This window comes from Triturus cristatus, chromosome 9 (assembly GCF_964204655.1).
Source record: "Triturus cristatus chromosome 9, aTriCri1.1, whole genome shotgun sequence".
NCBI lineage: Eukaryota > Metazoa > Chordata > Amphibia > Caudata > Salamandridae > Triturus > Triturus cristatus.
The window spans coordinates 433,539,993-434,116,708 of record NC_140592.1 but is presented as its reverse complement, the minus strand read 5'-3'; the positions used below and the strand labels follow the sequence as shown (position 1 = coordinate 434,116,708).

The 576,716-nt window shown below is 45.2% G+C and overlaps 1 protein-coding gene and 1 pseudogene across 3 annotated transcripts; one reads left to right on the top strand and one right to left on the bottom strand.

The window, feature by feature from the left end:
* Positions 1-118,259: 118,259 nt before the first annotated feature.
* Positions 118,260-555,802, top strand: LOC146798100 (cytochrome P450 2G1-like). 3 transcript variants are annotated; one of them, XM_085625318.1, is made up of 10 exons: positions 118,260-118,441; positions 176,511-176,727; positions 192,862-193,024; positions 210,269-210,421; positions 248,055-248,215; positions 268,409-268,585; positions 328,407-328,548; positions 374,219-374,406; positions 504,288-504,429; positions 554,276-555,802. In XM_085625318.1, the coding sequence occupies exons 2-10, from the start codon at positions 176,557-176,559 to the stop codon at positions 554,455-554,457; spliced, it is 1,479 nt and encodes a 492-aa protein (XP_085481444.1). In that variant the 5' UTR covers positions 118,260-118,441; positions 176,511-176,556; the 3' UTR covers positions 554,458-555,802. The 3 variants fall into 3 exon arrangements, with proteins under 3 accessions (XP_085481444.1, XP_085481446.1, XP_085481445.1); XM_085625319.1 differs by lacking the exon at positions 118,260-118,441 and adding an exon at positions 119,990-120,111; XM_085625320.1 differs by lacking the exon at positions 504,288-504,429.
* LOC146798101 (small ribosomal subunit protein uS8 pseudogene) lies at positions 263,539-263,978 on the bottom strand (annotated as a pseudogene).
* Positions 555,803-576,716: the final 20,914 nt, after the last annotated feature.

Genomic DNA, 576,716 nt, shown 5'->3' with positions numbered 1-576,716 from the left:
TTCTATCCCGGTTGCAGGGTCACGGTAAGAGTCTTGGTTGCGACCTGAATAGTGGCAATAGGCCTGCAGCACTTGCAGTGTCATAGGACAGCAGACAATTGTGACCAAGTGATTGAGGAAGATTGCTGTGAGCATCCATTTAGAAAGATGGAGACTACATTAGGCGAAAGAGAGAGAAAGAATAAGATGAGAAAAGAATCCTGTTGATCAATGTACAGTCGTTTTAATATAACTTTGTATATTATCATATTATTGTGTATTAAATTGGCGTGTATAAGTTAGATTATTTATGCTTTGCAGCAAAAAGTTGTCCCTCCTTCTATCTCTTCTTCCTCTGCTGTCTCTCCACATCTAATTCATACACTTCCTCAACATGAACTTATTAGACAAACTAAATATTATAATAATTCATTTATTCAATTATTACATCAATTAGTGATTAATACAACCGACTGTTGGGTGTGTGGACTTATGCCACATACCGTAGAAAAAGGAATGCCATATTTAGTTCTTCCATTCTCCTATGAAGCGTATTTTGTTATCTTCTCCAACGCTTATCAAAGCAAATTCAGACGACCCATTAGTTCATATAGTGGTAGTCCGGATTTTAGTCACGGCTCATTGATAAAGGGAATGGTAGCTATGGCTAAAATCATGGAAAATAGTAGGATTTCCATTGATGAAAGAAAGGCGTATACTAACTGGAACGTCACCCATTACATCACTAGCCTTAGTGATAAGGTTAAACAGAGAAAATCTCCACCGATTTGGAATATACCTCATCAGGGCAATTTCTGTCTGCAAATAAATGGTCAGTCTACTGACACTGTACAAAGAAACAACTGTTCCCACACATACATCTATTCCTCTCAGAATTCAACACCATTAGTACCATCTCAGGGCACATATTTCATTTGTCACGATAGGGCTTACACGTGGTTGCTGACTGATTTCTCTGGTACCTGTTATATAGCTTTTCTTCTTCCCCCAACATACACTGCTTCTGCAAATCATCATCGAAATCGATATGGCAGAGGAATTATTAATTCCAAGGACACAGCAGGACAAGAGGGAGGAGATTTCCTCAAAGGATTTCTTCCTTTTTGGGGTCCTATGGCCATTAGCAGAAATATAAGACAACTGGTTCGTGTTGTAGAGTCCACTATAGACATCACTGTAGGAGCTTTGAGTAATATCACAGCGGAACTACAGGCGGATCGTCTTATGACTTTGCAGAACCGTGTTGCCTTAGACTTTGTTCTTGCGGATCGTGGTGGAGTGTGTAAGTTGATCGGGTCAAGTTGTTGTATTTTCATACCTGATGACGCTCCGAGAGTATACCAGGCCATCTCTAAGTTACATGTAATCTCCGAGTCGATTCATCAGGACGAAGGAGATTGGTCATTATTGGAGTGGTTTTGGGGACTACTGTCCAAATGGGGTTGGAAAGTGTTAACATTCCTTGGCATGGTTTTAGCCATCGTTTTCTCTTGTTGTCTTTGTATGCATTGTGGTCCCGCTATCTGCGACCTTTGTGCTACTATATGCATCTTGAACCCTAAGACACAAAGAACAAAGAACATTAGAATGATGGTACAGCAACAGCTCGATGACCTAATGGCCATCGACATTGACTCAGATTAACGTGAGTCTATGTATCTTGCCTGAGTTCTGGCAAAAGGAGGGTCTGAGGAACTTCGATTTGCGATCACGATCGTATCGACCCGCCATTTTGTGCTCCGCCGCAATTTTGTGTTGCCCTCACTCAGGCAGCACGGCGAACAAAGTTTTTTCTGCTTTTCCTGCAGCCCGTGTCAAAATAAGCCTTCTGCCTCTATTTACAAAGCTGGTGTTAGGACTGGCCGAGTACACTAATCCCCGTCTGGTTTTCCTAATCCTTGTCTCAACTATCTGTTGGTTCACACTATTCTCTTCTGACTTTATCTTATCGTCTGGCCTTCGCTGTCCTCTGCTCGTATTCTCTCGTTTCACAACTGTCCTCTAAAACATTCAAAACATGTCTCACCACCTGCAAGTCAGTTACAAACCTGTTGATTAATTAACTTGTGGGGAGGGGTGACAAACACAGTTGGAGGAGAGGCTTCATCGAGTTACTCAATACCTTGTTTTTAACCTTTTCCTATTGGTTCTGTTTTGTTTTTCAACTTCTCGTATTGGCTCTTCTTGTATGTTCTAGGTGTGTTCTTGGTTAATGTATATGTCACCTATGTACTATAGAAGATTGTGCACCACGGAGTGAAGTGGCAGTCTCCTGAGAACATACCGTGTGTACTTCTAGGACAACTGTGCTAGCTGCAGCTAATAAATCCGATCTTTTACGCCTGACAGAGTGTCCCGTGTCTCTGTGTAGCTGAGCAGGAGAACCCTGGAGATAAAGGCGTACCCCGCGCCGCCAGGCCCATAAGGTTCTGGTTCTTCAAAATGGGTGTAGCCACCCCTCTTTCCAAACCCTCCCATAGGTGGGTCCCCAGAGTTAGTCCAACCCCTTCCTTGGGTATAAAGAAGGAACCTCTCTAACCAGAACTTTAGATATCCCTGGACAAAAGTCTGCAACTGAATCCTGGAACTTCGATGCTCTACTCAAGATTAGAGGACTGAAGAAATCTCCCTTGGGATCAAGGAGTGACTCCTCTGCTTGGCAGGCACCAACAAAGTATTTGCCGGTCTGTATCTCTGAAGCTCCCGACGGACTCCAAAGTATCTGCAGCCAGGAAGAGGATTTCCAAACTTTTCAGAGGCCGACCTGAGTCCCTAGCAAAGCTGAGACCCGCAGCAATTGTGAGTAACTTGGAAATCGAACTCCTGGTCATCGTGCACATTTGCAAATGCATTGACTTCTCAATGTCTTTTGAAGTCGTGCTTTGGATTACGTGTAGCCCAAGCCCCGAGCATCATCTGCACCAAAGATTGTGGGCCTACACTCCACGAGTGTGCCGTGAGCCAGCTTCTTGCATTTCCGCTCAAGGCTCCTTCGCGATCCCTGCTCCATCGACTGGTGTGTCCCTGTGAAGGCAACTCTGATTTTCCTTGGGCTTCCCTGGTTGCGCCAGATGTGCCCTGATTCCCCACCACGTGGTGAGTTCCTCAGACCTTGCTGGTCTGCACCGAAGCATCTTTCTACTTTCTGCATGGGTTGCTGTTGCCAAGGATTGTTGTGTACAATCCGGGCACCAATGCTGCAGCACTAGATATCCTTTGTGGGACTGCTCGAATCCAGCTCCTGGTTGTCCTCGATGCCACCTGGTCCTCATGGCTGAAGAGTCAAGCTTCACCTTCTTCACCTGAAATCTACCAACATCGGTGGGCATCTGCCTATCACCTTCCTGGACACTGGCTAATGACCCAGACTCTGTCCCCTCTGCTTTCAGGTTCTTCTCATCTTCGATCTAGGCTTGGATCTCTGTGGACACTTTGCATCTTCCCGGCAACAGCACTTCTTCGCCAGCTTCCATTGAAAACGACGACGCAACCCGACACCATTTGACACCTATGCACCCAGCTTCCCTGGGTGTGGTATCTCGAGTACTCCGATGCTCCCGTGGGTTTTGATCCTAAAACTTCCTAAGTCCAAAAGAGTTTGGTCCTAGTTCATTTCTAAGTTTCCCTAATCGCAAAACATCTAACCGCGACTTTCCCCATAGAAGCTAACGGGAGCATGCAGCTGTGTTCTCACACTGCATATGGCCCCCGTGGGTCCCCTGTGTCACTACCTTGGGTGGTTCCTTAGGGTCCCAGCGATTCTACAGGCTCTAGGCCTTGTGTCTAGTTAAGTCGTGGTTCTTATACTACTATTTTAGTACATGGTTTGGCTCGCCCCTAGGGCCTAACGTGTATTTGTGCTATTTTACTGTAATATTTGAAGTGTAACTTATGTGTTTTGACCTCTAGCCTCATAAAAAGACTAGCAGGGTGTGTTTAGTAATAACAACATATATTTTATATATATATATACCTGGTGTGGTTGCCTTTCATGTAGCCATTCAAGAGATTATAGACTGGTAAAACAAGCTGCTTTACATTCCTTCAAGACTTAGCCTGAACGCTGCTCTCCATAGCTACCACTGGGATAGTTTTCAATAAAGGTTGTCTTTAACCTATCATCAATAAGGGGTTGTTTGGACTGGTGCAAGGTGCCCACTATAACTAGTGGACAGCATATACCAGGCCAACTTCTCAAATTGGTGTGCAGCGTGTGGGATTCCAGCTTGCTATTCCAGCTTGCTATTGTTTTACCAGATAATCTCAATTGAGTGACTAACTGAAAGCCACTAAAGGTACCTGAGGTACATATAATACAAGATTTAGAATACAGTAAGTTCTACTGAACTAAGAGTTGTGTGTTAAGGGCTTTGCACACCCTTTCTATAACTCAAGAGAGTTTTAGTAGGCCACACTAGAGTAGGTAGTGCAATACACCCCACCTCACTAGCAATGTCTTCAAGGCCAGGAACCAGTGGGTTCCTGCCAGAAGCCAATGGGCTTCTTCCCTCCAAGTATGATAACCTCCCATTCTTGGAATTGAGAGTATCATACAGTACTAGGAGACAGAAGACAGGCAAAAGTGCAACCATCCAATGCCTCATAGAGGTACTGCGGTTGGATGATATCAGAAGACCTATAAGGTCTGAAGGGGTAGGCAGAGTGGGTGGAGCAGCAGATGAGGAAAGGCCTAGAGGTGAAATTGCCCATGACCAGACCTCTAATGCTGACCAGGAGGATGACAATGATCCCGACCTGGAAAATCCAGCTCCCCTGAAAGATGAGGGTGAGGGCCACAATGGTGCCCTCTTTGTCCCTCCCGGAAGAATTGGTGGTGGGCCGAAAAGGTCTGGATCTCCCTCAGTGGATTCTAACCATTCTGGTTCATCTATAGGGACCTCTATTTCTGCTCATAGGAGGGAAACCTCCCAGGAGAGGAGAGAGAGACTGCTGAAGTATGAGAAAGCCCAGATGAAAATCAAAAAGCAGCAGACAGCCCTAGAAAGAGAGTCCCTAGAGCTCTACAGAGCTAGAAAAAAGATGGGACTAGAGTCCCAGGGTGGCAGCAACATTCCTAGTGATAGGCAAAGGTCTCATCACCATAGAAACCTAAACAAGATTGTCCCTCCCTACCAGAGTGGGGATGACATCCACAAATGGATAACTGCACTGGAAAGGGCCTGTAAAGTTCAAAGGGTCCCCCAGGAACAATGGGCAGCAATCTTGTGGCTCTCCTTTGCAGACAAAGGTAGAGATAAGCTCGTCACTGTTAGAGAGGAGGATGCGGATGATTATTCCAGTCTGAAAAGTACATTGATTGAAGGGTTTGGCTTAACCACTGAACAATATAGGTTAAAGTTCAGAGATACCCAAAAGGCACAAAATCAAGACTGGATGGGCTTTGTAGATTGTGCTACTAAGGCTCTGGAGGGTTGGTTACTTTCATCAACAAGGTGCATGACTTTCAAGGATTGTACAATTTATTTATGAGGGAGCAGATCCTTAATAATTGTCAAAATCAGCTGTTGCATCAGTACCTGGTGGACTCTGATCTGACCTCTCCCCAAGAATTGGGAAAGAAGGCAGAGAAATGGGTCAGAACCAGGGTGAGGCAGAAGGTTCAGAACCAAGGTGGTGACCAGAAGAAGCAAGATTCTAAGAACTCTGACAAGGGTGGGGAGAAGGGTAACGACCAGAAGTCTTTACAAGGTCCCCAAAAATCTTCTTCAGGGGGTGAATCCCAATCCAATAAAGAAAAAAGGCCAAAAGAAACCATGGTGCAAGATCTGTAAGCAGAAAGCTCACTGACCAAGTGATTGCACCAACTCCAAAGACTCAACTCGAGCCACCATTGCCCCTAAGGCAAGTGTTCCCCCTAGTGCAGCTACAATTGGTGGTGGTAATACTCAGAAGAAGGGTGTAGTAGGGTTAAACCTGGGTTCTGAGATGGACTCTGGCCTAGTCAGAGTTCCAAGTCAGGCTGTCCTGATCAGTGATGGAGGCAAGGATATGTCCCCCTTTGTGAGTCTCAGTAACGTGGGCAAATACAGACAGCAGCCTTTGATTAATGGAAAAGAGGCTTTGGCATTCAGGGACACAGGAGCAAGTATCACAATGGTGACAAAAGATCTTGTGGATCCTGGGCAGATTATACTTGGAGAAATGTAACAAGTGACCAATACTAGTAATGTCAGAACAGACCATTCGCTGGCAGTTGTTAACTTCTCTTGGGGAGGGGTAACTGGCCTTAAGAAAGTTGAGGTAAGTGCAGACTTACCTGTAGAATGCTTGCTTGGCAATGATCTGGAAACTTCAGCTTGGGATGAAGTGGAGCTCAGGACATATGCAGCAATGCTAGGGATCCCTGCACATGTATTTGCTGTGACTCGGTCACAGACCAAAATGTCTAACACTGGACAGGCCCTGGATTCTGGAAGAATGGGCCAGGTGCCTCCCAAGAGGAAGAGCAGTAGGGTTAAGGCAGTGCATTCCCCCCTGACTCAGAATACAGATCAGCCTCCTGAGGGAGATGATCTTGGACCTGAAGAAGGAACTGTCCCAGAGGAGCTTGAACCTGACCATGTTGTGTTCTTGGGGACAGGGTGCCCTTCCAGGGCAGATCTGAGCCAGGAGCAGAAAACCTGCCCCTCCTTGAACCCCTCAGAAAGCAAGCTGCAGATGAGGCTGCTGGGAATGCTAGTGGCACCCATAAAATCTATTGGGATGATGGACTCCTTTATTCAGAGTGTAGAGACCCCAAGCCTGGTGCTTCCAGGAGGTTGGTTATACCTCTGACGTTTAGGGGCTTCCTACTGACACTAGCCCATGATATTCCCTTAGCAGGACTTATGGGCCAGAACAAGACTTGGGACAGAATTGTTCCTCACTTTCACTGGCCCCACATGTCTGAAGACACTAAGGAGTTTTGTCGCTCCTGTGTGACCTACCAAGCCAGTGGCAAGGCAGGTGAAACCAAAGAGGCCACCCTGATACCACTACCTGTGGTGGGGGTTCCCTTTGAGAGGGTGGGGATTGACATTGTTGGTCCCATGGATCTTCAGACAGCATCTGGGCACAGGTTTATACTGGTTGTAGTGGACCATGCCACCAGGTACCCAGAAGCAATTCCCCTAAGGACCACTACAGCACCTGTGGTGGCAAGAGCTCTCTTGGGTGTATTCTCAAGAGTAGGCTTTCCTAAGGAGGTAGTATCCGCCAGGGGTGCAAACTTTATGTCAAGTTACTTGGCTGCAATGTGGCAGGAATGTGGAGTGAATTACAAATTCAGCAGACACTATCACCCACAATGCAATGGTTTAGTTGAAAGATTCAACAAAACCTCAAAGGGCATGGTCACAAGGTCTGCCAGAAAAGCTTAGGCGCAGATGGGACATCCTCTTGCCCTGCCTTTTTTTTGCCTACAGGGAAGTGCCACAAAAGGGTGTTGGTTACAGCCCTTTGAACTTTTGTTTGGCCATCCTGTTAGGGGTCCATTGTGTCTGGTGAAGGAGGGATGGGAGTTACCTCTCAAACCCCCTAATCAGGACATAGTGGACTATGTACTTGGTCTCCGCTCCAGGATGGCTGAGTATATGAAAAAGGCAACTAAAAACCTTGAGCCTAGCCAGGAATTACAAAAGGCTTGGCATGACCAAAAGGATGTGCTGACTGTTTACCAGCCAGGACAGAAAGTGTGGGTGTTGGAGCATGTGGCCCCAGCAGTCCTCCAGGACAAATGGAGTGCCCCCATACAATTGTTGAACAGAAAGGGGAGGTCACCTACTTTGTGGACCTTGGAAACCCTAGGAGTCCCCATAGGGTACTTCATGTCAACAGACTAAAACCATATGTTGACAGGGTAGACATGGGCTTGCTCATGGCTACTGATGAGGGACAGGAGGAAGAGAGTGATCCACTCCCTGACCTGCTCTCTCAGAACCCTGATGATGGATCAGTAGATGGTGTAGCCTTGGCAGGCAGCCTCACTGTCCAGCAACAAACTGACTGCAGAAAACTTCTCAGCCAGTTTGGACATATGTTTTCTCTGACTCCAAGTCAGACCACCTGGTGCACTCATGAAGTCTGCCTGTGAAGAGTAAAATCTACAGGCAACCTGATCATGCCAGGGACTGTATACGGACAGAAGTCCAAAAGATGTTGGATTTGGGAGTCATTGAACCCTCAGATAGCCCTTGAGCTAGTCCAGTAGTCCTAGTGCCTAAACCTCACACCAAAGATGTCAAGAGAGAGATGAGGTTTTGTGTGGACTACAGGGTTCTCAATGCAGTCACTAGACTTGATGTCCATCCCATCCCAAGGGCAGATGAGCTAATAGATACTTTGGCCTCAGCCAAATTTCTAAGCACATTTGACTTGACAGCTGGCTACTGGCAGATCAGACTAGCTGATGATGCAAAGCCAAAGACTGCATTTTCTACCCTTAGTGGGCACTATCAATTTGTGGTAATGCCCTTTGGTTTGAAGAATGCACCTGCCACTTTCCAAAGGTTGGTGAATCAAGTCCTTACAGGCCTGGAAGACTACAGTGCAGATTATCTTGATGATATTGCTGTCTTTAGCTCCACCTGGCAGGATCCCCTGGTCCACCTGACAAATGTTTTGGAGTCCCTGCATAAAGCAGACCTCACTATCAAGGCTACTAAATGCCAGATACAGCAGAGTCTGGTTGTTTACCTGGGCCACCTTGTGGGTGGAGGCCAGGTTCAACCACTACAGAGCAAAATCCAGACCATAATGAACTGGGTAGCTCCCACTACCCAGACTCAGGTGAGAGCCTTCTTAGGCCTGCCAGGGTATAACAGAAGATTTGTCAAGGGGTATGGATCAATAGTCACAACCCTGAATGACTTAACCTCTAAGAAAATGCCCAAAAAGTTTCATTGGACAGCTAACTGTCAAAGGGCATTTGATGACCTGAAGCAGGCCATGTGCCCTACTGCCATTCTGCAAAGTCCTGATTACTCCAAAACGTTCATTGTGCAAACAGATGCATCTGAGTTGGGGGTACGGGTTGTACTGTCACAGTTGAATGATGAAGGTCAGGATCAGCCAGTAGCTTTCATAAGCAGAAGGCTGACCCCCAGAGAGAAACGTTGGTCAGCCATTGAAAGGGAGGCCTTTGTTGTGGTTTGGGCTCTGAAGAAGTTGAGGCAATAGTTGTTTGGTACTCACTTCATTGTTCAGATAGACCATAAGCCCCTCTTATGGCTAAAACAGATGAAGGGTGAGACCCCCAAACTTTTAAGGTGGTCCATTTCCCTACAGGGGATGGACTATACAGTGGAACATAGACCTGGGAGTAAAAATTGCCAATGCATATGGACTCTCCAGATATTTTCACTTAGAACATGAAGACTCAACTGGTCAAGGTTAGCTTAAGGTCCCTGCGTTGGGGGGGGGGGTGTAGGAGAGTAGGATCTGCCTCTTATGGTTACTCCCTCTTTTTTTGCTGGTATAACACTGTTTTTGACTTTAGTCTGGATGGGGCCCTGCTATTCAGGACCTGAGCCTAGCTGCTTCCTCTCTAAATGTATTCCATGTACTTTAGGTAAACTCTAGATTGAATTCTGGGGTACCCTTGTGAGTGCCTAGTATATGGTATACTATGTACCCAGGGTATAAGTACCCCAGAGGCCTACCAGGGGCTGAAGCAGGTATTATGCAACCCCTGGGAAGCCCTCCAAAATGACACCACAGGTCTGCTACTGCAGACTAGGTAAGGTGGTGCATGCACCCCTTACAGAGATATAGGTTCACTATATCTCACCTATTACTGCACATAGAAACCTATCAGTCACCCCTATGGCAGGCCTTATCAATCCTGCAGGCAGGGTGCTTGGTTATATGTGAGAGGGTGCCCAGGCATGAGCTGAGCCCCTCTGCAGCCTTCAGAATCTATCCTCTGGGGTTGTCAGTGGTGCAGCCTGACCATATACTCTTAAGTGCATTATAACCCAACGGTAAATGCTAACTTTGGACTGGCTGCACGGAAACATGTTGTGTTTGGTGTCAAACACCTTGTAATCATACCCCCACACCAGTAACTGTTGTGGGAGTATGATCCCACCCTTCTAGAGGGAGAGACATGACAGCACCGTTTTACCCGGTACCAACTTTACTGATCCCTGGCATCACAAAATGGATGCTGCAGCCAGAGACACGAGTCTGGCCTCCTTCTGCTAACCGAAACTCCAGCATGGGAGGCCTGGACAATAGGTTTCCTGTCACAGGGAGGTGTAACCACCACCCAGACAGGCTGATGTGTATTGGGGCTGGGTGGGTGCACTCTGAGAGTGCTTTGAAGTCCTGCACTGGGGGCACATTTGGTGTCCATGTGCATAGTCCAGCTCACACTGGTTCAGGCGCTACCAGCCCCTGCTTTGGCATGAAACTGGACAAAGGAGATGGGTGTAGCCACCCCTCGACCAAACCCTCCCATAGGTGGGTCCCCAGAGTTAGTCCAACCCCTTCCTTAGGTATAAAGAATGAACCTCTGTAATCAGAACTTTAGATATACCTGGATGAAACTCTGCAACTGAATCCTGGAACTTCGACGCTCTACTCAAGATCAGAGGACTGAAGAAATCTCCCTTGGGGTCAAGGAGTGACTCCCCTGCTTGGCAGGCACCAACAAAGTATTTGCCAGTCAGCATCTCCGGAGCTCCCGACAGACTCTGAAGTATCTGCAGCCCAGAAATAGGATTTCCAGACTTCTCAGAGGCTGACCCGAGTCCCCAGCAAAGCTGAGTCCCGCAGCCCTCATGAGTAACGTGGAACCCGAAATCCTGGTCAATGTGCACATTTGCAAGTGCATTGACTTCTCGATGTCTCTTGAAGTCGTGCTTTGGGTTACTTATAGCCCAAGCCCTGAGCATTATTTGCACCAAAGATTGTGGGCCTACACTCCACGAGTATTCCGTGAGCCCACTTCTTGCATTTCCACTTGAGGCTCCTTCACAATCCCTTGTCCATCAACTGGTGGGTCCCTGTGAAGGCAACTCCAATTTTCCTTGGACTTCTCTGGTTGCTCCAGATGTGCCCTTATTCCCCACTGTGTGGTGAGTCCCTCAGACCTTGCTGGTTTGCACTGAAGCATCTTTCTCCTTTCTGCATGGGTTGCTGTTGCCAAGGCTTGTTGTGTCCAATCTGGGCACCAAAACTGCAGCACTCAACATCCTTTGTGGGACAGCTCGATTCCAGATCCTGGTTGTCCTCAACGCCTCCTGGTCTTCATGGCTGAAGAGTCAAGCTTCACCTTCTTCACTTGAAATCACCAGACATCGTGTGCATTCGTCTATCATGCCCCTGGTCACTGGCAAGTGACCTAGACTCTGTCCCCTCTGCTTTCAGGTTCTTCTCATCCTCGATCTCTGTGGACACTTCGCATCTTCCCGGCAGCAGCACTTCTTCGCCAGCTTCCATTGAAAACGACGACGCAACCCGACACCATTTGACACCTATGCACCCGGCTTCCCTGGGTGTGGTATCTCGAGTACTCCGGTGCTCCCGTGGGTGTTGACCCTAGAACTTCCTAAGTCCAAAAGGGTTTGGTCCTAGTTCATCTCTAAGTGTCCCTAATCTTTAAAAATCTAACCGCGACTTTCCCCATAGAAGCTAACGGGAGGTCGTGGCTGTGTTCTCACACTACACACAGCCCCCGTGGGTCACATGTGTCACTACCTTGGGTGGTTCCTTGGGGTCCCAGTGATTCTACAGGCTCTAGGCCTTGTGTCTAGTTAAGTCATGGTTCTTATACCACTATTTTAGTATATGGTTTGGCTCGCCCCTAGGGCCTAACGTGTATTTGTGCTATTTTACTGTAATATTTGAAGTGTTACTTATGTTTTTTGACCTCTAGCCTCATAAAGAGACTAGCAGGGTGTGTTTAGTAATAAATACATATATTTTATATTTATACCTGGTGTGGTTGCCTTTCATTTAGCCATTCAAGAGATTATGGACTGGTAAAACAAGCTGCTTTACATTCCTTGAAGACTCAGCCTGAAGGCTGCTCTCCATAGCTACCACTAGGATAGCTTTCAATAAAGGTTGTCTTTAACCTATCATCAATAAGGGGTTATTTGGACTGGTGCAAGCTGCCCTCTATAACTAATGGACAGCATATACCAGGCCAACTTCTCACAAGCACTAATACGTATTGTTCCCGATCTGATTAGGCTGGGGGTTGTGGAAGAAGTTCCTTACAATATTTGTAATAGTCCTGACCTTCCCATCCTGAAAAAAGACGCTGATACTAAAATATACAGGTTTATAATTGACTTACGAGGGTTAATAAGATTGTAGTGCCCCAATACCCAGTAGTCTCTGACATCCCGACACTTCTGACTACGGTTCCTCGAACTGCAACTACATTTAGTGTGATCGACTTGAAGAATGCTTTCTTCTCGATACCTATTCATCCTGACAGCCGTTATTTGCTTGGTTTAACTTTGAATAATCAAAAATCTGATTGGCCGCACTCTGCTAGTCCTACCAGCGAATTGCCCCAAAGAATTGTGGTCCATGAAGTAGCGTCGGCGGGTACGCCTATGCCAAAAGTTTAAAATGAAAATGAGTGTCGCGTTAGCCATCCCTGGACACGTGTTTCGAGGTAGTTGCCTCTTGTCAGCAGGGAGTAGGTATGTGTGTGGGGTTGCTGCGTAGGCTGCCAAAAAATATTCTCAGGTAAAGTACCACTCAAGGCGCGCAGGTGCGTAGCCATGGGCTCGTCAGCCCCACCGGCTCAAGGGAGCCTGAATATAAACAAAAATCCGATTGGCCGCACTCTGCTAGTCCTACCAGCGTGTTGCCCCAAATAATTGTGGTCCATGAAGTAGCATCGGCGGGTACGCCTACGCCAAAAGTTTAAAATGAAAATGAGTGTCGCGTTAGCCATCCCTTGACACGTGTTTCGAGGTAGTTGCCTCTCGTCAGCAGGGAGTAGGTATGTGTGGGGTTGCTGCGTAGGCTGCCAAAAAATATTCTCAGGTAAAGTACCACTCAAGACGCGCAGGTGCGTAGCCATGGGCTCGTCAGCCCCACCGGCTCAAGGGAGCCTGAATATAAACAAAAATCCGATTGGCCGCACTCTGCTAGTCCTACCAGCGTGTTGCCCCAAAGAATTGTGGTCCATGAAGTAGCGTCGGCGGGTACGCCTCTGCCAAAAGTTTAAAATGAAAATGAGTGTCGCGTTAGCCATCCCTGGACACGTGTTTCGAGGTAGTTGCCTCTCGTCAGCAGGGAGTAGGTATGTGTGTGGGGTTGCTGCATAGGCTGCCAAAAAATATTCTCAGGTAAAGTACCACTCAAGGCGCGCAGGTGCGTAGCCATGGGCTCGTCAGCCTCACCGGCTCAAGGGAGCCTGAATATAAACAAAAATCCGATTGGCCGCACTCTGCTAGTCCTACCAGCGTGTTGCCCCAAAGAATTGTGGTCCATGAAGTAGCGTCGGTGGGTACGCCTCTGCCAAAAGTTTAAAATGAAAATGAGTGTCGCGTTAGCCATCCCTGGACACGTGTTTCGAGGTAGTTGCCTCTCGTCAGCAGGGAGTAGATATGTGTGTGGGGTTGCTGCGTAGGCTGCCAAAAAATATTCTCAGGTAAAGTACCACTCAAGGCGCGCAGGTGCGTAGCCGTGGGCTCGTCAGCCCCACCGGCTCAAGGGAGCCTGACTATAAACAAAAATCCGATTGGCCGCACTCTGCTAGTCCTACCAGCGTGTTGCCCCAAAGAATTGTGGTCCATGAAGTAGCGTCGGCGGGTACGCCTCTGCCAAAAGTTTAAAATGAAAATGAGTGTCGTGTTAGCCATCCCTGGACACGTGTTTCGAGGTAGTTGCCTCTCGTCAGCAGGGAGTAGGTATGTGTGTGGGGTTGCTGCGTAGGCTGCCAACAAATATTCTCAGGTAAAGTACCACTCAAGGCGCGCAGGTGCGTAGCCATGGGTTCGTCAGCCCCACCGGCTCAAGGGAGCCTGAATATAAACAAAAATCCCATTGGCTGCACTCTGCTAGTCCTACCAGCGTGTTGCCCCAAAGAATTGTGGTCCATGAAGTAGCGTCGGCGGGTACGCCTATGCCAAAAGTTTAAAATGAAAATGAGTGTCGCGTTAGCCATCCCTGGACACGTGTTTCGAGGTAGTTGCCTCTCGTCAGCAGGGAGTAGGTATGTGTGTGGGGTTGCTACATAGGCTGCCAAAAAATATTCTCAGGTAAAGTACCACTCAAGGCGCGCAGGTGTGTAGCCATGGGCTCGTCAGCCCCACCGGCTCAAGGGAGCCTGAATATAAACAAAAATCCGATTGGCCGCACTCTGCTAGTCCTACCAGCGTGTTGCCCCAAAGAATTGTGGTCCATGAAGTAGCGTCGGTGGGTACGCCTCTGCCAAAAGTTTAAAATGAAAATGAGTGTCGCGTTAGCCATCCCTGGACACGTGTTTCGAGGTAGTTGCCTCTCGTCAGCAGGGAGTAGGTATGTGTGTGGGGTCGCTGCGTAGGCTGCCAAAAAATATTCTCAGGTAAAGTACCACTCAAGGCACGCAGGTGCGTAGCCATGGGCTCGTCAGCCCCACCGGCTCAAGGGAGCCTGAATATAAACAAAAATCCGATTGGCCGCACTCTGCTAGTCCTACCAGCGTGTTGCCCCAAAGAATTGTGGTCCATGAAGTAGCGTCGGCGGGTACGCCTATGCCAAAAGTTTAAAATGAAAATGAGTGTTGCGTTAGCCATCCCTGGACACGTGTTTCGAGGTAGTTGCCTCTCGTCAGCAGGGAGTAGGTATGTGTGTGGGGTTGCTGCGTAGGCTGCCAAAAAATATTCTCAGGTAAAGTACCACTCAAGGCGCGCAGGTACACCTGCGCGCTACGAGAGGTACTTTACCTGAGAACACTTATTTTAGCAGCCTACACAGCAACCCTACACACTTTCCTACTCCCTGCTGACGGGAGGCAACTACCTCGAAACACGTGTCCAGGGATGCCTAATGCTACACTTACTTGCACTCATGACTCGGGCATAGGCGTACCCGCCGACGCTGACTTCAGGGACCACAATTTTTTGGGGCAACACGCTGGTAGGTAGAGCAGTGTGCGACCAATTGGACTTTAGTTAATATTCAGGCTCCTTGAGCCGGTGGAGCTGACGAGCTCATGGTTACGCACCTGCGCGCTACGAGAGATACTTTACCTGAGAACACTTATTTTAGCAGCCTACACAGCAACCCTACACACTTTCCTACTCCCTGCTGACGAGAGGCAACTACCTCGAAACACGTGTCCAGTGATGGCTAACGCTACACTTACTTGCACTCATGACTCGGGCATAGGCGTACCCGCCGACGCTAACTTCAGGGACCACAATTCTTTGGGGCAACACGCTGGTAGGTAGAGCAGTGTGCGGCCAATTGGACTTTAGTTAACTTTGAATAATCATTCCTTCAGATTTTGTAGAGCTCCACAATGGTATACAGAGAGTCCTGGCATCTATAGCCAGGCATTGAAAAGACAGCTTGATTCTTTTTCTGTACCGACAGGGGTTTCTCTCATACAATATGTTGATATCATGTTGGCTGCTGATACCCTTGAACAGTGTGAAGAAGGAACATTATCATTGCTATCATTCCTTGCTTCTCATCATCATAAAGTCTCTTGGAAGAAACTGCAATATTGTAGACAGCAGGTTACCTATTTAGTTCACCTCCTGTCTAAGGAGGGACGTGCACTCACATCAGACCACATTCAAGCCATTTTAGACACACCTGTGCCCCATACTCAGAAGGATATCCATGCACTGATTGGTCTTATCTTCTTTTTGTAAGCAGTGTATTCCTAGTTTTTCTTACATTGTTAAACCCTTGTTGGCCCTTTTGACTGAAGACACTCCGATGCCCCTCCTATGGACTACTAAATGTCAGGATGCTTTCCAGCAGTTACATCAAGCTCTTTGTTCTGCACCAGTATTTGGAACACCAGACTACGCTAAGCCCTTCACACTTTATGTACACAACAGGGATGGTTGCGCTCTCTCAGTTTTAGTACAGACACACGGTGATAAGCAGCATCCTTGTGCATATTTCTCAGCTGTCCTTGATCCAGTTGCCTGTGCGTTGCCAGGTTGTTTTCGAGCGGTGGTGGCAACAGCTGTGTCCATACGTCAAAGTGAGGGAATAGTCTTATCACACAGATTGCTTGTGTTAGTGCCTTATTCAGTCAATGCCCTTTTGAACCAGACGAAAATGCAGCATTTAACTATTGCTTGCTTGACAGGATATGAATTGACACTCTTGGCCACTCATATCATATTGAACAGATACGCTACACTATTGCCATTTCCAGCTACTCAGTCTCAGTCACAAGAGTCTCATGATTGTATATTTCTTACTGAGGTACAGACAAAGGATCGGATTGACCTACAAGATATGCCTCTTTCTGAAGTTGATGGGGAATTGTCGGTTGATGGGTCTTGCTTGAAATTGCCCGATGGCATGACATCAGCTGCTTATGCAATTACAACACTTCAGACGGTTGTTGAGACAGCTCACATCCCACAGAAGTCAGCTCAGGCAGCTGAGTTGATAGCACTGACAAGAGCATGTGAGCTTTGCACAGATCTGTCTGTTAACATCTACACAGATAGCCGATATGCCTTTGGAATGGCTCACGATTTTGGGCTACTCTGGAAGGAAAGAGGCTTCCTTACATCACATGGGACACAAATAGTGCTTGGGGAATTAGTACATAATCTCCTTACTGCTTTGACATACCCTAAGAAAGTAGTGATTGTTAAGTGTAGCACGCATAAGAAAGTGACTGATAAAATAGGACAGGGCAATGCCTTCGGGGATCACACAGCCCGTGAGACTGCAATGCAGCGAAGTACTACATCCATGTATGTGGTTAAGTCACTGGCTGAACGTTGGCATGATTCCAGGCAAGAAGTTCTGGACATGCAGCGATCTGCCTCTGCTGATGAATTAGACTAATGGTCCAAGGAGGGAACACTGGATGATATGGGCTGTTGGAGAAATAAAGACATGACCAGGTGGAAACTACCCACAGCTTATTTACACCCTATGATTCATATGGCACATTGGCCGGCACATGTTGGAGCATTCTCCATAGCGAAGTTACTTACGCAAGTTTGGGATCACCCAGAGATTGCTGGCACGGCTAAAAAGATAGTCCAGTCTTGTCTGATTTGTCTCCAGTATAATCCTGGAAAGGGAACACAAACTCCAACAGGAGGGTTTGCAAAACCAACTGCACCTTCTGAGGTTCTGCAAATGGCTTATATCCAGCTGGAACTCTGAAATAACCTGAAGTATGTTCTAGCAGTGGTCTGTGCCTTTAGTAAATGGATAGATGCATACACTACAAAAGATAATACAGCTCTTACTACAGCAAAGGTGCTTCAAAAGGAGTTTTGTGGGGTGAAAACAGACTCCATTTCATTGGGCAAGTTGTTGAGTACCTTATGAAAGGATTAGGAATCAAGCAGAAGTTCCATACTGCTTTCCATCCACAATCAGCAGGGTTAGTGGAAGGATATAATTCTACCCTGAAGCTTAAGTTGGCTAAAATACAGGCTTCCACATCTTTGAAATGGCCTGATGCACTGCCCTTGGCTCGGCTGTCCATTAGATTGGTGCCGCATACACGATCTGGCCTCACACCGTATGAGGTGGTTTTCGGGAGCACAATGAATATTTGGGGGATTCCTAAGCCACGCCCTATACATGATGTACCTTGTGTACTGATGAGTGATTACCTGTCTTAGTTAACTGACGGCATGTCTTCTATTTATCAACAGGTTCGAAAATCTCTTCCTGACAGGTCGAAGGGTGAGGGACATGGTCTGCGGCCAGGTGACTTTGTTGTGACAAAGTCCTTCCAGAGAGCCAATTCTCTAGCCCCGAGGTGGCGCGGCCCTGAGCAAGTGCTCTTGGAGACCAGAACTGCAGTCCAAGTGACCAATCGGAAGAACTGGGCCCACTCCACCAACTGCAAGAAGGTACCGCCCACCTTGGTGGAACCTGCTGCGCTGAAGGACTATCGTGATATTCTGGACACAGAGAGAGGCCAAGCTACATCACCTGAAGAACCTGAGGAAGTCTTCCCAGACCACACGATCCCTGGTGCATCTCAATATCAGCTGGGACCTCAGAGAAATGAACCTTCATTGCTGAAAGAGACTGGTGGAGCCACTGTCCTGTCTTAGTGAAGCCTGAGCTACCAAGGGGGGGACTCCGGTAGGGACACTTGTCTCAAACTCAGTGAAGAAATCAACGGCTGCCCAGGACTTTAGGGTTTCATCTGCTTTGTTGTTCAACGTCAAGATAAATATGCCTATGGAGAAGACATCGACTGCTCCAAGAGTTTGTGATCGAAAGATTGTGTTTATCATTGGGCTTACTTCCATTGTTATCATCATTGCCACGATAACATGGGTTGTAGAGGGAGTAGCTCCTGCTCGAAATCTACTGACTGCTACTGCTCCTGTCCCCATTGAGCACCACTACTTCACCCTCCCTTATCATGAGCAGACAGTCTTATCTCAACAATACGTTCATTCAAATGTTGCATTACACACATAATGCTACGAACATTACCAACTGTTGAATGTGTGTGGAATGATGCCAGCTCATCAGAAGAAGGGGAACGCCTTTTATTCCTCTGCCATTTTCACACAACGGCTCTTGCAGAGCCTGGTTTGCGCTGCTGTGGGCTACTCATGTTGCTAACATCACTGACTCTGGTGTAGGAAGACTGAACTTTCAGCTAAACAGAGCCTGTTACCCTGATGAGGAAGGAGATCCAGGAACTGTATGGGAAATGGAGGAGTATCGCCAAGGAAATTTCTCCACATGTTATGTTTTCCCAAACACTCGAACTGCCAAGGATAATGGACCTTTTTTTATAGCTGTTACTAGGGCTCGAGCAGACCTGTGTGTAAACAATGTTGGTAATACTACCGTGGGGAAAAGTGACTGTACTCTGGTATTGAATATTACTGGAGTAAATAAGAGCAGTTTTACGTCATCACACAATACCTACTTCAAATGTGGGAATAAAGGATACTATCATTTACCCATTGGTTGGTCAGGAACTTGCTATGTGTCCTTTTTGCTACCACCTGTGTTTTTGGCTCCTGTATCCTACCATAAAGACTATAAACTGTTCAATGACGTTTCCAAAAACAGATTTAATAGGACAATACATCATAATGAGGTGGACCAAAATGACTCTGCACTGCAGCAATATGTTGACTTTAATTTGGGGTTGTTCTCCTTGTTGGTGCTGCTATAAACAGCCGGAAACTTAGATGCTTGACATGTGTTGTAGAGGCTGTAACCAACCAAACAGCTATGGCACTTGAAAACATCACAGAGGAACTGCAAATTGCGAGGATTGTGGTGCTCCAAAATAGAATGGTCCTCGACTTCGTGTTGGCTGATCGTGGTGGTGCATGTCGCATCATCGGGAGCAGTTGCTGTGTATACATCCCTGATCATGCCTGTTGGACCTGCGATGGGCAAGCCCAGCACAAAGGGGGGTAGCTTGGCTCGAGTGACAAGGCGGTAGAAGGCTGTTGTGTTAAGCCGGCTATGACCAAATAATAACTCCCTGCACACCACATAAAAAGAAGGACACCACACCACTGTTATAGAAAAATACGTTTCGTTTATGTAAAAGTTCTCTGGGTTGGAAGAAGTTCAATTAGTTAATCACATTCACCTTTCTTACATGGGTTTGATTAGCTGTGTACTGGTTGCGTAGGAATAAATGGTTGGACTCTAATGAATAAATATACTGGATAAATATCAGGATTCAATACATTTGGAATAAATATCAGCAATGACTGGAATAAATATCAGCAAAACATCACAGTTGCATAGCAAGTTAGATACCGATCGTTTCACATAAATATCTCAGGGTCATACTGGTATCGCTGCCACCAATTAATCACTTTCAGGGTAAACACATTTAGATTGCCATTTAATGCGGAATGCGCGCTCTTACAGTTTTTGAAGTGTTCACGGGTTCGGGCTCTCTGGGCACAAGATACTCGTGATAATCCTTTAGTTGCACTTAAAGCATTTTGCGCGTGTATCTGGAAGATAAAGACATACAATGACTACGGCAATTACACTCCGCGGCCAGCCGGTTTAATACTACTGCGGCCGGAGGAGTCTGTGCGCTTCTGTCAACGCAGGCGGGGTCTCCGAAGGCGGCTTCAGTTCACGAGTCCTCAGACCGTCGAACGGGCTGCCGGAGGGGTCAAACTACCTGCGCGCACAGTTCAAAATTGGAGCCGCACCTCAGTCCCGGAACAATGCGGCAACTTCAGGGGAAGAGACGGTCCCACCTCACTTTAGCTGCGCCAGTAAGCGCTCCAGTCAGTATGGCCCTTCTCCCAAGGGCGAAGGGGGGTTCCAGGGGCTCCGCGATCCTCCCTCCGATCTCACTCACGGGGGGGGGCTCCCGCCCACAACAACAGTCCCCAAGTCACTCGGGCAGGGCAGAGACGGTACTCTCGCCCAAATGAAGGCCAGCCTTTCCCCGCCCCAGCGCAGCACTTCACCTTCTGTCCACGATCAGCGCTTCGACGGCGGTGGGTTTGGAGACGTCCGAACGCCCCCCAGGACGCACTTAAGTTGAAGGGGCCCTGTCAAGGGTCGCAGTCGCGATCTCACCACTGGGGGAGGCGGGGAGGCTCTAACTATGGCCAAAGTCTCTGAGGGGCAATTGGGCACTCGCTGGCCAGGCGCTGAAGGCGAGAGGTCACTGCTCGCGCTTCTGACTGGAACGCCAGTCACGGTCCACGTCAACAACCTCGGCTGTACTTCTGCCTGCGCTATCAGCTGCCTCAGGGGGGGGAACAGGGCAGGTGTCAATCTGGTGTCAAGTCCTCTTCCATGTTCCTTCTCTTCTCCACTTTTTCTCATCATGGCCGCCAGGGACTGGGCCTTTTATAGCCAGTGCCCTGGGGTGCCAGCACGAGCCAGAAGGTTCTAGAACCTTCCCTGGCTGTGTCAATGACATGGCCCTTCCAAGGTGTCTTTTTGGTCATTAGGAGCCACCATACTGGGCTTCCTAAGGCAGCCATTTTGTGTACTTGTAACTTCTGAGGGGATTCCTGTCAGGTTTGCAGGTTACACAAAGTGTGCCAAAACCTCCAAAGGGTCAGAGGTCAGAAGGACTCCAATGGGAGTCACTCTCATAGGGGACAATGGTGTCCACCATTTTAGGGTTGACAACCACAGTGTGTAATGCCACCGGTTCCGTCAGGCGCCTTGTACATAGGTGCCAGGAACTTGGTGAGCAACTGAGCGTCAAGGAGCATCTAGCCCCATGGGACAACACACAAAAATGTCCTGGTAGACAAATAAAAAGCGACAAATTTTAGGAGGCACGGGGGAACAAAATAAATCATGGTGTGAGGGGACTCTCAGAAGCAGACAGGTCTAACACGCGTCTCCCCCAGCTGAAAGTGGGGAGAGCTACCCAACCCCTTGGGAGTCCTCAACACTAAGGCGGAAATACCTGGAGAGACCGTCTGCATTGGCATGGTCACCTCCGGGCCGATTTTCCACCCGAAAGTCCATTCCCTGTAGGGAGATAGACCACCTCAACAGTTTTGGGTTTTCCCCCTTCATCTGCATGAGCCAACGAAGGGGTCGGAGGTCTGTCTGAACCAGGAAGTGCGAACCAAACAGGTAGGGTCGCAGCTTCATCAGTGCCCAGACCACCGCAAAGGCTTCCCGCTCCCTGGTACTCCATCTCTGTTCCCGGGGAAGTAGTCTCCGTGACAGGAAGATCACGGGCTGATCCAGACCCTCTTCATTGAGTTGCGATAGCACCGCCCCAATGCCAATGTCGGATGCATCTGTCTGGACAATGAATTCCTTCGAGAAGTCTGGAGCCTTCAAAACTCGAGCGTTGCACAATGCCTGTTTCAGAGTGTCGAAGGCTCGTTGGCAAGCCTCGGTCCAGATGACTCTCCTGGGTTGCTTCTTGGCCGTGAGTTCAGTAAGGGGAGCCACGATAGTGCCATACCCCTTCACGAACCGTCTGTAGTAACCTGTGAGGCCCAGGAAGGCTCGGACCTCAGTCTGGGTCTTGGGGGGTTCCCAGGCCACGATTGCCTCAATCTTTGCCTGAAGGGGTTGCACCGTTCCCCGGCCCACCAAGTGACCTAAGTACACCACCGACCCCTGCCCAATCTGACACTCGCTGGCCTTGATCGTCAGACCAGCTTGTTCCAGGGCCTGGAGAACGTCTTGCAGGTGCTGCAAGTGATCCTCCCAACTGCTACTGAAGACAGCAATGTCGTCAAGGTAAGCAGCAGAGAAGGATTCCTTCCCAGTGAGGATCATGTTCACCAGCCGCTGGAAGGTTGCAGGAGCGTTCTTGAGCCCAAAGGGCATCACACAGAACTGGTAGTGTCCATCAGGTGTGGAGAAGGCTGACCTTTCCCTCGCTCCACCAGTCATAGGAATCTGCCAGTACCCTGCTGTGAGGTCAATGGTACTCAGATATTGGGCAGCTCCCAACCGGTCAATTAGTTCATCCGCCCGAGGGATCGGATGAGCATCGGTCTTCGTGACCGAATTAAGTCCTCGATAGTCCACGCAGAATCGCAATTCTGGCGTGGTGCCAGGTGGTGCAGCTTTAGGAACTAAAACCACCGGGCTAGACCAAGGGCTATTTGAAGGTTCAATAACTCCGAGCTCCAGCATCTTAGCTACTTCACTTCGGATGCTGGCCTTCACCTTGTCCGACAGCCGGTAAGACTTAGACTTCACAGGTGGGCTGTCGCCGGTGTCCACGTCATGAACACACAGATGGGTCTTACCCGGGACAAGGGAGAACAGAGGAGAGAATGACCCCAGGACCTGGCGGCATTCCTCCTGCTGCTCCGGAGTTAGGGATGGTGAGAGTTTCACTCCCTCCAATGACCCATCCTTTTCTTGAGACACCAACAGGTCGGGGAGAGGCTCAGTGTCCTCTTCCTCCGATCCATCAGTCACCAGGATCAACATGACTTCGGGCCTCTCATAGTGGGGCTTGAGGCGATTGGCATGCAGCACCCGACGTGGATGCCGTGGGGTCTTGACGTCCACCAGGTAGGTAGACTTGCCCATCTTTTCCAATACCTCATATGGGCCTGTCCAACGGTCCTGAAGAGCGCTTAGCTCTCCCGGTTCCATCACCCACACCTTCTGTCCAGGCTCAAACTGCTCCACTGGGTGAGCGTTGTGGTCATACCACGCTTTCATCACTGCCTGGCTGGCTTCCAAGTTGTCAGAAGCTTGCTTCCACAACTTAGCCATTTGGCTCCGGAAGGCCAGCATATAGCTCACCACGTCCTGGGGAACTTTCCGGGGAGACTTTTCCCATGAGTCTCTCACCAGGCTGAGAGGTCCACGTACAGGGTGCACATACAGAAGCTCGAAGGGGATAAAGCCCACTCCCTTCTTTGGCACTTCCCTGTAGGAAAAAAGTAAGCAGGGTAGGAGGATGTCCCATTTCCTCCGCAGGCTTTCGGGTAGACTTCTGGTCATACCCTTCAACGTCTTGTTGAACCTTTCCACAAGGCCATTGGCCTGTGGGTGATAAGGAGTGGTCAACCGGTAGGTCACTCCACACTCCTTCCACATTGCCCGCATGTATGCTGACATGAAGTTGGTCCCCCTATCAGACACAACTTCCTTGGGGAAACCCACTCGGGTAAAGATCCCCATCAGGGCCTTTGCCACCACCGGTGCAGTGATGGTTCTCAGAGGAATTGCCTCTGGATACCTTGTGGCATGATCCACCAGTACCAGGATAAACCTGTGACCGGATGTTGTCGGTGGATCTAAGGGCCCAGCAATGTCGATGCCCACCCTTTCAAAGGGGGTGCCAACGACGGGAAGTGGTTCCAGGGGAGCCTTCAGCTTCGTCCCTGTTTTCCCACTGGCTTGGCATGACACACACGACCGACAATATGCGTCGGACGCCACCCTCATTCGAGGCCAATAAAAGTGGGGGACAAGCCTGGCAAAGGTCTTGTCCTGACCCAAGTGTCCTGCCAAGGGAATCTCATGAGCCAACTCTAACAGGAAGGCTCGGTAACACTGTGGGACTACCAGGGCCCGTGACAATCCGTGCACTGGCGCCCTGGGTTCACTGTAGAGGAGGCCATCCTCCCAGTAAATACAATAGTTCCCAGACTCGTTACCCGCTGCTTGGGCTTCAGCCTGTTGCCTCAGACCCTTGAGGGTGGGACATTTCCTTTGTCCCCTGCTCAGTTCCTCCCTGGACGGACCTCCCTCCACTCGCCAAGCAGCGGGGATAGGTAAGTTCTCCAACGGAACCATGTCCTCCTCCGTGGAATCCGGGTCCACCTCCGTAGGTGGCCTATCCGTCTCACGGGGCACGGACGTCGAGGCAGGCTCCTCCTGTCCTCGGCATGCTCCCTCATCAGCAGCTACGGGGTGGGCCATTGTTCCAGACTCCGACCCCTGCGACTTCTCCTCCCGAGCAGTCGCCGACCTGGTACTCACACAGGCCCAATCAGGTGTACCCAGCATCTCTGAATGAGTCCGGTATTTAACCTCCTTCCAAGCATTGTGCTCCATATCATTGCCCAGCAAACAATCGACTGGCACGGCGGGGCTTACGGCGACTCGAAGTGGACCTGCAACCCCTCCCCACTCAAAGGGAACGTCGGCCAAAGGATAGTGGCCCATTCTGCCGTCAGCCAGTGCGGCTGGATGAAGTACGCCCGGAACCACCTGCTCTGAGGACACCAGATGACTCCTTACCATAGTCATACTGGCTCCTGTATCTCTCAGAGCTTCCCCTCTATGGCCATTGATGGTGACCCACTGCCCATACTTGGTAGTATTCGAGGGCACCTGGATCTTTGGAACCATCTCCCGATCACCCAGGGACACTAAGGTGACTCCCGCCCACTCCCTTCCCTCACTTAAGGGCATCTCCTCCCCGAGCGCTACACTAGCGACTCCCGGGGCCTTTCCTCCAGCGGGAGGGGGTGGTCTCTTTGGGCATTTCGGGTCTCCTTTGTAATGTCCAATACCACCGCACTCAAAGCAATGGACAACCCTTGGCTGCTGACTCTGGCCAGGGTTAGGGTTCTTCTGCGGGTTAGCCTTAGAGTTGGAAAAGGTGTTTTTCCCCTTAAAGTTATTTTGGGGGCCTTTGGAGAACTCCTGTTTCTTGTTATCTCCCCCCTCTTTCCTTAGGGGAGCGTCCTGTCCGGACTTCTGAGAATCTCCTCCAGTCCCCTTCGTGGACACTCGGGTACCTGCCCAAATGTCCGCCTCCTCAGCAAGCTTACGGGGGCAAGTAAGTTTGCTGTCTACCAGGTGTTGCCTCAGCTCAGGAAGGCATTTCTCGAGTAGATGCTCCTTGAGGATTAAGTCATACAACCCTTGATAGTCCTCCACCTCACTACCTTGGACCCACCCTTCCAGGGCTTTCTTGGCAAAATCCAGGAAGTCAACCCAATTTAGTGAGCTCAGCTTGTGGCTACCCCTAAACCTTTGCCGATATTTCTCCGGGGTCAGCCCAAACTTCCTAATGAGCGCCACCTTCATGGCGGGGTAGTCTACCTGTTCCTCCCGGTCTAGGGCCAATAGGGCATCCCTTCCTGTCGGAGGCATGTACCGGTATAATCCACCACCCCAGTGCTTCTCATGGATCTCATGGGCTCTTAAGGAGACCTCATAGGCTGCCAGCCACTTGGCTATGTCGTCCCCAGCGGAATAACTGGCGACTACGTCCTTTGGTAAATGGGGCCTGGGCTCCCTGGCAATTTCCTTGGACTCGACACCCCCCGGAGTATTGTTAATGGTCTTGAGGTTGAGTTCTCGTAACTTGAACTCATGTTCCATCCTCCTCCCTTCCATCTCCAGCTTGGCCAACTCCCACCTTAACTGTCTTTCCTCTCTCCTGTCGGCTAACTCGGTTTCTGATAACCCTCTTGATGACACACTACTGCCCTCCCGTGAGGCTACCTTGGGGCTGATAGACATCGCACCCACCCCCAGGGGACATTCTGTAATCATCTCCCTGACAGTTTTCCTTTCTGATTCCTCCTCCTTTACCGTTCCCTCCGTGTGTGCTTCCACCCAGGCTCGCAGACTAGTACGGAGCCCCTCTCTCTTGGCTCCTCGCCTAACAAACACTCCCCTTTCCTGACAGAACTCCCTGAGCTGTGCCACAGTATAGGTCTCCAGCTCTGACATTTTGAATTCCATTTTTGTCAGTTGAAAGTGTGGACCACCACCCCGAAGTAGGTTATCAAGATATGAACTTTCTCTGAGGATCACCTCCACCCACCTCCAGGAAAGAATTTAAAAAAACAAAATCACAGAATTAGAAGGCCGCTGGGAGAATACTCCGGGTGTGTACCTGTGATGCACACTGAATTATTATGAGGTTCACAACAGCACGGCTCATAATCCCAACCGCTGCCACCAATTATATGTTGGACCTGCGATGGGCAAGCCCAGCACAAAGGGGGGTAGCTTGGCTAGAGTGACAAGGCGGTAGAAGGCTGTTGTGTTAAGCCGGCTATGACCAAATACTAACTCCCTGCACACCACATAAAAAGAAGGACACCACACCACTGTTATAGAAAAATACGTTTCGTTTATGTAAAAGTTCTCTGGGTTGGAAGAAGTTCAATTAGTTAATCACATTCACCTTTCTTACATGGGTTTGATTAGCTGTGTACTGGCTGCGTAGGAATAAATGGTTGGACTCTAATGAATAAATATACTGGATAAATATCAGGATTCAATACATTTGGAATAAATATCAGCAATGACTGGAATAAATATCAGCAAAACATCACAGTTGCATAGCAAGTTAGATACCGATCGTTTCACATAAATATCTCAGGGTCATACTGGTATCGCTGCCACCAATTAATCACTTTCAGGGTAAACACATTTAGATTGCCATTTAATGCGGAATGCGCGCTCTTACAGTTTTTGAAGTGTTCACGGGTTCGGGCTCTCTGGGCACAAGATACTCGTGATAATCCTTTAGTTGCACTTAAAGCATATTGCGCGTGTATCTGGAAGATAAAGACATACAATGACTACGGCAATTACACTCCGCGGCCAGCCGGTTTAATACTACTGCGGCCGGAGGAGTCTGTGCGCTTCTGTCAACGCAGGCGGGGTTTTCAAAGGCGGTTTCAGTTCACGAGTCCTCAGACCGTCGAACGGGCTGCCGGAGGGGTCAAACTACCTGCGCGCACAGTTCAAAATTGGAGCCGCACCTCAGTCCCGGAACAATGCGGCAACTTCAGGGGAAGAGACGGTCCCACCTCACTTTAGCTGCGCCAGTAAGCGCTCCAGTCAGTATGGCCCTTCTCCCAAGGGCGAAGGGGGGTTCCAGGGGCTCCGCGATCCTCCCTCCGATCTCACTCACGGGGGGGGGCTCCCGCCCACAACAACAGTCCCCAAGTCACTCGGGCAGGGCAGAGACGGTACTCTCGCCCAAATGAAGGCCAGCCTTTCCCCGCCCCAGCGCAGCACTTCACCTTCTGTCCACGATCAGCGCTTCGACGGCGGTGGGTTTGGAGACGTCCGAACGCCCGCCAGGACGCACTTAAGTTGAAGGGGCCCTGTCAAGGGTCGCAGTCGCGATCTCACCACTGGGGGAGGCGGGGAGGCTCTAACTATGGCCAAAGTCTCTGAGGGGCAATTGGGCACTCGCTGGCCAGGCGCTGAAGGCGAGAGGTCACTGCTCGCGCTTCTGACTGGAACGCCAGTCACGGTCCACGTCAACAACCTCGGCTGTACTTCTGCCTGCGCTATCAGCTGCCTCAGGGGGGGGAACAGGGCAGGTGTCAATCTGGTGTCAAGTCCTCTTCCATGTTCCTTCTCTTCTCCACTTTTTCTCATCATGGCCGCCAGGGACTGGGCCTTTTATAGCCAGTGCCCTGGGGTGCCAGCACGAGCCAGAAGGTTCTAGAACCTTCCCTGGCTGTGTCAATGACATGGCCCTTCCAAGGTGTCTTTTTGGTCATTAGGAGCCACCATACTGGGCTTCCTAAGGCAGCCATTTTGTGTACTTGTAACTTCTGAGGGGATTCCTGTCAGGTTTGCAGGTTACACAAAGTGTGCCAAAACCTCCAAAGGGTCAGAGGTCAGAAGGACTCCAATGGGAGTCACTCTCATAGGGGACAATGGTGTCCACCATTTTAGGGTTGACAACCACAGTGTGTAATGCCACCGGTTCCGTCAGGCGCCTTGTACATAGGTGCCAGGAACTTGGTGAGCAACTGAGCGTCAAGGAGCATCTAGCCCCATGGGACAACACACAAAAATGTCCTGGTAGACAAATAAAAAGCGACAAATTTTAGGAGGCACGGGGGAACAAAATAAATCATGGTGTGAGGGGACTCTCAGAAGCAGACAGGTCTAACACGCGTCTCCCCCAGCTGAAAGTGGGGAGAGCTACCCAACCCCTTGGGAGTCCTCAACACTAAGGCGGAAATACCTGGAGAGACCGTCTGCATTGGCATGGTCACCTCCGGGCCGATTTTCCACCCGAAAGTCCATTCCCTGTAGGGAGATAGACCACCTCAACAGTTTTGGGTTTTCCCCCTTCATCTGCATGAGCCAACGAAGGGGTCGGAGGTCTGTCTGAACCAGGAAGTGCGAACCAAACAGGTAGGGTCGCAGCTTCATCAGTGCCCAGACCACCGCAAAGGCTTCCCGCTCCCTGGTACTCCATCTCTGTTCCCGGGGAAGTAGTCTCCGTGACAGGAAGATCACGGGCTGATCCAGACCCTCTTCATTGAGTTGCGATAGCACCGCCCCAATGCCAATGTCGGATGCATCTGTCTGGACAATGAATTCCTTCGAGAAGTCTGGAGCCTTCAAAACTCGAGCGTTGCACAATGCCTGTTTCAGAGTGTCGAAGGCTCGTTGGCAAGCCTCGGTCCAGATGACTCTCCTGGGTTGCTTCTTGGCCGTGAGTTCAGTAAGGGGAGCCACGATAGTGCCATACCCCTTCACGAACCGTCTGTAGTAACCTGTGAGGCCCAGGAAGGCTCGGACCTCAGTCTGGGTCTTGGGGGGTTCCCAGGCCACGATTGCCTCAATCTTTGCCTGAAGGGGTTGCACCGTTCCCCGGCCCACCAAGTGACCTAAGTACACCACCGACCCCTGCCCAATCTGACACTCGCTGGCCTTGATCGTCAGACCAGCTTGTTCCAGGGCCTGGAGAACGTCTTGCAGGTGCTGCAAGTGATCCTCCCAACTGCTACTGAAGACAGCAATGTCGTCAAGGTAAGCAGCAGAGAAGGATTCCTTCCCAGTGAGGATCATGTTCACCAGCCGCTGGAAGGTTGCAGGAGCGTTCTTGAGCCCAAAGGGCATCACACAGAACTGGTAGTGTCCATCAGGTGTGGAGAAGGCTGACCTTTCCCTCGCTCCACCAGTCATAGGAATCTGCCAGTACCCTGCTGTGAGGTCAATGGTACTCAGATATTGGGCAGCTCCCAACCGGTCAATTAGTTCATCCGCCCGAGGGATCGGATGAGCATCGGTCTTCGTGACCGAATTAAGTCCTCGATAGTCCACGCAGAATCGCAATTCTGGCGTGGTGCCAGGTGGTGCAGCTTTAGGAACTAAAACCACCGGGCTAGACCAAGGGCTATTTGAAGGTTCAATAACTCCGAGCTCCAGCATCTTAGCTACTTCACTTCGGATGCTGGCCTTCACCTTGTCCGACAGCCGGTAAGACTTAGACTTCACAGGTGGGCTGTCGCCGGTGTCCACGTCATGAACACACAGATGGGTCTTACCCGGGACAAGGGAGAACAGAGGAGAGAATGACCCCAGGACCTGGCGGCATTCCTCCTGCTGCTCCGGAGTTAGGGATGGTGAGAGTTTCACTCCCTCCAATGACCCATCCTTTTCTTGAGACACCAACAGGTCGGGGAGAGGCTCAGTGTCCTCTTCCTCCGATCCATCAGTCACCAGGATCAACATGACTTCGGGCCTCTCATAGTGGGGCTTGAGGCGATTGGCATGCAGCACCCGACGTGGATGCCGTGGGGTCTTGACGTCCACCAGGTAGGTAGACTTGCCCATCTTTTCCAATACCTCATATGGGCCTGTCCAACGGTCCTGAAGAGCGCTTAGCTCTCCCGGTTCCATCACCCACACCTTCTGTCCAGGCTCAAACTGCTCCACTGGGTGAGCGTTGTGGTCATACCACGCTTTCATCACTGCCTGGCTGGCTTCCAAGTTGTCAGAAGCTTGCTTCCACAACTTAGCCATTTGGCTCCGGAAGGCCAGCATATAGCTCACCACGTCCTGGGGAACTTTCCGGGGAGACTTTTCCCATGAGTCTCTCACCAGGCTGAGAGGTCCACGTACAGGGTGCACATACAGAAGCTCGAAGGGGATAAAGCCCACTCCCTTCTTTGGCACTTCCCTGTAGGAAAAAAGTAAGCAGGGTAGGAGGATGTCCCATTTCCTCCGCAGGCTTTCGGGTAGACTTCTGGTCATACCCTTCAACGTCTTGTTGAACCTTTCCACAAGGCCATTGGCCTGTGGGTGATAAGGAGTGGTCAACCGGTAGGTCACTCCACACTCCTTCCACATTGCCCGCATGTATGCTGACATGAAGTTGGTCCCCCTATCAGACACAACTTCCTTGGGGAAACCCACTCGGGTAAAGATCCCCATCAGGGCCTTTGCCACCACCGGTGCAGTGATGGTTCTCAGAGGAATTGCCTCTGGATACCTTGTGGCATGATCCACCAGTACCAGGATAAACCTGTGACCGGATGTTGTCGGTGGATCTAAGGGCCCAGCAATGTCGATGCCCACCCTTTCAAAGGGGGTGCCAACGACGGGAAGTGGTTCCAGGGGAGCCTTCAGCTTCGTCCCTGTTTTCCCACTGGCTTGGCATGACACACACGACCGACAATATGCGTCGGACGCCACCCTCATTCGAGGCCAATAAAAGTGGGGGACAAGCCTGGCAAAGGTCTTGTCCTGACCCAAGTGTCCTGCCAAGGGAATCTCATGAGCCAACTCTAACAGGAAGGCTCGGTAACACTGTGGGACTACCAGGGCCCGTGACAATCCGTGCACTGGCGCCCTGGGTTCACTGTAGAGGAGGCCATCCTCCCAGTAAATACAATAGTTCCCAGACTCGTTACCCGCTGCTTGGGCTTCAGCCTGTTGCCTCAGACCCTTGAGGGTGGGACATTTCCTTTGTCCCCTGCTCAGTTCCTCCCTGGACGGACCTCCCTCCACTCGCCAAGCAGCGGGGATAGGTAAGTTCTCCAACGGAACCATGTCCTCCTCCGTGGAATCCGGGTCCACCTCCGTAGGTGGCCTATCCGTCTCACGGGGCACGGACGTCGAGGCAGGCTCCTCCTGTCCTCGGCATGCTCCCTCATCAGCAGCTACGGGGTGGGCCATTGTTCCAGACTCCGACCCCTGCGACTTCTCCTCCCGAGCAGTCGCCGACCTGGTACTCACACAGGCCCAATCAGGTGTACCCAGCATCTCTGAATGAGTCCGGTATTTAACCTCCTTCCAAGCATTGTGCTCCATATCATTGCCCAGCAAACAATCGACTGGCACGGCGGGGCTTACGGCGACTCGAAGTGGACCTGCAACCCCTCCCCACTCAAAGGGAACGTCGGCCAAAGGATAGTGGCCCATTCTGCCGTCAGCCAGTGCGGCTGGATGAAGTACGCCCGGAACCACCTGCTCTGAGGACACCAGATGACTCCTTACCATAGTCATACTGGCTCCTGTATCTCTCAGAGCTTCCCCTCTATGGCCATTGATGGTGACCCACTGCCCATACTTGGTAGTATTCGAGGGCACCTGGATCTTTGGAACCATCTCCCGATCACCCAGGGACACTAAGGTGACTCCCGCCCACTCCCTTCCCTCACTTAAGGGCATCTCCTCCCCGAGCGCTACACTAGCGACTCCCGGGGCCTTTCCTCCAGCGGGAGGGGGTGGTCTCTTTGGGCATTTCGGGTCTCCTTTGTAATGTCCAATACCACCGCACTCAAAGCAATGGACAACCCTTGGCTGCTGACTCTGGCCAGGGTTAGGGTTCTTCTGCGGGTTAGCCTTAGAGTTGGAAAAGGTGTTTTTCCCCTTAAAGTTATTTTGGGGGCCTTTGGAGAACTCCTGTTTCTTGTTATCTCCCCCCTCTTTCCTTAGGGGAGCGTCCTGTCCGGACTTCTGAGAATCTCCTCCAGTCCCCTTCGTGGACACTCGGGTACCTGCCCAAATGTCCGCCTCCTCAGCAAGCTTACGGGGGCAAGTAAGTTTGCTGTCTACCAGGTGTTGCCTCAGCTCAGGAAGGCATTTCTCGAGTAGATGCTCCTTGAGGATTAAGTCATACAACCCTTGATAGTCCTCCACCTCACTACCTTGGACCCACCCTTCCAGGGCTTTCTTGGCAAAATCCAGGAAGTCAACCCAATTTAGTGAGCTCAGCTTGTGGCTACCCCTAAACCTTTGCCGATATTTCTCCGGGGTCAGCCCAAACTTCCTAATGAGCGCCACCTTCATGGCGGGGTAGTCTACCTGTTCCTCCCGGTCTAGGGCCAATAGGGCATCCCTTCCTGTCGGAGGCATGTACCGGTATAATCCACCACCCCAGTGCTTCTCATGGATCTCATGGGCTCTTAAGGAGACCTCATAGGCTGCCAGCCACTTGGCTATGTCGTCCCCAGCGGAATAACTGGCGACTACGTCCTTTGGTAAATGGGGCCTGGGCTCCCTGGCAATTTCCTTGGACTCGACACCCCCCGGAGTATTGTTAATGGTCTTGAGGTTGAGTTCTCGTAACTTGAACTCATGTTCCATCCTCCTCCCTTCCATCTCCAGCTTGGCCAACTCCCACCTTAACTGTCTTTCCTCTCTCCTGTCGGCTAACTCGGTTTCTGATAACCCTCTTGATGACACACTACTGCCCTCCCGTGAGGCTACCTTGGGGCTGATAGACATCGCACCCACCCCCAGGGGACATTCTGTAATCATCTCCCTGACAGTTTTCCTTTCTGATTCCTCCTCCTTTACCGTTCCCTCCGTGTGTGCTTCCACCCAGGCTCGCAGACTAGTACGGAGCCCCTCTCTCTTGGCTCCTCGCCTAACAAACACTCCCCTTTCCTGACAGAACTCCCTGAGCTGTGCCACAGTATAGGTCTCCAGCTCTGACATTTTGAATTCCATTTTTGTCAGTTGAAAGTGTGGACCACCACCCCGAAGTAGGTTATCAAGATATGAACTTTCTCTGAGGATCACCTCCACCCACCTCCAGGAAAGAATTTAAAAAAACAAAATCACAGAATTAGAAGGCCGCTGGGAGAATACTCCGGGTGTGTACCTGTGATGCACACTGAATTATTATGAGGTTCACAACAGCACGGCTCATAATCCCAACCGCTGCCACCAATTATATGTTGGACCTGCGATGGGCAAGCCCAGCACAAAGGGGGGTAGCTTGGCTAGAGTGACAAGGCGGTAGAAGGCTGTTGTGTTAAGCCGGCTATGACCAAATACTAACTCCCTGCACACCACATAAAAAGAAGGACACCACACCACTGTTATAGAAAAATACGTTTCGTTTATGTAAAAGTTCTCTGGGTTGGAAGAAGTTCAATTAGTTAATCACATTCACCTTTCTTACATGGGTTTGATTAGCTGTGTACTGGCTGCGTAGGAATAAATGGTTGGACTCTAATGAATAAATATACTGGATAAATATCAGGATTCAATACATTTGGAATAAATATCAGCAATGACTGGAATAAATATCAGCAAAACATCACAGTTGCATAGCAAGTTAGATACCGATCGTTTCACATAAATATCTCAGGGTCATACTGGTATCGCTGCCACCAATTAATCACTTTCAGGGTAAACACATTTAGATTGCCATTTAATGCGGAATGCGCGCTCTTACAGTTTTTGAAGTGTTCACGGGTTCGGGCTCTCTGGGCACAAGATACTCGTGATAATCCTTTAGTTGCACTTAAAGCATATTGCGCGTGTATCTGGAAGATAAAGACATACAATGACTACGGCAATTACACTCCGCGGCCAGCCGGTTTAATACTACTGCGGCCGGAGGAGTCTGTGCGCTTCTGTCAACGCAGGCGGGGTTTTCAAAGGCGGTTTCAGTTCACGAGTCCTCAGACCGTCGAACGGGCTGCCGGAGGGGTCAAACTACCTGCGCGCACAGTTCAAAATTGGAGCCGCACCTCAGTCCCGGAACAATGCGGCAACTTCAGGGGAAGAGACGGTCCCACCTCACTTTAGCTGCGCCAGTAAGCGCTCCAGTCAGTATGGCCCTTCTCCCAAGGGCGAAGGGGAGATCCAGGGGCTCCGCGATCCTCCCTCCGATCTCACTCACGGGGGGGCTCCCGCCCACAACAACAGTCCCCAAGTCACTCGGGCAGGGCAGAGACGGTACTCTCGCCCAAATGAAGGCCAGCCTTTCCCCGCCCCAGCGCAGCACCTCACCTTCTGTCCACGATCAGCGCTTCGACGGCGGTGGGTTCGGAGACGTCCGAATGCCCGCCAGGAGGCACTTAAGTTGAAGGGGCCCAGTCAAGGGTCGCAGTCGCGATCTCACCACTGGGGGAGGCGGGGAGGCTCTAACTATGGCCAAAGTCTCTGAGGGGCAATTGGGCACTCGCTGGCCAGGCGCTGAAGGCGAGAGGTCACTGCTCGCGCTTCTGACTGGAACGCCAGTCAGGGTCCACGCCAACAACCTCGGCTGTACTTCTGCCTGCGCTATCAGCTGCCTCAGGGGGGGGAACAGGGCAGGTGTCAATCTGGTGTCAAGTCCTCTTTTATGTTTCTTCTCTTCTCCACTTTTTCTCATCATGGCCGCCAGGGACTGGGCCTTTTATAGCCAGTGCCCTGGGGTGCCAGCACGAGCCAGAAGGTTCTAGAACCTTCCCTGGCTGTGTCAATGACATGGCCCTTCCAAGGTGTCTTTTTGGTCATTAGGAGCCACCATACTGGGCTTCCTAAGGCAGCCATTTTGTGTACTTGTAACTTCTGAGGTGATTCCTGTCAGGTTTGCAGGTTACACAAAGTGCGCCAAAACCTTCAAAGGGTCAGAGGTCAGAAGGACTCCAATGAGAGTCACTCTCATAGGGGACAATGGTGTCCACCATTTTAGGGTTGACAACCTCAGTGTGTAATGCCACCGGTTCCGTCAGGCGCCTTGTACATAGGTGCCAGGAACTTGGTGAGCAACTGTGCGTCAAGGAGCATCTAGCCCCATGGGACAACACACAAAAAGGTCCTGGTAGTCAAATAAAAAGCGACAAATTTTAGGAGGCACGGGGGAACAAAATAAATCATGGTGTGAGGGGACTCTCAGAAGCAGACAGGTCTAAAAATGCTTCTTTAGTTTTTGATGCAATCCCTAAATTACATAAGATATCTGCAGAAATTCATCCCAATTCAGGAACATGGACTTTAAGTGGCTGGTTATGGACATTGTTTGTTACCTGGGGCTGGAAGCTGTTGACAATTCTATGTATATTGTTTGAGATCATGCTGTTTATGCATACAATGTGGCCCGATGCTTTGTTCCCTTTGTATCTCTGCTTGTATACCCACCAAACACAACATCAAGAATGTGAACGCCCAATATGTATTAGACCAAGAAGTTAGCGATATGATGAAAATTGATGTGCAAGATGTTTTCCTTGTCCCTTCAATATCAAGAGATGTCTTCAGCTAATGCTAAAAGGGTCGCAAAAGGAGTATAAAAGCACCCTGGTTTCTGTATTCCATGTACTGCCTTATACATTGCCTGAGGGTTCTGTATCGATCTAGTCCCACCCATGAGTGATAATACATTATTGTTTTGATATTACAGCTTCCATGCCAATCTCTATTTTGTTGGTCTGAGAAATAAAGGACAAAGAAGGGCAAACCCATGCACTGGTGGGCCCCTGAAAAGGCTCACTTCCACACTACCACCAATACCACACCCACCAATACCACTAATACCACCACCAATAATACCAATAACACTAACAATACCACCACTATCACCACTAATACCACCACTAATACCATCACCTGCACTACTACCACCAACAATATCACCACCACCACCACCAAAACCAGCACCACCAATGTCACTACCACCACCACCAATACCATCACCACCAATAGCACCACCACCAATATCACCACCAATACCACCACCATCAATAACATCACCATCATTAAAGCCACCTCCACCACCAATACCACCACCAGTACCACCAACAATACCACTACCACCAATACCACCAATGCCACCACCACCACAAATGCCACCACCATCAATACCACCACCACCACCAATACCACCACCACCAATACCACCACCACCAATAACACCACCACCAATAACTCCACCAATACCACCACCACCAATACCACCACCACCACCAATACAACCACCACCAATACAATCACCACCAATCCAATACCATCAATACCAATACCACTGCCAATTCCAATACCACCACCACTGATACTACCAATACAACCACCACCAGTTCCACCTATACCACCACCACAACTACCACCACCAATACCACCATCACCACTAATACCACCACCAATAGCACCATCACGACTACCACCACCACCAATGCCACCAATACCACCAGCACCAATACCACTACCACCACCACTAATACCACAACCACCAATAGCACCACCAATACCAACACCCCCAATCAATGTTCCCTTAAATCTTTTTCCTCTGCGTGCGGCAGTATAGGGTCTCTGTGCACTGCAGCCATGGCTATGTGCACCACGAACCAGACCGCACATTTGTGCCACACCAAATATCCCTCCAAACTTTTGCTTAAGAAACTGAAAAGACGGTGCATTTCTACACATATTAGTCAGTTATTTGGAGTGAGAAGGATAGCGGAGGGATAGAAGAGGAAGAAACGTTTGCATTCATAAAGCACCTGTTACCCCTGATGGGTGTTAAAGCACTTTTCTGGCAAGTAGCACGGTACTCCGGAACCCATAAAGTATTGATGTTAAAAATTAGTATAGTGAAATATGAAGTAATTCGTGTGGTGGATGTGTTATTCAGTTATTTGGATAGAGAAGGGTAGGTGATGGGATAGAAGAGGGAAAGATGTTTGTATTTATATAGCACTTGCTACCCCTGATGGGGTATTGAAGCGCTTTTTTGGCGAGTAGCACGCTACTCTGGAACCCATAAGGATTAGTGTTGAATTAGTATAGTGAAATATGAAAGTAATTTGAGTGGTGGCTATGTTAGTCAGTTATTTGGATTGATCAATCTATTATATTTAATAACTGTTGGGTGGGGTACAGTGATGAGAGGTCTGTGCTGAAAATTCTGCTTCACAGAGCCGGCGCTGTGGCCAAGTAGTCTGTCCCTTCCCTTCTTCGTACGCTTTGGGGTTAGGCATTTACCTTGCATGGATGGAGTGTGTGCTTCTTGTTCACTTATTTATGGATCCTTTTTGGCTTTAGTAAGTGGGTCATGTAGATGGGGGCATTACTCACTTTCTGTAGTAACATCCATCCCCGCCTTTATTGCCCAGTTTTTGCAATAAGACTGCAATAGCAAACTTGCCATGGAGCCAGTCACTGCTGCAGCTGAACATATTATAGGCCTGATGCTTCCCCAATTACAGCACAATTCTTTTTTTTTTCTTTTTTTTTCAGGTTTTCACAATATTATCCACTTCTGTCTGCAAAGCCCATTTAGAACTTAGTTCTGGCTGTGAAGTGTCCAAGATGGGAGACAAGTTAACCTTTCTTAAAATGCCCTGTATCACCAATCTAAGCCTTCCAACCAATATCCTGCCCTTATGTTTCACAATTTCATGACTTCATCCACCTTTAAGTTGCTGTATCTATCTGTGGTGTTCACCAGGCTCTGTGTAGCAGAATTTTTTGCCCACCTTTAGAAACGGTGATGGCAGGGACAGCGTTGTGAATTTGTGCTCTATTCATGTAAAGCGATGTAAGATGCTGTGTTGAAATCTGCTGGCAGAGCATTCTATACAACCTGAACAATCTGGTGCCTTGTTTTATTCACAAAGTTTCAGTGTATCTATGCCTGTCTACTTGAATCTGCAAAGGGAGTGTCAGAAAGGTCCCCGCATTTGCCAAGCCATGAGTTATCACAACTACAAATTTACCGATGTGTTAAATGAATGTGGACAAAACGCAGTTAATGTGTTTGAAAAAAATAAAGGGGACCTAGCAACCTCACCTCCTCCCTTACTAAGCTGCAGTAGGGAAGCTATCCTCCACAAAATGATAGCCTTTGGCTTGTTAGAGGAGTTTAGTTAATTAAAAAACTAATGGCTCGGTGTTGACTGTCCTCCAATCTGAACAGTTCGCAAAATTAATATCACTTTCCATAAGTTGTTAGCAATAGCATGAAGAACTGTTCTCTACAATTGAATTATTGTTTTATGCAGGCAGCTTGATGGTTGTTTTTCCTGTAAAGAGGGTGTTTGTGTAAGACATTCCTGGACCTTTCCAAGCTGCCACAAAACTCCTTTACTAGATGAGGCACAACCGATGTTAAAATGAGTGCCTTTTTCTTTTACTGTTTATTTGTAAATAAAGCTTATTTCATTTTTTTTTTTTTTTACCAACAACAAAATGTTGATACTATTGTTCCATATGCTATTGAAAGGTTTCATACATAAATTGTGGTGTTGTATGGCGTTAGAAGAGGTACTGCATTGAGAGTACTTTACATAGTTTGCCTACTTTTATTTAACTTTACATACAATTTACACGTTCACATTTTCTTTGTATCTTTACTGATTTTTAGTATTTTGAATACAGATAGAGATAATTTGAATAGGTGTAAAAGCAAGAATTATGTCTTCAGGTTCCAAACTTTACAACCCACCCGCTAGTCCAATTCTCCTTCCTATCAACTTTGATCTTTCATGGCAAACCTTTTTTCCAGACATTGTTTCTTTGTGTTCCTTAACTGAGGGCAAATATGCTTAGATTTTGTTTTACCAGGTGTTAAGAGCATTAAAGGGTTTGCTAATACCACAGCCCAGAAATGCCAGCTGAGGGCCCAGTTAAAATGGCTGAATGAATTCATGTTTTATCGTTCTAGGTTCCTGTCTTCAGAAGCTTTTAGTCGTTCCCTAGTTGCTGTCAAGAAATTAACAGGCTCATGGAGACCGAGCAGGTAGTCGTTGACATCAGTATCATACTATCTGTGCCCAGGTTTCTTAGGACATATTGTGGGATTTGCCTGGAAACCATTCCCTTAAGATAGGCAAAATATGGTGGGGCTGCTAAGCATTCAAAGGACAGTCATTGGGGCATTTCATAAATTGTAGGCAATGGTTATATGCCCAAGAGGCCTTGATGTTTCCATTGTAGATTGCAGGTAACTACATCAATTAATGCCAGAAGTGCTGTGTCACACCACTTAAGGACCACCACTCCCTTTGGGGGGGACCCCTACATCTTTTTATATTACACACCGCCTTGCACAATTGCTTAACTGCACAACTTCTCATAGCGTTGACTTAGGTCTAAGCGCTTTCAAAAATGCATGCTTCTTGTTTGACATAGACCGAGATCTAAAATAGGTGATGTGATGCATGTTCAGAAATTGTTATATAGCAAGACCTAGGGCACCCTGGATAACATAGCCACCCATAGATTGCCTCAGGGTAAGTCTAAAACTGTTGGCTGTGCTTTAGCCATAACTTTTCTTTTTTCTTTTCCTAACAGTGCACAGCTGTAGGGCTGATTGTGGGCCTTTGAGTTAGTATTCATGTTAATTGCAGCGGCCGTGTGCGCTGCAGTTCATAGGAATACTAACTCAAAGGCCAACAATCAGCCCCGCAGCTGTGCCCTCCCAAAACACAGAGCCACAGGAATGATCATTTTTCGCAGCGAGCTTGTGGTGAACTCTGTGCACGCGTGCGCAGGTTATTGGAAAGTGCCCGCAATACCACCACCACCTATACCACTACCAATGCCACCAATACAAGCACCGCCACCAATACCAGCATCACCACCAATACCACCAATACCACCACTACCGATACCACTACCACCAATACCACCATCAACACCACCACCAATACCACCACCACCACCAATACAATTATCACCACCAATACCAACACCTATACCACCACTAATACCACCACCACCAATACCACCACCACCACCACCAACAATACCACCATCACCACCAATACCACCACCACCGATACCACCAATACCACTATCAATACCACCACCAATACCACTACCACAACCAATACCACCATCACCACCAATACCACCACCTATACCACCACTAATACCACCACCACCAATACAATCACCACCACCACCAATACCAAAAATAGCACCACCAATATCATCCATCACCAAGACCACTACCACCAATACCACCAATACCACCACCAATACCACCAGCATCACCACTAATACCTCCACCAATACCACAACCACCACTACCACCACCACCAATACCACCACCAATATCACCACAACCAATACCACCACCACCACCAATACTACTACCACCACCCCCGCCAACATTACCAACACCAGCACCACCAATACCACCCCCACTAATACCACCACCAATCGCACTACCATCAATAGCACCACTACCACCATCAATAAGACCACCTCTACCCCACCTCCACTCAAATACCACAACCAGTACCACCACCACCAATGCCATCACCACCACCAATACCACCACCACCACTACCACCACCAATACCAACACCACCACTAATACCACCACCACCACCACCACCAATATCACCACCACCACCAATACCACTACTTCTATCAATACCACCACCACTAATACCACCACCACCAATACCACCATCATCACCACTAATACCACCACCAATACCACAACCACCACCACTAATACCACCACCAATATCACCACAACCACTACCACTACCAAAACCACTACCACCACCACCATTATCACCACCAGCACCACCAATACCACCACCACTACTACCTATGCCACAACCATCAATACCACCACCACCAATAAAACCACCCCCTTCCCCCACCTCCACCACAAATACCAAAACCAGTACCACCACCAATACCACACCACCACCAGTACCACCACCAATATCACCACTACCAATACCAACACCAACAAAACCACCACCAATAGCACCACCAATACCACCACCACCAATACCACCACCGCCAATACCACCACCGCCACCAATACCACCACCACCAATCCAATACCACCAATACTACTGCCAATGCCAATACTACCACCACTATTACCACCAATACCACCACTACCAGAAATACCATCACCACCAATACCACTACCGACTATATTACCATCACCAATACCACTGTCACTAATACCACCACCACCAATACCACACTCCACCAATACCACCACCAATACCACCACTACCACTACTACCATCACCATCACCAGTACCATAACCACTACCACCACCACCAATAACACCAATACCAAAAGTACCACAATACCACAACCACAAATTCCACCTATACCAGTACCACTGCCACCACCAATACCACCACCACCAATACAGCCATCACCAATTGAATACCACCAACACAAACACCACTGCCAATACCAATACCACCACCACCAATACCCCCAATACCACCACCACAAGTAATACCATCACCACCAATACCACCACTAATACCACTATGACCACCACCAATACCACCAGCACCAACACCACCACCCCATCATCAATATCACCACCTCTACCACAACATCCTCCACCACCAATACCACCACCACCAATACCACCAATACCACCACCAATACCACTACAAATACCACCACCAATACCACAACCACCACAACTAATACCACCACCAATATCACCACAACCAATACCACCACCAATAGCACTACCACCACCAAAACCACTACCACCACCATTGCCACCACCAGCACCACCAGTACCACCACCACCAATACTACTTATACCACAACCATCAATAGCACCCCCATCTCTTGGGGAGGGGAAACTGGCCTCAAGAAGGTTGTGGTAAGTGCAGACCTACCAGTACAGTGCTTGCTTGGCAATGATCTAGAATCTTCAGCTTGGGATGAAGTGAAGCTCAGGACGCATGCAGAAATGTTGGGGATCCCTGATCATGTCTTTACTGTGACTAGGTCACAGGCCAAAATGTCTAACACTGGACAGTCCCTGTATTCTGGAAGAATGGACCAGGTGCCGCCCAAGAGGAGGAACAGTCGGGTTAAGACAGTGACTTCCCCCTGACTCAGAATACAGATCAGCCTCATGAGGGAGATGATCTTGAGCCTGAAGAAGGAACTGACCCAGAGGAGCTTGAACCTGACCAGGTTGAGTTCTTGAGGACAAGGGGGCCCTTCCAGGGCAGATCTGAGCCAGAAGCAGAAAATCTGCCCCTCTCTTGAACCCCCCAGAAAGCAAGATGCTGATGAGGCTGCTGGGAATGCTAGTGGCACCCATAAAATATATTGGGATGATGGACTCCTTTATTCAGAGTGTAGAGACCTCAAGTCTGGTGCTTCCAGGAGGTTGGTAATACCTTTGAAGTTTAGGGGCTTCCTATTGACACTAGCCCATGATATTCCCTTAGCCGGATACTTGCGCCAAAACAAGACTTAGGATTGTTTCTCACTTTCATTGGCCCCATATGTCTGAAGACACTAAGGAGTTTTGTCACCCCTGTGTGACCTGCCAAGCCAGTGGCAAGGCAGGTGGAACCACAAAAAAAACCCTGATACCCCTACCTGTGGGGGGGTTCCCTTTGAGAGGGTGGGGATTGACATTGTTGGTCCCATGGATCCTCAAACTGCATCTGGGCACAGATTCATCCTGGTGGTGGTGGAACATGCCAGTAGGTACCCAGAGGCCATTCCACTTAGGACCACTACAGCACCTGTGATGACAAGAGCTCTCTTGGGTGTATTCTCAAGAGAGGGCTTTCCTAAGGAGGTAGTATCTGACAGAGTTGCAAACTTTATGTCAAGTTACTTAACTGCAATGTGGAAGGAGTGTGGAGTGAATTACAAATTCACCACACCCTATCACCCACAATGAAATGCTGTAGTTGAGAGATTGGCATGATCAAAGGTCTCCCAGAAAACCTTAGGCGCAGATGGGACATCCTTTTGCCCTGCGTTTTGTTTGCCTACAGGGAGGTGCCACAAAAGTGGGTTGGTTACAGCCCTTTTGAACTTTTGTTTGGCCATCCTGTTGGGGGTCCTTTGGGTCTGGTGAAGGAGGGATGGGAGTTACCTCTCAAACCCCCTAAACAGGACATAGTGGACTGTGTACTTGGTCTCCGCTCCAGGATGGCTGAGTATATGAAAAAGGCAACCAAAAACCTTAAGGCTAGCCAGGAATTACAAAAAGCCTGGCATGACCAAAAGGCTGTACTGACTGTTTACCAGCCAGGACAGAAAGTGTGGGTGTTGGAGCCTGTGGCCCCAGCAGCCCTCCATGACAAATGGAGTGGCCCCCCATACAATTGTTGAACAGAAAGTGGAGGTCACCTACTTGGTAGACCTTGGAACCCCTAGGAGTTCCCACAGGTTACTTCATGTCAACAGAATTAAACCATATGTTGACAGGGTAGACATGGTCTTGCTCATGGCTACTAATAAAGGACAGGAGGAGGAGAGTGACCCACTCCCTGACCTGCTTTCTCAGAACCCTGATGATGGGTCAGTTGATGGTGTAGCCTTGGCAGGCAGCTTCACTGCCCAGCAGCAAACTGACTGCAGAAAACTTCTCAGCCAGTTCAGACATATGTTTTCTCTGACTCCTAGTCAGACTACCTGGTGCACTCATAAAGTGAACACTAGGGACAGTCTGTCTGTGAAGAATAAGATCTACAGGCAACCTGACCATGTCAGGGACTGCATAAGGACAGAAGTCCAAACGATGTTGGATTTGGGAGCTATTGAACCCTCAGATAGCCCTTGGACTAGTCCAGTAGTTCTGGTACCTAAACCTCACACCAAAGATGGCAAGAGAGAGATGAGGTTTTGTGTGGATTAAAGGGGTCTCAATGCAGTCACTAGGACTGATGCCCATCCCATCCCCAGGGCAGATGAGCTAATAGATACATTGACCTCAGCCAAGTTTCTCAGCACATTTGACCTGACAGCTGGCTACTGGCAGATCAGATGAGCTGATGATGCAAAGCCAAAGACAGCATTTTCTACCCCTAGTGGGCACTATCAATTTGTGGCAATGCCCTTTGTTTTGAAGAATGCACCTGCCACTTTCCAAAGGTTGGTGAATCATGTCCTTACAGGTCTAGAAGACTAAAGTGCAGCATATCTAGATGATATTGCTGTCTTTAGCTCCACCTGGGAGGATCACCTGGTCCACCTGAGGAATGTTTTGGAGGCCCTGCAAAAAGCAGGCCTAACTATCAAGGCTACTACGTGCCAGATAGGGCAGAGGCAGGTTGTGTACCTGGGCCACCTTGTAGGTGGAGGCTAGGTTTAACCATTGCAGAGCAAAATCCAGACCATAATGGACTAGGTTGTTACACCTACCCAGACTCAGGTGAGAGCCTTCTTAGGCCTAACTGGGTACTATAGAAGATTTTGTCAAGGGGTATGGATCAATAGTGACACCCCTCGATGACGTAACCTCTAATAAAATGCCTAAAAAGGTTCAGTGGACAGTTAGCTGTCAAAAGGCATTTGATGACCTGAAGCAGGCCATGTGCACTGCTCCCATTCTGCAAAGTCCTGACTACTTCAAAAAGTTCATTGTCCAAACAGATGCATCTGAGTTGGGGGTAGGGCCTGTACTGTCACAGTTGAATGATGAAGTTCAGGATCAACCAGTAGCTTTCATAAGCAGAAGGTTGACCCCCAGAGAGAAACGTTGGTCAGCCATTGAGAGGGAGGCCTTTGCTGTGGTTTGGGCTCTGAAGAACTTGAGGCCATACTTGTTTGGTACTCACTGCATTGTTCAGACAGACCATAAGCCCCTCTTATGGCTAAAACAGATGAAGGGTGAAAAGAAACCCCAAACTTCTCAGGTGGTCCATTTCCCTATAGGGGATGGACTATACAGTGGAACATAGACCTGGGAGTAACCATGCCAATGCAGATGGTCTCTCCAGATATTTCCACTTAGAACATGAAGACTCAACTGGTTAAGGTTAGTTTAATGCCCCTGTGTTTGGGGGGGTTGTGTAGGAGAGTAGGATCTGCTTCACATGTTTACCCCCAATTTTTGCTGGAGTTTCACTGTTTTTCGACTTTAGTCTGGCTGGGACCCTGCTATTCCGGGCATCAGCCTAGCTGCTTCCTCTCTAAAATGATTGCATGTACTTTAGGTACACCACAGATTGGATCCTGAGGTACCATTGTGAGTCCCTAGTATATGGTACACTATGTACCCAGGGCATAGTTACCCCAGAGGCCTACCAGGGGCTGAAGCAGGTAATATGCTTCCCCTGGAAAGCCACCCAAAATGACACCACAGGTCTGCTACTGCAGCCTGTGTAAGGTGGTGCATGCACCCCTTACTGTGATATAGGTTACCTGTATCACTGTGTGTATATATATATATATATATATATATATATATATATATATATATATATATATATATATATATATATATATATAATACACAACAGGTTGTCCCAGTGGAGAGGTCACTCATGGTGGGGTTACAGCACAAACGCCATCGGCAGCAGCAGTATCAGCCCTTCCTCCTGTCTCCAACATAGCCAAACGCGTTTCGGAGTGCTATGCTCCTTGATCACTGGCATTCAAAAACAATGAGGAACAACGGACTTGTGCGGAACTTGCATTTATTTGATAATCAGGTCCCACCCATGTGGGCGTTAACAGCAATGCCTCATGGATAAGGTAGTCCATTCACTTATTCCATAACAACCAAAGTGGGCGCCGTTAGTTCCTTAAAAATATTACCAAATCTCAGTGAAAGAGTAAAATTCAATATCAATCCCCAGTGGGTAGAGCAGGTAGGAAAACGCTGTCACGCTGTCCAATATATCCCGGTAGCGAGGCCCCCATCATTCCAACCGGTGCTCGTGATTACAAACACCGCAGATCCGCCATTCGGCGGCGGGACGTCTCCGCGGCTGGACTGGCCGCTAAACATAATACACAACTGGTTGTCCCAGTGGAGAGGTCACTCATGGTGGGGTTACAGCACAAACGCCATCGGCAGCAGCAGTATCAGCCCTTCCTCCTGTCTCCAACATAGCCAAACGCGTTTCGGAGCGCTATGCTCCTTGATCACTGGCATTCAAAAACAATGAGGAACAACGGACTTGTGCGGAACTTGCATTTATTTGATAATCAGGCCCCGCCCATGTGGGCGTTAACAGCAATGCCTCATGGATAAGGTAGTCCATTCACTTATTCCATAACAACCCCAGTGGGCGCCGTTAGTTCCTTAAAAATATTACCAAATCTCAGTGAAAGAGTAAAATTCAATATCAATCCCCAGTGGGTAGAGCAGGTAGGAAAACGCTGTCACGCTGTCCAATATATCCCGGTAGCGAGGCCCCCATCATTCCAACCGGTGCTCGTGATTACAAACACCGCAGATCCGCCATTCGGCGGCAGGACGTCTCCACGGCTGGACTGGCCGCTAAACATAATACACAACAGGTTGTCCCAGTGGAGAGGTCACTCATGGTGGGGTTACAGCACAAACGCCATCGGCAGCAGCAGTATCAGCCCTTCCTCCTGTCTCCAACATAGCCAAATGCGTTTCGGAGCGCTATGCTCCTTGATCACTGGCATTCAAAAACAATGAGGAACAACAGGCTTGTGCGGAACTTGCATTTATTTGATAATCAGGTCCCGCCCATGTGGGCGTTAACAGCAATGCCTCATGGATAAGGTAGTCCATTCACTTATTCCATAACAACCCCAGTGGGCGCCGTTAGTTCCTTAAAAATATTACCAAATCTCAGTGAAAGAGTAAAATTCAATATCAATCCCCAGTGGGTAGAGCAGGTAGGAAAACGCTGTCACGCTGTCCAATATATCCCGGTAGCGAGGCCCCCATCATTCCAACCGGTGCTCGTGATTACAAACACCGCAGATCCGCCATTCGGCGGCGGGACGTCTCTGCGGCTGGACTGGCCTCTAAACATAATACACAACAGGTTGTCCCAGTGGAGAGGTCACTCATGGTGGGGTTACAGCACAAACGCCATCGGCAGCAGCAGTATCAGCCCTTCCTCCTGTCTCCAACATAGCCAAACGCGTTTCGGAGCGCTATGCTCCTTGATCACTGGCATTCAAAAACAATGAGGAACAACGGACTTGTGCGGAACTTGCATTTATTTGATAATCAGGTCCCGCCCATGTGGGCGTTAACAGCGATGCCTCATGGATAAGGTAGTCCATTCACTTATTCCATAACAACCCCAGTGGGCGCCATTAGTTCCTTCAAAATATTACCAAATCTCAGTGAAAGAGTAAAATTCAATATCAATCCCCAGTGGGTAGAGCAGGTAGGAAAATGATGTCACGCTGTCCAATATATCCCGGTAGCGAGGCCCCCATCATTCCAACCGGTGCTCGTGATTACAAACACCGCAGATCCGCCATTCGGCGGCGGGACGTCTCCGCGGCTGGACTGGCCGCTAAACATAATACACAACAGGTTGTCCCAGTGGAGAGGTCACTCATGGTGGGGCTACAGCACAAACGCCATCGGCAGCAGCAGTATCAGCCCTTCCTCCTGTCTCCAACATAGCCAAACGCGTTTCGGAGCGCTATGCTCCTTGATCACTGGCATTCAAAAACAATGAGGAACAACGGACTTGTGCGGAACTTGCATTTATTTGATAATCAGGTCCCGCCCATGTGGGCGTTAACAGCAATGCCTCATGGATAAGGTAGTCCATTCACTTATTCCATAACAACCCCAGTGGGCGCCGTTAGTTCCTTAAAAATATTACCAAATCTCAGTGAAAGAGTAAAATTCAATATCAATCCCCAGTGGGTAGAGCAGGTAGGAAAACGGTGTCACGCTGTCCAATATATCCCGGTAGCGAGGCCCCCATCATTCCAACCGGTGCTCGTGATTACAAACACCGCAGATCCGCCATTCGGCGGCGGGACGTCTCCGCGGCTGGACTGGCCGCTAAACATAATACACAACAGGTTGTCCCAGTGGAGAGGTCACTCATGGTGGGGTTACAGCACAAACGCCATCGGCAGCAGCAGAATCAGCCCTTCCTCCTGTCTCCAACATAGCCAAACGCGTTTCGGAGCGCTATGCTCCTTGATCACTGGCATTCAAAAACAATGAGGAACAACGGACTTGTGCGGAACTTGCATTTATTTGATAATCAGGTCCCGCCCATGTGGGCGTTAACAGCAATGCCTCATGGATAAGGTAGTCCATTCACTTATTCCATAACAACCCCAGTGGGCGCCGTTAGTTCCTTAAAAATATTACCAAATCTCAGTGAAAGAGTAAAATTCAATATCAATCCCCAGTGGGTAGAGCAGGTAGGAAAACGCTGTCACGCTGTCTAATATATCCCGGTAGTGAGGACCCCATCATTCCAACCGGTGCTCGTGATTACAAACACCGCAGATCCGCCATTCGGCGGCAGGACATCTCCGCGGCTGGACTGGCCGCTAAACATAATACACAACAGGTTGTCCCAGTGGAGAGGTCACTCATGGTGGGGTTACAGCACAAACGCCATCGGCAGCAGCAGTATCAGCCCTTCCTCCTGTCTCCAACATAGCCAAACGCGTTTCGGAGTGCTATGCTCCTTGATCACTGGCATTCAAAAACAATGAGGAACAACGGACTTGTGCGGAACTTGCATTTATTTGATAATCAGGTCCCGCCCATGTGGGCGTTAACAGCAATGCCTCATGGATAAGGTAGTCCATTCACTTATTCCATAACAACCCCAGTGGGCGCCATTAGTTCCTTAAAAATATTACCAAATCTCAGTGAAAGAGTAAAATTCAATATCAATCCCCAGTGGGTAGAGCAGGTAGGAAAACGCTGTCACGCTGTCCAATATATCCCGGTAGCGAGGCCCCCATCATTCCAACCGGTGCTCGTGATTACAAACACCGCAGATCCGCCATTTGGCGGCGGGACGTCTCCGCGGCTGGACAGGCCGCTAATCATAATACACAACAGGTTGTCCCAGTGGAGAGGTCACTCATGGTGGGGTACAGCACAAATGCCATCGGCAGCAGCAGTATCAGCCCTTCCTCCTGTCTCCAACATAGCCAAACGCGTTTCGGAGCGCTATGCTCCTTGATCACTGGCATTCAAAAACAATGAGGAACAATGGACTTGTGCGGAACTTGCATTTATTTGATAATCAGGTCCCGCCCATGTGGGCGTTAACAGCAATGCCTCATGGATAAGGTAGTCCATTCACTTCTTCCATAACAACCCCAGTGGGCGCCGTTAGTTCCTTAAAAATATTACCAAATCTCAGTGAAAGAGTAAAATTCAATATCAATCCCCAGTGGGTAGAGCAGGTAGGAAAACGCTGTCATGCTGTCCAATATATCCCGGTAGCGAGGCCCCCATCATTCCAACCGGTGCTCGTGATTACAAACACCGCAGATCCGCCATTCGGCGGCGGGACGTCTCCGCGGCTGGACTGGCCGCTAAACATAATACACAACAGGTTGTCCCAGTGGAGAGGTCACTCATGGTGGGGTTACAGCACAAACGCCATCGGCAGCAGCAGTATCAGCCCTTCCTCCTGTCTCCAACATAGCCAAACGCGTTTCGGAGCGCTATGCTCCTTGATCACTGGCATTCAAAAACAATGAGGAACAACGGACTTGTGCGGAACTTGCATTTATTTGATAATCAGGCCCCGCCCATGTGGGCGTTAACAGCAATGCCTCATGGATAAGGTAGTCCATTCACTTATTCCATAACAACCCCAGTGGGCGCCGTTAGTTCCTTAAAAATATTACCAAATCTCAGTGAAAGAGTAAAATTCAATATCAATCCCCAGTGGGTAGAGCAGGTAGGAAAACGCTGTCACGCTGTCCAATATATCCCGGTAGCGAGGCCCCCATCATTCCAACCGGTGCTCGTGATTACAAACACCGCAGATCCGCCATTCGGCGGCAGGACGTCTCCGCGGCTGGACTGGCCGCTAAACATAATACACAACAGGTTGTCCCAGTGGAGAGGTCACTCATGGTGGGGTTACAGCACAAACGCCATCGGCAGCAGCAGTATCAGCCCTTCCTCCTGTCTCCAACATAGCCAAATGCGTTTCGGAGCGCTATGCTCCTTGATCACTGGCATTCAAAAACAATGAGGAACAACGGACTTGTGCGGAACTTGCATTTATTTGATAATCAGGTCCCGCCCATGTGGGCATTAACAGCAATGCCTCATGGATAAGGTAGTCCATTCACTTATTCCATAACAACCCCAGTGGGCGCCGTTAGTTCTGTGGAAATATGGATTTTTATGATCAGTTATGTCCCCTATCTTGGACCCCAACGGTTTCATGTATAAGTCACAAGTACATGTATGTTCCCTCCAGTTCCAGTTATGAAGACGCAAACACATGTACGTCCACCGTCAACATGTCCTCTTTCAGATCCGCCATGAATGGGCCGGATATTCTATTCCTAAGTATGAAAGGCCACCGGCTTTATATGGTTCATTTATCCCATTTTACAGTCCAGGCGAGTAGGCCCTGATTCTGCCATTAAGCCTTTTCCTGCCTTCTGCCTCTGAAAGCTCCAGTCTGAGCTCGCATCTGTATCCATGAACTTTGTCCTACTCCCTGCGCGGCTAACGGTGCCTGACTCGGCCTGTCTGCCTGCCAAAAACTGTATTTCACCTTCAAGATTATCTGCTCTGCTCCGCTCCTCATCCGATGCATTCCTGTCTAGCAGTTTAGGTAAACATTCTTCCAGCTACCGAGCAAAGGGCCCGGCTTCTCTGTCCTCATGCAAGTAATTCATAAACCCTGTTACCATGGAATATTCCTACCCCCTCGCATCTAGTGTAGACACTTAGACGCTTGTACACGCACTAACAGTCAGTATAGTCAGTATAGAATAAGATTCTATCCTAAGAGACCTCTCTTTTTGGATAACACAGTTCTTTAAACATAGGATGTTAGATATGATTTGGGATTAGGTTGACTTGACCCCCAGACTTTTGGCTCCACATGTAGAGCTAAATGTCAAGTCCCCTTCACCCTCTAGTTGCACGTCAATCACACGTCATGCTGCTGCGCACGCATCTCTGCCAAGTATTTTTGCTGACATTGCGAAATTCTTTCATGGAACCACCCATTTGTGACATCATACCTAATGACGTTCTTTAGTTACGCCTAGTTACACCCATTTTAGTTACGCATGTATGTTTTTATCTCTGTTATCAACTGTTACGCCTCCTGCATCTGTTTCACTGTAATGCCTCTTCTATAAAAATGATTACCTGTCAATAAAGTATTGTCCTTCACTTCCTGAACCTTCGTGGTGATGGAATATGAAGCCCACAAATTCGAATTGTGTTATTGGAATAAAGCCCGTTCCGAACCTCTAATACCACGGATTCTGCCTCTTATTTTACTGAGCTATTCTTATTAATTTTCCGCATCAAATTAAGTTCCGGTAATTAAATTATTTACCACATATATGGCGCCCGAATAGGGACACTTTCTCATCTCACGCGCCGGAGGTGCGTTGCAGGCCCGGTCTCCTGCCACAGCTGGACGGACAACAACGCGTACCCACAGGATTTCCTGTATCTCCCTCCTGCCGAGCGGGGGGTAACTGAGGCTGCGATCAACACCCAGACGAGGCGGTGAGAAGTGCGAAGTATCACGACCAGAGCCTAGCTGAGAGAGCAAGATCCGAGGTATACAGAGGCCCACCAAGTTCCGAAGTTCCGAAGTATCGAGTCGAGTCCAGTCCGGTCCAAGTCCAGTTCAGTTCAGTTCCGAGGCCTTCCGTTCCGAGCTACCCGGTGAGTACCATTGCCGGGGAGGCGTTCTGACGTGCACATAGGTTGTGCCGGTCAAGACGGGTTTGGGTACACAAATCCGGTCTGCACTGTTTCAGCAGTGTATCTGTACTGTTTAGCAGTATATCTAGTATGTCTAGTATATAATTCAGAATTACCTAGTTAGTGCCGAGTATTATGCTTAGTGACTAGTTCCCTAAATGGCCATCATTGTTGTTCATTAAATGTTAAATGTTAAATGTTTTAAATACGTTCAGCATATTGTGGTGTGAATGACTGTTCATTATTGTGTTTTGTTGTATTAAACGTGTTCAAAATTAGGTCTCAGATCAGTTCTCAATATGCCGCTCTTTTCGAAATTAAGACAGATCAAAACTAGAAAAGGGGTACTCGAAGAAGCTGTTCCCATTCCTCCTAGGGACACTCCAGGGTACTTCATGTATCATAAACATGGCCTAGACGCCATATTATTTCTTGATTTATGGGTAGACTACACTAAGGAATTACCAGAAAGTCAGAGGTGGCCCGCAGCTGGGACCTGGGACGCAGATTGCATCATGAAAGTAGAGGAAGAATTATGGAAAAAGAAAGCTAGACAATCACAGAAAGATGCCATTGAATTATGGCGTAAAGAATCATATAGACGTACAGAAAAAGCACTCAGACAGGAAGAGAAAAGTAAGGAGAATTCAAATAAAGTCCGGGAAAATCTATTAATTGAAGAAGGTACCTGAGCAAAATCAGAACAAGTAGACAGACAAAGAAATGCCCTTATGAATGGTATGTATCCTCTTCTGGCCGAAGGGTTACCTAAGGCTACTCCGGAGATACCAAAAGACTTGCCACCTCCATTGTTTCCGATAAAAGCACATCCCAGAGGGCATCCCAGAACCGCAGAAGATGTTTTCCTTTCCTCTTATTTAGACGACGCAGCTCCCGAGTATGCTAATACTGCACCACATAGACCGCCTGCCGAGGGGGTTCAACGCCGAGACCCTCCGTCTGTACCTCCGCAACAACAAACTCCGACACAAGTTCCGGCAAGCACATCTGTTTCTACAGCTGTACCCACACCTATGGTTGCTATATCACGTTCAACAAATGCTTTCACATCCAGCACCCCAGGCGGTGCTACAGGAGGTACAGCAAACATTTTTTCCACGCCACCCAGAGTAAATAAACTTTCCTTTCAAGAATTAGCCCACCAACGTACGCCCAAACTAGTAACTCCCGACATGCTTAAGGAACTTCTAGTAGATTGTAGATATGACCCTGTGCCCGGCAAGGAGGACGAAATGCTGCTGGCATCATTACGTATCCGACGAGCTGCAATATATTTAGGGAGGCTACCAGGAATGACTACACATTTAGAAAATATATATCACTTTGTCCAGTCAGGGCGAGATTCTGAGAGTATTAATAGAGCCATGGAGTACCAGAAAGTGGAGATACAGGGGGAACTGTTACGTTTCCTCATAAATTGTGTGATCAGAAATCAAGACCGACCAGGGGTAAATCCGGAAGAAATGCGAATTCTTACCACATGGAGTCGGAATATATCAGAGGGATTGTATGACATAATTTCGAAAGACAAAAATTCGACCTACAAAAATATCGCAACAAAAATATCGTGGTCAAGAATATCGACATCCTATCTACAACATGGTAAGTACAAAAATATCGATAATTTAATATCGATGTCAAAAATATCGTAATTCAAAAATATCGTTTTTTTTTTAGTTTAAAAATATATGTAAAATAAACCAAATAATACTTATAAATCAAAGAAACATAATTAAATATATTGTATAATATGTAAAATGTATAATAAATATATATAATTAAATGAAATTTTAATGAAACATATATATATAATATATAATATGTACACTTACTTAATAATTACTTTTAATAATAATTTCTGTAACATATAAATTATTAAATATTTATTTAAATTACCAATACATCCATACACATAAAACAATAACATTAATAAATATTAAATAATTACATATAGCAAATAATAATCAATAATTTTAATTTGAATAATTTGTATTATTAATGATATGTTACAATAGCTAAAATATTACAAAACATATTTAATATCAGACACAATAAAACTACTAGTCCAACTTCAACAAAAACAACAGTAAGGAAAATGTTGGATAGCGTAGGGGTAAAAATAACTATTCCAACTCCCGAGAGTGCAACAGTAGGGAAAACATTGGATAGCGTAGGGGTAAAAATTACTATTCCAACTCCAAAGAGTGCAACAGTAGGGTAAGCGTTGGATAGCGTAGGGGTAAAAATTACTATTCCAACTCCAGAGAGTGCAATAGTAGGGAAAGTGTTGGATAGCGTAATGGTAAAAATTACTATTCCCACTCCAGAGAGTGCAATAGTAGGGAAAGTGTTGGATAGCGTAAGGGTAAAAATTACTATTCCCACTCCAGACAGAGCAACAGTAGGGAAAACGTTGGATAGCGTAGGGGTACAAATAACTATTCCAACTCCAAAGAGTGCAACAGTAGGGAAAACGTTGGATAGCGTAGGGGTAAAAATTACTATTCCAACTCCAGAGAGTGCAATAGTAGGGAAAGTGTTGGATAGCGTAAGGGTAAAATCTACTATTCCCACTCCAGAGAGTGCAATAGTAGGGAAAGTGTTGGATAGCGTAAGGGTAAAATTTACTATTCCCACTCCAGAGAGTGCAACAGTATAGAAAACGTTGGATAGCGTAGTGGTAAAAATAACTATTCCAACTCCAAAGAGTGCAACAGTAGGGAAAACGTTGGATAGCGTAGGGGTAAAAATTACTATTCCAACTCCAGAGAGTGCAATAGTAGGGAAAGTGTTGGATAGCGTAAGGGTAAAATTTACTATTCCCACTCCAGAGAATGCAATAGTAGGGAAAGTGTTGGATAGCGTAAGGGTAAAAATTACTATTCCAACTCCAGAGAGTGCAATAGTAGGGAAAGTGTTGGATAGCGTAAGGGTAAAATTCACTATTCCCACTCCAGACAGTGCAACAGTAGAGAAAAGGTTGGATAGCGTAGGGGTAAAAATTACTATTCCAACTCCAAAGAGTGCAACAGTAGGGAAAGCGCTGGATAGCGTAGGGGTAAAAATTACTATTCCAACTCCAGAGAGTGCAACAGTAGGGAAAGCGCTGGATAGCGTAGGGGTAAAAATTACTATTCCCACTCCAGATAGTAAAACAGTTGGGAAAGCACTAGATAGCATAGTGATTCTATGAACATTATAACCAATTCAATAATTTGTTATAAAAAAATTGCATGTTAACAATGTTTTAAAAAAATAATTATTATTAAATACCAATTATGTAAAATAAATATTTAAATAAATAAATTTAAATTACATCCCACACTATTCCCCCTTTAACACACAACACACTACACATACAAAATACACAATAGATTTAAATATCAATTTATCTCTTATTTACAATTAATAATACATTCTTTATAATTAATATAGTTATTAATTCACTAATTAATACATATTAACTACGAAATTACAAATATTCACCTATTAATTATTAATTAACAATACATTAATTAGCAATAACAACAAATAAAATACAATAATCAATTATTTATATTTACTATATTTAACTAACTAATAACAATTAATTAATAATAATTACAAATAAATAAAATATATCATTATTTATTTTATTTTAATTACATCCAACCCTATTCCCCTATAAACCCACAACCCACTACACATAAAAATTCACATAATTAATTTTAATTATCAATTAATCACTTAATAAAATTAAATCACCAATTAATTACTAATTAACAATTAATTAATTAACTATAACAATAAATAAATATTATTAATAAACTAATTATAATTTATATCATTAACCAAATAATACATTATTTTTACAATTAATAATAAATTAAAAATTATTTAATCTATTAATCAAATTAATTACCAATTATTAATTGATTACCAATTAATTAATCATAAATACCAATTAAACAATACATATTAATTCATTAATTATAATTACATTACTTCCCACCCTATTCCCCTATAAACCCACAACCCGCTCTGATACTAAAACGCTAAATTAAATGTAAAATAATTATAAATCTCTAAACATTTATTTTTAAATGTATTAAAATACATTACAATAATCTTTAACATACAAATAAAATACATATTAAATGACATTACACTAAATAAATATCGATATTATTGACATCGAAATTTTTACTTACGATATTACTTACATAGATATTAAGTACTTCGATATTATTAACTTCGATATTACTTACCTTGGGATCGATATTCTGTCCATCGATATTCTTGACTTCGATATTCTGTACCTACGATATTAAAAACACGATATTATTGTAGGTCGAAATTTAAAACTCGATATTTTGGCTAAACACCATCAGGAGGGAGACATAATAAACTATTAAGTATAGTAGCTATGTGCCGAAAGATCCGCAAAGAAGTAGAACGAATACACGAAGAAAGATTAGCGGTAGACCAGCCTGAACAAAACGAGGAGGAGGAAGAATTAGAACTGCCCACAGGACAGTTAGAAACAATGGCCTATGTAGGTAGAGGAAGATCTTGTAATAATACTAGATGCTTTACTGATCCGATACGTCCAGATAATAACAGAAATTTCCAAAACCCTATAATAAATATGAGGTCCCCCGAACATTCGTTCCAAGCCGCTGACAAATTACTCCGAGAACGAAGGGGTTATCATATACTCGATTCTATGGACGAACAAGAATTAGCCAGGTCAGCCGTTCACTGGGTTGAGAGTCCCGGAAAATATAGTGATGATACACTAGCGCACACGTTTTTGAACCTCACCCCAGATGAACAGCGTTTAGCTGGTATCTACATGATTCAACAACTCCTTATATTATATAAAAGCCAACACTCCGATCCTGGTCCCTTACCTGATATATTGACTGAATTACTCACGAATAAATGGAGAGGTTCAGGTACTGAGTTAATTAGAGAAATACTAGAATCCAGAAAGCAGTACATTCTTTTTGTATGCCCCGAACATGTCTCACTGCCCATGAAGGAAAGAACGACGTATTATATGGATAGACAGAATCCCTTACGCGAAGTGCATCCGATAAAAGGTGATGACAATCAGTTTAAACGTGTGTTTGTATACACACCCATATCTAAAATAGAACTATTAGAAATGAAGAAAGTGGTACCCAGTCATGACAAAGACCCAGCGGGTTTCCACCGTGAAATTAAAGACATGTTGCTCATGGGAGAGTATACCTATCCCGACATTATGAAAATATTAAAGGTATTAATGCCTGCGGGCATTTACGAAAAACTCAAAGAAAAGGATTGGGAGGTGGGAGACCAAAAGATAGATTGGACAGCATTAGAAAACGAAGAAACAGCTCGAGGTCCAGGTTTAGGGCTTGGGGAAAAGACCAAAATACTACCAGGTTTATTAGTACAGGTACTGCCACGTTTATTAACTACGAAAAAGGAAGACTGGGGTGCAATCTCAGCCTGTAAACAAAAGCAAGATGAAGACACTAGTGATTTCTATGCCCGATTCGAAAAATGTTTTGGTATAAATAGTGGAATAAAAGCAAGTAGCGAATCGTATCCACATCTGTTTGTGACAAAATTAGTTGAAAATGCCTTGCCCCAAGTTAAGAATAGAGTTTTGAAATTCGAGAGTACCTGGCAAGGTAACACTCCGTCACAAATGTTACAAATGCTACAGTACCATCACAATAGAATTAGAGAGGAACAAGAACATGAACAAAGACGCATGAAAGACACGAAAATGAAAATGCTAGTTTCCCAGACAGTTCCAGCTGACGGTCATAAAAAGGGTATGACACAGTCCAGTGTTTCAGCAGGTTCTGTAAAAGGGACATGCAACTATTGTAAACAGCCAGGTCATTATGTACACGATTGTCCAGTTTTAAAACATAATATCGCCATAGGTAATACAAAAGAAAGACCACGGCCACTTAGACAGGATCAGAACCAACAAGGAGCCCCGCAGCGTGCACAGTCCATGCCAGCTCCGCAACAGTCTATGCCAGCTCCACCACCGCAGCCTATTGCTGCCACACAAACAACGACACAACAGATGTACCAGACCGCACAGTATGACTATCCTGATTATCAACGATACTCATGAAACAGCCTAGAGAGGGAAGTTGGCTTACCCCTTATCGAGGTCCCTGTGGATCAAGAAGGACCTTATGTACACAGTGAACTATTAGGCCAAGATAGAAAATTTTTACTTGATACAGGGGCAAGCCGAACAACCATAAAACGTAGTGAAGTTCCAGGGGCACCCCTCTCAGGCTCACAGAATATTTCCCTTGGTTTTTCAGGAAAACCTATCATTAACGAAGTATCACAGCCTCTTCCACTTACGATTGGTCCCTTGACACGAACTACAGATTTATTACTTACTAAATCATGTCCAGAAAACCTGTTAGGTATAAAAACATTGAAAGCTCTAGGAGCTATAATATGTTGTTCTCCGGAAGGAGTAAGATTGTTTTTACGTGATTTCAAAGGGCACTATGTGTCCCGAGACATGGATCACCGACTGCAGACTTTACCCACACATTTATGGGCACAAGGCCCTACAGATGTTGGTTGCATGAACATTACACCATATCGAGTCACACTAAAGACAGGAGTGGTACTACCACGAATGCGACAATACAAGTTACCCCCAGATGCTGTAGTGGCTTTACTGCAAATCATTGACGAGCTTATTACCCAAGGAGTGGTTGTGGAAACCGACTCCAATGTATGTAATTCACCGATAATTCCGATTCTTAAACGAACTGATCCAAAAGCCCCGCCAGTATATCGATTGGTTATTGATCTGCGCGAATTAAATAAATGCATTGTACCACAATACCCCGTAGTCCCAGACATTTCTTCATTACTGACAGCCATTGATTCCGAAGCAACATTCTTTACTGTAATTGATCTCAAGAATGCCTTTTTTCAGCGTCCCAATAGATCCGGAAAGCCAATACTTGTTCGGATTTAGTTTAAATGGACGAAGCTTTAAATTCACACGCGCACCTCAAGGATTCACAGAAAGCCCCAGCATCTATAGCCAAGCACTGAAACGAGAACTTGACAGTATCCACATGCCAGTCAACACTGCCCTGCTTCAATATGTCGATGATCTGCTGATCACCGCTAGAAGCGAACCTGAATGTGAAAAAGCCTCACTGACGGTTTTACAATTTTTGGCCGAAAAGGGGCACAAGGTGTCCCCTTCTAAGCTGCAATTCTGTGTCCAGCGAGTTGTTTACCTTGGGCACTCGCTGTCCATGGAGGGAAGGCAGCTTACGTCAGATCGCATCCAGTTAATTGCTAACATGCCAATACCCAAGACACAAAAGGAGGTACGGGCTTTTATAGGCCTCACTTCATATTGTAGGCAGTGGATCCCTCAGTATGCATTTCTAGCAAAACCACTCATTCAGTTGACAACACAGGAGGCGGCCACATCGACTGTCCTCCCTTGGACTCAGGAACATACACAAGCTTTTGAAAACCTAAAGAAAGCTTTATGTCAAGCACCTGTTTTAGCAACACCATGTTACAATAAACATTTTACGCTCATTGTTACAGAACGCGAAGGTACTGCCTTGTCAGTACTCACACAGGAACAAGCAGGATCACACAAACCATGTGCTTATTTTTCTAGTACATTAGATCCCGTAGCTCAGGCTCTGCCTGCATGCCTGAAATCAGTGGCAGCGACAGCTTTAGCAATCAGACAAAGCGATGCCATAGTGTTAGGACATCCATTGACAGTACAAGTACCACACGCAGTAGAGGTTCTTGTGAACCGAACGCAAACACAACACTTGACTATAGCAAGACTCACTGGTTACGAATTAACATTGTTTCAGCCACACATAGAAATCAGACGTTGTAGTACATTAAATCCTGCCACACTGTTACCAGTAAACGGAATAGACCCACTAGCTCATGATTGTATTGAAGTTATTACTATCACGACGAAACCTAGACAAGACTTGACAGACGTCCCATTGTCAGACCCAGACCTGACGTTGTATGTAGATGGTTCATGTATGAGAACAAGTACAGGAGAGTTAGTGGCCGCGTATGCAGTCACAACAGACACTAAAGTCATTGAAACAAATTGCATAAATACCTTGTCAGCTCAAGCAGCAGAGCTCATCGCTCTGACACAAGCCTGTATTCAAGCTACGAATAAGAAAGTCAACATATACACTGATTCACGTTATGCATTCGGAGTTGTACATGACTTCGGCGTGCTGTGGCGAGAGAGAGGTTATTTAACTTCTCACGGTGCCCACATTCAGCACGGACCCCTCATTCATGCCTTATTAGATGCAATACATCTACCCACTGCAATATCAATTATGAAATGTAAAGCTCACACGAAAGTTACTGATATCATTTCCCAAGGCAATGATCTAGCTGATAGAACAGCTAAACAGACTGCTCAAACTCACACATCTGACATGACAAAGACAATAGTTCTGACACCAACACATTGCATGATCGTTAAGGATCCCGCTCTTGACGTAATTGACATACAGACACATGCTACACCAGACGAAATAAAGAAATGGACTGAATTAGGAGGGATCCAAACGAATCAAGGATGGATGACGAAGGAAAAATCTGTATGGTTTCTTCCCGACTCAATGGTCCAAGTCATCATTAATACAATACATAGTCCAGCGCACCTAGGAGAAAAGGCTATGCTAGACAGCATTCAACACATTTGGTTCAACAAACATTTACGAGCAGCAGCTAAACAAAAAATTCGTACCTGTATGATCTGTTGTCAGTTTAACCCAGGTAAAAGCATTCCTGTAGAACAGGGTGGATTTCAGCCTCCTGATCACCCTTTTGAAGTCCTCCAGATGGATTATATCCAGATGGAACGATGTCGAGGATTCAAATATGTTCTCGTAGTTGTCTGTGCTCTGTCCCGTTGGACAGAAGCATACCCGGTTTCAGATTACACTGCCCCGACTACTGCCAAACAGTTGGTTCGAGAATTCTTCCCACGGTACGGTTTGCCACGTGTTGTCTACTCAGATAACGGCCAGCCGTTCTCATCCGAACTAATGAAACACGTTTCACTTTTGTTAGGCTATCAGTGGAAATTTCACTGTGTCCGACACCCCGAGGCAGCAGGTCTCGTGGAACGACATAATCAAACTCTGAAAATTAGATTGTCCAAAATATGTAGGGAGAAAGGTGTCGATTGGGTAGTAGCCTTACCAGTTGCACTCTTTTACATGAGAATGGTAGCGCACTCTCGAACAGGGCTATCCCCTTATGAGGTGATCTTTGGCAGACCACCAAATATGTGGGGGACGCCTATACCACGCAAAATAACTGATGTTGACTGTAATATGCTGACAGATTACCTGGCTTCCTTGATGTCTGCACTACAATCTTGTCGTTCACAGGTAACTGCAGCCTTTCCCGACAACACCGAGGTGAAACCCCATGATGTAATTCCCAGGGACCTGGTGTTAGTGCGGAATTTTGACCGGAAGACTCAGCTGGATCCTAGGTGGAAATCGCCTCAACTTGTACTGCTCACCACGAGGACAGCCGTGAAGATCGAAGGTCGCAAAGGTTGGATACATTCAAGTCATATCAAGAAATTTCATGGACTACCGTCTGATGTAAACGTTACACCTCGCGTGTCTTCACCGATTGACTCAAAGCTTCCTTTGGTTGAACTAAGCGATAAGGAACTATACAAACTAAAATTACGGTCTAAGAAGTCAGACAATTTGGTTGTTTAAGTCCTCTCCAAGGTGAATCGGTCGAATTTGTCTCTGACATGTATCCCCTAGACCTGAATAGAGAAAGAAACGGAAAAATGCAGTTGAAAAAGCATGCGTACTGTAAATCACTGCGTAGTCATTGCACAGTGACGTTATTAATTTTGTTTTTCTTAAGTCTTTTAATAATCGCTGCAAGTATATTGTTGCACATATATTATCCTATTTCTAAACATGTTTACAATGTTACTGCTGAACATTCTTTTAGTGAATTACCCCCGCATGAGTTGTCCTATAGATTTGCGCTGCGCAATAACACTTTCATTAGTATGTTACATCATTCCCATCAGACTAGCAATGCTACAAATTGTTGGATATGTGGCCGACTCCCTCCCTATCAGAACTATAAGGGAATTCTGCCTCTCTTTCCATATCCATTCACACACAATGGCTCCTGTGGAGCATGGTTTAGTTTAAATAATTCCCTAGATTCGAATTCCGCAGTTTATCAAGACAATTGGGTATGGGGAAACCTGAACCTAGTTTTGCTTAAAGTCTGCTACCCTAACAAGGAGGGACTTCCCAAAAGAACAGGAACTGATCTAGAAAATGAAGTATATGGATTAGGTAATTTCACGCTTAATCTCATGATCCTGAATGTTGAATCCGAAGCTGCACCAATTTTGCCCGCTATGTCAGTATTTCCAGTTAAAGGTGAATTGTGTGTAAGAAAGAATGGTTCCATACATATGGGCCATAGTAGATGCACCACTGTAATAGAATTCAGTGATCAAGGCAAGTCTACATTTAGAGCTTCTCGCCATTCCTACTTCGTATGTGGTCAGACTGCTTATATACATTTGCCTCTAGATTGGGATGGTACCTGTTACATCGGATTCCTTTTGCCACCTGTTTTCCTAGCTCCTCCTGATTATCACAGAAATACTCATTTAGTACACAATAGACAGCAGAGAGATCTCCCAATTGTCGATTACACTGAAACAGCATGGGAAAAATACACAGATTTCAATAAAGGTTTCTTCCCCTATATAGGTACAGTCACTAATAGTAAGTTGATACGTAGATTAACCAGAACCCTTGAAGCAGTAGTGAACGAAACTATTTCCGCCTTAGGCAATTTAACAGAAGAGCAGTCTGCTATGCGGATTGTTGTGCTTCAAAATCGTCTTGTCCTTGACGTCATCCTGGCCGATAGGGGCGGAGCTTGTAGGGTCATCGGATCAAGTTGTTGCATTTTCATACCAGAAAATTCGCCGTCAGTATATAAAGCCATAACTCGCCTTCATAAGATTGTAAGCCAGATACACCAGAATCCAGGCACCTGGACTTGGTCCGGTTGGTTTTGGAGTGTATTGTCAGCCTGGGGATGGAGGGTCCTATCCTTCCTAGGTATTGGCTTTCTCATACTATTCAGTTGCTGCTTATGCCTACAATGTGGACCAGCGATTTGTGGTCTGTGTGCCACATCGTGTATTCCACCACCAAGATTTCATTCATCCCGGAAGAAGAAAGAAGAACAAATGATGCTATATGAACAGATCGACGGATTGATGAAGATTGATATTTCCTAAGGGCAAGTAGGGGACAAGGAGGGAATGTGGAAATATGGATTTTTATGATCAGTTATGTCCCCTATCTTGGACCCCAACGGTTTCATGTATAAGTCACAAGTACATGTATGTTCCCTCCAGTTCCAGTTATGAAGACGCAAACACATGTGCGTCCACCGTCAACATGTCCTCTTTCAGATCCGCCATGAATGGGCCGGATATTCTATTCCTAAGTATGAAAGGCCACCGGCTTTATATGGTTCATTTATCCCATTTTACAGTCCAGGCGAGTAGGCCCTGATTCTGCCATTAAGCCTTTTCCTGCCTTCTGCCTCTGAAAGCTCCAGTCTGAGCTCGCATCTGTATCCATGAACTTTGTCCTACTCCCTGCGCGGCTAACGGTGCCTGACTCGGCCTGTCTGCCTGCCAAAAACTGTATTTCACCTTCAAGATTATCTGCTCTGCTCCGCTCCTCATCCGATGCATTCCTGTCTAGCAGTTTAGGTAAACATTCTTCCAGCTACCGAGCAAAGGGCCCGGCTTCTCTGTCCTCATGCAAGTAATTCATAAACCCTGTTACCATGGAATATTCCTACCCCCTCGCATCTAGTGTAGACACTTAGACGCTTGTACACGCACTAACAGTCAGTATAGTCAGTATAGAATAAGATTCTATCCTAAGAGACCTCTCTTTTTGGATAACACAGTTCTTTAAACATAGGATGTTAGATATGATTTGGGATTAGGTTGACTTGACCCCCAGACTTTTGTCTCCACATGTAGAGCTAAATGTCAAGTCCCCTTCACCCTCTAGTTGCACGTCAATCACACGTCATGCTGCTGCGCACGCATCTCTGCCAAGTATTTTTGCTGACATTGCGAAATTCTTTCATGGAACCACCCATTTGTGACATCATACCTAATGACGTTCTTTAGTTACGCCTAGTTACACCCATTTTAGTTACGCATGTATGTTTTTATCTCTGTTATCAACTGTTACGCCTCCTGCATCTGTTTCACTGTAATGCCTCTTCTATAAAAATGATTACCTGTCAATAAAGTATTGTCCTTCACTTCCTGAACCTTCGTGGTGATGGAATATGAAGCCCACAAATTCGAATTGTGTTATTGGAATAAAGCCCGTTCCGAACCTCTAATACCACGGATTCTGCCTCTTATTTTACTGAGCTATTCTTATTAATTTTTCGCATCAAATTAAGTTCCGGTAATTAAATTATTTACCACAGTTCCTTAAAAATATTACCAAATCTCAGTGAAAGAGTAAAATTCAATATCAATCCCCAGTGGGTAGAGCAGGTAGGAAAACACTGTCAGGCTGTCCAATATATCCCGGTAGCGAGGCCCCCATCATTCCAACCGGTGCTCGTGATTACAAACACCGCAGATCCGCCATTCGGCGGCGGGACGTCTCCGCGGCTGGACTGGCCGCTAAACATAATACACAACAGGTTGTCCCAGTGGAGAGGTCACTCATGGTGGGGTTACAGCACAAACGCCATCGGCAGCAGCAGTATCAGCCCTTCCTCCTGTCTCCAACATAGCCAAATGCGTTTCGGAGCGCTATGCTCCTTGATCACTGGCATTCAAAAACAATGAGGAACAACGGACTTGTGCGGAACTTGCATTTATTTGATAATCAGGTCCCGCCCATGTGGGCGTTAACAGCAATGCCTCATGGATAAGGTAGTCCATTCACTTATTCCATAACAACCCCAGTGGGCGCCGTTAGTTCCTTAAAAATATTACCAAATCTCAGTGAAAGAGTAAAATTCAATATCAATCCCCAGTGGGTAGAGCAGGTAGGAAAACGCTGTCACGCTGTCCAATATATCCCGGTAGCGAGGCCCCCATCATTCCAACCGGTGCGCGTGATTACAAACACCGCAGACCCGCCATTCGGCGGCGGGACGTCTCCGCGGCTGGACTGGCCGCTAAACATAATACACAACAGGTTGTCCCAGTGGAGAGGTCACTCATGGTGGGGTGACAGCACAAACGCCATCGGCAGCAGCAGTATCAGCCCTTCCTCCTGTCTCCAACATAGCCAAACGCGTTTCGGAGCGCTATGCTCCTTGATCACTGGCATTCAAAAACAATGAGGAACAACGGACTTGTGCGGAACTTGCATTTATTTGATAATCAGGTCCCGCCCATGTGGGCGTTAACAGCAATGCCTCATGGATAAGGAAGTCCATTCACTTATTCCATAACAACCCCAGTGGGCACCGTTAGTTCCTTAAAAATATTACCAAATCTCAGTGAAAGAGTAAAATTCAATATCAATCCCCAGTGGGTAGAGCAGGTAGGAAAACGCTGTCACGCTGTCCAATATATCCCGATAGCGAGGCCCCCATCATTCCAACCGGTGCTCGTGATTACAAACACCGCAGATCCGCCATTCGGCGGCGGGACGTCTCCGCGGCTGGACTGGCCACTAAACATAATACACAACAGGTTGTCCCATGAGTGAGCTCTCCACTGGGACAACCTGTTGTACCTGTGTAAATCTGTAAAGTATTTCCAGAGAAAATAGCATTTAAATCAATATATATATCTATACGCGCGCAGCGTGCGCGCACTGAGCAAGCCCTGTGCGCGCACCCTGCCGTGCGCGAGCGCACTTCTGATTGGTTGTTAGATGTAAGTAAACATTCGAATCGGTGGAAATCAGGAAGCGGCGGCCGCCATTTTGTCTCTCGCATTTAGAGGGGGTGAAAAACAAAGGGGGAGAACTTGTAAAGGGGGCAGAGTGGGGAGATATTGACCCACTAGGCATTGTCAGGGGTCACAGTAGGACCTTGTAGGGCAAAAAAAAGATTTATATTTTTTTATAAAATATCGCCGAGTGCGGGCACTTAGCGCGAACTCAGCGCGAACCCCCAAAAAAACCTTCAAGGAAAATAGAAATAAAAATCACTTATAAGTGTTTAGATATTAGGTGGCTCTAAAAAGAGCCCTTGTGTTCATTGAGTGTTTTTTGGTACCTACAAGAAAGTACCGATGCAGAGTCTTAAGTTCAAGAGGAAGACTCTGTTGCCTTCATCTGTGAAATGTACACCATCTCCTCTATAAATGCCTTGCATGTTGTAACGCAAGTTGTTGTGGTATATAGAACCCATACCATAGTCTCTGAGGAAAGCAGAAATAGATTTGTTGACGTGCTTCCTTGCTTTGTCAATCTGTGGACAAAATTGGTTGGACCAGTTCCACTTTTGCCTTTGGCATATATTAGAATATACAAAGGCAGTTTGTGGAAAAAGCGCCATCAATTGCACAAAGGTGTCCTTAACAACCATTTCCAGACCTACCCCAGTTAAAGTGCCTAGGTCATTTGCACCACAGTGCACAATAATAAGGTTAGGCTGCTGGAGGTGTAGAAAGGTTTTCACCAAAGGCATTAATTGGTGCCACTTTAACCCTCTCTGACCAATCCATTTAATGTCTACATTTGGCAAAGCAAGGTCTCTCACCATACCTCTTTTTTCTGCATACTTTTCACTCCAGAAGACATAGCTGTAACCTACAATCCACACTGTGAACATCTTCCAAGGAGATCTGGATGCACTCAGGAGGTGTCTTTCAGCAGAATGGCAATATGAAAAGAAAGACAGTTGAAAAATGGAGGCATACATATTTTTTTTTAACAAAAAGAACTGATTGGCTGATTCAAACTATTTTAAAGTTAAAACTAGGCTGTCTGTATACATTTTTAGAAGCATGTTTTGTATTGGTTATGAAAAATGTGTTGCCACTGAACATTACTTTGGATTTGCTGTGAGGTTTGACAGGTCAAGCACTCTTGCTCTTTGGATTCGAAACATTGTGTGCTGAACTTCTGACCTCTCTGCACACACCAGTGTTCCATGACCTGTTGCTATGGCAGCAGGTAGAAGTCATGTTGGGGGAAGGGCTCAGTTGGAAAAGGGTTGAAAATGACAACCAATAAAAAAGTGTGATTCCATTTGAAAAAATGTGGGAAGGACTGTGATTTGGAGTTAACATGTATATGTGTGAAAAAAGAGAGGGAACCTGTGCCATTAACTGGTTCTGCTGAGAGCAGAGAGGTGTTCAGCTCAGAGATTCTGGTCTGATAAACTGCTGTGTGACTGCCACATTTCTTTCACAACTAACTAATTTTAAAGGTGAGTTATGAGTTTGAGAGGGGGTGTATGTGGTCAATTTAGATATCAATAAAAGAATTGTGATTATTTGTTTAAAGTTGTGATTTACATTTTGTGTTTTGGGAGATATTTAACTGTCTTGAATATGTAAAATATTATGGAGTATGTTTTCACCATAAGTTAAGGTGTACTGGTAACAATGAGGAATAATATTTTGTGCCTAATATCAAACAATGAGTCTGTGTGCAGAGAGGAATTGTTGACAGAGATTTAATTTGTGTGGGTGTTGAAAAGTAAGACTTGCACTTTAAAGAAAAGGAAAGCTTCTTTTTAACTGTGATGGTTAGGATTTAGCAGAAATCACTTTGAAAGAATTGAGAGGCAAATTCCAACACATTTGAAATTAGCATGGTAGATTATCGTTCTACATTAAAAGTTGTGAATTACATTTTATGTTGTGGAAGATATGTATCTGTCTTGAACATGTTAGATATTTTGGAGTATGTCTTCCCCAGAATTTAAGGTGTGCTGGTACTATCCAGGAATACTGTTTTGTGCCTAAAATCACAGCATGAGTCTGTGTGCATACAGGAATTGTGGGCAGAGATTTAATTTGTGAAGTTGTTGTTCTGAAAGAATTGCAGTCCCAGGAAAGGGGCAGCCTGTGTTTTGTGCCTAAAATGACAGCATGAGTCTCTGTGCATACAGGAATTATGGGCAGAGATTTTATTGTGAAGTTGTTGTTCTGAAAGAATTGCAGTCCCAGGAAAGGGGCAGCCTGTGTTATGTGCCTAAAATCACGGCATGAGTCTGTGTGCGTACAGGAATTGTGGGCAGAGATTTAATTTGTGAAGTTGTTGTTCTGTAAGAATTGCAGTCCCAGGAAAGGGGCAGCCTATTTTCTAAACTCAAATTATCCCTTAGCACACATGCACTGTTACATACATCCCTGCAGTCTTCATGCAGTTCTGGAAGTCTCCTTGCTCATCTCTCTTGCACCAGAGAATACACAGTCTCCAGAAACACACTCTTGTCACACACGCAGCAGCTTCTCCAACACTCCCATGCACAGTACTCAGCTCTGTGTGATGTTTCAGATAGCAGTGTGTAACGCAAACACATAAAAATATCATCAAGGCTCATTTTCTTTGCTCTAGTCTAATCACTCACTCTGTAACACTTGGTCATGGTCTCAAGGAGCTGTTAGGACATGTGCTGTTTTCTGTCTCTCTAAATGAGAAGGAAAATGTGTCAGGCTGTAACAGTAATTTGGTACTATCCAGGAACACTGTTTTGTGCCTAAAATCACAGCATGAGTCTGTGTGCATACAGGAACTGTGGGCAGAGATTTCATTTGTGAAGTTGTTGTTCTGAAAGAATTGCACTCCCAGGAAAGGGGCAGCCTGTGTTTTGTGCCTAAAATGACAGCATGAGTCTGTGTGCATACAGGAATTGTGGGCAGAGATTTAATTTGTGAAGTTGTTGTTCTGAAAGAATTGCAGTCCCAGGAAAGGGGCAGCCTGTGTTATGTGCCTAAAATCACGGCATGAGTTTGTGTGCGCACAGGAATTGTGGGCAGAGATATAATTTGTGAAGTTGTTGTTCTGTAAGAATTGCAGTCCCAGGAAAGGGGCAGCCTGTTTTCTAAACTCAAATTATCCCTTAGCACTAGGGGTGGGCGGAATTTGCGGAATTAACCTTCGCAAATTATCGCGAGAATGTTTAAAATTATCGCAAACAAGCAGAAATATCGCGAAGATGCGGAAGTTTTTTTCCGGCACGTTCGCGAGATTTTCTGCATGGTTGCGGGTCGCCAACTTACCCATGTGGTTGCTTGCGGGCGCGGCCATCTTGTTTTGAGTTGTTCTCGCGGTGCATGATCGCGAGAAGAAAGACGTGATCGCGCGACGCATGACGTCACTGCGGGCGCGAACTGTCGCGAGACAGCGCAAATGGCTAAAAACAATACAACATCTCATGGAGAACGCGACCGGATCAAGAAAACTTGTCAGCGAACGCAGGGATTCAGGTAAGGCGATCGCGCGCGCGCGAGAATGTATCATTTTACAGCGCGAGCAAGAAACAAATTATCGCCAAGCTGCGGAAACCGGAATTTTTGACATTTTCGCGCTCTCCGCGGAACGCAAAAATGTCAAATTATCGCAATTTCCGCGAACGGAACGAAATTTTTGCCCAGGCCTACTTAGCACACATGCACTGTTACATACATCCCTGCAGTCTTCATGCAGTTCTGGAAGTCTCCTTGCTCATCTCTCTTGCACCAGAGAATACACAGTCTCCAGAAACACACTCTTGGCACAAACGCAGAAGCTTCTCCAACACTCCCATGCGTAGTACTCAGCTCTGTGTGATGTTTCAGATAGCAGTGTGTAACGCAAACACAGAAAAACATCATCAAGGCTCATTTTCTTTGCTCTAGTCTAATCACTCACCCTGTAACACATGGTCATGGTCTCAAGGAGCTGTAAGGAATTGTGCTGTTTTCTGCCTCTCTAAATGATAAGGAAAATGTGTCAGGCTGTAACAGTAATTTGGTACTATCCAGAAACACTGTTTTGTGCCTAACATCACAGCATGAGTCTGTGTGCGCAGAGGAATTGTGGGCAGAGATTTAATTTGTGAAGTTGTTGTTCTGTAAGAATTGCACTCCCAGGAAAGGGGCAGCCTGTGTTTTGTGCCTAAAATTACAGCATGAGTCTGTGTGCATACAGGAATTGTGGGCAGAGATTTAATTTGTGAAGTTGTTGTTCTGAAAGAATTGCAGTCCCAGGAAAGGGGCAGCCTGTGTTATGTGCGTAAAATCACGGCATGAGTCTGTGTGCGCACAGGAATTGTTGTCTGAGATTTAATTTGTGAAGTTGTTGTTCTGTAAGAATTGCAGTCCAAGGAAAGGGGCAGCCTGTTTTCTAAACTCAAGTTAACCATTACCACACATGCACTGTTAAATACATCCCAGCAGTCTTCATGCAGTTGTGGAAGTCTCCTTGCTCATCTCTCTTGCACCAGAAAATACACAGTCTCCAGAAACACACTCTTGGCACACACGCAACAGCTTCTCCAACACTCCCATGCGTAGTACTCAGCTCTGTGTGATGTTTCAGATAGCAGTGTGTAACGCAAACACAGAAAAACATCATCAAGGCTCATTTTCTTTGCTCTAGTCTAATCACCCACCCTGTAACACATGGTCATGGTCTCAAGGAGCTGTTAGGAATTGTGCTGTTTTCTGCCTCTCTAAATGATAAGGAAAATGTGTCAGGCTGAAACAGTAATTTGGTACTATCCAGGAACACTGTTTTGTGCCTAAAATCACAGCATGAGTCTGTGTGCGCAGAGGAATTGTGGGCAGAGATTTAATTTGTGAAGTTGTTGTTCTGTAAGAATTGCACTCCCAGGAAAGGGGCAGCCTGTGTTTTGTGCCTAAAATCACAGCATGAGTCTGTGTGCATACGGGAATTGTGGGCAGAGATTTAATTTGTGAAGTTGTTGTTCTGAAAGAATTGCAGTCCCAGGAAAGGGGCAGCCTGTGTTATGTGCGTAAAATCACGGCATGAGTCTGTGTGCGCACAGGAATTGTTGTCTGAGATTTAATTTGTGAAGTTGTTGTTCTGTAAGAATTGCACTCCCAGGAAAGGGGCAGCCTGTGTTTTGTGCCTAAAATGACAGCATGAGTCTGTGTGCATACAGGAATTGTGGGCAGAGATTTAATTTGTGAAGTTGTTGTTCTGAAAGAATTGCAGTCCCAGGAAAGGGGCAGCCTGTGTTATGTGCCTAAAATCACGGCATGAGTCTGTGTGCGCACAGGAATTGTGGGCAGAGATATAATTTGTGAAGTTGTTGTTCTGTAAGAATTGCAGTCCCAGGAAAGGGGCAGCCTGTTTTCTAAACTCAAATTATCCCTTAGCACACATGCACTGTTACATACATCCCTGCAGTCTTCATGCAGTTCTGGAAGTCTCCTTGCTCATCTCTCTTGCACCAGAGAATACACAGTCTCCAGAAACACACTCTTGGCACACACGCAGCAGCTTCTCCAACACTTCCATGGGTAGTACTCAGCTCTGTGTGATGTTTCAGATAGCAGTGTGTAACGCAAACACATAAAAACATCATCAAGGCTCATTTTCTTTGCTCTAGTCTAATCACTCACCCTGTAACACATGGTCATGGTCTCAAGGAGCTGTTAGGACATGTGCTGTTTTCTGCCTCTCTAAATGATAAGGAAAATGTGTCAGGCTGTAACAGTAATTTGGTACTATCCAGGAACACTGTTTTGTGCCTAAAATCACAGCATGAGTCTGTGTGCGCAGAGGAATTGTGGGCAGAGATTTAATTTGTGAAGTTGTTGTTCTGTAAGAATTGCACTCCCAGGAAAGGGGCAGCCTGTGTTTTGTGCCTAAAATCACAGCATGAGTCTGTGTGCATACAGGAATTGTGGACAGAGATTTAATTTGTGAAGTTGTTGTTCTGAAAGAATTGCAGTCCCAGGAAAGGGGCAGCCTGTGTTATGTGCCTAAAATCACGGCATGAGTCTGTGTGCGCACAGGAATTGTGGGCAGAGATTTAATTTGTGAAGTTGTTGTTCTGTAAGAATTGCAGTCCCAGGAAAGGGGCAGCCTGTTTTCTAAACTCAAATTAACCCTTACCACACATGCACTGTTACATACATCCCAGCAGTCTTCATGCAGTTGTGGAAGTCTCCTTGCTCATCTCTCTTGCACCAGAAAATACACAGTCTCCAGAAACACACTCTTGGCACACACGCAGCAGCTTCTCCAACACTCCCATGTGTAGTACTCAGCTCTGTGTGATGTTTCAGATAGCAGTGTGTAACGCAAACACATAAAAAACATCATCAAGGCTCATTTTCTTTGCTCTAGTCTAATCACTCACCCTGTAACACATGGTCATGGTCTCAAGGAGCTGTTAGGACATGTGCTGTTTTCTGTCTCTCTAAATGATAAGGAAAATGTGTCAGGCTGTAACAGTAATTTGGTACTATCCAGGAACACTGTTTTGTGCCTAAAATCACAGCATGAGTCTGTGTGCATACAGGAATTGTGGGCAGAGATTTCATTTGTGAAGTTGTTGTTCTGAAAGAATTGCACTCCCAGGAAAGGGGCAGCCTGTGTTTTGTGCCTAAAATGACAGCATGAGTCTGTGTGCATACAGGAATTGTGGGCGGAGATTTAATTTGTAAAGTTGTTGTTCTGAAAGAATTGCAGTCCCCGGAAAGGGGCAGCCTGTGTTATGTGCCTAAAATCACGGCATGAGTCTGTGTGCGCACAGGAATTGTGGGCAGAGATTTCATTTGTGAAGTTGTTGTTCTGTAAGAATTGCAGTCCCAGGAAAGGGGCAGCCTGTTTTCTAAACTCAAATTATCCCTTAGCACACATGCACTGTTACATACATCCCTGCAGTCTTCATGCAGTTCTGGAGGTCTCCTTGCTCATCTCTCTTGCACCAGAGAATACACAGTCTCCAGAAACACACTCTTGGCACACACGCAGCAGCTTCTCCAACACTCCCATGCGTAGTACTCAGCTCTGTGTGATGTTTCAGATAGCAGTGTGTAACGCAAACACAGAAAAACATCATCAAGGCTCATTTTCTTTGCTCTAGTCTAATCACTCACCCTGTAACACATGGTCATGGTCTCAAGGAGCTGTTAGGAATTGTGCTGTTTTCTGCCTCTCTAAATGATAAGGAAAATGCGTCAGGCTGTAACAGTAATTTGGTACTAACCAGGAACACTGTTTTGTGCCTAAAATCACAGCATGAGTCTGTGTGCGCAGAGGAAAAGTGTCTGCAGAGATTTAATTTGTGAAGTTGTTGTTCTGTAAGAATTGCACTCCCAGGAAAGGGGCAGCCTGTGTTTTGTGCCTAAAATCACAGCATGAGTCTGTGTGCATACAGGATTTGTGGGCAGAGATTTAATTTGTGAAGTTGTTGTTCTGAAAGAATTGCAGTCCCAGGAAAGGGGCAGCCTGTGTTATGTGCCTAAAATCACGGCATGAGTCTGTGTGCGCACAGGAATTGTGGGCAGAGATTTAATTTGTGAAGTTGTTGTTCTGTAAGAAATGCAGTCCCAGGAAAGGGGCAGCCTGTTTTCTAAACTCAAATTATCCCTTAGCACACATGCACTGTTACATACATCCCTGCAGTCTTCATGCAGTTCTGGAAGTCTCCTTGCTCATTTCTCTTGCACCAGAGAACACACAGTCTCCAGAAACACACTCTTGGCACACACGCAGCAGCTTCTCCAACACTCCCATGCGTAGTACTCAGCTCTGTGTGATGTTTCAGATAGCAGTGTGTAACGCAAACACAGAAAAACATCATCAAGGCTCATTTTCTTTGCTCTAGTCTAATCACTCACCCTGTAACACATGGTCATGGTCTCAAGGAGCTGTTAGGAATTGTGCTGTTTTCTGCCTCTCTAAATGATAAGGAAAATGTGTCAGGCTGTAACAGTAATTTGGTACTATCCAGGAACACTGTTTTGTGCCTAAAATCACAGCATGAGTCTGTGTGCGCAGAGGAATTGTGGGCAGAGATTTAATTTGTGAAGTTGTTGTTCTGTAAGAATTGCACTCCCAGGAAAGGGGCAGCCTGTGTTTTGTGCCTAAAATCACAGCATGAGTCTGTGTGCATACAGGAATTGTGGGCAGAGATTTAATTTGTGAAGTTGTTGTTCTGAAAGAATTGCAGTCCCAGGAAAGGGGCAGCCTGTGTTATGTGCCTAAAATCACGGCATGAGTCTGTGTGCGCACAGGAATTGTGGGCAGAGATTTAATTTGTGAAGTTGTTGTTCTGTAAGAATTGCAGTCCCAGGAAAGGGGCAGCCTGTTTTCTAAACTCAAATTAACCCTTACCACACATGCACTGTTACATACATCCCAGCAGTCTTCATGCAGTTGTGGAAGTCTCCTTGCTCATCTCTCTTGCACCAGAAAATACACAGTCTCCAGAAACACACTCTTGGCACACACGCAGCAGCTTCTCCAACACTCCCATGCGTAGTACTCAGCTCTGTGTGATGTTTCAGATAGCAGTGTGTAACGCAAACACATAAAAACATCATCAAGGCTCATTTTCTTTGCTCTAGTCTAATCACTCACCCTGTAACACATGGTCATGGTCTCAAGGAGCTGTTAGGACATGTGCTGTTTTCTGCCTCTCTAAATGATAAGGAAAATGTGTCAGGCTGTAACAGTAAATTGGTACTATCCAGGAACACTGTTTTGTGCCTAAAATCACAGCATGAGTCTGTGTGCGCAGAGGAATTGTGGGTAGAGATTTAATTTGTGAAGTTGTTGTTCTGTAAGAATTGCACTCCCAGGAAAGGGGCAGCCTGTGTTTTGTGCCTAAAATGACAGCATGAGTCTGTGTGCATACAGGAATTGTTGGCACAGCATGAGTCTGTGTGCATACAGGAATTGTGGGCAGAGATTTAATTTGTGAAGTTGTTGTTCTGAAAGAATTGCAGTCCCAGGAAAGGGGCAGCCTGTGTTATGTGCCTAAAATCACGGCATGAGTCTGTGTGCGCACAGGAATTGTGGGCAGAGATTTAATTTGTGAAGTTGTTGTTCTGTAAGAATTGCAGTCCCATGAAAGGGGCAGCCTGTTTTCTAAACTCAAATTAACCCTTACCACACATGCACTGTTACATACATCCCAGCAGTCTTCATGCAGTTGTGGAAGTCTCCTTGCTCATCTCTCTTGCACCAGAAAATACACAGTCTCTAGAAACACACTCTTGGCACACACGCAGCAGCTTCTCCAACACTCCCATGCGTAGTACTCAGCTCTGTGTGATGTTTCAGATAGCAGTGTGTAACGCAAACACATAAAAACATCATCAAGGCCTCATTTTCTTTGCTCTAGTCTAATCACTCACCCAGGTTGCACATGCTCATGGTATGAAGTAGCTGTTAGGAAATGTGCTCTTTTCTGTCTCTGTAAACTATAAGGAAAATGTGTCAGGCTGTAACAGCAATTATCACTTGCTCTACCACAGTAGTAAATGTGCTTTGGAATTGCCAATCAAATATCGTTTTCTGCCTAGAATCAAACCATGAGGCTGTGTGCGCACAGGAATTGTGGGCAGAGATTTAAAGTGTGTTGCAGTTGTTCTGAAAGACTTGCACTTGCAGGAAAGGGGCAGCTTGTTTTTTTCAACTGTGGTGGTTAGCACTCTGCACAAATCAGTAAATCACAAATGAGAGGCAAATGCTAAAACATTTGAAATTATTGAAAAGCTTAAAAAATATTTTAATGAATTATAATTACAAAAAGGCATTTTTTTAAGTTTCTTGCAGGTATTGCTGAGCAACAGTGACAAAATAAAAAAATGTTTTTAAGGACAAGAAAGAGGAAAGAAAAGCAACAACAAGTATATCTGGACAAAACTGGGGAAAAAAAATAGGAGGAAAAGCTTGTGATGGAAAAAAGAAAAACTCTACTGGTAAGCAAACTAAAGTTTTCTTTAAAAATATCTTCAAAAAAACAAAAAATGGAAAAAATAAATGTAAAACAAACAGTGTTTTATGTACAAAGAAACAACAGAGTCAACAGCAAAAAACAAAAGCTAATGTACAATCAGAAGTAAGTAAAACTGATTTAACACGAAAATTAGATTTTAAAAACATTCGTCGAAAAATGTTTCAGAGAAGAGTGATGTTAAATTTGCTAAAGGATGTGAAAAAATATAAGAAAAAATCAAAAATTATTAAGAATTTTTTTTTTATAGAAAATATTGTAAGTAAGGCTTTGGAAATAAAAAGAAAACTTTTTATTTTAATTTTGAATAGGATGCGTAGATTAGATAAATTAGTCAATGCAATGAAGTCACAAAGCAAAAGGAAAAGAGAAGTGAAAAAAAGTAACTTTTGTAAAGTGTTCTTGGGAGAATGGAAGCACAGTTCAAGTACTGAACCATTTTTTAATGAAGAGAGTTATCCTCAAAGTAATAGTTTGTTGCATGCAGTTGACACCAATGGTAGAGCTTTCGAAGTTAAGGATGGTTGTGTGATGGAAAAGGAGAAAATGGTCCCAAGAAATGAGGAAGAAGTAATGGCTGCTGAGGCTATGGGGAGACGTCCAAAAGCCCCAGTGTACACTTGGAACTGTAGTAGTATTTGTACTGTGCGTCAGGAATCTATTGATAAATTGCGTGACTTTCTAAGAGAATATAGTAAAAAGAGTGTAAAACAGAAGATTAAGGTGCTTCAAACACTAGATCCATGCAGAGTGAGAGAGAATACTGGTTTGCAAGGACATTCTCTGGCTTGTCTTTCTAGGAAAGTTTGTCAAAGTGTTTTTCACCATTTTAGGATGCTGGCAGTACATCATACTGAAATGAGAAAGTTTGTGAGAACATTGTATTTTGCTAAACGTCCAGCAGTAAAGTTAAATGAGTTAAATAATGCTCTGTTCCGTGGATCTGTATCAGATGTAGTGAAGGTTACCGATGAGATTCAGTTTTGCTACTTCGGTCCAGAACAAGAAAGTGCAGAAAAGGACACAGTTAATGAGGAAAATGAGGAACAGAATGTAGAACTCATTATTACTAAAAATTTTGAAGATGAAATGACAAAATTTACTATCATCTCTAATGAAAGACCAAATATTACTTGTATTTGTTGCCGCAGAAGCCATTATAAAATTCAAACAAGGAATGTTGATCTGTATAAAAAAAGTGAAAATGAAGATAATTATAAGTGGAAGGATTTTGCAACATATATATTTCTGGAAAATTGTTTTGAATTGGGTGAAGATCAGCGTATTTGTAAATACTGTTATAATAAGTTAGAAGAAAATAGAATACCGACCAGAGCTGTACATAATAATTTAGAATTGGATGCTATTCCTGCCGAACTTTCTGATTTAAATACATATGAGTCTATACTCATTCAATGTGTTCATCCGTTCCAGACCATAGTACGTATGGAGCCCAAAACTGGTAAATTACCTCCTTCAGATTTACTGAGAGGTTTAAAAGGAAGAGTGGTCTATTTGCCGTTGGATTTGAAAAAAAATATGGAATCTATTGATGCAGATACTTTGGAAACTGAACCATTAGTTATTCTGGTTAATGGTGTACCTACAAAGAATAAGAATATTTGGCAGGAGCTGGTAGATGTATGGAAAGAACAAGGAGCAAATTTATATTTGAAAAGGAATAATAAATGGTATGAATCAATTTATATAGATGAAGAAGAAGAAGATTTACAAGAAGACACAGAAACACCAACTGGACAAATTGAAAAAGTGGACAAGTCAAAAGAAGAAGAAATTTATGAACATTTTAGCATACATCCTCTTCATTCAAAAGAAGTTATGGGAGACACTATTGATCTGTTTCAGATGAAGAAAGCAAAAGGAACTCCTGTGAGTGTATGGGAGAAGAGCTTGGAAGCTCGATGTTTTCCTCAGCTGTTTCCTACAGGAAAAGGTGGACAATACGATGAACGCCCAGAACAGATTCCAGCTTCTGAGTATCGGACTACAAGATTATATGCTGAAGATTAAAGATTTCGTCAAAGTATTCCTTATTTGTTTCATCTTTTATTTGAAAGCGACTTGTCTGCACTATCTTATGCAGTAAATCACATTTTAAAAAGTGGAGTACATCTACATAATGTGTCTGCTAAGGATTTTATGGACAAAGTGCAGCACGGAGATGATCATTTGGAAACACAATTGATCAATCTGATGGCTTGTCAGCGTGGGACAAATGAATATTGGTACCGACGCCATGGAGAATTGAAATGTATGTTATGGAATTTAGGAACTCCTACATGGTGGTTCCTAACCCTAAGCTGTGCCGAGTACGCTTGGGATGATTTATTGGATTTTCTACGAGAGGCAAATTCAAACATTAAAAACATCGAATACAAGACAGCAGGAGAACTGTGCTCATTGGATCCGGTTAATGTTTGCAGATATTTCAATCATAGATTTGAGGCTATGATGTCCTTCATCTGCAATAAAAAAAATCCACCTCTTGGAGAAGTTGTGGATTTCTTTTGGAGAAAAGAGTACCAGGCAAGAGGTGCTCCTCATATTCATATGCTGTTGTGGATCAAGGATGCTCCAAAATTTGGAAATGATGCTGATGAAGCAGTGTTATCTTTTATTGAAGAATATGTAACATGTGCTATACCTAAAAGCACAGAAGAGAAAAAGTTAAAAGAGCAAGTTTTACGTTTCCAAAGTCATCGGTGTGGAAAATACTGTCGACGGAAGTACAAGACCAAAGATAAATTCTACAAAAAGTGTTGATTTGGATTTCCTAGACCTGTTCTTTCAAAAGGAAGAGTCAACAGTTTTATGTCAGCTGTGCGACATACTATAACAAGAAAATCGCCCAAAAATACATACAACCTAAGAAGAAAAGAAGAGTCAAAATGTATAAATGACTACAACCCAGTCATTTTAACCATGTGGAATGCTAACATGGATATTCAGTATGTGGCAGACAATTCTATTGCTGTTGCTCGGTATGTCACATCTTACATCACTAAATCTGAGAAAACAGAATTGAAGGAAATGTGGGAAGAGATTTCTCACGAGAAGACTGTCAGTAAGAAGCTGTACAGTTTCAGTTTAAAGATGTTATCGCATCGTGAAATTGGATCCTACGAATGTTCAGATAGGTTATCATCTGCAAGTCTTTACTCGAAATCAAGAAGAATAATTTGGGTCAGTTTAGGCCTTGCAGGAATGCGAAATCGGGTACTGAAATCTGTTGGAGAAATTGAATATTTGGCCGAGAACGACCCAGAAAGTACAGATATTTTGAAAACAAACATGTTGGACACATATTACCCAAAAAGAAGTCATCATCTTGAGAACATGTGTCTCTATGAAGTGCTGCAGAACTACATTTTTTCACGGAAAGCCACAGAAGACATCAACAATGGAAAATATAAACTCATTGGTGAGGAAGGATGTTTGGTGAAGCAAACAAAAGGAAGTTTGATAAATCACAGGAAGCTGAGTTGCGACACTACTGACAAAAAGGAATTTAACTACTTGGCACTTTTACAGCTGTTTAAACCATGGCATTCAGAGGACGAACTACTGGGAGAATTTCAAAGCTATGAAGATTCATTTAATGCTAGCAAAGACAGCATAGAATGCAGTACTTTCACAACTTATGTCCAAATGTTAAATGAAGAAATTGAACAGGAAGCAACAATTGCAGCTGAAGTAGCTAGAAACAGTTCTCAAGACAGCCAAAGTTCTGGAACACTCAGTCAGGATCCCCTAGGACAACCTGTTGGAGAAAATGAAGCTGCAATAGCCATGACTGAAGTAGAAATGGCTGTGAATCAAGCACAGGAAGATTCAATAGACTTACTAAATCTGGAACAACAACTGAATGAAGAACAAAAATAAATTTATGAAGAAGTCACCCAAAAAATTGATCATGGATTACTACATGAAAAAAAACAGTGCTCATGCACATCATTTGAACCAATCAGGATATATGTGAGTGGACAAGCTGGAACTGGTAAAAGTTTCTTAATAAAAGTCATCAGACGCTACCTACAGCAAAAAACAGCTTCAAATTTGTCTTGTGTGGTAACTGCTCCAACTGGGTTAGCAGCCTATAACATAAAAAGAATTACCTTACATCGCCTGCTAATGTTACCAGTGGAGCATGAGAACAAAATAGAATACCACAAGCTAACTGGAGAAGCATGCTTCGAAGTTTCAAGAGTGTAGAAGAAGATGCAAGTTCTCATTATTGATGAGGTGAGCATGGTATCAAACTTAATGCTTGCCTTTGTGCATTTAGGAATGCAACAAATTCTAAAGAGAGACTATGACGTGTTATTTGGAGGAAAACACGTCATAGTTTTTTGGGATCTTTTACAGCTCACTCCAGTTAAAGGACAACCCGTGTTTAATACTGTGACACATGAAGACACGAAGAAGTCATTAGGAAGCATTGGTAATGCGAATATTTGGTCGTTCTTTGAGTACAAAGAACTCACTACCAATATGAGGCAAGCAAACGATGAAGATCATGCAAGTATTCTGAAAGATATTAGAATTGGACTACTCACAGAAGTTGGCAAAAAAGCATTACAGAGTAGGATGCTACATAATTTATTTCCAAATGAAGAAATAGTTGCAGAGAAAATATACAAGAACATTGCTGAAAAAAATACTGTAATCTGCTTAATGCCAACACTACGTGAGTGCTCAATATTCAATGAGGAACTTTTGAAATTGGAAAAGGAAAAGATTAAGAAAATGGAAGCAGAGGACAAAATTCAGCATGAAAGAATTACTATTACATTAACAGGCAAACTGAAAAATAAATTGGATTCACTAGAGAAGAACATTTCCAAAACAGCTGGATTAGAAAAAAATCTATATGTTTGCATGAATTGTCGAGTGATTTTAAGGAGAAATCTGGATGTAGAAAAAGGTTTAGTGAATGGAGCTATGGGAAGAGTTGTGGGTTTTATTAATTACCAGAAAAAAGTTGGAATTGAATGTTTAAAAATAAAATTTGATCAGATAGAAGAAGTTAAAGACATTTGTCGTTGTTCAGTTCGTTTCTTGCTTGTGAAAGACTTATATGTGCGTAGGAAGCAGTTTCCATTTTCTCTAGCATATGCTGTAACTATTCACAAGTCTCAAGGATTGACTGTAGATAGTGCTTTTGTAAACATTGGTTCTACTGTGTTCAAAGAAGGTATGGCATATGTTGCTCTGTCACGAGTAAAAACATTATCTGGTTTATTTATGATAGACTTTGATGACTCAAAAGTTAGTGCTGATACAAACTGTGTAAAGGAGTATAATAGATTAAGAAGAACCTATGCTCCTCATTTAGGTCAGTATCCTGTGATTGAAAAACATGTTGTTTCTCAGAAAAGGAGAATTGAAAATATCTGTAATGTGGATGAACAGACCAAAAAAAAAGGACAGTGATGTGATAGCAAGGAAAAAGAAAAAGGACAGTGTTGAAGAGGTTGTTGGTTGCCATTTTGAAAATAGCTCTGGTGTCAACTGCTATGCAAATGTAGTGCTGAATGTTGTATTTTATCTTGAAAAGTTGCAAGAACAGATAATAGTAAATCATGGAAAAAGATTCTGTTCTCTGCTGAGTCTCCTTTATGAGAAGCTAAGTAATGATAAAACTAAAATAGGAAGTGCTTCTGATGTTAGAAATATTTTAGATGTATGTTCTGGATCTACACAATTTAAAGAAAATGTCCAGCAAGATGCACAGGAGTTCTTAATATATATACTGAGCGTACTTGAAGATGAAGGAGTAGAAGTAGAAAACTTATTTGGTGTCTCTTACAAATGGGAACATTGCTGTGAAAACTGTATGAACACATGCAGTAGTAATGTTGATTCTGAAAGGTTCATATTTTTACCATTACCACAAAGTAAATCAGTGACTTTTAGTAAATTAGTTAAAGATGCCAATCACAACATGGAATGTTCTGAATGTAAATCTGACATGTTTTCCACGTTATTTTTACAGAAATATGGTCAGTATGTAATTTTAATGATGCAACGTTGTAGAGCTGATGGTTCAAAATTGGATAATTTAATAAAGAAGTTTATAGGACAACAATTATCAATTTCTGGAAAAACTTTTGTTACAGTTGCAATAATTTTTCATGAAGGACCTACTGTAACTTCTGGACATTACACAGTTTATCTTAAATGTGAAAAAGGCTGGACACTGTGTAATGATTCCCAATTGATTTTCAAGCAACGTTTGCCTTATGATTTACCCAATTCTTACTTAATTTTTCTGAAACCTAAATTTTGAAAACTAAAAACTGCATCTGAAGAAAGCATTTTTTGTAATTTTAAAGGATTATAATTGAAGATATCACTTAAAAAGGATTTTGAAATTACTATTTGGCCTAAAGGAAAAGTAATAAAAACAATTGTGGACTCCTTTGACAGATATTATTTTGGCATATGTGCTTTTGCAACAAGGTTTAAAGACGGTTTATCTAGAAAAATTTTATTCATCTAGAAAAGTATTTGTAATATATATGTAATATTTCTAACAAGGTATATTTTAGTGTGGATAGTTTTGGGGCTTTTTTTAAACAATCTTTCAGATTGTTTTTTTTTGCCCGCTGTTAAATGATGAATACAATTGTTTTCACTACTTTAAGTGAAAATTAAAAAATTCTGAAAACAGCAAAAAAAGGGCAAAAAATTGCTTTGTTAAATATGTAAAAACATGGAATGCTTTTTAAAATGTATGATTGAATATTAATACTTTTTTTCTTTTTTTGCAGAACTAGAAAGAAAAATTAAAAAATGAAATTCTGTTCCCCTACAAATTACTAAAAATGTTTTTTTCAAAATAAGTTATTTTTTTTAAAAAATAAGTTAAAAATATTTGTATTTCTCAATCCTCCCTTTTCATGCTTCCTTTTCTTCACCTCTCTTTGTACATTAAATTATTTATTTATTTTTTTTAAACATCCTGGGGTGCGCGCAGGGTGCGCGCACCCCCCAAAAAAATAAAAAAACAATACCCCAAAAATTTTTGGGGGTTTAGTTTTTAAGTGGCTCTTAAAAGAGCCCTTGAGTTAATGTAGGGAAACAGGAAGAGAAAAACGAAAAAAAGAAAAAGCATCTATGGCCTAGAGCACTCATGCGCATCAAATTTTCTCTGAAGGAGATCAAGACTGGTCTCTCCCACAGAAATAAGACGACCGCAATCAGTGCACCGTGTGGACAACCTCGCCAAACAAGGTGGACCAACAAGAGGTGTGGAAGAAGGCGAAGGCACCATCGCAGAAGAAGTGCTCGCCTGAGCTGCCGAAGATGTGCTCGGCTGAGCTGCTGCAGATGTCGTCGGCTGAGCAGGTGGAGGGTGTGCTCCAGAAGCTCGACGAAAAGTCACTGGATGCATTGCCTCAACATGCCTCATCATTGTGTGTATGCTAAAAGAGTACTTCTTGTTAGCATTCCCACGTGATAAGACTTTTTGACACAATTTACAAGTAACTTTCGGTGCATTCACCTTTTTTTGTCCCTCAGGGAAAGTAAAAAACTGCCATATAAAGCTGTCTTTCTGCTTCCTGTTCCTCTGTCTCTCAAGAGTGTCCTGTTCACTCTCTGAAGATGGTTGCTGCTCAGCCATTGTCTCTCAACAACATATTAGCTCCTTCTCCAAGGGAATCAGAACTAATAATGAGGGGAGTAGGTGTGGTTTGGGAAGAATCTGGAACTGAAAGTACTTCAAACCAATCAAAAGTGATGATTCTTGATCACATGACTTGCCATGAGGGGATTGGGTGTGGTGTTGAAACAATCAGAAACTGAAAGTAATGAAAACCAATTAGAAGTGTTGTTTTATTATGCACATAACCCGAGGTGCGCGCACTGAGCAAGCTCCGAGCGCGCACGGTGCAATTACGCATGCGCGAACGCGTAGGAGCGCATGCGCATACGTCATATGCGCGTACGTAACGCGCATACGTAGCACACGCGTATACGCGAACGTAAACGCGCGTAATTTAAGCGTATGCGGAAGTGAACCGCGTGGAGCGCGTACGACGCACGCACGCATGCGTACGTACGCATGCGTACTGGGTGCGCGCTCCCAGCGCGCACTAAAACGTATGTATGCGTACGTAAATAACGTACGACGGTATTCATAAAAAACTTACGGAAACGTACTAGGTGCGCGCTCTGAGCGCACACCCCAAGAATTTATATAAAAAAAATTAAAAGTGGAGAAAACTTAATAGAAAAAATTAAATATGCTGTTCAACTTTATCCTAATTGAAAGTTAAAAAAAAATGAGCCAAAACAAATAAAAGGATACAGATAATATATAAATGAATACATAGGAAAATTAAAAAAAATTCACTGAAAAAACCAAAGGTTTCACACACGTTATAGTTAGGAATTAGCATTTAAAAAACCTTGCAATGATGATGTCATTTGAGATGTCATCAGTGATGTCATGAGTGATGTCACTGATCATGTCATGAGTGATGTAATATGTGACATCATCAGCAGTGGATTGCGGTCGCGCAAGTTATAGTTAGCTGAACTAACTATAACGGGGGAATTTCAATGGTCTTTTACGAGAGAAATGTCCAGCTAACTAAAACGTGTGTGAAACCTATGGTTTTTTAAGTGAATTTGCAAGGTTTTTTAAATGCTAATTCCTAACTATAACGTGTGTGAAACCTATGGTTTTTTCAGTGAATATATATATATATATACACATATATTTACATATATAAACCTATAAGTCACACCTATGGCAGGCCTTATCAATCCAGAAGGCAGAGTGCTTGGTTCTTATGTGAGAAGGGTGCCCCTGCATGAGCAGAGTCCCTCTGCAGCATTCGGAGACCCTTCTCTGGTGCTGTTTGTAGTGCAGCCTGTCCATATACTCTTAAGTGCATTATAACCTCGTGGTAAATGCTAACTTTGGGATGGCTGCACAGAAACATGTTGTGTATGGTGTCAAACGCTTTGGAATCCTACCCCCCACCCCGCCAGTCCTAGGCGGGGGTAGAATTCCACCCGTCTAGAGGGAGAGACATGTCCCCACTGTGATACCCGGTAGAAACTTAATAGAACCCTGGCATCACAAAATGGGTGCTGCAGCCACAGACACGGGTCTGGCCTCCTGCTGCTGAACAAATCTCCAGCAGGGGAGGCCTGAACAATAGGTTTCCTGTCACAGGGAGGTGTATTTGGGATGGGTGGGAGCACTCTCTGAGTGCTTTGAAGTCCTGCACTGGGGTCGTATTTGGTGTCCCTGTGCATAGTCCAGCTCAAACCGGTCCAGGGGCTTCTAGCCCCTGCTCTGGTGTGAAACTAGATAAAGGAAATGGGTGTAGCCACCCCTCTTTCCAAACCCTCCCATAGGTGGGTCCCCCAGAGCTAGTCCAACCCCTTCCTTAGGTATCAGAAAGGAACTTCTGTAACCAGAACTTTAGATATCCCTGGATGAAACTCTGAAGCTGAATCCTGGAACTTTGATGCTCTACTCAAGACTAGAGGACTGACGAAATCTCCCTTGGGGTCAAGGAGTGATTCTCCTGCTTGGCAGGCACCAATGAAGCAATTTGCATCTCTGAAGCTCCAGCCGGACTCTGAAGCATTTGCAGCCCAGGAAGAGGATTTCCAGACATCCACAGGCCGACCCGAGTCCCCAGCAAAGCTGAGACCCGCAGCCCTCGTGAGTAGAGTGGAAGTGGAACTCCTGGTCACCGTGCACTTTTGCAAGTGCATTGACTTTTCAATGTCTCCTGAAGTCGTGCTTGGGCTGACTTTTAGCCCCCACATTGAGCACAGAATCCACTGAAGATTGTTGGCCTAGTCACCCGAGTGACCCAAGGGCTGCCATTTTGTGTTTCACCTTGAGGTGCCTTTGCCATCCCTGGTTCGTTGACTGGTGGGTCCCTGAGGGGGTAGCTTTGAATTTCCTTGGGCTTCTCTGGTTGCTCCAGATGTGCCCTGACTCCCTACAAAATGGTGAGCCCCACAGACCTTGTTGGTCTGCACCGAAGCATCTTTCTTTTCTCTGCATGGGTTGCTGTTGCCAAGGCTTGTTGTGTCCAATCCAGGCACCGACACTGCAGCACTCGACACCCTCCATGGGATAGCTTGAATCCAGCTCCTGGTCATCCTCGACTTCTCCTGGTCCTCGTGGCTGAAGAGTCAAGCTTCAACTTCTTCACCTGAAATCACCCGACATCGGTGGGCATCTGCCTATCGCCTTCTTGGTCACTGGCTAGTAACCCAGACTCTGCCCCCTCTGCTTTCAGGTTCTACTCATCTTTGATCCAGACTTGGACCTCTCCGGACACTTCGCATCTTCCCGGCAGCAGCACTTCTTCGCCAGCTTCCATTGAAAATGACGACGCAACCCGACACCATTTGACACCTATGCACCCAGCTTCCCTGGGTATGGTATCTCGAGTACTCCGGTGCTCCTGTGGGTGTTGACCCTAGAACTTCCTAAGTCCAAAAGGGTTTGGTCCTAGTTCATCTCTAAGTGTCCCTAATCTTTAAAAATCTAACCGCGACTTTCCCCATAGAAGCTAACGGGAGTTCGCGGCTGTGTTCTCACACTACACACAGCCCCCGTGGGTCACATGTGTCACTACCTTGGGTGGTTCCTTGGGGTCCCAGTGATTCTACAGGCTCTAGGCCTTGTGTCTAGTTAAGTCGTGGTTCTTATACCACTATTTTAGTATATGGTTTGGCTCGCCCCTAGGGCCTAACGTGTATTCGTGCTATTTTACTGTAATATGTGAAGTGTTACTTATGTTTTTTGACCTCTAGCCTCATAAAGAGACTAGCAGGGTGTGTTTAGTAATAAATACATATATTTTATATTTATACCTGGTGTGGTTGCCTTTCATTTAGCCATTCAAGAGATTATAGACTGGTAAAACAAGCTGCTTTACATTCCTTCAAGACTTAGCCTGAAGGCTGCTCTCCATAGCTACCACTAGGATAGCTTTCAAAAAAAGGTTGTCTTTAACCTATAACCAAAAAGGTGTTGTTTGGACTGGTACAGGGTGCCCATTATAACTAGTGGACAGCATATAACAGGCCAACTTTTCACAAATACAATCATCAATATCACCACCAAAACCACCACCACCACAAATACCACCATCACCACCAATACCACCACCTATACCACCACCAATACCACCACCACCAATACCACTACTACCAGCACCACCATCATAACCACCACCAGCACCACCAATACCACCACCACCAATACTACGAATTCCACCACCATCAATAGCACCACCACTACCATCAATAGAATCACCTCCACCCCACCACAAATTCCACAACCAATACCATCACCAATACCACCACCACCAATGCCACCACCAATACCACCACCAATAGCACCACTACCAATACCAACACCACCAATAACAACACCAATAGCACCACCACAAATACCACCACCACAAATACCACCACCACCAATACCACCACCACCAATCCAATACCACCAACACCAATACTACTGCCAATGTCAATACTACCACCACCATTACCACCAATACCATCCCAATACCACCACCACCAGTAATACCATCACCACCAATACTGCTACCGATACAACCACCACTAATACCACCATCACTAATACCACCACTGCCACCAATACCACCACCAACAATAACAATACCACCACCACCAATACCACAACCACCACCACCAATACCACCAGCACCATCACCACCAATACCACCACTACCACTACTACCACCACCAATACCATAACCACTACCACTTCCACCAATACTACAACCACCACTTCTACCAATACCACCACCACTACAAATACTATCACCACCAATACCATCACCACCACTACCACCACCAATACCACCACCAATACCACTATTTCTGCCAATACCACCACCACCACCAATACCACCAGCACCAATACCACAACCACCAACACACCACCAATACCACCACCACCACCACCAATTCCACCACCGCTGCCACCTCTACCAGAAACTCCACCACCAATACCACCACCAGTAGCACCACAACAACCAATACGACCTCCACCAATACTACCACCACCAATACCACCATCACCAATACCACCACCACCAATACCACCATCACCAATATCACCAACACCACCAATAACACCACCACCAATTCCACCACCACCAATATCACCAATGCCACCACCACTACCACCACCAATACCAATTCCGCCACCACCAATACCACCACCACCAATACCACCACCACCAACACCATTACCAATACCACCACTAATACCACAACCAACACCAATACCACCACTGCCACTACCAATATCACCACCAATACCACCACTACCACCAATACAACCACCAATACCACCAAAAGCACCAATACCACCAACACCACACCAAGCAGTATCAATACCACCACCAATAGCAATACCGCCACCAGTACTACCACCACCAACAATACCACCACCACCAATACTACCACCAATACTACCAACACTAATACCACCACCATCAATACCACCAAACCCACCAATACCAAAGCAACCAATTCCACCACCATTACCCCACCACCAATACCACCACGATTAATACAAATACCATCAACAATACCATCAATACCAGTACCTCCATCAATACCAATAGCACCGCCAATACCAATGCCACCACCAATACCACAACCACCAATACCAGTACCACCACCAATACCAGTACCACCGCCAATACACGTACCACCACCTCCAATACCAATACCACCATCAATACCAATACCGCCACCACCAATAACACCACCTACACCAATACCACCACCACCGATACCACCACCCCCAATATCACCTTCACCACCAATCCCACCACCACCAATACAACCACCACCAATACCAAAAATACCACCACCACTATCACTATCACCAATACCACCACCACCAATACCAATACCACCACCACCAATACCACCACCACCAATACCACTTATATGACCACCAATACCACCAACCATACCACCACCATCACCACTAATACCACCACCAATACCACAACCACCACTACCACCTCCACCAATACCACCACCAATATCACCACAACCAGTACCACCACTAAACCACTACCACCAACAATACCACTACCACCACCACCATTACCACCACCAGCACCACCAATACCACCATAACCATTACCACCACCAATACTACCTATACCACAACCATGAATAGTGCCACCATCAATAAAACCACATCCACCCCCACCTCCATCACAAATACCAAAATCAGTACCACCACCAATTCCACCACCACCAATACAACCTCCACCCATGCCACCACCACCAATACCACCACCACCAATATCACCACTGCCAATACCAACACCAACAATACCACCACCAATAGCACCACCAATACCACCACCACAAATAGACAACCACAAATAAGACCACCACCAATACCACCACCACCATCACTACCACCACCACCAATCCAATACCACCAACACCAATAGTACTGCCAATGCCAATACCACAACCACCATTACCACAATAGCCATCCCCATTACCACCACCACCAGTAATATCATCACCACCAATACCACCAACGATACCACCACCACTATTACCACCACCACAAATACCACCACCACCAATACCACCTCCACCACCACCAATACCACTACCACCACCACCAATACCACCATCACCACCAATACTTCCACCAATACCACCACTACCACTGCTACCACCATCAATACCATAACCACTACCACCACCATCAATACCACCACCACCACTAATACCACCACCTCTACCATTACCACCACCACCAATAGCACCAATGCCATCACCACCAAAACCACTACCACCAATACCACCACCACCAATACCAACCATCAATACCACCACCACCACCAATACCACCATTACCACCAATACCACCACCTACACCACCACTAATACCACCACCAGCAATACAACCACCACCACCACCAATTCAAAAAATACCACCACCAATATCACCATCACCAATACCACCACCACAATACCACTAATACCACCACCAATACCACCAGCATCACCACGAATACCACCACGAATACCACAACCACCACTACCACCACCACCACCAATATCACCACAACCAATACCACCACCACCATAGCCACCACCACCATCAATATCACTACTACAACCACCACCACCATAACCACCACCAGCACCAACAATACCACCACCACCAATACTACCAAAACCACCACCATCAATTGCACCACCACCACCATCAATAAAACCACCTCCACCTCCACCCTTACCACAAGTTCCACAACCAGTACCACCACCAATGCCACCACCACCACCAATGCCACCACCACCAATACCACCACCAATATCACCACTACAAATACCAACACCACAAATAACACCACCACCAATAGCACCACCACAAATACCACCTCTACAAATACCACTACCATCAATACCACCACCACCACCAATACCTCCACCACCACAAATCCAATACCACCAAAATCAATACTACTGCCAATGCCTATACCACTACCAAGAATACCACCAATACCATCCCCAATACCACCAATCACACCGCCACCAGTAATACCATCACCACCAATACCACTCCCACCACTAATACCACCACCATGAATACCACCACCACCAATACCACTACCATCAAAACCACCATGACCACCAATACCACCACAAATAACACCACTACCTCTACTGCCACTACCAATACCATAACCACTACCACCACCACCAATATCACCACCACCAATACCACCACAGCTGAAGAACCAGCTGCAGCTAGGCCTGGCGGTGCAGGGTACGCCTGAAATCTTCTGAGTTCGCCTGCTTAATTGTACAGAGACAGGGAACACTCTGTTGGCATAGGAACTTCAATTTATTAGCTGCAACTAGGTACAGTTGTCCTAGAAGTACATCAGTGGTATGTTCTCAGGAGACTGCCACTTCAATCCGTGGCTCACAGTCTTTTATAGCGCTTAAATACCCTAAAGCAACAACACCCTCATTGTGCAAAAACATGTCATCCACTAGCAAACATTCCTTTTACAAGATACAGGATAACAGGTAATAGAAATTCCTTCCCTAGGGTCGTGTTCTCTACCTGACCCCATAGGCCAGGTGGTATGAGCATTCCTAGGTTTAATTAATTTACAATAGGACGTGTTTGCGTGATGCAGGTGGTGATTCGTAAAACAAAGGGGGAGGCAGAGAAAGATCACCAAGGGTCAATAGATGGTTATCACGGAAATTAGCTGCTTCGAGCAGGGTCCCAGAATGTCCTTTGCTCAGAGGGACAGAAAAAGGTTATTTAACATGTTACAGTTCAGAGTACGAAGGTCGTCGGCGCCTGAGTGAAGGCAACATCACAATGGTGTCAATACGCAAGATGGAGCCGTAATCAAATTTCCTCAGACCCTCCTTTTCCCATTACTCAGGCAAAAAACACACAGGCTGTTGTTCATCAGAATCGACTTCAATAGCCATGAAATCTACAAGCTGTTGTTGCAGCATTATTTTCGTGTTGTCTGCTTTCTGGGATACAGGATTTGGAACACACAGGGTGGCGCAGAGCCCGTATATAGCGGGACCACATTGTAGGCAAAGGCAACATGAGAAGAGAATAGCCAAAGTCGATCCGACAAAGGTAAAAATCTTCCATCCCCACATAGACAGTAGTCCCCAAAACCATCCCATCAGAGACCAATTCCCTTCATCCTTGTGAACGGACTCAGCGATCTTATGTAGTTTAGAGATGGCTTGGTATACTGTAGGGGTGTTTTCTGGAATATAAATGCAACAGCTAGATCCGATCAATTTGTATACGTCCCTACGGTCAGCAAGAATAATATCTAATACCATCCTGTTCTGAAGCGTGACAAGGCGGTCAGCAACGAGTTCTGCAGTGAGATTACTCAAAGCTCCTGCTGTTTCATTGACAGTGGCTTCTACAACTCGAATTAGTTGTCTTATGTCTCTACTGTTGGCTATTGGGCCCCAGAATCTAAGGAGTCCTTTCAAGACATCCCCGACTTCTTGTCCTGACGTATCCTGGTCAGACACCACCCTTCTTTTCTTTAAATGATGCTTGGCATCCGCTATATATGTAGGGGGCAACAACCAAGCGATATAACAAGTGCCTCTCCAATTACCAGGTAGAGAAGTGTAAGCCTTATTTCCACACACGAAGTATGTATTACGTGAGGGAACCATTCGAGGCCAATCTGTCCCATTCAAGGTCACAATATGCTGGCATTTGCTTGTACCTTTATATTCTAGTCCTCCTTTCCTAATACAGAATGGTGCTTGTCCAGGTACCACTAGAAAAGTTTGTCCTTTTCGAGAGGTTTTATTAGAGGGCAGGAAATACAAATCCGTAGATCTGGTTTGGCGATCAACATATTCTGACTTCTCACTATTCGTCCCATATATTCTTTTTCTGTCCCGCCAACATAAATGGTATAGATGTACTCCCAAGCTCCTTACGTCTCGGGTATCACCATCTCCAGAAAATACTCAACTGGCACTCAATTCCCACCATGCACTACAAGAGCCATTAAACGAAAAAGGAAGGGTAATGTATGGTATTCCAGTATTCACCAAACTTGGCAGAAGACCACAAACCCAACAGTTTGTCGCATTAGTAGCCAATTGATGTTGGTGTAGCATAGAAACAAATGTGTTGTTACAGAATTCACTTCTTCTCGACTCAACATGAGGGGGTAGAACGACATGTGTATGCATTTCAACGGTAACTTTGGGAATAGGCTGCGTAAAAATTACATGTAGTCCCCATCCTATGCAAGACAATATAATACACATTAAAATCAATATTATTAAAGCCACTACAAAACGATTATGCAATAATTTACAATGCTTCGTGCTCATTGTTTGTATTTTGTCCATTCCCTTTTGAACAGTCATTTCCATCTCTAAATGTTGCCCGTGACCGGAGGTTGCTTCACTCAGCTGTGATTGTCTGTAGTTCTTTTTATTTTGCTACAAGTCCCACAGGCCTAGAGCCACGCCTTGGATCACAATTCTGAGACTACGATCACGGACCTGCAAGATGTAGAAATCGGGATAAAGACAAAGTCAATGAGGTACTATTGAGGTATTTTTGTTTAGTCTGGGCCTCAAATTGTACCTCTGGGAACCAGGTACAGTTTGTTCTTGGAAAAGGAGATGTGGTTCAGTAGTGTCCAACTTCAATGCCGGTGGTATAGCTGCTTGGAGGACCTCGTCGTCTTCTTTCTCTGATCTGGCAAAGTCTAGGTGTGCATCGCTAAACAGTCCAAATCTTGGTATCCTTTCGCTTTCGGAATCGCCACTTTGTTTATGAACCCACTGATCATAAGGCAAGGGTAGAGGCACTTTTTTGCAATGTACCCCATGTACCCAGTTCTTTTTGCCGACCACCTTCACTGCAGTACGCGTCGTTAACAGTACTTGACGAGGCTCTCTCCAGTGAGGTTCCAAGTTCTTCGACCTCTGGAAGTTTTTAATGCAGACCCAATCTCCGGGCCGTATGGTATGACCAGGATCCGTTGAAGCCTGAGGCAAAGTATTTTGTACCTGTTGGTGAAGGACACGTAACTTAGTGGTGAGATCATGCAAATAGTCAATTAACAATGGATGCTCTATCTCGAAGTATTTCTTTGGCCTTGGGACTCCCCAAACATTTGCAGGGCGTCCAAACACAACCTCATAAGGACTAAGCCCCATACGGGAATGGGTGGTTGTTCTAGTGGATAAGAGAGCCAAGGGCAAAGCATCAGGCCAAGCAAGACCCGTGCTGGCTTGTATCTTCGCGAGTTTCAGCTTAAGAGTGCCATTACAGCATTCTACCAAACCCGCTGACTGAGGATGGTTTGCTGCGTGGAATTTCTGTCTTATGCCAAGACCTGCACATACTTTCTGCATGATCTGACCCACAAATTCACTTCCATTGTCACTCCAAATAATTCTGGGTAACCCAAATCTCGGCAGAAACTCTTTTAAAAGGAATTTTGCCGTGGATAGAGCAGTATTATCTATCAGGGGGTAGGCCTCTGATAGATAATACAAGAGCATACTTCAGATTGTTACATCGTTCCATGTGAATGTAGTCTATTTGCAACACCTCAATAGGGTACGTTGGGGGAGCAAAGTGGCCTGCCGGTGTTGGTGTTCCCTTCCCCGGGTTATGCATCAAGCATATAATACAATGCTTAACCAGATTGTCTGCGCATTTAGGGATCCCCACATTCTGCCATACCGGGGCCAGAAGTTTGCATATACCTTTAGCGCTAATGTGGGCTGGACCATGTGCCATGGTAACTACTGGGGGTACATAAGCATCTGGTAACAACCAGCGTTGATGTTCCGACAAGTCTGTCCAGCACCCTGTCACATCCAACCTTCCTATACTCTCTTTCCACTTACTTAATTCTTTCTCTGTGGCTTCTGCCTGGATCATTTTCACACTGTCCACAGTATTCTCACACATCCCTCCTTGTGCAACCCATCTCGCAGAGCCCGCAACATACATGCGGCTTGTAGTGTCTCTAGCCGTCTCTTGCGCTATCCGGTCTGCGAAAGCATTTCCTTGACCTACATCATCAGTAATCTTCTTATGTGCACTACACTTCACAATCGCTATCTGAGTGGGCAAGGTGAGCGATTCAAGAAGGTCATTTACCAATTTGCCATGCTGTATCTTAGTGCCATGGGATGTGAGAAACCCTCTTTCCTTCCACAGGCGGCAAAAACTATGGGCCACTCCAAACGCATACTGACTATCAGTATACACATTCACCTTTTTCCTTTCAGCCAACACACAAGCTCTAGTCAGTGCTATCAATTCAGCTGCCTGAGCTGAATTATGCATAATACGTGCTGTTTCCACAACGGTGTACAAGGTAGTGACTGCATAGGCTGAGGTCGTTTCACCATTGGGAAGCTTAAAACAAGAACCGTCCACCCATAGGATCCCATCCGGATCCGGGAGTGGATTATCCTTTAAATCAACTCTGCCTCTTGTCTCTTTCTCTGTGTGGAGGAAACAATCATGCTGCTCCTGAGTACCATTTTCTACTGGAATTGGCAGCAATGTTGCCGGGTTCAAGGTATTACATCGCTTAATGTGTATGTGGCTAGCCAAGAGCGTCAATTCGTACCCCGAAAGGCGGGCACTCGGGAGGTGTTGAGTCTTCGTTCTATTTAGGAGGGTGTCTACTGCATGTGGCACCATGACAATGAGGGTATTATCTAATACCAATCCAGTAGACTGGCGAATGGAAACTGCCGCTGCTGCTGTAGCCCTCAAACAGCTAGGTAATGCCTTGGCCACTGGATCTAACGTGGCCGAAAAATAGGCACAGGGACGTTGCTTGTCCCCAAATCATTGCGTTAAAACTGATAATGCGCAACCTTCTTTCTCATGAACATAGAGTGTGAAAGGCTTACTGTAATCAGGAGTACCTAACACAGGAGCAGAGCACAAGGCAGTATGTAAATCAGTGAAACTTTTCTGACATTCCGCAGTCCATGGGAGAGGGTGCGGTGTATCTTTAAGAGTAAGTGCCAACAAGGGTTTCGCCAGAAGGGAAAAATTGGGGATCCATTGTCTACAATAAGAGGTAATACCTAGGAAGGCACGCACCTCTTTTTGCGTACATGGAATAGGCATTTGGGCAATTGCTTGAATACGTTCTGGGGGGGGAACAACCTTTACAACGCAACTTTTACAACGCACTACACTTACAACGCAATTTTTACAACGCAACATCCACTACAACGCATTCCATTACATCGCATGACACTACAACGCATTTTTAAAAACTACCTTTACAACGCATTCCATTACATCGCATACTACCTTTACAACGCATACCATTACAACGCATAATATTACACTACACTATCCAACACTTACCCTACTGTTGCACCCCCTGGAGTTAGAATAGTAATTTTTACCCCTATACTATCCAACACTTACCCTACTGTTGCACCCCCTGGAGTTAGAATAGTAATTTTTACCCCTATACTATCCAACACTTACCTTACTGTTGCACCCCCTGGAGTTAGAATAGTAATTTTTACCCCTATACTATCCAACACTTACCCTACTGTTGCACCCCCTGGAGTTACAATAGTAATTTTTACCCCTATACTATCCAACACTTACCCTACTGTTGCACCCCCTGGAGTAAGAATAGTAATTTTGACCCCTATACTATCCAACACTTACCCTACTGTTGCACCCCCTGGAGTTAGAATAGTAATTTTTACCCCTATACTATCCAACATTTACCCTACTGTTGCACCCCCTGGAGTTAGAATAGTAATTTTTACCCCTATACTATCCAACACTTACCCTACTGTTGCACCCCCTGGAGTTAGAATAGTAATTTTTACCCCTATATAGGCTGTCCGGTTTTAGGTTTAAACCTATAATAACTGATAAAACTCCACTGAAAGAGAAATAACCCTCACCAGTGAAAACATATAAACACTGATAAAACACCTGCACAGCCACAAACTAAATGCAATTCAAAGAAAGGAAAAAGAGAGTGAAAGAGTGATTTTCTTTCTTCCTGAAGGGGCCAATACAATGTAACTTTGTTATACAAGCTAGCAGTAAGAAGGTCTGGGCTAGCATTATTCTGCTTGAGTTTTGTTGTTTAGGGATGCCACTAAAATATTGTTTCTTCTTTCTTTTATTTTTTTTGTCAGTTTTGTGGTCTTTGGTTTAAAGATGCATGTGTTAGGTCTTGTTTAACTATTTTATTAACTGTAAAGAATCAGGAAATATCTAAATCATATTTGATATTTTGGCTGTGTTTGGCTCTTTCACTGATAGGTAAAATGGCTAGTTTCACAAGAATCTCTCCTAATATGTGTCATCACATTCACCCAAAGAGAATGGGTAAAAACCCTTACTACATCAGCTCCCACTTTCTAGTGAGTCAGTATTGGTAGTAGGCGAATTGCCAACACCTCAGTCTTTAAACATTCAATGCAAGGTATAGTGACAAGTATATGTTAAAAGAGTGCTATCACCAAGCATCTGGGAAAGTGGTTAAAACATGACACAAGACTTTTAGAAAGCATGGCACAGTGTCACTTGGAAGGCTCTGCAAAATTGTTCTTTCCATGTTCAACAAAGATTGGAGTGATATTGTTTGTATTTGCAGTGATTCAGCTACGTATATGAAAAAGTTTTGTGATGACCTGTCAAAATTGATACCTGAGCTAAAGTGCTTCCCTGTAAGAGATCCTTGCCACTTGTTAGATGGTATGCTGATAGCATCCTTACAATCTTCAGAGTTAATGATTATTGCTATTGACTTTTTAGTCCATTCCGGTGCACTGTTTTCTTATGCACAAGAACTAAAACGTAAATATTTATCATTTTGTGCTTTGTGTGGCATCAAAGAAAGAGTCATCCCAACTGTGTCCCTAAGCTGATGGTTATCAGTCCAAGGGGCTATGAATGCTATATTATCCATGTGGCAACTGTTTACAGAATGTTTGCTGAGTGAGGATGCCAAAGGCAAGAAATGTGAGGATCTTTGGTCACATATTGATAGTGATGTGAAGAAAACATAACTGCTGTAGTAAACGTAATAAAAAAAACTAAAGTCGGAAAACACCCTTGTCTGCCAAGTGTTCAGCATAATTGGTGTAGATGTGAAACATCTCCTTGAGAGTAGGCTGGGCGACACCTTTAGTGACTTTGCACTGCAACATGTTCCATGTTAGAGTGCTCGCCGCTTGGTAAGCAAAGCAATAGTGAAGAGCAATTCAGGAACTTTTATTTTACAATGTATGAGAAATTACTTGCAATGATGCATAGAAATGTGCCTTCACCACCAATGGCATTTGAAGTCAATGAAACCTCTCTGTGGTACTGCTTCGATAACTCTGAGGGCATACGCGCCCAGATCAGCGTAAATGTTGCAGAACCTGCCCTGAGAATCACAATCTTCATTTGAACCAGTATTGGCATGGAAAGCTATGTCAGTGACCAGAGTTAACAAACTGTGTACTGGCTGTTTTGGCATTGCCCATCTCAAGTGCCAATGTTGAGATGGCCTTTTCACAGAAGTTTACATGGGAAGGAAAGATCGAGCATACATGACCAAAGACTCACTGAAGAAGTATTGTGTGGTGTACTACAATAAGTTTAATTTTCAAAAATCTATTTGGACCTCTATACACTATACTTACACTGCCTATATACCATGCTCTATCAGTGCAGAAAGCAAGCAATAATAAAAGCAAATGATTCTATAAACACTTGAAAAACACTGTTTCTGTCGTTTTTAATGGCGCGAAAATGTGAAACCACTGATAACCACTGTTTTTTTAAGATATTGAAATCACTTGAAAACACTGAAAAAACCCCACCAGAATTTACCAAAAATAGAAACTGAAAACAGGAAAGCCTACCCCTATACTATCCAACACTTACCCTACTGTTGCACCCCCTGGAGTTAGAATAGTAATCTTTACCCCTATACTATCCAATACTTACCTTAAATGCAATGTAATATTAGGCGTTGTAATGGTATTCGTTGTAAAGGTAGTATGTGATGTAATGGAATGCGTTGTAAAGGTAGTTTTTAAAAATGCGTTGTAGTGTCATGCGATGTAATGGAATGCGTTGTAGTGGATGTTGCGTTGTAAAAATTGCGTTGTAAGTGCATGCGTTGTAAAAGTATGCGTTGTAACGTCATACATCCGTTCTGGGGTCAATCGCCGTCCCTCCTTTGATAAGAGATGACCTAGATAGGTAACCTCTTGGCAGCAATATTGCAATTTAGATGGTGAAACCTTGTGGTGGTGGTCAGATAAGTGGCGTAACAGTGAAATAGTAACCTTTTTACAAGTGTCCTCAGAATCTGCTGCAACCAACAGGTCATCCACATATTGAATGAGAGTGGCCCCTGGTGGTAAAGACATAGTATCGAGCTGTGATTTTAATGCTTGACTATAAATGGAGGGGCTCTCGCAATAACCTTGAGGAGCCCGCTTGAACCGGAAGCTTCGGCCTGCTAAGGAGAAGCCAAAAATATCCCTACATTCCTCAGCAATGGGAATGCTGAAGAAAGCATTTTTGAGGTCAATGACAGAAAACCAGGAGGCTGAGGCGGGTGTCATTGTCAATAGGGCATTAATATCCGGGACAACAGGGAATTGAGGTACTACAATCTTGTTGACCTCTCTGAGATCAATCACAAAACGATAGACAGGTGGCTGAGAGGGGTCGGTTCATTTAAAAACAGGCAGAACAGGGCTATTGCTTACATTTCCCCTAGTCTCTTCAACCACACCATTTTGTACCAAATCGTGAACTATAGTCAAAAGAGCTTTTTCGCCGTCACTGGAAATTCTATACTGTTGAATGCGAGGAAATTTAACATTAGGCTTGAGGGTAACAATGTAGGGCGGAATCCGCAGGAGGCCCACATCATTGGGGCCGGTGGCCCAGAGGGTGGCGGGAAGAGAGTGTAATTCAGGGGGGAGCTGGTCTTTAGACAAATACATCGGTGAGGTCAATTTCTTACCTAAGGTAAGACGTACACCAGAAGGGGAACAGTGCAATGTCGCATACAATCTCTTCAATAAATCCAAACCCAACAAATTTTCACCACAACCAGTTGTTAAAAGGAGCGGGGCCTCCAATTTGTAAGGACCTATTGAAATCAGTAAAGGGCGTGAAACTGGGTTTTGAACTGGGGCGCCAGAAAAACCTACAGAAACATTCGTACAGCCAGACAAAGGTGCCCCAGGGAGTTTAGAGTGAATTATAGAGCTCTTCGTCGCACCAGTGTCTAATAGGAATGGCTCTGTAACACCTAGTGCTACCACATCAACATAAGGCCTGCTTTGGTCCACTGGAACTGATACTACTCCCTTACTTTGTCCATGGCTGTCCTAGCTAGATTGGAAATCCTGACTCTCATCCTCAATATAATAATCATCATTGTAATAGTTGTTCGACTGAACATTTGACTGATCAAAATAATTCGTGGAGTTTCCAGGGGGCATGGAACGTTGGTTATGAGGCGGTGTACCTCGTCCTCTACCTCTGGGTGCTGACTGATAACCACCCCGGCCTCGTGACCCGGGAATGCTGCCCGTACGCTGTAACAAAACCGGGCAATTATACTTTAAATGGCCTTCTTCTTTACGGTAAGCTCATTGATTCTGGCCCAGTGGGGGTCGGGGAACAAAAGGCCCAGGCCTCTGCAACTGTCTCTGAAATTGTGGAGGCGGCTGAAATTCATGTTGGGCAGGGCGAGGAGGATAAGCTTGTTGCAAAAGAACTTTTGTTTTCAGCTCTTTAGTCTTTTTATCAAGTTTCTCTCTTTCCTCTTTATCCCTATTTTCATAATACTGAGCAGTAGCCAATATCTGGGCAGAAGAGGAGACCGCCCGCGCACTTTCGGAATTCTTCAATTAATTAGATATTTCGGGAACCAAATTAGACACAAATTTATCTACAAACAGTCGTTGGCCACCTTCCGTGCTCATATCCTGACCACTATGATCGATAAACGTCTCCTCAAAACGAGTGAAGAAATCAGAGACGCTTTCATCCGCTTTCTGCTTACAAGCTGCTAACTTATCCCAATTAACTCACAGAGGGGGCATCATAGTTTTCAGTAAGGCCATGATCCTAGCTGGGAGTTCTGTAATTAAAGCCTGAGGTTTGGCACCATCCACTTGGAGTCTGTCCGTGGCAAGTATGGCAGCCCAATCACCCCCCAATTCCCCGGGATGGTTCTCCTTCCGAATCCTAGCCCATAATGGTTGTGGGACCACATTACCCATTAGCATGTCTATATCGGCCAAATTCATAATATATGCATCAACAGTTTGGGACAACTCTTTGTAGTCCCCAGCAGGATTTTTACGGGGGTCCGGTAAGGACTGTTTAAGGGCCAAAACCTCAGATCGTTTCCAAGGAACGTGCACCCACACACATTGAAAGTGAGCAGGTATAAGAGGATTACCACCCTGAGCTGCAACCTCCTCTCTCCACACTGGGGGAACCTCTCTCATAGGATAGTGTTTTAATTTTTGTCTAACAGAGGAATCGCGTTCTGGCAAAGACCAGCAAACAAACATCATTCTAGAGGTGACAAGCGTCCTTACCGCATCCTCAACCTCCGCGCCCACAATCAGCCCTTTATCAAACTTGTCCTGAACTTCTAGCAGGCCCTGAGGGGCTGGTCCCAATCCCATATCCTCCCACTCTTGACCTAAAATGTCACACATAGTATCAAAAACATATCTCTGCGTTGGTGCCTCCCACTGCTGAAAGGTGACCATAATGTCTTGCATACTATACTGGGGGCCATTCGTGATCCACCTTCGGGCAAGAAGATCTAACACTTCCTGTTCATCTGGACCTGGGAGCTGACTACGAGTTTGTCTACGAGGAGGAACAGGGGTCATTTTAAGTGTCCCAAAGAGAGGGGACAAAAGGCCAGAAACGGTATCAACCATTCGCCTCCGAACGGAGGGAGAATTCATCATTAGGACAGGAGACAGAATATTAGGCGGGGCAGAAGAGGGAGTAATAGGTACAAAGGGAGACGAAGGTAAGGGAGAGCTCGGTAATACCGGAAGAGGCTGTGATGGGGGTGCAGGAACCGATTGAGGAGCGACAGGTGGAACAACAGGTGGGACAGGTGCTAATAATAAAGGTGCATTCGCTCCCGGGACAGGCGGTAGTGCAAAAGGTACATTAGCCCCCTGCGCATAGGGCGGAGGTAATCTCAACAGATGGGACATTAAAGGATCCTTCTCAGGGTCCACATTTTTCTCTGTAGGGGAAATTGGCAACACTGGATAACATTTATCTACCGCCATACGATGTTGCCTATCTAAAACCTCAATCGCATGATCATTCTCATTATCTTTAAACTGTTGGGCAGCATGTATAACAGACATGTCCTTCCTATCTCTTTTAGCTTGTTTTATTTCTTTCTGTTTGGCCTCCTTACGCCATAAGCGAAAAGAGTCAAACATAGCCAGCAGGGCTTTTCGTTTAAACAAAGTTCCCTCCAAATTATCTAAGATATTGAGCTCAAAACTACCATCCTGCGGCCACCGTAAAACACCATCTTTCCTAGTATAGCGAACCCACGACTCATTAAAGGCTATCGGGCCAATACCATATTTAGAATATACTTCATAAGTGGGAGTCCCGGCCGGAGGAATTGGACAAGAGTCCTCCAGTCGGGAATCCCTATCGCAACAACAACACCATCTTCTAAACTTACTGAAACCAGGCATCGCTATTACACTAGTTTCCTCACAAACTTCAAGGGGTTAATTAGTCACTTTATAGTACAAAAACTGCACTCACCCCTCGGTTTTGGCTTTTGCAAAAGTCGAACAAAGACAAAACAAAGACAAAGGAGTGGCCACTATACTTAACTTAACCAGATGTTTTCTTCCGCCAACAGTGGTCCGTCTAATGTCTCGCAATACCAATCATCACCGAGGGAGCCAAAGCGTGGCGGCAGTCAGGGTGGCAGGTCTTCACAGCCGCTGGAAAGGAGAAACCACACTGTAAAGACCTTCGGTCCACTTACGACATGCAGGGGTCGATCACGTGGTGCGCGTCCTCCGGAATTTCCTTGCGGGGCTCCTCACGATCCGCGGGCTGGACCCACAACCTCTGAAGCCGCCTCACAAAGGGCACCATTTGAAGAACCAGCTGCAGCTAGGCCTGGCGGCACAGGGTACGCCTGAAATCTTCTGAGTTTGCCTGCTTAATTGTACAGAGACACGGAACACTCTGTTGGCATAGGAACTTCAATTTATTAGCTGCAGCTAGGTACAGTTGTCCTAGAAGTACATCAGTGGTAGGTTCTCAGGAGACTGCCACTTCAATCCGCGGCTCACAGTCTTTTATAGCGCTTAAATCCCCTAAAGCAACAACACCCTCATTGTGCAAAAACATGTCATCCACTAGCAAACATTCCTTTTACAAGATACAGGATAACAGGTAATAGAAATTCCTTCCCTAGGGTTGTGTTCTCTACCTGACCCCATAGGCCAGGTGGTATGAACATTCCTAGGTTTAATTAATTTACAACAGGACGTGTTTGAGTGATGCAGGTGGTGATTCATAAAACAAAGGGGGAGGCAGAGAAAGATCACCAAGGGTCAATAGATGGTTATCACGGAAATTAGCTGCTTCGAGCCGGGTCCCAGAATGTCCTTTGCTCTGAGGGACAGAAAAAGGTTATTTAACATGTTACAGTTCAGAGTACGAAGGAAAGGTACGAAGGTCATCGGCGTCTGAGTGAGGGCAACATCACAATGGTGTCAATATGCAAGATGGAGCCGTAATCAAATTTCCTCACCGCCACTAATATCACCACGTCCACCAATACTACAACCACCATTTCTATCAATACCACCACCACTACTAAAACCACCACCACCAATACAACACCACCACCAATACTACCAATACCACCACCACCACTACCACCATGACCACCAATACCACCACCAATGCCACCACTACATCTACTACCACTACCAATACCATAACCACTACCACCACCACCAATACCACCACCACAACTAATATCACCACGTCCACCAATACTACAACCACCATTTCTACCAATACTACCACCACTACCAATACCACCACCACCAATACAACACCACCACCAATACTACCAATACCACCACCACCACTACCACCACCAATACCACCACCACCAATACTACCACTGCTACCAATTCCACGACTTCTACCAATGCCACCACCACCAATTCCACCACCGCCATCAACAGTACTACCACCTCCACCAAAACCTCCACCACCAATACCACCACCACCACCAGTACCACTACCACTACCAATATGACCTCCACCAATACCACCACCCCCAAAACCACTATCACCAATACCACCACCACCAATACCACCACCAACAATACCACCAACACCACCAATACCACCTCCACCAATTCCACCACCACCAATACCAACACCACCAATACCACCACCAGTACCACCACCACCAATTTCAATACCACCACCACCAAAACCACCACCAATACCAACACCAAAACCACCACTGCCACCACCAATACCACCACCACTGCCATCACCAATACCACTACCACCAATAACAACAGCCAAAAAATACCACCACCAATACCACCACCAATACACCCACCAATACCAGCAAGACCACCAAATCCACCACCAATACCACAACCACCAGTATCAATACTACCACCAATAGTAATACCACCACCAATACTTTCATCATCAACAATACCACCACCACCAATACTACCAACACAACATCAATACCACCACCCCCAATACCACCACACCCACCAATATCTCCTCCACCAATTCCACCACCATTACCCCACCACCAATACCACAACTATCAATACCAATACCATCACCAATACCTCCACCAATACCAGTACCACCACCAATACCAATAGCACCTCCAATACCACCACCAATACCACCACAACCAATACCTTCACCACCAAAAGCAGCACCACCAATACCAGTACCACCACCAATGCCCGTACCACCACCACCACCACCAATGCCAATACCACCATCAATACCAATACCGCCACCACCAATAACACCACCTCCACCATTAGCACCACCAACAATTCCACCAAGCCACCACCATCACCATTACCACCACCTACAATACCACCACCACCATTAGCACCATCAATACCACTATCACCACCAATACCACCACCTATACCACCACTAATACCACCATCACCAATACCACCACCACCACCACCACCAATACCAATACCACCAATATCACCACCACACATTCCACCACCACCACCAATACAACCACCATCAATACAGCCACCACCAATTGAATACCACCAACACCAATACCAATGCCACTGCCAATACCAATACCATCACCACCAATACCCCAATACCACCACCACCTGTAATACCATCACCAACAATACCACTACCAATACCACTATCACCACCACCACTACCACCACCCCCAACAATACCATCACCGCCACCAATACTACTACCACCACTTCTACCAATAGCATCTCCACCAATACCACTACCACCAATACCACCACCAAAACCACCACCACCAATTCCACCATGTCCACTCTCAGTACCACCACCTCCACCACAACCTCCACCTCCACCACCACCAATACCACCACCACCAACACCACCACTACCAATACGTCCTCCACCAATACCACCATTAATCCCACCATCACCAATGCCACCACCACCAATACCACCATCACCAATGCCACCACCACCAATACCACCAATACCACCGCCACCACTCCCACCACCTCCAATACCACCACCACCACCACCAATACCAATTTCACCACCACCACCAATACCACGACCACCACCAATACCACCACCACCAATACAACCACTAAGTTCACCACAATACCACCACTGCCACCACCAATACAACCACCAATACTACCAATACCACCAACACCACAACCACCGGTATCAATACCACCACCAATACCACCACCAATACCACCACTACTACCAATAGCAATACTGCCACCAGTACTAACACCACCAACAAAACTACCACCACCAAGACCATCACCACCATCAATACCACCACCACCAATACCACCACACCCACCAATACCTCTGCCACCAATACCCCTTCACCAATTCCACCACTACCAATAACACCCAATACAACCACCGATACCAGTACCACCACCATTACCAGTACCACCACCACCAATACCACCATCAATACCAATACCGCCATCACCAATATTACCACCTCCACCAATACCACCACCACCACCAATACCACCAATGCTACCACCACCCCAAATACCTCTACCACCACCAATACCCCCAATACAAGCACCACCAATATCACTACCACCAATACCTACACCACCAATACCACCACCACCACCTATACCAACACCACCACCACCTTGGCGCCTCTTCCTCACTAGTACTAGCAGATGCACTGTACAATGCCAGAGCTGCAGCAGAGACACTCCTCCCTCCCTCCATGCCTGCCATAAAGCACAGCCCTCCCTGCACCGGGAGGTGAAGCCAGGACCCTACTAAAGCATTACACAAGGCCACACTGCACACTCAGATCACGGTGAGGGCAGGAAATAGCCCCCCTCCTGCTCTTCCTTCTGAGCCCCGACAGTATATTCACAGAGCGAAAGGTGTTGGAGCACTTTGTTAGAGTTTATAGCTCGGATCATATGTAAATCTCACTTCACACTTAGTGTCTGTGGAATTTACATCACTTACATATCTTCTTCACTGCACTATTTCTCACTACTTTGAATATGTCGCATGCCAGTCTCTTCCTCGGAAATTTACAATCTAACAAGCGGTTGAGAAGGCCCTTCATTGCAGTGAAATAGGTATCGTATTTGCAAGAGTTTAAGCTATTAGTATTGTAAATGAGAATGCCTTTTATTTATGTTTTAAAACCCAAAACGTAAATAAAAGGCATTGTGATTTACAATGCCAATAGCTCAAACTCATGTGAATGCAAGTTCTATTGCATTGCAAATGCTTGTTTTACTGCCTACTTCTCTGCCAAGTAGAAAGTCCACACCAAGAAGAAAGATGAACCAGAATGTGTTAGAACATGACAGAATAAGGCATGGGAGAGAGGAAAATAACAATGCATCAAGAGCACATGAGTGATTTGAAATATAGAATATAATGGATTCTAGGGAGTAAACAAATAAAGTCAGTAATAATAAATTCAGTCGTAATTTGGAAGCAGATAGGGGCAACTGACAGGCTAATAAACAACTAATGAAATAATAAATCAAGTACTTGAAAAGGTTAAAAAAATTCACAAAGGGGAAAAAATATTAGCTTCTGGGCACTAACATATACAGGCGACTGCACACAAAGAATAAGTACACGAATAGTGCTTTTATGAGCAATCATGTGTTTATCAGTATTGTTGTGTTCTGTTGGATGATTGCTTATAATTAGTGATGGTTTAAAGAAGCGTTGATGGAGAATGCAAAAATACCAATGCCAAAAGGGCAACGTGTCGGGGCAAAGCTGCAGAGAATAAAACACGCATTTGCAATGCAATAGGTCTCTTTCATTTGACAGAGTTTGAGCTATTGGTGTTGTAAATGACAATGTTTTTTATCTATGTGTTTTGGCTTGGAGCGCCATGGATGTATGAACAGAGACACAGCTGCAGCACAGCCTAGAGGAGTTAGAATGAGGAATTACCACTGGGACCAGAGAAGCAGCTGCAGCACTGCATAGAAGACTTAGAATGAGGAATTATCCCTGGGATCAGAGAAGCAGCTGCTGCACTGTCTACAGGACTTAGAATAAGGAAATACCTGTGAGACTAGAGAAGCAGGAAGCAGTACTGTCAAGATGACCTAGAATGAGAAATTACTGAGAGCTCCAAAGATGCAGCTGCAGCATTGCCTACGGGACTTAAAATGAGGAATTACCAATGGAACCAGAGAAACAGCTGTAGCAGTGTCTAGAGGACCTAGAATGAGAAATTACCACTGGGACCAGAGAAGCAGCTGCAGCACTGCATAGAGGATTTAGAATGAGGAATTACCCTTGGGATCGGAGAAGCAGCTGCAGCACTGTCTAGAGGACTTAGAAAAAGGAACTACCTATGAGACTAGAGAAGCAGGTAGCAGCACTGTCTAGAGGACTTAGAATGAGAAATTACCACTGGGACCAGACAAGCATTGGTAGCACTGTCTAGAGGATGACAAATGTGAATTAAGACTGGGACCAGAGAAGCAGTTCGCAGCACTGGTTACAGGACTAAGAATGAGGAATATCCATTGGGGACAGAGACGCAACAGCAGCCCTGCCTAGAGGACTAAGAATGGGGAATTACAACTGGGAACAGAGACACAGCTGATAGGCTTGACCTAAAAGGGTGCTATGGTGCAGTCAACAATGGCTTTGTCATCGCTTTTTTTAAACTTTCATCTAGTATGCAGAGCACCCGTGCTGCTGTACATGTGAGATCTATTGGCTTTGCCACTGCTCATTAGGAACAGTTATCAAATAGTAGTTTGTTGTTTAAAAATGGTGTAGATGGTCCCTTCATGAAAAGAGCCTATTAAAAAGAATATGTATTTATAGAAAGTATAACAAAATTGTTTTTTGATAAAATAATAAAAACTAATCCGCTTTTTACGTCAACAGCATGAAGGAAATGGGTATGTGTACCCGAAAAAGGGAATACGTTGGAAATTAATGTTTTTTTTTAATTTGTTGAATTTATGTTACCCAAGTCCCAATGGGCTTTATTTTTGTTTGAAACGTCTACAATTAATGCTCTTTTGGCATAAGAAGCCAATGTCATAATTTGAAAGATACTTTTAGCATGGTACAGAAACACAATCTATTGCCAACTGTAAACTTATGAAGCTTTTTTGGTGGTTCAAGGGGATGGTGAGAAAGAAGGAATCAAAAGAAACTAGCTGAAGAGGCACAAAGCGTGGGGAAGCAAGTGGAAGAACGCAAGCATAGAGGGTAGAGATGGGAACAGTCATGAGCCCTTGGAGAAAAGAAATATATTTCTGACCAAAAAAAGATGCAGCCAACGAGGAAATGCAGCAATTGAGATAATTGAAGAATGGAGCACCTAAGGGTGAACAATAACATCATGAAGAAAGCAGCTATGACAGGGACAGAGTGGAATGGCATATGAGTGCAAGCACCACGAAGACAGAGTCCTGGTGGAGTGAATTCTAAAACAATACAATACAAAAATTCTTTATTTCGGCAATGTTTCAGCCATAAATGATACAGATAAAATCAAAGTTGACTTAAAAAATACAGCATTGGGACAGTATCTATAATTACAAAATCCAGTAAAAACAATGTTACTAACCACTATTTGAAATTAAAAAACTCCTTTTAATCCAAATGGCATGCAAATACTTGGATAGGGCGAACACAACATGTCCTGCAGTGTCAGATTTAAAAATTCTTAATGCATCTGAGCATTTCCGAAAGCCCAAGTTTCTACAAATCGGTACAATCCAGTGCTTTCGGGCTCTACTGTATAAAGGGCAGAAAAACAAAATGTGGCATTCATTCTCTTTGTCAGCACCGCAGCCTGGACACTGGGAAGCCCTAGACATAGACCACTTGCTTGTAAGGCTCGCTATTGGGAGGGAGCCAAACCTCCATTGAATGTAAAGCTTCCTAGCTAATACAGGGTAAATCACATTTAAATAGTTTTCAAAGGAATATACAGATTTAATCTCTAGGAAGGATTTTACCATAGTGCCATTCTGTGAATCATGCAGCCATACACTGCAACAGCGTGATCTATAGCACTCTGTAAGTGATTTCCCTGAAATCTCACTACAGGCAATTGCCGGATTATGCCACATATCTGCCAAGCCCATTGTCAATAGTTCTTGTTTGACATGGATGAGCCAGGGTATATGCACTGCCTTACTTAAGCTCAGGATTTCTTGTAGTTCATTTCTGTACTGCAAGAGTTCAGGAGTGATCCATATCCTCCTCCAAAACCTGAGGGGTTTAATGGATAGTTCCTCCTGGATGGGAAAAAAACCCAAATCGAGCCTTAGCGGTAGAAGGGGTGTACTTTGGGGAAGCAGCAGCAACTGCCGCAAAAATCTGTTCTCTACTTTGGTGATTTCAGGTCTAGCGGCATGCCCCCATAGTTCTCCTCCATACAATGCCCCTGCTCTTGCTCTATATTTGTATATTTCAAGCCCTGGACTTATGGGCCTAAATGGTGAGGCATTGGTCATTTTTAATATTCCCCCCGCAATTTGGGTAAATTTGAGTTGGGATTTGGCAAGGTGAGATCCCCAGGAGAGGTTTTCGCTCAGTGTAACACCTAAATATTGGAATGTCTGGACTCTCTCTAATGAAACTGAGTCCAGAATAGGTGGTGGTCTGGTGTGGGAAGAGGGGTTAAATATCATATATTTAGTTTTGTCTACGTTGATCTGTAGGCCATGGTCACAGCAAAAGTTGTTAAAGCCGTTCAATATGCGCTGTATTCCCATGGGTGACTTGGATAGTAAAAGAGTGTCGTCAGCAAACATTATAGCCGCGACTTTCTTGCCTGCCAACCTAGGTGCATCATTGTTTGGCACTGCTTCCAAGTAAGATATCATCCCATTTACATATAGACAGAACAAGGTAGGGGCTAGGACACACCCTTGCCTTACTCCCTTGTTCACCGGGAACCTAGCAGACAATACTCCTCCTCTCGCACACCTAACCTGTGCAAAATTCTTGGTGTGCAATCTCACCAATATCCCCAGTAGTGTAATGGGCACTCCCAAATCACGAAGAACGGCCCAAAGTTTCCCCCTAGGCACAGTATCGAAAGCTGAGCGGAGGTCTACAAACACCATGTAGAGGCTGCCACCCTCTACTAGGACAGTCTTCCAATAGAGCATAATTAAACGGAAGATCTGATCCATGGTGGATGTTTTGCTCCTAAAACCTGCCTGGTAAGGTGAAAGAATTTCATTCTCATTGATCCACTCCTGCAGACGATCTAATATGAGTCGTGCAAATATTTTTTGGGGGACATCAATGAGACTGATGGGCCTGTAGTTAGTGGGGAGCAAAGGGGAGCCCTTTTTATAAATTGGAATAATCTCTGCTCCCAGCCACGAGGCCGGAACCTCTGCACCGCGCAATATGGTGTTAAATAAAGCGCATAAATATGGCGCCCATATCATCGGTTGTTCTTTGAACATATCCCCGGGGAGTTTATCAATGCCTGGTGCTTTAGCACTCATCAATTTTCCAAGGGCAATAATAACTTCCTCAAGGGAGAATTCTAAAATTTCAGCGTCCCCAGGTGTAGATATTTGGAGAGGCAAATGGTCTAGGTCAGAAGTTGCTGCATATAAAAATTTAAAGTGGGTTTCCCACACCCCCGCGTCTAGATTGACTTCAATCGCGTTGCGGGGTTCAGCATGCCCTGAGTTCACAATAGCCCAAAAACGCCGCACTTCCTTATTGGCAAGCGCGGAGGCTAAGTTCTGCCATCTCTCCCAATCCCAATCTATTTTTGCCTGTTTCGTTACTTCTTTATAGGAATGCCTGAGAGCGCGGATGGTCGACCTATCAGAGCCATCTTTAATGGCATTTATCAGGTCAGTTTTTATCCTCCTACAAGTACCATTGTACCAAGAAGGGGAGCGGGGCATCCTAGACTTGTTAGGGGGAGCAATTGGGTTCAAAATGCCTGCTAAAATGGCCACCAGATCCTGATGAACAGTAAGCAGGATCTCAGATGCACCGAGGGGCAACCCTTGAGCCCAGATAACACTTGCCTTTGTAAGGAGGGGGAGTATCAGTGTATATAGGTTGGAAAGTGCATCCCTCCTCTCTCGCAAATTCCCCCACTTAACCCGCCTCCTATTGTTAGTGATGACGAGGCCAGAATCATCAGTCAATTCAGAGTGACTTTTTAGGGTGATGGGGAATTCCATCTTCAGCATCAGGGCGTTATGATCACTATCCGTTCTAGTCAATACCTCCAGATCCACAATCTTTGCCCACATCCTAGTCTCGACCAAAACATAATCTAAGTGGGATTCGTGATCTTTTTTATTAAAAGTGCACTTAGAGGGAATATCTGAAGGCTTCCTGCCATTCACCGCCCTGACCGAATTGTGAAGAGTTAAAGTCATGATCAGCAAAGCCAATGGAGACCATGCCTTAGCAGGAGCGGACTTGCAAGGGGGGATTCCCCAAAACTCATCCTCTCCCATCAGTGCCCCCTCGTTCAGCCCTTGCAGGGGCTCAAAATGGCAGTTGAAATCACCTGCAATCACAACCTGAATATCACGGTTTAGAGAATCAAGAAAAACTGATAGTTCCCCAATGGTGTTGGATTCTTTTGCCAAGGCAGTTGGTCGAGAATACACATTAACTACTGCTTATTTATATGAGGTGGGCCATGTCATAAGGACACATAGAATATCGTCCGAGTTAGTCTGAATCGATTCCGCCATACAACCCAGGTGTATACCGACCCACGTTGTCAGACCACCGGAAGGGCGGCCTTTACCTCCCCAACGAGCCATAGTATTAAAGGCCACAAACCCTAATCTATGAGCATCCTCCCTAGCCCAGGTCTCCTGGAATATAATCACATCAGAAATATCAACAAAGTTACCCCATTCTGGGCAGGCCAACTTACTTTTCAAACCCGCCACATTCCATGATTTGATGATCATATGCTCAGGATAACTCGTGGTGTGTGGTGGAAGGACTAATGGGTGTGATGAACAGCCCTGATGATGAGTTTCAATAGGCTGCGTTAAAGCAACGCTGTTACTATCTGGGTCGGCTGCGGGGTGCTGCTCACAGATAGTGCGGCTAGTTTTCTCTAGGGGGGAACCAATAATAGGCCCTATAGGAAAAGAGGGGGTCCCCTGGATATGAGAGGACAGGTTGCTTTCCCTTGGTGGCTCACTTGGCTCACGAGCCATGGTTTCGCTCTCATAGGTCTCCTGGGTTACTTGGTTGAACCCGACCAGTCAGTCCACCTGATCCAGGTGACTATATCTATTTGAACAGGGGATATAAGACCGTGTTATGGCGTTAGAATCACGCATAGACTTCCCACCTCCTACCCAACGTGAATATGGGACGTAAGTCCAGCCATTTTCCTGTGGCCTCAACAATTCATTAGGGTAAAAAGAGATAAGGGGACGTACTTCTATTTTAGTATCTAGACGAGGTAGTCCCCACTTACAGATATAATCTGCAGTTCTTGGATCCCTGAAATTGACTATGACGCAATCGCCATTTATAGTTTTAGGGGGGGGCCCTACCCAGCCCACCCTTCTAACCATAATAATCTCACTTCTAACGTGTGGAGGCAAGGGCCTGTGAGAGCTAAGCCATTGTATTGTCTTATTTTTCAGGGAAATAAAATCCTCACTGCTTAAATCGTTAATTTCAGGTACCCCCGTGAGGACAACCAGATAAGGGCTTGCTTCCGGGGGCAGATCAAGTCTCGGAATAAGCCTAATTGCCTCACCATTACCTCCCTTTCGATCCATCCTCCCGATGTCGCCAGGTTTGGCAGGTATGGCCGTTCCTGTGGTATTGTGAACTGGGTACTGATTAACAGTAGGCCTAGCTTCGTGTTGTGAAGGAGGGGGATTAGGTATATTAGCGAGTACTCCCTGTGATACAACATGAGGGTTAATAGGTACCCGGGTGTCTAAACGTGAAGAAAGAACGTCTGTCACTACCCTCTCCGTCCTACTATTAGGAGTACAGTTGCAAGAGCATTGAGGGCGTACGTTATTCTTGGCACTACCAGAGATACCCTTGATTTGATGTTCAAGCTTTGTAAGGTGGGTCACTATGCTATCTAACCTTTTTTCCAGAGGGCCTAGAAGGGTACGCAACAAAGTATCTAGTTGCAGAGTTTGTGAAACCCCATCTACTTGTGGCGATGAGGTAAGAGAAGCATGTACCTGTCCTGAAAATTCCCCAGGGAGTTTTGGGTGTAAAGACTCTGGGAGCAAGATACTGTTGCCGATGCCTTCAGCGCCCGTAATGGGGGCCTCGGGTGCTATGTTATTTCGGCGTTTTGCTAATTTAGCTCCCCCAGGTTTAACTCTGGTTACATTGGAGTCTTTGGGCTTATTTTTAGGAATCGTCCCCAGTGTTTTATCCTTTTTATTTCGCAAAATCGGTCCATGTCTAGTCACTGGGGGCGATAGGTCTCTCGGGGTATCTGGCAGATCATCACAGCTCAGGAGATCGCTGTGTGATGTGTCATCTATAAATTGGGTAAGGGGCAAAACAGTTGTTTTAGCACCAGCACAATTAGGGGCACCCTCTAAAGCTTTAGGGGTACGGGCAGTAGCAAAAGTGCCCAACGAAGATCGCTTGGCCAGGGCAAGGTCCTGCGAGACTCTACGTTCCATGAGGACGATGCCCTGGTCGATCACAGAATTTGCTCTCACTATGAAATGATCTAGGGTGCCCGTAAGGGTTCCATTGGAAACATGGTTCTTGCCCTCTTTAGTGGCCATTCAACTAAATAGCAGATAGACTAAAACCGTAAAAATTACACACCAATAGTTGTTGCAGTCTGCCTATGTGCAACGATAGTCAGCCTACAATAGCCAGTAACAATATGATAACAGTTAATAATACCATACAGTTTTGGTCCGCAGTTTCAAGAGGGAGGGCCCGGTCCGGTCTCTATCGGTCTCAAACGGGCTACAACGGGCCCGCCCTTGGCCCGGGCTTCGCCCGGGACACGCCCCGGACGCGTCCCGCGTACGCGTGGGTGTGAAGTAGATATAATGGGAAAGGGGGGAGGGGCCGGGAAGAGTCACCAGCTGCGGCCAATGTCCAGCAATCACAGGGGCCGCCGGTACTTGCAGTCCCGGATGAGCTGTTTGTCCGTCGTCAGCACTCCCACAAGTATTCAAATCAGCAGTCTCCTCCGATAGATAAAGAAACCTCAAGCAGCCCACGAGCAGAGGACTGACTCCGAGCGGCTCCCGCGAAGCGGGGGCCGCGAGGCGCTATGTCGTGAGGGGGGGAGGGACCGGGAAGAGTCATCAGCTGCGGCCAATGTCCAGCAATCACAGGGGCCGCCGGTACTCGCAGTCCCAGATGAGCTGTTTGTCCGTCGTCAGCACTCCCACAAGTATTCAAATCAGCAGTCTCCTCTGATAAATAAAGAAACCTCAAGCAGCCCACGAGCAGAGGACTGACTCCGAGGAAGCAGCCAGGGAGGTGGTGGCTTGGGGTAGACAGAGTATATGAATTGGCATTTTACCAGGTGCCGATCCAGACCCTGTCATAGCACAGGTGAAGAGGGTCAGAGGCTGCAGGACAGACACAGTGCAGCCCTCGCCTGCCCTCTCCAGCGTTGCGTGGCGAGCAGTCAGTGTTCACCCCAGAGAATTCAGCACCCTCCCTTCAGACGACCTCCATGACCTACCCACAGCAACCCAGAGCTCACACAGATATTGGTCTCCTGCACAGAGCAGGTGATAACTGTGTTAAACTCCCCAGGATTGGGAAACACCTGTACAAAAAGTTATCCTCCATTCATGGAAGTTTATCTAATGATGCCCATTAATTCATGGGAGATTCTGGCCTGTAAGATTGAATCTTGTCTGGTATCTCTCCAATAAATTAATTAAAAACTAGTATTGGGGCAATGGTCTTTCAAGTCATGTCGACTTATGCCTCTGCTTTTTTTTCAAATATTACATGTACTTAGAGTTGCTTTGGGTCACTCGCTTGCTAATACTGATTGGATAGCTGTGTTATCTATCTCATTTCCCTTGCCCTGTTTCATGACTTTCCTTCCCCTGTTTCATGGCTTTCCTACATATTCTTGTATTTATCCCACTCAGGGCAATTTCAGTCCCACGGAGATTGTGGAGCAGATTTACAAGAAACTGACGCATCTGTAGAGCTGCGTCAATGTCCCTGCGCCAGCCGGCGATACCCTTGCGCCACCATAAAAGCACCATAAATACAATACGGCGCACCATGGCGCAAGGACTGACCGATGCATCAGAAATTCTGACGCATCTGTTGGCCTAAAAGTCATGTATTGCTGGAATCCTGTCGCAAGCACGATGAAATTCCAGCAATTCATGTTGAGGCCTATACTTATTGTACTGCGACACTCCTTATGGTTGCTTCAAGCAGGCGTAAGGTTTGGACGCAATGGCCGCCTAGAAGTGGTGCACTGAAATCTTGTAGATTTCACTGCATCTCTTTTACGAGGCTTTCCTGCTGGGAATGCCCACTCTGCATACATTATACCTGACGCAGATAGAATGTGATGAAGGGCTTTACAACGTGATGCATCTTCCTAGATGCGTCACGTTGTAATTTGACCGGATTTTTTACGCCGTCGCTGAGTCACAAAAGTGATCAAGGGGCTTGTAAATCTGCCCTGATTGTGTAAGTATCTGCTGCTGGTGTCAGACCTCGCTTTACAGCCGTCTGGTGGGACGATCGGTTTTCTCTTCCCCTCTCTCATCTCCCTCCTTGACCAACGTCCTCTCTTCCACTCCTTGCTTCACGTCACTCAGCATCTGCTTGTTTTCATTTGCAAAGTTTGTTGTCTTTTTACAATAAAGTCAGTATCTAAACAATTAAGAATGTTTCAAAAGGAGACTAAAACAAAACAAAGTCTGTGGGAATCAAAAGATTTGCGTAAATGACATCTTGTTCTGCACTGGTAATGTGCATTTAAAAGCTGTTAAACAGCATCAGGGCGGAGGTGCTTTTAAACAGACATATACATACAGAGACGTGCCCAGGCAAGGCTGGCAGCTGTCTGTGTGCGTGTTTGATGCTGATTCGCCTCCTTGTTAACCTGCCTCACACGAGAGAGTGCATGTCTGTGCTCGTTACTTACATCCCAGGTCATTTCGGTGCCCTAAAGGGACTTTGAAATACCTTCACCAGCGCGGTGGGGTCACATCAGGTCAAGCTGGCATAACTCCTAAAAGATCATTGGCACCTCTTTGATCACTCGTTCCATGTTTGCGCATGTGTAAACCACTGCCAAACGTGTGTCTTTCTGAATCGATCGAACTCTGTCCACTTCCATGCTCTGATAATATAAATATCATGCTTATCCTGGGGGTTGGGCGCCTGCTTACTGCAATCCACGTTACAGCTTTGATTTACAGCTGGGCCTATTCAAACTTCTATTTTTCAGAGGTTAATAATAAAGTAATAGGTTACTGACAAATAATTAGTTACAGTTTATTTATGGTGAGCTCTGTGCTTGGGAATGCCTTTAGAGTGCTGAGCACAATGTATGGTTGCCTGCCAGCCTGCAATGTTCGTGCCCTGTTGTGTTGTTCTAGGCGAGTTTCCCCACCTTGCTGATGTTATTCTTTTCTACAAAAGGGGACCGCATCCTCGAAAGCACCAAGAGGTGGAGGGATTGACACACTCTAAAGTACAAGCACTGGTTGTGCACATCTGCAGCATGCGCTTGATCTCACTGAGATATCTTGCTTCTTTCTCTTCCGACAATCTTGACTTCACAGTCCTCAACAATGCACAGTTACATATCTTGCCCACCAGATTCCATTGATGTAATGAATATAGCGTGGTGTGCTTTGTTAAAATAATTGTATTAAAACAGAGCAAACATGTATTGTCATTGTCATGACACCAATACACTTCCACAATGAGACATTATTAAAGGGAGAGGCTTCGAAAGCAAGCCTGGCCCGATGCTTGTACCAGGCAGAGATGAACTATCAGCAGAGTGCGCTGGTTTCTCACCATGCCACAGTCAGTGGAGCAAAGGAGAACAGATGGCAAGGAAATGTTATACCTTGCACAATTCCCTCAATGACACCCAATGACACCCAAGGGGCACTTTAGCCACCTCAGCAGAAACATCACCCTTTCTTCAACAGATACCACTGACAATGTGCAAGCTGTGTTCGATGCCAGGAACTGCTTCACTGATGAGTAAACTCCCTTTCCTGGAAGCAAACATGTCAGTCCTCTCTTGCTCGTCCTATTTCAGGCCTTCTCGGAGTCCGAGCTCCCGGTGTAGTTGTGGGGCAGAGTTGCAAGTTGTGTACGTCTGGGTGAAAGCCCCCGAATTTCCGCTGTGGAAATTACAAGAAATGCCCAATGAAATTAAGCAAGAGCCTGTAAAATGGCCCATCACACTATCTTTTAGCACAAATGACATACGTGTGCTCGTTTTAGACGTAAGTGTTTTATGCTATAAAAATAGCACAAAAATCACATATCAGTGCATGTATATCTATTATATACAAAGACTGGTAAACGTGGCTCCACGCGGCAGACCCACAGGCCCAGCTACGGGCGGGCTTGGACCGGCCCAAATTTGCACCTTGGAATTCTCGCAGGCTTGACCGACAATCGCCATTGGTTGCCTGCGGGGGTCGCTTGGGCGCTTGGCGGGGGCTTAAATACAAGGACAGTTTCACTGGAGGTCATCTTGCTCCCTAGACGACCCCTAGGTATCATCCGGCCCCCTCTATTCATTCCTGACCCGTCAATGTGGTTTGTGACAAAGGAATCCCTTAGCTTCCTGGGGTTTGCGGCGGGCCCGGACCTTTGGCCACTTGCTCGGACCTGGACTGGCTGCTGACTGCCGTCGCCGGAACCTCTTGGGAAACTGTTTGATCTAGAGGTAAGGATTGGAACAGGCAGAGGGCGGGTTGGCCTGCTTTCGGTGCTCTTGTTCCTGTCTGGCTGCGCGAGGAGGTGGTTTGCTGCTGGTGTTTAGGGCCGCGGGGAGGGGGGGCTCTGTTCATGCATAAAGACAATGGGTGGTTTGCAAATTTAAGTCCAGCCTAGGTTGATTTGGGCAATAGCGAGGAAATGTATTTCTAAAAAATATTTTTGTAATTCTCTTCGTGGGAACCGCATCGAAGGGGGTACTGGTATATGATGATGTGGCTTAACAGCCACAGCGGCAGGATTTGGATCTGGGGTACCAGATTCGAGTCTCGGCGACAGCTCAACATCCTGTGATTCTGGGCAAATCACTTCATCTCCCCGTGCCTACCAAAAATGAATGTGTCCATGTGTAACGTAACTGGTGCTCATATTAGTTGTTTGTTTGTTTGTCACTGTCATATATATTAATACACAGCGTTTATTTTAGATTGTTGGGAGGCTTATACATGTCTGCTACTACAAGAACAGTCTTGCCTGGGATGTCACCAAAGAAGGTCAAGCATAAATCTGACATTGCTGCTATCATGGGTCTGTTGTACGCTATGGACTAGGGCTTGACCTTAATGCACCCCCACACTGTCCTCGTTGAAGTAGACATCCCACCTACGGATGGGGCAGAAACATGCAGTTTTGTGGTTACTGCGGAACGTCCTAGAAGAGCTGGGGGCAGATTTACTTTTTTTTTTCACGTAGCGCACCGCAGCAGCCGCAAATTCTGTGCTGCGCTATGTGAAAAGGAGAGAGCACCATATTTACTAAACTAAGGCACTCTCCTCCCCTCTCGCTAGAGCCGGTGCTGAAATCAGCTGCTGTGCACCACAGAGACACCTTGGCGCCATGGTGCACCTGTGTCTCAGTGAGTCTAGCATAGGTTTTGTACTGGGCGCACACATACAAAGGCGGAAAAGGAAGGAGAAATGAAAGCATTTCTCCTTCCTTGCGCCTACTTGAAAAGGTCGCAGTTTTCTCATGCAAACCCAATCTGATTTATTTAGTAAATTGGGTTTAGCGTGAGAACCTTAGATGGTTGCATGGGAACACACATGCACCACCCTTGTAACGCCTCAATGGTGCAAAGTAATACAAAGCAGAGCATTACTTTTCTGTTCTTTCCAGTGCTAAACAAGTTTAGCGCTAGAAAGTAAATTGGAAAAAAAAAAATCACTGATTTGCGTCACTGACGCAAAAACAGCACAAAATCCTACTAAATTCCCCCCCCCCCCCTCATGTCCCATCAAACGCAGCATTTCCCCTTGTCGGTAAGGGGCCACAAACTGTGTGTGTAAAATCAAGTGCAGCAAACGCGGCAACTGCCACATCTGGTCTTGGGCAGGTGGAGGCCAGTACTGGGGTGGACAACAGGGCACAGGGAGCTGGCCCCCAAGAGGTGGAAACAGGCACTACAAGGGGCAGCTGATGAGTAGTCTCGCCAAGGTGTTGCCTTGTGTCCCACTTAAGCAGTCAGGGGCGATGCCTCTGGCAGCCACTAGCAATCTGACAGAAGCCCCCTGCATCCGGTCCAGTGAAGGGAGGGGCTGGCACCAAGGCTGTGAAAGCACGGCCCCCACGGAATGCTCTGAGGCATCAGTAACTGGAGGTATTTTTAGAAGCTTTAATCTTGTGAGTAATATAGTTTATTTTAGTATTCGTAACCTGTATTTTGTATTCTTTGAGTTAGTTTCTAAATGTTTGTTTTTCAATTGAATCATAGTCCGACCTCCATTTCTGTTCTTGTTGTCTACTCATTCTTTTTAGCTCCCTAAGTTCGTGAGAGAACAATGGGGCAGAAGGGGTTTTCTGGTGGCGTATCAGGGATTTTTCATGGGTCTGGTTGAGAAGCCACAGCGTTGACCCTGGTACTAAAGTTAGCAGCCGCTATCTCTGGTAATGCAGGATGAGGCCAACCTATCTTTTGTATCTGAATTGCTAGGATGGCAACATGCCTGTGTTATCTGACATAATACTCCAGGCCAGTCAATAAGAAACAAAACGATTAGCAATGTGGTTGGGAGTTTGGTCATGTAGTGCCTTGTGGACTACAGAGAGGTTTGCACTACGAGTTGGCTGGATCAGTAACCTCGTTGAGAATACTGCTCTCGGCAACTCTGATTGGTCTGTTATTTTTAAATCTAATATTTCCATGTTCAGAAATACCAGACCATTTCACCAGGTGCCGACCCAGACCTCGTTATGCCACAGGTGAAGCGGGTCAGAGGCTGCAGGACAGGCACAGCTCTGCCCCTGTCTGCCCTGTCCAGCACCTCATGGTGAGCAGTCAGTGTTCACACCAGAGAATACACCCCCCCTTAAGACGGCTTCCACGACCCACCACCATCAACCCAGAACTCACACAGATAGTTGCCACCTTCACAGAGCAGGTGGTGATTGTGTTGAACTCACCAGGATTGGGAAACAACTGTGCAAAAAGTCATCCTCCATTCAAGGATGCCAATTAATTCATGGGGAGATACTGGCCTGTACCATTGAATCTTGTCCTGTATCTCCAGTGAATTAATGGAAAACTAGTAATGGGCCATGGTCTGTTAAGTCATGCCGATTTAGGCCTCAACTTTTTTTTCTAATATGACATGTAGCTACAGTGGCTTTGGCTCACCCCCTTGCTGATTGGATAGCTGTGTTATCTATCTCATTTCACTGACCCTGTTTCATGGCCTGCCTGACCCTGTTCCGTGGCTTTCCTAAATATTGTTGTATTTGTCCCCCTCAGGGGCATTTCAGTCCTCAGAGTGTGATTGTGTAATGCATCCACCGCTGACGTCCGACCTTGCTTTCTGGTGGCTCGATCGGTGTTCTCTTCCTCTCTCCCTTCTCCCTCCTTGCCCAATGCCCTCTCTTCTCCTCCTTGCTTCGCGTCACCCCGCATCTGCTTGTTTTAGTCTGCAAAGTTCGTTGTCTTTTTATAATAAAGTCAGTATCTAAACAATTAAGATGGGTTAATGTATAAAAAGAAAACTGAAACAAAACAAAGGCAGTGGGAATCAAACGTTGTGCGTAAATTGCATCTTTTTTCTGCATTCGTAATGTGCATTTGAAAGCTGTTAAGAAGCGTCAGGGCGGAGGTGCTTTTGCACAGACATATGTAGACAGAGACATGCCCCGGCAAGACACGCAGCTAGCTGTCTGTGTGTGTGTTTGCTGCTTAACCAGCCTCACTCGAGGGAGTGAGTGCAGGTCTGTGCTCGTTACATCCCAGGTCTTTTTGATGCCCTAAAGGGAGTTTGAAGTAACTTCACAAGCGCGGTGGGAGCTCCTAAAAGATCATTGTCACCTCTTTGATCACTCGTTCCATGTTTGCGCATGTGTAAACCACTGCCAAACGTGTGTCTTTCTGAATGCATCGAACTCTGTCCACTTCCATGCTCTGATAATGTAAATATTATGCTTAGCCTGGGGGCTGGGCCCCCGCCTCTAATAATCTACGTTATGGCCTTGATTTTCAGCTGGGCTTCTCAAACTTCTATTTTTCCAGAAGTTAATAAAAAAGGTAATAAGTTACTGACAAATAATTGGTCACAGGATAGTCTATGGTGAGCTCTATGGTTGAGAATACCTTTAGTGTGCTGAGCACAATGTACGCGGAGAGATAGGAAAGTTGTGCCATTCTACCGTTATATACTGCACTTTTTGTTGAACTCTACATGTTTTCATTTTTAGCACCAATTCATGCAAGAATTTCATAAGAGAGAGGGCGCTCAAGGGAGATGTAGTAAACATTTTAGCCATTGCTAAACCTCTGATTCACAAAATCAGAGAATTTGCTACTGCTAAAAAGCTAGTTGCTATGTTCTAAACCCAATCTAGGGGTTGGTAAAGTCTCACCGACCGCTAAAATGGGTTTAGAAATAGAGATCCTCTTGCAATAAGGAAGAGGTGTATAGTGGGCATGTTAGAAATGGGGTTTCTGGCTGGCAGGTTGATACCATGTCCAAGCTGGGACCCTACCTCCTAGTCAGGATAAGGGCCATCCACTTCCAAAATAACCCCAGCTCACTCCCTTGGTAGCATGGCACAAGCAGTCAGGCTTATCTCAGAGGCAGAGTGTAAAGCATTTGCACATAATCCACAGTAATACAGTGAAAACACTACGAAATGATACCACACCAGTTTTAGAAGCATAACCAATATTTATCTGGGGAAAACAAGACCAAAAATAGAATATATGGCTTTACATCACATCCCAACACAAGACATGTCAATTGAACGCGGTTCTAACAACTCAAGTGCTGTTACAACTAAGCCTGGGCAAAGCACTACGCTACGCTCGCGTAGTTTGCGAAGTTCGCGCTACTTCGCACTACGCGAATTGCACGTAGCACAGTGCAAACACGCGTAGCGTAGTGTTGCGTAGTGCTGCAGTAATTTTTTGCTTGCTCGCGGTTCTCAACGTCAAGTTGGCGACGGCGAGCAAGCAAAATGACATCCCGGCGAGACTTTTTCCTTGTTCGCGACTAGCAACATCAAGTTGGCGATCGCGAGCATGGAAAATAAACCTCCCAGCGAGATTCCCAACGCGAGGAGGTCAGGTTTCTCATTGCGAGTGGTCGCGTATGCTCGCGACCGCTCGCGATGAGAAACTACCAGTTCGTGTTGAGAAAGCTGCCGCTCGAGTAAAAATCTACTCGAGCAGCAGAAAACTACAGCTCGCACTGTGCAAGATGCCATTTTCAATGATTGCACAGTGCCGGTTGCTTGTCCGCACTGTGCAATCATTGAAAACGACATCTGGCACAGTGCGAACAAGGTACTAGGCAGTTCACGAAGTGCTACGCATAGCTCGCGTAGTGCGAAGTGCACTTTGCGTAGCTTCGCTAAGTGCTACTTCGCGAACTACACCCAGGGTTAGTTACAACCCGTTACCATTACAACGCACACTTTTACATTGCATATGCCTTTACCACGCATACCATTACAATGCAAAGGCATGTGTGGTAAAGGCATATACTTGGTAAAAGTGGATAAGGTAAGTGTATATATTTATATTACCTACTGGTGGTCGCCAGTAGGTAGTTAGACCTTGTTTCCATAGGAAAAGCGTTTTTTGTTTTCTCAATATCTTTGGCGCCAGTTGACGAATCTACGCAAAATTTTCAAAACTAGTGGCCCGCTCCGGTTAGCTCCTATCTTGAAAGTTTCGGGGTGATCCGACAAGTGGGGGCTGAGAAAAAAGGGGGGTCGCAAAACGTGTTTTCCCCATGAAATTTTCCATAGGAAACTTTAGACACAGCTAAAGCCCGAACTGCTGAACGGAATTACACCAAATTTGGCAAAAAGGTAGGCCTTCTTTCAGAAAGAGAACTTTTTGTTAAATGGTGTAAATCCATTCAGTAGTTCCTAAGAAATGTGAAAAAGAAAAAGTTTCGATATATAGCGACGCGGTGGATTCGTTAACCCTCCCAGGCACGAGCTTCACTGTGATTGGCTGCCAACACTCTCCCAGGAAGTGTTGGCAGCCATCTTGTGACTCGGTAGAACCGGGTCACAAAAATAAAGTGAAACAAAGATAAAAAACAAGAAAAGGGGGCAGGGTAGAAACACACTGACCCCCTAGGACTGCTCAGGGGGTCCCACAAGGACCCCCAGGGCCCAAAAAAGCATAAAAAAAATATATTTTCAGCGGAATTCTTGTTGGGTTCGCAAATTCCATCAAAATTATTTAAGAAAATGAAGCGCAGGCTCCCACGCTTCATTTTAATGAGGCCCCCGGGTGGGCAAGGTCCTGGGGCCAATTTCGAATTATGTAGCGTTATGAGCATTATATGATGCAGTGTTCTGTTTAGTGCTGTGTTTTTTAATGATTTGGACCTTCTGAGTGTATAGCAAAATCTTTGCAGGGGGCAATGCATTTCTGTCCCTGAGGACATCGCTCAGGGTTGTGGCAAACAGGGAGGAGCAGTGAGGAGTCCAGTCCCTCCATGCTGCAGACAGCACAGCAGGGGAACCCAAGCCTTGGATCTTCCAGGCAATGATGCTAAGAGGACCAGCAGCACAGGGGGGAATTCACCGGTCCTGCCACACCAGCTCCTGCTGGCACGATAGCATACCTGGGAGTAGGCAACGGTGCCGGAAGTGAAGCCTGCGTATAGGCCCTGGAACCAGCACAGCCTTCTGGGAGTTCTTGCCCCGCACCGAGGGTCGGCACGGGCGGCTGTGCCTCCGTAGCAGTGGGCACAGAGGGGGGGAGCAACTTTTGCTAAGTAAGAGCGTTGGTATGGAGTGCACCTGTAAGCGGAATAGCAAGCCTTCAGCAAAGACTTTCCCTGCCACCACCATTTACTCTATGAGCAGATACAGGGCGGGTAGGCATCACAGCTGTGCAGAGCGGGGCAAGGGGTGATAGCTCAGCACTCCGTAATCTGTTTATGAGCCCTACTAGAATCGGGCTGTGCACCGCACAAACTCTGTGCCGGGGCATCATATAGAGGAATCGCAGGGCCCTGGAAGATCCATTAGTACATCCCAGTAGACAAGGACCTGCTCCTGTTATATACACCGGTAACAAGGGAAGTTAGGCCCAATGGACCAGGTTCTGGCTGGGCCGTATATAAATATATAACAGGGAAGTATGCCAGGACCTGTATTGTTTTGGCGTCTTTGAATTAGCGCTATACCAAACTATTTCCATTCATTTGATCTGGTACTTTACTTATACCTTTTTTTTCCAAACGTTTTTTAAAAATCTTTGTTATGTATTCAAAACAGAAAGAGACTATAAAGTCTATATACAGAAAATACTTGTGTACATATGATTAACAACACATTAAACAACAAAATTGGAGCCCAAATGTAGCCCAAATATCACCTAGATGTAGCCCAAGTATAGCCCAATGACAGAATGTCCCAGAGTGTTCTAACGAACAACTAGAGCGCTAACAGACTTACTTATGACAAAAGTATGGCACACCTGAAGCCATCTTGATTGGAATAAAGTGGTAACACTTAAAACATTTAATTTACAAAGGAACAAAATGAGGGGGTTCATTATGCCATAGAAATTATGATTAGTTCTGAAGAAGGAAAAATTAGGGCACATTTTGAGTGACTTCTCAAATCCTCTTCTATTTCATAAAAAAATTCTGATATGCAGACTGAAACATGCACTTTGAATACCAGCAGCAGACTTCCCTGGTGAGCAGTAGCTTTACTACAGTGATCTAATGAGAAACTAGAGTGCTAACATTCAGAATTTATGGCAAATGTGTGACATATCTGAATAACTTCTTGATGGAATTAAAGTAAAAAACTGAAAGCATTTCCTACTGAAGAGACTGCAGTAAATGAGGAAATTAGGAAACTTCATAACAAATAAATCTCCCCGATGGCCACCAGAGACAAAAGAGCTCAAATGCAGCACAAATATCATCCAGATGTAGCCCACATGTAGCCCAATGACAGAAGTGTGCAAAACACTGTTTTGTGTATTTGCAGTTTTATATAGTGCAGACTTGTCAGGTATTGGAGTGCTTTACATGAGCATTGGTTACATCACACAAGATCAAATTCATTTTGGCTTTAGACATGGGAAGATTAAGTGATTTGACCAGAATCACAGAATGTTGAGCTGAAGCAGACACTCTAACCTGGTTCCCCAGTTGCAAAGTCTGCAGCTCTGGAAGTAACACCACAACCTCTCCCCTAAGTGCAACATGTAATCAAGTGGTCAACTGGATAAAAAACCATAAAGATTACATATAATTTAAAAGTTCTTTGTCGCTATTTGAAAACTCAGAAAATATGTCCTCATTTTAGTTTTTTAGAGCACTAACCATAATTTTGATGCAAATAACACCCTCTCATAGATGTAATTTCTAAAGGAAATGCTCTAGGTATTACAGTTTTGATTACATCAAGATGACGTTAGGCGTTCCACACTTTTGTAATAAATATAGAATGTTAGCAATCTAGTTGTTCATTGGGATACTGTTGAGAGGCAGAGGCCAGGGGCACGGACTTTGAAAATTGAAGGCAGGTAAGAGAGTGCAGAGGCAACAATTTGACCACACTGGGCAGGCAGGAAGGGCATTGGCAGCACAACAGACTATGGAGGGCAGTGGAAAGGGGGGCAGGGGCAACTAACCAACAATACAGAACTGGCAAGAGAGGCTGTGGCAATATAATAGACCATTGTGGGCAGAAGGAAGAGGCAGTGGTAGTACAACCATACATGCCAACAGACCTGTTTCAGCCAGGAAACGTCCAATGTTTTAAAGCTCAAATGGGCTTTATTTGATCTGTCTCCTGTCCATAATCTCCTCTTTTTCAATGTAACTCAAAGGGGAAAATCAATACCCCATTTTTTTTTCAAAATCTCCCTCTTACCAAGTTCAAAATGTTCGCAAGTATGGTACATTGGATCATGGTAGGCAGGAGAAATTGGGGTAGGGACATGGACTCGGATAACAGAGGACAGGAGGGACATGGAGAGGTGCACCAAACTGACCCTACAGGGCAGGCATCAGGGTTTGCAGCAGCACAATACACCGCACAGGGCATGCGGGACGGGAGTGCAGCACAAAAATCCATAGAAAGCAATAGGGAAAGGACAGGACCATGCACATGGACAACAGAGAACAGAGGGGAAAGAGGCAATGGTAGCTAGCTGACCATAATGGACAGACAGGAGAGAAAGCTGCAGCATAACAGACCATAAAGGGCAGGACGGACGGATCAGGGGCATTACAATGGAACAGACAAGCCAGGAGGGAGGGAATAGGGATCTGCCCATGGAAACAGACGGCTGGGGGCAATGGGCAGGGCAGGAACAGCAAGATGACCATGGAGGTCAGCCAGGATGGGCACTAGAAACAAGACACACCATGGAGAGCAACAGTGAGACTATGATGGCATACACACAGACCATGGAGGGAAGGTGGGAGGGGGTCAGGGGCAGCTAGCCGACCACACAGGGAAGGTGGGAGGGGCCATGGCAGCACAGAAGACCATTCATGGCAAGCGGTAGGGTTAGTGGCAGCACAATGGCTATGATGGGCAAGAATGAGGGTGCAGGGGCATGCACAAAGGACCATGGAGTATAGAAGGGAGGGTCAGGACCTGGGCACAGACAAAAGAGTTCAGGGGAAGGGGCCTCACAACAGACCGCGCGGGGCAGGCAGGAGGAGCAGTTGCAGCACAACAGACCAGGGAGGGCAGAAGGGTGTGGCAGTAAAATGGACCATGGAGGATAGGAGGAAGGGGATAGGGCATAGGGGCATGGCATGTGGACAGGCAGGGTGGAGGTGGCAGGGACAGGTTACAGTCATCTGACAATGCTAGGCAGGTGGGAGGGGAGTGGCAGCTCAACAGAACACTCAGAGTAGATTAGAGTGGTAGGTCCATGGAACATGGTGGGCAAAAAGTATGGAGCAGGGGCATGCACAAAGACATCAGAGAGCAGGGGGACGGAGAATAGGGGCGGCAAGCTAAGCACAGAGGCTAAGCAGGAGGTCAATGATGGGCCATAGAATTGGGCAATGGAGGGCAGGAGGAGTGGACTGGTACATCATGCTAAGTGGAGGGCAGTGGCAGCACATCAGACCATGCATGGCAGGATGGAGGAGGCTAGTCCATGGATTCAGACAACAGAGGATAGGGAGGAGGTGGATGGGGCAGCAAGGTAACTGTTCAGAGAAGGTGGGTATTAGGACCTTTTTAATTTTTAAAATGTGTGCCTATGCAAACTACTTACAATATGAACAAGTATGCAGCATAATCTCACATTTATTCAGGAAGAAGAGGACGTTTGTGACTGTGACTCCGGGCTCACTTGGCAGAACACCCCTTGACCCTCCACCCCCCATCGCAAAATATAATGCCCGTGAAAAGGGTAGGTGGAAGCAGTGTTATATAGAACATAGTCCTGAGAGCACGATTGAAAATGAAAACTAGATATAGTATATGGTATAAACTATGCACCAAAAAGTGTGATATAAGATGAACCGGGGGTGAAATATAATATGCAATACATTGTGCGCAATGACAGATTCATTGGAGAGTGCGAGATAGTACAGGCACTAGCGTGTGCTATGCGATATGCGCCTTGGAGTGTAATATGCACAGGGCAGTGTTGTGTAACCTAACTAGTCTCTAAAGTTGTAATATAAAATATGTGCTGGGGAGTGTAACGTTGCATATGCACTGTGACAAAGATATGGATCACAGATCGTAATATGTATGGCATAGCGCTGTGTGTTATAAGATAGGCATCGAGGAAGGCACGTTAGATGGGGCAATATAACCCGTGCGAAGGCAAGTGTGGCATGACATATTCACGGGGTGGTGTTACAGTGCACATGGGCTAGAGAGTGTCATAGCATATGCACTAGCTGTTGGAATACAACACAGAGTTGTGTGGCACTCGGCGGGCACTGGTGGGTGTAACACAGCATTGGGCTCAGCTAGGAGCACGCTGTGACTCTCAAGTGAGGTTCGTCTCCTTTCCAGAGAGTAAAATAAAAAGTATTACACATCTGGCGGTGGATGTGTGTTTTATTAACCGTGAGGGGGGTTTCTTGCATATTTTGGTCGAATTTTTGTAGAATCCCCTTTGAATGTCTTGGAGTGCGTGTGTATTAAATGTGCCCGTCAATAGCTACCCATGTTTGTATAAATAAAAGTCATGGCTGTCTACTTGGAGAGTACCCACCGGCGGGGGCACCGGGTTTACGCACGGTAGGGCGTCAGACACGTCAGAGCTTCACTAGCGGTGTAAATACATTCCACATGGATTCATTGTATGCATAGTCGCCTTTTAATGAATATCACGCAAATCGTCATGGTGGTAGGTACATACGGTTTTACCAGCATGTACTAGGTGGCCATAAGTGGCCTGAGGAGGGGGCCAACGCCGCCCCCCTCCTAAAGAATAAAAAAAAAAAAGGCCATGACCCAGGGGTTGGGGTCCCTGTGGCCGATTAAGGCCATGGGAGGGGGGACACGTGGCCCCCTTCCAAATGTATTTTTTTCAAGAACATAAAATTAGGGTGCAGGCCCTGTGGGATGGGGTCCCAAGGGCCAATAAATTAGAAAAAGAAGGGGGGCCACACAGCCCTCCTTAAAAAAATAAAAAAAATAAAAGACCCCAATAGCGCCGGAGGCCACGCCCCCTTTTTGCAGCACTATGCAAACTCGCCCCCTGGCCTGTTGTAAGTTGGGGAATTAATTCCCCTTCAATACTGAGGGTCACTGAAGGACAACTAGCCCAGCAGGTATCTCCAGTATACGCCAGGGAGCTGCGTTGCAGACAGGTGTTCTGAGGCCACGCCCCTTTTTACACCTCTATGGAACGCAGCTCTGTGGCGCTTACTGGAGGTGCCTAGTGGGCTAGTTTGACCCTAGGGACCCTTAGGATTCAAGGGGACTTAATCACTCAACTTCGAACGGCCACAGGGCACGTTTACACAATGGTGAAGGGAGGGGACGGTGTCTGAGGTGATGTGTGCAAACACTCCCTGTGGTGCATTTTAAGTTGGGGAAATAATTCCCTTTCAATCCTGAGGGACCCTGGGGGCCAACTAGCCCACCAGGTGCTTCCAGTAAGTGCCACTGCTCTGCGTTGCAGAGAGGTGGTGCAGGCCGTGCCCCTTTTTACACCTCTCTGCAATGGCGCTTCCTAGATGTACCTAGTGGGCTATTTTGCCCCTAGGGACCCTCAGGATTCAAGGGGACTTAATCTCCCAACTTAAAACGGCCACAGGGCGTGTTTACACAGTGGGGAAGGGAGGGGACGGGGCCTGAGGTGACATGTGCAAACACGCCCTGTGGCGCGTTTTAAGAGGTAGATTTAATCCCCTGCCCTATTATATACTAGGGGCTTACAGAGGAGGTCATGCTAATCACAGGGGGACCCCAACGCATAGTGTTCCCTAGTGTATGTAGGTGTTTTCACTGTATTCTGAGTGTCGTTTAACATAGCACTGTAAAGATCGTCAGTTATGTTCCACAGGAGCGTCAGGAACCTGGAGAAAATCCTCAGTCGTCCCCTACGTTCTTCCGACTCTATCAGACTCTAGAGTAACGGAAGACACGATAGGGGAAAACAGGGAAACAAAACAAGGAAAGGCGGGGAAAGAAGGCTGGCTGTGCAAGTAGACCACTTCAGGTTAAGGGCAGGAAATCTCGGCTGTAAAACAAATTATATATTAATGGTCTCACAATCAAGTGACATTAGGGTATTAACAATATGTTATGATAGCCTACCAAAGTTATTGTCACCACTCGATATATGTGGACTCCCAACTGGTTGTAGTTATTTCAAAACGCTAGTAATCCCTATGACAGGAAACTGTGTAAATAACTCATAATAGACTTTGAAATTAAGCTTATTAATCAAAAGGTTAGGCTCACCCCTTGACTCTCCAATGAAATGACGGAGATACCAAATAAATGTTCTTCTTCAAATACTCCACTGAGGGTAGAGATCTACTAAGGGGCCGATAGGAAATGACAATGGATTAGTAACGCATGGAGGACTTTCATATGTAACCCCACCTAGATAAAAAATAAGCGCATTTACAAGGACTCTTCTCTGCTGCCTCTTAACTGTAGTGCAATGGTCCACGCTAGTCAACCCCACCTTAAACGTCCATGGGGGGAAATAAAACGTGGGAACAAGAACACCTCACTCCTTCTATTGGAGAGATTCTGTCTAGGGAGCGAGTATTTACAAGAGTCTCAGGGCATGCTGACACACCGGCATATGAACAACACAGGAAAGCTTTAAACATCAGCTGGAGCAAAAGAACCTAAATGCCGGTTTCAAAACAAGGAAATAGCTCGCATAGAGAAGAACGCCCACAACTCTATTGAGCTCGATCACAAATTCGAAGCCTTACTTGGTAACAGGCGCTCTCACGGGCAAAGCAACACCAACCACCTTGAGTGCGCATTCAAGATTACCGCTACACCGAAAACTGGCAGCTTCACGCCGGACAATACAGCAGGATTCCGACGGCTCTCGACCCACGAAACGCCGCCAGGACCGGAAACAGGAAGTACAAAGGAACGGAAGTCAGGCAAATCACTGAGGGGACGGAAAAGAGCTACGTGCTAGAATGCTAAGCAGCGTCTACTCGCGTCCATGCTCCTTATATACTTCTCGTCACTCTGGGTCAGGACCGCGGGGCATGACAGTACACACCCCCCACAATGTTCTCCCCTTGGCTTGGGTTTGTCTGGGTGCCTCAGATGGAAAAGTCGGACCAGCCTAGGAGCATGCACGTCACAGGCAGACTCCCAAGTGCGTTCCTCCACTCCATACCCTTTCCAATGCAGAAGATATTGGAGAGAACGACCCACAGTGCGAGAGTATATTATGGCTTCCACCTCATATTCGTCACCATCTTGAACCGAAACAGGAGCAGGTCTCTTAGGGATCTTAGTACCCGGTTCAACTGGTTTCACTAACGAAACGTGGAATACTGGATGAATCTTGATAGAAGCAGGCAAGTCTAGCTTCAAAGCCACTGGATTGACCACCTTAAGCACCTTGTAAGGACCAATGTATTTGGGGTTGAACTTGCGAGGACCACGGAGCGCTATGTGTTTTGTGGAAAGCCACACCTTATCCCCAGGAGTGTAAACAGGTTCCAATCTCCTGTGTAAATCTGCCCCCTCCTTGTACCTCACCTTGGCCATATCTAGATTTTCTAATGTCTGTTTGTGTATGTCCTGCAACTTCTGCACCAGGTCAGTGGCTGCCGGGGTCGGGATGTCAACGGGGATCCCTACAGGTAACAACTTACGATGGAACCCGTTAGAACAAAAAAAAGGGGTCTGATGGATGGAAGAATGTGGACTGTTGTTATATGAGATTTCCGCCACCCACACCCACTCATCCCATTCTGCTAGAGAGTGCAGGGCTTGATTTCTCACGTACTGCTCAAAACACTGATTAACTCTCTCAGTTTGTCCATCCGACTGCGAATGATGACTAGAGGAGAGTCGAACATCAATCTGCAGCATGGAACATAAACAACGCCAAAACCGAGACACAAATTGGGCCCCCCTGTCAGATATCAAGACAGACGGGAAGCCATGGAGTCGAACTATCTGCTGTAGAAAAATGGAGGCCAATTCCGCGGCTGTGGGCAACCCATTCAAAGGAATGAAATGAGCCGTCTTCATGAAATGGTCCACCACCACAAGCAAGGTATCATTCAGTCGCTTGTTCACTGGCAGCTCCACTATGAAATCTAGGGACACCGTATGCCAAGGGCCAGGTGGGGAGGTGAGTGGGAGAAGTAGGCCTGCTGGGTTTTGATGGGAAATCTTGGTTTGGGCACATACTGAACAAGTTCTTACATACTGCTCTATATCTTTTAGCATAGTTGGCCACCAGAATCATTCACGTACAGCCTTGGTGGTCTTTTTTATCCCCGGATGACCTGACAAGGGATGTGAATGATACCACTCCAAGACCTGCGCTTGCAAACCCAGAGTGGGCAACACCACACCCCCTTGAACACACACACAACCTTCTTTAGTGGCTGTTTCATGGGACCCTACTATATCCTGCATATTCTCTGAGTCTTGACCCCGTCTGATCTGATCCCTGAAACTGTCCTCAGAGAGTACCCCCCCCTATGATGAGATCACTGGGAATGATGGAGGGTGCATCTACTGTCTCTGCGGGTTGAAGAAATCCCAGCCGGGATAAAGCATCAGCTTTACCGTTTCTTCTCCCAGGGCGATACTGTATTGTGAATTCATATTCACAGAAGAATTGAGACCAGCGAAGCTTTCTCATAGACAGGGCTTTGGCAGACTTAAGGTATTGGAGGTTTCGATGGTCCGTATAAACTACCGCTGGAAATCTAGCACCTAGTAGATACTGCCTCCACTCCTCAAAAGCCTTCTTAATCACCAAGAGTTCTATGTCCCCCACCGCATAATTATATTCCGCAGGAGTGAACCTGTGGGAGAAATATGCTACGGGGTGACATTCTCCAACCTCTGGATCAACCTGACTCAGAACCCCTCCCGCTGCCACTTGAGAGGCGTCCACCTCCACCATAAAAGGCAAGGCTGGATCAGGATGACGTAAAACAGGAGCGCGCGTGAAGGCCACCTTCAATCGGCGAAAAGAAGCGTCCGCTTCTTTAGACCAGACAAACGAAACTCCCTTCCTTAGAAGGGCAGTGAGTGGATGTGCTACTTCGGAATAGCGCTGTATAAAGCGCCGATAAAAAGTTGGCAAAGCCCAGGAAACTCTGCAGGTCCTTGACAGTACCAGGTGCTGGCCAAGAGAGAACGGCCTCGACTTTGACAGGATCCATACTGAGTCCGTGAGGTGAAACAATAAAACCCAAAAAGGCACTTCCTGTGTATGGAAGGTACATTTCTCCAGTTTGCAATAAAGGTGGTTATCACGTAAGCGCTCCAACACCTTTCGTACATGACCTACGTGTTCGGACATGGACGTAGAGTAGATCAGCAAATCGTCAATATAGGCTATTACATATACATCGAGCATATCCCAGAGTACTTCGTTAATGAAGAATTGAAACGCGGCGGGGGCGTTACAAAGCCCAAAGGGCATGACTAAATACTCATATAACCCGTATTTAGTGCAGAAGGCTGTCTTCCATTCGTCTCCCTCCTTGACACGCACTAGATGGCAGGCGCCTCGCAAGTCCAACTTGGTGAAAAACTTGGCATTGCGTACTCTGTCAAGGAGGGAGGATATCAGAGGCAGGGGATAGTGGTTCTTGATAGTGACGTTGTTCAATCTCCTGTAATCGATACAACACCGAAGACCCCCTTCACGTTTAGGAATGAAAAACAAAGATGAAGAGGCAGGAGATCTAGACGGCCTGATGAACCCTTTCTCCAACATGGTATCCAAATACTCTCTAAGGTACACGTTTTCTTTTTCTGTGAGGGCATAAACCCTACTGCACGGGATTCTGGCTCCTGTCTCCAAATCTATCCTACAGTCGTAAACCCTATGTGGGGGAAGGACTTCTGCTTCCTTGGGATCGAATACTGTGTACAAATCTTGGTAACAAAAGGGTAACTCCGGCACCGGGTCCTTCTTGTCGGTTTCATTTATTGCTTGAGCGACCGCTATTCTGTAGTCTTGCTGTATAACCTGACGAAACGTGAGAGTAGAAGTCTCCCAATCTATGATAGGCTTATGCATTTGCAACCATGGGATGCCTAACAACACTGGTATCTGAGGCGAACAAATCAAGTCAAACTCGATATCTTCATGATGATCGGGATCTATTTGCATGTGGAGACTGACCGTTCTATGGGTTACTGGCCCTGAAATGAGTGGACTACCGTCTATGGTCAAGACCGTGTTAGACACTTCCTTTTTAACACAGGGTATTAAGTTGTTTCTCGCCCATTCCGCATCCATAAAGTTTCCCGAGGCACCTGAATAAATCATGATAGATACATGGAGACCTAACTGTTCCAGAGAGATGTAAGCCGACACATAAAAGTGATTAGTATGTCTTTGATCATATTCAGAGAAGGAGACTGTTAGTCCGGATTGGCCCAGGATTCCCGTCTCACCGAACCCCGGGCTTTCTAGTTTCCCGAACTCTTAGAAGGGGTTGGTTTAATGGGACAAGACCGCAAGAAGTGACCAGCTTTTCCGCAATATAGACAGAGCCGGTTGACTCTTCTTCGTTGCCTCTCTTCTGACGTTAACGGACCTCTCACTATACCTATCTGCATAGGCTCGCTCTCGTCAGGAGTTTTAACTGTCTCACCCTTCTTTTCTTTAATGAGCACATAACGAGGCTCTCCCTTCCCTTTCTCTTGCTTCCTTTCTTGAATACGGTGTTCGATTTTAACTACAAGATCTATGAGTTCTGTGCAAGACGCTGGCAAGTCCACTATCTGAGAAAGAGCGTCCTTTAAGTCATCGCGCAACCCCCTGTAAAACAATGTACTAAGCTTTCCCTCCGGCCAATTAGATTCGACCACCAACCTTTGAAAAGATGTAATGTACGAGACCAGATCTTGGCTACCTTGTGTTAAAGCCAATAGTTCCGTATCAGCAGAGTGTGTATATGTATGACTGTCAAACAATTTACGGAACTCCCTCTTGAAGGCTGCGTAATTGTATAATAGCGGGTCGTCACGATCTACCAAAGGTATGGCCCAGTCAGCCGCTGAACCACTAAGGAATGACACCATGAATGCTATCCGGGCCTGATCTGTTGGAAAACAGGTAGCTTTACAAGAAAAATGCAGCTGACAGTGACTAAGAAATGCAGCACACCTAGAAGCCTCACCTGAAAACCTCTCAGGGGGAGCTAAGGGAATGGAAGTGGGAGTAGTAACCTGAATCACGGGGGATGCTGCATCTGACCTCCCCCCTGTAGCTGCCAGGTTTTGTCTTTGCTGGAGTGTGTCTATCCTAGCCGCCAAAGCCTGAGTTTCTGCCTGCAAGTTGCCTAACATACCAGCAATATCCGCAAGCGTGACTGCTCCTAGTTCCATGACGCTCGGGCAGAACCCACTGTATAGGCTTAGCGTTCTGTAAAGATCGTCAGTTATGTTCCACAGGAGCGTCAGGAACCTGGAGAAAATCCTCAGTCATCCCCTACGGTCTTCCGACTCTATCAGACTCTAGAGTAACGGAAGACACGATAGGGGAAAACAGGGACACAAAACAAGGAAAGGCGGGGAAAGAAGGCTGGCTGTGCAAGTAGACCACTTCAGGTTAAGAGCAGGAAATCTCGGCTGTAAAACAAATTGTATATTAATGGTCTCACAATCAAGTGACATTAGGGTATTAACAATATGTTATGATAGCCTACCAAAGTTATTGTCACCACTCGATATATGTGGACTCCCAACTGGTTGTAGTTATTTCAAAACGCTAGTAATCCCTATGACAGGAAACTGTGTAAATAACTCATAATAGACTTTGAAATGAAGCTTATTAATCAAACGGTTAGGCTCACCCCTTGACTCTCCAATGAAATGAGGGAGATATCAAATAAACGTTCTTCTTCAAATACTCCACTGAGGGTAGAGATCTACTAAGGGGCCGATAGGAAATGACAATGGATTAGTAACGCATGGAGGACTTTCATATGTAACCCCACCTACATAAATAATAAGCGCATTTACCAGAACTCTTCTCTGCTGCCTCTTAACTGTAGCGCAATGGTCCACGCTAGTCAACCCCACCTTAAACGTCCATGGGGGGAAATAAAACGTGGGAACATGAACACCTCACTCCTTCTATAGGAGAGATTCTGTCTACGGAGCGAGTATTTACAAGAGTCTAAGGGCGTGCTGACACACCGGCATATGAACAACACAGGAAAGCTTTAAACATCAGCTGGAGCAAAAGAACCTAAATGCCGGTTTCAAAACAAGGAAATAGCTCGCATAGAGAAGAACGCCCACAACTCTATTGCGCTCGATCACAAATTCGAAGCCTTACTTGGTAACAGGCGCTCTCACGGGCAAAGCAACACCAACCACCTTGAGTGCGCATTCAAGATTACCGCTACACCGAAAACCGGCAGCTTCATGCCGGAAAATACAGCAGGTGTCCGACGGCTCTCGACCCACGAAACGCCGTCAGGACCGGAAACAGGAACGGAAGTCAGGCAAATCACTGAGGGGACGGAAAAGAGCTAAGTACTAGAACGCTAAGCAGCATCTACTCGCGTCCATGCTCCTTATATACTCCTCGTCACTCTGGGTCAGGACCGCGGGGCATGACAAGCACTGGCTCTAGGACTGGTTAGTCAGACTCAGTTACCACCAGTATCCGTCTGAAAAAGTTGAGGTTACAGGATGATTTTGCAACAAGGCTTCTTTCTGCTCTTCTGTTTGTTCTTTCTGCACTTTATCCTTCTTCCTGCACTTTTCTTCGTCTTTGAGGACTTCTGTTGCTTCTTTCTGCATTTCTTTTTTTCTTTCTGTGCGTTTTTTCTTCTTTCTTCACATGTCCTATCTCTGTAGGCATAGTTAGAAATTAGCTTTTAGAAAACCTGTGAAATTCACTGAAAAAACCATAGGTTTCAGGCACGTTATAGTTAGGAATTAGCATTTAAAAAACCTTAAAAATTCACTGAAAAAACCATAGGTTTCAGGGGCGTTATAATTAGCTGGACTTTTCACTCGTACAAAACCATTGAAATTCCCCCGTTATAGTTAGTTCAGCTAACTATAACTCGTGCGCCCGCAATGCACTGCTGATGACGTCACATATTACATCACTCATGACATGGTCAGTGACATCACTCATGACATCACTGATGACATCTCAAATGACATCATTGATGACATCATCCTTGTGATAGAGTGGCAGACCTCCTCTCCCCCTAATATAACCTTTGATACACACATTCAAAAATAGAAACTAAAATTTTCAAAATAATGGACATACCAATACCAGTTACAACAACCTATTCAGTAATTCTAAGATCCACATACACATCCACTCATTCACCAACAGTCCTATACAGTCACTCATACATGTACTCACTCATCATATGTACTCATATACCTATACATCTTGTTAAACTACGCCACTCATCCATAGATTTACTCACACACAGTCACTCATGCTAATAAAGAATCAAACATCCATTTACTTTCATATACAGTGATATACACTCCACCACACTAACGTCTTCAGAAACGTACACATACTTAGTCTTTTAAACAATCACTTATAGAAACACATACTTATTCATACAGGAACACTTCCAATCTCTCACTCTCACATATACTCACTTATATACACCAATAGTCACATATACTAGTTTAAAACATATGTAGTTACACATAAAGACACTATTGAGACAGTCATTCACTCACTAACACATCCATGCACAAACTCATCCACCCAAACAGTCCTGCACACATGCTGTCTTCTACACATACAAACAGTGAGTCACACATTCATGCACCTATGCACTACGTAATACCCCCACTGAACCATACAGACACTCATACACTCATACTGATACTCAAAAAACCAAATAATAACCTATATAGACACTCATGTAGCTACTTACCAACCCATGCAGCCACTTATACACAAAGTGAGAGACTGATACAGATATTTACATATTTAAACATTACTCACTAAGCCATGTATTCACTACGATACACTTACTCAGTCAGTTATACAATTAATTTTTCAAAAACAAATCATCCATTTAGACACTTATATGCCCATTTATTCTTCCATCGACCTTGAGATATACATATATAAAACATATGTAATTTTCTGAAAAACACACATTCACTGGATGATGTCATCAGTGATGTCGATTTGGGAAAAAGGGGGTGGTGATGGACAGAGTTTCTGAATGATGCAGAATACTCTTACCAAGTCAAGAGATCATGGTTTTAATCCATCACCGTTTTTTAGCTCACTGCACCATCCCAGCTAAGAACCTGGCTACATGCAAATTAGTCTGTACCTGTCCCAGTGCATGATGGGAACAGGGCAAACCAAACTACCAAGCCAATTCTTATACTGGGAAGGAAACAAGCTTCCGGGGACCGGTTTCTGGCATCACAGCCTTCGTCGGCCCGGCTTGCCTGAATCCTGATGGTGCAATGAGCAAGGGACTCACGTCTGAACATACCCTCCCACACTGAGTGTGGATAAAATCGATTTGGGAAAAAGGGGGTGGTGATGGACAGAGTTTCTGAATGATGCAGAATACTCTTACCAAGTCAAGAGATCATGGTTTTAATCCATCACCGTTTTTTAGCTCACTGCACCATCCCAGCTCAGAACCTGGCTACATGCAAATTAGTCTGTACCTGTCCCAGTGCATGATGGGAACAGGGCAAACCAAACTACCAAGCCAATTCTTATACTGGGAAGGAAACAAGCTTCCGGGGACCGGTTTCTGGCATCACAGCCTTCGTCGGCCCGGCTTGCCTGAATCCTGATGGTGCAATGAGCAAGGGACTCACGTCTGAGCATACCCTCCCACACTGAGTGTGGATAAAATCGATTTGGGAAAAAGGGGGTGGTGATGGACAGAGTTTCTGAATGATGCAGAATACTCTTACCAAGTCAAGAGATCATGGTTTTAATCCATCACCGTTTTTTAGCTCACTGCACCATCCCAGCTCAGAACCTGGCTACATGCAAATTAGTCTGTACCTGTCCCAGTGCATGATGGGAACAGGGCAAACCAAACTACCAAGCCAATTCTTATACTGGGAAGGAAACAAGCTTCCGGGGACCGGTTTCTGGCATCACAGCCTTCGTCGGCCCGGCTTGCCTGAATCCTGATGGTGCAATGAGCAAGGGACTCACGTCTGAGCATACCCTCCCACACTGAGTGTGGATAAAATCGATTTGGGAAAAAGGGGGTGGTGATGGACAGAGTTTCTGAATGATGCAGAATACTCTTACCAAGTCAAGAGATCATGGTTTTAATCCATCACCGTTTTTTAGCTCACTGCACCATCCCAGCTCAGAACCTGGCTACATGCAAATTAGTCTGTACCTGTCCCAGTGCATGATGGGAACAGGGCAAACCAAACTACCAAGCCAATTCTTATAATGGGAAGGAAACAAGCTTCCGGGGACCGGTTTCTGGCATCACAGCCTTCGTCGGCCCGGCTTGCCTGAATCCTGATGGTGCAATGAGCAAGGGACTCACGTCTGAGCATACCCTCCCACACTGAGTGTGGATAAAATCGATTTGGGAAAAAGGGGGTGGTGATGGACAGAGTTTCTGAATGATGCAGAACACTCTTACCAAGTCAAGAGATCATGGTTTTAATCCATCACCGTTTTTTAGCTCACTGCACCATCCCAGCTCACAACCTGGCTACATGCAAATTAGTCTGTACCTGTCCCAGTGCATGATGGGAACAGGGCAAACCAAACTACCAAGCCAATTCTTATACTGGGAAGGAAACAAGCTTCCGGGGACCGGTTTCTGGCATCACAGCCTTCGTCAGCCCGGCTTGCCTGAATCCTGATGGTGCAATGAGCAAGGGACTCACGTCTGAGCATACCCTCCCACACTGAGTGTGGATAAAATCGATTTGGGAAAAAGGGGGTGGTGATGGACAGAGTTTCTGAATGATGCAGAATACTCTTACCAAGTCAAGAGATCATGGTTTTAATCCATCACCGTTTTTTAGCTCACTGCACCATCCCAGCTCAGAACCTGGCTACATGCAAATTAGTCTGTACCTGTCCCAGTGTATGATGGGAACAGGGCAAACCAAACTACCAAGCCAATTCTTATACTGGGAAGGAAACAAGCTTCCGGGGACCGGTTTCTGGCATCACAGCCTTCGTCGGCCCGGCTTGCCTGTATCCTGATGGTGCAATGAGCAAGGGACTCACGTCTGAGCATACCCTCCCACACTGAGTGTGGATAAAATCGATTTGGGAAAAAGGGGGTGGTGATGGACAGAGTTTCTGAATGATGCAGAATACTCTTACCAAGTCAAGAGATCATGGTTTTAATCCATCACCGTTTTTTAGCTCACTGCACCATCCCAGCTCAGAACCTGGCTACATGCAAATTAGTCTGTACCTGTCCCAGTGCAGTGATGTCATCAGTGATGTCATTTGAGATGTCATTAGTGATGTCACTGACCATGTCATGAGTGATGTAATATGTGACGTCATCAGCAGTGCATTGCGGGCGCGCGAGTTATAGTTAGCTGAACTAACTATATCGGGGGAATTTCAATGGTTTTGTACGAGTGAAAAGTCCAGCTAACTATAACGCGCCTGAAACCTATGGTTTTTTCAGTGAATTTGTAAGGTTTTTTAAATGCTAATTCCTAACTATAACGTGCCTGAAACCTATGGTTTTTCAGTGAACATATATATGTATATATATGCCAATGTGTAATGAAGAATGAGTGGGTGTATAAGTGTCTGTATGGATGATTTAGTAGGTGCGTAACTGTCTGTGTAAGTGAGTGATTAAATGTGTCTTTCTGAATGCATGGGTTAGTGACTAAACTGTGTGAATGTCTGTATCAGTCTGTTTGTTGTTGTGCAAGCTGCTGCATGGGTTGGTCAATAGCTACATGCAGCCAGGTCTATTCCGCCTGGCTAAGAGCCACCCAGAAAGGATAGGATAAACTTCAACTCTCCCTTTTGTCTGTCTGGTGTGAATGCACAAACCAGCCCCTGTCAGTCTAAAGCCCTGACCGCCAATACACAAAACAGGCAGAGGTACAGGGATGGTGGTTAGACAAGGAAGTACCCACAATGTATTTTTAAATCCTGAGTTCAGGCATACTAACCTCCATTTTTAGGTCTCGCTGAGCCCAGTGCATGCGCTGGCTCGAAGAGACATTTTGTATGTGGGCTCCAAAAAGTGCTACCAGGCCAGCCTAGTGCTACAGTGCATGTGCGCTGGCGCGTGCGCCGCGCTTACTTTCACTTTCGCGGCCGCATGGCCGCTTTGATCGCGATCACTTTCACTTTCGCGGCCGCACGGCCGCTTTGCTGCACAGACCCAGCCTCCTCTTTCGGCACACCCACAACTGGCAACATTACTTTTATACAGCGCTTCGAAGCCTGAACTGGTTTAGCGCTTGTTTTTAGACGCTATTTTTTTCATGTGTTTAAGCACACTACGAGTGCTTGTTGTTTTTAGCTAGCTCCTTCGTGCATCTCTCCCTCTCCGTGTTCTCCCCTGTCTGTCTGTTTGCCCCACCTGCCCCCTCTCCTCCCATTTTCTAAGTCAGCTTCCTACCACCAACCATCCTGCCTCCTGCTGTTCGTGTGAGCCTGCTCCCACCCTCCACCTCCCGCTGTCCTTGAAACCTCCTTGCACCCCCCTCCCCACTCCCACTGTCCGCATGGCGTCCCTGCTCCCGCCCTCTCCTCTCCCGTTGTGCATGTTGCCTCCATTCTCACACTGTTCGTGTGGCCTGCTTGCTCCCGCCCTCCTGTTGCTCATGCTGGCTGCTTGCTCCCACCTCTGCCGGCACACCCACAACTGGCAACATTACTTTTATACAGCGCTTCGAAGCCTGAACTGGTCTAGTTAGGTCTCTGCTCTAGACGGCGCACGTGCGGTGTCTCGAACCGAGACATGCAGTATCTATCTACATCTGGACTTTTTCCCCCCTCTCCCCATTTGTGAAGGGCATGCATACGTCATGCCCTTCTCCCCGAGCGCACTGTCCAACTACGAGAAACCTCCGCAGCTATTTCTATTAATTGATTCAGGACTGATTAATTATTTTCTAAACAGGGTGACTTGTCCCCTGACACATTAGGAGGCTGTTTCAATTAACAACGTTGGGCGTCGATTTTTATTATTTTAAAAATCGTGTGCCTGGCAGTGACCACCGCTTGCCACAGAAAAGCTGTTTTATAATTAGCGCACATTGCCACTTCGTTTTATGGTTTCCCCGATCAGTCGTGACAGACTTCCTCCGACTACATTACAGGCGGGGCTGCAACTGGGTCAGTCTGATGCCTGTGGTGGTATTTGAAAAATCTTGTACCAACGTTGGTAAGTGTACGTGATAAAATGCAAAACAGTGACGTGTGATGCCCAGGATCACACACTATGGCCAAGTGGAAGTGCCGGGACCAGAACACAACCCTCTTTGTTCCATAGTCAGCAATTCACCTAATCACTTGAGTAAATCTATTCTCTACGCCGTTCAAGGTGTCTGCAAGACTTTGTAAATACTGGTCAACACCAGCTATGGAACCTACGGAGAAAGTTATTTTGCAATAAGGAAACCGATTTTTAAATACACAACTTTGTAACAAGCAATATTAGCGAGACACCATATTCCCTTTTAAACTAAACATGAATACACCAAATTGCCGTTCCAAAACGCAGGGTTCAAATATCTCGGAAGAAGTTTCAATAAACCAGAAATTACTGCAACAACCGAACAGCTGCTGCATAATCGTAACACATTTCCCCTTCATTTTCTGGCGTTCCCCATCCCACCTGAGCAGACTTCCTCCAACTGCATTACACGCAGGCCCGCAAATGGGTCAGTCGGACGCTCGAGGCAGGCAGACCAACACGGTTTGGTTTTAGTGACACCGTCCTAACCCAACTGGCCTGGCAGAGGCAGCTGTATTGTTCAATATTGCCTATTGGTAACTTTTATAGTGTCCACATCTAGGCATTACAATACATGTTGGAGAGCTCACTCGTTTTGGGTTTATTTTGTGAACACGTGCATCGTTAAGGGGTTTCTCTGCTGTTACCCACCTAATATTTGTACAGTCGTGCTGACCAACTCCATGTACAATTACCAAGTGGAGCCATCTCTCTAAACCTGAGCTTTAATCAAAGACAGCAGGGGACTTTTTGCTTATTTTACTCCATTTCGACTCCTTACACTTAAATACTTTGAATTACGCAAGCGCATTTATTTGTCGGTACTGACCGCGCTTACATTTTCAGAAAATAAAAATGAGCAGCTTTTACTAAAATTCTTTTATATCCATAGACTGTAAAGTTGCATCACACGAGACCGGAGTGAGTCTCATGGGAACTTCTACAATGACCATGCCACAGCAGGTAGCTTGCTGCAGAAACATTCAGGTTTAAAAAACAAAATGCAGCGGAAAACAACAAGGGCTAGCTCAGCGTGCAAAACAAGCACTGCTGGTTTCCAACTGAACATCTGAAACCTTAACACTTCTGGGCATGAGGCCGAAAGGATACTTAGATGAACAAGCACTGGCATAGCCTATAGGTCTCGCTTACAGGTCTGTATGTGTTTAGCCATGCAGCAGATTAACCTGGGTGCTACAGCATCTTTTGTTACTAAATGAGCAGCACATTATCGTGTGTGTGTGTGTGTGTGTGTTAGGGTGCACTATTCCTGTGTGTGTGGCCTATCCCTGCGGTTCCTTCTCTGACTATTCTGTGACCCATGCCAGTGATCGCATCCAGAGCGCAGCGTGGGAGAGACTGTAGGTGTATGTATAACTTGTGACAGAAGTGTGGGGAGCGACTGACTGAAGGAAAGTATGTGACGTGCACAGCAGTGGCGGGTTGAAACTCCAGGAATGTATATAGCTCCTCAGAGCAGTGAGATTGTGCAAATGTATGAGCTGCTCTTGAAGGCAGTGTGGTAGAGTGCCGAAATGCAAGTAACGGGTGGCAATGTGTTTGGGTGAGCCTACAGAAGTGCATGCAACTCGGCGAAACATGTTTAACTCGATACCAGGCAGATGTGGATTTCATTCATGTATGGTCGGTTTGTGCATCCGTGTGTGTTTGGTTGTGTGTTTGAGAGCCAGCGAGAGAAAGAATGGGATCCCTCTGAATGTTTAGTAGAGGGCCGTCAGAGGTGTGTGGGCTTGGAGAGCAGTGGGGGAGATCTAGTCCGCTCTTCACCATCCCGAAGTAGATAACACAAGTACTACTGCCATGATTATTATCAATGCATTTTTTATTTTAAAGTCTATTTTTTTTTTTTTGTCTAAATATTATGATGTAATTATGTAAAGCACCCACCCCTCTAGCAGGGTGCTGGACTTGTGTAGTCTCGGTTTTATAAATAAGGGACACAGTTACTTTAAATCTGTGGAACACACATAGTAATAAAAGCATAAAAAATGCAATGGGTCTTGCCTTTCATTTAGTTAAAGCCATTTGCTTTGCTATACAAAACTATTAGCAAAGCAAATGGTTTTAACTTAATCAAAGGCGAGACCTATTGCATTTTCAATGCTTGTTCTATCTTGTCCCAATGGATGTCATGCTTGTAAGATGTTACAAAGCAACTTCCGTTTTAGCCTGTGGGACAGATAGCCTTTCAATAGTGAAAAACGAAATACATAGTATTTCACCATCAGGACATGTAAAACACACCAGTACATGTCCTACCTTTCACTTACACTGCACCCTGCACAGGGGGGTACCTTGGGTATACCCAAGGGGTGACTTAAATGTAAGAAAAGGGAAGGTTAGGGTCTGGTAAGTGGGAGCGCTTGCCAGGTCGACATAGTAGTTATAAGTTGCACGCAGACACTAGACACTGCATGGCAGGTCTGAAACACCATTTTTGGAAATCTACATGTGTGGGTGGCACAACCAGTGCTGCAGGCCCACTAATAGCATGTGATTTACAGGCCCTGGGCAGCCGCAGTACACCGTACTAGGGACTTACCAGTAAATCAAATATGACAACCATGGAATACCAATCCTACCACAATTTACAGTAGGAGCACTTGCGCTTCAACACCGGACAGCAGTGAAAATGTGTGCAGAAACACTCAGCAAGCAAAAACGAAGTCCAGCATACCATCAAAAACAGGAGGTCAGAAAGCAAAAAAGACAGGGGGTGGAGCTTGCAAGCTGCAAAATGGCTGCTTGAGCGCTTAGTTCCGGGCAGCCGCTGAAAAATCCTGCATTTATCCTTGTTCTGCGGGACATAACAGCCTGGAAACACAACAGTGGGATGATCCGCTACCACAAGCTATAGGATGAACCGCTCCGGAGATCTCTGAGTCGCTGCTACACCTAGCGGTGAGAGACACACAGTTGCGGCCTTTGTACGGAACTGAGACGCCGATCTGGAGTGAGGAAGGCGGGTGTATAGAACCGTGCTCTTTGCATCTGAATCATAGTGTGTCCCCGAATACTTGAGACGCTTGGGCTCAGAGGGCGACCCGTGATAGTCGAGGGCGTTGGGTCCTCTGAACTACTGCCCGCGACCCTGAGACCTACCCGGCCCTGGGAGGGTGGCGACTGATCTGCGGTGACTCAGTTTTTGGATCTTGCTGACGGCGTCTGGGGATAAGGTCTGTCGGCGACCACTGAAACACCTGCTACAGTACTCGGGGAGCGCCGGTCGGGGGCTGTTGCTCACTAGCCTACCCGACCTGGCATAATGGACGGCACACCAACAGAGACTCAGAGTGGTGCCCTGATGATGATTTGAGGCATCCGCAGGCTGAGAGGTGGCCCCTTTAGAGAGTGTGACCGGGAGGGAAGGACGGGCTGCACTGGCGGGGTCCTGTGAACACTGAGTGTGGTATGATCGGGCATGTGAGGCTCCGTGCCACATTCACAGTCATCAGGGATCATCAACTGCGCCAATACCCTCGCCCCACTCAAGACCTCCACCACTAACCACTCCAGCAAGAAGGCCGCTTGGTTCACCGAAGACCTCCGGACCTCCAAGCGCAACTGCCGGAAACTGGAGAAGAGCTGGCTCCGCGACCGAACACCAGACAGCCACACAGCCCACAAGAACGCCATCCGCAGACACTACCAACTCATCAGGACCACCAAGAAGACCGCCTTCAAGGACTGCCTAGACAGCAACGCACACAACAGCAAAGAACTCTCCAACCCCAGCTCCAACACCAAAGATATTTCACCATCACAATACCTGTGTGACTCCCTGGCCACCTTCTTTCACCGCAGTATCGCCAACATCCACGACAGCTTCAACACCGCCACCCCCGCACCCATCGTCAAGACCACCACCGTTGAGACCACCACCCGCACCAGCCGGCTGACCGCCTGGACCAACGTCAGCGACGAAGACACCATCAAGACCATGAACTCCATCCATTCCGGATCCCCATCTGAAACATGCCCTCACCACATCTTCAACAAAGCCTGCACAGCCATCGACATCAACATCTCCCTCGAGACAGCAACCTTCACGGAGGGCTGGAAGCACGCCAAGATCAACGCACTACTGAAGTAACCCAAGGCGGACCCCAAGGACCTCAAGAACTTCCGGCCCATCTCCCTGTTCCCCTTCCCGGCAAAAGTTACTGAGAAGATCGTCAACAGACAGCTGACCCGCTACCTCGAAGACAACGACATCCTGGACCCATACCAGTCCGGCTTCCGCAGCAACCACAGCACCGAGGCACCGAGACTGCCCTCATCGCCGCCACCGACGACATCTGGATCCTCATGGACAAAGAAGAAACAGCCGCCCTCATCCTCCTGGACCTATCAGCAGCCTTCGACATGGTCTGCCACCGCACCCTAACAGCACGTCTCCATGACGCCGGAATCCAAGAGAAGGTCCTGGCATAGACTACATCTTTCCTCTCCGGCAGGACCCAGAGCGTCCGCCTCCCACCCTTCCAGTCCAAGACCACAGAGATCATCTGCAGCGTTCCTCAGGGATCATCCCTCAGTCCGACGCTGTTCAATATCTACATGGCACCATTCGCCCACGTCGCACGACAACACTGCCTCAACATCATCTCCTACGCTGACGACACCCAGCTGATCATATCCCTCACCGAAGACCCCCTCACCGCCAAAGCCAACCTACACAGAGGAATGAAGGCCGTCGCAGAAAGGATGAAGCACAGCAGGCTGAAGCTGAACTCTGACAAGACGGAGGACCTCATCCTCAGCCGCACCCCCTCAGCCTGGGATGACTCCTGGTGGCCAACATCGCAAGGAACAGCCCCAGAACCCAGCGACCACGCACGCAACCTGGGGGTCATCCTCGACTCTGCCCTTTCCATGGCCAAGCAAGTCAATTCCGTCTCCGCGTCCTGCTTCAACATCCTCCGAATGCTCCGCAGGATCTTAAAATGGATCCTCTCCGACACAAGAAAAGCTGTCACCCAGGCCCTCGTCACCAGCAGACTGGACTACGGGAATGCCCTCTACGCAGGAACAACAACCAAGCTCATAAGACGGCTGCAACGCATCCAGAACGCCTCAGCATGACTGATCCTTGACGTCCCCGACGCAGTCACATCACACCCCACCTGAGAGGCCTGCACTGGCTCCCCATCAACAAGAGGATCACCTTCAAACTCCTCATCCACGCACACAAAGCCCTACACAACGCCGGACCAGCATACCTCAACGACCGACTCAGCTTCTACAACCCCACCTGCAGCCTCCGCTCTGTCAACCTCGCCCTCGCCACAGTCCCACGCATCCAGAAAACCAACGCCGGCGGCAGATCCTTCTCCCACCTCGCCGCCAAGACCTGGAACACTCTCCCCACCGACCTACGACAGACCCAGGACCTGCTTGCCTTCAGAAGACTTCTCAAGACCTGGCGCTTCGATCAGTAGCGGCCCCCCCCTCCCAGCGCCTTGAGACCCTCACGGGTATGTAGCGCGCTTTACAAATGTTATGATTGATTGATTGAGAGCGGTGAGAAAAGGGTGACTGCTGATGTAGAGAGGGGTTTGTGGGCGCTTTTCGGGAGTGTGCGCTGTTCCTGCGGACCCTATGAGGGCGGTTGTGCTGCTCGCGGTTCCTGACGGCTGGGCAAGGCCGCCATCTTAACTCCTGGCGGCTGTGACCTGTGACGAAGTATCTGGGGAGGTCGCAAATGGCCTGCAGAGCGGCGCTGAAAATACTGGGACAGACGCACTCCTACGCGATCAAAACAAGCAGCTAGCACCCCAATCTCACATGCAAGCAGATCGAGCTCTAATGGACCTTGTTTATGGCCTGAGCCACGACATCTACAAGGACTGGTTCACATGACTGGGAGAGCGCAGGGGCCACTGGCGCACCGACGGGTGCACCGTAAGTACACTGAGCTTTGAGCTCCTGCGCTGCCATGTTCAATCTATGATTGTTCCATCAGGACGAAGAAAACAACTCTACCCCAAGTGACTGGCATATGGTGTGGAGTCCTACCAGCTAACACTTGTGATTACAGAGAGGACCCCTGATGCCTGGCAGTGTGTGAGTGCTGAGACTATAGTCCTTTGGAAGACCAGTGTGGAGGTGACTCGGGGGAGGGGCCTGGCCTTGTTGATGCGCGCTACACTACGACCCAGTGCGGTGTGCTAGTTGCTCTGGTGCTCCTGCGGGACTGTTCAGTTGGCACAGAACTAGACGGGGCATAGTTTCCACTGCCAGCCGGCTTTGACGTGGGGACACGATATAGCGGTGAGAAGTTTAATCAGCCGCTGTAAGGCACCAGCGAGCCGCTCTGTCTTTCTGCATTCTGTCCTGATCCTTGCCACACACCATGCTACAACATGGGCAGAGTCGATCGCACCCAACCGAAGCTCACGTTTGACCCCAAGAAGTCAAAGGGTCGGGACACTTATACAGAAGAAGGTGATACCACTCAAACACTGTGCCCGAAGAAATGCAATGCGATATCCACTCTATGCTGGTCTCAATTAGGCCTGGGCTAAAATTCCGTTCGGCTCGCGGAAATTGCGATAATTTTACATTTTCGCATTCTGCGGAGAGCGCAAAAATGTCAAAATTTCCGCAATCCACATTTTACCGGAAATGTTTTCCTTGCTCGCGCTGTAGAATAATACATTCTCATGTGCGCGCGATCGCCTTACCTGAATCCCCGCGTTCGCCGACAAGTTTTCCCGATCCGGTCGCGTTCTCCACGAGATGTTGGATTGTTGGTAATCATTTGCGCTGTCTCGCAACACTTCGCGCCAGCAGTAAAGTCATTCGTCGCGCGATCACGTCTGTCTTCTAGCGATCATGCACCGCGAGACAAGTGAAAACAAGATGGCCGCGCCCGCGAGCAACCGCATGGGTAAGTTGGCAAGCCGCAACCACGCAGAAAATACCGTGAACAGGCGGGAAAAAAACTTCCGCATCTTCGCGATATTTCCGCTTGTTTGCGGAGATTTTTAACATTTTCGCGATAATTTGCGAAAGTGAATTTCGCAAATTTCGCCCACCCCTAGTCTCAATGGAGAAAAACCTTCAAGGTAGTATGGCAGGCTTGGGCACCAAATTAGATGCACTCTCATACGGGATGGACAGGATTTTCGAAAGACTTGACAAACATGCAGAGCGCCTTGACATGGCAGAGCGCAGGGTCACTGAAGTGGAGAAAGCACAGACGTTGATGGACACTGAACACAGGCAAATGTGTAAAGTCCTACAGGTCCTTCAAGACAGGGCCAAAGATTTGGAGGCGCGCTCGCACCGCAATAACTTACGGATCACAGGAGTTCCTGAGTCGACGCCTACCGGTAATATGGAGACGTTTGTTGAGAAGATGCTGACTACATTGCTGGGAGAAGAAGTGTTCTCTACAATGTTCGTGGTGGAAAGGGCGCATCGGTTGTTGAGCCCCCACCCTCCACCTGGGGCACCCCCTCAACCTATAATAGAGCGGCTGTTGAACTATAGAGACAGAGTCTCGGCGTTGGCAGCCGCTCGGAATAAACAATCTTTGCAGTATGAGGGGGATTCCATCTCATTGTATCCAGACTTCACGGCACGTGTCCAAGAGGCGTGCAGACAATTTGCTCCTTTGAAACGGCAAATGAGAGACCTCAATATAGACTATGCCATGCTGTACCCCGCCAGGCTGCGAGATAACCAGAATGGGCACTCCCGAATTTTCACAGAACCTAAGACACTACAAAAGGCTTTGAAAGAATGGGCCAAAAGAGAAATGCTCCAGCCCGGACAAAGAAAAATCGTTAGGAGCTGTTGATGGCGGCTTGGAGGAGCAGGACTAAACTAGACGCTGATGGGGGTTCAGTAAGCTAAACCATGTAGTGGCATGCAGCCTTGGATTGAGGTTGAGTGGGGGACCGGGGGGGAGGTTTTGGGGCACTCCATTGATGGGTGGCGGGGTGTATGTCTCCAAAGATGACAGCACTGTATCCAAGATCTGCACACTATTGGGTGTTTGCCGGGGGAATGCTGACGACGCTTCTCCATAGTCTTAGATGACTGGTGGCAGAGGTGATTATAGCGGCAGAAATATGATAGTTGGGCGGTGTTTTTGGGGGCTGCACTAGATTACCCTATAACTCATGTTCTACTCGAGCTCGCAACATCTGCCCTTAGGTGTATTGTAGGAGAGTAGGATCTGCTTCACATGTTTACCCCCACTTTTTGCTGGTGTTTCACTGTTTTTTTACTTTAGTCTGGCTTGATTGCATGTACTTTAGGTACATTTCAGATTGGATCTGGAGTGCCCTTATACGTCCCTAGTATATGGTATACTATGTACCCTGGGCATAGGTACCCCAGAGGTCTACCAGGGGCTGAAGCACGTATTATGCCACCCCTGGTAAGCCACCCAAAACGACACCACAGGTCTGCTACTGCAGCCTGGGTAAGATGGCGTTTGCACCCCTTACTGTGATATAGGTTACCTGTATCACTATACATATACGCACATATAAACCTATAAGTCACTCCTATGGCAGGCCTTGTCAATCCTGAAGGCAGAGAGCTTGGTTCTTATGTGAGAGGGTGCCCATGCATGAGCAGAGCCCCTCTGCAGTTTTCTGATGCTGTTCGTAGTGCAACCTGACCATATACTCTTAAGTGCATTATAACCCAACGGTAAATGCTAACTTTGGACTGGCTGCTCAGAAACATGTCATGTTTGGTGTCAGACACCTTGGAATCATACCCCCACACAAGTAACTGGTGTGGGAGTATGATCCCAACCTTCTAGAGGGAGAGACATGGCAGTACTGGGTTAGCCAGTAGAAACTTAACATGGCCCTGGCATCACAAAATGGATGCTGCAGCCACAGACACGGGTTTGGCCTCCTGCTGCTGACCGAAACTCTGACAGGGGAGGTCTGGACAATACGTTTCCTGTCACAGGGAGGTGTAACCACCTCCCAGACAGGCTTATGTGTTTTCAGTCTGGGTGGGAGCACTCTCTGAGTGCTTTGAAGTCCTGCACATTTGGTGTCCCTGTGCATAGTCCAGCTCAAACCAGTCCAGGGGCTTGGTGTGAAACTGGACAAAGGAAATGGGTGTAGCCACCTCTGTTTCCAAGCGCTCCGATAGGTGGGTCCCCAGAGCTAGTCCAACCCCTTCCTTAGGTATAAGTAAGGAACCTCTGTAACCAGAACTTTAGATATCCCTGGACGAAACTCTGAAGCTTAATCCTGGAACTTCGATGCTCTACTCAAGACTAGAGGACTGAAGAAATCTCCATTGGGGTCAAGGAGTGACTCCCCTGCTTGGCAGGCAACAACAAAGCAATTTGCTGGTCTGCATTTGCGAAGCTCCTACCGGTCTCCAAAGTATTTGCAGCCCAGAAAGAGGATTTCCAGACATCGCACAGGCCGACCTGAGTCCCCAGCAAAACTGAGACCCGCAGCCCTTGTGAGTAGCGTGGAACCGGAACTACTAGTCACAGTGCACTTTTGCAAATGCATTGACTTCTCATCGTCTCCTAAAGTCGTGCTTGGGCTGACTTGTACCCCCCACCTCAAGCACAGAATCCACTGAAGATTGTTGTCCTAGTCACCCCGAGTGACCCGTGGGCCGCCATTTTGTGTTTTGTCTTGAGGTAAGTTTATTCAAAGGAGGACACGCCCAGTGTGGTATGGTACGGTCAAATGAAGCAAATGTTTGGGAACCCACCAAGTGGGTTAGAAGACCCCTCACACACCAACCTGGTTGGTGTCATGCTTCATCATCGGGGCCCCAACCGGGTGGCCGAGTGCCTCCCGGTTGTGCTGCGACGCCTGACTGCAGCGGAGCTGGTGTGGTGCAGAAGTGTGATGTGGTGAAAAATTAAAATTAAAAAATACCACTGAGGATCCTTACCATGGAGAAATTTATTTTGGCGGCTCAGGGTATTAGTTAAAAAGCTATGTGGTGCAACTAAATAAAGAAGTAATTATCTATTAGTTGACTAAGTGATGGGTCTACATGTTTCAGCTCTCTAGTTAAAAATAGTGGGGAGCTTTCGTCAGGACCAGTGAGGAGTGAGTGGCAAAAAGGTGTAGTGCCACGTGGTGAGTAAAATTTAAAAATAGGGTTACCTACACACTTGCTAAGGTGTGTGGAACGCGGTGTCAACACATTAGCGGACACTTAGCGCAAACACTATGGCTGAGTGGCTGCGCTGTGCAGGATGCGGGAGGGGGGCGCTTCTTACAAACGAATTGGTTACGAAGCTGCCATCGCCGTGCACCTACTATGGTCTCCCGTCGTCCCGGATGACGACGGGAGACCATAGTAGGTGCACGGCGATGGCAGCTTCGTAACCAATTCGTTTGTAAGAAGCGCCCCCCTCCCGCATCCTGCACAGCGCAGCCACTCAGCCATAGTGTTTGCGCTAAGTGTCCGCTAATGTGTTGACACCGCGTTCCACACACCTTAGCGAGTGTGTAGGTAACCCTATTTTTAAATTTTACTCACCACGTGGCACTACACCTTTTTGCCACTCACTCCTCACTGGTCCTGACGAAAGCTCCCCACTATTTTTAACTAGAGAGCTGAAACATGTAGACCCATCACTTAGTCAACTAATAGATAATTACTTCTTTATTTAGTTGCACCACATAGCTTTTTAACTAATACCCTGAGCCGCCAAAATAAATTTCTCCATGGTAAGGATCCTCAGTGGTATTTTTTAATTTTAATTTTTCACCACATCACACTTCTGCACCACACCAGCTCCGCTGCAGTCAGGCGTCGCAGCACAACCGGGAGGCACTCGGCCACCCGGTTGGGGCCCCGATGATGAAGCATGACACCAACCAGGTTGGTGTGTGAGGGGTCTTCTAACCCACTTGGTGGGTTCCCAAACATTTGCTTCATTTGACCGTACCATACCACACTGGGCGTGTCCTCCTTTGAATAAACTTATCTAACTCCAGGGGATACGGACACAACCCCTCCTTGTTGTCCCTAGCTCTCCCTTTGTTCTTTATATTTTGTCTTGAGGTGCCTTTGCGATCGCTGGTCCATTGACTGGTGGATCCCTGAGGGGGTAACTTTGAATTTCCTTGGGCTTCCCTGGTTGCTCCAGACATGCCCCAACTCCCTACCAAGTGGTGAGTCCCACAGACCTTGCTGGTTGCACCGAAGCATCTTTCTTGTTTCTGCGTGGGTTGCTGTTGCCAAGGCTTGTTGTGTCTAATCTGGGCACCGATGTTGCAGCACTCGAAATCCTTTGTGGGACAGCTCAAATGCAGCTCCTGGTTGTCCTCGGCGCCTCCTGGTCCTCATGGCTGAAGAGTCAAGCTTCACCTTCTTCACCTGAAAACACCCGACATAGGCGGGCATCTGCCTATCGCCTTCCTGGTCATTGGCTAGTGACCCAGACTCTGACCCCTCTGCTTTCAGGGTCTTCTCATCTTCGATCCAGCCTTGGATCTCTTTGGACACTTCGCATCTTCCAAGCAGCAGCACTTCTTTGCCAGCTCCCATTTAAATCGACGATGCGACCCGACACCAAAAGACACCTATGCACCCAGCTTCCTTGGGTAAGGTAACACGAGTACTCCAGTGCTCCTGTGGGTGTTGGCCCTAGAAATTCCTAAGTTCAAAAGGGTTTGGTCCTGACTCAACTAAGTGTCCCTAATCTTTAAAAATCTATCCTTGATTTTGCCCATAGAAGCTAACGGGATCTCGCGGCTGTATTCACACACTGCACACGGCCCCGTGGGTCCCCTGTGTCACTACCTTGGGTGGTTCCTTGGGGTCCCAGCGATTCTACAGGCTCTAGGCCCTGTGTCTAGTTAAGTTGTCGTTCTTGCACCACTATTTTAGTATATGGTTTGGCTCGCCCCTAGGGTCTGACGTGTATTTGTGCTATTGTACTGTAATATTTGAAGTGTAACTTCTGTGTTTTGACATCTAGTCTCATAAAGAGACTAGGAGGGTGTGTTTAGTAATAAATACATATATTTTATATATATACCTGGTGTGGATATCTTTCATTTAGGCACTCAAGAGATTATAGACTGGTAAAACAAGCTGCTTTACATTCCTTCAAGACTTAGCCTGAAGGCTGCTCTCCATAGCTACCACTAGGAAAGCTTTCAATAAAGGTTGTCTTTAACCTATAACCAATAAGGGGTTGTTTGGACTGGTACAGTGTGCCCACTATAATTAGTGGATAGCATATACCAGGCCAACATCTCACATTGGTGTGCACCGTGTGGGATTCCAGCTTGCTATTGTTTTACTAGATAATCTCAATTGAGTGGCTAACTGAAAACCACTAAAGGTACCCTAGGTACATTTAATACATGCTTTAGAATACAGTTAATTCTACTGAACTTCGAGTTGTGTGTTAAGGGCTTAGCACACCATTTCTACAACTCAAGAGAGTTTAGTAGGCCACACTAGAGAAGGTAGTTCAATACACCACACCACACTAGTAATGTCTTCAAGGCCAGGAACCAGTAGGTCCCTGCCAGAAGCCAATGGGCTTCTAGATTCCCAGTATGATAGCCTCCCATTCATGGAACTGAGAGCATTATGTACAACTAGGAAACAGAAGGCAGGCAAAAGTCCAACCACCCAGCATCTCAGGTTGGATGACCACCGCAGATCTTTAGGATCTGAAGGGTTAGGCAGAGGGGGTGGGACAGCTCATGACGAAAGGCCTAGGGGTGCAACTCCCCAAGATCAGTCCTCCGATGCTGGCCAGGTAGATGACAATGATCTGGACCTGGAAAATCCAATTCCCCTAGAAGGTGATGGAGAGGACCACAATGGATCCCTCTTTGTCCCTCCTGAGAGAGTTGGTGGTGGGCCTAGAAGGTCAAGATCTCCCTCAGTGGAGTCTAACCATTCTGGCTCATCCATAGGGACCTCTATTTCTTCTCATAGGAGGGAAACCTCTCAGCAGAGGAGAGAGAGACTGCTCAAGTATGAGGAAGCTCAGCCAGAAGAAAGCAGGTAGCCCTAGATAAGGAGGCCCTAGAACTCTGCAGAGCTAGAAAGAAGTTGGGACTAGAGTCCCATGGTGGCAGCAATATCCCTAGAGATAGGGAGAGGTCCCATGACCATAGAAACCTGAATAAGATGTTCCCTCACTACCAGAGTGGGGATGACATCCTCAAATGGATAACTGTACTGGAAAGGGTCTGTAAAGTACAAAAGGTCCCCCAGGAGCAGTGGGCAGCAATCTTATGCCTCTCCTTTGCAGACAAAGGTAGAGATAAGCTCCTCACTGTTAGAGAGGAGGAGGCAGATGATTGCCTTGATTGATGGGTTTGGCCTAACCACTGAGCAATATAGGTTAAAGTTCAGGGATACCCAAAAGGCATAGAATCAAGACTGGGTAGACTTTGTTGATTGTGCTACTAAGTCTCTGGAAGATTGGTTGCTTGGCAGCAAAGTGCATGACTATCAAGGATGGTACAATTTGATTATGAGCGAGCAGATCCTTAATAATTGTCAGAATCAGCTATTGCACCAGTACCTGGTAGACTCAGATCTGACCTATCCCCAAGAATTGGTAAAGAAGGCAGACAAATGAGTCAGAACCAGGGTGAGGCGGAAGGTACAGAACCAAGGTGGTGAGCTCAAGAAGCAAAATCCTAAAAACTCTGAGAAGGGTGGGGAGAAGGGTAAAGACCAGAAGTCTTCACAAGGCCCCCAAATATCTTCTTCAGGTGAAGATTCACAGTCTAACAAGGGAAAAGGCCAAAGGAAACCATGGTGCAAAATCTGTAAGCAGAAACCTCACTGGACCAGTGACTGCACCAAGTCCAAAGACTCTACTCCAGCCACCTTTGCCCCTAAGGCAACTGTTCCCCCTAGTACAGCTACAATTGGTGGTGGTTATTTTCAGAATAACTGTGTAGTAGGGTTGACCCTGGGTTCTTAGATGGGCTCTGGCCTAGTCAGAGTTCCAACTCAGGCTGTTCTAGTCTGTGATGGAGGCATGGATATGTCCTCCTTTGTGAGTCTCAGTAATCTGGGCAAATACAGACAACAGCCTTTGATAAATGGAAAAAAGGCTTTGGCATACAGGGACACAGGAGCAAGTGTCACAATGGTGACAAAAGATCTTGTAGATCCTGGGCAGATTATACTTGGTGAAATGTACCAAGTGACCAATGCTAGCAATGTCAGAACAGACCATTCTCTGGCAGTTGTTAACTTCTCCTGGGGAGGGGTAACTGGCCTTAAGAAGGTTGTGGTAAGTGCAGAACTACCAGTACAGTGCTTGCTTGGTAATGATCTAGAATCTTCAGCTTGGGCTGAAGTGGAGCTCAGGACACATGCAGAAATGTTAGGGATCCCTGCTCATGTCTTTGCTGTGAATAGGTCACAGGCCAAAATGCCTAACTCTGGACAGGCCCTGGATTCTGGAATAATGGACCGGGTGCTTCCCAAGAGGAGGAGCAGTAGGGTTAAGGCAGTGTCTTCCCACCTGACTCATAATGCAGATCAGTCTCCTCAGGAAGATGATCTTGAGCTTGAAGAAGGAACTGTCCCAGAGGAGCTTGAACCTGACCAGGATGAGTTCCTGGGGACAGGGGGCCCTTCCAAGTCTGATCTGAGCCAGGAGCAGAAAACCTGCCCCTCTCTTGAACCCCTCAGAAAGCAAGCTGCTGATGAGGCTGCTGGGAATGCTAGTGGCACCTATAAGATATATTGGGATGATGGACTCCTTTACTCAGAGAGTAGAGACCCCAAGCCTGGTGCATCCAGGAGGTTGGTTATACCTCTGAAGTTTAGGGGCTTCCTATTGACACTAGCCCATGATATTTCCCTAGCAGGACACCTGGGCCAGTACAAGACTTGGGACAGAATTGTCCCTCACTTTCACTGGCCCCACATGTCTGAATACACTAAGGAGTTTTGTCACTCCTGTGTGACCTGCCAAGCCAGTGGCAAGGCAGGTGGAACTACAAATGCCCCCCTGATACCACTACCTGTAGTGGGGGTTCCCTTTGAGAGGGTTGGGATTGACAATGTTGGTCCTGAGACAGCATCTGGGCACAGGTTTATACTGGTGGTGTTGGGCCATGCCACCAGGTGCCCAGAAGCCATTCCCCCAAGGACCACTACAGCACCTGTGGTGGCAAGAGCTCTCTTGGGTGTATTTTCAATTGCAGGCTTTCCCAAGGCGGTAGTATCTGACAGGGATGCAAACTTCATGTCTAGTTACTTGACTGCTATGTGGAAGGAGTGTGGAGTGAACTACAAGTTCACCACACCCTATCAACCACAATGCAATGGTTTAGTTGAAAGATTCAACAAAACCTTAAAGGGCATGATCAAAGGTCTCCCAGACAAGCTTAAGCGCAGATGGGACATCCTTTTGCCCTGCCTTTTGTTTGCGTACAGGGATGTGCCACAAAAGGGGGTTGGTTACGGCCCTTTTGAACTTTTGTTTGGCCTTCCTATTAGGGGTCCTTTATGTCTGTTGAAGGAGGGATGGGCTATTCTCTCAAACCCCCTAAACAGGACATAGTGGACTATGTACTTGGTCTCCGCTCCAGGATGGCTGAGTATATGAAAAAGGCAACCAAAAACCTTGAGGCTAGCCAGGAATTACAAAAGGCCTGGCATGACCAAAAGGCTGTACTGACTGTTTACCAGTCAGGACGGAAAGTGTGGGTGTTGGAGCCTGTGGCCCCAGCAGCCCTCCAGGAAAAATGCAGTGGCCCCCATACAATTGTTGAGCAGAAAGGGGAGGTCACCTACTTGGTAGACCTTGGAACCCCTAGGAGTCCCCACAGGGTACTTCATGTCAACAGACTAAAACCATATGTTGACAGGGCAGACATGGGCTAGCTCATGGCTACTGATGAAGGACAGGAGGAAGAGAGTGACCCACCCCCTGACCTGCTTTCTCAGAACCCTGATGATGGGTCAGCTGATGGAGTAGCCTTGGCAGGCAGCCTCACTGTCCAGCAGCAAACTGACTGCAGAAAACATCTCAGCCAGTTCAGACATATGTTTTCTCTGACTCCAAGTCAGACTACCTGGTGCACTCATGAAGTGGACACTGGGGACAGCCTGCCTGTGAAGAATAAGATCTACAGGCAACCTGACCATGTCAGGGACTGTATAAGGACAGAAGTCCAAAAGATGTTGGATTTGGGAGTTATTGAACCCTCAGATAGCCCTTGGGTTAGTCCAGTAGTCCTGGTACCTAAACCTCACACCAAATATGACAAGAGAGAGATGAGGTTTTGTGTGGATTACAGGGGTCTCAATGCAGTCACTAGGACTGATGCCCATCCCATCCACAGGGCAGATGAGCTAATAGATACTTTGGCCTCAGCCAAGTTTCCAAGCACACTTGACGTGCCAGCTGGTTACCTGCAGATCAGACTAGCTGATGATGCAAAGCCAAAGGCAGCATTTTCTACCCCTAGTGGGCACTATCAATTTGTGGTAATGCCCTTTGGTTTGAAGAATGCACCTGACACTTTCCAAAGGTTGGTGAATCAAGTCATTACAGGCCTGGAAGACTGTAGTGCAGCATATCTAGATGATATTGCTGGCTTTAGCTCCACCTGGGAGGATCGCCTGGTCCACCTGAGAAATTTTTTGGAGGCCCTGCAAAAAGCAGGCCTAACTATCAAGCCTTCTAAGTGCCAGATAGGGCAGAGTCAGGTTGTGTACCTGGGCCACCTTGTAGGTAGAGGCCAGGTTCAACCATTACAGAGCAAAATCCAGACCATAATGGACTGGGTTGCTCCCACTACCCAGACTCAGGTGAGAGCCTTCTTAGGCCTGACTGGGTACTACAGAAGATTTGTCAAGGGGTATGGATCAATGGTGACACCCCTGAATGACTTAACCGCTACGAAAATGCCCCAAAAGGTTCAGTGGACAGTTAGCTGTCAAAAGGCATTTGATGACCTGAAGCAGGACATGTTCACTGCTCCCATTCTGCAAAGTCCTGACTACTCCAAAAAGTTCATTGTCCAAACAGATGCATCTGAGTTGGGGGTAGGGGCTGTACTGTCACAATCGAATGATGAAGGTCAGGATCAACCAGTAGCTTTCATAAGCAGAAGGTTGACCCCCAGAGAGAAACGTTGGTCAGCCATTGAGACGGAGGCCTTTGCTATTATTTGGGCTCTGAATAAGTTGAGGCCATACTTGTTTAGTACTCACTTCATTGTTCAGACAGACCATAAGCTCCTCTTTTGGCTAAAACAGATGAAGGGTGAAAACCCCAAACTTCTCAGGTGGTCCAATTCCCTAAAGGGGATGGACTATATAGTGGAACATAGACCTGGGAGTAACCATGCCAATGCAGATGGACTCTCCAGATATTTCCACTTAGAACATGAAGACTCAAATGGTCAAGGATAGTTTAATGTCTCTGCGTTTGGGGGGGGGGGGGGGTTGTGTAGGGGAGTAGGATCTGCTTCACATGTTTACCCCCACCTTTTGCTGGTGTTTCACTGTTTTTCGACTTTAGTCTGGCTGGGGCCCTGCTATTCAGGGCCCCAGCCTAGCTGCTTCCTCTATAAATTGATTGCATGAACTTTAGGTACATTTCAGATTGGATCTGGAGTGCCCTTATAAGTCCCTCATATATGGGAAACTCTTTACCTAGGGCATAGGTACCCCAGAGGCCTACCAGGGGCTGAAGCATGTATTATGCCACCCCTGCAAAGCCACCCAAAAAAATGACACCACAGGCCTGCTACTGCAGCCTGGGTAAGGGTGTGCATGCACCCCTTACTCTTATATAGGTTACCTGTATCACTATACATATACACACATATAAACCTATAAGTCACTCCTATGGCAGGCCTTGTCAATCCTGAAGGCAGACGCTTGGTTCATATGTGAGAGTGTGCCCTTGCATGAGCAGAGCCCCTCTGCAGCATTTGGAGTCCCTTCTCTGATGCTGTTTGTAGTGCAGCCTGACCATACACTCTTAAGTGCATTATAACCCAACGGTAAATGCTAAATTTGGACTGGCTGCACGGAAACATGTTGTGTTTGGTGTCAAACACCTTGGAATCATACCCCCACACCAGTAACCTGTGTGGGAGTATGATCTCACCCTTCTAGCGGGAGAGGCATGGCAGAACTTGGTTACCCGGTAGAAACTTAACAGAGCCCTGGCATCACAAAATGGATGCTGTAGCCACAGACATGGGTCTGGCCTCCTGCTGCTGACCGAAACTCTGGCAGGGGAGGCCTGGACAATCATTTTCCTGTCACAGGGAGGTGTAACCACCTCCCAGACAGGCTTATGTGAATTGGGGCTGGGTGGGAGCACTCTCTATGTGCTTTGAAGTCCTGCACTGGGGCCACATTTGGTGTTCCTGTGCATAGTCCAGCTCAAACCGGTCCAGGGGCTTCCAGCCTCTGCTCTCGTGTGAAACTGTACAAAGGAAATGGGTGTAGCCACCCCTCTTTCCAAACCCTCCTATAGGTGGGTCCCCAGAGCTAGTCCAATTCCTTCCTTAGGCATAAGTAAGCAACCTCTGTAACCAGAACTTTAGATATCCCTGGACGAAACTCTGAAGCTGAATCCTGGAACTTAGATGCTCTACTCAAGACTAGAGGACTGAAGAAATCTCTCTTGGGGTCAAAGAGTGACTCCGCTGCTTGACAGGCACCAACATAGCAATTTGCTGGTCTGCATTTCTGAAGCTTCCACCGGACTCCTAAGTATTTGCAGCCCAGGAAGAAGATTTCCAGACATCTCACAGGCCAACCCGAGTCCCCAGCAAAGCTGAGACCTGCAGCCCTTGTGAGTAGTGTGGAACCAGTGCTCCTGGTCACCGTGCACTTTTGCAAGTGCGTTGCCTTCTCGACATCTCCTGAAGTTGTGCTTGGGCTGACTTGAAGCCCACACCTCGTGCACAGAATCCACTAAAGATTGTCGGCCTAGTCACCCCGAGTGAACCGTGGGCTGCCATTTTGTGTTTTGTCTTAAGGTTCCTTCGCAATCCCTGGTCCGTTGACTGGTGGGTCCCTGCGGGGGTAACTTTGAGTTTCCTTGGGCTTCTCTGGTTACCCCAGATGTGCCCTGACTCCCTACCAAGTGGTGAGTCCCACAGAACTTGCTGGTCTGCACCGAAGAATCTTTCTCATTTCTGCGTGGGTTGCTGTTGCCAAGGCTGTTGTGTCTAATCCGGGCTCCAACACAGCAGCACTCGACATCGTTTGTGGGACAGCTCGAATCCAGCTCCTGGTCATCCTCAACACCTCCTGGTCCTCATGGCTGAAGAGTCAATCTTCACCTTCTTCACCTGAAAACACCCGACATCGGTGGGCATTTGCCCATCGCCTTCCTCGTCACTGGCTAGGGACCCAGACTCTGTCCCCTCTGCTTTCAGGCTCCTCTCATCTTCAATCAAGGCTTGGATCTCTTCGGACACTTCGCATCTTCTCTGCAGCAGCACTTCTTCGCCAGCTCCCATTGAAATCGACGACGCGACCCCACACCAAAAGACACCTATGCACCCGGCTTCCCTGGGTGAGGTAACACGAGTACTCTGGTGCTCCCGTGGGTGTTGGTCCTAGAACTTCCTAAATCCAAAAGAGTTTGGTCCTGACTCAATTCTAAGTGTCCCTAATCTTTTTAAAATCTAATCGCGACTTTCCCCATAGAAGCTAATGGGTGTTCGCAGCTGTGTTCACACACTGCACACTGCCCCGTGGGTCCCCTGTGTAACTACCTTGGGTGGTTCCTTGGGGTCAAAACGATTCTACAGGCTCAAGGCCTTGTGTCTAGTTAAGTCGTGGTTCTTATACCACTATTTTAGTATGGTTTGTCTCACCCCTAGGGCCTGACGTATATTTGTGCTATTTTACTGTAATATTTGAAGTGTAACTTATGTGTTGTGTTTTGACCTCTAATCTCAAAAAGAGACTAGGAGGGTGTGTTTAGTAATAAATACATATATTTTATATATATGCCTGGCATGGATATCTTTCATTTAGGCACTCACGAGATTATAGACTGGTAAAACAAGCTGCTTTACATTCCTTCAAGACTTAGCCTGAAGGCTGCTCTCCATAGCTACCACTAGGATAGCTTTCAATAAAGGTTGTCTTTAACCTATAACCAATAAGGGGTTGTGTGGACTGGTACAGCGTGCCCACTATAATTAGTGGACAGCATATACCGGGCCAACTTCTCACATGTATCACATTGTTTTAGTTTGTTCTTGGGGGATTTTGGGGAGAGGTAGGAGGGATCTTGTCGGCCAGGCACAATTGGGATTTGCCCAGCGTGGGTGGGGGGAGGGCTAGAATCAAGACTCACAATGCTAGTTTTAAGCAATGGTACTTTCAGGATTGGTATCTGTAAAATGTACATTTGCACGGTAGTGGAATAAGTGAGACAAAACTATGTAAATCCACGCCACAAAAAGTATGGATAGTGACTCTAGAGACACGGGCCTTGACACTGTAAATGCACTTACATGGAACGTGCCGGGCATAAATGACCATCGGAAAATATGTAAGATTTTGAGCTATTTGAACAGACATGACGTAGACATTGCACTGTTACAGGAGACGCACTTGCCACTGGACAGCCCTATGCTGCGCCTTAGAGGAATACAAGGTATTATTCACGCTACTGGATTTACAACGCATGCGAGAGGGGTATTGACGTGGGTGAATCCTAAGAAAGCATTGAAGCTGGAACCGGTAGTGACAGACCTGGAGACTATACTCCTAATCACAAGGTGCATGGGAAAGGGGATTGAATACCTGTTGGTTACTGTATACGGACCAAATTACGATGCCCAAAATTTTTATCTGAAATTGACTGACATTGTAAGCTCGCACTTGGGAGGTAGTCTCCTCTGGGGTGGCGATTTTAACTTCATCAGGGACCCGGTACTGGACAGATCTGGTGGTCCGGAGAGACATGTATCGTCCTCTGCTAAAGTGATGGATAGCACACAGGATTGCCTGGATATGTCTGATGTATGGTGACACAGGTACCCGATGTAAGGGGGATACATGCATTATTCTGCATACTACAACCTTCACACCAGAATAGATTATTGGTTTGTGACTAGGCACCTGCTTACAAATATCCCTACATGTAAGATACTTCCCCGCACCTATTCCGATTATTCCCCATTACTCCTGGTGCTAGATACACCAAAAGCATGTATACCCCCTTTATTTGGAGATTCCCCCCTACTCGTTATTAGACGCAGTCTTCAAGGAAGAAATTGCTGAAGCTATCAATATATTTTTTGAGAAAAGCGTGGGGTCGGTAGATGACTTCCAGACAGTGTGGGAAGTGTTTAAGGTATATATGAGGGAAGTGGCTATGTCTAAACATGTGGGTGTGCTACAGTCGATCCGCCAACGTCTTAAGGACCTAGAGCGGAAGCTGGTATCCCTGGAAAATGGTCAACTTGCTAGGCCTGATGAGTCGATTGCGCAGGAGCTAAAGACAACCCTGGCGGAGTTCTATAAAGCAGCTGACGCGCAGGTTAAACATTTGGGCAAGTATGTCACAGCCCGAGTGTATGAAGAGGGGGAGGGCCCCGAAGCGGTCTTCGCACAACTGCTTAGACAGCACAGAGAGCAGCAGGTGGTGCCAGAGTTCGTGGCGCTGGACGGCGACTCACTGCTCACAGATTTGGAGGTAGCGGAGGAATTCAAAATATTATTATGAACTATATACCTCCAGAGAGGACAGCTTGGATGAACAGGTGCTCGATTACCTGACCCATATCAAATTGGCATGGCTCACTAATACTCACCGGCAATTCTTAATGCGACCTATTGAGCGGGAGGAGATATTACTGGCGTTATCAAGTATGAGAGCGGGGAGCGCTCTGGAAGGAGACGGCCTGACAGTAGCCTTTTATAAGATGTTTTTAGACCTACTATTGCCTCACTTGACTATGTTGTTTGAAGATATCTGCATTAGTGGGATGATGCCGCCATCTATGAGGGAAGCGATCATAGTTGCAATCCTCAACCCGGGTAAACCCCAGAGTGACTGTGCCTCGTATAAGCCGTTGTCCTTACTTAATGTGAACACTAACATTTTTGCGAAAATTCTTGGGAACCGCCTTATTCCACTGGTCCCCACGCTGGTAGCCCCAGAACAAGCTAGCTTTGTGCTGGGCAGAAATTGACATATAATCTGCGTACTGTATTTGCTGCCCTTCAACACACTAGATCGGCAATCCCCGCTGTTGCAGTATTTTTAGACATGGAGAAGGCATTTGATTCGGAAGAGTGGCCCTTCCTGCGACATGTTCTACTCCGGATGGGGGTTGGACAGGTCTTTATTCAATTGCTTGGGGTGTTGTATAACACTCCCACAGCTCGCATAAAAATAGGTAACCTGGTTACGGACCCTATTCGGATTACCTGAGGTACTAGGCAGGGCTGCCCTTTGTCTCCTATACTATATGCCCTAGTAGCCTAGCCCCAAGCCTGTGCATTATGGGAATATCACAGCCATAGGGCAATAAGGTTCCCAGGATATGCACTGATTGTCTCTACTTACACGGATGACACGTTGTTGTATGTCCACGAACCTGAAAACAACCTCTCCATAGTGCTACGAGAGGTGGTACATTTCGGAGCCTTGTCAGGTTTGCGCGTTAACTGGGACATATTTCCTCTAACCCCATCCACTATGGTCTTTGAGCCAGAATACTCGCTACAATGGTCTATGGAGGCGGTGCGATATTTGGGTATCAAACTACATACAGATTCGGAAGTGGTATTTTAGGAGAACTATGGGGTGGCGGTTAGTAAGCTTGAAGAAGACATAGAGAGGTGTATTGGGTTGCCAATGTCTTTGATGGGTAGGATGTCCATTATGAAAATGGTTATCCTGCCTCGTTTCCTATTCCTCTTCACAAATATTCTCATGGTGCTGCCAAAGGTTTTCTTTCAACGTCTCCAATCTCTGATGATCCATCTAGCTTGGGCGGGTAAAAAGGCACACGCTAGTTGGCAGATCCTTACTTTCCCGTACTCTATGGGAGGACTTGGAGCCCCTGACTTAGACCTATAGTACAGAGCTGCTCAGAGTGCGCAGGCATATTACTGATTCAATGGCCATTTGAAATACCTTACATTCATATAGAATCAGTTGTGGCAGACCCTACCCAACTCCCGGCCTTGCTGTTTAGGCCCCCCGATAGGCGCACGGGAATTATGGATTCCCTCAGTACAGTAGTTCAAGCTTGGCACTACCTACTACAACTCCAAGCTGGTGTCATCCTATATTCTCTGGTAGCTAGACTCGACTGGTGTCGATGGTTATCGCCGTGCACAGATAAAGGGGTTGTCGCGGCACTGAATACACTTGGGATACATACAATAGGGGACCTCTTCACAGAGGGAGTAGCAAAAAGTTGGGGGGATTTGGACACAGAAAACGAGATCCCGACCAATTTTACAGAGTTCGTCACGCACTCAGTGAACAGCTGGGTGAGGATATGGCAGAGGCCCCAGAAGTGAAAGCCTTAACTTACATTATCACTACACAGGCATCTACCAAAATAGTATCAAGGGTCTATCATGTCTCGATGGCTACTGGGAGTGGCGACTATACTAAGGCGAGGTTAGCCTGGCAGCGGGATCTGCAGAGGGACATCACGAACAATATGTGGACATACTGTTGTCTCAGCACAAAGCGTATATCCCTGAACGGGAGTGTAGTATCTTGGTTATAGTGCTTTTCATGTCATCCACTGCTCCACCAGTGGAACCCTCTAGAGATTATGTAACATGGAATGTTGGTGTATGAAATCCACAGTTGGAGAAGGGCTGAGTGCCTTGCTGGCTGCTCCTGGTGGGGCTGAATTACTGCTATATTACTGATCTTGTAACTATTACTAACTAACATGAATAAATCCTCCTGAACCTCATCTACCTGCATGGAGTGATTACTACAATTTTATGGCGACGAGTTGAACCAAAGAACCTGCGTCTGCTACCCCTGAGGACTTCTATTTCAAGTCTGGAGTACCTCCTCTCAAGCTAAAGCAACTTATGAAACTACAGCTGCGTTTATTCAACTACTGGCACACATCAGCCACACCAGTGACCTCCCATTGGTCTCCCTTAACAGTCTGCCAGTTGTTCGTGTTCCTGGGGAAGTTCTACTTAAAGAGCTGTTCATCTTCTAAAGGCTGTCTACTCTCCTGAGTCCATCTAATAAGTTTCAGACAAAGCCTACTTCTAATTGTGCTGAGCCTTCTGTGAGGGTAACCCTACGTCTACACACTGTCTGTGTGTGTGCTCAGATGCCTGCACACCGTCCTGTGATTCTGCCAAATTTCACCTGGAGAGTCCTGCCACTAAATTGGTACTGCCATAGACTTTACTTGCTGCCTGCCTTTGTCTTGTTCTGCCTGCCTGCTGTCAAGTACCCAGAACACTGTACTGCTACATTAGGAGAGTGTTTTCATGTCTTGCTGCTTGCCCTCAACCTCTTATTGACTTTTGTCACACTGATGTACTACTGCGTTGCAGAAACGTGCACTTGTGAAGTTAGTTAGACATTGTTTATGGTCTGGCACTGCTTCCAGTTATGGTTATGGCGGTTTACATTGGTTTTTTTATTGCTGCACCATTAAGAGGAAATAACCGCCATCTTCTGTCAGCCAGCGCGAACCTTACCACTTCAAAATTTGCTCCTTGTGCATATTTCCATTTGCTCCCTCGAGTCCTCTATGACGCTCTCCACAACATGCAGTTTTTCCTCCATTGTTGTCCTACGATGTCTTCTTACAGTTCTATCACGTTGGATGCCTGCTCCTTAACTCTACCTGCATAGACATGCTGTGAGTAAGGGTGGGCGGAATTTGCGAAATTGACTTTCGCAAATTATCGCGAAATTGCGCAAAATCTCCGTGAGCATGCAAAACTTTTGCGAAGACGCGGAGATTGCTTTTCCTGCCCGTTCGCGATGTGTTTTTGTGTGCTTGTGGGAAAATATATCTCCAACTTGCCCATGCGGTCGCTAATGGGCGCGGCCATCTTGCTCGCGATGCTTATTTCCTGTTTGCGATCGCAATGACGTGTTCGCAATCGCAAACTCTTTCGGGATAGCGCAACAGGCTACCAACAATCAACCATCTTGTGGCGCGCGCGAACGGATAGGAAAACTTGTCGGCGAATGCAGGGACCCGGTAAGTAACGACCGCGCGCACGAGAATGCATTTTTAAAGCGCGAACAAGAAAAATACTTCCGTTTGCGGCAGGTTACGAGAGTTTTTACATTTTCGCGCGGAACGCGAAAATGTCAAAATATCGCAAATTCCGCGAGCGGAATGAAATTTACCGCCCAGGCCTAGCCGTGAGCTATCCGGCCAGACGTCTGAAAACGTACCGCCATCTTGCGGTTGGTGGCAGCCGATGCTGTTTCTCTTTGCCCTGGCTGCCAACCATGTTTTTTTTGTTTGAAGTGTTTTACAATAAAGTTCAGCGTGCCTCCATCTTCTGTTTGAATCCAGCACCTACACTTCGGAGTCCCGTTCTTTCTCTGTGATCTTTGTGCTGATGGAATCTCTGCTGCTTATCTTCGTGCTTGAGGACAACGGTACAATGGATTCTTTTGCTCTGCAGGTGCTGTTTCTTTTGGGTGTTCCTCTTTCAAAATTTCCTGGATTCGACTGTGTGACACTTGACTTTGCCATTTCCAAGGTTTGTCTTGCCTAACGAGTGACCTATGGAGGAATAAGGTATCTAACTATGAGAGCGACCACTTTCTCATCCTGGCGACATTAATTCTCATCATTTCGGTTCAGTAGGAATTTCTTGTCCACAGCGTACGTCTCGCATCTTCATCAGTCTTGGTTGGCTCACCTAGAGTATACGTACTGTATTAGTGTTTTGATTAGGGGTGGGCGGAATTTGCGTAATCACGTTACGCAAATCTCCGCGAAACGGTAAAAAATCTCTGCGAACATGCAGAAATTCCGCGAACACGCGGAATTGCTTGTTCGCGATGCTTTTTTCCTGTTCACAGTTGCTGTTTGCGTGCTCGGGGAGAAATATCTCGCGAACACGCATTTTGAGAACGCGAACAAGAAAAAATTTCGCGAAGTCGCGGAAAGCAGAATTTTGGGCAATTTCGCGTTCTCCGCGGTACGCGAAATTACTGAAATTTCGCAAATTCCGCGAGCGGAACGGAATTTGCCGCCCAGGCCTAGTTTTGATGTATGCTCAACTACAACACCAGCTAGGTTATGTTATTTTTAATAGTCTAGTGGGCATATTTAACCTTTGCAACACATTTTATAATGATGCCACACTTTATATTTTCATTCTCAAGGAACGTTTTTGTTTTTCTGGTGTCATTCACGTACATGGTTGTATGTATGTATGTATGTATGGCGTACTTGTATAGCGCAGACTGTCACCCGAAGGGTATCCTGGCGCTTCAGACAATTATACCAACACCACACAGAGTAGTTGAAGAGATTTAATCAGACCTAGGAAAGAGAAATGTTTTGAGTTCCCTCTTAAAAGAGAAAAAGTCTCCGGAGCTTCTTAGCGACAAGGGAAGAGTATTCCATTGTTTGGCGGCCACAAATCCAAAAGCTCGCCCACCCATCCGAGCTCTCATTACCTTAGGGATTACCACAAAATGTGCTGAGAGCGACCGAAGGGAGCGAGTGGGTACATACCACTGGAACAATTCCTGCAACGGAACCGGTCCTTGTCCATGTAATCCTCTGAACACTAAGCAAAGTGCTTTGAAGATAACTCGTTGCGGGACAGGTAGCCAATGATGATCGGCTAGTGCCCTAGAAGAAGAGTCGGAACGGCGCCGGGACAAGGCCAACTTGGCCGCCATATTCTGCACACGTTGCAATTTAGCCACCAAGTTGGCTGGGGCTCCCAGAAGCAGTGTGTTGCAGTAATCCAACCTACTCAGTATGGTGCAGCACACTACTTCTGGCCGAACATGGGTCGGCAGCAACGGCAAGATCTTCCACAGCATACGGAGCAGCATCATACAAGTGGCTACCGTTTTACTTACAAAAAGGTCCAGTTGGAGATTGGGCCCAAGCACTACACCCAGATTCCTGGCAGAGGCTGCTGCCAAAGGAGCATCCAAAAAAGAGGCAGGCCAAAAGTCAGGAGGCAGCGGCCGTGGGACCCGATCCAACGAGCAGTGTAATACCTCTGTTTTTGAGCCGTTGAACTGCAGAGAGTTCTGCCTCAACCATTCCGCAGTTGACGCCATACACTGATGGAAGGTCTCCAAAGGCACCGCATCTTTGCCCTCGATGGAAAAAATTAGCTGTGTATCATCGGCATAGTTAATAACCGAGATGCCGAATGATTTAATCAGACTCACTAGAGGGCAGAGGTAGAGGTTGAACAAAATAGGGCTGATGGCAGACCCTTGCGGAACACCCTGCTTAACTGCTTTGGTCTCCGACTGGAAAGGTGGCAAGGCCACTACCTGCTGCCTATCACCCAAATAGGAAACCAGCCAATCACGGGCCAAGCCCTTCACCCCTACATCCTCAAGTCTTCTGACCAAGATGTCGTGGTTGACCGTATCGAATGCGGCCGACATGTCGAGCAGCACTAAAAAGGCTGCTCGGCCAGTGTCGGCCCGCGAACGAAGATCGTCTAAGGCGGTCACCAGGGCAGACTCCGTGCCATGTGCAGGTCTGAAGCCAAATTGAGACATGTCCAGGCAGAGATTGGTCTCCAAAAAACTGGATAGATGCCTAGTAACCAGTTTCTCCAGAATCTTTATGGGAAAAGGGAGCAGCGATATAGGTCTATAATTCGCTGGGCAGGTGGGGTCCAGGGTCTCCTTCTTCAGTAAAGGTGAGACCACTGCCAGTTTCCAACACTCCGGGACACGTGCCAAGGAAAGGGACTGACAGCAAATAGCATGCAGCGGAGGAAAAAGCTCCGCCTGGAATACTTTCCAGTATTTACGTGGCAGTGGGTCAAACGGGGAGCCGGAGGATACACTATTAGCCACCGAGCAGAATTCCTCGAAAGATGGGAGGGGAAAACTATCCATCAATACCTGTTTGCCAGCTACCCTTTCCCTCACTGTGGCAGTCACTGATAAGGGGCCCTGTGCAGGTTGAGTAACAGGTGTAGTCGTTAAAGCAAGCTTATTTAGAATCAGGGCGATCTTATCCTCAAAAGCCTGCGCCAGAGAAGTACACAGAGCTTGGGAGGCAGGGATATCGTTGGCAGCGGAGGCAGGTCGGGCAAGGTCCCCAACAATCTTAAACAAGGCCTGCGTTTTATTCGGTGCATTTATGAGTGAATCCTCCAGAAATCGTGCTTTTGCGGCTTTGATGTGTATTTTATAGGCCGATAAGGCCTGTTTAAAGAGAACTTTCTCAGGGTCTAAATAATTTTTTCTCCATGCTCGCTCCGCACGTCTACAACCGATCTTCAGTTGCAATAGCTCAGCGGTAAACCAGGGCATGGCAATCCTAGATCTATCTCTAATTTTGCGTAGAGGGGCCAGCCCATCTAGGGAATTAATGATTTTTCGGCTGAGGCACTCATAGCTTGCATCCACACTGTCTCCTAAGGAAATATCACCACCCAACAAGGATGGTAGGCAAGGTTGTTTAAGCAGCTTTGACCACTGCCTACCCATCCTAGTCCTAGTGCCGATACCTCCGCTCCCAGTTGATACCGTGGGGAGTACAACGGAGAAGAGGACCAAAGCATGATCCGTCCAGCATTGAGGGAGGATGTCACGAACTACCACCTGGCCAGAATCTGCGAAGATCAGGTCGAGAGTATTACCCTTAGAGTGAGTCTGTGAGTGAACCAGCTGCTGCAGGTGAATATCACTGCAGGCCTGAACCAGCTCCGAGAGAGCAGACCTTGTAGGGCCATCAGGACAAAGATTGAAGTCTCCCAAAATCAGAGTCCTGGCATGGGTGTTAGAGAGCTCAAAGATAGTATCAATTAGCTCAGGTACTGCTAACAGGGTACTGGCAGGGGGCCGATAGCACAGCAGCCCAGAATAAAGGGTACCTCCGTGCCCTTTGATGGAGAAGGCCAGAGTCTCACAGCCCACGATGTTCTTGGTATCAAGCAATGAGACATCGAGTGATTCCCTAAATATAAGACCCACACCCCCTCCTCTAGCTCCCTCCCGTGGGTTGTGTCTGATCTTGTAGCCCGGCGGGCATGCTAACCCTAACTCCACCGTGCAGTCTGCTCTGGTCCATGTTTCTGTCATAAACAGAATGTCGACCTTACTGGACTCTATGAGAAATACTATTTCCATATGATGTTTGTTCAGTGATCTAACGCACAACAGAGGCTGTACACACTGCTCAATAGCAGGTGGCTGATGGTGCAATTCAAGGTTGCATTTTAACAGCATGTCTCTGGTATATATTATCCGGGCATTTGACAGTGAAACAGGGACCCCGGCTCCCGGCACGACCTGTGCGCGAACGGGCGCAAACGGGCTTACCTCTGGCGCACCTCCGGCGCGCCGCCGTCGCGCTCGCTGCGCGCCAACGCTGCACGCTGGTACACACATCGCTTATATACAGTGGCTAGCGGTCCGCACGGGAGTCCTGCGAGGACACACCTCTATCCCCACCAAAGATGGCACCCGAAGGCAGTCTGATCCAGTAGACCTCACCTAAGATGGCGGCCGGAACGCCGCGACCGCGTCCCAGATAGTCCCCCGATTCTGGCTAAATCCCGCAAAGTGCAGGTGAGTTGTCCAATTTAAGATGCAAGTATGACCTGACTATTCCCTGTAATAATAGGCCCCAGAAAGTACAAAGCGCAAAGAATGACAGCGCGAGTTGCAAAATTTAAAACGGCGAGTTGCAATATTTAAAACGGCATAAGAATAACCCAGCAGCATCAGCTACGCGTTAGCGCTATGGTATATGTCTACCTGAAGGCACAGGAAGGCACCTTAAATATCCTGATCAATGCGCGGGAGTCCTGCGAGGACACACCTCTATCCCCACCAAAGATGGCACCCGAAGGCAGTCTGATCCAGTAGACCTCACCTAAGATGGCGGCCGGAACGCAGCGACCGCGTCCCAGATAGTCCCCCGATTCTGGCTAAATCCCGCAAAGTGCAGGTGAGTTGTCCAATTTAAGATGCAAGTATGACCTGACTATTCCCTGTAATAATAGGCCCCAGAAAGTACAAAGCGCAAAGAATGACAGCGCGAGTTGCAAAATTTAAAACGGCGAGTTGCAATATTTAAAACGGCATAAGAATAACCCAGCCGCATCAGCTACGCGTTAGCGCTATGGTATATGTCACATAGATTTTTAACTTGCGTCACGGTGAACATTCTTTTTGCTCCCTCACAAAGTCGTGGGTCATTGTCCCATTTATTGCAGTGCACAATGTTTTTTACCTCTCCACGAGGTATGTGTCTTTTATCACAGTGCACAATGTATAGGTTTACATTTTACCCTACATAGGGTGTCTAAGGTTTTACCTTCACACAGTGCACAATCTTTACCGCAACACGAGGTGTCTCGCTGGGGTTTTAATCCCGTCACTACAGTGCACAGAGGTTTAAGTCCTGTCATTACAGTGCACATTGTTGCTACCTCCACACGAGGTGCGTCACAGGGATTTTAGTCCCGTCTTTACAGTGCACATTGTTCTTACCTCTACACGAGGTGTCTCGCAAGGGTTTTTGTCCTGCTACTCTAGTGCACAACGTTGACCTCTTCACGAGGTATTTGTCTCTTTTGTTTCAGTTCACACCTATCTTGGTTCACATGTTGCGTGGTTTCTGTCCCGCATCTACAATGCACAAACTCTTGACCTCTCCAGGGGTATGTTAGTTGGGTCTCCCCATCATCTTGTGCATAACATTGTACCTCCAGCCGAGGTGCGTCCTTACACGGACATCATATTACATGTCTCATACATTCACTACTTAGTGCAATGTATAGACTAATCTTGTGGTTGCCTCTGCACGTTCATATTGTTACCCACATGGGTGTATCGTTTGGTTCTTTTCCATTAACCTTACTGCATTGGTCCACTTAGACTGGGCGTTTTTCTCTCAACTCTGTTTTCTTTTTCATTCTCAACACTGTAGCCCAGAACTTTTCTATTTTGTTTTAACTCAAATGTTTATTATATTATGGAGAAGTATGAGTTATGTAATGTATTTCTCTTCTTCTCTGTCATCTTCTATTTCTTCTATTTCTCTCTCGCATACTTACCTGGCCAGTTGGTGTACAAGGAACACTCATTGATGGTTTCTCTTTCTTTCTTCATTTCTTTTTCTCATTTTTAGAAAGGAGGATGGGAAACAGGTTATATTTATCTGTTTCTTTATGACTTTTTGTTGTTTTCTTTCTCCCTATCCCTGCCTTGTTTCTCTCCAGTACTCTCCTCTCTATTTCGTTCTTCTAGCTTCTACATCTGATTCTATATTTCTCTTTTCTGTTTTCCTTCTGGAAGAAAGGAGGATATGTAGTTTCTTGGTTATAGTGCTTTTCATGTCAGCCACTGCTCCACCAGGGCAACACTCTAGAGATGATGTAACATGGAATGTTGGTGTATGAAATCCACAGTTGGAGAAGGGCTGAACGCCTTGCTGGCTGCTCCTGGTGGAGCTGAATTACTGCTATATTACTGATCTTGTAACTAACATGAATACATCCTCCTGCACCTCATCTACCTGCGTTGAGTGATTACTGCAGGGAGGCATAGATTAATACATTTTAAATACCCCAACAGGATATATTACACCCCGGAATGACTACATATGTAAGGGCTCCGTGAGGAGTTGACCTTTGATAGGTGTAATGCGCAGGCAGCTGATTTTTTTCATTTGGCTGGACTTGTTCGGGAATAGCACATTCTTGGGGGTTGATCTTTGCTGAACTAAACCAAGTGGTAAAATTGACACTGCTGCCAGAGCCGGCTCTCGCCTTACTGGGTAACTCTAAGGTGATACCAAAGGGTGCAAGGAGATTAATAGATATGGGTTTGTTGCTAGCAAAACTATGTGTGGCGATATGCTGGATGCAAGGTCCTCCGCCCACAATTGCACAATGGTCTAGCGAAATGCTCTATTACAGCACGCAAACTGAAGTTTATAGCGAACTGCTCCCACCAAGAAATAGACCAAATAATTTTTCGGCATTGCATAAAACCTATGTGGAGAGCAAGGATGATAATGAAGGTGACAGTGTAAATGAGGAGGGAGCAAGATCCCCTCCTGGACCCTAAAGTGTATAATTGAAATGTTGGTAACTGTGTCTCTGTCCAAGGTCATTGAATTCCTTGAAGTACGTGTCAAGAATGGACGATGGATGAAAACTCAAGTGTAATGTACTGCAGACGTTGTTTCTTTAATAATTGTGTGGTGCAGAAGTATCTAATTGAAACACATTATTAATATGTATATGATGTAAGGTGAGTCTCATGTTGATAAGGTTTAAAATTTAATAAAAACTAAAAAAGAAAAAAAAGAAAGCAAAAAAGACAGGAAAAACACTCCAAAAGATGCCAAATATAACAGGGCATCCCTTCCAAATAGTGATACGGTACCATATGTAGCAATGTCTGGAATAGGAATATTGGTTGTAATCATTGATCAATTACTGGCTTCCAAGTTGGGATGGTAACTGATTCACAAAGAGAATTGAATCCCCTTTGGACCCTAACCATTTTAGAGCTGGGGTCGGGGCTTCAAATTTTAGATTTTGAAAACCAATCACAGGATTGGTAGTCTGCTGCCCTTGCAGGCCACCATTTCTGTTATTATGGAGAATCGTAGTGGGTTGCAACTTGCAACCTGTGACCAGACAAATTAATATTGATATCCATTTGACAGGTGGCTGTGTGACCACTAAGATTATTTAATTTGTGAACAGATCTGGTACTACATAGGTTGGTTCTCAAAATCAGTTACTGGTTACAGAGAGTTGGTGCATAATTTGTTACTGGATCTGGTAACCAGGTTTTTAGTATATAATGCTTCTGAGTTGACCTTTGATTTCAATCGGGCAAATAACTCCAGTTGCAGGCCTCATTTGATCTGAAGATTCAGCATGGTTCTGGTGTCACCTAGGACTCCAGTTGCTAAAAGCAGAGGCAATACTGGAGGTATTGGACTCATAATTACTGATTTCCCCAGTAATGCCTCATTTTTCACTGTTCTCCCTATGTTCTATGGTAATTCTGCACCCCCATGACACTTGTGACCCTCATATTACTATCTCCGGAGTAGAGAATTACCACCACTAAATCCAGGCCCAAAACAAATTGGTTTCATTTTCATTTTCTCTGCACGACCTGCTAGGGGTGTCATGTCAGCCTCACATAATCGTGAAGAGCAAAAATTGTGAATTTTGTGCAACAACTCAAGCAGAATGTTTATTTTGTGTACGCTCAGCCCAAAGCATTTTTTGTGACTGTTCTTCTACAACGCCTCTCTGTCGTAATATCTAATTGTGTTAATTCTTCTTTTAAAGGGAGTATTCTGCAAATAAAAGCTTCATCTAATCTACGCGTAACACAATGGATTTCTTTGGAATAGTCACCCCTTTGCTCATTGCCTGTCTCGCCTGCCTGTTTCTAATTAATGCCTGGAACAAGAAACTCAATCTACCCCCTGGACCGTTTGCTCTACCTTTAATTGGAAACTTCCTCCAAATAAAGAGCGGGAAAATTGTGAGCTCTCTGCTGGCAGTAAGTTTAATTTGTTTCTATATTTATGCATATTTCTAAGGGATATGGTTCCTCAAGATATGGATTATATGCTGCCTACAAATGTTTGCAAATTAAGTTGGGTGGTAAGAGAACTGTAATCCCAAAGAGGTGCCCACTCAAAAATCATTATTTTCTAGGCTTGTAAATACATAGTCAATGACAATCCAATACTGATCTGCACTTTCAACCATGAACCCAAATGATTCTGATATAATATTGGAAAAGTATTGGAAAGTATATCATACATTTCTAAGTAAAGAAATTGAAACTCAGGATCGCTCCATTTAAACGAGACAGAGGTGTACAAATCATATAAACAGTTCTTTGATCTCAACAATGCATAGGCATATGCCAACGCATCCAGAGATTCCCAAATGTTTGGGGATTTGTCCAATGTCTTCTTCATTAACTCTCTTGGGTTTCTTCGGCAAGTGTAGAGACTCAATACCTAATTTGGAGCAGTAATCCTTCAAAACATTGTATTTATTCAAAAGTTAATTCCCCTGCCACATTTAGTGTGTGTGTGTGAGAGGGGGGTTGTTTTTCTGACAAATTATCTGCCACACACCATCAGGAAAATCCTGGCAGTAGACCAGATAACACCTTCTTTAAAGCATTCCTATTGGGGTAATTTCTGTCCAAGTCCACCATGTTATACATGGTGGTCCCAATAAGAAAAATGGGCAAAATATCTCACACCCAGCTCATGAGGGCATAAGTTATCTTCTTTCTAAAACAGGACAGCACCCCCTGCTTCAGGAGATAATATAGGCGAAGACAGATCTGCTGCTGCACTCTTTATTCCTCTTGAGTGGCTTCCGCCAAGGATGCAGCACCATTTCAGGGGGCAAACGCAAAGTAAAGAAGCAGACAACTCTACATTTAGTGGCGCTCAGGATGCAATGCCTTCACTGCATCAGCCATAGGAAGCTGGTAAATCTAATTCTAAATTACCCTCTTCTTCTCTATTTCAATGATTCTATAGGATTTCCCTGGGAACAGGGAGCCAATTGTCTGGTCTTATCAGCTCAATGGAAATGTACAGTAAAGTAACTAAAGTAATATTGCTACAACCATTGGCTTGGAGTTAGTCATTGAGTGGGAGTTCCTGGGTTGTATGAGTATGTACAACAAATACATTCACACTGCCCTCTGATAAACCGAACTGCTCAGCCCAGCTACCAGTAAATTGAGAGTTAGGTATTATCTACTTTATCCTCAGCTATACCTCTTGGTACTCACTGTTCTCTGTGCACACTATACCTCTTTTTGGTATAGTTTACACAGAGCCAGCTTCCTACAGGCACCTTGTAGCTTCTCTTCCAAATGGTATGCCATATTTTGGCAAATACTGAAAGGTAGTGTTAACCCATTTACAAATGGGATGGGGTCCTCATAGGACCCTTTCCCATTTGTGAACGTTGAAAGAGTAGACAGTGGTCCTCATTAACATTCATGAGGTGGGTCGAATTGCAACTGACTATGATCTGGTATTTCGCAAATGATTCATTAGTGCATACGTCAGTTCACAAAATACCCCAATGGTCACAAAAATACTGATTACAAATTGCGGCCAGTATTTAGTACATCTGGCTCTAATGTGTACCTTCAAGGGTGAATTGAGTTTAAGTTGAATCTAATATGTTTGCTTTCTTTAGTTTGTCAATATTGTGATTGGGTAGATTGGAATGCATTAAAAGTCAAAACCTTGATGAAATCTAGAGTAACCAAAGGTGAGCAATTTCAGTTTTTCTGACATAAAGGCATTATATTGTAATTTGTCCATTTTAGGATAGAGTTCAAGGTGAATACAGTGACAGTAGGGTGAGTTCTTTGAAAGCAATTATTGCTTTACAAATTTGTTTGAATGTTTCAGCATCATGCAAATCTAGTTCCTTGACAAAGGTAGGTTACATATTTGCCAATCATTTAAAATAAATAAATCATAACAGTTGTAAAAATTAAACAACCATAAATTGACAGACTAATTTCCTTTTGATGAATCAATGAGGGATGAATAAATTAATGCATACATGAATGAGTGAATGTCTTTTACACAGCAGTATCTGACACTTGGCTGCTAAGCATAGAACTTGAAGAGCACGATAAAGGAGTGGCTAAATAAGCAGAACTAACAGCAGTGGAACTGCCATGCTTTACATAGATATGAAAATCTTTGCTGTAGCCAGTATAAAGCCACATAAAGAGGCTAAAAAGTGTGTTGCACTAATCAATAGCACAGCAGGGGAGAGGCACTGTGGCCTGTGGTGACAAGGTCACTGCTCCCCACCTACACCTGATTTTGCTACCAAAGCATTTCACAAGAAGAAAACTTACAACAGTCCTTTCTCTGGGATTGCTCTGACAAATTGGAACATCCTACCCCGGAAATCAGAATGAATCCCTCTAATGTAGAATTTAAGAAAGAAGTCAAAGTACTCCTTATGAACACATTTCTTCCCTAGATCCTACATTACCCATCCTGATTCCTAATTTTCCTCATGACTACAGCATATCAAATACTTTTTGTCTTCTCCCTTGCTCATTGAACATTGTAAACCAAACCCTTCCTTTCAGGGTATTACTTCATCCCATATCTTTCTGAATATTATAATATATTATTGTTATTATTATTATACTGCTCTCTGCAAACTTGCAAAGCGCCCTGATACCTGCAAGGGTCATGTTCGCTCTATAGAAAATTATCAATATAAATAAATAAAACAAAGAGTTGAGGAATTCATTTTCCTTACATTCATTATTACTCATTTTAGCAATGATAGGCCACTGGCTACTAGAAGGCGGTAACAACAGCTCTGCCAAAAAAACATTAAATCATGACCTGCAAATACCAGCACCTTTCCATGCCCATGTCCACTGAACAAAGTTATCACGGTGTAAGGAAACTCTGAAGGTGCACTGAGGCTGGCTGACCAAACCATAGTGCTAGTTCTATGACCCTTGAAAGGTATATGTCTGATTGGTTCACCCATAATTGGCCTAAGTTAACTTATTCCCTAGTTTATGGTGCATGGGGTACTCAGGGCCTGTAGGTTAAAATGTCCCTTGTATACTGCATCACTTACTGTGCTATCACAAGTGTGACAAAACAAAGCAAGACTTCCAGCCTGCCATTGCTGGCAGGCCAGGCAGTTCTCAAACTGCTAACTCAACTTTGCCATTAAAGCTCACGGCAAAGTCCAGACCTTGTTTTTGATAAATAAAAGTCACCCCTAAGGCAGGTCTATTGAGCTAAAAGGCAGGGTGCTGTATACTGAAAAATGGGATATGTGTTTTTGTATGTCCTAACAGTAAAAACCCAAAATGTTATTTTTGCTGTAGAAAGACCAGTGCCCCATTGGCACATAAAGGTTTACACACTGACAACTCAGCTGTGCAACTTATGCATGAGACTGCTAAAGTTAATACTTCAAGATATTAAAGAAATCGTGGCTGCTTTTTTGCTCTGGTAGACAGGCTGGTTTTGGGGACAGAGAGGGGGAAACAGTTGCCAAACCAATTTTACTGTGGGCATGTAGCCCTCAGGTATTCACTCCTCTAGATTAGGCTAATAAGCTCCACACATCAAGAGAGGTGTTCTGCCTTCTTAGGAGAGAACAGAATATTGCATTCTGGGATTGATATAAGACATATTTTGCAGGAAGTCATCATCAGGTGCAAGAGTACTTTAAAAACACAGTTCCTTGAAGTCGGTAGCTCCATCCGGTGCTACCTCAGTGATGTAAACAACATAATCTAACAGTTCCATCTGACCGCATCATAAACAGTACCTTTTGTGTTGTGGCTGACACATTGGTGTGGGCCGGTCATGGCAACTGTCGCAGTTGCAAAGTAGAACGCCAGATATCTTCTGCGAAACCTGAACAATAACTGTTTCGCGATGCGTTAAAAAAGCACAGACAGAACAGTTGACCAAACTAGCGTAAGAACAAATACAAGTCACCTCTGGATTAGCGAATTACAAAATGCTCCAGTCTGGTGCCCCTATGATGACTTTACAAGAACTACTACCTGGTGATGACCTTGATGCTTTTTTAACAAACTTTGAACGTACGGCAATTAGCTTGTGCATGGCCCCTCAAAAGATGGGCATTTTATTTTGCGCTCTTGTTTTCCGGAGACGTCCAAGCAGCATATCAAACCTCCAATTCCCAATGGAATGCCACCTATGATGAAGTGAAAAAAGTCATACTGGATAGGCCGTGTTAGATGAAGTAGCCTACAGGCTATAATTCAGACAAGAAAGGGGTAGACCAGGTGACACCCCAAAATTATTGTATTTTAAGCTGCAAACAGCCGTCAAAAAATGGCTGAAACACCACAACAATACTAAAGGAGAAATTGTGGAAAAAATTTGTCTCGAACTGTTCATAGAGGATTTTCCTCAGCAAACCCAACGATGGCTACATCAACATTCGGGACTCCGGAGCGAGTAGGCTGTCAAAATGGCCACTACCTTTTCGAGGGTCCAACCCCAGGTTTACCTCTCCAGAGGTGGATAGACACACCAAGAATTCCTCTGAAGCTACCAACCTTCATACAGAACGGAAACAAAATAAAACAACTAGTGAAAACAGGAAACCCATTCAAATGAGACCAGATTTTCAGCTCCCCCCTGGTCTACAATGTTTTGAGTGTGGCAAATGGGGCCACATAGCTCATTTTGGCAAAAATAAGAAAGTCACAGATAAACCAATAGAAGTTAATTATTCCCCAAGCTCCATTTACTTCACCCAAGAGATGGGCCTGTGTTTGTTGTAAGTGTGCAAATCAATAATAAATGGGCAATTGCCCTGTTAGATTCTGGCGGCTGTAAACAGTCAGTTGTATGAGCAGAACTTGTTTTACCTTCCAAGTTATACCCGAGAAATTTGTACAAATTAGATGCGTACACGAGGACGTCAAGAAGTATCCGGTTGCCTGATTAGTTCTTTTCACATCCAACAGCACCACGGATGTAGAAGTAAGAGTGCTTCCTAATTTAACCGAAGATATCGTCCTGGGAACTGACAAGCCACATTTTATTGAGATGTTTTATACGATGCTTACTCGAATAAAAGAAGCCCAGGACTTCACTCCCAAACATGCCTTACTAGCTCCCGAATCATGGATGATAGACCGTAGCTTCCATTTTGCCAGATGAATGATGTGCTCCTGCAGCCTATTTGGGAGAACGCCCAACAGAATAACACCCAAGTTTTTCCACAATTCCGGATAAAAAATAGACTTCTATATAGGGTACCAGGACCCACCGGCCCCCCAACTATTGGTACCAAAGGATTTTCAGGACCAGATTATGTTTTATGGTCACTCACATTTGTTAGCTGGACACTTAGGACCTGAGAAAACAATGAAAGGAATCCTTGCAAATTTTTATTGGCCTGGTATTTACGCCCACCTAAATAAATATTGTTTAGAGTGTGAAGTGTGTCAGAAGAAAAACCCCTACTTACCTCCTAAAGCACCTCCCCAACCCTCACCTATAATAGGCACCCCGTTTGAGAGAATCAGGATGGACTTGATAGGCCCTTTACCAAAAAAACTAAAGGATGCTAATATGCTCTTGTTCTAATCGAATATGCTACCCGCTATCCAGAAGCTTTCTCTCTTCGTAGTCCTGATACTAAGACCATTGCAGGACATCTTATAGAATTATTTTCCCGTGTTGGGTTTCCCAAAGAAGTCCTTACAAATTGTGCCACTCCCCTTGTGTCCCGACTCATGAATCAGATATGTAAGCAGATGAATATTAGACATCTTAAAACTTTGGTATAGCATCCCCAGACTGACGGGTTAGTTGAAAAGTATAATGGTTCACTCAAGCTCCTTCTACAAAATGCTATCTGGGGAAGGAAAACAATGGGACCAAATGCTTCCACTGTCTCTCTTTGTGTTGAGGAGTCAGGTCCAGAGCAGCTTAGGGTGTTCCTCCTTTGAATTACTCTATGGTTGTAAACCCCCAACTCTCCTGGAGATAACTCGAGAGGCATGGGAGAAAGACATAACACCTGAAGCAGATAACCTCTTAGAATACACCCAACAACTAAAGGCCCATATTGGAAATCTCCTGGAATTAGCTACAAAAAACTTAGAGAAAAGTCAAAACTAACAAAAACAGATATAAGACAAAGGAAAAAAGTTAAGAGTATACCAACCAGGTGATTGGTTTCTGGTAATGATACCAACCTCTTCTCATAAGATGAAGTCTGAATGGAAGGGCCCCTTTTAAATTTGAGCAAGGGTTGGTAATCTTTCATATAAGTTACAAATGGGGAGACAGCGAGAACAGACCTTTCATATAAATCTCTTTAAAAAATGGCTTGGACCATTACCCCAAGATGTACACGGCACGCACAGTATGTCTAGAAAATAACGTTTCAACCACTCTAAAACAGCTATGCATTAACTATGAATTGTCTGGAGAGCAAAAGGTATTACAACACTTTGCTTCAATCTTTTCAGACATCCCAGGGAAAACATACCTAGCCCAACACTCTATCCCCACTCCTGAGGAAAGTGTGATAAAGCAAAAGCCATATTGAATCCCCGCAGCAAGAAGAAAGCCAGTATTTGCAGAAATAGAACAAATGTTGAAGATGAATGTTATAGAACCCTCACAAATTAATTGGCCTTCTCCAATAGTGTTAATTTCTAAACCAAATGTGAGTATAAGATTCTGCATAGACTTTTGTGTAGTGAACAGGATCTCTAAATTAGACGCATACCCTCTCCCTAGGGTTGATGAATAAATAGAGAGAATAAGAGATGCCAAATATATCACCACTATAGATTTCACAAAGAGTACTGTCAGGTCCCCTTATAGATGGAAGACAAAGAGAAAACGACAGAGGGAGACAAAGAGAGAGACAGAGGGCGACAGACAGAGGGAGACAGAGGGAGGGAGACGGAGGGAGGGAGACAGATAGACATAGGGAAACACAGCGAGAGAGGGAGACAGAGCGAGGGAGGGAGACAGAGAGAGGGAGCCAGAGAGAGGGAGACAGAGGGCAACAGACAGAGGGAGGCAGACAGAGGGAGGAGGGCGACAGAGGGAGGGGGACAGATAGAGGGAGGGAGGGAGATAGACAGAGAGATGAGGGTAGCAGAGGTCAGGGAGACAGACAGAGAAAGGGAGAGGGAGGGAGACAGAGAGATGGGAAACAGAGGGAGACAGAGTGAGGGAGTCAGGGAAGGGAGACAGAGGAAGGCAGAGGAAGACAGAGGGAGGGAGTATGGGGAGACAGAGGGAGGGAGACAGAGAGAGGGAGACAGAGAGAGGGAGACAGACAGACAGATGGAGACCGATAGACAGAGGGAGACAGAGAGGGAGACAGAGAGAGAGGGAGACAGACAGAGCGAGACAGACAGAGGGAGACAGAGGTAGAGACAGAGGGAGGGAGACAGAGGGAGGGAGACAGAGGGCAACAGACAGGGAGACAGGGGGAGGGAGACAGACAAATGGAGACAGAGGGAGACAGACAGAGGGCGGAGGGCGACAGAGGGAGGGTGACAGAGGGAGGAAGACAGATAGAGGGAGGGAGACAGAGGGAGTGAGACAGAGAGAGTGAGAGAGACAGAGACAGACAGAGACAGGAACAGACAGAGACAGATGAAGGCAGAGACAGGGGCAGGGGCAGACAGATAGAGACAGAGACAGAGAGACAGAGAGGGAGACAGAGGGAGGGAGACAGGGACAGACAGAGACATGGACAGACAGACAGATACAGGCAGAGACAGGGACAGACAGATAGAGGCAGAGACAGACGGAGACAGAGAGGCAGATAGATGGAAACAGAGATAGGGAGGGAGAGGGAGGGAGACAGAGGTTGACAGAGGGAGGGAGACAGAGGGAGACAGAGAGAGAGACAGCGGGAGACAGGGGAAGGGAGACAGAGGGAGGCAGAGGGAGACAGAGGGAAGGAGTCAGGGGGAGACAGAGGGAGGGAGAGGGGGACAGACAGAGGGAGGGAGACAGAGAGAGAGGGAGACAGAGAGAGAGGGAGACAGAGGGAGAGAGACAGAGGGAGACAAACAGAGGGAGACAGAGAGGGAGGGAGACAGAGGGAGGGAGACAGAGGGACAGAGGGACGGAAACAGAGGAAGAAAAAGAGAGGGAGACAGAGGGCAACATACAGAGGGAGACAGACAGAGGGAGGGAAACAAAGGGAGCCAGACAGAGGGAGACAGAGGGAGTGAGACAGTTAGAGGAAGACAGAGAGAGGTAGGCAGACACAGGGAGACAGAGGGAGGGAGAGGGAGGGAGACAGAGGGTGGGAGACAGAGGGTGAGAGAGGTACAGAGAGAGAGAGAGGGAGACAGACAGAGTGAGTGAGAAAGAGGTAGACAGAGAGAATGAGAGAGAGAGAGATAGAGAGAGGGAGGGAGACAGAGAGAGAGGGAGGGACAGAGAGAGAGAGAGAGAGAGAGAGGGGGAGACATAGAGCAAGGAAGGGAGACAGAGAGAGAGAGGGAGCGAGACAGAGAGAGAGAGAAAGAGAGAGAGAGAGAAAGAGAGAAAGATGTGTGTATGCCGGGTCTGATGGCTCAGTGGACGAAGGCATCCACTGCAAGGGCCTGTGTTCAACCTCATAGTCATTTTGTTTTGCTCTAGCCCTGCCCCCCTCCCCTACTGACCCCGCCCCCACTAGTGTGGGCCTTGGCCACAAACCACACTGTAAATTTGGCTCCCAAGAGAAAGTTTGTGAGTACCCATGTTCTAGAACAATTGCCATGCCGATCACTGTTCTCCACCTTTTGTTGCACTACCTTCTAAACACTCATCCCACTCTTCATCAATCAATCAATCAATCAATGAATTTGTAAAGTGCGCTACTCACCCGTAGGGTCTCAAAGCGCTGGGGGGAGGGGGATCCGCTACTGCTCGAAGAGCCAGGTCTTGAGCTGTTTCCTGAAGGAGAAATGGTTCTGGGTCAGTCGTAGGTGGGTGGGGAGGGAGTTCCATGTCTTGGCCGCCAGGTAGGAGAAGGATCTTCCTCCGGCGGTGGTCTTGCGAATGCGCGGGACGGTGGCGAGGGCGAGGCTGGCGGAGCGGAGGTGGAGGGTGGGTGTGTAGAATGTGAGGCGGTTGTTGAGGTATGTGGGTCCCATGTCGTGGAGAGCCATGTGTGTGTGGGTGAGGAGTCTGAACGTGATCCTCTTGCTGATGGGGAGCCAGTGCAGGTCTCTTAGCTGGGGAGGGATGTGGCTGAAGCGGGGGGTGTCCAGGATAAGTCGTGCAGAGGCGTTCTGTATGCGCTGGAGTCTTTTCTGTAGTTTGGCTGTGGTTCCAGCATAGAGGGTGTTTCCGTAGTCCAGTTGGCTGGTCACGAGGGCCTGGGTGACCTTCTTCCTGGTGTCGGTGGGGATCCACCGGAATGTCTTTCGGAGCATGCGCAGGGTGTTGAATCAGGATGACGAGACGGCGTTGACTTGCTTGGTCATCGTGAGGGAGGAGTCCAGGATGAAGCCCAGGTTGCGAGCATGGTCCGTTGGCTTTGGAGCGGAGCCCAGGGCAGGGGGCCACCAGGAGTCGTCCCAGGTGGAGGGGGATGTTCCCAGGATGAGGACTTCCGTTTTATCTGAGTTCAGTTTCAGCCGGCTGAGCTTCATACATTCTGCGACGTCTTTCATTCCTTCCTGGAGGTTGGCTCTGGCCGTGGCGGGGTCGTTGGTGAGGGAGAGGATCAGCTGAGTGTCATCGGCGATGATGTTGAGGTTGTGTTGGCGTGCGATGGCTGCGAGGGGGCTCATGTAGACGTTGAAGAGGGTGGGGCTGAGCGAGGATTCTTGTGGGACGCCGCAGATGACTTCGGTGGCCATGGACCGTAACGGGGGAAGGCGGACTCTCTGGGTTATGCCGGCGAGGAACGAGATGATCCATTCCAAGGCCTTTCCTTGGATTCTGATGTTGCTGAGGCGCTGTATCAGGGTGCGGTGGCATACGGTGTCGAAGGCTGCCAAGAGGTCCGGGAGGATGAGGGCAGCTGTTTCCCCGTTGTCGGTGGGTGCGATGAGGGCGGTCTCGGTGCTGTGGTTTGCTCGGAAGCCGGACTGCGAGGGGTCAAGGGATCCGTTGGTCTCGAGGAAGGCAGGGAGTTGTTTGTTGACGATCTTCTCGATGACTTTGGCCAGAAAGGGGAGGAGCGAGATGGGGCGGAAGTTCTTGAGGTCCGTGGGGTCCGCGGTGGGTTTCTTCAGGAGGGTGCTGAGCTCGGCGTGTTTCCAGCTCTCTGGGAAGGTGGCGGATGTGAAGGAGCTGTTGATGATGTTCCAGAGTTGGGGTGCAATGATGGAGTCGGCTTTGTTGAAGATGTGGTGTGGGCAGGGGTCGGTTGGGGAGCCGGAGTGGATGGTGTTCATCGTGTGGTTGGTATCTTTGGTGCTGACCGTCGTCCAGGTGCGGAGGGTGGTGGTGGGGGGCGCCGGATCGGTGGTAGGGTGCGCGGTCTGTGTGCCGAAACTGTTGTGTATGTCGGCAATCTTGTGAAAGAACGAGGCGAGTGAGTCGCAGTGGTCCTGCGAGGGTGTGATATCGTTGTTGCAGGCGCTGGGGCTGGAGAGCTCTTTGACGATGCTGAAGAGTTCCTTGCTGTTGTGGGAGTTGTTGTCCAGTCGTTCTTTGAATGTGGTCCTTTTGGTGGTGCGGATCAGTTGGTGGTGTTTGCGGGTGGCGTTCTTGAGGGCTGTCATGTTTTCTGTAGTCTGGTCCTGGCGCCAGGCTTTCTCGAGGGTACGGCAGGTTTTCTTGGAGATTTTGAGGTCGTTGGTGAACCAGGAGGCTTTCTTGCTGCTGTGTCTGCTTGGGGGGTTCTTCAGTGGTGCGAGGTCATCAGCGCAGTTGGTGAGTCACTGTGTGAGGTTGCGGGCTGCTTCGTTGGTGTCCGTCGTGTTGGTGGGGGGGTTCTGGCTGAGGGAGGTGGTGAGCTGGTCGGCGGTGATCTTGCTCCAGCTTCTGCGGGGGACCTGTTGAGGGTGGTTGTGGGTCGTGGTTCTCCTGAAGTTGAAGTGGACGCAGCTGTGGTCTGTCCAGTGCAGTCCGGTGGAGTGGCTAAAGGAGATGTGCTTGCTTTAGGAGAAGATGGGGTCAAGCGTGTGGCCAGCGATGTGGGTGGGGGTGTTCACCAGTTGCTTGAGTCTGAGGTTGGCGAGGTTGTCCAGCAGGGTGGCGGTGTTGCTGTCATTGTTCTCCAGGTGGAAGTTGAGGTCTCCTAGGAGGATGTAGTCTGAGGAGGTAAGGGCGTGCGGGCTGACGAAGTCTGTGATGGCTTCGCTGAATTGTGTGCGTGGTCCCGGGGGTCTCTAGACAAGGGTGCCTCTGAGGGTGGTCTTGGGGTCGGTGTGTATCTAGAAGTGAAGTTGTTCGGCGGCGGTGAGGGTGTCGTCGGAGTTGGTCGTGATTCGGATGTTGTTTCTGTGGACGATGGCGATGGCTCCTCCGGCTTGGTTGATGCGGTCCTTCCGGGCGATCTTGTAGCCATCCGGGATGGCTATGGCGATGTCATCCATGTTTCTGTGAGGAAGGCGACGTCTGGTGATGTTGTGTCGAGAAGGTTCCAGAGTTCGACGGCGTGCATGTGGATGGAGCTTGTGTTGAGCAAGATGCACTTGAGCTGGCTTGGTGGGTGCGGTGCAGGACCGGGTGCAGGTGAAGTGGCAGGTAAATGCTCTGTGGGTGTGTTTCGGGTTGGCTTGGTAGCAGGCTGGCTGTCGGCCGGTGTTGAGTGTGTGGAGGGTGGCGGCATCGTATCAACTTGTGGCATATCCTAAACAGGATGGTAGTTTCTGGGAATTTGATCCATCTCATATCCAAGTTGTACAGTAATAACTTTGCTCAGGTGCGGTGTGGGCATGCTGGGGAGCTAACTAAACGCATTCATATACAGCAGGGGGTGCATAAGGGGTGTGTCCTTGCTCCTACGAGCTTTACCCTCTATATAAATGATGGGGCTGATATTCTGGAGGACTGCAGAAATGTTTCCCCTATACAGAACAGCAGCAAGGTTCCAATTCTTTTATTTGCTGGTAACTCCCTTCTCATCTCCAAAGACCCCAATGGGATTCCAGCTCTTTGTTAAAAAATTCACAGATTTTTGTGTGTCAAGTTGTCTGGAGCTCAATGCAAACAAAATTAAGTTTATGGTGTTTGGGAAGGGAGTGGCCAAAAACGTACTTATACGTGCCAGGGGTAAACAGAAAAGCATGTTACTACTCGAGCAAATGCTATCAGTAGGTTGCATAGACAAACAAGCTTTTGTGCTGTCTCACCGGCCGTGGAAGTTTTCCGTGGCAAGGCACTAGGGGCTGCTCTATATGGAGCTGAGATATGGGGATGTGCTGATGTCTCCTTACTCACTGCTGCAGAAAATATATTTCTAAAACGGCTCATCTATGTCCCTAACAGCACAACACACTAACTCCCCTGTTCTTTGATTTAGGACTTAAAATATTGCAGATCTAGCTGCTCTCAGACCACTTATCTACTGAATTCGACTATGGGTCACCCCTGAACTAAGGGAATTTAGAGATTGTCTCACTGAAGTGCTGTCTAGTGTCTACTAGAGGTGCCAAGTCGCTATCCTGGGTCAAACATGTTTCTAACTGGCTAAATATACTGGGATTAACAAGATTATGGACTAACCCGGAAAAAATGAGCAAAATTGATTTTAGCATCATGAAATCAAGCTACTGGGTTTACATCCAAGATAGTTATACTAATACCCAGCAAATAGGTAAATTGACACAGCTATTTAGACATCAAACCGTTTTCTTGTTTTGAGGTATTTTTAGATTTTGTTTCCTCTCCTTTAGCTAAAAGCATTTATATTCGCTTTTGATTTGGTACTTCACCCTTGAGATTTTTAACTAACAAATGGCATAAGGTCCCAAGCCCCAGTATTTTCCCAGTGTGTGGCTGGATGAGGAGGATGAGGTACATATATTATATTTCTGTCCTAACTATCTTGACCCATGCCAGAAATGGATTATCCCCTTATGTCACAACCTGAAGAGTGATTATATATCTAGTGGCTTTTAGAATTTAAAAAAAGTGACAGTACTCCGGTTATTGTTATTGCTGTGAGCAAATTCCTACAGGCAGTCTGGCACAAACGTATTTAGCTTCTGAATTTGGTTCCCAATGCTTAGATTAATTTTTCTTTTAATCATTATCCGATTTTAATTGTGCTAATTTAATATATTAAGTACAAAGATACATTTTATATGTTTTGAGTGTTTGCTTGAATTGCACATAGCCTTTCCTGATCACAGATTTTGTTTTACATGCTAGTAACAATGGAAGGGAAGGAACTCTGAATATTATCTATTTAAAAAAACTGAAAACAAAGTGTGTTGAAAGATATTTAAAAATGCACTTTGATATATTTATTGCAACATTTGTGTTTGTATACTTTGAAGGTACTTGGCTACCGAATGAAGTTTATTACTGCTACTACTTCTCAATGCACTGATATAATCTGATATACTAAGATGAAAAGGTTCTGCATGTTACTGCATATTAATTAAATACACTTTTGAATTTTGGATAGCATTTGTCAAATTTTTACAGTTTTACAACAAGATGTCTTTAAAAATGAAGGTGTTCCTAAAGTTAAACTATGTGTAACTGTTTATTTAACACATTTGTATTGTTAGTGCTGAGTTGAGTAAACAGCTTCCCAGCCCTGTTGTTGACAGGGTGCACATGTAAAAGTCAGGCGGGCCAGATGCACCCCCTGGTCATACTTTAAGTATCAATGGTCCAAAACTATCCTTCGCATTACCACCTCTTTCAAGATGACTTTTACTTACTCTCTCATGACCACAAATCCCTTCTGTCCTTTACTCCTCACACAATATTTCCTGCATTCATTCTACTTATCTCTACCTTCCCATATATGCTAAACCAGTCCTATCCCTCCTACCTTTCTAAGACTCTCCCATTTATCCCTTCCTTCTTCTTCACTATGACTCCTTTTTCACTATCATTAAAATCCCCAAGGCTTTGTCTTAGCCATGTAAGAGCATCCTCATCTGTGCAAGGTCTCTCCTTAAAGTAAGAGAGCGTTCCATTATCTAATGCTGCACAACATCCTTGACATTACTGTTCGTTGTCAAACATGGCTCGAAAGGTGCCAGAAAGCGATCCCGATTGGATGCAAGACCCTTTTCAGAGGGTAAACACTCGGGAAAGCAGTAGGAGTTGTTGTATGTAAAACAGAATTTTAACTAATCGATTCCTTCTGAGAAGCGGAAATAGAAACACTTCACATCAGGTACAACCTGTCTCTCAGACTCTCTTAGAGAAAATTCCTCCTTTAATACATCTTTAACAAAGGCTGTACAGCCCCTGTTACCTCTTGATTAATATCTTTCTAACCATTCCATTCTAGAAGGCTTTCGCATCTGATTTAGGAAAGCTGATCTGCTGCCAGACAAAGCACTCCTTGCACATTTAGAGGTGATCCACCTGTTTCAGTAGATCTTGAGAACCAGGCATTCTGAAAAGACATGGACTCTATTTATCATTAAAAAGGAGAGACACGTGGAGATGGAACATTCTGCTATCCCATTACCACTAATGTCAAGGAACTTCTCATTTGTTTGTGAAATTGAATGAAGGCACTCAATCTTCACTTTGATACACCCTTTCTTTTTGCACAAGTCCAAAAACACCTGACATACAATCACTTCTGACCTGAGTTAGACTTCAACCACACACTACCCTCTGCATGTACCCATGCTCTAGAACGTGGCTACTTGTAAGCATTTTCCCAGAGGCCACAAAGTGTGGTCTGTGGTGTGTCCGAGGGCTGCATTGATGCCAACATGGTGTGAGTGGGGCTTTTTGAGGAGAGGAGTTAAGGTGGGTGCTATCGCTAGCTTGGGAGATTCAATTGTAAAAAAGAAGTAACTTGATTATCGAATTGGAATGAAATAGAATTGCAAAATGTGAAACCAGAAAACCTGGGATCAGTTCTTGCTTCCCTATTTGACCAAATTGTGTGATCCTAGACAATTGTCTAATTTCACTTTGCCTCCTTTTTGTTCATTATGACATATAAGATCACCTTGAAATACATGAGTTCAGGATATATGCTGTACAAAACCTTCTCTTGTATTTGATTTAATAAACTCTAATGTTATCTATGTATAATAACAATCCAGACCACACAGAAGGTTCTATGTGACAACTAACTTGCCTCCTACTTCACTATTGGTATTGTTGTCAGGGTGGTTGAAGGTATGAATGTTCCTAAATTCATTGTTTAAAACTATCAGTTTAAAAATACTTCTGGATGCACTGATATGATCTGATGTACTAAGGTGACATGTATATGCAAGTTAATTAAATATGCTTTTTTGAATTTTGATTAGACTTTATCATATTTTTACATTTGTCGCAAAATGTCTCAAAAAAAGAATGCTTTCCTAAATTCAAACGGTGCAGGACACATTATCTGTTTCTTCTCTCTTTCTTCAGTTAGTTTAAATAAACGCTTGACATTTATTTGACATCTTTCTGAATGTTACTGCTCGATCAAGTAAAAAGCAGTCCAGTATAGCTGTTCCCCTGGGGCTCACATGTGAAGGTCAGTAGGGCCTAATGCGGTTCCTGGGCCGTAGTTTGAGTAGCACTGTTGTAGAATTTAGGCCACTTGGATATGGTAATGGAAAGAAAGAAATGGAAGATACATTAGTGGTAGATTTTATTACACAAAAGTTAATAATGATAAAGTTATTCCATGGACAGGAAGTGTATATATGAGAGATCTGTGATAGTGTTTTTGAAGGAAAGGGTGTAGAAAGTGAACAGTTTAAGTAGAAGAGAAGCTTAGTTCTATGTTTATATGGTTTACATATGTGTACATGTTTTGTACATTTGTCCTTTGTGTATAGGTGGTGCATTTAGAGAGTGTGATTGCTTCTTGTGTGTATCTCTTTCACTCTTACCACCTTTTTGTTATTGAATATTGTCACCATAAGGAATTGTGACTCAATAGATCAAGATGTTTTCCAATGTCACTAGTGTCAGCAGCAGCAGTCTCACATCTTTACTCAAAATGTTTTCTTCTTTCTTTGTGCTTATCAATGCAGCTAAGACAGAAGTATGGAGACGTGTTCACAGTGTATTTGGGCCCTCGCCGTGTCATTGTAGTGTGTGGCTATAAAGCTGTAAAGGAGGGTTTGATTGATCAGGGAAATAACTTCAGTGGAAGAGGAACAGCACCAACATTTGATAAAGTTTACCAGAATTATGGTATGTATGATTTCCTTTTTTCAAGCAATGTTGCCATTGTGCTATGGCTGATGTTATCTAGTGTCCTAAAATACTGAAATATATAGAGCCTTTCATAGCTTCAACATTATGATAAGTGCAGAAAACACCCAAATGTTAATTCAATCAATGCCAAACTGGCTGTGATTACAGTGATAAGTGGCAGACACTAACTTGGAAAAATGTTTTTTGCACCTGTTATTCTTATATTATTTATTTGTTTTACAGAGGCAGTAACTACCAGCCGAAAGCTATTGGTATCTTCCTGTGTAAAACTCTTAGCAAGTGCAATTTACACTAATTTCCCAATGGGAGTTAGGCTAAAAAAGGAGATGACTGCTTAAAAGAAAAGGTGTCTGGATTTCGTTTTTGTTGGCATTAGGACTTCGTGCACGTTACCATTGCTAATCCATGTTGACCTTCTTGTGCTCTCTACTATAGTAATATTGGATATTCATAATTGGCACATTTAATTCACGTATAAGTCCCTAGTAAACTGGTACTACATGTACCCAGGGCTGATAAATTAAATGTGACTGGTAAGCCTGCAGCTCTTATTGTGCAACTCACAAAATTAGCCCTTTAAATCCTATTTCAGGTCTGCCATTGCAGCATGCAGTGCAGTTTTAAACTGCCAACTTGACCTCACAAAATAACCTTTTTGACAGGCTTAAACCTTCATTTTTTTAATACATATATCACCCCTAAAGCATGCCCTAAACAGTACACTGGGTATGGTGCATTGCATTCAAAAACCGGATTGCATATCCAGGTAGTGAAAATCTTCTAAATGGGTTTTTCACTACTGCAATGCCTACATCTCCCATATGATAACATTGGGTTACATTAGTACATTTAATAAGTGCTAACATTTGATTGGGAACAGGTAGGATTGGAATGTTTGGTGTCAAATGAATGGTAATTTAAAGACCTCTTTAATGTTAAAGTCAGATTTTAAATCACAATTCTAAAAATGCTACTTTTAGAAAATTGGCGTTTTCTTGCCTTAACCATTTGGTGCCAGCAGCCTGTGTCCTTGGTCACATGACTGTGAATAGCTTGGCAGTTGACCTTTGTGTATTCCCGCCAGATTGTGAGACAAAGGTAGACTATGTGTTGGCAGTATGGGCCATCCTGCCAGGATTGGAGGGGTGGAGCTGTTCCTTGCCCCACTTATATTTCAATGGGCTGCCTCCAGCCCACTCACAAAGGAACCTGACACCAGTCTTTTGTCACTCTAGATCTACTTGGAGCCTGGGCAGGGGAAGGAAGAAGCATTCCAGAACCAGAAGTGAGGGGTAGCCTATAAATTCCCCCATACATATTGGACCCTCAGACCAACTATTCAGTATACTCGTGAACCTGCAGAGAACATCAGAGGGACTACCTTGCACCCCCAGAGGACTGCCCTACATCTTGAGGCTTACCCTGTACTTTAAAGGACTATCCAGCTGTTTGAGGCTTGCCTTAGAGAACTACCCTGCTACTTGAGGCCTCTCTTGCTCCTTGATCCCAGGACTACTAGAGTGACTCCAAGTGCTAGTTGGCTGGTCTCCGAAGGGAGCTTCAGGGACATAGCATGCTGCTGACACTTTAGAACCCTGCACCTGTCCTCTGCTGGAGTGAATTCTGACCTCTGAAGTAGTGCCCCACCAAGGCCTGGACCCTTGGTGGTGATGCTGAAGGTGCTGCTCATGATTAAGCCTAAAAGTTGGGATCTTAAAACATGTTTACCAAAAAGTGGACTGAGAACCAACATAAGACGGGGACCTCCCTGCTTGTCGATCTACCCAAGGAGCAACTCCTGTTGGCCCGACTCCTCAGTAGCTCCTGCTACGTTCTTCTCCACAGCAGCAAATCCTGTTCAGTGAGACCTAGTACCGAAGGTATCATCCCTTGTGGAGTCCTCATTGGATACCGTCTGCAGCTACATCCCGCTGAACATTTCCGATTTTCCAATAATGACAAAGTCCGGAGGTAGAAATATATTTACTGTGACTCTCTGACGACAATGCCTCCTCTTCAGACACTGCTGGCTGCCTTACCCAGCTGAACTTTACCTTCTCAGGGACTTTTCTTCAAGAATTGTTTTACTCAAAGCAAGCAGAGACCGGGCACAATCCACCTTCTGTAGTTGTACCGGGCTCCTTCGCAGCAGGCCTTAACTTTTGACTTTACCCCAGTCTTGTGAGACCTGATACCCGTGGCTAGCACTTTGTTTTTTTAGGCGCTTTTCAACACTTTAAAACTTTGAAAACGTAGAACTCTAGCTCTACTGATTGGATTTACTTTTGCTTCGGTGTTACTTTGTCTATTACATTTTCCTCTTTTGTTTTAAATTAGTGTGGGATTTTTCTTGTGTTGTGTTTTTACTTTTACTGTTTGTGTGTTGCATAAATACTGTACCCAGGACCTCTAAGTTAAGCCTACCTACCAAAGGTTAATTTATTGAGTTATGTGGCTCACCCTCCACAGGGATTGTGGTTTTTGATTGAATAGGGTTTTCACCCTCTAAATCAATATTTCTCACACAGGCTGTTCTGAAGTCCTGATTTCGGCTCATTTGAAGCTTCAAGCTCAGCCAGTGATCCAGGCAGTCAAATAAATTCACTGACACGTCCCACTTTATTACTCCTTGTTCACAGACTAAAAGAAAGGCTAGTGGCCTTCCCACGGATTAGTAGGTGTGACCATTTTTTCATCTGGTTGCTCTCTCTGGAAGGTGCAAGGGCCATTTGTGAGCAAGCAACCAGATTTCAAGTCTCTGTTACCAGTGGGGTGAATAACTTACCAGAATTCCACCATGCAATTCTCTCCATGCCAAATGGTCCTTCGAATACAAGCAGCATTTCATCTTGCAAGGCATGGCTAGTTTTTGCTTTCAGCTATGCATGGTAAAAGCAAATGAGCATGGTGCCCTGGGAGACCAGGTGGGTGATAATTTGAACCTTCAAGCTCAGCCAGAGCTCCAAGACATCAGATACATTCAGTCAAACTTCCTGTATGTTACACACTGTGCATAGACTTCAAGACCGTCTAGTTGCTTTCTTCCACACTAATAAGGAGAAGATGGGAGTAACCTGCTTTTCATCTGTTTGCTCTCTAGTATGGTGCAAGGACTCTGGCTACCTTTTACAAGCAACCAGATGCTCAGTCTCTGATTTTGGCTCGGTGGAAATCTCTGACTGGACACAGCAGGCCATGTGGTGCTGGCTCCGGTGCTTGGGCTTCATTTGCTGGCCTGTCCATCAGAAAGTGCCCATAACAGGGCTCCATAGGGCCCCAATGTCTCCCTGTTTAGTGGGGTGGAAAGCTCTAACTGGGCCCTTGTCTGAGCTCTGTTGGGTCTTCCATGTGTGGTCAGACTAGAGCCCATGTCCTGGCCCGGCTCTACCATTTGGCCTGCAGCATCTCTCCGACTCATAAATAATGACAACCTCAAGCAAGTTAACATCACACAGAGTTCTCCCCATACACCCAGACAACTTAAATGCATACTGCTCAACTGCAGATCAGCCAGCTAATACGCCTCCGATATCTTCGACCTCATTCATTACAATGAGATAGATATTATTATCCTCACTGAAACCTGGTTGAATACCTATTCCACTCCTTTCCTAGACCTCCTAGTGCCTCCTTCCCATGACATAATTCATCTCGACAGAGCGAAGAAGCTGGGTGATGGCCTAGCAGGTATTCATCGGAATACACTCTCGGTCTCTCATTCTGAGTCCTCTACACCTTCCTCCAGTGAATACCTCTGTCTCAACATTTCAAGTAACCACCTCCCAGTATGTAAACTACATACATTCTATCACCCCCAGGTGACAATCTCTCCTTCATCGACCAGTTAATGGAAATCATCTCCTGAAATGTCAATTCCGTAGTGTCCCAAATCTTCCTCGGTGATTTCAACCTTCACTGGTCTAACCCCTATGAACAAGCTGTCACGTGCCTTAAATCTTTCCTAGATGATTACGAGCTGATTCAATACTGTGACCGGCCAATGCATAATAAAGGAGAAATCATGGATCTCATCATCTCCAAAAGAAATGCCATCTCACTGGACAACATCTCCCCTTGTGACTGGTCCGACCATCACATCATCCTCTTTTATATTAACCGGAAGGCTCAACCGAAGAAGCTGAAGGTATGCAAAAGGGACCTTAGACATCAACACAGCTGAACTAGCAACCCAATGTAAATCTGCCCTTTCCATCCAAGCTGACTTGTCTGAGGGTCATGTACTCACAGACTTTTACAATTATATGATATCATGTATCATGGATTCCATGGCACCACTCCCCCCAAAAAAAATGTCTCAATAAAAATCCCCAAACCATGGTTCAATGACAACCTAAATTCTGAACGATGCAAATTGAATGATCTAGGACGTCCAAACCATCCTTGGATCAAATAAAAGTCCCTAGATCATTAAGGAGTTCCTATAACAAACAAATCAAGAGCGCCAAGGCCGACTACTTCAGATCCCAACTTAACCAAATCGCCCCAAGAAACTTTTTGAAATTGTTAAACAACTCGGTTGATGCACCCATTCGCTTTGACCAAGGTCTCAGCCCACCCTCATGTGACGCTCTGGCTGCTTTCTTTACCGAGAAAGCAAGACACATCAATATCGAACTGGATTCTAAGAAAGCTTCTTTGTCATCCCATTCATTTGCACACCCTCCGTCCAGCTCTGAACAGCTTGAACCAGCTAGTCTGAGCACCAAGAACAATGCCTCATGGGGCACCTTTACTCCTGTCAGCAAGAGAGACATTAACAAAATTCTTCAGAGTATCAACCCATCCAATCATGTTAGTGGCCTATTACCACCCTCCATCTTCAAAGAAATCAAGGAAGTTGTCACCCATCTTTGGACAAAGATTATCAATGCCTCACTGTCTCAAAGCACGATCCCTGATTGCCTAAAAGCAGCTCAGGGCTCACCTAGTCTAAAAAAAATTAATGGTGATAGTTCCGACCTTAAAAACTTCCGTCCTATCTCCAACATCACTACTCTGGCCAAACTCCTTGAAAAATGCGTCCAATCTAAACTCTGCGCTTACATTGAGAATTTCCAACTCCTAGACCAACACCAATCTGGCTTTCGGAGTGGACACAGGACGGAATCTGCTCTCTTTCACGTTATCGATGACATTTGAAAAATGCTCGACCACAATGGATCTTGCCTCCTAATCCTCCTTGACCTTTCCTCTGCATTTGACACTGTAAATCACGACAACCTCTTATCTATTTTGGAGCACAGGATGGGCCTCTCCGGTCTGGTATTGCAATGCTTCTTTTCCTTCCTCCACCACAGATCACAAAGAATAAAAGTGAACCATTCCCTATCCCAGCTCACGGCAGTATCCATGGGGATTCCACAAGGGTCTGCCTTATCGCCCATACTTTTCAACTTATTCTTGGAACCACTGGTAATGCATTAAACTCAATGAACATTTTCTTCCATATGTACTCGGAGGACCCGCACCTCTACCTGAAATTCTCCTCCCCGGAAAACCTTATAACATTCAACACTACCCTCATGAATACCCAAAACTGGCTAACCGAGAACCACCTCCTACTCAACACCTCCCAAACCAAATTTCTGCTCATTTCTCCTCCGAATCATACTCCCAAGCTAGACCTCTGGATGAACCATCTCACTGCCTTCAACTGCTCCCCCTCATTATTGAATCACCAGATGAGATTACTCAGGAATCTCAAACCCTTCCTTCCACAAGCTGACTTCAAGCAGGTGATCCAAGCGCTGGTTTTGCCGAGGCTAGACTATGGCAGTGCTACGCTCTGTGGCTTCCATCAATATACCTTGGCCCCACTTAGGGCTACATTGAATGCTGCAGCCAGACTGTCCAAGGGCACAAAAAGAAATGCGCACATTGTCTCCGTCTTAAAATCTCTAAATCGACTGCCTTTTGAAGCAAGAATACAGCTAAAGATTGCCTGCCTGCCTGTCCCACAAAGCTCTCCATTTTGAAACCCCCAAGTATCTTGTCCAAAAGCTAGAATTATCTGGAGGTGGTAGACCCTCAACAAGCGCTAACTCCTTCCTACAGAAACTTCAGATATTTCACAAAAAGAGAACTTGTCAAAGAGCTTTCTCTGGATCTGCCCCGAGGATCTGGAACTCTCTCCCTCCTGACGTTCGCAGACTCACCTCTACGGTTGCTTTCAAACTGGAAGCAAAAAGATTCCTTCGAAGCAAGTTCTTACCTTAATTGGTTTGGATCTTCTGCTATACAATACTAGACGTATACCTTCATATCTTGTACTGATTTATTGTATATTTTTATTTTATTTAATCTTTTCTTCTCCTCCCAGATCCGCTATTTTTAGCCACTGTGTGGCTTTTATGCACCCTTGTAACTGTCTTGTTGATTTGTATTTGACGCCTGTACATCCCTGATCAGCTGTAACTTGGCACCCTTTGTAACTATCTTGTTGATTTGTATTTGACGCCTGTAAATCCTGATCATCTTTATTGTGAAGCACTCTGATATCCCTTGGGATCTTGTTCGCCCTTTATAAAACTTTATAAATAAATAATGCTGGTCCTTTTCAAGCGCAAACAGAAACTCCTCAACATGCTGGGAACACCCAGAGGGCTGTGCTGCCCTGGAGGTCCCGATGAGGGCTTATTTGAATCCTCAAGCCCAGTCCAAATATTTCCAGTCACTAGATATAGATGAAATAAAAGAAAGACTTGTGGCCTTCCACTGGAGTAGTAGGAAGAGGGTGCCTATGACCAATTTATCATCGCTGTGATTACCCTGACTGATCTGCCTGGGGCTCCTTGGGGACTCAGTTCAGGGCACCTTCAAGCCCTTGAATATGCTCTTCCATGAGCATGCCATCTAGTAGAGTAAGCACAGAATTGAAGCAGACATCATGGGCAGTGCGGCATGCTTGGAGATGGTCTACTAGATTGCGGGTACTTGGTCAGTTTAGAGATGGACTTCATGGCCAGCCTTGGCTGTTGTTTCACACAAAGAGCTTCTATGCCTGGGATTGTCCTATATGTGGGTCTCCCTTTAGTGGAGCTCCTCTCAGAGGTCTCCTCGCCCAGCAAAGCAAAAGACAAGCAGTCTGGTACATCGCACCCCTAGTTATATGTGCAGAGTAGATGGGGTCATGTGGTGTTAGCTGCAGATACCACCTAGTGGTCCAGGCCCCATATGGCACTTGTTACCCGACTTTACCCAGGGCATTTCTAGAGCCACTCAGAATAACTTATCAACGGTGACACCACTACCTATGCCAGTATTCAGGCCAGAACTCCTCAGTCTTTCTCAGGGTGCGGACTAGTCTGGGCTTATGATGCCTGTGTGATCGACCTGTCCACCCAGTCCCAGCGGTCAGACAGGACACGTATGCTCTCGAAGGGTGATAATGCCAGTCTGGAATGGACACTTTTCCACCAGCTGGCATGGCTAACTGGTAGATCCTGCCAGAAGCATATGCTTCTCTCAAAGATTAACCCATGTGAATGAAAGCACACAAGGCTGGGACAGTCAAATTGCTAATTGCTCATTAAATCAATTATTTGATAGCTCCATCTGTTACTTGGCTAACTGGAAGACATGCAGATGAGCGCTGATCCCTCAGGATGTGTGCGTTTTCTAGACCAAAACCAATCTAGACTTAACTGGCCACATTGGTGACTCAAGATAACCTCGGCCCAATCACATATAACACGTAGAAGGAGAGAGAGTTGGGCAGAAATTGTAGGGGATACTTTTGAAGCACTGATACCAACAGTTGGAATATCTCTGAATGCACACACAATTAGAAACTTGTCTACAGTAGTGGATCGCTTATCAACAAGCAACGCTGGAGGATTTTTATTAGTAAATATAGAAATGTTTGCCATGCGAGCCATGGTGATGCCAAATTGACTTGCCCTTGATAATGTTTTGGCCAAAGAGGGTGGAGTCTGTGGAATGCTGAAGGTTCAAAATTGTTGTATTTATATTCCTGATGAAAGTCAAGATTTAAAGACATACATAAAGAATATAACTGATTTGCACAAGGAGATTGTTCCATTGGAGGTTGAAAGTGTTTGGGAGAAGATTGGAAAAGGGTTCTCTACTATTAAGAACTTTTTACTAAAATTAGGTAGTACATTTATTGGTAAGATTTTAATTCCAGTACCATGTGTGATATTTTTAATATTAATTCTGAGATTAGGATGTTTATGTGGTAAAAGAAGAAACTTACAAAATCATATAAAAAGAGAAGCTGCTAAGAAAAGAGAGAAAGAAAGAAAGGAAAGAGAAATGGAAGATGTAGAATTAGAAGAATGGAAAGAGAATGTGTATAAAAATCCAAGAGAGGATGAAACAGGGGAAACAATCACGTGACCTGAACAAAACTTAAGAGAACTGAATGCATTTCTATTATAAATATTATCAAAATTTAAGGGATTTATGGTGATATTAAAAATCACCAAAGGGGGAATTGATGGAGCAGGTAAAGCAAAATTTTGTATACCTTCTCTATTTTGCATGAAAATACTAATTACGTAATCGATTTATATTATAATTTGAATTAACTAGATGCTGTGTCATACTAACCAACAATTTGCATTTTTTGGTAAACACAAATTACACGCGGGACTCATTGCTATTTGCATGGCAGAATAACTCTAATAACTAATTGTGGTAGTGTGGCGATAGAATATTGCCTGATTCATGTTGCTTTGGTGACGTTTGCGTTCCTGTTAGGACTGAATGGTGAGTTTATCGCTTTAAATGTCGCTATAAGCTAGGAAAATACTAATACATAAAGGGATTAGTGAGGGTTTAACATTAGAATCTTCATTTCCGCACATTAATTACACTTTTGTGTTTGTTTTGCTTAAGTTGGCATTCGGGCCTACCAAGCCATGACATTCAAAATGGAGTTCAGAAGTGGCCACCGTCTCGTGAGCGCGATGTCTACTGCGCAAACTCGGATGACTCCGTTGATCTCCAGGCATCGTCAATTCAGAGCACAGTGTTTCTGGTCAAGGATAGGAACATGGAGGACTGCCAAACTTCAGTCAGTGAAAATCAATGCAGGAAACAATGATCTTCCACAACCAGGAAACAACAATGTTGCATGATTATGACATAAACCGAGGAAGTGACCGAGCACTTCTCTGAGAACCAAAGTCTCTGGGAAAGTCGGATGATGTTAAAATTTTCTTCAAATGAATCAATCAAAACTCATTATTGCCGAAGAAATGTTTCATGTTACTCAGAATTTTATTATAAAAAGGGTAGTAGAATAGGGAGGAGTTATCACGCACCCCTTTCACCCCACAGGCGATGACGGATGAGCTACATGCTTGCACAACTTTTGGTCCTTTAGAGATCTTTGGGACTGTGTTGTGCTGAGCAAAGAACTTTCCCGGACTTTTGAGTCTTGGCCTGCTTCTATTGAGACAACTGATCAGAGAATTTGGTTTCTGCAGAGCCAATTGAATTATAAAAGACCCCGATAGCATGAATAAATATAAATATAAAATGTCATGCGATTTGTGTTGATTGACTAAAATTCTAATTTGATTAACCGAAATGCTAAATATATAATTGCAAACAAGATTTTAGATAAACAAAAAATTTGATTAACAGAAATTATGACTTTGTGGTTTTTCCATTAGGTGACTAGAGGATTCTGAAGCTTTAATGTGTTTTAGCTGGTTCTAAATCACCATCAACCAGTCCAACTAATTGGTCCGTCGACCAAGTGGGGGACTGCCTTGATGTTAAGGTCAGGATCTTATAGGTGGTGATGTAAATATGTATATTCTGTAATATAATTTTTCTTCCCTATAGGTAATAAGGTACCTCCCCGCATTTCCAGCGCATCATTCCTCCTGTGTGCAGACTTGTGAGAGAAAACGTATATGTGTTGGTGTTATGGGCCCCACCAATGAATGCATGTGTGAATGAGTAAGAGTGATGACGGGGCTGTGACGCAGGGAGGATATGTATATTTGCCCCCTTTTCGCGCTGGATCAACATCACTGGGGTGTACTGATGAAAAAGGTGATGTTGTTCCAGATCCCAGGTGCATAGATTGAAAAGGTCATATTGTCTTTTTCTTTTTTAGTCTTCTTATTCTACAGTTTATGGTATCTTGGCTGCAAATGGGGAACCACTATAGTTGGTGAGATTGCCTGCAAGATATGCACGGGTGCTGATTTTGATGGCTTTGTAAATGATGCAGTTGATTATGAAGATGGTGTGGGCCGCAAAGGGAGCCAATGGAGTTTTATCACAATATGGGTGATGTGGTCACATTTCTTCAGGCCCTGGATGAAATTTGTTGCAGTGTGCAGGATTCCCTCAAGGGGGGCAGTGTGGAGCTTGGGAGGCAATGGATAGGGCATTACCACCATCCAGATGCAATATTACAAGGGTTTGACTGTAGTTTTGATGTTTCTTAATAGAAGAAATGGTTTGATTTTCTTTGGAAGAGAAAGATAATATGACAGGGTTTTTTTCAATTGGGTTTTTTGAGAGTGAGGCTGGTGTTCAAGGAGAATCCGAGTGATTTGGATTTCAGTGACAGTTGGAATTTAAAGCTGTCAAGGTTCATGTCTTTGAGCCATGTTTATACTGTATCTTGTTTGTTGTATTGGGAAATAATAGGAATTTTGCGTTGGTTGGCTTGAGCTTTGGGTAGGCGTTGGACATCCAGGCCTGGATGATGTTCAGGAAGTACTTGAGGCATTAGTTGTTTGAAACAGAGAAAACTTTCAAGTAGAGTTGTATATCATCAGCATATTGGTGAATCGTGATGCTGTTATCTGTGAGTAGAGTGCCAAGTGGCTCCATGTAAAGGTTGAAGATGACGGGAGACAGTATGGAATCCTAGGGGACTCCATAGGTTGTAGGAATCTTTTGTGACCTAGAAGTGTTCATGTGAATAAACTAGAGTCTGTTGGAAAGGTAGGAGGAGAACCAGTGAAGGACATTGCCGGTGAGTTGCATTCATGACTCATAGGTGTGTATAAGGGTAGAATGGTTGACTGTGTCAAGAGAAGCAGAGAGGGCCAGCAATTTCTGGAGGCATGGTCCATCTTCATCTTTGGTCAAGAGAGCGTTGGCTATGATGTGTAAGGTGGCAGTCTCCATGCTGCAGCATGATTTCAAGCCAGACTGGTAGTCGTTCAGGAGATGGTATTGATGTGATCCTGGAGTTAAACAAAGACTGCTTTTTTAATGATCCTGTCGATGAATGATAGGTGAGTGATGGGCAAATAGTTGGTGATGTCATCAGGGTCTAGTGTAGGTTTCTTTAGGAGTGGAAAGATCGGACCAGTCCAGAGAGCTTCTGTAAAGATGCCTTGAGTGAGGGAGGAATTGATAATGGTAAATAGGGGTAAGAGAGCATCCCCAGAGAAAGCATTGATGAAGGAAGATTGTATGACAACAACTTCAAAAGAAATGGATTTAAGGGTGTTTATTATGCCAGGCAGATGTGGGAGGGATATGACTTAGAGGGCAGGAAGTGGTGGTTGTAAGAGAAGAACCAGGTTTAGTATTATCTATGCACTGTATGATCTTCTGTATTTTTCACTAAAAAATCGTTGGATGCCACTGCATTTTTATGTGAAGTAAGAGATATGTATTGTAACTTGCCCTTTTTACAATGCTTTCTTGTTCTGAACAGTGTATAGATTCTGTTGGCTTCCTTGATCGTGATGGTATAGTACTCTGCTTTGGCTAATGTGATGAGTTGTTTGCGTGTTGTGCAGATAGACTTCAATATCAAAAGGTCCTCGAGAGGTTTGTTTTTCTTCCATTTTCTTTCTTATCTGCAGATGGATCATTTATTGTCAGCAAGATGTTTAGAACACCATGGTGCTGAAGGCTTTGGCTTGCACTTACCTATTGTAATTGAGGCATGGACCTGCATAAAGCTTTCTAAGATATTTCTGAAGTTGTTTTAGAGGATGTTGGCATTGGACATGGAGTTGATTGGGTGAAAGAGGAGTTGAAGCAATATTGTAGTATCTTCTTGTTATAGTTATAATTTTTCCTGTTACCTGTTTCCTGGCTGATCAGCCAGTGTGGGTGTTCTGTATGAAATGTTGGTTTGATGGACATTTGTGGAATGCTTGGGTGCCTGGTGTGAGTGTTGACAGTTGGAAAATGGGCTGTGCAGCAGGCAAGCTGCTCCTGGTGGGGCTGCTATCACTGATGTCATGTGCTTAGTAAATAACTTACAAAGACGCTACTCGGCTACGTCTACTTCATCACCTCTACGCATGGAACCTCACCACTACATTTTGGCGACAATCTGGAGAAAAACTCATGCTGTACAGCAGGTTTCAATGAAGATTAAATATCACATGATAAAGAAGTCCTTAAAGCTAAAGAAACATTCAGAAACGACAGCACAAGCACATATGCAGGAACAAGATGTTCATAAATGAGCAGACTGCGTAAGTACATTTCCAGGAGGAAATCGTTCAAAAGAGACAAGACAGACAGCGCAAAGTAGGTTTGGATTTTTTTTTTACATGTCTTCTATTCGGAAACAAACTACCACAGACAGCTCAAGTACATTTCCAGGTGGTAGTGTTGACAAAAGGTACAAGATCCACAAGAAACAAGCGATATGTGCATCACAAGAAACTAAAGAGATTGGAGCAGCACACCTCACAGCCCCACCCGTGTTCCTCACATTGGACAGCCCCAGCCCAGGTGTGCTTTGCTCACAAACATCACTATTGTTGGACTTTGAAGAAGCATCTACCATCCAGTAGAGTATCCTGTGTTAACTCTGCATCCTTTAACATATTTTGGGAAAGTTTGTTTGTTTTCTACAACAAGTATGTGCAGCTACTTCTTCTCTACAGAAAGTCACTTTGTGTCTTTTGAATTGGCATTGACAGCATTGGATCGCAGGTACACGTTAGTTTTCAACATGGTGTCTTTTGAAAAATTGCAGTTTGCACGGTGTTTTATTTGGACCCTGGCAGCGGTTTGAGTTACATGGACATTCAGCCAATTTATCTGCGCCATGTGCCGAACATTTTGTGAGTTTTAAAAAATATATATATATATATTTTTTTTTCATGACTTTGTTGTCATCAGTATTTGTGACCGTTAAACCGCTAAATAGCGGATTCAAAGCGTGAGCACGAGTTAACTCGCTTATTCGTACCTTCACTTTTGAGTCGCACTGTCTTCTCCATGGCACCACTTGGACGTCTCTTCATCAGTGCGGCGCAGCTAGCTGCTTTGGGAAGCTTTGCAGCATGCCGCAACCACTAGTCACCCGGCGCTGCCATACAGACTGCCGCCATCTTGAGATTAGTGACAACACGCAGAGGGGCTAGGAATGGTGGTCACAAGTTTGGCTTGTTGTCTTGTGGTGAAATTCTGTTCTCCTTGTAGAGGAGGTACTGCAAGCTGTGGATGTCTTGCTATGTTTCCAGTACCTGACTGTGGTGAGGCGTTGGCTGCAGCATCAACCAGCTTTTGCTTCTCAATTAAGATATCATTTTCTGCTCTACTGGCAATTATCAATGTATGGAGGACGAAACAGTCGGTGTCTCGGTGTCTGACGTAAATTGTACTCTTCTGATTGGTACGAGGAGGAGTGGACAAGTTCTGGAGGTTAGAGGCTTATAAGCAGTGGACAAGTATTTGAAGGTATCTTTCTCTTATTTACGCTAGCAAGACAGCATCCGAATTCACAAACGACATCCTCCGAAAAAAAGATATGGACTTGTCGGTCATCCATTTCTGCTTAGAGGCAAATGCTTTTCGGTATGAAGTGCGTGCTACATGAGTTTATGCATACTATCTGTTCTTCAAGAAGAGCTCATTTTATTTTGTGTGGCTAAGATATATTTGTATGCCAGGATATTTCTGACCTTTCTTGTTATGCTGACATTTGGACATTCCATCTTTACATTGTACATTGTATGTTCTACTTGGGAATGTGTTTGTTGTTTTGTATGCCCATTTCTTTATGTTGGTGGGTGTATCGAGCCTTACAGGAGGGTGGTATATTGTTTTTTATGAGTTTTTGGCTTGTTTTAATTTTTTTTTGCAAAGCCTGTATCCCTTTCTTAAGGGATGGGAAGGGTTTTAGTTCCACTTCCACGTTGTATCCACTTTTTGCTTACATTTAGGTGTTGTTTAAAGGGTTGTCTTTCCCTTTTTCACTGTGTATGGGTGGTAGTCCCTTTTAACACAATGTTGTCATGTTCCGTATGTGTGTAGGTCACTTTGTGCTGCACGTTGGTCATGTAGTGTGCTTAATTCACTGTGCTCCACATTGGTCATGTAGTGTGTGAAGTCACCTTTTGCTTCACATTTTGTTTGTTGTAGTGGGTTTTAGTCCCATCTACGCAGTTTGTAGTGGTTGTTAGTCCCATATATGCAGTTTGTAGTAGGTGTTAGTCCCACCTACGCAGTTAGTAATGCATGTTAGTCCTATCTCCAGTTCGTGTTATGGGTCAGGATCCCATTTTGGCATGTATGGCCCCTTACATGAGGGTTGGCAAGTTGGGTTATGGTCCCTTCACCACATTATTCTTGATTTTGTTCCTTTCATAAGGAGTACGCATAAGTCCACCCATAGTGTTTGAATCAATTTTTTGGGAGTACGTACATGGGTGTGGTTCACCCATAGTGTTTGGGTTCTGGGGGTCCGTTACTCCCATGTTTCTCTTCACAGTGTTAGAGTTCTCAGAGTCTGTTTCCACTGTGTTTCTCTTCACAGTGTTTCACGTGTATTGCCATGTGGTGTTATCTCACTATTTGTCAGTGAGCTTAACATTCTTTTAACTTTCCTTTTGTTTTATTATTAACCCCTTCCCTGCTCATGACGGAACCACTCCATCATGAGCCACGGGCGCCGTGTGCTCATGACGGAGTGGTTCCGTCATGCTGCGGCCGTTGGCGGCCTCTCCGCCCACGCGGCGCTGATACCCCACCTGTGCGGGCGATTAGCGCGAGTGGGCAGAGTCGTGACGGAACCACTCCGTCATGAGCACAGCGCGCCCGTGGCTCATGACGGAGTGGTTCCGTCATGAGCATGGCGGCGCCGCGCTGCCCCCAAACCCCCCCAGCGCCACGGCAAAATTCATGCTGCGGCGAAGGGGTTAAAGGAGGAGGAAGTGTGATTGTTTGTTTGTATCTTTTCACTCTTCTTTCCTCCGTTGTTTAGTCCTTTTTCCCTCTCGTAATGTGGGTTTTACCATTCATCCCTGGGTTTTGGACTATTAACTTTATTTGTACATTGTTCTGTATAGTTGTTTTTAATTTTAGTATGGCTTAATTAATTTTCAATTTTAAGGGCAGAAGATAATTTAGTATCTTCTTGTTATGGTTACAATGTTCCCTGTTACCTGTTTCCTAGCTGCTCAGCCAGTGTGGGGATTCTGTATGGAATGTTAGTGTAATGGACATTTGTGGAATGCTTGTGTGCCTGGTGAGTGTTGAGAGTTGGAAGATGGGCTGAGCAGCAGGCAAGCTGCTCCTGCTGGGGCTGCTACCACTGATGTCATGTGCTTAATAAATAACTGACAAAGACACTATTCAGATACGTCTTCTTCATCACCTCTACGCATGGAACCTCACCCCTACTATTATGTTATCTATGGAGAAGTCTATGAAGGGTTGTTCTGTTTTTGCGTTAACCTTGGTTTGTTGGTAGTTAAGCATGTCTACTCTGTGGCATAGCTATAAGGGTTTGTGCTCAGGTATAAATTACTGAAGCCTTTGTCTGGACCTAAAAGTTTAAACTTTTATTAGTGCATTTTCTCACTCTATGAGACCTTCTAGAAGCTGAGTGGAGCAGCATTTAAATTAACAACTGATACCTATGTTCAAATTGAGATCATGTAGGCCATTGGATTAGTCGCAATACTTTTTAAAACACTAGCTCATGCCTCACCATTGCCTAGTCTCCTTGAACATTAGTATTCTTCACCAGAATCATTCAAAGCATATACTTTACTATGACTGATGAACATTAAAATCAGGACAATACAGGAGCACCAAAGCTGTTCAGAACAAAAAAAAGTTGAATAAATTCAAGAGGTGAAAATATATAGTACATATGTTTGCATGAGAATAAAAAGGAAATGCAAACAACTCCTGAAGGATATATAAAAAAACTCTCAACGGCGACTGACCAAATGTTCAGCACCTCAATCCCTATATGAAAGCTATAAGTGTCCTGTGCATCCACTTCCTGAGCTTGCCGCAGTTAAGCTCGACTAGCATTCAGCGAGACATATTCTGTTGATAAGAGGAATGTGCACCAGGGATGGAGTCAGAGTCATCAAATAAGTTCAGCAGTTTCCTTTATTGTAGAAAAATTCCTGTTATATTTATTTGCACCACGCTTGCGACTTGAGATATAGACTCCCACCTGACCTGTCAAGGGTTTTTATCAGCTTACTGTGGACTTACGTCTGGGAGATTAGTTTCTCTAAAGGAACACATTAGTGAAAAGAGAATATCTTTCACCACATATTCCAAGCCCTGATGAAGTTCCCCCAAGGGATCGAAATGGGTTAGCTGATGTCCATGTTTTAAGGAATTTTTCTACAATAAAGGAAACTGCTGGACTTATTTGATGACACTGACTCTATCCCTGGTACACCTTTCTCTTATCAACAACCCCTGAAGGAAAGTACTTTTTAAAAGTGAAAGAGCCCCTTCCCCAAGTACCTCATTAGTTCCTGCGGTGGGAATAGATTTACTCATGCCTTTGTGCATGGTAAATCACCATCAGATTAAATCTGTCTATTTTCAGGTTGGAAACGGCAGGAGAGGAGTTTGTGAAATCTACAAATGTGTCAGTTTGTGTAAATCCACAAACTTCCAGGGCATTCCGACCCCGGGAGGCCTGCTTACCTCATGCAGATGGAAAATTATTCACACAGAGCACAAACGTTTCGGTGTGAATGCGTCTTGTATGGGTGTAAAAACAACTTTTGCGTATTGTGAAAAATTATTGGTGTGTAAAACTCAAACCTACTACTGCAAGCAACTAGGTAAATTGGGCCACCAAAGTTGTTTCTCTCTTGAACCGGTTTGTCTCAACAGGGAAATTTGAAGATTTGAAATATAAATTAACAAAAGAAAGAGAACTTAATGTGTGGCTCATCAGGATGGTTTCCACTCCAAATCACATTCTGAGCTCTGTTCCTCTGATTATTTTAATTTGATTTCTGCCTTTAGGGATGGCATTCACTAAAAACATTGAACGGTGGAAGCAGATACGTCGTTTTTCACTTACTACCTTTAGGAATTTTGGAATGGGGAAGAGAAGCATTGAGCAACGAATCCAAGAAGAAGCCAAGTGCATGTTGGATGAGATCATGGAAAAGAAAGGTAAACAATCCTTGGTTCCATGGGTATAACCATATTATATTTGCATGTGTTACAATGGATAACAACAAAATTGCATCCATTTTATCGTCCTATCACTTTGCAAAGTTAAGTAAAGGCAAGCATAATTGGTGAATGCAATAATTAATCCAATATAGAGTCATACAACTACAAGCGCTTCCAGTCAAGCACCTAATCAATCAAATAATGAAACGTGAAAAAGATACATGACTAACTTAATGACATAATTTACTTATTATTAGTAAAAGCATTTACATAAGAAATCCTAGCCATGCACTATGCCACTGTATTGTATTAGCAACAAGTATTGACCTCAATATAGAGTCATACAACTACAATTGATTTCAGTCAAGCATCTAAAAAATAATTCAAACAATGAAACATGATGACAAAGACACCTGGCTTACGTAATGACATAATTTACTTACTTTTAGGAAAAGCATTGACATATGAATTCCCAGCCATGCACTCTGCCACAGTTCTGTATTACCAGCAACTACTTGGTTAACAACGTTTGTATTTTTCCACTAATTATTCATGTGGCGAAGAGAAGGTTTGCAAAAACCTGGCTTTCACTGACGATGCCACACCACCACCATTGTGTAAATAGGAAACACTCCAAGTCTGCCAGTAAACTAATGAGGCCATAATATTGGAAGGAGAGAACAATATATAATCACACTGCACAGAATGTGCATTTCACTCGATGGTGGGGATCACAAACTTTCAGTGATCTTCCGTTGGAACATTGGAAAATGAAAATAGAGAGAAGGTATGTCGCTTGATTTTAATTAGTTAGCTACTAAAAAGACAATGGGCCTGGTTCACAAAGGTAATTTACAGTTTTGGGTAAGTGTATTACTTTCGGTATTCACAAACAGTTCACTGACAGAATATTAACCAAAAAATATCAATGTATAAAATATCGAGGAAAAAAGATAGGATACAAAAATATTGACTCCCTATGCTTAAAACTGCTGAACGGAATTACACCAAAATTGGCAGAAATCTGTTCAGTAGTTCCTGGGAGATTAATATATTTACAAATATTATTATCTGGTTGCTGCGAAGGATCCGTGACTCTGATTGTCAACCATTCCAACCAGGAAGAGTTGGCATCCATCTTGTGACTCGGTTCAACCAAGTCACAAGAAAAAAGGTAAACAAACAAGAAAAGTGGGCAGGGTAGAAACACCCTGACCCCCTGGGTCCACTCAGAGGGTCCACAGGGCCCCACGGGCCCAAAAAAGTGTAGGTTCTGCAAATCCAACTGAATTAAAAAAACAAAAACAAAGCACTGCTCCCGCCATGCCATAGCAAACTTCTGCTTCGCTTCATGGAAGAGAGGGCAGAAAAACTGGTCTAATTCCATGAAGCGAAGCAGAATTGCTTTTGGGCAAAGAGAGCTGCATGTTAGCAGCCCCCTCTGGCCAAAAGCAATGCCGGCTCCCGGAGGCGTCGAGGAGCCGGCAGGGATTGCGAGGTCATTGGGGCTCCCCCACGGTCCCCAACCAGAGGCCAAGCCTTGGGAGATGTGGTCCCTGCATGAAAATCGGCCTGGGGAGAGAGGGCAATGGCCCCCCTCCCCTTTAAAAAACCATAAAACCAAAGGCCTAGCCCCGGGGGATAGGGTCCCTGGGGCCGTAATCGGCCGCAGGAGGGGGGTCACACAGCCCCCTCCCTTTTCATTTTTCTTTTTTTTTATATAGCTCACGCCCCAGGAGATCTGGTTCCTGGGGCCCAAAAGGGTCAAGGGAAGGGGGCCACACAGCCCCATCCTAAAAAAAAAGAAACCAGCAACTCGCCGATGGCCCAGTCCTCTCCCTGCACCACTCTACAAACAAGCCTCCTGGGGTGTTCTTGGTTGAGGATGAAGCCCCCTTCACTGGTGAGGGTCCTTAGGGCCAACTAGCCCCCCCAGGTACCTCCAGTAAGTCCCATACAGTGGGACTGCTGAGAGGTGGTCTGAGGCCACATTCCTTTTTACAACACTCTGCAAATGCACCTCTTGGATTAATGCTGGTCGGGCAATGAGGTCCCCCTGTGTCTTGAGGACTTCAGGGCTGAAGTGGACTTCATCCCCCAGGCAGCAGTGCACCAGGAGGAGTGTTTGTAGAGGGGTGTAAAATGGCAATCCAGCTGTGTGGGGCTTACTAGAGGACACAGGAGGGCTAGTTGGCCCCCTTGGACCCCCAGGAGAAAATGAGACTTCAGCTCCCAAGCAAGAGCGCACCAGGAGGCGCCTTTGCAGAGTGGTGGAGAAAGGGAGTTTGGCCTGTGTCCACCTCTCAGCAGTCCCACTGTGTGGGGCTTATTGGAGGCAACATGTAGGTTAGTTGGCCCCTAAGGACCCCCAGCAGTAAAGGAGACTTCAATCCCCATCTAAGAGCATACCAGGGAGCACATTTTCAGAGTGGTGGGCAAAGGGGGCGTGGCCTGCCATGAGAACTTAGCAATCCTGCGGTGTGGGACTTACTGGAGGTAATAGGAGGGGTAGTTGGCCCACCCCCACCTCCTATTACCTCTGAAGGACTGGGCTATTCTAAGGCCCAGCGGTGCCAGGGGACAACACCTGAAACCTTCGTGGGTTACCTGTTCCGGCGTACAAAACACAGAGACACAGGACACTTCCTGGGGCGTCAAAGATCAGCATTTATTTACTGCAGGGATACAGAAATCGCAAGAAGTACACAACGTGTAGGTTCTGAGAGACTGCTTCAAATTGCAAAAGTGGATCGCTCCTTTTATACACATTTTCGTCATTGAACAGCATGGCGAACAAAAGGTTACAACTCAGTTCCCACAATAAACTTCAAAAAGGTTGCATTCATGTTTTCAGAAACCCGAAACATAATTACAGCAACATTGCCGGTTCCCAACTGTAAAAGCACATTATCCCTACGTTAAGCACATTCCATTCTGACCGTAACGAATTAGAGGAAGGAACAGATGAAAAGGGAAAAGGAAAACAAGGATGCACGACAGTTTAGAAAACAGTGTAGAGAGCAATATCGGAAACTTGATTGCAGGATCAAAGAACCCGTGCCTAATGTATGCACGACTGAAACAATAAACTAGCACGGCAAGATGAGCCTCGAGCGGAGCCATCTGCCCTTGCCGTGTTATCCCCCTCATCATAAAGACACCTTCAAAGGAACATGTGTCCTCCACGAAAGCTTGGGAATCCCAGGGTCACGAAGCGGACAGTGTCCGTTCGCTGGCTACTTGAGAGCAAGAGACAAAATGGACGCCGTATCTAAAATGGAACCCAAGGGTTCAGATGGGCATGCCCAGGAATGAGACGACCCGTACATAGTAGCGTAGCGAAAACGCGTACACCCACTAAACTCGTCATTTGCGGTTCGTAGATACCAAACTCGTCCATATTCGAACATACCCAAAATGTCAGTCAGATTCCCACGGAACCTCAGACGCTCCTTTTGCCCTCATGTAGGCAAGCACTAGTCGAGATCAGAGTCGATTTCGATATTCATTAAATCGTTCAGTTGCTGCTGGAACATCATTCTATTCATCAACGTCTCTTTGGTAACTGATGGCCGTCTTATACACGTTGTAGCACAGAGGCCACATAAGGCCGGACCACACTGCACACAAAGACAACACGTGAACAGAAACGTTACAACAACCCCTACGATCATCAGAATCTTCCAACCCCAGGTTGATATCAGGTCCCAAAACCATCCTAGAAGCGTCCAATTACCTTCGTCCACGTGTATGGACTCGGAGATCTTATGCAACTTCGAGATGGCTTGGTAAACGGTTGGAGCGTTGTCAGGAATGAAAATGCAACAGCTCGAATGAATCACTTTGCACACACCACCTCTGTCTGCAAGAACAACGTCTAGAACCATACGGTTCTGCAACGTCATAAGTCTATCCGCCTGAAGTTCCGCTGTTAAATTACCAAGAGCACTCGCAGTTATGTTAGCAGTCAATTCTACCACACAGGTCAACTGTCTCAGGTTCCTACTATTAACCATAGGTCCCCAAAACGGCAAGAAACCCTTAAAGAAATCTCCTGCTTCTTGACCAGCGGTGTCCTCTTCGCTAATAACGCCTCTCACAACTCTAGTTTTGTGATAGTCTGAGGCAACCGTAAAAGTCGGTGGCAAAAGATTCGCAATATAACAGGTTCCCGAGAAGTCACGGGGCAACCATGTATATGCACGCTCATAACATATGAAATAGGTACCCTTGGCAGTCAGGAAAACAGGGGAAGAGAGCATCGGTAGAACGTACGTGTCAGTACAAGCACTCTCACCAAGCTGGGCTCTCGGATTTCGACCAAGACCTTTCAAGCAGAAATTACCGAGGTGGGGTACGATCCATATTGGAGATGAGCTCTTGAGCTGTCTATCACCCACTGACGTACTATACTCAGCCTCACTCAAATCTTTATATGCTTGTTCCTCTTCATCTGGAATAAGCGATGCATCAAAAATATCTCTATCTAGATCAGCAATCGCTATCACCAAAGGCTTGTGGTACGGACCAGGACCAAAGTTTGCAGAACGTGGCTCTCGACTGGGGTAGGAATCCAGTGCACTACGGAACATAGTTTGGAATGCTCGAGCTGACCCCTGGGAACTGTAAGGAAGAACCAAATACGGAATACCCCTATCCATGGTATGTGGCATTAACCCACACACCCAACAGTTGGTAGTTTTCATCACCAACTGATGCTGATGTAGGAGTTGAACGAAGGAGTTATTCATGAATTCTGCACGCCTAACCTGTTCATGTTGGGGCAGAGGATGAAAGGAATGTGGAGAAACAGTAGTAAGGGAACCTAGTTTAGGAGAAAAAGTAGGTGAGATGGAAGGTAATAACGACTGTATTCCAAAATATACTCCACTCACCAATAGCATAGAAACAGTCAGAAACAGTAGAAATACCTGAAACAAAAAACATTTCGTTCGTACAATTTTATGCAACTGTGATCTTTGCGCCGACATCCTTTCTACTTCCAACAGCTTAGAGAACGCCATCCTCTAAAAACCGTCCGTGACGTACTTGACGCACTTCGTTCTGAGCAGCGATTATCAATTCCCAGGAGTTCCCAGAAATCGACAAAAGGTAACTGACCTAGTATCAGGAACCTGCTCAACAGAAGGAAGTACCCGCACGGCCCTACGGTTAACCCGGATGATAGGTTTTCCTAGACAAACATCCAACTTAATAACAATCTCTTAGCTGTAAAAAGTACACGTAAAAAGAAACTCAAAAATCAACAAAGGATGCAATTGTTCTTAATGTTCGTGGCAACAGTAAAGGAAAAAAATGTATCAGTCTTTGTAATGTGAACGAAGAAAATATCGACTTCTTCCAGGTCGAGTCTGCTCTTCAAATAATTGTTCAGCTGGTGAAACAATGTTCAGTCGATCAGATGACAATTCAGACCTTGAGTTCTCCAGGACTGACGACTCAACAGATGTGTCTGGCTGCAATGAATTGTCTACTACAGGTTGAGCATCGCTAAACGGCACGTAACATAGAGGGGTCTCGGTTTCCGCTGTCGCAATACCAGTTCTCACCCAATTATCTGCTGGTGAAGGGATCGGAACCTTTTTAGTATGGGTGGCATGCACCCAGTTCTTTCTGCCTTCCAACCGAACTGCAGTCCTTGTAGCCAGTAATACTTGAAAGGGTCCCACAAATCTTGGCTCCAGATTGCGTTTTCTGCCAAAATTGCGGGTAACAACCCAGTCACCCGGTTGGAGCCGATGTCCAGGACCCTCTGTCTGTGCCGGTAAAGCTTCAAAAACCTGTTGATGAATTAACCTCAGTTTAGCAGTCAGATCATGAAGATAATCAATTAACATTGGATACTCAAGACTATCAAAGGCCTTAGGCCTCGGGACTCCCCAAATGTTTGCAGGGCGGCCAAACACAATCTCATATGGGCTAAGCCCTACTCGAGAGTGCACAGTCACCCTGGTTGATAAGAGAGCCAGAGGCAAAGCATCAGGCCATGACAAACCAGTCGTAGCTTGTATCTTTGCAAGTTTCAGTTTCAGAGTACCATTGTACCCTTCAACCAAACCCGCTGCCTGAGGATGATTGGCGCAATGGAATTTCTGTCGAATTCCAAGGCCCTTACACACACTCTGCATCACACTTCCCACAAACTCACTTCCGTTATCTGACCACACAATCCGTGGCATTCCATACCGAGGAAAGTATTCCTTCAGTAGGATTTTCGCTGTGGACAGGGCAGTATTATCCTTAAGAGGATAGGCCTCGATCCATCTGGAGAACGCACAAACCACAACTAAAACGTACTTCAAGTTATTGCATCTCTCCATATGGATGAAGTCCAGTTGGATAACCTCAAAGGGACATGTAGGAGGAGCAAAATGGCTGGGTGGAGTGGGGGTGCCCTTGCCAGGATTATACGTCAAACATATCATACAATTCTTAACCACTCTCTCAGCGCATTTGGCGATACCATCATTCTTCCATACCGGAGACAATAACTTACATATACCTTTCGTGCTAATATGTGACGAGCCGTGAGCCATAGTCACAACGGCTAGCACATATGCATCCGGTAACATCCACTTCTGACATTCCGACAAGTCAACCCAACATCCATGCGTGTCTAACTTTCCCGTGCTTTCTTTCCACTTGGCCTTTTCAGTTTCAGTGGCCTCATTCTGAATTGCTTTCACGCTCTCAACAGTGTCTTCACACATACCAGTCTCCATAGGCCACCTCACTGGACTCGTAACATACATTCGGGACGCAAGATTCTTAGCCGTTTCCTTAGCAATCTCATCCGCAAATGCATTACCACGACCAACGTCATCCGTAACCTTTCGATGCGCACTACATTTAATGATTGCCACCTGTTTAGGCAATGTAAGTGCATCCAAAAGATCATTCACAAGCTGTCCGTGTTGGATCTTCGTACCATGCGATGTCATAAATCCTCTCTCTCTCCACAATCGGCCAAAGCTATGTGCAACACCAAATGCGTATTGACTGTCAGTAAACACATTCACTCGCTTTCCTCCAGACAAAACACACGCTCTCGTCAACGCAATCAACTCTGCCGCTTGCGCTGAATTCTGACTTAATCTCGCAGTTTCCACAACCGTACTCAACGTCACTACAGCATACGCAGTCGTCACATTACCATTCGGCAACTTAAAACATGAACCATCAACATACAAAGTGCCATCAGGGTCTATCAATGGAGTGTTTTTCAGGTCCACACGACCCTTCGTTTCTTCCTCAGTTCGTAAATAACAATCATGTGGTGGTACATCATTTGATTCCACATTAGTCGGCAACAATGTCGCCGGATTCAGCACATTACAACGCTTGATCTGTATATGGCTTGCCAAAAGTGTCAACTCGTAACCGGACAACCTTGCACTCGTCAGATGTTGAGTTTTTGTACGATTCAGGAGAGTGTCAACTGCATGCGGAACCATCACTGTGAGCATATTATCCATAACCAGACCTGCGGATTGTCGAATAGACACCGCAGCTGCCGCTGTCGCTCTCAAACAACTCGGCAACGCTCTAGCTACCGGGTCTAAGGTCGAGGAAAAATATGCACATGGACGCTGCTTACCACCAAATTGTTGCGTCAAAACACTCAACGCACAACCTTCTCTCTCGTGAACGTATAGTGTAAATGGCTTAGTGTAATCAGGAGTACCTAACACAGGAGCCGAACACAACGCGTCACGCAGTTCAGAAAAACTTTTCTGACATTCTTCCGTCCATGGCAAAGGAGTCGAAACATCCTTGCACGTGAGAGCTATCAATGGCTTCGCTAACAGTGAAAAGTTCGGGATCCACTGTCTGCAGTATGACGTGATACCTAGAAAGGCACGCACATCTCTCTGAGTTGTTGGCACAGTCATTCGAGCGATCGCTGCAATTCTTTCTGGGGTCAACCTTCTTCCCTCCTTTGACAATAAGTGACCTAGATAGGTTACTTCTTGACAACAATATTGCAATTTAGAAGGTGACACCTTGTGATGTAAGTCACATAGATGCTGTAACAGTGATACCGTAGCAGTTTTGCAAATCTGTTCTGTGTCAGCAGCTACCAACAGATCATCAATGTACTGAATCAAGGCCGCACCAGCCGGTAACACAAACGCGTCAAGTTGGCTCTTAAGCGCTTGGCTATAGATCGATGGACTCTCACAGTAGCCCTGAGGTGCGCGTTTAAACCTGAAACTACGACCACCTAATGAGAAACCGAATAGATCTCTGCTTTCCTCAGCAATCGGAATGCTAAAGAAACCATTCTTCAGATCGATTACCGAGAACCATGACGCAGAAGCTGGAATCAGAGTCAGCAAAGCTGTAATGTCAGGCACCACGGGAAACTGTGGAATCACAATTTTGTTTACCTCCCTCAAATCAATAACAAAACGATACACAGGAGGCTTGGATGGATCACTTCGTTTCAAAATAGGTAACACGGGACTATTACACACGTTACCCCGAGTTTCTTCGATGACATCTTTATCGATCAAATCGTAAATGATCGCTAATAGTGCTTGTTCTCCATCAAGTGAGATACGATACTGGGGAATGCGTGGTAAGCGCACATTTGATTTCAGTTGAACAACATAAGGTGGTATATCCAACAGGCCCACATCGTTGGGACCTGTCGCCCACAAAGACTTAGAAAGAGAACTCCATTCCGGTGGGAGCTTATCAGTCGACAAATACATAGGACACAAATCCTTGTGTGGGCTCATTAAACTGAGAAAACGTCTCGAAAACTATACGCGAAGTGTACTTCGCAGGATGACTAATCCATTTACGCGCCAGTTTCACTAACGAATCGCGTTCTCTACCGTCAGGAATTTGACTGCGCCTCTGAGAGACATCAGAAAGATCGGACCCAAGTATCGGCCCAAAACGTGGAGAATAGAGATTAGCGACAGCATTAAATAGCCGACTACGAACAGAAGGGGAAGAAGAAGGGAGTACAGGAGCAACAACATTAGGGGTAACCGTAGAAATAGTAGAAGTAGTCGAGATAGCAGGAGTAGTAGGAACAATAGGCTGAAGAGGTACAAGCGAAGGAGCAATAGGGAAAAGAGCTGGTGGCGGAGGATGAACAACTTGCGGCACAAGGGGATTCGGAAGAACAGGAGGAACGACAGGCTGTCCAGCAGCCGCCAAGACAACAGGTTGAAGAACAGGAGGGATCACAGGAACCACAGTGTCTGGTGCATAGGGAGGTGGTGATTTCAATAGATAAGACAATAATGGATCCTCGACCACTTCTTCTCCCGTCTTATCAGGACCAGATGGTAAAACCGGTTAACATTTATCCACCGCCATATGATGCAGCCTAGCAGAAACTTCCTGCTCCTTCTCATCCTTGTCTCGCTGACACTGTTCTGCATTTCGCATTACCGCAATAACACCTTCTCTCTTATTTTTCTTAGACTGTTTGATTACTTTCTGCTTGGCCTCTTTACGCCATAACCGAAAGGAATCAAACATGGCCGGCCTATCCTTCTTTTTAAACAATTTAGTTTCAAGATTATCCAATATTGCAGTTTCGAAACTACCATGTGGTGGCCAACTAAGAACACCATCCTTTTTAGTATAACGAATCCAATATTCAATATATACGATAGGACCTACTCCGTGGCGACTATAGAGCTCATAAATTGGAGTTCCAACTGGAGGTATCGGACATGAATCCTCCAGTCGGGAATCCGTGCTGCAACATTTAAAGAAACCAAACAAAGTACTACGGCCAGGCATCGTGCACACTAACCGAGTTTACAAACTTCAAGGGATATCGAATTACGATGTTCTCGCAAAAAAATGTAAGACCCTCGGTTTTTGGCAATTGCAATTGTCAAATAAAACCCAACAACTAAGAACCAACAACTAAGAACCACAAATGCAATGGAACCATGCAAACAACCAGATCTACTCTAGGAGCGACCCACAAATACTTAACTGAAAGAGCAATGGCGTCACCAGGAAGGCCCGTCTATCGTCTCGCCGTACAAAGGACTACGCCAGGTGCCAAAACAGGTCGACAGTCAGGGCATCAGTCCGTCGCAGCCGTCAGGAGGCGGGAATCTTCGCGGGAAAAGTCTTCGGGCCACTTATTTCGACAACTGGATCGATGAAGCGGGGTGCACCTTCCCTCGGAGATTTCACACGAAGTTCCTCACGATCGTCGGGCTTTGGACCGGTACCGCTGATGTCGCCCCACGTTGGGCGCCAACTGAAGGACTGGGCTATTCTAAGGCCCAGCGGTGCCAGGGGACAACACCTGAAACCTTCGTGGGTTACCTGTTCCGGCGAACAAAACACAGAGACACAGGACACTTCCTGGGGCGTCAAAGATCAGCATTTATTTACTGCAGGGATACAGAAATCGCAAGAAGTACACAACGTGTAGGTTCTGAGAGACTGCTTCAAATTGCAAAAGTGGATCGCTCCTTTTATACACATTTTCGTCATTGAACAGCATGGCGAACAAAAGGTTACAACTCAGTTCCCACAATAAACTTCAAAAAGGTCGCATTCATGTTTTCAGAAACCCGAAACATAATTACAGCAACATTGCCGGTTCCCAACTGTAAAAGCACATTATCCCTACGTTAAGCACATTCCATTCTGACCGTAACGAATTAGAGGAAGGAACAGATGAAAAGGGAAAAGGAAAACAAGGATGCACGACAGTTTAGAAAACAGTGTAGAGAACAATATCGGAAACTTGATTGCAGGATCAAAGAACCCGTGCCTAATGTATGCACGACTGAAACAATAAACTAGCACGGCAAGATGAGCCTCGAGCGGAGCCATCTGCCCTTGCCGTGTCATCCCCCTCATCATAAAGACACCTTCAAAGGAACAGGTGTCCTCCACGAAAGCTTGGGAATCCCAGGGTCACGAAGCGGACAGTGTCCGTTCGCTGGCTACTTGAGGGCAAGAGACAAAATGGACGCCGTATCTAAAATGGAACCCAAGGGTTCAGATGGGCATGCCCAGGAATGAGACGACCCGTACATAGTAGCGTAGCGAAAACGCGTACACCCACTAAACTCGTCATTTGCGGTTCGTAGATACCAAACTCGTCCATATTCGAACATACCCAAAATGTCAGTCAGATTCCCATGGAACCTCACCTCCAGCTAAGAGGTTTTCAGAGGCCATGCCCCCTATTCCTCCACCACTCTGCAAACGCGCCTCCTGACACACTACTGGTTGGGGATAAAGTCCACTTTACTCCTGAGGGAATTTGAGGGCCAAGAAGCCCTCCTGGTACCTCCTGTAAGTCCTAAGCTGCAGAATTTCTTAGTGCTGGTCAGCGACCCAGCCCCCTTTCTCCACCACTGTTAGTGAGAGCTATTGATGTTGTAAATGTAAAAGTTGCTTACTAATGTTTTTTGGAGTGGAGTGGATGTACATTGTGTGTAGTGGAATTATGTGGTATGTTGTGCAGTGAAATTATGTGGATAGAATGTATGTGGTATTTAGTGTATCGGAATTATGTAGAGTAGGATTGTGTGTTATGGAGAGTAATTATGTGGTATGGTAGTCTGTGTTGTGGAGTGGTAACCTCAGGTTTAGTCTTCCTCGTTTCGATAGAAGCTAAGCTATAAACTCAGTGAGAGAAAAAATGAGAAGGAACCACTGAGTAGTACTTCTGAACCTAGTCAGAGGTATGAGCAGGGCCACTGGAATTGAATTATACGACTGATTGGCTGCACCGACTTTCCCATAATTATATATTTTCCACATGTGCCACATTATCCATCATCTGCTGAATAAAATGCAGATTTGAACCAGAAAACCTTGTTTCTAGCTCAAACGCCTCAAACATTACCACAAATGCAGTAACAATTGTTACAGTGTGGTAGAAGGCCCTTTGCAAAGCTGGAATGGTCACCTGTTACTTATTTCTAAATGTGGGTGTTAAATTGGTACTAATGGTGTGCAAACCACTCTTCTTTCTGTGCCTCTCTTGCGTTTTTCTGCATTTCTCTTGCCTCTTTCTGCACCTCTCTTCCTTTTTTGTACTTCTCTTGCCTCTTTCTACGCATCTATTCCACTTTCTGTCCCTCCCTTCTTTCTGCACCTTTCTTGCTTCTTTCTGCATCTCTCTTGCTTCTTTCTTCTGCAACTCTTTTGCCTCTTTCTGCACCTCTGTTGCTTTTTCTTCACTTAGTTTGCCCTTTTTCTGCACCTCGCTTGCTTCTTTCTGCACTTCCATTGCCTCTTTCTGCACCTCTCTTGCTTCTTTCTGCACCTCTTTAGCATCTTTCTGTGCCCCTGTTGCTACTTTCTGCATCCCTCTTCCCTCTTTCTGTACCCCTCTTCCCTCTTTCCGTAGTTCTCTTGCCTCTTTCTGCACATCTGTTGCTTCTTTCTGCACTTTATATACTTTTTTCTGCACCTCTCTGGCTTCTTTCTGTACCTCTCTTGCCTCTTTCTTCAACTCTGATGCTTCGTTCTGAACTTCTCTTTCTTCTTTCTGAACGCCTCTTGTTTCTTTCTGAACCATCTCTTTCCTCTTTCTACACCCCTCTCCCTCTTTCTGCATCTATTTTGCCTGTTTCTACACCCCTCTTCTTCTTTCTGCACTTCTCTTACCTCTTTCTACACCTCTGTTGCTTCTCTCTATACCCCTCTTGCCTCTTGCTGCACCTCTCTTGCCTCTTTCTGTATTTCTCTTTCCTCTTTTTGCACTTTCCTTGCCTCTTTATTCATTTCTGTTGCTTCTTACTGCACTCCTCTTGCCTCTTTCTTTACCCCTCTTGCCTCTTTCTATATTACTCTTGCTTTTTTCGGCACCTCTCTTCCTTTTTCTGCACCCCTCTTGCCTCTTTCTGCACCTCTCTTGCCTTTTTCTGTATTTCTCTTGCCTCTTTCTGCACTTCCCTTGCCTCTTTCTGCATTTCTGTTACTTCTTACTGTACTTCTCTTGCCTCTTTCTGTACCCCTCTTGCCTCTTTCTGTTCATCTGTTGCTTGTTCTGCACCTCTATTGCCTCTTTCTACACCCCTTGCCTCTTTCTTTATTCCTCTTTCCGCTATCTGTACCCCTCTTCCCTTTATCTGCACCTCTCTTGAGTTCTCTTGCCTCTTTCTGCACCGTTGTTGCTTCTTTCTGTACTTCTCTTGCCTCTTTCTGTACCCCTCAAACCTCTTTCTACACCTATGTTGCTTCTTTCTGTACTTCTCTTGCCTCTTTAAGCATCCCTCTTGACTCTTTCTGCACACCTGTTGCTTCTTTCTGCACTTCTCTTGCTTCTTTCTGCACCGCTCTTGCCTCTTTCTGTACCCCTCTTGTCCCTTACTGTACCCCTCTTCCCTATTTCTGCACTTCTCTTTCTTGCCTCTTTCCGTACCTCACTTGCCTCTTTCTGCAGTTCTTTTGCCTCTTTCTGCACCTCTGTTGCTTTTTCCCCAAATCTCCTGCTTCTTTCTTCACCCCTCTTCTGCTTTCTGCACCCCATTTCCACTTTCTGCACCACTCTAGCCTGTTTCAGAAAGTCTCTTGCTTCTTTCTGCAGTTCTTTTGCCTCCTTCTGCACTTCTCTTGCCTCTTTCTGCACCCCTCTTGAGAGTTTCTGTACCTCACTTGTCTCTTTCTGCACCTTTCTTGCCTCTTTCTGTACTTCTCTTGCCTATTTCTGCACCTCTGTTGCTTCTTTCTGAACTTCTCTTTCTTCTTCCTGTGCCTCTCTTGCTTCTTTACAAACCTTCTTCTGCCTTTTTCCACACCCATTTCCCTCTTTTTGCATTTCTCTTGCTTCTTTCTGCACCTCTCTTCCTTTTTCTGTACTTTTCTTTCCTCTTTCTACACATCTCTTCCTCTTTCTGCACCTTTCTTGCTTCTTTCTGCATCTCTCTTGCTTCTTTCTTCTGCACCTCTTTTGCCTCTTTCTGCACCCTCTTCCCTCTTTCTACACTTCTCTTGCCTCTTTCTGACCTCTCTTGCGTCTTTATGCACATCACTTGCTTCTTTCTGTACTACCCTTGCTTCTTTCTGCACCTCTTGCTTCTGTCTGCACCCCTTTAGCATCTTTCTGCACTCCTGTTGCTTCTTTCTGCTCCAATCTTCCCTATTTCTGCACCCCTCTTCCCTCTTTCTGTAATTCTCTTGCCTCCTTCTGCACTTCCCTTGCCTCTTTCTGCATTTCTGTAGTTTCTTACTGCACTCCTCTTGCCTCTTTGTGCACCCCTCTTGCCTCATCTCTGCATTTCTCTTGCTTCTTTCTGCACCTCTCTTCCTTTTTCTGCATGCCTCTTGCCTCTTTCTGCACCTGTGTTGCCTCTTTCTGCACATGTGTTGCCGGTTTCTACACCCCTCTTCCTCTTTCTGTACCTCTCTTACCTCTTTCTACACCTCTGTTGCCTCTTTCTGCACCCTCTTGCCTCTTTCTGCACCTCTCTTGCCTCTTTCTGCACCTCTCTTGCCTCTTTCTGTTTTTCTCTTGCCTCTTTCTGCACTTCCCTTGCCTCTTTCTGTATTTCTGTTGCTTCTTACTGCACTCCTCTTGCCTCTTTCTCCACCCCTCTCACCTCTTTCTAGATTTCTCTTGCTTCTTTCTGTACCTCTCTTCCTTTTTCTGCACCTCTCTTGCCTCTTTCTGTATTTATCTTGCCTCTTTCTGAACTTCCCATGCCTCTTTCTGCATTTCTGTTACTTCTTACTGTACTTCTCCTGCCTCTTTTTGCAACCCTCTAGCCTCTTTCTGCACATCTGTTGCTCATTCTGCACCTCCATTGCTTCTTTCTGCACCCCTTGCCTCTTTATGTACCCCTCTTGCTGCTATCTGTACCCCTCTTCCCTTTTTCTGCACCTCTTTTGCCTCTTTATGCACCTCTCTTGCCTCTTTCTGTACCCCTCTTACCTCTTTCTGCACCCCTGTTGCTTCTTTCTGTACTTCTCTTGCCTCTTTCAGCACCTCTCTTGACTCTTTCTGCACATCTGTTGCTTCTTTCTGCACTTCTCTTGCTTCTTTCTGCACCACTCTTGCCTCTTTCTGTACCCCTCGTGCTGTTTCTGCACCCCTCTTCAAGTGCTGCAGCGCTGGTGCCCTGATTGGACACAACAAGCCTTGGCAACAGCAGTACTCATAATACGGCGGTTGGACCACTTGTGTGGGAGTCTCCAACCACCACCATACCTCCACCACAGGTCTGATGGACTGCCTAACTTTTAAGCAGGCCCTAAGTCTGAATGTAAAAATCTTCCCCAGGCAACGGATCCACTGAGGATTTGTTACTTCCAGTGTGAAAGTAAAACTTCCAACTGGGACAAACCTGATTTCTATTTCAATCCATGCTCCATCTCAGTTTGCCTCAAAATACGCCTCTGTCCTAGTCGACTGCAACCAGTTGTACTCAGATGACACTTAACTCCTTTTTGTGTTATTCTGAACATTAAACTTTAAAAAATCATATCTCTAGTTTTCCCCATTGGATGTTTGTCATTTTCATGTCACTTTATGTATGACAATTTATTCTATTTTCTAAATTGGTCTGCAATTTTTCTTCTGTTGTGTTTTGATTTTATTACTGTTTTGGTGTTGCATAAATACTTTAGACATTGCCTCTAAGTTAAGCCTGCCTGCCCTGTACCATAGTTATCAGGTGTCTTTAATGACTCTTGTTCATCCTGACAAGAATTGTGATTAATATTTGTGGTGGGTACTTACCCCTCTCATCTAATACTCCATTTTCTTTTACACCAAGTCTTTCCCACTTCTTGGAAAGGCCATTGTTAGAAATGAGATTTCTGGTTGGCTAAGGCTTGCGCCAAAGCCAGGCAGAAACCACCATTCTAGTCAGAGCAAGGGAGTTACATGCCAAAGATGACCCCTTCTCACCACCTTGGTAGCTTGGCACGATCAGTCAGGCAATGTGTAAAGTGTTTGCGCAACAAATACACAGCAGCAACATCCCCGGCACACCACAAAAGAACTCCACACAAGGTTATATCAAAAATAGCCTTTGTATTCTCAAAACACATTAGAATAGTAATCACATAATATACATTGTGCCACCTGGCACTAGGTCATTTTTACAAGGAATTATATACACCTGTGAGAAGTTGGCTTGATATATGCTGTCCACTAGTTATAGTGGGCACCTTGTTTCAGTCCAAACAACCCCTTATGGTGATAGGTTAAAGACAACCTTTATTGAAGCTATCCTAGTGGTAGCTATGGAGAGCAGCCTTCAGGCTAAGTCTTGAAAGAATGTAAAGCAGCTTGTTTTACCAGTCTATAATATCTTGAATGATCAAATGAAAGGACAACCACACCAGGTATATATTTAAAATATATGTATTTAAGATAAAACTCACCCCTCTAGTCTCTTTATGAGACTGGAGTTCGAAGTACTTAAGTTCCAAGTCAGAATTCAACAGTAAAAGCACAAATACATGTTTGGGCCCTAGGGGCATACCAAACCATATACCAATAAAGTGGTATAAGAACCATGACTTAACTAGACAGAAGGCCTAGAGCCTGTAGAAGTGCTTGGACCACAAGGAACCACCCAAGGTAGTGACACAGGGGACCCACGGGGGATGCATGCAGTGTGAGAACACAGCCGCGAATCGCCGTTAACTTCTATGGGGAAAGTCGCGGTTGGAAATTAAGAGTTTAAGGACACTTAGAGGATGACTACGAGCGATCCCTTTTGGACTTAGAGGTGTCTAGGGCCAACACCCACGGGAGCACCAGAGTACTCGCGTTACCTCACCCAGGGAAGCCGGGTGCATTGGTGTCTTTTGGTGTCGGGTCACGTCGCTGTTTCCAATGGAAGCCGGCAAGGAAGTGCTTCTGCCGTGAAGAGGAGAAGTGTCTGGACAGATCCAAGCCTGGATCTAGGATGGAAGGAACCTGAAAGCAGAGGGGACAGAGTCTGGGTCACTTACCAGTGACCAGGGGCACGATAGTCTAATGCCCACTGATGTGGGGTGCTTCAGGTGAGTTGACGGGTGTCTTGACTCTTCAGCCATGACGTCCAGGAGGCGTTGACGACAACCAGGAGCTGGATTCAAGCTGTCCCACAAAGTCTGTTGAGTGCTGCGGTGTCGGCAACCAAGATGGACCCAACAAGCCTTGGCAACCTGAGGTTCTGGACTTTTAAGAGTCCAGAGGTGTCAGGGAAACAACACCCAAAGACCCCTGAGTTCCTCCTGTCTCGGTGCACAAATAAACAGAGACACGGGCTTCTCGATGGTGGCGTCAAAGACCAAGGTTTATTTACTGCAGGGACACAGAAGTCATAGGAACCACACAGAGGCAGAATCTACGAGACTGTTCAAATTGCATTAAGTGGGTTGTTCTTTAAATACACGCAAAATGTCTTTAGGCAACGTTACATGAATATTTTCTCATGCCCAACCCGGTATCCTAAACAAACAGTAAATATACATCAAATAATAATTAGTCGTAGGATTTCGGTATTCGATCAGATTCCCTTGACAGTTTTCCATTCTTTGTCCGATCCTCCCCATCATAAAAATCGTAACCTCCCCATTGTAAAAGCCCAGAAGGAGAGGAGCAGAGCCAGGTGCAAAGGATTGAAAAGTAGGATAAGAGGTGTTTATGGATCATAAACGGGCATGGCTACCGTCTTCGGCCTTTCAGTCAGGACAACGGACACGAGAACCAGTATAGCAGGACTGGCCTCAGGCAGGGGAGGCAGCTTGATTCTGCCTAGTCATGTAGCGTCAGCCTTTCTCGGGGCTTGAGCTTACGTGTCCTTAACAAGGTGACTCTGCCGGGGTCATCGCCCGGTCATTGACTATGTGAGGGCAAGAAACAAAATGGATGCCGTAACTAAAATGGATGCCATGACTTTACAACAGAATGCCCTATTTCTCAGTGAATTCATGATAGTTGCGTAGCGAAAACACTGTCATGCATGTAATGGATCATTTGCGGTTCATTGGTACCGAAATCGTGTCAGTACTACGATACCGAATTCACGGGTTCAGATCGCTACAGAACCTCAGACCGTCCTTTTGCCCTTACATAGGCAATAACTCACTCTATGTCAGAATCCATTTCTATGTTCATCAGGTCACTGATATGTTGTTGAAGCATTACTCTATCCCGTGACGTATCTCTAAAAACAGGTGGTCTTCTTACGCATGTTGAAATGCAGAGGTTACATAAGGCAGGACCACACTGAACAATGAGACAGCACGAAAATAAAAATACCAACGCAACACCAGTGACTATCAGAACCTTCCATCCCCACGCAGACAACAGGCTCCAGAACCATCCCATTAATGACCAGTCACCTTCCTCTACATGAATAGAGTCAGAAATCTTATGTAAGTTAGAGATGGCCTTGTACACCGTTGGCGCATTATCTGGGATAAAAACACAGCAACTCGATTGGATCATCTTACATACTCCACCTCGATCTGCAAGTAACACATCAAGAACCATTATGGTTCTGTAACGTCATGAGGCGATCCGCTTGAAGCTCAGCTGTCAGGTTACTAAGGGCACCCGCAGTTTCGGTGATAGTGGATTCAACTACCCGTGTTAGTTGACGTAAGTTTCTACTGTTGGCCATAGGCCCCCAGAACGGAAGGAAACCTTTGAAGAAGTCTCCTGCTTCTTGGCCAGCAGTATCTTCTTTACTGAAAACACCTCTCACAACTCTAGTTTTGTGATAGTCCGGTGCAGCAGTGTATGTCGGAGGTAGCAGTTGAGCGATATAACATGAGCCTGAGAAGTCAGCAGGCAGCCATGTGTATGCTCTGTCTTGGCAAACAAAATAGGTACCCTTAGCAGCTAAGAATGCAGGGGAAGACTGTGACGGGAAAACATATGTTTCGATACAGTCACTCTTCCCTAGTCGAGCTTTCGGATTCCTCCCATTTCCTTGCAAACAGACCTGACCTTGGTGGGGTACGACCCAGATCGGAGTCGAGCTTTTACGTTTGTTCTCACCCAGAGTAATGCCATATTCCGTAACATTCCAACCCATGTAAACTCGCAATTCATCCTTGGGAATGAACGGAGTATTATTGACATCTCTAACCATGTCAGTGATTCCTTTTACCAAGGCTCTATTAGCAGAGTTATACCGAGTGGAACGCGGAGGTCGTGGAGGATAGGTCTCTAGGGCATAAGCGAACATGGTCTGAAACGCCCAGAATGATCCATTATAACTAAAGGGCAGGACCAGATAAGGGATGCCCTTGTCCATGGTATGTGGTATCAAGCCACACACCCAGCAGTTTGTTGTGTTAACCACTAGTTGATGTTGGTGCAAGAGCTGAATGAAAGTGTTATTTATAAACTCAGAGTGTCGAGCTTGCTCGTGGGCAGGAAAAGGATGGAAAGAATGGAGAGAAACAACAGTCGGAGAAACAGGAACATGGGGAGATACTGTAGATGTAACAGGTGTAAAGATCAACTGAATACCAAAAATGATTCCGCCTACCAAAGTTATCAAAACAATTAGAAGTGTCAGAGTACATTGCATTAGAAAACATTTACTACGTAATATGTCATATAGCTTTGTCTTGTACACATTTATGACATTAACCCGTCGCAGTTCAGGAAGCTCCATCTTCTACAACCGTTCGCAACGGATGGTTTGTACCTGTTAAAAACTTGCCTCTGTTTACCCTGGGAGTTCCCAAGATAGACAGAAGAAACCAACCTTGTGTCTGATTCCCTGCAAATTAAAACAAGGCACCCGTTACGACCCTACGGTAACCCAGATGGCAAGGTGAGAGAAACAATAAAAACAAAAAGATAAAAATTTTGAGCAAACTTCCTGACTGAATGGAATGTAATAAGATCAAAACAGTTTTCAAACAGAAAGGTAATTATGCAATGTCATTAGTTCATAACATGAGAACGTAGATTATATCTGTACTTTCCGGGTCTTGTCTGATCTTGAAATAGCTGGTCTACAGGTGCGGAAATGTTCGACTTCACAGGTGGCAAATGTTCACTTTGTACAATACTCGGTCCAAGATTCAAAGGAGCGGTTCCTGCTGAGGTGTCAAAGTTCTGTGTTTCAGTTCGTGGGTGGTCCGTTATGTACTCTGCATCACTGAAAGGGATGTGCCTAGGAACAGATTCTGTCTCGGATACACCAAATCCCTGTCTAACCCAATTTTCATAGGGGAGTGGGAGAGGGACACGCTTTGTATGGCTAGCGTGCACCCAATTTTTCCTTCCAGCTAGGCGTACAGCAGTTCTTGTTGTGAGGAGTACCTGGAACGGACCCACGAATCTTGGCTGGAGGTTCCGAGTTCGTTCGAAATTCCGAACTACAACTTGGTCGCCTGGTTTCAACGTGTGGCCTGGACTCTCTGGCAGTTTAGGCAAGGATTCGAATACCTGTTGATGAATAAGGCTTAATTTAGCAGTCAGATCATAAAGATAATCAATCAACATTGGGTATTCAATCTGTTTGAATTCCTTTGGCCTAGGGACTCCCCAAACATTAGCAGGACGACCGAACACAATCTCATATGGGCTAAGCCCTACTCGAGAGTGTACAGTCGCTCTGGTGGACAGTAGAGCTAAAGGCAGTGCGTCTGGCCAAGAGAGACCAGTGGAAGCTTGAATTTTAGCAAGTTTCAGCTTCAGGGTGCCATTGTACCCTTCAACCAAACCCGCTGACTGTGGGTGATTCGCACTGTGGAATTTCTGGGTAATACCCAGACCCGCACACACACTCTTCATAACTTTCCCTACAAACTCACTTCCATTGTCCGACCAAACAATCCGTGGCATACCATACCTGGGGAAATACTCTTTGAGGAGGATTTTGGCAGTGGACATAGCAGTGTTATCCTTTAACGGATATGCCTCAATCCATCTTGAAAAGGCACAGACTACCACTAGGACGTATTTAAGATTGTTACACCTATCCATGTGGATATAATCCAACTGAATCACTTCAAAGGGACAAGAAGGGGGAGCAAAATGACCAGTTGGGGTTGGGGTTCCCTTTCCAGGATTATGCATCAGGCATATCATGCAATTTTTCACCACTCTTTCCGCACACTTAGTAATTCCATCGTTCTTCCATACTGGAGCTAACATTTTACAGATCCCTTTCGAACTGATGTGCGCCGCTCCATGCACCATCGTGACTACCGCAAGTACATACGCATCAGGTAACATCCAACGTTGCTGCTCAGACAAATCAACCCAACATCCACTTGAATCCATTTTACCCGTTTTCTCCTTCCATTCATTCTTCTCATTTTCAGTTGCTTCCTTCTGGATTGCCTTCACACTTTCAATCGTATTCTCACACATCCCTGATTCAGCAATCCATCTTGCAGACGTTGCAACATACATTCGGCTCGTCATGTTCTTGGCCGTCTCTTTGGCGACCTCATCAGCAAACGCATTCCCACGGCCAACATCATCCGTAATCTTCCGATGTGCACTGCACTTCACAATCGCAACTTCATTCGGTAGGGTCAGGGATTCCAATAGATCACTGACTAACTGTCCATGTTGGATCTTAGTCCCATGGGACGTGAGAAAACCTCTTTCTCTCCAGAGACGTCCAAAGCTATGTGATACGCCGAAGGCGTATTGGCTGTCAGTAAACACATTCACTCTCTTTCCCTCAGCTAGAACACACGCTCTTGTTAGTGCAATTAATTCTGCAGCTTGGGCAGAATTCTGACTTACTCTTGCAGTCTCAACAATCGTACTCAAAGTCGTAACTGCATACGCGGCCGTCACATCACCATTCTGTAACTTAAAGCACGACCCATCGACATATAAGGTGCCGTCTGGATCTAGTAACGGAGTATCTTTCAAATCAATCCTACCTTTCGTCTCTTCCTCAGTTCTAAAACAACAGTCATGGGGCTCTGAATCACTCGACTCCTGAGTAGTCGGCAACAGCGTTGCTGGATTCAATATGTTGCTTCGCTTGATCTGAATGTGACTTGCCAAAAGCGTCAGCTCATAGCCTGATAGTCTAGCACTGGTGAGGTGCTGAGTTTTCGTTCGATTCATGAGTGTATCCACAGCATGTGGAACCATGACTACTAACATGTTGTTCATGACTAGTCCAGCAGACTGTCGAATAGACACTGCAGCTGCTGCTGTGGCTCTCAAACAACTTGGCAATGCTCTGGCTACCGGATCTAATGTGGATGAGAAATATGCACAAGGCCGCTGTTTGTCACCAAATTGTTGCGTTAATACACTCAACGCACAACCTTCTCTTTCATGGACATATAAAGTAAACGGCTTACTGTAGTCAGGAGTACCCAACACAGGAGCTGAACACAGTGCATCACGTAAGTCGGAGAAACTTTGTTGACATTCATCAGACCATGGCAAAGGACTCGGAACACCTTTTCCAGTCAGGGCTACCAATGGTTTTGCCATGAGAGAAAAATTTGGGATCCATTGCCTGCAGTATGACGTAATACCCAAAAACGCACGCACTTCTCTCTGTGTGCTTGGTACAGTCATCTGCGAGATTGCTTTGATTCTCTCTGGGGTCAACCTTCTTCCCTCCTTTGACAAAAGATGACCTAAGTAGGTCACTTCTTGGCAACAATATTGCAGTTTAGAAGGTGACACCTTGTGATGTAAGTCTGACAAATGACGTAATAGAGAAATTGTAGCTGCTTTGCAAGTTTCCTTGTCATCAGTGGCTAGTAAAAGATCGTCTACGTATTGGATCAGAGCAACACCAGGAGGAAGTACAAGAGCATCTAATTGACTCTTCAATGCTTGGCTGTAAATTGAAGGGCTCTCACAGTAACCTTGTGGAGCGCGCTTGAATCTGAAACTGCGACATCCTAAGGAGAAACCAAAAATGTCTCTACTTTCCTCGGCTATGGGAATGCTGAAAAATGCATTTTTCAAGTCGATAACTGTAAACCATGAGGCTGAGGCAGGAATCAACGTCAATAATGCAGTGATATCTGGGACCACAGGAAACTGCGGGATCACTATTTTGTTAACCTCTCTGAGGTCAATCACAAATCTGTAGATTGGAGGCTTGGAAGGGTCAGTACGTTTCAAAATCGGCAGAACAGGACTATTGCAGACATTTCCTCTAGTTTCCTCAATCACATCTTTCTGTATTAAGTCTTTCACAATCAGTAAGAGTGCACGTTCACCTTCATTCGAAATCCGATACTGTGGGATTCGTGGGAATTTAACATTCGCTTTCAGACTTACCACATAAGGGGGAATTTCCAAGAGGCCTACATCGTTAGGACCAGTTGCCCAAAGAGTATCAGGGAGAGAACGCAGCTCCGGTGGGAGCTTATCCATCGACATGTACATTGGAGAGATGACTCTTTTGCCTAATGTGAGCTGTACTCCCGAAGGAGAACAGTACAGTGTCGCATGCAGGCGTTTCAACAGATCCAAACCAAGTAGATTCTCATTACAACCGGTTGTTAGGATAAGGGGTGCTTCTAGTTCGCATGGCCCCACAGATATTGGCAAAGGATTAGAAACAGGATTGTGAACAGGGGCACCTGAGAAACCTACTGAAGTGTTCGTTAAGCCAGACAAAGGTGCGCCAGGGAGTTTCGCATGCATAATTGAACTTTTTGCCGCACCAGTATCCAACAGAAACGGTTCGACCACGCCTGAGGTAACTACTGCGACATAAGGTCCACTCTGATCAACTGGAACTGATACTACTCCCTCTCTTTGCCTGTGGCTGTCCTAGTGCTCGCTTCTCTGAATCTCCTCATTATGATCATAATAATCTTCAACATGATACTGTGGAGATCTACCTAGTTGCGCAGGTTGTACATTTCGCTGATCGAAATATTTCGATTGGCGATCGGCCTGTGGTGTCATAGTACCACGACCTCTACCTCTAGGAGTTTGCATAAATCCAACAGTACCTCTCTGAGCTGGGACACCACTAGTCTGTGCGTGCAGTACCGGACACTCATTCTTATAATGACCCTCCTTTTTACAATAGGCACACTGATTCCATGCTAACTGTTGTCGAGAAAAACCATAATTAAATCTTTGGGATGTCCCTTGCTGGAATTGTGGCTGTTGCTGAAACTGGGGTCGCTGCTGTGAATCTGACTGATTCGAACGAGGCGGATACGCCTGTTGCAAAAGAACTTTAGTCTTTAAATCTTTTGTTTTCTTTTCTGACTTTTCCTTCTCTTCTTTCTCTCTATTCTCGTAATACTGAGCAGTTGCAAGTATCTGTGCTGTTGTCGACACTGCCCATGCACTTTCAGAATCCTTTAACTTGTTACTAAGTTCAGGTAGTAAATTAAACACGAACTTGTCGACGAACAATCTCTGACCTCCTTCAGTACTCATATCTTGCCCACTGTGGTCTACGAAGGTCTCTTCAAATCTTGTGAAAAAGTCAGAAACTCTTTCGTCCTTCTTTTGTTTGCATGCCGATAGTTTATCCCAATTGACTCGTAACGCTGGCATCAGCGTTTTCATCAGATTAATTATTCTGCCAGGCAAGGCAGCAATTAGAGGTTCAGGTTTAGCACCGCCAACTTGTTGCGCATCTGCTGCTACAATAGCTGGCAAATCACCTCATAAGACGACTGGGTGGTTCTCTTGTCGAATCTTGGCCCATATAGGCTGTGGCACTACATTACCAAATAACATTTCAATGTCTGCCAAATTCATGATGCACGCTTGAACTGTCTGCGTTAACTCTTTGTAATAACCAGCAGGATTTTTACGTGGGTCTGGTAACGCTTGTTTTACTGCTAATACTTCAGCCCGTTTCCAAGGAATGTGTATCCACACTCTCTGGAATTGTGCCGGGGCAGCTGCAATACCATTAGCCGCATCAGCTTGAACTGCATCACGCCATATCGGTGGAACTTCCCTCATCGGATATTGACCTTGTTTTTTCCTAGTAGTAATCGGTGAACCATCAGGGTGGTCCCTTGTCGCTCGAAGAGGGGAATCATCCCTATATGCTAAAATCAGTTCTATCGCTCCCCTTACTTCTGAACCTATCACCATTCCTGCGGCAAACTTCTGTTGAATATTTATCAGATCAGAGGGGACGGAATCTAAGTCATCATCTTCCCATTCTTCACGCACAAGAGAACACATCACGTCAAAAACATAACGTTGAGTTGGTTCATTCCATTGCATAAAAGTATCTAACACTCTTTGTGCATCATACTTCACAGCTTTCGACATCCACCTAAGAGCTGTCGAATCTAACATGTCTCGTTCCTGAGGACCAGGAAGCTGGCTACGTCTCTGTATAGAGTCAGAAACGGGGGTCTCAATTAAAGACCTGTAGAGAGGAGTTAAGATATTAGTTACAGAGTCGGTTATTTTCCGACGAACGGAAAGCGGAGTCAGAATGTTCACAGGGTTCGGGGATAGGGCAGCTGGAGCAGATGAAATAGTAAGGGTGGGAGTAGCAGGTAAAGCAGTTTGCGTAACGACAGGCAAAGGCGGAGCAGGCGACCCAGGAAGAGGGGGTGCCGAAGGAACATTAACCACGGGAAGGACAGGAGCTGGAATCCAAGGAAGTGGAGCAACTATTCCAGGCTGACCAGCAGCTGGCTGTACAACAGGTAGTAACTGTGGTACTGTAATACCTTGTGCATACGGTGGAGGTGAATTCAACAGGTAAGACAACAGAGGATCCTTCTCATGATCCTCCATCGGCTTAGTAGGACAAGATGGCAATGCAGGGTAACATTTATCAATTGCCAAATTATATTTTCTATTCGCCATCTCCATTGCTTTCTCAGTCTCGTTGACATGCAGCTGCCTAGCAGACTCCATTAAAGACAACCCTTTCTCTTTCTGTTCTTTCTTCGTCTTCCTAATTTCTCTCTGTTTGGCTTCTTTGCGCCATACGCGAAAAGAATCAAACATTGCCGGCCGGGCTTTTCTCTTAAACAACTTCATTTCTAGATTGTCTAGAATTTCGGTTTCGAAGCTACCATGCGGTGGCCAACTAAGGACACCATCTTTTCTGGTATAACGGACCCATACTTCATTATACGTAATAGGACCAACACCATGTTTACAATAGAGCTCATATGTAGGAGTTCCAATCGGAGGAACCGAACACGAATCCTCCAACCGGGAATCCCCGTTGCAACGTAACCAGGACAGGAAACAATTACTACTGGTAGTCATGACAAACAAAGACAAATTCCAACCAAAATGCGCAAAGAACTTAGGCCTACCAAAATGAACTAATACCAAAACAAAGATTATCTAAACAAGAGCAACCAATGATAATCTACTAATTAAACCAGAGCAACAAGGAACAACCAAACTGAGCGTAACCCACTTAATACTTAACTGAAATGTGGAAGACGTCACCAAGGAGAACCCGTCTACGTCTCGCCGTACTAAGGTCTGCACCTCGGGTCCAAGACAGGGCGACAGTCAGGGCAGCGGTCCTCTGTAGCCGTCTGGGAACGGGAACCCTCGTGGAAGAGATCGTCGGGCCACTTTTACGACATGCAGGGATCGATGAAGCGGGGTACCTCCCTCCGGAATCTTCACACGAAACTTCTCGAACTTTTCAGGCTTTGGACCGGTACCGGATGACGTCGCCCCACATTGGGCGCCAATTTGAGGTTCTGGACTTTTAAGAGTCCAGAGGTGTCAGGGAAACAACACCCAAAGACCCCTGAGTTCCTCCTGTCTCGGTGCACAAATAAACAGAGACACGGGCTTCTCGATGGTGGCGTCAAAGACCAAGGTTTATTTACTGCAGGGACACAGAAGTCATAGGAACCACACAGAGGCAGAATCTACGAGACTGTTCAAATTGCATTAAGTGGGTTGTTCTTTAAATACACGCAAAATGTCTTTAGGCAACATTACACGAATATTTTCTTATGCCCAACCCGGTATCCTAAACAAACAGTAAATAGACATCAAATAATAATTAGTCGTAGGATTTCGGTATTCGATCAGGTTCCCTTGACAGTTTTCCCTTCTTTGTCCGATCCTCCCTATCATAAAAATCGTAACCTCCCTATTGTAAAAGCCCAGAAGGAGAGGAGCAGAGCCAGGTGCAAAGGATTGAAAAGTAGGATAAGAGGTGTTTATGGATCATAAACGGGCATGGCTACCGTCTTTGGCCTTTCAGTCAGGACAACGGACACGAGAACCAGTATAGCAGGACTGGCCTCAGGCAGGGGAGGCAGCTTGATTCTGCCTAGTCATGTAGCGGCAGCCTTTCTCGGGGTTTGAGCTTACGTGTCCTTAACAAGGTGACTCTGCCGGGGTCATCGCCCGTTCATTGACTATGTGAGGGCAAGAAATAAAATGGATACCGTAACTAAAATGGATGCCATGACTTTACAACAGAATGCCCTATTTCTCAGTGAATTCATGCTAGTTGCGTAGTGAAAACACTGTCATGCATGTAATGGATCATTTGCGGTTCATTGGTACCGAAATCGTGTCAGTACTACGATACCGAATTCACGGGTTCGGATCGCTACAGAACCTCAAACCTCAAGTCACATGGCAATAGAAACAGGATGTCGTGCAGACCAGCAAGGTCTGGGGGACTCACCCAGCAAGGGTAAGTCAGGGCTCATCTGAAGCAACCAGGAAAGTCCAATCAGAAGAGGAGTCACCTTCGTGGGGACCCACTGGCCAACAGGCTAGCGATCGCGAAGGAGTCTTGAGTGGTCGCACTTGAAACCGGCCCACGAGTTACTCGTGGAGTGGAGGCCAGAGATCTTTGGTGCAGGAGGTGCTCAAGGCTGGGGCTACCCGGAGCCCAAAGCACAACTTTGAGGAAGACCAGGAAGATGATGGATCAGAAAAAGATCATGGTGTCCAGGGGTCCCGGATCCACGTCACCCACGATAGTCACGGGCCTCAGCTTTGCTGTGGACTCAGGGTAGCCTCAGGAAGACTGGAAATCCACCTCTGGGGATGCAGAGACTTCGGTGTCCGGCGGGAGCTTCAGAATTGCAGACCGGACAGTTGCTTCTTTGGTGCCTGCCAAGCAGGGGAGTCACTCCTTGACCCCAAGGGAGATTTCTTCAGTCTTCTAGTTGAAATAGAACATCAAAGGTCCAGGAAATTTGTTGCAGAGTTTCATCCAGGGTAATCTAAAGTCTCAAGGGCTGGGTTCCCATACTTCTACATATTCTAGGGACACACCTATGGGAGGGTTTGGAAAGAGGGGTGGTTACACCCATTTCCTTTGTCCAGTTTCACACCAGAGCAGGGGCAGGTAGCCCCTGCAACCGGTTTGAACTGGACTATGCACAGGGACACCAAGTGTGCCCCCAGTGCAGGATTTTAAAGCACTAGAGAGTGCTCCCGCCCAGCCCCAATACACATCTGCCTGTCTGGGAGGTGATTACACCTTCCTGGACAGGAGACCTATTGTCCAGGCCTCCCCTGCCGGAGTTTCGGTCAGCAGCAGGAGACCAGATCCGTGTCTGTGGCATCCATTTTGTGATGCCAGGGCTTTAGAAAGTCTTTACCGGGTAGACCAGTGTGAACATGTCTCTCCCTCTAGAAGGGTGGAATGCTACCCCCACCAGAACTGGTCAGGGGTAGTATTCCAAAGCGTTTGATACCAAACACGACATGTTTCCGTGCAGCCAGTCCAAAGTTAGCATTTACCGTGAGGTTATAATGCACTTAAGAGTATATGGTCAGGCTGCACCACAAACAGCATCAGAGGAGGTACTCCGAATGCTGCAGAGGGGCTCTGCTCATGCAGGGGCACCATCTCACATAAAAACCTAGCACTCTTCCTTCAGGATTGTTAAGGCCTGCCATAGGAGTGACATAGGTTTTATATGTGTGTTCAATGGTAGTGATATAGGTAGCCTATACCACAGTAAGGGATGCAAGCACCTTCTTACCAAGGCTGCAGTAGCAAACCTGTGGTGTCATTTTGGAGTGCTTCCCAGGGGTGGCATAATACATGCTTCAGCCCCTGGTAGGCCTCTGAGGTACCTATGCCCTAGGTACATAGTATACCATGTACATGGAAACCATTTTAGAGAGCTAGGCTGGGGTCCTGATTAGCAGGGCCACACCAGCAAAAAGTGGGGGTACCTATGTGAAGCAGATCCTACTCTCTTACACAACCCCCTCAAATGCAGCAACATTAAACTAACCTTGACCAGTTGAGTCTTCATGTTCTAAGTGGAAATACCTAGAGAGTCCATCTGCATTGGCATGGTTACTCCCAGGTCTATGTTCAACTGTAAAGTCCATCCCCTGTAGGGAAATGGACCGCCTAAGCAGTTTGGGGTTTTCACCCTTAATTTTTTTAGCCATAAGAGGGGCTTATGGTCTGTCTGAACAAGCAAGTGAGTACCAAACAAGTATGGACTCAACTTCTTCAGAGCCCAAACCACAGCAAAGGCCTCCCTCTCAATGGCTGACCAACATTTCTCTCTAGGGGTCAGCCTTCTGCTTATATAACCTACTGGCTGATCCTGACCTTCATCATTTAATTGTGACAGTACAGCCCCTACCCCAATTCAGCTGCATCTGTTTTGACAATGAACTTCTTCGAGTAATCAGGACTCTGTAGAATGGGAGCAGTGCACATGGCCTGCTTCAGGTCATCAAATGCCTTTTGACAGCTTGCTGTCCACTGAATCTTTTTGGGCATTTTATTAGAAGTTAAGTCATTCAGGGGTGTCAGTATTGATCCATACCCCTTGACAAATCTACTATAGTACCCAGTCAGGCCTAAGAAGGCTCTCACCTGAGTCTGGGTGGTTGGAGCAACCCAGTCCATGATGGTCTGGATTTTGCTCTGCAGTGGTTGAACCTGGCCTCCACCTATAAGGTGGCCCAGGTACACAACCCGACTGTGCCCTATCTGGCACTTGGTGGCCTTGATAGTGAGGCCTGCCTTTTGCAGGGCCTCCAAAACATTCCTTAGGTGGACCAGGTGATCCTCCCAGGTGGAGCTAAAGACAGCAATATCATCCAGATAAGCTGCACTGTAGGCTTCCAGACCTGTGAGAACTGCATTCACCAACCTTTGGAAAGTGTCAGGTGCATTCTTCAAACCAAAGAGCATCACCACAAATTGGTAATGCCCACTTGGGGTCGAAAATGCTGCTTTGGGGTTTGCATCATCAGCTAGTCTGATCTGCCAGTTGCCAGCTGTCAAGTCAAATGTGCTAAGGTACTTGGCTGAGGCCAAAGTATCTATAAGCTCATCTGCCCTTGGAATTGGATGGGCATCAGTCCTAGTGACTTCATTAAGACCCTGTAGTCCACACAAAACCTCATCTCTCTTTTCCCACCACGGGTGTGAGGTTTTGGCACAAGGACCACTGGACTAGCCCAAGGGCTATCTGAGGGTTCAACAACTCCCAAATCCAACATTTTCTGGAATTCTGTCCTGATACAGTCCTTGACATGGTCAAGTTGCCTATAAATCCTATTTTGAATAGGCAAACTGTATCCAGTGTCCACTTCATGAGTGCACCAGGTAGTCTGACTTGGAGTCAGAGAAAACATGTTTCTGAACTGATTGAGGACCTGCCTGCAATCAGTTTGCTGCTGGGCAGTGAGGCTGCCTGCCAAGGCCATACCATCAACTGACCCATCATCAGGGTTCTGTGAGAAGAGGTCAGGGAGTGGGTCACTCTCTTCCTCCTGTCCCTCATCAGTAGCCATGAACAAGACCATGTCAGCCCTGTCTACATATGGCTTTAGCCTGTTGACATGGAGAACCCTGTGGGGACTCCTGGGAGTTCCTAGGTCTACTAAGTAGGTAACCTCTCCCTTCTGTTCAAAACTAGTGTGGGGTCCACCCCCTTTGTCTTGGAGAGCTGCTGGGGCCACAGGCTCCAACACCCACACTTTCTGTCCTGGCTGGTAAACAGTCAGTACAGCCTTTTGGTTAGGCCAGGCTTTTTGAAGTTCCTGGCTAGCCTCAATGTTTTTAGTTGCCTTTGTCATGTACTCAGCTATCCTGGAGCGGAGTCCACTATGTCTTGCTTTGGGGGCTTGAGAGGTAACTCCCATCCTTCCTTCACCAAACACAATGGACCCCTGACAGGGTGACAAACAAAAGTTCAAAGGGGCTGTAGCCAACCCCGTTTTGTGGCACCTCCCTGTATGCAAACCAAACGCAGGGCAAGAGGATGTCCCATCTTCGCCTAAGCTTTTCTGGGAGCCCTTTAATCATGTCCTTTAAGGTTTTGTTGAACCTTTCAACCAAATCATTGCATTGTGGGTGATAGGGTGTGGTGAATTTGTAAGTCACTCCACACCCCTTCCACATTGCCCTTAAGTAACCAGGCATGAAGTTGGTACCTCTGTCTGATACCACCTCCTTAGGAAAACCCACTCTTGAGAAAACTCCCAACAGGGCTCTTGCCACCACAGGTGCTGTAGTGGTCCAAAGGGGAATAGCTTTTGGGTACCTGGTAGCATGATCCACTATCACCAGGATAAATCTGTGCCCAGATGCTGTTTGGGGATCAATGGGACCAACAATGTCAATACCTACCCTTTCAAAGGGCACCCCCATTACAGGTAGTGGTATCAGGGGGGCCTTTGTAGTGCCACCTGCCTTGCCACTGGCTTGGCAGGTTACACAGGAGCAACAAAACAATTTTGTGTCTTCAGACATGTGGGGCCAGTGAACGTGAGGGACAAATCTGTCCCAAGTCTTGTTCTGGTCCAGGTGACCTGCTACCGGGATATCATGGGCTAGGGTCAATAGGAAACCCCTGAACTTCAGAGATATAACCGACCTCCTGGTGGCACCAGGCTTGGGGTCTCTACACTCTGAGTACAGGAGTCCATCATCCCAAAACACCTTTATGGTACCAGTAGCACTCCCAGCAGCCTCAGCAGCAGCTTGCTGTCTGAGGGGTTCAAGAGAGGGGCAGCTCTGCTGCTCCTGGCTCAGATCTGCCCTGGAAGGCCCCCCTATCCCCAAGAACTCAACCTGATCATGCTCAAGCTCCTCTGGGACAGTTCCTTCTTCAGGACTGTGATCATCTCCCTCAAGAGACTGATCCTCCTTCTGAGTCAGGGGGAAGGCTCTTTCTTCACCCTTCTGCTCCTCATCTTGGATGGCACTTGGTCCATTATTCCAGAATCCAAGGCCCGTTCAGTTTCAGATATTTTGGCCTGTGACCTGGTCACAGCAAACACATCTCCAGGGATGCCCAGCATTTCTGCATGAGTCCTGAGCTCTACCTCTGCCCAAGCTGAAGTCTCAAGATCATTGCCAAGCAAGCATTCGACTGGTAGGTCTGCACTCACCACAACCTTCTTAAGGCCAGTTACCCCTCCCCAGGAGACGTTAACAACTGCCAGAGAATGGTCTGTTCTGACATGGCTAGCATTGGTCACTTGATACATTTCACCAAATATAATCTGCCCAGGTTCCACAAGATATTTTGTCATTACAGTGACACTTGCTCCTGTGTCCCTGAATGCCAAAGCCTGTACTTCATTGATTAAAGACTGTTGCCTGTACTTGCCCAAGTTACTAGGACTCACAGAGGGGGTCATATCCATGCCCCCATCACAGACAAGAACAGCCTGAGTGGTTTCTCTGCCTAGGCCAGAACCCAAATCAGTACCCAGAGTCAACCCTACTATACCCTTGGCTTGTATATTCCCACCACCAATTGTGTAACTGCACTAGGGGGAGCAGGTGCCTTAGGTGCATTGTTGGGGGCTGGAGTATTCTCTTTGGACGTGGTGCAATCACTGGTCCAATGTGTCTTTTGCTTACATACTTTGCACCATGGTTTCTTTTGGCCTTTCCCTTTGTTGGACTGTGAATCCCCACCTGAAGAAGATTTTTTGGGACTTTGTGAAGACTTCTGGTCTTTACCCTTCTCCCCACCCTTGTCAGAGTTCTTAGAATCTTGCTTCTTTGGGTCACCACCTTGGTTCTGTACCTTCTGCCTCACCCTGGTTCTGACCCATTTGTCTGCCTTCTTTCCCAATTCTTGGGGAGAGGTCAGGTCAGAGTCTGCCAGGTACTGGTACAACAGCTGATTTTGATAGTTATTAAGACTCTGCTCCCTCATTATCAGATTGTACAATCCTATGAAGTCACACACTTTACTGCCCAATAACCACCCTTCCAGAGCCTTAGCAGCACAGTCAACAAAGTCCATCCAGTCTTGATTTTGTGCCTTTTTGGTATCCCTGAACGTGAACCTATATTTTTCAGTGGTTAGGCCAAACCCATCTATCAGTGCACTTTTCAAGACCTGGTAATCATCAGCATCCTCTTCTCTTACAGTGAGGAGCTTATCTCTACCTTTGTCTGCAAAGGAGAGCCATAAGATTGCTGCCCACTGCCCTTGGGGGACCCTCTGTACTTTACAGGACCTCTCCAAGGCAGGTATCCATTTGTGGATGTCATCCCCACTCTGATAGGGAGTTTAAACTTATCTTGCTCATACTTCAGAAGTTTCTCTCTCCTCTCCTGTGAGGCTTCCCTCCCTTTGTGAGATGAAACAGAGGTCCCTACAGAGGAAGTAGACTGGACAGACTCCTTTGAGAGAGATCTATTCCTTCTAACCCGATTTTCAAGTCTTCCTGGAGAGACAAAGAGGGGAGCATTGTGCTCATCCTCATCATCCTTATCCAGTTGAGCTGTGGTCACCAGATCCTGATCATTGTCATCAGTCTGGTCAGCAGCAGAGTTTGGGCCAGGGGGAGTTCCACCCCCAGATCCACCCTCAACTGCTGCCCCACCCGCTCTGCCTACCCCTTCAGGTCCATTAGGCCCTGAGAGATCATCCAGCCTGAGTATCTGTAAAAGATGCTGGGTGGTTGGGCTTTTGCCTGTCTTCAGCTTCCTAATGGAACATAAGGCCCTAAGCTGAGCAACGGTGAGATCCTCATACTTATAGGGGAGAAGCCCACTGGCATCTGGCAGGGACTCACTGGTTCCTGGCTGATTAGACATTACTAGTGTGGTGTGGTGTATTGCACTACCTACACTAGTGTGGCCTACTAAACTCTCTTGAGTTGTGGAAAGGGTGTGCTAAGCCCTTAACACACAACTCTAAGTTCAGTAGAACTTACTGTATACTAAGCTTGATGTTATATGTACCTAAGGTACCTTTAGTGGTTTTAAGTTGATCAATTCAATTGAGATTATCTGGTAAAACAATAGCAAGCTGGAATCCCACCGCTGCCACCAATGTGAGAAGTTGGCCTGATACAAGGTGCCCACTATAACTAGTGGACAGCATTTATCAGGCCAACTTCTCACAACACCTGACAGGGCCAACTGGACCACTGTCAGAACCATCACAAAGTGAACTTAGTAAATATAAAACTTATCATAAACATGGAACACAACCAGTCATTGCTGGCAACTTTTAGCATCATCCGGTAGCATAAACCACATTCTGTGCCAACCTCACCAGCATAAACACATTATGCAATCATCTCATAAGTCTAAACGCATTAGACCCCCCCTCCTAAGCATAGCTCACATTACGCAATAGGCCTTACCAGAATACACACAGTATGCATACCCATCCTAAACTTAAACGCATTATGCCATAGACATCACCATAGCTACATTATGCAATACCACGTTATGCCTAAACACTTGACATACGTCACATCACATTCCAGTAAAACAACCAGTCATGACTGGTAACATTGCATCTTGCCTGGACCTGTTAGGCAAACATAGTAGGCCTGAAAGCTGGGCATAAACACAGAGTGCATAAATCACAACGGGACATAATCATTCTTTTGCCAACACTCCTAGTAATAGACACATTACGCAACTCGGTAGAGCCTGGTGCTCCACCAATGTCACCAATTTGCCCTCAGGCCAACTTGCCTTCTCAAAAGGCTCGAATGCCCTATGTCCCAATGTCAGGGCCGGCTGCCAATGCAGCAGAGAAACGTGTGTACAAGCACTGGCGTAAACGTTGCAGCTGCCCACTAATTGCTGGGCAGTTGTGGAAAACTGTAGGCAGGGGCACTCCTGTGCCCTGAGTCCTTCACTGCGACTCTAAAACACAACTGTGCCCAATGTCGCAGGGCAGGCACCGGCAAAGTGCCCCGACATGCCCCCATTGTTGCAGCTGTCCTCTGCAGGCAGGGCAGCTGGAACAAACAAAGGGACGGGGCTCTGGCACCTCTGTGCCCTTGAGGCCCCCACTGGGGTACCATAAACAAATTTCCCCCCATGTTGGAGTGGCCCGCAACAGCGGGACCGCTCAGGCACTAACACTGTGCCCTGACTTGCACCATCTCACTGGGGTGCTTTAGAGTTCGTGCCCAGACATTGGAGCCAAACGGGCTCTGCACACAAAGCCTGCCCCACACTGGAGCCACATGGGCTCTTGAATGATCACTTGTCCCATGTGGGAGCGGCCGCAACGGTGGGACCGCTCAGGTACTCACAATGTGCCCCTGGAGCGCCCAAGGGCTCTGGACCAACAAACTGCTGCTTCCCCACTTGGCCCCACTCACTAGACGGTCCTCTGCCTGCTCCAGTATCCTGGGACCAGCCACTCTCCTTCTCCAGCGTAGCTCCTCCGGCCAGAATGGAGCTCGCACAGCTCCAACTTTTCACATGCAGCGGGGTCAGGTACCGGCAATGTGCCTCGTGCCCCCTCCGCTGTTGACACCCAATGTGGCACCTTGCGGGGCTCTCCCTTTGACATGGGAGCCCTTCCGAACCAATCCTCTCTCTGCAACCCCGTGGGTGCGGGGCTTCCCTCGGTAAGGCGGACGTCCCACCCTATGACAGGCATCGCGCTGCCTGACTTCCGGCCCGGGCCGGCGGCGGTGATTTCACCAGCGAACACGGGTGGGCACCCGCAAAAGGCAGACAGCGCGGAGTGGGCAGTAAAAATAACCAGGGAGCGGCCATGTGGGGTGGGCACCCACCACTCAAATACCGGAATAAGCAGGGTGGGCACCCGCTGCCCTAGGCACCATGGGGGAAACCCTCATGCTGGGATTCCCCCCCATCCAGTTGACCAGCCCAGCGCTGAGGAGCCCTCGTGCACCTTTTCCTAGGAAAAATGTAGCGCTCACCAGGCGCTAGGTGGCCCAAGAGTCCTCGAAGTCCTGAGGGATAAAGGGGCCAGGCAGGGCCCAGGGAGGCAAGCCCTCCTGGCAGCCCCCCGGGCCCCAGCAGCAGCACGCCCCAGCAGGATCAGCACCCAAGTACAGAACAAAGTTATGGGGTCACAGCCCCTTCTTTTATACACCCTTTTACTTTGTCTGCGCCAGCACAGGGCTTGAGGAACCAGCAGAAACTGGTTCAGGGGGAAATTGGAGCACTCTGTGGACAGGGCTCCTCTTTCCCATTGTTAGGTGAGGGCTCGACATCAGACACACCACAGGGGGGCAGAGCCAGCATTCACTAGGGAAGACACCCCCCTGTTCAGAGTCAGGGGATTACCCCTCCCACCACTCTTCCTCCAGGCGTCCCATTCAGCTCACCCTGCCCCTCCTGGAGCCAACCACACCTCTCAGCTCCTGTCACTCACAAGCCAGACATGCAATTCACATCAGGCAGGCAGACACATAGCACACAGAAATGCCAACTTTTAAAAGTGGCATTTCTCCACCAGTCACCATAAATCTGCGCACACCATTGCACAGCATTTATCCTCACGAGTTCATAAATACTAAACTCGACCCTGCACTCATCTCATACCAGGAATTACCATGGACACACTCATCCCCAATGCATTCCTATTGGAGGGCAGGCCACTCTCACCACACATACACAGAGAGCTAACGCACTTTACACTGGACCACAGTGCTAAAGTGCTCAGAGGCCTAAAATCACCAACACCAGGTTACAGAAAAAGGCTAGGAGAATGCAAAACGTTTCGGGGTGAACCTGCCAAAAGGGCCCAGTCCAACAGCCATGATACATTATTAAAGATTTTGTGGCATTGGCTAAAACAGGACAATCTATAATTTGACATAAATGACTTAATGCCACAAATTAGGTGTGATGGATTACGCATTTAGCTGTGGATTCTGGAAGTTATGAAAAAAAAACATAATATAATATTGCTTACCTAGTAATATTTTGTTTTTCTCAGTTCACCAACCCTGCCATGCTAAGGGTTCCTTCACCGTATTAAAGAAAGAGGCAATAGCAGGGTTTCCATCAGCTGTGCCTCAGCTGAAACGTACCATGAAAACCTTAACCTGATGACACTTCCTTCACTTGGTCACCATATGAGTGTGATAGTCCTCCTCCCATATTTACGGTAGGGTGACTATCACTGGAGTTCCCTGCCTGGGACCACAAAACGATGAAAAGACCCTGCTCATCAGCGCAACCGATGTTTTTTTTTCTAAGATCCAACTCTCCATTTGGGAGTTTATTTTTGAAAAACAAAATAAATTATCAAGTTGACACCATAAACATGGGGCCTGCGTGGAAAACTGTTTAAGAGTCAGCATAACCTCCTCAGAGGCGGTTGCAAGGAAGGCTTATTGATCTCCAATAAGGTGGAGGGGATCTCTACTGACCCAGTGGGCTGGTCTACCACCCACCACTGTCTGAGTGATAGCCTTTGTGTCATCTTGTGCTCACTAATAGCAAAGTTAACACCCACATGTTAATTTGTAATATGAAAAAATACAAAGCCCTGCAATAATTATATCGTCTTTTTGCACTAGGTTCTCAACTTAACCCCAAAGATCTCTTCGGGGCTGTCAACACCAACATTGTCTTCTCTATTATGTTTGGAAAACGCTATGATTACAAGGATGCAGAGTTCCTCTCTGTGATACACACATCAAACGCCTGCTTTCATGGAATGAGCACCTTCTGGGGACAGGTAAATAATGTTACTCCTAATCTTCAATATTGTTCTCCATTGTAACTGGTTACATTAAGTATTAGCAGTTTAGCAGCACAAATAGATGTATGCACTGGATTACCATAGGTATACAGACATAGAGGTAGTGTTCAGACACTTGAGAACATTGCCAGGAAGGAGTATGAAGGCATGAATAAGAATGTTACATTTCTGACTTTTGCACAATCTGTTATAGGTTACATAAAGGACTTAGCTGCACATGAGCAGTCGCTATTTCATGAGGTGTGAGCTGACAACCCTTTGTCCTCCATTAGGCAGCAGTTTTGAGTACATTAAACATAAAACTTTAGAATAGCAAGTTGTTCATTTAATTTGCTCATGTGAATGGGTGGCTAAAGTTACGTAGTGTTTTGGGGCCTTTCTTGAACTAGAGGTTTCCTGCATGATACATGAGGGGAGATGTTCATATAAAATCATTCATGCCCTTATCTAGAAAACCCCTAGTTGTGAAAGCCCAAAAGAAAATCTACATAACTTTACAGAGAGCACATATTTTTGAAGGACAAGTTTTCACAATGCTTTATGACGAGGACCTCTTTTTACAACCTTTTCAAAGTATAAAATTACCTCACGCAGCTTTCCTTTCTTTGTCTACTTTATCTAGTAACTCACAAGGTAAATCTACATGATATAAGTGCTTACATAGAAAAAACTTGCAAAGGATATGAACTCAGATATGTCCATACAATTTCTGTAAGTGACATTGCGAGAACAGTAACAGGGGACTTACTAGGATCCCGTTTTCAGTGCTGTACCTTCGCTGAAGAGATCCATGTGTTCCATTTCGGGGTCTATAGCACACACATTAAATAGAGGCAGTGCATGTTTCGTTGCCAGCAGAGCTTGAAAACACTAAAGGCAATTGCTGTTTTCCATTTGGATTACACCTCAACCTGAAGGCGTGATTTCACTAATCTTCCATGTACCTCTTTTACCCATGGATTTGTTGACTTCCACCAAGTTATGCATCTAATTTTGGTGTGTGTTACTTGCACGCTGCATCATGAAGGCAAGCACTGTACTGCTGAGGTGATTTTCATTTGTGGATCCTCCGGCTACGCACCTGCTGCAGCGCCCTGATCCTAGAGTGGTTCCTCCGCTAAGACGGAAGAGCATCACCCCACTGTTCTAAGAGCAGAGCAAAGTAAAAATAAAATGATTATAAGAGAACGTTACAATATTTTTTTTCATCTGCCTTTAAGATCAATGTTAGGGCTGGGCTGTGTGACGCCAGCAGAGGGAGTAATGACGGCTGCACCCACCATAAGTGTGCACAACGGTTTTGCCAGCCTTCTTGGGCTGGCCAAATAGTCATGCACACTTTGAATGATCTCCACCCAGGCCAGGCTGTATTATAGCCTGAGTGTAGAACATGCACCGCCTCCCAGTCCCTCTCTGAGCGCCGAACCATGGCACTCAGACCAATAAAATGCTGCTGTAGGACAGCATTGTGATTGGCTAGGAGAGACTGGTAGCCTGGGTGCCTGATCCTGCATTTATTTTGGACTGTTTTCCTAAGTCTTTCTCAATAGGTCTGCTCTTTTACTCAAAGCATAGAGCAAGGGTGTCATAAACAATCCATCAGTTAGGTGTTAACTTTGCTTTGCTTTTAGAAGGCTCTTCTGTGTGCAGCAAAATGTAATAAATATCAATGTATGTATATGGCAAAAAATGCAACTTCAGCACACTGGTGTGGGGGCAGAGAGCAGTCTAAAGAACCATGAACGATAGTGGTGTTAGAACCATTTTTTAGGTCTCGCCTGACCCAGCGCATGCGCTGGTCTGGCGAGACTTATTGAGAGGGCTCCGAAAAGTGCGACCAGGCCTGCCTAGAGCTACAGTGCAGGTGCGCGGGCGTGCGCGCTGCGCTTTACCGCAAATACTTTCACTTTTGCGGCCACACGGCCGCTTTGATGTTTGATCGTGATCTCAATCACTTTCTCTTTCGCGGCCGCACGGCCGCTTGGCATAGCCAATAGGTCTCGCTTTTGGGACCTTATAAGTATTTAGTTATGCAACTGTTGCATGGCTAAACACTTATAAGGTCCCAAAGGCGAGACCTATTGGCTATGGCAATGCTTGTTTAATGTGGGGATGGTGCCATCAATGTTACAACAATGGAGTGAGAGGGGCTGTGAAAAATCCATGTATCACTCAAAGAACAAGTGTAGAAAATATATTAAGCAAGAATGGTAAGAATGTAGTAATAAGTACACTGTGGTAAATAATATATTACTAAAGCATGATGTGCTAGTTCACTGTTATTTACAGTCGGCCCACACTGAAATGGCTGCTAAATGGTCACAGATGTACAGTAATACTGATGCAACAATACAGCATATTAATGATAATGCGTGAAAATCGAGTTTCATCCAATATTTATCATTTGCACACTAGTAAGTTAAGTGTCTTGATTTGATCCTATAAAAATATGTGTTTCAATTACACTTCAGAATTACAAAAATGCTTCATTCATGTTTTCCTACCTGCTGATATAGTCTGAATTATATGTACAGTTAATTTATAGGTATTTTCTTTGTTGTGCCTAAAAAACAAATGGCATCCTATAGCCATTCCTTTCACATTCTCTATACCCCAGCAAGATTGTCATGTGTTCCACTTTACAAAAAAAACTCTAATTTTGCACCCAGAGAAAGTAAAAAACAATCTCTATGTCAAAAGAATCAGCAGAAATTTAGCAGACACATACCAAGGCATTTCACCTCTGTTGATGCAGAATGTTAGAGTGTGGAAATTAGGGTGTGAGGGAGAAAGCACAGAAAGAAAAAGCAAAGAGGAGAGATAAAAGGAAGGAAAAGGAAAGAGAGAAGAAACGGGTAGAAAGGAAGGAAGCCTCAAAGGAAAAGAAAGAATGAAGGATATAAGAAAATGAGTAGGATATTTGGGGAAAAAGAAGAAAAGAGTATAAAAGAAAAGAGAAAGGAAAACTGAAAAAGAAAGAGATCAATAAAAATTAAAATAGTTTTAAGAAACAAAATAGGACAAGAATAAAAAAGATGGAAATAAATGCATAAATAAGCAAGCAGGAATAAAAATGGTAAATAAAGGAATAGAGAAGATAGGAGGCACGGCAGAGTTGTGGAGAAGAAAGAAAGCAAAATGGTAAGAAAGAAAGAAGGAAGGAAAGAAAGAAAGAGAGATGAAAGAAAGAAGGAAGGAAGGAAAGAAAAAAGGAAGGAAAGAAAGAAAGAAAGAAAGAAAGAAAGAAAGAAAGAAAGAAAGAAAGAAAGAAAGAAAGAAAGAAAGAAAGAAAGAAAGAAAGAAAGTCCAAGAAGGTAATAAAGAAAGAAAAAAGGTAAGAAAGAGAAAGAAAGAAGGTAAGAAATAGAAAGAAAGGAGGGAAGACAGAGAAATAAAGTAAGAAGGTAAAAAAGAGAAAGAAAGAGCAAGAGGGAAAGAAGGTAAGAAAGCGAGAAAGAAGGTACGATAGAAAGAAAATACAAAAGAAAGAAGGTAAGACAGAAAAAAGGAAAGAAAGACGGTAAGAAAGAAAGAAGGAAAGAAAGAATGTAACAAAGAAAGAAAATAAGAAAGAGAAAGAAGTAAGGTAAGAAAGAAAGAAAGTAGGTAAGGTAAGTAAGAGAATGAAGGTAAGAAAGAGAGAAAGAAGGTAAGAAAGAAGATATGAAAGAAAGATGTTATGAAAGAAAAAAGAAAGAAAGAAGGTAAGAAAAAGATAAAAGAAGGTAAGAAAGAGAAAGAATGTAAGAAAGAGAAAGAAAGAAAGAGAAAGAAGGTAAGAAAGTGAGAAAGAAGGTAAAAAAGAGAGAAAGAAGTTACGAAAGAAGGTATTAAAGAAAAAAGAGAAAGAAAGAAAGAAAGAAGGTGTGATAGAAAGAAAGCAAAATGGTACAAAAGAAAGAAAGAAGGTAAGAAAGAAAGAAGGTAAGAAAGTGAGAGAAAAAGTAAGAAAAAGAAAGAAGGTACGAAAGAATGTAAGAAGGTGAGAAAGAAAGTAAGAAAGAAAAAGAAAGTAAGAAGATGAGAAAGATGGTAAGAAGGTGAGAAAGAAGGTAAGAAAGAGAAAGAAGGTAAGAAAGAAAGAAGCTATGAAAGAAAGAAGGTACAAAATAAAGAAGGTACGAAAGAAACAAGGTATGAAAGAAAGTAAGAAAGAAAGAAAGAAAGTTAGAAGGTACAAAATAAAGGAAAAAGGTAAGAAAGAAAGAAAGAAAGAAGGTAAGAAAGAAGGTAGAAAAGAAAAAAGGTAAGAAAGAGAAGAAAGAAGGTAAGAAAGAGAAAGAAGGTACAAAAGAAAGAAAGATAGAAAGAAGGTACGAAGGAGATAAAGAAGGTGCGAAAGAAAGAAAGAAGGTACAAAAGAAAGTAAGAAAGAAGGTACGGAAGAAAGCTAGAAGGTACAAAAGAACAATTTTCTAAGTCAAAATCATAAAAGTTTATCCAATATTTATAAATATTACAGATGGCAAAAGTAGTTATTTAATCAGATTCAAATCATCATCAATATTGTCTGAAAATAAAGCCCATTGCAAGAGGTCCTAGTATAATTCAATAATGAGGTAGCAGAAATCTACTCAGATAGAAAGTCAAAGGAGAGTAATCAACAAGAGGAGCAACATGCAGTCAGCCTCTGAGAAAAGAGATAGAAAGTCATAGAAATGACTGTGGTAACTCAACGAAAAGTCTTTAAGCATAAATCAAATAAGCAGACTATCATAGAGTCTGCCTTTATAGAAACAAGCAAAAAAGCTTACACACATCCCACAAATGGCACACGTTTAGCTTTAGAGAAGAAAAAAAAAATGCACAGGATATGGCTTGAAGTGCTATCATAGAGCTATACTAACAAAAATACATGGCATACCAATCATCATCGAAGAACTTAGCTAAGTAAGTTATTTTAGGAAATGTCTAAATCATGGATACATGTAAAGCACTCTTTACCCTAATAACAAGGGGAATGCCATTGCACTGTTGAAGCAAAACAAACAATAAGCCATTTAAAAAATGAATGAAGATACAGTTGTGGCTTGGACAACACCGGCCTTGAATATTGCAGCATACAAAAACATCTTGTGATGGCTTCCTCCTAAGGCACACAGATAAATACATTTTATTCATTACAAGAAAACAGCACCATGAAATGAATCCCTTTTCAACTATTTTATGAAAAAGAAAAACACAGACGAGAAACTTGCACATAACACACTTGTTCATGCAATTTTAAAACCCACATTCTCTTCAGCAAATCGAAAATGTCAATGCAAACAAGCAAAGGCCCAGTAAAATTAATTTGCCGACTATTTAGGCTTACTAAAACACACGTAAGTAAAGATTAATTTCTAATTAACCAAACGTTGTCAAGTTCCCTCTCTGATTTTTTAATTAATCACAAACTGCATTGCTCTATTCTGCAACAATTTATCCATCAGTTTTGGTTTCTTCTACTTTGTCTTCTCAAAGTCCTTCCTTTCATGGTAAAATTGGTATTTAATGTAGTCAATTGCAATATCTTCCCTCTTTCTTTTTCTAGTCATCGTCTTCTTTTCATAATCCGATTTCAAAAAATCCCTTGAAACAGATAACTTCTAAAAGTTTTTTTAGACTAAGTAAACAATTTAGAATAATAAAATATATTATTGTAGCAGGTTATTATCCTTTTTAATAAGCCACTACCGACATCACCAAACCATTTACTAGTCCTTGCAGTTCCTTTTGGAATAGTACCAAGTCATAAACCAATCATTTCCCATGCACCAGTCTCTCACAAGGTTTTAGCTTCATCAGAAACTTTAGTTAAATTATCAATATGCTTATTAATTAACATGCTAATATTGGTGACTCCTCCCTTGCAGCAGATTCCATCAGCACAACATCTCCACCTCGGATTGTTTTTTTACTCAGTGACTTGTACGTATAAGCAGACCTGGATGGGGATATATGACTACTCTGAACTCCGCAGAATATTCAGAATGGGGGCTGGTGGCAAACTATGATACCATACTTGATCCTGCTTGACAGAGAATTGGGCTAAAAAGCCAACATAAATAGTGGATTTGCAGGTGGAGAGAATCCTGGAGCCGCACAAGAGAATCCACCCCAGCCAAAAAGAGAATCCAGCCCACAGCTTTGCACCAACCGTGAGCCACTGCTGACTGTGTGTGCGAGGAGCGCTATGAGCGCAAGGAGGATGCAGATACCGGTCTGAACTCCATGCCAGCACTCGGCTGACCCCCGGCTGAGTTTTATACAGCGGGGGGGTCCTAATTCTGTTTGGCTCCGGTGAGCTACAGGCCCCTGGTCTCCAGGGCACCAAGCGCCGAGAGCGGCCAAGTACGAAGCAGAGCACGCCTCCTGCCTCCTGCCGCCTCTTGCCGCCTTAACCCCCGGCGGTCCGGCGGCCCGGCTGCAGCGTGGTCATCGTGTGCGTCACTGCAGACACCACAGAGATCATGTGAGCCTATTAGCACTACCACATCACTCCCACAGTACGCACAGCAACCACAGCGGAAACCGCAAGTGCAAACCGCAATTGCTATCAACGGGCAGTCGCAGTGAGTGAGTGCCCTCAGCTTGATAAGGTTGGGGACAGCCTACAACCTGCCCTGCGCGCCCCGCTGGCCTCCCTTCCATTTGCTCCTTTGCTCCCAGACACTGACACCCAACAGCAGACCGCCCCGGGGGAAAGTGTATCCAAGCAACCACGCCTCTCTTCAACTGTCCAATTTTGGCACAACTATACCATAACTTTGCTACATCCCGGCACATACTGTAAAACCTGGACCACCAAGCGAAGAAACTCCTCATTGGAAGGCAACAATTGGAACGTGGTGACGTGGTGTAACGGGGAATAACTGATAATAGCAGCTATCAGATACAGAAGATGTAGCAGATAAGGCAGCAAAAGGCAGCAAAAGAAGCAAACCCTTCATAATCCACCATTAATCTACCAACAACTGACAAATTTAAGCTGATACGTTTTGGGGTGTATTACCTTTCCAATTCATAAATCCCAGCCATTTTGGAGATTTTGGCTAGCTTTGCAACCTGAGAACCTGCCATAATATATCATCACCAACCACACCTAGCATCCCAGGACATCAACCAAGACTCACCAAGCCCTACTAAGCGTTTCACTCAGCAAAATGGGTCCCAAAAGAAAGGGACGACTGTATACGATCCCTGAGGAGAATGCCAATAGTCACACCTCCACCAAAATGATCACTAGGAGTAAATCGCTAACAGAAACCCCCCACAATATGCAGCAAGACACAGAACAAAGGGGGTCAATCAGACACTTCTTCAAAAAAACTGTACCCCTAGCAAGGCAGCTCCAAGGACGGGCAAGCCCACACAGATCAGGATACATCATCTCAGGGCTATGATCTGCCTACCACCTCAGCGAGCAGTCATCGACAAGCTGAGCGGACAGGCCTCCACTGACGCTCTCCCTCCAAAAGGAGGTTTACCTCTCTGTATGGAGTCCAGTAAGTAGCTGAGAATAGCCAACTCAGTTGGTATGCAACGTGACTCCGTTCAGTCCAATGGACTACCTAGGCAGCAATCATCTTCCCCACTCACAGATAAAGGGCATGACTCCACAATGGGCAAGGAAAATGTAATATCCCTGATCAAAGAGGGACATGCTATTGGTACAAGGTCGCAAATTCACCAGTCGAGCGACCATGGCTCAGATCTCTAGAAGCCGGAGAGCACTGCGCTCTCACTAAGGCCAACAAGTCCATGGGAGTATCTAATGGACTTGCGCTCAGAGTCCCCAGTGGCAGGGGAGCTCACAGCATCGTTCCTCCAAAATCTAGAACAAAAGATCGAAAGAACCTTAGAACTAACCGCTAATTTGCTTGCGTTCGGGCTACCAGCACATCCACAGATCTCCAACACAAAAACAGACCATTAAGACAGCTTTGAAGCTGATTTGCAGAACTCACCTACAATTGCAATAAACAGCGATACCAATCGAGCGCTACTCTGGCAGTCATCTAAGATGGAAGTCCAAATAGATCTTCTGCAATTGATTGCTGGTCGCCTAGTCAGCATAAGTTCCAGGGTGGAAGACCTGGAAAACAAGGTCACCTAATACCTGGTCTCTAACCCGGGGGAATGCTTCTGTTCCTGCTCAATCCTCATGGAAAAATGGGCGTCTCTGCCTGAGGTGCTAGCAGGTATAGTAGAGATAGTCAAAGGAAGCAGGGAGACCCCGACGACGAGTATTATGATAGATAGGGTGACGGTAAATAATCACCCTAAGTCGGCGAGACAGATAGAAGGATCACTATCAGGCCCGAAGACAACGGCAGCAGCCGGAACAGGCCAAACAGCGTAACACAGGATCAAGAATTCCGCCCTAAGATCCAAAGAATTCCAAGGCACTCAAAGCCCAAATAGTGGGGGAAGCAGCGGCAGAGGCATCCTGGCATGTGACCTGCAAGAACATACTCCCAATAAAATGGCCATTACAGAAACCACGCTATCAAGGAGAGCAAAAAAGAAGTTAAAGAAACAACTGAAAAAAACAAAGTTAAGAGGGAGACAATCGCAGATATGGAAGATTGATGACCCTCCCCCACAAGGGGATGCTAAAGCCAGCCAGCTCTATCCAATCTTCATGGCCAAAAACTGGGGCAAGAAGGACCCTACCACCACCCAGCCTCCCGGAGACCAGCAAAAGCAGCTAATCTTATCAAGCAACACCACTACAAAGGGCCAAAAGCCCCCGGCACGCTCAGGCCAGCCCATGGACATCGAAACAATAGTGGAAATAAGCCCAGCACCCATCATAAGAACTCTCCAGCCTGGGACGGCAACAACGACGCCGCAGCTGGGCGGCTCTAATGCATTCCGACTAAACCCCGTGCATCAACCCAGAACATGGAGGAATCAAGGCAACAGAAATAGTTCTCAAGTGGGACCTGTCATAAACATACTAGGAAGCACAAGCCCTGAATCAACCACAGTAGAGCACGCTCTAGGAAGGGGAAAGGCTCCCCAAACTTCAGGACTCCCAACAACTGTCCATGAAGTGGTACTAACCCCGAGATTTCACAGCACGGGCCGCATGACATCCTGAACCAGAGCAACATTCTTCGCCTCTTTAAACATCTCCCCGCCCTCGACCAGATGCAAACTGAGGATCTAGAAAGGGTGAGATTCTTGAACAGCAAGGGGGACACACACAGCGACTCAACTGTGGTGGGCCTGAATAAAAGGAAACACAACTAGCCATCCTAAACTACCCCACACAACTTGCCGAGTGGGGCATTGAGGTTCAGCCCCGGGGGCTCCCAAATTATCCATATGTCTTAGCACCTGAAAATGGGGGCAAGGGCCCCTGGTCGGTCTTGCACGGAACAGATAGCTCTGAATTTCCTTGCAGAAGACGGAAGGGCTCCAAGGATCCAATAAGCATCAGGATCTTATGCCGAAATAACCAGCGGGTCATCTGCGCAACTGCCCTGAGACAGACACATGCGGAATCCGAAGAAAAGAGCAGCAGCATCCCTAACAGCTGGGACATAAGGCCAGACAAGGGAGAGGTCAGGGGAGGATCACCTCTCACGCAGCAGTTAACCATAATCTCATGGAATATTGCAGGGATCAGCGAAATCCGTGAAAACAAAAATGTAAAGCAATTCTTGGAAACCAGAGACATACTCTGCTTTCAAGGGACTTGGGCACTGACTTGCACCCTACTGGCGGGGTACCATGAGCATTAAGTGTCAGTAACAAAAAGGAACCTCTTCGGCCGGCCGTCTGGTGGTCCATCAGTTTTTATAAAACATGCAAGCGCCCTCGCTGTAACAGTCATAAATCTGAACTCACCAGGGTTGCAAGCTGTACAGATTGGTGGCCTGAAATTGAACGCACACCCACTGCGCCTTCTGGTAATAAACTGCTACATCAACCCGGCACAGACCACCATGAAAGACCAGATGGAGGCACTGACACGGAAAATAGATGACCTCTTAAATTAATAAAAATCATTTCAAATCATCTTAGCGGGAGATTTCAACTTGAAGAATCTGGAAAAAGTCGAATCTCCCCATGGGGGTCTGGGGATGAGCTGCTCCCCTTTATGACCTTCTTGCCAATCACAATCTAACCACAACCCACGCATGGAAATAAGCACGTTCAAAGGCCTGGCGCCCCCAACGGACCTTCTGGGACCACTCCAGAATTGACTACATCATGGTCAGTGAAGCAATGGCGGCCAGCTTGAAAGACTTCGTTGTCGTGGATAGGAACGAAAGTGACCACAGGCCATTAAGTGAGGTGTTTTAGCTGGAAAGACCCTCAGCCACCATCCTCCAAGTCATCGGTGAGTCAAGAGGGGACGAAAAACGTCTTCTGAGGAGGATCAAATGGTCGGATAAGATAGACAAGAAGCTCCAAACCTCGTTGGATCAGAACCAGGTAGCAAGCTCATCAACATCGATCTTACCCATAAAGAAGTGGGAGAATATAGTAGAGGATCTACAAGAGAAGATCTGTCAACATCAAGCCCCCAGGGCTAAAGCCCAACCTACTGGTGGAAGCATTTGCGCATCCAAAGACATACGTGAAAGTAAATGGCTCCCGCGAAAGGCACTCAGAATAAAGAAAAAAGGGGGCAGACAAACGGAAGGTCCATAGGTCGCATCACAGAGGGCAGCACTAAGAAAGAAACTGTGGGAACACAAAAAAGACCACATAGAGAGGGAATGGCTGAAAGTATTCTCCCTGCTGAAGCAGAAAAATCCAGCAGGATTATGGAGACATATAAATCAGCTGAGCAGTAGAGGGTTCCTAAGAGAAAATGGAGTAGCAGAGCCAGACTGGCTGCCCCATGTGAAGCAATTATATTCAATACCTTCTTCACATAGAGCCAGCTCTGAAGAGACCACCATCTGAGCAGGACAACCTCAACGCTCCAGGTCAAAGCCAGGAGTAATGATTCCTAGTGCTAGCACCACGTCCATGGGCCAGGAAGCACAGGCAGAGGTGCATTGCACACCGTCAGTTCAGATAAACCCTCAAATGATAATTAAGATCCTTAAGAAGATGAAGAACGACGGTGCCCCCGGGCCCAATGGGCTAACAGCACAGGTCTTCAAAAAGGCCCCTGACTTTTGGGCAACAACATTAACCCCTTTCTATAATTAAATTTTTGCGACCACCAAAACCCCTGATTCTTGGAGGGGCTCCATACTGGTCCCTATATTTAAAAACGCTTGAAGCCATAAAATTATAGGCTCATCGCCCTGCTTGATCTGGAAGCCAAGGCCTACGCCCGCCTCCTATTGAAGGATCTTGAGACTTGGGTGGAAGAAAAAAACCTCATCCTCTTCCACCAGACCGGCTTCAGGTCACAATCATCGACCATGGATAATGTCCTGGCGCTAGCGCTACAATCAGCCCAGGCAGCAAAGAAGGAAAAGCCCCCACTTTTCTGCTGCTTCATCAACTATATCACAGCCTTCGCCAAAGTTGTATGCAGAAGACTATGGGGGAAACTAAAAAAAATGGGGTATCCCACCAACCTCTTGAAGGCAATTATATCGCTATACGAGGACACTTGGGTACGGGTCAAAACAAGCACCAGAGCCCCCCAAAATAACAGCGACCAATGGGTTAAAACAAGGTTGCGTGCTGGCCCCCACCCTTTTTAACCTGTATACGGCAGACTTGGGGGACGGCCTGAAAGGAGCCAGCCTGGTAGCACCAAGGCTAGGAAGCATGATGTTGCCGGTGCTACAATATGCCGACGATACCGCCATAACGGATCACACAAAGGTGGGCCTCCAAAGAGTACTAAACGCATTGAACAGCTATAATAACAACAACAATCTGACAGTTAGTACAGTGGCAAATTGGAAATCAGCTAATCAACACAGCGGTGTCATATAATTGCCTTGGGGTTTTGCTTACGGAGCGAGCCAAGCCGAACGCCTACCTGAAACAACAGCTATCTAAGGCCAAAAAGATCACGCATCTTCTAAAGCAACTAAGCCTACATCTGGTAAACCCTTCGGCTCGAACAATATTGTCCGTTTTAAAGGCGAAATTGCTGCCAGCTATTAGCTATGGCCTTCCCCGGCTCAATGGACACCCTCCTCAACTCAGGCCAAGGTATATAAATCTGTGCTCCTCATTCCTAGGTCAGCGAGGATCTCAAGACTATGATTGTAGCTAGGCTTGGCAAGGCCAGACCTGAGGTGCCAGGGGGAGATCATAAAGTTATACCTAATGATTTTAAAGGCCCCAGCAAATTCTCTAAGACAACAATTCAGATCCATCTTCGAGGGGCCTCTCTCGGCCTGGCACACCAGCCTTGGCAAAGCTCTCACCACACTGAAGATCGAGGAAGAGAGAATCCCGCGGCCAGAAATTCCTTTGAACGCTTGTAAAAAAGCCATAAATAGACAAGTGTGCAACATATCTTTTGATTTAGACTACGACTCTCTCCGCTCGAGTACCCTTTTAGACCCACTGAATAATTCCTATATGGTGGGGAAACCACAGGTCTACCTAAGTGAGGCCCTCATCCCACGAGCCCTAAGTAAGATTCTTTTTTATGAGACTAAGCATCATATCTCCCAAACAAAAAAGGACGTTTTTTACTAATTTTAGTCTTGTTGATGGTTTTTCCTTTTACTGTAAAGATTTTAATTAAATGTACAGTTAATAAATAAATACAATACATGCTAATATCGGACACAGATGTACAACATTGCTGAACCTTTATTATGCAGCACACACCATGTTCTTTCACAAGTAAAATATCCAAATCAATCATATTTAGTATAACTATTGCATGAATGGCTACATTGTTTTCATTAGTTTTATTTAATGCATCTACAGTATTTGCAGCCAAATGATCCACTAAAGTAGAAAACATTTGAATTTTCACATCATTCACAGCAACACCAATAGGAGGGATCAACACACCAAATATATCAATGAGCACTTGATCAAACCCATGTTTCACTCTAATGAGACTTGTTTCAGTTCTCTCATTCTGTAAGCAAATTAACATAAGTATTTCCTGTAAAATTTCCAACAGAAACATTTCTATGTTTCAGTCTTCTATCTTTTATAGCATTACAGTATATGAAACATTGTATCGCAGAGGCACGTCCAATAGGATAGTATTGAGAGTATAGATAGTAACCATCCTCTTTCTATAAAAACTTTCAAAAACGAAATCACTAAACAAAGTGCCAAAATATAAAAAAATAAATTAAAAAAATGCTATGTAATTAATTTCAGTTTTCAAAATACGTTGATACTAGCAGATAAGGGCATGTAAATTAGCAATTAATTTCATACAGTTCAATGGAAACACAAATCTATCTTCTGCTGGATACCTAAGGTATAATATGATTCTATTTCAAGGCTTTTCAGATTCTTTGTCATTCAGATCTATTGCTAATTCAATTGACTTTTCTCCATTTTTCTTCAAACTGTCAAGTCTGTGCAAAACTCTTTTTCCTTCTATCACATCTTTAGGCCAAACAGATAGCACCAATCTTCCATCTTAAGTCAAACCACTTTCATAATTTTCATCTTCACTTGTTTTCCCACAGGCACAACATACAACTAGAACACCATGAGTTGCTTTTCAGGTTTTCAGAGTTTGAGTTTTTAAGTTTGATTATGTGGTTGTTGTATTTGTTCTTCCTGAACCTTTGTTCCCTGCCCTCTGAATCCAGGTAGAAAACTCAAGTTTGCCTCTGTGAATTAGTGATGTGTTTCAACACTTCTCTATTTGCAGTCCTCAATCTCTTTCTGTAAAATGTGTGGATCCAATGTGGCAACCCCTCACACATCATAGCAATAGTCATCACCAAGGTCACTTGGTAAGGGTCTTTCCATTGAGCCTATAAAAAAAATTATTTTTACCATGTTTTCTCACCACAATTTAATGTCCAGCCTTTAGGTCATTGACAAATTTTTCACTTGTTGAAGGTGTAACCAAATTCACCTGGTGAGAGATAGAACAACCCAGATCATCCAAAACTTTGCAGTAATCCAGAACCAGATCATCGGCATTATTCATAAGTACAGCTAAAGGAATACCGTAAAGCTTCATAGCCTGCTCCATTAGGACTTTTGAGAGAGAAAAAGCCTGTTGTAATTTTGGGGGTGCTCCACAGACTCAACATACCATCACAATCCAAACGTGTAGTCCCATGAAAATATCTTGCCATCAGCAACAACATGGAATCAGGCAGTGTGACTCTCTTATCACTTTACATCCAAATCGCATTATTGCTCTTTGCACTTCCTGCTTTCTCTTATCTTTTCTTTTTATCCTCCTGCAATCCATTTTGCAGTTCCCTCATTCCTCAAGTGATTGAGCTGACATTGACAAGAAACTATTGAAATTTTCCATTACACATTTGGATTTTGTATTTGTCCCTAATGTACCAGACGGAGGAGAACAGTACTTCGCAACCTCCTCTGCAAAATTATTGCCCACTGAAACTATGTCATCTTCACTCTTGAGTGCAGCACATTCAACAACAGAAATCTCTTTTGGAAGTTGTACGGCTTCGTACAAATCCCAAATTCTTGGCCTATTAACCCCTTCCCTGCGGGTGTATATCCTCCGCGGTGTGGGGGAAGCAGGGGCTTCTGCACCGCTGTGCTCGTCAGCTCGTCATGACTCACAGTGGAGCTGTGTTCATGACGAGCTGAGCTCGTCACGACCCCGCCCACAGGTTAATTCTCCCACACAGGCGGGGAATTAATCGTGCGTGGGCGGGACGCGGCAGTTATGATGAGCTCAGTTCGTCATGAGCACAGCTCCACTGTGACTCATGACGAGCTGAGCTCGTCATGCTGAGCTCGTCATGAGCACGGAATGAGTTAATAATAAGACAGCCATTTGCGACCACAATTAGCCAAAGTCAAAACCATATTAGCTATCTGTTATAGATTGTAGAAACATGCTCTTGTTATTGTGATCAATTTTGCTCCTTGTGCTGAAGATACACTACACATATATTATACTTCCCTAATATGTTATAGTGCTAACTGCATATGATGTGTGCAGAGTTCCATACTGGTCTCTGGGACAAGACTTACCAACAGATAAAATAAAAACAGGAAATACTAGTTGAACATCCTGAGTATCTGGTCTTGGTTTGGTGCACAATTCTGTCACATCAATACCGTTTACTATTTTAATGCACCTCAAAGTACAGAGAGGAATAAATATTAGAGTGACAGAGAAACTGATCTTTACAAAAACAGTTTAACTGCATTTCCCAATCCATCAAACAAAGTCTTAAACTAGACTGTTTTGCAATTTATTAGTCTGCCTTTTTACATTCTAGAAAAAGAATCCCAGGATTTTGCCTCCTGTATGTTTTCGCCTAGCTTTTTCATGGTCCATGATGCCAGCGGACGTTGTGAGAACAATGTATCCAAACTAACGAGATGGCAGCAGATTGTTCTGCACCTTCTCCAGATTCTTCCATTGCACATCAAACCATGGACTGATTACACCACACTTGTTTAGTCTGACAGTGAGGTTCACAACAATTTTCCCAGCTCGGTGATCATCAATGATTTCAAATTCACCAATGTAACCATGTTTCATTATCACAGTTAAGAAACGCATGATCAATTTGGAGCATGGCCTAATCAGAACCTGCTGTTTTCCATGTTTTTCTGAATTGTTAATGCTTTTCAGAGCATCTGCAAGTACATTTATGCGCACCATGGTGCCGGTCCTGTAATATGGCAAAAAAAGACACTGTCACATCAATTCAATTATGGTCACTTTTATCTATTGGATCATAAAGTTCTTTCTTTGGTAATTGCAGAAGTGTGCAGGATTTAGTTGAGCTAACTATAACTCGCACCCCACAATGCACTTCTTATAACCGTACATATTACATCACTCATGACATGGTCAGTGACATCCCTGTGTGACATCTCAAATGTCATTATTGATGACATCTCAAATGACATTACTGATGACATCATTCAGTGACTGTGAGTGTTTCAAAAAGGTTTATCAGTGTTAAATATTTATTCCAAGGTGTAATGGATGCATGTTTGCAGATTGGTGGAAAAAGGAGGGTATGGCCTCTAACAACCTCTCAGCAATCCAGCTGTGTGGGCCTTACTGGAGGTAACAAGAGGAGTAGTTGGCCCCCAAGGATCCTTAATAGTCAAGGGGACTACATCCTCCCACTAGAAGTGCACCAGGAGGCTCATTTGCAGAGTGGTGTTACCGCCAGTAAGTCCCACACAGAAGAACTGCTAAGAGCTTTTCAGAGGCCAAGGCGCCTTTCTCCACCACTCTGCAAACATGCCTCTTTGCTCACTACTGATTGAAGAATGAAGTCCTCTTTACTGCGGAGGGACATTGGGTCAAAGAAGCCCTCCTGGTATCTCCTGTAAGTCCTACACAGCCGAATTCCTGAGAGTTGGTCAGAGGCCCAGCCCCCTTTCTCCACCACTCAACAAATGCAACAATTACTTATTAAAAAAACATAGAAATTCACTGAAAAAACAAAGGTTACAGGGATGTTATAGTCAGAAATTAGCATTTTAAAAACCTTAGAAATCACAGAACAAACAATGGTTACAGGGGCTTTATAGTTAGGAATTAGCACTTAAAAAAACCTAAGAAATTCACTTAAAAAACAAAAGGTCGGAGGAACGTTATAGGTCGCTTCAGATTTCACTCTTACAAAACCAGTGAAATTCATAAGTTATAGCTAGCTGAGCCCCTTCAATGCACTGCTTATGACCTCATGTTACACTACTCATGGCATGGTCAGTGACATCACTGATAACCTCTCAAATGACATCACTAATGACATCATCCACAGAATCACTGACTCACCCATTTGCACCCCCATAGAACCTGGATACGCACACTTATTAACTGGTGTGAAAAATATTTTTTGTATTTTAACAATTAGAAATAAGAACCTTAACTATATATACATTCACTGAAAAAAACAAAAAATACAAGGACGTTTTAGTTAGGAAATGGAATTGAAACAACTTTAGAAATTCACTGAAATAATCTAGAGTTACAGGGAAATTATAGTTAGGCTCTGGTTTTACTCATACAAAACCAGTGAAATTCAGCAGTTATAGTTAGCCGATCTGACCAAAACTTGTACCCACACAATGCACTGCTTATGACCTCACATGTTGCATCACTCATGACATGGTCAGTGACATCACTGATGACCTCTCACATGACATCACAATGACATCATCCACAGACTCACTGGCATCCCCATAGAACCTTTCATAATCCACTCCCACACAACCATCCACAAACCCATTCACAGACCCATAACAGTACTTACACACCCACTCACTGATTCATAGATCTCTACACACATCCACTCACTCACCTATGTAGCCACTCATACACCCACTAAGTCACTTATACAGCCACTGACATATGAACTCATACATCCATACAGCAACTCACACAGTGAGTCAGTCACCCATAGAGCTACTCACATACCTAATCACTCACCCATAGGTATATCACACAGCCATTTACTCATACAGATACACACACACCCTACTAATACAGATGCTAACACGTACTTACTCACATAAACAGTGATTGACAAAAGCACACACACCCACCAATACAGCCACTTTCACATTCACTCACTCAAATACCCCATCACTCACCTATACTGCCTTTGACACACCCAGTTACTCACCCATATACTATTGACACATCCACTTACTCACCCACACAGCTATACACACACTCACCCATGCAACCCCTCACACATGCACTCACTAACCCATACAGACACTGACTCACTGTTAGAAATGGGGGTCTCTAGTTGGCAGAGGTAGGTATCTTTGTCCAAATCGGGACCCTTGCTTCTAGTCAGGGTAAGGGGATACACACTTTAGATAACCCCTGCTCACCCCCCTGGATAGCTTGGCGCAAGTAGACAAACTTATCCCAAAGACGAGTACACAAGTTGTACTCAAAACACATAATAATACAGTGATAAAACCTCAAATGGGCACCACACCAGATTAGAAAAATAAAGTATCTTTATCGAAACACAACAAGACCAAACCGACAAAAATGTGCTGCACAGGTGTGATAAGTGGAAATCCGGGATGCAGCGGTGATCAATGCGGCTGCGTGGAGCAAATCTGCGTCAGTTTCTTCAGCCAAAATTGTTTGATGAGTCGGTTCTCGCAGTGGCAACAGGCGCAGCGTCGGTTCTGCAGCGGCGCAGCGGTGCATGGACATTCTGCTGCATTGGAAAAACAGCTGCAAGAAGAGCGTTTCAATTTCATCAGTTCTGTAGGTTTCTTCCTGCTCCCAACAGCAGGAACAACCTCCAGAGGCCCAGGACTTGAACAGGCACCTCCTGGCATGTCAGAACTCTGAGCAGCAGAGTTCAGGGGGGCTGGGGGTGAAGGCTCTGTGTCCCTGAGACTACAGAACAGGAGGCCAGCACACACGGGCCCTTGGAGATCGTCTTTTAGCAGGTTCAAAGCAAAGTTCCAGTCTTTGTCCTCGCATTGTCAGAAACAGCAACTGCAGGCCAACCCCACACAGCACACAGCAAAGGGGCAGTACTCCTCCTAACAGCTCTTCAGCTCTTCTCTTTGGCAAAGGTTCCTCTTGAGTCCAGAAGTAATCTAAAGTTCTGGGGTTTCAGGTGTAATACTTATACCCCAAAATGTCTTTGTTCTCTTTGTGCATGATGCAGTATGACCGCAGGGGACAGAGACAGCATTGTGCAATGGAGACAGGCCTTATTCAGGTGCAAGGAAATCTCCCCAGCTTTAAGTCATCCAGGAAGGGCCAGGCATACCTCAACCCCCCTCAGTGGCTGTCTATAGTGAATGGACATCTCCAGACCCTGTCACTCCAAAAGCGGACAGTCAATATATAAACAGACAGAGGCACAGAGAATGGTTAAGCTACAAAATGCCTACTTTCTAAAAGTGGAATTTTCAAACTCACAATTTAAAAAACATCTTATCTAAAAGATGGGCTATTAAATTCTGAGTTCAGGGAGCCAAAACTCTATTCCTCCATCTTGTCCCAATGGGAAGTTATACTTGTAAGATGTTGCAAAGTATTTCCTATTCTACCCTATGGGGCAAGGTAGCCTTTCAATAGTGAAAAATTAAATTGGCAGTATTTCACTATCACAACATGTCACACACACAAGTACATGTCCTACCTTTCACATGTACTGCACCCTGCCCATGTGGGTACCTTGGGCCTACTATAGGGTTGCCTTACATGTAAGAAAAGGGAAGGTTAGAGCCTAGCAAGTGGCTGCACTTGCCAAGTCGACATGGCAGTTAAAAAATGGTACACAGAAAATGAGGTGGCAGGTCTGAGATAACTTTTCAGGGCTACTGACGTGGGTGGCACAATCAGTTCTGCAGGCCCACTAGTAGCATTTGATTTACAGGTCCTGGCACACCCAGTGCACTTAAATAAGGACTTAATAGTAAATCAAATATGCCAATCAGAGAGAACCAATTGTATCAACAATATAAACAGGGAGCATTTTCACTTTGGCACTGATCGGCAGTGGCAAAGCGCCAAAAGCATCTAAGCCAGCAAAAATGAAATCCAGCACAGCATCAGAAATACAGGAGGTAGAGGCAAAAAATCTGGGGAAACCACGCCAAAGATACCAAGTCTAACACTCAGCCACTCTCTCATCTATACAGGCAGTTACACACACCCTCACCCACTGTACACTCAGACAACCATACAGGCTTATTCAACTCTGGTTGAACCTATTGCATTTTTGATGTTTTGGTCATGATTTTCTCAGAAAAAATATTCTTTATTTTAATAAACCTGCTTGGAGTATTTTTGTATTTTTCTTCATTGTTCTACTGTATGTGTGTTGACAAATACTTTACACATTGTCTCTTTAGATAATCCTGACTGCTCTATGCCAAGCTACTAGAGGGTGAGCACAGGTCATCTTTTATGTTTGTCTAGTTTACACTGACTAGGATTGTGGCCCATACTTGGACAGCATGCAAACCTGTCAACTAGAGACCCAATTTCTAACAAGCACCATGACAGGTTATGGTACTGTATAAAAATATGAAATCAAAAAAGTAGAAAAAGTAAAATGTATAACATGTCTTTTACTATATTTACCTTTTCCCTAGATGTATGACACATATCCACATATGATGGATTTTCTACCAGGACCTCATCACAAAATATTTAAACACCTACTAGATCTTAAGGCCTTCGCTGAAAAGGCAGTGAAAATTCACCAAGGGACTCTGGATCTCAGCAATCCTCGGGACTACATTGACTGCTTCCTCATCAGAATGGAGCAGGTAAGTGAGGTGTCCTTCAAGTCAGGCACAAGTCGTTAGGCTACAATAACGTTGACCATTACTAGATAAGCAGGCTGCAGCACTGTAGACTTTTACTGGAGGTCCCACAGGCTTCCACTACTGCCCGTCAATGTCAGAGTACAAGAGAAACAGTTAGGGTATCAGAGCCATGACTAGGGCTGTAACCACATGTATGTATTTAAAAAGAGTCATTTTAATGAATGTGTAGATGTGGACATGAATACTTGGAAATTAGTTTTCCACTAAGAATGTCTAGCTTGAATTTTTCTTCATATCACAAACTATGATCTGCTGGAAATTTCTATTTTCTCAATCTTTTACCAAACCCCTACAAATGATCTGAGCAGATCTCTAATTCATGTGTTTATAGTTATGTGTTTCTGTTGTTTCAAGGGTGGGCAGTTGATTCAGGCTTGATTCTCATCTTGTTGACTGTGAAAGGGTTTATACATATTTAGGGGCCGATTTTGACGTCAGTCAGAAAGCCTCTGACCAGCGGTCAGAGGCTTTGTGACTGAAATCTCCAGTTTGGATTCTGATATTCTAATTTAAATGTAGGTGGTCAGACGTCAAACCGGCCGGTCATTATGGCTGGAATCCATCAGGCTCAAGGAGCCCTTCGGTCCATTGGAGGCTGCAACATAATCCCTTAATGAAAGCGTTTACACCTTCGGGATTACAATGTCGGTTTCCAACAGGCTTTTCATGCTGGGCTTTCTGAAATGAAAAACCTGTTGGAAGACCCCCTTTTCCCTGGGGCCTCCAGTTGGGGGCCGGGGGGGCACCTATTTTGGTGCCTGCCATGTGGTGCAGGGACCTTGAGGTGCCTGCCACGAGGTGCAGTGATTAGCAGAATCAGGAGTATGCGACCGAACCATGTGTGGTCGCATTGTAATACTGCGGTCGGGACCGGAGGTCAGTCGGTACCGAATCCGCGATGATGTTGGTTGAAGGCATGTTCGACCGACATCATAATCAGGGCCTTAATGTTTTTGCATTATATCAAAATTAACATGGAAACAAATGTTCTCAACTGTGTAAAATTCACACTTAGATTAGCCATAGCTAATGTAGGTCTGTGTTTAAAAGGGCTAACAGATGCCATTTTCCCTCATGACACCTGAACTTTTATTTCTAGGCATGCTAAATTTCAATGCAGTTGAACATGGTGTTCTGCTTCTTACTTTATCATGAGCACACATGTTTATTTTTATATAATCATTGCAGAATGTTCTAACTGGTAATTGTTAGACCTGTCAGCCCTTTGGGTGGTCCCTCCTCATCATTATTTATTTTGTCCCACTTTTGCCTCAAACCCTGTTAGTATTTTTCCTTTTTGGGAACCACCAGACTTTTTAGTGTTGATGCAGGGTCAGGGAGCCATTTTCCCTACCCCTGGAACTTCTGTCTGAGGGCCTGTAACACAAAATGGTGGCCACCCATTGTCACCTGAGACATAGCTGGAACCTACTAGTACCTTCCAGAACATTCTAGAACCCTGTGACAGTGTGAGGCAGGTTTAGAATGTTGGGAAGCCAGCTCAGAGTTGGCAGTTGGAGTAGGCAGTTGGCACCTGACTGGTGAAGGGAGAGCAGCACAACACTGAAGGAGGAAGGAGTGAGGCAGCAGGGGTGGAAACTTGTGCCTGGAGTGGGGTCCAGAAACCCACCCTTGATACTAGTCCCTACTGACTGAGCCCAGCCTAGAGCCCTGTGTGGGATAAAGTCAAGAAGAACCAACTCAAGGACCTGAACAGCCGGAACAGGCCTTGAAAGTAAAGAACAGCAAGTTCCTGACCTGTCTATTGGTATCTTCCTGGAGTCCGACGCCGAGAAGCCTAGAGACCTGGGGCCGGAGGTGAAGAAGCGGCGCTGACTGGAAAGCAGACGTCGTACCCGGAGCCGCCAGAGGTCGAGAGAGGGCGCCGACGGAGGTCGTGGAGACACCAGAGGTCGAGGAGGAAGTCACCTGAGGTCGAGTGTGCGGCGTCGACGGGGGAGTGAAGTCCGCCCTCCGGAGTCGCCGGAGACCGAGGTGAATCGTACCGGAGGTCGGGAGTGGAGATCGCACTCCGGAGTCGCCGGAACCTGAGGAAAGGAGCACCGGAGGTCGGGAGTGGAGATCGCACTCCGGAGTCGCCGGAACCTGAAGGGAAGAGCACCGGAGGTCGGGAGTGGAGGTCGCACTCCGGAGACACCCGGAAGTAGGGAGATCGTGTCCCTGTGACGCCGGAGACCGACATCGAATCGAGGCTGCCCAGCGACATCGAGCCGAGGCCGCCCGCCGACATCGATCCGGAACCACCTCACGGCGTCGACAGGAACTGACATCGAGCTGAGGCCGTCCGCCGACATCGATCCGGAACCGCCTCACGGCGTCGACAAGAACTGACATCGAGCCGAGGCCGGCTAGCGACATCGAACCGGAACCGCCTCACGGCGTCGACACGACTCCGGCGGAGTCGGAAGTTCATAAAGAGGGCAGTAAGTGGAATAGAGGGCGCCTAAGGCCCTGTGGAGCCCTAAGAGACCATCCTAGGGGCTAGAGAGGTGTTAGGACCAGCCTGGGAGTGCCAGGGGTGGACTGAGACTGATACAGTGACCTGTGTGAAGGGTTGTGTAGTTTGGGAGAGCCAGATTCCTAGATTACCCTTGATCTACCTCAGTTTTAGCCTCAGCCTTATCCAAGCTAGGTGAGACACCCTCAGGCCATCCACATAACCACAAGCTGTGATTGGGCCAAATCAACCCTTAGTACCTCACAAATGTGACCTGATTTGAAAGTGGTCTGATGGCTTATATTTATTGAGAGTATTGTATTCTTTGTATTTATCCTATTTATTGTCTCACAGTATTTATTCCCTCGCAGTATTTATTTGCCTATGTATTTTATGCACATCTAGTTATTCATTGATTATTTATGATCTGAGCTTATTTATTTGACCTACCTTTTTTACAGAAGAAGCTTTGTGTACTGTAAGTGTGTTATTATTTATTTAACCTGCAACTAAGAGAAAACAAGATAAACACAGATATATTTTCATAAATTTTTACGGTGTAGTGTCGTTTTTGGAACGGATGCACGCATGGTTATTGTGAGGGTGTGACGTACTCTTAACACGGTGCCTGACCCCCGACCGCTCGAGCCAAGCTACCCCTTGTGTTGGGAAAAACCGGGTGACTGCTAACCCGGTTGCCCGGGGTTTTCTAACATAATTGGTGTTCAGCGGTGGGATAGAGCTGTGCTTGTGTCCACTCGACAATAACTGTGGGTAGTCCATAGGCCTACACCGGGAGTTTTCTCAAAGCGGACTTCCTAATTCTGAGTTTTGTTTTTTCCAAATTTACTCTGGTGGTGGGAGGAGGTATTACAAAAGGTACCCCCCCTGCATAGCTTCTGTAAACACCTGTCTTCTATTCTGGGGAGCAAAATGGAGTTTGTGTTGGAAGATGTGGAAACTTACACTGTGGCCCAACACAGAGAGTTTTGTCAGCGAGAGGGGGTGTATTGTCCCCCAGGTGCCAAGTAGGCTGAACTCCAGACCAGCTTGAGGGCTTGGGGGGAGGCACGACGGGAAAGTAAGGCTGAGCAGGAGGACAGGGATGGAGAGCCTGTTAGCGAGGGGGCTGGGTTGTACCAACCTGAGGTGGGGAACCTGTTAGCGGGGCCCAGAATACTTTCCAGGAAGGGCAGCACTGTCTCTAGCGGTGGCTTATCTGAAGCAGAGTTAACGGACCGGAGGGAGAAAAGACAGCTCACATGGGAGTTGGCAAAGCTGGAGAAAGAGAAGGAGGGGCAGAGGATGGCTCACGAGTTGAGGCTGAGGGAAATAGATCTCCAGATCCTACAAGTCGGGGCACACACTGTTCCTAATGGTGGCAGCAAAGACAAAGAAATCACCAGGGAACCCAAACCCTATCTGCCAAAAGACATAGTAGCTAGCTATAGTGCAGGGGATGATATTGCCAAGTGGCTAGCGGCCTATGAGGTCTCTTTAAGGGCCCATGGGGTGCCAGAGAAGTACTGGGGAGGGGGATTGTACAAATACATGCCTCCAGCTGGTAGGGATGCATTATTGGCCCTAGAGCAGGATGAGCAGACCCACTACCCCACCATGAAAGTGGCGTTCGTAAGAAAGTTTGGACTAACACCCGAGAAGTACAGACAGAAGTTCCGGGGTAGCCACAAACTGGGCACACAGAATTGGGTGGATTTCCTGGCTATGCAAAGAAGGCATTAGAGGGTTGGATTCAGGGCAGTGAGGTGAGGGACTACGAGGGGTTGTTTGATTTAATGTTGAAGGAACACCTGCTCGAAAAATGTTTCCCTGAACTGCGTCAACACCTGGTGGATAGCAAGCTGACCAATCCCCGGAAGCTTGCTGAGGAGGCGGACATTTGGGCTAGTACCCGGGTGTCCACAAGGGGGACTGGAGGGGATACTCAAAAGGCCGGACAGGGCGCCCCCCAGAAGAAAGAGGGCGGGGTAAAGAAAAAGGAGTTCTCTAAAGGCCCCCAAAATAATTTCCAAGGAAAGGGAACAGGATTCACCCCTAGGGCTAACCCACCCAGAAACCCTAATCCTGGCCAGAGTCAGCAGCCAAGGGTTGTCCATTGCTTCGAGTGCTGTGGCATCGGACACTATAAGGGAGATGCGAAGTGCCCGAAAAGACCACCCCCTCCCATTGGAGGAAAGGCCCCCGGAGTAGCTAGTGTAGTGCTCGGGGAGGAGATGCCCTTAACTAAGGGAAGGGAGTGGGCGGGTGTCACTTTAGTGTCCCTGGGAGAACGGGAGATGGTTCCTAAGATCCAGGTGCCCGCAAATACCATAAAGTATGGGCAGTGGGTCACCATCAACGGCCAAAGAGGGGAGGCTCTGAGAGACACAGGAGCCAGTATGACTATGGTACGTAGCCAACTGGTGTCTCCAGAGCAGGTAATTCCCGATGTACTCCACCCAGCCGCGATGGCTGACGGCAGAACCGGCCACTATCCGGTGGCCGAGGTTCCCTTTGAATGGGAGGGGGTTGCAGGTTCACTTCGAGTTGCCGAAAGCCCTGCCGTGCCGGTCGATTGTCTACTGGGGAATGACATGGAGCACAATGCTTGGAAGGAGGTGGAATACCGGACTCATGCTGAGATGCTGGGTACACCTGACTGGGCCTGTGTTAGCACAGGGTCCGCGACTACCCGGAGAGGGAGTTTGTTTCGACTGGAGCCTGGAACAAAGGCACAGCCGGCTGCCGACTAAGGGAAGAACCGAGGACAGGAGGAGCCTGCCTCGGCATCCGCGCCCCGTGTGACGGATAGGCCACCGGAGGTGGTGGACCAGGAGTCCGCGGTGGGGGATGTTACCAAACTGGAGGACCTACCCATCCCGGCCGAGTGGCACGTGGAGGGAGGGCCGACCAGGGAGGAATTCTGCAAGGGCCAGAGGGAGTGCCCTACCCTTGAGGGACTGAGGCGACAGGCCGAAGCCCAGGCAGCAGGGAACGTTGAGGGGAACTACAACCTTTACTGGGAGGATGGCCTCCTCTACAGTGAACCCAAGGCACCCCTACATGGATCGTCACGAGCCTTAGTAGTCCCTCAACGTTACCGAGCCTTCCTACTGGAATTGGCTCACGAGATCCCCTTGGCAGGACACCTGGGGCAAGACAAGACCTTCGCCCGTCTTGTCCCACACTTTTATTGGCCTCAAATGAAAGTGTCGTCCGACACCTACTGCCGGACATGTGTGTCTTGCCAAGCCAGTGGGAAAACAGGGGTGAAGCTGAAAGCTCCCCTGGAACCACTTCCTGTCGTTAGCACCCCCTTTGAAAGGGTGGGCATCGACATTGTGGGTCCATTAGATCCGCCTACTACAGCTGGTCACAGGTTTATCCTGGTTCTGGTGGATCATGCCACACGGTACCCAGAGGCTATACCTCTAAGGACCATTACAGCACCTGTTGTGGCTAGGGCCCTGATGGGAATCTTTACCCGAGTGGGTTTTCCCAAGGAAGTTGTGTCCGACAGGGGGACCAACTTCATGTCAGCATACATGCGGGCCATGTGGAAGGAGTGTGGAGTGACCTACCGGTTCACAACTCCTTACCATCCCCAGACCAATGGTCTGGTGGAGAGGTTTACCAAAACCTTGAAAGGCATGATTAGAAGTCTGCCTGAAAGCCTGCGGAGGAAATGGGACGTCCTCCTACCCTGTCTATTGTTTTCCTACAGGGAAGTGCCACAGAAGGGAGTGGGCTTCAGCCCCTTCGAGCTTTTGTATGGGCACCCTGTGCGTGGACCTCTCAGCCTGGTGAGAGACGGATGGGAAAGAACTCCCAGAAAGCTTCCCCAGGATGTGGTGAGCTACATGCTGGCCTTCCGAAGCCAAATGGCTAAGTTGTGGAAGCAAGCTTCTGACAACTTGGAGGCCAGCCAAGCAGTAATGAAGGCGTGGTATGACCACAACGCTCACCCGGTGGAATTGGAGCCTGGCCAGAAGGTGTGGGTGATCGAACCAGGAGAGCTTAGCGCCCTCCAGGATCGCTGGTCAGGACCCTTTGAGGTATTGGAGAAGAAGGGTAAGGCTACCTACTTGGTGGGTCTTAAGACCCCTCGTCAGCCCCTACGGGTGCTGCATGCCAACCGCCTCAAACCCCACCACGAGAGGCCCGAAGTCATTTTGATGATGGTGACTGACGGAGCAGAGGACGTGGAAAGCGAGCCTCTCCCCGATTTGTTTGCGTCTCAAGAGAAGGATGGGTCGATGGAGGGAGTGATTCTCTCCCCATCTCTAACTCCTGAACAGCAGGAGGACTGCCGCCAGGTCCTGGGACAGTACTCTTCGTTGTTCTCCCTTGTTCCGGGTAGGAATCACCTGTGCGTCCATGATTTGGACACAGGAGACAGCCCACCTGTGAAGTCCAAGATCTACCGGATGTCAGACAAGGTGAAGGCCAGCATTCACAGTGAAGTAATTAAGATGCTGGAGCTAGGAGTGATCGAACCTTCCAGCAGCCCCTGGTCCAGTCCGGTGGTGCTAGTACCAAAAGCCGCACCACCGGGTGCCCAACCGGAACTGAGGTTCTGTGTGGACTACCGGGGACTGAACTCAGTAACCAAGACTGATGCTCATCCGATCCCAAGGACGGATGAATTGATTGACCGGCTGGGAGCTGCCCAATATCTAAGTACCTTTGACCTTACTTCTGGGTACTGGCAGATCTCTCTGACTGACGGAGCTAGGGAAAGGTCAGCCTTCTCCACGCCCAAAGGCCACTACCAGTTCTGTGTGATGCTCTTTGGGCTCAAGAACGCACCTGCCACGTTTCAGCGTCTGGTGAACCAGATCCTCACTGGAATGGAGAGTTTCTCTGCTGCTTATCTGGATGACATAGCCGTCTTCAGTAACAGCTGGGAGGATCACTTGCGTCACCTGCAAGCTGTTCTCCAGGCCCTGAGACAAGCTGGTTTAACGATCAAGGCCAGCAAGTGCCAGATCGGGCAGGGGTCGGTAGTGTACCTTGGACACTTGGTGGGTAGGGGAGCGGTGCAACCCCTCCAGGCGAAGATCGAGGCCATCATGGCCTGGGAACCCCCCAAGACTCAGACTGAGGTCCGAGCTTTTCTGGGCCTCACCGGATATTACCGCCGCTTCGTGAAGTGATACGGTACCATTGTGGCCCCCCTCACGGAGCTTACGTCCAAGAAACAACCTCGACGGGTAGTCTGGACGGAGGCTTGTCAGCAGGCCTTTGTAAAACTGAAGCAGCCATGTGCGAGGCCCCGGTCCTACGGGCCCCAGACTTTTCCAAGGAGTTCATTGTCCAGACGGATGCATCGGAACATGGCATTGGGGCAGTGTTATCGCAACTCAATGAAGAGGGTCTGGATCAACCCGTGGTCTTCCTATCCCGGAGACTACTTCCCAGGGAACAGAAGTGGAGTGCAATAGAGCGTGAAGCCTTTGCAGTGGTATGGGCTCTGAAGAAGCTGCGGCCATACCTGTTTGGCTCGCACTTCCTAGTTCAGACCGACCACAGACCCCTTCGTTGGCTGATGCAGATGAAGTGGGAGAATCCCAAGTTGCTAAGGTGGTCTATCTCCCTACAGGGAATGGACTTTCAGGTGGAACATCGGCCTGGAGTGGACCACGCCAATGCAGACGGTCTCTCAAGGTATTTCCGCCTTAGTGATGAGAACTCCCAAGGGGTTGGGTAGCTCTCCCCATTTTCAGCTGGGGGGGACGCGTGTTAGACCTGTCAGCCCTTTGGGTGGTCCCTCCTTATTTATTTTGTCCCACTTTTGCCTCAAACCCTGTTAGTATTTTTCCTTTTTGGGAACCACCAGACTTTTTAGTGTTGATGCAGGGTCAGGGAGCCATTTTCCCTACCCCTGGAACTTCTGTCTGAGGGCCTGTAACACAAAATGGTGGCCACCCATTGTCACCTGAGACATAGCTGGAACCTACTAGTACCTTCCAGAACATTCTAGAACCCTGTGACAGTGTGAGGCAGGTTTAGAATGTTGGGAAGCCAGCTCAGAGTTGGCAGTTGGAGTAGGCAGTTGGCACCTGACTGGTGAAGGGAGAGCAGCACAACACTGAAGGAGGAAGGAGTGAGGCAGCAGGGGTGGAAACTTGTGCCTGGAGTGGGGTCCAGAAACCCACCCTTGATACTAGTCCCTACTGACTGAGCCCAGCCTAGAGCCCTGTGTGGGATAAAGTCAAGAAGAACCAACTCAAGGACCTGAACAGCCGGAACAGGCCTTGAAAGTAAAGAACAGCAAGTTCCTGACCTGTCTATTGGTATCTTCCTGGAGTCCGACGCCGAGAAGCCTAGAGACCTGGGGCCGGAGGTGAAGAAGCGGCGCTGACTGGAAAGCAGACGTCGTACCCGGAGCCGCCAGAGGTCGAGAGAGGGCGCCGACGGAGGTCGTGGAGACACCAGAGGTCGAGGAGGAAGTCACCTGAGGTCGAGTGTGCGGCGTCGACGGGGGAGTGAAGTCCGCCCTCCGGAGTCGCCGGAGACCGAGGTGAATCGTACCGGAGGTCGGGAGTGGAGATCGCACTCCGGAGTCGCCGGAACCTGAGGAAAGGAGCACCGGAGGTCGGGAGTGGAGATCGCACTCCGGAGTCGCCGGAACCTGAAGGGAAGAGCACCGGAGGTCGGGAGTGGAGGTCGCACTCCGGAGACACCCGGAAGTAGGGAGATCGTGTCCCTGTGACGCCGGAGACCGACATCGAATCGAGGCTGCCCAGCGACATCGAGCCAAGGCCGCCCGCCGACATCGATCCGGAACCACCTCACGGCGTCGACAGGAACTGACATCGAGCCGAGGCCATCCGCCGACATCGATCCGGAACCGCCTCACGGTGTCGACAAGAACTGACATCGAGCCGAGGCCTGCTAGCGACATCGAACCGGAACCGCCTCATGGCGTTGACACGACTCCGGCGTAGTCGGAAGTTCATAAAGAGGGCAGTAAGTGGAATAGAGGGCGCCTAAGGCCCTGTGGAGCCCTAAGAGACCATCCTAGGGGCTAGAGAGGTGTTAGGACCAGCCTGGGAGTGCCAGGGGTGGACTGAGACTGATACAGTGACCTGTGTGAGGGGTTGTGTAGTTTGGGAGAGCCAGATTCCTAGATTACCCTTGATCTACCTCAGTTTTAGCCTCAGCCTTATCCAAGCTAGGTGAGACACCCTCAGGCCATCCACATAACCACAAGCTGTGATTGGGCCAAATCAACCCTTAGTACCTCACAAATGTGACCTGATTTGAAAGTGGTCTGATGGCTTATATTTATTGAGAGTATTGTATTCTTTGTATTTATCCTATTTATTGTCTCACAGTATTTATTCCCTCGCAGTATTTATTTGCCTATGTATTTTATGCACATCTAGTTATTCATTGATTATTTATGATCTGAGCTTATTTATTTGACCTACCTTTTTTACAGAAGAAGCTTTGTGTACTGTAAGTGTGTTATTATTTATTTAACCTGCAACTAAGAGAAAACAAGATAAACACAGATATATTTTCATACATTTTTACGGTGTAGTGTCGTTTTTGGAACGGATGCACGCATGGTTATTGTGAGGGTGTGACGTACGCTTAACACGGTGCCTGACCCCCGACCGCTCGAGCCAAGCTACCCCTTGTGTTGGGAAAAACCGGGTGACTGCTAACCCGGTTGCCCGGGGTTTTCTAACAGTAATGAATTAAAGAAAGCACCTGCAGAGTACAGGCTGCTCCAATGTATCTTGTTGTGTTCTAGATAAATGTAAGTTTGAAGGATACTTAGAGAAGCTGTATTGTGGAGGATCCTGCGAAAGTCATGAGCTCAAAATTGTATCTATTTACTCTAACCTCATTGGATCATTTTGTACGAACTATGTGTAGGTACAGAAAATGTTATAATTGTGTGATTTAAGATAGTGCAGACACTAATATTATTGATTCCCTGGCATTTGAGCTAGAGACGGTTACCTCAGTATTAACATAGGATTTTAGCCTCAGACTTTGTCCTATTAGTGATGATAATGTTTGTGGTATCTTTGGTGATGACACCTCTAATCTTTTACATTTTACACATAATCCTTGGGGAAAAAAACTGAAAAGGCTGCTGAGTGTATATGATCTTATGTTTAGCCATGACCTAGAGCCATTTGAAGTTTCACAGCAGGTAACATTAATGGGCAGAAGCAAGAGTTTACTAGTTGATTTAATTGTACTATCTAAATCCTGGGCTAGTATGATAATCATTTTCATATCCAAAGCTGCGTCCTAAGTGATCATAACCCATTAATCCTCAGTTTAACTCTTTGGCTGAACCAAGTACATTTAGATAAAATGGTTTGTCCTATTAAGTAGACCAGAAATGGTGGGATTCAGTGGAAATGGAAGGCTATGGAGCCCACTGAGTATCTGGTCCAGCTGGTGGGTAAATATATGGCCCAGTTACGATCCAATAGGAACACAGATGTATTCCCTACCTCTAGGTTATTTTTTACAAACCCCATGACGTTTGCAGTACCCAGGTATGGGCAATAAATAAAATGATGCGCTACTAACCCCTGAGTTATAACCCCTGAGGGTAAGATAAGAAGCAATGAGAGAAAAGATAGGGCAGCTGAGGAGTATGTGATTGGTAAGGCGGGATTAAAGAAAATTAAGCAAATTACCTGGAATATAGCAGGGTTGGTCATAAGATGGATGAAAAAGAGTGGGAAAATGAAATAAATAATTATGACATTGTGTGCCTCCAAGAAACATGGGAGGCAGCGCCAATATTAATGGATGGTTTTTGAATTTATCAAACGTTGGTGGTTCCAGCTAGAGCAGGCAGGGCAAAAGGTGGATTAGTGACATTGATGGCGAAAACTGTTGGTATTAGAATACTAATGCTTTTTTAATGATTCAGTATATTTCCATTATCTAATATTTAGGGGCAGCAAGATTGGCACTTATTAAAAATCAATTTTTATAATAATACATTTGAGGGGATGGTGGATAGTGTGGTAATGGAATTGGAAAGGGAGAGTGGTGAAATTAGCACCCAACACCCTAAAACTTTAAGAGTTATTTGAATGGGTGATTTTAATATCAGAATTTGTAATTTATTGAACAATATTGTGAGCGGGGTAACAGATTGTCATGGGGACACGATTATACATTTTAAACATACCACTTATGGAGAGGTTTTGAATAGGATCCTAGTTATAAAGGATATGGGAATCGAAAACAGTGTCAATTTGACTTCATGAGTTAAAGATAAGACTTATGGATCACTGATTCTGGCTCTGCAATTGACTTTATATTTGCTTCTAAATCAGTAAGTGCTAGATTTCGTAATATGAAGGTTGGCTTTCTGGTTTTTAGTGATCATGCTCTCCTTGCTTATGATATGAGGTGAGAGTCTAATGCCTATACGCAGATAGATTTAGTACCAAAACCTGCCTGGGTAGAAATAATGGCTACATACTAAAATGGGATAGAGCGGAAGGACAAGGCCTTCTTCATACTCTGATTGCTGATAACGATATACAGTCCAAGATTTGTCTAGATGATAGTGCCCCTCCCAGACCAGGTGATAATAGCCTTTGAAGAAGTCCTGGAGGCGACGGGATGCCAATTGACACGCCCATCCAAGAATAGAAATATGATTCTAGATTCATGGTTTGACCACAATTTCACTAAGTCTGCCAGCAATTTGCATACTTCCTTGTGTTGAAGTACCGGGGATTTTAGGACCCCAGCGGTGCCAGGGATAGCACCCTATGACTTCGGGTTATCCTGTTGCTGTAGTATTATAAAAGACGCTCTCATGGTAATGTAACAAAGAAACTGGCAGAAGAAGCTGAAATATGAAAAAGACATCTTTATAAGACATTAAATGAGTGAGACTACGTCGCACAGAAGCCTTAGCAACTGAATGAGGCAGTCTGCAGAACAAAAACCAGTCTTCTGTTTTATACAGAATATTACGCTTTGGGCAACACCGCCCCTGTTTTACAAGTGGTCATTCACATATTTTGGCTTCAAAGAAAAGGCAGAGTCATGGTGACAATCCCACATTCCAGTTAAACCAGCCCACAATTATTTACCCAGCAAGGCTCAGATCCCACATCAGATATCGATAGGCCCCAATAAACATGAGCATCTCCTGTTTGGGAAACAAGCCATAAAGCAGGAACAGTCAGGTGTGAAAGAGATTAGCTGGAGGCTCGTGTTTAATGTAAAGGCTTTATGGTGTGTCAAGCCCTGATGCTAATCACAGGTGGCCAGAGGACGGGGAGCTCGTGAGACCGGACTGACCTGGGGCAGCAGAGCCAAGCTGCCCAGGTCATAGAGAAGTCAAAGGAAGGCACATGTGCTCTAAAGGCTCGTATTTGCTTCATAATATGTAGCCTATGTGAGGGCAACCATAAGATGGCCACCGCTCTAAGATGGAACCCACGTAGTGATGTATAATATCGTATACATAGTGCATTTATCAATGAAACGTTATATAAAGCACTTGTACATACCGCATTGGCCATTCGCGGTTTGCTAATACCGGGATAGACAGGGGTAGGGACCTGCCTCCTACGCGGTCCCAAATTTTAAAGTACCACAGACCCTCCTTTTGCCCTTAAATAGGCAATAACTATACTCTCATCAATCCGAGTCTAGGTCAATATTCATGAAGTCATGGAGATGTTGCTGTAGCATCATCCTATTACTTAGCTCGTTTTCTGATACATGTTTCCTTACACATGTAGTAGCACAAAAGCCACATATGGCGGGACAAAATAAGGAATACCTCTGTCTGTAGTAGGCGGCATAAGATCACACACCCAATAATTAGTGATGTTCACTACTAACTAATGTTGATGCAGAAGCTGTACAAAAGAATTGCTTACGAATTCTAATCTTTTAACCTGCCCATGTTCAGGATAGGGTGAAAAGAGTACAAAGAAGCAGTGGTAGGAAAAGACATAGGTTGGGAAGCGGGTGCAGAAGTCAATTGAGTAGAGAAAAACGATCCCACCCATAAATGACAATGTCATGCTTGAAAAGACACTAGAAAACACGTTATTAAGAACATATAAACAACGGGAGATAGTAGTAACCACTATTGCAAATTAAATACTAGTTTTTCACAACCCTAAGCAAAAAGCAAATCCCAAAATTATCTAGTAACATTTTTTAGGGCTCCTATGCAATTCAGTGATTTGTTTTGTATGTTCAGGTGAAACAGTGGTGACCCTCATCAATGCTCTAAGGTGAAAAGGGGGTACTCTTTCCACAGAAAATGGACTTTATTCTGCTTATACTGAACAGAATAGTACTTTAAGACAATGCCAGCAAAACAATCAGTTTCTAACACCTTGTCTATACCATCACACGGAAACCTTTTGTGAAACCAACTATTGGCCATTCGCGGTTTGCTAATACCGGGATAGACAGGGGTAGGGACCTGCCTCCTACGCGGTCCCAAATTTTAAAGTACCACAGTGTGCAGTGCCTAGGGATCAGGGTCTTATACGATCCTTACGAGTAAGTTACAAAAAAGCACGGGGGGCTAGATTAACCGGTTTGGTGACATGGACGTAACTGTAACATCCTTGGCACACCACCGCATAATCCCTCTGTTGTAAACTGCAGAGGGATTTCCTTTTTTTGTGCCTTGGGAGGCCTGGAAGAGCTTCCCCAACCTTCCAAGGTATTTATTTATTTATTCAATGCAATGACTATCGTGCACATAGCACGCTGACATTGTTACATTAAAACTAAAACTTAGTTTCAGTTTCACTGTTTTGGTGCTAGTGGGGCTATCTCAGCCCCTCAAGCACCGAAACATACAGGAAAGGTATCATTGGAAAGGGGAGAGTCTCCCATTTCCAATGGTACCCTACCCTAGTGGATCCCTGTTTCGGGATTGCTGCAGGAGGGCAATCCCAGAGCAGGAATCCACCACTGGACACCAGGGAGGGGGGAGTGGCTCATTGGGCAAGGGCCTTTGCTCCTCCATAATAATTTGGCATTATTCAGTCTTCTGCCTCCCCTGGGGGCAGATGAGGGCAGCAGTCCCCAATCTTCCCCCCGGGGGCAAAAAACACACTAGACACCAGGGATTCTTTTTTTAAAGAACACTTTGGGGTGGGGGGTGCCCTAAATTGGTATTATAATGTCCCCACCCCACCCAAAAATTGGTAAGTCTTTCTGCCCCCAGGGCACATATGGGGGCAATAGCCTCCGATCTGCTCCCCGGGGTGGGGCTAAAAACCCACTAGGCATAAGGGATTATTGTTTTTTTTATAATTGAGGGGTGGGGGCTGCCCACAAAGGGCATGCCAATGCCCCCACCTCCAACATAAAAAGGATGGCCTTTCTGCCCCTAGGAGGTAGATGAGGACTATTACCTCTAATCTGCCCCTGGGGTCAGAAAGCCCACGGGACACCAGGACACCATGGGTTCTTTTTTCCTATCTAAAAGAGGGGTGGGGGGGGAGGAGCCAAGATGGCGACCGGAGCAGTCGCTTGAGCGCCCGGCTCCGTCGGCCCTTGGCCTCGGACTATCATCCTGATTCCTATCCTTGCCGATTTTCGAGGTGCAACGCGTGCGACGACGCGCTGACTGCGCCGTCGCTTTCCCGAAGTCTTAGCCCGCCCGGATGCCGGAGTTCTTGGTGCCTTTGTTCTCCGCCCTGGACCCTTGCTCTACTGTGGCCTCGGCCGGCCCTCTGGAAGCGTTGCAGTCACCGGACCCGCTGGTGCAAATCTGAGCCCGAGGTCCCGATCCCGCCTCACGCCACGTACGGTCGCCAGAAGAGCCGGGAGAGAGACGCCCGGACACCTCCTGTACCCTGCACCTGACGGGCTGGAGCTAGAGGGTAAGCCCCGGTGTGGCGGGTCTCCTACCCCGCTCTGTGGACCACGCTGTGGAAGGCTGCAGACCCCCTTCTTCTATGGTCTAGTCGGCTGCAAAGAGAGCCCGAGGGAGGGGAAGCGCCTGCTGGCTTTCACCTGTTGCGGCGCAGACCTGTTGGGAATTGCCTCCTTGTCACGATCCCCCCCCTGGCCACGGTACCGTTCAACGGTAAAACATGGCGCTGATTGCCTGCTCGCTGCTGGGGGGTGATGCTCCGGTCTCACCCGCTGCCCGCTTCGCCCTCCCTCTACCAGACTCCAGCTCCCCAGTGCCGTCCCGGATTGCTGCCGTTGTGGGGACGCAGCTTCCGCTGACATACGGCTCCGTTCTGGCTGCCCTGCGGGACTTTCGTCAGCAATTGTGTGTCGGCTTGCAAACGCTGAGTGAGCGGTTCGACTCTACACTGTCTGCTGCGGGCCGTGAGCGCCCCGTTTGTGATCAACAAGACGTGAGTCTGCCAGTGCTGTGGTCCTCCTGCGGGGAAGCAACGACTGGGTATAACGGTGCTACACTGGTGTCTTCATTTGGCTTTCCCGGCGCTCAGGATCAATCGCTCTCCTGCTCAATGGCAGATACTTTGTTTCCCCGGTCATTGCTGCCTGCTTTGTTGTTGCCTGCCTCACCGTGCCCGCAGGAGTTTCCAGCTGAACTACACCTGGCGACCTCGAGGAACCGTTCACGGTGGCCTACGGCTCCTTTTATGTGGAACTCATGTACTTTACAAGCCAGGTCTGGATTTTATATGGTGTGCAAGGGGACCTCCATAGATGATCGGCGGCCATTTTGTGACTCTACTTCTCCATTTTCTCCCAAGTGGCCATATTGTCTTTGTCTGTTCGGGATGCGGGGCATTCACGAGGGGGCGGGTCTAATCGTACGCCCGCGATCGGGCCAGGGCTAGATTACTCTCTATCATCATGGCTTCACGGCCGGGCTGGACTGGGACTGGAATTGTCTACATATGTTGTGCGCACTCGTCGCGATCTGTCTGCCTTCTTTGCCTTGGTGTTACATGCTGTCTTCACACGACCGCCTTTGGGTGTAGTGGGATTTCAGTGTGTGGAGGATTGGTTGGCCGGTGGTGTCGGGCGCTCCGAGGATACGTGGGCTCCTCCCCACCTCCTTTCTTCTTTCTTCTCTTAGTTTCTTTACTCTATTCCTACTTTCTCTCTTGTCTATATTTCGGGTTCATTGGGCGACAGGCACTATGCTGGGGGGGGGGTAGGCCATAGCCTCCGCATTGGTGTAGGGTGGGGGGGTAATTTACTGTTTCTTTTTAGTTCTATGGGCCTCTTTCTTTCATGTCTCTGCGCTATACTTGTTTCGATTCGGGGTCCGGGTGTGGGGTGGATTGAGTGGGGGCGGCTTTTAGGGGGTGCGTATTTACTACTGTGATGATCCTGTTATCTAACTGCATCGCCTTACTGTATGAGATTTTCTATGGCTGTTTTAATGATGCTGCTGCCCTCCAGTGTATGAAGCCGACTTGCGGACTCGAATCTCCTTGTTTCTATCCTTTACTGCCTTTTTTTCTCGATAAAAATTTTTTTTTTGAAAACCTTAAAATTAACCTTCACTTCTCCTTCCCCCGGTGTCAAGGATCCCTCCAGTGTATGAATCCTGAATCGTTGCTAATCTTGACCTTGACGCACAGGGGATGTATTGTTTGTCTCTGTGCTCAACCGTATTGTGGCCGGCCTGATGGTTGTAGGCCCGTATTTGTTCTTTTACTATGCACAAATAAAGGTTTTTAAAAAAAAAAAAAAAAAAAAAAAAAAAAGAGGGGTGGGGGCTGCCCCGTATGGGAATGCTAATGTCCCCACCCCCAAAACAAAAGGGACAGTCTTTTTGCCCACCAGGGGAAGATAGGGGTTATAACCTCTGATCTGTCCCCCGGGGAGCAGAAAGCCCACTAAACACCAGAGATTTCATTTTGTTTATAAAAGAGGGATGGGGGCTGCTCATAATGGGAAAGGCCATGCCCCCACCCACAATTATATAAACAGAAGTCTTTCTGCCCCCCTGGGGGGCAGAGGGGGTTATTACCCCCGATCTACCCTGGGGGCAGACAGCCCACTAGACACCAGGGATTTTATTTACATAACAGATGGCTGTGGGCTGCCCATAATGGGTGATGCCAATGCCCCTCTTAAATAAATAGCCCCGGTATTTCTGGCCCTCTGGGGGCAAATGGGAGCAATAGCCCCAAAGTAAACCCCAGGGGGCAGAAAGCCCACTAGCTACCAGAGACGTTTATGGACATGTCAGGGGCTGCCCTAAATGGGCATTGTAATGCCCCCACCATGCCCAAAAATTGATGTAGTCTTTCTGCCCCCCCAGGGCACAGATGGGGCAATAGCCTCTGATTTGCTCCCCCTGGTGGGACAAAAAGCCCAGTAGACACAAAGGATTATTGTTTTTTTTATAATTGGGGATGGGTATGCCCACAAAGGGCATGCCAATGCCCCCACCCCAACACAAAATGGACTACCGTTCTGCCCCTGGGGGCAGATAGGGGTTATAACTTCCGATCTGTCCCCTGGGGAGCAGAAAGCACACTAGAATCCAGAGATTTCATTTTTATTATAAATGAGGGATGGGGTTGTCCACAATAGGCAAGGCCAGGCCCCCACCCACAATTATAAAAACAAGTCTTTCTGCCCCCTGGGGGCAGATGGAGGTTATTGCCCCCAATCTGCCCTGGGGGCAGAAAGCCCACTAGACACCAGGGATGTTTATGCCCATGTCAGGGACTAGTCCCTAGGCAAAGGTTGTTCCCCCCTTTTTCCCTTTTTTAGAACACATTTTAGCTGCCTCTGCTCCCTTTGGGGGCAGATCAGTGATATTTAGAAAACCACTAAACACTAGCAAAAGTTTCTGTGTGTGTGTGAACTGGAGTTCGGCTGATGGTCCGTGTGTACTTGTGGAAACTAGCCGCCACGGCTGTTAGCATGGCTGAAGCCATTTTGTTTGTGGCAGCCATTTTAGTTGACCATGTGCTCGCCATGTGCTCTTTCCGTCTTCGCTGTTGCCTACCCTTGTTGCTTTGCTGAGAGACTATTTATATTTAGCTCCTGCAATACTGCACATGCTCAGAAGAGTGTGTGGCTGCTCATGCACCTGCCTTAGACTGTAACTGTCATGCTGTTCTAACTGATTTCAGCAACTCATTACTCCTCCTATTTGTTTACTGTGCATTTTCTGTATGAACATCTATGTGTGTAACTCTTCTCATGTGTACTTGTACTGCCTCCTTTTGAGCCCCTGTGTGGGTATATAATGCCCCTGTTCTTTGTACTCCTTAGACTGTCTCATACAGTGGCCTGAGGGTACTGTATGACACAGTCTCCCTCATGTGAGGTTAATAAATGCATTATTTTTATATTACAGCTTCCGTGCCAATCTCTTCTTTGTTGGTTTAAGGACCAGGTGCATCAGTGAACCCCTACAAAGGTTTTTATTTCTACATACTGGCGTTTAGCTTGCTGTGTTTGAACCTGCATTGTGCTGCGAGGGTGTGTGTGGACTTGCGCTTAGCTGGCAGTGTGTGTGGAATAGTGCTTGGCTGGCAGTGTGGGTGAACTATCTCTAGGCTAGTGGTCTGCGTGGATGGCACATGTCTGGTGGTGTGTGTGGACTGTTGCTTGCCTGGCGGTGTGCGTGAACTGTCACTTGGCTTGCAATGTGCATGGATGGTGGTATAGATGGATGGTGCTTGGCTGGTTGTGTTCATGGATGGTGCTTCGCTGGCGGTGTGGCTTGTGTGTCTTCTGCTTGTGTGAATCCTCCAGCATTTTATTACCCAGAATCCCCTGCAAACCTTCAATTTATCAAAAAAGTCACACTTTCCTCACATTTCCGTGTGGAGAAGTTGTGAGATCACCACGCCGGCACAAATTTCCTATGAATCAGCATTCCCCTCAGTCTACTGATAAAAATTATACCTCGCTAGTGTGGGTGCCTAAAGCAGAGAACCTAAAAACGTATAAAATGAAATACTGAGGGGGAACCAAAGTGGTCCAAAATGGCAGTTTATTTTAGTTATTAGGCTGACTCTGCTTTGGACACCCAGATAAGTGAAGTATCATTTTTATTGGGAGACTGAGGGGAACATTGGGTGGTGGGAAATCTGTGCAGCTGCAGTGATCTCCCGCCCTTGGGGCACAGAAATGTGAGGAAAATGTGACTTTTTACCGAAATTTGAGCTTTGCAATTGATTCTGTATAAGAAAACTTTGGGAGATCCATGTAAGCCACGGATCCCTGGACTCCCCTGAGTGTCTATTTTTCAGAAATGTCTAGGTGTAGTAGGTTTCACTTGGTGGCTGCTGAGGCATGACCAAAAACGCAGGTGCCCCCATTCTTTCACAAAACAATCTGTTTTTGCAAAGAGGGCTCCTGTGTTTTTGGTCCCGGGCTCAGCGGCCATCTACGAAAACTTATCAAACTCATACATTTCTGAAAACAAAACATCTGGAGAAATCCACGAAGGTGTGGCTTGTGTGGATCCCCCAACGTTTTTTTACCCAGAATCCCCTGCAAACCACAATTTTAGCTAAATAAAGGCACATTTTCCTTACATCTCTGTGCGGGAAAGTTGTGGAATCATCTGGCCCACACAAATTTCCTACCACTAAGTGTTCCCACAGGTCTCCCGATAAAAATTCGACCTCACTTTTGTGGGCGGGCGAATGGTCCGTGACAGGGAAGGGCCCAAAACGTATTGTAAAGGCATCAAAAATGAAAAAATGATCGATCACAAAATGACCTCGTTTTGCAAGAGGGTCATCTGCGTTTTTGTCCCGGACTCGGCAGCCATATAGGAAAACCTACCAAACCCAGACAGTTCTGAAAACTAGACACCCGGGGGAGTCCAGGGAGGTGTGGCTTGCATGGAACCCCCAAGGTCTTCTTACCCAGAATCCCATGAAAACCTCACATTTTTCTAAAAAAACAAATCATATTTTCCTCACATTTCTGTGTGGAAAAGATGTGGGATCACAAAGTCCACACAAATTTCCTACCAATCAGCGTTTCCCCACATCTCCCAAAAACAATGCTACCTCACTTGTGTGGGTGGACCAAGTGCCTGCTACAGAGAAGGCCCTAAAATACTATTGTGTAGACATCAAAATTATCTATCACAAAAGGACTTGGTTTAGCAAGAGGAGCACCTGCGTTTTTGATCCCTGGCTTGGTGGCCATCTAGAGAAACCTACCAAACCCAGACATTTCTGAAGACTAGACACCCGGGGGAGTACAAAGATGTGTGGCTTGCATGGGTCCCCCAACGTTTTCTTATCCAGAGTCCCTGCTAGCCTCACATTTAGCTAAAAAGTCAAACTTTTCTCACATTTCTGTGTGCCATTGCCATGGTGGCACAAGATTCCTACTATCCAGCATTCCCCTTGGTCGCCCGAGTAAAATGATACCTCACTTGTGTGGGTGAGCTGAGGGCCTGTGACTGGGAAAGGACAAACATCAAGAGATTGAGGGGATAGCATAGCAAGCTCTAAGTGCTATAGTTTTTTTAAATATACACATGTTTAGGCTGATTCTGCTTTAGACACCGACTTAAGTGAGGTATCATTTTTATCGGAAGACCAAGGGGAACGATAGGTGATTGGAAATTTGTGCCGGCATGGTGATATGAAACAGAAATGTGAGGAAAAGATTATTTTGTTAGCAAAATTTGAGGTTTGCAGGGAATTCTGGGAAAGAAAACGTTGGGGTATCCACAGAAGCCACACCTCCATTGATTCCTCTGCAATTCTAGTTTACAGAAATGTCTGGGTTTGTTAGGTTTCCCTAGATGGCCGCCAAGCCCGGAACCGAAAGCGCAGGTGACTCCTTCGCAGAACCATGTCTTCTTGTGATGGATGATTTTGAAGTCTCCACAGTACGTTTTGGGCACTTCCCTGGTGCGGGCACTAGGCCTACCCACACAAGTGAGATACCATTTTTATCGGGAGACTTGGCCAATTCTGGGTTGGTTGAAATTTTGAGCATCCGCACAGATTCCAAAACTTTCAATCACAGACATGTGAAGAAGATTTGGTTTTTTGGACAGCATTTTGACGTTTGATAGGGTTTCTGGGTAACTGTACCTGGTCAGAGCCACACACGTCACCCCATCCTGGATTCCCCGGTGTGTCTCGTTTTAAAAAATGTACAAGTTTGCTAGGTTTTCTTAGGTGCAGGTTGAGCTAGGGCCCAAAATACACAGCTAGGCACTTTGCAAAAAAAGGGTCAATTTTCAGTGGAAAAATGTAATGTGTCAACATTGGGTTTTGGGCCTTTTAATGTTGTGGGAACTAAGCCTACCCACACAAGTGAGGTACCATTGGTTTTGGGAGACTTGGGGGAATGCTGGGTGGGTGGAAGCTTGTGGCACCCCGCAGATTTGAGAACTTTCCATCACAGAAATGCAAAGAAAATGTGATTTTTTAATCAAATTTGGAGGTTTGCACGGGATTCTGTGTAACATAACCTGGTGAGAGCTGCACAAGTCACCCCATCCTGGATTCTCCCCTGGGTGTCTAGTGTTTAAAAATGCAAGGTTTGCTATGTTTTTTTAGGTGCTGGCTGAGGTAGGGCTCAAAATCCACAGGTAGGCACATTGCAAAAAAAAGGGTCCGTTTTCTGTGGAAAAATGTGAGGCTTTCACATTGCGTTTTGGGCCATTTCTGGTTGTAGGTACTAGGCCTACCCACACTGGTAAGGTACCATTTTAATCAGGATACTTGGGGGAATTCTGGGTGGGTGGAAATTTGTCGCGTCCTGCAGATTCCAGAACTTTCCATCACAGAAATATGAGGAAAATGTGTTTTTTTTAAGACCAATTTCTAGTTTTTCAAGGGATTCTGAGTAACATAACCTGGTGAGAACAAGTCGACTATCCTGAATTCGCCATGGTGTCTAGTTTTCAGAAATGTGCAGGTTTGCTAGGTTTCTCCAGGTGCCGGCTGAACTAGGGCTCAAAATCCACAGCTAGGCACATTGAAAAAAAGGGTCAGTTTTCAGTGGGAAAATGTGATGTGTCCATGTTGCATTTTGACCCATTTTCTGTCATGGACACAAGGCCTACCTAACCAAGTGAGGTACCATTTTTATCAGGTGATTTACAGAAACCCAGAATACTAGAACAAGTGTTATTATCTGTTCTCTTTCTATGCATTTCTGCCTTCCAAATGTAAGACAGTGTGTAAAAAAAGACAGTTTTGAAATGCCCCCTAATTCACATGCTAGTATGGCTACCCACAAATTCAGAGATGTGCAAATAACCATTTCTTCTAAACTCCATATCTTGTTCCCATTTCATAAATAAATAGGTTTCCTTGATTCCTGCTTTCCACTCCTCATATTTCACCAAATTAATTGCTGTATACCCAGTACACAATAAAAAACCAATGCAAAGTGCAACTCAGTTTTTGGCTCTGAGTCTCCCGGGTTCTTGGTGAACCTACAAGCCCGGTATAGCCCCACAACCAGAAGGGTCTAGTAACGGTAGGTTGTTTTAAAAAATATGCAATGGTTAGAAGAACTTACAGGTGAAAATGTATGCTCAAATGGCTGTTATTTTGAACTCAATTTAAATATGTTTTATTTCAACTGTTAATTTCTACAGGAAAATCTTGAAGGATCTACACAAATGACCCTGTGCTGAATTGAGAATGTTTTCTACTTTTCATAAATGCATAATTTTATGGTATCCATTATTGGTTTCATACCCATTTCTACTGCTAACTGGAAGGAGGTTGAAAGCACAGAAAATAGGAAATATAGGCTATGACCCAGTAAAATGTCACAACTGTGTAAAAGAAAAGTTAATTTTCTGAAAGAAAGTCTGCCAGTTCCTAAAAGATGGGAAGATTATGTTTTTAGCACCCCAACCCTTCTCTGATAACATTTACAAGGAAAAAAATAGATGCTTTCTCCTGCCGCACTTTTTTTCCAATTTCCCCCCCCAAAAAACAAGATTTAACTGTATTTTGCTAAATTTATCAGTCCCCTCCAGGGTACTCCACAGAACCCTGGTACCTTTAGAGTTTTCAGGATGTTGGAAGAAAAGGGCACATATTTCGCATGGATACCTTATGTGGAGAAAAAGTTGTGGAGGCCTAAGTGCAAACTGCCCTATATAGTCATAAAAGGTCATGGCACGAGAAGGCCTGGCAGCAAAGGGGTTAAAAGATGTAAAGGTTAAAGCGTGGGAAGATCTGATATTGGCATTACAGAAAAGGAATAGCTGGGAATTTTAGAAGGTGGAAATGCTCCCTTTTTAAACAAAGAGTAGTCTCTATAGATAGATATGCATATAGATGAGAATGGATGGGTCTTACATTTTCCAAATATGTTTAAAAATTCTATTTTGATCATAAATAATAACAATAGTATAAAATACCAACCTTCTACTCAGTTTACTTTTTGCATGGGAGAAATAGAATGTGCACCAGCCCAGAAAAATCTCTGAAGGTACCCTGCCTTGATGGGGTTTCAGCAGATGTATTTTCAGAAACTAAGGCACTCTGGGTCCCTGCCTTGACCAATGTTTTAAATGTTGTAACCAAACGAGGCCCGCAAGTACTTGGATGCCTTCAATACTTGTATCAATCCATAAAAAGAGTGATAGGGCAGAACCAAAAAACTATACACCTGTCTCCTTAATTGATAGCACATCAAAACTAATGGTAGAGTGCTTTTAAACAGATTAGAGGACTGGGCAAGAGAAAAAAGAATTTCAGCGGAGGCCCAGTATGGTTTCGGAAAAGGAAAGGGTATAGTTGACCAGTGCCTAAACCTAACTATGATTATCTCCAAATACAGTTTTGAACTAGGCAGTGGTATTTTTAATAGAGACTAGGCGCTTGTAGCGAGTACACCTGGTATTAGTGACGTTCTAAATCAGTGGCGGTGCTCAAGGGTAGGGGAGAACCACTAGCCTCCCAAAAGGATTGTGGTCAGAGCCACAAAGGTCAACAACAAAGGTACCCAAGCACACGCAGAAATAAAGTTTACAAAAATTAATGCGTTAATTAGAACATGTAACACAATAAGTGAATCTCCGTTTCTTTCTTCAATTTAATATTCTTGTTCTCATAGTAATTTTGCAGTCTTCACAGTGGTTTCCAAGCCAACACGTGTTTCGTCGCCTCTAGTATTATTGTACATGCGACTTGTTCACGGCTAGGTACAAATTGATATGGTAAATTAGCATTAGTCCACCTGTTAACTCAAGAAGTTTGCATACATTTGTTGATACTTTAAACAAATGTGCTCCCAGGGTAGGTGTCAGAATTATGGTTTTTCTATGTGGGAGGTGGTATCACAAGGCTATGGTGTATAGCATGCACCGTGAGGTCAGGTGAATACTAGCCTTCTTGCATCAGTTTGTGACCAACCAGATACATGTAGCTCTAGCGTGAGGGTGATATATTGTGAAGTTTCACATATGTGATATACATCCTTTTTTGTGTGCTGTCAAACTAAGTGAGCCATGCGGTATGCAGAGTCAAAAAATCCGAATAGGTAGTATAAAGGCAAGAGCCTAGTATAGGATACTAGTGAAGGTCAATTAAGCAAATGTGTTATTTGTTCCAAGTGAAAAAGAGAGTAAACTGACCTGAACAATGTCTAGTTATCAATCACTGTAATGAATAAGGTACAAAGAAAAAATTGTACACATAACTGTTAGTAACCACGTAAGTGGAACATAACAAAAAGTATGAAGTGATTATGCTCATTGTGGGCATGTACCGGGAAGAAATACATACTTTATGTATGACGATAATTCCAGGTCATACAGTCAATCGACGGGGGGGGGGGGGGGGGGCAATCCTTGTAAGGTAGACGAATTTCTTCGGTAGCTGTGCTCAATATTTATGGAAAGTTCCCATCTAAGGATCAACAAGACAAGTAATAGATTCCGTATGAGGAACTCTTTTTACGATCGGAAGTGTACAGCAACCCCAAAAGGGGGAAGGAGGGTAGAACACAAATATGTGCGTCCTCGGTATTATTGGTGAATCTCTTACCTCCGAGTAGTGGAGAGTGTATCTGTTGTCAGCGACTGCCCCCATCCGCGTCTGGCTCCAATTCGAGTTGCCGGTAAAACTCGCTCGGCATGTTTTTAACTCGCAATCGGAAGTCACGTGACCATCTGTCATGTGTATAGATAAAGATTTCTTAACCGCAGGCGCCATGTATAAGGCTGTTGCGTTTCGTATTATCCAAGGTATGTTGTGGGGTAAAGTATGATTAATATCAATCCCGTGGCTTGTTCTAAATATAGAGAAGTAACGTGTATGTATGTATTTAGATGCCGGTAAAATGAACACGGCGTTTGGTCAGATGTGTGTAAAGGTATCAGGTTGGGGCAAGTGCCCTAGAATAAAAATAAATATAAAACGTAATGTGTAGGCAAAGTCAAAATCATGATGCCAAAAACCGGTTCATCATTTAAAAATATAGCGTCGCGTTAGGATCTTGTAATACCAAGAAATGGCGGCCATCTTGGATCAGGTAAATCCTAATTAACACGGAGAGCAATTGACAAAACGCGGTGGGGTCAACTTTGTTAAGTATCTGAAATGAGCAAAAATTAACGGCATATGTAGTCAGCAGAACCCCTGAATTGAAGCTGACAGGCGATATGTCTGTTATGATTGTGCAGATTTGGTCTATTATTCAAGACAAGATCCTAAATTTCTATCTACATAGGAAATGAATGGGCCCTGAGAGATATAGGTATAATGCCCAAAAGGTTGCAGAACTGGTATCAAGAACCACGGGGAAAAGGGCAAGAGCCTGTATATAAACTATCTGTGTGTACAGGACAAGACTGGGAATTATTATGTATATTAGAGACTGTACATACCGCTTGTGTAATAAAGTGGTGACTTATAGATTGTAGTCGTCAATGGTTATGGTGCAATGGTGAGTGACATCTTAAAACATGATAAAAGTATATTTACAAACATTGAACTGCATATGTACATGATTTACACAATTATCATAGATGCTGGACAACTATGTATACATGACTGGAGATGATGTATCACTATGTTTACATATGTGGTCCTAAATTTTTATTTTCCAAGGAAATAATGCATTTCATCATCGACATTCATCCCTATATCAGTCGTACGCAATTTCAGGATCCAGGATGCTTCATTCCTGCGAAGTGTGAGTTCTCTATTACCCCCTCTGGGGTTTCTCATTGTCTGCTCAATACCGTAGAATAAAAAGTCCTTATGTGCACCTTGAGATTGGCATTCAAGGATGTGTGTCGCGATGGGATATCTGCGGTCCCCCTGCTTAACAGCCCTCATGTGTTCGCCTATCCTGACACGTAAGGGACGTATCGTGCTCCCCACATATTTTCTGTTACATCTACACTCGATGATGTATACTACAAAACTCGTGTTACAGTTGATATTTGTAAGAATCTTGTAGCATCTGTCATTAGGACCCACATGTTCTAATTTCTTGCTGTATGCCCATTTGCAGGCTGAGCAATGGCCGCACCTGTGGAAGCCCACCATATATGTAGACAGCCAGTTCTTACTGATGGGGGGTGCGGGATACCTCGGGCTCAGGAGACTTCTAAGACAGGTCCCTTTTCTATAGGTAATCTCAGGTTTGCTGTCAATCACCCCCGTCATTGTCTCATCTTTCTTAAGGATGTGCCAGTGTCTGTTCAGACTCTTTACTAGGGTGTCAGAGAGGTTGTCAAAATTCGTAATGAACCTGACTTTGTTCTCCTCTTTCTTCCTACTAGTGTTATCCCTTAAGGTCGTTTCTCTTTTGATCCTCTTGATCCTAGACTCAGCTTTCTTAAGGGTTTTCGTATTGTAACCTCTAGACTTGAAGCGTTTGGTCATTTCTTCAGTACATTTTGTGAAGTCCGAATCTACACTGCAATTGCGTCTAGCTCTGACAAATTCCCCATAGGGAATAGCATTAATCTGGTGCTTGGGGTGCGCGCTGGACGCATGCAGTATCGCATTGCATGCTGTTTCTTTGCGATATAATCTGCTATTGATCTGATTATTTTCTATATACAGTTCTGTATCGAGAAATGTCACCTGCACCTTGCTATGCTCATGCGTAAACCTGATGTTCCATGTATTATCATTAAGGTGTTCCACAAATCTCATAAGTTTTATATCGTCTCCTGTCCAAATCATCAGGCAGTCGTCAATATATCTGCCCCAGAAGAGAATGAACTCTGTCCATTCCGATCCATGATGGCCCCAGATCCACTCCTCCTCAAACAAACCCATGAAAAGATTGGCGTACGAAGGAGAGAATCTGGAGCCCATGGCAACTCCCTGTTTCTGACGGTACCATTTATCTTTAAAGAGAAAAACATTGTTGTCAAGGATGAGTTCTATCATGGTAATGAGCATCTCTGTGTGTTCCCATGTGCTAGCAGATTTAGTGCTGAGGATTTTCCTAATGGCTTTCAATCCACATTCTCTTTTGATGCTCGTGTATAGTGCTGTAACATCTAGTGTTACAAGTGTCATGTCAGGCCCCCACGTGATGTCCGTCAAAAGACCTAAGATGTGTTTGGTATCTCGTATGAATGACGGAAGGTTATAAACCAATGGTTTCAAGAAGATGTCAACATATTCAGACAGTCTTTCTGTGGGACCTTCTATCCCAGAAATGATAGGCCTACCAGGGAGGAAGGGTAGGTTCTTGTGGATTTTTGGGAGTGTGTAAATGCAGAGGAATCTAGGCTTGTTCACCTGTAGATAGCTATACTCGTCATTATCCAGGATACCCATGCCATACCACTGTTTTAGGTGTCTGTTAATGTGGTCTGTAAGCTTCCAAATAGGATTAGTAGTGATGTGTTCATAACATTCCAAATCTCCCAATTGTGAGAGAATTTGGTTCTCATAGTCTGAATTAGACATAATGACGATGTTGCCCCCTTTGTCCGCCTCCTTTATGATAATGCTGTCATCAGTCCTTAACTTTCTGAGTGCTTGTCTCTCTCCATGTGTCAGGTTATCATTCTTTAGGCGTGGTGTATGTTTCTTAAGGTCAAATTTGTCCAGATCATTGGTAACAAGTTTGTAAAAAATATCTATACTGTTACCACTCTGTAAAGTAGGTGTCCATTTTGATTTCTCCTTTAGACCACTTTCCACTCGTGCATCACTTAACACATTCAGATCTCGCATGACAATATCTGCAGTTGTAATTTCATCCTCACAGTCTGTTAGTGAGAGAAGTAGTCTAGTGTCAATAATCTCCTGAATCGTTATCTCACTCAACGGATATGATTGTCGATCGACAGTATTTCTTTTATTGACTTCATTATCAAACATGAAATGCTTTTTAATCTTCATTTTTCTAATAAATTTATACAAATCTATTTTCAGATCCACCACATTCCCGTGACTCCTAGGACAAAAGTTAAGGCCTTTTTTGAGGAGTGCTACATCATCATTTGTCAGTGTTTTGTTCGATAGATTAATTATGCTTACAGTATCTATTTCTTCCTGTTCCAGGACCTTGTTTTCATTCCTGCCTTCTCTTCTTTTTCTACCTCCTCTCTTCCCTCTCCTGGTTTTGAGTTTGCTAAGGGGCGTTTGGTCTGTTCCCTGTTCCCTTTCTTGATACGTAACACCTCTCGTAAAAAACGATTCTCTGAGTCTGAGGGTTCGGTCCGAGTGTCACCCTGTTCTGATTCACTCGTTACTGGCGTATCAAGTGAGGTGTTACTAGAACTTACAGAGGTTGCCGGTTTGGGTTTAGTAAGGTCATCCTTGGATACAAGGTGATCATATTTGGTGGCAAAGGTGAAGATCCTACCATTACGGTAATCTGCCTCATCTCTCTTGAGTTTTTTAGTTTTGCGTGCTTTAATCTCAGAGATATGGCATTTCAAGATGTCATTCAAAATGTTATAGTTTTTTTCGGTTGCTTCTGTGAGGTTAAGTGATTTGATCTCTGCCTCTAGGGTCTCTATCTCTTTCTGTAGTTTTGCAGTTTTCCTATCACAATTCTCGATTAAAATCCCCATTAATTTATTGGAATTTTCCGTTAATTCTTGTTCCCACGCTGCTAATAGATCTGGATCTAGGTCATCATATGTGGGTAGGATTTGAGAACGGAGCCCCCTAGGTATTTGTTTTATTTTGATATATTGCCGTAGGGTGGCTCCGTCCCACCATTTAGAAACCTCATTTTTCCGTAGCCTCTCCAGGCGTTGGAATTTACTTTTGAGGCCTTCATTTGGTCGAGATGCAGCCCCTGGGTTGGCTGAAGAGGATGAGGGGTTATCGTCCCTATTGTTGAAAAGGTCATCTGCTTCTTTAGCTCTACTGCTTAACATATTCTCAAAGGAATTCATGGTGCACTACAGCAGCCTTCTATTCTGTTATACAGTTTTGAACTAGGCAGTGGTATTTTTAATAGAGACTAGGCGCTTGTAGCGAGTACACCTGGTATTAGTGACGTTCTAAATCAGTGGCGGTGCTCAAGGGTAGGGAGAACCACTAGCCTCCCAAAAGGATTGTGGTCAGAGCCACAAAGGTCAACAACAAAGGTACCCAAGCACACGCAGAAATAAAGTTTACAAAAATTAATGCGTTAATTAGAACATGTAACACAATAAGTGAATCTCCGTTTCTTTCTTCAATTTAATATTCTTGTTCTCATAGTAATTTTGCAGTCTTCACAGTGGTTTCCAAGCCAACACGTGTTTCGTCGCCTCTAGTATTATTGTACATGCGACTTGTTCACGGCTAGGTACAAATTGATATGGTAAATTAACATTAGTCCAACTGTTAACTCAAGGAGTTTGCATACATTTGTTGATACTTTAAACAAATGTGCTCCCAGGGTAGGTGTCAGAATTATGGTTTTTCTATGTGGGAGGTGGTATCACAAGGCTATGGTGTATAGCATGCACCGTGAGGTCAGGTGAATACTAGCCTTCTTGCATCAGTTTGTGACCAACCAGATACATGTAGCTCTAGCGTGAGGGTGATATATTGTGAAGTTTCACATATGTGATATACATCCTTTTTTGTGTGCTAAACAGCCTGCAAATGGGCATACAGCAAGAAATTAGAACATGTGGGTCCTAATGACAGATGCTACAAGATTCTTACAAATATCAACTGTAACACGAGTTTTGTAGTATACATCATCGAGTGTAGATGTAACAGAAAATATGTGGGGAGCACGATACGTCCCTTACGTGTCAGGATAGGCGAACACATGAGGGCTGTTAAGCAGGGGGACCGCAGATATCCCATCGCGACACACATCCTTGAATGCCAATCTCAAGGTGCACATAAGGACTTTTTATTCTACGGTATTGAGCAGACAATGAGAAACCCCAGAGGGGGTAATAGAGAACTCACACTTCGCAGGAATGAAGCATCCTGGATCCTGAAATTGCGTACGACTGATATAGGGATGAATGTCGATGATGAAATGCATTATTTCCTTGGAAAATAAAAATTTAGGACCACATATGTAAACATAGTGATACATCATCTCCAGTCATGTATACATAGTTGTCCAGCATCTATGATAATTGTGTAAATCATGTACATATGCAGTTCAATGTTTGTAAATATACTTTTATCATGTTTTAAGATGTCACTCACCATTGCACCATAACCATTGACGACTACAATCTATAAGTCACCACTTTATTACACAAGCGGTATGTACAGTCTCTAATATACATAATAATTCCCAGTCTTGTCCTGTACACACAGATAGTTTATATACAGGCTCTTGCCCTTTTCCCCGTGGTTCTTGATACCAGTTCTGCAACCTTTTGGGCATTATACCTATATCTCTCAGGGCCCATTCATTTCCTATGTAGATAGAAATTTAGGATCTTGTCTTGAATAATAGACCAAATCTGCACAATCATAACAGACATATCGCCTGTCAGCTTCAATTCAGGGGTTCTGCTGACTACATATGCCGTTAATTTTTGCTCATTTCAGATACTTAACAAAGTTGACCCCACCGCGTTTTGTCAATTGCTCTCCGTGTTAATTAGGATTTACCTGATCCAAGATGGCCGCCATTTCTTGGTATTACAAGATCCTAACGCGACGCTATATTTTTAAATGATGAACCGGTTTTTGGCATCATGATTTTGACTTTGCCTACACATTACGTTTTATATTTATTTTTATTCTAGGTTACTTGCCCCAACCTGATACCTTTACACACATCTGACCAAACGCCGTGTTCATTTTACCGGCATCTAAATACATACATACACGTTACTTCTCTATATTTAGAACAAGCCACGGGATTGATATTAATCATACTTTACCCCACAACATACCTTGGATAATACGAAACGCAACAGCCTTATACATGGCGCCTGCGGTTACGAAATCTTTATCTATACACATGACAGATGGTCACGTGACTTCCGATTGCGAGTTAAAAACATGCCGAGCGAGTTTAACCGGCAACTCGAATTGGAGCCAGACGCGGATGGGGGCAGTCGCTGACAACAGATACACTCTCCACTACTCGGAGGTAAGAGATTCACCAATAATACCGAGGACGCACATATTTGTGTTCTACCCTCCTTCCCCCTTTTGGGGTTGCTGTACACTTCCGATCGTAAAAAGAGTTCCTCATACGGAATCTATTACTTGTCTTGTTGATCCTTAGATGGGAACTTTCCATAAATATTGAGCACAGCTACCGAAGAAATTCGTCTACCTTACAAGGATTGCCCCCCCCCCCCCCCGTCGATTGACTGTATGACCTGGAATTATCGTCATACATAAAGTATGTATTTCTTCCCGGTACATGCCCGCAATGAGCATAATCACTTCATACTTTTTGTTATGTTCCACTTACGTGGTTACTAACAGTTATGTGTACAATTTTTTCTTTGTACCTTATTCATTACAGTGATTGATAACTAGACAGTGTTCAGGTCAGTTTACTCTCTTTTTCACTTGGAACAAATAACACATTTGCTTAATTGACCTTCACTAGTATCCTATACTAGGCTCTTGCCTTTATACTACCTATTCGGATTTTTTGACTCTGCATACCGCATGGCTCACTTAGTTTGACAGCACACAAAAAAGGATGTATATCACATATGTGAAACTTCACAATATATCACCCTCACGCTAGAGCTACATGTATCTGGTTGGTCACAAACTGATGCAAGAAGGCTAGTATTCACCTGACCTCACGGTGCATGCTATACACCATAGCCTTGTGATACCACCTCCCACATAGAAAAACCATAATTCTGACACCTACCCTGGGAGCACATTTGTTTAAAGTATCAACAAATGTATGCAAACTTCTTGAGTTAACAGTTGGACTAATGTTAATTTACCATATCAATTTGTACCTAGCCGTGAACAAGTCGCATGTACAATAATACTAGAGGCGACGAAACACGTGTTGGCTTGGAAACCACTGTGAAGACTGCAAAATTACTATGAGAACAAGAATATTAAATTGAAGAAAGAAACGGAGATTCACTTATTGTGTTACATGTTCTAATTAACGCATTAATTTTTGTAAACTTTATTTCTGCGTGTGCTTGGGTACCTTTGTTGTTGACCTTTGTGGCTCTGACCACAATCCTTTTGGGAGGCTAGTGGTTCTCCCCTACCCTTGAGCACCGCCACTGATTTAGAACGTCACTAATACCAGGTGTACTCGCTACAAGCGCCTAGTCTCTATTAAAAATACCACTGCCTAGTTCAAAACTGTATAACAGAATAGAAGGCTGCTGTAGTGCACCATGAATTCCTTTGAGAATATGTTAAGCAGTAGAGCTAAAGAAGCAGATGACCTTTTCAACAATAGGGACGATAACCCCTCATCCTCTTCAGCCAACCCAGGGGCTGCATCTCGACCAAATGAAGGCCTCAAAAGTAAATTCCAACGCCTGGAGAGGCTACGGAAAAATGAGGCTTCTAAATGGTGGGACGGAGCCACCCTAAGGCAATATATCAAAATAAAACAAATACCTAGGGGGCTCCGTTCTCAAATCCTACCCACATATGATGACCTAGATCCAGATCTATTAGCAGCGTGGGAACAAGAATTAACGGAAAATTTCAATAAATTAATGGGGATTTTAATCGAGAATTGTGATAGGAAAACTGCAAAACTACAGAAAGAGATAGAGACCCTAGAGGCAGAGATCAAATCACTTAACCTCACAGAAGCAACCGAAAAAAACTATAACATTTTGAATGACATCTTGAAATGCCATATCTCTGAGATTAAAGCACGCAAAACTAAAAAACTCAAGAGAGATGAGGCAGATTACCGTAATGGTAGGATCTTCACCTTTGCCACCAAATATGATCACCTTGTATCCAAGGATGACCTTACTAAACCCAAACCGGCAACCTCTGTAAGTTCTAGTAACACCTCACTTGATACGCCAGTAACGAGTGAATCAGAACAGGGTGACACTCGGACCGAACCCTCAGACTCAGAGAATCGTTTTTTACGAGAGGTGTTACGTATCAAGAAAGGGAACAGGGAACAGACCAAACGCCCCTTAGCAAACTCAAAACCAGGAGAGGGAAGAGAGGAGGTAGAAAAAGAAGAGAAGGCAGGAATGAAAACAAGGTCCTGGAACAGGAAGAAATAGATACTGTAAGCATAATTAATCTATCGAACAAAACACTGACAAATGATGATGTAGCACTCCTCAAAAAAGGCCTTAACTTTTGTCCTAGGAGTCACGGGAATGTGGTGGATCTGAAAATAGATTTGTATAAATTTATTAGAAAAATGAAGATTAAAAAGCATTTCATGTTTGATAATGAAGTCAATAAAAGAAATACTGTCGATCGACAATCATATCCGTTGAGTGAGATAACGATTCAGGAGATTATTGACACTAGACTACTTCTCTCACTAACAGACTGTGAGGATGAAATTACAACTGCAGATATTGTCATGCGAGATCTGAATGTGTTAAGTGATGCACGAGTGGAAAGTGGTCTAAAGGAGAAATCAAAATGGACACCTACTTTACAGAGTGGTAACAGTATAGATATTTTTTACAAACTTGTTACCAATGATCTGGGCAAATTTGACCTTAAGAAACATACACCACGCCTAAAGAATGATAACCTGACACATGGAGAGAGACAAGCACTCAGAAAGTTAAGGACTGATGACAGCATTATCATAAAGGAGGCCGACAAAGGGGGCAACATCGTCATTATGTCTAATTCAGACTATGAGAACCAAATTCTCTCACAATTGGGAGATTTGGAATGTTATGAACACATCACTACTAATCCTATTTGGAAGCTTACAGACCACATTAACAGACACCTAAAACAGTGGTATGGCATGGGTATCCTGGATAATGACGAGTATAGCTATCTACAGGTGAACAAGCCTAGATTCCCCTGCATCTACACACTCCCAAAAATCCACAAGAATCTACCCTTCCCCCCTGGTAGGCCTATCATTTCTGGGATAGAAGGTCCCACAGAAAGACTGTCTGAATATGTTGACATCTTCTTGAAACCATTGGTTTATAACCTTCCGTCATTCATACGAGATACCAAACACATCTTAGGTCTTTTGACGGACATCACGTGGGGGCCTGACATGACACTTGTAACACTAGATGTTACAGCACTATACACGAGCATCAAAAGAGAATGTGGATTGAAAGCCATTAGGAAAATCCTCAGCACTAGATCTGCTAGCACATGAGAACACACAGAGATGCTCATTACCATGATAGAACTCATCCTTGACAACAATGTTTTTCTCTTTAAAGATAAATGGTACCGTCAGAAACAGGGAGTTGCCATGGGCTCCAGATTCTCTCCTTCGTACGCCAATCTTTTCATGGGTTGGTTTGAGGAGGAGTGGATCTGGGGCCATCATGGATCGGAATGGACAGAGTTCATTCTCTTCTGGGGCAGATATATTGACGACTGCCTGATGATTTGGACAGGAGACGATATAAAACTTATGAGATTTGTGGAACACCTTAATGATAATACATGGAACATCAGGTTTACGCATGAGCATAGCAAGGTGCAGGTGACATTTCTCGATACAGAACTGTATATAGAAAATAATCAGATCAATAGCAGATTATATCGCAAAGAAACAGCGTGCAATGCGATACTGCATGCGTCCAGCGCGCACCCCAAGCACCAGATTAATGCTATTCCCTATGGGGAATTTGTCAGAGCTAGACGCAATTGCAGTGTAGATTCGGACTTCACAAAATGTACTGAAGAAATGACCAAACGCTTCAAGTCTAGAGGTTACAATACGAAAACCCTTAAGAAAGCTGAGTCTAGGATCAAGAGGATCAAAAGAGAAACGACCTTAAGGGATAACACTAGTAGGAAGAAAGAGGAGAACAAAGTCAGGTTCATTACGAATTTTGACAACCTCTCTGACACCCTAGTAAAGAGTCTGAACAGACACTGGCACATCCTTAAGAAAGATGAGACAATGACGGGGGTGATTGACAGCAAACCTGAGATTACCTATAGAAAAGGGACCTGTCTTAGAAGTCTCCTGAGCCCGAGCTATCCCGCACCCCCCATCAGTAAGAACTGGCTGTCTACATATATGGTGGGCTTCCACAGGTGCGGCCATTGCTCAGCCTGCAAATGGGCATACAGCAAGAAATTAGAACATGTGGGTCCTAATGACAGATGCTACAAGATTCTTACAAATATCAACTGTAACACGAGTTTTGTAGTATACATCATCGAGTGTAGATGTAACAGAAAATATGTGGGGAGCACGATACGTCCCTTACGTGTCAGGATAGGCGAACACATGAGGGCTGTTAAGCAGGGGGACCGCAGATATCCCATCGCGACACACATCCTTGAATGCCAATCTCAAGGTGCACATAAGGACTTTTTATTCTACGGTATTGAGCAGACAATGAGAAACCCCAGAGGGGGTAATAGAGAACTCACACTTCGCAGGAATGAAGCATCCTGGATCCTGAAATTGCGTACGACTGATATAGGGATGAATGTCGATGATGAAATGCATTATTTCCTTGGAAAATCAAAATTTAGGACCACATATGTAAACATAGTGATACATCATCTCCAGTCATGTATACATAGTTGTCCAGCATCTATGATAATTGTGTAAATCATGTACATATGCAGTTCAATGTTTGTAAATATACTTTTATCATGTTTTAAGATGTCACTCACCATTGCACCATAACCATTGACGACTACAATCTATAAGTCACCACTTTATTACACAAGCGGTATGTACAGTCTCTAATATACATAATAATTCCCAGTCTTGTCCTGTACACACAGATAGTTTATATACAGGCTCTTGCCCTTTTCCCCGTGGTTCTTGATACCAGTTCTGCAACCTTTTGGGCATTATACCTATATCTCTCAGGGCCCATTCATTTCCTATGTAGATAGAAATTTAGGATCTTGTCTTGAATAATAGACCAAATCTGCACAATCATAACAGACATATCGCCTGTCAGCTTCAATTCAGGGGTTCTGCTGACTACATATGCCGTTAATTTTTGCTCATTTCAGATACTTAACAAAGTTGACCCCACCGCGTTTTGTCAATTGCTCTCCGTGTTAATTAGGATTTACCTGATCCAAGATGGCCGCCATTTCTTGGTATTACAAGATCCTAACGCGACGCTATATTTTTAAATGATGAACCGGTTTTTGGCATCATGATTTTGACTTTGCCTACACATTACGTTTTATATTTATTTTTATTCTAGGGCACTTGCCCCAACCTGATACCTTTACACACATCTGACCAAACGCCGTGTTCATTTTACCGGCATCTAAATACATACATACACGTTACTTCTCTATATTTAGAACAAGCCACGGGATTGATATTAATCATACTTTACCCCACAACATACCTTGGATAATACGAAACGCAACAGCCTTATACATGGCGCCTGCGGTTACGAAATCTTTATCTATACACATGACAGATGGTCACGTGACTTCCGATTGCGAGTTAAAAACATGCCGAGCGAGTTTAACCGGCAACTCGAATTGGAGCCAGACGCGGATGGGGGCAGTCGCTGACAACAGATACACTCTCCACTACTCGGAGGTAAGAGATTCACCAATAATACCGAGGACGCACATAATTGTGTTCTACCCTCCTTCCCCCTTTTGGGGTTGCTGTACACTTCCGATCGTAAAAAGAGTTCCTCATACGGAATCTATTACTTGTCTTGTTGATCCTTAGATGGGAACTTTCCATAAATATTGAGCACAGCTACCGAAGAAATTCGTCTACCTTACAAGGATTGGGCCCCCCCCCCCCCGTCGATTGACTGTATGACCTGGAATTATCGTCATACATAAAGTATGTATTTCTTCCCGGTACATGCCCGCAATGAGCATAATCACTTCATACTTTTTGTTATGTTCCACTTACGTGGTTACTAACAGTTATGTGTACAATTTTTTCTTTGTACCTTATTCATTACAGTGATTGATAACTAGACAGTGTTCAGGTCAGTTTACTCTCTTTTTCACTTGGAACAAATAACACATTTGCTTAATTGACCTTCACTAGTATCCTATACTAGGCTCTTGCCTTTATACTACCTATTCGGATTTTTTGACTCTGCATACCGCATGGCTCACTTAGTTTGACAGCACACAAAAAAGGATGTATATCACATATGTGAAACTTCACAATATATCACCCTCACGCTAGAGCTACATGTATCTGGTTGGTCACAAACTGATGCAAGAAGGCTAGTATTCACCTGACCTCACGGTGCATGCTATACACCATAGCCTTGTGATACCACCTCCCACATAGAAAAACCATAATTCTGACACCTACCCTGGGAGCACATTTGTTTAAAGTATCAACAAATGTATGCAAACTTCTTGAGTTACCAGTTGGACTAATGTTAATTTACCATATCAATTTGTACCTAGCCGTGAACAAGTCGCATGTACAATAATACTAGAGGCGACGAAACACGTGTTGGCTTGGAAACCACTGTGAAGACTGCAAAATTACTATGAGAACAAGAATATTAAATTGAAGAAAGAAACGGTGATTCACTTATTGTGTTACATGTTCTAATTAACGCATTAATTTTTGTAAACTTTATTTCTGCGTGTGCTTGGGTACCTTTGTTGTTATCTCCAAATACATATTAGTCAAAGAGGGTCAACTTTGTATGGCATTCATGGACTTGACAGCTGCATTTGACTGTGTGGCCCATAAACAATTATGGGCAACTCTGGAGGAAATGGAAGTGGATCCTCCTATTATTAGTTTATTCAGGCTGTTCTATACAGGAGCAACAGCAAGTGTCTGTTATGGAAGAGAAGGAGAATGCATAAGGGCTTTTAACCTTGAAAGAGTGGTGAGACAGGGAGGTGCACCTTCCCCCTTTCTGTTCTACCTTGTACTAATGGATTAGAGGCAATCATGGGACAAACAACGAAAAATGTTCCTTATGTAGAGACATCCCCTTTACCTATACTCCTCTATAGGGATGATGCAGTGCTCTTGGCAAGTACTCCAATGGCACTGCAGAAGCACATAGAGGCATATATGAGATTTATGGCTAGCTAAGATCTATGTGTGAATGAGTCTAAATCCTTTGTCCTAATTGCGGGAGCGCGTCTAAAGAAATTCTATCATTTCAATATAGAGCAGAGAAAGATGGAAGTGGTTGACGCATGGGGGTATTATTCGATAAGAAATTATCCTGGAAAACTATGTTAAGCAGAAAGACCCTCCTTGAAAATGGTATTATGGCACTTATAAAGCTCTAAAAAAAATGAGGATCCAAACCTATCCCAGAAAGGTTACATATCTATTGAGCAAAAGCAAAGGCTAGTCCAATTTATGGAGCAGCAATTTGGGGTACTGTGGATCTAAGTCTTCTCCAGCATGTGGGGGTGATTTATGTAAGAAAATGCTGTCACTCCCCTGTACTTGTGCAAACTACTCTGCCCATACGGAATTTGACTTACCATATCTTGAGGATGCAATTAGATTAGCCCCTTTATTATTATGGCTCTCTATATGGAAAAGGGATTGCGTACAATTTAACCAGGTGATCCCGAGTGACTGTTTAAAATTGGATCATTTTCATTACGATCTCCTGGCTGAAGTATCTGGAGAATACGTTGTCAGCTCTGGGACTTCGAGCTGTATTTGATACTCCATTCTTATGTGCTAATTTTCCAAAAACAAAACTAAAAAAAATGTTTCTGGCAAAAGCTGCAGGGGACAGATGGGGATAGAATAAAACAAAAAGAACAATAACTGCATATAGCTTGCTTCCTCCAGTTAGATGTATTAAAATCATATCTGTCCTTTGTACAGAACCGGTATATCTTGATTAGGTTTGGACTGAATTATATTTCTCTAATGTTTGGTTTCCCGGCCAATACCCATTCTGTGAGCGATTTATTACCATGCCTTTGTAATGGGAGAGCAGATAAAACAATTTTACATATTTTATTCTTCTGCACATTTTATGGCTCTCAAAGGAAAACCTTTTTAGTCTCTATGTTGCCTTAATATAAATGTGTTCAATGAATACCTGCACTGCACTTTATTCAACAGTTGGCAGACCATTATGTGTGTTATGATCTCGTTTCCTTCCTATGAGCGGTGACTAGACGTAGATGCTTATCCCTTCAGATGTTTTAGTACATTTTCATTGTGGTATCTACTAGGAATCTGTAAATTTATTCTGTAAAATAATTTCTTTTAGGATGATGTATGCTTTTAGGTGAATTTTAATGGATGTAATATTTGTTAACTGATGCTTGTACTTTTATGCATTGAATTAATGATAAATAGAGTATCAAATTGAAAACTGTATGGCTCAGTTTGAGATCTGCTTAAGTGATTTGGCAGACCCTGAGGCAATACTGGGGACCATTTCTGATATCTGCTGTCAGACCCTGGACCAACTAGCTGTACCACATCGTTTTAATCCACAGAAGCAAACTAAGTGGTTTGATAAGCTGTGTTCAGGAGCCGACAGAAACCTGTTACATACCCTGAAAGCTATCCCAAGGGTTCCATTAGATATTAGAAACTGTAGGGCGATTTATAAAGCAGCTCTTAAGCTCAGTATTTCGAGAGAGTGTTACAAGGGGAAAGCCCTCGGTGAGGGAACACGTTGTTTCTGGCCAACCCTATTGCAGGTTCTGACAGATACTTCGTCAAGCTTCTGAGCTAAGGCAGCACAGGAAGCTTGTATTGCAACCTGATTCTGCTCAAAGATCGTAGACCTGCTCTTCATCTCCTCCCTAATGGTCAGAAGGATATCAGCCAACAATTCTGAAGCCACCGGGGGAGGGTGTCTAATTTCTGTGGTTAACTGTGAGGATTCCTCCTGTTCATCATGATTGTTTTCATCTTGTACCTCCAGAACACTGAACCTATTCAATGTTGAAAGAGGCATTGGGATCATTGCTCGGGGGCCACTTCCATGAGCTGGTCTTGGGGTCTGGGCCACCGAAGAGGGAGAGCTAGAGAGAGTCATTATATTGGCCCCCTGAGACAGACCAACGAACAACTCCAAACTGGTAGAGTCCAGGTCTCTAGTGATTCCCCCTAAAACAGTGGCCGGGGATGTAAGAACCTTGTAGAATGATTTTAAAGGAGTAACCCTCACTTTTGATTGACCAGCCATCTTCCCCCTACCCCTACTCCTGGAGCTCTTGCAAGCTGCTGTAGATGTTACTTTCTCCACCTTCCCTCCAGACCTTTCTCCTTCCTTGGACGTTCAGGTGATTTATTGCATCCCCTTAGTCAAATTGCTTGTGTCCGCCACAGGGGGGATAGGGATCGATGTTGTTAGTCCTGGTAAAGAAGAAATGAGGCACCCCTGGTGCGATGGGTGTATCTGCAAACTTTCCCAGTAGGTAAAGTTGGTTTACTCTGAGAGTGCTTGCCCTTCTCCATAGGCTGGAAAGTGGGCCCCGCTCTTATTGACTTGAGTCTCACCGAAACCCCATTCACAAAACCACTGTGGGGTGTTACTGAGAAAACGGTGGGGGTGCGTGGCCGAGACCTGGTCCAAAATATAGCTGCAAACCCCCTCTTCTGCTAATGGAAGGACCTTACCAGATTTTGTTTAACTTGTTTGTTGTCTTTCCGGCTTTTTGGAAGCATCCCAGGAATCTAGTGCGCTCCTCTATGGTTTTGGAGCCGGGCGGTTCCTCAACTCATAGCAAGCCCTGCTACGAGCTCCTCGTGGGAAGGGGTGGCTCTGGAGCTGTGAAGCTTCTGAAAGGCCACATTCTAAATCCGGGGCGGGGGTGGAAGAGCCAGCACCGGCTGAGATACCACCTGCAATTCAGTCTACTATGGAAGACTGTTCACTGTCGAGTAGATTGTGGGGAAGGCAAGCCCTGGTTCTGAAGTGGTACAAAAGGGGGTGGTGATGGACAGAGCATCAGAACCAATCAAACACTCACACCCAGTCATCAGATGTGGGTTTGATCCATCACCGTTCTTTAGCCCACTCTGCCACCCCAGTTCAGACATGGCCATATGCAAATCAGTCTGACCCTGTGCCTCATGGGAACAGTCCAGCCCGAACTGCCAAGCCAAGCCTTCCCTGGACCGGAAACAAGCTTCCTAGGACCGGTTTCTGGTATTTCAGCCGTCTTCAGCCAGGCTTGCTTGAATCCAGTGGCAAAGTGAGCAAGGGACTCACGTCTGAGCATACCCTGCCAACTTATGGCGAACAAAGCGGTACAAAAGGGGGTGGTGATGGACGGAGCATCAGAACCAATCAAACACTCACACCCAGTCATCAGATCTGGGTTTGATCCATCACCGTTCTTTAGCCCACTCTGCCACCCCAGTTCGGACATGGCCATATGCAAATCAGTCTGACCCTGTGCCTCATGGGAACAGTCCAGCCCGAACTGCCAAGCCATGCCTTCCCTGGACCGGAAACAAGCTTCCTAGGACCGGTTTCTGGCATTTCAGCCGTCTTCAGCCAAGGTTGCTTGAATCCAGTGGCAAAGTGAGCAAGGGACTCACGTCTGAGCATACCCTGCCAACTTATGGCGAACAAAGCGGTACAAAAGGGGGTGGTGATGGACGGAGCATCAGAACCAATCAAACACTCACACCGGTTCTGAAGTGGAGCATGGTTAGGTCCTTCCTTTTTAGTATCATTTTGAATGTAATTAATTGCAGTGTTGGATTCTCTATGTTGCATTTTTTTGTTTTTACTAAGATAATATATTCATTATTATATTGTTAAAATATGTGTATTTTGTTGTTTTAATGTATGATCTTTTTTAATTTTTTGGATATAACATTTATAATTTGCTTTGCAGCTGGATATTGGGGGTTTAGGGGATTAGGGTAGGGAGATTTTGTAAAAAGGGATATTTCAATGTAACTGTAATAGTAATTATTTAAATGATGTGTAAATTAATATTCAATTTTTTTTAATATAATAACCATTTAATTAATTAAAATATATATTAAGTATATTAATTATAAATATTGTCCAACACTTTCTTAAACATGGTTTACGTGGGATTGTGATTATTTGATTTTGCAATTTTAGTGTCAAATCCTTTGTTTAAATTGTATTTGTATGTAGTAGAAATACTAGTTTTAGCATTGATGCTGTTTAGAAATATAATAAAAACAGTTAGTTATATGTTTTTAATAAATATTAATTGCATATTTTGATAGCATAAAGACATAACGTTGCTATATTATTATTTCTGATGATTATTTAAGGCATATTTTCAAATTTTAAATCATCAATGTGCCAAAGCAACAATAGCGTACACACTTGAGAGGAAAACCATCCGGTTTATTTTTACAAACGAACAGGCATCAATTTTCAAAATTAAATGTCCCAACGTGTTTCGAGGCTCCTGCCTCTTAATCATGGGTGATACGCAGATACAGCAGATTGACTCTGAAACTTTCCTTTGCAGCATGTCTCATTAAATACCCCCAGTGGGCTTTGCGTAGTGGAATAGTATCTCATAGTCATGCTGGGACTTGTAGTCCGTAAACGGAGTCACTCACTTTAAAGCCACAGTAGGCTCCGCTGTTAGGTGCTTCGTTTTAATCCATTGTTGCCCTTCAGTGGGCCTTGAAGTTGACACCCATTCTCAACCCTGACGTGGAGAGCTGCACCATCCCTTCAAGTGTGGGAGGCTGGAGTTTGAATTGTGCCGAATTCATCATTGAGACGTCCTTCACTCAGATTATTGCACGAGATTCTGTCAGAGACTATCTCACCTACTGCCACCACACTTCGCAGATGTCACATCTCATCTGAAGCTAATAAATCTGTTTCCTGGAGTACGACTGACTTCTAATTCAGCCTGTGTTTCGCCTTCATGCGGTAAACAGTCTTCATGCTTCCGCTTTTCTGTCAACAAGGTATGCAGTGCATCTCTTCTCCATAAGAAACTCTAGACCGCAAGTTGCTCTGTCTTCCATGCTCTCTTGGTGTAGTGCATAGAAGTAAATCTTATGGTGTTAGGCTCTAAATTATATTTTAAACATGTTAGAAATGTTCATTTTATTCACGTTATCCATAATGTTCCTTCTTTCTGTTTTTATAATATTGTGTAGTTGTTTTAGCTGTACTAAGAAATAAATTGTTTCTGTAGTAGTTCCTACTAGTATAAAAGTATGTGTACCTCTTGGCTATTGATCAAAGATTGCTATTGTCAAGAACGGCAATACGGTTTCCCCCAGGTCTGATCGCAAAAGAAAACTGCTCAATTACCCTTGGAGTAAGCTGTTTCACTTTCCTTCCTTCAGACGTTCCAAAAAGAAGACTAGTCTGCTAAAGACCATTACCAACAGGGCGCCCGTTCTTGGGGCGATCTTGTAGGTTAGCGGTCTAGTGTTTGAAAGACAGTTTGTTTGAACGTGCGCGCGTTCCCTGACCGCGGCGCACTTCAACTGTAAAGATTTGTGAGGAGGCTGTGTCGTTCGCGCCTCTCACAGAGTTTCCTGAAGTATTCGTTGGGAGTGTGAGATAGTTTTTTCTCCGCTGCCTAACAGATTCCGGAGGTGGAGTTTAGTAACCCTGTACCTCAGCTCTTGTCACTTGAACATTCTAGTTTGTTTCCAGCTTGTGGAAATTCACCTGAGTCTCGTCCTGCGGGGCCTTTGTGGAAGGATTATCAAGGCAAGAACATATCTCTGAGAACAAGTCTACGGTCATTCCCCGGTGAGTGACTACTATGTTAAAACGCGCCAGTACAGGAGCAGCAGTGCGTAGTGAAGCATAAACGCGCTGCTACAGAGCAGCTGAGCGTGGTGAAGCATTCAACAAGATTGAGACTGTTTGGGCTTTTAGTATTCCACTTCTGTAGAACAAGTTGCAGTCCCCATAGACTTACTTATTCCCTGGATGGGGTGACTGACAGAAATTGCAAGAGAGTACAGATCAGGCTTCAAGCTCCAAGTTTCTATGAGGAACATTCTTCGTCAGTTCAGATATCAGAAAAAGAATCCACTTCATTATCTAGTATGTAAATATATATATATATTGCTTACCACCAATTGCCGCAGCAGTAACCCTCAAGCGCAGCAGTAACCCTCAAGCGCAGCAGCAACCATCAAGCACAGCAGCGTCTGCCCAGCGAGGAGTCCATTAAACAGCAACCGAACAGAGAGAGGCTAATCCACAGTAAAAGTCAGGTAAAGGATAGGGCGTAGGGAGTGGGTAGCGAGGGCCTGTTAAGGGGACATCTCAGTAATCCTCTGTTAATTTCAATTACAGATGCCAGCGTAACCCACTCTAGTCCAGGAGAAGCAGGCATCACAGTGGAGTCTCTCTTTTTATCCAATTCCCCTTTCCCCCTTCTTGCTGGAAGTGAATTTAATTCGCTGTAGCGAGGCAGGGGAGCTGGGAAGTTATCATCAATAGAGTCCAGGTCCTCAGTCCAGCTGCTCCCGTGGCGGAAGGGAATTTCAGGTGCGTGGTACTTTCTTTCGCTTGATCTTGACAGATTGAAGTGCCATTCAACTTATTCCCACCTGAGTGGTATGGCTGAGGGTCTGGATGTTAAAACATTGGCGGCAGTGCTAGAAAGAATTCAGGAACAGTTAAATGTCACCATGGAGGCAAATAAGACTCTCAGTGAGGAGGTCAGGAAGTCTAGTCAGGAAGCGAATTTCCTTAGACAGAGGGTGGAAGAATTTGTTACCGGAGCTAGTGCTGAGTTTAAGGCCCCAAAACCTTTCCATTTCTCGCCCACGCCATCTACATCTGAACTGACCACTCAGGTTATCCATGCCATGTCTCCCACAATACCTTTGGCAGCCCCAGAAAGATTTACAGGGGACCCCCATAAGGCGCAAATTTTCCTCACCCAATGCTCTTTGCATTTTCTTTGCAAGCCAAAAGTTTTTAAGGAGGACCAATCCAAGGTGGCCTTTGTACTGTCTTACCTGAGCGGAGATGCGGCAGCCTGGTCTATGCCGCTTGTGAGTTGCAATGACTCAATTCTGTATAACTTTGAGGAATTCAAGGAAGAATTTCTTCGCATTTTTGATCGTCGCACTGTGTCACAAACGACAGACAATGAACTTTTGGATCTGAGACAAGGGAGTCGGGAGTTAGTAGCTTATATTGCCCACTTCAACAAATTAATAGTGGAAACCAAGTGGCCTATGGAAAAGAGGGCGGCAATTTTTTATCGAGGACTGAGAGATGAAATAAAAGATGGGTTGGCACAAATTCCTAGGAGGCCCACAGATGTTTCAGAATTAATGGACCTTGTTCTTCAGATCGACTCGAGACAGAATGAGAGGCGGAGTGAGCGTCGCAAGGAGGTGCGGCCTTTCCTTCCGCGTTTCGATAGAGCAAGGTCTGATCCGGTTAAGTCGTCTGAGACAACGTCGGGGGAAGAACCTATGCAAATTGGGTCAGTTAGGGGCCCATTAACTAAGGAGGAAAGGGAGAGACGACGTAATGGGAAGCTGTGTATGTACTGTGGGACAGCTGGGCATTTTGTCAAAGAATGTCCACGAAAGCCTAAGAACGGCACAGGGCCAAAAGACAAGCCCCACCAGTAGGAGGAGTTGCTCTGGTGGGCGCAGGAGATAAGTCAACTCCAGAGCCACAAATGCTTGCTAATACTCTTCAGTCCGCGGCTCCTCATTTGATTATTCCCTGTGGAATTAAATTTGGAATAAAAGCTACGGAAAACATTTCCGTTATGATTGATTCTGGGGCAACAGGGAATTTCTGCGACATCAAATTTGCCAAATCCTTAGGAATCCAGTTTGTTCGCAAGATCAAGCCAGAGCCGGTGCGGGCAGTCGACGGCACAAATCTCTCTTCTGGCCCCATCACTTGGGATACTGAAGAAATCATCGTGGAAGGTCCAGGGAGCCATAGAAGCATTTTAAAGTTTGCTTTGATTGATGCCCCCCAGTTTCAGCTGATATTGGGTTTGCCCTGGCTCACGGAACACAACCCATGGATTGACTGGGCTAGAAGATCGGTGGAAATGAGCTCAGATTATTGCAAGGAACATTGCTTTCAAGGAGAGGAAACCAATCTCCAGCCCTCCCAAGCAACGTTATTGGCGGAGCCGTCCTTGGTGGTCTGCGCTTTGGAGGTTCCAGCGATTCCCAGTGAATATTTGGATTTGAGAGACGTTTTCGATGAAAAGGAGGCAAATAAATTACCCCCACATAGGGAGTACGATTGTACTATTGAATTGGAACCAGGGGCGCTTTTGCCGTGCAGTAGAATCTATGCCCTCTCTGAAGCCGAGAATGTTCATCTGAAGGAGTATCTGGATCAATATTTAGCTAATGGATTCATCCGGCCTTCTCAGTCTCCGGCATCTTCTCCCTTATTTTTCATTCCTAAGAAGGATGGGAAGCTTCGCACATGCATAGATTATCGCGCCTTGAATCAGGTGACAAAGAAGAACAGATACCCGCTACCACTGATTTCGGAACTTTTGGATCAGGTGAAGGATGCTTGCATATATTCTAAGTTGGACCTTCGCGGAGCCTATCATTTGGTCAGAATGGCTGAGGGGCATGAGTGGAAGACTGCTTTCCGGACGCGGTTCGGCCTCTTTGAGTACCAGGTAATGCCATTCGGCCTGTGCAATGCCCCAGCTGCCTTTCAGCATTTTGTAAATGATATCCTTCGAGAATTTCTTGACCGCTTTGCAGTGGTTTATATTGACGACATCCTTGTCTTTTCTGCTAATTTGGAAGAACATGTACAACATGTGCGTGCCATCTTGAAGAAGTTGCGGGATCATCAGCTTTTTGTCAAGTTGGAAAAATGCGTTTTTCACACCACAGAGGTTGAATTTCTGGGATTCATTTTGTCTCCTGAAGGAGTGGCCATGGACGATTCCAAGGTAAAAGCAATAAGAGACTGGCCCCCACCACATAATGTCAAGGAAATACAAAGGTTCATTGGATTTGCTAATTTCTACAGGCGATTCATTTCTAATTTTTCTGAGAAGGTTCGTCCAATCACTCTCCTTTTGAGGAAAAAAGAACCTTTTGTGTGGGGACCAGCGACTGAGGAAGCCTTCCAGTCTTTAAAAAAGGCCTTCATTTCCGCTCCAATCCTGCAGCATCCAAACATTGAAGAACCATTCTATGTGGAGGCGGACGCTTCCGATCAGGCGATTGGAGGAATCCTGTCGCAGAGACATCGAGAGACTGGCCAACTTCATCCAGTTGCTTACAGGTCACGGAAGTTAACAGCGGCTGAAGTCAATTATTCCATTGCTGACAAGGAACTATTGGCAGTGAAGGATGCTTTCCAGGATTGGCGGCATTACTTATTAGGGGCCAAGCATGAAGTAACAGTCTATACAGATCATAGGAATCTGCAGTTCCTGAAGTCTGCTCGAACACTCTCGCCACGACAACTGCGATGGTCATTGTTTTTCGCAGATTACAACTTCGTTTTGACATATAAGCCAGGAACAGACAATGGAAAGGCAGATGCCTTGTCTCGGTTGAATTCAAGTGAGCAAAGAGAAACTTCCCGAGAAGTTCACATAATTCCTGAGGAAAAGATAATTGGCGCAATACTTTACTCAGAATTGGAAGAGAAGATCAGAGATTCAATGTCGCAAGAAGACCTGGCAAGATGGATAAATGAGGACCCAGAGAGAGAAAGCAGAGATGGGAAACCTTATCATCACGGAGTATTGTTCGTCCCACAGGCTGATCTACAAAGAAGAGTCATACAGCATTGTCATGATGATCTATTGGCTGGCCACAAAGGGGTCACGAAGACCATTGAACTGATAAAACGAGACTTTTGGTGGCCCGGTCTGGAAGCTCAGGTGAGACAGTATGTGGCATCTTGCGCCAGTTGTGTCAAGGGAAAAGCCTTAAGACAGGCCCCACAAGGTTTGCTCCAACCTTTGCCCATTGCCCCAGCTCCTTGGCACACAATCTCAATGGATTTTATTGTAGATCTCCCTTCCAGCCAAGGGTTATCCACTATATGGGTGGTGGTAGATCATTTCACCAAGATGGCTCATTTTGTTCCATTGAAATCGCTCCCAACTTCAACTCAACTTTCCACTCTGTTTACTCAGCACATAGTCAAGGCACATGGGATTCCAAAGGTGGTCATATCCGATAGGGGTCCTCAATTCATTTCACGATTCTGGAGAGCCTTCCTAGACAAATTAGGGGTGGATTCTCGTTTGTCCACCAGTTTTCACCCACAGACTGATGGACAAACGGAGAGGGTAAATCAAGAGCTGGAGCAATATTTGCGCTTGTTCTTGATGGATCAGGAGGGAGATTGGCCAGAGTTAATTTGGGCAGCTGAATTTGCATATAATAACGCAGTTCATTCTTCTACTGGATTTTCCCCGTTCTTTTTGAATTCAGGCCGACACCCCAATACCTTAGTGAACAAGTCTGAAAGTCTAGTACCAGCTGTAGAAGAGAAGGTGCATAAATTACAAGAGACTTATAAGGTAGCAACTCAGAATCTGATTAAGGCAAAGGCAACACAGAAGGTGCAGGCAGACAAGAAAAGAAGGAAGAATCCCGTTTTTGAGCCTGGGGATAAGGTTTGGTTATCTACTCGATACATGCGCCTCAAGGGGAATCGGAAATTCCAGCCTAGATTTGTAGGTCCATATGAGGTAGAAAGGATGATAAACTCAGTTACAGTGAAACTCAAGCTTCCCACTAGTCTAAAAATACATCCAGTGTTCCATGTATCGTTAGTAAAGAAAAACCCCGTGGGCATGAGAATGGAGTTGCCTCCAGCTCCAATTCACAGTCAGGCTGGAGAAGAATTTGAAGTTAAGAGGATTCTAGACTCAAAATTGAAGAAAGGGGAAGTGTTTTATTTAATTGACTGGAAAGGGTTTGGTCCAGAGGATCGTTCTTGGGAGCCCAGTTCAAATGTCCATGCCCCCAGATTGGTTCGTGAATTTCATAGGACACATCCCAATAAACCAAAAGAGAGAGGAAGGGAGTTCTTGGTGGGGGGTACTGTCAAGAACGGCAATACGTGTTCCTACACGGTTTCCCCCAGGTCTGATCGCAAAAGAAAACTGCTCAATTACCCTTGGAGTAAGCTGTTTCACTTTCCTTCCTTCAGACGTTCCAAAAAGAAGACTAGTCTGCTAAAGACCATTACCAACAGGGCGCCCGTTCTTGGGGCGATCTTGTAGGTTAGCGGTCTAGTGTTTGAAAGACAGTTTGTTTGAACGTGCGCGCGTTCCCTGACCGCGGCGCACTTCAACTGTAAAGATTTGTGAGGAGGCTGTGTCGTTCGCGCCTCTCACAGAGTTTCCTGAAGTATTCGTTGGGAGTGTGAGATAGTTTTTTCTCCGCTGCCAAACAGATTCCGGAGGTGGAGTTTAGTAACCCTCTACCTCAGCTCTTGTCACTTGAACATTCTAGTTTGTTTCCAGCTTGTGGAAATTCACCTGAGTCTCGTCCTGCGGGGCCTTTGTGGAAGGATTATCAAGGCAAGAACATATCTCTGAGAACAAGTCTACGGTCATTCCCCGGTGAGTGACTACTATGTTAAAACGCGCCAGTACAGGAGCAGCAGTGCGTAGTGAAGCATAAACGCGCTGCTACAGAGCAGCTGAGCGTGGTGAAGCATTCAACAAGATTGAGACTGTTTGGGCTTTTAGTATTCCACTTCTGTAGAACAAGTTGCAGTCCCCATAGACTTACTTATTCCCTGGATGGGGTGACTGACAGAAATTGCAAGAGAGTACAGATCAGGCTTCAAGCTCCAAGTTTCTATGAGGAACATTCTTCGTCAGTTCAGATATCAGAAAAAGAATCCACTTCATTATCTAGTATGTAAATATATATATATATTGCTTACCACCAATTGCCGCAGCAGTAACCCTCAAGCGCAGCAGTAACCCTCAAGCGCAGCAGCAACCATCAAGCACAGCAGCGTCTGCCCAGCGAGGAGTCCATTAAACAGCAACCGAACAGAGAGAGGCTAATCCACAGTAAAAGTCAGGTAAAGGATAGGGCGTAGGGAGTGGGTAGCGAGGGCCTGTTAAGGGGACATCTCAGTAATCCTCTGTTAATTTCAATTACAGATGCCAGCGTAACCCACTCTAGTCCAGGAGAAGCAGGCATCACAGTGGAGTCTCTCTTTTTATCCAATTCCCCTTTCCCCCTTCTTGCTGGAAGTGAATTTAATTCGCTGTAGCGAGGCAGGGGAGCTGGGAAGTTATCATCAATAGAGTCCAGGTCCTCAGTCCAGCTGCTCCCGTGGCGGAAGGGAATTTCAGGTGCGTGGTACTTTCTTTCGCTTGATCTTGACAGCTATCCTCTCAATCCTCAAACACACTCATATTTTCACTTCACTGTCCCCCTCAATGCTGAATCTGTAAGAAGCACTTGTCATGAAACAAAAATGGGAAAATAAATCTGTATTTTAATAATCAATGTAAATTCACCCAAAGAATCTTTTATGTAACACAATAAATCATACACATAAAAATCATACACAATTTAAAATGATAAAATCGCAAAACAGTTATTTGCAGTTATTTCTAAAAAATGACATGCCATAAGAAGGAGAATGATAATCGACAAACAATGTGTCATACATCTGTTAATTTAGATTTGCCAAAGGCAGTGTCGGACATCAATCACTGATCCCTGTCTTTCCCTAACTGCACCAAATTTAACACTTTGAAAACAACAGGCGTCGACGTGATCCGGTGGTGAAAACTCCACATAGGACCACCTTCCTCAGGACCCAAAATATTTTCTCCTTGTGTGTATATGTGTTCAACTACGATGTCGAATTCACCGGTACAACCGTACTTCGGCAAGAATGTCTCCTACATAGGAGTACTTTTAGAGTCCTTGGCGGATGGTTGAGAACTTATCATAGGACGCATAGATAAAGTAGACTTCAGTTCAAGTTCATGTTAGTGGCCGGATACAATCTCGGTCGCTCTTATATCTGGAACTGCATTCATTCCATGTGGGTATAAGTCCATATATCGCGTTTTCTTATTGTTCAATAGGGGCGAGCACATAATTTGTCATCTCCCTTGGTCGTTGCTTGTCGGGGTCGCGTGTTCGTTCCTCCGTCTTTCGTTTGTTCCTCCCACTTTTATCATTTTAAATTGTGTATGATTTTTATGGTTTTCGTAGTTCCTACTAGATCAGTAGGATATGCGCATTGGTGGACAACATAATCTTTGGGTGAGGTGCTTGGACTGCCGAATTTCCCTCAGGATGATGGGGTAGGAGTACCACAAGGTCACAACCAAACTTCCCATGGCTTCTTTTTAAGCTTGAGAGCTAAACGCCGGACCCTGGTTGGAATGTAGTGTGCCAAATGCGTATGTCCTGATGAAGCCTAGCAAGTCTTTGATAACAGTTGGGGCAAAAGCCAACTGCTGTGGCCTTACCAACAGAAATCTTGAGCATGAATCCACTGCTACCAAGATGTACTTGTAAGCCCCATCAGATTGTCAGGGGCTGTAGTGATCCAAATAGACAAAAGCCAGAGGCTTGTTCAAAATGAATAGGTGTCTGTGGTGGACGTACTACGGTGGAACCCTTCATCTGCTGGCAGACTTCTCATTTAAGGACAAAGTCCTTTGTCTGATAGTAAAAGCTGGGCACCAATATCGCTGCTTTAGTAATGAAATAGTAGCAGTAAAGCCTGCGTGTGCTGAACCCATACCCTTATGTGCAGCTAGTATCAATCCCATTCTGCGATCACTGTTAGTTATCACTCTATCCCCCACTCCTGGAATGTGAGCATATGCTATGTTCTGTGCATCTAGCTTGTAAGAGTACTTGAGAGGAAAGCCTTTTGGCAGGTGTCTATCATTGCATGCAGCGCTGACAGCCACCATGATTTCTATGTCTATTCTCATACCAGAAAGAGTTATTGCAGCAACGGCAGCACTGCAAACTGTTGCCTTAGTGGCTTCATTAGCTATGGAATTCCTTGAAACATGAACCCCAGCAGATTGATGACTCAATGTGTGACTTGCATGAGTCTGTGGCAAGCATTGTTTCAGCTTTGCCACCTATTCCCAAAGCATCTTGTGCTTTATTATAAAACCCTTAGAATTTCTAAATCAATTTTGGCCCCAATAGTGAAGGTATTCGTTATATGACTGGACACAATAATACTAATCACTCACTTTAAGTGTGGGGAATCCATAATCCGTATTCTACAGTGCCGGTATCAGGACCTTGTGTTCTGCCAGCTGTGCTATGGAGTATCTGAGAGACTGCGTGTAAGTTTTTTCAGGATGGAATTCTCCATCATGCATGTGCCTCTATACTATTGCGCATGTAGTAGATTGGTGTTTTGTACATACGGCAGGCTTGGCAGACCCATCAGTGTAGATGATCTAATCATATTGATCTAGAGGCATTATTTAATTCAGCAGGAGATATTCTTGTTCATACTGCAAAAAGGCTTGTTTTTGTAATGTAGAGTCAAATCTGTAGTCTCCATCTGGTGCAGTGAGAGAGTTAGCCAATTGTCTCCATCGTGGATGTAAAGCTTTTGCATTTGTTATGCTTGATTTAGTGACGGACTCTAAGGTCAGATACCAGAGTGATGACAATTATTTGTTTACCCTGTGCTAGTGCTCTATCTCTCTCTCTCTCTCTCTCGCTCTCTTTCTCTCCCACTGTACCACTGTGAGAATTTTCTCAGTTGGTGCAAAACGCATTTCAGCGTATGCTATAGGTACTGTATCACCTTCGTTGAACGTGATATAAGTGTGTGCAGATGGTCCAGCGACTGCATGTATCATCAGATTTGTGGTGTTTACATATGTGTGTAAATGTTTGGACGCTGTAATATCAGCTTGTACAGAATGCAAGATGTTAGTGTGTTCATGTGTCTAATGTGTACTTGAAAAATCAGGTCTTACCAAGTTGTAGAGTGTTTTTACCCTTTCTGGATTATCGAGAATGTTTGTTTTGCCAACATTTTCAAATACTAAAATGGATTGCTGTCTTTTCAGAGTCATTAGAGGTTAAAGCAATTAACATTTTGCTAAAAAAAAAAATGGGTCGCTAGGCTTTAGCCTTCACTTGACAACTCATATCCTAAAAATCAAACATTGAGGTGGGAAATTTTTGATTTTTTTAAATTTAATTTCTAGCCCAGGTGAGCAAACCCCAGAACTATGTGGTCTACTCTGTTCAAGTGTTCCATCAATTCATCATCCATCAGATATATTTATCATCCACATTGGACACTGCCTCCTCATCAAAATTCTGAAGTAACTCTGTTACTCTGGCTGAGAACAGCCCATGTTATTCATTAGTGCAGCCCTGTGTGCATTTTGTACTGCAAATGTGCAAGTAAATGTGTTCAAATGTCTGTAATATAACACTTGATGGTATGAATAGTCAGGTTTTATTACGGGAAACTAACAATTATTCATTGATAAGCAATTTTCTACCACACCTTGGTATTCATGTTGCTCAAAGAATTCCCTAACTTTTTTTTATTTTTTATTGGATATTGTTTTAGGTATTGAGGAGTTGATTTCACCCCACTCTATGTGATAGTGGTAAAATGCAGGACCTAGCTTTAAGGCCCATCCTTAGCATAAGAATGTTTTACTGATTCTGGAACAGGAGATAGCTGCTTGTCTGCGTCTCCAGAGGATGGAGGTCGTTCATGGCAAAATACTGCCATCTAGTGGCCTTGGAGGAGGAGGCACATGCCTTTAGTTCCTTGGCCACCAGCCTGGCCATCCTCCATCCCAGCCACACCAATGCCAGCGCCGCCTGCAGCAAGGTTCTACTGCTGCCCTGCTGAACATCACAACCCCATCATCAACATTGACAGACTGCCTCCTCTGCCTCGCCCTACGTAACTGGCACTGCTTCGGAATGGTCAGCAGAACCTGGCCCCGGAAGTGGCCTTCTTAAAAGCCCATATGTATACCCTCTGAGCCTGTTTTTGAATGGACTTTTTTGGTGGGAGGGACTGTGTTGCTGGGGGGAAAAAGATGGGATTTGGGTGGGGAAGTTGGTGCAATGGTAAGACATGATTGGACATTTGGGGGTATTTGCTTTGAGGGAGGGGTGGGCCTTTTGGAGGTGCAGATGTTGGACTTCCTTTGTAAAAAAAAAAATTAAATGGGTTTTAATGTTTCAATGCATTCTCACTCTCTATCTGTTGTAGAATTGTGTTTTTTTTCAAAAAGCTGGTTTTGGAAATATTCACACACAATAAATTGATTTTGCCCCCGTAGAATTTCCCTACCTGAACTTCCTTGCTATGTATTTCTTTGGTAGTTTACTTAACTTACTTCTTCCTGCAGTCCAGTATACCCTCCTACCAGAGTGGGAACAGACTAAGTCTATTTGACCATTTGCTTGATGAGGTTATGTCACTTTTGCCGCACCCAGGACCATATCAAAGTGTACACTAGTTAGTTAATACCCTTGTCCTACTACTATTTGTAACTATTGATCACTTGAGGGCAGATGCCTACAACATACTCAAAAATCTGAATCTTATCTATCTCTGCTGGTCGAAAACAAGTTCAGTAATAAATTCCTAACTAGTTTAGTTCTTGGTTCTGAACTTCTTACCTGAATAGATGAAGCAACGCCTGCTACCTCTCTGTCTTCCCAATCCTTATTGCATGGGTTTCACAAAGGGCCTTCTGAATGGTGGTTGTAGTAATAGGCTAGTGCTTAAGGGAAGACATCACAAGGGGGGTCCCACTACCACCTATTCCAAATGAGGTGAACCTTGAACTGTAGGATTATTGGGAAGGATTATCCATTACAGGCAACTAGCTCGAAGGAAAAAAAAGAGTTAGTCGGTTATCATAGCTTATCAAAGGCTGAGACCAGACCACAATCATGACAAAAAACCCATTTTACAAAAACTAGTAGTTGCAACTTATAAGCAATCTGGGGATTTAGTATTTAATTTATTAAAACAATGAAAACTAAACATACGAAATCCTCAGGTCAGGAGTCATGACTCAAGACAAGGTTAAGCATTTTAAGCAACACAGGGCCTAATTCAGAAAGGTGTTTTGGTGTTAGTGTAACTTTTCCATCAGTAACTTTATGAGTAGTAGTAACTTTGCATGTAGTAAGTAATCCTTATCACTTTAAGTGGAGTTACTATTACTACTAGATTGTCACTCCTCGTAAGGCTACTTAATTCTCATAAAGTTGCTGGTAGTTCAGGTAAACTGCAAGGGTGAACCTACACCAAAACTGCAATTTTAACTTTGTGAATCAGGTCACAAAGTGCACAATAATACTACCTATTGTGTTATTGACATTGTTTAAATAAGACTCACCACCATGATTATATTGTTTTCCCTTTCATGTCTGGGTAGGTAAGAGGCGCTGGCGTTCAGGTAAAAAGAACCTGCAGTGATTTGGTGTTGCTTTCACCACATCTATCCCACCAAGTGTGTGATCCACACTACAAACCTAGCTTTCTGCAACTAAAATGTAAGTAAAATGAAGCAGTATTCCATATGTTACATAATTAAGAATCAATTAAATAATGAATTACACATTAAAAATCAATTGTTAACTTCCCACCCTCACAAACCTAGCACCCTTCAACTGAAATGTAAGTATAATAAATGTTTTCCATACATTACATAATTTATAATCAATTAAATCATTAATTAATAATTAATTGTTAAATAATAATTACTTAATTAGCTTCCTACCCTTTACCCCTACAAGCCTAAGAGCCCACAAATAACATGCAACGAAAATAAATCAGTATTACCTAATATACAGTACACATATCAATCATATACCTAAATAGCATTAATTAAATAATTCATGACCTAATTGACTTCCCACCCTATCCTCTATAAACCCAACAACCTAGTATGACACGATAAATTGCTATAAAAAATGAATGAATTAATTACAAATAAATTAATTGTTTCTAAACAAGTACAACCTATATTTAAAAAAAATTATAACATTTATATCAAAAATAGTAGCCCATACAATTATTATACCAACTAAAACACATTCAAATAATTAAAACATAATATTTTTAACCACTTGAAAATGATATTGAAAAAATAGATATTATTTAAAACGATATTGTCTACCTCAAAAAACAATATTCTTGACATAAAAATATTCTGGTCCTTATTTGTTTGGGGAAATGACATAGGGGGGTTTTCGCCCCCTAACTTTATTGAAGCCCAAGTCTGGCACGATCTCTTCAAAAAGCTTTACACAGATCCTGCAGATCCACTTTCTGTGGGAGACAACTTGTGCCCTCCCCGTCATATGGACTTAGACTTTTTCTCTCTGAAGGAGATTGAGGGTGCAATTGGGCGAATATTTCAGGCCAAAGCCTCAGGGCCAGATGGAGTTCCTGGGGACCTTTTTCTACCTGACTCCCCAAATTGGGCCCGCTACATACTTCTTGTTTCTAACACCATTGCAAGCAGCGCCTCTGTCCCAGGTTCTTGGCTGGGGGCAGAGGTGATCCCTATCTATGAAAAAGGGAATCGGGCTCAGCCCTGTAACTATAGGCCTATTAGCCTAATAGATGTGCTGCAAAACGTTTTTAGTAGAGCCCTCCTTCAGAAGATAACACAATACCAAGCTGGCTTCAGAGAAAAGTTAGGGAGCATTGACAAGGTTTTTCGTCTATTATTGCTCTTCTGGAAAGTCGTAACCATTGGTCAAGGTAGTCTGCATCTAGCTTTTATTGACTTGAAGACAGCTTTTAACTTAATCCCCAGTTCTAAGTTATGGCAAGTGTTAAATGATATAGGAATTCCTTCTCCTATCCTGAATCTAGTCATCTGACTCCACGAAAATAAATTCGCTTGGATAAGATGGGGCACACAGGGGCAGCTGACTGACCACATTCCTGTTAGCAGGGGCGTTCACCAAGGCTGTGTCCTGGCGCCCACCTTGTTTTCACTCTATATGAACGAAGTCGTAAGCTTCCTATCTCAGGAGCTGGCTGATGCCCTGACTCCAGGTGGAGAGAAGGTAGCGACCCTCTTATTTGCCGATCACATCCCTCTGGTGACCTAACCTCCGGCAGGGCTGCAGTCACTAGTAGATAGATTCAACCATTTTTGTACCGCCCGGGGCCTCAAAATCAACACTTCCAAGTCAAAGTTCATGGCTTTTAACTCTCATAGGTCATACAAGGGTAAGCAAACTCTAGGAGGGATACCCCTGGAGGGAGTAAGTACATTTGATTATCTCGGAGTTATATCCTCGGAGAGAATGTCTTGGAACCCCCACATAACAAAAATTAAACGAAAGCACAAATGTGTAACAGGGGCAATAGTGAAAGAACGTTTATCCTCCTATACCAGACCAGTTGTCCCTGCTTTACAGGTCTATGACCTTAAAGCTGCCCTGTACGGTTCCGAATTGTGGGGATTCAAAAAGATATTGGAGCTCACTAGACCGGTGCACAAATTCATAAGCAACCTAGTGATGCTACCCCAAAGTACTCCAATTTACCCACTTATGCTAGACATGGGCCAATGTCCATTATTAGAGGACCCCGGAGTTGTCATCTTATGCAGAAGCTATGGCAGAGTTCATCAGCTTAGATGTTTTTAACAAGGTGGGGTGGCTGAGCAACATAACGAAGTTTCTATTGGGCACAGGGCTAAGAGAAGCCTGGGAAAACGACGATTCACCCCTTCTTCGGAAAGCTGTATTAAAGAAGCACTATTGAGAATGGGTCGAACAAGTAGACATTGGCCAGGTCGAGAGTGGTAAACTAACGACAGAATTTCTACTCCAAAAACAGACTAGATTTCTTAAACCCTATCTTAATCTAATACAAGTAATCAAAGACAGAACGCTCTATGTCCAATTCAGGCTTGGCACTCTTCCAATAAATGAAGTAAAAGCCATATGGCACACAAAAGATCTGTGCCTCAGTAAATGCCCAGAATGCAAGGCTCCCGTAGAGTCCATAGCCCATGTGCTGTTTGCTTGCCCTTCTTACGCATGCCCATGACAGAAATGGATGACGCCTATCTGTCAGCAATTGGGCACGCAGAACTTTTGGGAAGCTCTTCATATTTTTAAATCAGACACAAGAGATGTATTTGTTTGCGCAGTAGCTAAGTTCCTTGGCCACATGTGGGGCATCAGGGCAAAGCACCAGGGAGGTCACTCAACATGTAGCAGAGTGGTTACCAGCATCTAAATGGCCTGTCCGTCAATGCAGTATGTAAAGGATACACTGTCATAAATTGTTGGCCAAGGTTTTAATTGTTCAATTATTACTAAAGTGATTTTGGGCTAATTTAAAATTGTGTATATATATTTTTATTTTATTTTTATCCTCTTAATCGTAGTGATGTTCTGATGGCTATTATCTTACATTTTTATGATTTTTTTCCTGTACGAATGTGTTCTTAATATGCATAATTTCTTTAGTTGCTGTATGCGACACTTTTGAAGGCATTTTTGATGAAACAAAATAATTTTGAATATTCTTTTCTACGATATATTTGCATCATGATACTTGTGTGTCACAATATTTAATTACCAATATTTCTGTCTCCTGGTATTTTTAAATCGATATTTTGTCCAAACACCTTCCAACTCTGTCCCTGTCCATGCCGCTGCAACACGTTTACCTACAAACCTCTCCAATGCTCTTTCCTTTTGTTCCAAGACTGATGCCAATATAATCATTGCCTACTTGCACTTGGGTGAAAAAGCTGCATAGAACTGGCCTTGTGCCTATTTCTTTGACGACTCCCAGACTATGGATTCTATACTGTGATGGTGGAGAATTGGATGTTAGTTTCATTAAATCAAGCAGGGTCATACAGTTGCCAGTGTTGAGGTAAAAAAGTGGGGAATTAATTTGTAACTCTTCATACTTCTTCCCTCCTTTCTAAGGAAAAGCAGAATCCAGCAACAGAATTTAACATGATAAACCTATTGATCAGCACCCTGCAGATATTCTTTGCGGGAATTGAAACTGTTGCCTCTACCCTGACATATGGGTGCCTGATTCTTCTGAAATACCCAGAAGTGAAAGGTAATTTGATGGAGGTTTTGTATTTGCGTCTTTTTACCTATCTTTCTGGCTTTGCTGTGCTTCTGAGGAACTCTGCCAAATGCTTAATTTAGAACTATGAATGAGCAGGCCCACAATTTCAGAATATTGCAGTGAAGTGTGTATGAGTAAAGCATTGCACATGTATGCATGCCCAATTATCTGTGAATTGAATTTGATGTTTTGACTGTTTACAGTTATATGTGAGTCAAGTTGACAGCTGACAATCATGCGGTACTGAAAGACCACATTTTCTTTTTGACTATTGTATATTTATGTGTGTCATAGGTAGGCAATATATGAGCAGCCCAGGTGCTCCTTACCATTTTTCTACTCATTGGGGCAGATTTATGTTTCCTGGCGCATCCCTGCAAATCAGCAGGGATGCGCTAGGAAAGATGCTTCACAAAAGTTTACCCTTGCGCCACAATAGATGCGCCGCATTTACAATGCAGCGCATCGTGGCGCAAGGATAAACAGATGCGTGACGCATCTGATGGCGGAAGGTTGGCGCATTGCTGGAGTTGCGTCGCAAGCGCAACGCAGCTCCAGCAAGGCTCGGGGGTGCCCTATCGTTACAATGCTGCGTCAATCCTTACGCCTGCTTCAAGCAGGCGCAGGGTTTTGACGCAGCATGGCCGGAAAAGTGACTGAGTGAAATCTTGTAGATTTCACTCAGCCACTTTTCGGAGGCGTTCCTGCGCCGGAATGCCCCCCACCTGTGCAGGTACGCCCACATGTGGCGCAAGCTTTACAACGTGACGCATCTCCCTAGATGCGTCACGTTGTAAATGGGGCGCAACATGGCGCAGGGTTTATGCCGCCGCAGCGTCTCAAAAGTGACGCAACGGCGGCGTAAAAGTGGCGCAAGTCCGATATAAATCTGCCCCTTTGTTTCTATTCAGATATAGCACATGAAACAAACTGATGGCAAAGGTGGAGTCAGTTTTTCTTTTCATCTTGTGCAGCTTGCAACACCTCCTGTTCAGCTTTATGCCATTACACTGTCACTAGATTTAAATGTCCCTTCAAATATGATAAATAGTGAAAGATGAGTTCTAGCGCGAGGTTTGTTCAGACAGTCAGTTTTATTACTAATTGTAAAAGTGGCTCCTAAATGTACCATTGCTAAGATCTGCAATGTGTATCCTGTATCAATTAGAATCCATAGGCTCTCTGTACTCTTCTAGGCTCCCCTAAGCACTAGATTTGACTATGACATTTGCCAGTGTGGATGTAGTTCACACCAAGTCTACCTGACACGCCATGCAGCATAAGCATTAGGCAGTTGTCTTAGCCTCTTGGCGGGTATATTTGAAACAAACTGGGCTGGGGAATAAACAGCAGCAGAAGTTCCAGAGATTCATAGAGGGCGTCGACTGAAACCCTAACGCAGCTACACATGGCCACTGCTGGCCTGTGAGCCAAACAGGCAGTGGCCTAACTGGGGAGCCCACCTAAAAGCCCAAGACCTGAGATTTTTACAGCCCTCTTAGCTGTAATATCTGCCGGGCTCCAACAGATCTCAGCAACACCCTAAGATCTTGGGAATATCTCAGCCCACTCAGCAACCCGAGTGGCCAAGGAGCTTAGAGGCCTAAGAAAAGCAAAGACAACCCTTAAGGAGGAGTACGTAAATGGTAAGAGGCAAAGCAGCTGCCCAACCGAGTACCGAGAGCAGTCAAGCAGCAGGCAGAGCAAAGTCATGCGGCAGAAGAGGTGGAGCTAGCAGGTACAAACTGAGAATGGTAAGAAGCAAGGCTGCGCTGCCGCCTCTGGTGCAGGAAACCAGGGTTCGAGCCTCGAGGTCGCGTCCACATCCTGTGATTCTGGGCAAATCACTTAATCTCCCCGTGCCTGAATGTATAATGTAAATACGGTGCTATGTAAAGCGCTCCAATACCTTTGGGTCGAGTTCGCGCTATATAAAAGATGCAAAAGAAAAAAAAAAAAGTAGCTGCCCTTGTGCAAATGCGCAGAACTGCAACTTTTCTGCTCCCATCCCCGGGCTCTCTGCGTTTCTGTATTTTCTTGCCTTGTTTGCTTACTTGCATTTTTCACTGCGTTTACCAACTTTCTGCCCATCTTACCTTGAAGACTTGTTTCTGCAAATCTTCAGAGGTACTCAGCGGCTTTGTTCCTCATTAGGCTTTGCATCAGCTGAATGCTTCAACTATCTGCTTAATCTTTATCTTTCTTCTGCTGCACTCCTGCGCATTGCTGTGCTCCTGAAATATAAAACGAAATCTGGCAGGATAGGAACACTTTTATACTCAACATCGAAAGAGAGAAGACAAAATATGAGGTAAGTCCAACTAAGTAAAAACCTGTCTTGCTGCATGGGGCTCAAAGACAGAAGCAGTACAAAAGGGGGTGGTGATGGACGGAGCATCAGAACCAATCAAACACTCACACCCAGTCAACAGATCTGGGTTTGATCCATCACCGTTCTTTAGCCCACTCTGCCACCCCAGTTCAGACATGGCCATATGCAAATCAGTCTGACCCTGTGCCTCATTGGAACAGTCCAGCCCGAACTGCCAAGCCATGCCTTCCCTGGACAGGAAACAAGCTTCCTAGGACCGGTTTCTGGCATTTCAGCCGTCTTCAGCCAGGCTTGCTTGAATCCAGTGGCAAAGTGAGCAAGGGACTCACGTCTGAGCATACCCTGCCAACTTATGGCGAACAAAGCGGTACAAAAGGGGGTGGTGATGGACGGAGCTTATGCTCCGTCCATCACCACCATGCCAGAAACCGGTCCTAGGAAGCTTGTTTCCTGTCCAGGGAAGGCATGGCTTGGCAGTTCGGGCTGGACTGTTCCCATGAGGCACAGAGTCAGACTGATTTGCATATGGCCATGTCTGAACTGGGGTGGCAGAGTGGGCTAAAGAACGGTGATGGATCAAACCCAGATCTGTTGACTGGGTGTGAGTGTTTGATTGGTTCTGATGCTCCGTCCATCACCACCCCCTTTTGTACCGTCAAAGACAGAAGCAGCCAGAGAGGTGGGAAAGGTGCCCCTATTTCGATGATCTTTATTTCTACAAGCAGCCTGAAAACCTGGACCCCCAACACAACCTCTGCCCTGCGGGATAGGAGGACTATCCACACAACTCAAAAGACATAACTGAACTAGACCGAACCTGCCTCCTAGTTAGCTTCACGGCTCAACAAAATCAACTGTTTGAACTGGGGTGAATTCAGAGAACTACTATCTACTCCTTAGCAATGCTTGAACAAAATGAAGCCCATCCATTAAATTCGTGAAGGGCAAAATACAGATGGTCAAATCGGCATCCTTTAGGACCATGTGGACCACCCAGTCTCTCTCTTATAAGAAGTCCCTTATTAAATGGATCCTCTTCATTTTTAAATGTATGTATATCACCCAGTAGTTCAAATCTTTGACATTTGATGCCAACCGGTAACCTTCTCCTTTTTATCCTCCAAGAATATGTTACTGTAGAAGCCACTTATTGTGAGATGGTAAGACATATGGCTTCCTTGTGCAGCAGTTCTTTGAGTTTGGTATGTATAATGGGTGTTTCATTTTAGAAAAAAGAAAGTTGTGTGGGTAAAACCTTCTGATGTGGTGTGCCATAGAATTCTATTCTGAATCTCTGAATGGTATCTAAAACCCAAGGATCTTGAGTGCTTTCACCCAATTGTTTATTAAGTGCATCATTCTACCTTTCAAATCACTTTGGTTAAAGGAAGAATACACTGGTGTGAAAGAATATGTTTCCTCTGGGGCTTTCTTGCCAACTTCCTCTCCTCTGATCCCCATGTCTTTTTTGGGAACTTTAGGCCAGGCGAATGTCCCCTCCTTCTTCTGGCCATGCCAAAAGGGCAGGCTGAAATATTTTCTATGAGTACGATTGCACGTCACAAAGCATTGTGTATGTACGTACACATTTCCCCAGATCTTTTCATGAAATAATCTCCAAATAGGAGCCCATCCGCTATAGGTGATGCCTCAACTGAAGACAGGTTGACTAATTTGGGGTCTATTCGCATCAATATTTATTTGCGCCTCTCAGTTGAAATAGAGCAATTAAGGGCATATTTATAAGCTCCTTGCGCTGCCAGAGCATCACTTTTAGTGATGCTCCACTGGCGCAAACTCCAAAATCATATTTATGAGGTCAGGCAAAGCCACTTTGCATGGCTTTGAATGGCCTCAAAGATATGGAATAAGGCAAGGCAGTACAAATCGCTGTGTTGCCTTAATCTGTGCTTGGAAGGTGACGCATGGGTATTTCGGTTGGTGTTCTCATGCAACACCCATGGATTTTGATGCTTTCCCAGATTTACAAACTCATGTAAACCTGTGGTTGTGCCAAAACCTTACACCTCCTGAGGCGAGGCATAACAAGGGGAAAGAACTTTAAATCTCCCCATTGTTTCCTCTTTCCATGCGTGATGAATTCTGCAGCACACATAGAATGAGGGGAATGCCTCTAAGGATTTTTTTTGTACAGGAAGGGGCATATTCCTGCAGAAAAACAATCCTACTGACAGCACAAGTACCCTTGCACCATAATGCAAGTGTGTCTGTTTTGGCACTAGGCTGCCGGAATGGCGCCTTTGCAAGGGGAAAGGACAGGAATGCACCGTATTGGATAAATAATGTGCATTTCTGCCCTTTCACTTTGGTGTAGGGCAGTGCAGCAAGGTGACTTGCTGCGCTGCCCCATGTAAAAATCCCATAAATGAGGGCCTTAGTCTTCCCCAGTTGGTAGGTCCATTCTGACAAGACATCATGGTTCAAAGTTGTTTGAATATCTTCGGCTTGCAAGGCAAGCACCAGTATTTTCATGAGGGGACCCAAGATTTGTAGTAGCTTGTCTTGGCATGAGTGCCAAGAATAATCTATGCCTATTTTAGGGTTTTGTGCATACTTTTTGAGAAAAGTGAGCAGGCTGGGTGCAATATCTGGGGTTTCTGACTTGTTCCGGTAAATCTGGTCTTGGGCACTCTACCCTCAAACAACTTCTGATCTCTTTATTGAACCCTTTTGTAGGCTTGATTGAACATAATGTGCCGCCAAAGGGGATGGTGACCAGTCTGATGACCTTGGTTGCATTAAATCTTCTGGGTCAAAAGACAAGGTTGGTCTGGCATGAGTGTCATCTTCTACCATTTCTGGTTCCCAACATCTCTTTCCTCTGTGGGTGTTGTTCTTAGTAGAAGCAGTCTGGTCAGATTGACCAGTATTACAGCCCCTGTAGGTGTCTGTATCAGGGGCAAACTGTACAGGTAAAAAATCTTTGGGGTTGTTGCACTATACCCATGGTCTTAAAGGTAATATTTAGCTAACCTTCCCAGTGCTTCATTATTGAGCCATCTATCTGCTTTGGCTTTCGCGTTTTGCGATTTATTTGGAGCCTTTCCTTGTGGTGTATTGGGGGCTAGAAGTAATACAAAAGAATGATGGACGGAAAGCTGAATGTTGTCATGTATTCACCTGCAGTCACAGGTCTGTGTTAAATCCATTGTTCCTTTGCTTGACACGCAACCCCATTTTGGACCGAGCTATGTGCAAATCAGTCTTGACCCTGCTCTCCATGGGAATAGTCCAACCCGAACTGCCAGGTCAGGTCCTTCCTAGACCCAAAACAAGCATCCTAACACCGGTTTCAGGGTATCACCCCTCGTAAGTTAGAATAGCTTGAATCCAGTGGCACAGCGAGCATGGGACCCACTTTTGGGCATGTCCTTCCCACTAACGGCAACTTATAGCAGCAAAAGCATTCTACTCCAGTCACTGATCTGGGTTAAATCCATTGTACTTTTTCTCAACACGCTACACCAGTTTGGACCCAGAAATATGCAAATCGCTCTTGACCCTTCTACCCATGGGAACAGTCCCCGCCAAACTGTCAGGCCAGGTCCTCCTTGGACCCAAAACAAACATCCTAGGACCAGTTTAGGGGTATCACCCACCATCAGCTAGGATAGCTTGATTACAGTGGCACAGCAAGCACGGGACCCAGGTAGGGGCATACTCTCCCCACTAACAGAGACTTATAGCAGCACAAAAAGATGATGGACAGAATGATGAATATTGTCAAGCATGCAACATCAGTTACAGATCTGGGTTAAATCCATCGTTCTTTTGCTCACCATGCCACCCTAGTTTAGACCCAGCATTATACAAATCAGTCTTGACCCTGCCCCTCATGGGAACAGTCCAGACCCAACTGCCAAGCCAAGTCCTCCCTGGACCAGAACCAAGTATCCTAGGACCACTTTCAGGGTATCATCCCTTTTCAGCCAGGATAGCTTGAATCCAGGGGTGTGGCAAGCATGGGATCCACTTCTGGGCATACCCATCCCACACAGGTTAACAAATGCAAAAAGAACAATTGATGGACAGAATGGTAAACAATGTCAAACACTCACCGCCACTCTTGACCCTACTTCCTACGGGAACAGACCATCCGATCTGCCAGGCAAAGTCCTCCCTGGACCGGACACAAACATCCTTGGACTGGTTTTGGGCTATCAGCCATGATAGCTGGAACCCAGTGGCATGGCAGTACTCCTCACACTCAGGGAGACACATTCAAGGGAACAGTTGATGGACGGAATGCTGAACAATGGCGAGAGATCTGGGCCAAAATCCATACGTCTTTTGATGACCAAATCCGCAAATCAGTCTTGACCCTGCTCCCCTTGAGAACAGTCCAGCCCGAACTGCCAGGCCAGGTCCTCCCTGAGCTGGAAGCAAGCATCCTAAGACCAATTTTTGAGGTATCTCCTCTCACCATAAGTATAGCTTGAATCCAGAGGGATTGCGAGCACGGTACACACCTCTGGGCATACCTGTCCCACTCGGGGGTGAAAAATGCAAACAAAAAACTATTTTGGACATAAAGCTGAACAATGTCAAACACTCACCCCCAGTCAGAGATCCAGGCATAAATCCATCTTTTTTTGCTCACCATGCCATTCCAGTTTGGACCCAGCCAATGCAAATGAGTCTTGACCCTGGTCGCCATGGGAAATCGGTCCTAGACAGCTTGTTGCTAGGCTGCCCAGCTAACCTGCTGCAACACGCCCTTCCTGAACCTTCAAATGGACTTGCAGGAGCCCTGCTAGTCTCTGGAGTGAATTCTTGATCCCGAAGTGGTGCCTGGACCCTTGGCTGGCATTAGTTGAGCCCCTACTGTGAAGTACTGTAGTTTTGAACTCTGTACACCCAACTTTGAGAAGGTAACTTTTTCATCTGGACTGACCTGGTCCCTGTATCCGGCCCGCACTCCACTGCTGTTGGCTTGAACTTGTGACTTTGCACTGGTCCAGTGCGACCCGATACCCAGTTAGCGCTTTCTTAAACCTTTAATGTCGCATTTCCCCAGTTCTACTGATTGAATTTGTATTCATTTTGATGTCATAAAATGTATAAATGTTACTCTATTTTTCCTAATTGGTGTGGGATTTTTCTTGTGTTGTGTTATTCCTGTATAACTGTTTCTATGCTGCATATATACTTTATATTACAGAAAAGGTCAGCTTAGTATTCTGTTGTGGGCTTGGGTGACTGTAATGGGGTAGGTAAAAGTGTAAACAACAGATTCACTTGGAAATAATGGTGCAAAGCCAATTATTATTTAGTGATGCCTGCAAGTGACATCTCAAATACATCGATTATTATTTAATATATAAAACACAGTTTATAAGAGAAGGAGACTAATCATAATGGCAGGTGTATATATGTTAAACCTTGTATTAGAATAAAACAAATATTCAAATAATAATACATGGGTTCTGAATAAATAATAGCTCATGGTACACTGACAATGTCAATCAATCAAAAATCTTTATTTCACAGTTTTTCCATAGCAAATAAAGTAAATAGGTTAAAAACACTCAGCAATAAAAGTAAGCAATATGAAAAGTTCATTAATAAACAGAATACAATCTAAAAAGTCACTTTATAAGGCATTCGGCATGGATAATAACTAGCACCTAAGGATGTTTTTTTGCATAGTACCCTTTTAAGTTAAAAGTAGGTCACATTTTTTTCAGTCACTTAAGTCCATTTCATGCAATAACAGCAACACAAATGTAGCTTTTATAAAGTGCAGAGTGCCGACAAATATAAATACAACCACATTTTCATCTTTCCTCAGACACCCAATCTGTACAGGCTTTCCTCCATTTCATGGTGGACCAAAAGAAAGTAACAAATGCAGTACATACAAATGGGTCGCTGAGTTTTTTAAGGAAATATAGTGCTGGGCGACATTGTTTAAAATGATATTTGTGCAGAAGCAGGACACTGTACCGTGTTCTTTCTTCTTAATAAAAACTACAAAAACATTCATATAAAGATAAGACTGCTCAGAGCTTCCATCACATGTGCAGGATGATAGATCAGAAAGCGAATAGCTCTTCTTTGGGATGCCCAACATCAGGGGAATTAAGTTAAGTTGTAACTTCGCCAAAATAAATCTATGCTGCTGATTCCTCACAAGCTCACGATTTGAGTATTCCCTCGTCACGATGGGAGTGGTCATTTGGTATAAATTTACAGAGGGTTTGAATCAGTTTTCCAGCTCTCTCGCATATGCTGCCTTTGTTGAATAGATTTCCTTTATTCTCTGTTTGAGAAAATCAGGCAGCTATTAGGATTTATAAACAGCTCAGCCAAGCCCAATAACTTCAGTTTAGATTTGACATACAGCAGCCATACAATCTTGTGAGCTTGATCCAGCGATAGGAAACCTCTAATGACGGATAGGGTTAGGTTCACAGTCTCCCTCCTGCAAATCGAATATCCTAAAAATATGGGAGTGGCAGATGTAATTGGAATAGCTGTGAGGAAGTTTCAATAACCCATTAAAAAAACCATCATCTAACCGCTGGAGCGAATCTATCACCACCGTCCCCCGGACCCCTGCTCCATATGTGGCATTGGAGATGGTCTTCGCACAATATATATATTTTGTTGTGTTGTTTCAATAGGTTTGGACCCCAATTTCTGAATAAAGCTGAGTACGGCCATCTCACATCTCTCCATTACAAGGGCCCTGTTGGCCACCATATTTAGCCACAAAAGGTTTTTATCAAACAGGACCTATAGATAGGGGAAAGTGTTCACTACCGCAAGTTTTCTGGACCCTAACAGAAAAGGTGGAAGATTTGTGGAACATAACCCTGCGAGCATTATAAAGGATTTGGATTTCTTCAATCGGAGGTCCAAACTTTTCAGGAAATTCACATATGCCGCTATTAAACTTTGTAAACCCACCCTTGCTCTGGGTATTAAAACGGCATCATCAGCATACACCAGTATCAGAAGGGGAACTGCATTAAAAGAGGGGACGTCTGGGATGGACCCTAAGACAGCGGCCTCGACCCCATTAGTATAGATTGGAATAGGGATGGGGCGAGTACGCGGCCTTGTCTAGCCCCATTTAGAATTGGGAAAGATCTTGTGCATTCCCCATCCCTGCCAAAGCATATGCAAGCAGTAGCTTGTGAGTACATCTAGTAGATTAAATTAATTATCGCTGCATCTATACTCATGTCATCAATTATCTGTCATAACTTAGTGTGGAGTAAACGGTCAAATACGGCTGGCACATCCATGAATGCCATGAAAATCTGCCCGCCCTTGTCCGCTGTATATTTTGCAATTGTTAAACTTAAATTCAGGCATTGGTCTGTTGTCCCCCTAATCTTTAAAAAGCCTAACTGCAGTGGAATCAAAATATTCCTTTCACGGACCCACTCCTCCAATCTATTCAGCAGTAAGAGCCCTATCACTTTTGCAGTACTGTCTAGTAGGGAGATCTGTCTGTAGTTTTGAAGCAGGGATTTATCCCCTTTCCTATAAATGGAGACTATTATAGTGCTTTTCTAGAATGCTTGGGGACCCACCTTACTTTTTGCATTAAAAATATTAGTCAATAGAGGGACCCATAGTTCTTGGTGCTCTTAGACGAAATCTATATGCACCCCATTTGGGCCTGGAGTCTTGGCAGTACTAAATTGAGCCAATCCACATATCACTTCTGCCAACCAGAATACCAGATGCTTAATAGGTGGTACCCATGTAGTAGTGACTGAGGCAGCTGGGGCATCGTCCACAGTCCCCAAACTCTGCCTCAAATAGGCCACCCAGGCATCCACGCTAATGTGGGTGACTATTTCCATTACAGTGTAAAGCAAGTTTTTTTTAACATAAGCCAATGTACTCTGTACCCACTTTCATACATACAGCTAGCGAATGTCTTCTGACAAAAACAAGACTCTTATAGGTGTTATCACAATGTTTACTTAGAAATGGTAATTCAGGAAGGGATAAATATGATTCCCCACATTTCTTTCCTCTCAGATTTGGACTTATCACAATTGACCAGACAAGTGGTTTGTCATTCAACTCAGAAGTGAGCTATCTGCATTTTCTAGATCACCAGGGTCCTTTCCCTCCCTACAAGTAATTCACTTTTTAGGTGGAGCATAAGCGATGACCTGTTGTATCTCTCTGTGTGGCTTTGGGAAATCCACCCATTGCTATTAGCTGTTAGCTGCAACATTCAGAAATGCTGGTTTCCTATTGGTGCATTTCTGTTAAAGTCCCTCCGTTGTGTGTTTAGCTCTCTTTCCAGCGATTCCACTCAGAGAGCATTTTGGTCGGCCATCACACAGTACAGCGTGTGATGGCCTCTCTTCCCTCTTCCCCTCTGGCTATTGCAGGTCAGGCATTGTTTTATTTTGTACTTTTATATAGCATGAACCTGGACCCAAAGGTCACCAGTTAGGTAGCCATGGGGAGATTAAGTGATTTGTTTTATCGTGCTCGGTCTGATTGCAGCTCTGCAGTGTAGTGCTGCTCGCACCCACGGCTGCTTTGCACAAGCTTGTGTGTTTTGAGTTCAGTAGTTGCAGGGGAATTCATCGGTATAGCTGCGTGCATCTTGCAGCTTCTTTATTATGAAATACTTTTAAAGAGGGCCTGTGTGCTTGCCTAGGCTGTGTGTGGGCAGGGGGAGTGTATCACCTTGAAGAATAGAGAAGCAAGGTTCCCAACCCAGACACATCAAACAGGCCCAGGCTGGAGAGGTGAGTTGCTGTGAAAGCAGCATCTGGAGTGGCGCACCTCCTGCTCTATCCTCGCACAGGCTTTACAAGGTCCAAGCTTGTTTTAACTGCACTCTCCCTGCCCTCCTTTGGCGCCCTTGTACTGCTTTACATACCCCACCCCCAGTGGCAGCTCCTCAAGGGAGTGCTGCAGGGCGGTAGGGGGGGGCGGGGGAATGGCAGGGTGGGGTGTAGTAAACTCTGGCATATGGCTGAATGGAGGTTAGTAAATAAATAAATAAATAAAACAAATCACATTGCGCACACTACAAAGCCAAATGGCGATGCAGTGCGCAATGTAATTCATTTTATTTATTTATTTATTCATTTACTTACCTGTGTTCAGCCGTATGCCGGAGTTTACTACACCCCCACCCTGCCCCTCCACCACCCCGCCCCACTGCCCCGCAGCACTCCCTGTAGGAGTCCCCACTGCCCACCCCCTCCCATGCCCACATGTTGGTGCTCCTCCCGCTGCCCTTTATGCTCCCCCACTGTCCTTTCTGCTCCCTCCTCCTCCGTGACCCTGGATGGCACATGATACAATTTCATCGACATCAGGGAGAAATGTTTTATTATTTTCAGCCGCCGTCCACAGAAATTAGTTGTGCGAGTTTCTCTTACAGTTAAGTTTGGAAGTGTATTACATTTTCTGGGGAATATGTGAAATAAAGAACTGATATGACATTCTTTGAGTGCCCCACTCGGACCATCACAAACACACACATTTAAAATAAAAAATGTCTGGCTTGACAGGCAGAAGCACGCGCGTCACTGTGGCATTCCTAGGGAAGATGTACGCACTGGGCGCCTAGTCTAAAAGCAGAACAGCTTTGGTCTCCATTAGATATGCGAGCTGCGTTGCTATTTCTCCTCCATGCCAAAGCGCTCTGGCAGTGTAATATGTTCTTTGAAGAGGTGACGTTTTAGGGGTTGTTGGTGCAGTTTAAAATCAAGGATGCCACTAACGTGAAATGTCTGCGGGCGTGCTTGATGTACTGACTGTGCTGGGTTTCCGTAGTTCTCGTTCTTTGAAAATAAGCTTTATGTAGGGCAGCACTCCGTTGCGCAGAATGTGTACTCTCGAGAAATTATCTACCTTGAAGCATTTGCAAAATTAAAACTCATGAGCTAAACATTCACAGATGTCAGCTGAGATCGTTCAACTCGTGGACTTCTTGCCGACGGTATTTGTTTAAAAAAACACAAAGTACAACTTGAGCCTAATGCAGTAGGTCCGCCCAGCAGTTTGTCGATGATAAACGTGCCACAAATCACAGGTGTAAATAGAGGTGTGTGCATTTCCATGTGTAAATTGCACATACTTAGCATTTCAGGAAAGTGCAACTCGGAATTGGATGCAATTTACCCATAGTACGCGCACAACGTGACATTCACTCCTCCCAATTGCCCAAGAACTCTCAGAATCAGAGCGTGTTGTTCATGGCGTAGCCTTTTTATTATCGAATCAGGTAATTCACCAGTGACCAACACGAGAGTAACAGTATCCCTTTGGATATAAAATTATTAAAGCATCACTCTTTAGCGGCATTAACATGTTGAAGGCTGCAAGGCAATTAGGCACGACATTACACTTGCACTTGAGCTTGGCCGTGCACTTTAGTGGCCTTGACCTGTCAAAGGCAGTAAAGAAGATATGCACCACATTACATTTGAACTCTTGAACTTAGCCATACACTTGAACTTGGCCGTCTCGGCCCACCAAGCCCCCACTATGCTGTGCACATTGTGCCAGCAGGCCCGAACGTGCTACAGCGAACAGTTACACTACTTGAAAACCAGGGCCCCACATGGCACACTGGAATGCCCCCCGGGGTACCTGCAATCAGGCAGCCTCCCCAAGGTTCACCTCAGTCCATACGTTGTGGATTAGGGCAGAAGAGTCCAAGACCATCAGCAGGTCAGTCCACCCTTCCGCCTACCCTCTGCACACGTGGCTCCTACCCCTTCCTGGGGGCCATCCAGTTGCTGAACCGCCATTGTTGTGCTTGCCCTTTTGTTGTTAACTCTCAGCGCTCCGCCGTCACTCTCTTGCCGGGTGGGTGGGTGGTCGACGATGAGCCCCTGCAGCTTGCCGGAGGTCCAAGGGGACAAAGAGGCTGAAGATCGCGGGGCGCGGACTTAAATATCCTTCCAGCGCATCCCGATGACATCACCTCATCCAGCCCCCTTTTTGTTCCTGGAGAAGGTCCAGTCCCATGGCGCTACTAAGGATGCCCCTCCTCTAGGCGCGGGGGCGCCTGTCATAGTACGCACACAACGTGACATTCACTCCTCCCAATTGCCCAAGAACTCTCAGAATCAGAGCGTGTTGTTCATGGCGTAGCCTTTTTATTATCGAATCACGTCATTCACCAGTGACCAACACGAGAGTAACAGTATCCCTTTGGATATAAAATTATTAAAGCATCACTCTTTAGCGGCATTAACATGTTGAAGGCTGCAAGGCAATTAGGCACGACATTACACTTGAACTTGAGCTTGGTCGTACACTTTAGTGGCCTTGACCTGTCAAAGGCAGTAAAGAAGATATGCACCACATTACATTTGAACTCTTGAACTTAGCCATACACTTGAACTTGGCCGTCTCGGCCCACCAAGCCTCACTCTGCTGTGCACATTGTGCCAGCAGGCCCGAACGTGCTACAGCGAACAGTTACACTACTTGAAAACCAGGGCCCCACATGGCACACTGGAATGCACTCAGGCAGCCTCCCCAAGGTTCACCTCAGTCCATACGTTGTGGGTTAGGGCAGAAGAGTCCAGGACCACCAGCAGGTCAGTCCCCCCTTCCGCCTACCCTCTGCACACGTAGCTCCTACCCCTTCCTGGGGGCCATCCAGTTGCTGAACCGCCCCTGGGGGAGAAGCTCCCTGGCGCGCTCGCCCTCCCCCCGGCGCTAACTGTGCTCCCCAATGGCCCCTAGTATAGTTTGTACACTGAGCTACTGCCCTTCTACCAACATATGCCCTCTATCCTGATGCCACTGCCCTATTTTATTATCTGGGCAGTCCTGTGATAAATTACCTGCCCCCTCTCAGTGGCCATCAAGTTGTGAAGGCCCTAGTTTACACTATCTCCTGTTTTCCCTGAATTAATCCATGCCCCCCCCTGCCAGGAACCCGTGACCAGCTGTATTTCCACCACCTGTATCCCAAAAAGGAACTACTACCCCAGGCCCTCCATTAAATTTCCACCCGTAAGGGTGCCTGCATGCTAGCACAACCCAATTAGAATCCCTGGGCTACTGGGGCAGAGGAGGAAGTGTTGGACCCGCTGCCTTTCCCTTACTGATCGCCTGTATCACTTTCTTCACCAACTTGTCCACGACCTTAACCAGAACCCCCTTAACTTATACTGCCTGCGTTATTGCTACCGACCACATATAGAAAGTTCCCTTCAGACCTTTGAGCATTGAGCGGTGGCGTAATAACGCACCCTCTTACAGCCTTGTGATAATTTACCGGGCCCAAGAATGCTTTATATAAATACGTCTTGGCAACTACCCTCACGAACTGGCACATTGTCCAGTAGCCTCTCTTAATGCCCACCGAGTTGGGAAAGCCCCATTACACTATCTCCCGTTTTCACTTAAGACATCCACCTCCCTCCCCAAGGAAACTAGTCCCCTAGAACCTCCAATAGCAATTCTGCCCACCAGGGTGCCTGAAACCTTAGCGCAACACTAAATGTCCTCTCCCGAGCCTCTTCGGTACGTCCAGGAAGTCCAGAACCACCAGCAGGTCCGACTTCTCTGTCACCAGCAGGTCAGTCCCTTCTGTTGCCCGCCAGATGCCCCAGAAGCTATGTCCAGGCTGATGACAGCCGTAGGCAACTTCACCAGTACTTCTGGGAATCCCCATGACACACAGCGTGAGTGGATGCCTGTGTTGTGACCCATCTCCCAGCAGCTCCAATCCCAAAGAACTGCCACCCAATACCCTTACCTGCTGACGTCAGCCATATTCCAATTACCAACCAGGCACCTCCTTGTGCTTAGAAACCACTCAGCTATGCTACATATTTTGTGTCCTTCAAAAGACCCTCTTGTGCAGGACTTTTACCGGCCTGGGCTCCTGCACTACCGCCCTCTGAGCTATTGCTCTGCCCACTTACAAAGGCTGCTCCCTCAGTGAGGGTTGTAGCTTTAACCCCTAACTGTAAAGACCTGTGGTTATCGACGCCACAGGGGTATAAAAGGCTGGTTTTGCATTGCCCCTTACGGTTAAGTCCTGTGGTTATAGGACGCCACAGGTGTATACATGGCTGGTTTTACCATGATAATATAACACATGCCGCATAATTACCCTGTACCCGAGGTGAAGTTTGTAAATTGTACTCCATCACCAGTGCAGGACTTTTACTGGCCTGTACTTCTGCACTACTGCCCTCTATAATCAGCCCACTGTATGTTAATTGTGTCACACACCCTTAGGCCTCACTAAAACTGTCGACACGTAAAAGGAAAGGAAAACTGTGGCCATCGATTAAAGCAACCCTAATGATGGTTGTTTGGTAGCAATTCCCTTTGCCCGGGGATTATGCCACAATTAAATTGCCACCCGATATTGGGATGCACTTTTAAAATGCATTTCCTTCCCAAGGCCCACTCCATGATAATTGTGTTGCACACCACAAGTCCTCCCCCAGGATTGCTGACGCTTAAAAGGAAATGAGAAGCTCTGCATACAAATATTTGGCCACTCAGCATTTCCTTCCCCAAGTCCACTCCGTTAATTGTGTTGTACACCATAAGTCCTCTCTATGGTCTGCTGACACCATTCCCCACATTACCTGTGGATTACACCACAAATCAATTGCCACCTGGTATTGGGTTGAGGTTTGAAATGCATTTCATTCCCAATGCCCCCTCTTTGTAAATTGTATTGTACACCCTAAGTCCCTTATGATAGATTGCTGTAGTTGAAAGGAAAAGAGAAGCTCTGCACATACATATCTGGCAATTAAGCAAAACCCAATGAATCGCCACATTTAATTGGGATGAGCTTTAAAAAATGGAGTTCCTTCCCAAGGCTAACTCCCTGTAAATTGTGTTGCACACCCTCAATCCTCCTAAGTACTACTGGCACAATTCCCCACATTGCCTGCAGATTATGTCACAACTGAATCCTAGGGATTATGTCACCCATACCTTTCTACACATTGTTGGGATGAGCTTTTAACATAAATTGTAACCTCCTTACTACCTCCACGAGATAATGAAATGCATAGGTATTTGGCTGTGTACCCTGGGGAGATGATCTAGTCATTGGCTACCCCTTACCCTTTTCCCTAGGAAAGGGGGGGGGGGGTTGGGGTTTGTCCCCCTGCCACCGAAGTGACGCTGCTAGCGTCCAGCACAAACCTTGCCACAACAGCAATAGATGTGGTTTGGCGATGTTCTGTGATAGGGTATTAAAGCAGGGGTTCTGACCATCTGCTTGCAGCTATAGTGCTCTATATACTGATAATTTACCACAAGAGAGGGCATCAGCAACTGTCTTGTCTAAGCTTTCCGTCCAAAAATCCCAATCATGTAGATGGTAAGTGCAATTGAGAGCCAAGTACACCAGCTCCCTTAATGACGCACACCAAAATGGGGAGGCCCCTGTGCCACCAACCGATGGCTACCTCCGCACCATAGGTAACTGTAATTATAGTGTAATTAAGCCCACAGATGGTAAGTGCAACACAGAGCTAAGTATTTTAGTTGCTTAACATAGATCGCCCTACTAACCTCAGACGGTCAACGGTCTGAAGACAAATGACATACAACAGAGCTTTGGAAAGCAGTAGCAAAGGGTGTAGACTGTCACTAATCTGAAGGCACATGACCTATAATAGCGCAATGGGGAGCAGTCGCGAAGGGTGTAGATCACCGCATTATTTCCCCATAGTAGCCTAAAAATCCGCACCGTATAACCTGCCAATTGCCTACCAGCACCATAGGTGTTTGTGATGGAAGGAAATCATTGTTGCCCATTTTTCAATAAATGAATCATACCTAACGGTCAATTTGTGGACGGGAACCCCTGAATATATCAGCAGGGAAATGTTGTGCCTCAGGGCTGTAACCACGTTCAAACCCCTTATCCCAACTAGCAAAGGGTTACTACTACCTGGTTGCAGCAGCCTATCCAATTTGACATATAGCACGACTCGTATGTGCACTGTGCACTTCCACCCCCAAAAAGTGGGGTGCTTCTTGGCGTTTAAGCACGTTGCAGCAATGAGATGCACATCAACGTTCAGTGCATGTCAACTGAGTGTGCCTGTGTGACACATATTGAATACCCCGTAAGCCCAGACGGGTTTTGCTAGCCAATAATAACCGCACAGAATAATTATAGGGATTTCCTAATGATCGACGAAGCAGTTAATTCCCCGACGCTGTATAAGTGTGTTGAAGCACACGTTGCAGAAATGAGATGAACTTCAAAGTGCAGCGCATGCCAACTGAGTGCGCATGAATGACCAGTGTTATTACGAATGGCACATATAGAATACCCAATCATCTAAGACGGGTTTTGCGGGCCAAATAACCGCTCAGACTAATTTCAGGGCTTTCCTAAATACAGGCGAAACAGTTAATTCATGGACTTGGACCGCGCAAAATGATATTACATTAGGAACTTCTACAAAATCAACCCCCATAACCTGAATGCATATACTTAATACCTCTGCATTGTCCGACGCTCCAGTTCTACCAAGGCATGACGAATCATGACGCATGGATGTACAGCAAGTACAGGGAGCCGACGGCATGATGCGCAGCAAATACTTCTGATACCATGAGATACAACTACAGCCATTATACATATTGTTATACATGTTATGCTAATTATTATGATATAAGAAAGTCACTGATCACGATGCACTAGATCTCACAGCCCCGCTATCCGAAACTAATCCCAGTGACCGTGCTCAAAAAACCGCACCCTGGTTTACTACTGAACTGCGGAATGCTAAAACCTTATTGAAGAGAGCTGAAAGGCAATGGCGTCGGGCTTTCTCCAAAGATACTAGAGAGGTCTACCTGTCAGAGAGGCGAGTCTACCATGGACTGATTAGAAAGGCGAAAACTACACACTATGAGACTAAGATCAACGAAGCAGGTAACTCGACGAAGGAGTTATTTCTACTTTACAAAACTCTCTCTAGTGGAAAATCCGCCACTGTCCCTGATGACTGTTCGCCTGAATCTTGGGACAGAATCGCAGACTTCTTTGCTGAGAAAATATCTAAAATTTACTCGGCTTTCCCAACTCAACCCACGAATGCGATAGAGTTTGTAGAAAACTCTAGGGATAGGGGAAACTCACCCACCCTTACCAACTTAGTTACCCCACCCACAGAAACTCTCCTAAAAATCTGCAGATCTGTAAAGTCAGGTTCCCCACGGGACCCTACCACTCCCAAACGCCTAAAAGACAGCCTGGGGGCCTTGGAGCCCTACATTAGGCATCTACTGGATGTGTCTTTTACGACAAAGACGGTGCCTAAAGAATGGAAAAAAGCGGTGGTCCTTCCTCTCAGGAAAAAACCTACCATCAGCTTTGATAAATTAGACAATTTGCGGCCCATCTCTCTCTTACCTTATCTGGCCAAGGTAGCAGAAAAAACGGTCAATATCCAACTTATGGATTTCATAGACAAAGCTGCCTTACTGCACGACACCCAATTTGGCTTCCACCCCCGCCATTCTACGGAATCGGCACTACTGACGGCTGTGGAATCCCTAAGACAGGGGGTGGATGAAGGTCACACTATGGCCCTTATCCTACTGGACCTGAGTGCGGCATTCGACACTGTAGCTCACTCCACCTTGCTACAGTGTCTGAATGATGGAGGTATAACTGGAGCCGCACTCCAATGGATCCAATCCTTCCTGACGGGGAGAAGTTTCCAGGTCCGTCAAGGGGACCACTATTCCCGAGACATAGAATTGGGTCAGGGCGTTCCTCAGGGTTCGTCCCTGAGCCCAACTCTTTTTAATCTCTATGTCTCCCCAGTGGCTCCAATTGTAGTGGGACACGGACTACAAATTGTTACCTATGCCGACGACACACAGTTAGTTGTATCCCTCTCGCGTACACCCGGCCTTGCTATGGACAGTTTCAGGGCTTGCATGCAAGATCTTGCAACCTGGATGTCCACCAATTGCCTGAAATTAAATGGCAACAAGACCGAGGTGCTCGTGGTGGGAGGCAGCCCATCTGTCTGGACGTCGGCATGGTGGCCACCTTGTCTAGGTGAGGCCCCCACACCTCGGAAAGAAGTCAGAAATCTCGGGGTCTGGCTAGATACTGACCTGTCTTTCGGACCACAGATCAACAGGGTGACGGGCATTTGCTTCAGCATTCTAAAAACTCTGCGGAAGGTCCTAATTCTCCTTCCTACGGCCGCCCGCAGAACACTGGTGCACGCCCTTGTCACCTCACGCCTAGACTTTGGCAACCTACTTTATTTGGGAGCTACCTGTAAAGCGATAAATCGACTTCAGGTGCTACAGAATGCTGCAGCCCGCCTTATCTTAAACCTCCCTAAAAGATCGAACTCCAAGGCCGCCCTCCAGTCACTCCATTGGCTGCCGGTGAGGAGCAGAGCTGAATTTAAGTCCCTCTGCACCTGCCACCGTATCCTCGCTAAGAAGGCGCCAGCACCACTCCAGAACCTCATTACAAGGTATGCACCAACTCGTGCATTGTGCTCCTCGCAAGGAGGCTTGCTTAAGGTCCCTAGGGTGAAAAAGGCCCGTATGGGAGGTAGATCCTTCCGATACCTGGCGGCAAAAAGCTGGAATAATTTACCTCTCAACCTCCGACTGGACCCCTCCGAATCTAGTTTCCGGAGGAAATTAAAAACTTACCTCTTCTCAAAATAGTGGGCTCCTCCCCTACTTCTCTTTCAGAGTGCTTCAGTTCAGCGCGGGGACACGCATTCTGCGTAACCAGGCGCTCTATAAATGCCCCTTAATAATAATAATAATAACTGTAATTCAACCACCGGTACCCAAAATTACAGTTCGCCAGGAAAATAAATACAGCAAATACAGGAAGCCGACGGCATGATGCGCAAAGACTTCTAATACTATGTGATACAACTACATCCGTTATATATGTTGTTATACATGCGCATTGGCAGCAAAAATACAGATCGCAAGGGAAATAAATACAAATAACCGGACTATGATGCCTTGAAAACGTTCTTTGGCATGAAGCGCACTGGCAGATCTAATGGTGCCTTGAAAATGTTCTTTGGCATGCAGCGCTTTGGCAGATCAAAATTACAGATCGGAAAGAAAATCTATACCAAGATCCGGGCTAATGGCTTTGACATGAAGCGCATTCGATCCCTATCAGCCGTCCCAGCTCTGGATAGCAATGCAAAAGCCGAGAGGCCACCTCTCACCGCAAGCCGCATCTTAACTGCTATGGGGGCGGCCCCCCCTCTGTAACTGTGAGCTAACGTCTACCTGTTTTAGGCGAACCGCGCCTCATGAGCTGCGTGGATAGTATCGCTCCGCCGCCTCCATACGGGCTCGACCCCACTGTGTAGAAGTGGGAGGACAATAGACTGTTCATAGGGCGCTTTTACCTTGCCTCAGCCAGCCTAAGAGAAAATCCAGCCGCGAGCCGCTTCCGATGCCTGGAGGGGGTATGTGAGGGAGTGATCGGTTGGTGAAATAATAAAGCAAGCACCGTTTGCATGGATGCAAAGCGGTATAGACGCTGCTTCAAAACAAACAAATGCACCATCGACTGTGGGTGCGAACGGCCAAATCGTTCAAAACCCTCGCGAGAAACAACTCGAAAACAAAGGGGCACCCCCCGCACTTGGTAGCGGGACGCCTCGCACCACGGGCCGCATCAAGACAAACCACCCGACAATCCATTATGTGAAAAACGCAATATTATTCAAAACCTTTAGCGGGAATCCACTCGACAACAAAGGGCGCGTCCCCTCGCGTATAGCAGCGAGACGCCTCGCACTACGAACAGTATGTTTCCTGTCACAGCGCGGCCTTCCATAGGAAATACACACGAAAACAACGGCGCGTCCCCCGCATATGGCAGCGGGACGCCTCGCACTCTAAAAGGAAATATTTATTTAAATACGCGATCGTCAATGTCTCCTAAAACTAAAAACCCCATGTGGGCGAGCTACGCCTAGGCCCCCTCAAACCTCCTGTGCCACACTCAGCACACCGCCGACTCGAACTCTCTCCTCGACGACGATGAGCCCCGACGATGAGCCCCTGCAGCTTGCCGGAGGTCCAAGGGGACAAAGAGGCTGAAGATCGCAGGGCGCGGACTTCAATATCCTTCCAGCGCATCCCGATGACATCACCTCATCCAGCCCCCTTTTTGTTCCTGGAGAAGGTCCAGTCCCGTGGCGCTTCTAAGGACGCCCCTCCTCTAGGCGCGGGGGGAGCCTGTCATTTGTTAAATAACTATGGGCTAGTCGTGATTAAAAAGTGCAACATTTATAACCTGCAATTTTAAGCCCTCTTGTTTATTTGTTACAAGTTATTTATTTTCCTTCATTTTATTGTTGTTTGTTTCATTTTCAGTACTTAAAAATATAATGTACACTTGACAGAAATGTATACCCGCCCTATCATTTTGCCACTTGATAGCAGCCCACCACCCGCCTTAAACAAGTGGAAGGGATGTTTGAAAATTGTAATGCGGAAATCAGCATTCTTTGCCTGGGCAAGGTGCCCAGCTTCACTCAGCACCCCAGAGCACGTGAGAGCAAAAACTAAAATAAATTGTCATTATTGATAATTGCCTTAAATCCCAGCCATAGCTTCAATAAGAACCACTCATGTCACACTCAAAAATGTTCAAAACCCCACTCACAATGCGTCGCACTGTAAAAATGTGTTCACTCCCACACACTGCACACATTTAAAACCTAAGCCTTCCAAATTATTTCCATCCGTTTCATTTTTAAAAGCAGAAACAGAACGGCAGCTTCTTCACACAGAGGTAGGTGATTTCACTTACAGGTCCCAGTGTAAATCACGACATTTTCTAGATACAGGAGCCATGTGCTTACAGCACGTTACTAAATATCCCTAGAAACTTCATAGAAAGTGCAGCCTTAATAATTAACGGCCTGCAGTACTTAACACAAGGCACACAAAATACAAACATTTGCGTTAAAATGTATAATGCACATGATCGGAGCTGCATGTGTTTTTTATTTAATACAAAAAACGGGATTGTGGGTGAATAATAGAGAGGCTTTCTGTACACATGATTCTATTGCAGAAATTCATTTGTTACTGATTGGTCACACTTTCCAAAATAAATAACTGTTTTCTTTGAAGCTTAGTTGCAGTTTATGTGAGTTCTAAATAGCAGGTCGTTCAGTTTGTCAACACTAGAAGGACGAATGGCTGAGTTGGCCCACTCGAGATGACAAACACGTTAGGCTCAGATTGGAGTAGCAGGAGTTTCACTCATTGAGCAATTGCTTCAGTTGCATCTACCTTTAACAGAATATAAACCTGCCCCTCACCTATCTGAATTTACCATTAGCTGATTCCAACATCGCTCTAATATACTTGCTGCTCCTTTGTCAGCACATCCTCTGCTTTCACTTCATGCTTGTCTTGTGCTGTCCATGCTGTCCTGTGGACCTGGGACCAAGTACACCTGACGCAGTTCAGGATTCTAAATTCCTCCCTATTACCACGGACAGAATGATTTCCCAGTCACACGCACACACATCAGGAAACTGGAAATGACGACAACTTTACCTCTCTAGTCTACCATTATTTATACTAAAATTTACATTGCGAAAGTATCAAATACAATTTTGAGGGTCCCTGATGGGACCATTGAAGTTCATCTTGGTGCATCAGGAAACATTCGATGAAGTTCCCATACGGGAAAAGTTTCAATGGGTCAAGGCATGACAACTTTATTAGTCTTTAGTATCTTTTGTTTCATATTTAGGAGGATTGGCGCTTCGCCCAGGGCGGCCTTGTTGAGCACAGTGGTGACAGTTCACCGGCGGGGGATGGCTGCTGAAGTTTGCGCAGATGCACTTCTCCTCTCCCATTACTGATGTCATTCAATTCAGTCGGCAGCCATCTTATGGCAGGCCCAAATGGTCAACTTAAGCAAAGAAACACAAAAACGTAATTAATACATTGAAATGATTAAAATAGTGTTATCCCCTTACTAATACCCATATGTGTGTGCATTTATCTAGCAATATGCATCATTTAAAGCTGTTAATAATTGTTTATATAAGCACAAATTTACAATAACATCACAAAAGCAACGTTTATCATATTAATATGCATACAACTTAGTTCACATCTTAGTTAGCCATGCAAATGCATTCCCACGTGTATTCTTTTCTGTTAATAAGGTTGGTTAGACACCATACATCAAACTATTAATTATAATATGATTAATTATTATTCGTTTTAATATAAACATGCGAAAGTGAAGTGGGTACACAAAAAGAAAACATAATACCCGCTCCAGCAATCCCCCCTTTGGTGATATTATCACCACAAAAACACAAAACCCACAAATGTTATCTTCCCCTTTTACGGAAATTCAAATGTTTTCTTGCTCAAATTATAATTCGGTTTCCCTTTCATTCTTTCTTTTTTCTGATTCATACATACTCTCCTTCCACTCCTCCAATTCTATCTCCTCAAATTCTCTTTCTAGTTTCTTTTCTTTCTTTTTAATATTTTCTCGTTTAAGTCTCTTTTTGTTTCTACTATGTCTACAACACATACATCCTAGTCTAAGTATCAATAATATGAAAATTACACACGTTAGTGGAAACAATATTTTACCTATAAAGGTACTACCTACTTTAACTACGAAATTCTTAATAGCAGCCATTTTATTGCTAATTTTAGTCCAGATACTTTCAACCTCCAGTGGTACTATTTCATCATGCAATTCTGTGATGTTTTTGATGTAAACTTTTAGATCTTTGCTTTCATCAGGAATGTAAGTGCAACAATGTTGAACTTTCAGCATTCCCCAGACTCCACCCTCTTTTGCCAATAAGATATCAAGGGCAAGTCGATTTTGCATTACCATAGCACGCATGGCAACCATTTCAGTATTTACCAATAAGAATCCTTCAGCGGTGCTTGTTGACAAGCGATCCACTACTGTTGATAGTTTCCGAATATTATTTGCATTCAAAGATATTCCCACTGCTGGTATCAAGGCTCCAAAAATATCACCTACAATTTCTGCCCAAGTTGCTCTCCTACTACTCATTAGTTTATTATTTTGTCCATTATTTTCTACTCTATCCATATGAAAGATTTTTGGAAAGACCAGGCCAATATAACATATGCCATACCAATGGTCTGGCAATCGATAATAAGCCTTGTTCCCACAAATGTAATACAATCCAGGTAAGACTGGATCATTTCCGCCTCTAAATCCCCATCCGGTTGCAATAAAATATGTATCATGGCACTCACTAGTCCCTATAAAATAATAATCATATTGGGATCTTTCTCTCATAATACATAATTTGCCTTTCTGTGGTGTATCTATAGCCATAGTTGGACTTGCTTCATTTTTCAACTCCTTTTCTTTCTCTATATCCCAAACTGTTTTATCCATTTTACTTCCTTCTGCTTTTCTGTGCATTTTTAATCTTCTTTCCTCAACATGTCTAAGAATGTCTTTTCTTCTTTCTTCAAACTACAAGTTAAATTGTTTCTAAAAATATATTCTAATGTTAGTTCTTTAGTTTCTATAAAAATTTCACCTAATACTTTAGCAGTTTTAGCTGGGTTTAATTCATTATTCATAGGCACTTGTTCAAGAATATTATCAACATTAGAAAAAGAATATTCTAATTTACCTACATTATAAAATATACTAATTAACATGCTACATGATATTCCATAAGTTGCTGAAAGGTGATGATAAGTCACTCCTTTTGAAACAGAGGCAGGTAACTGCATACATACGTAGCAATCCCTTACATCCATTGTCTTCAAATATATTATATTCATATAATAATTTTGAAAATACATTGTTAGAGAAATCAGTTATAGACCTATCCTTATGTAAATGTTCATCACTTATTCTAGTTGGAACTACCTTTTGGGAAGTCTTCCCTATGTTAGTCATATTTTCAGTATGTCCTTCTAATGTATCTAAGGTTACCTTGAAAGTGATCAGTAGAGCAAGTATGCTCCAAAGAAGCATTAATAATCCTGTACAACAACAACACATCTTGCACCATCTTTTCATAAAGGTACATCTACTCTTATTATCATCTATGTTAGCCATCTTGTTAAATGGACCGTGTCTTTCGACTTTGCCTCTTCTACTCCACTACTGGTTTTTCCCCTTAAGGCACTGAGCACCTAACAGGTTATTCCAGTCATTCTATTTTCTAGTTTTAGTCTTTTAATTTTCTTTCACAAAATGCCTTTCCTGGAATTATTCAGTTTGGCATCTCATCATTTTTTACTTCCTTCTTGTCATCCAAATACAGAAATTCCTGAATCTCCGCTTCTTCTTCAATGTCGGACAAGATAACACTCAGTATTCCCGCTGCTTCTTCTTCCTCAACCACTTTCAGCAAAGCCTCCTCTGGATTTCCTTGACTATCTACCTCTTCTCCTTGTTCAGGCAGTGCCACATACGTCCATTCTGGCGACGTATACTTCTGGTTTGGTTTCCTTGTTCTTTTGTTCTCTTCAGACACACTTATCTCTTTTTCTTTTGTTTTGTTCTGACTTGACACTTCATTCACTTGTTCAGCCTTTGATGGATTAACTCGTGTCAATCGATATCTCAGTCTCTTTATCTTATTTGGCCAAAGGTCTCCTTTAGCATTTCTTCTTGTTTTGCCTTCTTTAATGTTTCTCTCCTCGATCCAAGTTTTCTTTCTCAGAACTCGATCTTCAGGTATCTCATTTTCACTTTCTTCTGATTCTATCTCAATTGGCTTTTCCTCTCCAACAATTTCCTTTTTCACCTCTTGTGTTTGCCCTACTTCTGTCCCTCCTCGGGTCTCCGACACGCAATCTTCCTGCTCTACTTGTCCCTTCACCTAACTCAGTGTTGGTTTTCCCTACACCTCCTCTGGGGTTTTCCGCAGAAATCTGTCCCTCTCTCTCTATTTCTGTCCCTTCTTCACCTTCAAGAATTATTTCAGGTGGAACTTCTCCCACTCTCTAATCTGGGGTAAATGTCACTTCTGTTGGAGTGGTCTTTTCTTTTCTTTTCTTTTCTTTTCTTCTTTTTGTGTTCGTTACTGGTATTTGGTATTTCTTGCTCGTCTCCAGAATCTGAACTTGTATCTGAAATCTGCAGTCTTTTCCTCAGGGGATCACTTCGTGGAATCAGAGCTAGTCTTGGCCCTTTCTCCCCCCTTTCAAGATTTTCTTTTGTCTTTGAATTCTCGTTATCTTCATCAGCACTATATTCTGAATCATCAAAATATTCTTTGCCAATACTGTCTGCTGGATTTGGAACTCTCAAAGTGTGACTTGCATGGATCCAATTCTTCAGTCCAGCACACTTCACAGCAGTTGTTGTGGTCAGTATAACTTGCCTTGGCCTTCCCCACCTTGGAACCAAGCAATTTCTTCTTCTGTGGACCTTTATTCTCACCCAGTCCCCTGGGCTCAGATCATGGGCCGGTTTCCTTTCAAGTATGGTGGCATCCGCTCCAACCTGGTGAAACACAGAATGGACTGCGTCAGCCAGGCCTTTACAGTAATCCAAAACCATGTCATCAGTTATAGTCATCAATTTGTTGACTGGTACAAACACGTGTCTCATGGCGCGTCCCATACTAATTTCATGAGGACTCAAACCTGTAGTTCTGTTTGGAGTAGATCTGATTGTCATCAGGACTAGAGACAAGACATCAGGCCATTTCATACCCGTGGCTAGACACATTTTTCCTATTCTGTTTTTGATGGTACCATTCATTTGTTCAACCACACCAGAAGCCTCTGGTCGGTAGGCACAATGCAGTTTTTGTTGCATACTCAATGCTTCACATATCAATTTCATAATTTCATTATAAAAGTGTCCTCCTCTGTCTGATTCGATGGTCACTGGGAACCCGAACCTTGGGATGAATTCTCTTAACAATAGCTTAGCCAATGTTATTTCATCATTTCTTCTTGTTGGGAATGCCTCCACCCACCTGAAGAACAAACAGACTATCACCAAAACATACCTCAGCCTATTACAAAGGGGCATTTCAATGAAATCTATTTGCATTCTGGTGAAAGGTCCTCCTTCTCGACCTATTGTTCCTAGGCTCACCACTGTCTTCCTTCCAGGATTGTATTGCTGACATATCAAGCATCTTTGACAAAGACTCTCTGCTACCAATCTGAACTTTGCATTGTACCAGGTTTGCTTAAAAGCCATTATCATAGCATCTCTCCCTAGGTGTCCCTGGCCATAATACATCCGTGCCATGGTTGACATCATGCTATCAGGCATTACTGGTCTTCCATCCCGATAGACCCACACAAGATCTTTCTCTCTTGGTGCACATCCTGCTTTTACCCATAGTTTCATTTCCTCATCTCCTGCCTCGTCCTGCAACTGTCTCACTTCTTCCCATGTTCCCACAACGTTAGTAAACATTAAGGAGCAAGAAGACATTTCCCTTTCCTTTGCCCGATTGATTGAATACTGATTTTGTGCACAATATTGGGCCATGTCATTGGCGTACCGATTCCCCGTAGTGATATAATCACTACCTTGACCATGAGCAGCACATTTCACAACAGCCAATTCTCTAGGCAGCTGTATTGCCTCAAGTAATTTTCCAACCACTTCTGCATTCTTTATAGGAGTTCCACTTGAGGTCAGGAAACCTCTCTGTAGCCATACTGGCTGTCAGTTATCACAGTCACTCTCACATTCTTCCCAATCTTACATGCTTTCGTCAATGCCACTAGTTCTGCTACTTGAGCAGATTTAACTCCTTTCAAGTGTGATGCTTCCATGACTGCTGCGACTGTGCATATTGCATATGCTGCACTCAGCAATCCTTCATCCGTTCTCAAACAAGATCCGTCCACAAACATCACATAGTCACTTTCTGACAATGGTAAATCTTTTATGTCTGGTCTTGGTTTCGTACAAAAGTCAAGCACAACCAAACAATCATGATCAACTTCATCTCTTACCTCCACTCTTTCAGAATCCGGTAATAGTGTGGCTGGATTCACATTCACAAATCTCTCAAGGCTCACATTGGTTGCACCTAGAATGACTTTCTCACACTTAGTCAGCCGACTATGTGACATGTATTGTGTCCGACTCCTTGTTAAAAGGATCGCCACATCATGAGGTACAAACACTCTCAATGGATACCCCATCACAATTCCTTCACTTTGCTCTAAGCTTCGGCATGTAGCAGCTACCGCTTTTAGACATCCTGGCAAACCTACAGCTACTGGGTCAAGCATCGACGAAAAATGTGCAACTGGTCTCCTCAATCTTCCATGTTTCTGTATTAACACTGTGAGTGCACATCCGTTTCTCTCACTGCAATACAACTCAAACTCCTTCTCATAGTCTGGCATACCCAGGGCAGGTGCTTCACATAGACTGTCCTTCAATTTCTTAAATGCTGCCAATTCTTCCTTGTTTAATTCAATGGGATCTCTTACCTCACTTTTTGTCAATTTTACCAATGGTTTGGCAATCAGGGAAAAATTGCTGATCCACTGACGCCAATAGCCAACCATTCCTAGGAACATTCTCACTTCTCTTTGTGTCATAGGGGCTCTCATTCCTTTGATGATTCTGATTCTGTCTATTGTCACCTTTCTCAACCCTTTCTTAATATTATGTCCTAGGTATTGTACTTCTTTCTTACAAAATTGCAGCTTTGTCGGTGATACTTTTAATCCTCCGTCTGCCAAATGATTCAGCAAAGCTATTGTGTCTGTTTCACAAGCTTCACGTGTTTTCGATGCCACAAGTAGGTCATCGATATACTGGACCAAAACTGAATTTTCAGGCATTGCTAGACTCTCCAGAGATTTCTTCAATAACTGATTAAATATTGAGGGGCTCTCTGTATACCCCTGTGGGATTCGGCACCATGCCAAAATACGCTCTTCAAACCGAAATGCAAAAATTTGCTGACTGTCATGATGCAAAGGAATTGAAAAGAAAGCATGGCACAAATCAATTACTGTGTACCATTCTGCGTCATGGGGAATCTGATACAAAATCACTGATGGATTTGGTACGATGGGACAGCATGACACAACAATTTTGCTTACTTTTCTCAAATCCTGCACTATTCTGAACTTTCCATTAGGCTTTTTCAGTCCCATTATGGGTGAATTACATGGACTGCTCATTATCTCCCTCAAAATTTCCTGCTTGATCATTTTCTCAATTATTGGAGTTACTCCTTCAATTATTTCAGGTGTCAGCCTGTATTGTGGGATGTTCGGATAGACTACTCCTTCTTTTACAGTAATTTTTACTGGATCTACATTTCTCATAAGTCCTACATCTTCTCCAGTAAAGTCCCAGACTTCTGCTTTTACTGTCTGTTTTAACTCTGGTGGCAATTCATTGGGATTGAATATGGCATATGTCTCGGTAACATCATTCTCTCTGTTAGCTATGGTCATTTTATACAATTTATACAATACATCCTCATCTGGTGTTTCGAATGCTATTCCATCTGGAGTACAAAATATGGTGCAGTTCATCTTACACATTAAGTCCCTTCCTAGCAAATTCACAGGACTGGTGTCACACACCACAAAACGATGCACGTCTGAAAATTTCCCTATTTTGACCTGTACTGGTTCTGTAAGATACGTTCTAATTTGTGTGTTGGACACACCAACTACTTGGATTGTTTCATCCGAAAGAGGAAGATTCTTTACATCCGATGACCTGACAGTTGATCGTGTAGCTCCAGTGTCGACTAGAAAAGTAATGTTTTCACCATTAACCTTCCCATCCACAAATGGTCCTGTCTGATCTATTTCTAGAGTTGCGCCAAGCACGCACTCTTCTTCTCCCTTCGGCACCGTCAATAATTCTCCTCTGAATCACTCTCATCACTCCGCAGCCAATACTGTGAAACAGCGCTTGCACGTGGCATTTTGTTTACCTGTTCTTCATTGTAGAATCCCGATTTGTTACTATACTTCTGGGTGTTTCTGCTCTGTGGTAAAGGTGGTTTTGGCACCTGATTCTGTAGATTAACAGCCTTCTGCTGTTGCTGCTGTTGGCCACTCACCTCATTCTGCACCTGTGGGTTCAATGATGGATTTTCATTATTAGTACTTGGAGGAAACTTACACTCGGATTTCCAATGCCCTAACCTACCGCAATTGTGGCATGGAAACTTCTTTTTAGCTTCTTCTATGTTACCTTTCCCCTTTCCTGGGCCAAATCTCTGTTTAATTCCTGAGTTGTTTGCTTTTTCAACTAACTGAGCTTCCTGTCTTTCTGCGACTTTCACTTGTGCCCACATTGCCTTTTCCTTCAGTTTTCGTTGCTTCGCCTCAATCTCATCACTAAAATATTTAGCATGTCTCAGTGTTTCATCATTTTTCTTGCTTTGCCAATCAACAGTGTGCTGTTTTATCATATCACTAATTTCAGGACGTAAACCATATACAAATCTGTATACAAAATGACTCAGATCCTTTTCACCAAGATTCTCATCTCCACTAAACTGCTTGAAAGCTAGTATTGGTCTTTCGTAGTAAGCATGGACTGATTCTTTTACTTCCTGATGTGTTCGATCTATTTTTACCCAGTCTGTTTCTTTGGGAGGTACCTTGTTTTTCAGAAATACCATAACTTGTTCATATTTCTTCATTACTTCGGGGTCTGGTGCTCCTGTTTTAGGATCTCTTGGGTATTCCTAGGTTGGCCAATCTATCACTATTTTGCATTCTGTCCATAAGTCTGCTGGTACTATTATATCAAATAGGCTATTCAAATCAATCCATAGTACTTTTGACAATTTAACAAATTTGTCCACTTGTCTGTACCACTCGACGGGCTTTTCTCGCAATCGAGGGAAGTCATTTGTAAATGACAAAATATCCTGTCTTGTCCATGGGACATGTACATATCCCCCTCCTGGAATCTCTCTCATGGGAAATTCTGTCACTACCTTTTCTTTTACTCTCACGGGGAATGCTGGAAAAGTTCTATCTGAGGCATCATCTCGTTTTCTATACCACCTACTTTTCCATTTATCCACATCTCCCCATTTTCTCAACAAAGTGATTATGTCTTTGATCTGTCCTATTCGTCCTGTAGTATTCATGTTTTCAATATCCTTTTCAGTGAAATCCACTCAGTAAGGCTTTTGTAAAGCTTTTACCTTGTCCATGTCAATTCCCATTTCACTTGGTATTTCTTCTAACCCGTCATGTAGATTTTTTGCTCTCCATGTGATGCTTTTACACAAAAATAACAGCTCCTCATTCTGGTAATTTTTCAACTTCTCTGTGGGAATGGTCCCTACTATTAATTCTTCTAGTACCATGCGTAGCTTGGCCACATCAATTGTTTGGGATTCTTTTTCCTTTCCCTGCAAGCCCTTCAAACATTCGCTCAATTCATCTGTAGTTATTCCTGCTGATTTTTCTATGTTTCCTGGTTCTGACATTCTTTGTGGTTCTAATATTGATCCTACTGCCATTCTGTTCCTTTCTATACAATCTGGGCTTAAAAATGGGTTATTTGATACATTCGGTTCAATTTCACTCATTGTATGTCTCCAGGGATTCTCCCTTGCTCTCATTAGTGGATGTTCAGCCTGTCTATTGCTCGCATAAGGAACTGTTAGACAATGTTCGCTTTCTTTCGGTTTCTCACAAATAGGCATTACTGGACCTATTGTTAAAGGAACTGTGACTGCTTCTAGATTCTTGGTCAATTCTCTTATTTTCTCAGTTAGTTCTAGTGTCGTTTTTGCTAATTCCATAGAATTTTCATTATGGGTCTTATTTTCCCTTTCTTTCTCTTCTTCTCTAATGGAATTACTTCCTTTCACCTCTGGAGTCATAACTTCTGTCTTAATAATTCGCAGGGTTTCTCTCATTGGGGCACTTTGGGTCATAGCATCTGGTTCTTGTCTGTATGGTGGTGGATTTTTATAAAACATGTCATCTAGAACATTATCCTCTGATTCATTCGCTCCATACCTTCTTGATTCCACATTATGTCTTTTTCCTACACATTTTCTCCCTTCAGTTTCTCCTGCAGTTCTTATGGGAAACAGTCCTTCAGTCATACTTGCGTCTCGCCACCTTCTCATTCGATCACTATGAGTTTCACGATCATACTGTCGTCCAAACATATATCTATATCTACTGCCACTTCTCTGTTTTTCTCGCTCATGCATCTCATCTTCCCACTCAGTCAGTGCTTCGAACTGTGTCGGTCTAGGTCTTGGTTCTAAACTCATCATTCGCTCACGCAGATTTCTTAATATTGCCAAATTAAATGAGCCATGTTCTGGAAAAGCTAGAACTCCGTCATCTTTAGTATATTTCACCCAATTGTCTAACCAAATGCAAGTATGATATCCGTATTTCGCAACCATGAAGGATGCGGGGGTTTTCGTCGGAGGAAGTAACTGTCCTTCTCTCGTCACAATCTCTTTGTCCTTCACAAACCATCCTTTTATTTTACTAAACAGGGATTTTTTCTTCTTTTCTACTGAATGATAATAAATTTTCCTGTCTTCCGTGAATCCCTAGTCTTCTCTACAACTGTACGATCTCTTATCCAATTGCAGAGCGGCTCTCACTAATGCACCAATCCGGAGCGTCTACGTCACTGTCACAATCTCAAATCCCAGCGCGACTCACACTAACGCACCAATCCTGGAGCGTTTACATCACCCTGTACTTCTCCAAATCCCTGCGCGGCACACAATAACGCACCAATCAGGGCGCTTCTGTTGTTCTGACTCACTGTCCAATCCCAGCGCGGTCTTCCTGACGTCAGCAGTCGCTGTAGCAGCTCCTGCTCCTGACTCCTGTCTCCTGTCTACCCCTCCTTTACAAAACTCGGTAGACTTTGTTTCAATTTCTACAATTCAGTTAGTTACAACATATAAACATCTCCATTGTCCGCTTCGCTAACCACAGAATAGCAATAGACCTTTCTCACGAGAATTCCGTCTTTCCCGAGAGCAGCGCTTACCTCTGCCCTACTACAGAATCGTTACTTACGTTGATAAAGTAGCACATCCCTCTACTTCACCCTTCTATCAAGCATCAATTAACTGTTTCTCCAGAATTAAGACACATAGTTGGAGACGCAGTGCTCCTGAGAAATAAAACTAGAGTTTCACAATTAACCGGAATGCCTTTACATTCACGCACGTTCATACAAGAAAAATGTAGTACATTCACACAGAATTCTGCCTTTTACGAAAACAGCGAACAGTCTGTCCTACTACAGAATTATTGCATTCGTTAACAAAGCAGCGCTTACCTCTGCCCTGTCCTTCTAACAAGCTCAGAGAGTACCTATTGCCTTTCTAGTGATAAGCGTTATCGGAATGCCAATAGGATCCCTGGTACCTAAGACCAGAACTTCACAGGTAACCTTCGCTATCATACACACTTCTCTCACACAGAATTTTTTTCTAATGGTAGCATACAGCGGTGCTACCGAATCGAACCCAGACAATGCGATGCGCAACTTCAGTTGTTACACATTTCCCCTGTGTACATACAGGGCCAACAATTCCACCTTTCCAGAGAGCAGTGCTTGCCTCTGCCCTACTACGGAACTGTCACCGACTTCCTACGTCCCTGAAGCCGTCCACACTACATAAAACTCAATACAACTTCAACATATAGTGTTAGTACACATATCAATACCAATCAATAATCAATAAGCTATATACAAGCAAATCATTAAACCAAAACAATAAAAACCATCTCTAGCTACCATAAAACTGACGCAGTTCAGGATTCTCAATTCCTCCCTATTACCACGGACAGAATGATTTCCCAGTCACACGCACGCACACACATCATACGCTGGTGGGGCCCATAACACCAACATTCATTCTATCAAACTGTCCGCACCTAACAAGAGGACATTGTTTCCGGACACTGCTCTGGAAGGAAACACCACTTTCCCTATATTACCCTTAGCATCCCTTCCATCTAAAGGGTCGATCGAATCATTTAGTTGAATTCAGTTTAATGATACCTTAACACTCTAAAATTATTCAATAATACATTTCAATGAAATAACAACCCGACACATAAATCAATTCAATTAATTTTTATCTAATTTAATGCAGGTTAAATCTTAATAATTCAATCTCATCTTTGTCATATTTACCTATTCAATTCGTCAAAGTTCAGTTCTATCATGCAGAGTCACCGTCCTCTCCGTCAGCATAACATCAGGAAACTGGAAATGACGACAACGTTACCTCTCTAGTCTACCATTATTTATACAAAAATGTACATTGCGAAAGTATCAAATACAATTTTGAGGGTCCCTGATTGGACCATTGAAGTTCATCTTGGTGCATCAGGAAACATTCGATGAATTTCCCATACGGGAAAAGTTTCAATAGGTCAAGGCATGACAACTTTATTAGTCTTTAGTATCTTTTGTTTCATATTTAGGAGGACTGGCGCTTCGCCCAGGGTGGCCTTGTTGAGCACAGTGTTGACAGTTCACCGGCGGGGCACGGCTGCTGAAGTTTGCGCAGGCACACTTCTCCTCTCCCATTACTGATGTCATTCAATACAGTCAGATTCAGTCGGCAGCCATCTTATGGCAGGCCCAAATGGTCAACTTAAGCAAAGAAACACAAAAACGTAATTAATACATTGAAATGATTAAAACAGTGTTATCCCCTTACTAATACCCATATGTGTGTGCATTTATCTAGCAATATGCATCATTTAAAGCCGTTAATACTTGTTTATATAAGCACAAATTTACAATAACATCACAAAAGCAACGTTTATCATATTAATATGCATACAACTTAGTTCACATCTTAGTTAGCCATGCAAATGCATTCCCACGTGTATTCTTTTCTGTTAATAAGGTTGGTTAGACACCATACATCAAACTATTAATTATAATATGATTAATTATTATTCGTTTTAATATAAACATGCGAAAATGAAGTGGGTACACAAAAAGAAAACATAATACCCACTCCAGCACACCCACCCTCACCAAGCTAAAAGTTTCACAAAAAAGTATTATTAATCACATAGACAAAACATATTGCACACAATTCCACAACTAACAATTCCAAATCAAACCACAGTATTCCACTACAAACAACATACATCCACTCACACTCCAATACACACAAATAAACATAAATAACAAACAAAATTATTCACAATGCCAAAAAATCTAACTTTCACAACTGCGAGACCGATTGCATTGCAAATGCTTGTTATATCGTTTCGATCACAATGACTCCTGCCACTCTGAGCAACCCTGGTAATATAAAATAGCCACGGTACCTGTTTGCTTCATGTGGGACCACTTTTCCCAGTAATTTAAGTATACATACCAACCAGCACCTTTCAGTTTTTTCTTGATTAAATCCCCACTCAGCATCGATGACCCTAATCAGTCGGCATCAATTTCTTTGTAATTCCATCTGCAGTTAAAGAATCACCATACTAACGTGAAGCATGATGATTTTAACTTTATGTAGCGGTTGGCCGGCTAGCCCATTGAGTCCCCACTGTCTCCTCAGCGCGTCACACTTTTAGAGTGAGTCCCATACCGCTTTGGTGGCAATAAATATGTGCATCAGGCAAACTTCCAGACTACCTCCGCCACTTACAATTGTTTATCTTTCAGCTATTTCTTCACACGTTGAATCATTGAAAGCTCCTGCTTCACTCACTATAAACTTAATTGAATATTACTAGGGCCATAGGAATTATGCGGCAAAGGATGGCCTAATTATGCGGCAAGTTTGACAAAATTATGGAGCAAGAAGAGGCAGATTATGAGGCATAATGGAGCACATTTTGTGAGAGTATCACTTTATTATTTTTACATCTGATAACAGTGTCTGAGAATAGAGGCAACCTTAATTAGTAGCAATGTAACACCTAAAATACAAAAATTAGCAACTGGAAGATGACCAGTAAACCTTTACAAAAACCCTTCCAGCACCCAGGAACCTGAGTTGCTATATTTATTGTAGCTTCTGATCTTTTCAAACTAGAAACACAATTGTTTTGTTGTAGATTATGTGGCAGGTGATGGATTATACAGCAAATGTGGCAAATCCATAATTATATGTAAATCGCCAAGCCCGTGGCTCTGAATGTTACTAGTTCTTTTCCTGGGCACACATTCTCATTGTGAGTACCCACGTTCATTACCCCTCCGGGGAAAAGGCATATCATCATAAAATCCCTATTTCATGTTTCTTACTTTTGCAATGATCACTGAATATTCCGTTTTCAGGACCAGATCTACTTACCATTCCAGTGCCATGTCTATCAGAGTCAAATAACAACTTTACGACCTCATAGTAAGCGCAGATGTACTCTATGAAGCACTTAACGTAACAATGTACATCATAAATCACCCTCATCATTGCACACCTTTGGCTATGGTTTTAACTTACTTCTCTGTCTGCAATATTTTTGCAACCAACCTTGCAAACAAATGTCCTATGTATAATATGTCTTTTTAACTATTTTCTCTTTATTTTGCATGTTAAGCACAACCTTCCCTCCTCACAGGAACTCTTTATATGTGATATACTGGTTTTGATGGTTTTTAAATATGGTGATGGTTTCTATCCTCCCATATCTATGAGCACCACCCTTGACTCCGCTTCTCGGTTCACTGCAGATGTATGCTTAAAGATACAAACTAATTTCGGGTTTGTACTACAGCTCAGTCCCCTTTTAAAGGGGGATCTATCATCTTCACACAGTCATGAAGAAGGTCTTGTGGTTGCTCATCGGGAGACAGCGTTTACAACGCAGTCATTACTTCGCAGTTCCTTTACAATGCGGTCATTACAACGACCGTGTTGTTAGAACGCGATGCCTTTACAAAGCATGTCATTAGATCGACTTGCAGTTGGGGGCGCTCTAACATAAGGAATAGTAGGATTTACTATTCCAACACCTTCCCTACTGTCGCGCAGGCTGGAGTTGGAATAGTAAATTATACTATAAGTCCAGCGCACCCCCTACAGCAAGTCAATCTAATGACTTGCATTGTAAAGGTATCGCGTTCTAGAAACGCGGTCATTGTAACAACCGCGTTGTAAAGGAACACGATGTAATAGAATGCGATCTAACATGCTATATTCATGCTCATCATGTGAGACACAAACGTCGATTCACAACCTATCTTTCTTCTGGACAATTGACAACACACATAAGAGTCATGTTTTTGTCAAAAGACATGCTTTAGTTTCATGTATTAAAGTGGGTACAGAGTATGTTGGATTACACTTTAAAAGACATAGTCAATATGTTAGACCTGTCAGCCCTTTGGGTGGTCCCTCCTCATCATTATTTATTTTGTCCCACTTTTGCCTCAAACCCTGTTAGAATTTTTTCCTTTTTGGGAACCACCAGACTTTTTAGTATTGATGCAGATTCAGGGAGCCATTTTATCTACCCCTGGAACTTCTGTCTGAGGGCCTGGAGCACAAAATGGTGGCCACCTGTGACATCATCAGAACCCACTGGAACCTACCAGCACCTTCCAGAACATTCCAGAACCCTGTGACAGTTGGAGGCGGTTTAGAATGTTGGGAAGCTAAGACAGAGAGTTGGCAGTTGGAGCTGGCAGTTGGCACCTGACTGGTGAAGAGAGAGCAGCAGAAACCTGAAGGAGGAAGGAGTGAGGCAGCAGGGGTGGAAACTTGTGCCTGGAGTGGGGTCCATAAACCCACCCTTGATACTAGTCCCTACTGACTGAGCCCAGCCTGAAGCCCTGTGTGGGAAGAAGCAAGAAAAACCATCCTAAGGACCTGGACAGCAGGAACAGGCCTTAGAAACCAAGAACAGCAAGATCCTGACCTGGATACTGGTTTCCCTGGAGTCCGACGTCGAGTAGCCTGGAGACCTGGAGCCCGAGGTGGAGAAGCGGCGCTGACTGGAAAAGCAGACGTCGTACCCGGAGCCGCCAGAGGTCGAGAGAGGGCGCCGACGGAGGTCGGAGAAGTACCAGAGGTCGAGGAGGAAGTCACCCGAGGTCGAGTGAGCGGCGTCGACGGGGGAGTGAAGTCCGCCCTCCGGAGTCGCCGGAGACCGAGGTGAAGCGTGCCGGAGGTCGGGAGTGGAGATCGCACTCCGGAGTCGCCGGAACCTGAGGAGAGGAGCACCGGAGGTCGGGAGTGAGGTCGCACTCCGGAGTCGCCGGAACCTGAGGAGAGGAGCACCGGAGGTCGGGAGTGGAGATCGCACTCCGGAGCCGCCGGAAGTCGACATCGAGCCAAGGCCGGCCGACGTCATCGAACCAGAGGTCGCCATCGGACCGGAGCCGCCCGAAGTCGACATCGAGCCAAGACTGCCCGACGCCATCGAATCGGAGGTCGAGATCGAGCCGAGGCCGCCGACATCGATCCGGAACCGCCTACCGTCGTCGTCAAGAACTGACATTGTGCCGAGGCCGCCGACATCGAGCCGGAACCGCCTCACGGCGTCGACACGACTCCAGCGGCGTCGGAGCTTCAGAAAAAGGGCAGTAAGTGGAATAGAGGGCGCCAAAGGCCCTGTGGAAGAGACTACTCTAGGGGTTAGAGAGGTGCTGGAACCAGCTGGACTGTGCCAGGGGTGAGCTGAAACTAATTTAGAGGGGTTGGGTAGAGTGAGAGAGCCAGGTCTCTAGTATTCCCCCCTTGATCTACCTCAGTTTAGGCCTCAGCCTTGTCCAAGCCAGGGAGTAGACACCCTCAAGCCTTCCACATCCCCACAAGCTGTGCCTGGGCCCAATCAGCCCATAGTAATCTCAAATGTGATCTGATTATATAAGTGTCACTGTCAGCTTTTAATTATTTATTGAGGGCACTGTATTTATTGTATTTAACCTATTTATTGCTTCACTGTATTTATTGTTCCACAGTATTTATTGATGCACAATATTTATTGGTTTGCAGTATTTATTGCCTCAGAATATTTAATTGCCTGTATGTATTGCACTTATATTTATGCCTTCCTTATTTATGATCACCCCTATTTATTGAATCATTAAGACAGTATTTATTTGAACTGCACTATTTAAAAAGCTTTGTATATTGTGATTGTGTATTATTTATCTAATCAGCAACTAAGAGAAAAAGAAGATAAAGCAAGATATTTTCATAATTTTTACGGTGTAGAGTCGTTTTTGGAACGGATGCACGCATGGTTATTGTATGGGTATGACGTATGCTTAGCACGGTGCCTGATTCCTGACCACTCGAGCCAAGCTACCACTGTATGTTCTGGAAATACCCCGTTACCACCAACCCTTACCGGTGTGGGAGTGGGAGTATTTCCAACATTAATTGGTGTTCAGTGGTGGGATAGAGCTGTGCCTACGTATACTCAACAATAACTGTGGGTAGTCCATAGGCCTACACCGGGAGTTTTCTCAAAGCGGCCTTCCTAATTGTGGGTTTTTGTTTTTTTTCCAAATTTACTCTGGTGGTGGGAGGAGGTATTATTAAAGGTACCCCCCTGCATTGTTACTGCAAATAACTGTCCTCTGACCTGAGTGGGCAAGATGGAGTTTGTACTGGAAAATTTAGAAACGTACACTGTGGCCCAACTCAGGGAGTTTTGTCAGCGGGAGGGGGTGTATTGTCCCCCAGGAGCAAAGAAGGGTACACTCCAAACCAGCTTAAGGGCTTGGGGGGAGGCACGACGAGAAAGCAAGGCTGAGGAGGAGGACAGGGATAGAGAGCCCGACAGTGAGGGAGCTGGTTTGTACCAACCAGAGGTGGGGAACCTGTCAGCGGGGCCCAGGACACCTTCCAGGAAGGGCAGCAGTGCCTCTAGCGGTGGCTTGTCTGAAGTGGAGTTAACAGACCGGAGGGAGAAAAGGCAGCTCACATGGGACTTAGCAAGGCTGGAGAAGGAGAAGGAGGAACAGAGGATGGCTCATGAGATAAGGCTGAAAGAGATAGATCTTCAGATCCTGAGAATCGGGGCACACCCTGTACCTAACGGTGGCAGCGAAGAACGAGAGTACACCAGGGAACCCAAACCCTACCTGCCAAAGGACATAGTAGCTAGCTATGGGGTGGGTGACGATATCGCCAAGTGGCTAGCGGCCTATGAGGTCTCGTTAAGGGCCCATGGGGTTCCAGAGAAGTACTGGGGAGGGGGATTGTACAAGTACATGCCTCCAGCTGGTAGGGATGCTTTATTGGCCCTCGAAGAGGATGAGCAGACCTACTACCCCACCATGAAACTGGCGCTCATAAGGAAGTTTGGACTAACACCCGAAAAGTACAGACAGAAGTTCAGGGGTAGTCACAAACTGGGCACACAGAATTGGGTGGACTTCCTGGACTATGCAAAGAAGGCACTAGAGGGTTGGATTCAGGGCAGTGAAGTGAAGAACTACGAGGGGTTGTTTGATCTAGTACTGAAGGAACACCTGCTCGAGAAATGTTTCCCTGAACTGCGTCAACACCTGGTGGATAGCAAGCTGACCAGTCCCCGGAAGCTTGCTGAGGAGGCGGACATTTGGGCTAGTACCCGGGTGTCCACAAGGGGGACTGGAGGGGATACTCAAAAGGCCGGACAGGGCACCCCCCAGAAGAAAGAGGGAGGGGAAAAGAAAAAGGAGTTCTCCAAAGGCCCCCAAAATAACTTCCAAGGGAAGGGAACAGGATTCACCCCTAGGGCTAACCCACCCAGAAACCCTAATCCTGGCCAGAGTCAGCAGCCAAGGGTTGTCCATTGCTACGAGTGCGGTGGCGTTGGACACTATAAAGGAGATCCGAAGTGCCTGAAACGACCACCCCCTCCCATTGGAGGAAAGACCCCCGGAGTAGCTAGTGCAGTGCTCGGGGAGGAGATGCCCTTAACTAAGGGAAGGGAGTGGGCGGGTGTCACTTTAGTGTCCCTGGGAGAACGGGAGATGGTTCCTAAGATCCAGGTGCCCGCAAATACCGTAAAGTATGGGCAGTGGGTCACCATCAACGGCCAAAGAGGGGAGGCTCTGAGAGACACAGGAGCCAGTATGACTATGGTACGTAGTCAACTGGTGTCTCCAGAGCAGGTAATTCCCGATGTACTCCACCCAGCCGCGATGGCTGACGGCAGAACAGGCCACTATCCAGTGGCCGAGGTTCCCTTTTAATGGGGGGGGGTTGCAGGTTCACTTCGAGTTGCCGTAAGCCCTGCCGTGCCAGTCGATTGTCTACTGGGGAATGACATGGAGCACAATGCTTGGAAGGAGGTGGAATACCGGACTCATACTGAGATGCTGGGTACACCTGACTGGGCCTGTGTTAGCACAAGGTCCGCGACTACCCGGAGAGGGAGTTCGTTTCGGCTGGAGCCTGGAACAAAGGCCCAGCCAGCTGCCAGTCAAGGGAAGAACCGAGGACAGGAGGAGCCTGCCTCGGCGTCCACACCCCGTAGGACGGATAGGCCACCGGAGGTGGTGGACCAGGAGTCTGCGGTGGGGGATGTTACCAAACTGGAGGACCTACCCATACCGGCCGAGTGGCACGTGGAGGGAGGCCCGACCAGGGAGGAATTCTGCCAGGGCCAGAGGGAGTGCCCTACCCTTGAGGGGCTGAGGCGTCAGGCTGCAGCCCAGGCAGCAGGGAACGTTGAAGGGAACTACAGTGTTTACTGGGAGGATGGCCTCCTCTACAGTGAACCCAAGGCACCCCTACATGGATCGTCACGAGCCTTGGTAGTCCCCCAACGTTATCGAGCCTTCCTTCTGGGGTTGGCTCAGGAGAATCCCAAGTTGTTGAGGTGGTCTATCTCCCTACAGGGAATGGACTTTCAGGTGGAACATCGGCCTGGAGTGGACCACGCCAATGCAGACGGTCTCTCAAGGTATTTCCGCCTTAGTGATGAGAACTCCCAAGGGGTTGGGTAGCTCTCCCCACTTTCAGCTGGGGGGGACGCGTGTTAGACCTGTCAGCCCTTTGGGTGGTCCCTCCTCATCATTATTTATTTTGTCCCACTTTTGCCTCAAACCCTGTTAGAATTTTTTCCTTTTTGGGAACCACCAGACTTTTTAGTATTGATGTAGATTCAGGGAGCCATTTAATCTACCCCTGGAACTTCTGTCTGAGGGCCTGGAGCACAAAATGGTGGCCACCTGTGACATCATCAGAACCCACTGGAACCTACCAGCACCTTCCAGAACATTCCAGAGCCCTGTGACAGTTGGAGGCGGTTTAGAATGTTGGGAAGCTAAGACAGAGAGTTGGCAGTTGGAGCTGGCAGTTGGCACCTGACTGGTGAAGAGAGAGCAGCAGAAACCTGAAGGAGGAAGGAGTGAGGCAGCAGGGGTGGAAACTTGTGCCTGGAGTGGGGTCCATAAACCCACCCTTGATACTAGTCCCTACTGACTGAGCCCAGCCTGAAGCCCTGTGTGGGAAGAAGCAAGAAAAACCATCCTAAGGACCTGGACAGCAGGAACAGGCCTTAGAAACCAAGAACAGCAAGATCCTGACCTGGATACTGGTTTCCCTGGAGTCCGACGTCGAGTAGCCTGGAGACCTGGAGCCCGAGGTGGAGAAGCGGCGCTGACTGGAAAAGCAGACGTCGTACCCGGAGCCGCCAGAGGTCGAGAGAGGGCGCCGACGGAGGTCGGAGAAGTACCAGAGGTCGAGAAGGAAGTCACCCGAGGTCAAATGAGCGGCGTCGACGGGGGAGTGAAGTCCGCCCTCCGGAGTCGCCGGAGACCGAGGTGAAGCGTGCCGGAGGTCGGGAGTGGAGATCGCACTCCGGAGTCGCCGGAACCTGAGGAGAGGAGCACCGGAAGTCGGGAGTGAGGTCGCACTCCGGAGTCGCCGGAACCTGAGGAGAGGAGCACCGGAGGTCGGGAGTGGAGATCGCACTCCGGAGCCGCCGGAAGTCGACATCGAGCCAAGGCCGGCCGACGTCATCGAACCAGAGGTCGCCATCGGACCGGAGCCGCCCGAAGTCGACATCGAGCCAAGACTGCCCGACGCCATCGAATCGGAGGTCGAGATCGAGCCGAGGCCGCCGACATCGATCCGGAACCGCCTACCGGCGTCGTCAAGAACTGACATTGTGCCGAGGCCGCCGACATCGAGCCGGAACCGCCTCACGGCGTCGACACGACTCCAGCGGCGTCGGAGCTTCAGAAAAAGGGCAGTAAGTGGAATAGAGGGCGCCAAAGGCCCTGTGGAATCCTAAGAGACTACTCTAGGGGTTAGAGAGGTGCTGGAACCAGCTGGACTGTGCCAGGGGTGAGCTGAGACTAATTTAGAGGGGTTGGGTAGAGTGAGAGAGCCAGGTCTCTAGTATTCCCCCCTTGATCTACCTCAGTTTAGGCCTCAGCCTTGTCCAAGCCAGGGAGTAGACACCCTCAAGCCTTCCACATCCCCACAAGCTGTGCCGAATCAGCCCATAGTAATCTCAAATGTGATCTGATTATATAAGTGTCACTGTCAGCTTTTAATTATTTATTGAGGGCACTGTATTTATTGTATTTAACCTATTTATTGCTTCACTGTATTTATTGTTCCACAGTATTTATTGATGCACAATATTTATTGGTTTGCAGTATTTATTGCCTCAGAATATTTAATTGCCTGTATGTATTGCACTTATATTTATGCCTTCCTTATTTATGATCACCCCTATTTATTGAATCATTAAGACAGTATTTATTTGAACTGCACTATTTAAAAAGCTTTGTATATTGTGATTGTGTATTATTTATCTAATCAGCAACTAAGAGAAAAAGAAGATAAAGCAAGATATTTTCATAATTTTTACGGTGTAGAGTCGTTTTTGGAACGGATGCACGCCTGGTTATTGTATGGGTATGACGTATGCTTAGCACGGTGCCTGATTCCTGACCACTCGAGCCAAGCTACCACTGTATGTCCTGGAAATACCCCGTTACCACCAACCCTTACCGGTGTGGGAGTGGGAGTATTTCCAACACAATACATCAAGAGATTTTATTTGTTCAGAACTCCTGCATTATTTTTTGAGTATTTTTTTGATGATTTGCTGTATTGTAATACAAATTTTAAAACATATACACCTGCTTATATGATTGGTCTTTTTCTCTTTAAACCATGAGCAATAAATTAAATAACAAACATTGTATTTGAGATGTCACTCACAGACATCAACTAATAAGAATTGCTTTTGCAACATTGCTTCCAAGGAAATCCCTGTTGGCACTTTTGCCTACTGCATAAATACTTAACATATTGCCTCTGAGTGCCTAATTTTGAGTTTGGTGGTCTGAGGACCACCAAACTCACCATGGCGCAGTGGTGGCAGTCCTACAGCCAGATTAAAAGATGGGCGGTCGTACCGCAATGGCAGCAGCACAACTTCCTGGCATCAGAGATCCCCCGGTGCGGTGGTCTGAAGGCTGCAATATACCTGGTGGTGCCTTGCAGCACAGCCAAGCATATTACGACTTTCCTCACTGCCAGTGGTCTTATGGAGGTTCTTACCCCTTGAAACTGTTGGCAGTGAGGATAGAGAGTGGGCCCTACAGGACCCCCTCTTAGCTCTGTGTACAAGGGTGCATGCAAGGGAGCACAAGTTGTGCCCCCTGTGTGTATGCACCCCAGTTACTGCACAGCATGGACTGCAGATTCCATACCATGCAAGACCTGCCTTTGGTGCTCTGATTACAGTTCCCATTTTCAGAGGCACCACCATGGGACTGCTAAAGAAATGGCCACCAGACATGAGAAAACTCGTAATCTGGCAACGGTGCTCACACAGCTTTGGTGGTGTAGGAGCAGGGTGGCGGCCCTGCTTCCACACCACCAAAGTCGTAATCAGGCCCTAAATTAAGCCTGACTGCTTTTGTGCCAAGCTACCAGAGAGCTAAACATAGGTTAATTTACTGACTTTTGTGGTTCACCCTGTCAAGAACTGTGGTTGTTTGCTTGAATAGGCGTTTTACCTCCTCAAGCTCTAACCAAATTTCTCACAGGAAACATTACAATAGATTTATCTCATATATTAGTCGATGTGATGTAGCTGAGGAAGTAAAATTGCATGGACCTGGGTGCCTTGTGTGTTTATGTTGTTTTGTGTGCCAATCAGCTCTTTTCACAAAAAAATAGTTAAATAATTGTTTACACATACAATGGAAGAGTTAGATCTTTTGTAGTTAAGCTTATATTGATGGTTGCAAACAATGGTGAAATCGTGCGACTATTACAGGTAAGGAAAGTTCACCATGTACACATATATGATTCAAAGCAAAGTTCATTGATTTTTCATCTAATTCAGCATAAACTCAAATTTAATGAAGTATAATAATCACTTAATTTAGTCAGTGAAAACTCAATTTGATCCTTTTTGTTGTGACAGAAAAGATGCAGGAAGAAATAGATGAGGTGATTGGCAGACACCGTCAGAGTTCGGTTGAAGACAGGAATAAAATGCCATACACTGATGCCGTCATTCATGAGATCCAAAGATATTGTAACCTCATACCATTTGGAGTTCCCCATTCTGTGATTTGTGACACAAAGTTCAGAGGATACACGATTCCAAAGGTAAGTGATCATTGACCTGAGGCACATATTCGGTAGGAAAAAAATATCCAGAAAGTGTTGTTCAGCAGTTGAATGATAGTGTAGTGTGGATGGTGAGGTGTGGTAACATATGAGGGAGAAGTACCAGGAAACCACTCAAAGAGGCTATGGATATTATCCCTTTATGTTCTTCCCATTTGTGGAAAAATAAAGACATTGCCACATAAGTGGATTGTCATAATCATACAAGGAAATGCAGAAAAAAGAGGTTGGTGAGTAAGAACAAACGTACTTGTCATCTTAAGAAGACATTTGTGATTTGGATACCCTTCTTCCATATTATAGATGTGAGAAGTTGGCCTGGTATATGTTGTCCACTTATTAAAGTGGGCACCTTGCACCAGTCCAAACGACCCTTATGGTGATTATGTCAAAGATAACCTTTATAGAAAGCTATCCTAGTGGTAGCTATGGAGAACAGCCTTCAGGCTAAGTCTTGAAGGAATGTAAAGCAGCTTGTTTAACCAGAGCAGAACCTTATGAGTGATCAAATGAAAAGTGTTATATAAAAAATATGTATTTATTACTAAACACTCTCTACTAATTTTTATACGAGATTAGAGCACAAAGCACACAATATTTAATCAATAGAATGACAGTAAATAGCACAATACACAGCGGGCTCTAGGGAGAGACTGTACCATATACTAAAAAATGGAATAACAACAACGACTTCACTAGACACAGTGCCTAGAGCAAGTAGAATCGCTTGGACCCCAAGGAACCTCCCCAAGGAGAGACACAGGGAGCCCACGGAGGACAGGTGCAGTGTGGGAACACAGACGCGTGCTCCGTATAACTCTATGGGAAAGTCGCGGTTGGAAAAGTACAGTTTATGGACACTTCGGAGAGTACTTCAAGCAAACCCTTTGGAACATAGAAGGTTCTAAGCCCAGCACCCTTGTGAGTACCGAGGTACCAATGTTACCTATCCCAGATGAGCCGGGTGCATATGGGTCAAGTGGTGTCAGAAACCCTTGTCGTTTTGAATGGCGTGATGCGAAGAAGTGCTGCTGCAGGGAAGATGAAGAGTGTCCGGTGGAATCCAAGCCTGGATCTGAGGTGAGAAGAACCTGAAAGCAGAGGGGACAGAGTCTGGGTCACTTCAGGGTGACCAGGGGCTCGATAGACGAATGCCCACGGATGTCGGGTGCTTCAGGGGTTAAGATAGGATGCTTGACTCTGCAGCCACGGGGACCAGGAGACGTCGATGATGACCAAAGTCTGGAGGTGAGCTGTCCCACAAAGGATGTCGAGTGCTGAGGGGTTAGGGTCCTGATTGAACGCCAACAAGCCTTGGCATAGGCAGCCCACAAGAGCAGAGGAAACAGGTTACGGTGAGGACCAGCAAGGTCCAGGATACTCTCCAATTTATAGGGAGTCAGGGCACGTCTAGAGCAACCATGGAAGCCCAAGGAAAATCAAAATGACCCTCGCCAGGACCCACAGGACAACGGACCAGGGATCGCAAGGGGATCTCGAGCGAATTCATAAAGCACCAGCCCATAGAGGACTCATGGAGTGGAGGCCGGAGATCTTCAGTGGAAATGCTGCTTGGAGTTGGGACTACAAGTAGTCCAAAGCACAGCCTCAGGGATTGCCAAAAAGCGTTTGCTGCTGCAAAATTACACAATGCACAGGGGTTCAGGTTGCATGGTCCCCACGAGGGATACTGGTCTCAGGATTGCTGAGAGAGCAGATTGACCTCAGAGATGCACGGGTACCCACCTCCTGTGTTGCAGAAATCTTCAGATTCCACAGAAGCTCAGGAGATGCAAATCAGTCAGATGCGTTTAGGTGCCTGCTGCTGCAGGGGAGTAACTCCTTTACTCCAAGGGAGATTCTTCTGTTGTCCAGCGAAGTGTAGACCGTTGAAGTACTTGGTTTCTGCTTGCAGAGTTTAGTCTAGGTAAAATCCAAAGTCCTGTAATGAGGTTTCTCACTTTATACCCACGGAAGGGGTTGGATTGACTCTGGGGACCCTCCTATGGGAGGGGCAGGACAGAGGGGTGTGTACACCCATGTCCTTTGTCCAGTTTCGCACCAGAGCAAATGGCTCCTGCAACTGGTTTGAGCCGGACTATGCATGGGGACACCAAATGTGGCCCCAGTGCAGACTTTCTGGCACTCTAAGAGTGCATCCCCCAGCCCCAATACACTAAAACCTGTCTGGGAGGTGGTCACACCTCCCTGTGACAGGAAACCTGTTGTCAGGCCTTCCTTTGCTCAAGCTTGGCTCAGCAGCAGGAGGGCAGACTCCTGTCTGCGGCTGACAGCACCCACTTTGTGATGCCTAGGTCAAGAAAGCTGGTACCGGGTTAACTGGTGTTCCACATAAGTCCCTCTAGGAGGGTGGAATCATACCTCCCCTGCCAGTTACTGGTGGGGAGGTATGATTCCAAGGTGTTTGACACCAAACATGACATGTTTCTAAGTAGCCATTTTAAAGTTATCATTTACAGTGAGGTTATAATGTACTTAAATATATATGGTTGGCTGCATCACAGACAACCCTGGAGAATAGGTTCCGAAGGCTGCAGAGGGGCCCTACTCATGCAGAGGCACCCTCTCACATAAATCCCACACCCTGCCTTCAGGATTGTTAAGGCCTGCCATAGGGGTGACTGATAGGTTTATATGTGTAGTGATTTAGAATAGATATAGGGAACCTATATCTAAGTAAGGGGTGCATGCACTACCTTAGACAGGCTGAAGTAGCAGGCCTGTGGTGTCATTTTGAATAGCCTCTAAGTGGTGGCACAATACATGCTTCAACCCCTGGGAGGCCTCTGCGGTACCTATGCCCTGGGTACATGGCGTACCATATACTAGGGACTGACAAGCGTACCACAGAATCTAATCTGGAGTGTACCTAAAGTACAAGCAAACAATTTACAGGAGAAAGCAGATAGACTTGAGGCCTGAATAGCAGGATCCCAGCCAGTAAACAGTGATACATCAGCAAAAAGTGGGGTTAACCATAAGAGGCAGATCCTACTCTCCTACAATATAAAGATCTCATCCAGTAAAACCATGCAACTATGATGTAGTACCTGGGATTTATAATGGCAAATTGGATCTTTTATTTATTTACACTTACGGCCCTAGGCTTTTCATGACTGAAAATTAAAACGACTAGACTTGTGGGCTGATTTACAGTTCAGCATGCAGATTTTATCCCAACAGGACAACGGGGAAAAATACTTCACGACTCTGTAACCACACTCTAAATTTATATATGTCCACTTGCCCAGAGGACATCCACGATTATCGACAGGAACATCCGTAATTTCCATGCGATTAAGCTATACTTTCTTTCTATTTGATGTACACCCTAGGCTTCAGTGACATCAACTATTATTCCACCAAGGTAAAGTTCTTATGGCATACTTTTTGGGGATTCAGGGTCAAATATCATTTGATGTTGCATCTTGTGATTTCATTGAGGTCAAAAGAGTGTGTGTGGTTCTCTACACCTGGCATTTTAGTGAATCGACATTCATGAAATGTCAAAGACCTCGCACTTCTGCTCATTTGAACTGGAGCCCAAAGTGATAGATTGGTTCTGCTTCTAGTTTGTTTTTAATCCATTTTCATGAACCTAGCAATTTTCCACTAGGTCATGGGTGGTGAGCGATGACACAGATGGTTAGAGTGAGTCCTTTATCCCTTACGATTTCTTTTTCTTCTTTGCCATTTTTGTAGTAAGCATTATAGAGAAGGCCTGAACTGATAATTTTTTGCTGTTTCTAGATTGTTGTTTGTTACATTTGAAGTCTCCGAGCTACAATTTGGGTGGGAAAAAGATGGCATGGACAGTCAGGAGATTCTTTGCTCCCCTGGGATTTCTTTTTTCTACCTCCCCCTTCTTTAGGGATTGTCAATGAACCCGGTGCTTGTACGCATTTTAGTGGCAGTCCAAAGTCATCAACTGTTTCTGTTTTAGATTATTTTCATTTGTTTCCACGAAGTCACAAACATTTCACATTATTTGGTTTCTTTAGTTAAAAGGAAAATTAGTGTTGTTTTAGTTAGCCTTAGTCCTGACAGTCTTATTGGAGGCCATATTGTTATTTTGCTAAATTGGTGGTATGTCATACATACGAGCATGAAGTGGATTAAGTATTTCAGGTGATAAACCAGAGTTTGCCAATATCCTTCCCTGTAGGTTCCTTGGCATCATCCTCAGGATCAGCTTCCTCACTGACTGTGGGATCGTCTGAAGCAGGCTTCCTATGCCCCCTACACCTTCTCATTTGGCAGGCACCTGGGCCATTGTTCCAGGCTTCAGGACCTTTTTTCTCTCCAATTGTGCTGCCATACAGCAAGTTGTCAGACACACCCGTTAAGGTAACCCTAACATCTCCAAGTAGGACCAAGCTCCACCTCCTTCCAGATGGTAAATTGCATGCCATTCCAAAGCTGACAATCCACAGGCTTGGCTAGACTCACAGATACCCTTAAATAACCTCTGACCTCTCCTGAGCTCCAGATCTTCAGGGTACAGGTTGCAGGAGGACACAATTCTTCGTGTGGGCAAGTTGTTCTGCTCTTCCTGCTGCAGCTCTGGGATTGTGGTCAGGCCAGATCACTGACACTATATAAACACCACAAATATTTACCTACAAAGTTATCAATACATTAATATTGTTGACAAAAATCTCATCATCCCATACTTAATTGAAAAAGTCACTAACATCGAAAAAAATATTGATTTTAAAAATATCTGATTTAAAATATATCACAAACAACAATATCAGAAACAAAAATATTGTCACTTATAGCTACAAATAGACTATGTCAAAAATATCGAGGCCACCAATATCGACGACATAAATATCGATACATCATGTTAACACCTAGCAATAAAAAAATACCAAAAGCACAAATTTTAAGTAAAGAAAAATAACATTCTACATCCCACAATAACAACTTCATTTTCTAAACACAATATAACATTTTCTTTACCATTTGAAAATTATTTCAACATAAAAGTGCTTTAAATTCTGAATACACATATCTACATCCCACTCAAATACATCATAAATGTATATTTACATGCAATATTGTTTTTAAACCTAAAATACATAGATTCAACATTAAATAAAATAAGTTATCTCCAAATGCAGCATTCAAAAACATTAATTGGGGTTCTCCAAATACAGATCTGAAAGACTAATAAAAGTATAAAAATTTTAAAAGACATCCCCTACTTTTCCCCTATATACCTAACATCCCATTCCCAAAAGTTTTACAATGTAATTGTTTTTAATTAACACAAAAACTACACAATATTAATTCATTTTTTAATATACTCCCCACCCTTTTCCCCATGAACCCATCCCGCTCCTAAAGAATTTTTCTTTTTCTGAAAATTTGCATTTTTTTTATTTATTTACAGGAACAACATACACATTAATAATTAAAATGTTAAAATGCTCCGCACCCTTTTCCCCAATAAACCCAACATCCTACTCCTAAGCTATTTTCATTTTTCCAAAATTTCTATATTTGTTTATACTGACATAAAAAAATACACAATAACGTTTTAAAATATTCAAATACTTCCCTCCCTTATCCCTTATGAACCCAACATTCAGCTCCTAAAAATATATAATTTAACTAAGTAAAAAACATGTTTACAAATTAAATAACTAAAGAAAACGTTATAAAAAACGAAAACATTTACAATAATATGTCATGATATTCTTTTTTTTTGTCCTTATGCAAGAAAGAAAGTGAGTGGTCTTGAAGCAGTACCATGGCACCCTGCTGGACCCAGTAGAGGGGGGACACAGCCCTGTAGAACCCTTACCACCTCAAGGGTTCCTAGAGTCGCTGACCACTGAACTCTTGGGAATCGGCAAGGAAAAAATTAACCCTCGATCTCTGAATAAGCCATCATCCCATGAACTCACTTATTTCATAATCATTGGACTTTTATTTTTCCAGGAAGTTGAAATACCTATGTTATTGATCCACTCCTCCCATAGCCCCCAGAATCTAATTATTTTCTTTGACATGCATCCCATGTTCAATTTATGGACTTTTTTAACAGAGGCAACCCAATCTAGAAACCTTGGAGGGTTGGGGGATACCCAATATAGACAAATTTCCCTTCGTACCAAGAGAATTAAAACAAATAAAAGTGAAGCTTGGAAATTTGATAGCTTATTATAATAATACCATCTTCAGGCAAAATTCCAAAGATAACTAAAACCAAGCTTACCTTAATTTCTTGGCCAATTACTTCTGAGATTGTCTTACCCACTTGGCGCCAGAAGTCCTGGATCTGGGGACACTGCATAAACATGTGCACATCATCCGCACTCCCCAGGGTACACTTCAAGCAGGCCTTCGCTCCTCCTCCCAGCTTGGTAAGCCTCTTCGGGGCCCAGTAGGCTCTGGGGAGTGTAAACAGATGGTTTCTCCTCAATGGGGCAGCCTTGACAACCCTCCATAAAGTGTGCATAGATACTTGCCAATAAGATGTGACATCGCTGGAAGGCAGGTCTCTTCTCCAGAGCTCCTCCATAGGCATTAACGGGGAATCTCCTTTAACTAAAAGCCAGTACCATTTATATACTTCTTTACATTGGTGGAGGGGGCTAATAACTTATCCTCCAGCTATTCATATGCGACTCGATCCATGGCCTGGTTAACAGCCCAACCAGACTGTTGATAGAATTTAAATCTGGACAGCCTTTGGTTAGTTAGAATGTTAAGAGAATATCATGGAAGTAATTTATTGTCTTGCAGTAATTGGCCCCATTTATGTATGCCATTTTCCCATAGTGGGACTGATACGCTATCCTTAAGGCACTCAGGGATACCTGGAGAATTCTAGATAGGAGCGCTTGAGCAATAGAACGAAATTCTGAAAAACTTCCAGAACTGGAACCATAATTCACAGGCAGACCTTAAAACCTTCAGTTTAACTTTTTTTAAAAATACTTAGGATTAGGCCTGCGCCAAAATTCCATTCCGCTGGCGAAAATTGCGATAATTTGGCATTTTCGCGTTTCCGCAATCCGCATCTTAGCGGTAATTTGTTTCTTGCTCGCGCTGTAAAAAAATACATTCTCGCGTGCGCGCGATCGCCTTACCTGAATCCCCGCGTTCGCCGACAAGTTTTCCCGACCTGGTCGCGTTCTCCACGAGATGTTGGATTGTTGGTAGTCATTTTGCGCTGTCTCGCAACAGTTCGCGCCCGCATTAACGTCATTTGTCGCACGATCACGTCATTTGTCACACGATCGCGTCTTTCTTCTCGTGATCATGCACCGCTTGAGTATGAGAAGATTGCGATCTTGAACACGTCATTCTCCACCGCGAGCGAGAGCGTGAGGATGCGGGCACGTCTAATCGAACGCGAAAAGGAGAAAGAGACCCCGAACACATCATATCCAAAGCGACAGGGAGCGAGAGAACGCGATCAAGTCATTTTGGACACGCCATCAACATCCGGCGGAAGTAATGTGAAGCTCGAGAACTCGAACATGTAAAATTTTCAATTTGGAGAAGAATATCAGCTCTAGCAGCATGAAACCTTCTGCAAATGATGATTTTGGATGAAAACAACTCCTCAGATTGACATTTGGCTGTCTTTTTTTGTGCAAGGAGTCCTTATTTAAAAAGGTGGGGAGAGGGAGGAAGAGCCACAGAATCTCCAACTTCCTGTTCCTGTCCAGCAGGCTCCTCCCAGTGCTTTGTCCATCTCCTGCTCATTCTGCCTTTGGATTTTGAGCTGGAAAGATCACTCTTTTTGTCTGCTGCATCATTGCAATTAGATTTGAGGATTTTTTATTTGGATATTTTACAAGTAAGTGGTTGTTGTGTCTGTTTGATTGTGGGCATTGCAGTTGTTGTAACTACAATTTATTTTTGGTAACTATCATCATTCCTGAGTAGTAGTACTCAGTAGTAGGCCCGAGCTAGTCATGGCCTCATGGGTGTCTGCATGATGAAGTAACTGTTCCTTTGGTGTTTTTTTAATGTATTTCATTTTTAAGCATCATTTAGGGCCTGGATGGCATTGGAATTAGTTGGGAAATGTGTTTTTTTGGGGTGGGCTTTCTGATGTTGTTGGGCCTGGCCATGTGGCTGGTGGCCCTTTGAATTCTAGGCCTGCAAGCTTTCCGGGCCTTGTCTGCCAACAGGCCTGCTTTCATCCACTAGGATCAGAGCAGGTAGACACAGCTTTATTAATCAAGTGTTTTCTGTGTGGTCTGTTGAAATTAGACATCATTTAGGGCATGGATGGCATTGGATTGAGTTGGGGAAGTGTGTTTTTTTGGGGTGGGCTTTCTGATGTTGTTGGGCCTGGCCATGTGGCTGGTGGCCATTTTGAAGCCTAGGCCTGCAAGCTTGCCTGGCCTTGTCTGCCAACAGGCCTGCTTTCATCCAGTAGGATCAGAGCAGGTAGCCACAGCTTTATTAATCAAGTGTTTTCTGTGTGGTCTGTTGAATTTAGACATCATTTAGGGCATGGATGGCATTGGATTGAGTTGGGGAAGTGTGTTTTTTTGGGGTGGGCTTTCTGATGTTGGTTGTCTGAAAGACATGCTTTTGTTGTGTGTGTCTGGTGTGTGTTGTTGTGCAATGCATGCACCCTGCAGTTCTTGTTGGGGCCTGTGAATGTTCGTATTTGCATTTTGTTGCATTAAAAAAGCAGAGCAGTGTGCTTTAGCATGCATCCTTTACCTGGCTTTTATATGCCTTTTGTCAGCTCCTGGTGTTTCCCAGGCCCCTTGCTTGTTTGTGATGTGTGAGTGTCCATGTGGCTGGTGGCCTTTTTTTGTGTTGAGAGTGATTAGTGTCCTGCTTTTGCCATATAAGCCTGCATGGTTTTCCTATTGGCTTACTGCTTCCATCCATCCACCCCCTTTGCCAGCAGCAGCTCCATGGATGCTGAGATGCTCAAATAATTTAATGGCAAATAGGGTCCACCCCACTTCCATTACATTTTTATTTTGGTGATTCTTATTAACTTTCTATCCTTCCTGAGAGTGTAGTGTGTGACTGACTGTACACAGTAGTATAACATAGCCCTTGTTAAAAAAAAGTCATAAATGGCTAGACTATTTCTTTTGTTTGCACAAGTAGAGTAGTAAGTAACTGAACCACAACAACAAATGCAACTTTTCACTGATGTTCTTCTCCTGGCTTATTTGCTTTTAGGTGCACAAAAAACCAGAGGAGGAGGTGTCATCAGCTTCACCCGGCTACCCGTTGAACTGCCAGCCAGACAGAAGTTCTGCTGCGCATCACGTCCACGTGTGACCAGAACTTGTTGTGCATCTGCATCGTGCCTGACATCTGAAGAAGATGGCCCCAAAGAAAGGTACCAGGTCCAGTACCAAGAAAGTTGCCGGTGAGAAGAAGGAACAGAAAAAGGAAGTGCCATTAACGACGACTGGTGGTGTGCCGGCCAATGTTTTTTTTGGCACCAAAAAAGTTACGCCTGCAGCAGCGTTGTCCAGGAACCAAGCTAGTAGCAGCACCTCAGCACCAGCGGTCCAACCCCACCAACCTAGGCCCAAGGGCTTTAGTGTCACAGAGGTAGCCAGTCTACTAATGAGCAGCGATGTTGAAGAAATGTCATTATCGCAAAGTAGTACACAATCAACACAGGTGCAAACTCAGCAGATAAGTGTGCAGCCGCAACAAGAACAGCAGCAGCCGCAATAAGAACAGCAGCAGCCGCAACAAGAACAGCAGCAGCCGCAACAAGAACAGCAGTGGCCGCAACCTGAACAGCAGTGACCGCAACAAGAACAGCAGCGGCCGCAACAAGAACAGCAGCAGCCGCAACAAGAACAGCAGCAGCTGCAACAGCCCACCATAGTAGTTGTTGCTCCTGACATAGGGGCATTTCAGGAAATCGAGCTTCCTGCAGACAAAGTGGAGAAAAGTCAAACCACTGTTTCAGAAGATCTATTGTCTTCCAGACCACCAGCAAGGAAAATGAGGCTTAGTCCATCATCTTCTTCTTCAAGCCCCGCTTCTGATTATCGTGATGCCACTTGGCACCCACCAGCTCAGTCTGAGAATGATATACGCCACAAGACAATGCTTCTGAAAAGGAAGGTCCCAGAAAAACTTAGAGTTATGGAGGTAGATGTAGAAGAGGGGGGTGATGCTGATGTTGATGAAAACGAGCCAGTCATCACGCACATTACTCCCGCCCCAAAGGGATTGGAGACCAACATTCTCACCCTGTCCAGAAAGGCTGCTACTGAGCGGGATGTAGCACGGATATCACCAACACAGGTTACACCACCACTACCTCCAGCTGCCATATTTTCCAAGGCCCGACAGGGACCTACATCCAGCTCAACCATCTCAGTAGGTAGTGGTAGTAAAAGTCCCAGTCTAAGTGCACAGGGTCACATTTCAAGCACACTCTCCAGTTCATCTGGTATTGAAAGTGGCACATCCAGCAGTGCAGAAAGATCTCCTCCCCAGTTTGGGACTTCTTTTCTGTTAGCACCAAGGAGGAGAACGTTGCTATCTGCTCAATTTGTCGGCAAGGTGTTCGGCGGGGTAAGCTTGGTAAAAACTATGGTACCGGAGGCCAAGCAAGTCATCTCAGAATACACCACACTATCGTGTGGGAGAATCACCTACTTCAGTTAAAAGAAAGTAGAAAAACTCAACCCATTGAAGTTGGTCAGGAAGAATCAGGGAGCGATATTATTGCGGTGGAAGGTGAAGAAGAGGGAGGCATTTCTAGCCCTGTCCCCAGTAGTGCAGTGGTACCGCCCACATCCTCCTCAGTAACATCTGAGTGGCACTGCAGTAAGAGCCATACTCAGAGTCAGGCTGAGACACCAAGGCGACAGAGTACCGCAATGAGACAAACTGTGTCATTGAGCCTAAGTGGGTTAATGAAAACAGCACCACAAAGGAAAGTAATCCAGCCTACCATTGAGAGCATGTTTAGGTTGGAGGGGCAGTTTCAACGCAACCACCCAACGGCACGGTTGTACAATGCGAAGCTGGCTAAAATGTTAGCGCTGGACCATCTTCCTTTTTCATTTGTGGAAGGGGGGGGTTTCCTTGAATTTGTGTCAGCCATCTGCCCTAAATGGAAGGTTCCCAGCCGGTCCTATTTCACAAGAATTGCTGTTCCGGCACTACATCATGATGTGCTGGAATTGGTTGGACAAGCTTTGCAGCAGAGTGCTGTTCACAATATCCACCTGACAACAGACATGTGGACCCGTTGCCAAGCCACAGATTACATGTGCATCACTGCACACTGGGTCTCTTTTGTGGGGGTTAGAGATAAGCTATCTGCACAAGTTGCTGTTGACACAGCTGCGATTTTTAAAGGCACTCGGAAACATGCAACTGTAGCCATGTTCGCCATGGAGAAATTTCATATGGCTGAAAACATTTTAGACGAGTTTCGCAGCAAGGTTTTGGAATGGCTGTGGCCAAGAGGGCTTAGTATTGGTTTTGTTGCCACAGACAATGGCAGTGATGTACTTAAGGCCATGGAACTTGGTTCCTATTTCAAGGTTCCGTGTTTGGCGCACTGCATAAACATTATAGTTCAAGACTTTCTGAAAAAATAACCCATAGTCAGCTATTTACTAGCCGTCTGCCGAAGAATATGCACTCATTTCAGCCATTCTTTTAAAGCTCGGAAGCAGCTGAGGATCATCCAACGTGAACATAGGTTACCAGTCAAGGCACTCATCCAGGAGGTGGCAACACGTTGGAACTCAACGTATTACATGCTTGATCGTCTGTATGAGCAGTACAGGTCACTCCATGAATATGTCTGGAAAAGAAGAGGGGATGCTACTGTTAAAGGCATGAACCTTGAGATGGAGTAATGGAGCCTAATTAAATGCCTGACTGAGATGCTTTGTCCTTTTGAGGTCTTCACACGTGAAGTCAGCAAGGAGGACTGTACAATGGGCCAAGCTATCCCATTATTGCAAATGCTAGAGCATCAGCTAAAGAATGTGTCTGAATCATACAAAGGTGTAGAGGACAAAAGGGAAGCCTATCACTTGGTGGAGAGCTTAGCCCGTCGCTTAGCTGAAAATGTAAGGATACAAAATAAAATTTTGTCACAAGAACATTACATTTGTGCCACAATTCTGGATCCACATGCAAAATTTGGACTGAAGAGATTCTTTGCTTTTTCCGAGATTGATGTTGCCCGCTACAAATCTTGTATAGCTGAAGCAGCCAGTAAGTTGGAAAACGAACGGCTGCTAATTAAAAGCCAGCAAGATCAACCCACAAGAAGTACTGCAGCAGGGCATGCAGGATCAAGTGCAACTTCGTCGGCTGAGGGCAGTGCGTTTGGATCACAACACTCACCATCACTGTCGACAACAGCAACAATAACTGGATCATTAGGCCCAGTAAAATCGTTAGACGATTGATATGTACAGTTAGGCATTAATAAGCACAGTGCTGATGCACAGAGAAAAGAGCACGAAAGCTTACCAGCAGCACCCCTGAACATTGAGCAGATGGTCCAGGCCTATCTGGACGACCGAACAGAGGTGTACATTGATCAAAACCCATTGCAGTATTGGTATAGGAAAAGGTCTGAATGGCCACTGCTCAGCAGGCTGGCGATAAGCTATCTGGGTTGCCCTGTCGCAAGTGTCTCTTCTGAATGTGTTTTTAGTGCTGCTGGTTCCATTGTAACATTGAGAAGGACCAGTCTCTCGCCCAAAAACGTGGAGAGGCTAACAATGATCAAAATGAATCAGCACTTCATACCCCCGAATTACACAATACATGAAGCAATGGAGGAAGATGAGGACAGCGGCTCGGGTGACAGAAGTAGTGTGTCACATGATGATTACCTACTACTGGCTGAACCCCCAGAGTTTGAGGACGAGCTATACTTCCCTGACAATTAGGCTTGCACTTACTGTCTTCCTCCCTTTTTCCCCCCTTTATTTGTGTGTCTGTCGTTCCGGTTACAAACTTGTGAATCACAACAAATCCATTACCACCGTCTTCTACTCTTCTTATTTCATATACAAGTTTCAGGTGTCTGCAATTTGACAGTACAGTCCTCCGAATCCAGCTCCTCCGCTCCATCATACTGAATGGCCCGCCCAAATCCATTGCCCTCATGAATGATGATTGGATGATGGTAAATACTAGAATAACAAATTCAAACTTTCCTAGTCCTGCCAAAAGAAGTGGAGCATCAATCAGATGACTACTATAGCTATCCTCCTTTCAGAGCTGAGAGAGACTGCCCATTATTAACTGAAAATAAGATGGAACAGGTAATGACTGATGCCAAAACAACAAAACAAAGAACTGGGGGTCTAGTCAAATCCTGCTAACTGAGCGGAAATGTAGAAAATAACGGGCTAAAAAAGTCCCAAAGAACAAAAAAGAGTGAAAGAATGAAAGAGCAGAAGCAAAAGAGACAACCAGATGCAATCGAGAGTGAACCTTGGAGCGGAATTATTGGATACCCATCAATTATCCGTGTGATCAATCTTATCATCAGGTTGTCCAATCCAAAATGAGATGCTTCTCTTGATCATAGAGAGCATCTGAATGGAAGTGATTTCACTCGTGGGTGGTCCGAGGTTGTCAAAGGATTGAAATGGAAAAACCAGCCATAGTTGGATGATAGGACAATTGACAGGAGTGCAGTGCTAACAAAGGACAGTGAGGTGGTGTGTTAAAATAGAATTGCGAGAGAACACTAACAATTTAATACGTGTCTCGCATCCTAAATAAAACAACAGTGCAGAAAAGCAGTATTAAACAAATGACTGCCGTGTATAAAGGTCGACATGTTTCAGCCAAATGAGATACATTCACCCCTGCGGCTTTCTTCAGGACCTATGTTGTTATATATCTAGCTACTGCAAAAAAGTGAAAACATGTATAGTGTTGAAAAGAATAGATAAAGACAGACAAGTACATTTATCTCACTATCATGTGAAAATGGCACCTTGTACCACCTTATGCGTATCCTCCGTCTCAAAAGGATGCTGCGTGCATCTGCCAAGAAAACAAATGGGAATTGTCTCAAACAGAAGAAATAAAAGATCGAAGCACTCTTAATGTTCTAACCAGAAAGCTAACATTATGTTGGATGTTAGAGGGCTTACCCGTAATGATCGGGGAACGGACCTCACCTCGCCCGGATCCTGACTCAGGACTAAGAGGCCCCGCTCTGTATAAAAAGAAAATAAACTACCAATATCTGAAAAGCAATCAATGCATATTCCCCAACTCATAAGAGAGGGTGGGTATGTACTAGTGTAATATACTACTAGCAGCAAGAACTGGTAGGCTGAAAGTTAGAATAAAACCACAAAATGTGTCGTACCAAACAAAAGGATACTCTCCAACAAAAAGTCAAAGGCTCAAAAGGGGAGACTAAATGCCAAAATGCACCAACCGTGACTTTTCATGCCTACTGAACCACCCGCAACTCTTCAACAATGGCAGTTGTGCAGGGGTTCACATTATGATGTTAGAGGCTAGTGTGAAGACTACATGTTAAAAACTTTATCAAAGAAAAAACGTGTAGAAGGGTCTCATGACTTCGTTTTTTAAAGATACTTCAGTAGAAATGCCCAATATTATCTTAGAATGGAGTTCAAAGCAGTAACACCAGTGCTCACCTCTCCGTCGTTACCTCGTTGTGGCCACAGAATCAGGAGGGAGGTAACCGTTACTGAAAAAACGGCGTTCTAATAAAGCCGCCAAAGCTCGTCAGTGGCAGAGCGCGAGTGGATGTTGATTAGTCCGTCATCCCTGTTACCGGAAGTACAAACCGGACTACAGGGTGACGTCATGATGGCCGCTTGTGTAGTTTGTTTTGTTTTTTGAGAAAACTGCTAAGATGTTAGTGCGTGCGTACTCAATGCAATCCGTAACAGTTACTACAAAAAACGGCGTACTAATAAAGCCGCCAAAGCTCATCAGTTGCAGAGCGCGTGGTGATACTGACTGATACGGCAACCCTGTTTACGGAACTACAATCCGGACTACAGGGTGATGTCATAATGGCCGCTTGTGTAGTTTGTTTCGTTTTTTTGACAAGACTGCTAAGCTGGTAATGCGTGCGTGCTCAATGCAATTAGTAAAGTAACCATGCATATTGTTGAAATACAGACCATGCGTCTCTACAAATTACAAATGGACTCCTTTATGCGGCCACAAGAACTCTCATCTATTGGAAAAAAACGCAATGTCGGGTATTAGGGCATGCCGGTAGTGGAAGTATCAATGACTACAGGATGACGTCACAAAGTGGGCATATGTAGTCCATTAGCCGCGCTAGAAAAATGACTCGCACTGTAACTTATAAATATATCAAAAGGGAAGATCGCAGTGTTGAATGTTAAAAGCGTACCAATAATGGAAGGTTCTAAGGCTGCAGGAGGACCTCACCATGGGGGCGTCTGTAGTCCTATAAACGCGCTAGAAATATAACTTGCGCTATATACTAAAACTCCAAACCATTAGAAGATCACATTGTCGTATATGGTCTAAACTGTCTGGTATACGGATATAGTGATTATTTACAATGTGAAAAGCCTCTGTTGTGAGTAACTCAATGTATGTTCTATCTCCGGATATATGGTATATAGAAACCCGGTAGTGGCGTATAAAAGTACAAACTGAACCGCATAATCCCCTCTTTTGTAGTAGATATACAAATGGTGTCTCGGGTCTCTTGTTGCAAGAAACCAGTTGCTATATAGTAGCATGTAAGGACAAATGCAGGTACCCAAATGCTAAAGCATGCTGAACGAGGACACAACATATTTCATAGGGTGGTCCATGGAATATCATCATTTAACCCCCTCACATCGCTCTGTAATTTGAACACCCATTTCTGTTCTTTCATAAAGAGGTATTTAGTGGTGTCAACAATGTGTGATGGTATCAGTGGTTTTTCAAGCACTGTCCAGAGAAAGTCGTCTGCTTTGTGATTTTGATCAGCGAAATGTCTGGTAAGTTTGGTCGTTGATCTCTTACATCTGAAGGAACTCTTATGTTCTACCATGCGAGTCCTTACTTTCCGGGTTGTCATACCCACATACTTGCATTGGCACGGACAAGTAATTAAATAAATTAGATTGTCACTGTTACAGTTGGTGAACCTCTTCAGCAACCAGGGTCTATTCGTACCTATATCGATAGAGGTGGTGTGTATCGTTTGTGGGCAAACGGAGCAGTTACCACAAGGGAAGTGGCCAGCCACTGCCGGGAGCTCCCAAAGTGTGCCTACTGCTCTCTGGGGCAGGGTTTTAGGGCGGGTGTGTACCAACCGGTCTCGTATGTTACTAGACCTCTTGAAAGAGAACAGAGGAGGTGCCAAAGATCCATCGCATGAGGACAGAATCCGCCAATGTTTTCTGACGCTTTTTTGTATCTTATTCGCCATTGTACTGAATGTGGTAACTAAAGTCATGCGTTCAAGGGTGGGTTTCTCAAAAGCAGGTTCCAGAAGTGCTTCACGGTGATTGTTAGTGGCCCGCTTGAATGAGCGTTTCACTAGCCTAGGAGGATATTGTCTCGAGACCAATTGTTCCGTAAGGACCTCAGCATGTTTTTTAAAGGTATTCACAGTCGAACAGTTCCTACGGACCCGCAGGAACTGTCCAAACGGTAAATTGTCCCTCAATGATTTCGGGTGTTGACTGTCATACCGTAATAAAGAATTACGAGACATTGGTTTCCGATAGAGCTCACTTTCTAGACCTGTGGGTGTGACGAAGATGGACAGGTCTAAAAAGGCTAGCCTTTTGTCATCAATCTCAACTGTGAACTTTAGGAACTGGTTTCTCGTGTTAAGCCATTGATGAAAATGAAGAATAGACGCGCGATCCCCTCTCCAGACCACCAGCACATCATCAATATAGCGTTTCCACAGTCGGATGGAATCAAGAAACGGATTGGTGGAATTGAAGATGTGTTGCTGTTCATAGGAATGGACATAAAGATTGGCCAGACTCGGCGCAAAAATACTGCCCATACTGGTCCCGGAGACTTGTAGGTAGATCTGGTCTTCAAATTTAAAGAAGTTGTCTTTCATGGCAAGTTTGGCTAGTGCCATAATGAAATGTACAGGGGTAATAGAATTCAATTCGGTCTTATGTAGAATAGCAGATACTGTGTCCAAAGTCTCATCTTGGGGGATGGAGGTGTAAAGCGCCTCAACATCAAAAGAGACTAATAGATCCGTGTTGGTATCAAAATCGATGGTGGGTAACAGACGTAATACATCTTTCGTGTCCTTGAGATACGTGGGCATCTTGCTGACAATAGGTCTCAAAAAATGATCCACAAAGGTGGAAAGAGGTTCCAGTATCGCTCCTTGACCCGAGATGATGGGTCTGCCAGGCAGTGGTCTTTGTGCCTTATGTATCTTCGGTAAAATATAGAAGTACGGCATGATGGGAAATTTGGTTTGTAAAAACTGGGACTCTTTAGCTGTAATCCAACCTTCGCAGAGTGCCTCCTCCGCCATGTCACTAATAGTTCGCTGTAGTCTATTAGTGGGATCTTCCGCCAGTGGTAAGTAGAAGCGGCGATCTTCCAATTGTCTCAAGCATTCGGTTCTGTAATCCGATGTGTCCAGAATCACTATAGCGCCACCCTTGTCCGCTGGTTTTATAGTAATCAAAGGGTCTGCGGACAAGTCTCGAAGGGCCCTTTGTTCACCCAAGGGTAAATTGGTATATGAGGATCTGTGACTGGTAGAGAGTAAGGTGACATCTTTTTTAACTGCTTCTTCAAAGGTTAGGACAGCCGGCGGAACCGTATGACTGGGAGGATTGAACACTGAGCGCTTCTTGAGGCCGGTGTTCATATCAGTTTCTTCGTCTTCGGTCAGTTCCTTATCTTTGAAAAAGTAATGTAGTCTCAACTTCCGAAAGAATTGTGCTAATTCGCACTGTATCTGAAAAGGGTCCCCATCAAAGGTGGTGACAAACCCAAGGCCTCTATTCAGAACTGATTCTTCATCCTTAGTGAGTGTCTTTGAGCTAAGATTTACAATCAGGTCTGGTGGGGGCTGTCTGTTGGAGGAGTGTTCCTCTGTGTCTGACTGCGGGTCCCCATATGTGGGCCTGTTTGGGGGTCCCAGTGAACCTGGGATCGTTGGTTTCTTCTTCTGCCTCTCGACCTGGGAGGGCCTAATCCTAAAAAAGGATGCGAATTGGGGTCTGATGGAAAACCTTGAAAGGGTGCCATTGGCGGTTGAAATGGATGTGGGGGGTAGCTCCACGGTGTAGGTGGCCACCACTGTTGGAATTGGGGCATGGAGTGTCCCCTGTAACTATTGAAACGATTGAATCTGCCCCTTCCTCTGGGTGGTTGTTTGTATGAACCTTGACCCTCTGAATCACTATCTTCCGTGCTGGATCCCGAGTAAGTAGATCCAAATCTTTTGCCATTATTCCTGAATTCAGGGGGGGAATAATTCTCATTAGTGTATGGGTAGACTGTCTCATGTTTAAATTTAGCCAGGTCCTTCTTAAATTTCTCAATTTTTGAGAGTAAGATGGAATCTTTGAACTCTTTGTTGTTTTTGTTTGACTCTTCCTGATTTTTACGAAAGAGACTAGCAGTAATGGTCGTTTTTATTTGAGATTCTAAGAGCTGGATTTCAATCAGAATTGAATCAGCGACCTTTTTGGCAGTACTGATAATCAGTATGAGCCAGTCGCGCGTGCAGCGCCAGGCTATCAGAGACCAATCTTTCAGGAATCCCTTATCTGTAAGGAACAGACGTGGAGCGTTAGTGACTATTAGGCCTGGGGGTGCACAGTTGGCCCTTAAATATTCTGCCATGATGGCACCATGAACCGAGGAACGGGAATGTGATTTCTTCAGAATCAGGATCTTCCCCCACTCGTCAACCCCGCTAGCAGAGGAGGTGGTAGGTAAATCCAAGATACTGGGAGTGTTGTCAAGAATGGATTGCAAGATAGCATCATCATACGCTAAACCGCCACATTCGGCCATTTTATCGCAAGTCAGGGAAGCAGCAGGGGACAATTGGATGGCAGACACATAAGTGTGGAAAAATAGAGGAAAAAGAAACTCACTAGTTGTAAGTTCGATGTATCCTATCCTATTGGTATAGAAAAAATACCATGCATTGGACACAGTCGCAGACTGAATGATTTTGTTGTGTTTGTTGTGCATGAAGTTATGTAATTGTGCACTAATCATCTTTCTACAGAACACACTAAACTTAACTCAAGGTGAATTCAATTTTCCCCTTCTTGCAAATAGGAAATTTGTACTTCTCCTGCAGCTTGGTGATACATTGCTTTTAATTAAATACAGGAAGGGGTCTCACTCATTCTGCGCAATGAGTATGATTGAGACAACAGCACCGTCCATGATGATGATAGCGAAATAGATGGCCCGTTAACTTAAGATGAGAAGGAACAGGTAATGACAATTAATGGCATGCATTGGACACCTGACTCTGAGCGATTGGTGTTTGTGTTTTAGTTGTTTGTTTGTTGTGCACAAAGTGAAGTCAAAGTGTACTAGTAATCTATCTTTCTGTACACACTAAAGACTGACTCAAGTCAATAATATTTCTACTCTTGTGTAATAACAATTTTACTTCTACTGCAGGCCGATCTTCACAGTCAGTCAGTAAAAGTATCGGAGTTGATGATGAAGTCAGGAGGACGTTTCATGAGTGGCATAAAAGAAAAACTTAAAAGCCTAAAGGTAAACAAGTCAACAACAACCACAGCAGACCCAAATGTCTGTGTAGAAGTGGAATAGAGTGTAGCGGTGGGATGACTGCGGTGCATTGATTTACTAACTTAAACTGTAAAATGCTATGTTTGGAATGGATAATGTGCATTGCCTTTGTCCAACTCTTTAAAAAAAAAAAAAAAGTACTCTAAAGTCTAACGTAGGATGTTCTACTGCTAAGCAACGTGCCGTTAGGCCTGTCACTGTGGGCCTGCTCTCTCCTGTTATTGTTGAAGGTCAATGCTGGAAACAGACTAGAGTAGAGATATTGCATACATGCCACCTCGGAAAGTGTTACTACACCATAACTTGTGCATTTGTATCAACTTTGTTTCTCAATATCCCCTTTGGTTTTCCATCTACAATTACAGGCCGGGCCTTGCCCTATACTTTGGAAAACATTACACTGCATGCTTACCTTACCAATAAATCGAAATTTTTTTTCCAGCTGGGCAGTGGCGAGTGTTGACTCACCCAAGATTGATGTACAAGAGGACCAAGAGGAATGCCGAGATGCAAATCCAGCCCACATGTTTTACCAGGATAACACAGTAACAGTATCAACTCATATTTTCTTTTAAATAATTTGAATAATTTTTTTGTATACAATCTTTACAACAGTGTGTTCTTGTTGTTGTTATTATCATCATAAGGTTTGCTCTCTGTTTACGATTCTTCCCTACCAATATTTAAAATTTCGATTTGCTATCTGTAAGAGTATTAAGGCCGGAAAAACAGAACAAGAAGTGTATGTAATCCGGGTCTCTCATCATCATGCATGCATCTCCTTTTTCTCCCTTATCATATGGATATGTTAGTCTTCAAAGATTGTTGTTTGTTTGTCCATGCATACTGTTTTTCAATGTCAAACCTTTCCCAAAACCCCCTTCCCATCCATTCAACAAACCGTAACCCTCTTCCCCCGGGCTGTGTGACTTATTGTCGGTGTGACTAAATTAAATGTACACCAATACTTAATCACACACTTGCTGGGGCGGATGTGGCAAAAGCAACAGTACTTCAATTTCAAGGCAGAGCGATGATCTTCTTCTGCTTGCCCACCCATGAGAAGGACATTTTAGAGGTTATTTTATTTAACAAAGGAACATATACCTCAGCATTAATTGGCGGCATGGATTGGATTTGTTTGTTGTCATTCCTCATACACAGCACTAACTGTTAGGCTGTAGGCCTAGTCAAGTGACTCGAGTCGACACAACTATAGTTTGTAACTCTGTCTAGTAAGCTATCCCAACCACCATTATGTTTTGTTGTAAAATATTTTAGCATATTATTGTTGCTCGGTAAGTTCTGTACTGTACTTCATTCTACTACTCCTCTAACAGTCTCTCAAAGGCGATTGGCTGTCTCCTTTTCTTTTTTTGCAAATGCTGCCACCCTGCCAGTGTCTACTACTACTACTATACTACCACCACCCCAATCATGGCATGTTAGAAAAAGGAACCCATCTTCACCATGCAGCCATTGCTGTGCCTAAGTTAAACATAAACATCAAGCACTGGTAAGAGAGAAGTTTGGGGGAGGCAGAATTAATAATGGACATGTTTTCAATGAATTAAATTTCACTCACCAGTCCAGATAAAGAATGCATAGACTAGAGGACAGACTGAAAGTACTAGTAGGACAAGTCAATCAGTGAGGTGTGTCGCATCTATCTGTTTGTTTCTTACATAGTCAGCCAATTATTTAAATCAAACACAGGCTATGGGCAGCCCTGCACCAGCAAGGAAACAGTGTGATGTAAAACAGTAACCCCACCTACAAAACATTAACAACATTGCATATAACATAGAAAAATATATTTAATTTACCCTAACAAAAATAAACTAAAAATCCACAAAAGCTGACCCACCCCCCTCCCTAACCCCAACCAATGTCCGTAGGAAAGTCCAGGAGAAAATAGTAGTCCGAAAACCCAACGCCCAAACCAGTTCCCACCCACCCAAACAAAAATTAAAAAAGGGGCAGAACTTGAAGACAGGTACTATGGTGTGGGGCGGGACTGAAGGAAGACACGCATCTGCCCCTCTAAACGGGTGACACGGTGTCTGAGGGCATGGCAGTTGCAGCCACAGTGGGGGGGGCACCAGAGATGCCACTTCGGTAGCGGCGGGCAGCTGCCAGACGATGGCGCCGTACTGCTAGAGGTCGGTGGCTGGGGCCCGGGGCACTGGAGGAGGCTTGAATTGCTGCTGCAGTCTCCTCCTCCTCCTCTGCCAAGACCACCAGCCGCCGGTATTCACGCTGGATTGCCTCCAGCTTCTGGCGCCGTGCCTTGGCGGCCAACTCCTTTCGATTGAGTTTAGGAGTAGATGTGTATCAAAAAGAAAAAAACAAGACAATTGTAAAATATACTCTTAGAAAAACAGTAAGACAAGTTAATTATTTATACACATAGTGGCATAGTAGAGTAGCACTATAATATAAAGCACAGTAGTACATAACATTTTAAATCTCGCCCGTCCTTCTTCCTTCCACCCGTCTTTCACTTTTTAGTTGAACAGTGCACCAGGTGCTCTTCTCCATAACACTGTCAAAGCGGAGTTGAAATCAGATAGATGAGGCCATTGGTTACTCAATACTCCCGCTCCTATGCCAATTAAAGGGATTCTAGTCTTCTAGTTTACTCTTCAAACGTTCACAACAACTCATACTTACTTAGGACATCGGATGGCGTGCAGACTTTGTCTGCCCGCAATCCTCACGCTAAAAAGGGTGGGGGTCCCGTGGGGACAATTAATTAGGAGGATGCGCCCGGCACAGTGGCGGGCGCATCCTGTTGTTTTTACATTCTGGTTGGCGGTGCCGAAAGCAATGCTAAAAATAAATGTTGTGCTGCTTTTCCAAGCACAACATGACAGGCCCCGCACAGAGCCTGTCATGTTTTGCTTTGAAAGGCAGGGGGGTACCATTGCATAGGTACCCCATGGGGGCCCCCAAGCATACTCTGCAATGTCTGCATGCCTTTCCGTGGCGGACGGCAATGCCGCCATGCAAAGGCATTCTAAAATGCAGATTATATGGATGGTAGTGTGTTCAGAGAGACACCACCACCATATTGAACCCTTTTCCGCCTGGTCGAAATGTGGGGGGTCTGACTCTTTTCTATAGGGATGGCGAGAGGTTTGCCTGGCGGGGGCAATATGTCCGCCATCCTAATGGGGCCCTAAGTCTGAACAGTACAGTATACATACAGTACACTCTTGCAGTGAGTGTACTGTCAAGTTCAACAATAGTTAAGGACTATGAATCTAACTTACCACCGCCCGCCACTGGTGCTGCCACTCCCCCTACCGCTCTATCGTCGGTATCTGCAGCAACTGCCGCATCCTCTCCCTCCGCGTCGCCTTCGCTGGCCCCGGCAATGGTGGTCAGTAGTGCGCCTAGAAAACATTACACATTTATTAGGCGTCATATACACCTCCCCCTATTGATCAGTAGCAAGGTTGAAAAATGAGTTAATAGTATAATAACATACATCACTAGTACAAATCAGGTAGTAGTAGAGTAGACCTTAATAGTTATATATGGTCATTCTAGCCTTTGCTTAGCCCGAGCCATGCAACCATTTTACCTTTGTGTCTTTAATTTTTGCACATGTGATGTTACCTTGCAGCTTTTTATATAAGACACCTTTGAGCCCACATGACCTGCCTCACACTGCTACTGTCTACGCGCTGCGTACAAGCGGTCAACAAAAACATTAACAAGCCACTTTTTTATGAAGTACTGGTGTACTGTTAGTCCATATTGCTGAACCATAAATGCTACACTTTTTGGCACGGCTGAGAAATGCTTGCAAGTTGCAATATACTAACGCGCACCATTTAATTTTTCGCATTACAGACGGAAGATTCCCTTCTACGAACCAGAGATTTGCAGAGCTTATGAATGATGCAACAACTACCAGTACTAGGTTCTTCTAAGGTGAGGGGTCCCTTCACTCAGATCTTCATTTATAAATTTATATAAACCAAATTCCTAGGGGATGGTGGTGCTACCTTCCACCACTGTTCAGTTATCATGATTTAATTCCCAACTGTAAGTAAGTGTAACAATGTTTATTGTTTTAATGTTACGGTTGGTGCTGCATTTTATAATAGAACAATGTACAGAGCTTCTCAATTCAAAATAAACATTTTGAACTTACATAGACTTGGTGGTATTTGGTGTGGACTAACTTACACGAGTGAGCAAATTAAAGTAAGGGTGTGCATGTGCATTGCTTCCACGACTGAGAAGTTGGGTGCGTTATGTTCTGGGTTCTCTACTTGTTGGGTATCTTGGGCGGAGGGTTCGGAGACCTAATAGTTATTACAAGACAGTACTATAGTCGAGCAGGGGATTGGGGTGGGTTCTGAATTTCTGATTGAGGTGTGTGAGGAAGGTCCAACCTACCATCACCAACATCTTATTTTCTTGTGAAAAGGTCTGTATGTGCAAGTTCCCTATAACAGTAGTAGTATGTCCTATAGGCTATCATATCAAAATAGTAATAAACCTGGTTGGGCATTAATTTACGTAAATGGGTCGCGACACTGCTCGTCATGCTGCAAATAACCCCAAAGGATTCTGGATAGTGTAGTGGCTACGGTGAGTACGCCTACGCCACGAGTATATAGAAATATAATGCCATCCCTGGACACGTGTTTCGAGGTAATTGCCTCTCGTCAGCAGGGAGCAGGTAGGTATGCGGGGTGCCGATGACTGCCATATATATAGGTAAAATACCTTCCAAGGCGCGCAGGTGCAGACACCGGGCTCGTCAGCCAAAGTCGCTCGAATGAGCTATTAGTAATTTACGTAAATGGGTCGCGACACTGCTCGTCATGCTGCAAATAACCCCAAAGGATTCTGGATAGTGTAGTGGCTACGGTGAGTACGCCTACGCCACGAGTATATAGAAATATAATGCCATCCCTGGACACGTGTTTCGAGGTAATTGCCTCTCGTCAGCAGGGAGCAGGTAGGTATGCGGGGTGCCGATGACTGCCATATATATAGGTAAAATACCTTCCAAGGCGCGCAGGTGCAGACACCGGGCTCGTCAGCCAAAGTCGCTCGAATGAGCTATTAGTAATTTACGTAAATGGGTCGCGACACTGCTCGTCATGCTGCAAATAACCCCAAAGGATTCTGGATAGTGTAGTGGCTACGGTGAGTACGCCTACGCCACGAGTATATAGAAATATAATGCCATCCCTGGACACGTGTTTCGAGGTAATTGCCTCTCGTCAGCAGGGAGCAGGTAGGTATGCGGGGTGCCGATGACTGCCATATATATAGGTAAAATACCTTCCAAGGCGCGCAGGTGCAGACACCGGGCTCGTCAGCCAAAGTCGCTCGAATGAGCTATTAGTAATTTACGTAAATGGGTCGCGACACTGCTCGTCATGCTGCAAATAACCCCAAAGGATTCTGGATAGTGTAGTGGCTACGGTGAGTACGCCTACGCCACGAGTATATAGAAATATAATGCCATCCCTGGACACGTGTTTCGAGGTAATTGCCTCTCGTCAGCAGGGAGCAGGTAGGTATGCGGGGTGCCGATGACTGCCATATATATAGGTAAAATACCTTCCAAGGCGCGCAGGTGCAGACACCGGGCTCGTCAGCCAAAGTCGCTCGAATGAGCTATTAGTAATTTACGTAAATGGGTCGCGACACTGCTCGTCATGCTGCAAATAACCCCAAAGGATTCTGGATAGTGTAGTGGCTACGGTGAGTACGCCTACGCCACGAGTATATAGAAATATAATGCCATCCCTGGACACGTGTTTCGAGGTAATTGCCTCTCGTCAGCAGGGAGCAGGTAGGTATGCGGGGTGCCGATGACTGCCATATATATAGGTAAAATACCTTCCAAGGCGCGCAGGTGCAGACACCGGGCTCGTCAGCCAAAGTCGCTCGAATGAGCTATTAGTAATTTACGTAAATGGGTCGCGACACTGCTCGTCATGCTGCAAATAACCCCAAAGGATTCTGGATAGTGTAGTGGCTACGGTGAGTACGCCTACGCCACGAGTATATAGAAATATAATGCCATCCCTGGACACGTGTTTCGAGGTAATTGCCTCTCGTCAGCAGGGAGCAGGTAGGTATGCGGGGTGCCGATGACTGCCATATATATAGGTAAAATACCTTCCAAGGCGCGCAGGTGCAGACACCGGGCTCGTCAGCCAAAGTCGCTCGAATGAGCTATTAGTAATTTACGTAAATGGGTCGCGACACTGCTCGTCATGCTGCAAATAACCCCAAAGGATTCTGGATAGTGTAGTGGCTACGGTGAGTACGCCTACGCCACGAGTATATAGAAATATAATGCCATCCCTGGACACGTGTTTCGAGGTAATTGCCTCTCGTCAGCAGGGAGCAGGTAGGTATGCGGGGTGCCGATGACTGCCATATATATAGGTAAAATACCTTCCAAGGCGCGCAGGTGCAGACACCGGGCTCGTCAGCCAAAGTCGCTCGAATGAGCTATTAGTAATTTACGTAAATGGGTCGCGACACTGCTCGTCATGCTGCAAATAACCCCAAAGGATTCTGGATAGTGTAGTGGCTACGGTGAGTACGCCTACGCCACGAGTATATAGAAATATAATGCCATCCCTGGACACGTGTTTCGAGGTAATTGCCTCTCGTCAGCAGGGAGCAGGTAGGTATGCGGGGTGCCGATGACTGCCATATATATAGGTAAAATACCTTCCAAGGCGCGCAGGTGCAGACACCGGGCTCGTCAGCCAAAGTCGCTCGAATGAGCTATTAGTAATTTACGTAAATGGGTCGCGACACTGCTCGTCATGCTGCAAATAACCCCAAAGGATTCTGGATAGTGTAGTGGCTACGGTGAGTACGCCTACGCCACGAGTATATAGAAATATAATGCCATCCCTGGACACGTGTTTCGAGGTAATTGCCTCTCGTCAGCAGGGAGCAGGTAGGTATGCGGGGTGCCGATGACTGCCATATATATAGGTAAAATACCTTCCAAGGCGCGCAGGTGCAGACACCGGGCTCGTCAGCCAAAGTCGCTCGAATGAGCTATTAGTAATTTACGTAAATGGGTCGCGACACTGCTCGTCATGCTGCAAATAACCCCAAAGGATTCTGGATAGTGTAGTGGCTACGGTGAGTACGCCTACGCCACGAGTATATAGAAATATAAAGCCTGGTGTCTGCACCTGCGCGCCTTGAAAGGTACTTTACCTATTATTTTGGCAGTCATCGGCACCCCGCATACCTACCTGCTCCCTGCTGACGAGAGGCAATTACCTCGAAACACGTGTCCAGGGATGGCATTACTTTTGTATACTCGTGGCGTAGGCGTACTCACCGTAGCCACTACACTGTCCAGAATCCTTTGGGGTTATTTGCAGTATGACGAGCAGTGTCGCGACCCACTACGTAAACTATTTAAAGCTCATTCGAGCGACTTTGGGCTGACGAGCCTGGTGTCTGCACCTGCGCGCCTTGAAAGGTACTTTACCTATTATTTTGGCAGTCATCGGCACCCCGCATACCTACCTGCTCCCTGCTGACGAGAGGCAATTACCTCGAAACACGTGTCCAGGGATGGCATTACTTTTGTATACTCGTGGCGTAGGCGTACTCACCGTAGCCACTACACTGTCCAGAATCCTTTGGGGTTATTTGCAGTATGACGAGCAGTGTCGCGACCCACTACGTAAACTATTTAAAGCTCATTCGAGCGACTTTGGGCTGACGAGCCTGGTGTCTGCACCTGCGCGCCTTGAAAGGTACTTTACCTATTATTTTGGCAGTCATCGGCACCCCGCATACCTACCTGCTCCCTGCTGACGAGAGGCAATTACCTCGAAACACGTGTCCAGGGATGGCATTACTTTTGTATACTCGTGGCGTAGGCGTACTCACCGTAGCCACTACACTGTCCAGAATCCTTTGGGGTTATTTGCAGTATGACGAGCAGTGTCGCGACCCACTACGTAAACTATTTAAAGCTCATTCGAGCGACTTTGGGCTGACGAGCCTGGTGTCTGCACCTGCGCGCCTTGAAAGGTACTTTACCTATTATTTTGGCAGTCATCGGCACCCCGCATACCTACCTGCTCCCTGCTGACGAGAGGCAATTACCTCGAAACACGTGTCCAGGGATGGCATTACTTTTGTATACTCGTGGCGTAGGCGTACTCACCGTAGCCACTACACTGTCCAGAATCCTTTGGGGTTATTTGCAGTATGACGAGCAGTGTCGCGACCCACTACGTAAACTATTTAAAGCTCATTCGAGCGACTTTGGGCTGACGAGCCTGGTGTCTGCACCTGCGCGCCTTGAAAGGTACTTTACCTATTATTTTGGCAGTCATCGGCACCCCGCATACCTACCTGCTCCCTGCTGACGAGAGGCAATTACCTCGAAACACGTGTCCAGGGATGGCATTACTTTTGTATACTCGTGGCGTAGGCGTACTCACCGTAGCCACTACACTGTCCAGAATCCTTTGGGGTTATTTGCAGTATGACGAGCAGTGTCGCGACCCACTACGTAAACTATTTAAAGCTCATTCGAGCGACTTTGGGCTGACGAGCCTGGTGTCTGCACCTGCGCGCCTTGAAAGGTACTTTACCTATTATTTTGGCAGTCATCGGCACCCCGCATACCTACCTGCTCCCTGCTGACGAGAGGCAATTACCTCGAAACACGTGTCCAGGGATGGCATTACTTTTGTATACTCGTGGCGTAGGCGTACTCACCGTAGCCACTACACTGTCCAGAATCCTTTGGGGTTATTTGCAGTATGACGAGCAGTGTCGCGACCCACTACGTAAACTATTTAAAGCTCATTCGAGCGACTTTGGGCTGACGAGCCTGGTGTCTGCACCTGCGCGCCTTGAAAGGTACTTTACCTATTATTTTGGCAGTCATCGGCACCCCGCATACCTACCTGCTCCCTGCTGACGAGAGGCAATTACCTCGAAACACGTGTCCAGGGATGGCATTACTTTTGTATACTCGTGGCGTAGGCGTACTCACCGTAGCCACTACACTGTCCAGAATCCTTTGGGGTTATTTGCAGTATGACGAGCAGTGTCGCGACCCACTACGTAAACTATTTAAAGCTCATTCGAGCGACTTTGGGCTGACGAGCCTGGTGTCTGCACCTGCGCGCCTTGAAAGGTACTTTACCTATTATTTTGGCAGTCATCGGCACCCCGCATACCTACCTGCTCCCTGCTGACGAGAGGCAATTACCTCGAAACACGTGTCCAGGGATGGCATTACTTTTGTATACTCGTGGCGTAGGCGTACTCACCGTAGCCACTACACTGTCCAGAATCCTTTGGGGTTATTTGCAGTATGACGAGCAGTGTCGCGACCCACTACGTAAACTATTTAAAGCTCATTCGAGCGACTTTGGGCTGACGAGCCTGGTGTCTGCACCTGCGCGCCTTGAAAGGTACTTTACCTATTATTTTGGCAGTCATCGGCACCCCGCATACCTACCTGCTCCCTGCTGACGAGAGGCAATTACCTCGAAACACGTGTCCAGGGATGGCATTACTTTTGTATACTCGTGGCGTAGGCGTACTCACCGTAGCCACTACACTGTCCAGAATCCTTTGGGGTTATTTGCAGTATGACGAGCAGTGTCGCGACCCACTACGTAAACTATTTAAAGCTCATTCGAGCGACTTTGGGCTGACGAGCCTGGTGTCTGCACCTGCGCGCCTTGAAAGGTACTTTACCTATTATTTTGGCAGTCATCGGCACCCCGCATACCTACCTGCTCCCTGCTGACGAGAGGCAATTACCTCGAAACACGTGTCCAGGGATGGCATTACTTTTGTATACTCGTGGCGTAGGCGTACTCACCGTAGCCACTACACTGTCCAGAATCCTTTGGGGTTATTTGCAGTATGACGAGCAGTGTCGCGACCCACTACGTAAACTATTTAAAGCTCATTCGAGCGACTTTGGGCTGACGAGCCTGGTGTCTGCACCTGCGCGCCTTGAAAGGTACTTTACCTATTATTTTGGCAGTCATCGGCACCCCGCATACCTACCTGCTCCCTGCTGACGAGAGGCAATTACCTCGAAACACGTGTCCAGGGATGGCATTACTTTTGTATACTCGTGGCGTAGGCGTACTCACCGTAGCCACTACACTGTCCAGAATCCTTTGGGGTTATTTGCAGTATGACGAGCAGTGTCGCGACCCACTACGTAAACTATTTAAAGCTCATTCGAGCGACTTTGGGCTGACGAGCCTGGTGTCTGCACCTGCGCGCCTTGAAAGGTACTTTACCTATTATTTTGGCAGTCATCGGCACCCCGCATACCTACCTGCTCCCTGCTGACGAGAGGCAATTACCTCGAAACACGTGTCCAGGGATGGCATTACTTTTGTATACTCGTGGCGTAGGCGTACTCACCGTAGCCACTACACTGTCCAGAATCCTTTGGGGTTATTTGCAGTATGACGAGCAGTGTCGCGACCCACTACGTAAACTATTTAAAGCTCATTCGAGCGACTTTGGGCTGACGAGCCTGGTGTCTGCACCTGCGCGCCTTGAAAGGTACTTTACCTATTATTTTGGCAGTCATCGGCACCCCGCATACCTACCTGCTCCCTGCTGACGAGAGGCAATTACCTCGAAACACGTGTCCAGGGATGGCATTACTTTTGTATACTCGTGGCGTAGGCGTACTCACCGTAGCCACTACACTGTCCAGAATCCTTTGGGGTTATTTGCAGTATGACGAGCAGTGTCGCGACCCACTACGTAAACTATTTAAAGCTCATTCGAGCGACTTTGGGCTGACGAGCCTGGTGTCTGCACCTGCGCGCCTTGAAAGGTACTTTACCTATTATTTTGGCAGTCATCGGCACCCCGCATACCTACCTGCTCCCTGCTGACGAGAGGCAATTACCTCGAAACACGTGTCCAGGGATGGCATTACTTTTGTATACTCGTGGCGTAGGCGTACTCACCGTAGCCACTACACTGTCCAGAATCCTTTGGGGTTATTTGCAGTATGACGAGCAGTGTCGCGACCCACTACGTAAACTATTTAAAGCTCATTCGAGCGACTTTGGGCTGACGAGCCTGGTGTCTGCACCTGCGCGCCTTGAAAGGTACTTTACCTATTATTTTGGCAGTCATCGGCACCCCGCATACCTACCTGCTCCCTGCTGACGAGAGGCAATTACCTCGAAACACGTGTCCAGGGATGGCATTACTTTTGTATACTCGTGGCGTAGGCGTACTCACCGTAGCCACTACACTGTCCAGAATCCTTTGGGGTTATTTGCAGTATGACGAGCAGTGTCGCGACCCACTACGTAAACTATTTAAAGCTCATTCGAGCGACTTTGGGCTGACGAGCCTGGTGTCTGCACCTGCGCGCCTTGAAAGGTACTTTACCTATTATTTTGGCAGTCATCGGCACCCCGCATACCTACCTGCTCCCTGCTGACGAGAGGCAATTACCTCGAAACACGTGTCCAGGGATGGCATTACTTTTGTATACTCGTGGCGTAGGCGTACTCACCGTAGCCACTACACTGTCCAGAATCCTTTGGGGTTATTTGCAGTATGACGAGCAGTGTCGCGACCCACTACGTAAACTATTTAAAGCTCATTCGAGCGACTTTGGGCTGACGAGCCTGGTGTCTGCACCTGCGCGCCTTGAAAGGTACTTTACCTATTATTTTGGCAGTCATCGGCACCCCGCATACCTACCTGCTCCCTGCTGACGAGAGGCAATTACCTCGAAACACGTGTCCAGGGATGGCATTACTTTTGTATACTCGTGGCGTAGGCGTACTCACCGTAGCCACTACACTGTCCAGAATCCTTTGGGGTTATTTGCAGTATGACGAGCAGTGTCGCGACCCACTACGTAAACTATTTAAAGCTCATTCGAGCGACTTTGGGCTGACGAGCCTGGTGTCTGCACCTGCGCGCCTTGAAAGGTACTTTACCTATTATTTTGGCAGTCATCGGCACCCCGCATACCTACCTGCTCCCTGCTGACGAGAGGCAATTACCTCGAAACACGTGTCCAGGGATGGCATTACTTTTGTATACTCGTGGCGTAGGCGTACTCACCGTAGCCACTACACTGTCCAGAATCCTTTGGGGTTATTTGCAGTATGACGAGCAGTGTCGCGACCCACTACGTAAACTATTTAAAGCTCATTCGAGCGACTTTGGGCTGACGAGCCTGGTGTCTGCACCTGCGCGCCTTGAAAGGTACTTTACCTATTATTTTGGCAGTCATCGGCACCCCGCATACCTACCTGCTCCCTGCTGACGAGAGGCAATTACCTCGAAACACGTGTCCAGGGATGGCATTACTTTTGTATACTCGTGGCGTAGGCGTACTCACCGTAGCCACTACACTGTCCAGAATCCTTTGGGGTTATTTGCAGTATGACGAGCAGTGTCGCGACCCACTACGTAAACTATTTAAAGCTCATTCGAGCGACTTTGGGCTGACGAGCCTGGTGTCTGCACCTGCGCGCCTTGAAAGGTACTTTACCTATTATTTTGGCAGTCATCGGCACCCCGCATACCTACCTGCTCCCTGCTGACGAGAGGCAATTACCTCGAAACACGTGTCCAGGGATGGCATTACTTTTGTATACTCGTGGCGTAGGCGTACTCACCGTAGCCACTACACTGTCCAGAATCCTTTGGGGTTATTTGCAGTATGACGAGCAGTGTCGCGACCCACTACGTAAACTATTTAAAGCTCATTCGAGCGACTTTGGGCTGACGAGCCTGGTGTCTGCACCTGCGCGCCTTGAAAGGTACTTTACCTATTATTTTGGCAGTCATCGGCACCCCGCATACCTACCTGCTCCCTGCTGACGAGAGGCAATTACCTCGAAACACGTGTCCAGGGATGGCATTACTTTTGTATACTCGTGGCGTAGGCGTACTCACCGTAGCCACTACACTGTCCAGAATCCTTTGGGGTTATTTGCAGTATGACGAGCAGTGTCGCGACCCACTACGTAAACTATTTAAAGCTCATTCGAGCGACTTTGGGCTGACGAGCCTGGTGTCTGCACCTGCGCGCCTTGAAAGGTACTTTACCTATTATTTTGGCAGTCATCGGCACCCCGCATACCTACCTGCTCCCTGCTGACGAGAGGCAATTACCTCGAAACACGTGTCCAGGGATGGCATTACTTTTGTATACTCGTGGCGTAGGCGTACTCACCGTAGCCACTACACTGTCCAGAATCCTTTGGGGTTATTTGCAGTATGACGAGCAGTGTCGCGACCCACTACGTAAACTATTTAAAGCTCATTCGAGCGACTTTGGGCTGACGAGCCTGGTGTCTGCACCTGCGCGCCTTGAAAGGTACTTTACCTATTATTTTGGCAGTCATCGGCACCCCGCATACCTACCTGCTCCCTGCTGACGAGAGGCAATTACCTCGAAACACGTGTCCAGGGATGGCATTACTTTTGTATACTCGTGGCGTAGGCGTACTCACCGTAGCCACTACACTGTCCAGAATCCTTTGGGGTTATTTGCAGTATGACGAGCAGTGTCGCGACCCACTACGTAAACTATTTAAAGCTCATTCGAGCGACTTTGGGCTGACGAGCCTGGTGTCTGCACCTGCGCGCCTTGAAAGGTACTTTACCTATTATTTTGGCAGTCATCGGCACCCCGCATACCTACCTGCTCCCTGCTGACGAGAGGCAATTACCTCGAAACACGTGTCCAGGGATGGCATTACTTTTGTATACTCGTGGCGTAGGCGTACTCACCGTAGCCACTACACTGTCCAGAATCCTTTGGGGTTATTTGCAGTATGACGAGCAGTGTCGCGACCCACTACGTAAACTATTTAAAGCTCATTCGAGCGACTTTGGGCTGACGAGCCTGGTGTCTGCACCTGCGCGCCTTGAAAGGTACTTTACCTATTATTTTGGCAGTCATCGGCACCCCGCATACCTACCTGCTCCCTGCTGACGAGAGGCAATTACCTCGAAACACGTGTCCAGGGATGGCATTACTTTTGTATACTCGTGGCGTAGGCGTACTCACCGTAGCCACTACACTGTCCAGAATCCTTTGGGGTTATTTGCAGTATGACGAGCAGTGTCGCGACCCACTACGTAAACTATTTAAAGCTCATTCGAGCGACTTTGGGCTGACGAGCCTGGTGTCTGCACCTGCGCGCCTTGAAAGGTACTTTACCTATTATTTTGGCAGTCATCGGCACCCCGCATACCTACCTGCTCCCTGCTGACGAGAGGCAATTACCTCGAAACACGTGTCCAGGGATGGCATTACTTTTGTATACTCGTGGCGTAGGCGTACTCACCGTAGCCACTACACTGTCCAGAATCCTTTGGGGTTATTTGCAGTATGACGAGCAGTGTCGCGACCCACTACGTAAACTATTTAAAGCTCATTCGAGCGACTTTGGGCTGACGAGCCTGGTGTCTGCACCTGCGCGCCTTGAAAGGTACTTTACCTATTATTTTGGCAGTCATCGGCACCCCGCATACCTACCTGCTCCCTGCTGACGAGAGGCAATTACCTCGAAACACGTGTCCAGGGATGGCATTACTTTTGTATACTCGTGGCGTAGGCGTACTCACCGTAGCCACTACACTGTCCAGAATCCTTTGGGGTTATTTGCAGTATGACGAGCAGTGTCGCGACCCACTACGTAAACTGGTTGGGCATTAGTTGCTGTGAATTGTCAAAGCCTCAAGATTAACAAAGACTCAAGATCAATAAGACTAGAAGTAGTACAAGAGGACGACCCAAAGGACTGGACTCAATGGCTAGAGCTACTGGTGAATCTGAGTTGTATTCCAACTTTCACATAAAGAGTGGCACTGGCGAACTGGGTAGGCTTAGCTACTACAGAACAGACAGACTGGTAGTAGTAGTAGTACTGAGAGTCATCATAGCAGAGGCAGGGATAACAAGATTTTTTAAACCGTACAGATCGAAGGATAATTGTTGGTAAAAAATAGCATTGGGAAACTGAAACAATAGTTGGTGAAAAATATGGTGCAGTAAAAGTTATGGAATAAGAAATATTATTAAAAACAAGAAGACTTACTGGGGCCAGCAGAGTAGCCCTCATTGGTGTCCTCCTGGTGATGGTGTTCGTACTGTTGTCCCGCCGACTGCCCACTCCCTGTCTGTCTGCCCCTGGGTGCTGATGAACAGGAATGATATAAGAAAGAGACAAACATTGATGGATGGTGTCAAACAAATACAATATTTTTAAAGAACGGTCAAAAAACACTTATGTAAACAACAATTGCTATAACTAAATTGACCGATCTCATCTGGTCAACAAGTAGTATCGGGGGATTCGCGGATCGACTACTTAAGTTACTATTTATCAACAGTAATCCAGTCTTCCATTCTGATTCCAGAATACTAAGTTACAACTAAGCCTAAGTACGACGTACCACCCGACCTAGCACACCTATTCCAGGCATGCCAATTGTACATTAAGTAGGCATTTCCACTTCTTTTATTCCTCAACAATGCATATGGTCAAATAGAGGACACATGACTAAATGTTTTGTATACACCAAATTTTGAGTTGATTGATTGATGCTGATGTTCTGCTAGTGCTAAGCCAATTCCCACCACTCATTGAACAAACTAGAAAAGGTTCTAATAAAGACTGCCGTACTAGCAGCACGTCACATAACTGAGGGGGCATCACACATACCACTCACAAATTAGAAACTCATACAAAGTACTTAAACCTAAGTATCAATCTGCCCCTATCTCTTATTGACAGGACAAAGTAAGGAGTGGACTAGAGTCACTGTAGCATTACGTACCTTAATATCTCTAAAATAAACTCTTACAGAATCACGCTAAGCGAGCGCAAATGCAAAGTTGCAAACAAGTAAGATTAGTAGTAGCGCAGAAGAGCATCTGTGTCATAATCACTGAAGACTTTTTAACGTAATTAACCTGGAATGTAAGCAGCAACATTCCAGCTGGTTGGAAGAAAAAAAAGATTTGCAATATATAACACAGAGCAGAAGAACAGACAAAAAGTTGTAATAATTAAATAGTTACTCACCAAGCCCCGGGACCTCCACTCCTAGCAGGTCCAGTAGGTCCTGCTCATGGTCCAGGATGTGGGACCACTGGTGCATCAGCTGCGCCTGGGTGTGCCGGACCCCAGAGAAGCGCGACACTGCCCGGCGCACCTTCCCCCACCGCTGCCGACGCTCCCGGACGCCGTACCCGTACCTAGGCCTGCCACCTGCTGCCAGGGTTGTGGGGAGGTGGCGCTGCACAAAGAAAATGAGTGCAGCCAACTCCACCTCCCCAAATCAGGCCTGTGCCTGCAGCCCTTGTGGGCGCCGCCTTCCGCAAGGAAGGTGGTCGCGGCTTCGGCTGCGACGACGACCAGCCCTACCCTTAGACATGGTTCTGGGACGGGGCGGGAAAGAAAAGGTAATAAAATTAAAGAAGTAAAGGAAATAAATAGCAGGCAATAGAAAGAGAGAAAAAGTAGCTAAAAAACAAAAAAAAAGTAGACAAAAACAATAAATATAGAGGCAGGAAAATAGTTAGAGAAATAATAAATAAGAAAGATCAAAAATAAGTGGCTTTAAACAAAGGATTGAAAAGATGTAGGGAGGATTCAAAATCAGGCCCCAGAACCATGCAATAGAGTGAAAACAAGATGGCCGCGCCCATTGCGTCCACGTGCGCAAGTTCGCGCGATATTTTCTCCCCAAGCAAGCAAAAAGCAACGCGATCAAGTAAAAGCGGTCATGAAAAGGAAATATCTACCGCGAACGGGCGCGAACATGCATTGCGCGACCCGGAACAGGAAGTAAGCATCGCGAGAGGGCGGGACAAGTGAAAACAAGATGGCCGCGCCCGTGAGCAACCGCATGGGTAAGTTTGCGAGCCGCAATCACGCAAAAAATACCGCGAACAGGCGGGAAAAAAACTTCCGCGTCTTCGCGATATTTTCGGCGTGTTTGCAGAGATTTTCAGCATTTTCGCGATAGTTTGCAAAAGTTAATTTCGCAAATTCCGGCCCCCCCCTACTTAGGATGTCCAAATATGAAAAGAAACCCATCCCCCACGCCCCCCGAGGAACACTTTTTGACATAGCTAAAAGAAAGGAAGGATAACAAGAAGAGTCAAATAAGAGAGATCTCACATTCCTAAAATGGAAGGCCCAAATATAAAAGTGAAGGTCAGAACTGGCTATACCCCCATCTAATTTCGCACATCTTAATTTCTTCCATGCAATCCTGACCCCTTTGTTAGACCAAAGAAAACTATTTATATCAGTCTGTATATTTTTCAAAGAATCAGGGCTGAATAATAAAGGAATTGTATCAAAGTTAAAGGTGACTTTGGGCAGAACAGACATTTTGAAGAGATTGGAATGGCCAATAATTGACAATGTGAGGTTGCTCCATGATCTTAATAGGGATCTGATCTCTTTTCTTTTTACCTCCAAATTAACTTGGGCCAATTTATCAATGTCCTGAATAATTTGAATGCCTAAGTATCTTATTTGCTGCTGAGCTAAAGGGGAACTGGATTGCAAGTTCCACTACATAATTTCTGTTGTTTGTGCTTTAATTATATAGCCATATATCTTCCCAAAATCCATCAGAAGTTGCTCCAACCTTGGCAGAATTGCTGATGATTCCCTCGTGAAAATCATCAAATCATCGGCATATAGGGACAGCTTTTTTACCCATCCCTATATTTGAATGAAGCAAAGAGTTCACTGGTCCTGATGTTACATGCCATTGGTTCTATGTAGAGATCAAAGAGATGGGGAGAAAGGGGGCAGTCCTGCATAGTTCCTCGCTCCAGCCTAACTAAGTTGGTTAAATTTCCGTTAACTATTATCCTTGCTGTGGGAGTTTTATAAATGTTTCTAATGACCCTCCAAAAATTTTCTCCTAGGCCAAACGAGTGAGCTATATGATGTAGGCAAGACCAGCTCACCCGATCAAAGGCCTTGGCCTCGTCAAACACAAAGATAGTGAGCGGCAAGTTATTAGCTGAGGCGACGTTGATTGCTCCAATCAGCTCATGAGTTAAATCATGAAGCTGACGTCCTCTAATAAACCCCTTCTGGTCTGGATGGACCAGGTAACCCATCATGTTGTTCAATCTCCCTGCTAAAATGTGCGCAAAGATTTTATATTAACAATTCAGCAGGGAGATGGGTCTATAGGATTCACATTTTTTTTATCCTTATTGGGCTTCAAGATCAGAGTAACCGCTGCCTCATTCCAAGAATTGGGGATTGGAGTATTATTAGAGAAAATGTTATCAAATTATTTCTCCATGACAGGAGTGAGTGTCTCGTTAAGGGCAATGTAAAACTCATTAGGAATGGCATCTAAGCCTGCGGCACTGCCTCTTTTTAGGTGTTTTATTGTGGCTTTTATTTCTAGTGAAAATTTTTGATTCAACTGTTGGGCCTGGTCACCAGATAGAGACTGTAAGGTTATTTTATCCAAATAGTTTTTTATGTGGTAATCTGAGACCGCTAGGTCTTTAGTAGAAAGTGCTTGGAAGTAGGATTCAAATGCTTTTTCCATATTAGCCCTGTCTGATATTAACCCCCCTGTTTCTGTGTTAAGAATCTCCTTGATTACATTTCTGGATTGATTAACATGAGATTTCCAAGCAAGAAGTTTCCCACACCCTTCTCCGTATTCATAATTAGCTAGTTTACTAACTTTGCATCTTCTTCTGGTAATATTATCTAGATAGTCCATCATCTCTTGCCGCTTGGCTATCCCCTCTGCTCGGCATTATTTTGGTTGCCCGCTTGATTATATAGTGCTCTAACGATATCTGCTTCCAATAATTTATGCATTTCTTTAGATTCCTTATGAATTTTAGCTGAGAGACTGATAACTCTGCCTCTAATAAATGCCTTATAGGCATCCCATATTACCTCTATGGGAACTGAAAGATCATTTACTTAAAAAAAGAACTATGTCTCATTTTTTTATTGTTCGACTAATGAAACATCTTGAAGAAGGACTCTATCAAACGTCCACCTTCCTATTACAGGGTGTCTTGTAAATTGTAAGTCCATTGACACCGCTAAATGATCTGATAGGTGCTCTGGGATATGTGTGACAGAGCTGACACTATTTGTCATCCTAGAATCTATCAGAAAGTAATCAATTCTAGAAAGATGACCGTGTTTTTTATTATGAAAAGTATAGCTCAGAGGGCCAGTTACCGCCCTGTTTTTTGTTCTCCAGATATCTACGAGGCTTAGATCGTCCATTAGGACTCTATTCAGGGAACCTATTTTAGTAGGTACTATTCTCCCCCCCTTTAACCTCCCAAGAGAGGGGTTTAATAAGATATTAAAATCGCTGCCCATAATGTTCGGCAGATTGGATTCCAGTAAATGATTGTATATAGTTCTAAGTGCTGATCCATCATCTATGTTTGGACCGTAGTATCCAACCAGAACCAGCCAGCATTTTATATCTTAATATCAGCCATAATCCATCGCCCCTTATTATCTATCTTGGTGGAGCCCAAGATTACTTTGGCCGTTTTCTTAAAGATAACAGCCACACCTTTAATACAGTAGGTTTGTGTGGTGTAGAGAGAACTATCAATCCATTTCTGCTTAGAAACAGCCGCCTCCCATTCATCAATTGTGAGGTGAGTTTCCTGTAGTATGATAATATCAAAATCAGATTGACTTAAATATTGGAAAATCCTTCTTCGTCTACCCACTACCCTGAGGCCATTAGCATTCCATGTACAGATTCTAATTGGAGTAACATCAGGCATTTGAGGCAATCCAATGCACCCTCTCCCTTATCAGAGAGAGCGCACTCTGATCTCAAGCTACCCCTCTCTTATTAGCAACTTCCTTGACACTGACATACTTGAGAGGACTTTTTCTTTTTTTTCCCTAATTTGCTCCCCACCCAGTGAAAAAAAAAACATGACTTATTTCTCGTGTGTGCCCAGCCCCCACAAAGGAACCCTCCTTATCCACATTGGGTATGATGTAAATTTACCCCTATGAGCTCACTACAAACTCCCCGGCAAAGTCAATATTTATAAGCAGACTTCCTTAATAGATTATCCCTGAGCTTTAATTTGATCAATGAAGATCCCTACCTCCTTAGGGTCTCACCATAAGTAAGGCCAGGAATCTCAACTCCACTGTTGCACCCAATGATCTTAAAGTTAGCATAAATGTCCCCAGTTCCCACTGTCTGTCCTGCGTGATTCTTGAGAGATCTGACCTTATCTGAAATGCCCAGTCCCCTTTGGTGAAACTACCAGCTTTTAAGGCTTCCGATAACACATGTTCTTTTAGAGTGTAGGTTTTAAAGTTAACCAAAATTCGCCGAGGATTTTTCCTATTTGGGTTTTTTGTAAAGGGGTCTCTGTGAATTCTCTGTATATCAGACTCCAACTCCTTAGAGTCCATGGTGGGAATAAACTCTTTTAGCAGTTTTACGATGTAGTTTTTGATGTCATTCCCCTCTGAGCCTTCTGGAATATTGATAATTTTGATGTTGTTTCATCTGGCATTATTTTCTAGGATCTCAAGTTTATCTAGTATGCCTTTTTCCCCATCTTTTAATGCCTGTATGTCAGTATGATTGGACTCAACTTGTTTATTCAAGGCTTCTATTGAGGCTTCCATTACACAAATTCTCTCAGTGATTGCTGTCATTTTGACTTATAAGGATTCACACGACTCTTGTATTTTGGCCTGATTCGTCTCTGAAATAGCGAACTTGCTCCTAATGTCCAAGGATAAGGCATCTAACATTTGTGCCAGGTTTAATAATCAGGCATGGTTGAAACTGATGGTAATCCTGGAGACACTAGAGTGGAGTTAGGCGTGTCAGTGCCCGGGACAAAATCAACGCCATTTCCTTTGAAGGCCTGAAACCAATTAGCGTATTCCATCTCATCCACTACAGAATTGTTCTTTTTAGCATCCATTTCAGCCTCTGATACCTTTGATACCTTAGTTGGAGATCTCTTACCCTTGCCCCTACCTTTAGATAACTGAGGTGCATCCGATGTTAAGGAAGCAGTTTGTTTTGTTTTTTCTGCACTTTAAAATAAGATCTTAAGGATGGCATTATCTTAAGTTTCTGAGTTTCTTTCAACTGTCATGTTGAAGTAGCAGAAGAATATTGTGAAATCAGGGGCTGACCCCCCTTGACTTCTTACAAAGGAAGGGATAATAGAAGAAGATTCAAAATGACCCAAAGGGTTAAATGTTTTATTGTGCAGTGTGCATCTGGTGGGGTGTTCTGGGATTATGCCCTTCTCTTCAACTGCAGCTTGTAGTTGTGGGCCGACAATGGCCTCAGAAAACTCAGGAGAAGCAGAGTGGCCTCATGCACCCCTTTTATGTATTTGATTAAGGTCCAGGGCTGGGGTCCTCTGTTTTGTTTTCCTTTTTCTCCACGGGGACTGATATGAGGGGGAGATAACACTGCAATCCCCTCTAATTGAGTGTTTAGGTCGTCTGGGGCTCATGAGCTGAGCAAAACCATAATGCGGTGAAGAAAGGCTGGGGGTAACAAGTAGGGAAAAAATGCTCTTGAGGTATTCTCGTGGCCTCTTGCTCTCATAGCAGAGAAGGGGCGTTTTCCAACAAAAATGCTACTAGAACAGCTCTCAACACTGCCCACACTGCTGACAGCGTAAAAAGTAGTAGTTAGCACTTTACAGGGGCTGATCATGCCTGGTGTCCCATGGAGAGAGATCCTCGATGAGGCGTGCCTATCAAGGCGGATCCCAATGGCCGCCTGAAGCAACCGACCTCTGCCGTATTGTGCCGAGGAACGCCCGTTCAGGCCAGTCAGATCCAGTCTTGTGCTCGAGGCCAGCCCACAAGCTGACCAGCCCTGTCCGGCGGTGAAAGGCAGCAGGAACGCCACCGCCACTGCTCACCCGCCAAAAACTTGAAGGATGCCAGGAAATGCGACCGAGGACTGACCGAAAAGGACAGAGGGGGCCAAACCGGGAAAAAGACACGGGAAGGAAAGCACTGCAAAACCGCAACCATCCATAAGATGAAAGTGCATTGAAGATTAGGTGGAATTATATGACAAAAAACCCAGGAAACATGAGATCGGCGCCGGGGGTAGAGAGGAGCTTGCGGCACGAACTATCCCGCTACCATGTTCCCCTGTAGCATGCCATGATATTCTTGAAACAACATTTATGTTACATGATATATATTTTCAGAAATTTCTTTCCTCCTCCATTTGTTTGCTTCTTTCCCTGCTCCTCTTGCTCCTCCTGTGCTGTAGATAGTAGCAGGCGGGTGTCTGCCCAGTTCCTAAGAGATATCTGGAATAGCTATTTGTTGGACTTGACCCTTTTTGCAGGGTCATCCCTGAAATTTTTGCCTAACTCCTGTATTTTTTCTGACCTGTTGTTGGCTGTTCTATGACTCTGGGCACTTTACCACTGCTGATCAGTGCTAAAGTGCATATGCTCTCCCTATTGTAAAATGTATATGTTGGTTGGATTCCATGATTGGCGTATTTGGTTTACTGTCAGACCCCAGTAAAGTTTTCTAGGAGTGCCCAGGGCTTGTAAATACAAATGCTGCTGGTGGGCTTGCAGCAGTGGTTGTGCCACCCACAGAAGCGGCCTAGTAAAATGTGTCTAAGGTCTGCCATTGCAGAACCTGCGTGCAGTCTGGTACTGTCATGTTGACTGGGCAAGTGCACCCACTTTCCAGTCCCTAAACCTTCCCTTAACTTCATGTTAGTCACCCCTATGGTAGGCCCAAGGGCAGGGTGCATTGTAAGCATAAGGTAGGACAAGCCCTGATGTGTGTGGCATGTCCTAATTGTGAATTACAGCCATTTTCGTTTTTCACTATTGTAAGGCTACCTGTTCTCCATAGGCCAGAATGGGCTGTTAGAATTGTTACATTCTATGATCCTAACAGACCCAGGGAACATGGTAGAAATTCAAGTTTAGTATGCCTGAACTCAGAATAATAAAATACATCGTTTAGTAAAGTTTATTTTAATATTCTATGTTTGCAAATACCACTTTTATATAGCTGGTATTTGCTTGCCTAACCATTTCAGCCCGCCTCTGCTATGATGTGTATCTGCTGTCTGGTTTCTGTGTGTGACAGAGCTGGGGAATTCCAGGAGACAGGCTGGGCAGCCAGGTGGGTAATAGAGAGATTACATATAGATGGGTGGGAGGAGTACACCGGCACTCTGAATAGGGCTGTGCCTTTCTACCACAATGCTGGCTCCACCCCCTGGGGAGCGTCTGATGTCTCTGCCCTGCACACTGAAAGGAGAAGCCAGAGTACTCCAGAACTGGATTGAACTGGGCAAAGGCCCCTTGGCCTGCAAGAACAAAAGAATTGCACTATAAGTATTGGGACCCTGCTCCCAAGAAACTAGATCCTGCTTTGACAAGAAGAAACCTCTGCCCGACGAGGAGGAACCGGGAAAGCTGTGAGGAGTACTGTCCCTGACCTGGGGGATTGGCCTGCAGTGGTGGCCTTGCTGCTGAAGGAGAGGAAGAAAAGACTCAAAGACTTTTTATTTGCAACTTGTACTACAGATCTCCAAGGGCTTGTGGGTGAGCTTGCCCCCTGAACGAAGTCCCAGGACCAGTGGACTTCACCGCCTTGAGAAACGCTGCGGAGAACCGCCGTTCTCATCGTAGCGCCGAAGCCAAGAGAAGTGTGCGTCTTGTAAATCGACACATACACTGGAAAGCCTGTGCCAAGCTGTCCGGCCCGAACAACACGACGTTGTGGCCCCCAACAAGCCGCAGCTCGCACCGTGAAGAAAAGGACTTCGCGCCGCACTTTGCTTTTCCCTCTTCGTACCGTACTACTCAAGCGGGCCGCCCTACCCCTGTTGTGGGTAGGCTGCGGCACGTAGAGTGGCTGGGTATGTCGCTCACAATCGAGGTGAACTGCCTGCTTCGCACCGCACTTATGGAAAAGGTGCCGCTCTCAAGGTACGGCTCGTACGCCGCAACAAACAGCAAGAGCACCGTACCTACGCACCGTCCCCTCGAACAACGCGACTAAGGCCCCCAACGAGCCGTAGCTCACACCATAAAAGGAGGACATCGCAACGTACAACGCGTTTGTTTTCAACGCATCGTCCGTGATGAACTCTCCAAGACAAGGTACTGTGTACGTTTCGCACCACAGGGTGTACGCTCCGCACCGGAGCGTCTGCAGCGTTTGTGAGACCCGTTCTTAAGCATCTCTTATCCCCGTACGAACCGTACGATGAGGAACGAACCGTACAGAACTTTGAAATTACGCTTTAATCAAGAACTGCTTATTGCCAATAGTATTGTGGGCCTTTTTATCGTTATTTGGTCTTGTGCTAAGTCTTTATTTTAAAAAATACTTATTTTTGATAATCCTAGTGTGGAGTCCATTTGTGGTGGGTTGCCTGATTACTGTATGAGTTCACAAATGCTTAACCTATGACGCTCTGATATAAGCCTTGTCTGCTCGCGCCAAGCTACCTAGAGGGTGAGCAGGGGTTGTCTAAGAGGGTGATCCCCTCATCCTGAATAAAAGAGATGGTCCCTGCTTGTCACAAGTCCCTACCTGTGCCAACCAGAGATCCCCAATTCTAACACTATTTTTTTAGCTCTTTCCCAATGGCAGCCCCTCTCCCTGCACAGCTGTTTCAGCTCCACCACTGTGTACCCTGCAATGTTGCTCAGAATGTCCCCCAAATTTAGCAAACAAGTGTCACGGGTGCACATGTGTGGGGCACGGATTGGTTTGGAACAAAAAATGGAAAAAATAGCCAAATATACAGAATCATTGGGGTGCAAGCCCCACTCTATTATAAATGAAATCCTAGGGAGGGCGCTAGAGAGCCCACAGCAAGATGGCCACACTTTAGTGCAGCTCTGCCCGCCGGAGTGCGCAATCCTTCAAATATCGATAGAATTGGGAGAAATCAGCGTTATTATGACAAGGCTCCTTGGCAGTGCAGTGGCAAGAACCATAACAGGCCCCAAATGTGGAGCTGAAGATATCAGGGATAAGTAAATCAATGAGCTGTACTGGGCTGAGAAACCAAAGAAGTAAAATTGCGGCTGGGAATGGCACTGGAGGAAGCAGCTGCCTACACTCTCAGTGACTGAGCTGCCATCCCCTGAAAAAATGAGCATCAAGATGTTTGTGCAGCCACACGTGAACGGACTCAAACACCACCGTCGTGGTTAATTGTGACACAGATACGAGAGCATATTGTTGCGATCGGGGAAGTGCTGACAATGTGCAGCCTTGGGGGCATATAATTGTGAAGCTGGGACTAGGTGGCTCTAATGCGACCTGCAGGTGAGTTGCAAATTGGAAATAAGGGTGCACACAAAGAAGAAATAGCTGTTCGCCCCCTCTGCCTCAGCAGAAAGGAGGGCTGACCTGCCAGGTCTAGAGGTGAGGCTGACCGATACTACAAGTCTCCATCGGGAGACAAGGGGACATCCAGATTTGTGCTGTGAGACTCAGAGGACGCCGCTGACCTAGCTGTCGAGGGATGAGTGACTGGGTACAGCTGGCAAACAACGCAGTACTTCACACAGTGTACAGAGAGGCACTACCACAACACGGTCCGCCATTCAGGATAACAGAACACAATTGCGGGGAATGGCGGAGTGGGGTTTACAAATCTACGAGGTGACCTACATGTTGGCAGTAGCTTGAGGTGGGAGAGACCAGAGCAAAGCCAAGGACTGACTCCCCTTCCCCTGGGAAAAACGTGTACCAGTTGGCTGAGCCTGAAAGCAGAACCAGCGTGATGACCAGCAAGTTGGGCAGGAGGTCAGTGCATGCTGGGGGGCACAGCTATGAGATGAAATAACTGTATAGTGGAGTTCATATCTGTTTAAGAGACCACTGCATTCACAAGAAGTGGGAAAAAGAATACAGCTATATCCACAGACACTCTGTGGACTGGGCATGGGGTGGTACACCTCAAACCTGTCACAGGGACCGCTCCTCCATGAAAGCAGAGCAATGCTGACTGCCAAAATGGATAAAACAGACAAACAGGAAACATGCTTGAACTTTGAGTGCCACAGTTCCTCGCGTCCCCAAAAGAGGCACTCAAATCTGAACTCAAAACCAGGCAGCCAGAAATGCCCCTGCTTGAAACTACGCGATTAGTGATGCAACAGAGCCTCCATGCCATCGACAGCAAGATAGACACATTAACTTTGTGAATGGATAATATGGCCGCCAAGCTGGACAAGCAAGCTTTGTGACTGACAACAGCGGAATAGCAAATCTCCATGGTGGAGGATGAGTCACATGAGACAGCCGACAAATGACGCAATATTACAAAATTTGGACATTAAAAAAGCAAAAAATGAAGATTTGGATGCACACTCTCAGCGCAATAATCTCTGTATATAGGGAGTTCCAGAAAGCACCAACATGGGCCACCTGGAGGACTACCTGGAGACGATGCTGAAAGATGTTTTTGGCATCTTTCTCAGGTACTGATCATCAAAAGGGTGCACAGATCGTTTGCCACAGACCACCTCCAGGGGCCTCTCTGAGGCCTATTATAGCTAGGCTCCTTAACTATCTGGACCATGACACTCTCCTTTACTTGGTCTGGGAAAAACAGATTCTTAATTATCACGGATATGTGGTGGTCTTCTTCCCAGACTTCACTGTGGCTGTCCAGGCAGTGCACAGGGAGTTTACAATAATTAAGAAAAAACTTTGCTTGGCATATATCCCATATTCAAAGCTATACCCAGCGCAACTTTAGATCACACATGAGCGAAATCTAAGGTTTTTCACTACACCGGGGGCGCCTGCAAACTTTCTGAAGTATACACAGTGAAGCGGACCCAGCTTGATGTGATCAACATCCCCCTCGCACTCGATTTAATAACAGGGCTTGTAGAACTGTACTCTTTGGTCAGGATCTGTACTCTTTGATAACTGTTGGTATCTGAAGCTATGGCCCTCTGCTTCGTGTGACTGCACACTGCCCTCGCAGCTGGAATAAATTGGCCGCTGGTAGCTCTGTGGTAATATCTTGTTGGAGATGTAGTAAGGCAGATCCAATTGTAGCAAGATGGGTGGACTATGTCCTTGGTACATCTGCATGTATGAAAAGACAAGGTACCAGAGCTAGTCCTTGGCCGCTAGGATATGAGTATAGTTTGAAGAGGGCTCTGTCACAAAATGCCATGTGAAGAGCTACATATAAATCTTGCATAACAGGACAAAAGCCACCTACGTGAGGAATGTAATTAATGAGGAGAGACAGCACGATGGACCCACCATTGAGGCAAAAGTGGTTCGAACTATGCACTAGGTCAATATCACCCTAACACACACTCTCCGGCCACTCCTGCATTTCAGGAGGGACTTGAGGCTCTGGCTGGCCTCACAAGGGTACACCCCACAGCTACAGTACTTAAGGGCTATGAAAATTGAGAAACTCATTAACACCTGGATGGCCCTAATGTTAGTTGCTGTTATGATATGTTGAGAATGTCTTTGGCATGGTTGGATTCTGAAGTGGGAGGGGGGCTTGGGAGTAGTATGTTGTATGTTTTTCTTAAAGTATGTCACGGTCTCATATGCAGCTCTGTAACACGCATGAGGATATTGGAGCACCACAGGGGGAAACAATATCATGATCTTTCTATGCAACATAAATGCAGGAGCAGATTAGACTCTTGACGTGGAATGTACGGGGATTGAACAACCCCAAAAAGCTCAAACAGGTATTTGCCTACCTAGAAAGGCATCGGGTACAACTGGTACTATTGCAGGAAACATACCTTACATGATTAAATGACCAGTGGGTAGGATCAAAATGAGCCATGATGCAGGCAGCCTCCTCTTACTCTTTGGACTCCAGGGGATTCTAATAATAATAAAAAAGGAGATGCCATTTACGCTTACTCATATGGAGTCAGACAACTTGGGCTGCTTTATAATAGTACAGGGCCATCTCTACGGCACACAAATTACACTTGTTACTACTTATTGGCCAAATATAGACAACTCTGACTTTTATCACCATTTGAAAAAAAAGTTTGATGCCCTATACCCACAGTATTATGGGGAGGGGACCTAAACACATACTTAGACCCCAACCTGGATCGCGAAGCAATGACTGAGTGGCAGGTTAAACGGACTACACGTTTGATACACGAAATCATGAACACATATAAATTAGTGGACATATGGAGGGTATGACATCCCATGGCTCAAGAAGGTACCCATGTTTCTTCAGGACACAAAACATGGTCCAGATTGGACTACTGAATAATCCCCAGGGAGGCCACTGCCTGGATGGGTAAGTTCACCCACTTGCCAAGAACTCTCTCGGACCACTCACCAGTGGTGTTAGACTTGACAGTCCCAACACACTCAACACAGCTGTTTCAATGGAGACTGCATTCCACATTAATATTGGACCCTGTCTTTAAAGAAGGAGTGAGGAAAGCTAACATTCATTATTTCCTGGAGAATAAGAGATCTGTGGAGGGGGCAGGAACACACTGGGAGCCTTTTAAAGCCACACAATGGGGGACATGCATAGCATTGCAAGCAGGAGTGGTCAAGGCCTTGCGTTCCAGGGTGCATATATTAGAGAGATCATGGGGGCTGGAAAGGAAATATGAGGTGAATCACAGCCTAGACACTCTGGCAGAAATTAGAAATCTGGTCACTGAGTATAACAAGACAGCAGACCAAGAAATGAAGCACATGTCCAGGCGATGGGTAGCAAGATATTTTGGTGGGGGTGAGAGACCCAGATGCAGTCTGGCCTCAAAGATCAGGACACTGAGTACACAAACACACATTATGAAGCTAGAGTCGTGAGTCAGGACGAAATGTTATAGCTCATCGGAAATACTATCCCAGTTCTCAGAATACTATTCAGAGCTTTATGGTCCACGCACACCAGCCTACTTGGATGAGACAACTACTTATTTGGGTGACCTCGCACTCGCATGGGTGTCCCATGGGCAATGTGAATTTTCAGTAAAACCAATTACAATTGAGGAAGTGCGATAATCCATCCAATTATTGCCTGGTGGGAAGGCATCGGGGAGTGATGGGATACCTGGAGAATTTTAAAAAACTTATAAAGACCTGCTGGCACCGCATGTACACAGGATGTACATAGCAGCATATGAAAAAAGAGCTCTCTCCAACTCTACGGGAGGCTCTTATGATAACCCTGCTGAAACTGGGCAAACACCCAGATAGATGGCAGCCATGTAGACCACTGTTCTTCTGAACATAGATACCAATATAATAGCTACAATTCTGACTGCCAGGGTGTACCTGCTCCTGTCAGCACTGGTGCTCCGGACCAATCAGGATTCATCCCAGGCCCATCAACCATGCACAACCTGCGAACGCTATTCGCATTACTGCACCAATTTGACCCAAAAGTCAAGGCTGTGGCTATATTACTGGATGCAGCTAAGGGCTTTGACTCCATACAGTGGAGCTTTATGTTTGAAAAGCTGCATCGCATAGGGATGCCACAAATGTTCACGCAATGGATAAGATTACAGTACATGGACCTGGTAGCCCGAGTGCAGGTTAATAACAATCACTCCTTGCTGATATCAATATATAAAGGAACACAACAGGGCTGTCCGCTACCTCTGATGCTCTTCGCTTTGACACCGAAGCCCCTAGCGTGTAGAATACGGCAGAAACATGCAGATGCAGCATTGAGATTTAGGCAGCGACCACTCGCCATATCACTGTACAGGGAGGACATGGTACTACATGTCCACAATCCGGAAGACCAGCTAAGCCCCGTGATAAGGGAGTATATCAAAAGAGAAAGGCTTTAGGGTCTCAGAATTGACTGTGACAAATCAACCATATTTCCACCTGATGGCCCGTACCGTACCACACGACCTGAAATTATTACTTAACTGAAGCAATTCAGCCAGTCTAATACTTGGGAGTGTGGATTCATAAGGATCCTGAGATCATTCTTAGGTGAAAATTATGGCCGGGCACTGTCACAATTGGATGAACAGGTGTCGAGATGGATAAAACTATCCCTGTCGCTGGCTGACAGGGCAGCAGTTATGAAAATGATAATCCTCCCATGATTTCTTTACCTATTTACTAATGTCCCTCTCAACCTGACTAAAATATTCTTTGCTGCTTTGTGCTCCAATTTAATTAGATTGGCATGGGCGGGCAAACAACCAAGATTTCGATGGGATGTCTTTAGCAGGCCATATGAGCAAGGAGGATTTGGTGACCCAGATTTATTTCTATATTATCTTCTTGCAGAAGCACATTTAGCACACTATTGGTATCCCCAACTTTCTCCCCCACCTCACGATTGAAGCAAACGGTGCACACCCGAGCCGATAACAGCCAATTTTGCCAAGAACACAATTGCTACATCCCAGAATTTAAATTAGCACCATTGACAGCACTGTCAAAGCTTGGCAGAAGCTAGCTATGCTGGTGGGTAAATTGCCAATCTATGCCCCAGAATTACCAATGGTGCATCACCCAGATTTCTCAGTTTCAAAGGAACCCAATGTGTTATCTATCATTTCAGACATAGGAATAGCTACTATGGGAGATGCATACCCAGAAGGCACATTTATCACCTTGGAGGATATTCTAGCACAACACAGACATAACCTCCTGATGGGGTTTACTTACCACTGACTAAAAGAGGCACTCAAAACATTACATTCGCTACACCTAGCTGTACAGTTAATGCTGAGACCACTCCAGAACATATTTGCTAGCTCCTCTCGTATGAAATTGGTTACCCATCTATATAGTGCGATACAGGTAGAAAATGCACCCTGACACATCAGCGGTATAGAGAGGTGAAACAGAGTGCTAGACACTCCGATCACATTGAAAGACTGGGAATACTGCTGTGCTTCAACTAGACATTTGACAGCCAACTGTAATTTGCATATCATACATTCCAAATACATACAACAGCTGTACTACACCCCACTACAGTTACGCAGCTATGGATTACGGGTGACTGCTGACTGTAAGAGATGCTGCTTACCAGAAGCACATTTCATGCACCTAGCCTGGTATTGGAAGGAAATATATACTTTTGGGCACAGGTCACTCGGGCGTTATCTGATATGGAATTGGAAACAGTAACATGCACCCCGCACATATGCCTCCTGAGTCTTGTCATAATTTTCGAACGCAGAACTGTAGGCTGGTGCCGATAGCCATCTTACTAGCTAAAAGGAAAGTGGCTCAAAACTGGGGGGCAGAAGAGCACCAAAACTCACACAATGGCTAACTGATGTGGCCTTCAGCAGAGAACAATTGTCCACATACCCGGAAGAGATTCTAGCACCATCAAGGCCTAAGGATATCTGGGCTTCCTTTACAGTGTATCTGTTGACAAACCAGAGAGATGACCCACGAGACATTTCCTCTGGTGTTTGAACTATTATGGCTATTAGTTCTCCCTTGTACATGATTCTTGATATAAAACATAATTGCGTGATGGAAATATGCCATGTGTACAGTATGAGCAATGTCACAGTACTATTGCATGTGTTTTTGTTTATACAATTGAACAGATATAATAAAGAATATATATAAATAGAATCCTTGTCAGGCAGAGCCACAAAAGTCACTAGATTAACCTGTGCATAACCTGCTAGTAGCTTGGCACAAAAGCAGTCAGGCTAAACTTAGATGCAATGTTTTATACAACACTCAAACAGTAAAAAAGTGAAAACACAGCAGAAGAAAAATCCCAGTCCAATTTATAAAAATAGAGCAATTTTTGAAAATAAAATGGTACAAAATCTGTAGATTGGCTTGATATGAGTTTTTAGAGTTTTAAGTGAAAATAGTATCAAAACTCACAAAACGATACTTGTGGGTATCTGGTCACTATGAACTGGGGAAATATTACATGTTCGGGCTGACAGCACTGAAGCATGGGTCAGATTCGGGAAGCAGGTTAGTCCCGTTTAAAAGCAACCTTCTCAAAGTCCACATACTTTTTCATTTTTTGAAATCCTAAATGTGATTATTTTCCCTTCTTATCTATTCAACTTAGAACCCTTGTAGTAGATTTATAACCTTTCTAAAAGTGACATTTTCAAAATTGTAACTTAAAGTCCAACTTTACCATCAAGGAGGATTTTAAATTACAATGAATTTGAATGAAATGGTGTATCTCTATCAGATCCCAGTCTGACTTTAGCTCTTATTAAGTGTAATAAGGTAACCTAGTATTAGTCCGAGAGACAGGCAGTTTTACAGCAGTGAAAAATGACTTAAGGAGTTTTACATTTCGAGGACATGTAAAACGTAAACCCAAATGTCCTACCTTTTAAATACTATGTTCCGCGTCACATGAGCCTGTGGACCCTACCTTTTGGGTGACTTATAAATATTGAAAAGGAAGGTTCAGGCATGGAAAAATGGCCTATTTTGCCCGGCTGAAATGGCAGTTCAATACTGCACTAGCACCTGCAGTGGCAGGCCTGATTCATGTTTTACAGGGCAACTTTAGTGGGTGGTACAATATGTGCTGTTGCTCCTAGGAGCATTTAATTTACAGGACCTGGGTACAGGTCATGCAATCTATGAGGGACTTACAGGTAAATTAAATTTGCCAATTAGGTGTATGCCAATTTTACCATCTTGTAAAAAGAGAGCACAAGAACTTAAGCACTGGTTAGCAGGGATAAAGTGCACAGAATCTTAATGTCAACAAGAAAAAATTCAGCCAAGTAGGTGAATGAAGGCAAAAGGTTTGGTGTGATACTGTGTCAAGGAGGTCAGGTCAGCAAAGCTGGAGGTCAGGCAGGCTGCGGGAGCCTCACAAATGCAGATGGCTACCCTTGCCCTTGATGGGAAAAAGGCATTTAAAGGGAAAAGGCAGAAGCAACCCAAGCACTGGAGGAGAACATGTTACCCTTGACTTTAGAAGAGAAGGCATTGATGACCCAGCAAAGAAGCCAGTGCAAGATGGACTTGAGGTCCATAAAGGTGTCAGAGCCCTGTGATGATGGTGGCAGCAATTCCAAAGTGCCTAGGGAAGGTAAGCATAGGGTCCGCATCTCAAAATACTTGGTGCCTAGTTATGTTGTGGTGGATAACATTGATAAGTAGCTTGCAGGTTATGAGGTGTCCATGAGTGTGCACAGAGTCCTAGAGGAGAACTGGGGATTGGGATTTTGCATGTCAAAGGGCATGCCCATTGTTGGGAGGGCTACACTACTGCCTCTAGATGCAGCTCAGCAGGTAATAATGCCTGCATGAAAGAGGCCTTCATGTTCAAATTTGGATTGGCCTCAGAAAAGTATTGCCTGAAGTTAACATATTTCCAGAAACACTCTCGCCAGTCTTGGGAGGATTTATGTATTTATCTAGTAAGGCACTGAATGGTTGGATGACGGAGAGTAAAGTAAATGAAAGGGCTGGCAAATGTGTTTATGCTTGAGCACATCTTAAGTAATGGCTTTACAGAGTTGCACTAGGACCTAATAGATGCCTAGCCCACTATCCCTAGGGAGCTTAGGAAGGAAATGGATGTCAGGCTTAGGACCATGATTAGATAGGTGGCGAGATCCTGACCCGCAGAATGAGAGGGGCTGAGGGCATGGATAATATTAAGGAGTTCTGTAATGGAGACCACAAATATTTTAAGTGGAAGGACTCTCAGGCCACGCCCAAGCAGAGGAAGGGGGTTTTGCGGGGAAAAGCCCATGGTGCCGTGTCACTAGACCCAGTAACATGAATGTCTACAGCCAGTATATAAGAAGGGAGACTCTGTACGTATTAGGATGACCCCCCACAGGTGTTTTGATCCCAGGAATTGCCAGTGTAGGACTAGGGGATAAGGTTGGCCTGTTAGGAACTGTGGAATTGTCACGCTGGAGTCCCTTGTTGAAAAGGAGATGAACCTATAGTCAATGTAGGAAGATTGCTCTTTATATGATATATTAATAATTTGACATACACATACTATGCAATCCCAAAGTGTTCTGTTTGGGAGTAGTGTGGTTGAGCAGCCGTAGGCTTAACACAGAGTAGTGAGAGTAAGACATTTACAAATACATATAATGATTAATAAGTACAACACGACTCATGGAGATCAACACCAATTTATAAAAATAGTCATTGTCTTATATATGTTTAGGCATCAAAGAAAAATCGTTCAGGTAAGTACATTTTTAAATGTACATTCTTTTTGGGAAACATCCATTACAACGAAAATTTTAGAACACATGCCATTACAATGCATGCCAACACATCGCAACTACCATTACATCGCAATGCCTTTACAACGCATGGGGCATTACAATGCATATGCTTTTAGCACCCATGCCTTTACAATGAATTTCATTGTAAAGGCCTGAATGGTAAAGGCATATGTATTTTACCTGTAAGTATAAGGTAAGTATATGGTTTAGGGTTGGTTTGGGTTTTGGGGTGTAGTGGTATAGGTTTTGGGGTGACAAGGTTAAATTTTAGGGTTCCGGGTGGATTTTGGTTTTGCGGTGCCAGGGGTAATTTCAAGTTTTAGGGTGGGTATGTGTTTTGAGGTAGTAAGGGTAATTTTAGGGTTAAGGGTTGGTTTGGGTTTTGTCATGCAAGGGTAATTTTAGGGCGCAGGGTGGATTTGGGTTTTGAAGTATCCAGGGTAATTTTAAGTTTTAGGGTGGGTATGTGTTTTGGGATAGCAATGGTATTTTAAGGGTTCAGGGTGGGTATTGGTTCTGGGGTGTCAGGGGTAATTTTAGGGTTCAGTGTTAGTTTCGGTTTTGGGGTGCCAAGGGTAAATGTAGGGTTCTGGGTGAGTATGGGTATTGGTGTGCCCAGGGTCATTTTAGAGTTAAGGGTAGGTATGGGTTTTGGGGTGCCTAGGGTAATTTTAGGGTACAGGTTTGTTTGGTTTTTGGAGTACTAAGTGTAATTGTAGTGTTCTGAGTGGGTATGTGTTTTGGGGTGCCCAGGGTAATTTTAGGGTTCAAGTGGGTATGGGATTTGGGGAGCATAGAGTAATTTTAGGGTTCAGGGCGGGTATAGGTTTTGAGGTGCCTAGGGTAATTTTAAGGTTGAGGGTTGTTTTTGGGGTATAGGGGTATTTTTAGGGGTCACGTGGGTTTGGCTTTTGTGGTGCCCAGGGTAATTTTAGGGTTCAGGGTGGGCTTGGGTTTTGGGGTGAAAGGGGCAATTTTAGGGTTCAGGGTGGATTTGGGTTTTGGGGTGCTAAGGGTATTTTGGGGTTCAGTGTGGGTCTGGGTTTTGGGATGTAGGGGAATTTTCAGGGTTCAGAGTGGGTTTGAGTTATGGGGCACCCAGGGTAATTTTAGAGTTCAGGGTGGATTTGGGTTTTGGGGTGCTGAGGGTAATTTTAGGGTTTAGGAGGTATGGGTAGTGGGGTGGTAAGGGTAATTTTAGAATTGTGGGGGTGTATGGTGTTTGGGGTGCACAGGGTAATTTTTGGGTTTTGGGGGGATTTTTAAAATATTCCCAGTAGGTAGTTATAGTTAGGACCAAGTTTCCATAGGAAGACAATTTTGTTGTTTTGCTTATAACTTTGGCGTCGGTTGATGAATCTTCATGAAATTTTCCAAACTAATTCTTTGTTCATATCAGCTCCTATGTGGGAAGTTTGGGGGTGATTTGTCAAGGGGGGGCTGAGAAAAAAGGGGGGCCCAAATCGTGTTTTCTCCATGTTAATTTCCATAGTAAACTTTAGACAAGGCTACAGGTCGAACGGGTGAAAGGAATTACCGCAAATTTGGCAGAGAGAAGGGTCTTGGTCTAGAAGCATTCTTTTGTTTATTTGGTGTAAATCCATTCAGTAGTTTTGGAGAAATATTGAAATTTACAGATATCGATATTTGGTTAAGAAAACGATGGAGGGTAGTGCCTTCTTAATTGGTCCACGTCAGTGGATAATCAATATCAGAGACATTGCTCGAATGAAGATCATTTGTGTTGTTTTTATTTATCTTTTTATCAAAGGAGCGCAAAAATTTCAAATTGTGAAGAGAAAAACAAAAGCCGACACGTGTTTCGCCCTAGTGGCCCATTGGCCGTGGGCTTTTTCAAGGCGGTGAATATTAATCAACACAGTCTTCCTGTGAGAGTAGAAAAGACGTCTCTGCGGTCCTCGGTCCTTTTTCCCGAGGACCGCAGAGACGTCTTTTCTACTCTCACAGGAAGACTGTGTTGATTAATATTCACCGCCTTGAAAAAGCCCACGGCCAATGGGCCACTAGGGCGAAACACGTGTCGGCTTTTGTTTTTCTCTTCACAATTTGAAATTTTTGCGCTCCTTTGATAAAAAGATAAATAAAAACAACACAAATGATCTTCATTCGAGCAATGTCTCTGATATTGATTATCCACTGACGTGGACCAATTAAGAAGGCACTACCCTCCATCGTTTTCTTAACCTAAACTTTTCAATGGCTCTTGGGTGTAGCCATTTACAAGGACTGTGCCACATATAAAATTGGGCCCTAACAACTGCAGCGTCGCAAGTCCAGAACTTTCCACCCATACAGCAACAGATATCGATATTTGGGAATTCTGCCATCTGATTGGCTAAGGTGTTACGAGCACGAGCTTGCTGCTTATTGGTTGTGAGCGCTGCGAGCGGTTGCAACTAGGAAGTGTTGGCCGCCATTTTGTGATTCCATTGAAGTGAGTAAGGGGGAAAAGGGTGAAAGAAGTAGGAAACAGGGGGATAGAAGCACTGTAACCTCTGTGGGGGAGTGCGAAGCGAAGTAGTCATTCCTACCGGACTGAAAGTGCGGTGTTGCTCAGAGTTTCATGGTACTGAGATGAGATGGTGCTACAGTTGGGTATGAAACCTAGAGCCTAAACCGGGAGGTCATTGCTGTAAAGTGATGTGCACTGGTGTTTGTAGGATACCTGTGGAAGTTGTGTTAGTAGGCGTTTATACCATACAGGGAGTGGGAAGCGAACTACTGAGCTCTACCGTGCATTTATACTATACCGGAAGTGGGAAGTGAAGTACTACGCCTACTGGTGTGAAGACGCAGGGATCAAACCGAGCTGATTGTTGTAAAGTTATGGGCTGTGGGCGCTGTAGCATACTGGCCGCTGTAGTATAACTGTACGTAGTGTTAGTATGCGTTTATACTATACATGGAGTGGGAAGCGAACTACTCACCCCTACTGGTCTGAAGACTCGGGGATTAAACCGTGAGCTCATTGCTGTAAAATGATGTGCTCTGTGTACTATTTCAATGTAAGTCATAGTACAATGTTAGTATGTAATGATACTATAATGTAAGTATGTAATGTTAGAATGTAGGGCTGTCGTGAGGGGAATCTTGGGGAGTTTGTACACGGTGCTGGAGAAGATGGATTTTGGGCTTCCTTTGCCTCTTCACTACACTTTGGTTGCTGTACCACAGGTGTGCAAGTAGTGTTAGTATGCGTTTATACTAATTTTGTAGTTGTGCATGAAACAAAGCATCATGGTCCGATGGAGCGCCACCTCCCAGGCGCAGGTCATCCAATGTCCCGGGGTGGGCAAGCGCAGGATATTTAAGTTTGCTATTACAGGGCGGGAGCATTGCTTGCCCCCTGTGATAGTAAATTCTTGTTTGCCTCGTTGAAGCAAGAGGAGGAAAACCTTGTATTGTTTCAATAAAACAGAACCGGATGGTAAAAATGGAGAAAAAATAAATGAAGCAGGATCTCACCTGTTCATTTAAATGAGCACACTGGTGGGTAATGTTCCGGGGCCAATCCTATTATTATATTGCAGTGTTTCTGCAGCACTGGGGATCTTAATCTCACATGTAAATTATGCGCCGGAGGGCACAGAGATGTTTTGCAGACTAGGGGTCGACACCTCCCCGGGTATTGTTTACGAATTGTTCGGGGGGCTTTGATGCCAACTCAAGACCGGGGATCGGCATCCCCCGGGGCTTTATTTAAATATGTAGGGTGGGCCTCGCCAGTCCTTGAAGCCTCGGTGGCCATAGGCAGTGCCTTATAGGTTCTGAAATCACACGGGCAGTACTCATGGTGTCATAAAGTGATACACTCATAGAACCTTTGCTGTTGTACACTTACCCAGGCTTCATTTATGTAATAGTCTGTTGGTTTATATTTGGTAGGTGCCCCGGAAATCAAACAAAATTTCCCTTTTAACCTATTATCAATAGCCGATTTTCACAATAAACTACAGACAAGTGTTGTCAGATAAAGAAGACCCATACACTCAGTTATTTATTGGTAACAAAAAATAACTTTTATTAACACAACACAAATAAATGGAAATGTAACTTTATTAGAACAACAATAATACATGAAAGAAGTGGGTGGGACTCCTCCGGACGCAGTGCACAAAACCTGCAAGACAAAAAAGAAACATAAATATGTGTTCCATGTCTAAGAGAAAAAAAAGGTAGTGAGAATGAACGGAGGAAAGTGAGAATGGGACAGAGAGCGAGTGGGTGGAAGGGAGAAGGGGAGGGAGAGAGAAAAGAACAGAGGGAGAAGGAGACAGAGCGCTGGCCTACTGCACCCAGCCCTCACTGTTCACCTCCCATCACCCGTGTGTCTGGGACACTGGGGTCGGCGAGAAAGAGAGCAGTCCAGCAAGTTCTTAAAATGAAACAGAGATATGAATGAGGCCAGAGATTACATGATTATCTATGGCAACATCGCTTGCCTGCACCTGTACACCCAGGCTGCTGTACCTCAAAGGTTTTGTAAATGCTAATACCTAACTATAACGTCTGTAAAACCTATGGATTTTTCAGTGAATATATATATATTTATATATATATATTCACTGAAAAAAACATAGATTTTACAGACATTATAGTTAAAAATTTGCATTTAAAAAACCTTTGAAATTCACTGAAAAAACCATAGGTTTCAGGGACATTATAGTTAGTTGGACATTTCACTCCAGGGAAATTCCACCGTTATTGTTAGTTCAACTAACTATAACTCACGTCCCCGCAATGCACTGCTGATGACATCACATAAAACATCATTCATGACATGGTCAGTGACATCACTGATGTCATCACTGATGACATCTCAAATGACATCACTGATGACTTCATCCAGTGACTGGGTGTTTCTGTAAAGTTTAAATTTGTTTTGTAAATATGCTAAGCTGCATTGGAGAATGAGTGGTTGTATAAGTGTCTGTATGGAGGATTTACTAGGTACGTGACAAACTGTATAAGTGAGCGATTAATCGTGTCTTACTGAATGCATGGGTTAGTGACTAAACTGTGTGAAAGTCTGTATCAATCTGTCTGTTGTGTAAGTTGCTGCATTGGTTGGTGGGTAGCTGCATGAGGGCCTATATGAGTTATTGATTGCTTGCCTGAGTATTTGCATGGCTGCCTGAGTGTGTGTGTGTGTAGGTGGGAGGTGTGTGACTGTGCATAGATGTGTGAGTGGTTATTTCACTGGGTGTATGGGTTCAAGAGAGCTAGTGGAAACAACTGTATGGGTGGGTGACTGTGTGTATGGGTGTGTTGGTGAGTGAATGGATGTTTCAGTGGTACATGTGCAACTAACTACATATGTAAAAGACAGAATATGTGAGTGATGGTGTATATAAATAACTATATGTGAGAGTCAGTAATTGTGCGAGTGGCTGAATGGATGAGTGTGCATTTGTATCAGTGATTCTATAACAGAGTAATTATGTGTTAGTATCTGTATGAATAAGTAAGCTGGTGTCTGTATAACTGTATAGGTGAGTAAATGGAAGTATGATTGATTCTTTGCATGACTGACTAGTTGTGTGAGTAACTCAGGATATGTGGCAGTGTGTGAGTGTCTGTATAAGTGTATGAGTGCATATGATAGTGTTGTATTGATGAGTGACTGCATGTATGAGTGACTGTATGGGTGAATTAGTGGATGTGTGTGTAGACCTATGAACTAGTCAGTGTGTATTTAGTAACTGGTATTGATGTATCTATTTTTTCAAAAATGGTAGTCTGTATTTAAAAGTGGTTGTATCAAAGGTTATATTCAGGTGTGAGGAGGTGCATCAGATTTTCACGTGGATGATGTCATCAGTGATGTCATTTGAGATGTCATCAGTGAGGTCATCAATGTGTCACTGACCATGTCATGAATGATGTAATATGTGACGTCATCAGCAGTGCATTGCGGGGGTGCGAGTTATAGTTAGCTGAACTAACTATAACGGTGGAATTTCTCTGGTTTTGTATAAGTGAAATGTCCAACTAATTATAACGTCCCTTAAACCTATGTTTTTTTCAGTGAAAATATATATATATATACCAAGCCAAATATCACCTTTGGAAGTGGCAATCAGATCAGATATAGACATATATGGTACCATGTGCACTCCTTTCAAACCAAGATCCATCTTTTCTCCCATAATGCCCAAAGATGGAATTGATATGTTTTCTGAAAAGGTAACCAAAGACATCAAAGACCTGGCTCTAATGAGTAGCAGAGAGTTCATCAAAACCAAACACAATTAAAGGACAGAATATACCAATCTACTGCAGAAAATCAAACAAAGAACTGATATTGTGGTGTGATGGTCAAACAAAGGGAGTAACATAGTTCTATGGCCATTAGAGATGTATAACAAGGAATCCATGACACAGTTGCAGGATAAAAAATGTTATTGCCAGATCAGTGCCACACACACTACTGGAGTAAAAGAAAAATTCCATGTGGCACTATATGAGTGGAGAGGTATAAGACTGATCACCAAACAGAAAATGGACTTTCTTAAGAACGATTACCTTGTAACACCTCAGCTATACCTTATTCCTAAAAACCATAAGGATCCTCTCTGCCCCCCTGGAAGACCGATCATTTCTGCCATTGGGGGACTGTTTGAGAATACTAGCAGATTCATTGATTTCTTTCTCCAGCCGTATGTTCACGAACTGCCTGCCTATATCAAAGATACGGGTGATTTTTTGACAAAGGTCTACGACTATGCATGGAATGAACATTATGTATTCATGACATTAGATGTACAAAGTCTATATACCTGCATTACACACAGGGATGGCCTGAACGCTATGAAATTCTGTCTAGGTAAAAGAGCCATAGAGTTACACCAACATACAAAAATGTTATTACAAATGGCAGAATGGTGTCTAGACAACAACATTTTCCTCTTTGATAGATTATTCTATAAACAAATGCAAGGCACAGCCATGGGTACTTGCTTTGCCCCCAGCTATGCTAATTTGCATATGGGCTGATGGGAGGAGCAAGTACTCATGACAACACACCATAAGCCTATGTCTGAAAATGTCATGCTCTACGTCAGGTACATAAACGATATATTCATTCTATGGCAAGGTACTGAAATAAGTGCTAGGAATTTTGCTAATGAAATCAATGACAATTATTTGAACCTCACATTCACATGTACAACCAGTAAGGAGTCAATCAAGTTCCTAGACCTGGAACTGTACATAGAACATGACAGAATACAATCTAGGACTTTTAGAAAACCAACATCTGGCAATGCGATTTTGCATGCCAGTAGCTTTCATCCTAACAAGCTAAAAGAGAGCATACCTTATGCAGAATGTCTTAGGATGAAACGCAACTGCAGCACATCAGCAGGCCTCAGTGAACCGATGAAATGTCTCTTTCAGAGACTGAGTAGCAGAGGTTATGACAAACAGACTCCGTATAAGGCAGAGAAGAAGTGTGCCAACATCAAGAGGGAAGATCTTTTGCACTCCGTATCGCAAAAAAGCAAACAAAATGAGAAAAAAGATACAAACACATCACCTAGACTCATTACAAGGTCTGACACCTACCACAACAACATACGTAAGATAATGCACAAACATTGGCCATTGGTTTGCAGTGACCCCGTTATAGGTGGCACTTGCACCCCCTCAAATTACTTTCAGACGAGCAAAGTCTATGCGCCAAGAGCTAGTAAGCAACGCACCAGTGCTTGACAAAGGAGCCGGCTGGCTTAAACCCCAAAGGGGCTTTTTCAAATGCTTTAAATGTAAAGCATGCAGACATGGCGTTAACACCCGAAGCATTCCTTTACCACTCAGAAATACCCCTTTTAAAATCCTAGTAACTCCCAGTGATGTATTTTGAGATGTCATCAGTGATGTCATCAGTGATGTCACTGACCATGTCATGAATGATGTAATATGTGACATCATCAGCAGTTGATTGCGGGCGCGCGAGTTATAGTTAGTAGAACTAACTATAACGGAGGAATTTCTATGGTTTTGTACGAGTGAAATGTCCTGCTAACTATAACACCCCTGAAACCTATGTTTTTTTCAGTGAATTTCTAAGGTTTTTTAAATGCTAATTCCTAACTATAACATGTCTGAAACCTAAGGTTTTTTCAGTGAATTTCAAAGGTTTTTTAAATGCTAGTTTCTAACTTTAACGCCCCTGAAACCTATGGTTTTTTCAGTGAATTTCAAAGGTTTTTTAAATGCTAATTTCTAACTATAACATACCTGAAACCTATGTTTTTTTCAGTGAATTTCTAAGGTTTTTTAAAACCTAATCATATCTTTAACATATCTCTAACCTATGGTTTTTTACTGAATTTCATAGGTTTTTCAAATCATAATTTTTAAGTGTATTGTTTTATTTACGTTTATTTATACTGTTTTTCTTCATTTTGTAAATTTCTTTTTTTACATCTTTTTTGTAAATTACATTACGTTTTTCATTTTGTAAAAAATATAAAAAAAAATATTTTAACTCTATTTTTTTATTTTTTTATTTAATATTTGTTAAAATATATTGTTAATATTTTTTGTAAATTTTTTTTTAGGAAGTCGCACACCCAATGCGTACCGTTCATGAACATTGCGCGGAACCTAGCCGCCAATTTACGACTGGATCCGCGTAGGGTGTGCAATGGATATGCAATTTCCTGCACGATTGTTATGCGACGCGTACGCGACTTCAAGCGCATACGCGGCGCATACATTGTACGTTACGCGACGCTCGCGCGCTTATGCATGACGTCATATACGTATTTGGCGCGGTGGGTGCACGAGTCCCGCAACATTTTTTTATGTAAAAAAAGATATATATATATGTATTTAATATAAATATTAAGGTAAGACATAATCTGAGCTACTCATAGAAATAATGTATTTTTACTCTTAATAAACCTATATTACTTTTTAATTCAATTTCACGAAGTCGTGCTGGGTGCGTGCTGCTTATGCGCAGGGTGCGCGGACCCCATGTGACCTGAAAAAAGAGATTTGATTGGTTCATTAGACTTCCTATTCTAACTATTGAAAGACCCCACCCATTTCAATCATTTGTCTTAGACCTTCTTTGGAGGAGCATCTCTGTTCTTTGAAGAACCTTTTTTGGGCTAAATGGACACATAGTACTGATTTTTTGACAGAAAAAATGGCTTCAGGACTGCAGTCATCACCTCAATCTCAGCATTCATCAGATGATGAATTTTTGGTTGAACCTCCACGCCCTGAGAGGTATACTTCTGTTATGTGGAAAATGTTTTCGTTACCAGAGGGACAAAATAAGACCAATGCCACCAAAGTGACATGTAAAATATGTAAAAGAGTGCTGTCACCCTGTGATCCCACAAAGAAGTACTCATGCGGTACAGCCAGCATGATGAAACATCTGAAGACTTTGCATACTTTTAACCTGGCACGTGAGGAGTGTCAAAGAATGCGAGTTCTTCCATCACCTGCAGCACCAAGTACTTCCAGGACGACTGCCTCTGAAGAACATCTGGATATACGTCCACAATTTGCAACCCTAAAAGTGCTCTGCATGAAGTGCAACAAATTACTGTGTAATGGAGAGCAGTCCATTGATTTAATTTGCCGGTTGCAAGAGAATCATCGTGTTAATGGTTTCTTTTTTCCCTGAAGTTCATTGTTTTGTTCCTCCAGTTCTGTTTTTTTCCTTTCTGAAGAAAAACCCCCAAAATCAAAAAATTGTTCAGAAAATCAAAAAAAAACTTAAAACAAAAAAGAAGAAATAAAAAGGTTCTTGTCAGAACTAACTTCTCTGGCTAAAAAAGAGCTATATGTGTATGATATTGTGTGAAAGTTGAGATGAATGTATGTGTAGTGCATATTTGACTGAAAGAATGCATTAGTAGTGTATGGTGATTGCATAAGTGCAGAACTATGAGGAGGTGCTGCAGCATCACACAGTAAGTTCCTTAGCTGCAGTGTGCTGTGGTACTTCCGAAGCAACGGGATGTAACATATGTACATAAATATGTTGCATGTCTTTGCTTCACTCTGCACTGCTGCTTAAACAGCAGCCATGTGGTGACACAGGAACCCTTTCACCATGGTGCAAGGATATCTGTGTCGTGTGGAGTTTGTTTTTGTGCAGGAAGACACATCTTCCAGGACAAAAACAATCAATAAAGGCATTTTTTTCCTTCAATGTATGCTGAGCATTGTAGCCTATATTGAAAGAGCAAAAATGAGGAGAAATTAAAACAAATCTCCTTGTTGTGCCTTGCTACACCAATTGGAGGATGGTGCACCATTCACACACATGTCCAGATTTATTATTTCTGATAAATCTGGAGATGCGTCTTGTTCTATGAATGTTCTGTGCAATCACGCACAGCAACACCTATAGAACACCCTTTCAACACAAAGTGGTGTGTATGATGAAGTTGTATTTATATGGAGAAGAAAAGGTACACAGAGTCCCTTTTCCTCTCTTTGTAAATATGAAAGAGTGTCTTGCGCTATAAGTAGGTTACAAAAAGTGACATTTTTGGCACAGGATGCCTCTAAAATTGTCAACTTCCCTGGTGAGCAGTAGCTTTACTACAGTGATCTAATGAGCAGCAACTAGAGTGCTAACATTCAGAATTTATGGCAAATATGTGACACATCTGAATGCCTTCTTGATGGAACCAAAGTAAAAAACTGAAAGTATTTCCTACTGAGGAGACTGCAGTAAATGAGGAAATTAGGAAACTTCATAACAAATAGGTCTCCCAAGATGGCCACCAGAGATTAAAGAGCCCAAATGTAGCACAACTATCACCCAGATGTAGCCCAAATATAGCCCAATTACAGAATGTCCCAGAGTGCTCTTAAGAACAACTAGAGCATTTACTGTCTTACTTATTACAAAAGTATGGCACACCTGAAGCCATCTTGATTGGAATAAACTGTTAACACTTAAAACATTGAATTTAAAAAGGAACACAATGAGGGGGTTCATTTTGTCATTGAAATTATGATTAGTGCTGCAGAAAGAAAAATTAGAGCACATTTTGACTTCTCAAATCCTCTTCTATTTCATAAAGAAATTCTGACATGCAGACTGAAACATGCACTTTGAATACCATCAGCAGACTTCCCTGGTGAGCAGTAGTTTTACTACAGTGATCTAATGAGCAACTAGAGTGCTAACATTCAGAATTTATGGCAAATGTGTGACACATCTGAATGTCTTCTTGATGGAACCAAAGTAAAAAACTGAAAGTATTTCCTACTGATGAGACAGCTGTAAATGAGGAGATTAGGAAACTTCATAACAAATAAGTCTCCCAAGATGGCCACCAGAGACAAAAGAGCCCAAATGTAGCCCAAATATCACCCAGATGTAGCCCAAGTATATCCTAATGACAGAATGTCCCAGAGTGTTTTTAAGAACAACTAGAGCGCTTTATGTCTTACTTATGACAAAACTATGGCACACCTGAAGCCATCTTGATTGGAATAACTGGTAACACTTAAAAAATTTAATTTAAAAATAAACACAATGAGGTGGTTCATTTTACCATAGAAAGTATGATTAGAGCTGAAGAAAGAAAAATTAGGGCACATTTTGAGTGACTTCTCAAATCCTCTTCTATTTCATTAAAAAATTCTGACATGCAGACTGAAACATGCACTTTTAATACCAGCAGCAGACTTCCGTGGTGAGCAGTAGCTTTACTACAGTGATATAATGAGAAACTAGAGTGCTAACATTCAGAATTTATGGCAAATGTGTGACACATCTGAATGTCTTCTTGATAGAACCATCTAACGAGACGCGCTGTGCTGAGTAGCCGAGAGGCCGTCTCAGGGGCTGCTGCTGCTAAGTCGTTTTAAAAACTGCTGTATTGCTGCTAAACACTGCTGTTTGCTCTGGGTCTTTACGGTGTTTTTTTGACACGGGACCGCACCTTATCTTTTTACTGTGTGATCAAGTGTGTTTTTTAAACAGTTTTATCCTTCCGCATACCCGCACTTTAAAAATTACATCCTTTCTCACTTGCTGCTCGAGCGGGACCCCCATCGCCTTACGCCGCGCCATACGCCATCTTGGGACAGGATGGAAGGCTGTAGTCAGGCGCCATATTGCTAGGGGCACCTGGACCACAGGGGGATAGGACATAAAAGAGGCCAAATGCTAGCGCACAGGCCTATCTGACGAGACGCACTGTGCTGAGTAGCCGAGAGGCCGTCTCGGGGGCTGCTGCTGCTAAGTCGTTTTAAAAACTGCTGTATTGCTGCTAAACACTGCTGTTTGCTCTGGGTCCTTACGGTGTTTTTTTGACACGGGACCGCACCTTATCTTTTTACTGTGTGATCAAGTGTGTTTTTTAAACAGTTTTATCCTTCCGCATACCCGCACTTTAAAAATTACACCCTTTCTCACCTGCTGCTCGAGCGAGACCCCCCTCGCCTTACGCCGCGCCATACGCCAGCTTGGGACAGGCTGGAAGGCTGTAGTCAGGCGCCATATTGCTAGGGGCACCTGGACCACAGGGGGATAGGACATAAAAGAGGCCAAATGCTAGCGCGCAGCGCACGCGCGCAGCGGGCGCGCCAACGGCGCACCAGAGGCGCGCCAGAGGCAAGCCCGTCTGCACCCGTCCGCGCCTCAGACGAGCATAGGACGACCCAGGACCTAGCTACCGGCGTTAAGGTAGGCCGCCATTACACCAGATCACAGCTCTTGGAGATAGGGGTCAGGATGGGCTTCACCGCACCCACTCAGATTAAGACCGCCACACAACTCCCTAACCTAGTAACAAGGACAGGCAATAGACCCCTGAAGGAGCCGAGCACCCTTAACTGCGCACTGCTGAATTGCAGATCCTTAGTCAAGCACCACACTGAAATTGCACTATTAATAGAAGATCTGCTGTTGGATGCGCTCTTCCTCACAGAAACATGGGCTAGGGCAGATGCAGTAGTGGAGATCGGCTCTGCCTGTCCCGAGGGCTTTAAGTTTTTACATAAACCCAGACAGGGAGGCAAGGGAGGAGGGGTGGGGCTAATTTACAGGGAGAAATATCGTCCCATCCTGTTACAAACGGATGTGGTGGAGGGGATTGAAGCAATGGCCTTCTCATTACAAGGTGACAGAGGGAACTTATTTACAGGCCTGCTCTGTTATCGCCCACCAGGGCTGTATACCCCGATGCAACCCCTCCTGAATATAATTTCCAATCTGGCACTCACACATTGCAAAATGATTGTCCTGGGTGATTTTAATTGGCGGGAGAACGCAAGCACAAAGAGCCAGCTGCGGGACCTGACGTCCACCTGCTATGGCCTTGGACTTCATCAATTAGTCACATCTCCCACTCATCAAAAAGGTCACATACTGGATCTTCTGTTTGCCAGCAAGGCGGAGGCTGAACTTACAAATGTTTGCCCGCTTATCTGGACAGACCATTATTGTATTCAGTTCAAGAAACTGTTAACAGCTACCTCCTCCCAACCTGAAGCCACGGCAGCGTTCAAAGAGGGCAGAAACTGGATCAAATTGACCAAAACAGGATCATTACTGACCCCTCCCACAGTCAGCCTTTTTTTAGCCTTTAGATCGGTGGAGGCAAACTATAATGCCTACCATAAATTTATCACCAACGAGCTGGACCTTCTAATCCCGAAAAAGAAGATAAGAGTCAGGAGCAGGCCATCCGCGCCCTGGTATGACGATGATCTGCGACTGCTAAGACAGCTCTGTAGGCAGGCCGAAAGGAAATGGAGGAAGGGGCTCCTTGCCAGGGACAAAATGGCGCTGAGGTCCGCACAGAGCAGATACAAGCAGCTTATCATGGACCGCAAAGCGAGTTTCTATGCTAACTCCATAGCGCAAGAGAACTGTTTAGAATAGTGAATTCCTTTTCGGCCCCAAGCTGCCTTGAAAATAAACTTGTACCTTCAAAGAGGCTATGTGATGAGATTGCCACCTATTTCAAGGACAAGGTGATGAAGATAACCGATCTCTTTAGGGGCACTGACAGAGTGGCCGACAACTCTGGTAAGGGGATGGCCCACGAGAGGCCAGGCAGGGCTTGTTCTCTGACCCTCTTTCCACCTTTCTCGGACGAGTCGTTTGCTAAGACGGCACACAGCATCTCGTCTGGCTCTCCCCTTGACCCTCTGCCCCAGAAGGCTTGGAAGCTATATGGCCACCCGACCTTCCCCTGGTTGCATCAGATCTGCAATCAGTCGTTGGAAGAGGGCATGGTCCCGGACAGCTGGAAACAGGCTGTTGTTTCCCCCCTTATTAAAAAACCAACTCTGGACCCAACTGTTCCTGCCAGCTTTCGGCCTATCTCTCTCCTCCCGCTCCCTATCAAAATCTTAGAGAAGGAGGTGAGTAGGTCCCTCTCGAACTACCTAGAGGCCAACCTTCTGCTGGACAAGGACCAGTTCGGCTTCCGCCCATTCCACGGAACCGAGTCTGCATTAGTCACCATGCAGGACTCGATGCGGATGCGGGCTGACACAGGGAGCACCGCTGTTCTGGTGCTCCTGGATCTGTCAGCCACATTCGATACCGTGAGTCATAAAATTCTGTTGGGACTGTTGATGGAGGCTGGGGTGGGGGGCCAGGCATTACAGTGGCTTCGCTCCTACTTAGCTGGGAGACACCAAATGGTGACTATGGGTCCTTTTGTCTCAGAGAACACACCCGTGGACTTTGGAGTTCCACAGGGTTCCAGCATCAGCCCCATCCTGTTCAATATATACCTGCAGCCGCTATTCTCCATCATCAAAGCGTTCGGGGTGGAGCTGATCAATTATGCAGATGATACTCAACTGGCCTTCTCTCTGGAAGGAAAACAGGCAATTCCTCTGGAGCAGTTCCAAAGCTGCATGAGGCAGACTACGGACTGGCTGCGGAGAAACTGCCTGCAGTTCAACGGAGATAAAACCGAGCTGCTGCTCTACGCACCAACAAAACAGATTCAACATCTACCAGTGGATTTTAGGCTCGCTCCGGACGCGGCCCCACTGATACCAGCTAGCACAGTACGGAATCCCGGGGTTTTATTTGATAATAACCTCCAGTTGGACTCACAGGCTCGTAAAACATCCAGTACCTGTTTTGGTCTGCTGCGACTTCTACGCCGAATCCTTCCGCTGCTGCCTGCCGACTCTCGCAACACGGTCGTCAGGAGCACCATTCTCAGCAGATTGGATTTCTGTAACTCTCTGTACCTCGGAGCCCCCCAATACACTCTGCAGGGGCTACAGAGAGTTCAGTCAGCTGCTGCCAAGTTGGCACTTGGTCGCAAGTTTGACTCATCCTCCACTCAGGCACTAAGAGAATTACACTGGCTACCTGTTAGAGAGAGGGTCCTTTTCAAGTCTCTCTGCCTGGTTCATAAGGCAATTCATGGAACAGGCCCGATCCTACTCCAGGAAAGATTCTCATGGTACTCCCCCGTAAGGCAGCAGCGGTCATCCAGGGCCAACCTGCTGGCACAGCCCAGCTTCAAACGGGCTAGGCTGGGGGGGAGGGCCTTTAGGGTGGTTGGAGCCCAAAGCTGGAACGCGCTCCCACCCGAACTCACACAGACGCAGTCACTGGTGGAATTCAGAAGGACCATTAAGACCTGGCTTTTCCCAGCAGCATGATGTCCCCGACTTTGCCCCCTTGAGCGCTAAAACATCTTGTCTGGTCAGAGCGCCTGGATACACGTAGGGTTACAGTTCTCTCGCGCTATTTAAATATTCATACAATACAATACAATACAACATTCAGAATTTATGGCAAATGTGTGACATATCTGAAAACCTTTTTGATGGAATCAAAGTAAAACGGTCAAAGCATTTCCTACTGAGGAGACTGCAGTAAATGAGAAAATTAGGAAACTTCATAACAAATAAATCTCCCAAAATGGCCACTAGAGACAGAATAGCCCAAATGCAGCACAAATATCACCCAGATGTAGCCCACCTGTAGCCCAATGACAGAAGTGTGCAAAACACTTATTTTTTGTGTTTTTGCAGTTTTATATAGTGCAGACTTGTCAGGTATTGGAGTGCTTTACATGAGCATTGGTTACATCACACAAGATCAAATTAATTTTGGTTGTAGACATGGGGAGATTAAGTGATTTGACCAGAATCACAGAATGTTGAGCTGAAGCTGAAACTCCAACCTGGTTCCCCAGTTGCAAAGTCTGCAGCTCTGAAAGTAACACCACATCCTCTCCCCTGTGAGAAGTTGGCCTAGCATATGATGGTCACTAGTTATAGTGGCCATCTTGCACCAGTCCAATTCGACTCTTATGGTGATAGTTTTAAAAGACAACCTTTAAAGAAAGCTATCCTAGTGGTAGCTGTGGAGAGCAGCCTTCAGGCTAAGTCTTGAAGGAGTGTTAGGCTTATTGTTTTAGCATAGATAACCTCTTGAATGACCAAATGAAAGAGTATTCCACACAGGTATATATATAAAATATATGTATTTATTCTAAACAGAATCCCACAGTCTCTTTAAGAGGCTAAGGCCAAGTTACAATTTCAAACAAGCATTGATAGATACAATAAATAGCACTTTTAACATTGGGCCCCAGGGGGGGACCAAACCATATACCAAAATAGTGGTATAAGAACCACGACAATTCTACAGACAATGCCTAGGGCATTTAGGATCGCTGGCCCCTTTAGAATCCACCCCAGGTTATGAGGAAGGGGACCCACGGGAGGCGCGTGCAGTGGAAATAGCTGCTATCGGGATCTCCATTAAAGCCTATGGAGAATGTCGTGGTTGGAAATAAACTGTTTAAAAATACTTCTAACAGGAGTTAAAAGTTAAACCTTTAGAGTTAAGCTTTTGAGGAGCCTACTACCACGAGAGTACCGAGGTACCACTGTTACCTGGCCCAGGGAAGCCGGGTGCATAGGTCGATTTCGATGTCTGGTCGCGGGCTGATTTTCAATGGGAAAATAGTCAATAGTTCTGCTAGCCAAAAGCGTCGATGATTCCGTGAAGATCAAAAATGTGAAGATTGTAGAGAAGAACCTGAAAGCAGAGGGGACAGAGTCTGGGTCACGGCAAAGTGACCAGGAGGCTCAAAGCAAAGAGCCCTTCGATGTTGGGTGCTTTAGGTGGAAAGTGGTGTAGCTTGGATCTGCAGCCACGGGCTCCGGGAGGCTTCAAGGAAGGCCAGCTTCTGGAGCAACAGTCCCACGTCGGGTGAGGGTCGCTGCGGTGTTAGTGTCCGGATGGGATCCACTAAGCCTTGTCAACCGCAACCCATGCAAGATGAACAAATCTGCTACGGTGCAGACCCACAAGGTCTGTGAGATGTCTCCTTTGGGGAGACTGTAGAGCAGACCTGGAGCAACCAGGGGAACTCTTGATTGTCGAGAAAGACCTCCGCTAGGGCCCACAAGTCGAGAGACAAGGGACCGCAGGAGGCGGCAATTTGGAGTGCGTAAAAGGGCACCCACGGGCCACCGGAGGGGGCTAGGGCGCTGGTCTTTGGCACAATAGCTGTAGAGTGGTTGGCTCATAAACGGGCCAAAGCACAACTTCCCCACTGGTCAGGGTTGTGTGCTATGCAGGTGGTGGCCGGTGTCCTGGGGTATTGGGGATCTCGACACCCACACAGTCCACGGTGCCCAAACTCGTTGAGCACACTCACTGGCCTCTGGGATGCACTGGAAACCCACCTCAAGGGTGCTGGGGGTCGTCGAAGTCCGAAGGAGCAGCGAGGTTCCAACCGGGTCACTTGCAGTGTTTCAGGTGCCTGCCAAGCAGGGGGATAACTCCTTTATCCCAAGGGAGATTTCTTCCATCAGCTGGGCAGCAGAAAGTCGAAGGTCAAGACTGTAAAGTTTAAGATTAATCTGAGGCTCTGGGGCCACGTTATTCACCTTTATCCCCAAGATTGGGGGAGTGTCCAGAGTAGTGTCCACCAATGAGTGGTGAGGTGGGAAAGGGTGGCTACACCCTCTCCCCTTTGTGTGTTTCCTGCCTGGGCGAGGGGCAGGATGCCCCTGAACCGGTTCCAAGCGGTATATGCAGAATGCAGGCGCTGTAGCTGCCTACGTGCAACTCTGAAAAGACATTTGGTGCACCCACCCTGTTCCAATCCACATATCCTGTCTGGGAAGGTGCTGGCACCTCCCTGCCACAGGAGCCCTATTGTCCAGCTGCCGAACCTGGGATTTTCCCCAGCAACAGGTAGCCAGAGTTGTGTGGGTGGCTGGTAGCATCCATTTTGTACTACGTGTGCACTTTTAAATTGGTGTCTAAATTCTGCCACTTTTCCCATATCGCCCCTCTAGCATGGGGGAATCGTACCCTCATGCCCATGGCTGGACTGGGGGTATGATTCCTACATGTTTGACACCAAACACGATATGGTTCTGTGTAGCCATTCTCAAGTTATCGCATTATCGCGATAGACTTATCATGAGTTTAAGAGTATATGGTATGGCTACACTACAAACAACCCAGCAATAATTTTACGAAGGTTGCAGAGGGGCCCTACTCAGGTAGGGCCCCCCCCCTCACACATACCTCAGCACCCTGCCTTGTAGGATTACCAAGGCCTGCCATAGGGGTGAACTATGAGAGTACATGTGTTGTAATGGGGTGGGATATAGGGTACCTATATCCCTGTAAGGGGTGCTAGCACCACCTTACCCAGACTACAGTAGTGGTCTGGGGGTGTAATTTTGTATGGCTGTCCCAGGGTGGCACAATAAGTGCTGCAGCCCTGGTAGGCCTACTGAGGGACCCATGCCCTGGGTACCTAGGGTACCATCTACAAGGGACTGCCAGGGTATCCTCAGCATCCAATTGGTTTGTACTTAGGGTACACACATTAGTTTTTAGGGAGAAAGCAGATAGGCTGGGGTCCTGGATAGCAGGATCCCAGCCAGACTAGTCAAAAACCACTCAAATACCAGGCAAAAAGTTGGGGGCAACCATATAGTCAGATTCCACCTTCCTACATCCCCTAAGTGCAACATTTAATCAAGTGGTCAACTGGATAAAATCCATAAAGATAACAAATAATTTCAAATTGCTTTGTCGCTATTTGAAAACTCAGAAAATATGTCCTCATTTTAGTTTTTTAGAGCACTAACCATAATTTTGAAGCAAATAAGACCCTCTCATATATGTAACTTCTTAAGGAAATGCTCTAGATATTACAGTTTTGATTACATCAAGATGACGTCAGGCGCGCCACACTTTTGTAATGAATATAGAATCTTAGCAATCTAGTTGTTCATTAGGATACTGGTGAGAGTCGGAGGCCAGGGGCACGGACTCTGAAATTGAAGGCAGATAGGAGGGCGCAGAGGCAACAATTTGACCACACTGTGCAGGCAGGAAGGGCAGTGGCAGCACAACAGACTATGGACGGCAGTGTAAAGGGGGTCAGGGGCAACAAACCAACAATACAGGAATGGCAAGAGAGGCTGTGGCAATATAATAGACCATTGTGGGCAGAAGGAAGAGGCAGTGGTAGTACAACCATACATGCCAACAGACCCGATTCAGCCAGGAAACGCACAATGTTTTTAAGCTCAAATGGGCTTTATTTGATCTGTCTCCTGTCTACAATCTCCTCTTTTTCAATGTAACTCAAAGGGGAAAATAAATACCCCAGTTTTTTTTCAAAATCTCCCTCTTATCAAGTTCAAAATGTTCGCAAGTATGGTACATTGGATCATGGTAGGCAGGAGGAATTGGGGTAGGGACATGGACTCAGATAACAGAGGACAGGAGGGACATGGAGAGATGCACCAAACTGACCGTACAGGGCAGGCATCAGGGTTTGCAGCAGCACAATACACCACACAGGGCATGCGGGACAGGAGTGCTGCACAACAATCCATAGAAAGCAATAGGGAGGGGACAGGACCATGCACATGGACAACAGAGAACAGAGGGGAAAGAGGCAATGGCAGCTAGCTGACCCTAATGGACAGACAGGAGAGAAAGCAGCAGCATAACAGACCATAAAGGGCAGGAGGGACGGATCAGGGGCATTACAATGGAACAGACAAGCCACTAGGGAGGGAATAGGGGTCTGCACATGGAAACAGAGTGCTGGGGGCAAGGGGGCAGGGCAGGAGCAGCAAGATGACCATGGAGGTCAGGCAGGATGGGCACTAGAAACAAGACACACCATGGAGAGCAACAGTGAGACTATGATGGCATACACACAGACCAGGAAAGGAAGGTGGGAGGGGGTCAGGGCAGCTAGCTGATCACACAGGGAAGGTGGGAGGGGCCGTGGCAGCACAGAAGACCATGCATGACAGGCAGGAGGGTTAGTAGCTGCACAATGGCTATGATGAGCAAGAAGGAGGGTACAGGGGCATGCACAAAGGACCATGTAGGATAGAAGGGAGGGTCAGGACCTCGGCACAAACAAGAGAGTTCAGGGTAAGGGGCCTTACAACAGACCACGTGGGGCAGGCAGGAGGAGCAGTTGCAGCACAACAGACCAGGGAGGGCAGAAGGGTGTGGAAGTAAAATGGACCATGGAGGACAGGAGGAAGGGGATAGGGGCATGGCATGTGGACAGGCAGGGTGGAGGTGGCAGGGGCAGGTTACAGTCATCTGACTATGCTAGGCAGGTGGGAGGGGAGTGGCAGCTCATCAGAACACTCAGAGTAGATAGGAGTGGGAGGTCCATGGAACATAGTGGGCAAAAAGGATGGAGCAGGGGCATGCACAAAGACATTGGAGGGCAGGGGGAAGGAGAATAGGGCAGCAAGCTAAGCACAGAGGCTAAGAAGGAGGTCAATGATGGGGCATATAATTGGGCAATGGATGGCAGGAGGAGTGGACTGGTACATCATGCTAAATGGAGGGCAGTGGCAGCACATCAGACCATGCATGGCAGGAGGGAGGAGGCTAGTCCATTGATTCAGACAACAGAGGATAGGGAGGAGGTGGATGGGGCAGCAAGCTAACTGTTCAGAGAAGGTGGGTATTAGGAACGTTATTGTTTTTAAAATGTGTGTCTGTGCGAACTACTTAAAATATGAACAAGTATGCAGCATAATCTCACTTTTTTTCAAGAAGAAGAGGACGTTTGTGACTTTGTCTCCAGGCTCACTTGGCAGAAACACCCCCTGACCCTCCACCCCCATCGCAAAATGTAATGCCCGTGAAAAGAGTAGGTGAACGCAGTGTTATATAGAACATAGTCCTGTGAGCACGATTGAAAATTAAAACTAGATATAGTGTATGGTATAATCTATGCACCAGAAAGTGTGATATAAGATGAACCGGGGCTTGAAATATAATATGCAATACATTGTGCGCAATGACAGATTCATTGGAGAGTGCGATGTAGCACAGGCACTAGCGTGTGCTATGCGATATGTGCCTTGGAGTGTAATATGCACAGGGCAGAGTTGTGTAACCTAACTAGTCTCTAAAGTTCGACCTGACCGCAGCACTGAATCCACGCTTCTGGCCGTGACTGAACATCTGTGGACAGCCTTAGACGCAGGGCAAACGTCGGCGCTGATCCTTTTGGATCTCAGCGCCGCATTTGAAACCGTGTCTCATGCCATTCTCCTGAATCGTCTAGCTAAGGCTGGAGTCAACGGCCTGGCTCTTGGGTGGCTGTCCTCCTTTCTCGCCGATAAGACGTTTCAGGTGGTTGCTCCCCCTTTTGCTTCTGGCGTCTTTCCTATTAGACAGGTGGTCCCACAGGGCCTTGAGCCACCTGCTTTTTAACCTTTATCAGTCAGTCAGTCAGTCATAAGCTTTTATTCGATATGCAAGATATCTTATAAGCATAATAGAATACAATCATTACAGTGTACAAAAAGAAGCATTGCTACAAGAAGCCAGTATAAAATTCATTAAAAAGATAAAAGGACATGAAATGCCCGTTTCTAAATTAGCTAAAAAGGAATTAAACAGCTACTGACAATCTCTTACAACGAATAAGCCAAAACTGCTTTAAAAATTTTCCTGTTCCACACACTATAGGGGGAGAAGTGTCCGTGGTTAGGATACGCAAGGCTACTCGGTGGCTACGTGTGCCCATATTTCTACAAAGAGGTTTCAACCAAAAACTCCTAGGCCTTGCATAATCCAGACATTCAAATAGGACATGCGCAATGGACTCAACCCTACTCGGGCAACATGCACAGTTGGGAGAAGTACGGGCCGCTGATGTCCAATTCGATACCACAGCACCTAGGGGGAGGGATCCAACTCTAAATTTAAAATAAAGGGCTCGGTCAAAGGGGAGGGTGATCAGGTCCAGGTAGGGTTCAAAAGCCACAATGTCTTTGATTTGTAAAAAGGCGACAGTGGACTTGCAGTGGTTAGAGTTTGTAATTAGACGCTCCGCAGTCCATTTCCAGTAAAGCGCCTTGACAACTTCTTTTGGAGGGGCTGAACGTGATGACCAATAGTCTCCTAGTCCGATCTTCTCCAGAAGCTTTTTAGTTTCTCTTAACCATCTTATCTTAGCCCAACCCCCCAGACTCATTATTTCCCCCAGAGCATCAGCATAGGATTTTAGTTCTTCACCCCTCCAGATTCGTGTCCATAGCAGGAGCGGGCGAAGCTGGGCCTGGTCTTTGATGTTTTTACAGCCCGTGTCCAACCACACTGGTACAGATGGTGTGCTCAGTGGGATGGAGATAATGGATTTCAATAGCTTGCTCTCCGCTGTCACTAGGGCGTCCAATCGGCAGTGGCCCCACAGTTCTGCCCCATACAAGGCTGATGACACTACTTTGGCCTTGTAGATATCGATTACTGGGGTAAGTGATCTCCTAGGTGAGGCCCTGAACTCCCTCATGAGAGCTCCTCCTACTCTCCTATGGTTGAGGACCATTTTGTCAATATGATTTGCCCAAGACATCCTATCCGTAATCCGAATACCGAGGTAATCGAATTCGGCTACTTTCTCTAAGGGAATCGAATTAAGTGTAGGTGGACGGCCCAGTTTCTTAGGAGGATTTAGGACTAGATATTTTGTTTTGTCCACATTTATTATTAAGCCTTTTGCAGCACAGAACTCCTGGAATCGCGTTAGCAATTTCTGGAGGCCTTGTGGGGTCTTCGAGATCAGGAGCGTGTCATCCGCAAAAAGCAGGGTGGGGATACGTACTCCTCAAAGACAGGGGGCGTCGGCTGGTTCTTGTTGAAGATGTTTTACCACCCCATTCACATATAGTGAAAATAGGGTGGGTGCCAAGACACAGCCCTGTCTTACGCCCCTGGACACTGGTATCTTCTCAGTGAGCTCTCCATTTTTACGCCATCGGACCTGGGCAAAGGTATGGGCATGAAGGCTAATGAGTAGGGACAAGATGTAAGGGGGTAATCCCAACTCATAAAGCACCCTCCAAAGCTCTTCCCGGGGGACTAGGTCAAAGGCAGTCTTCAGGTCTATAAAGGCCAAATAAAGACTACCCTTGCCTAGTTCCACCACCTTCCACCCCAGTAGTGCCAGCCTAAACACCTGCTCTATTGTCCCCATACCAGCCCGATAACCTGCCTGAAAGTCTGATAGGATTTTATTCTCCTCCACCCAATGGAGAATCCTTCCAAGGATAGCTTTACCAGCTATCTTTTGGGTGGAGTCTATCAGACTTATAGGGCGATAGTTCCCCGGTGTTTCCCTGCACCCTTTTTTATAAATCGGGACCACCACCGCCCCTTTCCAGGATTCTGGCACTGCCCCTCCCATCATGATATCGTTTAGGAGAGCTGCTATGACCCTTGCCCATTCCGCTGGGTATGCCCTCATAAGGTCCCCCGGAAGGCCGTCGGGGCCCGCTGCCTTGCGAGGCGCTACCCACCCTATAACCCTCTCAATCTCTAAGGGAGTGAAGAGATCATAGGCATGAGGTTTAATTGCTCGTGTAAGGTCCATCCCCACGTTCAATTCCCCATCTGGGGGGAGGTATAGGGTCCCAAAGTGTTTTACCCAACTTTGAGGCGGGATGTTGCAGGGTCTCACAGATGCATCGGGTTTATTCCGTGTGCTTATGAGATTCCAAAAGGCCCTTGAATCCCTGATTTTACTAGCCTGGAGCAGGTCTTCCCAGAATTTGTCTTCCCATTCCCTCCTGGCAATTTTAAGGGACTTATTATAGGCCTTCCTTGCTTCCTGTATCACACTACGGGACTTGAGTTTAACCGCCTCAACTAACTTGGCCTTGTAAACCCTACATGTTTGGGTATACCAACCATCGGCTGGTTTTTTAGATTCTTTGTTGCCCGACTTGTTAGGGTATAAGGTAAACACATTAGTTAAGGCTTCAACCAGGGAGACAAAAAGCCCACTCGCTCTACCCACCCCTTCTAAGGAGGTTCCGAGGGTTGTTACCGCATGGTTTAAATGGGATTGAATTTCCCCTACCTTTGCCTCGGATAAAGCCAATTTCGCCCATTTTATTCGTCTACCACAAGGGGAGACTTCAGACTCATCCGGGGGTGCGGCTACCAGGTTAATGTTGTCATTCCTTAAGGGGCGCCACCACTGGTCCATACTTAAGGAGAGTGAATTGTGGTCACTTTCAGTCGTGGGGACCACCTGCATGTCCCGAACATAAGTCCATAAGTATACATCTATTAGGAAATAATCTAGCCTAGAGGTGTGTCCTGGTCTATTGTACGTGTGGGCACCCCCCCTATCCGAGGATGTCCTCCCATTAGCTGCCCTTAAGTTGAATTCGAGGCTCAGGGAATATATCTGGAGCGCCACTTCTGTCCACCTTCTGATCGGTGGGATTTCCAATGCCGGGATCCCCAACCTGGTATCCTCCTCGTCTTGGTCGAGGGAAACGTCCGAGCCCAAGGGCTCGAACGTACAGTTCATATCACCTGCAACCAATGTACGAGTCTTATATGGGGTATTATTTAGCAAAGTCTCGAGGAGAGATATTACAGGAGACTTTCTCCTGCCCTTGGTTCCCCGGGCATAAACATTATAAACATTTAAGACAATTCTTCCCCTTTGATCTATTAGGGTGATGTTTTGTATGTCAGGGGAACCTGTGGGAAACTCCACTACTCTGCAGTCTAAAGAAGCAGCGACCCAGATGAGAAGGCCGCCCGAAGGTCGCCCTCTCCCTGTTTCCGAGACTTGCGCAGGGGAGGAATAGGAAGAAAAACCCACCCTATGGACCGGCACCAAGCTCCATGTCTCTTGGAAAAGGCACAGGGAGTGCTCATCAACCCAAGCAGCAAAATCCGGTAGAGCCAGTTTTCTTGCAATCCCTGCGACATTCCAGCTGAAAACCTTGAAGACTAGGTCCGTCACAGCTGAAGTGTCGCTGGGCGCCAGAATGCCCCTGTCTATGGACCCCCTCGGAGGTATCTTAGGGGAACAGGGATCTTGTGGGGTGGCTATAGGGTCTCCTATCCCACTTGCAAGGTTTGATTGGGTGGGTGATACTCCTGCTGGCTCTACTCTACTCCCAGTTTCCAGTCAGTAAGGCCCTGGTGCCCACAATTGGTTCTCCCTAGTACCCCCCGAAACCCCAGCCCAGTTTTGACCAAAAACAGGGGAACTTAAGCTTCCTCCTGTTGGGCTAACAATTTGCCTGGGGTAAAAATAAGAAAGATCTACCACTTTAACCCCCGGAGCCCCCATACTTTTAATAGGAGTGCAAATCGATGGTACTACTCTTGGGTCTTGGAAATTTATAATTATGCAATCCCCCTCCGGCGTTTTTTTCCCCTGCCCTACCCAACCCACTCTGCGGACACTTAGAATAATACCATCCACACCCAACGGGATTGGCTTGTTTGCCTTCAGCCAGTGGATACACTTATTCTTGAGTGATTGGTGGTTTTCCAACTGGCCTTCCTTTAAAGGGGGCACATTAACCATGACAGCAACAAAAGGTTGACAGTCTGGTGGGAGGTTTACTGGGGGGATCCGTCGTACTGAATTACTGGGGGCCAGTGAGGGGATAGATGGGGCAGTGGGTTGGGATACAGACCTAGGGGCTTTCCCTGTTGCTAACCCGTTGGATTTGCTGCGTGCCCCTGGTTTTTGGGAGTCTTCCGTTTTGCCACTAGCTATCTGTGGCTGCTTTTGTGGAAGAGGCTTAGGTTTATTTTTGTCAGGCTCTAAGTATGTTGATGGACCCTTGTGTTTTGGCCCTGCTTTGGGGCGGGGAGGAGATTTAAGAGCTGGAATTAATGGGCTATTAGAGACAACTTTGTTTAGACATATTGGGGGCTTAGGGTCTCTCTGAGATGGTGGTTCATTCCCCTTTGTGCCCAAGTCCTTATTTTCAGTCACTCTGGTTATTTGTTTAAATGTTGTTTTGAGTGAGTGAAACCCGTCAAGGGTTGATTGCTCTAATTTGTCTATCCTCTCCCCTAGACCCTTGACTTGTGTTAGTAACGGTTTCAAGAGGCTGTATACCTTCTCAATGATATTTTCAACTGTTACTGAGTCAGAGAGCTTGGATACCTTGGCAGTGTTGGCGTCTGGGTGTAGCCCCTTGGGAGAGATCAGAACACCCCCTTCTAAGTCAATTTCATTCACTATAGGCATACCCCTTATGGTTCTCGTACCAGATCCGGAAGACTTTCTTACTCTTTGGTAAAGAGCGGCCTGCCTCACTAGCCAACCTTTTTTACGTTTTCGTGGCTTTTTGCTTAGGGGCCTATTCTCCTGCCTAGTATCGGGAGTTTGGGTGTTAGGGGAAGCCCTCACTGACTCCCCTTCTGGTATAACTATGGAGGGAGTGAGCGGTTTTGGAGGCTCAGGATCACTGATGGCTTCGCTTGGGAAATTAGGTGATAATGGCGTGGACAGCTTGCTAAGTCCACCATCTTCCACTGTAACTATAGGGAGAAGAGCGGCCAGATTTTCCAGCCTACCCATATTTTGCTCTATACCAGCCAACTGAGGTGGGTCTGTAAAAACACCAGGCACACTAGGTGGGGAAACGGTTTGAACCCGGACACCGGCCGGTGTAAGCGACTGAGCGGCGACCCCCAAGGATGAGCGTCTTGAGGGGAGGTAAACCTCAGATAAACGCCGCTCAGACATAGCAATCTCCTTTTCAATCACCGCCACCACCCTGGTGATAAAACTGTCCATAGTTCCTATGACAGGGCTCGCGGCATTTGGCCCCCTTTCGCCTTCGCTCCTAAGAAGCTTTCCAGAACGAGTAGACATGGTTTCGGGAAACAGAAAGGGGACACACACCGGGCGTATGTACTCACTGTTAATAGAGAGGAAAGGGACGTGGCCCAGCCCAGACTCCTCGGGCCTCTGAGGGCCACAGAGGGCCCGCCCTTTGCCCGGGCTTAGCCCGGCTGCGCCCGCGCGCATCCCGCGTCGCGGGGGTGGTCCGAGAATATATGCGCCTCCAGGCGCTGGCGTGGATGGTGCTGGCGGGCTTCCGGCGCGAAGGAGCTTGGGGAAAGTAGTTGTTTCCTCCTCCCCTCCCCTCTGCACACTGCGGCCGCTCGTGGAGTCAGCTGTTGCGGCGGCGGCAGGGAGGATTCGCGTTCCCTTGATAAGGCAGGTAGGCAGCCTGGAAGTATGTTTCTTGCTTTGGACGGACACGTGATTTCTATAAACCAGTTACTGTGATGACCTCAGGTAGGAGACAACTACGCCTAGGTCTGCAAAGCCACTATTCCACCCCTAAATCCTCCTAGCTCCTGGCTCGTAGCTCCTAGGTCCTGGTTTGCTCTTTATCATCCAATCTGCTGCCCGTTACTGGTTGCTGATTATGGTTACTAGTGCTCTATTGCTGCAACTACTGTAAGACCCGGCAGTGCTTAGAATAGGGTGCAACGTAATGCTTCAATAACGTTGTGACGTTGTATAATAATACGGTTATAAGCTCTCAACTAGTGCTTCAACGTTCTCTGCTTTCTGCTCCGATGTCGACAATCCACAGCCTCTGATTCTATGCGCCCTCCACTCAGGCACGCTCACGCCGTTTAGGCTCCAGCTCAACCTGACACCCAGTGCAGGGCGACGCAGGGAGCAAACAGGCGAGAGAATCACCGAAATCACCAGAGCTGGGGCCAAAGCCGCAAGAACTGCAGGATCTGCCGTGTACTCCGAAGAAAGAAGCGATGAGCAAGGAGCAAGGAGCGTACGGGGAGCGGGAGGACAGAAACTGATCGACTGCCACTCCAACCCGTTTAACCCGGCTCGACTTGTCTCCACTTGTCTCCTCTCACCTCTCACCTCCCACGCCTCTTGCCTCTCTCCGGATCAAGCCCGGGTCAAACCCTGGGGACGATTTCCGAGGTAACCCTGCTCCGCTCCAACGACGGCGATCCGCGGGAAAACAGTGAACAGCGTAACAGTGAATCAGTGAAACAGCCCATCGCCAGTCCCGTGTCTTTTAAATCATGTTTGCTCATAACCGCATTCTAGACAACAGACTAATTCGGCCTCCTTGGATAATTCACTGGGCACTGCAGCAGCCCCGCTACTGGTGGAGGGTAATCTTGCCTTTAACCTTTATGTTCAGCCTCTAGCAGACGTAGCCAGGAGCAGGGGGCTAACCATGGTTTCCTATGCCGATGACACTCAGTTGGTGGTGGCTCTCTTGAGTGACCCCGAGCAGGACGCCAGGAAACTTCAGGGCGACCTCTCTGTGATCGCCGAGTGGATGTCCGCCAACTGTCTTCAACTAAATACCAACAAGGCTGCTGGTGGGAGGGAACCATGGTTGCTGGACTGACCTGTGGTGGCCTAAGAGTTTGGTGTTGCTCCTACCCCTAAACCTGTAGTAAAGAACCTGGGGGTCTGGATGGACAGTTCACTTAGCTTCCAGACTCAGACAAAAAGGGTGGCACGAACTTGTTTCGGCCTGCTGCACGGGCTCAAGCCTTTTCTGGCATTCTTTGATGCCTCGACCAGACAGATTATTATTCAGGCCCAGATTCTGTCAAGGCTAGATTATGCCTGCTCGCTGTATCTGGGAGCAAACAAATCCGAAGTTCAGAGGCTACAGAGAGTCCAGAATGCGGCTGTAGGATCGCTTTTGGGCTTGCGCAGAACCTGCTCAGTGACCAGTGCAATTCGCCATTTTTATTGGTTGCATGTGGCCAGGCGAATTGAGTTTAAGGCACAGTGTATTGCCTTTAAAATCCTGAAATTGGCATCCCCACAAATTCTGTCTGACCTTCTTTTACCTTACACTCCTACACGATCACTTCGATCTATGGGACAATGCTTGGTGGTGATTCCATGGGTGAGAAGAGCGAGAGCTGGTGGGCGCTCTATTCGTAACAGAGCTGCTATTCTGTGGAAGTCTTTGCCGGCTCATATTCGTGGGCTCACCAACTATTTTCATTTCAGGAAGGCTATTAAGACATTTTTGTTCCCCTCTTTGTAGGCTTTGGTGTCATTTGCATATGGCTCTTTTTTTGCTCAGCGCCGGGACGCCTCTTAGCCGAGGCAGGTGTCGCGCTCTATAAAACCCGTTAACATAACATAACATAACAGTTGTAATATAAAATATGTGCTGGGGAGTGTAACGTTGCATATGCACTGTGACAAAGATATGGATCCCAGATTGTAATATGTATGGCATAGTGATGTGCGTTATAACATAGGCATCGAGGAAGGCACGTTAGATGGGGCAATATAACCCGTGCGAAGGCAAGTGTGGCATGACATATTCACGGGGTGGTGTTACAGTGCACATGGGCTAGAGAGTGTCATAGCATACGTACTAGTTGGTGGAATACAACACAGAGGTGTGTGGCACTCGGCAGGTTCTGGTGGGTGTAACACAGCATTGGGCTCAGCCAGGAGCACGCTGTGACTCTCAAGTGAGGTTTGTCTCCTTTCCGAGAGTAAAATAAAAAGTATTACACATCCGGTGGTGGATGTGTGTTTTATTAACCGTGAGGGGGTCGAATTTTTGTCAAATCCGCTTTGAATGGCTTGGTGGGTGTGTGTACTAAATGTGCCCATCAATAACTACCCATGTTTGTATAAATAAACTACAAGGGTGTCTACTTGGAGAGTACGCACCGGCGGGGGCACCGGACTAGGCATGGTAGGGCGTCAGATACATCAGAGCTTCACTAGCAGGGTAAATACATTCCACATGGATTCATTGTATGCATAGTCACCTTTTAATGAATATCACGCAAATCGTCATGATGATAGGTACATACGGTTTGTCCAGCATGTCCTAGGTGTTTCTATAAATATATTTTAAAAAATAATAATAAAAAACAAAGGCCGGCACCGGGGATGGGGTCCCCGGGGCCATAAGTGTCCTGAGTAGGGGGGCAACGCAGCCCCCTCCTAAAGATTTTTTTTTAAAAAGGCCATGCCCCGGGGGTTGGGGTCCCCGGGGCCAATTAAGGCCTTGGGAGAGGGGCCACGCGGCCCCCTTCCAATTTTTTTTTTCCCCAAAAAAAATTAGTGCGCAGGCCCTGGGGGATGGAGTCCCAAGGGCCAATTAGAAAAAGAAGGGGGCCACACAGCCCTCCTTCTTAAAATATTAAAATAAATAAAAGACCGGCATCACGCCGGAGGCCACGCCCCCTCCTTGCAGCACTCTGCAAACGCGCCCCTTGGCCAGTTGTAAGTTGGGGAAGTAATTCTCCTTCAATACTGGGGGTCCCTGAGGGCCAACTAGCCCAACAGGTATCTCCAGTATGCACCAGGGAGCTGCGTTGCATACAGGTGTTCTGAGGCCACGTCCCTTTTTACACATCTCTGCAACGCAGCTCTGTGGCGCTTACTGGAGGTACCTAGTGGGCTAGTTTGACCCTAGGGACCCTTAGGATTCAAGGGGACTTAATCTCTCAACTTAGAACGGCCACAGGGCGTGTTTACACATTGGTGAAGGGAGGGGACGGGGCCTGAGGTGACATGTGCAAACACGCCCTGTGGCAAGTTTTAAGTTGGAGAAATAATTCCTTTTCAATCCTGAGGGACCCTGGGGGCCAACTAGCCCACCAGGTGCTTCCAGTTAGCGCCACGGCTCTGCGTTGCAGAGAGGTGGTGCAGGCCGTGCCCCTTTTTACACCTCTCTGCAATGGCGCTTACTGGCCATGCCTAGTGGGCTACTTTGCCCCTAGGGACCCAGATTTAGGATTCAAGGGGACTTAATCTCCCAACCTAAAACGGCCACAGGGCATGTTTACACAGTGGGGAAGGGAGGGGGTGGGGCCTGAGTTGACGTGTGCAAACACGCCCTGTGGCGTGTTTTAAGTTGGGGAAATAATTCAATTCAATCCTGAGGGACCCTGAGGGCCAACTAGCCCACCAGGTGCTTCCAGTAAGCGCCACTGGGCGGTGTTGCAGATAGATGGTGCAGGCCGTGCCCCTTTTTACACATCTCTGCAATGGTGCCTACTGGCCATGCCTAGTGGGCTATTTTGCCACTAGGGACCCTCAGGATTCAAGGGGACTCAATCTCCCAACTTAAAACGGCCACAGAGCGTGTCTACACAGTGGGGAAGGGAGGGGACTGGGCCTGAGGTGACGTGTGCAAACATGCCCTATGGCGCATTTTAAGTTGGGGAATTAATTCCTCCACAATCCTGAGGGCCCCTGGGGGCTAACTATCCCACCAGGTGCTTCCAGTAAGCGCCACTGAGCTGCGTTGCAGAGAGGTGGTCAATGCCATGCCACTTTTTACACCTCTCTGCAACGCAGCTCTGTGGCGCTTACTGGAGGTACCTAGTGGGCTAGTTGGACCCCCTGGACCCTCAGGATTCAAATGAACTTAATCTACCAACTAAAAACGGCCACAGGGCGTGTTTACACAGTGGTGAAGGGAAGGGACGGGGCCTGAGTTAACGTGTGCAAACACGCCCTGTGGTGTGTTTTAAGTTGGGGAAATAATTCAATTCAATCCTGAGGGACCCTGGGGGCCAACTAGCCCACCAGGTGCTTCCAGTAAGCGCCACAGCTCTGCGTTGCACAGAGATGGTCTAGGCCGTCCCCCTTTTTACATCTCTCTGCAACGCAGCTCTGTGGCGCTTACTGGAGGTACCTAGTGGTATAGTTGGACCCTAGGGACCCTCAGGAATCAAGGGGACTTAAGCTCCCAACTTAAAACCGCCACAGGGCGTGTTTACACAGTGGGGAAGGGAGGGAACGGGGCCTAAGGTGACGTGTGCAAACATGCCCTGTGGCGCGTTTATGAGGTAGTTTTAATCCCCCTGCCCTGTCATATACTAGGGGCTTACAGAGGAGGTCATGCTAATCACAGGGGATCCCAATGCATAGTGTTCCCTAGTGTATGTAGGTGTTTTCACTGTATTCTGTTTGTCTTTTAACAAAGCACTGACTCTGGGACAGGTTAGTCAGACTCAGTTACCTCCAGTATCCGTCTGAAAAAGTTGAGGGTACAGGATGATTTTGCAACAAGACTTCTTTCTGCTCTTCTGTTTGTTCTTTCTGCACGTTATCCTTCTTCTTGCACTGTTCTTCATCTTTGAGGACTTCTTGCTTCTTTATGCATTTCTTTTTTTCTTTATGTGCGTTTTTTCTTCTTTCTTCACATGTCCTTTCTCTGTAGGCATAGTTAACAATTAGCATTTAAAAATCTTTGAAATTAACTGAAAAAACATAGGTTTCAGGCACGTTATAGTTAGGCCTGGGCAAAAATTTCGTTCCGTTCGCGGAAATTGCGATAATTTGACATTTTTGCGTTCCGCGGAGAGCGCGAAAATGTCAAAAATTCCGGTTTCCGCAGCTTGGCGATAATTTGTTTCTTGCTCGCGCTGTAAAATGATACATTCTCGCGCGCGATCGCCTTACCTGAATCCCTGCGTTCGCCGACAAGTTTTCTTGATCCGGTCGCGTTCTCCATGAGATGTTGTATTGTTTTTAGCCATTTGCGCTGTCTCGCGACAGTTCGCGCCCGCAGTGACGTCATGCGTCGCGCGATCACGTCTTTCTTCTCGCGATCATGCACCGCGAGAACAACTCAAAACAAGATGGCCGCGCCCGCAAGCAACCACATGGGTAAGTTGGCGACCCGCAACCATGCAGAAAATCTCGCGAACATGCCGGAAAAAAACTTCCGCATCTTTGCGATATTTCTGCTTGTTTGCGATAATTTTAAACATTCTCGCGATAATTTGCGAAGGTTAATTCCGCAAATTCCGCCCACCCCTAGTTATAGTTAGGAATTAGCATTTAAAAAGCCTTAGAAATTCACTGAAAAAAAATAGGTTTCAGGGGTGTTATAGTTAGCTGGACTTTTCACTCGTACAAAACCATTGAAATTCCCCCGTTATAGTTAGTTCAGCTAACTATAACTTGTGCGACCGCAATGCACTGCTGATGACGTCACATATTACATCACTCATGACATGGTCAGTGACATCACTCATGACATCACTCATGACATCATTCTTGTGACAGACCTCCTCTCACCCTAATATTACCTTTAATACACACATTCAAAAATAGAAACTAACATTTTCAAAACAATGGACATACCTATACCAGTTACAGCAACCTATTCAGTAATTCTAAGATCCACATACACATCCACTCATTCACCAACAGTCCTATACAGTCACTCATACATGTACTCACTCATATGTACTCATACACCTATACATCCTGTTACGCCACTCAACCATAGAGTTACTCACACACAAAGTCACTCATGCTAATAAAGAATCAAACATCCATTTACTTGCATATACAGTTATACACACACCACCACACTTACTTCTACAGAAACTTACACATACTTAGTCTTTTAAACAATCACTTATAGAAACACATACTTATTCATACAGGAACTCTTCCAATCTCTCACTCTGATGTATACTCACTTATATACACCAATAGTCACATATACTAGTTTAAAACATATGTTGTTACTCATAACGACACTATTGAGACAGTCATTCACTCACTAACACACCCATGCACACACTCATCTACCCATGCAGTCCTGCACACATGCTGTCTTCAACAAATACAAACAGTGAGTCACTCATTCATGCACATATGCACTACGTAATACCCCCACCGAACCATACAGACACTCATATTGATACTCAAAAAACCAACTAATAACCTCTATAGGCACTCATGTAGCTACTCACCGACCCATGCAGCAACTTATACACAAAGTGAGAGACTGATACAGATATTTACATATTTAAACATTACTCACTAAGCCATGTATTCACTAAGATACACTTAATCAGTCAGTTATACAATCAATTTTTCAAAAACAAATCATCCATTTAGACACTTATATAGGTTTCAGGGGTGTTATAGTTAGCTGGCCATTTCACTCATACAAAACCATAGAAATTCCTCCGTTATAGTTAGTTCTTCTAACTATAACTCGCGCGCCCACAATGCACTGCTGATGATGTCACATATTGCATCATTCATGACATGGTCAGTGACATCACTGATGACATCACTGATGACATCTCAAATGACATCACTGATGACATTATCCAGATGACAAACTGATACGCCTCATCTTACACTAGTATAACCTTTCATCACTCACTGTAAAATACAGAGTACCATATTTGAAACCATTGACACACCAATACCAGTTGCTACATACCCACTCACTGATTGCTAAGTCTACACACACAACTCCCCATTCAACAATAGAATCATTTAGACATGCAGTCACTAATTAATAGAACACTATCAAATGCACTTATACACATATATAGAAATTGACACATCAGCAGTCATCTTAGTCGGTTATGCAGTCATCCTACTCACTCATGCAAAAAAATAATCACACTTACATTTACTCACTTACACAATTATCCAACAACACCTCATTTATTCAAACACATAATAACTCATAGTTAATATGTTAAAAAATCACCATTACAATTATACACTCATTCGTATAGTTACTCTCACAATCACTGACTCTTACACATACATATTTATATACACCACTCTCACATACAATGCCTTTTATTTTTTTACTTTGATGAAAATGTACAACTAAAACATATATTCGGTCACCAACACATAATAAATACACTCAGTCACCCAAACAACTGTTTCCACATGCATTCTTAAACCTATACACCTAGTCAATCAACCATTCACACTTCTATGTATAGAGTTACATACACCCCATCCAACCACACACAAACTCAGTGTCCCATACAAATACTCACCCAACTAATCAATAACTAATATATACACTCATGTAGTTAGTGACCAACTGATGCAGCATGTTATACAAAAACAGAGACAGTGATGCACACATTCACATAGTTTAGTTAAAAATCCATGTATTAAGTGAGACACTTTTAATTACTCACTTAAACAGACAGTCAGACAGCTACTAAATCCTCAATCCAGACAGTTATATATCTACTCAATCTTCAAAAAAAATTGGTATATGTATATATATATATATAATACATATTTAAATTTCAAGCTAAACCACATTCACTAGATGATGTCATCAGTGATGTCATCTGTGATGTCATTTGAGATGTCATCAGTGATGTCACTGACCATGTCATGAATGATGCAATATGTGACATCATCAGCAGTGCATTGCAGGCGCGCGAGTTATAGTTAGCAGAACTAACTATAACAGAGGAATTTCTATGGTTTTGTACGGGTGAAATCGCCAGCTAATTATAACACCCCTGAAACCTCTGTTTTTTTCTGTGAATATATATATATCCACTGAAAAAACTATAGGTTTGAGGCCTGATATAGTTAGGAATTAGCATTTAAAAAACCTTTGAAATTCACTGAAAAAACCATAGGTTTTAAGGGTGTTATAGTTAGGAATTAACATTTAAAAAACCTTTGAAATTCACTAAAAAAACCATAGGTTTTAGGGGTGTTCTAGTTAGCTGGACATTTCACTCGTACAAAACCATTGAAATTCCTCCGATATAATTAGTTGTACTAACTATAACTCGCGCGCCCGCAATCCACTGCTGATGATGTCACATATTGCATCGTTCATGACATGGTCAGTGACATCACTGATGACATCTCAAATGACATCACTGGTGACATCACTGATGACATCATCCAGTGAATGTGGTTTGGTTTGATATTTAAATAAATATTATATATATAGCAATGTGCATTGAAGACTGAGTGGATGTATAAGTGTCTGGATTGAGGATTTAGTAGCACTGTGATTGACTATCTAAGTGACTAATTTAAAGTGTTTCTCTAAATATATCGGATAGTGATTAAACAGTGTGAATATCTATATCACTCTATCTCTTGTTGCGTAAACTACTACATAAGTTGGTTACCAGCTATTTGAAAGTCTATATTACTTATTAATTAGTTAAGTGAGTATTTGTATGGGATAGTGAATGTGTGTGTAGTTGGGTGGGAGGTGTGTGACTGTCCAAAGATGTGTAAATAGTTGATTTAGTAGGTATATGAGGTTAAGACTGTATGTGGAAAAAGTTGTTTTGATGAGTGAATGTCTTTATGGGTGTGGTGATGAGTAAATATATTTCTCAATGATACATGTCCAACAAACTAGAAATATAAAAGGCAGTATATGTGACAGTTGTAGTATATAAATAAGTATACATAAGACTCAGTGATTGTATGAGTGACTGTATCGAAAACTTTATACATGCAATAGTGATTTTATAACACACTAAGTATGATTTACTATCTGAGTTACTATATGAATAATTAAAGTGGTGTTTGTATAAGTGTGTAACTGAGTAAATGTAAGTAACCAATTATTTGCATAAGGGAGTAGGATGACTGCATAAGTCAATATGATGTGTGCTGGTGTGTAATGTCGATGTAGGTGTATATTTAATAGTGTTCTATTGATCTTTGTTAGCATGTATGAGTGAATCTGTAGGTAAGTGTTTAGATGTGTGTGTAGATGTAGTAATCACTGAGTGGGTTTTTAGAAACTTGTATTGGTGTGACAATGGTTTCAAATATGGTACTCTATATTTTATAATGAGTATTGAAAGGTTATACTAGTTTATGATGAGATGTATCAGAATGTAACGTAGATGATGTCATCAGTGATGTCAGTGATGTCATTTGAGATGTCATCAGTGATGTCACTGACCATGTCATGAATGATGTAATATGTGACATCATCAGCAGTGGATTGCGGGCGCACGAGTTATAGTTAGTACAACTAACTATATCAGAGGAATTTCAATGATTTTGTACGAGTGAAATGTCCAGCTAACTATAACACCCCTAAAACCTATCTTTTTTTCAGTGAATTTCAAAGGTTTTTTAAATGCTTATTCCTAACTATAACACCCCTAAAATCTATGTTTTTTTCAGTGAATTTCAAAGGATTTTAAATGCTAGTTCCTAACTATATCAGGCCTCACACCTATGTTTTGTTCAGTAAATTTCGAAGGTATTTTAAATGCTAATTCCTAACTATAAAATGACTGAAACCTATAGTTTTTCCAGTGAAATTCAAAGGTTTTGTAAAAGACTAATTTTAAATGTATTAATTGTTATATTTATTTTTTTGATACTAATTTACCACATTTTTTTACACTATTTATTTTTAGTTATTTTGTTTTTTAAATTACATTATAATTACATTATACATTTCATCACAAAATATACCTTCTCAGAATTAATTACTTTAGTTTAAATACTTTGGAAATAGGCAATAGACTTTTAAGTACAGTACTTACAGTTGTTGCAGTGGACAACACAATTTCAAATACAATCCAACATTGAGCTCAATGTGAATTTCTAGTTAAATTCAATTAGTTACTTTATAGATTACTTTTTTAACTACAGTACTGGATTCTAGATTCAGTCCGTGGACATCTCCTGTAAACAGTTGAGTAAAAGCGTTTTGGTTACAGTAGTGATTTTTAAGGAATATTATTGTATTTTAAAAGTTGACACTTAGAAACTTTTTTACATAGAATTACCAATGTTATCCTATGGGAGGAAATTCACTTAGCAGGTAAGTAGTGTTATCGTTACTTTTTCTTACTCAGTGGTGGATCCTGGATCCAGCACTGATGCATCTCCTGTAAACAGTTGAAAGAATGCATTTAAGTCATACAGGCGATTTTGAAGGAATATTTGTAGTTTGTGAAAATAGACAGAAAATTGGTGTAATTCCTATGGAAATTACCATGGGGAAAATACGTTTTGGGATCCCCCTTTTTTCTCGGCCCCGCTTGACGAATCACCCCAAAACTTTCAAGACAGGACCTGACATATAAGAGCCCAGTGCATTTCAATGAGGATTGGTCTCTGTAAAAAGAGGCTGCAGGCTTTGGCTAGGAAGCCAGTTGGGCTGAACCTGCAAGGGGGGACACCTTTGGTTCTCTTCTCCAAGGCCCAGGGGCGATGGGTGCATAGGTGTTTTAAGCGTCAGGTTTTTCCTTACCAGAGCAGTCGTAGTAGAGAGGTCCCATGTGCAAAGGCTGCAAGTGAGGCTGTGGAGTCCAGGAGGGGTGAAACACAATAGACTCAAGCTCAAGAGGGCTGGGGAATCTTGTTGGTACTGTTAGCCTGTTTCTCCTCGGGCGAGATGTGAGAGGTGCAGTGGCTGCTTCAGGTTTTGGCTGTTCCAGAGGCCTTTGAGTCTGCCTTTTGGAGGTCCGCTGTTCACAGGAGGTCTTGAGTCTTTGTCAAATGCAGTCAGTCCTACCACTTTTCTGGAGTCCCATCTGCAGGATGAGCCAACTTTGGCACAGTTTTCATGAGGGCTGCAGAGAGGTTGGTGGGGCCTGGGCCAAGTCAGGGGCTCTCTTCAGTCTTCTCTGCTGTTGCGACTTTTCTGTGTCCTCTCTCTTCTTAAGTCATCAGCATCTATTTCTCCGGTGCCAGAGACTCCCCTAAATACTGGATTTAGGGGCTTTAGGGGAATATAGGGTAGTAGCCAGTGGGCTACAGACCTTAAGGGTCCCTACGCCCCCTATATGACCACTTCCTGTGGGAAATGGGCATAACCCTGTCCCAGAATTGGGGAAGCAGAGTTTGCCTGGCCTTAAGATGGCCACCTGTTAGGTGAGCTTCTCCGGCCATTTCCACAATCATGCATAATCCTGTCTCATCGCATTATTTAAGACACCATGTGGCATCACATCCCACCCAGTGTACCGTGTTGCATCAATTAAACCCATGATTCCTGGTAGAGAGCAATGTTCTGGGATGCATTGCAGACTGGTGCTGCCCTCCCTGTGAATGTGCCAAGGGGTATGTGACGCCTATTACTGCTGCGGGCCTGTCAGAGGCCCACCACCTATTTTGAGAAGGGTGCCACTAACCTGCTGCGGGCTGTGTGCTGGTGAGGCCCCCCTCAATAGCTTGAGTTGTGCGGTGACCCTAGACCCATGATCCTGGGGCCTGACCTTGCCTGCTACTGAGCTGCAGAGGCTGGTGTGATTTCATTGACCTGCAACCTCTCAGGGCTGTGTGTCATAGTAACGTGAGCCAGAGCCATTGGCCTAGGGAGTTGCAGTGAGGGAATTGAGCTGGGGGTTGTGCAGGGCCCTATGTGGGGGCCATGACTGTGGCCCAGTGCAGCCGTGGCCACCCTTAGTATGCTGCCTTATTTTATGCCGCAGGTGTCCTATATGTAAGTACAGCCATCATGTATTGTGCACACACACAATCCATGTGGGGCAGTGACCTCTCACTCCAACTGCTCACTGTGGTGTGGCTGGACACTAATCTACCTACAGGGGTTGAAATCTGGGCTTTGCTCAGTGTTGGGGGCTCCCTGGAACTGCAGGCTGGGGGTACTCTAGTTTGTGCGGTGGCCCATGAGTAAGATTACATTTGGGCCTGCACCCTGGGAGCTGCCTTCATTCCGTCCCTTTCCATGAATGACTACTTCTGCTTGGGGTGTGGGACTGTGCTGGACCTGTGTGTTGCAGAACTTTGAACAGGAGGAAGCCGACTTTTGAATTCGATTTCCCATGAACTGTAATGCTGGTGGATCTGTAGGCTTGCCACGGTGCTGCAGTGTACTGCCCTGTATTGTGGCTTATGGGGTCTTACTGCATTCGTCTTCCTCGTGGTGGACACCCTGGACTTGGTAGGTCATTGGTGGTGGCTGGAGTGGTGTGCTCTAGTTGTGCTGACCTCGTGCAGGCCATAATCTGAGGATAGTGCAATCTAACATATGAGGGCATTGTTACTATAGAGCGTTACTGTCTTCTTCATGTTCTGGGGGTACCTGCTACTGGGGTGTGCCTTAGATGGCAGCTGCCTATTGCGCAATCCTTGGATCTGCCTGAAACAGCAGTTTTCATTACAATAGTAGCTATGGGGAAGACTGACAAGAACCAATCTAAATTGCAGTTTGACCTACATAAAATGACTGGGGTGCGCAAGGATGATTTGTCGATGCCCAGAATAGACCCCGATATCCCTGGTCCAGAACTGGATAGCGATTTGTGTCAAATTCTAGCAATGATGCAACTCAGCCTCAATTTAATTGATTGGAACTAGATGAACAGCACTGATAGCTGCTTCTGTTCTTTTTTTGAAATATTATTGTGGTGGCATATTTTTTTTCTCCTGCTATAACATGTTACAGATATGCTTGTGTTATATAGTTGTTATATCATGGTTGTGACAATCTTGATGTGAAGTACTTCGGCGTTGTGAATGAGGCCTGAGATGGTTGTGTTGGACGGCTAAGGAACTCCCAGTTGGGTCTTTGTGGCCCTGCTTTACTGATAGATACAGTGTGTCATGAGAGTGCTGAATATCTGATGTGATTGTTCAGGGTGGATGTGGTGCCCCACTTTTTAATCTAGCTTACTTTCAGTATGCTTGGTGTGACTGTTCTTACCAAAACTGTCCTCCTGTGGCACTCAGTTGCATGAGAGTTAGGTGGGCACTATCTGCACCAATGTGTGTACCACATTGTTTTGTTTAGGATATACTGCTATGGGCTATGAGAGGGTTGGGGAAATAATATGTGTGGCCCTGGAAAATATTGGGGGCATGGCGTGGGTGGGGGTTTGGGTTGGCAGCATTCAAATATGTGTTTTGCATAAGCAAAAGCAGAAAATGTTCAATTTTGAGAGCTGCATCAATTGGCTGACTATGAGCTGGTCCGGTGGTGTTTGGCCGGATAGTGGAAAGTGTCACCTCATTTAGGCACATGGCAAGGTTGAATTTCCTAACTTGGAATTTTAGAGGATTGAATAACTGCCATAAGTTCCATAAGGTGGTGTATCTACAGCAGCATCAAATAGATATGGCCATATTTCAAGAGACGCATTTAGCCTCTATCACTGGGCTGCTCACATTGCGACATATGCCTGGGGAATTTGTGGCTGTGGGGGTTCACCAGTCACTCTCAGGGGCTCCTGATCTGGGGTCATCATGGCTCAGGGATTAAGTTGCAAGATGTGAGTGTAGATCCTGGATGACACTTTTTGGTGGTGCGCTGTTAAAGAACATTTAGACATACTCTTGGTGGGGGATTATGGGCTCCATTATTACGAGCCCCAATTCTATTACTCACTGCATGCCAGGCTTGCTTCATATGGCAATCTACTGAGGCTATGGGGTGGTGATTTTAATTGTATGCAGCCTCCAGACCTGGACCGCTCTCGGGCACTTCAGCGGCAGCTCATGCTATAGCTGCGATGTCTGAAGAGCGATCTCTGAAGAGAGCGGCCTGGTGGTTGTGTGATGCTATCATTCACCGCAGGACAGGGATTACTCTACTGTTCACGATCTGCACACTCGCATTTATTATTGGCTTGTCTCACTAAGTCTGCTTTCCCAGATATATCAATGCGACCATTTACCTCACACATACTCGGATCACTCCCCTGTATGATTGGTTGAAGACTTAGAAGGACCGCCCTCGCATGCATTTTCCTACTGATTTCCACAATATTCATTGCTTGATGCGGTGTTTTGTGAAGATCTGACACAAGCGATAGTTGAATACTTTCACTATGGCTCGGTTGCAGATATTTGCTACTATCTGTGAGGCCTTTAAGGTTTACATTTGCAGGGTCCCTCTCTCCAAGCTTGCAGGGGTGCACCGCTGTATTCGAGGTAGCCTAGAGAGATTGGAAACCAAATTAGCAGGCTTAGACTAGAGCACGCTCATGAGGAGACAGTGGAGCAGGAATGAGTGGCACAAATTAGAGCCAAACAGGATGAATATATGATGAACTAGCGCAGAGTGAGAAAAGCCACCTGGGAAAGTGTGCAACTGCCAGATCTCACTAGGAGGGCGAGTGGTCTGGTGCCTCCCGGGCAGTCCTTTTTAGACCTAGCCACAAAGACTCTGTCGAGCTCACTGTTTCGGACTAGCGGGGTTATTTGCGGATGTAGTGCACAGGTCACTGAGACATTTTGGAGCTATTACGCTGACATGTACACATTATGCCTTGTTGCAGGGATTCTGCACAAACACAGAACTCTGCATAGGATTATGAGACCTTAGTATATAGGGACTGAGTCATCCTACCACCATAGTACCTATGTTCCCAGGACCAACTAGCTATATTGTCTCACTTGCCTTCCTACTCACTCACAAAGGAACAAGTGATTAGACACCCCAGAACACCACACTCCTGACTCTCTCAGGAATTATGGTTGCTAGACACACTGTTTCGCTCGCACTCTTGTACTTGTCCACAATAAGATCTGAGAGAGACACAAAAAAGTTTTACATATTTATTTTAACTAACGTGCTGTAACATGCAGTATACATGCCACAACAAGCAGGAAAATGCATAGTACAAATACAGTCAGCATAGCAGCTAGTCCATAAATCATGAAGCGAGATGTCATCATGGACAGACAATAGAGCCTAACATCCCTCCCCTTGCTAAGAAGCAGTATTATTATATATTAGAAGATCTCTGGATTTTGTCAGCAGAACCCATACCTTAGCATAGAGATGATAGACCTACATCATAGGTGCTGTCTCACTCTTCTCCCTGGGAAGCTCCCTATCCAAGTCTCTGTTACCTATTTGTGTATTCCAATATACCCAAAGTGTGTTGTCCAAACAACAGCTGCATTGGTATTTTTTGTCTAGGTGCTGAGGCCTGGCCGAAACAAAATAACAAGGGGCATTGTTGTTCGATCCTGCTCACAATGTTCAGTCAAAATCCCAGGACCATGCGGAGTGAACACAGCGATGAGTTCTCATGTAAATGTAAAACCAGTCAAGTTATTGCAAAATAAAGTTATGTAGTAACGTGCACAAAGTAGCAGACAGGCTCATGCTAACTTAGAGAACAACGACAATAATCCTATGGCCATATGACATTTTCTGGATCCAAACTGTGACTGAAAAACCATTGAAAATATCCAACATAGTTTTGAATTTCTTGCGGACATTGTTATTTACTAACGCAGAGCTATATGTATTCTGTCCTGCAACGGTACAAACATGACTGTTCAAATGACTGTAGTCTAAAACTAAGCAAAATGAAAAGTCCGGTTTCAATATTGGAAAAAGTGGACTATTCATAGCCGAGACACAGGGTTCAATTACACCCTGATATTTCAATTGAGTGAGAATGTCGCTAACGGATGCTTTAGTATTGCGTTTAATGGGATATTGTGGGTGGGGCTGTGGTGTAAATCATAAAGGAATAAAATGCAATTGAAAATCCCTAGGGTCTACCTTAAGAGTGACCTGTAGGTAGTAAAGGGGGAGTTCCAGACTTGGCAAGTGCTTCAAATGCCAAGTCACTGTGACAGAAAATTGCGTACACAGGCCCTCAGTGGCAGAGGCCTAAGACCGGTATGTGGCACAAGCAGAGCTACATGCTCTCTAGTAGCATTTAATTTACAGGACCTGGTTGTATAGTTTACTACTGTACAGGGGAGTTACAGGTAAATGAGATATGCCAAACAGGTGTGGACCAACCATACAAGGTTTACAGGAGAGAGCACATGCACTTTAGCACTAATCAGCAGTGGTGAAGTGCTCAGAGTCATAGAGCCAAAAAAAACAAGCTGGAAAAAATACAGGAAGAAAGCAAAACGTTTTGGGATAACCCTGAAAAAATGGCCAGGTCCAACACCAGACTACACACAATGGGTTAAACCATTGTATTCCTTAATTCATCCTGATTTCTCAGACAAACATTCATAGGACCACAGAAAACCCTGATATTGTCAGAACACTGCAAACTGACATGCTTGCATCCCTACACTTGCATACTTGTGCCTATACAACTAATTTGGTGAGCCTCATCATTGCCGGATGTAATGGATATGCATATGTCACCTTTAGTGACGGTGACACTGTACCAATTGCATATAAACTGCAAAATGCGGCAGTGTATTTTGCATTGACAGAAAAAATACTGACTGCAGTTCAGACAGCTTTTATAAAGGAAAGATCATTGGCTCAGTGGAAACGCATAATTGTGGTTGCTCTCGTCCCAGTCTCAGAGGCTGTCACATAGGCATGCATTCCAAATTCAAAGCCTCACATGCAAGATGGATACAAGGGGCCTCATCCTTTAACAGCTTCTCATGTTGACTTTGTCTTTCACCCTAACTTACAAACACAAGAATGTCTTCAGTATGAACAAGAATAACCTGTGCCCAGTGATGTTTTGCAGCTCTATCTATATGGTTACATAATCTGAACTAATGGTTCAGCTCAGCCTGCAATCAGCACAGAGCGGCATCATTCTGCCGCTGGCGTGGCAGTTTGTAATGTGATGAAACATGGAGAATTCCATCAACAAAAAACAGTAACACAATCCGTAGGAGATTGTACAGTTTAGCTGGCTGAACTAAAAGCTTTAATTTGGGTACTAGAAAATACAGATCTTAAATCCCCCACACTCATAGTGTGTGATTCATTTTATTGTACCCAATCCTTCAATGAACATTTACAATATTAGCGCTCTATCGGATTCAAAGATTCTAAAGGAAACACTATCAAGCATAAATTGCTTTGGGGAAAGATGGCACATCTTAAAGAATGTTTGCCACAGGCTCGTGGAATTAAAAAACGGAGTAACCAGCATGATGGAATACATGTTGTAGGAAATTCATTGGCTGATGAAGCTGCCAAATCAGTGGTTGAGACGGATGTTTCAATTACTCATTCCCACACGAGGGAGGATGAAGACATCATGGTTGCTGTCAATGCTTCACGCAGTGGCACTCGATTACCAAAATCTTTTCCCAGCAAAATACTTCTTTCTACTGAGTGCCCAAACATACCTTGTGCTTGCATTCCCCAGGTGAGTGATCGGGTGATACACAACAAGAACTGCAGGCTAGAATTAATCATAGCTGCTCATAAAGATTAGCATCTGCTCATGCAGGTGTGGGGACTACAGTTTCTTTAATCCAGACACGCTACTCTTGGCATGGTCCATTCAGGCTATTCAATATGTCCATGGCTGTAATATTGCCAGCAAATTAAAAGTTCCAATTCAGCTCACCCACCGCAGACACCCATTTTCATTTCAAGCAAACCTTTGATATGTGTCTATTTGGATCACTGTGGACCTCTGAATTCAGATAGGTAATTTACATTTATTCTTTTGGCCATAGGTTAATGTTCTAGATTGCTATGTGTGTGGTCACAGCAATTGGCTGACTCTCAAAACTTTTATTAAAGACTTGCTAGTCTTTATCGGGGCATATGCAGCATTCCACTGGGATCAGGAACCAGCATTTGCCTCTAGGGATTACTGGGATACCATGGGAACCCTGGGTATTGCTATGTATTATTTTTCCCCTATCATCCAGAGGGAAATTCAAGAGTGGAAAGGAAAAACTGTGACTTAAAGCAGTCTTTAACAGCTAGAGTATTATTTTCATGTCGTAATTGGATACATCGCCTGACAGGAGTCCGGAGAGCAGAGAGCTTCTAATAATCTACCTAGACAAGCCTTGAGTGGCCGGACTCAATGTGGATGCCTATTTGGAGTCCAGATGTATGTTCCACATCTCGAGGACCCTGACACAGTGACTGCGCACACGCCTATTGACATCAATGAACATTGCTGTCTTACATGAACTTCAAGACTTCAGAGATAAGCTCTCAAATGAAATTTCCTAACGTTCTGCCACTGATGAAGTGAAGGAGCAACCAGCAAGTTCTGGATGGATTCCTAAAGCTGGGGATCTGGCTCGGGAGAAGATTACAGAAAAGAAAAAGAGTTCAACCCGTCATACAGAGCACCAGTGCCAGTACTTAGTATTCAAGGTACCAGAACTGTGATATTGCTACTGCTTGCTGATTGTCTCTATTGATCTCATCAAACCGCACCATATGTTCAGTCCTACATAGTGGGCCACAAGGGCTCATTGGCATCTACCTGTCTCTTTACACTCCCATGCAGGAAAACCCTTTACAATCATGAAATAATGCAAACATTGTTTCTTCTCAGCTGGGGACTTTAGATGCTGATGTTTTAATTCTTCCTCTTAATACTACTGATACAGGATGCACTTAAGATCTGAGTATGCAGTTTTCTACTGCTATTTCTAAGAATGAAGTTATTTATTAACAGCCACTTTGGAGGTCTCTACCAGTTCTCCAGTACCATGTGAGGTTTCTGTTTCTGTTTCTGCACAGACTAACTCTGGCTACTTTGCTGACATTGATGATTGTTCCTCTGATTCCTCTAGTTCTGTACTACACGGTGCACATGCTTTTCTTTTATGGCTGAAAGAGCCGCATCTAATTACTCTTTAGTCCTACATTTGGATTTCCATTTCACTGCTTTTCCTCTTCATTTGGATTGGATTTGTAACTGTATTTTTCTTGCTTTTAAATGGACATTACCTTCCGAGCTGCTCTGCTGCAGAACTGGTAGCTGAGGCAGTGACGGCCTGTGACTTTTGAAAGTGGTAGGATGAATTCTGTTGCCATAGCAACCACAAGACAACATGTTTTAGGGATACTTTTAGGGAAACAGCTTGTCATTTTTTGTTCCTAAATCTGAACATTAACTTCTACCATCTGCATCTGTTCTTCAGGTTCACTAGAAGTCTGGCTTGCTCGAACCAGTTTGACGGACTATGCCCCAGCCCTTCTGACATTGCAGAGTTCAGCAGCCACCAGATCTGCTTCTGGTGGAAAAATAACAGCCCCAGCATGGCTTAGAACACTTTGTAAGTTGTTCTGCCCACTGCCCAGCAAATCAAAAACCAAATGTGTCACTGCTGTGCCATTGTACTTGTTGAGTTTTAAAGGTATCAGTGACCATATCAAATTTATTGGTCACATTCCAAAAAATAACCCAGAGAACACTGCCAGCTCGCAGGCATGCACTGCCAACAAAGATGTTTTTTGTTTTATCGTGAGGCAGGTCTGGGAGACTAGTTTGCTAAGTGTGCGATTCATAGCTTGTTCAAGGATGCGTATAAATGTAGTGGAAATGTAGAAACTAAAAAGCAATTCTCAAGGTGTCTTTTTCATAGACAGGCTGTGTCTCTACAAATATGGCAGGCAGCCTAGGCAGGGGAAAAAACTGCTGTGTCGCTTGCTTGTTACCATTTTGTAGAAGCCTTTCTTTTTCAAACATCTGGTTCCTGTGGTATCACTTTAAATTGAACCAGCTCGGAGGCATCCATCCTGACTACAATAATGAGCTAACATGTGTACTACTGTACACGTGCTGATTATCCAGAAACAGGAGCTGCTGAACATATTGATAGCACCCACTCCACTGTGTTGCTTTTGACCATCCCTGCCTCCTCCTCTTTATGTCACTGATGCTCTGCTGACTGCACCAGGGGCCATTTAAAAAGTACACCATTTTAAATCCTAGCTTTATCCAGCCTCTCCCACTAGACTGATGTAACTCTCCTCAGTTGTGCCTCGGGGCGAGGTACTGTCCTTGTGCAGCGAGCACATTCATAGGAGGACTCTGTCCAACCTCATGAAAAAAAAAGATTTTTAAATTGTTTCACGAAGCAGCACCAAGCAGTGAGCACTTCTTTTAAATCTGCTTCAAGGTGTTCATTCTCTCCCTTTTGTCTCCTAACCTATTCTGTTAGAGCAACGCCCCCTCTGCCTGTTAACTCCAGGAGCCAGTGAGCTGAGGTATTGAAGCCTTATTCTTCTTCATATAAAGTGCAACGAGGCCTGTCGCTTGTGAACATTTCTGCATTTACTATTTCTGATGGAATTGTTCGGGATAAGGTCCCATTTGATATTTTTCATCATATAGAATTTCTGCAAATTCCTTATGTGTTTACGGTATCTAGGGATGATGTTATTACTCCTTGCTCCTTCTCTAATGAATGGGATGTGGACACTGTCAAAAGCATGCTTTCTAAACTGAAATCTTATACAGTATTCGAAAGTGAAGATTTGTATTTGAATTCTGATAATTATGGTGGAATGTTTTGTTATCATCACTATGCCCATCACTATTTACATAGAGCTATTACTCTAGTTAAAGTTTTCAATACTACACAATGGGAACATTGCCCAACACCACCAGTAGCTAGTTCAAATGCTATTTGAAAAAGTTTGCATATTTTTCTGGTCACAACCCTTTAGACCTAGCTTCTTATTATAAGTGTACAACGTCCCCAGTGTGGAAAAAATGCTAACTTGTAGCACTTACCCAAGAATTCTCCTGGCTGGTTGTAGTATTTGATTCCAAGGGTAATTGAGGAACCCTGTAGTTCTTCAGTGTGGTGCAAGTTTTCTGGCTCTGTTGAGTATGTTTTTAACCTGGCCAGATGTATCGGTAAAAAAAATGCCCCTCCAATTGGAGTTGTATAGGAGGAAATGCCTTACAGTTTTGTTGTATGGTAGAGGCATATGGGACTATTGTAACCCCAAACCACTTCAAGGGGTACAAAATGGAGCACAAAAGAGATTGCTGGGTGTCCCACTGTGAGAAAGTCATCCTTTGTGCACTGATCACCCCAGTTTGTTGCTTGGTACTGGTGGTAATTGAGTCTGACAGTACCCTAGGCTCTGCTTACCTAATCCAGGGCCAGTGTTCTGCTGTAAATGTGTATGATAATTACAATTATCAATGACAGAGCCCTGTAGGTCCCAAGCATATTATAAGGCAAGGGAGAAAAAAATATCTATTAGTCCCTAGTAAATAATAGGGCAGGGAGATTTAGAGGCCCAGTAGATTTCATGTAGTGGAGTGCATATGGCAGTGTTGCCTGCTTTTGGGAACTAACACAGTATTAATCTATCTTATTGTTACATGTAAGCCATCCCTGAAGTCTCCCCTAGGTGCCCAATGGGATGGGTAGGGTGCCTTGCAACCATTAACAGGGACCTTATAAAAGATGTTTTATAAGCCCAGTGAGGGAAAAACTGCTAATTTTACCCCATCCCGTTGTAATTAATGGCTCCATAGGCTAATATCGAGGTATTTTGTTTATGTAGAAATATTGAGAAGAGTGAGATAAAAATATACTTCAAGTTATCAAATTAATAGTTAAGATAAATCCAACTATTAACCAATGTTTGATTTTTAATAATTATTAGTAAAGTTATGGAACTTTTCTGTGAGCCAAAATCCAGATTTCTAGCTGCCTTTTCCTGATTGGCCAACCTTTTCCAGACTAAGCCAGAGCTGCTTTATGAGGTGTGAAGTGTCCTGTCAGAGTAGACAATAGATTTCCTGTGGGTAGATAGAGAACTTTAGCCACAGAAGCCAAAAGGCAGGAAGAGGGTGAGGGAGTCAAACTGATCTTCAAAGGGAGAATGACAGTTTGGGACCAGCACAGGCTGACCTCCATCCTGCACCCCCAGCAACTCAGGAGCCTCTGTAATTAGATTAGTGAAGGGATTGAACGGGAATCTTAGCCATGCCAGTGAGTTGACCTAGCCCCATCTAACTCTTCAGGAGAGAATTTATCTATTTTGGATTTTGTAAGAATGGTGATTTCTAGGTCAAGAATATGCCACACTTTGGTGGAAGTGGTCATACACCCTGAATTCCATTGGTCAGGGGTTCCCTACTGCTTGACACCCAGGAACACTGCATAAATATTAAAAAGCTGTATATCTCCTCAGATCAGCTGCTTGTAAAGAACTACTGCCCTGCTAGAATCTGGATCTTGCACTAAAGGACTGCACTCTGAAGGACTGCACCTGCTGGTCAATCTGGTACTACAGTCCTAAGGACTTTGCCTTGCTTCAAGATGAATTAAGGCATGGGCTCTCTGCAAGCTAGAGGTTAACAGAACCCACCTGCATCATTTCTACCAAGAGTTCCCATCCTGGAGTGCGTCCAGTGGACTTTTAAGGATTTGGCAGGGTACATTGTGCAAACTGTAGTTCAGACATCCCAATAACCATCCAGGAGATTCCACACCCTTGGACATGTGTTTTGTGTACTTTGAACCCTCAAGAGGAACTTCAGGAAGAAGTTCCAGAAGTGTGGAGCATCTTTTGAAAAAAATCTGCACAAGGTGACCACATTGACGTATGATGAATATGGACTAATCCGTGTGAAGCCTTTAATAGGTAAATAGTTCTTTTACTGCCTGTCCTGTGATAGAGGACTGATTACTCCCTGTATTCACTACATAAAGTCCATGTTTGAGTACTTGAGGAAGTCACAATTTTCACAGCCTTGAAACCATGTCTAAGCAAGATGTTGCTCAGGTTAAACCTCTGTTCAAAATGTATAAACACAACCTTATAGCCACAAATGAGTTACCCAAAACCACTGTCAGAGAGATAACCTGTCCTGCAAAGGCTGGCTTCCCAATTTACCATACTCTGGTATGGGAAGTTAGACTATCCCAAAGGATCTGGCAAAGGGTTGTCCTACTATGTTCTCAATAGTGTAGGTAGTATTAGGTAAGAGTATAATTATAGTAACATTATAATGGTTGCACTGTTTATCTGTTTCACCATTCTTGTAATTTGTTTGATAAATGTTTTAAAACCCAATACGTATCTTTCTTGTGTTTACCTTGGGCATGCAAAAGTAAAACAACAAAAGTTCAGATCTGTTTCCATTTTCATTTATTAGTCTTTATTATCGATCATATTTATCATAAAAAGACATTTACAAAAATCGTTTTATACATATGAGGGATAAAAATACATACAGAACACAGAGAAAGTAAGAACTTTAAATAAGCACGAGTCAACTGGCTATTGCCTCCTGTTTCTGATAAACCAAACCCACCCCAAAAATTTAGCAACTGCTACTACAATACATTCTCCCGTGTTGAATCTTAGGATGTTGAGGGCCTCAAGTCCCTGTCTGGTACCCAGGGTTTGACAAATGGGTTTGAGCCATTTGGCCCGGGGAGCGGCGTATGCTGGACAAACAAAAAATATATGGCCCACAGTTTCAGCACAATCTTGGCACCAGCGGCAGGAATCACCAGTCGCACCCTTCCAATTTTTAGTAAAAGAATTGGTGGGTAGGGAACCCTCAGTTGGTGATAAAGCTTCCTGTCACTGGGCTTTGTAATAATATCCCAATAAGCTTCGAGACACGGGGCGTTTTTCTGCACAAGAAACCTGCCTGACAGGGACTCTGCTGGAACTCGTGTTTGATGTTTTTGGCAAACCATAGTCCAATAAAGACTTTTAAAGACTTTTTTGGGGGGGAAAGAGTTGGAAACTGGATCAGTCCAGAGAGCTCCCAGGCCCATAGATTCTAGATGTAAACTGACTTGCTTAAACCACAAGATGTTTCCTGCGCCCAAGATGGAACGGACGTCCAGGAAAGCCTTGGCGTAGGGCTCTAGTTCCGGAACTGTCCATAATCTCCTCCAGAAGGACAGTGGTTTGAACCTGGCAATGTCATCAAAAGAATGACAGCCAAGATCCAGCATAAGCGGTTTCACAGGTGTCGAGCTAGGGAGGCTCGTTAGTAGCCTTAGAAATTTATGTTGAGCTTTAACCAGTGGGGAAAGATCAGAAAAACCCCAGAGTTCAGCACCGTAAAGGATTGCTGAATTAATCCTAGCATTATAGATTTTCATAACAGGACGTATTGTTTTCGTCTGGGATTGTTTATGTTCTTTGACTAGACACCCCGAAAGTTGGGCAAATTTGAGTGAGAGGACATCAATTTGTGGCTTCCAACTCAATTTATTTTCAAGAACGATCCCCAAGTAGGTCATCACTTGAGTACGTTCAAGTATGTCATCATTCATAGATACTTGACCTTTCGTGCCTTTCCCTTTGTTAAAAACCATATACTTCGTTTTTGCAACGTTCACCGACAGGTCGAAATCAGAACAAAAGTTGGAAAAAACGTTCAAAGCCGACTGTAAGCCGGACATAGTTTGTGATAAAAGCAAGGTGTCATCGGCAAACATGAGGAGTGGGATTTTTATACCTCCCAACGAAGGGGCGTCTGTAGGAGTAGATAAAAAGTACTTCACAACACTGTTAATAAATAACAAAAACAGAGTTGGTGCAAGGACGCACCCTTGCCTGACACCCCTATTAACGTTAAATCTGTCGGTGACCTGACCCTGCTTTCCCCAACGAACCATGGCAAAATTTCCTTCGTGCAGCCGGATTATAATGTGCAGAAGATCGGCAGGCATCCCTAAGTCAGCTAGAACCGCCCAAAGTTTGGACCTATTAACCAGGTCGAATGCCGATCGAAGGTCTACAAAGGCGGCATACAAAGTACCACCACAGACATAAACTGTTTTCCAAATGATCAATTGAAACTTAAACGCCTGGTCGATGGTACTAGTACAGGGTCTGAAACCAGCCTGGAGGTGCGAGATAATATTCTCCAGTTCAATCCATGACTCTATTCTAGCCAGGATCATCCTTGCTATAATTTTTTGAACAGAGTCAATTAAGCTGATTGGGCGATAGTTCCCCGGTAAAGAGCGATCGCCCTTTTTGAAGATCGGCAAGATCTCCGCGCCCCTCCATGATTCAGGGATGCCGGCCCCCTTTGCTATTGCAGTGGCCAGAAGAGCGATGTAGGGTACCCAGTTTGCACGGTCTGATTTGAACTGGTCAGCGGGAACGAAGTCCATGCCCGGAGCCTTTCCACTTGGAACCCTAGATAAGGCCAACTCTACTTCTTTGCAGTCAAATTTGAGATTCGATAGGGTGTATGTGGTCTGAGATAATGTGGGAGTGATCACCCCATTCGAAGTCAAATCCGAAAACTGCTGTTCGAAGTTTGAGACCCAAGTGTCGGGGGGTACGTGATTGGTAGGGATCTGCAAACATATGGCGTTGCCCCATTTTACAATATGCCAGAACAGGGTCAGATTTTAATGATAACTCGCATCCAAGAGATCATTCCAATGATCATTATCCCATGCTTTTTTGGCCTTGGTTTTGGCTAAGCTATAATTTTTCCTTGCAAGTCTGATAGTCGCCGGGTTTTTAGATTTAATGGCGAACTTCAATTTGCTGTAAGACTCGCGACAGGCTTTATTATACCATGAGTTGGTCTTGGGAGTATGAGGTCTCTTGGCCGTACAGGGTTTAGTGAACAGAGACTTAAGGTCTTGGAATAGGGTGTCATGGATGAGTAAGGACTCACCAACATCATCCTCTCTACTCTGAAGAGTCTGGAGATCTGCTACCGCACACGAAACTTTCGAGCTGATCGTTGTTAGTGTGGCGCTGTCCAGAGCTACCTTTTCCCAGCGTACTCTCCGTGTATTATTAGTTAATAGGGCATCTGCTGTGACAATCTCAGTGGGATTATTTCTGCGGTCAATGCGGAACAAAAAGTTTAAAACAAGGGGGTTGTGGTCACTCTCGGGCATGTCCTGGATCACCATGTCGCTTAATGTGGGCCAGAACTCGACTTTAATCAAAGCGTAGTCGATTCTACTACTGCGACGGCCATCAGAAAAGGTGACCTTACCAGACTTGTCCGATGGAGTACGGCCGTTCGCTGCCCTAAAGCCTCGCTCCATACACAGAGACATCCACTGGATAGCTGATTCAGACCACTTCTTGATGGGCGGGAGGTCGAGGGGGGGGATGTTCATCGTTGCATCCACTTCCATTGTTAAAGAATCCCATGCAAAAAGCAAGGGCTCAAAGCAACAATTGAAATCCCCCACTATTACCACATTAGTACATGGATTGACAGTTTCCAAAAACCCATCTAGTTGCCAAAAAGTGTTAGAACCTTTACCTCCTGGGAGTCCCCTGTTATATACATTGATGACCAATATGTCTGATTCATGTTTGAGTTGTAACAAAATGATCATTATGTCAGGGCTATCAATTTTTACCTCAGTAACGTTGTACTTTAAACTTTGTCTGACCCAAATGCAGAGACCGCCAGAAGGACGGCCCCTTGCCCCACCAATAGCCGCTTTATAAAAATTGACAAAGCCGGAAAAGAAAATGGGATCCACCGCCCATGTTTCCTGGGAAACCAGAATATCATGGGTAGATGCCCAGGCGGACCATTCCTCCATTACAATTTTACTACGTAATCCCGCAATGTTCCAAGAAGCCATTTTCAGGAGGGAAGAACAGGGCGAACCACCCAGCTGTGGAGCATGAAGTGGGCCTCGAACCGCGAAGGATTCAGCTTCTCCACACGCTAGCTCTAGAGCACAGGAATCAAAGTGGGGTATAGATGGGCTAGCAATGGGCGGGACAGGAGTGCGGGTTATCTCAGGAAGGGACAGAGTGCGAGTCACCGGGTTTATAGCCGGGATGGGGTTCTGACCGTCCAAGACTGAGAGGGGGAGGGCAGGGTTATTGTGAGACACAATTGGATCAACACATACAATGTTAGAGTGGAAAACACCCAAACCCCGATGTGGCCCCGCAGTCCCGCCCCAGCTACCCGCCCCTGAACTAGTAAAATGGGCATGGTTCGTAGGGAACAAACTCGCGATCCCCAAATTAGTCTGAATTAATGACAGTCAGTCAATCCCCTCCAAGGAATTCAAGGGAGCAAAATGGTTCTGCAGGGGAAGATGAAAGTCCAAAATGGGCGGGCGGCAAAGTCCCCTAGAAACCCTTTCCCAACCAGTAGACTGGGGGCACAAAGTATCACTGGAGGTGCAGGGGTAAAAATAGGACAGGTCAACCGCCTGGATACCAGTAGCACTCAAAAGATTTGGAAGAGAGCAAATATGGATCACTGCCCTGGGATCTCGGAAATTAATAAGAACACAATCACCCTCGACTTTCTTTATCCCGGGGCCCAACCAACTCACCCTACGTACCATTAATATTTCAGCACATGTTCTGGGAGGCAAAGGCCTATTGCAGTTCAACCAGTGAGTCACTTTATTCTTCAGCCCAACATGCGACTCGGACTTGTCCACGGGGAGCCTTGGGACACCAACCAGTACAACTGTATAGGGCCTGGACTCACGGGGAAGATTGATATGGGGGAGTTGAGGGAATGAGCCCGCACCCTCTGCCTGGTGCTGTCTAATTACATGATTACTCTGGTTACTATCTAGTGGGGAAGACGGGACAGCGCAGACAGAGGGATGGGAAACTGCCATAGCTTGTTCATTTTGGGCAAATGGAAGGGAAGAGGCATTAATCAAAGGAGTGGGATTATCAAAAGGTGGCCTGGTTGTGATGGTGGTGGGCCGAGTGGATAAAATGTTGGAGGCGACGGGAGGCACTATAGGTTTCTCCAGTAAAGATGTATTAGTTAGCACCATAGCCTCTAATTTCCCTAAATGAATAGAGAGTTTCTTAACTCTCTCATATAAGGGTAAAAGAAGAGATTTGGGAGACTGCTCCAGGAGTTCAAGAGAGCAAAACTGAGGAGGATTGGTATTAGGCGGAGTGACTGAGAATTGGGGGGGAGCTGACACCCTGCAGTGGAGGGAGGGCAGTCCGTTGAATTCAAAGGAGGAGCAGGACGCGGTTTAGCACGATTAGATTTTTTTGGGACTTTGGGACATTTACCCCTAAGAGGGGCTCCCACACACTTTCTTGACCCTTTATTATGCTGGGACTTGCTAACCGGAGACGGGATGACAGTGCAGGATTGATCGGGGGGGGGGCAGAGGAGAAGTAATGCTACAGTCTGAGGGAAGGCCACAGGCTTCATAAATAGTTGGGGTGTCAAGAGTGTCAAGAGAGCCGTCCAATGGGCTAGAAGATGGGATGATCGACGTCCCAGACGTCTTATTAGGTAATGAATCAGAAGCTGATGGTAATTGCCTACTGACTGGGGAAGTGGCTGCCATGATATTGCCAAGTGATGATCTTTTGGCCGATAATTCAAGGGACAGACGTTTTTCAGTTAGTGTGATTTCGTGTTCAAGGACCCGTGTTGCTCTGGTGATAAAATTATCAAGGGTCGCTGAAACACAACCCCCAGTCGTGCCCTGAACAAACTTTCTGCCGGATCTTAGTGAAGTCATCTTCGTGGGAGAGGGGTGGAATATAGCCTATGTCAATGTACTACAACCCAGGATAAACAAACTATTCAAAATGCCTGCCGTAACTTATAAAACTTGAACAATTAAAAGGCAGAACAATAAAAGTAGTCAATTACCGGCCCAGATCGTGAATAGCGGTCTTAAATGTCCGTTGTACGCAAACAACAATAAGTCTTAGAGGGGTGGCCCGTCCCGTCCACGTCCGGCCACGAACGGCAACAAACGGCCTGCTCTTTGCCCGGTCTTCGCCCCGGGCGCGTTCCGCTGGCGCGTAGAGGCGGGGCTCTTATGCTGCTTTGTTGTTGGGAAAGGGGGCGGAGCCGGGAAGAGGACGCAGGTGTGCTGGATCAGGCAACAACGAGCACCCTGGTCCTCGCAGTCCCGGAACAGCGATGCTACACAGCAGCCTCCCCCAACAAAGTCCGACGACTTCAGCAGCTCCAGGTAAAGGGAATCACCGGCTTCCAAGTGTCCAACAGCCAGAGTGAGCGAGCGGCACCCGTGAAGCGGGGGCCGCGAGCGGTAAAATACTGGATGGGGGCGGAGCCGGGAAGAGGACACAGGTGTGCTGGATCAGGCAACAACGAGCACCCTGGTCCTCGCAGTCCCGGAACAGTGATGCTACACAGCAGCCTCCCCCAACAAAGTCCGACGACTTCAGCAGCTCCAGGTAAAGGGAATCACCGGCTTCCAAGTGTCCAACAGCCAGAGTGAGCGAGCGGCACCCCTGTTTCCACATTTTGCTTTGGGAATAAAGATTGAATATGCTTGAGTTTGCGGTGACCATCATGTACCCTTTTAAGGGTATTGTGTCAGATGGGACACTGTAAGCTAGCTAGAAACAAGGCCAACATTCTCTAATGAAAGGAAGTAGCCAGAAAATGAAAATATCCCCCACTTGAAAACCATCCAAAATCGATGTGGTGGAGTGAAGCAGGCAAGCAAGCTCAAATATCACCATGGTGTTTAGGGGGTGTGTAGGTTGGGAGTTATCTTGCACCAATATATTTTTATAAAAACTGGGCTGATAGATGTATTTTACAGTACACTCTTCCAAGGCTAATCATAACTCATGTGAGATTAAGTTAGCTCACCTTTTTGTTATTATTTAGAGAGAGATGTCTTCTCTCTCCCTAAATAATAAAAACACTCTTGCTCCCATAAAAGGTGGTAGTAGCCCACTTGAACTCACGTGGGTTCAAGTGTGGGAATGCCCAATGATGAAGCTTGCCACAGTTATAAGGGTGAGCGCCTGGCATTTTTTAATGGAATATCTGTCCCTGTTGGTGTTTTCAGATAGGATTAGCCCTCTTCTTTTTTAGGTGTGTGCATTATTTTACTAGGAGGACAGAAGAACTGCTCTGTAGGGTCTCTTTTTTTCCTTTTTTGTGAAATTGAATGGTGGACAGTGCAATCTTAAACAAATTTGAACAAAAGGCTGCTTGTTTTGTTTCCAAGCCTTTCTTGGGAAGCCATTACAAAATAATGCAGAAAGAAGGTCCCATTTACTGACCCTACTTTCCAATGTGTTTTTGGAGGTTTCCAAATAAGGTAAGATGGGGAAAAACAATGTTCTTGAAGCATAATGCCCCTATGAAATTAGTTAAATGACATATTGGTTTGTTATTTGATAAAGGTTGCTGCTAATTCTTTCAATGTTCAAAGTTTTCACTTAAACGTTTCACATTCTGAGGCTGCGATTAAGGCCCCCTACTTATATTTTCTAGAAAATCCTTAACAGGTTGTTCAATTTGTGATGTGTGAATTTGTTTTTCATTCTAATAAAGTATTCTGTTGCATCATTCTTTAAAACAGGTTATTGTAAATCTGGGTTCTTCTTCAATAATAAAATGTTTATTAAATATGCAAAATTGATGTTAGACAATCCTGCCTTTTTCACATTTTAGTCTGGTGCTCACCTACATAATAGAAAGTGAAGCAATCATAAAGCCAGTAAAGACTGCAAGTTGATATTCACTCCTCTGCAGCACTGAGGGACAGCTTTTGTAACCTACCAAATGAAGCTAAAATGAAGCAGTCTCCGCCAGCAACTTGATAAATTTGAAAAATTAATATTTATAGCTACAAGAAAAGAGGGGAAGATGTCATTAAAGATTAGGCAGAAGTATTCAGTTGTTAAGAACTACCAGATGGTAATTTTTCTAACTTCTACCACTTGACATAAATTAGTAATTACAAAGACATTAGTTTTACAGACAGCCTTCAGATCATTAGAAGTATTGATGAGTTGTGTCCTGATCCAAAGGCAGGCAATCTGAGAGGGATTTAAAAGTGAAATGTACCTCAGTTGAACAATTTAAGTGAACAACTCACTCAATTTAGTGGCTTGTCCAACACTTTTCTTGCAACTGTGGGGTATCAATTATATGAAAAGATAAACACAATAAAAAAACAGAGGGCCCGAATCACAAAGGTAAACTGAGACGAAAGTCTAACTTTATGACTTTCGGTATTCACAAAGGTCATTTAAAAGTAGTAGAGTTAGACTTTTGTCTCAGTTAAAGTTATGTTTTGGTATTAAGTCTAAGGCCATAAAGCTAATCTTAAGACCAAATCTTAAGTTAATTGAGACAAAAGTCTATCTTTGCAACTCGTAAATGCCCTTTGTGAATACCAAAAGTTGTAAAGTTAGTCTTTTCTCTCAGTTTAATTCTGTGAATAGTGCCCGCAGAGGGCAAGCTGCGTATGCCGAATATCTTGTCTGCCTTCCATTAGTCCCATTACAGTTCAATGTGATGTGTTTGTAATTCACTCATTCTTTTTTATCGCGAAGTCATATGTTCTCAGTGATGCAGTGGATGCTCTAGTCCTTTGTATGGGCATAACAAAATTAGTATCCTGGTCTACCTACCTGAGAGAAACAAGAAGACTTCAGCCAAAACTAAACAAAAGAAGGGGAAGTGAATGAATAAGAGAGAAGGAAGCAGAGAGCGAGGGGGCTGAACGATAGCAGGTTGGAGAGGCAAGAAAGGATAAAGCAGAGAAAAAAGATAGTGAGTGCATGAGAAGAAGATAAATACATAGCTGTCAAATATTCCACTTCCAAGTGTGAATAGTGCACCCAATCCAGCATTTTTCTTTACATTCTGGGATTTGTAGTACTCTATTCCACTATCAAAGCAGGACAATAAGTCCCAGTATAAAGGCTACAGTTGTGTAATGTTGTGGGCCCAAGGCCCACATGCTATCAATGAGTGACACGGACACCATTAGTGGGGTACTGAAACTGGCCACAAGCATGTGCACTCAGGCTCTCTTATTACTTGAAGGTTCACCTCACTGGTGACGCCTGTGTTGGATGGGTGTGGGGTGGTTTTTGAGGCCAGCCCTGTAGGATGATATTAGAAATGGGCGTCTCTAGTTGGCAACGGTATACACCTTTGTCTAAATAGGGACCCTTGTTTCTAGTTTGGGAAAGGGGGATACACTCCTAAATAACCCCTGCTCACCCCCTTGGTAGCTTGGCACACGCAGACAGGCTTATCTCAGAGGCAGTGTATAAAGCATTTGTGAACACATACAGTAATACAGTGAAAATGGACACCACACCAGTTTAGAAAAATACGTAATCTTTACTAGACTTAACACAAGACCAAATGACAAAAATTCACAATACTGTAATAAAAATATGACTTTCAAATGGTAGAAATGGCTTAGTTCAATGTAGATGACAATGCAACACTTTACTCTCAAAGTACCTTGGATGTGTCACGTAATACAAATAAAACGGTTGCAAGGAAGGTGATGCGTCGGTTCCTTTCTTCGGGGAAGGTGATGCGTCGGTTCCTTACTGCAGCGCAGGGGAGGTGATGCTTCGGTTCTTTACCGGAGAGGAGGTGATGCGTCGGTTTCTCACTGTGATCCGTTGCGATGTGACAAGATGGTGCCATGATGCGACAATGTGGATGCGATGCGTGCACTCAGGCTCTGATCGACGGCTGTGCGGTGAAATCGATGATCTTTGGAGCCGCGCCAGGCCCTGCGACACGTTTTTCCGGTGATGTGACGGCAACCTCTGCGGCGGCGGCATGCTTCTCCAGTGATTCGACACTCTTCGTCTGCGATGCGACGGCGAACAGCTGCGGCTGCAGCCAGCTTCTTCGGCGATGCGACGGCAACTGCTGTGGCGGTGACACGCTTCTCCTCATTGCGTCTCGCTTCCAGCGACAAACAGTCTCTAGAGGTCCTGAACAGCTGCAGGTACCTCTCTGTAGGTTAGAATTTTCAGCAAGGAAATTCAGGGGGAGCTGGTGGTGAAGTCTTTGTGTACCCGAGACTTCAGACAGTAGGCAAGCTCAATTCAAACCCTTGGAGATATTTCTCAAGATGACAAAGCAAACAGCAAAGTCCTTTTCTCCTTTCCTTGGCAACAAGTAACCACTGCAGGTCAACCCCAGACAGCAAACAGCACAGGGGCAATAATCCTCCTTCAGCTTCTCCAGTTTCTTCTCCTTGGCAAAGGTTCCTCTTGATGTCCCAGAAGTGATCTAAAGTTCTGGGGTCTGGGTCCCCCTTTTTATACACACAAATCTTTTGTCTCTGAAGGCAGAGAGTGTCTGTACCTAGTCCAAACCAGTTCTGGGGTGCATTCTGCCAGTGCACAACTACTTCCTTTGTCAGTGTGGGCCAGGGTCATCAGACGCACCACAGGAGGTGGAGCCAGCGTTGTGGAAGGCAGGCACAGCCCTTTTCAGGCCCAGGTGCTACTCCTCCCACCTTCCCAATGCAGATAGGTCTAGTCGGCCTAGTGCTGACTCACCCTGTCTCCTGGAGCCACCCCAGCCCCTGTCACTCACAAACCAGACATGCAATCCACAACCTAGCAGAGGCAGGCTGGCTGGTTAGGCAAGAAAATACCTTCTTTCTAAAAGTGGTATTTTCAAACACAGAATGTTAAAACCAACTTCACTAAAAGATGTATTTTATCATTCTGAGTTCAAGCATACTAAAATCGTTTTTCTACCATGTTCCCTGGGTCAGTTAGGATTATAGGATATTATAATCAAACTGCCCATTCTGGCCTATGGGAACAATTAGCCTTGCAATAGTGAAAAAATTAAATTGGCTGTAATTCACTATCAGGACATGCCACACACATCAGGGCATGTCCTATCTTTCACATACAATGAACCCTGCCCTAGGGCCTACCTTAGGGTTGGCTAACATGTAGAAAAGGGAAGGTTTAGGGACTGGGAAGTGGGAGCACTTGCCAAGTCCACATGGCAGTCCCAGACTGCACACAGGCTCTGCAATGGCAGGTCTGAGCCACACTTTACAAGCTGCTTCTGTGGGTGGCACAATCGGTTCTGCAAGCCCACCAGCAGCATTTGATTTACAGGCACTGGGCACACATGGTGCACTGTACTACGGTCTGACAAGTAAATCAAATAAGCCAATCATGGAGTCACTAATCCATTACAACTATTTACAATAGAGAGCATATGAACTTTAGCACTAATCGGCAGTGGGAAAGTGCGCAGAGTCATGAAACCCCCAACAACAGGTCAGAAAAAATATAGGAGGAAGGCAAAAAGTTCAGGGAGGACCCTGCAAAAAGGGCCAAGTCCAACAGGTGTGCTTGGTAGCTAGTACATGCTGGGACACTAGAACGTGCCCAGCAGGATACTACGTTTGTCCCAAACTTTATTGAAAACAAAAACAAGTCCAACCTGTGGGCATAAAACAAAGACCCACAAAGACACCATTTAGTCTCTCAGCTTCGAGAGGCAGGCCACAGGACAGAAGTAGCTAGTTGGACAGGTGCAGCTATGTGCACTCGGCATCACTGCACGTTTTGATAATTTAACCAGCTACCACCTGGCACGAACAATGTGTAGAGTGAGTCTGGATTCTTGGACAGCTGGTCAGTTGGGTCATTGTCCACTTACATACTGTTGTCAGCCTTTTGTGCCTTTGCAGTGATGCGGTTGGTGTAAACAGTTCAAACTTGGTGCATCAGGAGAGTCAGTCAAGTCCTCTGCGAAGCTTACTCTTCTGGATGTCAAGGCACTCCTGCTCAGCATTCGGATGGCTTCCACGATACTTGGGATATCTTCCTCTGATGACCCGGTGCCTTCAGATACCTTGTCGGTAGAACAGCTTACTGACTTCCGTGCAGGAATTCTCTTGAGGACCGTTCCAATTTGTAGCCACGGGACCGTGTTGACTGTGCAGGGCTGATTAATGGGGATTGCTACATGATTAACAGCAGAAACCACAGACAAATCAAATCATAAGTGCAACCACAAGGGATGGATGACTCATAGTTGGTGTGCTTACTAACAGGGCCCTGGGCTATCAGATAGTCTTTGGACACTTAGTTTCTCATGCTGCTAAGGGAGCCTCATTTTTATCTGGATGTTTGCAGGTGTAAGGCTCCACCTTGGTGATGAGATACTCCCTCGTTAGAGTGGGTGATGATCATGGCAGTGATGTGGTTGCCATTAGGCGACCTAGACGACAGGTGGCGATGATTTGCATGGATTGAGGGTGACTGGAGGGACTTCAAAGACATGTAGCTCTGTGTATTTGCTGGTGCTATTCTTCTTCCTTGGCATGTATTGTATTGTATTGTATTGTATATCGATTTGTATAGCGCGATTGCTGCCCCACGGGCGTCCAAGCGCTGAGGATGTAGACAGAGTTGGGAGGTACAGCAGAAGTTTTAGGACAGGTTGGACCTAGCAAACAGAAGAGTCTTCAATTGTTTGCGAAAAGAGTGCAAGTTAGGGTTGGACCGGAGTTGTAGAGGGAGTGAATTCCACATTTTTGAGGCGTTCAGAGTGAACATTCTGCCTCCAGTTCTAGCTCTCTTAACTTTCGGGACCACGGCCAAGAAGGCTTCCGTGGAGCGTAGATTCCTGCTTGGGTGATAGCGGGTGACTAGATTGTCATTTATTGCTGGACCTGTTTTCCAGAAGGCACGATGTGAGATACATAATGCCTTAAAAGCCACTCTCTGCTTCACCGGCAGCCAGTGTAGACTTTTTAGTCCAGGTCTAGCTGACTGCGTACGTGGAATCTTAAGCAGGGTACGGGCTGCGCAGTTCTGCACCACCTGTAACTTCCGTAGAGTCAGCTCTGGGGCTCCCACATAGAGGGCGTTATTAAAATCCAGCCGGGACTGTATCAGGCCTTGTACTGCCACCTGTTTGGCCTCCATTGGTAAAAGGGGCAGAACTTTTCTGAGTGTTCTGAGCAGGCCGAAACATGTGGCAGATAGCTTGGTGGCCTGATGGGTAAATGTAAGACTTTTGTCCAACCAAATTCCCAGGCTCTTTACATTTATTTTGGGGATAGGGGGAGTACCCAGACATGAGGGCCATAGGGAGATAAATGGTACTGGTGACGCTGGGCCCAAGAGCATGAGCTCAGTCTTGTCTCCATTGAGTTTTAAGGTGGAAGCTGTCATCCACCCTTTAACCTCCTCTAAACATTTCATCAAGCCGAACGAGGTTTGCCTGTTGCCCTCCTGCGTCAATGACACCACTAGCTGGGTATCGTCCGCATATGATATGATCTTAATACCATGCGGTTCGACGACCCCAGCCAGTGGTCTCATGTATATGTTGAACAACGCAGGGTTCAAGGAGGAACCCTGCGGAACCCCACAGCTCAGTGATTTGCTGACTGACACTGTGTCCCCGTCAAAGATCTGGAACGATCTGTCAGTCAAAAAAGAGTCAAACCACCTCAGTGCATTGCCTGTTACCCCGATGTCAAGGAGACGGTTCAGTAAGGTGGTATACCTGACCGTGTCGAAGGCAGCACTTAGGTCAAGGAGGATCACTGCCACTGATCCTCCTTGATCCAGTATCCTCCGTGACTCTTCAGTGACTGCCAGCAGCGCAGTTTCAGTTCCGTGCCTGGGTCTGAAGCCTGTCTGAGTCGTATCTAGTAATAGGTTGTTCTCTAGGAACTGAATTAGCTGGGTGTTTATGTATTTTTCCAGGATCTTACTTGCCCAGGGGAGCAATGAGATGGGGCGATAATTGGCGTGATCTTCTGGGTCGAGATTTGGTTTTTTTAACAGTGCCCGTACCATGGCTCTTTTCCAAACAGTGGGCACAATACAGAATGAGATCGAGGAATTTAATAGATCCAGGATTACGGGCAAAGTGGTTAGACTTGCCCGCAACATGATCTCCGGTGGAGCTGGATCAAGTGGAGAGCCAGATTTGACTCGCCGAGCCAGCATGTTGAAGATGTCGAGGTCTAGAGGTGGGAAATGTTCTAGAGTTGGTTGGCCTGGGAGGATGGGATGTATCGAGAGTGCTTCCTCAGCACCTCCAGAATTTGAGGTTACTGTCGAGAAAGAGGAATAAATCCGATAGACTTTATCGTGAAAGAATTCCGCTAGCTCGTTGCACTGATCTTGCGTTTTTGGCAGAGGTGTAGCTGTGTTTAATCTAGTGCATTTTTTAACCAGGTGAAAAATGTGCAGTAGTGAGCAGGGATGCCATCTGTCTCAAGCAGCTGACGCTTGGGAACTGACAGTTGCACTGGAAAGCAAGGGGTCGAGACTCGGTTTGTCATTACTGGAGGCTCACGTTTGATCTCCTGCTGACCTGTCACCAGGGACTCTCTCTGCCTCGGTGGCTAGCTTGTGCCTATAGGTGCCCTCAAGTAGTGATGTGAGTCCTTTGCCTTGTCCCCTTTGTTCATTTTTGCTGAGCACCTGTATTCTGTATTGTTTGAAGTCTCTGTAGGAGGTGTGTGCCAATTCCTACATAGAGGACATTTCCATAGTCCAGTCGGCTGGTGATGAGGGTCTGTGTCATGGGGCTTCTCGTGTGTAGGGGTAGCCACTTGAAGATCTTATGTAGCATGTGCAGAGGGAGGAAGCAGGTGGACAAGAAAGCATTGATCTGTGATTTCAAGGTGAGGTTGTTGTTATGATGATTCCAAGGTTTCTGGTGTGGTCAGAGGGAGTGGGTGCGGGTCCTAGTGCTGTTGGCCACCAGGAGTCCTTCCATGTGTTGCTGCTGTTGCCAAAGATCCATACTTACGTCTTGTCTGTTTTCAGCTGCAAGTAGTTGTTCTTCATTCAGTCTGCAGCATTTGTGATGCATATGCGGAAGTTAGTTCTGGTGGGGTTGTCAGTGAGTGAGAGGATGAGTTGGGTGTCGTCTGCATAGGAAATTATGTTGAACTCATGTGATCTGCCGATTTTGGCTAGCAGGGTAATATAGGCGTTTACGAGCATGTGGCTGAGGGAGGAGTCCTGGGGGATACCACAGGGGATCTTCTTGGGTTCAGAGGTGAAAGATGGGAGGTGGTTCTTCTAGTGAGGAAGTGGGTGAACTATCTGAGTGTGTCCCTTTGGATGCCAAAGTGATGGAGTCTTTCGATCAGCATTTGATTGGATATGGTGCGGAAGGCTGCAGAGATGTTGAGGAAGATCAAAGATGGTATCTCTCCACAGTTGAGGAGGGATCAGGATGTCATCTTTGGCTGTGATCAGTATGGTTTTGGTGCTGTGATTTCTGTGGAAGTCATGTAGCTGGTTGTGCTTCAGGTGTGTCATGACTGATAAGTGAACCTTTAAACCATTCTCGAGTTCCAAGCAAAACTGCCCATAGCAATAACAGTTTTGTAAACCTGGGCCTTTAAGTGTGTTTGCATGCATGGGTTTCAACACTGCACTCCAGCTAATGATCAGCAGCCATCCTTTTATCAGACAGGATCTGTTAATTAACTGAAAAGTGAACCAAATCCTTTTTTGGTGTCCCACGTAAAAATGCCCCAGCATGGACTGTGACCATGTTTTTGAGTAAATTTATTTTTTCTGTCCTGTCTCTTGGTGAGTGACTCAGCTGAGTATCTTGTAGGTTAATCATTCGTTAGTCTGTCCTATTCCATGTCAGGGCAGGAACTGTTCAGATACAAAGGCTACATTTGCATAGTCAAAAACACATTTGAAAGCAGGGCTATATCATGTGAATAATGGTATCTGAATCAAACATGAGCACCAGCAAAGCTAATAGGCATGGCTTAAATGTGTGGTGAATGGTCCTGAGCTAAAGATGGTAATGGCTGAAGAAAGCTGACCTATATCAGAGGATCTTTATTATATGGTCCAACATTGTCATTGAGGAGCTCTGGGAAATTCCTAAACCTTGAGGCTGAAGGGTATGTAAATGTCACAAAACCCCTGAGATGGTAATATCGGACCATATTTTACATGTTACTGGTTATGTATTTTTCATACCGTATGTTGATGGTGGGCTAGTTAGTTTGAAATATAGTGTTTTTTCAAACAAGGAAATGTTTATCTAAAATAGTAAAACAAATACTGGACCATTCTGCTCGGTTGCCTGTGGTAAAAAGAAAAGAAAACAACCTAATTTTACGACTGTCAAAGTTTAGAAAAAAAAGCCTCCTTTACATTGTTAAACAAGCATTTTGAATGCAATAGGTCTCGCATTTGCGAGATTTTAAGTATTGGCATTGTAAATGATAATGCCTTTTATTAATGTGTTTTTCAAAGCAACACGTATATAAAAGGCATTGTCATTTCTAATGCCAATAGCTCAAACTCTCGCGAATGCGAGACCACTTTAATGGTGGCGATGCCCCTTTCTTTAGACACTGCTCGCCATATTCAGGTTACAGTGAGCAGCGTCTAAAGAAAGGGCCGTGGCCAACATTAAAGTGAAAGCGTGGTATGGGGCGCTTTCCCTGAAAATGAAACTGATATTTAAATAAATAAATAAATAAGTGTGGCCCCTATTGTAAAAGCGGAGCGCGGCATAAATTAAATAAATAAATAGGTGCTGCCGCTATAGTTAAAGCGGACCTCGCTGTAAATTAAATAAACACATTACCGAAAACAATATAAAAGCTGGCGGCTTGAGGCGACTTTGTGGGTGGAATAGGGGAAGATCATTAAAGTAAATAGTGCTCACCGACTACATAAAGTAGACCTTGTAACAACACAAGTAAAAAGTCCAGTCCTTATGGGAGGTTACATATTCAGACAAGGCGGTACCACGGAGAGACTACTAAGCCTATTCCAGAATGAAAAGCAGTGATTTTGAAAGGACATTAACAAGAGGCAATTGAAAAGATGATCGAGAAAATGGGCAGAGCTTCTATTCCATAACTCAATAGAGCATGCCTCGCATGCACTGCCCAGGCACGACCTAAAAAACAGTCTGTCTGTAGAAGGGAGAGCATATTAATAATAATATTAATACCGACATTTATAAAGCGCAAACAGCTACCTCAAACAGAGGTGTCCCGGCACTCTAGCAGTAGGCAGAAACCGACGAAAACTCATAGCAGAGACCCTAAACCACTACTCTGACAGAAAGAGCCAAGCCTTCACTACTTTTCTAAAACGAGGATCTGAATCAATGTGATGAAAGTTGTTTTGCAAGGAGTTCCACAATTTGGCAGCCCCGACCATGAATGATCTGTCACCTATGCGAGCCATCCTAAAGCGAGGGATACAGAGCAGCTATTGTGAATTGGACCTCAATGAGCTAGAATGCTTATAGCAGCATAGCCTTTGTTTCAGGTAGCTGGGGCAGTTACCATGCATAGCTCAAAATGCCAAAGTCAGAGCCTTGAATTCAATTATTTTTGCCACCAGTAACCAATGGAGCTCTTTTATATGCGGAGAGACATGCTGACAGAATGGTACACGTCTAATCAGTCTCGCAGCCGCATTTTGTACCATCTGTAGTCGTTGCGTTAGGTACTTAGGCAAGCCCAAATAGAGGCCATTAGCATAATCCAGCCTCGATGTCACCACGGCGTGGACTATGATTTTGAGGCAATCCTCTGGTAGCAGATGCAAACATTTCTGCAAATTTCTCAATTTGCTGAAACAGGTGGCTGTCATCTGCCATATTTGAGCCGAGAATGAAAGATCAACCCTCCACTTCATGCCTAGATTTTTTTATAGTGGTTGCAGGGGCAGGAGTTGGTCCCATTTCCATCGGCCACCAGAGATCCGGCGTTGGAGGCAACTTCTTCCCGAAAAACGTCACCTCTGTTTTTCCTTTTTTTTTTTTTTCCAGCGTTGAGTTTGAGTTTGTGTTTGTTATTGTTCATCCACAGCACAATGTCTCTCAGGCAACCCTTGAAACTCTTGAAGGCATCCTCAGTCTGCTCTTTAACGGAAAAAAACAACTGGGTGTCATTGGCGTATGAAATCGCCTTCCCCCCCAGTTAGCTATTAGAGAGAACAGCGGAGCCAGATAGAGATTACACAGAAGTGAACTCAACGCTGACCCCTTAGGGACTCCGCAGCATAGATGTTTAGGTTCAGACTGATAGTGTTGCAAAGCAACCTTCTGTGAACGATTATTAAGGTAAGACTTCAGCCAGTCCAGTGCCTTGCCCCCAATGCCCATATCCTGCAGTCTCTGAGTCAGTAAGGTGTGGTCAACTGTGTCAAACGCAGCAGAGAGATCCAGGAGCACCAGCATCGCCGATGCCCCAGAATCTACCAACAGTCTTACTGACTCAGCCACCTCCAAGAGAGCAGTCTCAGTACTAAAACCAGCCCGAAATCCAGATTGGGTGTCATGTAACATACCCTTACTCTCAATGAAATTAGTCGATTGCCGCTTCACCAGTTTTCCCAGCATTTTTGCTGGTGCAGGCAACAGAAAGATCGGCCTGTAGTTGTTCAAATCCCAAGGATCCCCTTTCGGTTTTTTCCTTAGGGGGAGAAGTGTAGCATGTTTTCATATATCTGGAAAAATGCCAGAAGCAAGGGATGAATTCCATATGTGAGACAACACATGGTTAAGAGAGTGAGCCATCACTTTCCATAGTTTAGGGGGGCAGGCGTCATCCGGTGCACCTGACTTACATCTCTAGATTTCCATCAGAGCTTCTTGCTGAGAGATGGGGAGAAATTTCACAAGGGAAGGATCAGGCACGCAACCCCCGTTCCTATCTGTTTTCTCTGTCTCTAGTAGCACTGAGAAGGAATTGTAAACCTTCTGAATTTTACTATCAAAAAAATTGGAAATACTTTCACACAGCGAGAGGGAGGGTTGCACAGGTTTGAGAAAGGCGTTAGCCACCTTGAATACCTCTTTGCTAGAGTTATCGTCCTTATAAATGCAACTAGCTATATGATCCCTCCTGGCTACTTTTATCAGTTTCTGCAGCTCTTTCAGTGCATTTTTATAGGTAATATTAGCCATCTCACAATAGTTCGTCCTCCACTGACGTTCCAGGTGTTTACATCTGCTCTTAAATGTCCTGAGCGTCTCTGAAAACCAAGGGGCAGAGGGGGAAAACCTCATTGACCTTGCAGGTCTGGCCGGGGCAGAGGACTCCACAGCTGCAGAGATCCACTGATTTAAAGCGAGGGTATCGGCATTTGGATCTTTTGAGACTGGTGGTTGGCTGGCCTGTAAAACAGGACCTAGGGCTGCTGCAGTCAATTTTTTCCAACTTCTTTTAACAAAAGATTGGTGAACCCCTACTCTGACAGGGTTTATCCTCCCAAAAGAAAAATGGAATTAGGTAATTATCAGACCAGACCAATTGGCTAGGGGCCTCTGTGCGCAGGGACGCAATGTTGGAAAACATGGGTGTGCCCTGCCTTATGAGTGGGTTAAGTAATGTGTTGAATTAGATTGGCCCCCACCAGGGCTGACACAAGCTGAGCTGCCTGCATGCAACTAGGATCGTTCAATTGTAAATTAAAATCCCCTAATGCAGTAACATTCAAGTACAATAACGATTTCTGGGCAATGCAATTACAGAGATCAGGACTAATATTAGGTGCACAATCCGGTGGGCTATAAATAAGAATCACGACATGAAATAAGAATGCCAGAAAATGAGGATGAAGGATCAATTTGAAAACAAAAGTTAAGACCTTCTATCCCCTCCATGCTAAGTGGGGCGCAACAGCTAATTCCCAGAAGTCCTTAAAATTAATGGCTACCCCCCACCTCTTTTTCCACACTCCCTGTTAGCACAACAAATTTTGAAACCACGCGGAATGGCTAGGGCAACTGTGGAGACAGTATCCATGTTCAACCAAGTTTCTGTCAGGAACATGGCATCCCACGTATTATCTGCTAAGACAAGCCATTTATCCTCAGCATGCTTGTACAGAGATCTACAATTGAGTACGCATGCCTTAATCCTGTCAGTGTGCCTGCTCAGCCCACGATTAGAACCTTCCATATCACTATTCCCGAAATACCTGTTGTGTTCCAGAGCTCCAAGGAGCAGCCAGTGCAGGTACAAGGAAAATCTTCAGTAGTCAAGTTTATGGCGTGAGCCCTCGGGCATGCCTTACCTCTGCAAGACAGCAAATCACCCTAGACCAATGGATAACCATGCCGCTGGGCAACCAGGCAGCATGGCTGGCGCTGGCCGCAGTCCGGCCGTGGACGAGACATACAGGCTTGCCTCTGGCGTGCTGCGGTGTGCCCGCTGCACGTGTCCGTTGCATGTCCGGGCACCCATCGCGGCTAAATAGTGGGGCCGATCACCTGAAGAGAGGGGTTAAGGGGTGGAGTCACGTCCCTCCGTTCTATCAGCACAACAGAGCCGTGACAGAAACAGGAACTGAATCAGTAATTAAAGTGCAACTGTACTAAAAACTTTCATAAGCACAAACAATAACCCGAATATACAATACAATATCTAAAAGCAACTTCTTAAAAGATTTAAAACTGTCTGGCATCAGGCATTCGGCACTACAGCCAGAGAATAATTGGTAGCTTAAGCCTTCCGGCGCGCTGCTACCTACCTATTGAAGCTGTTCTCTTCAAAGGACAGCAAACAATGGTCATTAATTTGAATTACAATGGATACATTCTGTTTAAATTTAATGAACTATTTATTGTTTGAAAAACAATGAATAATGGGCAGTGGAAGTACGTAATTCGGTGGTTACGGCTATTGCTGCATGTAGGACAGTAGGATCTGCTTCACATTGGTGCCCCCACTTTTTGCTGGTGTTTCACTGTTTTTCGACCATAGTCTGGCTGTGGCCCTGCTAATCAGGACCCCAGCTTAGCTGCTTCCTCTCTAAAATGGTTTCCATGTACATTAGGTAAATTTCTAATTGTATTCTGGAGTGCCTTATAAGCCCCTAGTATATGGTATACTATGTACCTAGGGCATAGGTACCTCAGAGGCCTACCAGGGGCTGAAGCATGTATTATGCCACCCCTGGGAAGCACTCCAAAATGACACCACAGGTCTGCTACTGCAGCCTGGGTAAGGTGGTGCTTGTACCCCGTACAGTGGTATAGGCTACCTATATCACTACCATTGCACACACATATAAAACCTATGAGTCACTCCTATGGCAGGCCTTAACAATCCTGAAGGCAGAGTGCTTAGTTTTTATGTGAGAGGGTGCCCCCGCATGAGCAGAGCCCCTCTGCAGCGTCCGGAGTACCTCCTCTGATGCTGTTTGTGGTGCAGCCTGACCATATACTCTTAAGTGCATTATAACCTCGCGGTAAATGCTAACTTTGGGATGTCTGCACGGAAACATGTTGTGTTTGGTGTCAAACGCTTTGGAAAACTACCCCCCCCGCCAGTTCTGGTGGTGGGGGTAGCATTCCACCCTTCTAGAGGGAGAGACATGTTCACACTGGTCTAACCCGGTAAAGACTTTCTACAGCCCTAGCATCACAAAATGGATGCCACAGTCACAGACACGGGTCTGGCCTTCTGCTGCTGACCGAAGCTCCGGCAGGCGAGGCCTGGACAATAGGTTCCTCTCCAAGGGAGGTGTAACCACCTCCCCAGACAGGCAGATGTGTATTGGGGCTGGGCGGGAGCACTTTCTGGTGCTTTGAAGTCCTGCACTGGGGGCACACTTGTGTCCCTGTGCATAGTCCAGTTCAAACCGGTTGCAGGGACTACCTGCCCCTGCTCTAGTGCGAAACTTGACAAAGGAAATGGATGTAACCACCCCTCTTTCCAAACCCCCAACATTAGTATAAGTATGGGAATCCAGTCCTTGCGACTTTAGATTACCCTGGACGAAACTCTGCAACATATATCCTGGACCTTTGATGTTCTACTTTAACTAGAAGACGGAAGAAATCTCCCTTGGGGTCAAGGAGTGACTCCCCTGCATGGCAGGCACCAAAGAAGCAACTGACCGGTCTGCATCGCTGAAGCTCCCGCTGGACGCCGAAGTCTTTGCATCACCAGAGGTAGATTTCCAGACTTTCCCAGGGCTACCCTGAGTCCACAGCAAAGCTGAAGCCCATGGCGATCGTAGGTGAGATGGAACCATGACCCCTGGACAGCGTGAACTTTTGCAGCTCCATCATCTTCCTGGTCTTCCTCAAAGTTGTGCTTTGGGCTCTGAGTAGCCCCAACCTTGACCATCTCCTGCACTGAAGATCTCTGGCCTCCACTCCACGAATGACCCGTGGGCCAGTTTCAAATGCGACCACGCAAGGCTCCTTCGCGATCACTAGCCCATTGGCTAGTAGGTCCCCACAAAGGCAACTCCTCTTCTGATTGGGCTTTCCTGGTTGCTCCAGATGTTCCCCAACTTACCCTCACTGGGTGAGTGCCCCAGACCTTGCTGGTCTGAACCGACATCCTTTCTCTGATTCTATGTGACTTGCCGTTGCCAAGGCTTGTTGGGTCCAATCTGGTCGTTGACACCGCAGCACTCACCAGACTTTGTGGGACAGGTTAAATCCAGCTCCTGGTTATCATCAGCACCTCCTGGACCTTGTGGCTGAAGAGTCAATACACCCACCAACTCACCTAAAGCACCCGACATCTGGGGGCATTGGTCTATCGTGCCCTTGGTCACTGGTAAGTGACCCGGACTCTGTCCCCTCTGCTTTCAGGTTCCTTCCATCCTAGATCCAGGCTTGGATCGCTTTGGACACTTCTCCTCTTCACGGCAGCAGCACTTCTTTGCCAGCTCCCATTGAAATCGACAACGCGACCTGACACCAAAAGACACCTATGCACCCGGCTTCCCTGGGTGAGGTAACACGAATACTCTGGTGCTCCCGTGGGTGCTAGGCCTAGAACTTCCGAAGTCCAAAAGGGTTTGGTCGTGACTCATTTCTAAGTGTCCCTAATCTTTAAATTTCCAACCGCGACATTGCCCATAGAAGCTAACGGGAACTCGCGGCTGTGTTCACACACTGCACCCGGCCCCCGTGGGTTCCCTGTGTCACTACCCTGGGTGGTTCCTTGGGGTCCCAGTGATTCTACAGACTCTAGGCCTTGTGTCTAGTTCAGTCGTGGTTCTTATACCACTTTATTGGTATATGGTTTGGTACGCCCCTATGGCCCAAACGTGTATTTATGCTAATATTGTTGAATACTGACTTGTAACTTAAGTACTTCAAACTCTAGCCTCATAAAGAGACTAGAGGGGTGTGTTTTATTTTAAATACATATATTTTTAATATATACCTGGTGTGGTTGTCCTTTCATTTGATCATTCAGGAGATTAGAGACTGGTAAAACAATCTGCTTTACATTCCTTCAAGACTTAGCCTGAAGGCTGCTCTCCATAGCTACCACTAGGATAGCTTTCAATAAAGGTTGTCTTTAACCTATCAGCATAAGGGGCTGTTTGGACTGATACAAGGTGTCCACTATAATTAGTGGACAGCATATATCAGGCCAACTTCTCACACTGCATGATTATAAATGTACTTCTATCTGTACAAGTACTTAAAAATGTATTAAGTTTTAACTTGCAAGAGTACCACTCACAGAGAATGTACATCTTATGCATTAACAGCTGACAGATTCCAGTCTTTCCAATTTCCTTCATTGTCTTTGCTATTCAGATCCAGCATTCAGTTGTATGTTCTCCAGCAACAAGGAATTCAGGGGCATATCATCAAGATAATTTTTTATCGCCGTTTTTGCGGCTGTTTTCGGCTGAAAAGCGGCAATAATTTTATCGCCTAATCAGCAAGGTCACGCTATCCAACAATCCTTGCATTATCGCCCTTTCCCCCAACACCCATCTTTGCATCTCTAATGAGATGCAAAGTGGGCGTTCCTGCCCTGACATCACTGGAGATATGTCGCTAAGCGACATTTCTCCAATTATCAATGGGCACGCTAACCTGCAGAGCGACAAGCAAAGTAGCGATAACCTCTGTTATCGCTACTTTCCTTATGCCTGCTTCAAGACTGACTTAGCCATGATATCCTATGTAAGGTGGATATCATGGCTAAGTATACCTTGCCCTATCAGCAAGCTATCGCCAAACTTTGTGAGATTATCGCTGGATTTCCAGCGATAATCTCACATTTGGCAGTTAGCGCGTGGAATTTTATCGCTTTTGAGATAAGCGCTGCAAATAGCACGCTATCTCAGCGATACAATTCCACGTTACCCGTCGATAATTATCCTAGCGCTAAGTGCGCTTAGCGATAATTATCGCCGGTCCTTGATGATATGCCCCATAATCTCTAAATGATAAAGCATAGCAATTTGTGGAATTGTTTTTGATTTACACTTTCTGGTGCATGATGCAGAAAATTAATGGGGCATTCTAGGATTCTTTGCCACTGGCAGTAGCAGTTTTTTTGGGGAAAAATAATCCCTAAAAACACTTAAAATAGTCATCATAATATATACAATGTATAATTATGCATAAAATCTACTTAAAAATAAATAACAATATTAATCTTAAAATTGTTTAAAAAATGGATTGGTCCATGATCAGTTAATGCTCAGTGAGACACAGCGGTTCCTTACAAGCCATGCGTATTAAAAACTGGACTAGAGGATATTTGAGACCCCTAATAAGATCGAATAAATCCAGTGGGAGTTTCTAACATTTTAATTTTAATGCCCATAGATATTTTATTCCATATAATTAGGCAATGGGAGGCCCTCCCGTCCTACTGCAGAGGATTGTGTTCCATTGAACTATTGGGTGCTTATGCACTGCTATTAGCTTCTGATAAATTATTTCAGTGGTCAAATCTTCAACTGCAAGCCCCAGTGTAACGTAAAAGAGCTGCCTGAATTTGAACAACAGCTGAGCAATAACAACAGTTTTCATGTTATCATTGCTACTGCATGGATATAATCATGAAAACTACAAATGTGCTCAACCTACAAAATGAATGGCCTGTATCTGAGTCCCATCATGCTGAAATGTTTGCTACATTACCCTAGTATGGTGCTCTGCAACACTGGAATCAAAAGGCATGCTTATAGTTTTCCAGGCCTTTCACTCATTCACTAGACATTTTCCTGAGCAACAACAGCATTTTTAATAAATATATTTGTGTGATGCAACAACTAGGCAATCTAGACATTTAAAAAGAAATTATGCAGGTACAGCTAAGCCTTTGTCGTGATAATCCCTAGAACTATTTCTCAATCAGCTACTCTAAACAATACATTCACCCTGGTAAGTGGAAACAGATATTATTGTTCAATTTAGAGAACATGTTTACATCTGTTGGTTGTTTCTATAAGTGTGTAAAGTTTCTTTTTTTTCTTTTTAGATTGATCCTTAACATAATGCAGTTCTCATGGATTATTTTACTGAATAACACTCTAGTTGCCTGTATTCATAGTGTCTTGTTTCTACGTTTTGTTGCTTTTGCAGGGAACTGATGTGTTCTTCATGCTCGGTACTGTATTGTGGGATCCGGAAAAATTCAGTAACCCAGAAGAATTCGACCCTCATAACTTCTTGAATGATGATGGTAGTTTCAAGAAGAATGATGCTTTCATGCCGTTTTCCACAGGTACAGATCAAAGCTGTATTCCCAGCCAATGGCATTTATTGCACATTAGTACATTTCACCACTACACTGGTCCTGACATTTGAAGTTTTAAATTCATATGATTTGGCACTACCAGTAGTTTATCATGGCAGATGGAAATACTAAAAGCTGTGTCTGAGGATAGATTATTTTCCTGACAGGGTCAAGTTAAGACGATAATATTGAAGTGATTTTTTTAGTGTCTGCCATTGTACTGAAAAGTTCAAGATTTTGGATGGACCTCTAACAGCCTCAAAGAGGATGATTTAGAGTTTGGTAAAAAGAAGGGAACCATTTATAATTGGTGGTTCTCTCACCCTGCCAAACTTTCTGATCCCTCACTATACTTGAAGGTGAGTGGGCAGACAATATTTCCATGATTGGAAAACCCACCATCTTTAGTGTGGGATTTATTACTATTTTTCCTTGTGCTGTGAAACTGACCAAGCATAGGAGTTGCAAAAATCAAAAGGCAACAATAAATTTGTTTTTCTTTTGCAGAAATAAACCCATTCCCAAAAGAAATGTTGATTACATTTTCAGTTTGCCAAAAGTGCCTCTACTTCAGATGGATGCCCTTTTGTCAAAATGTTCCCTGTCATGTTAGCAGGGTCTCTGAGTTTGGCAGATGTGCTTAAACAGGAACCTGCATCAACCTAAACTAAAGAGCGCTGCCTAATAACCGTGTCTTATTCAGAGACACACATCTATCCTGGCCGCAGCTCCTCTTATCTTTATCATCTCTCCCTTTCTCCTTCAAAATTATGTAATCACTGAAGCTCCTCCTCTTCAGGTAAAAACAAAATATTCTCTGATACCTTCATGAACCTTGCAAGCCCCCTTGCTTTGAAATTCCTGTCAGGAAAACGAATATAGGGAACACTAGTAGAGTTAGGCAACCTCATGTCTGTAGGTTTCCAAACAGAAGGAGCTAGAAAGTATTGCCTATAAAGGGATCTTCTGTAGTTATGGCATAATTCCATCCTAGATGTTATCTATAAGGTAAAAGAAAGTCAGCTTTTGGAAAATTAAAAAGGTGTAGTGTGGCCAACCACCATCTGAGAAGCCCACCTTGTATGGAAGCTCTAGACCCTGACCTTACAAAATGTTGCAAAAATGACTGAATTTGCTTTTGGTAGAGAGAGACACTGGGAAGAACACGAACCAAGAGCTCTTATATTCATGATGAACTGATTCTTTGCTCTTGAACACTCTGTTGACCCCTGCACATCCCACATCCTGTGGCACACAGCATGGGCACTGCCTGGTGAATTCCGCGCTTGCATGCTGGCAGCCTGCAGTGGCTCACAGTGCTCTTCTTTCACATCACCCAGATTGAGGCTGACAGCACGCTGGCCCTCATGGGGTGGCAGCGTTCTGGTCCTTTTGGGGTAGCTTCTGCTTACTTCCCAGCTAAATTGAGGCACAGTAGACTGGGCCCAGCTGCCAGTCGGAATCCCTGAGACCACAGGAGTGGGCCACTGCAGCAATTGGATCTGCTGGCTCAATTTTGAATTTTGAGTTAGTAGTGATGCTAGTGAGTGCCCTCTTCTGGGTGGGAGGGCTAAATATTATCTCAGCCTCATGAACATCTATTGTCCCCTCCATTAGACTGCAAATGGAGCTCTAGGACTCCCATGCTGCTATCCTGATATCCCTCTGTGTTGGAATACTGAGCCACCTGCCACATAGAAATCCACACAAGTGAACTGCTATCTCCTGTTAGGGGTATTCCACATTGCATGGGTACATTGCCGCCACTGGTTGGGTGTTTACTGCATAGCAGTGTACAGCTGACCAGCCTTCCAGGTACCAAAGCCTGTGATACCGATTGCAGGCAAGACCTCCATCCCAGTCAGCTCCCTTGCCCTTGGCAGCAAGAACCAATCCTACTAAGCTTGACTATCCAGACTCTAGTCATGGGGAAAATGGACCCTAAGCAGATGAAGATTGAATCTGATGCACCATACCCAGCTAAGCCCCAGCTGGAGGTGGGACTGACTCCTTTGAGAAGGAGACAAGGGGCCCTGTATGTGAAAAAGGTAAGGGAACCCTCTGTCTGTTGCTAGAAATTACCTTCAGCCTGCAGCAAATTGATGGCAAGCTAGATCATCTCAGAGTGCACCTTGACCAAATGAAGGAGAAAATGGATAAGCACGGGAGTCAGCTGGATGAGGCAAAGCATAGGATCTCTGCAGTGGAAGATGTCGATGAACAACCTGGAAGAGGCTGATGCTAATCTGACTGCTGTAATGACTAAACTAGTGGCAAAAAATGAAGTGCTTGAGTCATGTTCCAGGCCTAATATTCTTCCATTGGTTGGGTTGAAGGAGTCCACGGATGTGTGGAGGATGAAGATATTCGAGGAGCAGTTTCTCAGACAAGTGCTGGGAAATACAATTTCTCCAAAATCATTGTTGTAGAGAGTGCACAAACATCTACGGGCCCCAGAGCTCTGCCAAATTTGTATGCCCAGTAGAATCAGGAAATACTAATAATGGTAAGACAACTCTGGAGGTTAATGCACTTGCTGGAGAGATCTGTATTTTGTCTAATGTCAGTTGCGAATCAAAGCAGCATAGAGGGTAAACTATGTCTCCTTCAAAGCATAGCATGGGACACACAATTGCCAGATTTTTATTTTATGTAGATATGTAAGTAGGTTACTACTTTTAACACAGAGATCTTTTTGTTACTTACTAGTTCATAAATTGCAATCCTTCTAAAATAGCACAGTGAGCTATGAAGGATACGTGACTCCTACACATTGTAACACTCACTGTTGTATGCAACACATCCTGTACATTGATTAAAACACATATGATTCATTGTCAATGTGTAATTTGTACATGAATGTACCGTGCCCCAACACTCTGGATTGGAATGAGTAGCACTATAAAATAAATAAAATAAAATAGTGGTATTAAATTGTTGTTTGTGTAAATACTGGGACAGACCAACACATCTAGCATTTTTAAGGTGCATATATATGTCCTATACAGAGGTACTGAACAAAGTCTCTTAAGTACCTGTGGAGTGATAGCTGTGAGCCTTTGTTTCACCTTCATTGTATTTGCAGTTGAGTGCGAGGTTCCAATTAGCTCCTAGCCAAGATACTCAAACAAAAGGAGTTCTGATGGCCCCCTTAACCTCGGCCTTTGTTTTGGGCTCAGCTGGAATTTAAAATAACAAGGCACTTTCGCTTGCACTTTGCCACTTGGGATGAAAGCAGGTAATGTGCAGGTGCTGCTGAATATGTCCTGGTGTCTGAAAATCACACCGTGGCAAGTTCAGCATATTTCTGTGGAGCTCAACTTCTTGGCAGAGGACATGGCGTCCACCCTGTGAAAAGAGTGGGTAGAAGCCATCTACCTGAATATTCCCTTGACTTTTGCCCCTGACCCTTTTGCTGTGCGAGTGCTTCATCAGCTATCAAGTCTGACAGCTTGAGGAATGTCTGGCATGAGGTTAGAGATGACTGCAGAACATACTCATTCCACTCTTGAGCACATCATATGGACTCCCAGATAGACTTCTGGTTATTAGCTAACAAGACCATTGTTTTGGGCAACACATTTAATACATTGATGACCAGGCTAGTGTTGCTGGGACAATATGCTTTTATACCAGTTAGGTACAACCTTGAAACACTTCTGGTAATGCTCCATCATTTTTTGCCAGATTCTTGGGTGGTCTCAGTATTCCTGGATACGAAGAAATCCTTTGACTCCCTTGAATGGCCGTTTTTGTTTACTGTTCTGCATAGGATGCATCTTGGGCAATACTTCATGTGATCGTTCCAATTATTGTTCACAGAGAAACCAGCTACAGAGCGGGTTAATGGTGATCACTCCATAAATCAGGATTGCACCGTGCCCTGGCTATAGAACCCTCGGCCTTCATGCTTCGAGACCACCATAGTCATAGAGGTATTACATTTCTGACGCAAAGGTTCCTGTTATCATTGTGGTTACTCGGGTCTTCAAATTATTTGGGAAAAGTCCGAGTTGTCCCCGTAAATGAAAGCACTTAAAGACCAAACCAATAATTTCCCCTGAGATGGAGAAAGGACTCTGTCCACTACCTGGGTATTTACAGTAGCCAAGAGCGTTAATCTATCCTGATGGATAACTATCAGCCAGAAATAGACAAAGTGGCGGCCTGTATAGAGTGCTGGGTTCTGCTTCCTTTTCACATGGTGGGCAGGATTGCCCTAATCAAGATGCTTATACTGCCTATAATACTATATCTCTTTGTAAACACCCCAATTCCCCTGGGTAAGTGACTTGTTTCATAATTATGGACCAGCTCACAAGACTTGTTTGGGGTGGAAAGACACTGGGTGGTAGTCTGGCAGTTCTGGCCCCTGAAAGACACTGGCAGCATAAGCACATTATGCCATTAAATCGGTAAACTCACATAGCACAACACTGCGTATACTGAAATGGATTAAATAGAATTGAGCTTACTAACCACTATCTTGGCCCTTAAAATACTCCAGTCTGGTAAATATGTTAAAACAATCAGGTATACACACTGAGCTCTACCATCACTAGCCAGGCTCGCCGGTCTGCACCAGGCCCACTTCCCCTAAAAGCCCTTGGCTAGTAACTTGGTACTTCCCTCGAATGCTTACAAATCAGTCTGACTGACTCTCACTAGACTGGGCATTGTGAAGCACCAACAGTAGTTCACTGATGACTGGTTTATCTCCCTGAAATAAATCCAAGTACTTGGCGAAGTCAATGCTTTCAATTCATTTGCCTATTACAGACTATGCCACGCATCAATCTTTCCACTGACACAGATGTACTTATTGTCAAGCTTCACCAAAACATTACAATGCTGTCTTTCCCATGCAAGCCTTTGTCATGCATGCAGCTTTTACCATTCATGGTAATTATATGTAAGGCAGGTAGGCAAGTAGAACCTCTATATAAAATATATATAGAATTTTAAGTTCATATTTCATTCATTCTTTTTTTCATTTTTGGGGGAGAATCCCCCAAACTGTCTTGCTTTTATTTTACTCCTAACCACCCTTTATCAATACCCACCCCATAATCCTAAGGTTAACTTTACCTCCCTTTACCACTGTCCACCACTAAATCCTAAATTTACCCTTAACCCCCTTTACCATCACCAAAACCTAACCCATAAAATTACCCTTACCTCCCTTTACCACTGCTGCCTCCTAATCCCTAAAATGACCCTTACCTCCCTTTAACACTGCCTGCCCCTAAACCCAAAGAATTACCCTTACCTCCCTTTACCGCTGCCACCCCTATACTCTAAATTTACAGTTACCTCCCTCTTACTTGCCATGTGTGGTAAAGGCATTGATGATAAAGAGATCTGTGTGGTAAAGGATATTTGTCTTTATAAGATGAACATTGACTTACTCCATGTGACAGGGCACACTACTAGGACATACTGGGAGGCATTTTTGAGAGTGCCAGTAAAGTGTAAAAATGTGGAGAATTTGCTGAGAGCAGAGTAAGCGAATGCCCAACAATCTAAGACACAGATTTCCACACTTCCATTTTCTGAACTGATTGTACTGTAGGTCCCAACTCCTGCACAGAACTGACCCAACACAAACCTCCAGCTGCTCTAAATACTCCTCCAGCCCACCCTAATTTGTACACCCTGCATGGTTTTGCACTCTAATACATGAGTTTTGGGTTGAGGTCCCAGAAGTAATCAATGACATAACCAATGGCCATTTGTTGTGCTTGCCACTTCCATTATTGATGAGTTTTGTTGCTGATATTCCACAATTCTCCAGAAAACTAGTGGTACTATAGTTTTTAATTGCTATGCATGGGCTAGAGGGTTTGGCTAAAAATCAAAATGCCCAGGCTCAGAGACTTGTTCACCATGCAGCAGTAAGGCAGAATTATATGTATCCCTCCAACCAGCAAGGACGAGGCCCAGTGATTTTTTGGAGCTCTTCCGTGAGCACATGGTGCACATAAAAGAGACAACCTGAGATTATGGTGGCCCCTGGACAGATTTGCCACATGGTCTCTGCCATTCGACTATACTCGTAATGTGAAATTATGACAGAGGAAGGGTTTAGTACCATTGTATATCATTGAGTGATGCTCCCATGCTGTATTGTTCATACATGGCTATTATTTCTCCTAGAGACTGACTGTGTATTCCTCACCTTGTGAATTTCCCCAAGTGCCAGAGTGGAACTGGAAACTTTGATAGAAATTCCCTTGTGCATCAATAGGTGATATTGTGCAGCTCCTTGTGAGGTCTGTCTGGGATGGATATGACGTCTGGGCCCATTCCAATCAAGCCTACTCCAATTCACCCCACTTCATTCAATCCCACTCCACTCCATTCCACCCCTCTCTAATCCAATCCAATCCACCCCACTCCAATCCAACCCACTCCATTCCGCCCCACCCCAATACAATCCACCCCACTCCAATCTAATGCACCCCATACCAATCCAGCCCACTCTACTGCAGTCCATCCCATCCCACCCCACTCTACTCCAATTCACACCACTCTACCTCAATCCAATCCACCACACCCCATTGGGGTCCATTACACCCAATTCAATCCATCCTGCCCACCATACTTCAATCCACCCCACTCCAACCCATCCCACCCCACGGTACCATCCAGTCCAGCCCAATCCACCCCTCCACTGCACTCTAATTCAACCACCCTACACTAATTCAATCCACCCACCCCAATCCAATCTACCTCACCCCATTTCAATCTACCCTAATTAAATTCAATACACCACATCCGGTCCACCTACTCCACTCCACCCCACTAAATCCAACACACCCTTCCCCAATCCACCCCAATCGACTCCAATTCAATCCACACCACCACCTCAATAGACTCCAACCCACTCCTCCCTATTCCACCCCATTTTACTTTACGGCACATTACATCACTCCACTTTACGACACTGCATTAAATGACACTGCACTCTATGGCACTCTGTGCCACTGAACTCTATTCCCCTCTACTGAACTCTATGACACTCTACTCCCCTATTCAACTCGACAACAATTTACTCCAACACATCCAGTCTATGACCCTCTACTCCCCCTACTCTACTCTAGGAGGCTCCACACCACTAACATTTAGCCATGATGAACAGCAGGCATGCTGTTGTACAACATGATAAAACACATTGCCAAAGCAATGAATAGGCAAGACCTATTGGCTTTGCCAATGCTTTTACACTCCTGTCAGAGCCCCAATAGAACGCAGCCAAAACAGCTTCTTTGGACAGATGGCACACAAATACCCTGGCAGACCTGAACATAAGGGTAGCTCAGGTAAAGGCGAGAGTGGGGCTCTGGGTGACTTGAACTGACAGGGAAAGAAAGGAGACATTATATATGTACACTGTGAAACCTCAACAACATAAAAAGATGTTAGAAGAGTATGGCTGACTGTAGCCAGCACAGTTGGGCAATGCTTTTGATGAAGAGAACTGATGGTTATACCTTTTTGCTAATTTTTAAAATATAAGCATTAGTGAATATTTTTATTTTATTTATTCATCATTAGCAGACATTGAAACAGTGTTTGTGAACACCAAGTAAACAATTCTGGCACCAGCAAATAAGGATTATGATTTTTGCCATATTGAGAAAATATATGCCAGGGAAAGATGGTGCCCACACTGGTTTATTACTACTGGCCCTGACAGTTTCAAATGTGGAATATGATACCTTTTTTAACACTGAATATTGGAAAGTATTCCCCTGTTGCTGGATGTGGGCTTCACATGTGACTCTGTTGGCTTGCTCGTCCGCTCTTTAGCATGTTCGATACGTACTGATATCAAAAGCATTTTCATAGAGGCATACACTATCAATTACAAGTTTAACAATTCTGCTAAGATGTTCATGTGCTGTGCAGAAGAAATGAAGCACACAATTGAAGGCTCAGTCCCATTATAATATATCATAATTGCTAACAAGTTCAGACACAGTCCAGCTGAATGTATAAAAGCTGAAAGCAGGTACATTTGCTGCTCCTTTAATAACAAAGGGGACAATTGTAGTTAGAGACCAATTTATTAAAGTTGCAGGAGCATTGTAAGACAAGTCTGAGGTATGTCTGTGGAAAATGTATCATCATTGTATGCAAATACAATAGTGCGCCATTAGATATCTGCATTGTTGACAGATTTAGGAAAGGCCATTCCCTAGCAGCTCGGGTACCACCTGTTTATTGAAAGCACAGTCTTTAGGAAGCATATGCAATTGTAAGCCCTCAAGAAAGTAAAGCACATTGGGACAATATTGACTGTGTCTGCTAAATCTAAATAAACACCAGTTGTTGCAGTCAACTTTTATATCCCTTGCATCAACATTTTCTGCATGTTATGCCACAGATGATGTTCAATGTAGAGTTGCTGGTACACGGATTTTGATAGTTAGTGATCTACTGAGGAATATCCATTTGAATCCAGTCACACTTCAAAACTTGTTTCCTATGCAACTTGTTTTTGTTAATGATGAAATGTATTGGTTTCAAGTTGCTGTTTCCATTTGGAAAGCACAACTTGTCTTATATGTTCCTGGCTGCCCTTAAAAATTTGCAACAGGTATAATGGCTCACCTCTCTATCCTTTGACGTTATTTACTTACCAATTTTAAGTTGTCTCCAGATTTACCCTTGCGTTTTCCAATACCATTCCTCTTATGCCAATTATTGCCATCCCATGTCCAGCTTGTTCATATTGTCAAACTCTACATGGCCATCAAATCCACCCTTCCTTACTGGAGAGCAGGTCTGACAGGCATTACCTCTGTTTCTAATTGTTTGTGCTTTTAATGGTTTAGAAAGAATTAATGGGAGACAGGAACAGAAAGTAAAAGGCAAAGCTGAAATAAGATAAGAAAAGGAGACGAGAAGAGACGTGACATGAGGAAGAGGAGAAAGGTATCCAGGGAACGAAAGAGAAAGGGTGGTGAAAGAGCAACTGTGCGAAAGAGAGAAAAGGAATGATGGTGAAAAGGACTAAAAATAATAGGGAATGAGGAGAGAAAGTGATGGGAGCAATGGCACGGATGCTGAGAGAGAGAATGGTGAAGTTGGAAGTAGAAACAAGAAAGTTATAGTACGAAGGAGAAAGAAGAAGAAAGAAAGGCTGAGAGATGAAGAAATAGAGGTATTAATTATGGTTAGGGAAGGGATGTGAGGATTTAAAAAATGGATGAGAGAGCAAAGCGGAATGATCGGAAAAGGAGATGAGGACATTAGCGTATGATGAAACAGGTGTGGTATAATGCATAATTTTCCACATTTTTGTTTTGAAAATTTCTTTGGTAAGAACGCTCCCTAAGCTCCTCTTGTAGTTGTCGAGATAACTCACTGCGCACACAGTATGGTGGCTCGTATGTCATCATTTCCATTTGCCAGACCTGCTTTTGGTTTCCTGTCCAGCCTTGACTGACCTCAGAGATTGAACATTCAGTGCCAAGAACACAGGTGGCATGGTGCCAGGCTTCATTTTTGCATGTTTAAAAAAATGGACCTACACTGGCAGGTGAGGTAATTAAATGCTTTTAAATGTAGGTTGTGTATGTGATTTTGGGTAAGAGAGTGTGACCATGAGAGCGAAAACTTGAGTATGTGTAGGAATTTGTGTCTGTGTGTGTCGGCATGTGTGTGTGTGTTTGAGAGTCACTGACTGATAGTGAGTATGAGTGAGAGAGAGTTAGAGTGACTGCAGGTGAGTGAGAATATATTAGCAAGAATACATGTGAGGGAATTTTAGAGATTCTGAGTGAGAATTCACGTGTGTCAGTGAGGTAAAATAAGTGAGAGTGACTTAGAATAAGGGATTGAGAGTAAAAGAGAGTGTTATTATAAATAAATCAGAACAAGAATGGGTGACTGAGTAGAAATGAAAGAAACTAAGGAGTGCAAGAAAAGTGAGAATAAATGAGTGCAAATGAATGAGAGCAAGTGTCAACGCGCGAGAATGAGTGTGAGTGAGTGAATGCAAATGAGGGAGACTGGGACAGTAGTGTTATGCTTGTGAGTTGTATTTGTCCAGGCATACCAAAGAAATTCTTCACTTAGAGAGGCATCCATGGCAAAAAACATCTGCCGGTATACTGCAAGCAATTCTGACCACTACAGACACCTTTGATAAAATACTTTTACTGGCATATTATAAACCTTGGGATAATTAGCTCATGGTGAAATACTGTTTTTAACAAATGGTGCACCCTTGAAAAAATCTGCGCTAGAACATTGTAGTAATGCCTGGGGTATAAGAGTCCAAATGTGAGATATGGGAGGGGGGCAACTATGATAAAGTACTGGCCCTGACATGCTAGAGATAACTTCCGGAGATTGTGTCAGCACCAAAATATAGGTGGTACCTAAAACAAACATTTGTTTGTGTTGTATTTTCATTTTATTGATGCAGTAATTATGGAAATTCAGGGATGTTAATTATTGTGATGTTCTCAGGATTAAGGTCAAATGACCTCCCCTTCTAGAAATCTTCAGCGTCAAAGGCAATATGATGCCACTTCCTGCGCTGTCATTAAGGCCAAACTACCTCTGGCATTATGGTGAATGCACCTGCTGTATTTGAGAACCTTACACTGGTGCTACCTACCAAGTGCCTGCACTTTGTCTTAGAGAAATTTGGAATGCTGTTACTGTTGCAAAGTGGCTGGGTTCAACCTGGAACGGCATGGTGAGCAAAAAAACGATGGATTTAGGCCCAGATCTCTGATATAGGGTGAATGTATGACATTGTTCTGCATTCTGTCCATCAACTGTTGTTTTTGCATTTGTCACCCCGAGTGGGAAGGGTATGCCCAGACGTGGGTCCAGTGCTCTCCATGTCACTGGAATCAAGCTATCCTGGCTGAAGAGGGGTGAAACGCTGAAACCGGTCCTAGGATGCTTGTTTCCAGTCCAGGGAGGACCTGGCTTGGCAGTTCGGGCTGGACTGTACCCATGAGGCACAGGGTCAAGACTGATTTGCATATGGCTGGGTTCAAACTGGAATGGCATGGGGAACAAAAAAACGATGGATTTAGGCCCAGATCTCTGTACTGGGGTGAATGTATGACATTGTTCTGCATTCTGTCCATCAAATGTTGTTTTTGCATTTGTCACCCCGAGTTGGAAGGGTGTGCACAGACGTGGGTCCCGTGCTCTCCATGCCACTAGAATCAAGCTATCCCGGCTGAAGAAGGGTGAAACCCCGAAACCGGTCCTAGGATGCTTGTTTCCAGTCCAGGGAGGACCTGGCTTGGCAGATCAGGCTGGACTGTACCCATGAGGCACAGGGTCAAGACTGATTTGCATATGGCTGGGTTCAAACTGGAACGGCATGGTGAGCAAAAAAACGATGGATTTAGGCCCAGATCTCTGTACTGGGGTGAATGTATGACATTGTTCTGCATTCTGTCCATCAACTGTTGTTTTTGCATTTGTCACCCCGAGTGGGAAGGGTATGCCCAGACGTGGGTCCCGTGCTCTCCATGCCACTGGAATCAAGCTATCCTGGCTGAAGAGGGGTGAAACCCGAAACCGGTCCTAGGATGCTTGTTTCCAGTCCAGGGAGGACCTAGCTTGGCAGTTCAAGCTGGACTGTACCCATGAGGCACAAGGTCAAGACTGATTTGCATATGGCTGGGTTCAAACTGGAACGGTATGGTGAGCAAAGAAACTATGGATTTAGGCCCAGATCTCTGTACTGGGGTGAATGTATGACATTGTTCTGCATTCTGTCCATCAACAGTTGTTTTTGCATCTGTCACCCCGAGTGGGAAGGGTATGCCCGACGTGGGTCCCGTGCTCTCCATGCCTCCATGCCACTGGAATCAAGCTATCCTGGCTGAAGAGGGGTGAAATCCTGAAACCAGTCCTAGGATGCTTGTTTCCAGTCCAGGGAGGACCTGGCTTGGCAGTACGGGCTGGACTGTGCCCATGAGGCACAGGGCCAAGACTGATTTGCATATGGCTGGGTTCAAACTGGAACGGCATGGTGAGCAAAAAAACAATGGATTTAGGCCCAGATCTCTGTACTGGGGTGAATGTATGACATTGTTCTGCATTCTGTCCATCAACTGTTGTTTTTACTGTTGCAAAGTCATCCTGTGCCTTGGGCACCCCCCAATGTTTTGCTGACTGAAACTGGTGGTAACTGACTCTGACTGACCCTGGGCTCTGCCTAACCAGGCCAAGGGCCAGTGCTATGCTGAAAGAGACAGATTAGAATACAGTTAAAACACCTACATACACACTGGTATGGTGGGGTATCCCTGTGATTGGCATGACCTACCCTATAGACCCCTAGTATATAATAGGGCAGGGGGATTGAAACTACCTTAAAGTCCCCAGTACCCTGGGGCATGGCAGTTTAGAGGCCAGCAGCCTTTTTCTGCATTTGCATGTGTGCACTGCTGAAGCCTGAGGTCAGTTTAAAAACAGCCCTGGGTGCCAGGACTGCTTTTAAAATGTACATTGTGCCCAAACTCGACTTTGGTGTTTGGGGTACTTAAAAATGGATAACCTACAATGTTTTGGCATATTAGGGACCCCCAGGGTCTCCCATGGGTATCCCAGGGGTGGGGTTCAGGTATTTAGAAGGTACACCCTTATAAAATGAGATTTTATATGCCTGGGTGAAGTGAAATTCCATATTTCACTGCCCACATTGTAGTAAAGTGCTGCTCAAATTTAACTTTGAGGCTAGGAGCACTGTGGAGGGAGGATCTGCAATATTTCTACAGATTCAGAACCCCTAAAGTCTCCCCTAGTTGCACATGGGGTGGGGGCCCTGTAGATATAAGACAAGCACTTATAAAATATGTTGTTGTAAGTCTTGGTGCTGGAAAAATGGCCCAAGTCATTTTTCCCATTGCAAATCCCCTGTTACATAGGTTAACATGGTAGGAAGTTATTGATTAATAATTATTGATAGGAGATGGCTAGAAATGCCATTCAAATATTTCCCAGATTGGTATTAATAAATCCAACAATATCATATTGTTGAATTTCTCCTAAATTGTACATACAAGAAGTTATAAGACTTTCTTGTTTGTAAGTCCAAATTCAGCCTTCCAGTGGTCTGCCCTGATTGGTCAGAGTTAAGTGGATTAGCCAGGCTGCCTTGTGGAGGTGATAAAGAGCCTCTGGGGTTAACCAGCTCTGCTGGCAGGGCAGTGTGCTGTTCCATAGGAATGCCAGGCCAGTGGGAGGAGTCGTAAACTATGTTCTTCAAAGAGGAGAGCAGAGAACAGTGTCATTTACAACTCTGAACTTCCCACCTTAGACAGATGGTAGGATTAAGGAAGGTATGAGCAGATGCAGGGGGGAGAGTCTAAGTAAATTAGCCGTCCTAGGGGTATGTTTAGCCAGCTCTTACCTCCTTGCTGGAAAATCAGCCATTATGGATTTAGAAGATTTGATGCACTCTGGGACAAAATAATGCCACACTCTACAGGATGTGGTCATATCTTGAAGGAGTTACCCTGCTCCCATTGGTCAGAAGTGACCTCCTGATTGACCCAGAGAACTTGGAATAAGTATCTGAGAGGGGCAGGGCCCTCCAGATCTGCTGCTTGAAACTTACTGAAGCAAGAAGTGCCCTGTTGAGAAGTTTTGCTGTGCAAAGATTTCTAAGGCCTGACCTCTGAAGACTACACTATCTGAAATTACAGCCCTGTGGATTATCTTGCTGAAAAAGAACTAAAGAGTGGACTCCCTGAAAGCTACAGGTTAAAAGAGCTCATCTGGAACATCACCAACTAAATCTACACATTGGAGAACTACCAGTGGATTCGTAAGGGGTTTGTACCAGTGGATTGTGGGAACTGAAGTCATCAACTTTCAAGGACCATCTTGGAGCTTCCAGACCCTTGGAGTGAGTTTGAGACACTTTGGGACCCTTTGAGGAACTTCAGGAAGAAGTTCAAGAAGTTTGGAGCAACTTTGAAAAAAAAGCTCCATAGAGGGGCCAACTTAACCTGGCCAGCCAGGCCGCCTGCCTTCAACCACGAGCCGGCCAAGCCATAAAAGGTTCATCCCACTAAAAGCTCCATCGGTCCAACTTCCAGAGTTTGACTGGGACTAGAAGAAAACTGAAGCCAGCAAACCCTCACCAGATCCAGCTACATGAGGAGCATCGAGAGACCCCGCGAGAAAAAGCTCCAGAAAAGTTTCTAAGTCCGCTCGTAGTAAAGGTGACCAGGAGCAACCGCGAACGCCAAGCCGCCTGCCTTCCATCGCGTGTCGGCCTGGATTCCTGGGTTGTCCCGCTGAAGCGATCTTAAAAAATGTTCTACGTCCGCTCCTGGGAAGTTGATCGGGACCCCGTCACAAGTCAAGCCGGCGAACCCTCACCGAATATGGACTGGCTGGGAGCTTCGAGGGGCCTCGAGGAGAAAAGCTCCATAAAGTTTCTAAGTGTGAAAGTAGAAACTGAGATCGGGACCTACCGCAAGCTGTAGCCGCCAAGGGCTCCATCGCGGTTGGCCTGAAACTTTGACTTTCCCCCGGTCTATCGCGAGCAGGTATCACAATATAATCTTCTAAGTGCTATATTTTATTAACTCTTTGAAAATTCATGTCTCTGGTTCCCTACATTGGATTTTTGTTGTTTTGGTGTCATTTCAATGACACCAAATGCTTGACATACCTGTCTTTGAAGTTAAGCCTGTCTGCTTACAGCCATGTTACCAAGGGTTGAGCATAGGAATAGTTTTCTAAGACCTATACTGACCCTTCATGGTGTTAGTGGCCATATTGCCAGTGGCAGATCTACATTTGCCCCTACCAATAACCCACTTTCCAAAAGCTACCTACTGCATTCTGGCTCCATTGTGTAAGTAAAGATTATAAAGTATATTACTAAAAACAGGAGAGCTGTACAATAGAATAATCTGGATGTAACCCTTACAAAAAATGAATTTATAACACTACATTCAAGCACTGGAATGTTTACTGATAAATGTTTACTTTTACCTCTTTTTGTAAGTGTGTCTACCTCTTTTCATTTAAGTTAAAAAACTTTGGGTATTGAAAACCTTTAACAATATAAGCTTTTCCTGTTGCAATTATATCTACATTCTTCTCTTCATATATGTTGCCTCAATTTGAATTCATGCCTTTATCTCTATGTATATAAATAAAGAGCCAGATCTACTGATTTTGTCAATGCCTATTGTAACTCGTCACCCAGATGTAAACCAGTCAATGACCTCTTAAAGACTAGAACATGTCAAGCTGTGCAGAAACGACATGCTGCTTTGTTTACCACTGGGATACTTTGTAACCTTAACTATGGAAGTGGTTTGACTACTGGAGCTGTATCTCATAACATGGACACCTGAAGTAAAGGTTTGGTCAAAATATGACTCAAATAGTGGAAAATGTGGGGCATCAGTATTTCACCACCATAGGCAGTGGTAAATTGTTGATTGTGATTTGAATGTTAAAGGAATGTGCTGCTTTTGGTTGGAAATATTTGAACAAACAATGGTTTTGTGGGACTGATTTGTTACTAAGGGCCTCATGTAGGAAGCCAAATACCGGTCGGTAACGGCCGAAATTCGGTAAATATCCCGTTACCGACCGGTATTTAGGCATTTGCGATGTAGGGGGCTGATTTTCTGGATTCCGTATTTACCGAATCGGAAATTAAGAAATCGGTAAAATACCGATTCGGTAAATACCGAATACAGAAATGCAATGTAGGGAGCACTCTAAAGAGTGAAAATTAGTATTAAGAATTCGTTATTTACCACCAAATACAGGTTGGTGATAAATAACGAATACCTTGCAAACAGCAATATTTTGCAGATGCAAGAGTGCCATGTGGCAGACATACATGCCCTTAGGGCATGTATGTGCGCCACATATGCACACATGCAAGATTCAGGGGTGCAACAGGGTGTCAATGTGACACCCTGCCACCCTTGTATATGCTCCCCCCATTACCGAATCGGTATTTACCGAATCGGTAATGAGGCATACCTTCCCATTGAATCCTATGGGCCTCCAGGCCCATAGGAATCAATGGGAAGGTATGCCTCATTACCGAATCGGTAAATACCGATTCATAATTACCAAATTTTTCCGATTCGGTAAACTTTACCGAATCATTACCTACATCACATTTACCGATTCATAAATACCGAATCGGTAAAATTCGGTATTTATGAATCGGTAAATGTGAGGCTACCTACATATGGTCCAAAGTGAATACAACTCTCCCTCTCCACACAAAAAAACAATTTGCTCCATTTATTCTCCAAACAGGTATTGTATGTCATATATAAACAAAATATAACTGACTGATTGGATAATAAACAATTACTATAGAAAATGTTGATGTTTCGACTCTACACACAATTTACACAGGTCTCTTTAGGGCACAAACGTGCCATCTGGCACATCATTCGTGTGCTGTGGTTGTCGTTGTTAGTTGTCTTCTGGATCCAAACTTGTCGCTGCATGGTGGCAACTAACAACATAAACCAAGGAAAGGAGATCTTTCCTCTATGTAGCCGATGCACTCGAGGTTGCTATCTGGCTGGGAATCAAGTCACTGGGAGATCTGAATTTCAGATCATAATGCCCTCGGGCAACTAACAACGACCATCTCAGCACACGAAGGATGTACACTGCTTGTAGGTGTTGTGCCAGACAGCACAATTGTGTCCTGAAGAGACTCACATAAATTGTGTGTAGGGTCGAAATTGTAGTGTCCTCCCCAGCCTGGATACTCATAAATGAATACGCCACACAAGCTTGGTATTACACGCCTTTATTCCACTATGTGTAACTGCGAACTTCACATTCTAAACATCAACTCTATTCCTCACACCGAACACTTATGTCACAGTTCTACCTAGTTGAACAGGAACCAAAAGGCTCCTCCCATCATTGATAACTCACATACACTACATCTCTCCTTTGTTAAATGAAAAATACAACAGTTTTTTTTTGGGCACTACCACTATGGGCGAAACCCACGGAGTGGGACCAGTTGATCGCTCAATGATATCATGCATTAGTAATGGCTCAAACTCTTTCTCAGCAGCTTATTGTCGATGAAATGCAATTGGTCAATATCTTTGAGCAACAGTACAAATGTTCTCATTGATATGCAGTTGCACTTTCATTGTCTTAAGTTTTCCTAATCCATGAAACAGCGATGGAAACTGACTTACTATTTTGTGATGAGCATTCATGTTGTAGTTCACAGATATCAGTCCCATAGCAGTATTGAAACTGAGTAAACAGGCATGTGACGCAGTACCTTGAAGCACATGCATATGTGCTTGTACTTTTGTCCTTTTGTGTTTCATGGTTACTACAAGTGATCTTGCCTCTTAGCCTTGCGGGCGTGTCTAGAACGTTGCTTCTGTTACTTTCTCGTTGTGAGGCACTTAGCTTTTGCTAAGCCTGGCAAACCATTACCAAATGGTTCGCCTTCCCACATTCCTTGCATACTTGTCCAATGGCAGGACATGTACCTTCATATGGAAACTAAAATCCACATCTAAAGCACAGTTTCTTTTTCTTTGAAGACATCACTTTGTGTCCTTCAGCTTTGTGTTTCTGCTTACTATTCATCTTCGTGACAGACTCACTTTGGGCACCTCCGGCCTCCATCTCAGAAGCTTGTAGATCAGCACGCTCCTCAGCTCTGGCAGCCATGAGAACTCCCTCCAGACTAAGGGTTTCTCCCAGCATTTTTTGTCTGAAGGAATCTGACAGACTTCCATTGATGACTCAGTGACGTATATCGTCTTCATCATTGAATTCACTTAACTTACAATGTTGATGAGCGTATCAAGTCACTCAACATATCTGTTGATTGTTTCACCAGCTTTCTGTCATTCCTGACTGAAAATATCTCTCGTAATCAACATTTGGCACTGGATTGAACTTTAGATGTAATGCTTCTTTAATTTGTTGGTATGTGACTTCGTTAGTTCAAGGCAATTTCTTTATTACCGTTTTTACTCCTTCACCGGCAAGATTTTTTAGGTACTTGACAATCTTCTTGTTGTCTGTTTCTAATAGTGCATCAATGAAATCATCAAACATTTTTATCCAGGCAGTCTATCTCTCACCAGTATTTGGCTTTTTGGGAGTATCGAAGGCCGATGCGGTTTTAGGAATGCAGAAGCATCATAACCTATGGAACTTTCTGCAGTCAATAGCGGTGCTCACTCTGGCAGCCTTTGCTGCTGCCCACTTTTACTGGCACCTTCGTCAAGCACTAGCCACATGCTATCACCTGGGTCGTCGCACCCACTCTCTGGCAGTGAGACGCTACCTTCTTCTTTAGTGGTAAGTCAGGGCTTTGTTTCTTGCAAGGGTTCTTCATCCTTCTTGTCTCTTTGCATTGTATGTGTTTTATCCTGCCTTTAGCGTTTCCTTGCGTTAGACATTTTTCTCCTTTAAGCGCTTCTTTGCACTCAACTATCACTCTCTTTGACGTTGTCGTACTGTATGATTTATAGATCAGTGTTGAATGGTGGCGCATTACCTCTATCACAGCCTTACGAGCAGGTTTCTGGCCAATGATGAGTAAACTTCTCAATGAGGCTTTTATTATCTTCAAACGTTTCACTCTGGCTCAGTGGCATAACAAAGGCCCCCGCAAACCCCTGCAGGGCAAAACTCACAAAATATTACAGAAACATCAACATTTTAAATAGAGATTGTCTGTTATTCAATCAGTTGAATGCAGTAATCAGTGAATACATTTGGAACTGTTGCTTTTTTTGGAACTTTCAGACGTCTTGCCTGTGTATGTCACATCCTTTCCAGCCCGGAGCACGTAAATGAAACATATCACACACGGATCTCAGCAACAGACTTCTCGATTATTCAGCAGACATTCACACAACTCCTTAACAGTACATATTACATCATGATTGTAATAACCACACGTTAACACCTCCCAGCAGTGTGTTTAATTTCTGTTTGAAGTCCTCTGAGAACCACAAAGGTCCCAATGTTCATAATATCAAGGCTCTACAATATATGTATAACTGTAAATGTTGCACATCACTGCACCTTTGAGCACTGCACTGTCTGCACTAATTAGGTTTATATATGGAATACTATACCTGTTTTGGAGGATAAATAGAGCATATAGTTTTTTGTGTCAAGAGAGAGAGTTATATTGACTGAATAACAAAAGAGTCTCTTGGAACCGTTATGTTTGTTCTCGCTTTTTACCCTTGTTCCATAATTGGACATAAAGGTCAGGTCCTGTGTGTTGTTATTGGATTGAGAATGTAGCAGTATTTGTTCACATATCTAAAGTAAATAACAGAACATAAAAATCCTAACATACACAAATAAACATAACACAACGAAAATATACCAGGACAGAAAACAGTCAAACCATAATGCAACACAACTACAGTGCAACACAACAAAACCACACAATAATATAATAAGGCAGCGTAAAAGAACAATAGCAAAAACATATTATAACCAATCACCATCACAACAAAATGCAATGCAAAAAATATGCACAAAGATGCTTTCACATATTACCAACTCCAGTTATCTGCCTTTATAATGCAGTGTAGAAAAGTGGTTGCACTAAACACCACCATGCTTACCACAGAGAACATGAAAGCCAAGAACTTTTAAAAGCAAGCATAACATTACTTTTCTTATTATCTGCTTTTGTGTCTGTTTGAATAGTTGTTTATTAGCAAGCTATAGCCACACCCTTCAAAATAATGATGTTTAAAATATTTGATAATGGGCAGTCACTGGTGTCAAACATTTCACAATACAGCTTTCAGGGTCAAGGAAAACAATTACAGCACTGGGTGACAGGGGACTTTAGTTTTCAAAGTCAGTGTTTGAATTGGCAGTGCCAGCATTTTTCCATGGGTGTCCCTTATGCAAAGAAGTATGTCCAGTTTGCCAGTACTGTGGTAAAGTGCACATTTTTGCATGGTTGCCCCCCACTTTGTGCCTGATGTTGATGCTCTTTGACTTAGTTTGCCCTGGGTTCCTGCTAACTAGGTACCCAGGGCCTATGTTTGTTCCCTAAAACTGTACCTTAACAACCCCCATTGGCAACTCTTTGGCCACATGTAAGTCCCTTGTAAAAGGTACCATGGGTACCAAGGGCACTGTGACCAGGGAAGGCCTCTAAGGAAAACAATACCTATTGTGCCACCCTTAGAGGCCCTGTACATTAACACACACACACTGCCCTAGCAGGCTGCGTGTTTTTGGTACAGAGAAAAGTGAAGAGTCGACATGGCACACATGCCTGTATGCCATGCCTATAACCCACTTCCTATGGTATAAGTAAGACACCCCTCCAGCTGGGTGCACTATACCACTGGTGAGAGTACAGGTGCATGAGCCCTATACCCGTACAGTGTCTAAGTCCATTCTTAGGCATTGTAAGTGCAGTAAAGCCATAAAGAGTACATGGTCTTATAATTTGTCATTACAAACTCCATAGCACCATAATGGATTTACTGAATTCTGAGAAATGTGATATCAAACCTCTCAGCACATTAAACCCACACTGATGCCAGTGTAGGATTTAATGCCAAATGCACCCAGAGGGCATCTTAGAGTTGCCTCCTGAAAAAGGAACTAACTCTAGTGTCCTGGCTGAGTGGCTGCTGTCCAGTTGCTAACCCAGGCATGTTTCTGGGCCCCTGAGTCAAGAGCCTCCCACTCTTGGCGTCCTGAAACAGAGCAAATCCTGGGCAGAGGTGGCAGGTCTTCTCCCCAGGATGGGCAGGGTCCACGAAGAGGAAGCTTCGAAGGCTTGCCGCCTTTGTAAGCTTACCCAGCTGTTTGCTGTGCCCAGCAAACTTGCCCCCACCAGTTCTAACCCCCACTTTGGGGGAAGGATTTTGTTGGGAAAACTAAGTTAGGAGTAAAGGTGTGCCCACCTTTGCCAACCCCAACCCTCAGGTGGGGATACCCAGCCAACCAGAGTGAGGCTTTTACCGCACTCCCACTGGAGGGTGGCATAATAGGGGGTGTACCCACCACAATGAGGGACCCATTGTTCCCAACCTGAAACACTCATACATATTGTATTCAGGGGCAAACCCGAAGAAGAAGGACCAAAGAGCCATGCTGAAGGAAGAAGAGGAGGATACCAACTGACTTGACCCCAGCTCTACCGGCCTGTCCTGACTTCGACCTGCTCCGGTGGGATCCCAGCATCTCCTGTAGCCAGCAGCCTCCAGAACCCAGATGACCTGCCCTGCCTTCCCTACAAAGACTCTGTCTCCCATGAGCACTGAACTTGCTCAAGAAACAGACTCTGGCTCTGGCCAAATCCAAGAGTCTGCACCAGTCTCCACCCGACGCCCACGGCCCGAGTTTGAGTTTCCCAACACCATGAAGAGGTCCCCCCAGTGATCCTGACCTGGGATATGGTGATTCCTGACCTACCTCAAGACTCCCAATGTCGCCTGCAGACTCTATCTGGAGGGTCCCACCGACCACAACCGGAGCTGGTAAGGAAACCCAATGTCCAAAGACACCCCTGCACCTGACTCCCCATGGTCTTGGGTGGCTCAACCAATGGCATCCAGGCAACCCCCAGCATCCCAACTTACCTCTCCAACTGATGGTCACCTCCAGGAAGCCACCTTACTCCGAACCTGCAGTGTTTGTTCTGACCTGAGATCTCCCATTGAAAACGATGGGGCACAAGATGCTGATTGAGTACCTTGTACCTGGCTGTTCCTGTGCTACTGTAGGTGCACCCTGCATGCTAACTTGGATCCCCCTTTGCCCTGAGTATAACCCTAGGAGCTATGTTCCCTCAACCCTGTGGCCCCCTAGCCCCATAGGCTAACATTGGGCCACAACACTCTGCACTTGGCTGCCCTAGTGCCGCTGAGTGTGATTTTTTGAGTGCATCCTTGACCCAGGGGGAACCCTTGTTCTAACCTCAGAACCTCAACCCCAAAGACTGATTGCTTACCTGCAAACAGATAACCTCATTTTTCTCCATGGGATTGCATTGACTGTTTTCCTCTGGAAAGGTTCTGTGTGGAGTTGTGTTTTGTAGGGAAACCTAAGCAACTGTGTTTTAATGAAAACGTTTTTACTTACCTTTTTCTAGGAAATGTCCCAGTGTGATATCTAGGCATATTACACTGAGTACAAAAAGTAATCCAAAAAGTACTCTAAAAAGTAATCTGAAAAGTAATCACAAATTACAAACCTGTAACACAAATCATCTTCATCCAGCTTGCTTGTTGATCAATCAGTCTTGGAAAGTACAATTCTACTTACCTGTACCAAGTCCTGCTTGGTTCTAAAAGTAAAATACAACTAAAGAAATATTTTTTGATACAAACAATCGGTCTGAGTTCAGTCTTTGAGTGTGTGACACCATTTATTGCCTGAGTGTGTACAATACATGCTTAACACTACCCTCTGATAAGGCCTTACTGCTCACCCACACTGCCACAAACAGAGAGTAAGATATTATCTACTTGTACCTCTGTAAGTCTTTGGGGACCCACCGGACTCTGTGCACACTATACCTTCCTTTGGTATAGTATATATAGAGTCAGCTTCCGACAAGTACCACCAGTTTGCCTAGGGTGTCCCATATTTTAATAATTACCTGCAATGTGGTAGTATCAACGCTACTGTTAAGGTTAAGAATTACCTCCAATTGGCCCCTGCTGGTATTTTGCCATTGGTACCCCCACATGACTAGAACTACTATCAGTGTGCCAGGGGCAGTGGCAGACTCAAAGAGTAGAATACTCAAATACACACTCTCCTTTACAGAGGGACTCATTTGCATTCACACCCCCTCTTTCTCGCTCATACTTTAATGCTCCCTCACTCATTCACATGCACTTACTCTCACTGACTCCCTCACAATCACATGCATTCACTGTTATTCACAGTCTAATTCTCTTTCTCTCATTCACAATGTTGCACTTATTCTCACTCATTGTGATTCACTCATTCTCACTCTCTGTTGCACATACAATTACTCACTTAACTCTACGTCACTCACCCTCTTACACACACACACACACACACACGCACACACACATACACGTGTTACCATCCTTGTGGGGACTATGTGTGGATACCTGCCTTGTGGGGACTAACCTTTCCCAATGTTTTAAAAATATACCAATAATGGAAAAATGTTAAGAAAAAATTCATAATACAGGATCCTGCTTCAAATTTGCAAATATCCTGTTATTTAATCATGTGCACAGTACCATCTTTGTGGGGACTTGAACATGTGTTACCATCTTTGTGGGGACTTGCTGTATAATTATCATTTGCTATTGAATACAGTCATGTACACATGGCTAAATGTTTATTTTATCAGTAAAATATGCACATAACATCATAATCTTTTCATAATTCAATGGCTTCATTTATTCTATGGGTACACAATAGATGAATTGTGTTAATAAAGTGCCAGATATTAACATATATCAAGATTACAGAAGGGAATTTAATACTGTATGCAACTCTTTGCTTAGTGCTCAAATTCTTCAGAGACAAGTAGGAGGGGGAGTAACTTGCATTATTTTCTGTAGCATCATTATACGAAATTACAGAAAAATTATGCAAAATGTTGCTGAATTACGCAATTAGCATATCTCAGCATTTAGGACTTTTTTCTGAGTGCAAAATGCACAAAATGGACCTGAGGATGCATTTCATGCTAAGACAATAGCTAAGAAAATAGATCTAAATATAACAGAAACCGAACAGCAGCAGTCCACATCCACTCATGCTCGCTATATTCGTTCTTCCGGTGCTCCTGCAACAGGATGTCTGTGCCAAATTACTCATAAGTACGCGAACGGGCAGAGTAACGTAAAATTGCTGAAATTGCTCTCATAGTGTGTGGGGATTATCATGTCCAAGTCCATACAGTGATTGTGTGTAACTATAAATGTATTCAAGTCCCCACAGGGATAGTGTGTTATTATAGTGATGTTCAAGTCCCCACAGAGATGGTGTGTGATTATTGGAATGTTCAAGTCCCCACAGGGATAGTGTGTGGTTACTGTGATTTTCAAGTCCCACAGAGCTAGTGTGTGATTATAGTAATATTCAAGTCCCCACAGAGATTGTGTGTGATTATTGGAATGTTCAAATCCCCTCAGTAATAGTGTGTAGTTACACGGAACGTTCAAGTCCCAACAGAGATAGTGTGTGGTTATAAAGATTTTCAATATCTCACAGAGATCATCTGTGAAGGTAAGCATGTTCAATTTCACACAAAGACAGTGTGTGTAGATAACATCTCTACACATATTGGACCGGATTCATAAAGATAGTGTGTGATTATTGTGGTGTTCAAGTCCCTACCAACAGAGTGTCCGGAGAACATTATGGTAACGTCCATACAACGATAGTATGTAAAGGTAATGATATTCAAGTTACCACAGGGATAGTGTGTGATTACAGCGATGTTCAAATCCCCAGAGATATGTGTGATTATAGTGATGGTCAAGTCCCATCAAAGATAGTGTGTGATTATAGTGATTTTCAAGTGCCCAGAGAGATAGTGTGTGGTTATAGTGATGTTCAAGTCCCCACAAAGATTGTGTGTGATTATAGTGATGTTCAAGTCTCCAAAAAGAAAGTGTGTGATTATAGGGATTTTCAAGTCCCCACAAAGATAGTGTGTGATTATAGTGCTGTTCAAGTCTCCACAAAGATAGTGTGTGATTATAGTGATATTCAAGTCCCCAGAGAGATAGTGTGTGATTATAGTGATTTTCAAGTCCCCAGAGAGATAGTGTGTGATTATAGTGATGTTCAAATCCCCAGAGATATGTGTGATTATAGTGATGGTCAAGTCCCATCAAAGATAGTGTGTGATTATAGTGATTTTCAAGTGCCCAGAGAGATAGTGTGTGGTTATAGTGATGTTCAAGTCCCCACAAAGATTGTGTGTGATTATAGTGATGTTCAAGTCTCCAAAAAGAAAGTGTGTGATTATAGGGATTTTCAAGTCCCCACAAAGATAGTGTGTGATTATAGTGCTGTTCAAGTCTCCACAAAGATAGTGTGTGATTATAGTGATATTCAAGTCCCCAGAGAGATAGTGTGTGATTATAGTGATTTTCAAGTCCCCAGAGAGATAGTGTGTGATTATAGTGATGTTCAAGTCCCCACAAAGATAGTGTGTGATTATAGTGATTTTCAAGTCCCCAGAGAGATAGTGTGTTATTATAGCAATGTTTAAGCCCCATAAAGATAGAGTGTGATTATTGTGCTGTTCAAGTCCCCGCAAATATAGTGTGTAGTTACTGGAATAATCGAGTCCCCATAGATATATTGCATTGTTATTGGGATGTTCAAGCCCTCAAAGAGATATTGTCATGTCCAAAACTCCACAAACAGTGTGTGAAGATATTGTTCTTTTTTTGCAACATTTTGTTATTCATTTTACAGACTGTTGCTAACACCACTGCATTGCGGCCACCGACACTGATGTATGAAGAGCTCAAACATGTATTACACAGAAGGAATAAGAAGAGACATATAAAGAAAACGGACATACACATAACAAACTATCTTGACCCGCACCATACCTCCTGAACATTCTAGGTCATAGTTTAAGCAACCCTACCAATGCTAGTACTATTTAAACAAAACTGAGTTCACAGATATGCAGTGCTAAGAACTAAAAACAGTATCACCAGTAATATACCCAATGTTCCTACACAATAACCATACATTTGCACACCCACCACTGTATGAAAGTATAGGTAGAGCATGTGCTACATACCTAGATGTACAATATATGCCCAGTGCCCTCCTCTGTTGTCCTACCTCTCTGTCAAATTTGACAGTGGTCATGTATGTGGGTCAGTATTCACTCCAATCCCATGTGATATGCCTTTGCTGCCTTTTCTGTTTGATCCCTGTCACCTATACCTATGCCTGGGGTGGAGGGGGAAAAATGGGGGATGAAGATACTGTTCAATCTCCACACAGATAGTGCATGCAGATAACGATACTTAAGTCTCCACTTTAGGCCCTCACGTGGTTTTAGATTATAATGGTGTTTAAGTCCTTACTGACAGAGGGCCCAATTCACAAAGCTAAACTTAGACCTGATTTCTAAGTTTAGACCTGAAGTCCAGGTTTAGAGCTGAAATCTAACTTTAGACTTCAGGTTGAAATTTAGACTTCAGGTCTAAAAAGAGGACCTGTAAGTTTACAATTGTTAGCTATTCACAAAGTTATTTTTCTAGTAGCATCTTCACGACTGCTAAGAGTCCCCACATAAAAATATAGGACTGTCCTATCTTGTTATGTGCGCAGACTCCACAGTTGTAAAGATACTTCTAGTAAAATATCTTTGTGAAAAGCAAGCACATTAAAACATACACAAAATTGTACGTTTACCTTTGCGAAACAGGCCCTTAGACTTCAGGTCTAAACTTCGACTTCAGTTCTAAAGTTATACTTCAGGTATAAACTTCGACTTCAGGTATAAGTTTACCTTTGTGATTTGGGCCCGAGTATGTTGAGATTGTCATTGTCAAGTCCATACAGTAATAGTCTGTAAAGGTAAGGATATTCAAGTCCCCATAGAGATAGTGTGTGATTATAGTGATGTTCAGGTCCCCACAGAGCTAGTGTGTGATTATAGTGGTGTTCAGGTCCCCACAGAGATAGTGTGTAACTATAGACATGTTCAAACCTCTACATAATGTGTAATAGTGGTGTTCTCCTTCCTAGGGAGAAAGTGTGTGAGGATAATCATGTTCTCATTCCCAGAGCAAAAGTGTGTTGCGATGATGCTTGAGTCCCTACACAGATCGTATTAGAACACAATCATGTTCAAGTCCAAACAAAGATCATGAGAGACAAGAGTGGTGTTCAAGTGCCCACAGATGTTCAAGTCAAAGATAGTGTGTGATGATAATCATGTTCAAGTCTAGAGCCAGTGTTTGATTACAGTAATCTTCAAGTCTCTATAGAATTACTGTGTAATTATACTGATGCCATTTAAAGTTAAGTCAGATTTAAGTGATACCTTTACCATATTGTGTTATGATAGTCATGTTCAAATTCCCAAAGCCATAGGGCCCAAATTACAAACTGTATTTTTCAGTACGTAAAGTAGTACTACAGTAGTACTGCTTACTAAAACATGCAGTTTAAAAACCTATGGAGCCCATTCACAAATAATATTACAAATAAATAAATTTGCATGTCTAAGTTTACTCACTTTTGAGCAACTTTTTGCTTAGGGCTCTTCACTATTTATGAGTGTAATGTTACTCAAAAGTCCTCACCTTCTAAATGTATAGGCTGGAGCCTAATTTATGAGTTTAAAGTTACTACTTGTAATGTTAAATACATTGGAGGAGATCTCCACCATTAAGGCCGCGGTCTCACAGGTTAAAGTATAGGGAAAATGTTTAACGTGTAGATTGTTTCGAAAAAATAGAAAAAATATTTGTGTTAATTAATAATGGGATTTAATGATAATTTTAAATATTTATTTTAAACGTAAAATAATATAAACAATGTCACAGAATTATTAACTTAATTTAAAATTAAACATTTAAGTATTTTGAATTTTTTTATTTTAAAAATATTTCATCTGAAGTTTAATTATTAAAAAATCGCACTAAAGTAAGAAAATGTTATTATGTATTTAAAATTATTAAAGGCATAGTATATAATTAAATAACAGTAATTTAATTATGTTTAATAAACTCTTGATATTTACAAAAGATTAATACATTATTTTAAATTAATAAATATGCTTCATTTTTAAAACCTTTGTTAAAAAATACATAGAATTTCATTATATTTTAAACAGAGTAATCCTGCATGTCGCATTGATTCCATGGATCCACGAAACTTCAAATAAAAGATTTTTTTTTTAATTTGACAAAGGTGGCCCCTCTGAGCTCCCCGCCACCCCCCAACAAGGCACAGGGGTCAGGGCACCCCTACCCAACTTTCTATCATTCTATTTAGTTTTTAGGACTAAGATGATGGGTGCAATTTTCTGTCAGGTTCAGCTAGTCAATCACAATGCTTGCTTAAGCTTAGGGATCCACTGATCCATCGTGGATCATTAGCATTGTTAAATATATATACATTTGAGTCGCCTTCTTGTCAATTTTCTGTAATTCCGCTCAGCCATTTTGGCTGAAGCTGTGTCTAAATTTTCAATGGAAAACTACATGGGAAAAACATGTTTTATGAATCCCCGTTTTTCTCACCCCCGCTTGATGGATCACCTTTAAGAAGCTGAGGTGGATGAAATGTTTTTGGGGGAACGTTTCATAAAGATTAATCAAAAAGCACCAAAGTTATTATTAGACCAAAAAATCCATAATCTGTTCCTATGGATACGTGTCCCCATCTATAATTAGCTAGTGGGGAACACTGGGTAATATATACACATGTACATATATAAAAAATGATGTTCAAGTATGATCAGAGATGTGTGTAATTATGGGCATGGGCATATTTTAAAAAAATATATAAATACATTTCCCTACCTATGATCTTTTTAATAAAGTAAAATAGGCAGGGAACAACTATAAAACCTACTTACCCATATTTAAGGTGCTCATACAGAACACAGCCAAAGTGGAGTGAAAACTACATGGCTGCACTTTACGTTTGCAAAGGCATCAATAGCTGGCAATATACTGCCTTGCGATTGGCATATATTGCGGTATACCATGAAGTAACCGCAGTATACCGCAGGCCAGCACATAACTATTTGTATTGTGACTTATAACTTTAACAATACTTAATAAATTTAGAGCCACTACCAAAGTGACCTTTTCTACCCCATGTTCTATATTCTTGCCAAATGTAATCTACATTAGTTCAGACACTTTCATCCTATGTCTGTTTAAGCTAGACCCTACTACAAAACATGCCACTCCATTCTACACCACACCACTCTGCACCACTCCTATCTACACCATTCCACTCTATGCTATTTGCCTCTATGCCACTTCACTCTACACGACTCTATTCTATGCCACTCCAGTCTAAGTCATTCCACTCTGTGCCACTCCACTCTACCCTATTCCACTCTCTGCCACTCCACTCTACTCTGTTTCAGTCTACAGCACTCCATTCTATGTAACTCAACTGTATGCAACTCGACCCTGTGCCACTCCAATCTACATTATTCCACTCTATGTAACTCCACTCCAAGCCACGTCTCTCCATGCTACGCTATACTACTCTACAGCACTTCACTGTATGCCACAACATTGTATGCGCCACAACATTGTCTGCTATTCCAGTCTACATCATTCCACTCTATGCTATTCCAATGTACACCTTTCCACTTTATTCCTCTCCCCTGTATGCCACTTCACTGTATACCATGCCACTATACGTGACTCCACTCTATGCTACTCCTATGCACTCCAATGTACTCCACTCCAGACCACCCCACTCCAGACCACCCCACTCCAGACCACCCCACTCCAGACCACCCCACTCCAGACCACCCCACTCCAGACCACCCCACTCTAGACCACCCCACTCTAGACCACCCCACTCTAGACCACTCCACACTATGCTATTCCAATCTATGCCCCTTGGCTTTACGCCACTCTACTCGACTCTACTTTACTATAGAACACTCCAGTCTACCCCACTCCACTCGATGCCACTCCACTTTACAACACTTCACGCTACGCTATTCTACTCTGCACCACACCACTCCACTTTACACCACTCCAGTTTGCACCACTCCAGTCTATTCCACTCCACTTTATGACATTTAATTCTACAACACTCCACTCTATGCTATTCCACACTGTGCCACTTACTCTACGACACTAAATTCTATGCCACTCCAATGTATGCCACTCCCCTCCATACCTCTCCACTCTACACTATTTGAAACTACTACACTACAATCAACACTACTCTACTGTATGCCACTCCATTTTATGCTATTCCATTCTATGCCAATCAATTCTATGCCACTCTACGCCACTCCACTCTATGCCACTCCACTCTATGCAACTCCTCTTTGTGGCACTTCACTCTATGCCATTCCACTATACACCACATCCACGGTATTCCGCTCTACGACACTCCACTCTGTCTCACTCCTCTCTATGCTGATCTACGTTACGGTATTTAGCTCTATGCCACTCCAATGTGTGCCATTCTACTTTGTTACTGCACTTTGCACTATTCCAATCTATGCCACTGGAGTCTACGGCACCCCACTCTTTTGCACTTCACTGTGCACCATTCAATTCTACACCACTCCCCTCTAAGCTTTTCCACTCTGTGCCACTCCATGACACTCTATTGTATGCCACTCTACATCACTCCCCTCTAGGCCACTCCTCTCTATGCTGCTCCACTCTACACTATTTGACTATACACCACTCCATTCTATTCCCCTCTACTGTACACCACTCCACATCGCTCCAGTCTATGCTGTTCCTCTCTTCACCGCCCCACTCAACTCTATGCCACTATAGTCTAAACCATACCAAACCACACCACTCCTCTCTAAGACACTAGACTCTACGCTATTTTACTCTATGCCACTATACTCAAAGCCACTCTCCTGTAAGCCATTCCACTCCATGCCACTGAACTGTACGCCAATCCACTCTATTCTATTCCACTCTATGCGACTCCACACTATTCCACTCTATGTTTCCCAATTCTACGCAACATTTTATGCTTTTCCACTCTACGTCATTTCACAATACACCACTCCACTCTATGCCTCTCAACTCTATGCCACTCTGCTGTATGCCACTCCACCCCATACTCCACCCCATACCACTCTACGCTATTCCACTCTACATCACTGGACTCTATGCCATTTTATACCATTCCACTCTACTCCAGTCCACTCTATGCCACTCTACTGTACACCACTCTACTCTGTCACTCCGTTCTGCGCTATTCCACTTTACTCCACTTCACTCTGAGCCACTCCTTGCTACACAGTTCCACTCTATGCCACTCCACACCACTCCTCTCTATGCTATTCCACTCTACTACAATTGACTCTACACTACTCTATGCCACTCCACTCTATACTAGTCCTCTCTACACCACTTCATTCTATGCCACTCCAATTAATGCTAATTCACTCTACGCTACTCATTCCACTCTATGCTTCTCTGTTGTACAATACTACACTCTATGCCACTCCACCGTCTGCCATTCCACTGTACGCACCTCCACTCTGCACCCCTCCATCCTAACCCACTCTTCTCTACCCCACTCCATTCTACACTATTCAACTCTACTCCACTTCACACAAGGTACTCTATGCTACTCCACTTTACATTATTCGACGCTATGCTACTCCACTTCACACCACTCCACTCTAGGCCAATACACTGTTCTCCACACTATGCCACTCCACTTTACCCTACACAACTAGACGACACTCAACTCTATGCCACTTCATTCTATTCCACTCTTCTCTATGCCACTACCCTCTACGCCACTATCCTCTACACCACTCCAGTCCACACCACTTCACTCTTTGCCACTGCACTCTACGCCGGGACACAGTACAACAGTTCACTACCTCACTCTGCTCTACCGCACTCTACTGTATGCCATTCTACACTACGCCACTCCAAACCAATAAATAAGGAAAAAACAATCATGAATTTGCTTGATATTTAAAAAAAATGAATAAATAAATGAATAAAACAAACATGCAAATCCAATGAAAAAAACAAAGGTTGAATCTTAGTTATAGTTAGGAAAATATGTTTTATTCTTTCTATAGAAACCAAACTTAAACTACAAAAATATTATACCTTCAATTTCCATTTTATGCACCATCTTTAAATTACTATAACTCACACACCTCCGCACACGGTGTTGTAAACTCACTAACCACACAGTACATGAACTATAACTCGCCCTGCTGCCATGCACAGTGTAAAGATGTAATTGGAAATGTGATGAGTGTTATAAATTATATAATTTAACAAAGTATAAGTGATGTAATATGAAAGCATATAAGGTGTGCATGGAGAAGGCGCAAGTTATAGTTTATGTACTGTATGGTTAGCGAGTACACAACACTGAGTACAGAGGTGCGTGAATTATAGTAATTTGAAGGCGGTGCGTAAAAAGATTGGGGGTAGCTAATTCAAAATACAGTTTGTAAGAGGTTAGAACACTGGCACTGAGGACTGGTTAGCAGGCCTCAGAGCACTCACAGGGGCTTATTTACAAGCCCATTGTGCCGCTGGTGCGTCACTTTTATTGACACACCGGTAGTGCAATGGGTTTTCCATATTTGCAAGGCCATGTAAAGTCACAGTGCGTGACTATTCAAGGCCTTGTAAATATGTTTACCTTTCACGCATAAGTCTACGTGAAAGGGGCATTCCATGGGTGTTGCTGTGAGTGTTCCCACACAATATCCATGGAACTTGACAAATTCCCAGATTTACATTTTGTAAACCCAAATGCGTTAGAAACCTACACCTCCCCAGGGAAGGCTTAAGGAGGAGCAACAAGGAGAAATACTTTTTTTTCTCCTTGTTTTTTCCTCTTTCTAATCCTGCTGCATTGTGCAGCACATATAGAAAGAAGAAATTGTCTTTAATGATTGTTTTGTGCAGGAAGGTATCCCTTCCTGTGCAAAAACAATCATTCCCTCAGTGCAGGTACCTTTGCAAAATGACACAAGGATGTCTGCGCTGGCGCACGCCTGCTGTTTGTGCGCCGGCGCAGGGGAGAAGGACAGGAATGCGCCATATCTTCTAGATATCGGTACAAAAGGGGGTGGTGATGGACGGAGCATCAGAACTAATCAAACACTCACACCCAGTCAACAGATCTGGGTTTGATCCATCACCGTTCTTTAGCCCACTCTGCCACCCCAGTTCAGACATGGCCATATGCAAATCAGTCTGACCCTGTGCCTCATGGGAACAGTCCAGCCCGAACTGCCAAGCCATGCCTTCCCTGGACCGGAAACAAGCTTCCTAGGACCGGTTTCTGGCATTTCAGCCGTCTTCAGCCAGGCTTGCTTGAATCCAGTGGCAAAGTGAGCAAGGGACTCACGTCTGAGCATACCCTGCCAACTTATGGCGAACAAAGCGGTACAAAAGGGGGGTGGTGATGGACGGAGCATCAGAACTAATCAAACACTCACACCCAGTCAACAGATCTGGGTTTGATCCATCACCGTTCTTTAGCCCACTCTGCCACCCCAGTTCAGACATGGCCATATGCAAATCAGTCTGACCCTGTGCCTCATGTGAACAGTCCAGCCCGAACTGCCAAGCCATGCCTTCCCTGGACCGGAAACAAGCTTCCTAGGACCGGTTTCTGGCATTTCAGCCGTCTTCAGCCAGGCTTGCTTGAATCCAGTGGCAAAGTGAGCAAGGGACTCACGTCTGAGCATACCCTGCCAACTTATGTCCATCAATTGTTGTTTTTGCATTTGTCACCCCGAGTGGGAAGGGTATGCTCAGACGTGAGTCCCTTGCTCTCCATGCCACTGGAATCAAGCTATCCTGGCTGACGAGGGCTGAAAGCCCGAAACCGGTCCTAGGATGCTTGTTTCCAGTTCAGGGAGGACCTGGCTTGGCAGTTCGGGCTGGACTGTTCCCATGGGGCACAGGGTCAAGACTGATTTGCATATGGCTGGGTTCAAACTGGAATGGCATGGTGAGCAAAAAAACGATGGATTTAGGCCCAGATCTCTGTACTGGGGTGAATGTATGACATTGTTCTGCATTCTGTCCATCAATTGTTGTTTTTGCATTTGTCACCCCGAGTGGGAAGGGTATGCTCAGACGTGAGTCCCTTGCTCTCCATGCCACTGGAATCAAGCTATCCTGGCTGACGAGGGCTGAAAGCCCGAAACCGGTCCTAGGATGCTTGTTTCCAGTTCAGGGAGGACCTGGCTTGGCAGTTCGGGCTGGACTGTTCCCATGGGGCACAGGGTCAAGACTGATTTGCATATGGCTGGGTTCAAACTGGAATGGCATGGTGAGCAAAAAAACGATGGATTTAGGCCCAGATCTCTGTACTGGGGTGAATGTATGACATTGTTCTGCATTCTGTCCATCAATTGTTGTTTTTGCATTTGTCACCCCGAGTGGGAAGGGTATGCTCAGACGTGAGTCCCTTGCTCTCCATGCCACTGGAATCAAGCTATCCTGGCTGACGAGGGCTGAAAGCCCGAAACCGGTCCTAGGATGCTTGTTTCCAGTTCAGGGAGGACCTGGCTTGGCAGTTCGGGCTGGACTGTTCCCATGGGGCACAGGGTCAAGACTGATTTGCATATGGCTGGGTTCAAACTGGAATGGCATGGTGAGCAAAAAAACGATGGATTTAGGCCCAGATCTCTGTACTGGGGTGAATGTATGACATTGTTCTGCATTCTGTCCATCATTTGTTGTTTTTGCATTTGTCACCCCGAGTGGGAAGGGTATGCTCAGGCGTGAGTCCCTTGCTCTCCATGCCACTGGAATCAAGCTATCCTGGCTGACGAGGGCTGAAAGCCCGAAACCGGTCCCAGGATGCTTGTTTCCAGTTCAGGGAGGACCTGGCTTGGCAGTTCGGGCTGGACTGTTCCCATGGGGCACAGGGTCAAGACTGACTTGCATATGGCTGGGTTCAAACTGGAATGGCATGGTGAGCAAAAAAACGATGGATTTAGGCCCAGATCTCTGTACTGGGGTGAATGTATGACATTGTTCTGCATTCTGTCCATCAATTGTTGTTTTTGCATTTGTCACCCCGAGTGGGAAGGGTATGCTCAGACGTGAGTCCCTTGCTCTCCATGCCACTGGAATCAAGCTATCCTGGCTGACGAGGGCTGAAAGCCCGAAACCGGTCCTAGGATGCTTGTTTCCAGTTCAGGGAGGACCTGGCTTGGCAGTTCGGGCTGGACTGTTCCCATGGGGCACAGGGTCAAGACTGATTTGCATATGGCTGGGTTCAAACTGGAATGGCATGGTGAGCAAAAAAACGATGGATTTAGGCCCAGATCTCTGTACTGGGGTGAATGTATGACATTGTTCTGCATTCTGTCCATCAATTGTTGTTTTTGCATTTGTCACCCCGAGTGGGAAGGGTATGCTCAGACGTGAGTCCCTTGCTCTCCATGCCACTGGAATCAAGCTATCCTGGCTGACGAGGGCTGAAAGCCCGAAACCGGTCCTAGGATGCTTGTTTCCAGTTCAGGGAGGACCTGGCTTGGCAGTTCGGGCTGGACTGTTCCCATGGGGCACAGGGTCAAGACTGATTTGCATATGGCTGGGTTCAAACTGGAATGGCATGGTGAGCAAAAAAACGATGGATTTAGGCCCAGATCTCTGTACTGGGGTGAATGTATGACATTGTTCTGCATTCTGTCCATCAATTGTTGTTTTTGCATTTGTCACCCCGAGTGGGAAGGGTATGCTCAGACGTGAGTCCCTTGCTCTCCATGCCACTGGAATCAAGCTATCCTGGCTGACGAGGGCTGAAAGCCCGAAACCGGTCCTAGGATGCTTGTTTCCAGTTCAGGGAGGACCTGGCTTGGCAGTTCGGGCTGGACTGTTCCCATGGGGCACAGGGTCAAGACTGATTTGCATATGGCTGGGTTCAAACTGGAATGGCATGGTGAGCAAAAAAACGATGGATTTAGGCCCAGATCTCTGTACTGGGGTGAATGTATGACATTGTTCTGCATTCTGTCCATCAATTGTTGTTTTTGCATATCTTCTAGATATGGCACATTTCTGCCCTTTTATTTTGATGCACAGCAGCGGAGCAGGAAGGCTTGCTGAGCTGCCATGTGTCAAAATACTGTAAATGGACCCTCAGAGTTGAAAACCAACAGCATCAGTCCAAAGCTTTGGGGGTGATCATGCAAAAAGAGGCCTTTCCTTCCATTTAGAAATTGTATTGCATTATATTGCGTGAGGGCATACCTTATATAATAAAAGTCACAAGAGACAGCAGGAAGAGATTGGTTTGAGCAGACAATATTTCCCTGTAAGACATTTTCTGTGCAAACCTTCCTCCCACAAAAAAACCATAGCTGAAATTGTGTCATGCAAAATTTTACAAATTTTGCATTATTTAAATATCAGGCATTTTACCAACACAGCTTCAATTTTAGCTAGGTCAAGTAAGATATTCAATGTTGCAAAACCGGGGTGAATCTCCTCTTTTAGCTGATAGGTCAATTTGTACGTATAAGCAAAAGGCGATTCAAGTAGAAAAGTGATGAAATGTAGCCTACTGACTTGCATTTGAAACTCATCTAAAATGATATAAATTCTTTTGAAATGTTCTAGGAAAAATAAAATGTAGATTCCAGAAACGTAAATGAATCGGTTTTTTTATATTATGAAATGTAGCAAATGTTGCTTTTAAACTTTGTGCACTTGTGCCGATACACTGGATGTGCTGTTATGACAGACACATATGCCATAGTGCTCATGCTCCCATTAACCTGTGCGGATGCCTTGACCTTTGTCACTCTTTTCTTCACAATATTTATCCGTGTTCAAATGAAAAATCCTGCACTTCAGTTTGCTTCGCTTTGAAATGGCGTTTACGTTTTTGTGTTTGGGAGCACTAAAGGCAGTTTTAAGTGCTCAACCACATTCTGCTGCTGCGAAGTTTCCGGCCTGGCAAACCTGCTGTCTACTGGCGCTCTGTCTGCGCCCTTAACCAAGGTGTGTGTATTCTGTTGCAGCTGCGCCCATCCCCCAGTCTGTGACAGTCACTGACTGGAGGTGGTTTCCGCAGAGCAGGTTGACCGGCCGGCCCTTTGTTATGCAAGAAGGCTCATTTGCACATCTTTAGCTGACCTTGGGCAGTGCCTTGCCTACCTTTCTGTCTCCCATTAAGAACAGGTGGCAACCTATTTGAGATCATTTTAAGAAGAAGCCTAGGAAACAGTTAATTTTAAACCGTAGTGACATCTTAGAAGTGAAATTGTATATGTTTAAAAAAAAAAGTAAACAGAGCAATAAACAGACTTCACAAGAAAATCCGCAGTAAAGTCAGTTATCGCTCTTACACGTGTAATTCATGTTGACAGTTAAAATGAAGCAAGCTTTAATTTAATTTCATTGCTTTCATTTTAGGAGGTATTTGTGGCCTTTATTTTTTAAATATAAAATTCAATATTCTGTTCAAGTTTCAGCTTTACTAAGTCAGATGCAAAGCTTTTTTTTTAATTATTGTTTTATGCAATTTGAGTTAAGTACAACAACAAAACAAAAAAACAAGAAGTTACCAATCGAATTTCCCATAATTATGTAGGTGAATTTTGTTGGTTACAGAAGAAAGGGGGAACAAGCATGTGTTCATAGCAGTTCTGTAAGTGGTACGAGAGTATAGTCCTGGATTGTTGGGGATGCATCGCGATTCACTTGGAATGGCATGTAGGTGCAGAGGGGCTCCAAATATGTTTAGGGTGAGTTTTCGCAAACATCAGCGCCCAATACTCCTCCAGCCTTTCGAAGTGCATAATTAAAAAAAAGCCCAGTAGCATCTTGAGAAAGGATGGATGTTTTTATTAGCGGTGCGCAAAGTTATTGCAATGTAATTGTTTTTCGAAGTTTTGAAAGATAAAGATTCCAGTTCATGTACCAATGCCTTCCACGCACAGATGCCAGCAGAAATATGCAGGTAGTGCACACATCATCACTCTTATAAGACAAAGGTGAATATGCTTGCGCTTTGAGAAAAAAAAAATTATGGTGCTGCAGTTGAACTCGCTAGAAAATGACTATCTAGACTATGATGACCTCATGAAGGGATTGATTGGGATCAGATGGGGGGAGTCTGGTTGTGCCCGTTGATCCTCTTCTTTCTGACCAGCCCAGAGCAGCATGTTGTTCTGGACGAATCTTCTTTGCTGAGCAATTTTACCACCTTGGATCTAATTTTTCCAACTTACATCTTCTTTCTCCCCTCTGCTGTCTGATACTGTGATTTCCTCATTGACCATTTTATTGAGGAACATAGACCGCAGTGTAAGATGTATTCAGATGTCCATACAAAAAAATTATCGGATCTGCAAATAAGGTCAAGCAATCCTATTAAGATCATCTACTGATAGGCAGAGTTAAAGGATGGGTGTAGTGCAGAAGCCTAACTGATCAAATAGGTCATGTGATTTCATGCAGTTTTGTAACTAAGCATTTCACATCTTTCCAGTACGTTTCCGGGAAATGATAAATTACTGTTGGACCAAAGATTATTGAGTTCTGCAGTATCCAGAATTGCTTTTTTAAATATATGTAGAATCTAACCTGCTTTAAAAGCTCAACGTGTACAAATAGAAATTGAGAAACATTAAGAATATGAAGTCAGAGATGACATGTATAGAAAGAAGTTCCACAGCTAAAGAGTAGATGTGAGCCTCACTGTAATTGTTGGAATTAGTTGAAGTTATGAGTTAAGAAAAGTTCAACATCAAGGTGAGCAAGCCTAATTTAGCAATAAAAATATATGAGGTGAAAAATGAGGACAAAATCATTTGTCGTCTCAGAGTGGCATTAGCAAACTAATATGCACTGTGTGATCATTTTCTATTTAAGACTTGGGTAAGGGATTTATACACATTAAGAAAACTCTTTTTGACGACTGTCCATGCAGCAATATTAATGTAAAAGTAAGCACAGTTTTCAGATTTACATATTCCTAAATTCCTGAGTGATAGCTCAGGGTGCAGCACCCGACCGTGCCATTACTTCTCTAGGCACCAAATAATACCCAAGTTAGCTATTCGAGAACCAGGGTGGGAGTAGTTTAAATATTTCCTTGACATTTTTGAAGCAGGGTCACCCACAGTAGTTGTTTCCTAATAATGCTCTAAAGTGTCAAATTATTGGACTGCAAAAGCAGGAAAATGGATGAGCTTTCATTTAGTTTTATTGTTGTGAAGTCTTTGAGTTATGTAGGCTGTAGTTAGTTTATTGTGATTCATTAAATTATATTTTTTTAATCATCATCATCAGTCTTTATTCGATTAAAAGGATCATAAAAGACACAAACATATAACCAAACATGACGTAAAAAACCCAGAACAATTTTTAAAATCCATCAATAAATACTTAATTTTTTTTTTTTAAATGCATTAAACAAATCAGGATGACTACAGAATTAAGATTTGCATAATTAAAAACACCTACATCGACTACAGAGTAAAAGAATATCAATTAATGAGGTTCACATCAAAAAAACGGCCAGATTTACAAGAAAGTGACGCATCTGTACAGATGTGTCACTTTCCCGGCGCCACCCTGAGAAACCCTTGCACCACCATGGATGCGCCGTATTTACAATACGGCACTCCATGGAGCAAGGATTGACAAATGCGTAAAAAATTCTGACGCATCTGTTGGGCCAAAATTCACGCATTGCTGGAGTCGTGTCGCAAGCACGATGCAACTCCAGCAATGAATTTTGAGGAATATTTCCACTAGCAGGTGTAAGGTTTTGACGCAGTGGCGTCCTAGAAGTGACGCTGTGAAATCTTGTAGATTTCCCTGCGTCACTTTTACAAGGTTTTCCTGCGTGGGAACGCCCACCCTTCATTCATTATAGGTGACGCAGGTATAATGAGACGCAGGGCTTTACAACGTGACGCATCTCCCTAGATGCGTCACATTCTAAATTGGCCGCATTTTTTACACCACCGCTGCATCACAAAAGTGACGCAACGCCGGCGCAAAAGTGTCGCAAGGGGCCTGTAAATCTGCCCCAATGTACTTTTGTTACAATAAACTCTCAAATTATCCCATTCGAAGCAAGAGTAGGCTGGGGTCACTGTCTCCTTTGTCTGAAACTAATGTCCATTAGAGGCAAAAGCCAGTATCTATGACAAAAAAAGACATTTCACTCGCAGGCCATTGGGGATACGAAACCAAACAAATCAGTTACATAACAATTATATTTTACTGTTTGACTTGTGGCTCCCAAATATTTTCTTACATTGAAAGTGTCATTAGGCTCTGAGGGCATTAAAACACTCATACATCAAAGGAGATTACACTCATTTCTTAATCCAGCAGTCCCTTGCTGATTTGAGCTCTTTCTCCTATCTAAGTTGCAGTACTTCTCTCTTCCATCTCAAATTGTGTACTTGTGGAAATAATTCAACCATATTAATTTCTAACACAAACTCCTCCCTAATTGCAAGCTTACCTCTCCATGTAACTTTTGTAGCAGGCACAAAATGTACTTTCCCAACTTTGCCCTACTCAGCAAAACCCAAGACTTGTGTGTCAACCCCAGTCAAATCCTTAAAGGACTCTTGCATGACCTTTTAAGCACCCACCACCCTGCCTCACTCTCCCCAGCCATTCCTCGGCTGACACAGTTGTTGATGACCGGTCAGCCATGTGCCCTATACTCTGTCACTATAAGCAGCAGGAAAGTCCCCCCTTATCTTCTTGTGAGAGGATGTACCTTCGTCATAGCTTGCTTCATGACAGTCTTATGCTACCTGTATATGGGCACCAATAAAGACTTGACTGTCTCCTTTCTCATCACTATCTTCCATGCTGTGTCAGTGTTCAGGGGCTGCCTTTCCCAATCAGCAGATTTCTTATGTGTGCCTGCAGGCAGGAATGCTGCCTCCCTCAGGATGGCAAAGACTTCAAAGATGAGAGCAACCTTGACCCATAGGTTCTCACTTATGGGACCTGAGCTGCCTCCAAGTCTTCAGCTCTGCCTTTTCCACCAAGGGCCATCAGCACTGATCACCAGGAACTACCACCATATTTAGGTGAAGGTTCTCCCTGCATTGGACCTCCTCAGTTTTGCCTCCTCCCACAGGCAGTGGGAAACACCCAGAGAGGTACTGCTATGTTAGGTCCTGGAATCATGCCGGAGGCCCTGCTCCTCCTCAGTAAAGGTGAATGGTGACCCACAATTGCTGGTCGCTATCTTACTCCGTCCATAGCTACCTGGCCTGAAGGTTTCTTGACCCAGCATTTCCAGCTCTTTGGTCAATCATCAATGCCTGGCAGTTCACTACCATCCAACACCATTCTGACAATCGTATCAAAATCAAGTGTGGCAGTGCCTGACACATGCAGACCCACACACAGGAGAGTCACTTCAATCCTCACTCCATGCTCACCTTGTTGAAAGCCAACAGAATCAATAGAGGAAGTGCTGAGGGACTTGAAAAAGGGGAGTGCTATTAAAAGAAGCACTGTGATAGTTGAGTATATGGCATATTTATGGGCTGCATAAGAATTTTGTTAGCTTCTTAGTGTGTATTGGCTGTTTTTGGTAATGTGTTGCAGTTGCATTTATAAAGTATTTCAACCCACTTATGAGGCAGCAAGGTTCATTTTAAGAGGGCTATTATGCTACTTCATGGAAGTGTGGGTGTCAAGTGGCTTAGTTGAATAGTTTTTCAATGTCATGCATGAGAACCATAGTTGTGTTTTTATCTTTTTAATGTTGCTGTGCCTTGGCATGTACTGAAGCAAAAGGAGAGAAAGGACAGTGAAATGAAATGAAACACTCACTATGAGTAGCCTCATTATTTCCGATGGGAACTACAATTAAAGTTACCATTCGGCATCAGAAATTTGGGTTCTGCAATACCTCCAAAGACCTGGAGTTTCCCCCCAGGGACTTTGCCTGCTGAAAGCAGGGGCAGTCCCCCTTGAAACTCTGTGGCATGAGGAATTACAAGCAATCGGATGTTGTGTTTTTGATTCCCCTGGTCGCTCTAATTTCTGAGTGGCTTTTCCTATAGATGGCTCTGTAGGTAATGAAGTTAAGTCTTAAAGGCAGAGCATCTGGCAATTGGAAGTCAACAGAGTGCTGGAGGACAGGGTGGATGTGGTCATGTAGATGGATTCATTACAGTCTTCAGAGCAGACAGAACAAGGCCCCGGACTAGTGTCTTTGCATCATCAAGAGGAGAAAGGGCAAGTGGAATAGCCGCCAGGTGCATGTGAGATAAATGTGGAATGCAGAAAACTTCATAATAGAGTTTGCATGGTGTATTAAGCATTTATTGTGATTTGGTTCATTTAGGGAACATGGGAAAGGCTACAATTGATAGTCACTCCAAGGTTTCTCACTTTTGTCAATATGGGTGGTGCTGCACTAAATTCCTGATTTTACATGCTCGTAAGCCAGTAGTTCTACCAATTGCTTCATGTGAGGATAGAATCTCTGTTTTAGACCAGTTTAGTTTAAGGTGAATACTCAGTATTCATTGGTATTGACTTAAGTCAGTGGTCTTGTCCTGATGTTTCCACGTCCCTCTGTTGTTTCAACTTTAAGATGACCTTCATGGGGTCAGTGCACTTGTAGCATGTTAGGTTGAGGATATTGAGGAATTTAGGTAGTGGTCTCAGGTAGGCATTAAAGGGCAATATTGTGATGAGTGAGCTTTAAGGAACAGCATAATTAATGTTGACATTTGGTGATGTGAATTGAGCAGCAAGATTATGCTGGGTTTAATGGAAAGGTAGGAGGAGAAGCAGTCAGAAGCTAAGTTTGTCTAAGCTTACTATGAGGGAGTGGTGGTGACCTGTGTCAAAAGAAGCGGTTAGAACCAGCAGTGAGAATTCAGCAACTCCGGTCCTGTCCATGGCGGTCTTCACATTGTCTGAAATGGAAATCAGAATTCAGTTGATGCCTCCCCAATTGTGGCCAACCCTGGCATTGTGGTTGTCCCCCAGCATCATAATGGCTACAATCAATATATTTTGCGTCTACTTGGCCAGCCACTGCATTATTGCACAGTGCTATATTTTGAGAATCCTTGTCATTGTGCTGGATATCAATGAGATGTAATGGCAGTACCTGGGCACCTAAGGCAGAATCTGTTCATGCAAGGGGTTTGTACATTTGAGTAACTAAAGGAAATGAAAGGCTGATTTTATAAAGTATGCTACAATTTTGAGGCAAGGATTGTGTCTTTTCAGAAAAATACATTTTTCCTTTGATAATTGAGTTTGTATATCCCAAGTTGAAAGCATTTATTTGCTAGAAAAAAGGAATTGACCCAAACTGATATGCTTATGTTTGAGGGCAAAATAATTGTGTTTTCATAACGTATTGAAAGTTGATATTTGAATGATAAAGGTAGCTGTCTGAGGAAGACCCATTAGTGCTTTTATTCATTTTTTCTAGAAGGCTGCTATAGCTGTTATTTCATTGGACGTGTGGTGGAATTTCACTTAGATGAAACACTTTTTGACACTAATGTCCCCTCTCCGGATGATTGGGGGTGGTCACTAATGTGAATAGGATGCTCACTAAAAATGTCAACTCAGATGTGGTCACTATTGTAACAGCTATAAAATGTGATGGTAGCTCAGGATTATTTTCAGTACTCAGAAGTAGCTCTCATTACAGAAAGCTTGGAGACTCCTGATGAAGAAGCAACATTTTTTGAAATGCAGAGGAAGACTCAGCATTCAAATCTCAGGGAATTAAGAGTTTATGGGTGTAACCCCCTGGAGGATGCAGTTTCAAACCAGCAGGGTACACTTGGCTTACAGAAACACAGACTATTTAGTTTTCTATCTGTAATAGTGACAGGAAATTTGCTGGAAGACTTAGCTTCCAAACCACCCCAGAGTTATAGGTCTATGGAGTTGCAGCAATGCACAAACAGAAAAATACTCCTTCCAAAATCACCAGAAAAAATGTCTAATTACCTCCCAAGTGGTGCAGGTGTAAAATCATCACAGAATTAACAGTCTATGAAGTTTCAATAGAAGCAGCATGGGTGCAATCCAGTGAAAGATGTAGTTTCCGTAAACAACCATGGAACTGATTATTTAGTTGTCTATGGGCCATCAAGAAGTAGTAACAGGAAACCGCTGGAAGACTTGACTTCCAAACCATCAGGGAGTTTTGAGTTTATGGAGTCCACCTAGATCTCAGGGATACACCCTCAGAAATACACACCTTCCAAAACTACCAGAAACATGTCTAATGAACCCCCAAATAGTGCAGGGGCCACTGAAGCAGCTTTAAAAAATCATGACAGAATTAGGAATATGTAGGTTCCATGAATAAGCAGGGAATAAAGAGTAAATGGAGCAACCTAGTAGCAGCATAGGTGAAACCTACCAGAAAATGCAGCTTTCAATACCACCAATTTATGAAGAGGGGGCAGGCCCTACGGTGGTTTCAACGCAATCATTATTGTAGAAAGGAGTATAGTGTTCTTCCCAGATACAGGAAGGAATGTACTTTCTTCAGTTTAGCAACCCCAAGGTAAAACTTCTAATGCCCCTCTGTCTTCTAAAGATCATGATATTGCTCAGTACTTCTTCACAGCATATAGCAGGACTTGAAGCCTTTAGGATCTCTAAGAATCAGAATTCTTGAGTCTGTGTTATGAAGAGATGGGTTCTGTATCCCAAATTGCTCCGGCCTAACTCGACAGCTAGACTGTGCTTTGGCAGAAGGAGGGAGTTAAAGTCTACCTTAGAGAACTTAAAACTTTTTAAATATTTTGTAGGTTCTCAAATGTTCTTAGTTCTTTCAGAGGCTCTTTGATGAAAACCTATGAAGCCCAGAAATCTCATAATATGTTGTGTCTATACCATTTAGGAAAGAAAGGTTCTCTCTAGCAACTCTTGGTGTTGATACAATGGCCAGCCCTGATTTTGAAGTTGTGGTGTTACTTTAATTTTAACCATTATCATTACTCTAGCTGTAACTACACCAAATAATGGAAGTGTTACAATTTGTACGTCAAGTCTACTAGACAGCTCAGCTGTCTGTTTGCACACCACCTATTGTGGTCTTACCAAGGGCTTACCTTGGCTTATAACCAGTCTATTGCTTACCAGTGGTTGGTTCCACTGTCACTCTTATTTACTTGCTTCTTATTCAATGGCTTTCCATGTTACAGCTTTTCAATATTGTGTGTGTCTTTCTCCTGGAGCATAACCTCTTTACTGTCTCTCTGACTGGCTGGCTTTTTATAACACTGGTTGACTGTTGCTATTGCTTTTATTATTTATGGATTGTGATTGACTTTTGTTATTATTTAGTTATTGTTATCAGCATTTTCCATATCAAATATATTAAAATACATACACCATTGATGATTACACTTTACTCTACTCCACTCTTGACACTTTACACCACTCTCTGACACGTTACCCCACTCTACTTCACTCTGCAGCACTTTTCTCCACTCTGCTTCACTCTACGAAACTTTACTCCGCTCTGCTTCGCACTACAACAGTTTGCTTCATTCTTCTCCACTCTATGACACTTTTCTCCACTCTACTGCACTTTACTTCATTCTACAACACTTTACTCTACAGCACTTTACTTTACAACCCTTGTCTACACTCTGTGGCACTTTACTCCACTCTACTCCACACTCTAACACTTTACTTCACTCTACAACACTTTAAACCATTCTACTCAACTCTGCTTCACTTCACTCTGCTCCACTCTATGACACTTTGCTCCACTCTGTTCCACTCTACAAAACTTACTCTACTCCACTTCTCTATGGCACTTCACTACTCTCTATGGAACTTTACTCCACAAAACTCTACTGTGCTCCACTCTAGAACACACAACACTTTACTCCACTCTACAACACATTACCCGACTCCATGACACTTTACTCCACTCTGTTTCACTCTACAACACTTACTCTACTCCACTTCACTCTGACACTTCACTACACTCTATGGAACTTTACTCCACTCTGCTCCACTCAACAACACTTTATTCCATTCTACTCTACTCTGCTCCACTCTACAACACACAACACTTTACTCCACTCTACAATACTTTGCTCAACTCTATAGCACTTTACTCCACTCTATGATACTTTACTCCACTCTATGCCACTTAACTCGACTCTACTCCACTGTACAATGCTTTACTCCACTTTACTCTACTCCGTTTCACTCTATGACACTTTACACCTCTCTACAACACTTTAATCCACTCTGCTCTACATTGCTCCACTCTATGACACTTTAATCCACTCTTCTCTACTCTACTCTACAACGCATTACTCCACTCTACACCACTTCAATCCTCACTACTTTACATTGCTCCACTGTTCTCCACTCTATGACCCTTTGCTCCACTCTGCAACACTTTGCTCCACTCTACAACACTTTGCTCCACTCCGCTCTACTTTACAACACTATACTCCATTCTACTCCTCTATACAACACTTTACTCCACTCTGCTCCATCGGCTCCACTCTACTCCACTTTGACACTTTACTCCACTCTACAAAACTTTACTCCACTCTACAACACTTTGCTCCACTCTAATCTATTCTGCTCCATTCTACGACACTTTACTCCACTCTGCTCCACTTTAGAACACTATACTCCATTCTATTCCTCTCTACAACACATTACTCCACTCTACAATACTTCACTCCACTCTGCCCCGCTCCACTCCATTCTACTTTACTCCAAAACACTCCACTCTACGACACTCCACAACACTCTTCTCCCCTCTATGCCACTCCAGAACTCTCCAGTCTATACTCCTCCATTCTACACCACTTTATTCCACGACACTCTAAAACACTCCACAAAACCCCACAACACTCATCTCCCTCTCTGTTACTCCCCAACCCTCCACTCCACTCCACTCCACTCTCCTCCCCTCCGTACCACTCCACTCTACTGCACTCTACTCTACAACACTCCGCGACATTCCATGACATTCCACTCCATTCTACTCCAGTACACATAACTCCTCTCTATGCCACTCCAAAACACTCCTCAACACTCGACTCTAAACCTCTCCACATTACTCTATGCTACTTCATGCCACACCACTCTACGCCTCTTCATTCTACCACACTTTACTCCACTTTGGAGTATGCTGGTGTAGAAAATGGCTAAACACACATTGGCAGAGCCAATAGCTCTTGTATACGTGAGACCTTATGCCTTTGTCAATGCTTGTTATGATTGCTCTTCAACCACACTTGGGAATGTCAACAAACTGTGTTAACTTGGATAACTTTAGGAACTGTTTTTACATTAAGCCGTTCAAATGTTTTAAATTATAATTACATATAATGGCAATATCTGAATATATCGTCTAAGCAGTTTACTATCAGTATAAGAACTTTCCTTTTCTGTTAAAAATAAACTTCCCCATGCTGTGGGTATAACGTTGCTTCAGTTCGCTACCTGTGAGAACGTAGCCATTACCGCAAAATACCGCTAGTCTCTCACTCATCTAGCCATCATCTAAAATAACTTATTCCACGTTGCTTATTAATATTTAAACAAAGGCAAAGCAATAGAAAGATTTTGTATTTCTGGTACGTACTAGCATTAAAATGTAACAATAGGCACTGATGCCTCTAAGTTACTTGCCAAAAACAATGAAATCAGTTTATTTGTATTGAGTCTATTGCACCATCATTCTTTAATTGTAAATAAGGATACAATGGCAACAGTGAAGTATTCTGGATTACAAAACTGACCAAAATTGCTTTTAGCAATGTTATAAAACCACTAACAATATATAGACCCAAAATGTCAAAGTTCAAAAGCTTCATGTCAATAAAGATTTATTTTAATAAACAGAGAAAAGGTACATTTGAATGAAAAATACTTTGATAAACATAGTGCTATGCAGCTTTTACTTTGAAATGTCTGTCTTTTCTGCTGCTAATATGTGTTTCTGGTGAGCAAAGTGTGTTTAAATGCAAAGTGTGGCTATGGCTATGGCTTGGTGTCTGTGTATGAATATGTCATCATGACAAAGCAGTGCATTTTTTAAGTCTGGCTGAACATACATGTGGTATACTCAGTCAATCAACATCATGTAATCAAATTTTGTTTAAGTGCACGTAATCAAATCAGTTCCTACAAAAGAATTCCATAATTGTCACAATTCTAACATAATAAATGTAAAGGCAGAAATTCAAAGATTCTGTTTAACTCTGTAGTCCTAAAAAAGATGCTCGGGTGCTCTGACCTACTGCAAAGGTATCAAACAACTTGGCACAATGGCAATTTGCGCATCCCACATTGTCCCATGTCAAAAATTTCTGGTGCTCGCTCTCCTCTCTACATATTGTTCTGCTCTTTAAATCACTCAAAATAAATATTATTGTGATGTTCAAAAATTATTTTAATAAGTTTACTAATTTTATAAGAACATCCCTCGTCTGTTAAAAATATACTTTCCCGTGCTGCAGGCATAACATTGCTTCCGTTCACTGTCTGCAAGAACGTAGCCCACAGCACAAAACAGCTCTAGTCACTCACACAGCTAGCCATCGAAAAGAAGTGCATATTAGTATGTGAACAAAGGCAAAGCTACATAAAAACTCAGAATTCCTGATACACACATTGAAATGTAACAATAGGCATTAATGCCGCAAGGTTATTTGCAAAAAACAATCAGATCAGTTTATATCCGATTTCAGTGCAGTGCACCATCATTCTTTAATTGCAGATACGTATCAAAAGGCAAACGTGAAGTATTTTGGGTTTAGAAAAGGGACCCTAATTGCTTTTAGCAATATTTATAATACCACAAACTATTTTCAGACACAAAAAGTCTAAATTAAATACCTTCATGCAAATAAAAAAATTATTTTCATAAATAGAAAGGTTCATTTCCATGAAAATATTTGAATAATTATAGGACTATGCAGCTTTCCCTTTCAAATATCTGTCCTTTGTGCTGCTAGCATGAGATTCTGGTGAGCAAAGTGTGTTTAAATGCAAAGTGTGTTTAAGACTGCAGTACCATCACCTGTCTACGGGGGCAGAGCTGAGCACAAATATAAACACACTTGATGTAACACAGGTCCCCACAAGGCAATTTTTTTTAAAGTTGTAAAAATTGACACAGATGTTCCTGAAGCCATTTTTTATCATTTAGAAGACATTGCCTTGTGGGGACCTGGGTTCAAGTCCCCACAGTGCACTCAAGTCCCCACAGCGTGAGTGTGTTATCACACCCAAGTCCCCACAAGGATAGTAACACAAACCCACACACACACACACACACACACACACACACACACACTTTCTCACACACACACACAAGCAGACACACAAACTTTCTCTCACACACACACATGCATATATTCCTCACCCGCATGGACGCACACATTTGACAAATTATTTTTCAATTTAAGCAGTCGGTGTTAGCTAGACCTTAGGAGCAGGAATATTGCACCCTCCTGCCTTGAGCACTGAAGCAGGAATCTGAAAATTGGAAACTTGGCACTGATGAGGAGGCTCCAGCTTTCAAATTTGTGCTTTTTTCACTCCATCGTCTCCTAACTCATCACAGAATGGGGTGAGGGTGTGTGAGACTCCTGACCCCATGCCACTTTGTGACAAGATGAGAGAGGATGAGGATGGCAGGATGACTGACAGTTAGATCCCGGCACTACAGGGCTTAAGCCTGAAGTTCCTGGAGTCACCTGTAGGGGTTATCGTGCACCTTGACACAAATGGGGATGCACTGATGCGTGTCCTCAAACACCAGGGCTGTGACTTTGTAAGCCATGGAAAGTCTGACCATGACTAGCATAGGTGCTTCTACGTGCCTGCCCCAGACATTAGACAGATTTATTGCCTCAGGCAGGCTGCTTCTCAGCCCAGAGATCTGCATATTCCTTAGACCAGGCTTTCCAAATCTATAGAAATCTCAGAGCCAGACCAGCAGTTCAGAAAAATCTACATATGAAAATACTGTGCAATAGGTGGCCCCCGTATGGCAACAGAACTACCAAAAGACATTATGAAACATGAACAGTTTGGTTGTCCATTTTGTAGAGTAAATGGATACTTTAGTTGATAAATCAACTTTATAATTGACAGCTCTCTTCTACTGTGTTTTTTAGGTAAGCGGATTTGCATTGCAGAGGGACTGGCACGCATGGAACTGTTCCTTCTCTTTACTGCCCTTCTGCAGAACTTTGACATCAAGCCTGTTGTTAACCAGGAAGAACTTGACCTCACACCAGTAACAACTGGCTTTGGAAATTTCCCGCAGGCATACCAGCTCTACATCACTCCACGTTAAAAATTGATGCAGGACAGCGGAGCACCAAATATTGTCCGCTTTCAGCCCCACATCGCAGTCATACCTGATATGTTCATCTTTGGTACACTGCAAGCATTAGTTTTCTTTATCTGCTGAGCGCCAGAGCTGCATTTTACTGAATCTCTATTTCACTAAAGGTTATTTGAAATATCCTGTTTTGGGGGATTTCTGTTTTTATACAGATGGAAAAAAGGTCAATAAAACTAAATTACCTTTCTTGGAGTATCATTTATTGAAACAATCATTGCACTGATTCTTGTGCACCACTTTTCATCAGGTGCAAAGCTCTCAAGATTTCCAGTTGCCTGTTGAAGTATTTCATCCAGTCCATGTTTTCTTTCATTGCATCCTAGGATTTATAGTTCCAATTTGCAAAGAAAAACTTGGATCAATGAGTTTGTCATGGTCCTTGGAAACTTAAGAGCGTTGCGTACACAGTGTCCTTGAAATGCTTCTCTCTGAGATTCCATCTCTACACTGAACACTCTCAACAGGTATCAAACTACATTTATTTTAAACTTTCTCTCAGTTTTTATCTCATTTCTTCATTCCACTTGGCATCTGCAACCAACTAAAAGCACCAAGGAACAAATGTGCATTTTTGGCACTAAAAATCATCCATTGGGTTAGAGCCAGTTATATACTTTTCCCTCTTATCAGGTCCTTTAAATGACATCCATCCAGATAAATCACCCCATAATGGTGAATGTGAGGGTTAAAACGCACCTTATTGCCCAAAGTCTGAGGAGGGCATCAACCAACCTAAAGTCAATACCACTGAAGGGACAAAAACAGAGTATACGTTTGAAAAAGCGACTGATACACCTTTTTTTTAGTCCCCTTGCAGGACACTCAAACCTAGCAACATTGACTACACCTAAATTCATACTTGAACAAGGTTTATTACTTTCTCTCGACTTACTGTAAAAAGCTTATATTTTTCTACTACTGAGTGTACCTAGCCTTCGATGTATGCCTATGAGTGACCGATTATGGGTTTCTTCACAAATATACGTGTCCTGAGGCAGTTTTAAAAACCGTTTGTCAATAGCCCCCAATCATTACACACATAAAATACTCCTAGTGGTATTACAGATTAATTTGAGTTGATGCACTCATGAACATGCTTAGTGGATGGTACATATAAAATTGCCATCCCGCCAACAGAGGACTAAACTAGAGATTAGCAATATTGCTCTGTGATTGGCCTTAAAATGTCAATCCAGAGATTCTATGGTTATTCATATTCCAGAGAATCTAGAGTAGAAATGCTAATGTCCTTACAACATGCATTACATGTAGTTGGCATATGGATCATTTTCACTATTTTGTTTATACTGGGAGCAAAGTACCATGAAGAGATGTTGAATAAATGTTCTCTTTATTATAAAAGGCCTGGTCTACATTTTGTTTGTGCATGCGCCATGAAATACTACAGCTTAAACATTTAAAAAAAAAATGGAAAACACTGTAAAATATATCATTTAGCACCAGGTGGAGGGCAGCTCCAAAGAATAGTTGAAGATTTTGGAAAGGAGGTATAATTAGGGCAAATAAATTACTTCTGTTATATCGTGTATTCAACATTGCTCTCTGGCTTGCACATTCTTCTCCCACATAAGCAATTCCTTAACGTGACCTAACAAAGGTAATTGAATTTGTTTGCTTTGATATATACGTTTTTCTTTACATTTGTTTGAATTTTTGGCAAAGTGTCATGGTGGATGGTTCGCTTCACTATCACCAGCAGTGTTGTAGCTCCATGGGTGAATCAGGTGCAGTTGCACTGGACCACCGAAGAGTGAGGGGTCCTAATTATTGCTGCATTTCAGAGTTCAAACAGCAGCAGGGGTGCTCAGTTCCATTCTTGCACTAAGGTCCAGGACACCTTGGCCTGCCACTACTCACTGGAATCCCAAGATTAATCTACCATAGAGGGAAGACAGATAAGATGGAGCATGTGGGTGATAGAGGTGGCATAGACACTAAAAACCAAGAAACTGCAGGCACGGTCTTCTTTACAAAGTTGTGAAATGTATTTATAAAGGTTATAAATTCTTTCGGGCTCAGTCCCACATGAGGTGAAACTAAAAACCGGTGAGGAGTGCGCACTTTACAGGGCTGCCAGAACGTGAACAGAGTTATATGGCCAGGTACTACCGAGAACCCCTCTTCCCCCGTCAATATCAAGATCACATGAGAAGAATTTTGGATTAGGGGATCGTAAACCCCCCGGCCGTATTTATTTACATAAAATTTTAAAACAAATTTAACCCCTTGTGTGCCCATGACGAGCTGGACTCGTCATGGGCCGCGGTGGCGCTGTGCCCATGACGAGTCCAGCTCGTCATGAACCCCGCCCGCTAATGCAACGGCCGGCACAGGGCGGGGAAAGGGCGTGGCACACAAGGGGTTAATATACAATATTTACACAATACGCAGAAAACCATTACATTACATTGATTACATTGGTAGGTGCAGATTTCAGATGGCTAACCTTAACATATCTCTAATACAAGGTTTTTCTATCCAAATCTAAACATACCATCATCAATAATCATAATAACAATATTCAATTATTTTATTTTCTGCGTATCCCTATTGTGAGCCTACAGCAAGGTCAATAACTGGCGCCTGATCCATATCCTATTATGCAAGTACTCCAAACCGGAGTGCGCATGCGCAGGGGGCCCGTTCACCATGAGGGGTACTCCCCCCCAGGTCACCCCCATACGCCCTCTAGATTATCTCCATAATGGGGCCCTTGCAGTTATGCGCCGTTTATTTGCGCCATTGTGCACGTGCGGGGTGGCCAAGCAGCCTACCGGAAAGCATAACTCCCCCTTCCCCGCACCCATCCAGCCAACCGGCTGTAACTACCCCAGGAGTTCTAGGAGAGACCACTCGTCCCTCCCCCTAGGGCGACCCCATTCAAGAATGGCGCCGCCCCCTAAGGACCTTCAATATACTCCTCACCAATCATGACCTTACCGCTACAGGCCTGCATAGTTGCCCGACTATCAGGCCCCCCCCAAATCACCCAGAAAGGTCATGCCTTGTCCCTCCACCTCACTAACTAGGCAAGAAGATTCTCCCTCAAGATTTCCCTCCTTACTTACTATAGTCTGCAGGTGTAAAACCGTAGCTAGCCTCTCACTTTGCTAATACATTTTTCGAGTGGCTCCATGCCCTCTCAGGTTCCCTTCCTTTCTATCGGAAGCTCTGCAGTCTCTGCCGAGGTGTAGCCCTGGCATAGACGTGTCGACGCTTCAGTGAGTAGTGTTACTACCATTCTACCAAGGCGTACAGTCAGCACCCACCCCCCCCCAGTGTAGGATAACAATGCTAGGGCTGGCTGAATCAGACAAAATTGACATACTGTCTTGGAGCCACTACATGGCCTTGATTGATAGCATCACAATGTAACACGTTGCCCCAGACCCTGATACTCACTTCCGATGTAACTGCACCATTGGAAGACTACCCAGGTAGTGCCCTACAGGCCCCCTAAAAATCTCCCATGGAAACTGTGAACTACCTACACCTGACCACTATGTTCTGGGATAGGCTCCGTGCAAGCCTATCATCCTACTACGGAGCATCCCAACATTGCGCAGTGTCCGCTACCACAGGCGCCCGCGAGCACAGGCGCCATAATGGCAGATAACCGTTTCACGACAAGGGTGTTGATGTGTCGCATACGCCAGTAATACCTGTGTTCCGGTCAAACTGGCAAGGTATACACCTGTAAGGCAGCCTACTGTTAGCTTACCACAAATGACAACAACAAATGGTTGACATACCTATACACTTTAACTATAGTGCATGGGCCGCACCGTCTCATGTTGGCACCGATTGAGCCCTTGAATTGATCGCCCATCACACTTGATGCCGTCGCTTGCCATTCACGTTTCAGATCTACCGGTCCCCTTGGTTGTCCACATCTCGCAGTCATAGCAGTGTGGAGCACTTCCCAGGCATCAGGCGTGGATCCAGTCATACATAAATGAAAATCAAACATCAATGATTAGTGCCTTTTGCTTGTAGATGACCAAACACAATTCACAAGTCAGCGCTACTTCATGAGACTGTACCCCGCCAATCCACACACACCCCCAGCTTAGGGTGCATTTATACTGTTCGCACCCAATTTTTCACCGGTACTGTCTGACAACATAGGCATCCAAATGCCCTAAATGTGCACCAGCCCCAGGGGGAGCTGGTCCGGTGCAACAACACAGGAATAGCCTGCTTAATTTTACAAGCCCAAGGACGTCAGTAATGTGCGACCCTGCCTGGACATCTCACTGTGCAAGTGCACAGGCACAAGGGTGCAAAGATACCGCGTGACAAACCCTTGGCATATAATGCTACATTGTACATGCACAGGGGTGCGACGGTACTGTGTGATGCCAAACGGATATCCAAAGTACAAGTGCACCGGCACATGGGTGCAGCGGTACTGTGCGATACAATACATTATTGTGCAAACGTGTATGAGCACAAAGGTGTATAGATACTTTGTGGCAAACCCCGGAATACAATGCATACATGTATAAGCGGACCGGTGCAGAGGCACCGCGTGACATAACGCACTCCTAAAGCTTACGTGTACCTGCAAATGGTGCCTAGGGCTTTTGACACAGACCCCTAATTCCTATGTACCACCGCTCGCAGGGATACCCTTGAAGGTGTGACAGCAAGGCCTGGGATGTACTGTTTTGATGTCATAGGCGTTGCAAGTATACCTGAGTGACCCTCACCGAGGCCAGTGGCAAGTAGGCCTGACCTCAAAACCATGTAAATCACATGCTGTAATATGCTAAGCATAACTCCCTCAGTAAGTAATGTCACCCAATGTGGATTTGGGCCCATATGGCAATTTTTTCAACTGCATGCGCAGACCCTACAATGATAGGTCTGACATATAGTTACAGGGCTACCCCTGCGGGTGGCACACCCGGTGGTGCAAGCCCACTAGTGGCATTTGGCTTACAAATCAAATACGTCAACCATAGGAAACCTAGTCACCGTCAGAATTTCCACAGAAGGCATATGCATTATTACCACTGATCAATAGCGGCAAAGTGCCCTAAACCTATAACCCCACAGAAACAAGGTCAGCAAAATTATGAGTCAGAAGCGAACGCTGTTTTCGTCAGTATCACTTTAAACATTTGCCACTCTCAAACGTAGGCACGTCACAATCTGAACACACCCTCAACATAAATCACCCATAAGAGCAGCGCCCCAGTTGTACTGCATGAGGAACATTCGAAATCAGCCTTTCCATTGTAACAGCCTAGGATAGCACCAATTACCAGGTTGTTACACTTTGTAGGAATGTTCTGGCTGACACCCAAGAAACAAAACTGACTCATACTACTCTGTGCCAGGCACTGCATACTTTTTCTCCATATTAAAACGAACTGATAGAACGTAGTGCGCCTGACATAATCTTTTTAACCGAAACCTGGACGGATAGTACATCAGGTCCAGACTGGAACACTGCCTTACCTACACGATATGTGGTTACCTCCCAGGATAGAATAGGTAAAAGATGGGGAGGGATAGCCATTGGATATGCAACACATCCAAAAATTCGTACGGAGACACACTTAGATCTTCCTGCGGAAGTTTTCTCTTTTACTATTTATGTTGGCAACTCCTACAAGTGTCAAGGAGTATTAGTCTATCGTCCACCGGGGCCTAATACTATTTTCCAGAGAAGCTCATGCAACTCTTAGAATCTCGGATAGATTACCATCCGTTCATGATTCTAGGTGACTTTAATTATCATCTAGAGCTTACGGATCAGCCAGATGTGGCAGCGCTAATTGAAAATCTAGCAGCATTAGATTTTAATCAGGTAGTTAAGAGCCCGACGCATAGTTTGGGCCATACCCTAGACGGTATCTTTACCAACAACATGAACCTGGAAATAGTTAATACTATGACTCTCCCCTGGTCTGATCATAGGGCCGTCCTCTTTAACATTGCGACTGGAGCACCAGCGTGCTCTCGGGGCCCTAGGGCATGCAAGCAGAAAATTAGACCATGGTCTCAGCTGACCACTGATAATCTCTGCTCTGCTCTGGAAGGTTTGCGTCGTACTCATAGCTCAGACTCATCAGAGGCTGCACTGCTTTTCAAGGGTTGGCTGGCGGCGGCGGTGGACAAGTTAGCACCCGAGAAGCTGCTCGGTTGTAGAAGAACTCAACCATCTGCGCCTTGGTATAACAAAGAGCTTAAAGCCCAGAAGAGTATTTGTAGAAGGGCAGAGCGCAGGTGGAGAAGGGATTACAGTGTTGACGGTAAAGAACATTACAATTATGCTCTCACAGCCTACAGGGCAGCAATAATCGCAGCCAAAAGCGCTTTTCTTGCCACCAAGATCAGGGAAGCCGGTAACTCAGCAAAGGAGCTCTTCAAGACCATATCTGCTCTTTCTAAGCCTCCCCAAGACAGCACATATCGGCCTGACCTAGCTACATGTCAAAAATTAGCTCTGTACTTTCAGGAGAAAGTTCAGATAATTCATAACGACTTTATGAGCTCTCCCACTAATGCGGACTGTGGCGGCCAGGAGCAGGCAGCTAATCTCAAGGATGACACGGGCCTTAGCAATTTCTCTCCCATTTCGGTGGAGGAAACATGTAGGTTGATTACCATGACAAAATCAGGATCACCTTTGGACCCTTGCCCCCCATCTGTAATTCATCGTGCGGCAGAGGTTATCGCTGGAGAGCTGTCCCCACTGATCAATCAAGTAATCGAGCCTGATAGCTATCCTTCAAGTTGGAAGAGGGCAATAATTAGACCATTGTTAAAAAAAACTACTTTGGATCCTCACATCTTGAAGAACTACCGTCCGATCGCTGCACTACCTTTGGCGGCCAAGGTCATGGAGAGGGAGTTAAACAGGGTTTTAACAGAATATTTGGTTTCCCATGATCTTCTCGACCCCTCTCAGCACGGTTTTCGCGCTCAGCATTCCACGGAGTCAGCACTCCTGGTGGCAGCGGAGAAAATTCGTGGCATTGTGGATGGGGGAGGCAGGGCAGTGCTGGTGATGTTGGATCTGTCTGCAGCCTTCGACACTGTCAACCACGCGGTGTTGAAGCGGAGACTTCAGAAGATTGGTGTGCAGGGAACCGCTCTGTCTCTCCTCTCCTCTTTTCTTGAAGGTAGGGAGCAGAGTCTGCTATGGGATGGTCTACAGTCTAGCACTTTCCAGCTACCCTTTGGGGTACCGCAGGGCTCCGCCCTATCACCAACACTTTTTAACATCTATGTAGCCCCCTTGACCAAGCTCATTATGAAATATGGTTTTACCATTATTTCCTATGACGACGATTCCCAGCTCATAGTCTCGACTGAGGACCAATCAAATGATGTGGCTTTTAAGTTCCATAGCTGCCTGTCTGAGATTATGAGCTGGATGCGGGAGAGCTTCCTGAAAATTAATACAGAGAAGACCGAGATCATAGAGTTTGGCCAGGGCAGCCCCGTGTGGAACGTATCTTGGTGGCCGGTGGAGGCCGGGGAATGTCCTTGTCCCGTCCATAAAGTCAGGAATTTGGGTATGCTTTTTGACAATCAACTTATTTTCTCATCACATGTTAGCAACCTTGCTTCAGCATGTTCCTTTCTAATAAGGACGCTGCGGAAGACCTTTCCTTTCATCGAATCTGACCTTCGCAAGACAGTGGTGGTGGCTCTTGTACTATCGAGACTTGACTACTGCAACGCCTTGCTGCTAGGCATAAATAAGACTCAGATGAGGAGGTTGCAGACTCTGCAAAACGCTGCTGCCAGACTCCTGATAGCTGTACCCATAGACCAATCTATCTCTAGTGGCATTAAAACATTACACTGGCTCCCAATCCAGCAATGTATAGAATTTAAGGCTATATTTTAGTGCACAAGGCTATTTTTGGAGGAGAAGCCAGTGATGTTCAGAAGCTTTTCACTCCTTATGTGCCCGGCCGGGTCTTAACGTCTACCACACAAGGCCTCATTAAGATAAATCGGATACGCAAAGCCAGATGGGGAGGGAGAGCCTTCTCTTTTCGGGCCGCTAGTCTTTGGAACAAGCTTCCCTACTCTATGAAAATATTAGGCAATCATCAGGCTTTCAGGAAACAGTTAAAAACATGTCTCTTTAACGAGACCCGCTGATTATGACAATATTTTTCCCTCTCTCTCTACCAGCGCCAAGACGCTCCGGCATACGTACGCGCTTTATAAATAATTATCCTATCCTATCCTATCCTATGCCCTTAACTTCCCACAGCTTCCTACAGTTTTACTTAGTGTACTTGTAATACTATATTTTACAGATGGACAAGCCCTGTAATATTTGCCCTTGCTGGGCGAGACCTCACGATTTCTGCCATAATTTTGAAAGCCTCTTTAGTCGCTGAGGTGGCTGGCCAAGGACTACAATTCTCTCTGGTGGCTAGGCAAGTTTTGTAATCTTTTTTGGTAGCTGCCTAACGCCATTCAAACGGCTGAACAAGACCATCTTTGTATAGATAGCCTATACACTACAATATACATAATAAGAAGATGGTGAGGCAATGCCATTAATGGCATGGCAACAGTGCTTTGTATTTCCCACTAGTACTGGAAAAATAAGCGATTCATTGTAATTATTTGGCCATGCCTCCCTCTTCACACAATTTAATCATACAAGAAAAAAAAAAAAAAAAAACATAACTTACTGGTGGAGTCCGAAAGCTCAGTAAAGTTTGCAATTGTGACTTGTGAAACGTTCACACGAAAAACCTTGCTACCAACAATTGAAAGTCTCCTAGCCACGCTATACATGACTACTCAAAACTAAAAGAGGTTTATAATAAACACATCGCAGAGGCCGAGCAAGGTTGTTGTTTCAATAAACATGTCAGCTAAACGTCAAAAGCTTTAGAATGGAAACAGTTCTCTGCGCATGCACAATCGCGCCACTAGATGGCAGGATTCAACTATTTCCCAACTAGACGGCTCCTTACAAAGGGCAGAAAGTTCATAAACAGCCCATTTCTTCATGTTCATCCAAATGCTGCGGGAGGTGACTACAACTATAATTAACTGACTGCTAAGACCTTTCCCGGAAAGGACTTTATGTTCCCATCTTCTAGTCACAACACATTTTATCAGAAATGTTTCAAGTTTTTTGATGCAAAATTGGTAGCTACATGACTTGCATTTTTTACAATACCCCTCAATATAGTGGGTGCTCTACACCGACTTCAGGTTCATATTTCCCCTTCCTGGTGAGAACTGAAAACAAACCAAGCCTGCATATCCCTCCACATCCTGTGTACAAAAGCGCCACTTTCCAAAACACAGTACAAAAGCAATAACTTAGTCCTTTAAACAGGACTTAATTATGTATTGAGGGTCGCATGATGGTGTCTGCGTGAGTTCAGATTTTTGTTAAAAACAGCAGTGCGAGGCACTCACATTTCATGTGTCAGCAGTGAGCTGCATAACTACAAGGTCCCCAGTGGCGGCTGGTGACATTTGAAAGTGCTAGGGCGTAAAATGTGCGGTGGAGCGAATTGCAGCGCCCAAGTGTAGCGATTGAGCCGGAACGACCTAAAGAGGCTCGGGGGAGGGTTCCCCTCCGAGAAAATTTTGAAAAAAGAGTGGGCAAATGGTGCATTATTAAGCAAATTTGAGAAAGCAATGTAATGTATAAATCCTGCCAGTTCCACCAGTACTAGACACATTGTCAATTTGTTTTATCACTGTAGGAGAGTAGGGTCTGCAATCCTATGATCACCCAGATTTTTTTGCTTTTGCTTCATTGGTTTACGACTTTCCCCGGCTGTGGGCCTGCCAATCAGACCCACAGCCTAGCTGTTCTCTCTCGAAATTAACACACATGTACGTTAGGTGCATCCACTAATTGGAACTGGGCCGCCTTGTCAGTCCCTGTCTCAGCATACCACAGGTATCCAGGGCATCGGTGTACCCAGGGCCTACCAGGGGCTGAAGCATGTATTATGCCACCCCTGGAATGGCCGCCCAAATCTGACACAACTGGCTGCACGACAGCTGGGGCCACGTGGTGTAATCACCCGTTGCTGTAGGTGTAGTATTCCTACACCTAAACCCTAAAATGGACACATGGATTCCTATCAGTCACTCCTATAGCAGGCCTTATCAATCCTGAAGGCAGAGTGCAGGGAATCATGTGGGACGGTGCTCTGGCGCGAGCTGAGCCCGTCGACGGCTTGCGGAACCAAGTCCTAATAGCCGTTCCATGGTGACGCGGGCCAACTACTTTTAATGCATTAAAATCCTGGCGGTTATTTGCTAACTTTGGCCTCACATCACCTACACATGTCGAGTAAGGTGTCATACGAATGGGAATACAAACCCCTCGCCAGTCCTGGTGACGGGGTTAGCATTCCCCCCTTTTAGAGGGACACGACATGGAAGTAACCTTGAACCCCGGTTAAAGTTGACTCAAGCCTCAGCATCACAAAATGGATGCTGCCACCAGACACAAGTCTGACCTCCTGCTGCTGGGGGACCTTCCAGCAAGGGGAGCTTGGACAAAGGGTTTCCTGTCAAGGGCGGTGTTAGCACCGTCCCAGACAGGGTTTGTGTATCCCAGGTAGGCAGGGCTGAAAGGAAGGTGATTGAAAGTGGCACCCCGGTGCTCACTGTGCATAGCCCGGCTCAAACCAGTTTCGGGGGCACACCAGCCCCTGAGCTGGCGCGAAGCCGGACAAAGGATAGGGGTGTAACCACCCCCCTCCTGGCTCCACCCATAGGTAGAACCTAGTCACGGGCCAGCCCCTTTTCTTAGAATAAAGGTAGGAGCGAGTCCCCTTCCCAAATTGGATAATCAGATAATCGGATAACTCCGAATCACGAACCACTTTCCACGAAAGGAACTCTTGACTATTTCTGAAGACTCTCCCTTGTGGCTAAGGAGTAGCCACCCTGCACCAGCAGGCACCATCTAAGCGCTTGCGGGTTGCTGTAAGTCTCTCCTACGGATCAAGACTGCCCAGCTCGACGAGACCCGAGTCCCTGCCATCTCTGACCTTTTACCTACCTCATCAGCCCAGCTGAGAGTCGTAGGTGTGACGAGACCTGCGGGACCGGCCATCTTCAGAACCTGCACGACGCTTATCTAGCACGCCCACCGAGGGACCCTCGAGTGAGTGCACCTAGGGTTTGAGAAGCCCTAACCCTGAGCAGCTCCAGCATCGAAGTCTGCCTCCCCAGCATCCCCGAGATCTGCGTGGGGGCCCTTCCGCTCCTTGCTGTTCACCGCGTTGTTCGACCACTTGCCGATCGGCTTGTGGCCCTCTTCACGACGCACCACGATTGTTTCATCACTAGTCTGGTTGCTCCAGACTGGCTCTTGCTCCCCTTCAACAGAGGAGTACCACGGACCCTCCTGGTCCACTCCCGACGCCATCTTGACTCCCCCGCTTGGGTTGCCACTGCCAAGATCCGCTGCCCCTGCCTGGGCCCAGCATCATCGACAGCAGACACCTTCGTGGGACAGCTCGCCCTCCATCCTGGTCGCCGCCGCGCCTCCTGGCCCGAGGAACAGCCGAGTCCGACGTCACCCACTCACCTGGTCGAGGTGACTTCAGCCGGTACCCTCCTGGTACCACACGATCGCTGGCTAGCGGTTGAGAACTGAGTCCCCTCTGCTTTCAGGTTTCCTTCATCCCCGATCCAGGCTTGGATCGCTCTGAACATCGTCACTGGTCGCCTGCCAGCAACTTCTTCCTTCAGGCTCCTGAGACTACACGAGGACTCCCGACATCTTGCCGAACTTCACGCAGCCGCAGCCTCCGGGCTAGGTAACTCGAGCATCTCGGTGCTCCATCGCAGGTTCGCTCTACAAGTGTCCAGTTCCTTTTTCGTTTAGTCCCACTGATCGGATCACTCCGGAATCAGTACCTCCAGACTCTAACCATTCGCATTTCACTGTTAGTGTAGATGGTTTCTCGTGCCCCTCGGGCATTTGTGTAAATTGTGCAACTGAAGTATTTTCCTAAGAGTTTTGTAGTGTGCTTAGCTCCCTGACTCATAAAGAGCCAGGGTAGTCTTGTTATAAATAAATATCCTTTATTTTCATAACAACTTGTGTGGTGTCCTTTCGCTTGGTGTTCAAGGGGTATATGTGATGGTAAACAGCTGGCTTAACACGCCCTCTAGAGTTTAGCCTAAGACTGCTCGTATCCACGCTACTAGGATAGCTGGTCTAAAAGGTTGACTTACAACCAATCATCAATAAGGGTCGTTTGGAATGATACACAGTGATCACTAGAATAGTGAGCACTACATATCAGGCCAACTTCTCACATTGGTGAGCAGCGGTTGGGATTTGAGCTTGCTGTTGTTTTACCACACACGTATCCTAAGAATATCGCAGTGAAAGATCACATAAGTACCCAGGTACATATAACTTAACTTAGAATACTCCGAGTTCTACTGAACCGGCTGTTGTAGTGTAACAGGGCTTAGCACACCCTGACTACAACTCTTAGCAAGGGATCAGTAGGTAAACCCATAGTGTAGGTAGGTGCAACACTTACACCTCACTAGAAAAGCATGTCGATCCACGGAGAGTCTTCGCAGACTCCCTTAGTGGTCAGTGACCCTCCACAGGTCGTGTCACGATATGCAACTCTTAGCTTCAAGGAGATGCGACAACTGTGCGCCTCCAGGAAGCTAAACCAGGGTTCTAACCCTACCATCGCAATTCTGATAGGTCTCTTAGAGGCGTACGATGCTAGGAGGTCCTCTAACACAGGTCCCCCCGGTGCAGATGGGAACATGCCGCCCTTAGAGGGAACCCTCGGTGACCCAGACCTCGACCTCCACACAGAGGAGGAGGACGAGGACGAGTTATCGGGAGACGAGGCAGACAAAGGTCCAGTGGTAGTCGGCAGGCTTACTAGGACCAATTTAAGCAGGCATGAGAATGGAACTGGGGGAGCCCCGGGCCCACGCTCAAGCAGGCTTAACCTTGGGAACGGACGAGCTAGGTCTCTCTCCAGAGGCTCTGGCAGATCGGTTCATACACATGTCTCTCAGGCATCTTCTCAGAGAGGGATGACTTCCCCTCAGAGGAGGGAGCATGAAGCGAAGATGCGGGAGGTCAATCTGAGGATCGAGCGGGAAGAACTTGCCCTCGCCAAAGAAAGACTTGCCTTGGCCCGAGAGCAGAAATTAAGTGGGTTAGATCCCACTGGTGGCAGCATTCTCAATAGAGAGAAAGACAGGGGTATAGACACTAGACACCTGAGTAAAATAGTGCCCCCCTTTAAACAAGGGGACGACATCCACAAGTGGATAACTGCCTTGGAGAGGGCCTGCACTGTCCAGTGCGTCCCCCCAAGTCAGTGGGCAGCTATACTGTGGCTTTCCTTTGAAGGTAAAGGAAGGGACAAGCTCCTCACTACAAGAGCTGAGGATGCTAACAACTACCAAGTCCTGAAGAACACACTGATTGATGGGTTCGGCTTAACCACGGAACAGTACCGGGTGCTGTTCCGGGACACCCAGAAAATTCAGTCTCAGGATTGGGCTGACTTTGTCGATTGTGCCACTAAGGCTTTGGAAGGCTGGTTGCTGGGTAGCAAGGTTACTGATTACACAGGATTGTACAATCTTATCATGCGAGAACAGATTTTAAACAACTGTCAGAACCAATTGTTGCATCAGCACCTTGTCGACTCGGATCTGACCTCTCCCCAAGAATTGGGAAAGAAGGCGGACAGATGGGTCAGAACAAGGGTCAAGCAGAACCAGAATCAGAACCAGGGTGGTCAGAAGAAAGCAGACCAAAAGGGTAACAAGAACGAACAAAATGACCAGAAGTCTTCGACAGGTCCCCAACAAACCAAAGAGGGTGGGGGTCAGGCTTCACAGAAGAAGAAGACTCAAGAAGGCCAGTCAAAAAGGTGGTGCCAATACTGTAAAAGTAAGACTCACTGGTTTAGTGAGTGCACCAAGAAAGGAGGGCAAACTCCTACCACTGCAGCCCCTAAGGCACCTGCGCCCCCTAGTACGGTCAGCAGTGGTAGTGCGCCTCCCAAGGCATTAGTTGGGTTAACCTTGGGAACCGAGGGGAGTGACGACTTAGTCGGCACGCTCACTCAGGCCGTCCTTGTCTGTACAGGGGATATGGATATGTCCCCTGATGCCAGTCTCAATACTTTGGGCAAATACAGACAGACACCTTTGATAAATGGAAGAGTGGCTCAGGCCTACAGGGACACGTGTGCCAGTGTCACCATGGTGACGCCTAACTTCGTGGACCCTGGACAGATCATGCTAGGTACCAGTTACCTAGTGACCAATGCCAGCAACGTCACTACCAATCACAGTATGGCAGTTGTTGATTTCTCCTGGGGAGGGGTAAGTGGCCCGAAAAAGGTTGTGGTTAGTTCAGACCTCCCCGTAGAATGTCTGTTGGGCAATGATTTGGAAACGTCACAATGGTCAGAAGTGGAGCAGAGGACTCACATGGAGATGTTAGGCTTGCCAGCACATGTCCTTGCTGTGACCAGGTCACAGGCCAAAAGATGCCCCACTGAACAGGTGCTGGATCCTGGAAGAACGGACCAGACACCTTCCAAGAAAAGGAGCAGTAAGGGTAAGGCTTCGCCTTCCCCCTTGCCCCAGGTCGTGGATCAAGTCTCCGAGGAGGCTGACCTTAAAGAACTGAGGGAAACTGAGCCGCAAGAGCTTGAACCTGGTCAGGTTGAGTTTCTGGGCTCAGGGGGACCCTCCAGGGAAGACCTGGGGAAGGCACAGTTAGACTGCCCCTCACTTGAACCCCTCAGACAGCAGGCCGCTGCTGAGGCTGCAGGGAACGCCACAGGTACCCACAAAGTGTACTGGGACGATGGACTCCTGTACTCCGAGGCAAGAGACCCCAAACCTGGTGCGACCAGGAGGCTGGTCATCCCCTTGTCTCTGAGAGGTTTCCTTCTCACCTTGGCCCACGAGATTCCCCTTGCAGGTCACTTAGGCCAGAATAAGACTTGGGACAGAATTGTTCCACACTTTCACTGGCCTCACATGTCCGAAGATACGAAGGAGTTTTGCCGCTCCTGTGTCACTTGCCAAGCCAGTGGTAAGTCAGGTGGCACGACAAAGGCCCCCCTCATACCACTACCAGTGGTGGGGGTACCCTTTGAACGAGTGGGGATCGACATTGTCGGACCAATGGAACCCCAGACAGCATCAGGGCACAAGTTTATACTGGTGGTGGTGGACCACGCCACCAGGTATCCTGAAGCTATTCCCCTTAGGACCACTACAGCACCTGTGGTGGCACGGGCACTACTTGGAGTGTTCTCCAGAGTGGGCTTCCCTAAGGAGGTCGTCTCAGACAGAGGTGCAAACTTCATGTCGGGATATCTGACTGCTATGTGGAAGGAATGTGGTGTCAACTACAAGTTCACCACACCCTATCACCCACAATGCAATGGGCTTGTTGAGAGATTCAATAGGACCCTAAAAGGGATGATTCACGGACTACCTGAAAAGCTTCGGCGGAGATGGGATGTCCTGATACCCTGCCTCTTGTTCGCCTACAGAGAGGTCCCGCAGAAGGGGGTTGGCTACAGCCCTTTTGAGCTTCTGTTCGGACATCCTGTAAGGGGACCCCTTTGTTTGGTAAAGGAAGGATGGGAGAGACCTCTCAGAAAGCCGGCATCAAACATTGTGGACTATGTGCTCGGTCTCCGCTCGCGGATGGCGGAGTACATGGAAAAGGCGTCTAAAAACCTTGAGGCGAGCCAAGAATTACAGAAAGCTTGGCACGACCAAAAGGCTGTCCTAACTGTGTACCAGCCTGGACAGAAGGTGTGGGTGCTGGAGCCAGTGGCCCCAGCAGCACTCAAAGACAAATGGTCTGGGCCCCACACGATCATTGAGCAAAAGGGAGAGGTCACCTACCTGGTAGACCTGGGAACTCCCCGGAGCCCCCACAGGGTGCTCCATGTAAACAGGCTCAAGGCATATGTCGACAGGGAGGGCATGGGCTTGCTCATGGCCACAGATGAGGGACAGGAGGAGGAGAGTGACCCTCTCCCAGACCTGCTCTCTCAGAACCCTGACGATGGATCAGTAGATGGTGTTGTCTTTTGTGGCAGCCTCTCTGGACATCAACAAGAGGATTGTAAACAGGTTCTTCAATCCTTTCGACATATGTTCTCTCTGACACCCAGTCAGACCAAGTGGTGTACCCATGAGGTCGACACTGGGGACAGTCTGCCCGTAAAGAGTAAAATCTATCGGCAACCTGATCATGTCAGGGACTGCATCAAGACAGAGGTGCAGAAAATGTTGGAGCTGGGAGTCATTGAACCCTCGGACAGCCCCTGGGCTAGTCCCGTAGTGCTCGTGCCGAAACCTCACACCCAGGGCGGTAAGAAAGAGATGAGGTTTTGCGTGGACTACAGAGGTCTCAATGCGGTCACTAAGACCGACGCCCACCCGATACCAAGAGCAGACGAACTTATCGACCGGTTGGCCTCGGCCAACTACTTAAGTACGTTTGACCTGACAGCTGGGTATTGGCAAATCAGGTTAGCTGAGGAGGCCAAGCCCAAAACAGCATTTTCTACCCCGGGTGGGCATTATCAGTTCGTGGTAATGCCCTTTGGTTTGAAAAATGCACCTGCCACCTTCCAAAGGCTGGTGAATCGAGTTCTCACTGGGTTGGACGACTTCTGTGCGGCGTATCTGGACGATATCGCTGTCTTTAGCTCCACCTGGGAGGATCACCTGGTCCACCTGAGGAAAGTGTTAGAGGCCCTGCAGAAGGCAGGCCTCACTATCAAGGCCACCAAGTGCCAGATAGGGCAGACACAGGTTGTATACCTGGGCCACCTTGTAGGTGGAGGCCAGGTTCAACCATTGGAGAGCAAAATACAGGCCATCCAGGACTGGGCTCCTCCAACCACCCAGACTCAGGTTCGAGCTTTCTTGGGCCTGACTGGTTATTACCGGAAATTTGTCAGAAATTATGGATCCATTGTGACCCCGCTAAACGACCTGACAAGTAAAAAGATGCCAAAAAAAGTTCAGTGGACAGCAAGCTGTCAGAAGGCATTCGATGACCTAAAGCAGGCCATGTGCACAGCACCTATCCTAAAGAGTCCAGACTACTCCAAACCATTCATTGTCCAAACAGACGCTTCGGAGCTGGGTGTGGGAGCTGTTCTATCGCAACTGAATTTTGATGGTCATGACCAGCCCATAGCTTTTATTAGCAGGAGGCTGACCCCCAGAGAGAAGAATTGGTCAGCTATTGAGAGGGAGGCCTTTGCTGTGGTTTGGGCCCTGAAGAAGTTGAGGCCATACTTGTTTGGCACTCACTTCAAGATTCAGACCGACCATAAGCCCCTCTTGTGGCTAAATCAAATGAAGGGTGAAAACCCCAAACTACTTAGGTGGTCCATTTCCCTACAGGGGATGGACTTCACAGTGGAGCATAGACCTGGCACTGATCATGGCAATGCAGATGGGCTCTCCAGGTATTTCCACTTAGAGCAAGAAGACTCACCTGGTCAAGGTTAGCTTATTGTCCCAAAGTTTGGGGGGGGGTCATGTAGGAGAGTAGGGTCTGCAATCCTATGATCACCCAGATTTTTTTGCTTTTGCTTCATTGGTTTACGACTTTCCCCGGCTGTGGGCCTGCCAATCAGACCCACAGCCTAGCTGTTCTCTCTCGAAATTAACACACATGTACGTTAGGTGCATCCACTAATTGGAACTGGGCCGCCTTGTCAGTCCCTGTCTCAGCATACCACAGGTATCCAGGGCATCGGTGTACCCAGGGCCTACCAGGGGCTGAAGCATGTATTATGCCACCCCTGGAATGGCCGCCCAAATCTGACACAACTGGCTGCACGACAGCTGGGGCCACGTGGTGTAATCACCCGTTGCTGTAGGTGTAGTATTCCTACACCTAAACCCTAAAATGGACACATGGATTCCTATCAGTCACTCCTATAGCAGGCCTTATCAATCCTGAAGGCAGAGTGCAGGGAATCATGTGGGACGGTGCTCTGGCGCGAGCTGAGCCCGTCGACGGCTTGCGGAACCAAGTCCTAATAGCCGTTCCATGGTGACGCGGGCCAACTACTTTTAATGCATTAAAATCCTGGCGGTTATTTGCTAACTTTGGCCTCACATCACCTACACATGTCGAGTAAGGTGTCATACGAATGGGAATACAAACCCCTCGCCAGTCCTGGTGACGGGGTTAGCATTCCCCCCTTTTAGAGGGACACGACATGGAAGTAACCTTGAACCCCGGTTAAAGTTGACTCAAGCCTCAGCATCACAAAATGGATGCTGCCACCAGACACAAGTCTGACCTCCTGCTGCTGGGGGACCTTCCAGCAAGGGGAGCTTGGACAAAGGGTTTCCTGTCAAGGGCGGTGTTAGCACCGTCCCAGACAGGGTTTGTGTATCCCAGGTAGGCAGGGCTGAAAGGAAGGTGATTGCAAGTGGCACCCCGGTGCTCACTGTGCATAGCCCGGCTCAAACCAGTTTCGGGGGCACACCAGCCCCTGAGCTGGCGCGAAGCCGGACAAAGGATAGGGGTGTAACCACCCCCCTCCTGGCTCCACCCATAGGTAGAACCTAGTCACGGGCCAGCCCCTTTTCTTAGAATAAAGGTAGGAGCGAGTCCCCTTCCCAAATTGGATAATCAGATAATCGGATAACTCCGAATCACGAACCACTTTCCACGAAAGGAACTCTTGACTATTTCTGAAGACTCTCCCTTGTGGCTAAGGAGTAGCCACCCTGCACCAGCAGGCACCATCTAAGCGCTTGCGGGTTGCTGTAAGTCTCTCCTACGGATCAAGACTGCCCAGCTCGACGAGACCCGAGTCCCTGCCATCTCTGACCTTTTACCTACCTCATCAGCCCAGCTGAGAGTCGTAGGTGTGACGAGACCTGCGGGACCGGCCATCTTCAGAACCTGCACGACGCTTATCTAGCACGCCCACCGAGGGACCCTCGAGTGAGTGCACCTAGGGTTTGAGAAGCCCTAACCCTGAGCAGCTCCAGCATCGAAGTCTGCCTCCCCAGCATCCCCGAGATCTGCGTGGGGGCCCTTCCGCTCCTTGCTGTTCACCGCGTTGTTCGACCACTTGCCGATCGGCTTGTGGCCCTCTTCACGACGCACCACGATTGTTTCATCACTAGTCTGGTTGCTCCAGACTGGCTCTTGCTCCCCTTCAACAGAGGAGTACCACGGACCCTCCTGGTCCACTCCCGACGCCATCTTGACTCCCCCGCTTGGGTTGCCACTGCCAAGATCCGCTGCCCCTGCCTGGGCCCAGCATCATCGACAGCAGACACCTTCGTGGGACAGCTCGCCCTCCATCCTGGTCGCCGCCGCGCCTCCTGGCCCGAGGAACAGCCGAGTCCGACGTCACCCACTCACCTGGTCGAGGTGACTTCAGCCGGTACCCTCCTGGTACCACACGATCGCTGGCTAGCGGTTGAGAACTGAGTCCCCTCTGCTTTCAGGTTTCCTTCATCCCCGATCCAGGCTTGGATCGCTCTGAACATCGTCACTGGTCGCCTGCCAGCAACTTCTTCCTTCAGGCTCCTGAGACTACACGAGGACTCCCGACATCTTGCCGAACTTCACGCAGCCGCAGCCTCCGGGCTAGGTAACTCGAGCATCTCGGTGCTCCATCGCAGGTTCGCTCTACAAGTGTCCAGTTCCTTTTTCGTTTAGTCCCACTGATCGGATCACTCCGGAATCAGTACCTCCAGACTCTAACCATTCGCATTTCACTGTTAGTGTAGATGGTTTCTCGTGCCCCTCGGGCATTTGTGTAAATTGTGCAACTGAAGTATTTTCCTAAGAGTTTTGTAGTGTGCTTAGCTCCCTGACTCATAAAGAGCCAGGGTAGTCTTGTTATAAATAAATATCCTTTATTTTCATAACAACTTGTGTGGTGTCCTTTCGCTTGGTGTTCAAGGGGTATATGTGATGGTAAACAGCTGGCTTAACACGCCCTCTAGAGTTTAGCCTAAGACTGCTCGTATCCACGCTACTAGGATAGCTGGTCTAAAAGGTTGACTTACAACCAATCATCAATAAGGGTCGTTTGGAATGATACACAGTGATCACTAGAATAGTGAGCACTACATATCAGGCCAACTTCTCACAATCACCACACAGAGGTTGAGATGATGTGCATGTCTCATCCATTTACTAACCACACCTCACCCCATCCGTTTTCCCAATTGCTGCTTATTCAATCTATACACATCTTATGTACCACGGTATTGTACTGTTGTTCTTCAAAGTTAGTTGTTTATTCACATCAGACTGCAAATGTATATACCCCTTAAAAGTCAGAGCTGTACACTAAAAGAAACCAGATTACAAGAATCCGTGACTCATGATCGCTCGGGCCCAGGAACGGACATGAGTACATCAGGGAAGGTAATCAAAAACCAGGCATGGATTCATGCGTTTATTTTTCAACAGATCATACAGATATTAAAAAGTGAGACATTGGCCTGCTATATAGTTATTTCTACATCTCCACATGTATATGAAAATGACAATTTAGAAAAATACTTGCATTCCATTTTCTCCGTTAGGGGTTTGCAGTTTTAAGAGCATAAGTTATCAGATATGCCATCAGAAAGTCTCATTCTCAATAAATTAAATTAATTTTATGTCTCTTTTTCTGATATTATTTTTTAAATATGGTAGTGGCATACTATTGAGCAGTCGTTTCACTGCTAAAGCATTCCATCGTTTTTACCCACACATTTCAATTGTCATTACACTGAATATGAATAGTGATATGACATGAGCCTATTTCCTGAACTGCACTTCCACATATTATTAGAAAATGCCCTGTATGCTCATATCACACTATCATACGTGAAAGTAGGCCTGTACTGTGGGGACAGTATGCTTGTGTTTTTCCCCCCAGTGGCTGGTCTAGGGTTGTTGGGACGGTGATTCGAGTGGGTGTCTGTCCCGGAGTGAAATAGGAGTGCATATCTCAAAACAATGAGACTGATGTGGAACAGAACTACAAGAGAGCGAATTGTTTTCACAGCACTTGCTTGTAAAGATAACGAATACAAAACACAGAATCCCGACCCAGGCACTGAGAATTCGGAAGCAAACCTGAATAAACCCGACATGCGACATGGGAACCAAACCCTCTCACAAAAAGACACTGATCTCAAACTGTCCCAATAGACTTTACAAATAAGGGGCAGACGCGGCTCGCGGGGGGGAGGGGGGGGGGGTTGGGGTCGCGCACGGGGGGGAAAGAAATATTTAATAAAAAAATAAAAAACTTACCTCACAGCCGGTCCCGTCCACGCCACCTCGCTCTCAGACCTCTGATCCCCTGGGCGCCTTCACTAGGAACGGTTCTGGAGGAGGAGCCTGCCAACCCCTCTCCGCCAATCCTGGCGCTGCCAGCAGCGCCAGGATTGGCTAATGGCACAGCTTACGCTACGCCCGCCGCCTGCCCATTAGGAGACCGAGGGGCTCCTAATGGGCATGCGCAAGTCAGTAAAATCACAAGTACGCATGATTTGGCACGGAGTAAAAATTAATCTCCATGCCCACTCATGCGCACTTGTGCTGCCTTTCCCTGGCTTGTGACAATGCATGTCAGTCAACATGACGCCGGACCTCCCACGGTCCGACGTCATGCTGACTGACATGCATTGTCAGTTAGTTCTCCCCCACCCTCTCGGCGTCTCTGAACTTAAGTAAACTAAGTTCAGAGAGACCGAGGGAGCTGCGGGCGCGGGCGGGTGGGCTACGCCCCAACGCCCCAATGGACGATCCGCACCTGAAGGTCTCACCAGGCCCGCCTCACCATTGGCTGCCAGCCCCGGTGACTCCAAACACCTGAGGACTTGAACCCCTGCAGCACCACGCCCTACTTAGGCAGCCCCCATCCAGGGCTGGGGCCCGCTGGTTGTTCGCTCTAGTTTATAACGTGGGGCACCCAAAAAAGGGGCACAAACGTCCCCGAGCAGATTTCATGGCCTGGCGCCTACAAAACTCAGAAATGTCCGTAGACGGCACACCTACGCCTCTCGCTGTTCGTACGCATAGGCATGGAGGGGCAGACAATAGTAATTAGAACACACCACCCCATTCAGGCATCGTCAGCATCCCTGCCCACCTGTGTACCTAGACGCCAAAGAACATGCCTTGACCA

Excerpts from the sequence above, each read along its gene's own strand:
- LOC146798100 (XM_085625318.1), top strand. The coding sequence starts at position 176,557 with ATGGATTTCTTTGGAATAGTCACCCCTTTGCTCATTGCCTGTCTCGCC. Across the intron at positions 193,025-210,268 it reads TAAAGTTTACCAGAATTATG|GGATGGCATTCACTAAAAAC; the intron begins GTATGTATGATT and ends TTCTGCCTTTAG. Across the intron at positions 268,586-328,406 it reads TCCTCATCAGAATGGAGCAG|GAAAAGCAGAATCCAGCAAC; the intron begins GTAAGTGAGGTG and ends CTCCTTTCTAAG.